This window comes from Saimiri boliviensis, chromosome 3 (assembly GCF_048565385.1).
Source record: "Saimiri boliviensis isolate mSaiBol1 chromosome 3, mSaiBol1.pri, whole genome shotgun sequence".
Classification (NCBI taxonomy): Eukaryota; Metazoa; Chordata; class Mammalia; order Primates; family Cebidae; genus Saimiri; species Saimiri boliviensis.
This window is the reverse complement of record NC_133451.1, coordinates 99831518-100294816: the sequence shown is the minus strand read 5'-3', so window position 1 is coordinate 100294816 and position 463299 is coordinate 99831518. Positions and strand designations below refer to the sequence as shown.

Sequence of the window (463299 nt, the reverse complement as noted above, 5' to 3'; positions counted from 1 at the left end):
GTCTCAGTGGTGAAAGGAATGTCTTAACACCCCCACCCATTTTCCCAGTCACCATTTTCTAAGTCTCGAGTTGTATGTCATAATTTTTACTTTACTAGTACATGTTATAAGTTGGTATCTGGTTAGGAAAAACTATGTTTTAAAAGTGAATATGTCATGGTCTTCCACAATGGTTTTCTATCCTTTGAGCTACTTTGAGAGCCATGATCACTGGTCCAACTTAAACCTCTCTGCTGAAATTCTAGTTCGATTTCCCCTTTCTAAGCTTCAGTGCAGCTGGGGAACAGCTGGCTACCATACTTATAATAACCCTCCTCATACTGTACTTGAAGATTGCCATTAAATCACCCCTCAAATTTCTCTTTTCCAGGCTAAGTAATCCCAATTCCTTGAACCTTTCATCATCAGTCCTTTAATCATTTTCATTACTATCCTCTGGAAACCTTCCAGTTCCTCTTCATTTAGTCCTAAACTTGAACCAGGAAAAAAACAAGTATTATGTTCAGGGGACCTACTTGTTATAAAGGTTTCATATTCAGCCCTGGCCAGAACTTCATATGAAAATTCTCTCTCTCGGAGCTCCTTTTCTTAACATGGATAAACCAAATAGTTTTTAAAAGCAGTCTAAAGCTGCCACCATGATCTTTTGGGGAGTTAACTAAAAAATCCAGCAAAATAATAAAGGAAGTGACAGTGAAGCATTTCACCAACACATGGATGGGCTCTTCTGGATCTTGAGAGAAAGCAATTAATAATAAAAGTCTGTTCATCAAGGTAACAGGCGTTGCAGGATCTGTACCTGAGACTCAAGGCTTGACCAAAGCTCACTCAACTCTTCTTTCCCTTGGTGTGCGGAGGCCATGCCCCGAGTCTCAGGTGTTTATACCCTGCTATGTCCAAATAATCCATTTCTTTCAACTTTACAAAGAATTAGTGAAGTTGAAAGAAATGGGTTGTTTGGACCCTCAGCCGGTTCTTTCCACAAACTTGGTCCCTTCCTAGTTTCCTGTATTTCTTCCAGAATAATTTTTCCCAAATAACTTTGATGTCAGTGCACAGTGCTCATTCTTGGGTCATTCTGCCCAAATCCTGCTTTCTGTAGGCAGCAGTTCTGGGGGAGAGTCAAGAGTCCCCCTAGAGATAGGGATAAAGGGGGTGTCTGTGGGGAGAGGGACACTCTTCTGGCCACTATTGCTGTTTGATCTTGAAGGGTTTTGGCCTCCTTCCCTACAGCGAACTCAGAGCTGAATTGTGTGCCAAGAAGAGGCTAGGTCAGCCTTCTTTCTGGGAGTGAAGCCTTCTCTGAGGTCACAGCTGGCCTGCAAGTCCTTATGAAGGGGTGTTTTCCTCCTGGTTTTAGTTTCGTTGCTAGGGCTGCTGGCAACTACCTGTTTAGCTGGAAGGCGACTTTGAACTGTTTCATGACTACAGTTGTCTTAAGTATTATACAGTAATTTTTTCCTCTAGTTTGTTCTAAGGCTGCAACAATATAGAAGCTCTAATAAAGGGCCTGTGAAAAATAACAAGATGTCTCTGTGGCTGTGCTTTTAAAGAACGGTCACGAGGGAATAATGCACAGTTCCGACAGAGAAAAGGCACCCAAAATCCACCTGATGTAGTAGTTGTTGAAAAATCACATTTACCACTTCTGCCACAGAATATGATCTTCCAGGAGTGGAAGATGAAAACTTTAAGAGCTGCCCCGTGAAACCCAACTTCTAAAGATACACACACATGAAAATGTGGACTACTTTTTAATAGAAAAGAAAATTTGATGGCAATTAAGTATCTTCATACTAACGGAAGGATGTCACTCTGTGTGCCATTTATACTGATGTATTGTGGGAAAAAATAAGATCATTGGTTTTCTTGGCTATAATTCAGTGGATATGATTCTGGAAGTGGCTGTTCTAAATTTCTTCAACTCTCTTCTGAGAGGACTTTATCATCTTTACTCTGCAGCCAGGCGTGTCTCAGGGAGAGTGCACCAAGGTGACTCAAGTACACCTCTAAGCAGGGTGTACCAACAGCAGCTATTTAAACATTAACATGAATCAAAGTAAACTGAAACTGTATACATCTTAATTAATAATTTATAGTAAAACCTGAGACAAGTGATAACTGTCTACTTGCCTTTATTGAAGAAGCAGTGCTAATGTTGTTTATGGCATTGTTCATCAACAGTAAACTGGTGTTAAGTAATAGGTGCATTCATTCAATACATTTTTACTGAGCACTTTTTAATGGGCTATGCTCAAATTACTGGACACCAGAAAAATGTTTTCTATTGTCTGTCTGCTGTAGGCATATAAGAAATGCCTACTGTCTGCATTGGTTATAATGTGCAAGGGTCCTTTTCCCTGAACGGTAATTTGGACTTAACCCAGGTTATATCAGGAAGGAGGTGGCACGGTGGGGAAAGCCTAGGTTTAGCGTCTGCAGACCTGGACAAAGTCTACTCAACCCACCATTGGGAACTGCACACTAAACCCCTCTGGGCACACTTCCTCATGGGCTAAGGTATCACAGACCTCTGCCAGGGTAAAGAGAGGCAAACGAGAGAGAAGCCTGATAGGAAGTGACTAGTAATTTCCCCTTGAATTATTTCATAATGTGTTAGAAAACATGCTTTTTTGTCTAGGGCAAAAAATGTCGTTTATGTATTACCTTGCAGCCATAGAACATGTGAGCATAATTCTGCCCAGAGAAGCAGTTGGTAATAGGACTAAGCACTCTGTTTTGGAGTCAGGATCACGGAAGTACTTGTACAGAAGGGGCAGAGTTTGGATTTTATTGGGTCATCTACACTGATGTGTTCATATAACTATTTTTCTTCATATATAATAGCTTAAGCTGTTACCAGCTAAATTAATTAAAATTTTCATCTCCACTAAATAAGTGAGAGAAATTGGTAGAAAAATTATTTGCCAGATGGAATGAAAACACTGCATACAAATAGATGTCATCACACATCACCTTACCTGTTTTCTCTCTCGTCGCTTTGGAATTCGTAGACATTTTCTCTTCTCCATCTTTAACTTGTCTCAGAATCTGAACTCAGTGGAATCACCGAATTATATTCTACACTACAGTGATTTTTTTCCCCAACAGGAAGATGCATGAGGAAACCTCAGTAAAACAGAGCCCCACAAGTTGGCCTAGTTGTCATTACAGGTCCTTTCAAAGTTAGTTCGGTCCCACTGCTCAACGGTAGGAAGGCAACAGTGGCTTTAGAGTCTCGTCTGCCTTCCACGCTCAGCCCTGGAGACACACTTCAGCGCTGCACAAAGCCAGGGCTGTGCAGTGCTCACTGCAGGCCTCAGCAAAGCCTAGAGGTGCTTTTTGAGCAATCTCATCTGCTCGCCACATGCTGGCATCTGGTACAGGCTGTGCCTGCTTTGCTTCTCAGGTTCCAGTTAGCTGTGGCTGATCTTTCCTCAGTGCCTTGTCCTAGAGAGTGCAAACCCATCCAGGCGGCAGCCCTTACAAAAACCACGCTACTTTCAAGTGCTTTCCACCTGAATGAAAGACAACATTGTGGCCCCTGCAACTTTTATACTCAGATTTGTTTAGATTGTCTCTGTTCTTCCCCAGGCCTTTGCTCCCCAGAACAGCATCTCTCAGACCGGATGATGAGCTCTTTAGCTGGCAGGGATGAGGATGTCAAGGGGTGATCAGGGACCATGGGGTGCAGAGTCCCACGGAGGCAGTGGTTAAATGGGAAGGGGCAGGCACTGCAAACTGCAAATCATGGGAATGAGATGTGCTGTCCTCTACTGGCATTTGGGATTAACTGTGATTATTTTAATAAGGGGATGTATTTAATAAAGGATATATGTGAGGGTGCACACGTGCATGCACACATACACACACAAGACTTAACAATCAAGATAAAAGTATTAATACTCTTACATTAGGCCTGTGACTTGTGATAACATTGTGCTGGCTAGTGGCAGAATCCACCACGAGACTGAGCGCTGAAAGGGTAGCTGGTTTTAAGCATCCTGTGTGTGTTGTTCACTCTGACTAGAGAGAGAGAGAGAGAGAGAGAGAGAGAGAGAGAGAGAGTGTGTGTGTGTGTGTGTGTGTGTGTGTGTGTGTGTGTAAGCTTAAGTCTCTGCCTGATACGTAGACTTTGGGGTTGGACAGACCTCTTCCATTCCACCTCCTTTGGTCCTACGGCACATCGGTGTGGTGAAGGGATAGATTCCGCAGCACTCCCACCCTTTCCTACAACTTGAATATTAAGGCTAAAGGGCTCCAGAAAACAACTTTCCCAGCAGCATATACCAAAACCTCCACACAGCTCTGGAATGAGGCAGTCGGGAGCCGTTGAAACTGCCTCAAGTAGAAAATTCCGTTTCTCAAATGTCATTCTCCCTCACTACTAGTTTTAGAGGCATCCCAGTTGCCTGTCTTCTACACCTGCAATCTGAGTGAAGAGGTCAAGTGGCTGTTCAAGAGCAGGCAGCGAGGGCAGAGTTCTTATTATACTTACTTGCCTGAGAACAGACTACATTTTCTGGTGGAATATTTCAGTAGCTACATCTATAGAAGTGAGGCTGAGGTGTCTTGGTGAAGTTTATCGATATCATGTAGGCCTGCATTGCTACGCTGTCATCCAGATAAGTTCTACCTCGACAGACTAATTTTTTTCTAAGAGATGGGGTCTTGCTATGTTGCCCAGGCTCAACTCAATCTCCTGGGCTCATACAATCCTCCACCTTAGCCTGTCAAGTACCTGGTATTACAGGTATGCGCCACCACACCCAGCTTGACAAACTATTGTTTAAATTAACTATGGTATCCTCTCCCCTCCTTGATGATGAATCAAGAGCAGCTTGAATTTGTTTCAACCCTAGGGGCTATCCTATTGCTCCCTTTGCTAAATAATAGACCTAGTAGGGATTCACTCCCACAATTTTGTTCTGAAGAAATCTTTAGGAGTCACCTAATGTCATTTAAGACTATGTTACAGGCCAGGCATGACAGCTCACGCCTGTAATCCTAGCACTTTGGGAGGCCAAGGCAGGTGGATCACTGAGGTCAGGAGTTCGGGACCAGCCTGGCCAACAAGGTGAAACCCTGTCTCTACTAAAAATTAAAAAATTATCTAGGTGTGGTGGTGAGTGCTTGTAATCCCAGCTACTAGGGGGGCTGAGGCAGGAGAATTGCTTGAACCCAGGAGGTGGAGGTGGCAGTGAGCCGAGATCGCATCACTGTAGTCCAGCCTAGGTGACAGAGCAAGACTCCATCTCAAATGAATAAACAAATAAAACTACATTACGGTAGAGTGAAGCATCATTCTGCTCCTGTTCAGATGCCACCACTTCTCTAATTATCATGTTAGGAGAATCTTGGGAACTTCTCTCCCACACACTTGCTGTTTTTCTGGGGTCTTAAGTCATCCAGTCTACTGCTCACACATAACATGCAGCCTACCTGAGCGACAGCAACCCCTTTCTGACTAGCCCCAACCAGCGCCTTTCTGAAAGTGTGGGAAGACCTTTCAGAGGAGCTGTAGGGTAGAGTGCAGAGCTCCAGCACTGGGCTTTTTGCCAGGTGGCCCAACTGCTTAACTTCTGAGACTCACTCTTCCAAGACTCGGGCTTGTTCTGAATCTTCAGCCTACTCCCCACTGCTGTCACATGTTCAGGGCTGTCATGTGTAACCCTAGTGAACACAGGTTACTGGGCCTTCCTTTACAATTGGCCTCTAGATGCAAGGCAGCGTGCTCAGCACTTGAAACCTGCTTCACTCCGTCCCCAGCAACCTATGGCATAGGTTCCATCCTTATGCTCATTCTTCCAGATATACCCAGAAAACAAATCACTTTTCGAGGTTACATAGGTAAAGACAGTGGAACTGAGAACTAGAACCCAAGTCGGTTTAATTTCAAAGCTCAAGCTAACAATTAGTTGTACTGGTTAATCCTGCAGCAGCTACAGTTAGTGATTTTCATTAAAACATTGAATAACATCAGTATCAATGCCAGGATTCTCTGCCTTTCAGGAGTTTTGCTCTGCCATGTCAAATAGTAGCAAGAACAAGATGCTAAAATAGACGTTAAAACTGTGATGATGAAACACTGAGATCAATTTAAAAAATAGAATTTACACAGCCAAATGGGTTCTTTCAAAGTATAGTACTGAAAGCACAGCCATGATTTCACTGTTCAAAGCATTTTTTTTCAGATTACTATTTATGTAGCATCAATGCCTGTTTACAAGAAAATTAGTCTCATAAAATTATAGCCACACCTTGCATTTTTGGTAGACTTAATGAGTTACTTAGGTTGAAATGTTAAAGGGATTAAAATCAAGGTGGGACAAGACAAAAGCTTGTTTCGAATATGTGAACAGTACAACTCACAAAGGGAAAGCATAATTAGTGTATGTTGTTATATATAAGCCGTGACGAATATAGTAGTTGTACCCTCTCCAGTGATGACTGGTTGAATCTCAAATGCGTTTCTGAAAGCTGACGTGTTAGTGAAAAAACTTACTATTCAATGGCACCCAGTGGAGAGTCATTTTCTAACACCAGATTTGTACATGGTAGTTTCCCAGTTCCAAGACCTGGTTCCACCTTACCCCACGCTGCGTCACTGCACAGTTCCCAAAGTGGAAATACACTTTACGACTGATGTCAGAAAAACTAACCGCCCATTTTCCCCTGAAAAACTACTACTAACAGTGAATCTTAAGAACATTAAAGGGCCATGAATTTTATTTTACAAAGACATCTTAGTGTTAAAACGATCCTTCAGAGAACTCCGTTTTACTAAACAATTGAAGTATAGGTGATGGCTATGCTCAGAGGCGCACTGTCTTTTTCAGCAAGTCATCTCATACGTTGCCTGGTTTTCTTTTTAATATCAAACTCACTTGTATTATAGATGAATAAAACTATCACTAAGAAGAAGTACAGGAAAAAAAAAAATATCCTCTTGGATGGGCGCGGTGGCTCACGTCTGTAATCCCAGCACTTTGGGAGGCCGAGGCAGGCAGATCACCTGAGGTCAGGAGTTCGAGACCAGCCTGATCAACATTTTAGTCTCTACTAAAAATACAAAATTAGCTGGGCGTAGTGGCACATGCCTGTAATCCCAGCTACTTGGGAGGCTGAAGCAGGAGAATCACTTGAACCCAGGAGGTGGAGGTTGCAGTGAGCCGAGATTGCGCCACTGCACTCCAGCCTGGGAAAGAGGAGTGAAACTCTGTTTCAAAAAAAGAAGTATCCTCTTGACCTAAAACTTGGTTCTGACTTTCAAATGTCATAAAAGATTTATGATGGTTAGGAGGCAAATCTGAGGAGGTGGGGAGAACCAAGAGCAGTGACACCAGACCCAGCAGCACTGCCAGGACCCACCTTCCCTCTTGAACAAATGCTGCCAAAACACAGTGGAGGATGATGCAAGGCACCTGGGGATCTCACTAAGCCTCGCTTCCCAACCACAGACTGAAGCAAATGGCAGCAGCAGGCCTATATTTGGAAGCAGAGAACCTGACTGACATGACTTTCCTCCCCACTGCCCTACGAGCTCTCCATGGCAAGCAGCTACATTCACCTGAGAACACAGAGACTTGGAGTTGGGAAAGAAAAGCCACTCGTCACCTCCCACGTCTGAGGAAAGGATGTTCAATATCCCTTCCAGGTCCCAAACATGGTGCATGGAAAATACTTTTTGAAAACGATAAAAGGATGCTGAGAGGCCAGGCCTTCTGACTATTTGGTAGGCTTAAAGTGCATTTTAAAACACCAGCCAGAAAGACTGCTGCAGCCCCCACCCTCTCATCCTGGCAGACTGATGGTTGCACTGCTGAGTTATATCTTTCCTGGAATTCAGTAATCAAGAAAGAATCCTGCCATTTCCAGGACAAGGATCTGCATCCTATGGGGAATCTGGTGAGACAGTAAGGAAGTAAGGCCCCCTCTTAGACCCAGGCCTCATGTCAAAGGTCAAGAGCCAGCCTCAGAAAAAGCAGGGAGCTGCCAGACCACAAGGGTAACCTTTAGTGATGGAAATGCGGGTGGCCTCACAGGTGCTTCCTTTTGTTCGTTAGGCAGGGTTTTATAAGAATAACCTAAAAGTGTCCTACCCAGGTTCTGTGTGTGGTAGAAATGTACTGATGTATTTATTTTCCCACTATGCTATAGATTCAAATTTTTTAAAATTAATAAGTTCCCTTTTATCAGTCATAAAATGAAGAAAATAAAATCCCTCAACTATTAGAACTATGATCAAGGACATCAAACAAGGACGCCCATTTTAGGGAGAGTCCTAACTGAAAGTTTGGGTCTAAGATTTTCAAATGGGCTATTTTGTATTTCATTTTATCAAAACCTAGTTCTAGGCGAGGCTCTGCTACAAAATGTCGAAGCTTTTGGGCATATCACTTAAGCTTTCTGCTAATGAGGTTACTGGACCTTAGGATTTCTGATCTCTTTCCAACTCCAAAATTCTATCTTGGAGGACACTTTCTCAAGCCAATGATTAAAAGAAGCTTACGTTACACAGTTTCACTTTGTCGGCAAAGAAGAAACAGATGTTCCTTAAAAATTGTTCTCTGTACCCTTCTACTGCTTTTCCGGTAAGAAATCTCGCAGCGACAGCCACAGGCAGGTTTCACACAAATGCCTTCACCTGCCATTCCCTCCCTGTTGCTCCCACTTTAAAAATTAACAGCAGGTCAAAGAAGATGGGAAAGAGTTTCTGCCTAAATTATCAACTTTTTACTTTTATAATCATTTGAGTGTATTACAATTTTATATTATACAATTTTTTTAATTCAAATTTTCACAGACTAAAACATCATATTTTAGTAGAGTCAATTTTTATAGGCAATTTGCAACAGTGATTTCTCATGGAAAAAGACACAGACAGAGAGTAATTGTTAAGATGTGTGGAAATGAATGACCATGAAAACCGACCTCCTCCTGCAAACCATGCACAGAGACACGCCGACCCATCCAGCAGCAACATCTTGATGATGAGCTGAATAAAGACACAACATCTTATGTCGTGTCCAGAATGCAGGGCAAGGCTCAAAGCTGCAGGTAGTAAAACGTTCTTATAAAGGCAAGATCTAGGCGCTGCTCACTGCAGCGCTTCAGACACACCAGGTGCGTGCCAGTGGCTTGTGACTCTCCCACGCAGCAACAGTGAACACAGTGTACTCGCACTGTCACAGGAAGTACTTCCCCTCGATGAGAGAACCAATCCAAGCAATTCTTCACAAAAATGACAAGGCTCAAAAAAAATGTTTGCTCCAAGGCACCAAGGGTGTAAAGCTGTTTAGAAAATACACAGAAATGAACAGACTAAAAAAGGAAATTAGTTCTTAATGGAGAATCTATTACTGCTGTAATTGGTGTAATAACCACTTCAGATAGATTACAATCAAAATGCACATTGATTAGACTGTGCTGTGTGAGGGAACGTCTGACCAGAGCATTCCCGCAGGCACTCGGGGCGCTGGCTGGTGAGCGCTCTCAGGGCTTCTTCTCAGAGCTGGAGAAGTTGTGCCTCATTTGTATTTGTAAAATCCTTCTCCAGTCTTCTTGCCCAACTTGTTCTCTGTTACCAGCTTATTCAAGGATGGGCTAGGCTGAAACAATGAGTTCTTCGCATCTATTTCATGCCACCCTATTGAGAGGAGGGGAAAGAACTCAGGATGAATTGCTGGGTTTCTTTTTACACTTTGGCATTCCCAAGGGCGAGTCTGGAGGCCTGCCTCTCATGTGCGAGAGCCCCTCAGGCAGGCTGTGCTGGTGCGGCCACACTAGCCCCAAAGCTGCTGCACTGCCACCCACCTGTGCTGCCTGAAGTCTGGCCCTACTCCAGGCCCTCCTGTTTATCCAGTGTCTTTCCCAAAGTCACTAAGGCCAAAGGCCCAGGTACACTACCAGAAGCCATTCATTTGCTGGTTGGATTCACCAGTGGCACAGTTAAATTTCAGAATGCATGTTAAAAAATATCAATTCTTGCTATTGGTATTTTGCATCCACATAAAATTCAAAGTTCCATTCTTCAACTAGCAGTCTTAAACTTGGGAATAGATAGCTACATTCAACTTCAGTAGTCCAGTTTTATTATATTTACTGTCTTCAGAGCTGTTACATTACGATGGATATATTTTTTTAAATGGATGTTTATCTTGCTTGCAATGGAGGTTACAGAAATCAATGTATGTGATAAAATAACACAGTGTACTAATGTCAATTTCCTGGGATTTAATATTGTACTGTGGCTATATAACCATAGGAAAACTGGGTGAAGGGCACACAGACCTGGGTCTGTGCTATATTTGTAACTTTTTGTGACTCCATAAAGTTGTTGTTGTTTTTTAAAGGTTACCCTGTTAAGAGACACTAGACAGTTACATTCTTCCTTCTCCTGCCATCTATTCATGAATCCTCAACCTGGTGAGGCAGGATTTTAGAAGGTCTTTGCTAAGACCCCTGCTAACTTCTGTTTTAAAAAGGCATTATAATTTAAAAATGACCTCAACTCAATTGAAGACAACAAAGAATTCCAATTCCTACCATCTATGATGAACTTCGTAGTATCCAGCCCGACATAATCTAGAAGCTCAAATGGGCCCATGGGGTAACCGGCTCCTAACTTCATAGCAGTGTCAATGTCTTCTTTGGATGCATCACCTAAAGAGAAAAGGGCAGCACTGGGTCACCACCACCTTTCCTTGAATTCTCCCTATCACGGGGTTAGCCCCGGAATTACTAGAATGTTATACGTTGCACATTCAAAAAATGTCTAGAGTGAGAATTTCTGGCTTCGGTAAAATTTTGTCTCTAAAGTACATGCCAAATAGGTCTTAAGTTCTTTGTTTGTTTGTTTTTTGAGACAGAGTCTTGCTCTGTCACTCAGGCTGAAGTGCAATGGCACCATCTTCGCTCACTGCAGCCTCCACCTCCTGGGTGCAAGTGATTCTCCTGCCTCCGCCTCCCGAGTGGCTGGGACTACAGGTGTGTGCCACCACACCCAGCTAATATTTTTATTTTTAGTAGAGGCAGGGTTTCATCATGTTGGCCAGGCTGATCTTGAACTCCTGACCTCAAGTGATCCTCCTGCCTCAGCTTCCCAAAGTGCTGAGATTACAGGTGTGAGCCACAGTGGCCAGCCTAAGATTTTCAAAGCTACTGCATCACTGAGGTGAATTCTGGAGTACCGATACCCTGTTCATGGAGACAGAAGCCTCCATGCCTGGGAACTTCAGTTATTTTCAAATAAATTGGGGTTTTCCAACTCTGGAATCATTTATTAAAATATCACTTAATGCTAAGAGGATACTTTTGATTTATAAATTTTCTTAAAAAAGAAAACTAAGCTTTCTGCTTTCATATGTATAGTTACTGTATGTATATTTTTTTCCCCAGCTTTTTGGGTTTTACAAGTAAGGAGAATTCCCCTGGCACATTCACACAAACCTATTAGTCAAGATACCTTTTAAAGAAGAGCCCAAACCCAAGTTAGAATTACCACACATTTGGAAGTCTGTTTAGTAGACTAAGACAAAGATCAATGTGCTTTTCCCTTGAAAATGTATTCGTACTATGTCTTCTGGCCCCGAGAGGCCTTGCAGAGACCAACCGGTTCCCTTAAAGTAGAATAGTCTGCAACAAGTAGAATTTTGCTCCAAAGCACAAAGAAGCCAATCAGACCAAAGCTAAAGAAAAAGGGGAAAAATGTGAAGACACTCAGAGAGAAACTACTTAAACACTGATAAAGACAGTATTTTTTAACAGCATATAAAGTGCTAAAGTTATGCCAAAGGATTTCAAGGCATTTTAAGGTAATTAAAATATCACTCAATTATTTATTATGGTTGACGTTACCAATAACTACACTAATTAGGATTAGGGACTACTGAGAAATCATGAGTTGAGTTTTAGGCCATAAGAAAGCAAAGAAACAAAAATAATCATATAGGCAGCCTCATTCATTCATTCAACTTCTATTTATTATGTAACAGGCACTAGAGATGTAGAATGAGATAAAGAGAAACAAGACAAGCATTCAGGGTACCCATGATATAATGGGAGAACTCAGATGTGTAAGCCAGCTTCAACACAAGACTTGAAGATTCATGATTCACACAGCTCTGTGTGGGCAAAGATGGAGAGATTTACTCACATTGCCAGGGCTTCACCAAAACCACCCCATGCCTGGGTCCTAAAAGGTGAAGAGAATCCTGAGACGAGCAGACCAGGAAGGGCATTGTAGGTAGAGAGAACAGCACATGCAGAGGTAGGAATGGGAAGGAACACAGCATCTTTGGGGTATGGCTATGAAGCTTAAAGGTGGATTCTAGTCAGAGGATTTCATTAGAAAGGCCTGGTGGCTTCTGTACGAGTAGAGCCCTGGAATGTGAAGTACCGGCCTTGTAGGCTCCTCAGGGCTTGAGATATACTCCTTGTGCCTAGGGCACCGCCCTCAGACAGCTTTGGGGCTCAGTCGCTCACTTCCTCCAGGCCTCTGCTCAGTTGTCACCTTTCAGAGAGTCTCTTCTCCTCCCTCATATGAAAAAAGCAACTCCCGGCACTGAAAAAAAAAAAAAAAAAAAAAAAAAAAAAAGGCCAGGACAAGACTCTTGCCATCTTTTGACTTTACTATCCTCTTCTCCACAATTACTCACCACAACCTAACATGCTCATATGCTGGTTCATTTATTATGGGCAGTCTCTCTGGGACAGAAATCTGACAGCATAATGGTTACAACTCAGCTAAAGCCATTTAATGAAATCTATATTCAAGGACAGGACAGTGAACCCTAGAAGCAAGGCTATAACTCCAGATCCAGAGACTCACTTGAGAACTGTTTTATTTGAAGAAATAATATGAAGATACAGCACATGACAGAAAAATATCTAAATAACTCTACAAAGTCAGCACAACTCTAAAAATCCTGTTCTCAATAATGCAGAATAAAAGAGGAAAACTTATAGAATGAGAGAAATAAAATACAGAGATTGGTGTACCAAGTGAGAGTTAGCTGCAGAATCATGTTTTAGACCAATAATTACTAAACTTCTTCGGAATCAAGTACTTCTCTGACAATCGGACACCCTCGCCATAAAAAATGCACACAGACCCCAAATTCTTTATCAACCTTAGGAGGTCCATGGGACATCCTCTCCCACTGCCTCCGGTTAAGAACCCATAACTCCAGACAAGACAGCAAAGGAAAGCTTCCTCAGTGAACTCCAGATGAGCACAGCTGAGGGCCTGGGACTTGCCCAGCATCTCTTCTTTGGCTGGCTCAGCAGCACCACCTGGCAACCATTCTTAGCATGGACAACAGAGGCGCCCAGCAACAACTCAGAAACAGTATTTTTACTCATCAGCAGCTGCCTGTGTGCCTGTCCTACCCAGGCACCTTGGGGCATATGAAGATGAGAAAGACCCAGAGAGTGCTCCAGAAAGGAGAGTACAGTAAGGAAAGAAAACACCTGCCATGTCACAGGGAAGACAGTGACAAGTGACCCAAGGGAGAGCCAAAGCAGGAAGAGTTGTGATGACAGAGATGACATCCAGCTGGGAGCTCTGCAGACACTCAGGTGGGCCATGTGGGAATAGCAGGAGTAGAGTCTGCGGTGACAGCAGGGGCAGAGGGCGGTCAGAAGGAAGGCTCTCTGGCAAAGCTTGTATATGGCAGGTCACCAGAGAACCATTAACCCTGGTTTGAGCAGGGGCAACAATGTGAGCGGGATAGCATGTGGTAACTGAGGGGCAGGCTTATGGTTCTCCCAATAGCTGACCATTCAGCCCCACCACCCTGCCCACACTGGCCATTAGGATGGGTGCCTGGCCAAGGGTAGTGATTTACTGTCAGGCACAGCCTATCCAGCCTCTGTCCCTCTGACCCACAGGAGTGACAGTGACTGGGGCATACATCAGGCCTCAGTCACTATGAAGGAACAAGAGCAATAGGAAGAGCGAGGACAGAGCTGGGACACTGGAAAAGAAGGCCCAACATGGAAGCCAGGATGAGTGGTCCGACAGCAGAGCAAGAGGGTATGAGCCTCCGTGAGATCCCATGGGGACGGGCGAGAAGTGCTGGTGGTGGGGGCCGGTCATCCAGGAGGCCTGACCAACGACAGCCCACACATCCTTCCAGCGAGCTTGCACCACTCCAGGCAGCATTGGCCAAACCATGTGTGTGGAGCCCCAGGTATATCAACAGTGTGGTACAGAAACATTCTCCCTGCATGAGTTCAGAAATAGTCACAGAGCATCTGCCAAGGCTGTGCAGGGGTGTGTGGGCAGAGGCAGTAGGCGTCTCAACTTTCTGGACAACATGATACTTTCTCAGTAAGTGCAGTAGTGGAGGCCAGTCTGGAAAAGACATGAGTAGCGTGAATTCCTCTGCTGCCTGAGGAACATCATGAAGGTAGCCTGACTAGGATGGGGAGAAGCTGGGATGAAGAGGTGGAACAGGCATGACAGGAAGGAATCAAAAGTGATGAACAGATGTGGCAGACAAGAGAGGGGGCCTCCAGATGCTTGAAGCTTCAAGGTGGAACTGCGGGAGGGAGATGGCATGGTGGGCGTGCTCTGAGCACTCCTCTGTGCTGGCTGAGAGGAGGGAGCAGGGGGTCGGCGCGGACACATGGTGAGAGGCCTGGTGTGTGACCATACTGTGCAGTGCGGAAGCAGCACCCACCCCGGGCAGGATACCCAGCTCCTTCAGAAGCAGATTGTGAGGAGGTGGAAAAAGAAGCAGAGGGACCAGCAATGGCAGGCTGTCAAAGCCCATGCCCAGAGCAAGCTGAGAGCATGTCCAGAGGCCAGCTCCTGCCCTTCCAGTTTCACCACACATGTGGCTGGGGATGGTGAGGGCCAAAGGGCATCCAAGTGTACAGAAAGGGACCTCAGACAAGAAGAGGGCTTTCAGCTTACCATCTGATACTTGGTGCAGTGGAGAATGTATCAAAGGGACAGCGAGGAAAACACCATTAAGAGGTGGATCTCTCACATGCTACATTCTAAAACATTACCTTTTGTTAAAACACACACACACACACACACACACACAACTGCCTTTCAAAGTAGGGCAAAATACTCTGTGCCTTCTTTGAGGTGTAATTAGGCATATTTGTTGATAGATAAACAGAGAAGCGTTGGTTTGATCTTGGAGCAAAAGTGAAGCAATTGCTCCCATAAACCATAGATAAAAGTTTTAATATTTAAAGCAGATTTTGAGGAAGCAAATGTGCTTTCATCTCTCTGGAAGAGCTGGTGTAAATGTTTTGTTTCAAAAATGACACTCTCAGGAGTGAGCATTTATGAATGAAGTTATTGAAAACAATTGCACTTGCTTTTTTTTTTTTTTTTTTTTTTTTTAACACTTGCTTTTTATCCAGTCCTGTTAAGGGTTTTGCCTTTGAAGCAGACATGATAGCTACCTTTCCAGAAACCAGGGAGGGAAAGCAGGCAGGAGGATGCCAATCAATTTAGAAAACTGGACCCTGTCCCAAGCCCGTTATTTCTACAGCAGAGAAAAGCATTCTTTGTCAATCAAGTATTGAGGAAAAAGGTTTAGACCACTCTTAAGGTTACAAAAAGTACGTGATGGCGTCATTCAGTAAGGACAGACACAAGACTGCTAAAAACTGTCCTTAACACATATCAGCCTTGTCACATATTTCTCATCACCTGTCAGTCACAAGTTTTAGAACATGAAGGAATTTCCAAGATGCCCTAGCCTAGTGATTTTTACATGATGATTATTTTTAAAAGCAGTAAATCTTTTAATCAAAAACAGAGATCCAGGATATAAATCTGGGCCAGCTGTGCAATTGCTTTGGCTGGGACTCTAGGGCGGGTGGTGGGAATTCTAGAACCCCTTCTCAGAGGCCTCACAGGGAAGCTAGGAGGCTTTGGGAAAACTGTGAAAAAGGTACCAGGGCCCCGGGTGCAGCTGAGCTCACACAGCTAGAAAACAGACACTGCTTCTTCCACGCTGCACAGCCCGACCCCTCCTAGAGACACTGAGAATTCCAGACAGTGGTGCCAGAAGCTGTGGCCTGCTGCTCCTGGCCTGGGTCAGGAAGGATACCTCGTTCATACAGCCTGATTGCTTCCATGAGGTATGGAACCAGGAGGCGGTTCACAATAAACCCAGGAGTATCCTGTTTTGGGAGAGAGAAAAACAAAAAACTAGTACACTTTCATGAAATGCTATCTTTTGTAAAGTCACCAAATCACCCCTTCTTACCCTGGATCACGTTTGCCCCCATTTATCAAGCTGTACATTTTCAAAATCTGCAGCCTTATTTCTATCTCATATGACAATTTGTCCAACAATCATAGTACTTAAAAAAAATTCAAACCCAGATGCCCCACTGCACAGATCCTGACATAAAGGCAGATCAAGGCACAGGGGTCACCTGGAAGAGCATGGCTCTGGGACAGGCAGATTTGGGCTCAATCTTGAATACTCTCTTCATCCTTCTGCTGCTTTGAACTTCAGTTTCATCCTCTGTGAATTGGGGGTGATAGTTTCTGTCTCAAAGTTGTGAAGACAAATCAGAAAACAAATAAAATCCTGTACACACAGCCCTACACTCAAATGGTAGCCCTTTTACTCCTCCTCTCTCCTCCCACTTCCCTTTCAAGAATCTACAAACGTCACACTCCATCTTGAACAGTCCTCAAAGGAGCACTGCTTTCCAGGCTCCTTGGAGCCACTCCTAGGCTACTCAGCATCTTCTCAGGTTCCAGCACACAGTGCAGTGGAGCTGTGTTGGGAGCAGGTGCTGGGACAAAGAAGCAGAGCCCCTGGCAGAAAGCTGGCCTTATATGCCACACCCCACAAGACCTCTGCATCCTGGGGTGACCCCTGTGCCACACACCACTTTCATCCGTTTCCCTTCTCAGTAACTAATATTAACCATCTTTCCGGAGGACAGGTGTGAGATTTGGATTTTATCTAGTGATCTCTTCTGGGGAATTTTAGAGAAAAATAAACGGCTGACTTTTTGTTGAAGCTTATTTCCAAAGGCAAATGGTGCCTCCTCTTTTGTCAAAAGGCGGTCATCCTCCTGAGGGCAGAAATCCTCACCCTGGCCCAAGCTGTGCATTCAGTTTCTAGCACACCCCAGGCACTCCCTTAATGTCTGAATTACAGATGACCACACACTCCTCACAGAGCTAACCTGACTGCATGCGGGGAAACTGTAAAGTAACGCAAAGGATGTGAACCTCCTTTAACCTTGGGCAAGCTGAAACCAAGCCTCAACCCCATCTATCGCCACACGAGCACAAAGATGCACAAACAAGTTTTATCAGCTTAATCAAGATTATGGAACAATACTCATTGTATAATTGAGGCAAAGATATTCTTTTTAACTTCAAAAGGTTCTCTATAAAAACTCAAGATAGGGTACCTAAGAGCATGAGACACACCACAGATAAGGTCACAGTCAGAAAGCAGCCTGAGAAAAACATTTGCTCCAATTAGAATAGTTAATATCTTCTACAGAAAGAGCTCATAGAGCTGAATAAGAAAAAAAGTGCCAAGACTCAATAAATATTTAAACTCCCTGGCCAGGCACAATGGCTCACACCTGTAATCCCAGCACTTTGGGAGGCCGAGGTGGAAGGATCACAAGGTCAGGAGTTCAAGACCAGCCTGGCCAACATAGTGCAACCCCATCTCTACTAAAAATACAAAAATTAGCTGGGTGTGGTGGCATGTGCCTGTAGCCCCAGCTACTTGGGTGGCTGAGGCAAAAGAATAGTTTGAACCCAGGAGGTGGAGGTTGCAGCGAGCCAAGACTGTGACGTTGCACTCCAGCATGTGACACAAAGCAAGACTCCGTCTCAAAAAAAAAAAAAAAAATTAAACTCACTAGTAATCAAAGAAATATGCATTTTTGTTAATAAGATTATCAAAGGTTTTTCCCTCATTGTAATATTTGATGCTATTGAGAATGCAGATAGACAGATACTCTTGGGATACTTGTGGAATCTGAAGAGACATAGTCTTTTTTTTTTTTTTTTCTTTTTGAGACAGAGTCTTGCTCTGTTGCCCAGGCTAGAGTGCAGTGGCGTGATCTCAGGTCACTGCAGCCTCCACTTCCTGGGCTCAAGTGACGGTCCCACCTCAGCCTCCCAAGTAGCTGGGACCACATAACCAGCTTTTTTTTTTTTTTTTTGTATTTTTTTGTAGAGAGGGGTTTTGTCATGTTGCCTAGGCTGGTCTCAAACTCCTGGGCTTAAGTGATCCACCTGGCTTGGCCTGCAAAAGTGCTGGGATTATGGGTATGAGGCACTATGCCTGGCAGGAAACACAATCTTTAAATAAAGCAATCTTATTTTAAGTAACCAAATCCATTATATTTTTTCAGATTCTTATTTATTAAACACATTATATTTACTTACTGTGTGCCAGGCACTATTTTAAATACTTTAAAAATATTAATTTATTCATTCCTCATAATAACCCTGTGAGACAGGTACTATAATTATCCTACGTGAGGCATGAGGACACTGAGGCACAGCGAGGTTCAGTAGCTTGCCTAACATTACACAGCTAATGAGTGCTGGTGCCAGGATTTGAACCCAGCTAGGTTAGTTCATACCCTTACCCTTTATACCACAGTCTCCTCATGAAGTCTCAACTAGGAAGGCACATTCCAGGCACGTGAATGTTCCTCTTCTTTGTCACATATTGGTAAAGTACAATACTGGAGGCCAAATCCAGCCTGCAGCCTCTTTTTGTAAGTCAGGTTTTACTGGAGCACAGCCACACTCACGCTGCATATGCTGTCTATGGCTCTTTTCATGCTACAGCAATAGAACTGAGTATTTGCTACAGAAACTATATGGCCGAAAATATTCACTATCCAGTCTTTTACAGATGTTTGCTGACTCTTGTCCTACGTGGTTGTCATATATTGTCTGAATGCCTCATCAAGAGCTTCTATGAATGACCCAGAAAGGCCCTCTGAAAGCCCTTAAGATACCACACAGAGAAAGAGTTCTGGAATGACCTAAAAAGGGCAATTTTATGAGAACAAAGAGTTCCCATCTCTGCAGCTGCCATGGCCACTCTGATGGAAGACGAATCATCACTTTGTGAATTAATGATTATGCTGCTGAAGATAATCATTAACTTTTCCCCTATTTCAATTTCCATATCTTTTTGTCTCGCACTGATGTTCTTTTCAATACTCTTACTACTCTCTTCCACTAACAAAGCATAATTGCGTAAGAAAGTACAATAATAACATCCACTTCTTAATATATGATTTAAAAAATCTAGATGACCGAAAACCACAGAACTAAACCACCAAAAAATGGGTGTTAAAACGTGACACTCCCTAGCAACACTTTACCCACGGACGGGGAGGAGCAGGACACACAAGTCTGCTCTCTGGCTGCTGGAGTCCACCTCAACAGATGGCTTCTTCAGATGATTCATGAACAACATGATTTTTCATGGGTTAGTACAGTACTGTGAGTTCAAACTCGAGAATATTTTAGAAAGCAAAAGTATGCTATGAGAAGAACTATAATGATATAAAGGATTATGGTAAAAAAGGAAAGTAAATGACTTACATGTAAATCTTTGTAATGGTATAGCATCTTGTGACACAACTATCCCTTTAGAAAAACTGTAAAGTCATGCGTAAGTATAGTCCCCAAATATTGGGGGAACTAAAGAGGAACAAAAGCGAATAGAGAAACTGAAGGTAATAAAAATAATTCCTTCAGGTAGGTTATCATTTCAGCAACTGGGATTATTTTAAATACAATAAACAATAGCTTAAGAAAGGGGAAAAAAAGCTGGAGGTGAAGCAGGCTTCCCACTAAACCAGGCGTCCCCAAACTTTTTACACAGGGGGCCAGTTCACTGTCCCTCAGACCCTTGAAGGGCGGCCACATACTGTGCTCCTCTCACTGACCACCAATGAAAGAGATGCCCCTTCCTAAAGTGCGGCGGGGGGCCGGATAAATGGCCTCAGGGGGCCTCATGTGGCCCGTGGGGCCGTAGTTTGGGGACGCCTGCACTAAACCATGCTTCTTCTTGAAAAACAAAACGACAAACAAAAATATAATGCAACTTTGGTTGAAAAACAGCTTCCTTATTGCACTTTGGGCAGGTTGGTCTCTTACTGTCTTGTCATTTATTTATCTGTAGTATTTTTTCCAAAAGGAAAGCCCTCATTTTCTGTTAGGGATGTATGTGTTTACCAGGCTGAACCTGACACACAGGGTTCTGACTCCCATTGGCCCAATGGAAGTTAAAGCTGATTGGGCAACCAAAACCATTTATGAAAATGCAGCCATTCATCAGGAGACAAAAGCCAGGAGCCAGAGAGCAGACCCATGTCTTCTGCTTAGCTGGAGTCCTGAGCTCCATTCAGGTCTCAGACTATCCACCTGATGGCCTTAGGCATGGTTTAGGAGTCCAGTTTCCCTGTCTGCAAACTAGAACAGGAAGCACAGCCTGCTCTTTGCAGCACATAGACAGGCTTGTGGTAACTAATGCTGCGTCTCTCACATCATTCTAATAAGTCAGGTTCCAAGAAGAAAACAACTACCTTCTTCCCAAGCTACCCATACTCTTACCTTGCAAGAAACAGGATGCTTTCCTAGGGTTTTGGTAAAGTCTACCAAAGATTCAAATGTCTTCTGGCTGGTCATTGGTGTTTTAATGACCTGAAAATGCAAAGCAGAGAATTATGACCAGAGAGTCAGTAAGTAACTTCAGTAGAATCAGTAGAACAGTTCAAGGAATGATTGATCAAAAGACTCCATATAGGCAACAAAATAGTTTGAGTTTCAGCACAGAAGTAGGAATCTCAAGCCAGAAACAATGTGTTTCCCAAATGACTATTTTACAACAACAGGGGTCAGGCTCAGTGGTTCACGCCTGTAATCCCAGCACTCTGGGAGGTTGAAGCAGGCTGATCACAAGGAGATTGAGACCATCCTGGCCAACATGGTGTAACCCTGTCTCTACTAAAAATACAAAAGTTAGCTGGGTGTGGTGGCGCATGTCTGTAGTCCCAGCTACTCGGGAGGCTGAGGTAGGAGAATCGCTTGAACCCAGGAGGTGGAGGTTGCAGTGAGCCGAGATCATGCCACTGCATTCCAGCCTGGTGACAGATCGAGACTACATCTCAAAAAAAAAAAAAAAAAAGACAGAGTACTGTAGAATCTACAAAATCAAGGTTTAAGATACAAGTGTGTGCATACATGTGTGTACGGGACAGTGTTACAGGTTTTGTTGTAGAGACAAGCCTGGGTTCAGTTGTACCACTTACTGGCTGTATGACCCTGAGCATGTTTCTTGAAACTGAAATGACACTGAAATCACTCTGTCTACCTCAAGGAGTTGAGGTAAGAATGAAATTAGATTAGGAGTAAGGCACTAGGCCTCAGCACAAACGCTCAGTAAATGCTGACTTTCATTATTTAATTATTTGAAGTCCGGAAGTATATGATGCTTGCCCTTAAAGTCCTCTGCATTGGACGTGACCTTCTTTTTTTTTTTTTTTTTTTGAGACGGAGTTTCGCTCTTGTTACCCAGGCTGGAGTGCAATGGCGCGATCTCGGCTCACCGCAACCTCCGCCTCCTGGGCTCAGGCAATTCTCCTGCCTCAGCCTCCTGAGTAGCTGGGATTACAGGCATGCATCACCATGCCCAGCTAATTTTTTGTGTTTTTAGTAGAGACGGGGTTTCACCGTGTTGACCAGGATGGTCTCGATCTCTTGACCTCGTGATCCACCCGCCTCGGCCTCCCAAAGTGCTGGGATTACAGGCTTGAGCCACCGCGCCCGGCGGACCTGACCTTCTATTATAGCTGAGGAGGAGTCCCAGGAAAGCGGAGTAATTTGCCCAAGTCACAGGTCTCCTGGATTCCTACCTGAGTATTCCTCCCAGGACCCCACCCTCTCTCACACAGATGCTGTAGAGACCAGTAGCCCCTTAGCTTCAGAACAGACTCATCCTGCTGGGGAAGGCTTTCATTTACAGCAAGTGGGGCCTGCCACCTGCTCCAGCAGCCCTCCTGACCTGTCAGGTGCAGGCAAGGGCACAAGGGCTGCCCTACTGGCATCTGTAGAGGACGGTACCAAGCACAATGCCTGGCAGAGTCAGTCCTCAGTAAACATTTAAATAACTCATCTGTCAGGAATTAGATTTTGGTAAATGGAAAGAACCAGATGAAGTTAAATGTGTGTGTGTGTGTGTGTGTGTGTGTGTGTGTGTGTGTGTGTGTAAAATGTAAAGAAAGGCCTGTAAAGAACTTCAACCAGAGTCAAAGCAATAAAGCTTGACTTCTACTTCAGACCCTTCATGTGGTCTTAGGCAGTGCCTCATCTCTCTTCTCTGAAATGGGGATCATGGGCATGCCTTCCCTGTGCAAGAGGACCCTCTGACTTGGTGAACTAATGAGCTAGTGTCTGTGCAGGGATGAAAGATGCTATATAAACGAAGAAGAGTTCCCACTCCTGTGAGAACTGGACTGTGGTGTCATGTCACGACACTAAGAGAAGTGAATGGATGGAAACAGGAAAAGGCATAGTGAAGAAGGAGATGATGAGCAGGATGAGAAAGACCAGAAGCCACCCTGAGGGTACCACAAATCAAACAATCCCAGAGCTGTTTGAAAGGAGGTCTAAAAAGTCTCCATCAAAACCACAGACTGAACTGGGACAAACACTGATGACTATGGTGTTTTCAAAATAAGTTTTTGGTTTAAAAGGGTTAACAACAGTGAAGGTTTGTTGCTTTTTTAAAGCAGGAAAGATGCATGTTTATTCATTTATTCATTCATTCATTCAACAAACTGCAATTTGTACATATATTATGCTCATAGTTCCAACAGAGTCTGAAAAATTACACACACACACACACACACACACACACACACACACACACATTTAAATGAGCCCAGTCCTAAGTAAAGGAGCCACTTAGCTTATCATACAAGTCATTTTGGTGCACGCCAGCAACACTAGCAAGAGCTAAAGTTTAACAATAAAAACTGAACAGAGAAGAGCACTTTTACAAAATGCTTTCTAAAAAAATGGTAACATTTGCTAAATATCAGGTGTTAACAACCAACACACTACATTTCCAAAGATATAAGCATACATTACCAGATAAATGCAGTTGAAAACATTATTAAAATAAATCTACAGAATGTATCTATCTCCAAAACACTTATATGCACAATATAATAACTAAAGAAATCAATTAGACCAAGTACTGAAATGCTGGACATGCATGCCACTTCTTTACTTCTATCTGCAGGAGGATAAATGCTGTTTCTTCTGTTCCCCAAATCCCTCCCCTTCATTCTTCAACTTCTTCAAAAACAGCCTTAGGGCATAGGAGAAAGTAGGAAGAAGCTGACAGGCAATGTTAGCAAGACAGATAAAAGTCCTACTGCAAGATGGTCAAAGTTGTCACTTGGGAGAAAACTCTAAAAAAATGCAGTCATTATTGTAACTTATTAAAAATGCTTATGCTAAGTAGTGGTGGGGAGAATGAGGAGGATAAAGGAAGGAAAAGGGAATTGAACAAGGCAATAACCATAATGAAAACAGATGATACACACTCCAGAGAGGCCACTGCCAGTCTCTGGAGGTTTGCCTGGCTCCCCGTCACCTGCATGGCAGCATCAGCGTCCCCCACACTTCGCAGGGCAATAACTCCTCAACCTCAAAACAAATGCTACTTTAATAGGCGGCTGCTCCTCAGACCCTGTAATTAGGGCCCTGTAAAAGGCAAGTTGCCACATTTCAGGTGCAAATTGCCTACTGTGACTCCAACTCCAACAGACTGGAGTCGCCAAGCATTCCAAACAGGATATTGGGGAAACCCTCCCTGCCTCCCCCACACGTTCCAGGTTTGTGGTCAGGAGGCTCAAGGCTATCAGAAGCTGCTTTTATTTTATCTTATTTTTTTTACTTTTTTTTTTTTTTTTTTATATATATAGTATCTTGCTCTGTTGTCCAGGCTGGAGTGCAGTGGTGCAATCACAGCTCACTACAGCCTCAACCTCCCGGGCTCAATCAATCCTCCCACTTCAGCCTTCCAAGTACCTGAGACTACGTGCGTGCACCAAAACACCTGGCTAATTTTTTATTTTTTGTAGAGATGGGGTCTTGTTGCCCAGGCTGGTCTCAAACCCCTGGGTCTCAAGCAATCCACTCGCTTCCACCTCCAGAGTCTGGCTGTGGCCTCTTTAGGAGTATGTATCATCCGTTTTCTTCATTAATGCCGTTTCCAACTCCCTTTTCCTTCCTTTATCCTCCTCATTCCCCCAAAAGTTCTGGGATTACAACCTCCCAAAGTTCTGGGATTACGGGCGTGAGTGGCCACACCCAGTGGGAGCTGCTTTTAATAGCTCTGATCACAACACACAGGAGATGTACCTCACCTGGGGACAAGGCTAAGGCATTGTTACATGGGGTCAGAATTCACCCCAGGACTGTGGACAAGGTAGTAGAGTAGATCTAATGAGAACTGCATTTACAGCACGGGCAAACTGACCTCGATGAGATAACACGAACACGTGGAGCTGCCCTCTCTGTGGTCCTGTGGTTTCTAGTGCCGCCTTCCCAATCTGATGCCTCTTAGCACTGCCCATCAGCTCTGGCACAAATAAGTAAATGACATTCCACAAAGTTAACAGCCCTTCTGGATACCACTAAGCAAAACACAGGGCTGCAAAGAAACAAAGTATAGGGGCCTTTCTAGATGGGAGGCTCAGAGACAACTTTCTACCCTCAGGTTAAAACCTGTCCTATGCAACTGGTGACAGGGCTGGTGTAACTCAGAAAAGCAGGACTGAGAGATCTGGCACAGCAGGCAGACACACACAAGCTGACACCCACTGACCTCCACAAGTTTCATCATGGGCACTGGGTTGAAGAAATGGAGGCCAGCGAATTGGTCTTGTCTGGTGGTGGCATTGGCTATGCTTGTAATCTGCAAGGAAGAAGTGTTGCTGGCAAAGATTGTATGTCTGTGGAGAGAAAATATTGTGGCACATCACAGTGAATCTCATCTTTCGAAACAGCAGGACTTTTGGGTGCAATGAGCAAAGTGACTGTTTACTGCCAGATCTGTTGTCCGGACCCACTGCAGAAATCAGGGAAAAGATACATCTTTATACAAGAGGCTGAAATCAGGTGACTTCAGCTTTATTTAAGTTCTGAAATTTGAAAGTCAACAAAATTGGAATTTCCTGTTCTGAAGGGTATTTATCCTTCACCAATACTTCCTTGATTTTCGGGAACAAAATTTCCTTTATCTACTTGCATTAGTTAACCTCCATGGTATGTGAGATAACAGGAGGTGGCTAATTGATCAACCTACTTTAACCAATCCCAGTCACAAAATGAAACTCTCGGTGATCAAAGAATAGTGAAAGAAAGACACTTAAAAGCAACAACAACAACAAAATTCTAAATGAACACATAAATCCTCAATCAGAAACATCTGATAATAAACATCTGATAATTAAGATATTTTCCCTCAAGTGAAAAGCTGTATTTTTCCACTGGATGGGAATTAAAATGAAAACAAGAAAACCAACATGGTTCAAAAAATTTTAAGGTTACACAGGTAGATCTGGGGAAAACAGAATATATGTACGTGCATGTGCAAAACATTAACCTATTAATTTAAAAAAATCCATACTGACTTAAACCAAATTTAGTTTTTTAAGGCCACAGTAAAGTGGGGGTGCCAAAGGCGAGACAGGAAAAGCTTTAAACAGGCCAACTTCCAGGCTTTCCTGCAGCGCCACCTTGTGGATAGAAATACACAAACCAGCCTGCTACTGATGCCAACCATAAGGGCCTATCCTGTGACAGGGCAGGAAACGCAAGGATCTCTTACCGACCAGACTTGGAGGTTCCTGCTTATCTAAAAGGCAATACTATAATGTGCTCAAATCAGAGACGGGTTGGAGGAGAGGAAAAGAGAAGGGAGAATAAACCAGTTATTTGCAGAGGAGGGAAGAAAGCCTCGCTCGTATCAAGACAAGAGAGGTAGTCAGGGAGGGTAAAGGATCTAAGAGTCCGTATTTTGTCTAAAAGGGAAAGTAAGGACTTTGCTCCGGCTGCCTGTGGACCTGGTCAAACTTTTCATTTCTGTGTCTTAGGCTGCTGCTGGAGAAGTCATGTTTCTCTCCAGGATACAACTCTTTGATCAGGCTTCCAATGGGAAATGCATCACTTGACTGTATTTTCTTCTCCCATTACAGGATCGAACTGTAAAACTTGCCAGTAAAGTACCTTTCAATACAGCTGTTAAAAAATGTAGCAAGCATTCAATAATGGTGGTGATCTAAAATGAAAACAAAGAGTGCCAAGAAAGGTGGTGGTCAGAAGCAAAGCCACATCCTCAGTGTGACTATGGGTCAGCCTTCTTTTCACACGTCACATCTGTTTTGCATCAATTCAAGTGAAAGAGCCTAGTGTAGTGCCTGATACACAGCAGGCATTCAGGAAATGTGAGCTAAATTAAATGAGTTTCCTAAACAACTTTATACAATAGGTACGAATGCTGCTTTCCAAGGTTGGAGGTGGTGGGGGGTTGGCACTAGGCCCAGGCCTCCTGACTTTCCCCAAAGATTCCTCTGTACCAGACACAGACAACAAAGGGCAGTCGGGCATTTAACTGTCACCAAGAGTGACCAATCTTTCAATAAAGATCAAACTGCTTGACAAAACTCCTTTTTGGGGTGGGTGTTTATTGTCCCAGAGGGCTCCCTGCTGACCTGGGAGCCAGCACTGGTATCACAATTGTCTTTTGGTTTTCTCAGATGTCTTTGTAGCCTCTAGATGACGGTGTGAAATTCATGAGGACAACAATTGGCAGTGATGTACGAATGACAGAAAGGCAAGTCTCTTCTCTTTGTCAAGGGCAGGGCCTCTCTGGACACAAGGCCGCTTATCTCTGAGTGCTGACATTCCGGCAGGCTGGTATGCAAGTGTCTCTCTTTAGCCACTGTCCCCTGGAAGTGCCCTGAGAATTGCTTTTGTCATATAATATTCTGTCATTCAATTTCAACCAAGAAGCATGAAGTATAGTCAAGCAAGTCACTAGAAGAGCACTGATCAGTGAGTCAGGTGTCACACACTCAAAGGCTCTGGATCCTGAGGTGCATTCTGCCAGGAAGAATTCCACCAGGAAGCCAGGCAGCTAAAATGTCAATGCTCCTTTAAAGCTCCCAAGAGTACTTGGGAATGAACACAGATAAAGCTCAAAACAGCAAAGTTCTCTCTGTCTACAGGCATTCCCTTCAATTATACCATTCTGTTTGCTCCCTCCAAAAAAAGAAGGAAACACGGAACTCCCCTGAGGGCTCTTGGCAGACAGTGAAGGACACATAGGGTACTCCTATGCCTGAGAATGGAGCACAGGAGTATCCTGTCTGCTGCCAGATGTCTCTGCAGCCTCTAGATGCCAGTGTGAAATGAACCAAGGAACTTCAGAGCAGTTTCGTGTTTCAAGGACCAAGCCTCCTCCATTCTCAGGCATAGGAGTACCCATGACCTACACATTTTAAGAAACATAGGCTTGTCCTTGGATGGACCCCTCCCTGTTACCATGAGTATTCTAGCCTCATTTGGGAAAAGGATCAGATCAGGGCAGCCCAAGCCTCAGGAAGCAAAATGGGAGTGGGCGGATGGAGAACAAAGGAAACCATATTGGCTCTTCTTGAAATAGCTGTGGTGTAAGAGAGAGAGAGGTGGATGAACTTAGAAGATCCCTTCCTCAGAGAAGGCAATAAATAAGGAGCAAAGCTCAAGGCCCAGGGAGGGACCCCTCAGAACCGCCAAGAATGTCCAGGGGTCATGAACAAATATTTTTCAAAACAAAAAAGATACACAAGTGGTTAATAAACATATGAGAAAATGCTCAGCATCACTAATCATCAGAGAAATGGAAATTAAAACCACAATAATTTTAGCACCTGATACGAGTCAGGATGGCTTTTATCAAAAAGTCAAGAAACAACAGATATTGGTGAGGATCTAGAGAAAAGGGAACCCTTGCATGCTGCTAGTGGCAATGTAAATTAGTACAACCTTTAAGGAAAACAGTATGGAAATTTCTCTGGAAACTAAAAATAAAATTACCATTTGATCCAGCAGCCCCACTGTTGGGTATATAACTAAAGGAAAAGAACTCATTCTATCAAAAAGATACCTGCACTCATATGTTTATTGCAGCACTATTCGCAATAGCAAAGACATGAAATCAACCTAAGTGTCCATCAACGCCTGACTAGATAAAGCAAATGTAGCAGATATACACCATGGAATACTACTCAACTATAAAAAAGAATAAAATCATGTCTTTTGAGGCAACATGAACAGGAATGGAGGCCATCATCTTAAGTGAAACAACTCCGTCAAATACCATTATGTTCTCACATATAAGTAATAGCTAAACAACAGGTATCCATGACATACAGAGGGAAATAACAGACACTGGAGATCCAAAAAGTGGGAGGGTGGCGAGGGTTGAAATTACCTATTGGGTACAGTGTTCACTATGTGGGTGATGGGTATACTGAAATCCTAGATTTCATCACTACACAACATATCCATGGAACAAAACTGCATTTGTACCCACAAATCTATAAAAACAGAAACTAAAAATGAAAAACAAACAAAAAAGATTGTCCAGAGGTTACATACTCAGCAGCAAACTTGTCCAGCCTTTTGAAGAGTTCATTTTTCAACTGCAGATTCTCCACAATGGCTTCCACTACCAAGTCCGTGCTGTGGACAACGGAGGCTGCATCTGTGCTGGTTGTTATGCTGCTCAGGGTCTTCGCCACAAATTCATCGCCAGCCTAATGCAGTGGGAGGAAGAAGAGAACATTCACCGGGCCCACTGAAAATGATCTTTCAAGTTCTTAGCTCTGTCGTAGTAGTAAACTGTGTGTTTAGAGCACCTGCATTGGCCCACCCTATCTGTTCTCAAAGTGTCCACGAAGCCTGTAATTTATCCTTCCATAGCTCCGTACCATCCATTAGTCTTGAGGTGGTGCTGACTATTCCTTTCTAATAAGAGCAGAGACTAGCTCCTATCAGAGCAAGGGCAAGAGCCAGGGTAGGAAAGCTGACTTAGCACTTACCAAATAATAATTGCCCATCGTGTGCCTGAAAATACTGCTCCTGAAACAAGCTAGACACAGTCTCTGCTGCCAGAGAGCCTGTAGTTTCATTGTTTCCTCATTTTCCTCCTGTGATTCAGGTTTCCACAGACCTCAATAAGGGCAGAATCAGGGATGGTGCCTCTATAAGCCCGCATTTTATTTCATGGTGTAATTTATCCACAGGGCATCAAAACACTCATAATCATCCTAAATCATCATGGACTAAGCAGCTAAATCTCAGCTGTTCTACAGAAATAAGATAATGTGAGATAACAGGTAATTTTAAATATTCCACCAGCCACATTTTAAAAAAGAAAGACATTTTCAGGTGAAATGAATGTTATTTAACCCAATATATCTAAGATGCCATCACTTTAACGAGGGTAATCAGTATTTTAAAATACTGAGGTGTTTTATATTTTTTCCCCTATTACATATTTGAAATCTGGTGTCTATTTTATACTCAAAGCACATCTCTATCTGGACTAGCCACATTTCAAGCACTCAGTAGCCACTTGTGGCTAGTGGCTATCGTACTGGTGGTCAGTAAAGAACTAGATACATACAGTATGTCAACTAGGCAAAGCGAAACCTCCTCAGTGATGTCCCTGGCAGAGTGAGAAACCTCAGGGAGATAGACTCCTAAGGAGTAGTTAGCCAGAGCTGAGCAACTTGAGCACAGGGGTCATCCTTTTACCCTTAGGGTGTGGCTCAGAAACTCAGTTCAAGGAGACAATTAGCTGAAAGTCTGTAGCGTAAACAAGGAGAAAATGCAGGCTATCTGGGTCAAACCTACTCTGTCCTAGACTCCAACCCTCAGCCCAGGGCTCTTATAATCTCATCTGTCTCGATCCTCATCATAACATCCCCTGTGTGGTGTCCCACTACGGTTAAGAATATAAGGGACAGGTGAGAGATCTTAATCTGCCTGTGATATTTATTCTTGAATTTCATCAAAGAGAAGGTAAAATTATTTCCACCCTCACCTCTCTGGCTTTTAAAGGCCACTAGACACCGGGGAAAAATGCAAATCAAAGCCATAATGATAGCAGGACTTGGTAGCTTATGCCTGTAATCCCACCACTTTGAGAGGCCAAGGCAGGAGGATCACTTGAGGCCAGGAGTTTGAGAGCAGCCTGGGCAACAGCTTGACTCCATGTCTAAAAAAATTTTTTTTTAATTAGCCAGGTGTGGTGGCTCACATTTATAGTCCTAGCTACTGGGGAGGCTGGAGTGAGAGAATGGCTTGAGCCTAGGAGTTCAAGGCTACAGTGAGCTATGATCATGCCACTGGTCTTCAGCCTGGGTAGCAGAGCAAGACCCTATTTCCAAAAAAAAAAAAAAAAAAAAAATCCACACACACACCACAATGAGATACTACTTCACACCTAAGATGGGTACAATAAAAAACAAAACAAAACAAACATAGAAAATAGCAAGTGTTGGCCAGGATGTGGGGAAATTAAGACTTTTGTACTTTGTTGGTGGGAATGTAAAATACGTAAAATAGCGCAGTCACTATTAGAAAACAATTAGGTGTTTCCTCAGAAAGCTAAGTATAGAATTACCATACAACCCGGCAATTCTACTTGTAGCTATATAACCCAAACAATTGAAAACAGAGACTCCAAACCAATAGTATACCAATGTTTACTGCAGCATTATTCAAAATAGCCAAAAGGTGAAAACAACCCAATTCCATTAACAGACGAATGAGTGATATGGTTTAGCTCTGTGTGCCCACCCAAATCTCACCCTGAATTGTAATAATCCCCATGTGTCATGGGGGGGACCCAGTAGGATGTAAATTACGAAGGACAGCTCCCGTGCACATGCTGTCTCTCTTGCCTGCCACCATGGAAGACATGACTTTGTTCTTCCTTTGCCTTCCACCATGATTGAGAGGCCTCCCCAGCCACGTGGAACTATGAGTCAATTAAATCTCTTTCCTTTATAAATGACCCAGTCTTGAGTATGTCTTTATTAGCAATGTGAGAATAGACTGATAACAATGGGTTAAAAAAATATGGTATAAATCCAATGGAATACTAAATTGTAACATGGTAATAACCCAGTGGAATATTAAGTCTTAAAAAGGAATGAAGTTGTGACATGTTATAACCTGGATGAACCTTAAAAACTTTATGCTTAGTGAAATAAATCAGACACAAAAGGACAAATATTATATGATTCCACTTATATGAAGTATGAATGTGTGAGTGTAATTAATGCTACTGAATTGTATAGTTTAAAATGGCAAATTTTATGTTATATATATTTGACCACAATAATTTTTTTTTTTTTTTTTTGAGATGGAGTCTCGTTTATTGCTGTTTCCCAGGCTGTGTGTAGTGGTGCGATCTCGGCTCACTGCAACCTCCACCTCCCGGGCTCAAGTAATTCTCCTGCCTCAGCCTCCCAAGTAGCTGGAACTACAGGTCCTTGCCACCACGCCCAGCTAATTTTTTTGTATTTTTAGTAGAGATGAGATTTCACCATGTTAGCCAGGATGGTCTCCATCTCCCGACCTTGTGATCTGCCTGCCTCGGCCTCCCAAAGTGCTAGGATTACATGCATGAGCCACTGCGCTCGGCCTAAAAACATTTATTAAAAGCATCTTTATATACCACCTTGGATACCTGAAGTGAGAAACAACAAAAGTCCTATGTGTACTTTTCTCTGTTTGCATACAGAGAGAAATTCCATCCAAGCCCTAAGGAAATCAATTTTAAGTAACTTTAAAAAGGTGACAAAGGTAAATTAAAATTCGCTTGGGTGATTTGCGTTGGATTTCTAATTAAATGCAGAATCCTAAGTACACTGAAAAAGCAGCACAGTCCTCAGTCACCAGCTCCTTCTCATCCCACCATGCTGTTTTTTCCCAACCTCCACAGAGTTCCTCAAATTCTTCTATCTCTTCTGTTCCTGGTAAATTAAAATGATTCACTCTTAGTTTCTATAAATACCATATTTATTATATCATTCTCTTCTTAATTGTAGTATAAAAATTATCTTCCTGTTTGTTCTTCCTCCATCCTTTTAGCAAAACAAGTATTCTTCAATTCCAAATTCTCAATGTTCTTCTAGAATGAGTTCACCACCTGTACAAGCTTTCTTCTCAACCTTAAATTCCACCCAACAAAACGGTTATTGACTTCTCCTGTTTTGTAATCAGTACCCCCAAATGTTTCGTGATTATGTTATCATATAGATTTAAAGTTGTGGGAAAATGAGTTTTACACCAACAAACTGAAAACAGAAAGAAAGCAAGCCAGAAATCCCACATTGCCCTGCAAATGTAAAGAATTCAGACGACTTGTCTTAAAGACATCGATAATAAGAAATTACCTTAGGGTCTTCCGCAAACTTCTTCTTTGCCACTTTCCTAAGGCTTTCCTCAATTCCCTTTTTGGATTTTGCCAGGATGTCCTCTGTCTGGTCTACCAACACTACTGTGTGACCAGTTGCTGCAGCAACCTGGAACAACAAAAGAACAATTTCTTTTTAAAAGAAAAAAAAAAACCATAAAACACACATACACACACACACCCCACCCCAAAAAGCAGTAGCATTTTATATTCCACATGAACTCTACCGCCATTCCATTCAAAATACTGAGTCAACATATGATAAGCCAACATTAATTAAACACACATTTCTTGCCGGGCACTGTTCTAAAACTCTTTACATTGAATACAACAAATTCTCAAAACAACTGTAGAAGGTTAGGAAGCATCCCTATGGTCACTCAATGGGAAGACAGTGGAGCTGGAATCTCAATCAAAGTCCTGAAGGTCACGCTCTAAACGCTTCCCTGTACTGATTCTAACATTGCACTGTTCCATTCAGGGGCCACTAGGTACATGTGGCTATTTAAATTAATTGGAATTAAGTAAAAGTAAACATTTAGTTCCTCAGTGGCACTAGCCATATTTCAACGTGCTCAGCAGCCTGTTCCCAGAACACCCACTCCCCAGCCACTGTCCCTTTCTCCTTGGAGCTAGAGCCCCTTGTGTGACTTGGCCTCTTGGCCCTTCTCTTCTGCAGCTCTTAAATCAGCAACAGGTAAGACTTTAAACTCTAATAATGGTGGCAAAAAGACTCCTGTCCCCTAGGGCTATTTGGTGACAAGACTTCCATGAAAGTGAAGTCTTTGGGATCAGCTGATTTAGGATGGGCAATTCCCTGCCTTCACCATGCCACCCTGGCTGACGGAGGAATCCTAGGGTATGGGGTATGTTTAGTGAAGCTTCCCAAGCTCACACACAGCCAGCTTAGCTCAGTCATAGTGAGTGATAAATGAATCCCTATTTCATCACTGTCTGACAATAGCTTCAGCAAGGATTATGGAATAGGTAGCATGGCTAAAAACAGGCCATTAGGTCACCTTGATCACCTTAGAGGCACGTGTAAGTGAATCAGTTCAGGCCAGAGGCAAGAGGACAGACATGACCTAATACAATCATAAATGATGCAAGAGACTAGCAGAGCTGAGATGTCCCTCAGGATCTGAGAAGCGCCCTGCAGACGACTGTTCTGGAAACTCCTTGACATCAACCGTGTGCAGGAGAGGGGCAAGTTATCTGGAATGAACCTGCCCAGAAAAGAACAAGGAGATGACAAAAATAGTCCCAAACCACAGTTGTAATATAAGATTTTTGAAGCCAGGCAACAAAAATGCAAAAACAGAAAAACAATGAGTAAAAAAATAGAAACAAGGCTGGCTGCAGTGGCTCACGCCTGTAATCCCAGCACTTTGGAAGGCTGAGGCGGGCAGATCATGAAGTCAGGAGATCAAGACCATCCTGGCCAACATGGTGAAACTCTGTCTCTACTAAAAATAAAAAAATTAGCTGGGCGTGGTGGTGTGTGCCTGTAATCCCAGCTACTCAGGAGGCTGAGGCAGGAGAATTGCTTGAACCAGGGAGTCTGAGGTTGCAGTGAGCCAAGATTGCACTACTACACTCCAGCCTGGGTGACAGAGCGAGACTTGGCCTCAAAAACAAAACAAACACTGCAAAACAAAATAAGAAACATAAACAAAAGAACAAATCTAAAGGCAAAGACATTCAAATCCCAAGGCAAGGTTTCAAAAGAACAGTCTCCAAAATGGTAAGACAGGTTTAAGCAAGGTTATTTCAACTGCACTCATGGCTCCCTAAGGAAGCAGCACATAAGCGTGCTTATGTTTGAGCCTGCAGGCTGTATCAGCACCATCTGGGAACCAAGGCATAAAAACGCTCCCAGAAGCGAAAAGTCTGACAATCAAGACAGGGCAACTGGGGCAACGCGGGATGAATTTTCTTGATAAAAAGACAGAGGCAGGCAGGAAACTAGCCCATCAGCACAAACATTCCACAGGCTGCAGGCAGGCAGCAGGCAAAGACAAACAATGTCCCAAAAGCAAAACCCCATCAATCCAAACCAAGGTTTCCCCCTAAGTGACAATGGACCAAGATCCATCTAGCCAACGATTCAAATCATCTGATGCAAATTTGAACCTCCAATTCAGTAAATTCAATGTTAAAAAAAAAAAAAAAAAAAAAAAAAAAAAAAAAAAAAAGCAAGAGCAAATTTATTGCAGGAAAAACTTAACCTGGCAGGCTAAGACTGCTATCCTTAGAAAAAGGCCTGTTTGCAAGGTTGGCCCTTGGCTGGTATCTGAAACTTAAGATTCCAGGAGGGTTCCCAGCATTCCCTGATAAGTATGCCTTGCTGTGCCTAAACTGTGTGTGCAAACAATGCAGTTTATGCTGCATACCTGCTTTCCTTAAGAGAGTATGCAATTTTCAAACTTGCCAGGTAGAGGGTGTTACATTACCAATTCCAACAAAAATCCTGGACACCGAGTCTCTAATGAGCGTCCCTGTGTTAAAAGAAAAACCAAACTCTGTAACATATTTGAAAGAGATGTATTCTGAGCCAATATGAGGGACTATGGCCCAGAGAACACAGTCTCAAGGGGTCCTGAGAGAGTGTGCTGGAGGCGGGCTGGTGGGCAGTCAGGTTGGTTTGGTTTATCCAGTTTAGGAATATGAGAATTGCAGGTAACGTCATAAATCAATGCATAGTAGGTAAACATTGGTTTAGCCTAAACAGGTGGGATATCTTGAAGCTGGGGCTTACAATTCATTGGGTGTATTCAAAGATTTTCTGATTAGCAATTAGCTGAAAGAATTAAGCTATGTCTCAAGACTTGAAATCAGTACAAAGGAACGCTTAAATTAAAAAAGGGAGTCTGCTGTCACATGATGCTATATAAAATGTTGGAAAGTTAAGCCACATTATTGCAGGTTAATTTTAAAATCTGCTTAACAAGAGTGTGGTTTGTAGGGTGTGACTTAATGCTTGCCTGGCATGGTTTTAGGTCTCGTTTATACTTCGGTATTTCATTGCCACAAAGAGTCTGTTCTGTCAGTCTTTTGGTTTCTATTTTAATATGAATGCTGATCAGTTGTGCCTAAACTCCAAAAGACAGGGAGTTAGAATGAGGCGTGTCTGATCTCCCTTCCCATTATGGCTGGAAAGCCAGTTTTTAAGTTTTTTCTAGGGTCCCGTGGCCAACAGGGGGTCCTTTCAGTCAGTTAGGGACTTAGGATTTTATTTTTAGTTTACACCAGATAGACAACACTTCACATGTGCTGTCACAACTTGTTGCTAAGGGAACTGAGCATATCCTGTGTGACTCCACTGGGAAAGGACTCTCGGAAACTCTTGCCTGGTCTCCTCTGGACTTCACCCTACATACGGTTCCCCTTTGCTGATTTTGCTTTGTATCCTTTTGCTGAAATAAATTACAGTCATAGGTACAACTCTGTGTCCTAAGAGCCCTTCCAGTGATTCACCAGACCTGGTGGGGTATGGATGACTGGTGGGGAATCCCAATGCAGGACCAGGGAAATAAATCTCAAATCCCAGTTGGAGCTGTCGGAGATGGACAGCCTTGGAGAGCGACAGCTGACAGGCAGGAGTGATGGTCACTGATGGGGGTACATCATCTTCAAGGCTGGGGCAAGCAGAGATGCTGGCTTAGGAACGCTCCATTTTTATTTTGGCTTTGCTATCTGGCAGTCCTTCTGGAATGACACAAGTGATTTTCATTTTGTTCTTCTTAACTTCTGCCCTAGTTTATCCTTTGAATAGGCAAAGCAGGATTCCTCCCTGCCTAGGTACCAACCCACTTTCCCCCATTCACCTCCAAGAGGCATCCCTCAGGCCTTTTTAGCTCTTCAAGGAGTTGGGAGGAAGAGTCAAGCATATTTGGCACAAGATTGTGGCCCAGCTGAAGGAAACAGAGATGAAGAAAGACAAAAAGGGCAGTGTCCTTTTACTCTGGGAATTTATAGACCCACCAAGAAAACATGAACAAACCCACCCAACAACATAAGGCTCTATACATGAGATGTCAAAATAGAAAACGCCAAGTGAAAAATCCTGTCAGCCAGCAAATCTGAGAATGTGTAAGAGGAGGACACGTAGAATGAGCCCAACTTCCTAAGGAATAGAGTATTAATCATAAAGGGGTACAGCGAGTGAGGGATGTCACAGCCTTATTTCTAGAAAGCCATTTTCATAATTATAATCATATTGGACTGTGATTGTTACTGGGCATTTTTGGTTGTATTGCAGCTAAGCCATCATGCCAGCCTCATAATTACTTTTTTTTAAAAGCTGTAAGTAGAAACAAACCAAGAGAGGAAGTATCCTCAAATAACTCAGTAAAACATAAGAGACATGCACATTTATAAAAACACTAAAATACAGCCAAGAAAAACCACGGCCAAAAAGCATTTCCAGCCTAAATGCTAACTTTCCACTTCTAGCCAAAGTCTTCTGATAAACACCCCCAATTCCTACACCTCCACCCCTACATACAGAAGACACTGGGCTAATTCAGTTACTGTCTTTCTTCATCCTGCCATCCAGATGAGCACACCTGAGACAACCCACGTATGCAGACACTGGCCAAAAATGCAGCTATTAAATCAAGGCTCTCCAGACAATGTTCCAGGACAGCAAAGTGCACAGGTCAAATGATGTCTAAGTGACTGAGTGTGAAACCTTTGTCTGTATTCCCATCTCAGTCAGAATATACAGGAGAGCAAGGAGGGGCCACACCTAATAGAAGGGGAAAAGAACACATCTTTTCTCGAGTGCTACTAACTGATCATATTTCTGCTCTGCAGAATTTCCCTTGGCCTCATTCTTCCTCACATGTCTGAAAGGGGCTACATCTTTTTTGGGATCTTCAGCTCAATTTTTCTCCCTACCTCAGTTAAAAGGCTGGAGCATTTTCTGCAATTTTGAACTCTCTAAAATGTCTATACTTGCATATATGGTCTAGTGAGAAGGCAACAATTATATGCTGTAAATGGTTATTCCTGGCAAACTTTTTTAAAAAATTCTTTTTACTTCAGCTTTTCTTTCCTCAGTTATCTCACAAAGCTTCAGCAAAATACAAAGGAAATCTTACAGTGTAGACATTTCACAGACATAGAAAAGACACTCTTGCTTGAACCCAAAGTACATATGGTTAGGTCTGAAAGAAGAAAATACAGGCAATAAGAGAAATTTTAATTCTCCTTAAAATATTTTTCCATTTTATGGTAAATATCTGTGAGACAAGTCACAATTTATCGTGTTGCAATAAACTACCACTACAGCATAACTTCAAGTGATTTTAAGTTATAGTAGCATTTTCATTTCACGCATATGCAGAGATCAACCTGATCTAAAAGTGCAAGGTTCCCTGTCATTATTTCTTACAGTTATATCCTAGAGACAGAAGGTCAGCAACTTCTAAGGACAACTTTAAGTCGTAATCATCTTTACAAATCCCAGTGCCTGACCCATGACCCATAGTGAGCAATCAATGCAGGAACAACGTATAGCCTGATGCCTGGTACATATTACATGCTTAATAAAATACATACAGGATTATAGGTCCAATGTCCTTTGATTAATCTATCCACTTGGGGTTGGTGTTCATCTCCTACTGGTGTGTTAGTCTAAATGGGCTATCCAGAGATGGACTCAAGATATTAGGTAGGCTATTCCTTTCCTCCATGTGGATCATGAAAACTGTACAACTTTCATCCCAGAATGGTTCGACAGCCTAAGGTACTCTTAAGCATGGCTAGGCAGCCATAGGCCATCTGAAGACCACATTGTTTATTTCTGAATTATTAGTACACTTGTTTTATTTGTCCTATGAGACCCCCAAGAGCTGAGAGAGCCAACAGAAGGTAATCACTACGTACCCCCAGAAAGAAATTAAGTCTTTAAAAGGAAAAAAGGCAAACGCAGCAAAAATAAGAGGTGCCATGTACTGAGCATATGCCAGGCTTATAATCTGCATTTTCTAAGACTATTTCTGATTAATGCAACAACCCTAATAAAATTGACAATATCCCCATTTTGCAAAAGAAGAAATGGGATCAGAGAGTTGAGTCACTTGCCTGAGACCACTCAGTTTGTTAAGCCACAAAGCCAGGATTTTAATTCCAAGAATGCCTGGCTCCAGAACTTGTTTTCTTGTAATCTAGTTAGGGAAGTACAGGAAATGTTGCCTTATTTGCTGACACAACTAGCTTTCAAGGTACAATAACAATAAAATACCATGCTATGGAAATGTCATGTCATTTACTTTTTTTGTATGCTTTTCACCCCCACATCTTACTTGGCAACCATTATAGACCTGGTGACAATATTACTAAAAAGTTCTCCTAAATAACTCTATGACAGTTCTTCCCCAAACGGAAGTCCTAGTTAATAAAAGTCCTAATTAATAAAGTCCTAATTAATACACCTTAACAGTCTTGATGAAATTGGCATCACCATTCCATTTTACAGATGAGGAAAACTGAGGCTTACAGAGGTTAAATAACGTGTCTAAGGCCCCAGGTCTAGTAAGTGAAACTAATACAAACCCTCAACAAGAATCCTTCAGCTTCAATCAAATTAAAGTCACGGTAATAGCAAAAATTGCTTGATAAACAAGAGCACCTATCCAGACAAATGACAGTTTCCATGTCATCATTACTGATTATACCTTAATACTTTTGTAGTTCTAAGACAGGGTTCTCAAAGTTTGGGTCCTGGATCAGCAGCAGCAATCACCTGGGAACTTGTTAAAAATGCAAATTCTCAGAACCAGTGAATCAAACTCTGGGTAGGGCCCAGTGAACTGTGGTTTAGCAAGTCTTCCATGTGATTCTGATGCCTGCCAAGGTTTCAGAACCACTGCCCTAAGATCTATGCTTCAATCTGGCACAGATTAGAAACAACTGGGAATATTTAAAAAGCCCAAAACCCCACGCCTCACCTACAGATATTCTAACTCCTTTAGCCTGGGGTGGTGCCTAGGCATTGGTATTTTTAAAAACACTCCCAGATGCTGAGCACTGCTCTAAAATAACCTGTCGACCCTGACCCCTGTCCCCACCTACACCAGCCACTCCTGGGTTGCCATCTGTCTCCTCAAACCACTGGGAGGCCTTAAACCAATTGAGTTCCAAAGTCTTCCTATTGCTCTCTGAAAGTTCCAGACACTGCCCTGAAGACACTATTGGGAAGGCCTCCCCAACACATTCCCCAAGGAAAGGTCAGGCCCCATCAGGCCTCCTGCCCAGGACTCTTCACATCAGGGCCTTGCTCTGTCACTCCTACATAAAGCTTGCTTCTTAATTCCTTTCTTGAAGGTCAAGCCCTGCACTTGCTTCCCTGATTATGTTTCTTCCAGCCCCTTTCTCTGCAATAGTGCTGTTTTAGCCTTGACCTCTGGCCACACTTGTATCTACCATCCTCTGTACAGATCCTTGATGGTCACCTGCTCACTCCTGGCTGTCTACCCACCTTTGAGCTTGGGTCTTCCTTTCTTCTCCACAGGCTACAAGGCTGGGAGAAAATCCTGAACCTCCTAGAGAATAAATTTCTTGAAAGACTCCACAACCAACTGAAACCAGAGCCCACTGAGGTTTGCCAGCCTTAATAACAGCTCCCATAGACAGTGTGTTCCAAGTGCCAGACACCAGGCCCACCTTATCTTATTTTATTTAACCAGTTCTCCAAGGTCAAATGTCAATTTTAATGAAGCGTCACTTTACAGTAATGTAGTTTGTTCTCTTGAAAATGATAATTGTGATACTAAAATCTGGATTAAATGAGTATATGACTGTTTTTGATATTTTAAACAGCAAAATTCCTCCCAGTTACCATTATGCCTATAATTAATTATTCTTCCAGAGAGAGAATCCAGGCAACACATACATTTACAACATAAATACTGTACTGACCATTGTGAGGCTCCATTCTTTAACATTCGAAGTCCTAACACCAACATTATCAAAAGCAGCACAGAACAACCTAACCCAACATTACCAAGTGCTTGTAATTGCTCCATTCTCCCACCACTTTTCTCTCTTCAACTTATGGCAAAATGTCCTTGGAGGAGGCACTATGGCTTCACTTGGCACAAATAAGCAAATAAGCAAATAAGCAAATTTTAAGATTTTTTAATATAAGTTTTAGATCCCAAAATACCCTAGTTTGAAAAACAATGGGGATTCAGCTTCGACATAAATTTTGGAGGGAACACGAACATACTCATCAGAGTAGATTCCTCCACCACTACTGCTGCATGAAATTAGATAAAGTGGTCCCCCCTTACCTGTGGTTTTGCTTTCTGCAGTTTCAGTTGCCAATAGTCAACATGGTCCAAATATATTAAATGGGAAATTACAGAAATAAACAATGCATGTTTTAAATTGTATGTCATTCTGAGTAGTGTGATGAGACCTTGTGTTGTTCTGTGTGGGAGGAGAATCATGCCTTGGTCTAGCATATGCCCACTGTATACCACCCAAACCATTAGTCACTTAGTTGCTGACTGGGTTATCACATAAAAAATAAAAAACATAGTATATATAGGATTTGGTACTATCTGCACTTTCATGCATCCACTGAGGGTCTCGGAATGTACTCTCTCCACTCCAGTAAGGGGGGACTACTGTAGCTTATCAATAGTCTACTAAATTGCTAGTCAATGCCTGTTCTTTGGCTTCATCTTCTACTTCTACAGCAGCCCTGCACATTGCCAATGAAAGTTTCCTTTTTGAAACTCTTCAATTTCTTATCTGTCTGTTTCTTTTAGATGTATTAATTGACCTCTCTTGATCTTCCAAGCCTATAAACAAAGATATCCTTCAAGGTTGTGTTTCCAGTATCATTTCATTCTGAAATTCCAATCATTCTCACTTCCAACTGTGCCTGAAACCAAAATATTGTAAGCTACAGTCATCACCTTGACCCTAAAATCAATTCTCCTTGATCTTCATTAATAGCACCACTATTCTGCAGGTCACAATTTTCTGGACAACACTTTTTTCTTAACCCCAACTCTTAAATACTGTCCAAAAATTTCCATTATTCAGGCCCATTTCAAATGCTACCCTCTCCATGAAGCCTTTTTCCAAATGAATGCACTTTCTGTTTTGAAAACTCAGAGCTAGATATTTACTGCTCTTATTATACTACTTTACACCAAAGTAAACTGTACCATTTAGAGCTGTGTCTAATCTCTGCTCTTAGATTTAAAATCCCTTAATGGAAAAAAATTGATTTGGTCTTTGTATTCCTTAGTACTTATTACATGCCTTGAACATGACGGCTGTTCAATAAATAACTGCTAAATAACAAATGCTTTGGATGGTAGTAACCTGATTCTGTAGTCTTCCCCAGCCACACCACACGTCTCCGTCCTCTGTGCTATCTCATGGGTCTGTGCCCTTGCTCATGTGGTTTCCTCTACCAGACATGTCCCACTCCCTCATTTCTGCTTCAGAGACTTCAACTCGCCCTTCATAATTTAACATGAACACCATCTCTCCTCTGGTGAAACTTCTCCCAACTCTTAGTAGAGGTAATCACTTCTTCTTTGTGCCTCTACTGATTACAGATATGGAAGATCTTTTGTGCAGCACTTCAAATACTGAAAAAAAATAACTGGATGTGCAGCTGATGTGAACCACCAATGGCTGCTCAGTTATGTAATGGCAGCCCAGTCCCCAGGTTGTGAACCCAAGAGAGAAATAAAAACTTAACTGGTTATAGAATATGTCATGTCGTAAGAATCTGACCAATTTCAGAATGAAGCTTATAATCAACCAGAGCACAGGAGAAATCCCAGATGTGAAAGATGAATGATACACTTGAAATAGAAAAGCTGACCACACCAACCTTTTTTTCCTTTTTTTACAAATTGATATGTAATAGCTGTATACATTTTTGGGGTACATGTGATATTGATACCTGTCTACAATATGTAATAATCAAATCAGGGTAACTGGGATATTCATCACACTGAACACTTATCTTCTCTGCCAACACCAACTTTAGATGATGAACTCAAGATAGTAGAGAGAGACCTTTTCAAAAGAGCTGTTGCGTCACCCACTTTAGATTCTCAAGCTGTTGTTATCACAAATCTCAATATAGGATAGTTAGGCACACTCCTATCTGCAGCACAACCAGGATTTCCAATAAATAAAAATCATAAACATATAAAGGCAGTACAATGTATACATGTATCTTTTTTTAACATAAGCTTTTTAAATGTCCTTTGTCCCTTAGCATAAGATATACAGATACATATGTGTGTGTATACACACACACACACACACACACACACACACACACACATACACACTGTATGTCATATCATATCTTAAGAATTTAAAAACTATACTTTAAGGTAAAGCATATTAACTATTAAAACTTTCATCTGTTTCAGATCAAATCCCACATATCACAGGTAGGCTGTCTGTGCCTTCATTACAATTCGTTGTTCATACCTGTATTTCTTCCACTAGACAACAGGCTTCTCAAGAGCAGCCATTACATCTCACCTTTCACCTGCCCTGCTGTCTAGCACAAGGGAGATACTTCATACTCATGAAATGAACAAATGAATGACAGAGCTATTTTTTCATAAGCCTCAATTTGTAAATTATTTTAGAAATAAGTTTGCAATTAGTCATGACTGGTTTTGTTGCTAGAAATCTTCACGACAAACTTTGCGTAAGCTTCAAGTTACTTTAAAACTATAAGAAATCACATTATCAGTTTGAAAAGGACAGTAAGAGAAAAAAGGAGCTAATAGCCAGAGTCTTTAGTCAATTACCAAGTGGGAAAAAAGTCTCTCTCTGTTATTTTGGTGAGCAGATTGACTACTTTCTGGTACTGGTGGTTGTAACACTAGGTAGACGGGGAAATGGAGGGCAGCTGTTATGTGTTGCCTAAAGCAAGATCAATACTCTGTGCGGTATCCAGCCCTGTGATTTCAAAATGGATGTGTGCTTAATTCACTCCAACATATGAATGTGTCTTATACCTTTCATTAAAGAGGCTGTGGGTAAGGCCAGAGGCATGCCAACGCTGTGTCTGTGCCTGTCTGTCAGAGGCACATGTATGAGTCAGGTCAGAGATGGCCACAGACACACAAACTTACTGCTCTCTCATATGGGTTTCTTCTCTATCACAGAAGAGAAACTAAGACACCTAGTTTCTCAACTACTTTAAGAGACTGGCAAAAACATTTATTGTTCAGGTTTATTAGCTACAGATAATCAGGATCATCAACTTTAAGAGCAGGAAGATAACACAGAAATCATTCAGTGTGGTACCTCTCAAATATGTTAGCCATGAACTCCTTTCTCCGTAAGAATGAATATTGAAGACCAATATGTAAAACAAGGGTCAAAGAAGAAATCTTTGCTAACCTTCTGGAAACCATGAAGGAGATTCATGGAACCTCTAATGTCCATCACAGTATAATGCAAAAGCCTCTGATCTATTCATACCCATCAGGATGGCTATTACCGAAAAAAAAAAAAAAGAAAAAAACAAGTGTTGACAAGAACATGCAGAAACAGGAACCCTTGTGCATTGCTGATGCACTGTAAAATGGTGCAGCTGCTAGGGAATACAGTATGGCAATTCATCAAAAATTTAAAAATAGAATCAGCGTATGATCCAGTGAATTCTACTCCTAGGTGTACACCCCGAAGTACTGAAAACAGCCACTTGAATAGCTATTTGTACAATCATGTTCAAGAAGCATTATTCACAATAACCAAAAAATGTATATAGCTCAAGTGTCCATTGATGGATGAATGGCTAAACAAAATGTGGTCTATACATACAATGGAAGATTACTCAGCTGAAAAAGGAAGGGGATTCTGGCACATGCTACAACATGGATGAAACGTGAGGATAGCATGTTAAAATAGGCCAGTCACAAAAGGACAAATATTTTATGAGTCCACTAGTATGAAGTAACTAGAATAGTCAAATTCATAGAAACAAAGTGGAAGAGTGGTTGCCAAGGGATGGGGGCAGGGGAATGGGGAGTTGCTGTTTAATGGGTACAGAGTTTCAGTTTTGGAAGAAGAAAAGAATTCTGGAGATGAACAGTGCTGATGGTTACACAACACTTAATGCCACTGAACTCTACCCTAAAAAATGGTTAAGTAGGGCTGGGCACGGTGGCTCACACCTACAAACCCAGCACTTTGGGAGGCCAAGGCGAACAGATCACCTGAGGCCCAGAGCTTGAGACCAGTCTGTCCAACATGGCAAAATGGCCTGCTTCTATTAAAAAATACAAAAATTAGCTGGGCATGGAAGTGCACACCTTTAATCCCAGCTACTTAAAAGGCTGAGGCACAAGAATTGCTTGAACCTGGGAGGTAGAGGTTGCAGTGAGCCAAAATTATGCCACTGTACTCCAGCCTGGTGACAGAAAGAGACTGTCTCAAAGATAATAATTTAAAAACAAAAGATTAAGAGGGTAAATTTTATGTATATTTTATCACAACTGAAACAAAAACAAACCTAAAATTAGCTGGGTATGGTGGCACATGCCTGTAATCCCAGCTACTTGAAAGGTTGACGCAAGAAAACTGCTTGAACCTGGAGGCTGAAGTGAGATGAGATTGTGCCCCTGCTCTCCAGCCTGGGTGACAGAGCGAGGCTCTGTCTCAAAAGAAAAAAAAAAGAAAAAAAGAAAAGATATGTTATACATATAGGTAATAGTGTTCCATCTGAAATGCAATTCTGTGCGAGGTACTTCTGTCTGTGTCACTTACTCCACCAAACTTCCATGGCTCCCCATGACCAGAGAATAAAGCTTAACTTCTACAAAAGCCATTCAAGGCCCTTAAAGGACTGGGATTCACCTCCTCTCCAGACACACCACTCACTCACTGTTGCCTGATGCATGACAGCCTTAACATCACCACAAGGCTGGTAGCTCCCTACATCTGCCTCTCAACTCCAGCCCTTCTCTTGGCCTCACCTTCTCCCCAACTTGACCTGTTAACTGAGCCTAAGAATCATTTCCAGGTGGTAAGCCTACTCCCCAAGATCCTCTCAGCCCCAAGCTAGGTGTCCCCCATGTACCCTGTAACATCTCTGCATCCCTGTTAGGTAGGTAATACGGCACCTACCAACCTGTGTTGTAGTAAACTGAACTCCTCTACTGTAGGCTCCTGACCAAATGTCATTCATCTCTGTACACTGAGAACCTAGACCCTGCCTGGCTGTGGCTAGCCCTCAGGCAATGTTGACTAAACAAACACATTTGTTGGTAAAGCCAAGATGAGATCTGGTGGCTCTTTCCACTGCTACAGCTGATGGCTTCTCCTGATAATGTGAGTTCTTATTTAGAAAAGAACTGCATGTATCTTAGATGCAAAGAAACAAGTAACATTCTCCTGAGTTATCCAATACCACCTGAGTTATTGCCAACTTTCTGGGATGGAGAAGGCAGTGGAGGAGTGAACCAAAAAAAAAGAAAAGCCTTCTTTTTCTCCTTTCATAGACATCCATTATTTTTATAAAAAATGAGGAAGAGTCTTCCTGGCAGTTTAACTTGAGTGACCATAATTTAAATTAACCCACTGAGAACTCATGTTTTATATTCAGTGACCTACAAACTGGAAAGACCTTGAGGACAGGGAGTCTGCAATGGAAAAAAAAATTATTTGAAGGCTATGTCCTCAGCTCCATGACTTTTTAGGCCTGGTGGAAGACAGCCTTAGCCAGAGAGGAACTATTTTTAGACATGAGTGCTTCAGAGCTATAAAAATAGGCTAAGTGATTAGCACACTTGTCAAAGCCCCAGAGTACTCTGACCACAGGACCAAGTAAATATAGCAAGCAGAAACATGCTGGATTTATACATTTTTTAAGTCTATCAACAAGATCTGAAGCAGCTTTCTCTGAAGCACAACTTGAGTGGTGAGTCTATGAGACCTACATCAACTAGTGTGGTGACTGGTCTCCCTCCCATCTCCTTCAACAGTTCCACTGGATGTCCCATGTGCCCAGACCTTACAAGGAAGGCCACCGTTTTCATCAATGTCATGCTTTCTCTGGAAGATCCCAAAGTTGTGTGAACTATCTACCACACCTGATTACTGACTTCCTCCAGATCCCCAGGATAAGTAGACTGAGTCAGAGTCCCTGAGGCCAACTACGCTTTAGAGGCTGCTGCACCTTCATAGCAAAGGCCGCCCTTAATGGTTCTCGTGGTTTGCTCCAGAGAGGAAAAAGTCATAGGTCAGTTGCATCTCTCAGGGCTGGCACTTCTGGGTTTATGATTGTCTCTGGTTGTGTAATATCTCGAACTCTGCCATCAGCACAAGGTGTCTTCCCTGACTTCAACAATCGGCAGAAGGTGTTCTGTTGAGGATGTCAATCACCACCACCAGCACAACCAGCTGATTTGTTCTTTTTTTTTTCTTTGAGAAGGAGTCTTGCTCTGCTGGCCAGGCTGCAGTGCAGTGGTGCAATCTTGGCTCACTGCATCCTCTGCCTCCTGGGTTCAAGTGATTCTCCCACCTCAGCCTCCTGAGTAGCTGGGACTACAGGCATGTGCCACCACGCTTGGCTAATTTTTGTGTTTTTCGTAGAGACAGGGTTTCACTATGTTGGCCAGGCTGGTCCCGAACTCCTGACTTCAAGTGATCTGCTCGCCTTGGCCTACCAAAGTGATGGGACTACAGGTGTGAGCCACCACACCTGGCCTGGTCTGTTCTCAAAACAGTTAAATTAATTGACCAGCCTCCTTTATTAGACTTCAAGTTTTACATTTCAAAAAGTATTTCTAAAAGGCAAAGCAAATATGTCCCCATTTTTAGACTAGAATTCTGTTATATAATTTGTTTAAAAAATTCAGTAAGCATATAGGTTTCATTATTATGAAACCCAGACAACCTCTCCCAGACTTCTCACCACTCACAAATTCTGAAAAGGGAAAGGGATAACCAGACATGTCAACAGCATCAACCCGGTCTTAGGTTATATTTAAGAATCTCTGGAAGACACTGGACATTTTCCGGGTAGAGGAGAATTAGAAATCCAAACATCTCTCCAGGAAGACTAATATGACAATGTTTGTCATGATGAGCGAGTTTTTTTCTTTTAGTTTTTGCTGAAAGGACGAATTAAGAGGCTCCCATGACAATTCAGGTTAACACACCTGGTCTAGAAACTGCAAATTGGAGGGCAGAGGAAACAGCCTTCCCTGGACAGAAGTTATAGAGCCTTTTCTGGTAACGGAGACACATATTGTGACCTCCATCTTCAGAGTACATGTGGCTGGACAAACAACTGCGGTAACAGGAGGAGCAAGCTCTCTGGAAAAAGTTGGAGGGGTGAGAGGGAAGGAATATAATGAATTAGAGCTTGGCAGGTGTATTTGAGTCTACCATGGGCAGAAGGATAGCAGCACAGCATCCTGATGGAGACGACCAGCAGGTGACTTAACTTTTTAGTCCAGAGACAAGGAAACATCAACAGTCCAACAAAGAATTAGGGATGCACTGATTCCAGGGAGCCACAGAGGATCCCCTGCCATGGATGCCACACTCCCACAATGCAGCACAGGACAGAGGTGCAGGCAGAAATGAATTCAGCCTTGGGGATTTACAGGCAGCAGAACAGAAGAGAGACTCAAGTTCTGGTCCTGGCTCTGCCTCTGACCCTTGACTCCAGGAACCATCTCTGCAGGGGTGATTATTATAATGGTCATATGAAATGAAAGAAATTAAAATTCTTTGATCAGGATAAAGGGTCATATTTTGCAGAGTGGTTTTAGCTCTATAAAAACCAGTAGACTATCTTTCTCATCAATCTATGTTAAGTCTTAACATCTTTAGAATTGTTGGAACTCACTATAACAAATCTCTTCAGACAGTTAAGACAATTTAAGAGAAATCCTCATTAGATGAGGTGTGATGGGTCTATTTGAAAGCAGCTAATATTTATCAGATACTAATGTTATTCTAGGAACTTGTGTATGAGTTCATTTAACTTTCACAACTGTGAGGTGAGTCTCATTATTCCCTAAGTAAAGAGGCAGAGAGGAGTTAAGTGATTCACCGAAGGTTCCTGAAGGCAGGATAGGAAGGCTAGCAACTAAACCCTGGCAGGGACCTCATAGCCTGTACTTTTGAGCTTAGAATACCACTACTAGAAAAAATCCCACCACGAACATAACAGGGGGAGCCACAGAGAGCAGCCACATTATCTTCCTGTGATCCCAGTAGAGCTAGAGATAAAGATAAGCTACCACAGATAAGGAAGAAAGAAGGGAGAGGGAAAGAAAGAACACAGTCAAGCAAGGGGCAAGTGACTGAAGCTGGAGGCAGGACACAGCAGGAAAACACCAAAACCCGACTGAATGAAGTGCCACTTCCACTCTACAAAATGTTCAAACATATGCCATAGCATTATTTTCTGTTGCCTGTTAGCCCTACCTCTTCTACCTTCTGGAAATGACAGTATCTCCAATCCCACCCCAAGTCCAATAATTAATATGCTAATAGAGGGTGGTGCTACATCTCAGTACCTCAACCAAGAGCAGAGAACAGCCCAACAAAGATTAAGCAACAACTTGGGATGTGGGGGAAAAACATGACAGACACATCTGACGCCCTTGAGGAGGAATGTAATAACTGGGAATACAAATATTCCCTCCAAAGTCAAAGGACAGCCGGCTGGGTACAGTGGCTCACGCCTATAATCTCAGCACTTTGGGAGGCCGAGGCAGGAGGATCACGAGGTCAAGAGATTGAGACCATCCTAACCAACATGGTGAAACCCCATCTCTATTAAAAATACAAAAATTAGCTGGGCGTGGTGGTGGGTGCCTGTAGTCTCAGCTACTTGGGAGGCTGAAGCAGGAGAATTGCTTGAACTCAGGAGGCGGGGGTTGCAGTCAGCTGAGATCGGGCTACTACACTCCAATGTGGTAACAGTGCAAGACTTCGTCTCAAAAAAAAAAAAAAAAAAAGAGAGAGAGAGCTTACAGCCAGGTAATTGTGCAGGTCTCCTGTGATCCTGAAACTTCTCCTAGGTAGGTGTCTGCACTGCTTTTCAAGCAAACTTCAACAGAGTTATAGAAAAGAATAAAGCTAAAAAAAAAAAATACGAAAAAACTCTGATCACTCTCCTTTTCAACATCAGAAAATGAAAATGCAGAGTTTGGGGCAAGTAGAAGACATGAGAGAACAAATCTAGCGGTCAGGGAGAAGCTTTCAGGTCTACCTGAATTCTTATCAAGCATGGCAGAGCAACACAAAATGGCTACAGCTTAGCAGGCTCTCCCTGCTCTTACTTTGTTTTTAATAGCCAAAGAACCTCTCTCTCTAGAAAAAATATGCACCTTTTGCTTTTTAAAAGGGAGAAAACCCAGCACTTCCAGAGGCAAAGGTGGGCGGATCACCTGAGGTCAGGATTTTGAGACCAGCCTGGCCAACATGGAGAAACCCTGTCTCTACTAAAAATTCAAAAATTAGCTGGGTGTGGTGGCATACACCTGTAATACCAGCTATTCAGGAGGCTAAAGCAGGAGAATCGCTTGAACCCAGGAGGCAGATGTTGCAGAGAGCTGAGATCACATCTCTGTTCTCCCGCCTGGGTCACAGAATAAGACTGTCAAAAAAAAAAGGAGAGAGAAAAAAAAGCAAGCTTTTAGAGAGAATAACCTACTCCCAACCCCCTTTAAGATCCAAATTTTGTCACTTCCTCTAAGGAGTGTAGTGCACTAAAGTGTACCGGAGAGAAGGTGAAGTATCTGAAGTGGAACATCTGAAGTGCCTTGTTCCCAGGGAGCCCACTGGCTACTACAAGTAATCTAATGAAAGCTATGCATTCTCTCTGGGCTCCTCATATGAAAAAAGGCAATGTATGAAGTAAAGCTTAGAAAGGATTCATTACTGGAAAAATGCACACAGCTACTAGCTTTCTTCTTTTCTTTTTTTCCACCTTTATAAAGCAAAAAAACAACTTGTCCCCCACTCAAGGCTTATTTAATCCTATAAGCTTCTTTGCTGACCTAAGTATCCAGTGAAAATAAATTAGCAATCAAAACCAAGTCAGAAGTGTACAATAAGCAAACACATGAAACAAGTTAACTTTAAATATTAATCTGCAGTCTAAGGGATTTTTTAAAAAAATTTTAAACAAACAAAAGAAATGACAGGCAAAGTAGATACTGTCGGAAAATACACATGTACAAATGGCCTGTGCTCTGATCAAATGTAATTAAGCATTGAACTTACCTGTCTTACATTGCTTAATTGCTTGAGAAATGCATCAGGCTCCCACAAAATTATAAGTATTTTTTCATCTTGCTCAGCACAAACTGGAACACGTGTTTAAAATGACAAATAAAACTATTAAAATTATAAGCAGAACTGCACCTTGACTAACATTTAAAACTACATGAGAAAGTTCAAGAAAATTAAGCTAATGCAAATTAGTAGCATAACCTCGATACTAGTTCTTGATTAAATTTTTATGGCTTTACTAAGGTTTAACAATAAAATGGGGAGTAGGTAAAAACTATTCCCCCTCTTTTCAGAGGCCCCTGAAAGAACAAATTGCAGCATCAGCTGGTATGTGCATTCAAGATTAGGCAAGATTGAACAGGGAATCATGACCAACATGCTCCATCTAAACATTACAGGCCTACCTCAGCAGCTATTATCAGGATGGGAGTGGATATGAGGGGAAAGGAGCAAAAGGACAAGGACAATCACAATGAAGATAATAATTATTATTTTTTATTTTTATTTTTTTGAGACGGTCTTGCTCTGTCACCAGGCTGGAGTGCGGCGGTGCATTCTTGGCTCACTGCTACCTCTGTCTCCTGGGTTCAAGTGATTCTTCTGCCTCAGCCTCCTGAGTAGCTGCGACCACAGGCACGTGCCATGATGCCTGGATAATTTTTTTGCATTTTTAAAAGAGACAAGGTTTCACCATATTGGCCAGGGTGGTCTCTAACTCCTGACCTCATGATCTGCCTGCCTCAGCCTCCCAAAATGCTGGGATTACAGACATGAGCCACCACTCAAGGCCAAAGATAATTATTATAAAGACAGTTAACTTTCTGTGAACTGTTATTATGTGCCAGACACTGTGTAAGTGCTTGACATATGCTAATTCATTCAATTCTCTCCCTACAGGGCCAGTACTAGTATTAGTCCTACTTTAGAAATAAGAAAACCAAGACACAGAGGTAAAGTAACTTTTCTATGTTAACACAGCATGAGGCAGAGCCAGCATGCAGACCATCCAACTTCCTATACTGAACTGTAGCCCATCTGTACTCAAAACACATCACCTAATTAGTCTCTGGCACTCAATAAGCAGAACAGATTTACCCTATGCCAAAAGCTGTTGGTCAAGGAGCATAAAGAATGAAGCAATACTGCCTAGAACTGCATGCTACTGGGTAGAGTGCAAAACCAGATCACCTAAACCAGGCGTCCCCAAACTTTTTACACAGGGGGCTAGTTCACTGTCCCTCAGACCTTTGGAGGGCTGCCACATACTGTGCTCTCTCACCGACCACCAATGAAAGAGGTGCCCCTTAACGAAGTGCGGTGGGGGAGCCGGATAAATGGCCTCAGGGGGCCGCATGCGGCCCGCGGGCCATAGTTTGGGGACGCCTGACCTAAACCACTGGAAAAAAACATTGCTCACAAACGTTTTACAGGAAAGATGGTTTCCTTTCACAGGATTTAGAGCTGTCAACTAAAGTAACTGAGGTTCTTCCAAACTGTGTGACATAAGGATGAACCTACTGTTTCTTATGGTCATCCACTTTACAGACTTCTGGTCTCTATAAGCTTTCAGAATGACATTTCTATTCTGTGTCCAGCCTATGGCATAAACAGCTTTTTTTCCCTTAAGTTTCAAAAGGCACTTCTGGTCCAACTACTCAAGGGTTTGATTGACAAGCACAAGCCATTAATGTCAACCATTTCTCCTCCCTCCTTTAGCAGGTGAAAGCTCCAACACTGTACCCATAATTGTAGGTGTTGCCCCTCTGCCTTTTAACGGAACACAACGTCCTTTTTTGGCCAATAATGGATGTAGCATTCCACAAACTGAGCACCCCAATTTTCTACAAAAGTTGAAGTGATACTTTCTACTTAGTATCTAATCCTTTTCCACTGCTGCTGTCTTCAAGGACACCAGCCACAAGTTTCTGGACCCATTTCCTATAATGTTACTGGGCTGCTTAAGGCCCTAATGTCTTGTTACTAAGATGTTGTTAAAATGTTTTTAAACAAACACATTGTTCTATTTCTGCCCACAAGAAATCTCACTCCCACAGATTTGGGAGATTTTGGTGGAGCCTGGGAATACAAATATACTCAAGGTAAACTTTCTTTTGAGTACAAAGCCTGGAACTTTTAGGTTAAAGGGAGTTACTCCTCCCAGCCCACCTACAACATAGATTATGGAGATACTATAATCTAGTAGCCAGAGGCAATGATAAATAAAACATTACAGGAATATAGATTTTAGAAGACAATGCAATCAAATAAAAATGTTGCAAAAAAACTTGCAAGGAGGAGAAAATTGAGATATATAATACCTAACAGCAAAGGGTTTTTTTTGTTTCTGTTTTTAAAAAGCAAGCATGAAAGAGTAGACTTGGTTGGGAACAATATTGAAAAGCAAACTCTCTCATGACTGTAGCCACTGTAGTACTGTCCCTAAGAAAAATTAGATGACTATAACTGCCTTCCACAACAAAACAAATTGCAAAGGAGTGAAATGCTAATATAATCAGCTAGGAAATGAAAACCATGGTTCTCCAATGTGAGCTGAAATGGAATAATTTTTTTTTTTTTAATTACAACCATTATAGTACCCAGGTAATCAATCACGCGCACAACTGGGCCTGAATCACAGCCCAGCAGAGCAGTGGAAAAGTCCTGAAGATGCACAATGGATAAGAGGCTTGTTCCGGCTGGACGCGGTGGCTCACACCTGTAATCTCAGCACTTTGGGAGGCCAGGCGGGCAGATCACCTGAGGTCAGGAGTTCGAGACCAGCCTGACCCAAATAGTGAAGCCCTGTCTCTACTAAAAATACAAAATTAGCCGGGCGTGGTGGTGGGGACCTATAATCCCAGCTACTTGGGAGGCTGAGACAGAATCACTTGAACCCGGGAGGCGGTGGTTGCAGTGGGCCGAGATCGCGCCATTGCACTTCAGCGTGGGCAACAAAAGCAAAACTCCGTCTCAAAAAAAAAAAAAGAGAGAGAGAGAGAGAGAGCGCCTAGTTCCGCAGCTTTATCCGACCCTCCCACTGTCCTCAGCGCCAAAATCGCAAGCTCAGAACTCTGCACAGACAACATTATGTCAAAGGTCAAAACCAAGACTTCAGCAAGCTTCCTTAGGTGACTTTACAAAGTGCTGCAAAAGTCATGTCTATTATTATTCTTTACAACTCGACAAGCGAAGGAAACACCGGGGAGAGCCGTTTGGGAGAGAAAACTACTTTGACAGACTACACGATTACAAAATAAAAGTTTTAAAAACTGAAAAAATAAAATTAAACTGATCACAGTTCATGTATCTGGCAGCAAACTCCCGTTGGAGCCGAGCAGCGGCAAACGCGTTATGCCTGAACTTTGTGCACATGTAATTCTTTCTTCTCTCGCACGGCCCGGTTCCAAATACATTCACCGCCCCTCTCCACCGAACCTTCATCGAGCCTTGAGGGCGGCCAGAATTTTCCAAACGAGTTAACTCAGGATTGGCCCGGAACCCTCAATTTTGAGGGGAGTGAGACTTGCGCCCTCACAGGCCCAGACGCGTTGTATTTCAACTACATCGGGGAGGCGCGGTGTGAAAACTCCCGGGGGTCGCAGGCCCCTCGCGGCCAGCCCCCCCGGAGCCTCCACCTCGGGCTGGGCGGCCAAGCGCGTGGGCACGCGGCAGGGAGGGCCGCTCACCTGGGCGATGCCGGAGCCCATCAGCCCGCCGCCGATGACCGTCACATGCTTGACGATGATCTTCTTGACTGAGGCCGAGGCGGTGGACGAGGAGGACACGGAACGTACGAACTGCCTCGTGACGAAGGCCATGGTGCGGCAGCAGCGGCGACAGCGACAGGACGCGGGAGCGGAAAGCGCGCCCGGCGGGCAGCTAAAGACCGTCAGCCTCTGGGGGCGGGGACTCTAGCTGCCCCGCCGCCCGCGCGCCCCGGGCGTCGCCGTGACGTCACTAGGGGCGGGGCGGGGCCTCGAGGCCCGCTCCGCCCATTGGCCTGGGTCGCCCGGGACCGCTTTCTAACGTCCCGGCGCCGCGCGGGTAAGAGTGCGCGGGCTCGCCGCTGTCTGCCGCCGCAACCCTGGGTGGGCACGAGCTTGGGACCTACTGAGCAGCGGGACTTGGCGGCTGGCGTTCTGGTGTGGGGCCGAGAGCAAACCCTTCTGAAAAGCCACTGGCCCGTTCTTAAATGAAGTGAGTGGTGTTGACTTTGTAAATGCTGTCCTTTGATGCGTGTGCATATCTAGTCTCTAAAGAAATAGGTGCTGCTCAAAATGTGCACCCCTGGTTGATGTTAACAAATAACCAATTCGGGATTATTTAAATCCCGTGGACAGTGATTGTTTACCCTAAAAGGGAAAGAAATTTAGACTGCAAACACCAAAAACCAATGTCTAGCGACCCATGAGTTCCAGTGCAAAAAATCAGGCTCAGGGAGGGTAAAGGAAGAGTTGACCTTTAGTTACCCATCTTGAAATTGGAGGTCTGTCAGTGCAGCGAACGTGTGGACGATTTAGCATCATAGAGCAACCTTTGTGGAATGACCAATACTATGAGAAACGCATAGGAAAGAAATGTCAACTGATGGAGGACTTGATTGCAACTTGGTCAGTCTTCTCACTCAGGTAAATACTTTCTCATTACTGTTACCTTAGTGACATAGGATTTTTATTAATTTCTTTGCTTTATGTTTAAATAGTGTTAACAAAAACCTTAAACAAATTAAGTTTGGCAGAGTTTATCTGAGCAAAGAAACCGTGAATCAGATAGTACCCTAAACCAGTAAAAGGTTCAGAGAGCTCCAGCCAGTAACAGTGGGCAAGCAGTGTTTACTGACAGTATTCGCAGCCTGTAATGGGCTAAAAGCTCTGCTGCTGTGATTGGCCAAGACTTGGCTACTTGTAAGAAGAACATACTCTCAAGTTACATTGCAGTTTATTTACATATTAAGTTTGATTATACTTTGCTAGGTAGGAAGGCAACTTTAGGCCACATTTATTTTAATAACAGTTTCCTCCTTTGGATCAGCCTCTCAGTTTTAAAGAGATTGACCAGAACGTTGTTTTGTCTCAGTTTGGAAGTCACGATGTGAAATTAGTTGAGTTATTATACTTTCCTCATGTTGTTATTCTAACTGTAATAACAACATTTGGTATACAAAGGATGGCCGCATAGAGACATTTAAGACTCTGGAGGGGAAACACCACATGAGGGAAACTGTTATGGGCAGGAGAGAACAGCAGTAAACTGAGGTGCGTGCCTTAGCAGGAGACTCTACAAGCTGAACTGATAAAAATCAAACAATTCGAAGTTCAGGCAATAAAGATAGTTCAAAGTATTTGACTCCCGTTGGTCATAGTCTAATTTAGGGCATTATGGCAATTGAGGACCATAGTTCGCTGAATGATCTGATTTGGCCTTATGGCCTTATTTAAAGAGGTATCCATTTTTGTAGTTAGCCTGGTAAGACAAGTTATAATAACCTGGAGATTCGCTAAAGAAACATAAAAATTAGAAAAGTCTGAAATAGCCTAGCTTGCCATTTCCTACTAAGGATGTCTGCAAAACAACTATTAGCCGCCCCCATAAATGTATCATGTGTTCCTTTCCCCCTGATAAATTTCCTTAAAATATTCAGTGGCAGTGTCTAGTGAAACAGCAGTGTCTGCCACCTTTTAAATTAAGTTTTCTGTGGCAGGAAAAATAAGTGCAACATCCAGTTTTATTCAGCATCATACAAAAGCCACCAGCACAAGCAAAGGGGGATCCAAAGCTGTGTAATGTTCCATGAAGTGTGTTTGCTAAATGAGGAGATCCAAAGCTGTGAATGTTCCATGAGGTGTGTTTGTTAAATGAAGAGATCCAAAGCTGTGCAATGTTCCATGAGGTAAGTTTGTTGAACACAAATGTTTTCATCCACTGAGAACATTTGAGTAGCTTCTACCCTCTGAACCTCTGGGAGGTCTGACTTGCTACAATTAAAGATTTTCTCCGATTTACAGATTAGTTTCAAATTCCATACAACAGGCACCCTGCTAATGCTAAGAGTGAGTTACAGCAACTCCATTGGAACCTTTCCTCAGTAGAAACTACTTATCTTCATCTATTTTTAAATTGGTACTAACTTTGATTATTGACTGCTTTAACCTCTGATTATGGAAGGTATTTGGGAACTTTAAGGGAAAGCTATTCTGATGTAGGAGCAAGCCTGGCCAAATAGCAAGATCTGAACCAGTGAGGAAACAGCAGATTGAGCAGATTATCCACTGACCCAATATGGACCCCTTATCCACTGACCCAAAATGGGCCCTTGGGGGCTTGAAAAGAGGGCCACCTAGTGGTGTTTGAGCAGAGGTCAGTTAAATAGGTCCACCCATAAGACAAAATCCAGTGGTAAACTTACTCCTCTGGTCCCTGTATAGCATGTTGTAAGGATGCAAACCACATCTAGTAGAAAGATTTTGCTGGATTTAATCCAGAGACATCATATAAGCAATTATTCATACCCACATAGGTAGTCTGCAACATCTTGAGTGTGCAATGCTTGGAAGCACAAGATAGATACCTTTGGCAGGCTTCACTATGATAGTTTTTTTTTTTTTTACTTTTATTTACAATTGGCAGATAATAATTGCACATATTTATGGAGTACAGTGTTATGTCTCAATGCATGTATATGTTGAACAGTGATCAAATCAAAGTAGTTATAAATAATATGTCTATCACTTTAAACATCATTTATTTTTGAAGATATCATTCAAATCATCTCTTCTAGCTATCTTGAAATATACAATACATTATTATTAGCTGTAGTCATTCTATGGTGTAATAGAATACCAGCTTTTATTCTTCCTAACCCATTGACCAATCCCTTCTGTCCAGATTTTCTATATTTGGTAATAGTTCAGTTGTTAACTGGTAAGATCAAGATACTACTTTCAGCAAGTATAGGAAAGCAAGTAGCAGTGATGTGTAGCATATCAAGGATAACTTTCCTCTCTTTCTTTGGGGTTGCAGGGTGAGTCTCAGGAACACAGAGAGGCATTAGCATTAGTGAAATTGTTTCCAGATTTTGGGGCATTCACTCATAAACCCAACAGTTACTCTGGTTTCTTAGAGACCATGAGACTTTGCCAAAGCCATCCACAGAGTGTCATCCCAAGTTGACGAGGAAATTCAGTTATTTCTGTTGCATACAACATTTTGAGATAACAACTAGAAATACGATTAATAACATTATACCAGGACTGTTAGATTTCTGTTAATTTCTTACAACTTCTGAAATACATATTAATAACATATCTATACATATATAATTCAAAAAAGGTTTAGCATTATTTAGGGTTTTCCTAAAGAAAGGAAGGAATTAGTATTGCAGGAAATAGAGAAAAAAGGAAAAAAAGATAAGGCTTTCCTGATAGCAAAGAACTCTTGATCTGCAATATTACGAAGGCTGTCTACATATAGGATGCCATCTGCCTCTAGGGAAAAACTTCCCTGATCAGCTTTCTTTCTATCTTTCTTTTTTTTTTTTTCCCCCAGGCAGGAGTGCAGTGGTATGATCTCAGCTCACTGCAACCAACACCTCCCAGGTTCAAGCATTTCTCCTGCCTCAGCCTCCTGAGTAGCTGAGACTACAGGTGCATGCTACCACACCCAGCTAATTTTCTTATGTTTAGTAGAGATGGGGTTTTACCTTGTAGGCCAGATGGTCTCGATCTCTTGACTTTGTGATCCACCCACGTCGGCCTTCCAAAGTGCTGAGGTTACAGGTGTGAGCCACCACACCCAGCCCAATCAGCTTTATTTCAAGTTCTCCAACAGGTGTACAGTTCCAGAAGTCTACAGGAGCTCTTTTGTGTTGAGAAATGCAGATCCAAGATTCAAGGCCTTGAAGTTTGCTGCAGAAAAGAACTTGGTGTGGTCCCTTTCAACCAAGTTCAAGTAATGTGACTTCTGTGGTGGTATTTCCAAAAGACCCCATCTCCAGTTTCTGTATTATGAAACATTTGTTTGTCATCAGTTGATGGACATGAAGGACTTTTTTCACCTGGTAAAAATATGCTTTGGCAGAATGCATTCAAGCCTTGCACTATTGAGTCATGTCTGGGTTGATAAGACTGGAAGATGCATGAGACTTTATTATTAGGGGTATAAGCCTTCCAGTAACTATTTTATAAGGGGTCAATTAATGTTTTCCAGTGGGAATGATCTTATTGCCCTCAACCAAACTTTGACCAAGGCAACCTAAACAATTCAATTAGCTTTTCCTATGCTGTTGTATTTATAATACCTATTTAACTGTTTGACAGCTTGTCCAGTGAAATAAGTACCTCTGTTGCTGGAAATTTCTCCGACAGTGCTCCATAAGGAAAACACATTTTCCAATAACCTTTTAACATTGGCCCTCCTGCATTGGAACTCTTCTATATAACCAGAAAACGTGCATTTAAAGTAGAAATTGAATGAAAGCCATTTGTAAGTGTTCAGGAACTGTATCATCTGAAGTTTTTATTATCTTAACCACAATTATGGGTTAGACAAACCAAGCATTAACTGTTTTAGCAATTTTATAACAGTCACTCCACCAATCTTTTTTTCATAATTTGAATCATTTTATCTCCTCCATAATGAATCATGGAGTGCAGAGCTTTTAATATTGGAAGATTTAAGACTCCAGAAGAACCAAGCAGCCGTCCAAGTTCTTCCTGAATCCAGACTTAACACTGGATTTACATTCTTTAAATACCAACTTTGTCTCTCCAGTTCAGGTGCTTATAGCACTGTTTATTGAATATGGTTTATCAAATGTAATTTGACTTAGATCAATATTATAGAGTTAATTCAAATTGTATATCTTAATAATTTTAGTATTGGCTTAATCAGCATGAAATTCTGCCCAGGTAATCTCCTTGTTATTATTTCTTGTTCTGCATGACATTAGGTTAGCAGTTTTATGAATCAGTCAATTTCTTCATTAGAGTCCTGGGAATTCTTACCCAATCCAATGGTGTGATTTTAAAGTTAGCAGAAACCTGTACTTCTCAGAGTTTTTTCCATGGATCTCCTTGAAGACGAACAGTTTAGGCTTATGGTTTCTCAGGAAAGTATAAGAGTAAACAATTAATTATCTGTGAATGACAAGTCTTAAAATGGCCATGACTTTAAAGTTCCGGTAAGAGTTCATTATGATAGTGACACAATTGACAAGAAAACTCAGTTACTTCTATTGTAGTCAATATTTTAAGACAGTAACTAGAATTATGACTGATAGCTTTATAGCAGGACTATTAGATTTCTATGAATTCTACACAATTTCTGAAATACATATTAATAACACATTCATATAAATATAATTCCAAAAAATTTAATATTATTTGATAATGCTTCCCATGTCATTTAATATATCAGATCAGTTCAATTAGTTTAATATGTCTCTTTCTATAAGGAGAGATATCCTTTTGAGATTTTCTTTTTTTATTATTATTTTTTATTTATATTTTTATTGCATTTTAGGTTTTGGGGTACATGTGAAGAACATGCAAGATTGTTGCATAGGTACACACATGGCAGTATGATTTGCTGCCTTCCTCGCCTTCACCTATATCTGGCATTTCTCCACATGCTGTCTCTCCCCACCTCCCCACACCCCCGTCCCTCCCCCATTTCCCCCCAATGGACCCCAATGTGTGATGCTCCCCTCCCTGTGTCCATGTGTTCTCATTGTTTAACACCCACCTGTGAGTGAGAACATGCGGTGTTTGATTTTCTGCTCTTGTGTCAGTTTGCTGAGAATGAGTTTCCAGGTTCATCCATGTCCCTACAAAGGACATAAACTCATTGTTTTTGATGGCTACATAGTATTCCATGGTGTATATGTACCACATTACCACATTTTCCCTGTCTAGTCTATCATCGATGGGCATTTGGGTTGGTTCCAGGTCTTTGCTATTGTGAACAGTGCTGCAATGAACATTTGTGTGCATGTGTCCTTATAGTAGAATGATTTATAATCCTTTGGATATATACACAGTAATGGGATTGCTGGGTCAAATGGAATTTCTATTTCTAGGTCCTTGAGGAACCGCCACACTGTCTTCCACAATGGTTGAACTAATTTACACTCCCACCAACAGTGTAAAAGTGTTCCTATTTCTCCACATCCTCTCCAGCATCTGTTATCTCCAGATTTTTTCGCCATTCTAACTGTCGTGAGATGGTATCTCAGTGTAGTTTTCATTTGCATTTCTCTGATGACCAGTGATGATGAGAATTTTACATATGTTTGTTGGCCTCCTGTATGTCTTCTTTTGTAAAGTGTCTGTTCATATCCTTTGCCCACTTTTGAATGGGCTTGTTTGTTTTTTTCTTATAAATCTGTTTTAGTTCTTTGTAAATTCTGGATATCAGCCCTTTGTCAGATGGGTAAACTGCAAAAATTTTTTCCCATTCTGTTGGTTGCCGATTCACTCTATTGACTGTTTCTTTTGCTGTGCAGAAGCTGTGGAATTTGATTAGGTTCCAGTTGTCTATTTTGGCTTTTTTTGCCAATGCTTTTGGTGTTTTGGTCAAGAAGTCCTTGCCTACACCTATGTCCTGAATGGTTTTACCTAGATTTTCTTCTAGGGTTTTTATGGTGTTAGGTCTTATGTTTAAGTCTTTAATCCATCTGGAGTTAATTTTAGTGTAAGGTGTCAGGAAGGGGTCCAGTTTCTGCTTTCTGCACATGGCTAGCCAGTTTTCCCAACACCATTTATTAAACAGGGTCATGGTTAGGAAGAATCAATATCGTGAAAATGGCCATACTGCCCAAAGTAATTTACAGATTCAACGTTATCCCTATCAAGCTACCAATGACCTTCTTCACAGAACTGGAAAAAAACACCTTAAACTTCATATGGAACCAAAAGAGAGCCTGCGTAGTCAAGTTAATTCTAAGTAAAAAGAACAAAGCAGGAGGCATCACACTACTGGACTTCAAACTATACTATAAGGCTACAGTAATCAAAACAGCATGGTACTGGTACCAAAACAGAGATATAGACCAATGGAACAGAACAGAGGCCTCAGAGGCAACACAACATATCTACAACCATTCGATCTAGAATTCTTAATCCTTAGTGATCTTAATTGCCTATCAACACTAGGAAGCAAGCAATTGTGAACTGTCACATCACTCATCTGTACCTCGGCAAATCTGTGAATCATTACTTTTAGAAAAATGTGCTTGCTTATAGTACAATTTGTCACTGCGCCCCAGAACATGTTTGTAACGATTACAAATATCTCTGGTCTGTCAGTAATAAGAAACTATAGAGGAGACAAAATTTCATCTCTACCCTCTTAGGTTTTCTTTTTTCATGGCTTAGCCTGAGAATTAAATTGTTTGTATAGATTTCCTTCAACTTCAGTTTTCCATCTTAGGGATAATAATGTTAAAACCTTCTAGTGTAGGAAGGACACTTTTTTTTTTCTGGTTACCTAACCAAAAATCAATTATTTTAGAAGACAACAATACTCAATATAGATGTAAGCAGAAACTTAAAGACCTACTGCCATGTTAATTTCATTAAATTTAAGATGATACAGATGTTATGTCATTTTAAAGTTGTTTCCTAAAAATGTTAAAATGCCAATATCACCTAAATTCTACATCTTGGTTTCTGGAAAAATGCTTATCTTACCATTAACAAAACATACAAGTAAAATTATTAATAATATGCCTTCAGTATCCCAAATACCCAGAACAGTGGTTCTAAAACCAGGTTACACTTCGAAATCAGCTTTAAAAATCTGCTTAGACCCTGTCCACAAATCTAACCCCAGGGGATGGGGAGAAGGCAGCAGAGGCCATCAGTGTGAGAAAAGCTCTCCAAATGATCCCATAATTAGGATAGGATATACAAGCACATTATGTTGTAACTAAAAAGAACCAAAACATAAAGGCAATTTTTCAAGTTTATTTGATGTATTTGACGATCAGCGATTAGTTCTCATCCACATTGACTGTAGATTTTTGAAAGTGGTAACAGGTACATAGGTAACCAAAGTATAGAGCTTATTTGGTGAATCTTCATCCTCATTATGTTTTCTGGACAACCGCACACGGATTCGGTATGGGACATTCCTTATTCCTTTGGCCCAGACAGCTTTGTTGAGCCTGGTATCAATGCACACATCTGGAGTTCCCATCTCCTTCATAGCAAATTTCTGAATCTCTTTGAGTGCCCCAGGGGCTCGCTTCTTGAAGCCCACTCCATGGATGCGCTTGTGAATGTTGATGGTGTATTCTCGGTTCACCACCTCGTTGATGGCAGAACGGCCCTTTTTCTTCTCGCCACCCTTCTTCGCTGGAGCCATTCTGTCAGGTCCGAGGTGGAAAGAAAGAGCGCAAGGAATTGTGTTGGAAGGACGCTTTTATATAGGAAGTTTACTTACATCTATTTAACTCACTTATTTTTAACAATTATGCTTAGATTGCTTATAAAGATGAGACAGTAAGCAGCTAGTCATCATGTAAGTTATTTCCTTGCTGACATATTTTGTAATTCAGAGATAACATAAGTTTATTTTACCAGTGAACCTAAGTAGGAAAATTTATGTGTCTGTATTATACTTAATGCTTAAAACTCTGAATACATGACTGTTTTAATGAAATCAACAATATTCTTATTTACCAAGATCACCCAAGTAATGTGAACTTGAAAGGATTTGAGCTCTTAATTTTCTGAGTGAATACTTTATTTATATTAGGACTTATTTTTTAAAAAGCCAAAGAAATAAATCTTTTTTCAGTTTAATTTGGCAATATCATAAGGAGATATAAAAATATCGCATATGTGTATCTTACCTACACATCTGTCCATAAACATATAAACAGACACAGATCTTCTATAGCTTTTATTTAAAATTTTTAGCCATTTGCCAGGCACAATAATATAAAACTCAGTCATTCATTTAAAAATATCTGAACCAAAATTGTTTCCCTGGCCAATAAAATAAGATTTCCTGCCCCCATGGGTAAAGCTTTAAATTATATTTGTGAAAAAGATATATAAGATTTTTTCATTCACTTTCTGTAAGGAACCTTATAAAGAGGCAATCTTTGCTTTATTTAATATTTTAGATGCCTCTACATACCAATTTTAAAATATATCCCATTGCTTTTTGGCATTTTGTATTCTTTTTTTAATGTCCCCACAAGTAAACAATTTTATGTATGTTAAAATTTCCCCATTGTAACAACTATAATTCTAAGTTGTTCTGGTAAGGGACATTTTTAAAAAAACACACAGGTTCTGGGCGCATAATTTTTGTGCACAAAGTTAGCTGGTGTACCAAAAAGTGGAGTCCCAGATTCTTGGAATCCCAGACTTTTGTTGTTGTTGTTTTGTTTATGAGATGGAGTTTCACTCTGTCACTCAGGCTGGAGTGCAGTGGTGTGATCTTGGCCCACTGCCATCTCTGCCTCCCAAGTTCAAGTGATTTTCCTGCCTTAGCCTCCCAAGTAGCTGGGATTACAGGCGCCCACCACCACACCTTAGTAGAGATAGGGTTTCACCATGTTGGCCAGGCTGGTCTTAAACTCCTGTCCTCAGGTGATCTGCACATGTTGGCCTCCCAAAATGCTGAGATTACAGGTGTGAGCCACTGTGCCCAGCTAGAATCCTAGACTTTTTAAATTTGGAGAAACCCATTTTCAAAAGATACCAACCTCAGACCTCTGACTGGATCCAATCCAGTTACTTAGATCCAATCAGATCCCAGACCCAGTTCAGGAAAATTCCTCAAATAAAGTCAGAGAGGTCAAAACAAAAATTCATAGAACTTGAATTTAAGAGAGAACCCTGCCATGATCCCAGTTGCCGTGAGAGATCAGTGTGCACATGATCCCTGGTGAGTATCTTCACTTGGTCAAAAGGTGCTCCTTTGTGTCCCTGGAGGTCTACTTTGGGTCCTACTTTCGACACCAATCTATTAAAATGAATACTTTAGACAAATTAAATATTAGTAGAGTTTATCTGAACAAAGAAACAGTTCATGAATTGGATAGCACCTTGAACCAGTAACAGTTCAGAGAGCTTCACCCAGCAATAGTGGATAGGCAGTATTTATAGACAGAAAAAGAAAGTGACATACAGAAATAACTTGGTTACAACTCTTTATCTGACTTATTTTGTCATGGTCTGAGCAGTTGCAGCTTGTAATTGGCTAAAATCTCAGTTGATATGATTGGCTGAGACATGGCTACTTGTTACAAGAATATGCTCTCAAGTTAGATTGTAGTGTGTTTACATATTAAGATAGGCTAGAGTTTGCTATGTATGGAGAACTTTAGGCCACATTTAATTTAACATTGTATTATAAAGACCCACAACATTAAACAAGTCCTTCCCCTACTAGAAGTAACCGTCATAGTGGAATCTGTGTTTCCTTTTTTTGCTTTGACTCATCTTTATATCTAATTCTGTAAAAAACATTCAGAAAGCACTGTGTTTGAGCACCTTGTTAGACTTAGGAGATCACTACGGGCTGAAGAGAAAGTGTTAGGTTCAAATAATTAAAGTCCATTAAATGCTAGACTGTAGCAAATGCAAAAACCTATAGTATATAAATGAAAAAGGAAGATTACACAGACAAACTTAGTAACTTGAAGCATGAGTCAATTTGTGAAGAAAAGAGAATTTGCTTCAGAGGAAGCAACAAATTCAAAGGCGGAAGCATGAGAAATTAATGCAACAGGTAAAGCAGGCGAGGAATTAGGTGTGGTTAGAAATGAAGCTAGGATGGTAGGTTAGGAGGGTGATTAGATGGGTTTTAACTTTTAGTTCTCATTTATAACTTGTATCTAATCCAAGGCCAAAGACAGTCTAATTACAGTGTTGTCATATATGTTTTTGTTTTTGTTTTGTTTTGTTTTGAGACGGAGTTTCGCTCTCGTTACCAGGCTGGGGTGCAATGGCGCGATCTCAGCTCACCGAAACCTCCACCTCCTGAGTTTAAGCAATTCTCCTGCCTCAGCCTCCTGAGTAGCTGGTACTACAGGCATGCACCACCGTGCCCAGCCAATTTTTATATTTTTAGTAGAGATGGGGTTTCACCATGTTGACCAGGATGGTTTCGATCTCTTGACCTCATGATCCACCCGCCTTGGCCTCCCAAAGTGCTGGGATTATAGGTGTGAGCCGCCGCGCCCGGCCCCATATATGCTTTTAAATGAAATGTGTGTGTAATGGGCAGCAGTGATGCCTAGGTATGGTACATTTTCAGATCTGTAATTCTTTTCCTCGGAAAGAAAGAACAGCTCCTTGTCTTAGTCTGTTTGAGATGCTAAACGAAATACCACTAGTTTGGTGGATTATAAACAATAGAAATTTATTTCTCACAGTTCTGGAAGCTTGGAAGCCCAAGATCAAGGCACCAGCAGATTCATCCTTCTTCCTGGTTAATAGATTACCTCTTCTCATTGTAACCACATATGGTAGAAGGGGCAAGTGAGCTAGCTCTCTGGGGTCTCTTTGATAAGGTCACTGATACCATTCGTGAGAGCCTGCCCTCATGACCTAATTACCTCCCATGCTTTTTCTTTAGCAAAGTTCAAGCTAAGTCTTTTCCTAGGAAAGGGGGAAAGGGTATTTTCAGAAGCAGGTGGCAGCTCTTTGTTGAAATGCTAAATCTGAAAAATATCTCAAAAACCACTTCTTTAGGTTTCACAGGAGTGATGTTATCTGTAGGAGTAGTTGGGGAAGTTACAACTCTTGTGATTTCTCATGTGACTTTGGAGCAGAAAGCAATGTATAAAAAAGCAAGCTAAGCAGTGGTAGGTTATTGTTTAACCATGCTTTTTCTTTAGCAAAGTTCAAGCCCCAACCATAATTCTAATCTTGTATTATGAACACAGCGTCATTCTCCAGCAAGGAAGGGGGTCGGTTCTCCTTGCTTTAAAGTTTAATTATAAATTAATTCCTTTCATATTATCTTGGCCTCCATGCCAGAGTAAAAACAGAAGGAAAGAAGAAAAGGAAAGAAAGAAAGGAGAGAAAGAAAGAAAGGAGAGAAAGAAAGAAACAGAGGGAAAAGAAAGAAAGAAGGAAGAAAGGAAGGAAGGAAGGGGAAGGGAAGGGAAAGAGGAAGGAAGGACAGAGAGGGAGGGAGGGAGGGAAGGAGGGAAGAGAGGGGAGGGGAGGAAGAGGAAAAGAAAAACAAAACAATAGCCTTTGAGGTTAAAAGCAAGACAGAGTCGGTCATGTTAGATTTCTATCATTACTTATAATTCTGCAATGTTCAACATTATACTCAGGTGCATTTAGGCAAAATTCTTCATCTTAAAGATTTTAACAGTGTTGGCATATACTAGCCATTCAACATACTTCTTGAATGAATAAGTGAATAGCTTTAAATTTATGGATATTTAAAAACAACACTATTTAATGTAGTAACTCCCACTACAGGCTTGAGTTGTGGTCCCTGAGGAGTTGCTGTTTCCAACTTACCTTTGTGTACCTGGTCAGACATTTCCTGAAAGGAGCCAAGGGTTTATTGTTTTTCATACAATTATGTTTCTTATTAATAGGGCAGAAAGAATGTTGGCCAGGCTCGTTTCAAACTCCTGACATCAAGTGATCCACCTGCCCTGGCCTCCCAAAGTACTGGCTAGGCATGAGCCACTGCGCCTAACCAGGAATTAAGCTTCTTACATCGCAGATTTTTCTTTTGTTCACTGCTGTGCCCCATCATCTAGAATGGCTCTCATAATCACTCCATGCATGGATGAAGGTGGGTTTCCACGGCCCGTAGTGTTGAGCATGTGGATTTTTTTCCCTTTTTTTCTTTTCTTTCCATTTCTCTTCTCTTTTGCTATCACATATATCACTGCAATGAATAACTTATCCCAAATTATTTTTCATCCGATTATCTCCCACAGTTAATATCTTATAGAGTAGAATTTATTGGGTTAAATAACATAAATGTCTAATTTTTTAAATTTTAGGATGATTTTGAGTTACAGAAAAACTGCAGAGATCATCCGGAGTTCTCATATTTCCTTCACCCAACCTTTACTAATTTTGACGTCTTACATAACCATGGTTCATTTGTCAAAACTAAGAAATTAACTTTGGTATAACACTATTAACTAAACTACAGACTTTATTCGAATTCACCAGTTTTTCCACTGAAATTTTTAGTATTCTGTTCCAGGATTCAATCTAGGATACCACTCTGCATTTAGGAATAATTAAAATCTTGGTTTTTAATTATTAAATTTTAATTATTAACATTTAAGAATTTTAATCTTAATTATTAAAATTTAATAATTCTTAAAATTTCTCCAGATATGTGGTTCCAATCTGTATTGCCAACAGAAATGTATGAATGCTTCTCCTTTATCAATACTTGTATTTCCCTTTTCCAAAAATATCTGTAAAATTCAATGGTTAAAAATAATGTCTCACTGTAGCAGTTCCATTATGATGAGTTTGAAAAATGTTTTATATTATTGGCTATTTTTAGTCTTAAAAAATTGTGGCCAGGCTTGGTGGCTGATGCCTATAATCCCAGCACTTTGTGGGGCTGAGGCGGGTGGATCACTTGAGGCCAGAAGTTCGAGACCAGCCTGGCCAACAGGGCGAAACCCCATCTCTACTAAAACTACAAAAAGTAGCTGAGGATGGTGGCACATGCCTGTAATCCCAGCTACTCGGGAGGCTGAGGCATGAGAATCACTTGAACCCGGTAGTTGCAGTGAACCGAGTTCAAGCCACTGCACTCCAGCCTGGGTGACAGAGTCAGACTGTCTCAAAAAAATTTAAAAAGCACTAAAGAAAAAAATTTGTATTTCAAAAGTTAACTCAAGATGGATTAAAGACTTAAATGTAAAACCCTAGAAGAAAACCTGGGCAACACCATTCAGGAGCTAGGCATGGGCAAAGATTTCATGATGAAGATTCCAAAAGCAATTGCAACAAAAGCAAAAATTGATAAATGGGATCTAATTAAACTAAAGAGCTTCTGCACAGCAGAAGAAACTATCATCAACAGAGTAAACAGACAGTCTACAGAGTGGGAGAAAAGTTTTGCAAACTATACATCCAACAAAGGTCTAATATCAAAAGTCTATAACGAGCTTAAACAAATTTACAAGAAAAAACAAACAACCCCATTAAAAAGTGGGCAAAGGATGTGAAGAGATACTTCTCAAAAGAAGGCATACATGTGGGTAACAAGAATATGAAAAAAAATCTCAATATCACTGATCTTTTGAGAAATGCAAATCAAAACCACAGTGAGAAACCATTTCACACCAGTCAAATTGGCTATCATGAAAATAAAAAAATAACAGGTGCTGGTGAGGTTGTGGAGAAAAAAGGAATGCTTATCCATTGTTGATGGGAGTGTAAATTAGTTCAACGATTGTGGAAGATAGAGTGGTGATTCCTGAAAGACCTAAATACAGAAATACCTTTGGAGCCAGCGATCCGTTACTGGGTATCTTCCCAAAGAAATATAAATCATTTTATTATAAAGACACATGCAAACATATGTTCATTGCAGTACTATTCACAATAGCAAAAACATGGAATCATTCTAAATACTCATCAATGATAGACTGGGTAAAGAATATGTGGTACATATCATGGAATACTATACAGCCATAAGAAAGAATGAGATCATATCCTTCACAGGGATGTGGATGGAGCTAGAGGCCATTATCCTTAGCAAACAAATGCAGGAACAGAAAATTAAATACCTCATGCTGTCACTTATAAGTGAGAGCAAAATGATGGGAACACATGGACATATAGATGGGAACAACACACATTGGGGCCTGTTGCAGGTTAGAGGGTGGGAGGAGGGAGAGGATCAGGAAAAATCACTAATGGGTACTAAGTTTAATGCCTGGGTAATGAAATAATGTGTACAACAAACCCCCACTGAAGTGGCTACGTTGTCTGGGGTATATACCCTGGGGTAGGTAGTCACACACCAGGAAAATGTTACACATGGACACACATGAGGAGTTTAGGAGTAGAGGTTTAATAGGCAGAAGAGAAGAGAAAGAGGAACAGCTTTCTCTATAGAGACAGTGAGGTCCCAAGTGGAAAGGACCCAAAGAGAGCACTGAATTTTACAGTCAGGTTTGAGATGGTGGTGTCTGGTTTACATAGTGTTCACAGATTAGTTCCATTAGGTGTGATATTTACATAGCAGAGGACATTTACATAGCAGATTTTGCATAATCTTATTATGCTTTTCAGTTGATCTGAGCCATCTTGTCTGCTTCTTCTTATACATGTGGCTGGCAGGAAAGGGAAGAGGAAGCCCCCATTTTAAACATGTCCAACCCCTAGTTCCTACCAGCATTCACCTGTGCAGACTCCCAGCTTGCTTGTCTCTGTCTGCGGCTGGACTTTACAGGCCGCTCTTTGTTAGACAATGATTTGGGGCTGCTTTTCATTAAAGAGAAAAGCCTTGGCCAGGCGCGGTGGCTCAAGCCTGTATAATCCCAGCACTTTGGGAGGCCGAGGCGGGTGGATCACGAGGTCAAGAGATCAAGACTGTCCTGGTCAACATGGTGAAACCCCGTCTCTACTAAAAATACAAAAAAATTAGCTGGGCATGGTGACGCATGCCTGTAATCCCAGCTACTCAGGAGGCTGAGGCAAGAGAATTGCCTGAATCCAGGAGGCGGAGGTTGTGGTGAGCTGAGATCACCCCATTGCACTCCAGCCTGGGTAACAAGAGCGAAACTCCGTCACAAAAAAAAAAAAAAAAAAAAAAAAAAAAAAAAAGAGAGAGAGAAAAGCCTTACTGAGTACTTTCCTACCCTCAATATCTGCCTAGGTGATTTCTTAACTCCTGTATCACCATTACACAAGTTATTCCATGTAACAAATCTATACACGTAACCCTGAACTTAAAAGTTTAACAGAAAATTTTGTATCTTTTGCCTATTTTTAAAATTAGGATCTTCTACTACTGAATTGTAGCACAGTTCAGTAGTAGAAATACTATGCTATAGTATATGAAAATTCTAAAGATACTATATATTATAGTACACATGGATTTATAAGCACTGACATATAAGCACTTTATATATTATGGATGTAGAATTTTTGCCAAGACTGATACAATTTTTTTTTTCATGATTTACCAGCTGTTTTTTGGAATAGAAGAGTTTTCTATTGTTATGTCATTAAGTATATTGTTTTAGTTTTCTGATTCTATTATTTTTTTAAGAGTTGGGGTTTTTCTTTGTTTTTTAAACAGCCTTATTGAAGTACATCGACAGATAAAAATTGTACATATTTAAGGTATACAACTTGATGCTTTGATATATATATGCGTTGTGAAATGGTCTCCACAACCAAGCCAATTAACATATCTATCACCTCACAAACTTACCATTTCTTTTATTACTATCATTTTTTGTGGTAAAAGCATTTAAGATTTTCAAAAATTTCAAGTAAAGAATATTGTTAACCATAGACACCAGGTTGCACATTAGATCTGAAGAACGTATTCATCTTGCATGATGAAACTTTATTCTTTGACCAACATTACCCTGTTTCCCCCTCCCGACTGCCCCTGGCAACCACCATTCTTTATTATTCTATGAGTTCAACTATTTTAGATTTCACACATCAGTGAGATCAAGCAGTATTTGTCTTTCTATGTCTGCTTTATTTCATTTAGCATATCCTCCAGGTTCAACCATGTTGTTACAAATGGCAAAATTTCTTTCTTTTCTGTGGCTGAATAATATTCCTGTGTGTGTGTGTGTGTGTGTGTGTGTGTGTGTGTGTGTCTGTGTGTGTGTGTATACACCGTATTTTCTTTTATTCATCCATCAGTGGATACTTAAAATGTTTTCATATCTTGGCTATTGTGAATAATGCTGAAGTGAACACAGAAGTACAAGATAAATCTTCAAGATCTTAATCCTTATTTCCATTTCTGTAGGTATATCCCAGAAGAGAGATTGCTAGATCAGACGGTAGTTCTATTTTTTATTTTTTTGAGGAGTCTGTATACTGTTTTTGATAATGGCTGTACCAATATACATTCTCATGAACACTGTACAAGAGTTCCCTTTCTCCTACATCTTTGTCAACATTTTAAATCTCTTGTCTTTTTGTTAATAGTCATCCTAATAGGTATGAGGTGATGCTTCATTGTGTTTTTGATCTGCATTTCCCTAATGATTAGTGATGATGAGCACCTTTACATATACTTCTTGGCCATTTGTATGTCTTTTAAGAAATGCCTATTTAGGTACTTTGCCCGTTTTATAATTGGATTATTTGTTTCTGCTATTGACTCGTATGAGTTCCTTATATATTTTGGATATTAACCCCTTATAAGATATAGTTTACAAATATTTTCTCCCATTCCATAGGTTGCTTTTTCACTTTGTGATTTTTTTCTTTACTGTGCAGCAGCTTTTTAATTTGATGGATTCCACTTGTCTATTTTTGCTTTTGTTGCCTGTGCTCTTGGTTTCTTATTCAAACATATTATAGCCAAGACAAATGTCAAAAAGCTTTTTCTCTATGCTTTCTTTTAGTAGCTTTGCAGCTCTGAGTCCTATGTTTAAGCTATTAATCCATTTTGAGTTTATTCATTTATTTTTATTGTATTTTAAGTTTTGGGGTACATGGGCAGATCTTGCAAGATTGTTGCATTGGTAGACACATGGCATGGTGGTTTGCTGTCTTCATCCTCCCATCACCTAAATCAGGCACTTCTCTCAGTGTTATCCCTCCTCAACCTCCCCGCCCCCTGCTGTCTCTCCCTTAGCCCCCCACCCCCCAACAGACCCCAGTATATGATGTACACCTCCCTGTGCCCATGTGTTCTCATTGTTCATCACCCACCTATGAGTGAGAACATGCAGTGTTTGGTTTTCTGAGTTTGTTTTTGTATATGGTATAAGATAAGGGTCTAATTTTGTTCTTTTGCCTGTGAATATCCAGTGTTCTCAACATTAGTTATTGAAGAGATTATCCTTTCACTGTTGTGTGCTCTTGGCACTCTTGTGAAGATTAATTGACTATAAATGCACAGATTTATTTCTGGGCTCTCTATTCTGTTGCATTAATCTATATATCTGTTTTTATGCTAGTACCACCTCATTTAGATTATTGTAGCTTTGAAATATCTTTTGAAATCAGGAAGTGTGATGTCTCCAGCTTTATTGTTCTTTCTCAAGATTGCTTTCACTGTGGGTGACATGGCAAAACTCCATCTCTACATACACACAAAAAAATACAAAAATTAGCCGGTTGTGGTAATGTGCATCTGTAGTCTCAGCTCTTCAGGGGGATGTGGCAGAAGGATCACTTGAGCCTCAAGGGTCAAGGCTGGAGTGAGCCGTGATTGCACCACTGCACTCCAACCTGGGTGACAGAACAAGACCCTGTCTTAAAAAAAAAAATCCCAAACAAACAAGATTGTTTTGGCTATTTAAGTTTCATATGAATTTTAGAATTGTTTTCTCAATATGCGTGTAGGGAGTGCCATTTGAAATTTGTTACAGATTGCCTTGAATCTGTAGATCATTTTGGGTAATATAGACAGTTTCATTATATTCCTCTAATTCACAAACATGGGATGTCCTTCCATGTATCTAATCATCTTTAATTTCCTTCATCGGTATTTTGTAATTTTGAGTGTACAAGTTTTTCTCCTCTTTGGTTAAGTTTATTCCTATGTATTTTATTATTTTTGTTGCTATCATAAATGGAAATGTTTGCTTATTTCCTTTTTGGATAATTTATTGTTAGTGTATAGGAACACTGCTGAATTTTGTATGTTGATTTTGTACCCTGCAGCTTTATTGAATTTTTAAATTAGTTCTAGCAGATTTTTTATTGAGTCTTTAGAGTTTTCTACATGTGTAAATAATCTTTTTTTTTTTTTTTTTTTTTTTTTTTTTTGAGACAGGTCTCACTCTGTCACCCAGGCTGGAGTGCAGTGGCACAATCTCCACTCACTGCAACCTCTGCCTCCGGGGTTCAAGCAATTCTCTTGCCTCAGCTTCCCTAGTAGCTGGGATTACGGGCACCCGCCACCATGCCCGGCTAGTTTTTGTATTTTTAGTAGAGACAGGTTTCAGTATGTTGGCCAGGCTGGTCTCGAACTCCTGACCTCAAGTGATCCACCCGCCTCGGCCTCCCAAAGTGCTGGAATTACAGGTGTGAGTCACTATGACTGGCCATGTGTAAATAATCTTGTCATTTGCAGAGATAATTTTACTCCTTTCTCTTCAACTTGGATGCCTTTTATTTCTTTCTTCTGTCTAGTTGTTTTGTTTAGGCTTTCCAGTATTATGTTGATAATAGTGGTAAGAGTGGGCATCCCTTCCTTGTATCAGATCTTAGAGAAAAAGCTTTCAGTTTTTCTCCATTGATTATGAAGTTAGCTGTTACGTTTACATATATGGCTTTTACTGTGTTGAGGTATGTTCTTTCTATACCTATATTGTTGAAAGTTTTTTTTTTTTTTAATCATGAAAAGATGTCAAATTGTGTCAAATGCTTTTTCTGTTATCTATTAAGGCGATCATGTGGTTTTTACCTGTCATTGTGTTAATGTAGTATATATGGCATTAATTGATTTGCATATGCTGAACCATTCTTGCATTCCAGAGATAAATCCCACCTGTTCATGGTGTATGATCTTTTAAATATGCTGTTGAATTTGGTTTGCTGGTATTACATTGAGGATTTTTGTGGCTATGTTCATCAGTGGTATTGGCCTATGGTTTTCTTTTCTTGTGGTATTTTTGTCTGGCTTTCATATTCGGGTGATGCTGAGCTCTAAAGTGTGTATGAAAGTGTTCCCTATTCTTCTGTTTTTTGAAGAGTTTAAGAGGGATTGGTATTAGTTCTTGGAATGTTTTTTAGAAAAAGCCATGATCCTGGGCTTTTCTTTGTTAGGAGGTATTTGATTACTGATTCAATGTTATTTCCTTTCAGATTTTTATTTCTTCTTGATTTAGTTTGGGTAGGTATGTTACTAGGGATTTTCTATTTCTTCTAGATTATCCAATTTGTTGGTGTATAATTGTTCATAAATTGTCCCTTATAACCTTTTAATTTCTGAGTCATCCATTGTAATGTCTTTTTCCTTATGTCTTTTTTTCTTAGTTTAGCTGAGGATTTGTTGATTTTATCTTTCCAAAAAATCAACTCATGGTTTTTAAAATTTTTTCCTATTGTGTTTCTATTTGCTATTTATTTCTGCTCTAATCTTTACTATTTCCTTTTCTTTGCTAACTTTGAGCCTAGTTTGGTTTGTTCCTCCTAGTCTCTTAAGGTATAAATTCAGTCTGTTTATTTGAGATCTTTCTCCTTTAATGTATCCATTTATCACTATAAATCTGTCTTGTAACATAGCTTTTACTGCATCCCATACATGTTAGTACATTGTATTTAGATTTTTATTTGTCCCAAGATATTTCTTGAATTTCCCTTTGATTTATTCTTTGACCCAAGCTTTATTAGAGTGTTGTTTTCCCATATTTGTAATTTTTTTCATTTTCTTACTGTTCTTGATTTCTAGTTTCATTCCATTGTGGTTAGAAAAGATATTTGGTATGATTTCCGTATTTTTTACATTTATTAATACTTGATTTGTTACTTAATATATGATCTATCCTGGAAAACGTTTTGTGTGCACTTCAGAAGAATGTATATTCCTCTGTTTGGATGAAAAGTTATATATTTGTCTGTTAGTTCCAGGTTGTCCATAGTGTTGTTCAAGCTGCTTTTTTTTTTTAAATTGATTTTCTGCCCAGATGTCCTATCCATTATTGAAAGCAGGGTATCAAAGTCTCCTACTGTTATTGTATTACTTCATTTCTCTCTTTAGATCAATATTTGCTTATCTAGGTACTCTGATGTTGGGTGTGTATGTATTTATAATTATATCTTCTTGTTCAGTTGGCCCTTTTATCATTATATAATGATCATTTTGTGTCTAGTTGCAGTTTTTAACCTATAGTCTGTTTTGTCTGGCATCAGTATAGCCATCCTTGCTCTCTTTTGGTTAAAATATGCATGGAATATCTTTTTCTATTGCTTTACTTTCAGTCTATGTGTGTCTTTAAATCTGAAGCGAGTCTCTTATAGACAACATACAGTTGGATCTTGTTTTTAAATCCATTCAGTTATTCTATGTCTTTTGATTGGGGAGATTAGTCTATTTGCATTTAAAGTAACTATCAATAGGTAAAGGCTTACTTATTGCCAGTTTGGTAATTGTTTCTGATCTGTTTTGTTGCTCTGTATTAATTTCTCCTCTCTTTCTGTCTTCCCTTGTGATTTCATTATGTCTTGGGCTTGCATAAAGCATCTAATAGTTAAAACTGTCTATTTCAAGCTGATACTAACTTCAGTCTCATACAAAAATGCTATTCCCCCCAACCTTTGTGTTCTTGAAGTCAATGTTTAATTCTCTTTATAGTGTGTATCTGTTAACAATTTTTCATGGTTATAATTATTTTTACTATTTTTGTCTTTTAGCTTTTATATTAAAAATGAGATATTAGGCAGACTTATAAAACAAAGTACAGTTATTTTATTTCACATAAACTATGATGTGCAAAATTGTAAATGCCAACACATCTGAGAAAATCATTAACAGTCCTTTTAGCAATTTACATATGAAGATGTTTTTTAAAGTGCCACAGCTTAAGGCATTATATTTTAAAGTTTAATAAACATCTAATTTCAACATCTCACAAAGAACAGACTTCTTCTCAAGTAAGCTCTAAACTCTTTGGTTAGGAATACTGAAAATGCATCTATAATTTAAGGGGTAATATATTTGTTAATGCTTAGTTATGAGTGCAATTCAAAAGCATATGAATTCCATATCAAGAACAAACTGTCCTGCTTAAGGTACAGTGTAATCCACACTGTATCATCTCATCTAAAAGTCTATACAGCAGCCACTCCATCCACTCAGTTCCTTGCAATTAGTCTATTAGCTTTTCTTTTGCAAGAAGCAAAATTCCTAAGATACCAAAAGATTAGTCTGTATTTCATTTATCTATATTGAAGATGTTTAATAATATTTCTAAAAGGACAAGAGCAGTATGGTGGATAATGTAAACAATGTAGAGTCAAAAATCAGTCAATACTTTTATTGATAATTTTAAAATAATTTTTTTCTTCTTTCTCTGATTATGTTTTGATTAAGCTGATATTATTTTCATTTTTTGAGCTTGCAAAAATCTGCCTAGGAATGTGCCAAATGAAAGGAAAAATCTAGCCTCAAGTTCACAGTTGCCCTGGAATGCCATTCACAGACTAAGATCTAACTACACAGAGTGTGGCTAATGGCAGATGAAATCAGAGGTTAGGGAGATCTGGTGTCTCCATTTATCTGGAAAATGGAGCAAAGTGGGTGATCAGTCACAGGAGGCTGGTCAAACAGAAGTGTTTAAGTTCAGGGTTTCATCTTACGTTTAATTCTCAAAGTAACAACCACTCTGGATCTTCTCTCAATCTCTTCTCTATCAATCAGTAGGAACAGCAGTAGCTGCTGCTCTCCTTTAGGAAAAGTGAATGAGAGGCCCCTGGATGCGGCCTAGTCTCCAGGTGCTGGGAGCTTACATTCTGTTATATAAAAACAACTAAGGCATCATTCCAAGTTTGTTTAAAATGGTTGTTTTAAATGATAAACACAAAAGTCCAGTTATTTTTTAAAAACTGGGTTTAGTGGATATTAACAAATAACATGCCCTGACTTTTTATCACCTTTTAGCAAAAACTAAAATCTTGAACAAAAAGACAATAACAAAAATACTACCTGTAATAATTCAAATAAGGTAGGATTTTTCTCTTAAGTACACTTCTTAAAAGTCATTCACAAGATGACTGGGCATCCACCAAGACCAAGGCACTGTAAGGTAGTCAAACAGCACATCTTCACCTCAAGGAGCTCAGCATGGGATGAAGATGGACATATACAACTCCAGCATGAGGTCAAGGGGGTAGTCTGCTATGGGATCAAGTGGTGGCAGAGTTGAGAAGTGGTTCTGAAAGCGTTCTTTAGTCACAGAGACCAGTAGGTTTGACATGCAGTCATGTAACTTTTTAACTTTTTGCCTTACCTTCTCTAAGCCTCAGCTTCATCAGCTACAGAATGCCACCCTCTTAGTAGAATTTCTGTAAGAATTACAGAAACATACAAGTAAAGCATTAAGTGGAGAGCCAGCATGAGGAAAGGTTCAGGAATATGGCTGTTCATATTACTGCTATGCTTACTTCTGTACATGGAGCACTGTGGGAGAATAAAAGAAAGGAGTGGCCATTCTTCGGAGCATGTTCTCGTTGGGGGAAATCCTGGCATCTTGAGCAGGATAATTCTTCACTGTATAGGACTACCTTGACATTTAGCATCTGGTGCCATGGCAGCAGAAGGCCAGTAACACCCGCTTCATTATAACCAAGAAACACACCCACACATTTCCAAACACCCTCTGAAGGGGTTACCACCTCTGCTGAAAATTGCTCTTCCAGAGGGGCCTTCTACATTTAGAAACAATTTAAGTTTTCTTAAGAAAAAGAATAAGAATGTCTTCCTTTCTTTGAGAGTATATTCAAGGATCAGATACATTGGGCCTGGTGGCAGGGAGGCTAGGACAGGAATGTTCAGTATAGTTTGAAAGCAGAATCCTTTCCTGATGAGTCCCAGTATCAAAATCCCCAAGCTCACCATTCAGGCCTTAAGTCAAAAGGTAGAGCTGCATCTTTGCAAATAACTCAGCAGAAAGGAATTCTGCCATGAAGCTACTTATTTAGCAAGACTCGCTTCCTGTAGTTGAAGTAGAAGGTAGACATATAAATTTAGACAATGATCCTACATGGGATTTTTAAAAATCATAATTTCTTTTTCCTCAATATACACAACAGGGTCTACTTCATCCCATATCTACAAAAAGTAAAAACTAAAATCATAAAAAGATAATAACAGAACAAGTCCAAAGAAGCTGGCATAGAATCTGTGCTGAGAAAAGTTCTCCCCCAGTATAACCTAAATCCACACTCATCTATGACAAAGCATTCCAGGCTGAACACCACTTTCATGTTGTCAGAGGTCTTTAAAAGCCAGCAGGTAGATCTTCTTCTCCTGAATTTCTTCTCCAGAACGAAACAGCATTTTAGAGATATCAGAAAAGATGTAAGGCATTTCACCATCATTAGTGCTGAGAGGTAGAGAGAAGCCAATTTTTATTACTCTCATTTTACATATGGGATGTCTGAGGCACTGAGAAATGAGAAATTGGTCCATCAGTGGAAGCCACTGCAAATAAAATCCAGATCTCCTGTTTCCTAGGTACTTCAGTTTCTATCCCCCAAATCACAGACCTGCATTACTAAATGGCTCAAGTATCCTGCTGAGGAATCCTCCAAGATGAAAGCTCCCAGTGTGCTCTACTCTCTTCCGATCGCTCCAATCTGGGCCTAACCTGGATCTACTGAGATGCTGGATTGACTGTCTCTTGCAGTAAGAAGAATCTGCTTAGAAGGATATGTATTTATATATCTTTTTAACCATCTCTTCTTGGAGATGCTCTTCATCTCCTTGAAATGGTTATATTAAATGGATGTGGGGCTAAAGTTAGACCAAATCTTCCGGTCAGGAGGGGCTTCTTAGAATCCTTAGGTAAAGCAAATGTGAAACTCTGCATTAGGCTCACAAACATCAGGAATAATTCCATCTTTGCCAGTTGTTCTCCCATACACACCCGCTTCCCTAAAAATGAGATCAGAAAAAAAATTAAGGATTATAGTAACATCCCTTCTCCTATTTAAAAAAGTACAAATTTATATGAAATATCTAAATTGAGTATTTTAAATGCAGATAGAGTTTTTAAATCAAATTACCATATATACCACATAGCTTCCTACAACATATGCTGATCAGAATTTTTACATATCAAATCCACATTTTAACTCCTACTCATAAAAACCTATCCTCATCCTAGACAGGAATTAGAGACAGATCCAATGTGGCAGCTACCCTGTCTCTTCCATGCCAACTTATCTCTTTCCTTCACTTTTCCCTGAAAGATAAAGGCAAAAAAATTCAGATAAGAATCCCTAGATTTTTTCCATAGAAAGAATCCGATGTTCCTAATCTAGGAACCTAAAAGAGGAACTGCCGAGATTGGAGAGCCCATCCTCTCATCCACCAGACCAGATCAGAAATTGCTTTTAACCTCAGTAGCTCCCTGGGACCCCCCAAAATCACCTGATCAGCTCTGAAAGTAAGATTTCCAGTCACATTTAGAGATTTAAAACCAATTGCTTTATTAAAATCTGAAATGAACATAGTGTAGATGCCTTATTTAAATTATTGATCCCTTCTTTTATATTAGCTTGCCAAGAAAGAAACATTTTTAAAACAACATGAAATAAAAAAATACTATTTTAGTTCCACTTATTTTAAAAATTATACTATTTTAAAGAAGTATAACTGACCTATCCCAAAAGGAATAAAAGTTTCTTTTTTAATTAGTTGTCCTTGGTCATCCAGAAATCGATTAGGGTAGAAATCCTCTGGTTTCTCCCAAATGGCTGGGTCTCTGTGTACTGACCACAGGTTGGGTAAGATTAATGTGCCTTTAGGAATGGTATACCCTTGGAGCACTAAAACAAAAGAAAACAAATGGGTGTTATTCAGTATGCTTTTACTAGTAGTTCTCCCTAAACATCATTTTCTGAAAAAAAAAAAAAAAAAAAAAAAAAAAAAAAGTAGTTACATACCTAGCCCCTTAATTGGCTGAGGCCAAACTGTGAGGTACTTGAGAGCAGGGATAAGATCTTACCAACTGGCATCCCTCTCCTCACACCATCCCAGGACTCACCTGAGACAGGGAGCAGTCAGTGCTCCAATGAATGCTGAGTTAATAAATTAAATAAAACCATAAAAACATTATAGTAAAGAGAAAACACTAAGACAGAAACAACAGGGCATTCCAAGTAAACTTTCTCTAAAAATTAAAATTCCTAATATATATAAAACTTAGTTTATAGGGTCACTTATGTCCATACAACAATGTGATTAGGACGTAAACCAAGATAAAGAGATGTACAGGGAAGCCAACCCTGGCTCTTACCAGCTGACAAGTCAATATGCACTTTAAACAATGCCCAAAAGATGCTGTACACACAGTCTATATAACTTGCACCAAAAAAACCTGTTACATGATCCAGTGTCATTTATAAGCAACGGCATGCTATACCTGTCTTAAATCTAGATCAAGCCCATTATATTATGGGCTATCTCCAGAGGTAAATTCCTTGTTAATAGGGATGTTTAAAGAGAGTCTGGACATGATTAAATAGACATATTTCACTGTAGGTGAGAGGTTAAAACTGGTGACTTTAGAATAAGATGGGCTATTCTAATTCTTTTTTTTTTTTGGAGGGGGGGGACAGGGTCTCATTCTGTCACCCAAGCTGAAGTGCAGTGGCACAATCTTTGTTCACTGCAACCTCCGCCTTCCAGGTTCAACTGATTCTCCTGCCTTAGCCTACTGGGTAGCTGGGACTATAGGAGTATGCAGCTGCATCCGACTAATTTTTGTATTTTTAGTAGAGATGAGTTTTCACCAAGTTGGCTAGGCTGGTCTTGAAATCCTGGCCTCAAGTGATCCACCCTCCTGGGCCTCCCAAAGTGCTGGGATTACAGGTGTGAGCCACTGTGCCTGGCTTTTTTTTTTTTTTTTTTTTTTTTTTTTTTTTTTTTTTTTTTGAGACAGAGTCTTGCTCTGTCACCCAGGCTGGAGTGCAATGGTACACTCTCAGCTCACTGGAACCTCCCAGGTCCAAGTGATTCTCCTGCCTCAGCCTCCTGAATAGCTGGGACTACAGGTATGCACCACCATGCCTGGCAAATTTCTGTATTTCTAGTAGGGACGGGTCTTGTCCAGGCTGGTCTTGAACTCATGACCTCAAGAGATCTGTCTGCCTGCCTTGGCCTCCCAAAATGCTGGGATTACAAGTGTGAGCCACCATGCCCAGCCTTCTAATTCTTTAATATTATGCTTCAGCTGCAGAATTTTAAAAGTTGAAGTAAGATAACTTTCAGGCAAAATCCTTAACTCCACATTTAGACTAGCTCTTCTGACCTCCATGAAAAGGAGCCTTTGTCAATTCTGGAGCTTTTTCTGCCAACATAGCCAATTTAAATTGTGGCATTATTTATTTTGCCAGTATAAGTGTGTATGCTCTGAAGGCTAGAGAGCTACTACTAATACTAAGCAGTGGTGGAATTCTAGTGCAACAGTAATGCACAGCAGAGGGCTGGACATTCCCTAGACATTTTATTGTCTATGATACAATGGTAAATCTTCAGAAGGATCAAGCTAGGCAACAGTCACCACACCCCTCACCTCAACCACCCTGGATTAGAGGGCCCTGCTTCCATCAAGGGTATTCAAAGAGGAAGACCCTGGACTTGCCTGTGTTCTCTGAGGTCATATGAGGAATGGCGAGCGGCACCACCACAGTTAGCCTCTGCACTTCCATGATGGTGGCTTCTGTATAGGGCATCTGGGCTTTGTCCATGAGAGAAGGAGCTCGGTTGGTGCCAATGACCCTTTCAATTTCTTCATGAACCTTCTCTATGTAAAAAGGGAAGAATAAATCAGAAGATAAGCATGGGAGAGAGTTGAACCTGCCTTCTTCTGCATACTTTCCATCACCACTAACATATAACTGATCAGTTGGCAGTTCAGGCCTGACTCTTCCTCAGTGAAGCTGAAGCATTGGTCAGAAATTTCAAGTAGAGACAGCTAGCCCCAGGGTGCCTGTGCCACCCTGTGACTTAGAAGTGGGACAGTAGAACAGATAGAGGGGCCAAAGAGAAAGCACTCTGGATTCAGGAGCATCCTAAGTCATACTCTCATATGAACATGGGATTGCTCTCCGAGTAAACTGTGACCCCGTATGATAGCCTATGGTGGCCTCCAATGATCCCCATTCTTGTGGTTTATATCCTTGTGCAGTCCCCTCCCACTCTGTACTAAGTTGGTCTATGTGACCAAGAGAATAAGAGAGAAGTGAGGGCATGTCACTTCTGAGACTAGATTATAAAAGATAGTGTGGCTCCTCATCTTTGCCTCACTCTCTCTCTCTCTCTCTCAGGTTGCTCACTTTTAGGGAAGGAAGCCACTAAGTGAAGCAGTCTTATGAAAGGGTCAGAGTGGTAAGGAACTTGGCCAACAGTCATATGGATAGCCACCTTGGATGTGGATCCTTTGGTCTCAGTCAGGTCTGCAGCCCCAGACAATGTCTTAACTCTAACTTCATGAGAAACCCTAAACTGGAAGTCATTCCTGGATTCCTGATCCTCAGAAAATGGGAGATAATATATGGTGGTGGTTTTTTTTTTAAAGCTGGCAAATTTTGGGGTAGTTGTTACTCAGCAATAATTAATTCAGGCAGGTATAATCACATGTATAGTAGGCAGACTAATGGTCCATATAGGATGTCCACACCCTAATCCCCTGGAGCCTGTAAATATGATACCTTACATGGCAAAAGGGACTAAACTGATATAATTAACTTAAGGACATAGAGAGGGGAAGATTATCCTGGGTCATCTGGGTGTGCCCAATCTAAGAACATGGGTTTTTCAGTCAGATAACCTTTGCCCGTTGAGTTCAGAGTCAGAGGAAGATGTGACTATGAACAAATGGTTACAGAAATGCCACACTGCTGTCTTCAAAGACAGAAGAAGGAAGCCATGAGCTGTGGAAGCCAGAAACAGCAAGGAAAATGATTCTTCTTTAGTGCCTCCAGAAAGGAATGCAGCCCTGTCAACAACCTGATTGTCAGCCCAATGAGACACATAACAGACTTCCAATGTGTAGAACTCTAAGAAACTTGTGTTGTTTTAAGCCACTCAATTTGTGGTAATTTGTTATGACAGCAACAGAAACTAATATACACCATACTCCTTGTATTCTTCTACTCTGAACTGCCACTGACTTTCAGGATCTATTGGGACTGAGGTGGTAGAACTAGTTGTGTGACCCTGTGAAAGTCACACAACTTCTCTGAGCCTCTATTCTCCGGTTTCTCACACACACACACACACACACACACACACACAAAGACGTGTTCAGATGAACATTATGATTCCTTCAACTCTAGAATGTCCTTCTCTAAAGGTCTTTCACAATCATAGATTTCACAAAGAATCAGACCTGTAGAGATTTAAGCAGGGGTAAGCAAGTTATGACATTAGGTCTACTGTCTAGAAACTTGGGTTTCACTGTTAACATCTTACCAACTCCCTATGAGTTGCAAGTATTTTGTTTCCAGCCTGAAGACATTGCTCAGTGTTAGGAGCCACCAGATCACTGAGGTTGCCAATCCTGATTTAAATTACCTGGTTTTGCCATGAACAAAGGAAACACCTATTAATTACCTTGTACTTCGGGGTTCAGCGACATATACAGCAGGCACCAAAGCAAAGAGTTCGTTGTGGTATCAGTCCCAGCAATAAAGAGATCCCCAATGATATAAAATAAGTACTCTTCATCAAAACTGCTATTACTATTATTTTTCCTCTCCTCTTCCATGTGGAGAAGGTACATGTCTATGAAATCCTGAGGGTTCTCTTTATCCAGAGACTCTTGATGATCTTTGATGATTTTTTTAAGGAAACTGGTTATATCCTTTTCAATTTGTCTTAATTCCTTAAATGGTCCAAAGGGAAGGTAATAAAGCCAAGGGCATATGTTGACCAGGAGAACTTGACTGTTCAGACAGATTTCTAGCCCTCGTGACATAAAATCAAGCATTTTCTTAAACTCACTATTGGTGTAATCAAAGCGCTGGCCAAAGCACAAGGAGCAAATGATGTTAGAGACGGCATTGCTGATGATGGAGAAAGGGCAGAAGGGGTCTTCTCCGTGCTTTTGCATTTCCGCTTTCACATATTTGAACTCCTCAATAATTTTGGGCTCCAAGCTAAGTTTTCCCAACCCAAAATGACGAAGAGTTGAATGAGAGAACTTCCTTTGTTGTCTCCAGACGGGACCATAATGTGCAAACACAACCCCTGCAAAGGGACACCAAGAAACGAAGATGAGAAACAGCATTCCTGATAACACTGAACAGGACGTACCATGGAGTGGATTCTGTATTTTTCAAGTCACTTACGGAAAACTCCTCATATACAGCTAAAGACCACTAGTCAAGAAGAATGATTGGCAAAATGTAGTTATCCAGATAGTATGTGTTTCTAATAATAACAAAAATCCTATCTAATTAAATTAGGAGAATTTGCTCTAAAGATTATTATAGACAGTAACTCCTGGTGAAATGAAAAGCAATGAGTTTCAATTTCCAAAGTTAGTGTGCATTTCAAAGTATTAGATTTCATAAGACTTAATCCAGGCTTAGAAAATTTCTCAGGTGGCCAGGTGCAGTGGTTCATGCCTATAATCTTTGAGCTTTGGGAAGCTGAGGTGGGAGGACTGCTTGGGGCCAGGAGTTCAAGACCAGTTTGGGCACAGAGCAAGAGCCCATCTCAAATAAATAAATAGCAAGCCGGGTGAGGTGGCGTGCATCTGTAAGCCCAGGCACTCAAGAGGCTAAGGTGGGAGAATCACTTTAGCCCAGGGGTTGGAGGCTACAGTCAACTATGATCATGCCACTGCACTCCAGCCTGGGTGATAGGACAAGACCCTGCCTCTAAAAAAAGAAAAAAAGACAGAAAAATATTTCAGGCTATATATCCCCATATTCTAAACACTTATAAACATTCTGAACTGAAGAATAATTATAGCAACAGATTAACATGAGGGCAAAGACCATATCTCATGCTCACTGTTAAAATCCAGCTTCTAGCATAGTGCCTGGTACATAAGAGGAGGCTGTTAAATATTGGCTGACTAAATAAATAGCCCAACTAGATTAGAACTATTGGGCATCAAAATTTGGAATCCAATAAACTAGCAGGTGATCTAAAATGGCTGTTATTGGCAGCAGCCCTGATTTGAAAACATATGAACTTGTTAAGGTCATCCACATCTTGTGGTCAACTACATCTTATTTGATTTTCACTTATATATCCCACCATCAAACTCCACAAAATTGCTCCCGAATGTTGTATCAAATTGTTCTCAAATATTCTTTGTTTTCTGTCACATATTTCATCCTGTTTTCCATCATATACTCTATCATTTCAGCTAGTTCTCCTTCCTTCCTACATTATTTCTGAATTCTTACTATGTGCCAGGCATAGGTGTTCAGTAGATACAGCTGCAAATGAAATAAAGACCCTGCTCTGTGGTCAAATTTTCTCATATTCTTTAATATTCCTATAAAATGTCTTTCAATATAAACATCCATGCAGTCAAATGTATCACACAATTTTTGGAATCTTCCAAATGCCTGCTCAAATCTGCAGTGGTTGCTCTGTAGGCCTTTGGTTCATGTTTTGTAACTTCTATTAGTTATCATTTAGGAATTTTCTTAGACTCTTCTGTGTCGGAGCTGGGAGGGGTGGCTCATACCTGTAATCCCAGCACTTTTCGGGGCTGAGGCAGGCAGATCACCAGGTCGGCAGTTCGAGACTCCTGAAACCTAATATCTCCTAAAAATACAAAAATTAGCTCGGCGGGGTGGTGTGCGCCTGTAATTCCAGCTACTCATGGGGCTGAGGCAGAAGAATTGCATGAACCCAGGAGGCAGAGGCTGCAGTGAACTGAGATCATGCCACTTTACTCCAGCCTGGGCAACAAAGCAAGACTCTGTTTAAAAAAAAAAAAAAAAAAAAAAAAAAAGACTCTTCTGTGTTGGAACCCATATCCTGAATTATATTTCTTCTTCTTCGTTTTACTCCCTCATTTTGCTGAAGCATACCCTCTGAGAAAGGATGCATGGGGGGAGGAGTAATTTCTAAAGACTTTGCATTGTTATTTATTTTACCATTCTGGACTTCCTCAGAATTTAAAAGACATTGCTAAGACCGGACTGACTGATGAGTCATAAGATAGGTACATATTAGTATGACTCAACATTGCAGATTACTCTCTTAAGTGCAGAGTACTCTGAAAGTTTATTCACTGAAGTGTTTAAATGTTCTCATTTGTTCAGAATAGTTGCCATCACTTGATACTTGTCAATGTTTTTAGTTTTGTCAATCAGAAGGCTGAAACCTATCTCATCTGATTTTTATTTGCATTTCTCTGTTACCAGTGGGTCAGAGCAGCTTCTTATATGATTATTTGCCAGGTTTCCTATTCTGTGATTTGCCTTTGTCTACTGTGCAATTTTCTTTTTCTTATATATTTGACATCCTAGCAGATCTTTTCTCTTTTCATCTGATTTTTTTTTTTTGCTTTTTAAATTGTATTATTTAATAAACAGAAGTTTTAAATATAGTGGCATCTGTCAATCATTTTGATTTGTGCTGCATGTCTTATTTTAGAAATCTCCTCCTACCATGGGTTCATAAACACATTCTCTATTTTCTTGCACATATTTAAATTTTGTTTTCACATTTAAGTTTTTATAATCTACCCGGAATTTATATTTGTGTTAGGCACACCTACCTATTGTGAGGTAGGAATCCAAGCATTTTTTCCCCAGGTAGACAACCTATTGTTTAAGCATGATTTGTCAAACAGTCCCACTCTACCTTACCCTTCACCATTCAATCTGTAATGCTACTCTGACACACATTTCCTATATATAGGTGGGCCAGTTCACAGGCTTTCTAGTTGGTTATATTGGTCTATGTGTTTATCACTGTGATTAAAGCACATTGTCTTAATTTCTGTTATTTTATAAGATATAGATTTTATAGTAACTTTTTATATCTAATAAGGAAGTCCCTCTTCCCTACAAAACCTCGTTCTTTTTAAAAACTGTTTCAAAAACTTCAAAATCAGTCTCTCAGACTTATCTTGGGATTTTGGTTGGAACTGCATTTAATTTCTTTTTTTTTTTTTTTCTTTTCCACAGAGGTCTGGGGGATCCACAGAGCAAGGAGGTGTTTGCTGAGGTGCAGGCAGTGGGTGGAAGAGCCTAATAGGTAGTGACTGGCAGCTAAGTTGATTCCTGGGAGGGCTCGGGTTCATCCCGAGGCCTCAGCCCCACTCTGAGCCTGTTTTTCTCCTGATGTGGCCACCAAGACCCTAGGAGAGGCATAATTTCTGCTGGCAGAACTTGGCTTGGATGCCCACTTTGTAGCTCCTATGTCTTCATTCTCAGGCAGATACACTTAATTTCTAGATTAATTTGAAAACTGCCTTCTTTATGATGATTGAACTGGTAATCTAAGAATGAATCTAAACTTCCTTGTTTTTAAGTTTCTTTTAAAAATTGCTTGCTTTGGTTTCCTAATGTAAGGTTTTTTAAATAGTATATTCATGAATGACAATGGCTTATAGGTTTTCTTTCTCATGCTGTATTTGTCTGAACATACTGGCCTCCTAAAATAAGCCAGGGTGTAGTCTCTGTCTCTGAAAGAATTTGTCTAAAATTGGAATATGTTTTTATGTTTCTCATTTCCTTTAGGTTATTCTCTTCTTTTTATAATACATAAAGTTGGCCATCTGACTCATTAATTTTCAGACCTTTATCTTAATAAATAATTTAAAGCTCTACATTTACCTCTGTCTGGCTACAACTCTAGCTGCAATCCGCAAGTCTTGTTCCATGTATTTTCATTATTTAAAGTACAACAACAACAATAACAAAACGTGCTTCTATTTTGAGTCTTCTTTGCTATCTTACCTGGTTTATCTTATGCTGATATTTGACATTTGCTTGCTTTTTTACCCTAGTATGTGGCCAATGAAATTTCTCAATAAAGTTGAGAAGAATGTTTGTCCAAGTAATTTTGAGGAATATGTCCTCTATAAATGTCCAATAGGGAAAGCTTGATAACAGTCAAAACCAAATTTTCCGTATCCTTAACAAATTTTTAACTGCTTGATCTCTCAACCAAATACTTATATTAAGCTATTTTGCTATAATGGTGGATTTGTCAGTTTCTCTTTACAGTTCTATAAGTTTTTGCTAAAGGTAGATAAATACCAGCGTAGCGACACAGATTTATATTTATCTATGCTGTTAGGTACAGATATATATTAGATGACATTGTTAGGTACATTCAATCTTGCAATTATATCTTCCTGTTTTTTCATTTTTTAAAAAATGGATGTTTTTTATCATGAATGCCCTCCTTTTTTTTTTTTTTTTTTTTACAATAAAGTATCACTTCAAGTACATTTTGTCAAAAAGGAACCAGCTTTTCTTTTTAAAGTATTTTCTTTTTTTTTTTTTTTTCTTTCTTTTTTTTTTTTTATTGCATTTTAGGTTTTGGGGTACATGTGATGAACATGCAAGATTGTTGCACAGGTACACACATGGCAGTGTGCTTTGCTGCCTTCCGTCCCCTCACCTGTATCTGTCATTTCTCCCCATGCTATCTCTTCCCACCTCCCCACCCCCCGCCCCTCCCCCCTTTCCCCCCAACAGACCCCAGTGTGTAGTGCTCCCCTCCCTGTGTCCATGTGTTCTCATTGTTCAACACCCGCCTATGAGCGAGAATATACGGTGTTTGATTTTCTGCTCTTGTGTCAGTTTGCTGAGAATGATGGTTTCCAGGTTCATCCATGTCCCTATAAAGGACGTGAACTCATCGTTTTTGATGGCTGCATAATATTCCATGGTGTATATGTACCACATTTTCCCTATCCAGTCTATCATCGTTGGGCATTTGGGTTGGTTCCAGGTCTTTGCTATTGTAAACAGTGCTGCAATGAACATTCGTGTGCACGTGTCCTTGTAGTAGAATGATTTATAATCCTTTGGATATATACCCAGTAATGGGATTGCTGGGTCAAATGGGATTTCTATTTTTAGGTCCTTGAGGAATCGCCACACTGTCTTCCACAATGGTTGAATTAATTTACATTCCCACCAACAGTGTAAAAGTGTTCCTATTTCTCCACATCCTCTCCAGCATCTGTTGTTTCCCGATTTTTTAATGATCGCCATTCTAACTGGTGTGAGATGGTATCTCAATGTGGTTTTGATTTGTATTTCTCTGATGACCAGTGATGATGAGCATTTTTTCATATGTTTGTTGGCCTCCTGTATGTCTTCTTTTGTAAAGTATCTGTTCATATCCTTTGCCCATTTTTGAATGGGCTTGTTTGTTTTTTTCTTGTAGATCTGCTTTAGTTCTTTGTAAATTCTGGATATCAGCCCCTTGTCAGATGGGTAGACTGCAAAAATTTTTTCCCATTCTGTTGGTTGCCGATTCACTCTACTGACTGTTTCTTTTGCCGTGCAGAAGCTGTGGAGTTTGATTAGGTCCCATTTGTCTATTTTGGCTTTTGTTGCCATTGCTTTTGGCGTTTTGGTCATGAAGTCCTTGCCTACACCTATGTCCTGAATGGTTTTGCCTAGATTTTCTTCTAAGGTTTTTATGGTATTAGGTCTGATGTTTAAGTCTTTAATCCATCTGGAGTTAATTTTGGTGTAAGGTGTCAGGAAGGGGTCCTGTTTCTGCTTTCTGCACATGGCTAGCCAGTTTTCCCAACACCATTTATTAAACAGGGAGTCCTTTCCCCATTGCTTGTTTTTGTCAGGTTTGTCGAAGATCAGATGGTTGTGGGTATGTTGTATTTCCTGTGAGGCCTCTGTTCTGTTCCATTGGTCTATATCTCTGTTTTGGTACCAGTACCATGCTGTTTTGATTACTGTAGCCTTGTAGTATAGTTTGAAGTCCGGTAGTGTGATGCCTCCCGCTTTGTTCTTTTTGCTTAGAATTGACTTGGCTATGCGGGCTCTCTTTTGGTTCCATATGAAGTTTAAGGTGTTTTTTTCCAGTTCTGTGAAGAAGGTCATTGGTAGCTTGATGGGAATAGCATTGAATCTGTAAATTACTTTGGGCAGTATGGCCATTTTCACGATGTTGATTCTTCCTAACCATGAACATGGAATGTTTCTCCATCTGTTTGTATCCTCTCTTATTTCGTTGAGCAATGGCTTGTAGTTCTCCTTGAAGAGGTCCTTTACGTTCCTTGTTAGTTGTATTCCTAGGTACTTTATTCTCTTTGTAGCAATTGTGAATGGCAGTTCGTTCTTGATTTGGCTCTCTTGAAGTCTATTACTGGTGTATAGGAATGCTTGTGATTTTTGCACGTTGATTTTGTATCCTGAGACTTTGCTGAAGTTGTTTATCAGTTTCAGGAGATTTTGGGCTGAGATGATGGGGTCTTCCAGATACACAATCATGTCATCTGCAAATAGAGACAATTTGATTTCCTCCTTTCCAATTTGGATACCCTTTATTTCTTTTTCTTGCCTGATTGCTCTGGCTAGAACTTCCAGTACTATATTGAATAGGAGTGGTGAGAGAGGGCATCCTTGTCTAGTGCCAGATTTCAAAGGGAATGCTTCCAGTTTTTGCCCATTCAGTATGATATTGGCTGTTGGTTTGTCGTAAATAGCTTTTATTGTTTTGAGATACGTTCCGTCAATACCTAGTTTATTGAGGGTTTTTAGCATAAAGGGTTGTTGAATTTTGTCAAAAGCCTTCTCTGCATCAATCGAGATAATCATGTGGTTTTTGTCTTTGGTTCTGTTTATGTGGTGAATTACGTTTATGGACTTGCGTATGTTGAACCAGCCTTGCATCCCCGGGATGAATCCTACTTGATCATGGTGGATGAGCTTTTTGATATGCTGTTGCAATCGGTTTGCCAGTATTTTATTGAAGATTTTTGCATCTATGTTCATCATGGATATTGGCCTGAAATTTTCTTTTCTTGTTGAGTCTCTGCCGGGTTTTGGTATCAGGATGATGTTTGTCTCGTAAAATGATTTGGGAAGGATTCCCTCTTTTTGGATTGTCTGGAATAGTTTCAGAAGGAATGGTATCAGCTCCTCCTTGTATGTCTGGTAGAATTCAGCTGTGAACCCATCTGGACCTGGGCTTTTTTTGGGTGGTAGGCTCTTTATTGCTGCCTCGACTTCAGACCATGTTATTGGTCTATTCAGGGTTTCGGCTTCTTCCAGGTTTAGGCTTGGGAGGTTGCAGGTGTCCAGGAATTTATCCATTTCTTCCAGGTTTACTAGTTTATGTGCATAGAGTTGTTTGTAATAATCTCTGATGATGGTTTGGATTTCTGTGGAATCTGTGGTGATATCCCCTTTATCGTTTTTTATTGCATCAATTTGGTTATTCTCTCTTTTCTTTTTTATTAATCTGGCTAGTGGTCTGTCTATTTTGTTGATCTTTTCAAAAAACCAGCTCCTGGATTTAATGATTTTTTGAAGAGTTTTTTGTGTCTCTATTTCCTTCAGTTCTGCTCTGATCTTAGTTATTTCCTGTCTTCTGCTAGGTTTTGAGTTTTTTTGATCTTGCTCCTCTAGCTCTTTCAATTTTGATGATAGGGTGTCAATTTTAGATCTCTCCTTTCTTCTCATGTGGGCACTCATTGCTATATATTTTCCTCTAGAGACTGCTTTAAATGTGTCCCAGAGATTCTGGTATGTTGTGTCTTCGTTCTCATTGGTTTCGAAGAACATCTTTATTTCTGCCTTCATTTCATTGTTTATCCAGTCAACATTCAAGAGCAAGTTGTTCAGTTTCCATGAAGCTGTGCGGTTCTGAGTTAGTTTCTGCATTCTGAGTTCTAACTCGATTGCACTGTGGTCTGAGAGACTGTTTGTTATGATTTCTGTTCTTTTGCATTTGCTGAGGAGTGATTTATTGCCAATTATGTGGTCAATTTTAGAGTAGGTGTGATGTGGTGCTGAGAAGAATGTATATTCTGTGGATTTGGGGTGGAGAGTTCTGTAAATGTCTATTAGGTTTGCTCGTTCCAGGTCTGTGTTCAGGTCCTGGATATCCTTGTTGATTTTCTGTCTGGTTGATCTGTCTAATATTGACAATGGGGTGTTAAAGTCTCCCACTATTATTGTTTGGGAGTCTAAGTCTCTTTGTAAGTCATTAAGAACTTGCCTTATGTATCTGGGTGCTCCTGTATTGGGTGCATATATATTTAGGATCGTTAGCTCTTCTTGTTGCAGTGATCCTTTTACCATTATGTAATGTCCTTCTTTGTCTCTTTTGATCTTTGTTGCTTTAAAGTCTATTTTATCAGAGATGAGAATTGCAACTCCTGCCTTTTTTTGCTCTCCATTTGCTTGGTAGATCTTCCTCCATCCCTTTATTTTGAGCCTTTGTGTATCCTTGCATGTAAGATGGGTTTCCTGGATACAGCACACTGATGGGTTTTGGCTTTTTATCCAATTTGCCAGTCTGTGTCTTTTGATTGGGGCATTTAGTCCATTGACATTTAGGGATAGTATTGTTATGTGTGAATTTGATGCTGTCATTTTGATGCTACCTGGCTGTTTTGTTGGTTAGTTGATGCAGATTCTTGATTGTGTTGCTGCTTTTTTACCATTTGGTGTGTTTTTGGAGTGGCTGGTACTGGTTGTTCCTTTATATGTGTAGAGCCTCTTTCAGGAGTTCTTGTAGAGCAGGTTTGGTGGTGATGAAATCTCTGAGTGCTTGCTTGTTCACAAAGGATTTTATTTTTCCTTCACTTATGAAGCTGAGTTTGGCTGGATAGGAGATTCTGGGTTGAAAGTTCTTTTCTTTAAGGATGTTGAATATTGGCCCCCAGTCTCTTCTGGCTTGTAGGGTTTCTGCTGAGAGATCTGCTGTGAGTCTAATGGGCTTCCCTTTGTGGGTAACCCGACCTTTCTCTCTGGCTGCCCTTAGCATTTTCTCTTTCATTTCAACCCTGGTGAATCTGACGATTATGTGCCTTGGGGTTGCTCTTCTTGAGGAATATCTTTGTGGTGTTCTCTGTATTTCCTGGATTTGAATATTGGTCTGCCTTGCTAGGTTGGGGAAGTTTTCCTGGATAATATCCTGAAGAGTATTTTCCAGCTTGGATTCATTCTCTTCATCACATTCAGGTACACCTATCAGACGTAGATTAGGTCTTTTCACATAGTCCCACATTTCTTGAAGATTTTGTTCATTCCTTTTTGCGCTTTTTTCTCTGTTCTTGCCTTCTCTTTTTATTTCATTGAGTTGGTCTTCGACCTCTGATATCCTTTCTTCTGCTTGGTCAATTCGGCTGTTGAAGCTTGTGCATGCTTCACGAAGTTCTCGTGTTGCGTTTTTCAGCTCTATCAATTCACTTATTCTCCTCTCTATGCTGTCCATTCTCGTCAGCAGTTCGTCCAATCTTTTTTCAAGGTTCCTATTTTCTTTGCGATGGGTTAGAACATGTTCTTTTAGCTCATTGTAGTTTCTTACTACCCATCTTCTGAAGTCTGATTCTGTCATTTCATCACCCTCCTTCTCCTTCCGGTCTGGTTCCCTTGCTGGTGAGGAGTTGTGATCACTTTTAGGAGGAGAGGTGTTCTGGTTTCGGGAGTTTTCATCCTTTTTACGCTGGTTTCTACCCATTTTTGTGGGTTTATCCACCTGTTGTCTGTCTCTGTCCCAGGGAGTTGGAGCTTTATGAGTTTCCGTTGCACTACTGCCTTTTTTGATTTTTTTTTTTCAGGTCGGACCCGCCCAGCTAGCAGCACGCCTAGCCTCTGCCTGCCCGCAGGGGCTTTGCTGAGCTGCTGTGGGCTCCGCCCAGCTGCCCTGAGCTCTTCCCTGTAGTCCTTTTTATATGGGCGTAGTTAGAACTGTCTGGGCAATGGTGGCCCCGCCTCTGTTATGGCGGACTCTCTCTGTTGTGGCAGGTTGCCTCGGCAACGGCGGGTTGCCTCGGCAACGGCAGCCTGCCTCCGTAGCGGTGGAGAGTCTCAGTAATGGCGGAAGCCCCTCCCCCACGGAGCCGGACCGTCCCGGTTCAGCTGTGCTTGGTTTGAAGGGCTCAACCCAGAGGGTTTCCAATTGCTGTTTTTGTTTTCGTTGTTGTTGGGGGTGGAGGGGTGGGACCAACCGAGCCTGATCACCTGGCTCCCTGACTCAGAGTCTTTTCTTTTAAGTTGAACGACCCCGCGTTCCGGTCGCTTGTTGAAAAGGCGCCGGGATCTCCCGTGCTGCGACTCACGGAGTCGGCTCGAACCGCGGCGCCGGCTCCTGGCGGATTTTTTGCCTAGGAATCTCCTGGCCTGGCTCGCTATTTCAGATGAATGGGCTATTCTGCCGTCTCAAGGCTCTGCTCGCCAGCTAAGAGGGCTCCCAGACCAGTGGCTTTTGTACGGAGAACCGCAGCAACAGGGAGTGGTCACAGCAGCCGCGCGGGCGGAATCAGCCCCGCGGGGGCCAAAACAGCCGCACCGGCTGGGACTGCGACGCTGGCGACCCCTCTGCCTGGGTATCTCCTGGTCTGTGGGCAATAAGAGTTCGTCTGGAAATGCGGCGTCCACTCACCCTCTGCACTTTCACTGGGAGCTGAAGTCCTGAGCTGTTCTTAGGCGGCCATCTTGAAAGTCGGATCTAAAGTATTTTCTTAGTACTGTAAAACCTTTTCATTTTGAACTTTTCTATACCCTTATGTTGAAGGAATGTCTTTTGGTTGGGGAAGACAGATTATGTCTCTTAAAACACTATATAATTGGATTTTTAAAAATCCATCCTGGCAAGCTGTCCTTTAGCCAGTAAGTTTAGTTCTTTTACATTTATTCTAATTACTCATTTCTAACATACTATTTTGAGATTTATCTGCTTTGTTAATTCCTGCCCCACCTTGTTCTCATCTTCTTTTAGGTTGAGACAAACAGGGTGAATGTTCAATCTGACATTCTTTTTCTCTTTTTTTTTGAGATGGAGTCTCACTGTGTCACCCAGGCTGGAGTGCAGTGGCCCAATCTCAGCTCACTATAGCCTCTACCTCCCAGGTTCAAGCGATTCTCCTGCCTAAGCCTCCCAAGTAGCTGGGACTACAGGCGCAAGCCACCACGCCCGACTAATTGTGTGTTTTCAGTAGAGATGGGTTTTCACCATGTTGGCCAGGATGGTCTCGATCTCTTGACCTCAAAGATCTGCCCGCCTCAGCCTCCCCAAGTGCTGGGATTATAGATGTGCGCCACTGCATCAAGCCTACTCTTACATTTTTAACCTTCTTAAAGTCTAGTTGAGTGGCTGTCAAACTATAGCCCAAAGGCCAATTTCAGCCTGCTGCTGTTGTACAGCCAGAGAGCCAAGACTAGCTTTTACACTTATAAATGGTTGCAAAGAAATCAAAAGAATATTATTTTGTGATATGTGAAAATCACATGAAATTTAAATCTTTCCTTTAATGTAAAATCAAGGGACAAAAAAGAAATTCAAATTTCATGGTCTGTAAATAAAGTTTAACTGGAACACAGCCAGATCATGAGTCACACTAATTTGTTTACATATGTTCTATGGCTGTTTTTGCATTAAAATAGCAAAATCTGCTGGGCATGGTGGCTCATGCCTATAATCCTAGCAGGTTGGGAGGCCAAGGTGGGATGATCACTTGAACCCAGGAGTTTGAGACCAGCCTGGCAACACAGTGAGACCCTGTCTTTAAAAAAATTTTTTTAAATATATATATTAGCTGGGAGTAGGTGGCTCAAACCTAGAGTTCCAGCTACTCGGGAAGCTGAGGTGATAGGATCACTTGAGCCTGGAAGGTCAAGGCTGCAGTAAGCTGTTATCATGCCAATGTACTCCAGCCTGGGTGACAGTGAAACTCTGTCTAAAAAAAAGAAAGAAAGAAAGAAAAGAAGAAATGGCAGCATCAAGTATGTAGTTGCCACTTAAGACTGAGGGTGGGAAAACATTTTCTGTGCCAAGGTCTAGGCCAAGACAGAGAAACGTCCTTCTTTTCTTTCATTGGTGTCCAGGGTTGTTGAGTGTTCTTTGTCAAACTTTCACACAGTTGAAGCATTTCAAGAGTTCTGTCTTTGTCAAGAAGTTCTGTTCTTTGTCTTTTTCATTTTGCCAGGCTATATCTGTTTCCCACCTCCCATTCCCCAGCCAAGGCTCTTCAGAGCATCTACGTACTATTTTTTGCAAAGGTGGGGGCAGTGACAAGGACCTGATCTTATTTTACGTGCATTTCAAACTATTCTTGTTCTCCGTCTACTGGCTCATTTCTCTCTTACGATCACTGCTACCTCCAATTCCTAACCCTTTCTGAGATTCTGCATGGTAAACGAGGGGAGTAGTGATTCTATTCTCTCATACTCCACTGGCATTCCTCTCTGTAGATGCTTAGGTGTAGTCATCCTCCACTCTATTAAGTCATTTGCCAATCCTATAGCCACTTTGTCTTCAGGTGTTGTGGTGCAGAAATGTAGATGTGTCATTTCATTTCACTGTGGATAAAGTGTGTGCTTCTGTTCTGCACCCCTCTGGTATGGTGTGTGATTGTTGAGACAAAGAAGGAATGGAAATGTCTTAACCAATCCTGAAACCAGAACTCTCCCTTTGTTAAATAAAGGCCCATAAACTATTTCCTAGGCTACCAAAGTTTAATCGTTCTTCCTGTCTTTAACCATGACCAAATCTTCTGCTGCAGAGTATTCAGAGGCTAAGTGTTGTTGGGCCTCCTCTTTTTTTGGATAGAAAGGGTCTTCCACACCAGCTTCAGGATTTGATACCAATTCTACCTATCCTCTCTCCTTCTTTTTTTGAGATAGAGTCACATTCTTACCCAGTGACGATCTAGGCTCACTGCAACCTCTGCCTCCCGGGTTCAAGCGAATCTCCAGCCTCAACTTCCTGAGTGGCTGGGACTACAGGTACATGCCACCATGCCTGGCCAATTTTTGCATTTTTAGTAGAGACGGGGTTTTACCATGCTGGCCAGGCTGGTCTCGAACTCCTGACATCAGGTGATCTACCTGCCACGGTCTCCCAGAGTGCTGGGATTACAGGCATGAGCTACCGCACCCGACCCTGTCCTTATTTAATATATCACATATAACATCTCTGCTTTGTCCTGTTTATTAAAAAACAAACATTATTTTTTCTTTGTTAGGTCCTTGATCTTATCATCTACTAACGATTTTTTAAACTACACATTTGTATTTTAGAAATATATTGACTAGCAAAATGGCTCCAAAGCAAAAATCAGGACTCTTTTGGTTGGGAATAACAAAAATATACTCTCAAGCTAGTTCACTGAACAAGCCAGTTAGGCTACGAAATGAAAAAACAGGAAGGAAAGGGTATTGCCACTTCGGGAAATACTAAACATCACAGAACTCTTTCTCCCTGCACCTATTTTTCCCTCCTCTCTCTCTCTCTCTTCATTCTTTCCAACTGCCAACCAGCTTTTCTATGAAACGTGAGCTATCCTGAGATTCCTGTTTTCCCAGTTTCACCACCAAAAGGAAAAGCCCTCTATTTTCTAGATTCAACCTGAGAAATTCCGGGGAAGGATTCAAATGCTTCAGCAAGGTGTCCTATGGTGATACCAACTTGGGACACCTGAAATTAATTTTGTGGCTTGAGGTTTCTAACTATTCCATGCTAATCTTATCCCAAAACTATGTGAGGATAGATGTGTAGTTGTGAATTGCTGCGTTCTGTGCCTAGCCTACCGACTAACCAGTTACAAAAAGGTCAGGAATTCTGATCAGTCCACCTTTGGCCAGTGTGTCCCTCAACTTATCACTGTGGCCAAGAAGATGGCTTCATGTAAAGATATGGCATCTCCCGTTCCAACCAAAGTTAAGGGTAAAGGGACTGAGGTAAAGAATTCCTCAGAAGAAGCAGTTATTCTTGTCCAAGGAACAGGTGGTAGGCAGTGGACACATGAAAATCCAACTGAAACCAAATAAAGGATATACTAAACTGACAATGATACATTCTCACAAAGGGATATTATACAGCTCCTAAGAACTTTACAGGAGTCTATTTAATAATATGAAAATATGTTCATGATTCTTTCAGAGATAAAAAGCAATTTTAAAAATTATGAAAATTCCATTTTAAGGAGGCAAATATATTTTTAAAAATACATGTACATGTAGAAAAAAGACTGGAAGGTGATACATAAAAATGTCAATACTATCTCGAAATAATGCTGATCACAGATGATTTTCAGTCCTTCTCATTTTCCGTGTTTTGTTTTCCAGTAACACATACTATTATGTTAAAAAATATGCAAAATACATCAAACATTAAGCAATTTTACATTGACCACATATACATCTTTACCTACTGAACATAGAGGATACTGTACCTGTTTACATTTACCCTTTCCTTCCATGGGATCATAGAAGTGTTCCTATTAGGGGGAATTCAGGCTGTCTCAATGTGAGTGCATAACTATTTCAAAATCATTTCAAACACCGATTTTATTGCATACTCAGTTAACTTGTTTTCCTCATTCATTTTCAAATTCCCCAGATGAACTTTCACTTTCTATTTGTCTTCTTTCTTGATTTCATTTTGCATCTTGTTCCCCTTTCAGATCTATATCAGAGTGATCTATCCCATACTTTTAAACTTCTTCAAAATTTCCTTTGCCTTCTTTTATGGCCTTTCTTTTAAGGTCTTGCAACTTGCTTTGACTTTTGCTCCAGGTCTCCGGTGATACTAACTGAGCCATACCAGGTTTTAAGAGTCAAATCAGGATTTCTTTTTCTACTTTCACAACCACCATCCTACAAACATTTGTGTTAGCATAGTTTGTAAGAGCAAAAAATGTAACATTTACCTAATCTTTATCAACAGTGAAAGATAAATAATATGATCCCATTTTATTCAATCTATTTAGTAGAATACTGCACAATACAGATAAAATGTTAACACTTTTAAATAACAAAAGCTAGAGAAAAATACGTTAAGTATCCAACATATGCAAGTTTTGGAAGACCATACCAAATAAAGCTATGTATTATTTATGAGTCTGAAGCAAATCTTAGCTGCAGATAATCAAGTTTATACTGTTCTTTGAGCTTTATATCTGAATACTTTATAATAAAAATGTGATGTACACAAACCTTTTAAAAGAAACAGATCACATGTCTCAGCCTGTTTTGTGTTGCTAAATAGGCTGGGCAATTTATAAAGAGATTTATAAATTTATTTCTTACAGTTCTGAAGGCTGGGAAGTCCATGAGTATAGCACTGGCATCTGGCAAGGCCTTCATGCTGCATCATCCCATGGTGGAAGGCAGAAGGTAAGAGAGGATGAAAGAAAGACGGAGAGAGAAAGGGGGCCAAACTCATCCTTCTTATCAGAAACTCACTACCACAATAACTAACCCACTCTGGTGATAACAGCATTAATCCATTGATAAGGGCAGAGCCCTCATGACCTAATTATCTTTTAAAGTTCCCACCTCTCAACATTCTTGAATTAGGGATTACATTTCCAATACATAAACTTTTGCGGACACCTTCAAACCATAGCAGCAGACTTACAGCGAAATACTCCTTTGGTAGCCTTAGCTCTGATTTTGTAATTTTCTTTTCTTTTTGTGCTTAGGAAATGCATCAATCAGCATGATGGCCACAGCATCTTTACAGCCTGTTTAGTTTACTATAGTTTTCATGGGCTTAAGAAGAATACCAACTTGTCTAATCATGAAATTGTGAAAAATTTAAACATAATAAACTTCCTACATTCTAGAACTTCTCAGCAAATGTGTTAAGTTAGCTATGTCTAGCCTCTCTTTGCACATCACTGTTTATAAAACATACCCTTCTCTGCTAGCCTCACCAACTTCAGCAGCAAAGTTCTTTCAAAATATAATAAATATTGAATAATGTTATTGGCCTTTAGTTCCTAACGTGATTTCTTTTCTCTTATTGCCTACACATCTTGTTTCTGGACAATATCACATTTATTCCTTTGTTACTGGGCACAGTAGCCAAAGGTGGTTTGAGCTGTCCTCACATCTTGCTGAGCTGAGCGTCTTGACTGTAGTCACAGTGGCCTCTCTTCTTCAGGCTAATAATGCTATCCATTTCTTGATCTGGGAAGTTCCCTCACAACTCATCTGCCCCTTCATCCTCTGATGATCATCTTGAAATAAACTCACATCCTCCCTTTTTATTCTACACACTTGAAAAAGTTCTATTTAAAAATATCCTCTGCTAGCCACATTTTCTTATTCAGATGTTCTGTTCTTCATTCCAAGTTAAGTCCACAAGCATTTTCTTTGGGCCATATAATTCTTGCCTTGCATTATCCTGTCAATACCTTCTCCAGCCACTGAAATTTCTCTCATTAATTCTTTTACAGCATATTCACCCAACACACACCAGAGCAGCACTGCCTAAGAAAATCCTGTCTCTTGGGGGAATAAATATTTTAGTTGAGATACTGAAATATTAACTTGCCCCCAGGCTCCCAGCTCTTTTCTAAATAGAGATTTAACAATAAACAGTGGTCGAACTAATGCTTAGAAACGACCTTGTTATAGATTCTCAACCAGACAGTAGTCACCAAGAAGCACTCTGACAAACTGCACTGTGATAAACTGTTTTATTAAGAATTGGGAACTATACTGTTAGGATCTCAAAGAAGAAAATCTAATTCCCTAAGAAATTCAGAAGAGACAGACACACAAAACAAATTACAATAAAATGTGGTAGGTACATCAATAGATGCTTGTATGCATGAATTCATTCATCTCTTGGTTATCTATTCTGTGCTAAGAAGTAGGGATACAGTGGTTAACAAAAGGAAGAAAGTCTCTGCCCTAAAGAAACTCACATTCCAGTGGGAGGTGGGAGTGGTAATAGGCTGAATACTTTCCAGTATTTAATGAGAAAAATATGAATGAGATAAAATAAGAGATAGTACTTGGCATTGACCAAAATAGTGCTGAAAGGTGACAACTGGTCTGAGAGGCCTGAGAGATGGCAAGCAATCAGTCAAGTAAGAAGTTATTCCAGTCCCAAAGAAGACAAATGTCATACCTTGAGGCAGGCCCAGGCATCGCAGAAATCAGCTTAGTGTGTCTAGGGTAGGAAGGCCAGGTTGAAACATACATGTGAAGGGAGAGCTGAAAAAGAGAAAGGCAGCAGCCAGATCCTTCAGGCCACAGTAGGTCAACTATGGAGTGGGGAGGCAATTGGTTTCAGCCAGAGAGCTACATGATTTGATTCCTGGTTTATGTAAGAGATCCTGTTGGCTGCTCTGTGGATGAAAATCTGGAGTGGAAGCAAGCAGGCTAGTTACGAGGATTCTAAGGTATCAGATTAGAAATTATGGTCGCTTTAGAAAAAAAGAAGAAATAGTAAATGATGGTAGCTTGGATGAGGGTGCTGGCAGTGGAAACGGAGAAAAGTAGATGGATGTAGCACACATATCTGCTGTTGGAATCGATAAGACTTATGGATTGATTGGAAGGGACTGAGAAGGTCTTAAAATGAAACAATGGTATCATAGTTCATCTCATTCTGCAGGGTAGAGAAGCATCTCAGGGAACACAGTCTCAAAGAGGTAACATTTAAGCCCAATCTTAAAAGCAAGTGTGAAAAAAAAAAAAAGTGTTGGTGAGGACGTGGAGAAATTGGGACCCCTGTGGGAATGTAAACTGGTGTACCCACTGGAAAATGGTATGGCAGTTCTTCAAAAAATTAAACACAGAATTACCCCATGATCAAGCAACTCCTAGGAACTCAGATATTTGTACCCTTCTATTCATAGCAGCATTATTCACAATAGCCCAAAGGTAGAAGCACAAGTGTCTTTCAATGGATGAACAGGTAAACAAAATGTGGTATATACAGTTGACCTTTCACATTCGTGGGTTCCACATCTGTGGGTTCCACCAACCACAGATCAAACAAACCACATCTGTACTGAACATGTAGACTTTTTTCTTGTCATCTCTTAAACAATACAGTATGACAACTATTTACATAGCATTTACATTATAATAGGTAACATAAAGAATCTAGAGATGTTTTAAAGTATCCAAGAGGATCTACATAGGCTATATGCAAATACTACACCATTTTATATCAGGGACTTGAGCATCCTAGGGTTTTGTTATTCACAGAAATTCCTGGAATGAATACCCTACAGATAAGGAGGGATGACTGTACATATGATAGAATATTATTTAGTCTTCAAAAGAAAATGTTCACATATGCTGCAACATGGATGAGCACTAAGACATTATATTAATTATTTTTAATGAGTAGGGATAAAGATCATAATACTTTAAATGCCCCACTAAAAAATGTCACAGTTCACACCTTGCCCACTGCATGCCTTCGTAATACTACTTCTACCTAGAATTCTCTTCTGAGAATTCATGGCTGCCTGGAGAAAACTTAACTGCTTTTCTTTTCTTTTTTAAAAATTCTGGTGAAATACATATAAAATTTACCATCTTAAGCATTTTTAAGCGTACACCTTAATGGCATTAGGTACTTTCACACTGTTGTGCAACCATTGCTACCATCCATCCACAGAACTTTTTTCATCTTGCAAAACTGAGACTTTCTGTCTCCATGAATTTACTACCCTAGGAGACACCTCATATCAGTGGATCATACAGTATTTGTCCTTTTCATTTAAAATCCTAATGCAAAACTCTGGCTTTATCAGATTCTGAAAAGCCTAGATCTCTCCTTGCCATGTTGTAGGGACAGGAAAATGTATTCATTTATTTAATAGATACCTGAACTCCTACTGTGTTTCAGGCAGTAATGACTCTGTCCTAGATGTCAGTCCAATGGTGAAGACTGACATCCACGCCTAAGGTCATAAAGTTAGTAGCTTCAGTTTTGAGAAGTGCAGTGAAGGAAAGATGCTTGGGCAAGGGACCTTGTTCTAACAAGGGAGCCTACCCTACTTGCAGAGGCCATGAGAAAAGGCTTCCCTGAGGAAACGGCATTTAACGCCTAACTGATGGGTAGGAGTGAATCAGAAAAGAAGTCAGAGACCTAAGCCAGCCAGTAAGACAAAAGGGGACGGTAGAGACAGGATAGACTGGACATTTCATTGCAGCAGATAATACGTTTCTCAACCCGCAAAAATTCCCAATTAGACTCCCATACGCAGGAATCAGAGGCTATGAACCAGCATCCGAGGTTTGGTAACAGGCTTCTACTGTGTTTTCTGGACTTTTTATCTTATTGGAAAATATCTTCTTAAGTTCTTGCATTCGAAACTCACAAGGTAAAAAGAATATGCTTCCCTCTTTTTAACATGGGGCCAAAGTTTCTCTCCAAGGTCACAGCTCGTGGAAGGGGAGACTACTTTTGGAAAGATGGAACCCGGCTTGCCACCTTGTCCCTCCACTATTCCTGTTACTTTCTGTCAACCTCCCTATGAGTTTTCTACTTCTTATCTTGTAGTGTGAACAAGTCACGTGTCCGTCACTACTTGATGGGATCTTAAAGGCATCAGGAAGGAGAGGCGCAGCCGCCACCTGTTCAGGATGCAGGTGTGAGGCAGGCTGGGCACGGGCGACCGGAATGGGCACAGGAACCGCAGCCTCCACGCACCTGGAGCTTCATCCCCGGCATCTGTGTACCCACAGCCCGCGAACCCCAGCTCACCCTTCTCCTTGGTTACGATGGAGATGAGTGGCACTCGCGGGCGGTCGCTGAAGACCTCGGCCTGCTGCACCAGTGCCTCGCGGACGCTGTGGAAGTCGCTGAGGACCACCACCAGGTAGTGGCCGATAAAGAAACTGAAGATGCTGCCGTAGACGCGGGCTAGGTGAGCCAGGAGCACCTGTGGGCCCACGACCGAGGGATCAATCCCTGCGGCCCTGGTCCTGCTGCTCAGCCAGCTCCGCCGCCGGAGGAAGGGGGGCAGTAGCACGTAACCGAAGTTGCCCACCAGGGGCCAGGGCGTGGGCCCGGGCGGGATGCCCCGTGCCCGGCGCCGCCGCAGCCAGTTCCAGCCCAGCAGCGCTACGAGGCTGCACAGCAGCAGCGCGCAGCCGCTCGGGTCCAGCCGCAGCAGCCCCAGAAGGGCACGCAGAAGGCCCGTGGGCCAGGGCGGGTCCTCAGCTGGGGGCTGAGGCGGCCCGGGAGAGGACATGGTCAGGGCGCCGGCAGTCTCAGGTTCCCCTCGCTGCCCGGAGGAGACGCGCACGCAGCTGCTCGCGCCGTGGCGCCGCTATCCTGCTCTGCACTGGAAGGTCGGGGGCGGGCTGGGAGCGGAGGAGCGCGCCCCGGATTGGCTGCGCGGCGCTCATTCTCCCCGCCGCCTTCACTCAGCTAGGCCTGGGCGGAAGCTGGGGACGCGCCGGCTGCCCGGCGGAGGGGTCGGCGGACGAGCGGGCAGAGGACCTGAAGTTTGCCCCGAGGTCCCGTTACGCCCCTTTGCTGGGTCAGGCTTGGCGGTGTGTGTCCCTGAAACTAGGATGTTGGCAACACAACCTTGCGCTCCGATTGGCTGTTGGATTTCCTTGTGTCGTTCGTCAATGTCATTTGTTTGTCAGCTAACAAACGCATGGTTATCAAGTGCATAAACAGTGCCAGGATCTGTACTGAGTGCGCGAAACTGGTGAGCAGGCCCCTGAGATGGCTCGGCCTTAGCACCTGTGACCCGAGCCGGGAGAATGGGGTCTCCGGCCTATTCCCGCAGGCTTCGGTGTAGCAGTGAAAAGACAGGGTTCTTTATCCAATCTGGGATTCGCAGGACCTTTTCCTCCACGCTGAGACATCAGGATGCTGGGAAGCCTTGGAATGCAGAACCTGGAGGAGTCGGCAGCCAAGGCTGCGGAAGGGATGAGGGCGGGATTTGGGGGAACGAGGGGTGGGCAGCGAGGCAGGAGGAATCCCTTTCGAAGAGCTAGCCCTGGGCTAGAAAATTTTTATGCAAATAGCGAAAGCTGTGTCCATTCCTGCGTGTGGCCTGGGTGCAGTAGAAAATGTACTTAAATCCAGAAATAGCGAAGCCAGAATTTGCTGGGGGGATTTAAGTAGTTAGAAATATAAAAAGAAAACAACTTGTTGAGGCCGGGCGGGAATATTATTGGTGTTAAAAAGTTCAAAACTTGAAAGGCTGAGGTTGAAATATTAAATATGAATTGTATAATACTTTAAAAACAAAGTCTGACTTTATCTGATCTTCCCAGATAAGGATAATAGCTTCCCTGATAAGGGCTTCCCTTTCTGTCTTGTTGAGGCCAAATCCTGTGGTTTCTGTTTAAGTTGGGTTGAGCATAGATTATCTGTACTGGACTATTTTTCTAGCCTTTTCATTTTTTCCATACATTGAAAGTTTGAACACCACGTTGTACCTATAAAAATGTGACTGAAGAAAGCATAGTGAGCCCTCTATTTTATTTTATTTAAATAAATACATGATCCGTTTTATTTTGCTATAAACAAGTGATGCCAGTAAGATATGAATAATTTCAAGTCCACTCCGTTCTCATATTCTTTTTGACATGCTTTTCATGTTATTTTAAGTCTATGCACACCAAACAAAAAACCTCCACACCTTTCATCTTCTATAATTAACCACTATTTGTGAGACTACTTTTCTCATTTTTTTGAATTTTTAAATTGAGACTTTTTAAAAAATTTAAACTACTTGTTTGCAGACGTGATTTTCAACATGACATTCTGGATGTCATCTGATACTAGGGCTTTGCTCTCTAAAACAGTAGCCACTGTATACATCTTCCCATACAAGCAATTGAAATTTAAAAATGATTTTAAAATAATTGAAGCTGTGACTAATTTAACAACTCCAACAGCCACCCTTTTCTATTGCACAGGATGTAACTGAATATATAGTGTTTTCCTATGTCTTTCATTTTCACTAGGTTAACAGCTGTGAGGCAGATAGGAAATCTGGGCTGTATTTGGCCTTTAAAGAGGTAATTAAGCTAAAATGGAGTCCTGTGGGTGGTTCTTATCTAATAAGACTGGTGTCTAAAGGAGATAAAGACACAAAGAGGAAAGAGGATGTGAGGACACAGGGAGAAGGCAGCCATCTACAAGTCAGGAGAGAAGTCTCAGAAGAAACCAACCCTGCTGACACCTTGAGTTTTGGCTTCTGGTCTCCAGAAGGGTGAGTATATAAATTTCTGTTTAAAACATCCAGTCTGTAGTACTTTGTTATGGCTGCCCTAGCAAACTAATACAGGAAGTGATATTGTTCATAATATTATGGACACACTGTTTCACTTTAATTTTTTTTTTTTTTTTTTTTTTTTTGAGATGGAATCTTGCTCTGTCACCCAGGCTGGAATGCTGTAGTGCAATCTTGGCTCACTGCAGCCTCCGCCTCCCAGGTTCAAGTGATTCTCCTGTGTCAGCCTTCTAAGTAGCTGGGATTACAGGCCCGCACCACCACAACAGGATAATTTTTCTGTACTTTTAGTAGAGACGGGGTTTTACCGTATTGGCCAGACTGGTCTCAAACTCTTGACCTCAGGTAATCTGCCCACCTCAGTCTCCCAAAGTGCTGGGATTATAAGACAAGAGCCACCGTGCTAAGCTGGATATACTATTTTAAACATGAAACCACACAGTTCATTTAGTGCTCCTTAAGGATGTATTTCTCCAAATTCCATTCAGGGTGATTTTGCTACATAAAAGAATACTTTCTAATTCATTTATTTTATATAGGTAAAAATATAATAGCAGAAGCATTAAAGGAAGAGAATACTAAGAGATCTTTTGGGCAGGTAGAAGTGAGAAAGATGGTGAGAGGATTATGGGAAAAAATCATTTTTGAGACCCTAAAGATAATTTTAAACCACCCACTTTCCTACTGCTCTCCTTCTTGCTCTATATGGATTTTGGTCAGAATTGTTGGTTACAGTATATTCAAAATAGCTGAGTACTTATTTTGTTATAAAGAGTGGTGTTAAATTACTCTATTTGTAAAACAACAATTGTCCAGTTCGTTTGTAATTCTCTGGGAGGTAAATCCCACATACCACACCCATCCAGAGTCAATGAGCATGAACAGAGAGAGTGCACGGCTTGAGAAGGGTTTGCAAAATGCTAATTAATGAAAAGAGAAAGTGGAAATGTTATTAACACTATTTAGTTGCACAACTCCACTGGTCATTTAAAAATTAACACCTTGGTTTCCTTTAAGTTCTTATGATTTGCTTCATATATACTCCTTTGAGTGTCTTCAATATATGTGTTTATGAGCTTTATGTACTCTCTGAGCCTCCATGTTGCTGAGCTGAAATTGGGATAATAAATACACCTTTATCAGGCATAGGGATTAAATAAAGTAGCTAGCACAATGTCTAGCAATTAATACTCAGTAAATAAAAGCTGTAATTATAATAGTTATCTTTGGGTCCTTGATAATCGTTTAAACTTAATAGGTTGTCACTATTGCTGCCTCTTTTTTGCACCTTGCAGATTTACCAAGATTAGAATGTGATACTGGCCAGGATATTGTTTCCTATGTTTAGTCTTTATGTCTTATATAATGAATAAATAAACATGCCTATCTTCAGTGTTACCCACTTCATTCCTCTCCACTTGCATGTATTATGTATTACTTGGAGAAGAGATGAAGGGAGAAAGGCCCCTGAAGAGAAATCTAAATTTCAACATAAGGCAGAATCTCAAAGGTCATAAAATGCAATTCCCAAAACTTCCCTTTATTTGGTCAAAGTGGTGCCAGGATTAGCACACAATTTTTTATTTAACACCAAAATGATCACAGTCCAGACGTCTTTCAGTAAAATACGGGAGCAGGGGAAAGGGAAACTATGGTATATTTGATAGATGACAACACCACAATAAAAAATGAATCAATTATGACACACTCTACAGCATAAATATCAGAAAATGTGCTGAGTGAAAAAGCCAGGCACAAGAGTACATTCTGAATACCTGTGTTTATATGAAGTTCTAGAATATGCAAAATGAGCCTATGGTGATAGAACGAGGTAGATTGGCTCAAAGGAACATTAAGAAATTTTTCTAGGGTGGTAGAAATGTTCTGTATCTTGATTGAAGTGTTGGTTACTTGGATGTATGCACTTGTTAAAACTTAACTGTGTATTTCACTGTAGTTAAATTATACCTCAGTAAAACAAAAAAAGCCATTATCTTTGAGAAAAAGACATGGTGAAGTAAGCAGACTAAACAGGTTTAATTTATGAGATGCACCTTTTGTGAGGTGGGTACTCATAGGAACAGTTAGTCACTTTAGTTAGCCTGGCCACAATTGTTACCAATTCCTGACATTTCTGGCCAAAGCGTTACTGAAATCTCTGTTCCTTATTTCTCCTTCATTTACTTCCATTTACCATGCAGAACCATCCTGGAAACCACATGGTGACCTCTGCTTAAATCTGACTGGGTTGGCCAGGGTATGTTGTTAACCTTTCTGACTTGTTTGCTTCATCTGATCAGATGAGAAAGTTGTAACACAAGGATTCTAAGATTCCTCTGGTTCTAACATTCTCCTTCTTAAGTGGATTCTCAGGACTTTGACTTTGGCCTCTGATTACAGCATGCTTAATAAAATCTGAAAGAATAAATTATATTTACAATGCAGAGTATAAGCCGGTTACTTCAATAAAACTAACAAAAGGGGGCCAGATGCTGTGGCACACACCTGTAATCCCAGCACTTTGGGAGGCCGAGGCAGGCAGATCACCTGATGTCAGGAATTCCAAACCAGCCTGGCCAACATGGTGAAAACCCATTTCTACTAAAAATACAATAAAATTAGCTGGGCGTGGTGGCAGCCGCCTGTAATTCCAGCTACTCAGGAGGCTGAAGTAGGAAAATCGCTTGAACTCAGGAGGCAGAGGTTGCAGTAAACTGAGATCAGACCATTGCATTCCACCCTGAGCAAGAGAGCAAGACTCCATCTCAAAAAAAACAAAAAGACAAAAAACAAAAACAAAAAAAAAACAAGGTTGTTACCTCCTTGTGTATGTAGGTAGCTCCTTTGCCTGATAATGAAGTCTTATTTCTAAACTTCACTTAAGAATGAAGTTTTAGAAAGAAAGGACATTGAAAGTTTACTACTTCTTCTTTTAGGCAAGAACATACTCATTGCAAATGAGATATTTCAAAGCCAATATTTTATTCTCATTTTTAAAAGAGTAATACAGTTTTTGTAGAAAATTTGGAAATTCAGGAAACTATAAAGGACGAAACTATCACCTTTTTATTCTTACCAGAGGTAATATTTATAACATTTGTGAACATATCCTTCTAGTCTTATATATGTATTTCTAAACCTTATATTTCTATTTATATATTTACAAATTTATAAATATGAGTAAAATATATCATTAAAATTTTCCATGTTGTTCTCCCACAAATCCTTTTTTTTTTTTTTTGAGATGGAATCTTACTCTCTCACCCAGGCTAGAGTGCAGTGGTGTGATCTCGTCTCACTGCAACCTCTGCCTCCCAGGTTCAAGTGATCCTCTTTCCTCAGCCTCCCGAGTAGCTGGGATTACAGGTGTGTACCACCTCACCCATCTAATATTTGTATTTTTAGTAGACATGGGGTTTCACCGTGATAGCCAGGCTGGTCTTGAACTCCTGACCTTGTCTTTCCATCTATTTAGATCTTAATTTCTTTCAGCAATGCTTTGTTCCTTTCGCACACAAGTCTTTTGCCTCCTTAGTTAAACTGATTCCAAAGTACTTTATTCTTTTGATGCCATTATGAACAGAATTGTTTTCTTAATTTCCTTTTCAGACTGTTCATTTTTAGTGTATAGAAACAATTGCTTTGTCTGCAGATATGCTGAATACATTCATTAGATACAACAGTTTAAAAATTTTTAACTTTTCATTTTTCATTCAGACTCATGATTTGAAATCTAAACAAGTTTTTCTGTTGAATTTTTATTTTTCTACATATAAGATCATGTCATATACGGATAGTTAATTTTTCTTCTTCCTTTCTAATTTCAATGCCTCTTATTTCTTTTTGTTGCTTAATTGCTCTGGCAAGAACTTCCAATACTATGTTGAATGGAAGTGGAGAACTGAGCATTCTTCACTTGTTCCTGATCATTCTTAACATTTCCCTTTTAGAGGAAAAGCTTTCAGTCACCACTGAGCATGATGTTAGCTGGCTTTTTATAACTTGCTTATGTTAACTTCCTTTTATTCCTAGTTTGTTTAGTTTTATCATGAAAGAATTTTGAATTTTGTAAAATGCGTTTTCTGCATCAATTGAAATGATCATGTCCTTTTTACCCAACATTCAGTTAATATAGTGTATTATGTTGATTGATTTTCATGTTAAACCATCCTTACATTTCAGGAATAAATCTCATTTGGTCTTGTTATATATCCCTTTTGATATGCTGCTGAATTCAGTTGGCTAGTAGTTTGTTGAAGATTTCATGCCAATGTTTATAAGGGATATTAGTCTGAATTTTTTTTTTTTTCTTTTTTTGGTAGTGTTTTTGTCTGGCCTTGGTAGTGGTGACAATTCTGGCTTCATAGACTGAATTAGGAAGTGTTCCTCTTTCTGGAAAAGTTTGAGGATTTGTATTATTTATTTCTTTTTGAGAGAGGGTCTTGCTCTGTTGCCCAGGCAGGAGTGCAGTGGTGTGATCATAGCTCACTGCAGCCTTAACTTCCCAGGTTCAAACAGTCCTCTCCTTTGTGCCCAAGTAGCTGGAACCACAGGCACGTGCCACCACGCCCAGTTTTTTTTTTTTTTTTTTTTTTTTTTTTTTTTTTTTTTTAGAGATGGGGTTTTGTTATGTTGCCCAGCCTAGTTTCAAACTCCTGGGCTCAAGTGATCCATCCACCATAGCCTCCCAAAGAGTTGGGATTACAGGTCCCAACCATGTCTGGCTACTTTTTCCTTAAATGTTTAGTAGAATTCACCAACAAAGTCAAGTTTCAGGGTTTTTGTGTGTTGAAAAGTTTCTGATTACCCATTCTACCTCCTTGCTAATTAGAGGTCTATTTAGATTTTCTATTGCTTCATGATTCACTACCCGTAGGTTTTGTGTACATTTGTTCATTGTAATCTTATAGTCCTATTTCTGTATAATCAGTAGTAATATCTCCATTTTCATTTCTGATTTTAGTAATTTGAGCCGCCTTTTCCTCTTAAGCAATCTAGCTAAAGGTTTGTCAATTCCCTTGCTCTTTACAAAGAACAAACTTTCATTTCATTGATTTCTCTGTTGTTTTTCTATTCTCTATTTATCTCTGCTCTTGTCTTTATTATTTCCTTCCTCCTGCTAACTTTGGATTTTATTTGGTCTTCTTTTTCAAGTCCCTTAAGATCTAAAGTTACATTATTGATTTCTTCTTTTCTAAAACGTATGCATTTACAGCTATACATTTCATTCAGTGCTGTTTTTGCTGAATCTCGTAGTTTTCTGGTATGCTGTATTTTTGTTATTTGTCTCAAATTATTTTCAAATTTCCCTTGCAGTTTCTTCTTTGTTCCACTGTTAAGTGTGTTGGTTAATTTCCACATATTTTTGATTTTTTTTTCAGTTTAGGCAATTTCATTTTAAATAGCTCCAGGAGAAGACTTGTCACCACTTCTTTTGGATAGACTGCTATACAGCAAAACAACATTGAACAGTTATGTTTGTTTTTGAACTGAACTCTAGTATAATTTAATCTCAAAATGCTCTGAGAACTGCCCAAACTCTGATATTGTCTCCCACATAGAGGCAGGTTATTAGAAAATCACCTCACTAGTTATTGGTGAAATACTTTTCACTGGTAACTTTGTTGGTAGTACAGGATGTTACTAAACATATTGTGCCACTGTGATTGATCAGCTATAGTTATTAGGTTGGTGCAAAAGTAACTGCAGTTTTTGAAATTAAAAGCAATGGCAAAAACCGAAATTACTCTTACACCAACCTAATACTTGGGACTGGCATAACAGGATCACTCTTAATCCCATAGTCAATGGCATCATAGAATGAAATTTTCTCTTAAAAAAGACATCTCCACACTAGCAATTCATTATTCACTTTTCTGGAAGTTTCTGGAGAGATTATGGCAAAACAATTCAAGTGTCTGATTAGTGTACACAATGTGGGAAAGGCTGGCAGAGTGGGGGCTTTAGAAGCATAATCTTAGGCATAAGACATTAAAACTCATTAACAGTGTGTTTGCTTTATTCTAACAAACTTGTGGACTCAGACACGTGAGGATTCTTTCGCCTTCAAGGTCATTTTGTACTAGAAGCCAACTTTTCTCCCTTTGAAATTTAGTAAATTGCAATTTTAAGAAAAATCTGTAGCATGTGACAAAGAACCTGTTCCAAGGACAGTTTGCTTCTGAAACTAATTTCCTGATAAGGGAATAAAGACCATGACCTTTATTTTAAAAATAACAAAACCCTAACAAAACTGATGGTGACCACAGTGATTATGACAGGGAGGCAGCAAGCAATAGCCCACAATAACAAAACTCAACTTCTAGCTCTACCATTTAGGAACCCATTCATCTCATAAAATGGGGTCACCTTCTCTTGCCTTGCTTATTTCATAGGGTTTTGTGAAGATTAAAGAATGTCAAGTGTTAACTGTAAAATGTTATGTTTGATTACAGGTGCCACATATGAATTAAATGTGCATTATATATCTCTACATACACATGCATAGTAGTACATAATTCATTACTATCCTAACTTATATTAGTAATACAGTGTTACACTTCTGATATTCTTATACATTAGAAGAAAATAGAATTTACATGTCAGTTTGGGAAGCATCTATGACTTGACTTACAAGCCCACATGGATGGTCTTTCCTTGGATGCTGGGAGAAGACACAAGAGTCCAGAGTCAGAGACAAAGGACTTCACTACTCATAGCACAGCTGTAGCCAAAGTGTCAGCGTGGTCCCTTTGGTTCCCTTGTCTCTCAAATCCCAAGGGGATGGCTTGGAGACATCAAGACAAGGCAGATGCTACATATTCAGTGGGTTGGCACCTCAGCTGAGGACCACTGAGCTTGGTGTTTTTACTGCTTTAGAGTAAACAGGAAAAAAACCCCTTCTCTTTATTCAGGGTGATATGCTACCAGATTTCTTAACACTGCTTTCTGCAAACACAATCCTGAGAAATGGCCTGGGTAACAGGAGTATGGGCCTTGCACTCAGCATGCCCAGCAAAAAATGTGCTAGATGGATGCTCAGGGCCCATGACACACATTACCACTCCCAACCTTTGGATGAGATAAAATTTGATGTCTTTTGTGATTTTGCTAAAATATTAAATAGAAAAGAATGGTAACATTCAGTGACAAAGCATTCAGAAAAATAATTCACTTCTACTTCTGGAATATCTAGCTGGCTATGAAGGCCCTGACCAATATTTCCTAAAACTTACAAACATTTTATAAGACTTGCATATATTTTATACAATTGAATTTCTTTACCCGGGGCCAAGGCTGTAATGACCTACAATCAACAAACCTTACAGACTTGAAGCTGAGTCCGTGGTTAAATAGGCATATAGATGACACTTTTCTATCTTTAAATGTGGTGGGGATGGGATCGGGGGTTGAAGTAAACAGATTTAAATTCACTTTATAGTGAAACTCGTGAATCTAATCCTGGTGGCAAAACCTGGACACACCGCTACACTCAGATTCTAAAATCAACAGCTGTGAGGTAGAGGTCTCAAACCAAGCATGAATAATCATTCTTTTCATTTAAGCAGTTTTGTTACTTAAGAAATTTGCCCATGATTAGGGTGATTGAAAATGCCACTTTAAACTACAGTTGTAAAGTTCCTCTTGATTCCTTATTGGAGTAAGAGACAGTTACTACTTTAAAAGACTTCACTATCCACAGCACTTTAAATGCCCAGAGAGTTTTATCCTCTCATAGGAGGCACACTCAAGAGCTTTTCTATGAAGAAAACAAATGGAACCCAGAATGAATTAGTCCATTAGTAAAAGTTCCTGTTAGTCCCTTGCATAATAAACAAGAGTTCATGTTAGTTTCTTGCACCATGCGTTCTAGATAAGGGCAGCCTTTGAAGCCATATGGCCAGCAAAATCAGCATGCCAGTGTTTCCACAGGATGATGAGAACATCACTGTGATGAGCTTTTCATCCAAGATCTGAGTGGAGTGGCAGAAAAACTATTCTGATCTATGCTGTCTCATTTCTAGATAATCCAAGGGATAAAGCATGGACTATCTCCTGTAACTTACTCTTTGAGCCTTATTATCTTATCCTATTCACCCCACTGAATTGCTTTTACAAAATTTATCTTGGGGGAGGGGAATTTGTCATCAGCAGGTCCAAAACCAACTTACTGCATCCTGCTGTTGCAATGTCTAGTAAACTCCAGTTGAGGACATTACCCTAGGCTTCTGCCTTGTGAAGGCACGAGAAGACTGAGTGACAGAAAGGGGTCTGCTTTTCATGAGTAACGTTGTCCTACTGTGAACAATGAAAATCAACATCGTGTGTAAGTGATTATTTTCTTCTCCATGAATGACCTTGTATCGTTCTGAATTATTTTCACCTTAAATCCATTAACTGAAGGTTATTATTTTCAAAATACTGCTTAAATATCCCTTTTGCAACTTTAACAAGTACTCTAAAACTACACCTCTTTTAAAAATGATACATTTTGTAAATGGAAAGAAACAGTAATGCTAATTTTGAAAAGACTGTTGATGTCACTGTGGTTTATTAGGTAAATACAAAGTATAGGCTCTTGCATTTTTTTAAAAGCAAAACCAAAGAGATTATAAACCAAGTACACATATCCTCTTTAGAAGAGAAACATAACTGAGTTTTAACAATTAGGCACTTAAAAATGTAAATGTAAGATAACATTTTAGAAGTATAAACTATAGTTACACTCCTAAATTCCTCCTGAAATGTTTACAAACACAAAATCACAAGCATGAAAAACAAATTTCCTCCTTATCAGAAAAGGAACCTGAATTCAAATACAATATGATAAACCAATGATTAAGGTACTGGTGGGCAGGAGAAAAGAGCTTCTGAAATTTACATATTTGATTTAAATGTAAGCATTTCATAAAACTATCACAATAGCATACAGTAGATATCATAATGAAAAATATATGTCAGGAAAATAATGAATTCTAGACTTAAAATTTTACTTTACAACAAGGCACTTAACACATGGAAACAGTACAGTAAATTTCCAAAAGAATGCAATTGGCTACCTCTCAAATCTTGTAACAATATTTCTTTTGTGAATATACGGTAACATAACCATACATTTTGCAGCATTAATCATTGCATAGGAAGCAAATTAAATAATGAATTCCAACTTGGCAACTAAATTAGTTTGTATTCATAGTTTCCTCTTTTTCTTTTAAAGGACAGTTTTTAAATAATTCCACAATAAAGCACTCTGCTCATTCATGATTTATTTAGAACACAGCATATATTAATGAGTAATAAAATATATCAGAACTTATAAGGTGAATATCTGTATAAAAAGTTATCTTTGGGTACCATTGACATGATTTTCAGTGTTTGGGTGTTGAAGTCAAGAGCACTTCTTAATAGAAGAAATATTTTTAGCAACTGAGTTAAAGGAGTTAAATTATTGCAACACAAGGACACTTAAAACAAAAATACCAAAAATCTTTACATATATTAATAGAAAAAAGCCTTCAACACATGACATATAACTTATAATATGCTTGATTTAAACATTTAAACTCATTTATTAAGAGATTCCTTCTTACAATTCCTTACACTACAGATGCTAGTGTGTTAAGACTGGCTTAAAGTTTTAATCAGTTTTACAGTGCAAAACAAAAACAAAAAAGAATTAAGAAAGAAATGGTCAAACTATTTGAGGGGCAAGATGTGAACTTTTAATTAAAAAAGAAAACTGCATGAGTTCTATCATGTAAAAAAAAAAACAAAAAACAAAAAACAACCAAGACAACAGATTTGGTGTTTCAAAGTAAACAAAATATAGGTAGTTATAAAGGGAGACAGTAATGATTGTGATCATGAGAGGTAAAAATCTTCTACAAATTTTCCTTGATCAAATGGATAAAAGGTTAGAATTACAAATCCTTAGATAATCTGAGCATATTTTACCTTTGGGAAAGGTTTAAAATTCTTTTAAAATAATTCATTTCACATGAAATTTTCAGATTATTAGCAAACATAACAAAAATCAAATGCCTTTTAAAAACTTGAAAATACATTTTAAAAGTGGTTTACGTTCCAAGTTATAGAGTGTATTGCCACAAGGGGTCACTGGTAATACAGCAACGAACCCGAATGCAGGGTCACCCACAAACCAGAGTAGACTTGATGCTCATTCTCAAAACAGCCTTCCTTCCACAGCAAAACTTGTTTCCCAAGATGCCAGTAAATTAAGTAACAAATTCACAATTAGTTCAAGTGGACTCAGGGAAGGATGCTTTATTTTCAGATCTAGTGGAGGAGTGCAAAAAGTAGAATCTGAAGGATCTTCATTTGAAAGCGTTTACAAAAAAATGTGGTATACTCTATAGGAATTACATATTATATGTATTTCTCAGACAACCTAAATTACAGGAAAAGCTTCAAACAGGAGCACAGACTCAGAAAAAACAAGGATAATATGTATCTTAACTGGCAAAGAACAGGTGCTCCAAACATTTACCATTTCAAAGGCAAGATCATACTTGTTTCATATCCCAAAGTGGCACGCTGGGTTGAAGCTCAAGTGTGCTTTCCTGCATGTAAATGGGTTTTACTATTTATTTTATGTTTCCCCATCTTGAAATATTGACTCCTTCACCCTTATTTTCAAACCATGGATTTCAATGACATAGCAGCAGCATTGTTCACGCTGGCATCATAGGTGTCTTTAAAGTTCTTTAAAAGGTGATTTTTTAAATTAAAAAACTGGATTACTTGACTAAAATACAAGGCTTACGGTTTCAATGGTGTGTAGTAATTGGTACACAATGGGTTTTTAAAGTTAAGTTTAAACACTTTTCCTTATTCAGTAGAAGAAAAGTGGGTTATCCAGACACAGCTGAATAAGGCTCTAAGGTGTATCAGGTTGTTTTATTTGAATTAGAGGCTCAATGAAAATACTAACATTCAGAGAGCAAAACCCAGGCTTCTGTGTCAGATGATTTTCCTCATCATTGGGTAACAGGAACTTAAAAATCAGTGTTTTCAAGCAGAACACCTTGTTCTCGCACAAGTATTGCTATTTAATAAATGAACATAAGTGAACATTATATAGAATTATGTCTAAACTCATCAGGTAAACTAGATATGTGTTTATTATTGGTGTATTTAATAAGAAATACTAGAAAATTCCTTGTGCTTCCAAGCCTGCCAATGATGTTTGGAGTTTTAATTCTTGTTTAAAATAACAGAATTAAAGAGTCTTGCTTCATGACTTTAAATTCAACTATTTTTTTTTTAGTGACTATTCTATGACACACAGAAAAAGCCATTCTGAAAACATACACAGGATTTTAGCACCAAAGGATGCTGACCCTTCTGAACGATTTGTATTGTGCTTTTCACAAGCAATTTAAAGGTCAATTTTGTGTAATAAAGGCTGACTGGTTTATAATGATAAATTTGGGGATGTTTTCCATTCTAAATGAAAGAAAAATTTCACCTTCAATATAAACATACTGCCTCCTTCTGCCTGCACTGGCCTCTCTACCCTCTGCCAGTGTTAATAATTTTGTAACCTTAAAACTTTCTAAGGTTTCTAGAAGTCTTGCAAATTGACCTTCCAGTAGTTAAGAAATGAAGCCAGGAATTGTTCAAAAGATCCAATAGCATTAAATAATGCACTAAATCTGATAACATAAATCTGATCAATGTTTTAAAATCTATTTTTTGGCATCACCTTAGAGAAATTTAGAAACAGTTATCCCCCTTTACTGTGTAGCTGTCACACACTGATTCTGAGGGTATATTATAGTGCAGCACCATGTTATCATTTTCACAGGGTAAAATTACTAAATTGTGGCATATGTCCCTAGTACTAGTTTATGAGAAGCTGAGTCTCTTGCTAAAAGCAAGGACACGTTAACTTTCAGGTTCCATCTTGGTTTTTCCATAAACCACAACCATAAAAAGGAAGAAATCATGACGAAATATATTTCTGCACTCCAATTAGGAGCCCTAAAATTGATCTCACACCAAGGCCTGACCTGGAAGGGAAAGAGGCTCATTTCCCACGTGGCATGAGCCTCAGTTGACACACATGTTTTCAGCTGTGCTAGAAGAACTGACCGCCCTGGGGTACCAGATCCAAATTTACAAGGCAGACAGCATCTATGTGTATACTCAACGGCCAGTCATTAGCAGAAACAACCTCTTATTTCCTGTGTATCTGTCATAGAGATTTTAAAGTGAAACATTTATACACACGTAAAATCTGTGGGGTGTGTCAAATGCTTTCATGTTTACTTGGATCATCTTTCCTTTTTAAGATAAAATGATCTGTTAAAAGAAAACAAAAAAATTTAAAGTGCTGCACACAGGGTGGCAGCAGCAGTATGCACTCCCGACTCAATCCGAACTTTCCCCATGACAGGGTAGAAACAAAATTCACCCAAAGCTGATGCACAACCCACCGATCTCCCCCTTGCTAAACCTAACGCTAAAAACCACTCTCGACATTAGGTTGTTCTATTTACACAGTGGCTGTAGATGTCCAGATATTTTATTTAAAATATTAACACATTCTTCTGATCTTGAGAGGAAAAATATCCTGAAAAAATTCTGAAGCAGAGGGTCTCAGTGGACAAAGAATAAAGAAAGGAGGAATATGTTCTTTGGCACCTCTTTAACAAGCTCATTAGTAAAGTCCCAGGGTGGGGGCTTGTCACCAATGAATGAAGAGCTGCAAGAGAATGTATCTTTCTCAGGATGAAGAAGAAAACCAGTCAGAGGGTAATACTTTGTTCATTCTTCTAATCATTTACACAAAATTTGGTCCGTTTCTTCATTTACCAGTCAGTTCTCCTAAAATAAAAAACAAAACTATACCTTTGGTTACAGCGTTAACTCTTTTGGTGTAAGAGCTGATGCCTTTGTTTTGCTCCTCAGGTAGATTTCTCATTGTCTTCACCAATCTTCTGAACCCGTGAATACTTTTTGCATGATGATTTGAAGCAGCCAGGAGGCCAAGACAGCGGCCAGGAGAAGCAGCAAGGAATTGAGCCTTGGACGTTTTTCTCAAAAAAATAAAAGATGGGGAACCACCATGCTCGAGATAAGAAATTAGTCTGTGAAGAGACCTTCAAGTTCTGCAAACGGTAGACAAAAAAGTAAAATGAGTCATATCTTTCTTGATTTGCAGCGTAATTATTTTCTTAAATTGTCATTCACTGTATCCTAGGGAAAACCAGAATTCAGATCACATGGCAGTAGTGATTTTCATGTCCTTTCCCTAAATCTATCATGACTCTGGTCCCCTAACACACCTAGATGTCTTTCCTTCCTTTGTGGCTCATGCAATTTCTTCTGCCTGCAATTCTAGTAAGAATGGAGACTCAGGGAATGGATGTCAAAATTATTCCGGAGGAGTAATTTTCAGGATGTGTGAGTGATCAAATCTAGGTGCCAAGCAAGTCAAGGAGTGAAAGAAAAGCTCAGAAGGTTGAACACATTTAAGAGGAAAGATAAAAGTTTTGGTTCAGTGGTGTCAGTCGTCATCTAGATGGAAGTGTAAGGAGGAAGATGGAAATAGGAGACTATAAAATAGGAAACAGAGCTACAAAGAGAAATAAAGTAATCCAGAGAAAGAGCATTTATTAGTGGACACCAAGAGTTGGATGTAGATTTGGAAATGCCATATATCAGTTGCTCACAAATTCTCCAAATTGACAATATGGCAAGTCTATTCAAAGATAAGTAAGCCATGGTATATAGACCAAGACTAGGAGAAAACAGAGGTGGGGAGGAATAATTCTGCCTTGGGACCAAGGAAGAGACCAAGAGTTGGAGAAGGCTTCTCAGGAGAGGTGGCATTTGAACTAGCTCTTTAAGTATGAATGGGAGAAGAAAGAAAAAGGTATCTGGAAACAAGAAAGCAGCAGGAGCAAACGAGAAAGAATCAGAAGGGAAGCCAGAGAGCACCATTATCACCAAGGATATACCAAATCCAGTCATTCATAAGCTATTTATTTTGTGTGATTTTTAAAAAAACAGCTGTTACTGGCTGGGTGCAGTGGCTCATGCCTGTAATCCTAGCACTTTCGGAGGCCAAGGCTGGAGGATCACTTGAGGTCAGGAGTTCAAGACAAGCCTGGCCAACATGGTGAAACCCTATCTCTACTAAAAATACAAAATAAAAATTAGCCAGACATGGTGCCATGCACCTGTAATCCCAGCTATTTGGGAGACTGAAGCACAAGAATTGCTTGAACCTGGGAAGTGGAGATTGCCGTGAGCCAAGATTGTGCCACTGTACTCTAGCCTGGGTGACAGAACAAGACTCTGTCTCAAAAAAAAAACAACAACAACAACAACAACAACAACAACAAAAAAAAACATGTTACCTTCTCCTTAAAATGAATTTAAGTTGAAGGCAGAAATTATGGCTTATTCAGCTGCACTACAATGCTTTTACAGAGAAGTTTCCTAAATTTTAATTTAGTACATATATTTCTTCAATTCTAGTATAAATTACCTGAATTAGTAACACACTGTGCTCTATAACCTTATGGCATTTTAATCCATAAATGGCATTTACATTTGTGAAGTTCTTTGCTTTATTTTAAAAAACCCTAATGGATATATGTTTAAGTGAATGGACCTAAGCCACACATTTGAGTGGCAACATCAGTTATCCCCATTAAGCTATCTAAAACTGCACAACATAAAAAGGGTCCACTGCATTAAAAGAAAAGAAAGTATCCAAGCATCTTCACTGCTCTCACCTTTTCATTGGCCATTGAGTGGTACCACCAAAACAGCCGTGTTGTGATATAATAAGCAATGATCACATCAATAGTGTAGTGTTCATGTGCTACAAGAATGCAGATGATCCCGGCAGCACTCAGCAGCCAGCAGATTAAATGATACCACCAGAAGTGACGAGGCGAATCTGGACAGTAGAAAAATTAGAGTTAATAAGATTCCCAGAGATAAATTTAATGACTGCAGTCTGTCCTAATGACCTTAAGAAGAATAACCCAGGATCAGGAAGTCACCAGAAGGAGAAAACTGATAACCTAAACTGAGTCACTATGAATTGCCCAGGATCCGCTCAGGTCGGAGGGAGGCAGAGGGGCTCCCTGGCAGCAAGTGTAATAGTCATTCACGGGGGAAGCTGGTAACACTAAACATTCTAGGCCTTGCCCATGTGAATAAGCTGTTTAATAAGAAAGGGAGCAGAACTGTTTCTTATTAGGTTGGTTGAAATTGCTGAATACTGACTCACATAAAGGAGCCACTTTCCCACTGGAAAGAAAGATGGTAGGGGTCAAAAGGAGAGGTGGTTGTCTATGAAAATAGGGGGGTGGAAATCGGAAAGCAGGAGTAATTTCAGGTTCTAAATTTATATTATTTCTCCAGGAGTATGTGTAGGGTAAGCATGTTCATGTCAGAAGGAATGGCACTGTGGCTAGCAATATTTTGATTCTCAGCAATTTTATACTGTTACTGCCAATAGCAACTATAAAACATTACCTCTGTAAAGGTTAAGATTCCTGACCATTCACTTACGGACTCAGCCTTCCTAGTAAGGTCACTTAAAAGTTCATTCTACTTAGCAGCTATAAGAGACAACTATGGCACTCACTGGTTTAAACATGATGGTCCTCCTCTTCTCACAGATGTGTTAAATGACAAATATAATTGAAACCAGAGTTCATCTCTAATAACTTGATGATCTGTTTTATTTTAAAGCTGTATTAGCTCACAATAAAAGTCCAATAAGCTGAAATTGATTTCGTATTTAACTATGTTTACATTCATAGTGATATTTACTTTCACATGTAGAAGGGTGATTGAATAGCAAAAGGATCCATTTCCAGAACTTTATTTATTTATTTATTTAGAGACAGAGTTTCACTCCTGTCACCCATGCTGGAGTGCAATGGTGTGATATCAGCTCACTGCAACTTCTGCCTCCTGGGTTCAAATGATTCTCCTGCTTTATTCTCCCGAATAGCTGGGATTACAGGTGTGCACCATTATGCCTGGCTAATTTTGTATTATTAGTAGAGATAGGGTTTCACCATGTTGGCCAGGCTGGTCTTGAACTCCTGACCTCAGGTGACCTGCCTGCCTTGGCCTCCCAAAGTGCTGGGATTACAGGCATGGGCCACTGCACCCAGCCCATTTCCAGAACTTTAAATGAAATACCAAATCAGGTATCATTCAGATACGATTTTTTTGCTAAAATTAGCTGTTGCTTTCTTTGTCCCAAATGGAACAGTAAGAAAATAAAACTGTATTGCCTTTAAAAATCTGACTTTCTAATTTTGAATATATTCCTTATTACTTGTCAGTTACTTCATTCTGCCACTAAGTTCTGGCAGACAACTCATGGAATCTCAGAATTGTAATGGGAGAGGCCTTACTCTTGCAGTCTTTGGGGCCAGATCCAGTCTCCATAACTGTTATGTTAGGCTTAGGACGTTAAAAATTGAACGACATTGAGAAATCTGGAGGGCTCACAAAATATGCATTCTCCAGCACCTCAGACCCTACCCTTCCCTAAGGTCTCTTAGCAACCCTGCTTCCCTACTTACAGGTCATCTGGTGTTTACTTTAGAAATTCAAAATGTTTGGGCAAACTAGAACCATTTTGCATTTGTTTATTCACAAGAAGCCAAGCTGAAGTAGGTACAGAGGTGGCCTGAATCTTCATTTTCCTACTCATGGGACTGCAAGTGAGATTTTAGGAATGGCTGGAAACCCCAGCAGTACTTTCTCATAAAAATGTATTTCCTATTATGCTCTACCACACTGGGCTCACCACTCATTAACAGAGCGTTGGCTGGCCCAAAGAAAAGATTGAATAGAAGCTGTTTTGAAATAGAGAAGGAAAAATGGTAATACTCTTACTTTCTCATTCATCCCATAGGGTTAACAATGAGCCAGACTACAACACAAATAATAGTTAACTTCACCGTCTGTGTGGGATGCTAGCCCTAGGGGTCATAAAATATTAGAGACAATGGACTTGGTAGGGTAACCAGGTAAAAACCCAAAAATCTGTTCTCTATTAGCCAGTTGTTTGGCACTGACAGCTAGTCTGATTTCTCCTGGCTAATTTCATCAGGAACCTACGCGCTAATTATAATATTTGCACGACTGTACAAAGCACTCCCTTGCTAATCCCCAAATGGTCCTGGTGCCACATTTTCATGTGCTGTCACAACTAAATTTAAATCTACTCATGACAAGAGAGCAAACAAGGAAAGAGTCCAAACTGATCAAAAGGCAGGAAAGTAAAAAAAATATATAAATCATGCATCTAATTCTAGAAGCAGACTTTTCAAAGAAACCACTGGAACCGCTACTTACGCAGAACAAGAACATACAGTATAATTTAGAAGATAAATGTTTTTCTTAATTATATAGAAAAAACAGACAGAAACATGAAATGTTCTACTTACATACAGAACTGGCTATAAAACAGAGTTTAAGTATTACAGATTTGCCCTTCTGTTTCTCACCAAATATTGGAGAAAGCAGAATGGTATTCCTTGCATGCTGCATGTAAATTTACACAATTTTAGAAACCTCTCGTCAAGATAATGTCTTAGGGAAAAAAAAGTCTCTACATACTGTGTGGCCTTCATTAAAGTACAAAATCAATCACAAGTTGCCTTGCTGTTGCTCTGAGGTGAAAGAATGTACACTAACGAGCAATGTCCCTGCTTATAGATAAGTAGACTATTCCTTGGCAATACAGTAGAGCCAACCAGCTTGAATATCCAAAGTTCTCAACAGAGCCAAGAAATTAAGAGCAAAACCTCTGGATTCAGCTTGCTTCAACCTGAATACCTGCCTCTCCAAATGATGGCTGTGCACTGTGGCCAAGTCACTTCCTTTATGCTTAAGTTTTCTCATCTGGAAAATGGGAAAAAATAGTACAGCCCTCAGAGGGTGAATGAAAGGATCAAATGAGCTAATTTACATCAAGACCCTAGAATAGTGACTGGGAAAGAGTAAGTATTGTCTATTTGTTATTATTGTTGATGATGTGGTTTGGCTGCGTCCCCACCCAAATCTATCTTAAATTGTAGCTCCCATAATTCCCATGTGTTATGGGAGGACCCTGGTGGGAGATAATCGAATCATGGGGGTGGTTTCCCCCATACTGTTCTTGTGGTAATGAGTAAGTCTCACAAGATCTGACGGTTTTATAAGGGAAAAGCCCTTTTGCTTGGTTCTCATTCTCTCTTTTCTGCTGCCATGTAAGATGCGCCTTTTGCCGTCCACCATGATTGTGAGGCCTCCTCAGCCACTTGGAACTGTGAGTCCATTAAACCACTTTTTCTTTATAAATTACCCAGTGTTGGTTATGTCTTTATCAGCAGCATGAAAACAGACTAATACAGTTAATATCAGTTGGTTTTCAGTTATTTTAGAAAACTGAATCACAGTTTCCTGGGAGTGGTTTTTATTACCTTAAACCTACAGTGCCTTCACGCTGAAGTGCACCTCTTCCCCCACCTCCACCCTCATCCCCATCTTCTTTTGTAAGTTTTTTGTGATCTTCAGATTAGAGAGAAGATCCTAAACTCAAGTGTACATCTGGACTAGAAAACGACTGATCTTACATAGCATACTGACGGAACTTTCCTTGGCAAAAGTTCGAGTTAGAACCATAGCAACATATATAATTCTGCTCAATCCCCCAGAACCAATAACTCAACATTAGAAATGGAGTGACTAAATTTAACAAAGAGACCATCCTCTGATGATGGTGCAGAGACAGATCCAGGTCCCACCCCACCACCCTAAGAGTGTGAGGATAGAAATAAGGGAAAAGGTGCAGAGCCTTCAGCTTTTAAGTCAAGTATGATGAAGACCCCACACGTATCCCACAACTTTCCCTACTGCAGATCTGTATGTAGAATCTACAAAGTACGGAACAAAAAGATGCTACAGTTCTCACAAAAAAGACTTGATCTCATCTACCACAGAGAACTTTTGCCCTCAAAGCAGAACTTAAACCGAATATCCCAGGTAATCAAAGGGGCAATAATTCACTTCTGCACCCTGAAGATAATTCATGACTTCCACACCACCATTCAATTAGGATATTCCTCTTTGGATTAACAAAGGACGAGAGAGGAGAGAAAAACAAGGAGGACAGGGGAGGGGAAGCTGTTTTCTGCTGCTCTCTGCTGAAAGACCTCCTTTTAAATATGTCAATGAAGAGGATTAAGATAAACCTCTAAAAAACACTGGCATGAGGTAACTTGGAACTAAAGATGAAGGGTAACACTGACCAGCTTTGCAAACACAAAGGAAGAAGCATTATTACTTCAAAAGGATTTTGAGGTGATAGGCCTAAATATACAAAACCTCGGAAATATATAAAAATGGGATCTACTGGGCAGCTAAAACAGTACAACTCTACAAAGAACAAGGAATTACTTCTGCCATAAAACCTACTAGAAAACCCAAGGATTTTGTATAATGTGAACTAAGCATATAAATATAGAAAGAGATTTTTATTTCTTGCCTCCACATTTCTTCTTGAGAAGGAAATGATTGGTATTAGCAAAATGGTCCATGAAGACTCCGATGAAAGCATAGAAAAGTGCTGGAGGATGATGAAATTAGAATAAAGTGGGACATGGAAATGTTTTAAAAAGGGGAACATGATAACTGAATTATTTCAAATGCTAGAATGGAAGTGTCATACAAATAATTCAAAGGTCATTACATCTGTCTTTAGAAAGTACCAATCCTTTTTGCAATAAAATCAACAATTAGTTCCAATAGTAAGATAGCTTTTCATACCTTAAGAAGTACTAACCAAGAAGGGAGATGTTTTAAAGGCATGTTAAATACTAGAGAGAAGCCAGGGTCAGGTTTTAAGCCTTCAGGTTCAGATCACATATAACTAGTTGAAATGATATAAACATAAATATACACACACACATACACACACACATCTGTCTCTTTCACAGCTTATCAATCCCAAGAGAATAAGGGCTCCTATCAATTTCAGGTCCGGGGATCCCTCACACTACAGCTATCAGTTCAGTGGGAATGGGCTATTACTTACATTCTTTGATGAACAAATAAGTTAGTGTCAGCGTAACTGTGTGACCACTGAAGAGGAAGTCTCCACACAAGATATGTGATCCAGTTATGGACAATCCACCACCAGAAATCAATCGTAGAATTCGCTGTACTTTTGCCTGAGAGTCTCCATTGAGCTGAATGACATAAGAAAATTAAGAAGGGAATTTACAAGTGGCTAAAATCATGTTTCAGTCTAATTGTGTGACTCTTAGGTCACCGGGTTGTGATTTTCTTTCTCTTTTTAACTTAAAAATTCAAAAAGAATTCAAGGAGAAGCTCCTTAAACTGGGTTTTATTCATTTATTGGCAAGTTTTATTGACATGTTTTAAATTATTCAATATGTTACTAATAATATGTCTTAGTGGTTGTGTGTCCTTGGGCAAAGCTTTTAAAAATATTAATAACTGATGACTTCACCATAGCTATTTGCTAAAAAGCAGATCAAAGCTACTTTCTTTCCTTTTTGCAGGGGGAAGTGAGGGTTTTGAATGGTTAATATTTGATTCAGCTACATACCACATTACCAATATTCTCTATAGTATATTGGTACCTTGTATTAGGCAGGCAGCCTAAAGTGGACAGATATATAGCTGTATTAATGTCTGATCGAAACATTTACAATTAAAAGGAGCTGCAACTCATTAAATAATTTACATAAGTTTGAAAATGATGGATTAGGGATGTACTGGCAGGTTTAAAAATGAGTAGCTTTGATTAGGAAAAACATCCCCTAAAGAAATAGCCTGTGTGCTATGGCAGGAGGCTGAGAGAGCTACTTTGGACAAGGGTGCAGCAGACCCACAAAGCCACTGTGATGACATGAGAAACAATGCTGGGCTAGGGGAGGGGCCGGAGAGCTGTGTACCCCATCAAAATCTAATCATACAGGAAGGAGTTGGTCAAAACTGTAGGCATAGAAAATTGGAATACTGAACTACCAAGGGCCTAGATAGGATGGCGGGTTCAGATCAGATGAGTACAAAGCAAATTGGTTGAGAAAATCAAAGAAAAATGCTCAGAAAAAGTCATGTAATAGAATATATGGAAGACAAATACAGAAGGACTTTTGGTTTGTTTGTTTTGAGACAGGGTCTTGTTCTTTCACCCAGGCTGGAGCGCAACAGGTGGTACATTAGGTATAGGAGAGACCAATTTGGCTGCTGCCAAACAGGAAACCTTATCATCTACACCGTTTCTTCCATTAAAAAGGTAAGTACCTGAGGTCAGGAGTTCAAGACCAGCCTGATCAACATGGAGAAACCCCGTCTCTACTATGAAAAAAAAAAAAGAAGAATTAGCCAGGCATGGTGGTGCATGCCTGTAACATGCCTGTAATCCCAGCTACTCAGGAGGCTGAGGCAGGAGAATCGCTTGAACCCACGAGGTGGAAGTTGCGGTGAGCCACCATTCCACCATTGCACTCCAGCTTGGGCAACAAGAGCGAAACTTCGTCTCAAAAAAAAAAAAGTCTTTGGCCACCTATGGCCAAGGTGAGGGACAGCTAGCCCCATAAAGCTTTCTCAAGGAAGGGGAATATTGCTGACCCAGCCAAACATTATTATATGTGGAAAAAATAGGTTTGCAAATCTAAATCATTTCATGTAATCATTTTATAATAACTGGGCCAACACTTATCTAAACATACTTTGAAGAACACAAATTGTCTGACTGTAAATTAAAGCTTGGGTTGGTGGCTGAAGCAAATTGTAAGCAAAAGGTTAAAAGTGAACCATAGGATACATAAGGGAGAAGGCAACTGGAAAACTATGAAAGCAAAGCTTTCACTGTGATGGCTCTTGTGAGCACGGCCTGGTGAATTACAAGTTGTACAGGCATCAATTACTATAACAGATATGACACTTCCATAGTAAGTGGCTTCCACATACAAAGTTCTGCCATTGCTTAGAGTCATGAAGGATATTCTATAGAGTCAGCAACACAGGACACAATTAGATTATCTAATAGTTTTATAACCATAAAAATCTAAGCAGCACTCAAAGCCAGCAGATGAACTAAATTTAGAACATACTCGGACGCCTGTTCTGTAACACCACCTCACCTCTAGTCAAACTAAGTCATTTGTATTTGTTTTACTGAACCATGATTCAGGCATGTATGGATTGCTTATGCTTCAGGAAGAGGTCCTGACAAGTAAACCTGGGAGATGATTAGTAAAGATGTTACCAGAGGTTTCACTATGACTATTTGTAGCTTGGCTATCCACTGGCACTGATGTGGCTTCTAAGGTTGCAACTCTTCCACGAAGGACAATCTTTAATTTGCTTTCTTTCTGTAATCATAGCAATTCATCCCTGCAAACCTCAGACATTACTATGATGGGCTTGCCTTCCTTTCTGTGGCCATTTCTCCATTTAACACATTGCAATCGCCCCTTAGAAGTGTTTATTACACTTCTGAACTTCTACCATGCCTTAAATTAGCTTCACTAAAAATCAGCCAGTGTTTAAATTCAATATGTACACTGTTTTAATTACAGATATTTTCTGCTTTGATGGCTTTGGAAAAGTATAGCTTCTCCAAACCACACCTATATTTGGTGAGGGAGACTGTGGACGTCTTCAGAGAAGCTCTATTTTTCTTTCACCTCAGACATCTGGTTAGTGTTCAGTAAAATATGATTTTAGACTTCATTCCTTTGTCCAGAAAGCACATGATTTGTAATTTTCCATTTTATAAACCAAGGTGCACTGGAGTCTGAGATGATTACAGTTCTCTCAAGAACTCAACCTGGAGAAACTGTAATTCCTGCTTAGGACAGTTTCAGAAAATATTCTCACAAACTATCTCAGTCAAAGGCCACTCTAGCTTTCCAGCTGCTAAAAACCTTGGGGTCATCCTTGACTTCTTTCTCTCAAACCCATATCCAACTTATTAGCATATCTTATATCCTGACCTGAACAACTTATTATTTCCACTGCCACCACTAAGGCTGAAGTTCCCATACTGGGCTGCAAGACTCTATATGACCTGTGGTCTGCATACCTCCACCCTTCACAACTCCACTCAGACACACTGGCCTCCCGACTCTTCCTTTAACCCAGTGTAAATAAGCAATGTTTTATCCTGGAGCTCTCATCTCACCCACATGGCTCACTTTCTTGTCTTGGTTCCTGCCCAAATGCTTTGTTATTAAAGAAGCCCTTCCTGACCTCTATATCAAATAGTTCCTACCCTCAAGCACCCTTTCTCCTTACTCAGCTCTGCTGTTTTCCATCTGACAATCACTGACTTATCATCATGTGACAAATTATGAATTTGTTTATAATTTGTCATCCCTCAGTAGAACATAAGCTCCAGAAGAGGGACTTTGTTTTGGTTACCAAAATCCCTGGTACATAGCTTAATGCTTGTAGAATGAATACATTAATGAATAAGTAAATGAGAAGGTGAAAAAGCAGAGGTGAACCCCTGATGGTAATTTTCAGTTAGTAGACAATAAATTTTTTTAGCACAAAAGATATATATTTTATAAATACATTTTAATTTCTTCCCCTCAAATCTAAATAGAAAATAGGAAAGATGCTAAATTTCAGTTAACACGTAAGAAGTGTCTAAAAGAATGTATAATGGAGGGTAGGTGTTCAATAGCTGTTTTCCTGATTCCTTCTAAGTGGTAATTTGGAGGTACTTACCTTTGGAGCACACTGGAAATGCATTCCAGGCACAGGTAGAGTAGTAACATACATTGTAATGCAGCGATACAGGTATAAAGTTCCAATAATAAAAAAGAATCTGCGCCCCACTATTGACCTAAAGGAAAAAATATGGATGGGGAAAAACAAGTTTACAGTTTATTTTTATTCCTAATGCAAAATAAAACAATGTTTAACAGGATAAAGAATAATCAGTACAGAATGGCATTAACAAACAAACCACAGTTTCACAGAGTTTAAAGGCTTATTTGTGAGTTGCCCATCCCCACAGTTCCATGGAGAGATTGCACCACAGTTTTCAGAAATGAAGATTCACATACTCCAATAAATCTAGGTGGTTTAGCTTCCAAAGGACACATGTGTATGTGTGTGTGTGTGTGTGTGTGTGTAGTGGGGGAACTAAAGTGAGGAAGAATCTACATAAATCACCTCTCCTCAAAGTTGCTGTTTGCCAGAGAATTCAATGAAGCTGTCTGTATTTTCAGTCAACTCACTGCATTAATAAAAACCTCTCTTGAGAACATATGAAAGGAATAAGCAAGCCACAGTAACAGAGGAATTAACTAATGAGCCAAGGTGACATTACATAATTGGACACATAGGGAAATGTGACAACACATCTAACCCATGGTATATAAACAGGGTTTATTTGAGGACCATCTGAAGGTATTTTGACAACACAGGCATGAACTATTTTCTCTATGACTAAATAGATTTTCAAAAACTCTATCTTGAAAATGTTCAAAGTGTCCTCATATAGTTAATTACATTTAATAGTGAAGTTGTAAGCTGACTGATTTATTTTATTTAATCTTGATCAATAAAAGGGCAAAAAAATTCCCACAAGTCCTTTTTCACTTTATATTTCTGTGGGAAGAAAGCTGTCTTAATTAACATTAGTCTCTGTGCTTCATGACCTGGGTCCTCAGCCTAACGCAGGCTTCCGAGTAGATGACTGAGGATCCTGTCTTCCAAACGGAAGGGCTCTGCCATTGCACCACAGCCTCATGGGTGTATGTGAATGGGCATCATGGGTCTGAATGTCCTCAGTCCAGCTGAACAGGACAACTCCCTTTCTGTTATATAGTGAGGCCTATAAGCTCTGGGCTCTGGGATTAAGAGATGAGTGAGACTCCATATAAAGCCCCTAGACTTGCTAGGTGTAACTTCCTTAGTACATAAAACATATGACTCTAGGTCTTTCATTTTCAGAGCTCTCAAGCTTTTAAGACTGGTAGTGATCAAAGACTTCTGGAAAAACAGGCAGTTTCAGGTAATGTGGCATATTTTAAGTTTTCCCTAAGATTGTGGTGCTGACATGAATAAAGGTCTAATTCAGGTAACACTTGGAACTTCTAATTTGAAGAACTATGTATAAATATATATTTTAACTGTCTGTTTCCAATAGCTATTTTAAGTATATTTCAGGGTTTCTGGGGTCAAAAAAAAAAATAGAAGGGAACACCACCTAGACGTAGATGAGAGCATTGATTATCCCAAGGCATTTCCTTAAAGGCTTCCTATTCTACCCCTGCCTTTCCCCGTACTGAAAAGAAGTAGGTAATAAACAGTGCTGAGTTTCTCCCCCTGGTTAAGGGAAAACTGATTCAGCCTTTGATTCAACCCCAGGTTCCAAAAGAGTGCTGTTTTGAATTGTGCTCCATGCTGTTAGACAAGGTGAATAAGCAGAAATTATTATGTCAATTACATTCATTCCAGCATTCTGAGTTCAGCTGTACTCAGAACTGAAAGCTAACTTAGAAGGTAAAGATGTACTCTACAGCCTTATTTAGAAAAAGAACTATTGCTAATGATTTTTCCCATAGCTTTGAAACGTGCTTTTACAAGAGAGAGAAAACAAGCAAGATTTCTCATTCAGCTGGGATGTTCAAAACAGGTTATAAACATTATTCCACTAGTTACTAAAATGTAGGCTCCAATTCTACTTCAAACATAAAAAGGCAAATGTGTGTGAATTGTGACTGAAATAGTGGATATCATGAAAATGTATGGTCTGGCTATGTGACTGTGTGTTTTGACATGTTGAAATCTAAGGTGGTTAAGTAAAGGCAGTTAACAATAACTATCTAATGAAAATTCAAAAAGCATCTAGATCAAAATATGAACTGAGGGAAAGACTGTACTTCAGGGTGGAGTCCAGATACTTACCAGACCCTGGACAATTTCTCTTTTCACACATATATGAATAAAACTTTGCTCTAAATAAAGGAGAAAGCAAATATCTGTAGCCTTAGCAGGCTCTCTTATATTGTGTCAATTTCCAGACACTAAAAAGAAAAACACTAAAGTTCATAAATACATTCTTTGCTTTTAGCATAAAGCATTCTTTAACAATTTCAGAAGCAGGTTACTTCTACTAAGTAAAAGACAACTCAGCTAGATCTACTACGTAAGTATGCCAAGGAAACATATGAAGCGTTATATTAAGGAAAATGCCTAGGAATGACTGCAGTTTGTGGAATAAGGTTTTAAGACTGCAAAGTTGCATTTGGGGAACTCTTCAACAAAGACAGACTGAATTAATGTAATCACAAAACAGTAGCAATGCTAGAGTTCTATAACTGATCATGTAATGAAAAGTGTTACCAACTGAAAAATGATACAGAATACATTCTCTCTTCTAAAGATCTTCTGGCATTAATATTGAAATCCTATTTGACTTGGAATCTTCAGATTGTAGCCAAGTTAGCATACATTACATTTTTAAATTCCGTATTATGGTCAGTGTTTTGATCAAAATCATATTTTAGTGATTTGATCACTAGCATTCCAGTAGAAAACGAATGTCTAAATGATGAATGAGAGGCCCCTTGGAATAAGGAGCCTTCATTTTTATGGACTAGAAGTCAGAATTCACACAGAGAAGCAGAAATAACCACTTCAGGGCTATGTCCAATTATTAAGTGTCTTCAAAGCAAAAGTACCTGGCTTATTTCTCCTTGATTCCCTATCATTCCAAAAATAAAGAGGCTGAACCCAGTGATCCATGAGCTCCTTTGTGGTGCCCAAAGGAAATCAGAGGGCAAGTTTACTTTAGAAATCTAAAAATCAAAACCACATGGATACTGTTCTAAACTTGGTTTCTTAAATTCCTGTAACAGACAGCAAACAAACAGCAAACTGAAACCACACCCACACCCCCAACCCCACAGAAATGTAAAATCTGAGAACCGAATCCAGGCAAACCTTACAGCAGACTATTGACTCTGCACCAATACAGACATCACATTATGAGTAATGGAGAAAAAAGTTTCTCAACCTATTCCTTTTCCCACCTGTCAAGAGCCTGAAATAACATAAGCATGACATAAGTGAGTGTTATTCCTTTCCAAGCCTCTCAATTTATCATACAAATACCATAGCACCAAGTTGCTGGAAGTCAGGAACGGCACCTTAAATTCATAAACTCTGAGTCACCCACCACAGTACTGCTGTACACTGCCACTTTCATACACAGTTACTCAACAAACGCTTACTGAATAGTGACTTAGTTTATTCAGTGTGGTAGAGCTTTCTACTGCTTTTTTATCATCAAATGTTTGGATAAGACTGAATTTACTGGAGAAAATGGAAAAACAATCTCAATTACCCATCTATTCACTGAAAAGCAAATCAATGGCAAATCCCCGACACATATTAGATTTACTTACTTGTATCTCAGAAACAGCCACTGGGTGATCCATAATCCAAATAATACAATTCCATTTATTTCTGATACAGAAAATGCCCATTTTACCCTATCAATGTAGTCAAAAAACTTGTCTGGGAGTGGAGGGCTAAGCTCCTTGGGAGGGACCCTCTCATGTACAACTGTGATCATGACAGTTGTCAAGACAAGGTTGAAAGCCGCATAGATGAAGGCAATGCCTGTTTTCCACCACTCGAGTGGAAATTTGTTCCTCGATTCAGTGGGCATAGCAATTTGGATATAGTCTGGGTACTTTTTGGTGCCTTTTCGCAGCCCACTGGATAAGCTCTTGGGTTTACCATTGCCATTTTTGTTTTCTTCTTCAACAGGTTCAGCGGGTCTCGTGTAAGTGTTCGTAGCATCATTGGTTTGATTTTCCAAATGTTCTTCAAGTTTTGCTGTCTCTATGATATCCATTGTCCCCTGGTCTTCAAATCAAAAAGGAGATGGTCAAGTTCTTGTTCTTTGTAGAAATTTAGCTATTTTTCAATTCTTCTATTTCCAAGATCAACATGGACTCTTACAATGGATTCTGTTTCCTAACAGAAAATGTAGAAGGTAGGCATCCAGTTACTGTTCCTTTCATGCAGCTATCTGCTGTACCTTCAGCACTTTCAAGAAAGGAAGCCAACTCTTCCCCCAAAAAGATGTTACTATCCCACCTAAAAGCAAAACAAAATTATGTTCAGAAACTTTGCTTGTCCAATTGTCAACCATCCAAAACAAAAACATTCTCAAAATAAGGAAACTAATACCAAAGCCATTTGCTTTATAAACATAACATCAGAACCTACTTAAAGCTGCTGAGATCAAGTTTTTTTTTTTACAAAATACTGCTTTATCTTGGAATTCCTCTCTTTTTAACTAGTATCAGTAGAAATAGGAACATTTTAACAATTTCCTTAAAAATCAGGACCCAACATTGCAAACACTTCATCAGACGCTATCATCTGTTGCTAACCATGAAGTCATAATAAGCTAGGAACTACCTAGAAGTCATATCAAGCTTTCCTAAGACTGTATTTTCTATGAGCCATAAAGAAAGAATAAAAACTGGTAAGTTGCTTACAGGCACTGAATAATTGTTACTCTCTGCATTTGTCAAAATAGTCAATTTTCTAGTTAAAAAAAGAAGCCTTTTTAAGTGAACACTTTTAAGAACAGGTTCAAGTATAACACATTCAAGATACTTAAAATGACACAGCCTCAGTTTTTCCTTTTATATTCAGAGAACCACACCATATACAAGCAAAGCTGGCAGCCTTCAAAATAACTCTGAAAAGATACACCAAGCCTTAGCTATGTCTCTTACATAGGTAACAAGTAGAATTTATTTGAAGGACAAAATACCTTACTACCATTGACATGATAAATTAGTAACTAACATTTTGATGCAGCCACCACAATTTCTACCAAACAATAGAAACGGGCCTCTAGAGGACCAGCTCAGGGGACTCACCCACCACAACACCAATGAGGATGACTACCTTCGGCTTCAGCTCCACAGGCTCCAGAGGGCACAGATTTCTTTAGGACACAGAGCACCACCGCCACCTCTTTTATACTTGCTAGCACACGGGCCCAGCTGTTTTCAATTTAGGAAAGCAGTCTTTTAGTCCTGCTACAGAAGCCAGCCACCTGATGAGGTTTTCAAACCTTGTAATTATTCCCCTCCCTGGATACACTGCTCAACTTAAGCACAATCCACTGCATTTTAAAGGCCTCCCCTTTCAGGGTAACTTTAGGGAAAACTGAAGAGGACAAACTCAAAGTGATGACAGCTAAGCCTTTATTTAATGAAAGAAAAAGAAAAAAAAAACAGTGAAAATGGCACAGTCAATATGTACAGCCAATGTCTGTTTATAATTACGAGTGGCAAACAGATCAACCAAAAGTATTTACTGTGCAACTAAATGCCCCAGTGCTGAGGGCTATGTAGGGGAAATTAAAAGGAGTGAAAAACACCTGACCTGAACATTCAGCCAAAGAGCTTGTCGTCTAACCAAAGAAACAGGACTAAAACGATGAAAGACTACTGGAGAAGACCAAATGGTATTTGTGAAAGGAAGGAGAGGAATGAGCTAACCACTAGATAAAAAGAGAGGTTGAGTTGTACTGTTTCCCTGCTCCCAGGACAAGATGTGTCCACACACGGGCTCTGTTTCTGAGAAAGCAAAAGCATGTGGAAAGCTGACCTGGTAGAGAAATGGGGGATCAAGGGAGCATGAAACCAGCTAAAAGGTGCTACTGAGAATTATGAACATCTCACCTTTCTCTTGTCCTTCTGCAGAGCCCCCAGTTATCAGTACATTACAGCAGGGTGAGAAAGGCCCAGTGGCCCTCTGGCTTGACAGTGTCTTGGTACAATGTTGTGGGAAGAATAAGCACAATGTACAGGTGCCTCAGGAAGATATTTTCAACAACAAACCTTCAACAGCATGAACTACTACTTTTAATGGAGGTCCGAAGCACTAACGCAGCCATTTCCTGTTTCTCTTTAGCAGCCTTGCCTAATCCCCTTACAGCATCTTGCCAAACCATCATCCAAATCCCCTTCCACTTTACTCTTCCATATGTGCTTCTACTCTTGTGTTCATGTGTGAAAGAAGCTTGTGATTTTGAAACTCCATTTCACAGTGGATGTACAGATCGTCTTTATAAGGTAGCTACTCAGTTCTAGAACATGGAATGTGGAACAGAAGAAAATCCAATTAGTAACCTTTTTGCTTTTCTTTTTTCTTCCTAAGAGGAAACACTCAGCCACCCACCTCTTGGGACTGCTGAGAGAATGACTGAAATAATTAATTGTGAAGAGCTTTGTGCCCCTGGGAGTAAGAACACTATGTGACTACAATGCCCTTTTATCATCATTAGTGTTAAAATTAATATTTTCCTTGGGATTTCATTAAGATTACGTATACACAGCACATTCATCATGTGTCAACAACTCTTGGGATGAAATGTTTGTCATCAAGATAATGATCACAACATACTCATTCCAATCGTGAAAGAAAAATATCTCAGGGCCCCAAAATCACTAAGCAAAAGGGAAAAGTCAAGGTGTGAACTGCTTAGGGCAAACCTGCCTCCCATTCTATCCAAAGTCATACATCTGCTCAGTGAGATAAATGCATATCTGATTACCTCCTTTGGAGAGGCTATTCAGAAACCCAAAATAATGCAACCATTTATCTTTGATCTACCCTTTGACCTCGAAGCCTCCTTCCCGTCTTGAGTTGTCCTGCCTTTCAGACCAAACCAATGTTCATCTGACATATGATTGGTGTCTCATGTCCCCCTAAAATGTATAAAACCAAACTGTGTTGTGACCACCTTGGTCACATGTCTTCAGGACCTTCTGAGGCTGTGTCATGGGTATGCATCCTCAACACTAGCAAAATAAACCTTCTAAATTAACTGAGATCTCAGATTTTCAGGGTTCACATTTTAGTAACCACAGAGGGATTCTGAATGGAGGTGCCCCTAACCTTTGACAAATCTCCTATCAGTGCTTGGATCAACCTTGAGCTATCTTTATGACTCAAACCAATAGGACAATTTGCTGAGGCCTAGAAGCACCCATTCCAGAGAATTACTTATCTCCCTAACTTTGGTTGAGATCTAAAGTTTATTTTGCTGTACAACTCCTTTTTTTTTGGAGTTTTACTTGCTTCCAACACAAGGAAGGCAAGTTTTTCCTGCTTCCATGATGACGGGAGACAAATACTCCTTTATGGAGTTTCCCTTTCAACAGGAAAGATGAGGGTTTTTTGTTTTTGATTTTGTTTTTTCCTGCACCTAGTGACACAGGAGATGGAAGTTATTTAGGCAGATGGTGAGGGTAAAAATCCTTGTCAAGGCTTCCCTTCTAACAGAAAGCAGCCAGAGAAACTTTTTTTTTTCCTGAAGAATAGAGCTGCAAACATAGATAAGCAAGCTAGAAGCTTGCACAGGTTAATGCTGGCAGCTGTGCCAATACAAAATGGCTACCTGGGGGCCAGGTATGTTCAACATGGAGGTTCCATCTTCCTTTCTGTCACCATGCGTACAGTAAAGAAACAGGCAGCATGGTGCCAGCTAGGTAGAGAATCCATCTGCATAATAAAAGATTAGGGTCGGCAGCCAGCTTTTTGCACCCTATGCAAATGGCACACCTGGTCCAACCAATCCTTCATGCCCTATGAAAATCAAACACCACCTCCTCAAGCTCATCTATAAAACCTCCTATATTTCACTGAGGAAGGAGAAACCCATTTGGGACCCCTCTTTCTGCAGGAGAGAGCTCTTTTCTTTGTTTTGCCTATAAATCCTCCACTTTTACCCTCACTCCTTGTGTGTCCACATCCTTTATTTCCTCCACATGAGACAATGAACCTTGGGTATCGCCCCAGACAACAAGGTTGCTTCACTAGGATGATAGAGAGCAGTCTTCGGCCTGAGACTCACCCCTAGATAACTAACTGAATTGACGTTTGTCTTGGCTCAAGCTAAAATTAACAACCAGCTGGTCTTAATGTCTCCTTACCATTAGAGTGCACAGTTATCACAGAAGTTGTGCAATCATTTGGTTTAACTGGTTTTGTTGTTGTTGTTGTTGTTGTTTCTGTTTTTGTTGTTGTTTCAGTCTTTTTCCCATTGGGTTTGACCAACTCTATCCGACTTGATCAAATCCGAAGGAAAGTTCCAAATTATGGGAAACAAGGTCTCTGAAGTAGCTAAATTCTCATAGGCACACACAAAAAAGGTGGTGTGGCACGGCGGTATGGTGGGGGAAGAAAAACAGCCAGCAAAAGAAGGGTGGAAAAAAAAGGAAAGACTTCTGATTTTGACTATTTAAGGGGCTTTATTTACATGACAAGGCCACCTTTTTGCTAGCCAGGTCAAACTGAAAGTAATGCTGTCACCCCATGCTGCAGTTCAATAGCTAAGGTCCTGCTTTTTCCACCATGACAGCCTGGGTTTTGGTTCCTAAATCAAGCCCTTTGTGGTTTGATACTTGGCACTTCTGAAATAGTGGCAATTTGTCCTAGCTCATGAAATATGGAAATCAGGTTTAAAGAGTTTTTTTTTTTTTTAAAGGAACTCAATGGTTAAAGTCAGCTTAATTAAAAGCTCCCACATCCAAGATGTGTGTCTGTACCTATGCATGTGTTTGTTATTTAAGAGGCCTTTATGTTTTTCTTTCTTTTTTTCTCTCCTAGGACCATCTCTCTCTCTCTCTTTTTTTTTGAGATGAAGTCTTACTCTGTTGCCCAGGCTGGAGTGCAGTGGCATGATCTTGGCCACTGCAACCTCCACCTCCTGGGTTCAAGCAATTCTCCTGCCTCAGTCTCCCACGTAGCTGGGATTACAGGCATGTACCCACCACACCTGGCTAACTTTTGTATTTTTAGTAGAGATGGGATTTTGCCATGTTGGCCCAGGCTGGTCTTGAACTCCTGACCTCAGGTGATCCACCTGCCTCAGCCTCCCAAAGTGTTGGGATTATAAGCATTAGCCACTGTGCCCAGCCCTCCCCCCTTTTTCTGAGCAAAAGTTTTTTTCTTCTCAGTTGACTGGATTCTGTTTTCTTCATTTACTTCTGCTTTCTCTCCTTTCTTTTCCATCCTCTGCCACATGAGGGACCTAAAATAGTTTATATTAGGCTGGGATTCCTTAAAGAAAATGGAGAAGGTACCAGACTCCCTTTCAGGGAGAAACCTGTTTCTCCTTATGGAACCAGAAGAATATAAACAGACAAGTTCATTTCAGCTTTTAAACTGCTTTTGTGTTGTTATCTGATTTACTGACTAAAATAGTAATTGCAACAGAGGCTACTCTTGGGTTTTTAAAGAAGAGTGTAGTTTAGACACTTAGAAATGTCTTTGTTTAAAAAAAATTTTTACTAAGTGCACCATAAAAACATTATATGATCTAGCCTCATAAATAATCTCAGGATTCAGTGTGGGCTCTGCCCAGAGCTGAGAAATCTGGTTTAAAAAATAGGTAGTGCCTATCTAAAGAAAATTTGTCTCCTTACACAATCCTATGACAGATTTTTATAATTCAATGTTAGATTTGGCATCCATCTTTAATCTCCCTCTAGCACAACAGACTTTTTCTTTCTGAACCTTATGATGTAAATTTTGCTATTTGATTTTCACCTGAGTTGTTTCCTTTAATTTGCAAATTTAAGGCTATTTAACTGACAACTATCTAAGGTTGTGAAACAGGTTATCAAGACACTGAAAGTTTGGGGTAGGGGAAAAAAAAGTGTTTTGTGAATCTCTAAGATGTATTTCTATCAGCATGCCTAATATGTCTATGTATTTATATTTTGTGTACACATTGTTTCATTACTGAAAATATATTAAAAAGTTCTAATTAATTGGCTTAAAGAAAAATAAAAGCACTTGAATGAAATAGTTTATCATGAAAAAAGAAGAGACTAGTCCAATGGTTTTTCAAGTTTATGTAACTTAAGTCTAATCTTCAATAAATAATCTTGCTTTAAAATTATTGGTAAAGTACTATTAGAAATGTCTTAAGAATTGCCAGCACACATTCTTGTTTGCATTTATTAATCAAGCAATTTCATACTTATCCCTGCTAAATACTATAAGGTGTCAAAATTTGACATGGGGGTTATAAAACTATGAACCCAGCCCAAAGCAGAATGAACTTTCCTTGTGTAACCTTTAATAAAGACATTTGTATTGGTTTAATAAAAGATAGCTACATCTTGAATTTAGTAAGATTACCATAACTTCTAATTTTGTGGCTTTGTGCAGTTTAGTTCACAGGTAGTGAGGTTTGTTTTGAGAAAGGTCTGTTACTATTTTTGTTTCAAAGTTAAACTATAAGCTAAAGTCCCAAAGTTAGTTTGGCCTACGCCCAGGAATGAACCAGGACAGCTTGGAGGTTAAATGCAAGATGGAGTCAGTTAGGTCAAATCTTTTTCACTGTTTCAGTTATAATTTTGCAATAGTAGTTCCAAAACTTTAAATGATTATTTCAGTTTTCATAAATAATCTAAGTAAATAATCAAAATAAAATAATTAGGTAAATGAAATGGGATACTTGTAGACAAACATTTAGAATTTAAAGTTATATCAAATTAAGTCGTAGATATTTCATTATTTGGGTATATTCCAATAAAAATATATTTGTAAGAAAAACATACTTTCCTTAAAAAAATAGTGGTTTTTAAAAAAAGTGAACAATTTTGCTTATTTAAAGGTCAGGTATAAATCAAAGTAAAAGGAACCAGGAAATAAGAGAGACGTAGAGAACATTATAAAAAATAAAGAGGGTTTTTTTTTTTTTGGTAAGAAAGCTTAAAGAGAAATAATTTTATATGAGAAATAATCTTGTATGAGATTCTTCACATGAGAAAGAATTTAGTCTTAGAATAGAATGACTGGTTGTTTAGGAAAGAGGGATGTTCTGGACAAACCAGAAAGTCCAAGCATGTCATGAACAGTCTATGCAAGTCACAATACGAGGACTAAAAAAACTTATATGATCAGGTTGTCATATTATTAAATTTTGGTTTGCTTAGGAAAAAACTGAGATTAAAAGGTTTTTTATTTAATTAAGGTTATTACATCCACATGTCTCTCTGTATGAGCTTTTAAAATACTTGTGACATTGAGTTACAGGGCTTTGAATCTTGTGTCTTAAAAGGATACCAAGTCCTGTTAAATTTTAAAGTACTTGTGACATTGAGTTACAGGGCTTTGACTCTTGTATATAAAAAGGACACCAAGTCCTGTTTAAATTTATCAGTTAAACACTTATTGCAATTAAACCCCATCCTCAGGCCCAGTAGAAGATGCCAATCAAACTAAACTGCATTCCTGACTGGGTCAGAAATTAAAGCTATTCAACCCCTCAAGGCCCAGGAACTATCGAAGAAAATGTGAGTGTATGAGACTGCAGGAGCTGATTTTTAGAGATAAAATCAGTTCAGTTTCTTTATAAAGTAATCATCAATATCAAAGACAAACTGATGCAAGACCAGCATATGGGCCCTTGTGTCTAATTAACAAGGCTTTCTTGAAGCATTAACTGACTCCTTAATAAAGCTATAAAAGGCTTATGCAAGTTTTATCATATAGTCAAGATTAAAACTTTACAGTTTGCAAAATTTTGAAAATCAAATTTAATTGGCTTCATTCTGCTTTTACTAGGCCTTATTGTTTGGAAAATTAAGTCTCTTCTCTCAAAGAATGAAGGTTTTGGCATTTTTTAAAATTTGGTGTTATCACTTTGGTTAAATGAAATGACTCATTTTATAATGACTTGTGATATCAAGTGTTTTAAAACTTTGATACTGACAAACTTTCCAAATCAAATTATAAATTATGTCTTTTTCATACCAAATTAGTCCTTTAAGATATTAGGTTCCCTAAAGTCCAAAAATGTCATATTTGGTTTTGGTGTAAAAATGATACTGAAAGCATTGTCAAATATAAAATGCTATTTGGTTTTCTTTGGGCTGTTTTTGTATAAATATGTTATTGGGATGTGTTCTAAAATTATGGATAACTTCCATAATTCTGATATGACTTAATGTACATTATCAGTAATAATTACTATTATGTTAATTTATAAGTGTGCCACAGAGGTAACAAATTTCGGCTGCTCTAAAATTTTTTTGTCATCCACAGACAATTGTTGTCTTGTTTTGATCATCTTTAGAAGGTGGTTTTATAATGGTTTCTAATAACTTTGGAGATTTTTATATCAGAATAGAGGAAAAACTTTCAAGACTCATAGAGAGCTGAAATGTTCATGAATGTCAAGCAGAACAGGAATTAACTGGATGAAATTAATAGAAGTCTGAAGTAATCTTTTTAACTTTGTTTAAAACCTGCTGATCCTTCGGTTTATTTTTCAGAGTCAGGAAAACTTTTCTTTTAAGCTAATTACAGCTTTTAACAATTGAGTAAAGTATACTCCTTTGAACAAAATTTGGAGCATATTTGTTTTCTATCTGATTTCCCCAGAATTTGGAAACTATTTGTGAGTATTCTTATGGCAATATAGTTATTTGCATAAGTGCAATAAGAATATGTTTTCATTTATAACAGGACACAACTGGAGAAACTGTTTATTTTACCAAGGCTTTGGCTGGAATAGTGTGCTTTCCTTTCAAGAATTAAACTTGACTTACAGAGCAACAAAAGGACTTTGGGAAAACTAGCCTCATACTTGTTTACACAGTCCCTGTACAGGGTTCCTGACCTGTGGTAAGTAAAGAATGTCACTTTTTGACAGGCCTAGGAGTTCCAAGTTTTATCTTGGAACCTCAAGAGGAGAGAATCACCCAATTCATGGGTATTTGATGACAAAAATGAATGGCTGGGTTTGGTTTTAAAAAAGTCTTATCTGAGATTCCTTCTATGGGTGTGGTGGCTCATACCTGTAATTTCAGTACTTTGGGAAGCCAAGACAAGAGGTCACTAGTGCCTAGGAGTTTGAAACTTGTTTGGGCAATGTGGCAAAACACTGTGTTTACAAAAAAATACAAAACATTAGCTGGGTATAACAGTGTGCCTGTAGTCTCAGCTACTTGGGAGGCTGAGGTTGGAGGACTGTTTGAGCCCAAGAGGTTGAGACTGCAGTGAGCGGTGATCACACCACTGCATTCCAGCCTGAATAATGGAATGAGAACCTATCTCAAGAAAAAAAAAAAAAGTTGCTGTTACCCAATATTAGTTATGTAATGTAGCCTAGTGGTATAAACCTGCTGCTGCCACCATTTTTACTGTCTGATGAACTTTAGAATCATTTTATCAGATGACAGGAAAAATCCTATTGGTAGTATTAAAAGGAAATAACTCAAATTATATATTAATATGGCAACATCAAATCTTTACTGGCATAATATCTCAGCTTTCCACCTATGAATATGGTATAGCTTTATGCTTGCATTTACCCACATTAGCTAATTTTTATAGCTTTCTTCGTATAAGTTCTGAACATTTATTTTAATTATTAGGACTTGAGGCCATTTTTGTCATTGTTGTAGTGGCTACATCAGTAATCAATAGTCAAGTATGTTACCATATTTGTATTAGGTTTTCCAACTAGTTATTACTGATTCTATAAAGATATTGTTTGTGAACAAAACCTAAAGTTCCAGTTGAATATTGAATGTTTTAATTATTTTCACATATATATTTCTTTTCTGTCTTTTAGTCATTACCTGCTTGTTTTCTTTTTACTGTCTTGGCTTAACTGGCTAGAGCAATGTTAAACAGCAGAGATGCAGAAGTGAAACACACAAGCACAATGGTGTTCTTGTAATTTGATAAAAAGAATCTAAAGCTCATTTAGGAGTGAAAGTGAAAGCAGCAGAAGACTTTTCCTACTAGGTATTAGAACATATATTACACAGCTAAAATGGCGTGATATTGACATTAAAAGAGCCTATCTATACATACTTCTATTAAAATAAAATGCTGAATATTTTTCCCTTGCAATATCAATTGGATATTGAGTTTTACCAAATGCCATTTTGGCTTCACTCCAGATAATGCTCTTTTCCTTTTACATGTTTGTGATATATTTTATTACAATCATTTTCTAATTTTAAATCTTCCTTACATTTCTGGAATAACTCATACTTAGTTTTTTTAAAAAAAAAGTAACAAAACACTCGCAGTGTACTGTATGGTACAGAGTTTGGCATTTGGGTTTTAAAGGGAGATGAATGTATAGAGATCTTTAACTTGTTCAGTATTATCTAGTTTAACTTCCAGTTGCTATGTAAGAGGACTCAGAAGATTTGGCATCTGCTTTGTACTTTGGCGTAGTACCCTAAACAAATGAATTAATGGAATTGCCATCCACTGAGAGAGGAACTATTGTGGCTTCTGTCGCTTTCCCAGGCACTGGTAAGAAAGGATGACTATAGCGTGAAACCCGAAAACCTGAGACAGGTCTGAGTTAATTTATTAAGTTTATTTTGCCAAGGTTGAGGATGCACACCCATGACACAGCCTCAGGAGGTCCTGATGACGTGTGCCCAAGGTGGTCAGAGCACACTTTGGTTTTACGCATTTTAGGGGGACATGAGACATCAATCAACATAGGTAAGATGAACATTGGTTTGGTCTGGAAAGGTGAGACAACTCAAAGCAGGGAAGGGGCTTCCAGGTCATAAGCAGATAAGAGATAAATGGTTGCATTCTTTTGGGTTTTTGATTAGCCTCTTCAAAGGAGGCAATCAGATATGTATCAATCTCAGTGAGTAGAGGGGTGACTGAGTAAAATGGAAAACAGGTTTGCCCTAAGCAGTTCCCAGCTTGACTTTTCCCTTTAGCTTAGTGATTTCTGGGGCCCCAAGATATTTTCCTTTCACATTTCCCTCCTTTTGTTTTTAAAAATCTTTTGGAGAAAGTATTTTAGAAGAAAAAGTCTCTGGGCTTAGGTTTGGTCTCATCTCTCATGGCTAGGGTGGTTTGTTCCTAGATGAGTAGATCCTGAGTTATTAGGAAAGCTCATTTTTAGGTTGTGAAGTCTCATGTCCTATGAAGAGAAAATAAGGGGAGAAAGGGAGAACAACAACAACAAACAAAAGAACAATCCTGGAAAATCTATATAGGCCACATTACTCTGAAGTCCATATATCAGCAGGCAGGTATAAAAGTGGCTTATGTATATAAATAGGTTGTTATTTTCTTCTGAAGTTTAAGTTGTCTAGCTTCAGTTCACAGAGCTTTACAGAATCAGCTTAGTTTTCAGTGATTTCAACTTAGGATAAATGGAAGAAAAAAGAAGAAAAAAACTGAAAACATTATTTTGAAGACTTGTAGCCAAGAAAAATTAGAATTTGGTCTAAACTCTAGAAAATATTAAAAACTGAAAAACATTAGGCAAGACTAGGATCTAAAAACAGGTGTACTATAGTTTTGAAAACATAATGTTTCTCTCTCCAGTTTCCCATTTTTACTGAAGACAAATCATGGTAGGATTAGTTTGCTTTATTATACTTGGCCTAACTTGTATACAGTGCAGCAAGAATAATTATTTTTTACATAGGCTTTTAAATTGGCTTTGAATAGCATTTTTAATCAGCTATCCTATTTTGTGACTTTAACTTAAGGAAATTAGATGTACAAAACATATTTTTACAAGTATGTTTTCAACAGCTACATATAAGGGAAAATTGGAAATAATCTAATATCCAAGAACGTGGGATTAGCTAAATAAATTATGGTTACCTTAATATTACACATTATGTGTAGCATCACAGTAACTATAAAACTTCAAGACAGATATATAAATACTATATAAGAAGAAAACAGTGCTGAGGCAGGTAGACCACCTGAGGCCAGTAGTTTGAGACCAGCCTGGCCAATATGGCAAAACCCTATCTCTACCAAAAATACAAAAAACTAACTGGGTGTGATAGCACGTGCCCATAATCCCAGCTACTCGGGAGGTTGAGGCACAAGAATCCCTCCAACCCAGGAGGCAGAGGTTGAAGAGAGCTGAGATTGCACCATTGCTCTCTAGCGTGGTGACAGAGCAAGACTCTGTTCCCCTTTCTTCCCCCCAAAAGAAGTATCAAATTAAGAAGAAACTTCAATCTGAATAGAAACTTCAGAATCTCAATAATTCCTATCAAAGGTTATCGTTTCAAAAAAAATGGGAAAAGGCCATGTGATCGATACTCATGGCTACAGAAAAAGGTGGAGGTATGGCAGGCCCACGTCCATGAGTTCCCATGGCAGTTCAGATCTGAAGCTCACTGACAGCAGCTGCAGAGGTGACTGAGCATAGACCTGGGCTCCAGTAGAAGGCTTAGAAATACTTTGTGTTCCAGATTTGTAAGTGTGCCTGGTGGTGCATACAAAGTATTTATGGTAAGATATATTAAATGTGTTAATATAATTTTTAAAAATTAAGAGATTTTTTATACAGTTTATTAGTTTTAATATTTAAAATAATTTCATCTGTTCAAGACAGATGCAAAACATCGATCAAAGAAAACATGTTCTTGCATTTATAAACTGCAGTAAGGAATAAATAGACATTTATACATTGAGCTTAAAGGTTTAAGAAAAACTAGGTCTTGAAACAGAATTGTATTGAATTGAGTATCAGTTGAAACAATCAGCTGATGAATTTAACAGACACAAGAGCTTTCTTAGACCTCAAAAAAGAAAACTCTGTTGTCACTCTAAAGCCATTTAAAAATCAACTTGTAGAATAAAATAGTCACAACGTAACAGTTCTCAGTAAATCTTACTTATTTGGCAGGTCCTATGCTTATGTATTATCTAATTAATCACTATAACAATGCTAGGAAATATTGTTAGCCAGATTTTAAAAAAAAGTGTAACAATCAAAGAGATAACACACAGAATGGGAGAAAATATTTGCAAAGTATCCATCTGACAAGAGATTAATAACCAGAATATGTAAGGAGCTCAAACAACAGGGAAAAAAAATCTAATAGTCTGAGTAAAAAATAAGCAAAAGTTCCGAATAGACATTTCTCAAAAGACAAATGGCAAACAGGTATATCAAAAGGGGCTTACCATCATTGATTATCACAGAAATACAAGTCAAAACTACAATGAGATAATCATCTCACCCCAGTTAAAATGGCTTCTATCCAAAAGACAGCCAGTAATGAATGTTGGTGAGGATATAGAGACAGGGGAATCCTTGTACACTGCTGGTGGGAATGTTAGTTAGTAAAGCCACTATGGAGAACAGTATGGAGGTACCTCAGAAAACTAAAAATAGAGCTACCATATGATCCAGCCATCCCACTGCTGGGTATATATTCAAAAGAAAGAAAATCAGTATATCAAAGAGATATCTTCACTCTCATGTTTACTGCAACATTATTCACAATAGCCAAGATTTGGAAGCAACCTCAGTGTCCACTGACAGATGGACGGATAAAGAAAATGTAGTACACATACACAATGGAGTACTATTCAGCCATAAAAAAGAATGAGAGCTCATCATTTGCAAAAACACAGATGGAACTGAAGGTCATTATGTTAAATGAAATAAGACAGGGACAGAAAGACAAACTTCACATGTTCTCACTCATTTGTGGGAGTTAAATATTAAAACAATTGAACTTACGGACATAGAGAGTAGAAAGATGATTACCAGAGGATGGGAAGGGTAGTGGTGGGTGGTGGGGCAGGCAAAGTGGGGATGGTTAATGAGTAAAAAAATATAGTTAGATAGAATGAGTGAGTTCTTAGCATAATAGGGCAACTACAGTCAACAATATGTTTAAAAATAACTAAAAGTATAATTGAAATATTTATGACACAAATAAGTGATGGATGCTTAAGGTGATGGATACACCATTTACCCTGATTTGATTATTACAAATTGTAATAATCAAAGCTCCTGTTCCTAAATGGTATATCACTGCCTCTAGTGCCACTCCATACCAAAAGATCAACAACAGCATTAGTGAAAAAGATTAAGAGTCAATCAATTATGAACTTGGTTTTTTCATTTCTTAAATTTTAGCTTTTATTTTAGATCAGGGGTATAGGTTTGTTACCTGGGTATATTGCATGGCACTGAGGTTTTCTAGATTGCAATACAGGCAATTCTTCAGTCTTCATAAATTTGTAAAAATCAATATAAACTTAGAAAAAAATTTAACTTATAATTCACCATTATTGTGAGGAAAAAAATTTCCCTATCACCCATATCTGCCATTTAATTATAGTTAATGTTACTATTAACTATTGTTAACTATACAGGGAAATTTCCCAATTTAGGGAAATTTTTAACAGACTCCTTTTAAATTTTTAATAGATTCCTTTTAACAGACACCATATTAAATCTGTAAAACAGGTAGGTATATCATTTTATGTTAACAGCATCCAGTTTAGCTCAGAAATCTCATGCCCATAAAGTTCTTCCTAAACTCCAAGACATCGTACCTTTTTATTTTGTTTTGTTTTTCGTTTCTGAGACAGAGTCTCACTCTGTCACCCAGGCTGGAATGCAGTGGCACGCTCCTGGCTCACTGCAACCTCAGCCTCCCAGGTTCAAGCAATCTCATACCTCAGCCTCCTGAGTAGCTTTGATTACAGGCATACCATCGCACTCAGCTAATTTTTGTATTTTTAGTAGAGGCAGGGTTTTGCCTTGTAGGCCAGGTTGGTCTCGAACCTCTGGCCTCAAGTAATCCACCCATCTCAGCCTCCTAAATTTCTGGGATTACTGGTGTGAGCTACTATACCTGGCCAGTTTTTTCTTATTAACAGTGTTAGAGTTTAACTTGTTTGTAAAATTCTTTCCATTCAAAATGGGTGCTTTACTGAGTGATGGGATTCTATTTTGGAAGCACCCACAAAATTTGTTAAGTATTTTTACTAACAGGTTCTTGAAAACAGACAGACAATCCACTGCTTACCAAAAAGTTATCATGTATTTCTGAAATACTTTCCCAACAAAAGTAATATCTAAAAGAGTCCTTGTTGGATCATTACAAGTTTTTATACTGCCACTAAGTCCTACATCTTTTGTAGTATGATAGGATTTTTAATTTTGGAAATGGGAATGCTTGAAGGCATCTTGATGACACTTTCTTCTGAGAATGGCTTGGTGTAAAAAAAAAAAAAATTAAGGTAAAAGATATAATTGAAAAATCAGCTACCAGTAGCTGTACTTCTGAACTTTAGGGGAGACAGGCTTGGGTAGAGGACGGATATTTTGATTTCTGGCACTTATTTTCCATCCTATCTTAAGACAGGTTGGACTACTTTGGTTCTATATCCAGTTTTTATAAGAAGAGAAAGATACAGGCTGTCAAACAGAGATAGAAAGTAATTAGTGGTTATCTGAGAATGCAGGTAGGAATGGCAGTGACTGCAAGTGGGCTGGAAGTTTCTTTTTGGGGTGACAGAAATGTTCTAAAATTAGTGATGATGGCTGCATAATTCTGTAAACTTATTAAAAACCATTTCATTTTACCCTTAAAACAATTTAATTTTATAATATTGAGTTATCACTCAATAAAGCTGTTAAAAAAGGTATAGCCCACCAGGTACGGTGGTTCATGCCTGTAATCCCAGTACTTTGGGATGCTGAGGCAGGTGGATCACTCAAGCCCAGGAGTTCAAGAACAGCCTGGACAACATGACAAAACTTTGTCTCTACTAAAAATGCTGGGGCTCACTTGTAATCCCAGCTACTCAGGAGGCTAAGGAGAATCGCTTGAACCTGGGAGGCAGGGGTTGCAGTGAGATGAGATTGTGCCACTGCACTCCAGCCTGGGCAACAGAGAGAGACTTAGTCTCAAAAAAATAAAAATAAAAAACATAGCCCATGAAGATAAATTATTTCTAAAGAACCAGAAAAGCAAGGAACAGCCCATACTCTCTTATTAACTTCCAGGCTCACTTATCCCTTTAAAAGTGTACCAGCTGAGCACTTCTTTTGCAGTGACTCTGAAATAACACATATTTCTAAGTTTTCTACAGATAAGATCAAGAGCCACCTAATGAAAAGCACACCTGTTTATTTTTGTAAACTATGTTCTAAAAATAAACTTGTAACTAAACAACATGAATTGACAAAAAAAGATGGATTTTTCTAAGAAATTCATAAAAATTTACTATGAGTTAGATTAAAAGGGGGAAAATTGGTTTGCTTTATTTCTCACTAAAAAAAAAAAAATGGCCAGGTAGACCATTTAATACTTGTTGAAATGAACACAATACTTACTCACAGCAAATATTAGCTGTACAAATTTAAAAACAATAAACTGTGGAACTGAGAGTATCTCACAAGCAGGAATAATCAGCAGTCCACAGTGTAGCATGTAGAGATGGTGGATGACTGCTGACCTGTATCAACTATTTCTGCCTTAATTACACTGATAAAACAAAGTACCTTGAATAAAACTGGAAGTTCCACAAGCTATTGTAAAATCTGGCTTCTTTTTGTAGACATTTCCTAGCTCTGAGGCTTTCCATTGGTGACTGGAAAATTTGATGATCAAATCTGATTCTTAGCAGATTTTGGAAGGAGAGAAATTGCAACCCTGGGATTGTGAAACTAAAGCTCTCCAGAATGAAAAGAATCTTAGAAGAAGATGGAGTCATAACAGAAGTCACTTTAATAATCCATGGTGCAATATGGAATATGCAGTAAGGTTAATGAATTGACAAATTAAAAAACAAATGAGTAAATAAACAGGTAGGTAGGTAGATTAGCTAGATAGGTAAATATGTTACTGGAAAGATATATAGGGTTACCCAGACCCTGAAGATAGAAGAAGACTGTAAAACAAGGTCAAAGACTAGCGGATATTTAAAATAATTCTTCACATTTCCATTCAGATATACCCTAAATAAGAGGTTCGCAAAATTATGGGAATGGGGAGCATATAAAGCATTTGAGCTGTTCTCAAATGATGGTTTACGCTTACTCTCAACCTCTTCTCCCTAGCTCCATTCTTGACACATCTAGAGTTTCTGTAGGGTGGGGAATAGGGAACTCCCCAAATAGCATCTTCCTTCTTGATATAGGTGTTTTCAGTGTTTAGTAGAAACAGCGAGGTTAAGGCCAGGCACAGTGGCTCACGCCTGTAATCCCAACACTTTGGGAGGCTGAGGCTGGTGGATCACAAGGTCAGGAGATAGAGACCAACCTGGCCAACATGGTGAAACTCCATCTCTACTAAAAATACAAAAATTAGCCAGGTGTGGTGGCATGTGCCTGTAGTCCCAGCTACTGGGCAGGTTGAAATTTTCTACTTTCCACCCCTTTCTGTACTTATTGCTAGTGAAATATGACATACCCATGGCCTCAGGGAACAAGTTGGGTTGAAGGCTTATCTTTGTGTTAAAATGCTTATCTTCTTTAGCTGATCAACAAATCAAGTCCCTATAATATAAACAGACATTTACACTTTCAGTAACCTGAACTTTCATTCTTTACAGGATAGATATGTGGTCACTAGAATCATTTCATGCAAGATAGACACGTGGTCACTAGAATCATTTCACACAACTCGAATTACCTGTTCCATGTTTAATGGTCAAACAAAAGCAGCTAGCACTTGTTTAGGCCAAACACCCTGGGGGCTTTATCAGCAAGGTTAAATATAACAGCCTAACTGAACAACAGATAATTATCTGCTTCTACATTCCTAGCTTTCCTTATATACCCCAAAGATTTATATACCTAGAAACTGATTCTCTTAGGTTTTAATACCTTAGAGTTTAATTTACTCTGCAATAGGAGGCTGCAATAGATTACCTATTGAATTGAGAGGTGTTGTAAACCTAAAAAAAAAAAACCTATTTAGTTATTTTTGTTTTGTTTTGTTTAGACAGGGTGTCTTTCTGTCTTCCAGGCTGCAGTAAACTCCTAGGCTCAAGTGATCCTCCTGTCATAGCCTCCCGAGTAGCTAGGACTACAGGTGCACAACACCATGCCAGCTAATTTTTTTAATAATTTTTTTTTGTAGAAATATGGGTCTTGCTATGTTGCCCAGGCTGGTCTCATACTCCTAGCCCCAAGTGATCCTCCCACCTCAGCCTCCTAAAATGTTCAGATTACTGGTGTGAGCCACCACACCCAGTCCCATTTAATAGTTTTAAAATAAGATATGTAAGACTTAAATTGGAGTTAATATTTTCTATTAAGAATAATGGCTAGTCCAGGGAAGAAAGAAAAGCAAACCTGACTCTGATAGTTTAACATTATATTCCCCAAACTACATAGCACTCTCTAAATGAAAGTAGAGATTTCCTTCTAAGTAAACAGATCATAATCAAAGTCAACAGTATATTTCCTTGCCAATTACAAAAAATTTCCTAGATTTGGAAGCATAATCTTATTGCAGAAAAATCAGGATAAAAAATGAAAAAAGAAAAAGAATAGTTCCCTTAAAATAACTTTATAATTCTGTTTTAATACAGCTCTTGTATTCCATGACCTTCATATTATTTTAGAAATCCACATATTGATTGTTCCCTCTACCACATGGAGACCACTGTATACATTTCACACTATTAAAAAAAATTGCAAAGAATAAAACAGGTGACTGAAATAGATACATAAAAAATGACTTCTTGAAATGTTGCTTGCTGTTTACTAGTGCATTAGAAGAGATATTATCACTCTGTTTTGACATTTAAGCAAAGTTACCTTTAAGCAAAAATCTATAGAAATGAGGTAGATAATCCTGCTATAGTATGGAGGTAAAGGCAGAGACTTGAGGAGAAACATTTAACCAGGTGCTTGCGGCTAGTACAGCTGGTGGTTATAGCTAAAGGCACATGCCTAAGAACAGGAAATTTACTCAATCCCCGTGCTGCTGCAGCAGAAATGGCACCTGGATACACTTCAATGTCATTTCCCTGTACAAGTCTAACGTCTAGAAGTAGACACTGATATTTATTTAAAATATAATGGGTTACTGGTTATTACATTTGTGCTCTGTGCTAACAAAATGAGTTCAAGAAACAGCTTAATACAGCCTGAGAAGTTTAAGGGCGCACTTCCTAAAAGCAGGAATTGGGCTCTGAAAAATTATTAAGAAGGAAGTTTCTAGAATCTGTACCTTGAGCGGTTTAGTTCCATTGCTTGCTGCGATCTACCAGGCCTTAGAAAAGGGCAATGTGGAGTGGGGAACATGAGGGCTAGAAAGCTCCTCTTGTCCTGAAGTCCTGTGCTTCAGTCCACCTGCGTCCTTCAAGGTAGAGCAGGGTCTTCATTATAAGGAAAGTAAAAATAGAGAAAGGGAGACAACACAGAAGACCCAGAAAGAACTGTAAATCCTCTGTTTTCCATTCTCTTATGCCAACCGCAAAAATGTTCCACAGATGAAGTAATAAACAATGTAGACCATTCATATACAGTCTATACTATTTTCAGCTTCCATTTGAAAATGCAGGGCTGTTTTTCTTTTCTAACTTTTATTTTAAGTTCAGGGATACGAGTGCAGTCTTGTTGACCAGGTAAATGTATGACATGGGGGTTTACTGCACAGATTATTTCATCGCCCAGGTATTAGGCTCAGCATCCATTAGCTATTCTTCCTGATGCTCTCCCTCCTCTTACTCTCCACTCTTCAGTAGGTAGGCAGCAGTGTATTTTGCTTCCCTCTACGTCTCCATGTGTTTTCATTATTTAGTTCCCACTTATAAGTAAGAACACATGGTATTTGGTTTTCTGTTCCTGCGTTAGTTTGCTAAGGATAATGGCCTCCAGCTCCATCCATGTCCCTGCACAGGACATGATCTTCGTTCTTTCTTACAGCTGCATAGTATTCCATGGTGTCTATGTACCACATTTTTTTTAATCTAGTCTATCATTAATGGGCATTTAGGTTGATTCCATGTCTTTGCTATTGTGAATAGGGCTTCAATGAACAGACGTGTGCATGTGTCTTTATAACTGAATGGTTTATGCAGGGCTGTTTTTCAAGAGTTGCTTTTGCATGAGTCACTAAATAAGCCACTTCTTTCAAGTGGTATGAGATTGTAAAAAGGAATACCTTCTCATAAGGCATTAAGGTCGTTGTAATAGGCTCTAGGTTCTCCTAGAATTTAAACTGTTAGGTTGCTTTTAAATGTCTCTCAAAAGCACTTATTTGACCAATGCTTCCAATCGTAGGCTTCAGAGATTGGTTTCTGCAAATGACCTAATCATGATGATTTATGATCTTCAAATTTGGCTCTAGGAAGAGGGACCCAGATATTTCAACCTAACCCAACACTTCATTGAAGGAATAGGACACATGAGGTACAGACACCAAGATAATGACTTAGAGATGAAATTTACCTAAAAGATTAAAATTGTGAATCTAATAGAATGACATTTAAATATTTTTAAGGAATACAGGTGACAATGATATGGATACTTAAAATATATCTATAAAATATTTATCGGCCGGGCGCGGTGGCTCAAGCCTGTAATCCCAGCACTTTGGGAGGCCGAGGCGGGTGAATCACAAGGTCAAGAGATCGAGACCATCCTGGTCAACATAGTGAAACCCCGTCTCTACTAAAAATGCAAAAAACTAGCTGGGCATGGTGGTGCATGCCTGTAATCCCAGCTACTCAGGAGGCTGAGGCAGGAGAATTGCCTGAACCCAGGAGGCGGAGGTTGCGGTGAGCTGAGATTCTGCCATTGCACTCCAGCCTGGGTAACAAGAGTGAAATTCCGTCTCAAAAAAAAAAAAATATATCTATTGAATTTTCATTTATTCTAATAAATCAAGGAAATGAAGAAACTGCCATAAAATATAAATTTCCAGAATTTTCACTATAAAGTTTGTATACTTAAAAAAAATTCACTTGGAAATAAATAAAAATTCACTTGGAAATTAATAAATAAACAAGTAAATTGGGAATAAGTTTATTCACCATAGTACTTAAGTATTGTTTTAGATAATATTAGTGGCTTAGTATATGGATATTCAGAATGGCTACCAACAGACATAGTCTCCTAGGGAAAAATAAGGTTCTTTACAACTAAATATCTATGTTGCTAGCTCTAGAGCAACTAAACTAATCCTTAACCTTCAGGGAATGATGCATTTCTCTCTTAAAACAGGAAGGACAGTTCACTCAAGACTTTTACTTCCATTTATAACCAACTATGCTGGTTCACAAAGGTGCAAAGCAAAGTTTCTAACAAACAAATGTGTCTTTTGTTGCCTACTCTACTAAAGTAATGTCCCCTGTACAGAGCTTGAATAGTTCATCACAAAGCTTTGGTGACTGCTGGCACAATAATGATCGTGGAGTGTCTATTTGCACACCATTAATTATGCTGTGATCCCTAGTGAACTGCCTGTTTTTCTTTTGCAAAAATCTAGAACAGGGTATATAGCTCTTATTTTGCATTTCTTGTAGGTATATTATAACATAAGACATTTAGTTCCAACGTATCCAAGCTGTCCCTTCAGAAGGTGATCAGAAGACAGAAACGAGTTTCGAAAAGGAAAGGGATAGCTGCACAAGAGTAAGAGTTTCTGCAATGAAGCCTTAAACGAAAATAAAAACGGGGAAAAGTAGAGGTAGACACTGGAGCTGCACTGAAATAGTTCTTAGGAGCCCAAAGTAAGACATGTTCTGACATGGACACAGGGAGGGGAGCACTACACACTGGGGTCTGTTGGGGGGAAATGGGGGAGGGGCGGGGGGTGGGGAGGTGGGAAGAGATAGCATGGGGAGAAATGACCGATACAGGTGAGGGGACGGAAGGCAGCAAAGCACACTGCCATGTGTGTACCTATGCAACAATCTTGCATGTTCATCACATGTACCCCAAAACCTAAAATGCAATAAAAAAAAAAAAGAAAAAAAAAAAAAAAAAAAAAAAGACATGTTCTGTAAAAGTGCCATTTACAGGGGTACCAACCCTTGTCATTAAAATCCTGAGTATCTGGATGTAAAACCAAACTGTGGTGGGAACTGTGGGCAGGTGCTGTTACACAGCAACATGATATTAAAATGCTGCAGACTGAACTATTTCTACTGTGGCAACCATAAATCATATACACAACCACAATTAAAACTAATTTAACATGTGAAAAAGTCAGATACTCTATTTAGCAGGAACAGTTCACTATTATATGTAAAGAAACAGACAGCATTAAGTATATACATTTTAGATTAATAATTTATAAAATATGATTATTTATAAAATCAAAGCTTTCATTTCGGGCCTTGAAGCTCATCTTTCTTTGCACATTAAGTCAGTCTTTCATTTTCATATTCTTTTCATATCCCTCATATGTATATGAAGGCAAGTGATTTCAGGAATCTAAACCCTGAGAACACATGGGGAACAGAGAAGAACTTCTGCTGTGATATCTACTTTTGCAGTGAGTAGAGAAACAGAAGTAGAAGATAAATTTGAGGTGAGCCAGAACTCATTTCTTTAATTCCTATTTGGAGCTGATTTCCCCTATACCTTCTCTGACAAATCATAGGCAAAAGAGTTCCTGTGACTAAATATCTCCCAATTACCAATAATAAAAACTTCCTACAGACTGTCTCATTGACAAATTAGCACACAAGCTTCTACCCTATTCTAATTCATGGCTAAGAAACACTGGAAAGTTATTTTCAAACAAATTCCATTACAACGTAATTTAAGCTGTAATCTGAAAGGAGCATAAAAACTGCACTGAATTGCTGGTAGAATCATAAATTGGTACCATTCTTTTGAAAATCTCTTTGTAAACATGTGATGAGTTTTAGAAATGCTTCTATCTTTTGACACAGTAATTCTACTACTGTTCAGATTTTGAAATTGCAGTTAAGTGATTCCGGATCTGTAAAACTAAAAAACCAGAAACATATTGTCCATCAAAATGCGACCAGTTTACATTATAAATAAATGTATATTATATAAATAAAATTGTGCTATATAAATTAAATGGTTACTGGAAAGGGTAATATTACATGGAACATTTACTTCACTTATTATCTTTTTTGCATTGAAAAACAAATAAGCAGTATGTTTTAATTGTACTGCCTAGAAAGACAAAGGTGGTTGTTCTTCTTCTTATTTTTTAGAGGAGTCTCACTCTTGTCACCAAGGCTGGAGCACAGTGGCACAATCATAGCTCACTGCAGCCTCTAACTCCTGGGCTCAAGCAATCCTGCCTTAGCCTCTTGAGTAGGTGGTACTACAGGTGCCAATACTATGCTTGGCTAAGATAATGATTCATTCAATAATGTTAATAGTATTATTCTAGGGATACAATGTACTAGTATTGTTCTAGGGATACAATAGTTTTTTTAAAAAGTCACTTCCCTCATGGAGCTTATATTCTGCTAATGTAAGACAATAATAAAGAGTAAAAGTGTTACAAAGACAAATAAAGCAGGATGGGGCATTAAAGTAACAGGGTGACTATTCAAACTAGGCTCACCAGGCTTATGACGTAACACTCAATTTAAAATTTTTAAATGAACAATCATTGTCAGAGAGAAAAACCAGTGCACCATCAAGTCAAAAGAACATCAGGAACATCTATGTTCCAACCCACTGAGATCCAGTTACAGTAAATGCCCTCTAAAAACCTGTACTAATAAAACTTTCTAAAACTAAAAAGATTCCTCTGAAAATGTCCCCATACTTACTCAATTATGGATTTTTGCCTTTGAGTTCTTTTCCTTTTATAATAGCTCAAAATACCATGTGTGCAGTATTCTAATGACACTGGTCATAATGGACTTTTATTTAATTGATCATCCCAGTGCTGTTTTTTAATAAGTATTTAATGCATATTAGGCTTTTTTAAAAAGGCTAAAGATGCAATACTACAAGCAGAGGAAGAATAAAAACAAAAACATTATGTGGAGTCATACAAGTTAAGGCCATCAAATATCCAACAGGATTTCAGAATTCAATTTGACCTTCAATGCAGAAATTTTTACATTTTATCTTAAGTAAATGGGATAGAAGCTACAGGATAGAAAACTTTTAAAACTGCACCCTGGGTTGAATGAAAAAGAGTGACCCAACTCAAGATATCAGTACTTGCTGGTTAAACATGGAGAATTGTTAAAAAATTGCTGATAGCCTAGAAGGTAAAGTAAATAAACAGACAGCCAACAAAGACAGAATTATTTATGTCCTCCTGTTCTGTGCAGAATTCTGTCAGAAGTGCTAAGAACAGAAGAAAAGGCTGGCTCCTGTCCTCAAGGCATTTTTGATTCAGTAACTGCCCTTCCCCCCTTCCCACCCCCCCACCCCCGCTTCCCAAGCAAAAGTCACTTAAAAAGAACAATAAGAGGTAAAAGCTTTACAAATTAGAAAACAGCCTGAAATAACATTTGAAGTTTAGTGAAACCATATGCCAGGTAGATATAAAAGTGAAAAGAAAATCCAAATTACAGAAATAGAATGGGAAAGAAATGACTGGTTATATGTATAACTTAACAGGAGTTTTTTAAAAGTCTAGAGTACATAGATAAAAAACTGAAAATAAGATCAAAAATAAGTAAAACAGTCTCTCTTTTTGTTAATAGCCTTTTAAAATGCCAAGCTCCACCTATCAGTAGTGAATAGAAAATCAGCAAAGTAGTTATCCTATTTGGTTTGGCACTGGTCTATCCATGGGAGTGAACTCTGAACAGACTATTTTCTAAAGGGTGAAATGGGCTTAGAAAAACACAGGATGATTAAAAGCACTGTCTCTAAACCTGAACATAATGCCAAGAGGTAGTCAGGAAACATTACAAACTCAATGTTCAATTAGCATTAGGAAGCTAAAAGATGTAATTTTATAATCTTATTTCCATTAAATCTAATTTTCATTGATGACCCTATATAAATAAAAGTGCTTACCTATAAATAATCACTTTGGATTGCTTTTAAAAATATAAACACGCTATCAAAAATTTATATTTAAAAATATCAAAGAATTATACTTCTTTGCTTCCCATGAAACAAAGAAACAGCCTAGAAAATGAGTTTTTGTTTTTATTGTTTCTAAAATTATCTCTTGCAGCATAATCTGCAGCAGTAAGCATAGGACACTGGGAGCCCATTTCCAAAGCTCATACAGAACCGAACAAGATAAAAAATGGCATTCTGGTTAATGTGTATCTATACTTTAGAGGCAACCTTAAAAACGACAAAAGTGATTATGGGTTAATGGGGGGTATCTTTAAAGGAAAAGAATGAATTCCATCTAAGAGTTCATACCTTTAAGAACAACAAGAAAACAAAACAGATGCTTGCAACTCATGAACCAAAACACACTTGCCATTTCCTTCCAGTAATCTGCCTCCTCTTCCATTTCTTATCACAGGAAACTGTACCACCATCCACTCAGGTACTCAGAGTAAATAAAATGTTAGCTATCACTTAACTTCACACTCCCTCCCCTACTCACCTGAAAATCACTCCAAATCTTGTCCATTTTAATCTCTCTTCTATTTACCTCTGCTCTCTTTTCACAGACACCTCTTACAGAGGACTGACTAAGTCCACACAAATCAACAGCCACAACAAATATTAAATGGATCCAATCCATCCACTATAAAGATACATACAAGATTATTTTGTAAAGAAAAGGCTGATACAGTATTAGGAATAGCAGGCATTACTAGTACTTTTACAACTAGAGTACAAAGTGAAAGTATTAAAGAGAAAATAGATAATAGAGAACAGCTTACCAAGAAAATATAAAATCATGGACATTCTTACACAAGGAGAAACTGGCAGCTCCACAATCACGGTATTTAATGCAGCACTCCCTTCCTCTCTGGTTTTGTTCCTAGTCTATTTCCTGCTTTACTGACCTCTTTAAAGTCCTTAAATGGCTCCCTAAAAGTCTGTTGCTTATTTGGACTTAAGAAAAAATTTATAATAGAAAATCTCAAACATAATGAAAGTAGAAAATATAGAGTAAACCTCATTAGCTACAACAATTATCTTTTTTTAAAAAAATCTGTCCTCTACTCTATTTTTTGGACAATTATCCTTTTTTTGGACGATTATCTTTTTTTTAAATCTGTCCTCTACTCTATTTTTTGGACACAATCTAAGAGACTACATAATTTCATCTGTAAATATGTCAGTATACTTCTCTAGGATAGAGATTTTTTTTTTCCCCTAACATGACCCAAACACCATTTTTACATCTAACAAAATTAACACAATTTCTTTAAAACAAATATCCAGTCAGGTCACCTTTATCCAATTACTTATTTTCAAGACTGCTTTTTAGATGGTGGCATGTCCTTCTGACATCTATTGTTTCTTAGCATTGCGTACCAGGTTTTTCATAATCTGGCCTCTACCTGTGCTTCCAGGCTCAGTTTTTGAAACTGGTTTTTTGTTCATCCCCTAAATCCTGGGCTTCCACCATATTTACTGAATTTCTGTTTACTTCACATACAATATCCCCTCTTATCAAGCATTATATAAAAATGTTTTAGTAGACCAGTCTTCTTCCCACCCCCATCCACTTGCATACACACTTGCCTCTGGTGCTTCAGGTCTCAGCACAGGTGACACATCCTCCAACAAACCTTTCCTGCTACAACTCCCTGGTATGTGCTACTGGACCTAGAAATGAACTTTCAAATATAGCACTTACTACCCATTGGGTTACAAAACCCAGTGTCCCCTCTCCTCTAATTTCCCTTTCAACAAGAAACACCAATTTATAATTTTCTGCTTCTTAAGAAACCAACCTTCCCCTCTTGGGTGCTTTGTGCCCAGCACGTTCACAGTATGGCTACTATTCTTTACTTCTACCTTTTGACCTACATTCATACATAATTATACAAACCTCTTAAAAACGGTGTTCTGTAAGTGCAAATCAGACTTGTTCAAAGATTGTCAATAGTAAGAAAATGCACAAAATTACTTGAATGTAATATTTAATAATCATAAAGCTTTCAAATGTGAAAAATATCTGGGTGTGATAAAGACAGGTACAAAAGGGATAGTGGATAAAGAAAATCCTAACTCTAAAATAGGGCTCCAGAATCCTATGGTTACAGGAGCAGGAAAAGGCTTCATTTTTCTCTGAAAGTGGCAGCGACTTTAAGAACAAGAATGTACTAATCAAGGGCATTATTGCTCTTCAACAGATAACTGCCTAAATATATACTTTCTTTGCAGAGGTTTTTACTGAAGTGCAATCAGAAACCTTAATTTGAAAATCAACTGTCAAAAAGAGTTTTGTAGGAAATGTTGGTTGACTGTTTCATGTAGCTTTCCTTACCTACAACAATAAAATCATGCAGAACTGAGTAGAAGTGAAAATTTCTCGAAGTGCTTTAACAATCTAATTTATACTGCAAAGCCAAGTGATTATTATAGTGTGGATTTGTTGTTATTTTGAGCTTTTATTTGGAAAAGTATTTACAAATATATACTTTAAACAATTTCATCAACGTTGTGATCATGCAAAGCTAATTGGGCTTTATCACTATTATGCTATATTTCCTCTGCCAAAAATATATTTTATTTTCAGTTTAACACTAGATTGGAATATTTTCCAGGTGTTTAATAATTTTGACTACTTATCCTATTAATGATTTAAATTTAATTAGCCTGTGATCGCTTCAGCGGCACATATACTAAAATTGGAACAATACCGAGACTAGAATGGCCCCCACACAAGGATAATATGCAAATGCCCAAAAACATAGTTCTAAATGCTTTAGTTATCTTATTTAATCATCCCCACAACTCTATGAAGTTAAATTGCCCAAGGTCACCAGCTCGTAAGCAGTGAAGCCAGCACTTGGTACTTTGGTAGCTCTGACTCAGCAGGCTGTTCTATCCCTCTTTGGGAAAAGCATTACAAATGAGCACAGCACACAGCTTCAAGGTGAATTCTCACAGCAAAGAAAAGGAAATGGTATAGCACAGCCCTGCTATGTCAGAAGAACCAACATCAGACGTCAGTGGATTCTCATAGCAACATCTCCCCTGCTGCTTCCTCTCAACACACAGGAAAAATGTTCCAGAATCAACTGAGAAGACTAGCATTGCATTTATAAATGTGATTCCCAGGCTTGGTCGGTATCTCCCCAAACCTTTCCATGTACATTCATTTCAGATATCGGGGACGGAAAAGAACTAGACCATATCTGGAGGAGGAGAGGAGGACCACACACTTCATCTGTGTTGTGAACTATGTTGAGAAGAGACCAGTCTGTTACAGTACAGAGCCTTGGGGAGATCTGTGCGTGTGTCTTCAGGCTTCCATCCTTTCAACTGAGGAACTCTGCTTCTCCTTCTATTTTAGAGAGATTACATAAAATCTCAACTGAAATCTGGGCTCCATGGCTATAGAAGTTTAAAAGCTGATAGTGCCATGACAAAGCCCTGGAACAGAAGTCAAGAGACCAGAATCTTTCTCTCAGTTTGGCTACAAACAAGTCATGATTAATACTGGGTCGGTAATTTTGCAATCCTCAGTTGTAGTTTTCTCAGCGTAACAGCATAACTTTAGATTTCTAAGACTCTTGGCCATATTAAAAATATATCATTATATAAAAACAAAGAAAAGATACGTGAGTGTTCTCACCAAAGAATGTTAAAGAAGGTAAATAAAAATCCCATGTCTCACAGAAAGAAAAGAAGTAGGGTAAGATAATTTATTGCTAAAGAGCATACTAACCATCATATGATCTAGTGCTCACAACATCACCATGAGACATCATATAAGAAACCAATTATTTCCCAAATAGTTTTTTTTTTTTTCGTTTTTTCTTTTTCTTTCTTTCTTTCTTTCTTTCTTTCTTTTTTTTTTTGAGACAGAGCTTTGCTCTTGTCACCTAGGCTGGAGTGCAGTGGTGCAAACCTGGCTCACTGCAACCTCCACCACCCAGGTTCAAGTGATTCTCCTGCTTCCACCTCCTGAGTAGCTGGGATTATAGGTGTGCATCACCACACCCGGTTAATTTTTGTATTTTTAGTAGAGATGGGGTTTCACCATGTTAACCAGGCTGGTCTCGAACTCCTGACCTCAGATGATCTACCTGACTTAGCCTCCCAAAGTGCTAGGATTACAGGTGCCAGCCACCGAACCCAGCCAAGAGTTTTTTGTAATGTGGTATTTTTATTTAGCTTGATGTAGATAATTTATGGATAACATGTCCATATGAATTTACTATTAGTAGATAACAAGTTTATTCAATAACCATGGCCCCTATAATATGCCCTTGCTAATCTCAGAAGCAAATTAAACACAGGTCAAATGCACATTGTAACATCTTAGAATCCTAAAATCTAGGTTATAACCCTGACTCTGCCATTTAATAAGAATTAATGCAATCTCCTTAGTCCTTAGTTTCTTCTCTCCTACCCCCATCACATTCTCAAATAAGAGACTATGCTAAATGATTGGCCATTGGCATATTATAGTTGATCCTATACCTTTATTTCTCATGGCAATCACACAGTCAGAATAAGTCACATGAGAAGGAAAATAAATTCATGGAAGAATCACCCACTAGGTTCCAGTCACTACTTAAGGCATCTGAATGGAACAAGAGGACACTATGAGGATGGGGTTGGGGGTGGGGTTTCCAACAGGACTGACGCCAATTAAATAGGATCTTAATGAAAAGCTCCTGATTCAGGTTTATTAGAGAAGAAATAAGGCATTAAAGCTAATGAAAATAATTTTATAAAGTTGAAGGTGAAAGGTCATACTCCCTAGAACAAGAGATGGTTAATTAGAAGGTGAAACAATAGAAAAGTTATTGGGTGAGCTCAGAGGCCAGCAATAAAGAACATAAAAGAGTAAAGTATTATGCTTTATAATACTAACTGACCCATATACAAATGAAGATTCAAAATCAGGAAATAGAATAATACCAATTAGTATAAACTGATTAGTGTTTATAAATAGTTGGTGCTTTAAAAGGCCTTTTCCAAAATACCTAAAATTGAAATACGACAATATTCCAAGTAATCTGAAATTGCATATTTTGATTTAAAATTAAACTACCAATTCCATTATTATTAATGTTTAAAGGTAGACAATTTACAGTAACAAGCTAGATGAGACCTCACTGGTAATAGATTAGCAATCCCAGATTGTGTATTTTTTTCTGGGTTGCAGACTATTCCAGTCCTAACATCATACATGACACACACTCCTAAGTCAGATAGCTTTGAGAAAGCAGCTGATTATGTTTTAGAACTCTGTTAATTAAAACCATAAATTCCTATCCCAAATGTTTTTTGGAACAAATATAAACAATGTGAATTCTAGCAAACTTTTTTATTTGAATTATTTGAAGCATTATTTATGGCTATTTTTGAAAATGTTATGTTTGTTCAGTAATATTTGATGAATAATGTTAATACAGTTTTCTACCAAGTAACATAAAGATACGTGATGAAAGACTGAAAATCTAAATTCATGTAAATGGTAATAAAATAGAAAAACCTCTAGGTTATTCATAAAATAAACCAAACTTAAATGCATTTCCCCCAAACCAACATACAATTACAGAAAGTTATTCAAGGCATAAGACTGAATATAAAACAGGGATTCTGCCTTCAACATTAAATTCAGGTAAGTGCTTTCTGTATTGTGACTTCAAGGAAAGCTGGGAAATTTTACAGTTCAATGGGATTTCTCCTTTACTCTTTGTAGAGATTGAAAAGTTAACCTTAAGTTACTAGGCCATGATTTTGGGAATAAATAAATCGTTATATCACATTATACACCTTAATATATACAATTTTTATTTGCCAATTAAAAATACATCTTTTAAAAGAAATCTTTATAGTGATTGAATAAAACATCACGTACTTATGTTGTACCACTGACCAGAGTTTCTACATAATTCAAAATTAACTGTTACGACTGGCTTTTGAAGTAACCCTGAGAGTCACTCCCTAATCCCTTTCATCCTTTGGACTTTTACGCCAACTACTTCCTTGGGAAACACCACCATCTGTCAGTCAGCCAGGACAGAACCAGAGAGAGACTCCGCAAGTTCAGGACAAAAGTTTCCAACTACTTTTACTCTCCACTGCATCTCCTAACACCACCACTCTTTCAGGGCAGGGTTTAATCACTGCTAGAAAACAAGGTTCAGGAACTGAGGAGCCATTAGCCTGGCATGTGGTGACACATTTCCAACACAATTCTCTAGCTTTCTGATTTCCCTTCCAAAAATAAATCCAAGGGGAATTAGAACCCTTAAGGATCAGATTGAGATTAAATGCCATTGGCTTTCTCCCTGTACCTATGCTCCTACACATCGCTTTAGCCCAGCACAGGGTTTTAAAGCTCACTGCTTACACAGGGCTATCTCCTCTGCTGGTTATGAGCTGCAAGGACAGAGTCCATGTCATATTTGTGTTGGTGCAGCTGGCCACTAGCCAAGAACCTGCAGCCCGGCCCTAGAATAGCTGTTGAATGAATGTGGCAGCCCACACACTCAAAGACACCAGAATTATCTTACCCTTTCCCAGACAGCTTCAGGTACCTTCCTTTTCCTAAGTGAGACACTAATGTGTCTGTATAATTATGGCTTCCATATGTGACACAGAGCCCAAAAATTTCATCTGACTTACTGTGGTTTACTTTTTGTGATTGCATTTTTATTATAACATATCTCATATAAAAAGGGGGATATAACAGAAGTAAAAAACAGTAGAGCAAAACCCCTATCTAGCTTCAGACCATTACATATCCACTGGAAGCCCTAAAATAATGTTCCATGATCACATGGTCTTTCTGCTGCATAAGCCTGATGTCATTTTTTGATACATAATTCTCAAAGTATATAATGCTGAAAGGCCTTGAAGATCTTTCTTAAATGATTTATGGTTAAAATTTCTATAATTGCAGTCCTCAAAATCATAATAAATAAATCCTTGGAAAAGACCTCACTTATCTCTTTTTCTTCATTCCTTCACAGTTCAGCCCCCCACCTCTCAAGAAGCTGTATAGAGCATGGAGGGCAAGCTAATCCTTCTCCAGAGTTTATGACAGACACTGGTTCCAGTATTTCCCAAATACTAACATTAATACACAAAACCACTCTATGGGGTAGCCACCGTTACCACCCCTATCTGAGGTATGAGAAGTTAGAAATCTAACAAGTAACAGAGGTAGGATTTGAACCCATCTGAGTCCAGGCTCTTGACCACTATGCTATGTTGTGATCTTCTGGGATCTTGGGCTATTTTTACAATTAGAAATGTGACCTAAGGGCAGTGGATTTCCATCTTTGTGAGTTCTTCCGGGGAGAGACTGCACTTCTCCTGGCCCTGTCACCAACCCTTCCTCCTCATAGTTACCATGTATGTAACTATCAATGTTTGCCCAGTAGGGTGACATTCTTCCAAACATTAGCTGGCCCCACCTCCTAACACACAAGCTAGAAGCTCTAGGTCATTGACCTCAGTGCCTGTGCAAATGTTTATCAGGCTTGCCCAGTGACTTATAGAGGGGCATTTCCTGGAAATATTGTGGTTAGACATTTCATTCAGTGAGGTGTTCAGAGCATCTGAATCACTCCTGTTGCCTAGTAACTTGTTTGTATTTGGCAGGATGAAGACAACTCAGGCATAGGTACAGTCAGACACAAAGCAGACATCTGTTCAGCACGATGTCCTCCCACCACTAGACTGCTGATTTAGTGCTTAAACTTGACACTGTTCTTTCCCACTTTCTCACTGTCGGTAGAGGCTCCTTCAGTTATTCTCTTTAAGTCAGGAGCATTCAAAAGGCACTATGCTGTACATAGAATCAACAGATCCTTTGTTGCCAGAGTATAGGCTACTGTTTTTCTTACTGAGTTTTGGGGAAAAAAGAACTTTAAGACAAAGCTGCAGGGTTCTTACATATAACAGGGAAAGGAGTTACATGGTATCATGGAAATTACTTGCCATTCCTAAAAGAATTCATTCTCTCATATATTCGCATATTTGTCCCTTTTTTTAATAACAAAAATTGATTACCACAATATCAATATCTTCAGAATCAAGGAGATTCACCCTCCAATACCATCATGAATACAAATATACAGCACAGCTGACCTAAAGTCACCTTACTAACGTGCGTCTTCAAATTGAAGTTAGCATGTGTGCCTAGGTTACTCCAGGAGCCAAAAGTCTAGAATAAAACACACTGGGCTTACAGTCCATGTAATTTCACTGACAGTTACGGCTTTTCCTCTAATATTTTATGTCTCCACTATTTTCCCAGTCATCTCTATGCGTTAAATATTCAGTGGAGGAAAAGTGGTTTTAAAAAGGCCACCCTGCCACCGCCCCCATCCTGAGGTTTCTGTTGTTTCTTTCGTTTTTGCTCTTGTCAGAGGACATGCCTGCTATGGAAACAAGAAAATAAGACGCAAGGGTGTGCTTAAATGTTACTCCTAATCTTAGTGGGAAAGTCCTGCGTTCTACATTTATTTAATGTTTACGGACAGGAGGACACAAAAGTTGTTTAGAAAATTTTCTTCTTTCTTCCTTTCGCCCAATAATATTCATCCGAACCTTGGGGTTTCAGTACACCTGATATTCAGAAGAACTATTCACAATCACATGGATATTAATTACTTCACTTTTTTAACAACTATAAAATGGGTATGAGTTTACTTAGCAAAGATTTTTGACTTAAACATATATTAATTCTTTAACTCCTCCAAAATATTTTTTCTTTTTAAAAGGCATAGTTAAGGAAACAAAAAATCTTTCCGTATTAAAAAAAATTATTGAATTCCACCAAAGTCCATAACAGATTTAAGGAAACAGTACTCTCATTATCTAGAACTGGCTAACTGTAGGCTGCAATTACTAGTGGCAAGAAATAAGTGGGTTAAATCACTGTCCAATTTCAAAGTCCTTAGTCATGTCTCTTAAGGAGGCTTTTGCACTCCGCAGTTTGTAGTGGGCCTCCTGAAGCCCTGTAAAATGTTCCAGCTCATGCAGGTAACCGGAAATAGAAAGCTTAGTTCTTCAGATTCTGAAAACAGAGTTTAGGTCTTGGGAAATCAAATTGCCAGCAGATAGATAACTGGCTCACGAATTTGTTGCCAACTACCTGTATGATACAAATTTCAGTAACATAAAAGAATGTTTGTTCCCATGCTGTGACTGAAGATTTCTAATAATTAAATAGCAGAAGAGCCCCATCTATGACAGCAAGCCAGTTTAGTGCATTTGTATACTCTAAGAGCTAAATTACCACTAATTGTCTCGTCTTTTAAAAATTTATTTAAACTTCATTAGATATGTGAATGTCTGTTATGGTCAGGTGAATGAGACAGATCTTGTCCCTGGCCTCACAAAGCTTGCAGTCTAGTTGGAGAAACAAACAAATCATTATCGCACAGGGAGATAAATGTTTAGATAACTGAAAGTTCAGGATGCTCTAAGAACACATTCCGAAGGCACACAACCCAGTCTGGTATTTAAGGTATGAGAATTGGCAAAATATCCAGACCCTGGTGACAGCACATACTCTCACAAGTTTCTAGTAGACGGGTAGTAAGAAAACCTTCCTCTCAGAGAGGCAATTTAACAATAGCTATCAAAATTACACATATACCTTATGACCTGCAACTCTACAAGTTTATATAGATATATTGCATACATGCAAAAGAACCTACATACAGTTACTTACAGCAGTATTGTTAAAGAGTGAACAATTGGCCACAACCCAAATGTTGTCCAACAATAGATCACTATTTTAACTGTGGTACATCCATAAATGGAATCTGTTACTCTAGAACTGCTTTAAAAAAGAGAATGAGGAAAGTATCTTAGTACTCACTTATAAAATCCTCCTACATATATGGCAAGGAAAAAAAAAACATAAATTGCCGAGAAATATAGTATGCTATGTTTTACATTATAAACGGGGCAAATAGGAATTAATACTCCTATTTGCTTATTTATGCATAAAGAAATTCTGGAAAGAAGCATTAGACAATCACTGACGCTGAGAGGATGGTGGAGGCAGAATTTGGGCACACTCTCTGAATGCAAAAAATGTATGAATATGGTATACTTAAAAAGTAATCCTTACATCAAGTGTGTGGGACATTAAAAAGGGAAAAAAACAGTAATCCTTTATTTTTTAAGCCCAAGTTCTATCAACCTAGCACCTTTTTTTGATTTATTATTTTAACACGCTTCTAAAATTCCGCAGTGATGAAATTAGAACATAAGACTGCTTTATTTTCCAAATCAGGGTTCTGCTGTCTCCTTTCCTGCTTGTGCCTGTCTGCCATCCTGGAGGGAGTTTTCCCAGAATACCTGCGAGCGAGGCGAGTCCTCTGTGCCTCTCTGCTCTGGTGTGTGGGCTGAGGATAGTTGAGGGTTTTCTTAAAGCTCATGAAAGGATTTTGTTTTGTTCACTGCCTCATTCGCAACACTGAAAAGAATGCCTGGCACACAGAAAGCGTTCAGTAAGTATTTGTTGAATAAATGAATTCTTTTCTTCACTCAGCTTCAATGAGACAGACACCACCAGACAAAGCGAAAGATATCAATGGTGTCAAATATTTAGAAATAGCTGCCATTTCTAGTATCGGCTCAAAATAGGCATTCTAACCTTAGCAACATTCTTAGAATTATTGTGAATTTCACAGAAGACAAATAATGCTATAGAATACTGTGCTGAATAATCTTAACTACCCACAAATATTTATTTTAAATAATTTGGGATTACATGGCTCTCGTGTCTATCTTAGGGTGGAAATCTTCTTAGGCAAACACCACACTAGACAGTAATGGATAAAAAGAAAAGAAAAAACAGCTATCATCAGAGTCAAATGAGCCCTAGTTGTAAGATGCCCAGAGATAGAGCAGGAAAAGAGAAAACCTTTTGCACTAAAAAATACAACTGCTATTTTTACTTTCAAGAATAAAATTACACTCGAAATTAAATTCAAAGTACTCCAGGCAGTGAACTGAGTTGCACAGCTTCAACCACAGAAAGCAAAACCTCTTCCTCCTCAGTGGGCATAGAATTCGTATAACTACTGCAGCGCTTTGATTTTGGTTTAGATAACTACAAAAACAGAATAACTTTGCTAGTAATAATTTCAGTACTATTGCTCAAGGGTGCATGGCTGACTGATATTTCTTTGAATATTTTCTGTTTTCTTAAGGCATGGTTGAGACAAGTTAACTGAGTACTCTCTTTTGGCAGTAATGCAAAGAGATTAGAAGTTTTGGGGTTACCTCTGTTTCTCTGGCTGTCACTTAAAATGGCAATCCAAGACTGAGAAAATGTCCACTCACCTGAAAGAGCCTGAAATTTAAGACTCTTCTGAGGATAAAATAAAAATTCTCAGAGTTAAGGCATTTATGAAATGTCTTAATCAGAGAAGGGAAGACAGCAGCGAAGCTGCAGGATAACTGATAAGACAGCCAACCTTCAGCTGATGCAAGTTAGACACATGCTATAGCAGCAGGAAGCACCAAACCTACTGTTTCCACATGCAGTACAGCAAAGCCCACCTTGATCCTTGCAGCAGTCAATACTCCCAGTATCTGGCAGATCCTTTCCAAGAAGAGTGTTAGGGCCAGAGGATGACAGCTCTAAGGGAAGAAAAAGTCAGAGGTTAAATAAGAATGAGGCTTTGTTGCTATGTTTTGCTAGTCTTCTGAGGGTGGAGGTGAAATGAAGAGCCCTCTAATGCTGCCCTCCTAGAGCTCTCTGATACTGGCCTCTTGGAGAGTTACCAGGAAAACATTGGCTCTAACAGGTACTGGCATTTCAGGACAAGATGAGCAACTCAGCCCTTCATTCCACTAACATTTACTTAACACCTGCCAGCCCCTGTTTAACGTTGGAGCAGGGCAGACAGGCAGATTCCCTTCCCTCCTATGTTCACATTCTAACACTGGAACACACAGATAAACAAGAAGACCAGTCAATGCCACTCAGAAAAGTCAGCCAGTGTCAGGGGAAGGCTGGTGTGGCTGATGTAGAGCAAGTGGTCAGGGCAGGCTTTCTGCAGCTATACTTAAGACTTAATAAGGTCTAGGGAGTAGGGGCCAGCTAAAAAACAAGAGTAAGCCAGGCAGAGGGAGCAGCTGGCCCAAAGGCCGGGAAGCAGGAATGAGCCATGAAGGTTTAAAAACAATGGAAAGGCAAGCACTACCAGAGTATTGTGAACTGGGCACAGAGAAGGGAAGAGGAGGGCAGAGGGCTTTATAGGATAGCAGAAGAACCACATATATACAGGGTTGATGTGCACAGAAATTTAGGTTGATATGCTGTGCATAATCTGTCACCTTGTACTAAATGGAGAAAGATTTGCTTTGAAACCCATACAGTTGCTGCAGTTTTTAAATGACTTTTTAACTAGTTAAAATTTGCCTTGTGGGTGGATGCAAAATATATGCCACTGGCCAGAGGTCTATAGTTCATAGAACCACAATATGAATATCCAAAGAGTATAGCCTGAGACTACCCAACAGTGCATACATGTATCTCTTTTAACTCCCTAAGAAATTTCATTAAAATCTATGTTTAACAACTGCAGAAGGTACACTCATCTGCAAACAGAAATTGATTTTTTTAGGTGAGATCCCATCTTCATCAAAAATACTCAACTCTTGGAAGAAACTCAAGAACAAATGTGTCACTCTTAGGTATAAACCCAAGAAAAATGAAGCCACCAGTCCAAGCAAAAACTGTATGCAAACATTCATAACAGCATTATTCATAATGGCCTCCAAGTGGAAACAACCCAAATGTCCATCAACTATTAAATGGATAAACAAAATGTGGCAAACCTCTATAATATTAATTGGGCAACAGAAAGTAATAAAGTAGTGATATACACTACAGCATGAATGAATCCTGACAACATTATTCTAAGGGAAAGAAGCCAGTCACAAAGACCACATGTGATATGATCCCATTTACATGAAATGTGCAGAATAGGCAAGTCCATAAAGAAAGATCTGTGGTTGCCAAGGGCTGGGGGAAGAAGAGAATGGAAAGTGAATGCTAAGGGGTATAGGGTTTCTTCTGAAGTGCAGTAAATATTCTAGAATTAAAGAGTAGGCATGGTTGCACAACTCTGTGAATATATTAAAAACTACTGATTTGTATACTTTAAAAAGGCCAGTTTCGTGGTATGTGAATTATATCTCAGTAAAACAAAAGAATATCTGAAATGCTGTGAAGAGATGAAACAAACTTCAACTGGTCCAAAATGCTATATTCCAGTCAGCATTTCCAGACCCCATTAAAAAGGAGAAGCAGTTTAGTTTCACGCTTCAGATACTGTACCTGGTATATACACTCCCTGTGGGACACATTTACCCCACTGGAAAGACCACCCGGTTTTTGGAGTTTGTCTGTCTCATTTCATTTGGAACGTTTCTCTAGTTATTACCCTCTCTTGACTCCACCTACCAAACCTACTCACTCCATTCACGCAAATAAAATTAAAGCAGTAGTTGCTTTTGCGCTCTAAGTCTGTGGACAATTACAATTGTTTACCGCATGGTATTAATCATAGTTCTAATATTGTCAGCTTATAGAATTTATTCAGTTACATGGCCAAACCTGGTGCTTTTCATCTAGTCAAGCTGAAAATGTGTGCCCTTGTCAAAAAAGAGAATGGGCAAACGGGTAGACACTGGAATACAAAACAAATTCAAGCTTACTACTCCAAAATCTCTTCCTGTATACATCTTAACATGGTGTGACATTAAGACTACATTCATTTTAAATAGTATTTTAGAAGTTTATGATTTATTTTAATGTATAAGTAGAATGTACAATTTCACAAAGGAATAAAGTAAATTATATAACAACAACAACAACTGCAAAATACTACTGTGAGATGATTAATGTAGAATCAGAGAGCCAGGTAAACACAGAGAAGGGTTCTTGATCACGAAATGTAGTGGAAGAAGGAGAGCTCTCTCCTGGGACTGAAGATCGTTCTACCTGCTCCCGCTAGCAAATCATCGCAGAGGCAGCAAAGCTTTTATGAACAAGGATTCTGAAGCCCAATCCACACTTAGCATGATTCCACGATTAAGTATTGTGGCTCCAGGCACAATACTTAATTTCCCTGTGCCTTAGTTCCTTCATCTATAAATAGGCACAATAACAATATTAATTTAACAAGGTTCTTAAAAGAATCTAAGGTTATATAAAAACAAATAATAGATCTAAAGGGAGAGGCAGATTGCAAGACAATAATAGTAGAGAACTTCAACACCCCATTTTTGGAAATGGACAGATCATCCAGGCAGAAAGTCAATAAAGAACATTGGGATTAAAGTATACTTGAGACCAAATGGACCTGACAGATATTTGCAGTACACTTCATCCAACAGCTGTAGAATACACATTCCTCTCAGCAGCACATGGAACATTCTCCAGAACAGAACATATCTAATAGAACATATCTTAGGCCACAAAACAAGTCTCCACAAATTCAAGTCACTATCATATCCAAGTGTCTTTTCTGGCTCCAATGGAGTAAAACTAAAAATCAATAACAAGAACTTTGGAAGCTGCCCAAACGCATGGAAATTAAACAACATCTTCCTGAACAATCAACGAAGTAATTAAGAAGAAAATTTAAACATTTTTTGAAATAAATGAAAATGGAAACATAACATACCAGAATCTAACAAACAAGGCAAAGGCAGTACTGAGGGAATACTATAGCACCATATGCCTACATCAAAAACGTAGAGAGAATCCAAATAAATAACCTAATGATGCACCTCAAGGAACTAGAAAAGAACAAACCCAGAATTAGTATAAGGAAGGAAAGAATAAAGCAGAAATAAATGGAGAAAAAAGAATCGAAGAAGCTAATACTAGAGATCAGAATAAAAGAGATCAGAAACGCACCTGGTATATAGTACGCATTATATGTATTTGTTAAATGACTAAAATAGAGCGTACTAGTTAAGTCTTGCAAAATGACTAAAACTGTGCTGCATATTTGGCTCTAAACTCCTTTGTAGCTAGAGGGGAAAAAAAATTTCCAGACTCAGAGGGAGAAAGAAAATGTGTGTATCTCCATATGTTAGGCGGAAGGGGAAAGGGAACCATATTTTGTTCTCCAGGAGGAAAAAGAAAGCATTTGACACTTCGCTTTAACACATTCACTGCAGGCCTGTACACAACAGGCAATGAGCAATACTGCAGACCAGGAAGACCACCATGTGATGTCATTTGATCGTTTTTTACCATGTCTCTCAATAAATCCCAAGGCATAACTCTAGAATGTCTTTAAGAGGAAGACAAGGCAATGTGATACAAATACACAGCCCTGATGGTCGGCTCACAATTGCACCAGAAATCTCCAGTCCACCTTTTACTTTCATTTCCCTCTGTCATGCTTCTGATAACCAGAGCTGAGGAGGAGACAGTTCCAGATTTCTGAAACAAATTCTCTAACATTAGGAGATGGCCAAAATATCACCACATAAAAACACTGAGTAACCTGATGCATTGAAAAGCAACTCCCCCTAGAAGCATCTGTTTTTAAGTTTAATGGACTTTAGAGTCATTGTCTGGCAAAAGAACAGCCATAATCATCTCAGGGGATTAAACAACTTGGAAGAATATTCCTATTAGTCATAGTCATCTCAGGTTCTACCTAACAGTTCAACACGGAACTTTTCCAAATTACAAAAGCTATTATGCTTAAGCTACATTTTCTTGTAAATCGGACAGTAGATAAATTTTCTTTAAAAGACTAGTTATATGATTTATAGCTAGAAGAGGACCCGGGTTCCTTCAGATAGTCCCATATTGTATATGGGGGACATGATAAAGTTGAATTTCCATGGCTATTACACAGTCCCGTGAATAAGCTGATGTCCCAGTGACTTATCAACCTTTTTCATTCCATTTGGCAAAGTATGTTGTTCTTAAGGCTAATTATTTAATAATGTTTTCCTCAGATAAAATGGTACTAATCTTTTAGTGGTTAATCAACTATAGCAATGTATTTTCATTTTAATACCTGTGGAGTATTGCTAAAAAGAGTAGAAATAGATTAGTTCCGTTGCAGTTCATGGATACTAAATGCAGCATTCTGCAAGGGAGGAGAGCAAGAGATGGCATTCGTAACTCACTCCTGTGTGTTCTCAGAGACGCCTTTCTCGACCCTCCCAGACCACATTCGGTTTCCTTTCCCTTGCTCCACATTACTCTATACTTTTTCTCCAACATCACAGTTTGCTAACTGCAACTTTGGTTATTTATTTGTCAAGATTTGCTCGTCAGTTTCCAGTCAGACTGCAAGCTCTGTGAGGGAAGGGATCACATGTGTGAGATTCTCTGCTTTCTGGCACAGAATTGAGGGTTATAAATATTTGTTCACTGACTAACTCCCACTTTATAAGATGTGTCCCTAAAGAGTCACATGTCAGTTCCCCTCAAGATAAGGAAGTCACTGAAGTAATCTTATAAAGGGACAAAGTAGGCCTCACTAATATCATTTAATATTATGAAACAGTGACCCACAAGTTCGAACTCTGAAAATTACCGAAGCAGAGTCCATGGGTACAGCTATGGCCAATGTGACTGTGAAGGGGAGGGAGAAAAGGAGTGGGGAAGAATGACCACTAATTTAGATGGGTGCTTTAAGAATGAAAGTTTTTTATAAGAACTCAAATAGTGTTTTCTAATTACAGACTGTTAAATTTAAAATATATTGAAAGGCCACTCTGTAATTCTCTCTGCCCAACACGGACTGAATTAAAATATCCAAGAAATAGGACTTTTTCTTTAAGCCCAGAAAGGCTGACACACCTATTAAAAAGTTCTGTCTCATAAGCTCTGCTTTCTACAGTTTCTGTTAGGTCTTCCATGGCCTAGACAATTGTCAATCTTGTTCTTTCTTTCATGACACAAAGTTGTTATACCCAAACACTTAACCCCTTAAAGTTAAAGTCATGAGCAATGACAATAGGGTCATATAGTATCATAACAGTGATACTATTATTTTGTTTAAATAATTTTAAATAAAAGCCTTCAAACTTGCAATAAAAGAAAATAAACTCTTATACTTTAACATTTAAAGTGAGAAAGTGTTTAACCTTACTAGTGAGCAAAGAAACTCAAAGAAGCAAGATACCTTTTTTCCATGTATTAAATTGGCTCTTTAAATTCCAACATAAAATTATTAAGCTGCTCTTTAAAGCTACTGTAAACACATTTCTTATACTCTATAAACATCCTAAGAACGTGAACAAAGATTTAGCTCTGAGCGCATTAACCATGACATTGCCAATAACAGTTTAAGAAAAAAAAAAAAAGGAAATAAGTGTCCAAGAATAAAGAACTGTTAAAAAAAAAAAAAAAAGAAAAAAACATGGTGGGTACATACAGTGGAACAATGAAATGCTCCTATCACCTTTAGCGGGGAATGATGACAAAAGGTACATTATATGTTTATGGGCACAAAACAATGATATGTGTATGATCCTATTCCTCCCGTTTTACAAGGTGCATGTGTAAATATAAACGTGACTAGAAAGACAATGCAAAATGTTAACAGATAATAGATTTATAGATAACTTAAATTTTTATTTTGCTTATCCAGGCATAACATTTCCTAAAATAACATGAGTCGCTATTATAATTAGAATGTTAAAGAGAAAAAATGACACAAAAACTCCCAAAACATATTTCCAAATAGCTACCATAGTCCCATTCTCTTTAAAAAAAATTTGTTATGACAAGCACATTGTCTATTTCAAATTATTATGCTCTAAGGATAAAATGGTGCACCACATTTTTCATTTCGGTCAGATTGTGTGTGGGGCAAGCAAAAAAAAAGACATTCAGTCTGGAACCTTAAAAGTCTTCCTTTTAGCAAGATGCCATTTGTGGTGATGTACCACCTAGCAGCAAAGAGGCCTCTCCAGTTAAATATAGCCTAATTACATAGTTGATAAAAATAAAGGAAAATGTACATATTTACTATGATTACTACTCATGCTCAAATAAAATCCTGTCTTTGAAATATAAATGAAACTAAAAGTAAAAATAAAACAAGAAACTTAACTCATAAATGTGAATTAAGATAGAAGCAAATTTGGGAGGAGGTTATTATAGAGAAGCTGCCCTCTGTTTAGGGACAGAGGACATTTGTCTGCAGGCAGAGGGGGGTGCAGAGTAACTCATCAGGATATACAGAAGTGTTATTATCAAAACTGTAAGGATCCTGCAGAATATACACCTGAGTAGGTTAACAGAATGTGCAGAATGTCTATACCTAAGTAAGTCAGCCAGAGCCAAGTTTGTATTAACTATCCAGGTTAGGCAGTGCCCTTCAGCTTTCTAGCCATCTAAATCTCTCGTTGGCTGGATGAGAATTACTTGGATTACTGGGTTGGCAATCCATGTCCTCTAGTTTTTATTTGGCTCTCTCCTAATCTTTTGTTGTCCTTTTTCTTAAGATTTCTAAGAGGTTGCTTACTCTAGTCTCCCCTGTAGTTATCAAGAGGAGTTTGCTTCTCTTGTGAGAAACTTGTTTGAAAGATGAATGATTTGTACTTGTCATAACTCTTAGAAAGACTTCCATCAAGCGTACCATGAACACTGCACATACCGTAGATGTCCATGCCCTGCAGGCTTCCAACATTCCTTCCGAGCAATCAGAAAGCAAGCTGCATATTAGCATATTTATGTAAACCCCTGTTTCACAAAACAAAGTCTTTACAGTCTTCTTTTAAGTCTTGGAGAGAGGGTGCCATGTAGAGAGAATAAAATGGAAGTCAAGAAACTAAATATTCAGGATTCCAAGAACTTATTTGGTGTCCATATAGAAGAGATTACTAAAGTGCCAGGAATCACTGGAGAAAGAAAAAAGAAAGTGAAATGAGGGGTATATTAGAAGAAGGTTTTGCAACTGAATCTTGAGCAACATAAAGGAAAATAAAGCAAAGCCCCCAGAAGCTGGGAAAATGATCGTATTTGGAGTAAGCATCAAGATGGAGATCAGAGGACCTGCCAGGGAAACCTCAGAAACCACCCAAGGTCTAATGGGCTGTCACAAAATGGGATGGTGATGCTGACCGTGTAAATAGGTCAGTCACATGCTCTTACCTCAGACTTCTAAGGCATGCAAGGTCAGAGGCTACACCTCAGGCACTACAGGAAAGGAAAGTAAAAGGAATAAATGTTACTAATGTCATTTGCAGTGACTACATCACTTTTCCTGAGCTAGATACCTTGGATGCCCCCTTGATCTCAGAATATGGCACCTTCAAGAGAAGGATGAGGTTTAGCACACAGAAAGAGAACCTCTGAGGTTCTCCCTAACCTCCCTAAAGAATCTAAAGCTTGCTATAGGAAAAACTAAAGTATAATTCTTATCTTTCCAAAAAAACTTAGATAGTAAACAATACCATTTCCATCACATTTCTAAACAAATAAAATGTATTAAGGGAAACGTAAGCACATTGTGTTAGTCCATTCTTGCACTGCTATAAAGAAATACCTCAGGCCAGGCGCGGTGGCTCAAGCCTGTAATCCCAGCACTTTGGGAGGCCGAGGCGGGTGGATCATGAGATCAAGACCATCCTGGTCAACATGGTGAAACCCTGTCTCTACTAAAAATACTAAAAATTAGCTGGGTATGGTGGTGTGTGCCTGTAATCCCAGCTACTTAGGAGGTTGAGGCAGGAGAATTGCCTGAATCCAGGAGGCGGAGGTTGCAGTGAGCCGAGATCGCGCCACTGCACTCCAGCCTGGGCAACAAGAGTGAAACTCTGTCTCAAAAAAAAAAAAAAAAAAGAAAGAAATACCTGAGATTGGGTAATTTATAAAGAAAAGAGGCTTAACTGCAGTTCCGCAGGCTTTACAGGAAGCATTATGCTGGCATCTGCTTGGCTTCTGGGAAGACCTCAGGAAACTTACAATCATGGTGGAAGGTAAAGGCAGAGCACGTACATCACATGGCCATTGCAGGAGCAAGAGACAGTGACAGGGGAAATGCCATACACTTTTAAATGACCAGATCTTCTGAGAACTCACTATTGTGAGAACAGTACCAAGAGGATGGTGCTAAACCACTCATGAGAAATCTACCACCATGATCTAATCACCTCCCTGCAGGCCCCACATCCAACACTGGGGATTATAATTCAACATGAGATTTGGCTAGAGACACATGTCCAAACTATGTCATACGTGTATTCTTCCCAGTGGGAATACAAACACTCATTTTTCACTTTGTTTTTCATGCACGTTGGTTAAATTATAATAATATAGTAATAATGGAAATAAAGGAAAATGTACATATTTACTATAATTTGTGTAATTGAGAGCAGCGAGAAATATGATGAAAACATGGAGCCAAGGAGCTTTCTGCGGAAAAGACCATGGGCAAAAAAATATTTATTACAATTAGGAAATCTGGTTTTAATTGGGATTATGACATTATGATCTTTAAGTTAAAGTCAATTGTGATCTTTAAAAAGTCACTTTGATTCTATGGCCCACAGTGAACTCAACCAAAATTTGCAGTTCATCTGTACCCCCAGAACCCAAAAATCTCCTAGTACATAGTAGGTATTATCAAGTATTTGTTGAAGGAGAAAAACAAAGACACTGACTTAAGAGTCTCTCAAATCCGTTCTAGCTTTCTAATGCTAGACTGTTCAATACAACAGCTACAAGGTATGTCGGGCTACTTAAGTTTGAATTTAAATTAATTAAAATGTAAAATTCAGTTCCTCAGTCACACTGACCAAATTTCAAGTGCTCAATAGCCACATGTAGCTGTGGCTACTGTACTCAACAGTTCAAAATTATGGAAAATTTCATCACTGTAGTCAGTTTTGCTGGACAGGAGTGCTCTCGGATATGATTAAGGAGAAAGGCAACGCATTGTACCTTCCTACAGACATGGCTCTCTGTTCTATGAAACTTCAAGAAAGGTTTACAGAGGGAACACCCCAGCAGAAATTAAGCATTCCCTTAGAGAACCAATCTGTTTCTGGCATGTTGAAAGCACTGCTTCTCAGGATAGTCTTTTCAACAAATTGTGCTGAACAACTGGACTTCCACATGCAAAAAAAAAAAAAGAATCTAGATACTAATTTATAAGACAATGTAGGAGAAAATCTAAGTGACCTTAGGTCTGACAATAGGTCATTAGATGCAACAACAAAAGCACCAAAGAAAAAAAGTGGTAAGTTGGACTCCATTAAAATTAAAAACTTCTACTCTAAGAAATACACTGTTAAGAAAATGAAGACAAGTCATAGACTAGGAGAAAATATTTGCAAAATACGTATCTGATAAAAGACATATCCAAAATATAAATAGAGCTCCTAAAACACAACAACAAAAATAGCTTAATTAAAAGGTGGGCAAAATATCTGAACAGGTACCTCATCTAAGACATACAGATGGCAAAAAAAAAAAAAAAAAAAAAAAAAAAAAAAAAAACCACTGTATGAAAAGATGCTCAATATCGCATGTAATTAGGGAGTTGCAATTCAAAAACAATAATGAGATACAACTATACACACACCTACAATCCATACTAACACTACCAAATGCTGGTGAGGATGTAGAGCAACAGGAACTCTCATTCACTGCTGGTGGGAATGCAAAGTAATCCACCCACTGTGGAAGACAGTAAGGCAGTTTCTTATGAAACTAAACAGAGTCTTATGTGACAAGGCAATGGTACTCCTTGGTATTTACTCAAATGAATTGAAAACTTTTGTCCCCACAAAAACCTGCACACAAATGTTTATAGCAACTTTATTTATAATTGCCTAAAACTGGAGACAACCAAGAGGTCCTTCAATAGGTAAATGAGTAAACAAACTATGGTACATCATGGAATGCAGTATTATTATTCAGTGCTAAAAAGAAATGAGCTGTTTCAAACTACAAAGACATAAAGAAACATTAAATGCAAATTTCCAAATGAAAGAAGCCAATCTGAAAAGGCTATATGCTGTATGATTCCAACTACAAGAAATCCTGGAAAATGTAAAACTATGGTGACAGTAAAGAGATCAGTGGTTGCCAGAGGCTGAGGGTTGGGGGGGAGTGAATAGGCAGAGGACAGATGTTTTTCAGGGCAGTGAAAACACTCTATATAGTATTACAATGAGAGCTACATGTCATCACATATTTTTCAAAGCTCATAGAAGGTACAACATAAAAAGTGAACTCTAAACTACTGACTTTGGTTAATAATAATGTATCACAGTGGCTCATTAATTGTACAAAGTATACTACATTAATGTGGGAAACTGAGGGGTAGGGATATAGCTTATGGGAACTTTGTACTTTCTGCTCATTTTTTTCTGTAAATCTGTAACTGCTCTTTTAAAAACGCCTACGAATTTCCAAAAAAAAAAAAGTCCTCAGAATTAGCTATAAACTCTTAGTAATATTTAAGACAGCAATAATCTGTTTTCAAAATGTAAAACAAGAAATACTCCCATTGTGTGATTTAAACTGCAGAGCAACACCCAAACATTAATGAAAAACAGCTTTCCCCACCCCCTAGTTAGGTGGAGAAAGCTTTAAGAATGATGACAATCTGCTCAAATATAATCACTGATCTAAATTTGCCTTATAATTCGAAAGCACTTAAGCCTTCTAAAAGTAAAGAGCATTCTAAATGCAGCTTAATGTTGATGAAACAACATTTGTGGTCAGGGCAGCATTCCATTTTGTGGCATAACATTTAGATCTGTAACTCCATTGCTGCCTCCTATAGCTTTCCTATTCAACATACATATTCACGAAGGTGAAGCTTTATATAACAAATGGCAGGGTACACCTTATCCCTCATTCAGTGTACAACACAAGCACATGTAGGAAAGCTTAACACAAGGCCTTAACATGCACCTACAAAATTGTACCCTGATGAAACAATGCCTAAGACTTGCTTTACTGCCAAAATGGCATATTTCGGACATCCCTTGAGTACATACTTGTAGCTCAAGATTCATTTTAATGGTGCCCCTAATTAGACAGTTTCCTAGTTGCTTGTCTCAAGAAACCATACTATAAACCAGGTTTCTCTTTTTTAAAACCTTTCCTCAAGGAGAGACAGTTATTCTATACTTTTTTTGGCTTGTGAGTCCCTGTTAGGTTTGAAATAGTAAAGCACCCTTGGGGACCAGTTGATTATGTTGAGAATGTTGGGGTACAAACTATATACAACAGAGGAAGGTGCAGAACATACCTCACAAGGCTTCTCAGCAACCCTGTTTTCACTAAATGGTTACACACTCCTCTGCCTCCCTTTCAGATCACCGGCTCCCTTACTACTCCTGTAACATATGATAATCACTCTTTCCTTGAGTGTTTCCTGCTTCCAGTACCAAACCCAGATTGTTCTCCTCAGGGCCTCAGAGAAGTAAGGTTCTCCTAATCCAGACCTCAAATGCATCTTGCAGGATGCTACAACATCATCCTCCTTATCCTGTGGCCAAAAAGACTCAGTCTCTAGGGAATTCTATAACTGGCTGCTCCCCGGCCTGGGGCATTCAGCCCAGCCTCTTATCTCATTTTTCCTGATTAGTTCCCTTTCCTGGCACAGCAAAACTGCTCTTGCATGTATGGGCTCTGACTTGCCCCTGACTTGAGTGGACACAAAAGACTTCCAAGCTTTCTAGCAGAGCTACAATCATCTGCCACAGGTGGAATTAATTCTCTCCCAAGTTTAAGAAGAATATATGGTCCAGTGTTCTTTAGGAACCAAGACAGATCAAAGGCTACACCAATTAGCACCTGAAAGGAACTTAATCTGCATTTGACTATAAACCTGGTTAAATCCCATTTAAACATGAACTCTTTGAAGAGATGGGCTGTCATTTCACATTTTAGAATCTAAAATTAAGTCTTAATTAGAGTAGAGACTTTTTTTTGAGACAGGATCTCTTTCTGTTGCTCAGGCTGGAGAACAGTGGCACAATCACGGCTCCTTGCAGCCTCCACCTCCTGAGCCCAGGTGATCCTCTCACCTCAGACTCTCCAGTAGAGTAGCTGGGACCACAGGTGTGCACCTCCATGCCTGGCTAATTTTATTTTTATTTTTTGTAGAGATGAGCTTTCCTTAAGTTACCCAGGCTGGTCTCATGTGATCCTTCAGCCTCAACCTCCCAAAAGTCCTGGGATTACAGGTGTGAGCCACCATGTCCATCCGACACTTTACTTTTTTTAACACCCCTAGCCACTTTAGTTACATGCCCTACCCAACCTGGCCAGATGCAAGATGATTTTAAAAAGAGGCATTTGAATCACCTCTTAATACTCTCTACTCATCAACTAGGAATATAGTTAACATGAAGTGTAACTACAAATAAGATTATACTGTAAAACAGAAAACTGACTGCAGAAATAACAGGCCGGTTCCCCAAAATAATTTTCTGCCATTTTCAAAATTCCATGGAAGTTTTATACTGTGGTTTTAAAAAAAAATCTCAATTTCAAACAACCCTTTGGTGGTTTCTGTGAATTACATCTAGAATTCAATGGGCTTTGCCTTGCTCCTGACTTGAGGAGACAGGGAAGATGACAGCCAAGCCTTAATGGTACCTAGTTGGTCACTCTGAATGCCCTTGTAACACAGCACTCTGTTGCACAATAAATTTGCTCTTCAGTCCTAACCCAAAGGAAGTGAGATCTTTGAGCCTTTTCAAGTGAAAGCACCCAGAGGATGGAGGTTGACCTGAGAACTTGGCCTCAGAGCTCCTCCTCCAATCTCTGTTGCCATGACACTCAGCTTATTTGGCTTCTCTTTGTTGACAAGCATGTCCATGGCAATTCACAGCTGACACCACACATCTTCCACTTCTGCTCCCAAACACCAAATTAAGAAACTATTAGGAACATCTGTGATTTATAAACAAACATTTAATAATTTGTTAAATTTGAGGCATGTTTAAAGTCTCAATCTCAATTCTCTTTAGAATATAATCAATTCTCATATAAATCAGTAAAAATGTTTTTGAGGACAAATTATTCAAATTAAGCATTTTGTCAATATTTCTTCAAGCTGAAGAGATCAAAGGATTCTCAGAATGTCAGAACAGCTAATTACTTGTAGAAAAAAGGAGGAAGTTTTCATTAAAAAAAAAAAAAAGTGAGTCTATAGTCAACCCTAAGATTGTTTCACAAATAAAATTTTAGTAGCAGGTTCAAGTACACCATTTAAAACCAAACTTAAGGCCTTGTTTTCTTTAGTGATGATGGCAAAGTCGGGCAGGGGCTCAACTGCTTGTGCAAATGGGGCAAACAGAACAGAAATAAAATGTAGCAACTAATACCATATATTGCCTTTCTTTTGCCTTTCCTACTAAACCATTAGAAAGAACTTTTATAAATCACATCCTTTCTGGATGTTCCTGCCCCTTGTGTACCTAACTAAAGGCAATTTGCTTGTTAAGAAGGAAAACAAAAAGATTAAAAGGGGGAAAATCAGCTTAGATTACACCACAGGATAAAGAGTTGAAAAAAAAATTAACATCTATCCGGCACTAATGGCTGATGAAACAATAAAAGGATATAACACTTTTACAATGTTGAAATCTGTTTGATAGAATGAGCCTATCTCAAAAATTCTTTGAGGCACACATGGGAATTATGAGACAGGTCATTAAGCCATGTACACTTTACTCTAGTTTCCATGACTATCTATCAGACAACTAGAACGTGTTTGATCTAAATGTCTCTTTCACACACATCTTGACATATTTTAGATGTTCATCCCCGCCAAATCTCATGTTGAAATGTAATCCCCACTGCTGAAGATGAGACCTGGTGGATCCCTCATGAATTGGTTTAGTACCATCCCCTTGGCGATAAACAAGTTCTCACTCTGAGTTCACGTGAGATCTGGTTTTTTAAAAGTGTGTGGCATCTCGCCCCTCTCTCTCGTTTCTGCTCTAGTCATCTGAGCTTCCCTTCACTTTTCTGCCATGATTGTAAGCTTCCTGAGGCCCTCACTAGAAGCAGATGTTGGCATTACACTTCTTATACTGTCTACAGAACAGTGAGCCAATTAAAATCTTTTTCTTGAGACAGAGTCTTGCTCTGTTGCCTAGGCTGGAATGCAGTCACACGATCTTGGCTCACTGCAGCCCTCACCTTCTGGGTTCAAGTGATTCTCCTGCCTCAACCTCCTGAACAGCTGGGATTACAGGCACGCACCACCACACCTGGCTAATTTTTAAATTTTTCGTAGAGATGGGGTTTCACCATGTTGGCCAGGATGGTCTCAATCTCCTGACATCATGATCCACCTGCCTTGGCCTCCCAAAGTGCTCGGATTACAGGCATGAGACACTGCACCTGGCCTTAAAACCTCTTTTTGAAATAATTTAGCCAGTCTCAGGTATTTCTTTATAGCAGTGCAAAAACAGCATACTACGTACCTTAACACACAAGACAGATACAGAGGAAAAGATCCAGACTATATATAGCTTTCTTACCTATGCAACCTAATATGTATTACATGATTACCCTTAATAAGCCATCTAAGAACTTTAAAGCTCTACTTCCAACATCTTTATTTCCCCTCTCCCAACCTCATGGAATATTTTTTTAAAAAAATTTTTAAAGGTCAGGCACAGTGGCTCATGCCTGTAAGTTCTAAAATTTTGAGAGGCCAAGGAGGATTGCTTGAACCCAGGAGTTCAAGATCAGCCTGGGTAACAATGCTAGACCCTACCTCAACAAAAACATTTAAAAGCTTAGCTGGGTATGACGGCATGTACCGTAGTCCCAGTTACTCAGGAGGCTGAGGTGGGAGGATGGTTTGAGCTGCAGTGAACTGTGATTGTACCATGGTACTCCAGCCTAGGCAACACAGTAAGAACCTGTCTCAAAAAAAAAAAGCCATAATACAACTATAATGTACCCACAAAAAATAAAAATCGTTTAAAAAGTACCATGGTAGGTAGCATCTACTATTACAGCTTTCCCAACTAGGGTTGGTCTCTACCTCAAGGGAGTTGAAGATCCAAGGACAATTTCTGACTGCCTCAAAATGAGCCCTACTAACAGACCATGCATTCTCAACAAGGGCGAAGATTGGCACTTGAAAGGTATATTTAAAAACCAAACCAAAAAGAAAAAAAGGTTTGCAATCTTCCAAAGGCATTAAAATGTCACGGTTGGGGGGCAGGAAGAAGGATGGCTAGAAAAAAACTTGTCTAAAAAGGTGCCTTCAAGGGTGAATAATGAAAAAAAAAGATGGAGAAACTCTGCCAGAGGAACCCAGAAGGGCCTCATGTTTGCTAATAGTTGGTTCAATTACCCCGAAAAATTACTTAACGACTCTCACCTTGATATACCAGCAACTTCATAGAGTTTTGGTTTGGGTTAACAACTACACGTGGCCAGCACCTCCTCAACCTTAATATTCCTTCCTCAAAGGTGCCTTTTACTAATCACTCTCTAAAGTGGGTCTCTCATCTTATTTTCCCAGCACTGCTGCTCCTCTTCCATAACTTGTAATTATATGCCTCTTTCCTTGTTTTAATTGAGTATCTCCTACACTAGGTGGCAGGCTCCATGAGGGTAGGGACTATATCTGTTTTATTTACAGCAGTACAATCAGCAGGTGCTTGCCTGGTTCTCACCAAGCTCTTCCCTTCACCAACCCTGATTTTGCTGACATGTTGAAGAGTGCAACAGGACTCTTTTCTAGAGATTAACCCTAAGAGATGGCCTCCAATACTAGTAATTCACTAACTCTTACAATCACTTCAAGATCCCATTGGTCCCAGAGCATAACCTGCCCCAAAGTTTCTCTAGGATCTTTCATTAAATCATAAAAATTTTAGTATGATTTTCAGAGATTTTACAATAATATACTTGATATTAAGAGGAAGGTGTTAGGAAAAGAATTTGAATATGTATCTTTCTTTTTTTTTTTTTTTGAGGCAGAGTTTCACTCTTGTTGCCCAGGCTGAAGTGCAATGGTATGATCTTGGCTCACCACAACCTCTGCCTCCCAGGTTCAAGAGATTCTCCTGCCTCAGCCTCCCAAGTAGCTGGGATTACAGGCATGTGCCACCACGCCCAGCTAATTTTCTGTTTTTAGTAGAGACAGGGTGTCTCAGGTCAGGCTAATCTTGAACTCCTGACCTCAGGTAATCTGCCTGCCTTAGCCTCCCAAAGTGCTGAGATTATAGGCATGATCCACTGTGCCCCGCCTGTGACTATCTTCGAAATGCAAAATTGCACATCAACAAGGAACTTTTTACTCCTCACCATGTCCAAGTTTTAAAAGATTTTTCCTTTTCTCCGCACTCCAGTGGCTGTTATTCTACCCTTGGGTATATCAATAACTGAGCTGCTAACAGGGAGATGAGGCTATGAGCAGTCTAGGGTATAAACCTATTCCGCATCTATTGTGATCATGAGGTGATCACATTTGTACATGGAGGAAGGAATCAAAATTGAGATACAATCTTTTCAAATCACACAGCTAATATTTGTACAATACTCACCACCCAAAAACAGCCTTTGCTCAGGTAGAAGGAGCGAAGTCAGTCATATTACAGTGCAGTGAATCTTAGTGAAAACATAACATGAGGAAATCAGGACTCTCTATCAAGAAAAGTTCTTTTGACTCACAACAGTAACAAGAAAACACATATCTTTCTGCAGTTTCAAGACATTGGGGCAAGATTCTATACTACAAGTTTAGTTGAAAAAAGTGAAACAATTACATATGTAGGTACATATGCATATGTGGATTAAAATGAAAGATGTATGAAATCCTTCATTCCTTCAGTTTTCTATTAAATGTTGTCTTTAATTAGGGTGACCATATAACTTAACATCCAAACCTGGCCAGTTTTGAGAGTGAAAGACAGCTTTACTAATGAATAAGTGCACTAGGACAATAGTTATACATTGTGACTAGGGTGAACTAGGACACACAATCACCTTAATTATTGTAGAATAAAGGCCATTGAAAGCTGCAAGAGTTCATGAAATAGAAATTAGACGTAACGATATTCAAAAGTGTGTCTCCCACTAGTAAAGTTTTAAAAAGCTTTCAAAAATGAATTTTAGGCCAGGCGCGGTGGCTCAAGCCTGTAATCCCAGCACCTTGGGAGGCCGAGGCGGGTGGATCACGAGGTGAAGAGATCGAGACCATCCTGGTCAACATGGTGAAACCCCGTCTCTACTAAAAATACAAAAAATTAGCTGGGCATGGTGGTGCGTGCCTGTAATCCCAGCTACTCAGGAGGCTGAGGCAGGAGAATTGCCTGAACCCAGGAGGCGGAGGTTGTGGTGAGCCGAGATCCTGCCATTGCACTCCAGCCTGGGTAACAAGAGCGAAACTCCGTCTCAAAAAAAAAAAAAAAGAATTTTAAAAGATCACTTCAACAAAGTATTTTGTCCATGTGGGGAATTTATGTTCAAGAGACTAAAAGAATAAACAGCAAAGTATTAAAATAGTGTATTGATCTCAAATAAGATCAGAATCTGAAGTTAATATTTTCTTTAATTAAGAAATTCAATCCCTTCTAAAAACATAAGCAAATCTCCTATAGCCATTTCTATACCGGTCTCTAGTAGCATTAATTATTTTTCTTACTATGAAACATTAGCACAAAACAAAGATTTATAACCTCCTCTTGCTTCTACTCCTCCACCTAAAGGAATAATCCCCCACTAGCAATACACTTAAAAGTCTCACAACACCTAGTATAATTGGGGTGTTGCAACAGGAGATAATGAAGTGGAAAACAAACTGACAGAAGTAGGAGAGAAGAAGAAGAAGAAAAAAAACACTTCCACATAGTCCTGGTAGCCAAATAATGACCACAGGGAGGAAAGAAAGGAAACTTCCTAAAAACCCTTTTGAAGTTGCCATAGTCAACTGCTACCAGGTAAATAAAACCCAAACTTTCTATATCTCTAAGCACTTAAGTGTGCAATAGGGCCAATGAAACTTTCAAAAATGATAAATTACAGGAAGTAAATTTAGAGATGTCTTCACCCAAAGAACTCAGAGGTAGGTGAAAGATGGAGTTTCTGAAATAGGTAAGGGGATTTCCACAGGTTTTCATATGACTCCCAAGAAAGTACAGGGTACAATGAAACATTCAAGAAGAAAGGAATGGAGCTAAGCAAGCCTTCAGAATCAATCACTGGCGATTGGTTTCGTGGTGGTGGAGGAAGAGTCAGAGAGGAGAGGGAGTGATATCATTCTGGGCAAAGATAGCCTCAGCCCAGGCAAGGCCGTGGCTACAGAAGGCAGATGGCACAGGAAGAGGTTAGCAGATTGCTTGGAAAACAGGAAACCTGGTCTCTTCATTTTCCTCTGCCTAAGAGAACACAGTAGCAGATGATATAAGCAAAAATAGAGCATTCAAGAATATTCAACTCATTAATTCAGCAAACGTGTATGAAGTGGCAGCATGCTAGGAAATACCAGAAAACAAAAAGGATAAACTCTGCTCAAGGCACTCTGTCTAGAAGAAATCCAGAAGAAACACAATATAAACAGAAAACCAGATTATAATATGGTAGTACAGTGACAAAGAAAGGCCTACGAACTTTGGAAGAAAAAGAAGGCTGGTTCTGAGGCTGTGCTAGAGTTACACGAGATGCAACTATCGGGAGGAACCGGTGAAAACTAACAAAACCCTCTGAAATCATCTTTGTAACTTCCTATAAATCCACAATTATTTCAAAATTTAAAAAATGTTTTAATATGCAAATTTAAAAAAAAAAAAAAAAAAAAGAAGGCCTCTAGCCCACAGGGTGAAGTGGAAAAGGGAAAGGAAAATTTCCTGCAGGGGACGCTGGAGGTAATTCATCTGTGCTTTGAATGACCCCTTTAAAAATGCTCAACAAGATCTCAAATATCCTCCACATTGCTAAACCCAATGAACACTATGTTCTCATCTTACTCAACTCAGGAAGAACTTACAAGAGAACTGGTAACTCCACCCTGTCTTAAACATTCAGTTCCTGCGGCCTCTGGGACATTGTTCTTCTGGTCCTCCTCACTGGTAACCACATGGTCTCCTGCCTGACTTACTACCTGTTACCCCTCAGGGCTTCTCTGCCTATAGAATATTCCCTGGTGATTCCAGACTTCCCACAACTTTATATATCACTTCTGTACTTACTACACAACTCTGGGCCTGATCTCCCCGCTGAATGCAGGCCTCTGCATCACAGCTGGCTATTTGACATTAGTCACCATTGGGATGACTAATGAGCAACTGGAATCAATGGCTAAACTACAACTCCATTCACTACAACTCTTCACTTACAAAAAAAACTAGGAGTCATGCTTAATTTTTTCTACTATTATGCCACACATTGTACCTGTAAGTCTCCAAAACTCTCAAACCCACCCATTATTCTCAATCTCCAACACCCTTCTTCAAGCTGCATCAATTCTTATGCAGAATGCTGCCAACAGCCTCATAACATCTCCTTACTTCTACTCTAACCCCGTCCTATTCCACTCTCTGCTCAGCAGCCAGAGGGATCAGACCTCATTCTCTTTCTTATGTCACATCACAATGCCTTGTCGTGGCATTTGGAATAAGACTCATTCTCCTTACAAAGCCTGCAAGCCCTACTCAATTCGGTCCCGCCTGCTTTGCCACACCCATCTCTCACCTATCTGTTGCTCACAGGCTGCAGCAGATTGGCCTTCTTCCCATTCCTGTGTAAGCACGCTCTTTGCATCCACAGGCTGCACACGCTATGTTCACTCTGCTGAGTCCTTTCCATCCTTCACATCTCAGTGCAAATCTGACCTCTTCTGATGAACGTTTTCTGACTGTCCTCGGGTAGGCCACCCCAGTCACTCTTTACTTCCTTCAAAGAACTAGTCCAAATCTCAACGTATTCATTGGTTTTACTTGCCTATAGTCCTATCAATCCTGCTTTTCAATACCTTTTCCTCTCTCAACATATACAACTGATTTCCACTGGAGGAGAAACCTAGACTCCTGTTTACTGATGAATCCCAGAATCAAAAATGAGGTCTAGCATCTAGCAAGTGCAAAAACTAAAAATGTGTTAAATAATCAATTTCCGAAGAAATGGAAGAGAGCCTGGAACTATGTCTCAGCAATCTGTGTTGTGTAGGTATTTGATTAAGTCAACATATTTATGAAATCCAAGGCAATCTATCCTGGGGGCTTGATGAATGCAGTGGCTTCCCCAGTGGTCAGCTGAGTTTTCTGCTATAATAGTCTTCATCTGCACTGAGTTATTATTTTTCCCCCAAAAGAACTGTACTCTTCTCCCTTCCCTCCCCTGCCCATCCTCTCTCCCAGTCTCTCTACTATGCCTAGGTCTTCTTACATTCTAATCATATCTGCTCCTGGCCACCAAATATTTGCTATCAAGTAACGATTTCTCTGATCTAGGTTTTACAGAGGCCTTAATTCCCAAATTGTCACGGTAAGCAACTGAAGAAGAACACAAATTAGAAGACAATATTACAGACAAAACAAGGCAAGGATAGGGTAAAGATGGTGATGTACAAGAGGTAGACAACGAGGTGACAGATGAAGAGTTAAATGTACTGATGCACTGGAGCTATGAGACCAGTCCAGATGCAAAAGTGTATGAGTGCCCATCTTTTCCATAATCATGAATCAAATAATCTAAACATTTCATTTACAGGCCCTGGCACATCTCCTGGCATTGATATTCACAAATTGAAGGTACAGATAACCTCAGAGAGAAGTTTCACTTAACATTTGTTAACTTATGCTAGCAAAAGACACTGGAACCACTGTGCTGTGCACTCACTGAGTAACTCCATGATATAATTCAGTTGTTTTTTTTTTTTTTTTTTTTTTTTGAGACGGAGTTTCGCTCTTGTTACCCAGGCTGGAGTGCAATGGTGCGATCTCGGCTCACCGCAACCTCCGCCTCCTGGGTTCAGGCAATTCTCCTGCCTCAGCCTCCTGAGTAGCTGGGATTACAGGCATGTGCCACCATGCCCAGCTAATTTTTTGTATTTTTAGTAGAGATGGGGTTTCACCATGTTGACCTGGATGGTCTCGATCTCTTGACCTCGTGATCCACCCGCCTCGGCCTCCCAAAGTGCTGGGATTACAGGCTTGAGCCACCGCGCCCGGCCAGTTTTTAAGATATAATATGCCAAAGTCACTGGATGGTGACGCTTAATGAATCGTCTTCAGATGTCTGAGGGGTATCGTTCCTTAAGGATAAGGCTGATTAGAGCTGCACTACCCAGTACAGGAGCTGCCAGCCACATGTGAGAACTAAGTGCTTAAAATGTGGCCAGTCTGAACTGAGATGTGCTGTAATTGTAGAATATACATCAGATTTCAAAGACATGGAAAAGAATATAAAAATTCTTGAAATGTTTATATTAATTATAACTGGTAACATTACATATGATAATATTTTTGTATTCTGGGTTAAATAAAATGTTATAAAAATAATTTCATCTGTTTTTACTTTTTGTAATGTGGCTGTAGGAAAACTCAAATTACATAAATGGCTATCATGTATGGCTCACGTTATATTTCCATTGACAGTACTGGGTTCTCAGGGATGGTTAACTCTTCAGGGATGCTTGGCCCATTGATTCAGAGTCTGCTCTGGAGTAAGCTCAGAAACTAGTTCATCAAAGACAAATAAGCTCTGGTTCATATTAACAAAAGATACAACAGAGAATATCAATCTTTTAACTTATCAAGAATTGCTGGAAGATGGAACAGATACTCTTCTGGTACTAGTGAAGGTTTCTTACTTGGCTACTTATATAGCCCAGACATCCCCATTCTGTCATAGAGATATTGGCAGGACAAAGCAAACTATTAACCAAGAATTGCTTGACAAGGATAAACAGTAAGTAAATGAGCCAGAGTCTGACGGGACACGGTACCCACAGAGCCAGGACTCAAGAAGTTTCTAGATTAGAGAAGCAAGGGCCTAGAGAAATCCCCAAATCATTTTAGAATACAGACCAAAACTTTCTGTCCTCCCACATCAAGTTTTTATTCAAACATGTACATTTATAAGAGAAATTTAATCCATCTTATATGTATATTTTCCTCTTAGAGTCACAAAGTGACTCCAAATCTGAAAAGAATACATTTTAAAGAACTGCAAATATGAAAATATTCTATCTCTATGGTTTCAGAGTCTCCACATTTTTTTATACTTCTACACAAGACAGTCTCTTCCCCCTAGAAACTGCTATTTATATTAACACCATCTAGCTAATTTTCCACCTGTATTTCTTAAAATTTACCAAAATTCTACACTATTTCTGAATCCATTTTTTAAGACACAAGAAAATTCCCAAGATTTTATTTCTTACTCTACTGCTATTGCCACATAGTACAAACAGAAGACCTTTAACTAAATGTAACACTGTTATCACGGGGTTCCTTAAAAAAAAAAGACCCCATCTATTGTTATAATTCTTATTCATTTTATTTTTATCGATGCTAAACTGTTGCCCAGGCTGGAGTGCAGTGGCATGATCATAGCTCACTGCAGCCTCCAAATCCTAGGCTCAAGAGACTCACCTGCCTCAGCTTCCTGAGTACCTGGGACTACCTGTACATGCCACCACACCTGGCTAATTTTGGGGGGGATAGGAATGGGGGTTCTGGCTATGTTGCCCAGACTGGTCTCAAACTCCTGGCCTTAAGTGATCCTCCCACCTTGGCCTCCAAAGCACTGGGATTACAGGATGAGCCACTGGGCCTGACCTCTTGTTCTTTTTAGTTGCAGAAGTTGACACTGTGATTCTAAGATACAGTATCTCAGAATGATAGGTCATATCTCAAAATGACCCATATTCATTAGGTCATCTAGTGCACGTATGTAGAGGGCTACAGATCTATTGTATGTATGTAGGGTCTATAGCCCTCTACATACATACAATAGATGAGCCAATGAATGATGCCACCTTTTGTTTACAGCTGTTGTCCTCTGGGATTTCATAACATTGCTAGACAAACAGAGACAATACCAAATCTTCAAAAATCAAAAGGAACCTGGAGGAACAAAAGTAAGTGATAATCTCTACCATCCCAGTATCACCATGCTGGGACTATCATTTCATCCTAAACAAATGCAAAGGTATGACACAACTACACAGGATGCAGAGCTACAGTCCCGTTAGGCAACTCGACAAAAGAGCTTCACGTGGCTCCACCTGCTCCAGAATCACTAAGACACTTTTTTCCTGCAAACCTGGTTGCTGTCATTTTAAATAACTGCTAGGTATAGAAATATATAGAATCATCAAAAGTTAACTCCCCCTCCCACAAAGTGGGTAATTTTACATGTAAAATAAAGCAGCCCTCAAAATGTAAACCTTGCTACACTTAATGTGTCTGTAATCATGAGATAAGGCCACCCTTTCCTAGGACTGACATATGGAACAAGTCAAAATAGATTGCTCCATATTTGTTTCTACTGCTGCTCTATCAAGTTACCACAAAGTCAGTGGCTTAAAAGAACACAAATTTTTTTCTCTTACAGTTCTGGGGGTCAGAAGTCCAAAATGGATCCTTCTGAGCTAAACATCACAGTGTCAGGAGGACTGTGCTCCTTTCTGGGGGCTCCAAAGGAGAACTCATTCCCTTGCCTCCTCCAACTTCTAGAGATTATGTGCATTCCTTGGCTCGTGGCCTCCTTCCATTTTCAAAGTCAGGAATAGCTGTTTGAGTTTTTCCAATAATGTCAACTCTCCTGTTGTGACTCTTCTGCTTCCCTTTTCCACTCAGAAGGTCCCTGTAATTACACTGGGCTCACCCAGATGACCCAGGATGATCTTAATATCAACATCAGCTGGTCAGCACCCTTAACTCCATCTGCAACCTGAATTCCCCCTCCCATGCAGGATGAGTGAGAATCCTTTATCTGAAATGATTGGGACTAGAAGTGTTTTCGACTTTGGATATTTTTAAATTTTGTAATATTTTCATTTATTTTTCAAATACATCTTATACACACAGCTTGAAGGTAATTGGCTATGTTTTAAATAATTTTGTGCGTGAAACAAAGTTCTGACTGTTCTGTGACCCATCACATGAGGTTAAGTGTGGAATTTTTCACTTATGGTGTCACGCTGGCACTCAAAGTTTCAGATGGTGGAGCATTTTGGATATTTGGGTTAGAAATGTTCAAGCTGTGTAACACAACAGATTCATAGGTTCTGGGAATTAGGATGTGAATATCTTTGGGGAGCCATTATTCTGCTTACTACCATCTCCAATAGTAATTAGAAAACAAAGAAACCTCAAGTGTACAAGCTACTCTCCTTCAATGAAGTTTTTAACTAATTTACAACAAACGAAAACCCTAAAGCTTAAAAAAAAAAAAAAAAGGAATGCTGTTAGAACAGCAGGCCTGAGATTGCTGCTCTTCTTGCTCAGCTGAGCGGGGATCGGAAGAATGCATGCTTCCTTCCCAGACTCATTACCAGGGTCAATCATGCAGTCAGAAGCGTTTACAGAGAAATGCTTCATAATACCATAGTGAAAATTAGTATCATTGTCTTTTTTTTGGGAGGGGGAAGGGGAAGAATCTCGCTCTGTCGCCCAGGCTGGAGTGTAGTGACGCAATCTTGGCTCACTGTAGCCTCAACCTCCCAGGCTCAGGCAATCCTCCCACCTCGGCCTCCCAAGTAGCTGGGACTTCAGGTGCATACCACCACACCTGGCTAATTTTTGTGTTTTTGTAGCTGAGGGGTTGCATCATGTTGCCTGGGCTGGTCTCAAACTCCTAGACTCAAGCCATCCACCCTCCTTCGCCTCCCAAAGTGCTGGGACTACATGCGTGAGCCACAGTGCCCAGTCTATCAATGTCTTTCAATAGCAACATTGAAATATATAATCCAGTTGTAATCCTCCACATGGTACATCATAAGGCGTTAATCATATGTTTGAATAGGTGCGATTTTTTCTTTGGCAAAATTGCATACACAAGGACACGAATAGGGCCCAAACTGTGAGAAACATGCTGGATTCCACAAGCAACAGGGTAGTAATCAGATTCTGAAGTCAGACTGCCTGCTTTCAAAATCTAATTCAAATATTTACTACCTGTGTGGCCTTAGGCAAGTGTCTTAACCTCTCCGTGTCTCAAGTGGGGATTCTTAAAGTGATTTTTCGGAGTAAATGAGTAACAGTTGTTAAGTACTTAGAGCAAACCCTAACACATAGTGAACATAAGTATTTGTTAAATAAACTTTCAAATGTTCCTGCTTGCTGCTTATAAGTTGCCAATCAAACCATATTTCAAGGGAGCAAACTTCTCAGCCCTAGCTAATTTACCATATGGCACATATTTTACATACATGCAAATATATTCAATGACATTCATGCAGAAGAAGTGGTATATTACACTAACCAGAACAATACCCTTTGTTGCTATTACAGTTTGGTAGCAACTACTGGGATAGTAATAACTGGGTGGTTCAAAAACTCGCTGAACAAATGCAAATATCAGAAGACAGTAGCAGCTGTGTTAAAGAAACTGTCTCAGAGCCTCCTAAAGAAAGACGCACAGCGTCGGCGAGGACAGTAGGGTTTGTGATTCTTAATGGGCCAGGCTTTTCCTGGGACAGTGGTGTTCATGGTACAATACTCCCCAGAAGCCTAAGGTCTGTGAGGGACAGTACCAGTTGCGCTAGACTACCGCTACCAGCATCTGCTGAGAGGGCAGGCATATTGTGACTGTGGCTTCAAAAGCTTTTCAGCATTCACAGCTGATGTTATATACTTCTTATGAAAGTTCTCGAATTCAATGGCAGTGTACAAACCAACTTCAATCCTATTATTTTAACCCCCCCCCCAAAAAAGCGGGAGGGAAAAATACAGGGCAGGATCCAGCTCCTATCAGCACAGGCAAGATGTAACACATGAATGTGGAAATACCATTCCAAAACAAACACGCTACCTTAACAAGAAAGTATGGTTCCGTTTGACGCAACAGGATTAAAATCTTTGTTTTAAAAGTTAGAATTGCAGCTTATATGCAAAACGTAATGATTGCTGAGCCCTTGATTGTGTACTGTGACGCAGGCTTACTCTCAATGTTTTCTACATGGGAGCCATATAATTCAGATAGTCACCTTACTGGGTAAATATTCGTTTACTCCCATTATGCAGCCAGGACATGAAAGTTCACCTGCTCCAGGGCATCTAGTGATGAGCAGCAGTGCTGAGACTCAAGTCCAAGCCGGCCTGACTAAGCCTGTCAGGGTTCACCTCTGGCATAATTTCATGACCTGAAGGCAGCACAGGCCAAAGTTCCAGGAGAACTCTGAACAGCAGAGTCCCAGAAGAGCATACACGTACAATCCTATATCAAATAATATCTCTCAAAACCTAACATATCTCTGAAGCTAATGGAGAGAAGACAGCCAGCCATGCAGGGTACTGGCAAGTGCATGCCAATAGCATGAGCTGGGCCTGGCGTCAAATCCCTGCTCCACTTCCCACCAGCTCTGTACTACTTGCTACTGAAGGGGACTTTTGCCCTGTTTCACCTTTAAACACTTTCCAAATTGTTTCCATACCTCCAGAGTGGATACAGTTCCCATTTTGCAGAGCCGTCTGAAGATGAAGATAGCAGTTCATTTAATCTTCACTTGTACTTACGGTATCTATCATTATTTAACCACCACTATTTGTCAACACTAATTCCATCTTCTGTGTTTGGGGAAGCTTGGAGAACCCAACTGTGTGGACAATTAACCTCTCTGTTTCAAAGACTTAATTAACTTCACATTCAACTAATGCTGAAAGTCTTCCTGAACAGTCTCCACTTATCTTTGGAAACAGGACTCTAAGGTCTAATATCCAGAATCTATGAGGAACTTAAATTCACATGCAAAAAGCAACCTCATTACAAAACGGGCAAAAGCCATAAACCGACATCTCTCCAAAGACAACATACACACAGCCAACAAGCATATGAAAAAAATGCTCATCATTAATTACTAGAAAAATGCAAATAAAAATCATAATAGGTATCATCTCATACTAGTCAGAATGGCTATTAGTAAAAAGTGAAAAAAACATGCTAACAAGGTTTCAGAGACAAGGGAACACTTATGTACCGCTGGTGGGAATGTAAATTAGCTCAGCTAATGACTGTGGAAAGCAGTTTAGAGATTTCTCAAAGAACTTAAAACAGAACTGCCGTTTAACCCAGCGATCCCATTACTAGCTATAGAGCCAAAGGAATATAAATCAAAATCATTCTACCATAAAATTGATGCACATGTATGTTCATCACAGCATTATTCACAATAGCAAACACATGGAATCAACCTAGATGCCCATCAACAGTGTACTGGATGAAGAAAATGTACATATGCACCATGGAATACTATGCAGTCATAAAAAAGAATGAAATCATGTCTTTTGCAGCAACATGAATGTAGCTGGAGGCCATTATTCTAAGTGAATTATCAAAGGACAGAAAACCAAATACTGCATGTTCTCACTTATACGTGGGAGCTAAACACTGAGTACACATGGACCCTAAGAAGGGAAAAACAGACACTGGGACCTCCCTGAGGGTAGAGGGTGGGAGGAGGGCGAAGACTGAAAAACTACCTATCAGGTACTATGCTATCTGAGTGACAAAATAACATGTACATCAAACCCCTGTGACACACAATCTACCCGTGTAACAAACCGTGTAACAAACACCCAAAATAAAAGCTGGAAGAAAAAATAAAGGAATTGCGTGGCTGAGCAGGGTGGCTCAGGTCTGTTATCCAAGTACTTTGGAAGGCTGAGGTGGGTGGAATGCTTGAGTCCAGGCATTCAAGATCAGCCTGGGCAGCATAGCAAGACTCTATCTCAATTAAAAAAATTAATTTAAAGAATAATAATATAAATAGTATATAGAAGTATAGTGGAAGAAAAAACTGTACATATAAGGGAAACACGCAATTCAGTTAAAGCTTCTTTAAAAAAAATACGCCCTAGTTTGAAAACTTTAAGCGGGATATCATTTTAAATAAAATCAATATAAACATGAAATTATAAGGCTGAATTTCAAATTGTATAGGGGTTTGGCAATAGAGGGAAAACCAGTTATAAAATAACTCATTATCCAATTTGACTTTAATTCTATTAGCTCTTTCTTTAAACTTTGCTTTGAATTACAAGTCATTGTAGAAATTAAGAAAGTAAACTGATCTGGGTGTCTGTATGAAGTGGCTGAAATGAACACTATTCATATTCTAACATCCATTAGCAAAACCTTAAAGATAAATTAGCTAACTGGAAATCAAAATAGAAAACTCAAGGAAAAATTAAAATTTTGACTCAGAGTAGCAAAGATGTGTTATTATTGTAAAACTTGGGAATGTTTCAAGAAATGCTTTATATTTAGAATGAAAATTAATGAAAATTTCTTGCACTTTCATTAAATCAGCCCCAAAATGTCAAACAACAAACGTGCAATGTTTTTAAAGAAAAAAGTGCCCTATTTAAAATTGATGGAACTTATTCTAAAGCTAGTGATAAATCTGCTAATGCAACACCTGACAGTATTTAATTCATCTATCTCACTGGGTTCTAACACTTCCTCAAACTGTAGAAGTAGAATGTCCTTCAGAGAGTTCCCCAGCAAAATTAGCACCACTCCATTCTGCTATATTTCCCCACAAGACATTTAGCTGCATGGCTAATAAAAATAACAAACACAAACAATACTTTAAGAAAGTTTGTATGTTCCCTTTTCAAGAGATAAATCCCTTGCATAATGAGCTACTGCTCCACTGTGTGGCTCCACAAAGCAGGTTGATCCTACAGCTGAATCTTATGAGACACACTAAAGGAACGCAGAAATTAAGACTCTTACATTTTAAGTTAAAGAGACAGGGAAAAGCTCTCAAGTTCTGAATACAGTTTAGGAAAAAAAGCAGCTAAATTAAACATTATGTTTCACCTTTTAAAATGCAAATAACTGAAATACTCGTGAATGTGTACACAGATATAGCTAGAACGATTTAAGGCAGACCTGCTTAATATATTGAAAAACTAAGTGTTCAGCAAGAGGCGTTTGGTTGAGACACAGCCACGTAACAGAAAGCTAAAAATGATGCTGTATAAGACTATGTTAGTGACGTACAGCTGTCCATATTCGGATGAGAGAAAAAGTAAGCTGGAATATAGAGAATGAACCCATTTTTGTAGAGATGTTAGCTTTGCCAACTTCAGAAAAGTTACTTAATTTCCCTAAACAGTTTTAGCCTCAGTAAAAGAAGGTAATAAGAGTATCTACTTCACTGTGGAGTGTGGATTACAAGAAATTTGATGTATAAAGCAACTGTCAGGTTGCCTGGCACGTAGTGAGAACAATACTTGTCAGCTCTTTGTGTTATCTGTTGTGTAGGGGCAAAAAATAAAGGGGAGGGGGCAGATATAAATGTTAAATGATTTTCTAGGTGGTAAGATTATGGCAGATTTGTTTTACCTATACTTTTAAATTTCCGTAACACATTACTTATAATATGGGAAAAACTAATAAATTGGAATGCTCATACACTGACAATCCTCTTAAAAATCTACCATAGTGCTTTGTACACAGCAAATCTTTTTTTTTTTTTTTTTTTTTTTTTTTTTTTTTTTTTTTTTTTTTTTAGGCAGAGTCTCGCTCTTTCACCCAGGCTGGAGTGTAGTGGTGCATCTCCCTGCAACCTCCGCCTCCTGGGTTCCAGCGATTCTCTTGCCTCAGCCTCCCGAGTAGCTGGGACTACAAGCACACGCCATAATGCCCAGCTAATTTTTGTATTTTTAGTAGAAACAGAGTTTCCCCATGTTGGCCAGGCTGGTCTTGAACGTCTGACCTCAACTGATCTGCCTGCCTTGGCCTCCCAAAGTGCTGGGATTACAGGTGTGAGCCACTGTGCCTGGCCACACAGCAAATATATCTTAGTTGAGGTGAACTGGCCCTTGAGATTTCATTTAAGGAGGCTTGCTTTGAATATGTAAAATTATTTAAACTGAAGAGCTACAATTGTCCATATTTTATTGGATAAAGCAAGGAATACTTTTATTATTCAGCCTCATAAAAAATTTATCAGCCCCTATTCAAGATCATTCAGAATGCCACCAGATCTCCCAGTATCAGTGAGAGGCAGCCTAATCACTTCTCATCTCTTCTTCCCAAGTTCTCAGCAATCTTTTTCCCCTCTTAATAATCACAGCCAGAGGTCTCTATTGGACTGTAAGTCTCGAGGGGGGGCCGGGGGGTGGGGAGGGGTGGGGGGGTGTATCTCCTTCATTTGCATTGCTAGCACCTAGCATGGTGGCTGTTATGAGTTGTTGCATGTTAAAGGTTCCGCAAATAAATACAAATAAATATCTGGTACTAGTAGTTCAACACAACGTCTTCACTTTCCCCATTGAAACAATGAGCTAAAGGTGAGCAAATCCTCATTTAGTCTAAAACTGTCCAAAACTCTCAGTAATTATTCCTTTAAAAAAGGAACATCTCACCTCAAAGTATCACTTCAAAAAAAGTTCTCACTGGTATTCCATTGTCTATTTTAATAGTTTTAAGATTATTTGTTTTTTCCCCCTATATTTTGTTTAAAGTCCCACACAAATCCCAGAGAGTTTAAGTAAACTTGCTCAAAGGAACACAGCTCAGAGAGCCTCGGGCCTCCTGGATTCCCATGTCTATGATCTCATGACACTGTAACTGTGGTAAGACAGTTCTCAAATCTTTCACCTTAAGAGTTGTTGTTATAGTTATGGTAAAAGGAAATGTCTTCACTAACACGGGTACAAGTGCTAAAGTTTCTTCCGAACATTTCCTAGGGTTTTCACGAGATTCTGGAGGGGAGAAACTCATAACAGGGTGTAGCCACCTCAAGGTGTTCAAGCACTTCCCTCTAGGTTCACAGGTCAACCAGCTTTATTTAAAAATGAAACCAAAGGAACCAAATTAAACATTAACTTGTAAAAAAAAAAAAAAAAAAAAAGAAAGAAAGAAAGAAAGAAAACAAAAAAGCACACTTCAGCCAGACTATTGTGAAGAATATTAGATGATCAAAGAAAGGGCCTAAAGAGAAAATTTTGCACTGTTTCTTTAAAAAAAAAAAAATGGTAATGGTAAAGTTAGCTTCCTACACCTCCTTTCTTCCTGTAAATTCCAGGTTGTCACTTTCAGCCATTGCTCTGACATTGTTTAAACAGTAAATGGCAGTTCCCATGACACAGGATAGAAACCATAACCTTCTCAGGTATCCGCAGTCAAATGTTTAACTTGCTGGAAACATCACTTCCCTATCTAAGGAACTTGCCAAAGGATTTTACACGTTAACCCTCAGCCCCCTAGGCTTATAAGGACATTCTGTGGAAATTAATTGGTTGTTAACTAAGCCAGCTGGAACATACTATTATTTATATATAAACAGCTATAATTTGTTGGGGTCTGCTTTGTATTAGGCATTACGAGAGGTCTTTTGTGCTTTAATCCTCATTATTATCCTCATTATTAATCCTTATTTAATCCACCTTATTATCTGAAGTAGTTATAATCCCATTTTACTGGTTCAGAATGTTTAATGTGCCTGAGCACCCACCGTTAATAGAGGAAACTGGGAATGAAACCAAGGATTTGAAAAGTTAGGTACAGATTCAAAATCCACGCCGAATCCAGTGACACTGAACAGCTGAATCGCCTCAAAACATAACGCACGTGTCAAAATGATTTTAAGGTCATTTTATAGAGCAGGCAAGACTTGAAGCAGAGGAATGGCAGCACTAATAAATAAAAAGACTACAGGACATAATATTGTGAGTTGGTTTCAAGCTTCGGATAATTAATGATTATCCATACCGCTGGATGGATGTTGACAGTGGTTCATTGCCCCTTATTTTCGCTGAGAAACCAAGTCTCCCCTTCTGTAAGGGGAGCAGCTCTGGAATGCCACACGTTGAAGGGTTTCCGTGTGGGTTGCCCAGAGCTGAGCTGTTACTGTTCACACATCATCAGTAGGTGCCTCTCGGAAAAAGAAAAAAAAAGAAAAAGAAAAACAAACCACACACACAAACACACACACAGTCCCTCCTCCACCACCTGAACTTCAGCCCTGACCTCCAGAGTGGCTCTGGACAATTTGTGGTTTAATCTGTGCCCTTTCAACGCCAGTACCCAGGTGCCCGACACAGGTTACAAATGAATGAGCTGACTGCTCGAGCTAGGAGACTAAGGCACACATCCCTCCTCCAGCAGACAAAATCGAGGAAGGATGCCCTGGGCGGGGAGGGTGGGGGCCGGATTCAAGCCACGTACCGGCTTCGCAATCCACCTTCCCCCTCCCGCGCTTCAGAGGACTCGCAGCTCCCCAGCCCATGCTCCTCCCGGCCCCTCCGCGCGCTCCTTACCCGCTGGCGGCTGGGGCTCCAGACACTCCCAGCTGAAGGCACTTGCTCCCAGGAAAGGGATCTGCCAGGGGACGGAGCCCGCTGCCGCAGCCGCCACGGCCAGCTGCGGGCGTCACCACCACCGGGCCGAAGCCGTTAGAAAGTTTGCGCGGGGTCTCGGCCTCCCACGCCGCAGCCCCGACAGGGGAAGCAGGTCTCCGGTCCCTCCCGCGGCCGCCGCCCCCGAGGCCGCACTCGGCGGCGCTGCAGCACGGGCCGGGCTCCGAGCGGCAGAGGGCGGCTCCGTGCGCGCCGAGGGCGGGGTCTCCCCGCCCCACTCCGCCCGCGGCGCGGCGCTCGGTGTTGACCGCGGCCCGGCGCCCGCTCTCCCCGCCCGCCGCGCGCGGCCGGCTCCCTGCGCCCTGCGCCCTGCGCCCAGCGCGCTCTTGACATCATTCATTCTCTCACAGCCTCGCCCGCCCACTCCATTTCCAAACAGTGACTCACCCGTCGGCCCGGTGGCAGCAGCGCCCGTTCCTGCTGCCGTGGCTCTCCTGGCGCAGAGTGGAGCTCGAAAAACCTGCGCGACTTCTTAAGAAGAAAATCGCAGCCGACCCTCCCCTCGCGGCTGTTTAAGGTGCAGGGAAGGAGGGGCTTGGCAGGCAGGGCAGATTGGCTCCGGGCGGAAAGGCTGAGAGGGCCTGGAGCTGACCTCCCCGAGCGGTGACAGAGAACAATCTGGGAAAGTTCTTCGGGTGCCACTCCCAGCAACTTTCAGGGGTGGGGCTGGAACGGGATCCCCCACCCCCGCACCCGGCCTGTTTCGGAAACTGCTTCCTGACCGCGTGTGAGTGGGCTTGGGAGCGCCAGCGTTGATTCAGAGGGTGTTGACGGGGCCTAGGTCAAAGAGGTGGGTTTCCAAACCTCACAGCGTTGCCTGGCAAGGTTAGTCATCAGTCCACATGATGTGAGCTGGAAGGGTGCTCCAAGCTAATGAGGCTGGCAGTACTCTCCCTTTCGTGCCTAACCATAGTGTCATTTGTCCTGTTAATTGATCTGCTTCTCATTTAAGGATAAGGAACCGCCACCAAAATAAACAGTGAAAGTTGTTATTTGCTTAACTGAATACTGCGCTTTTCCGCAGCTTTTGGGGTGCACAGCAGCCATGCGTGGTTTCATCGAAGGCCTCAGTAGTTCTGTTTTTAAAGAGGGATTGCTGTCTTTAAAATGGTCACGGTTCTACATTGTCCTGGAGTTGACTATTTATACATCTCTGGGCAGTTTTCAAAGTAAATGATGGCACCCTCAGGGAATCTAACTAGGAATGACCAGTCCGAGGGAATTTGGCCAAATCTTTATTGACGTAAATGTTTTACATTAATGTTTACTTCTGGACAAGGTAATTATGTTTAGGATTTGCACTGGTTTATGGGTGCTTCCACATAATCAACAAAAATAATGAGGGGAATTTGGGTTTCTAGTACAGGTGTCATGTGAGTCAACGTCATTTGTCTGTGGTTATTAAAGATAATGGTAATAGCAAAGAATACGCACGGCAGGCAGCCCCCAAACTCACAACCTTAAGATGTCACAGCACAGGCAACCAAAGAAAAGAATGGACAAATGGGATCATATCAAGCTAAAAATTTTCTGCACAGCAAAGGAAACAATCAACAAAGTGAAGAGACAAACCCCAGAATGGGAACGATCCATCTGACAAGGGATTAATAACCAGAGTATATGAGGAGTTCCAACAACTCTAAAGGGACAAAATCTAATAACCCGAGTAATAAATGGGCAAAAGATCTGAATAGACATTTCTCAAAAGAAGACCTACAAATAGCAAACAGGTATATGAAAAGGTGCTCAGGCAGTAACAAAGGCTGACAAGGACGTCGAAAAAAAGGAACACTGTACACTGTTTGTGGCAATGTGAATTAGTAAAACCACTATGGAGAACAGTATGGAATAAGTTCCTCATAAAACTAAAAATAGAGATACTGTATGACCCAGCAATCCCACTGCTAGATTTATACCCCCCCCCAATAAAGGAAATCAGTATATCAAAGAGATACCTACACTCCTATGTTTATTGCACCACTATTCACAATAGCCAGGATTTGGAATCAACCTAAGTGTCCATCAACAGATGAATGGATAAAGAAACTGTTAGGTCAGCCATAAAAAAGAATGAGATCCTGGCATTTGCAACAACATAGATGGAACTGGAGGTCATTATGTTAAGTGAAATAAGCCAGGCACAGAAACACAAATTTCACATGTTCTCAGTTTTTCATGGGAGCTAACATTTAAAACAAACTAGTGGAGATACAGGTAGACGGTAGAATCATGGTTACCAGAAGCTGGGAAGGGTGGGGGAGGGGGGGTTGGTTAATGAATAAAAAAGTATATAGCTAGATAGAATGAATAAGATCTAGTAGTTGATAGTAGTTGTAGCAAAACAGGAAGACTAGAATTGTACACTTTAAAATAATTAAGAATATAATTGGATTGTTTGTAACACAAAGGATAAACACTTCAGGTGGTAGATACCCCATTTACCCTGATGTGATTATTACACCGTTATATGCCTATATCAAAATAGTCTGTGTACCCCATAAATATATTTTCCAACTATGTACCTATAAAAATTAAATTTTTAAAAAATATAAAACCAAAATAAAAAAGATATTGTCACCATACAGAAGTTTCCCCCAAATCAAAATGCTCCTAAAATCCAAGGGCTCAACATCATTGCTGTGGAAAATAGACTCTTTTAAAGCTACTTTTAAAGGTACGAACCCAAAGGAGACCACCAATCGAAAGTTATTGTGCTGGGGCTTATATTTTTCTTCTTCAATAAGGAGCTCATTTTCCAATTTACAAAGCCTAGGCATTTTGCCCAGAAGGCAATAGCAAATGGATTGGTTTGCTGGGATGCAGTCAAAATTCAAACCAGCAGTTTTTATAGACAATCACAGAGCTAATTCAGAAGCGTGGGTGTCCTATCCATTGGTAACACTGAATGACTAGATTCAAATGTGTAGCCATCTGTAAGCAAGTTTGGGTGAATATCCCACCTACTTCCTACTTCATGATGCAAATATTTGGACATTATGGGATATGTCTAAATACAATTTTCTGCAGATCTCAAATGATATTGCGGGCTTTTTGGCCTGTGTACATGGATCAAGTCAAAATGCTCCAAACAAAGCGTGCAGTTGTGTCTGCACCGTTGTCTGATGTAAGTCCCGCAGTTCCCTCATAAGCCTCTGTATGGAAGGCTATTGAGTGAGTCGTTCTGAATTAGCGGTTACTATTGTGACTCAGTTTAAACAGTCTGAAATTAATAATTTTATTATACCACTTAAATATCTCCAGGTAAATAAATAATATAATTGATAATGGATGATCTGAAGTTTTCAATCTATTCGTTGTCAACGTATGAGAAAGCAAATTATTCATCTTAATTTCTATCTTTTAAAAAGTAGTAATATTCTTTTCACAGAAAGGTGATTTTTGTTTTGTTTTGTTTTGTTTTTTAACTGCACCTTTTGTTCTTACCATGTATGAAAGGTGACAGAATTTGGGGTTCATCACGTTTCAAAAATAATGGCACTGAGTGCTTCGAGAGAGAAATGGACAATAGTAAGTGTGTGCTTGTCAGTTGTTTTCTCTAAGGCAGTGTAAATCAATTTTTACAGGTATTTCTTTGATTTGATAAAACATACTGATTAAGTTAGGAAAAATGTGTATCTGCAGTACTTATCTCCTCATATAACTCAACTCTGAATATATCTTAAGTCATTTACTCAACCAACAAATTTTTATTGAATTCCCACTTTGTGCCAATGGCTGTTTGTCTAAGAATCACCATGGTCTGGGTGCAGTGGCTCATGGCTGTAATCGCAGCACTTTTAGAGACCAAGGCAGGCACATTACTTCAGGCCAGGAGTTCAAGACCAACCTGGCCAACATAGTGAAACCCTGTCTATACTAAAAATACAAAAAAATGGCCAGGCATGGTAGCACATGCCTGTAATCCCAGCTACTTGGGAGCCTGAGGCACGAAAGTCACTTTTACCTGGGAAGGGGAGTTTGTAGTGACTTGAGATTTTGTTTCACTGCACTCCAGGCTAGGCAACAGAGTCAGACTGTCTCAAAAGACAATAAAAAATGAAAAGAATCACCATGTTACCTTCTTAACAAACGTATGTCTCAGGAATGGAAAGATTTTTCTTTTTTTAATTTTGCATGAGGCTGTTTATTGCAGGATTTGTAAATCAGTTGGGATATGAGGATGAAGCCTAAGATGACTCTTACATTTCTTTTTTTTGTTTGTTTGAGCTCTTTGGTGGATGGTGATGCCCTTTACCAAGACAGAAAGTGCTGAGACAACAGCAGCTTTTGTGGGGCAAATGATGAGTTTTAAACTTGATGCATTTAAGATGTGAGATATATAAATGGAGACGACAAGTGAGCAGCTTATGATACTGGTCTGGAACTCAGAAAAGAGGCATGGACTGGAGACACAAATTTGAGAATAGCCAGCATGTAATAATAAGGGAAGCCACAGAAAAGCAACCGAGAAGGTCTGGAAAGATTAGAGAGTGAGAGGAGGTCCAGGGGAAAACCAAACACTATGGTTTAGGTGAAGTGGGAAAACATAGCAGATGAGGCTGCAAAGACACATCCAGAGAGCAAAGAAAACCGGGAGAATGTGGTGACAAGGAAGCCGAGGAAAAGCCTCTTTTTGAGAAATATGAGATACCATTTATATCAAGTGTTCCTGAGAGCAAGTGAAATAGCGACTAGGAAATGTCCATTGGGTTTGGTGACATTGAGGTCTTTGTTGACCTTAACCAGAGGGAGTTTGCTTATGCTATAGAGGTGTGGAATCTTGATTGAGTGGGATGAGGAAGAGCTGATTCAGCAGAGGGCTGGTGAGCTGGCTTCCTGGAGGGCTGGTCAGTAAAGAGTGCACACCTGGCATAGTGGCTCACACCTGTAATCCCAGCACTTCGAGAGGCTGAGGTGGGAGAATTGCTTGAGCCTAGCAGCTGGAGACCAGCCTGGGCAAGAAGGTGAAACCCCATCTCTACAATTAAAAAAAAAAAAATAGCCAGGTGTAGTTACACGTACCCGTAGTCTTAGCTACTTAGGAGACTGAGGTGGGAAGATCACTTGAGCCCAGGAGATCGAGGCTACAGTGAGCTATATTAGGGCCACTCCAGCCTGGAAAACAGTGCAAGACCCTGTCTCATAAATAAATAAACAGAAATAAGTAAATAAATAAATAAAGAGGTGCTAAAGCATTCCCAGAATAAGTTTGTAAAATATAATTTGGGTTAGTGGGAAGTGAAGAGTGACTACTAATGGGTACAGGGGTTTTTCTCTAGACTAATGAAAATGTTCCAAAATTGATGGACCACCGATGGGAAAGAATCTGTAAAGGAAATAAGGAAAGAGGTAATGGGGAGGAGAGTGAGAAGTTGAGGTTCGTGAGAAGTCAGGAGGAAATAGCATCTGAACACAGATGGAAGAAAGCCTGAGAGATGGGAGGGAACAGCTCCTCCAAAACCACATGGGGGAGGAAGGGAAAAGAAAGCATAAGAGTGGTGCGCTGTGTTCATAGGCTGCTTATAGAAAGTTAAAAAATTTCTTTTCAGGTGGGGCATGATGGGTCACACTTGTCATCCCAGCACTTTGGGAAGCCGAGATGAGTGGATCACTTGAAACCAGGAGTTCAAGACCAGCCTAGGCAACATGGTGAAAGCCCATCTCTACAAAAAAACACAAAAATGAGCCAGACATGGTAATGAATGCCTATAGTCCCAGCTACTAGGGAGGCTGAAGTGGGAGGGTGGCTAGAGTTGAGGAGATGGAGGTTGCAGTGAGCCAAGATTATGCCACTGCACTCCAGACTGGGTGACAAAGCCAGACTCTGTCTCAAAAAAAAAATAAAAGGGAAAAGTTCCTTTTGATGCTTCAATTTTTTTCTGTTAGAAGAGATGTATCAGTTTTCAATTGCTGCTACACCAAATGAATTAGAAATTTACCAGCCTAAAGCACCACCAATGTATTATCTCACAGTTCTGCAAGTCAGAAGTTCTGCAGACTTCTCTGCTCATTTCTCATTTCTGAGTTTCATGAGGCTGACATCAAGGTGTTGGCCGGTTGGGCTCTCATTAGGAGACTTAGGCAAGCTTCCAAACTCATTCAAGTTGTTAGCAGAATCTAGTTGCTTCCAGTTGCAGGACAAAGGTTTCTAACATGTTGCTGGCTCTCAACTGTGGAGATACTCTTAGCTCCTAGAGGCATCTGTTCCAGATCAGTGACTGTGTGGAATGCTCTCACACATGGAAGGTTTCTGCCTTCTCCTTCAGCCTCATCTTCCTGCCTGAGCTGTAGAAACTTCTCTACTTTTAAGGGCTCATGTGATTAAATTGGGCCCACCTGGATAATACAGGATACTCTCACTATTTTAAAGTCTATAATGCAATCACATCTTCAGAGTCCCTTTTGCAATGTGATATAATACATTCACAGGTTCCACAGATTAGGGTGTGGTCAAGTTTGTGGGCCCATTCTACTGACCACAAGGTGACATCATCAACTGAGAATAAGGAAGTAGAACAGTTGGAAAGTTTTAGAAACAATAGAAACAGTTGGAAGTAACCATTCTGGAAAGTAAGACCAAGAACTTCGTAAAATTGACAGATGACACCAAGGGCTGAATCAAAGTCAGCACTGTAGATTACTATAATCTTATATGATCAAGTATAATCTTGGTATTAACCAAGAGCAGCTTTCTCTAGCAGCACTCAGCCACCTGGGCGTGAGCAGAGAGAATGTGGGTGGTGGATGGAAGAGATAGATCAAAAAAGAAAAAGTCTGGGATGGTGTCAATGAAACAAGGGACTAGGAAAGAAAAGATGGTCAGGGAGATAAGCACTCAGAGGAAGAGATTAATGAATAAGGGAAAAACGAAAGGATCAATGGCCTAGAGATTCCGAAGACAGTGCAGAACATACGGACCTGAGGTAACAGATGGAAGAATTTGGAAACATAAGAGGTCAGGTGGTGAGATTTACAATTTATTTTAAAATATCGAATTGACAAGATTGTATATATTCAAAGTGTACAATGTGATTTGATATTTGTGTACATTGTGTAATGGTGATCACAACACATCTGACACCACTCATGTTGTTCATTAGAGCCCCAGAACTTGCTCATCTTACAACTAAAAGTATGTACACTTTGGTCAACATCTCCCCATTTCCTCCTCCCCTAGTCCCCAGCTACCACCATTCTACTCTGTTTCTATGAGTTTAACTTATTTATTTATTTATTTATTTATTTATTTATTTATTTGAGATAGAGTCTGACTCTGTTGCCCAGGCTGTAATGCAGTGGCGCAATATCTGCTCACTGCAACCCCTGCCTCCCAGGTTCAAATGATTCTTTTATCTCAGCCTCCTGAGTAGCTGGGATCATAGGCACACCACCATGCCCTGCTAACTTTGTATATTAGTAGAGACAGGGTTTCACCATGCTGGCTAGGCTGGTCTCGAACTCCTAACCTGAAGTGACCTGCCTGGGCCTCCCAAGGTGCTGGGATTACAGGCATAAACCACAGCACCCAGCCAGTTTGTCTTTTTTTTTTTTTTTTTTTTTTTTTTTTTTTTTTTCTAGATTCCATAGTGAGAAAAGAACTTTTATCTGAGGATGCAAGTCTTTTAATTATCAGGTGCAAAGAGACCTTAAAGCGAGACCACAGTGATGTCCCACTCCCTGCCTTGAGCTATGTATTCATGTCTCGAAACTACTTGCTATTGCTATAGCTAGCTATAAATTAGCCTAATAATGCCACACTGGACACTATAACTCACACCCTATAGCTTAACAGTATTTAGCCAATCACTAATCACTGTTATTTCCGTAAGCCAATGAGAATTTCTGACAGACAATTCTGTGTCAGTCCAGTCTCCATCTCCCTTTTTTGCCTTTAAAAATCCACTTGTGACTGCTGCTAATTGAAATGTATATTCAGGGCAACTTGCATCTGTGCTCCTGAGCTGCAATCCTTAAGCTTGGCCCAAATAAACTCTCCACTTGTATTAATCTTGCCTCAACTTCTTCCTTTTAGGTTGACACTGCTATGAGGTTTCCTGCCTTTCACCTTTTCCTCTCTCAGGACCCAAAGACCACTAACCCACACTTAGATATATGTGATAGTGAATGACAAATCATGATGAAGATTACGGAAATAGGTAGGAGAAAAACAGTTAAAAAGTACTGAGGAGCTCTTGGGGAAGACAGAGATTCCAGTAGAGGTAGAGTTTGGTGGGGGGCACTCTGCTAATAAAGAGCGGAAGCCAGGGGGTCTGCTAGGATAATATACAGCTGTGGATGGAGCAGGGGTGGTTAGAGAGTAAACCAATAGGGTAAGAGAGAACAGTACAAATATCCATCACTCTGGGAATCTGGTTGAAACATAATGCTGAGTGATGGTTGAAACCTTAATTCTGGTTGAAATCGTAAGTAAGGCTGATCTAACCACTGAATTCTTTGTGTGTGCTTGACTGGCTAACATGGCTTTGTTTTTACTATATGACCTTCACTTCCGTCATCAAGGAGTAAGTGTTGGGGCCACACAGGACAGGGCAGATATAGGCAGGGAGTCTTCTGGAGAGTAGTGGGAACACATGCCTTGGAAAATTCAGCAGCAGCAAAGAAAAGGAGTTCTGTACGTTGACAATGATTTGATTCCCGGGGGATTAGTCTACATAGCATTGCCTGAACTTACATGTTTCCTAAGGCCCATCACCATGTGGGGTTCACTCATGATTTAATGAACCCTCAGGGGGAATTCCAGACACTATTTCAAGTAAGCACCTGAGATCATTTTTATGTCGAGACAAATTTGGAAATTTTTAGGCTAAGGTGATAATCCTTAACAATTTTTTGCTATGTAGTTGAGGCAAATTACATATTGTCTAAGGAAATCTTAGCTACCATGTTCATCAGGAATGATGCCATCTTTTTGGAAGCAGCTATCAAAATTATAACACTGTCTGGGGTTGGATAAGAGGAAGAAGGGAGGGGAGGACAGAGGTGACTTAAGTAGTTTGAAAAGCTTCTCTAGGGAGACCGAGGCTTCCTCTCAGTGGCCTCAATAGAAAGAAGAGCCCTCACCATCTCATTCCCAATCTCCTTCTTGTTTGTCAGTCACTGGCCTAGACTAGTCTAGAGGAAGGGAATCTACTAATCGGCTTCATAGTTATATTCTGGTTTTGAGAGTATTCTGTGACTATAATTCTTATAAGTCAGTCACTAGAAGGCCAGTCACCTTAGTGTTTCAGTAAAATTGAATGTCAAGCCTACCAAACTAAAGCCAGACTTAACAGACTGGTGCTCACACCAGGAAAGTGCGTCCCTGTAGGATACATCTGGACAGCCTGCTAGCCTTCTAGATTGCACATTGCTTCATTGACTGCCTCCCCAGTGGTTTCCCCGGCTCTATTCCAAGGAGAAGTACACATACATCCACCTCTACACAGTTTATTGGGGCACTACATATCATTAAATCACCTTACTCCGACTTGCCCTTCTTAAAAGAACTTGAATTGCAAATTGGAACAGACTTTTTTTCTAATTGAAAGTGTAAAGAAGAGTGACATTGCTGGCGGACAGGCTAACTATTTTTTTTTTTTTGAGACAGAGTCTCACTCTGTTGCCAGGCTGGAGTGCAGCGGTGTGATCTCAACTCATTGCGATCTCCGCCTCCTGGGTTCAAGTGATTCCTCTGCCTCAGCCTCCCGAGTAGCTGGGACTACAGGCATACACCACCACGCCCAGCTAATTTTTTGTGTTTCAGTAGTGACAGGGTTTCACCATGTTGGCCAGGATGATCTTGATCTCCTGACTTTGTGATCCACCCACCTTGGCCTCCCAAAGTGCTGAGATTACGGGTGTGAGCCAACACGCCTGGCCAGGATATGCTAAGTTTATGCAGACCTGACTTTTCAGCAGTTAGCTCAAGCTAAAATATTTCATGAGAAATGTATAAAGTCTGCTTGATTATCCAAACCTTTTCTATAATGAAAGAAAGGTAATAATTGTACAGTGCTGTATTTTCCATATGAAAGTATCCAGTCAATGATCTCAAACATGTAATAAATACTACGACAATCATCTTCACAATTTTATAGTAGTTAATATGGTCAGGGATAAAGAGACTGAAAAAGGAGTAATAATAGACTGAAATCTTGACTTCTCTTCAACCTCTTCAACTCTCCTAAGCTTAAGTGTGTTTTCAGATAGTAACCATTAAAGTATATATCATATATACAATGTATAAATTCAGTGTGAAATAATGCCTTGCATTTGTACTAGTGGTGTTACTGAAAAGAATCCAGAGCGCTTACATATACCATTAACTCATTTGTTATATCTTTACAATATCCCCTTAAATTAAGTTTCTATGATTTTTTAGTCTGCATTCAGTATTTAATATCAAATGCTTAAAGATTCAAAAGAAAGTAATTTCTTATCATTATTATTTTTTTAAATTTTTTATTTCTTTTTGGGATTTCAAAATATAATGTTTTCTACTGGATTTCCTGACATAATACCCCAGCCCCATACACACACCCAACCTGATATTCTATACTCCCTCTTGACCTTGCCCTGTTCTGGCAGGTTTGCATAAATTAATCTTGTCTTTCTTTTAATCCTCTCTTCTTCTCATCTGGTTTAATTTATTACATTTACTTTTCTTCTGATTAAATTTGAAGGAGGAATTTACCTTATTTTACGGCATATATTCCAGGTTTTATTATTAGCAACTTGTTGCTACTCAATAAATACATTTAATTAAGTGTCCTTTTCACCCATTTTGAATCCATCTAACCCATAAACATTTATCAAGTATTTATTGTATGCTGAGTTCTATTTATTTACTTATTATTTTTAATTTTTTTTTTATTTTTAGCTTTTCAGACAGGGTCTCACTTTGTCACCCAGGCTGGAGTGCAGTGGCACAATTACAACTTACCACAGCCTTGACTTCCTGGGTTCAGGTGACCCTTCCACCTTGGCCTCCTGAGTAGGTAGGACTATAGGTGCCCACCACCATACCCAGCTAATTGTTGTATTTTTTTTGTAGAGATGAAGTTTCACCATGTTGCCCAAGCTGGTCTCGAACTCCTGGGTTCAAGCAACCAGCTCACCTCAGCCTACCAAAGTGCTAGGATTATACGCATGAGCCACCATGCCTGGCTTGAGTTTTATAAAAGAAGGCAAAAGGGTTGCATATATTCCTGGTTTCAAAGTGTTCTCAGGCCAGGTATGGTGGCTCACACCTATAATCCCAACACGTTGGGAGGCCAAGGCAAGATGATCTGTTGAGAACAGGAGTTCTGGACCACCCTGGGTGACATAGTGAAACCCTGTCTCTAAAAAAATTAAAAAGTTAGCCAGGCATGGTGGCATGCACCTGTAGTCCCAGCTACTTAGGAGGTGGGAGGATCACTTGAGCTCAGGAGTTCAAGGCTGCAGTGAGCCTGGATTGCACCACCACATTCCAGCCTCAGAGATAGAGTTCTAAAAAAAAAAAAAAAAAAAAAAAAAAATGGGGGGGGTCTCAATATGGTTGGGAAAAATAAATACACACTTAGAATTATATTTATCATAATGTAATCATATTTCACCTGGAAGTTAATTAAAACTTAGTATACTTGTTCCACATTTATTTTCATCTGTTTTAAACCCAACTCATGGGCTACTTGCCAATCCACTTAGAACTGGTTTCAGCTGTTTCTGGCAGTGCCAACAAGCTAGCTTCTGGCCTCCCACTGCCCCTCCTACACGCTAAGTAATTTAAGTTGTAGATAACTACATAAATAGAAAAAGTTAAGAGAAAAACCTAGAATAATAATAGTAATTATATTCACTGAAATGCAGAACCATAGGCATATAGCTATACATGTACTCATAGGGTTGGGATCTTGGCAAGGAAAAGATGGCATACTCAAAGGGTTTAACAAAAAAGAGTTTAATGAAGGGACTATTTATAAAGGGTGTAGCAGGGAGGCCAATACAAAGATACAACAAAAAATGATGAAGAACTCAGTGTCTACTGGGAAGTCCTTACCACCTGTAGGCTGTAAGGGGAAGGAAAAATGTTTCCAGAGCCGACAAGAGCTGGAATTATGCAACGGGGGTTGTCTGAGTGAAGCTGCTGGGAGAGAGCTGTGGTCTTAGGTGGAGGACTGTAGCATCTCAGAACTGCAGCAAAAGAGGGAGAGAGTGAGAGGTGCAGTTATCCCGATCTCCCTTTCTACTCTCAGATTTCTTCCTCGTATCTCCTGCCGATGGACCTCCCCCATCAGAAGCTGAAGGGTGAGGACACCCGTAAGATGCAGTCAGCATCCAGGCGTAGAGAACAGTGCTGAGAAGTGTGGAGAATGGATTTGGAAGAGCAAATGAGAAGCCAGCACAGCTCCCTAAAGCAGTAAATTCCAGCATCCCCGCCCAGAGTGGGATAGGAATAAGAGGACCAATGGAAGAGATTGTAATCTCAGAATTTGACTTAGCCAATTACTCTATCATTCTGCTATACCAACTGCTATACAGCTTAGATATACAGTTGTATGCCAAGTTGTTAATATTCTATCCTCTCTTATTTTAGTGGAAAAATGCTCTGTTCTCAGACCAAACCTTACCTCTATAGTAAGGGCTATAAGGAGAAAAGGAATCTATGTAAAGGTACAGCAAACAAGTTTTCCCTGGACAATCCCAAGTTAAAACACACACACGCATACATACATACATACACTCTCTCACACACACAGACAATAATCATGTTAAGGTTTCTAATGTAAAAACTCCTTGAATGGCCTCTTAGAAACATGCAGATAATCTATACTCAGGGTCTTAATTACTTAAAATTAATTTGTGAGACCATTATAGGGGTACAGGAATATATAAGTAATTCTTTTTTTTTTTTGAGATGGAGTCTCACTCTGTTGCCCAGGCTGGTAGTGCAATGGTGCGATCTCTGCTCACTGCAACCTCCACCTTCCAGGTTCAAGTGATTCTCCTGCCTCAGCTTCCTGAGTAGCTGAGATTTCAGGCACCCACCACCATGCCTGGCAAATTGTTGTATTTTTAGTAGAGATGGGGTTTAATCATGTTGGCTAGGCTGGTTTCGAACTCCTAACCTCAAATGATCCATGTGTCTTGGCCTCCCAAAGTGCTGGCATTACAGGTGTGAGCCACCACACCCCACCTACAAGTAATTCTTCAGTGTCACCATTTACCCATTGCTTAGCCAATTAAGACTCTGAGGCCCTTTGCCTGTAGTAACGACTACCTCTGGCCACCTAATCTGAGCATGGGTTTCAAGGCATTACCTGTTGATGGCAGAGTTCTCTCAAACGATTTAATTTAGGAGACAGTGAAAGGAAAGTAGCTTTCTCTTATTCTCACCTACTTTCTGGCTTCCAATTCCACATTATCTTGACCAAACTGTGACCATTTTAACTAAAGAAATTTTATGCTCAGTAAACTCTGCTACAGAACAGATGAGGGCAGAGAAGCAGATGTTGCCCTTGAAAATGAGGGTCCCTAGTGTCCCTCACCAGAGCAGCTCAGTTGAGCAGACCTTCCTACCTCGTTTGCCAAGGCAGGCTGGTAAGTCATGAATGATTATAGATGAGCTGAAGATAAGCCCCTTCAGTTTCTGACATGGCCAGGAACAGCTAAAGTGACCTTGTTGGTTGTCCTCAGATGCCAAATAAACATAATAATTTTCTTTGGGTGTCATGACATAAAAAAAATTGGGAAGAAGTCCTATAGAGGGATAGCATTGGAAATCAAGTTGCAAATATGAAGGAATAAGTGGAGAAAAGGAGGTTGTGGCCACAAGTATAAGGAATTCTTTCAAGATATAGGTCAGTGAATGGAGAGAGAGGAAATGGAGTGATTCAAAGCAGATTCCGCAGGCAGATGCTTGAGCACATTTGAAGAGAGTGGAGAAGAGAGAAATGAAAAATACAAGGGGAAAAAAAGGTGTAGTGTTAATGTGGAGAGGAAGATCACTGAGGGAGTTTACTACCATGTCTGTGATTTTCTTTGTTAATTAAGTTGAATTATCAGCTAAGAGTAGAGAGGCAGGATCTCAATGGGGATTTAAGAGAGAGATAAAGGTTTGAAATGTCTACTAGCAGAAATGAGAAAGGGAGTTGGCAAAATCTAACTAAATATTTTCCAGTGTTGAAAGCCCAGTTAAGAATGGAGCTCATACATTTGTAATAGAGCTAATCAGCAGAGTCACATGTTAAACACAGCTGTGCCAGGACACCTGGGTGCTTGAGTCCAGACAATGGTTTGATGGTTTCATTTAAGACCAAAACCTGAAGGAGCAACTGCAGTAAGAGAACAAGCTGGCAAGAGAATGGAGGCAGCTGCCGGGCATGGTGGCTCACGTCTGTAATCCTCGCACTCTGGGAGGCTAAGGTGGAGGATCATTTGAGGTCAGAAGTTCACGAACAGCGCAACTAACAAGGTAAAACCCCATCTCTACTAAAAATACAAAAAAATTAGCCAGGTATGGTGGCACATGCCTGTAGTCCTGGCTACTAGGGAGGCTGAGGCAGGATAATTACTTGAACCTGGGAGTCGGAGGTTGCAATGGGCCAAGATCATGCCACTGCACTCCAGCCTGGGCAACAGACTGAGGCTCTGTCTCAAGAAACAAAGAAAAGAGAAAGAATTGAGGCAGCTAATAATAAATAAGAAGAGGAATAGAATTTGAGCTTGTTAGAATATGGGCTCTGCCTTAGTTGTCTTTTTATTGATATATCTTCAGCACCTGGATCAGTACCTGCTTTCCTTAACCTTACCTGTGGATTAGAATCACCTGGAGAGCTTTAACAATTCTTCTTCCTAAGCTGTACCATGAACCAATTATATCTCTAGGTGGGGACTACTCGCAGTTTTTGTTTGTTCGTTTGTTTGTTTAAGCTCCGTGAATGATTCCAGTGTACAATCAGGTTGAGAATAACTGGTCTAGAATAATGTCTGGTATAAAGTAGAAGCCTAATAAATTTAATTCAGTGTGGGGCTGGAATTCAGGTTAGACTATGAAGTCCATGAAGGGGAGGAGGAAACTGGGAGTCTGGGAAAGGGGTAAAGACTGAGGTCTCCATGAAGTTGAAGTGTAGATTTGAGGACATTGTTGTCATAGAGAAAGAGAGAAAGAGAGAGGGAGATTTATAAGTTTGTTGTTTTGAACTGGGCACAGTTCCAAGTAATGGTATGATTTAATCTAATAGTGACCAGGGGTCTTTTTTGCACTAGTGACATGGAGCAAAGCTTGCTGTTGTAGTGGCAGGAAAAATCTGAAGCTTGTGAAGTTACCTGTTAAGTTGCACAGGGGAGGGTCAGAGGTGGGGAGAAGGGGAGTTAGACTTGCTGTGCATGACTCTCAGATTGGACATTGATCTCAACTGAATTGGCTCTGACTTGCACTTCCTTCTGTTATCTTCATGACCCCAAATCCACGTTTTTCCCCAGGTTCTTCCTGCTATCTGAATCCATGATCAGCTCTGCTTCCCTGGGACTGGGCCTGTCAAGGTTGAAGGCTGGGGGGGAAAGCGAACAGTAAAGTGGGAAATGCTGCCAAAGTTCACCTCCTTTACTTACAATTTTGCTTGAGGTCATTCTGTGCAGGGTATCTATTGGACAAAAATAAAAACAAAAACAAACCATAAACCCTCTCCTCTGCAAATCCCATAATGCTTTATGAGAAAAACAGTTGAAGTCAATGACCTTTAACATGGCATTTCTTCTTTATTTGAATAAGCGAGTTATTGCTCATTCATCTTATCACAACTCATAACCTCTCTATGGATTATGCAAAGTCACATTGTACTCTGATGCAGGAGTGGGTGATTAGAGGGGGTGGGGCTCCCGTGAAAGAGCTAATTTACACTCGCCTTGTTCCCCACCTGCCAAGTCATTACCAAGGAATTAAAAAAGCATTGTTAGTGTGTGGTCAGGCGGTGAAGAAATTTGTAACTCATTATTTGATTTTTATGAAGAAGTACTTGTACTCCTCCTCCAGGTAAGGTAAACATTAACCTTCTAGATAGAAAACTGCGGTCCTAATCATTTCTGTGGCACTGCTGGTCACATGGCATATCTAGGGGCAGCTCCAGACAGCAGCATGTAAAACCCATGGTACAAGGCTTAACCAACATCTGATTAAGAATTGTGGGAGATACCTTTGTGGGAGATAGTAAGCACCCAAGCCAGCAAACACTGGTGAACGTTCCTCTGGCACCTGCAGTGGTGGCACCACATTTTGGGAAGTTTCAGGAGGACAAATAATCCTCCTCGATACAGAGAATAGCTGAACCAAAGAAACGGTCCCAGTGAACTCTGTACATAGAGAACTCTGTACGAAGAAAAGAGGACATTTCAAACTGAAGATGTGAAGTGCTCAGCAAAGCAGCGTGACTGAGGAAGGTTACTAGGTCTCCACCTCTTGTCACTACCTTGCCCAAGTGCCCCCTTCCATCTCTCATTCAGAATCAGCAGCAACTTCCCCAAGGCATCTCCAGCCTCCAGTCTTGGTCCCCTCCATTCCATTCCACTCTCTATGGCCACCAAACTTTTTCTAAGATGCCTCTGGTTTTATGACTCTCCTGCTTAAGCCCATTGCATAGCTTCTTATTTCTCCTGTTTCTCAGGATCAAGTACAACTGTGTGTGTAGCCTAAAATGTCTATTGTGACCTGATTTCTGTCTACCACTTCATTTGTTTTTTCTGCCATTCCCAGCTCCCATTCTGTGTTAAATTTCTCTTGGTTCATCTAAAATGGTGAGGCTCCTTTTCTGGAAACTCTCTTTCCCTTCTTCTTTAACTGGCTAAATCCTTCTTACTTATCAGGACTCAACTCAGATGTACTGGTGGGTGCTCCTTTAGCACCCTGAACTTTTTCTATCACATTATTACATTTCTTTGGCTGCTTAATTATCTGCTTTTCTTGCTGGACAATATTAGTTCTCACTGAGTGTTTAATATTCACCATACTCCAAATTATGCATGTTTGTTTGTGTATCTCATGATTTTCACAACAATCTTGTGAGAGAAGCACTCTGTTACAAATAATTAAACTGAGGCTATGTTAAGTAATGTATCTAAATCTTAATAAGCTGCGTAAGAGCAGGATGGTGTCAGTCTTGCCTCATATGATCCATAGCAACAAGTATATACCTAACTCTTGAATGTTGCTACCACTTACATTGCTCTTAGAATGTGCTGAGCTTATCTTATTTCTACATCTCAGTAGGGCGAGGAAACTGAAGGAACACCCATGAATATACAACTAAGAAGTACTCAGGTTTGAACTAAGCAGCTGACTTCAGAGATCATGCTCTTAATTGCAACACTGTTCTTACTTTGCATGAACAGAAATGCTTAGAATTGCAGAAATATTAGGGAGATGAAACAGTCAACAAAGCAAAAAATTTTGAGATACCACCATTTAATAAGGCAATTTCTTAGTCCTTGAAACTCCTTGAGATTACCTCCATGAAGCCTTCCACAGAAACGACAGAAAGATGGATGCATAGTTCTGGCCAAATGAAAACATGTCTGAAAGAAGAATCTGTTTTTATCCTGGACCATCCGAGCTTCACTGTGTAGTAATCAATGATATAAAAATATTTGGCTGGGCATGGTGGCTCATGCCTGTAATCTCAGCACTTTGGGAGGCTGAGGCGGGTGGATCACATGAGGTCAGAAGTTTGAGACCAGCCTGGCCAACATGGTGAAATCCCATCTCTACTAAAAATACAAAAAAATTAGCCAGGTGAGGTGGCACATGCCTGTAATCCCAGCTATTTGAGAGGCTGAGGCAGGAGAACCACTTGAACCTGGGAGGCGGAGGTTGCACTGAGCCGAGATTGCGCCATTGCACTCCAGCCTGGGCAACAAGAGCGAAACTCTGTCTCAACAACAACAACAAAATTCAGCTAAAACATTTCCCTCATTCTTTTGGCACTGAAATATGTACTCAAAAGACATTCTCTTGAGAAAACTGAGGAAAGAAATCCAATGGGATTAAGGTGAAAAGTTGAAATCAACCAGCTATACTTAAGGAGGTCTGTTGTGGTCTGGGAAAAAAAGAATTGGAAAAATCCTTGAGGTTCCTAACAAGGCAAAAAAGTTTAGTTTGGCTTTGTCAAGTACAAATAGAACTTGGGTGGCAGAAAAAAAAAAGCAAAGGAATGCTTTTATCATTGTGTTTTCCCCCTTCCCAAACTGGAAAATTTTATTGCTCTGTTTCTTCTGATTTCTGTATTGTTTTGGCAGTTTTTATCCCCAAATAATGGTTTTGAAAGACCATCTCAGCATTTTTCTTTTTCATAAAATATAATAAATTTGAATAAAACATAGAAAAAGTATTTTCTTTTAGGAGATCATGGCTTGGGAGGAATGAAGCCCAGGGGTTGGCTGAGTAAGAGATACCCCCAATCATCAGATATGTCTCTGCTGCTATGGCAGCCACCATGAAGGAGGCCCCAGTCATTGTCACAGATTTGACACCGGGGGGCCTTATTTATCTTGGCTGCTGTCCTTTTTTTTTTTTTTTTTTTTTTTTTGGACACTGCACTATCCTGTAACTTATATCTGGGATTACATCATGGAGAATAGCACCAGTTGGTGATCTCAGCCCCTCAGCCCCTCAGTCAAATATACTTAGCTCAGTGCACTCCATGTGCATCCTATCTGACTATTGATAAGGGCTGTTCTCAGGGTTATTATTTTTTTTTAATGTGAGAGAGAAATAAACTTCTGTGTTGTTTAAGTCTGTATTATTTTGGGTTTTCTGAAACTTGCAACCAAGTCTGCACCTAAGTATATAGTAAGAAATGTTTTTATTTTAAATGCAATGATTAGCCATCAAAGGGTTTTAAAAAATTTATTGAGGTGAAATTCATATAACACAAAATTAACCATTTAAAGGTGAACAATCTAGTGGCTTTTGGTACATTTGTGGTGTTGTGCAGCCCCACTTTTATCTAATTTGCAAACATGTCATCACCCCAAATACAACTCTCACTTATTAAGCAGTTTCTCTCCATGTCCTATTGATGGAGTTTAAGCGAGGTATGATGTGATTTGATTTACATTTTCAAAATATTACTGTATGGAAAAAAAATGGACTGTGGTAAGAGTGAAAGCAGGATATAAATTAGGAGGCAGTTGTGACAGACCAGGCAAAAGACAATGTTGTTGAACAGGTAGGGTGGCTGCAGAGATGGTGGAGTTCACAGGATAGGGCTAGGATTTACTGATGGGTTTAAAGAAAAGGCGGTGATAGAAAAGGAGGAAGTGACCCTGACTCACAGCTGTCTGGCCTCAGCTTCTGGGCAGATAAGAGAAAACTGTGGGGAAGAATAGATCTAGGGGAGAATGGTTCAAGATTCAGTTTCTGGCATGTTAAGTTTGTCGTTTCTACACTAGACAAACCCAGTCTATTCCTTGTTTTACCCATTACAGTATCTATTCAATGGGGAACCTTTAAAGTAGTTTTTTCAAAACTACCCAATGAGTCCATGTCTAATTCTGGAGTTAAAGCCAAAGTCATTTCAATGATACATAATCTTTATATTTTCTCCCCCCCCTCCAACCCACTCCTCATTACCTCATTGTCTACACTCTCCTTGCTCATTCTGTCCTACTGGTCTCCATGCCAGGCACATTCCTATCTCAGGACCATTGTAGTCTCTTCCTTTTGCCTGGAATAATTTTTCTACAGGTATCTTAGATACCTGTCCGACCTCATCTCCTTCAAGTCTTTGGCCATACTTCAGTATCTCAATGAGATCTGCACTGACAATCCTATTTAAAATCCCAGCTGCTCTTTCATCCCCGCACTCTATTCTTTCTTTTTTGTATCACTTCTATTTCATCGCCTTTTGTTACACTATAACTCTTCTATAAGGTCTATTATTAATCTTTGTCTTATCTTCTCAGAAAGCATCATGAAAGAGAGGGATTTGATATTAATCTGTCCCAAGAACTCTAGAATATTCCGTGACACATAGTAGGTACCCAATAAATATTGGCTGGATGAGTAAAAATAATTACTGGATGTCTTAAAGGAGATGTTAAATAAGGGTTTGGGTAGATGAATCTGGACCTCGGAGGAGAGGTGAGGTCTAGAAATACTAATCTGGGAGTGGATAGTAGTGAAAGCCATGAGAATGGATGAAATTACCCAGAGAAAAAGCATGGCTAGAAAAGAGAGATTCCAATATTAAGACTTGGGGAATTCCAGTATGTCAAGATCAGGTGGAGGTGAAGAATCCAGAAAGAAGGCAGATAATTAGGACCAGTAATGTGTGAGAAAAATCAGGAGGTGCCTGGAGAGATGTATGGAGAGTAGTCAACAGTATCATCTCTGGCTGTGCAGCTGGGGAAGATAAAGCTGGATAAGTCCCCACTATATGGGCAACATGGAGATCTTTGTTGACCTTGTTAAGACAAGTTTCTGTGGCAGTGGAAATGGCTTAAGGATAAGCTGGAGGATTGCGCCATCATACATCTCCACCCAATAAGAAAAGAGGAATAACAAGAGATAATAACACACACGTTGAATCATGTAGGAAAGAAAAGAAGAGCAGACAAGCAATGCCAATACATTTTTGGAAGATGGAAAGTATGTGGAGCAGTAGAAATGGATTTGACATCTATGTACCTGGAAGCAGTGGCAGGAATGAGGAATTTAATGAGGAATGAGGTAGTTTATCACGTAGAAGCCATTAGACGTTCTGCACTTGGATTCTCCAGGTTCTCCAGGTACTACAGAAGGTGGAAGTGAGAAGCCTGGATGAAAACAGGAATGCTTATTGAAAGCTTGAAGAGAGTGATGGAGGTCACCAATCCCCTTCCTTACATGGCCCAGCCAGAGGACTCCATCCCCATCTGCCTCTAACCTGCTCAAGGAGTCTTATTCTCTGGAGAGTTTGATTAGAGACTCTTGACTCTGAGACACTAGGACCAGCAAAAGGACAAGGCATGGAGTCCTAATAAGAGGAAAATGGTCACACTGAATTGTAGTTTCTTGACCGCCTTCTCCTGCTCTACTCCCAGAATTTTGGCAACAGACTCAATGATAGATTGGAGGATTCTTCTCTGGAGAATCTAAATTACCCCTAAGAAAATACTGACATGTACTGATATTTTCAGAATCATCCAGTGAAAAGGCACTGTCATGGTCAGTTTGGGCTTCCATAACAAAACACCATATAGTCTGTGTGGGTCAAACAACACATATTTATTTCTCATAATTCTGGAGGCTGGGAAGTCCAAGGTCAAGGAGTGTAATGATTCCATTCCTAGTGAGGGCCCTCTTCCTGGTTTGTACATAGACACTGTCTTGCTGTGTCCTCACATGTTGCACACACACACACACACACACACACACACACAGAGTGAGAGAGAGAGAGAAAGAAAGAGAGCTCTAGTCTTTCTTCCTCTTCTTATAAGAATAAGGAAATACTTTAAATCCTTATAATTGTATATAGTTCTTACTATACAAGGATACTAATTCCATCATGGAGTCCAACCTTCATGTCTTCATCTAAACCTAATTACTTCCCAAAGGTTCCACTTCCAAATACCATCACATTGAGGCTTAGACCTTCAACAAATACTTGGTCCATAGTAAGCACCCTAATATTTGTAACTGACAAGTGCCCCTCAACCTTGACATGCATGCAGAGATTCCTTTCAGAATATGGAGTAAGGCAAAGCATGATTGCTTTATTGGGAGGTGCAATCCTAGGGTAGAAAATAAGGGGAAAAGGAAGCAGGAATAATGGGAAGCAAGTATACTATGATACAGTGACCACTGCTTCCCAATAAATCACTGAAAGAAATAGCCATCATTTGACAGGTGTATCCCTTGGCTACATGGAACACCTCCACATAGCGGAGGGGGAAAAACTGAACACCTGGTAGACTGTTTCAAAGCTGTTTTTCCAATAGACTCTTCCAAAGCAGTAGGTAAGGAAATCAGAATAATTCAGTAAGTCCAACTTCTGACTAATCAGAATTTGAGAGAGGGAAGAGGGGAAAAATTATCAAAGATATAATATGTCTAAAACTGAATTTCATGGGCTTTCACATTGAAAGAGACACTAAATACCTAATACAATCAATACAAAGTGGTATTTTGGAAGCAGCAACAGAGATGAGACACCAAAAGGTTATTGAGAGAAAAGGAGGAGCATGCAGAATGTCATGGACTGCTGAGTTAAAACACAGAATACTAGAAGAGGGTGGAGCTGTGACTTTGATATTCTGAGTCCACTTAGTCAAGATGGTTTTTGACATGTAAAGACTGAAGAATTTCCCTCCCATGTACATTTGTATTAAAGAAAACTATTGGTGTATACATTCCAGCAATACAAAAGGAAAATGAGATCCAATACACAGAGGTGCGGTGGTCAGCTGACCACTCATCCTGACCCATGCTCCTTTCCTCCTGGGACACACTACTACCTTCCCCAGCTCCTCTTGAGGTTAAGTGTGGCCACGTGACTGACTCATAGCCACTTTAACAGTAGTGGTTATGATGGCACCGTTTCCAGGTGTGGCCTATAAAATCTTCCCACACGTGTTCCTCTATGTTCATTTTCCCTTTGGGCTGGCTGGAATGGGAATGGCTCCCAGGCAAACCTAATGGGGTACGTTAAAGATGGCAGAGTGCCCCAGTCAACCTGGTCTCTGAGTGGCTACATGGAATAGGGCTTCCTGCAAATGAATTCACCCTACCCACTATATAGATATGCTTGTGTCTTAGTTTGGATTGCTATATCACAATACCACAGGCTGGGGAGTATTAACAATGAACATTTATTTCTCATGGTTTTGAAGCTGGGAAGTAAGTCCAAGATCAAGGCACTGTAATAGCCTCATTTTCTTATAAGATCACCGACCCTGCCCTTAGGACCCGATTTAACCTTAATTACCTCCTAAAATGCCTATCTATAAACACTGAAGTTAGAGCTTCATCATGCACATGACACAGGAAGGGGAGGCAGTGCGGTCCACAGCAGTGAGCAAGAAATAGACTTCAATAGTATGTGTTTTTATACATTTTGGGATCTGTTCATAATTACAGTTATCTTACCTTGATTAATGATGCAACAGAGGAAAGAGTGAGGTGTCATGCACCAGGTCTTTCTAGAGGGCAACCAGCCTATCCTACCTGGGATAAAAGTCAGAGGTCTTTAGGAGGGAGGTTGCCAGGTGAAAAAGGAACTGATGTGTTCAGACGTCTGCCAAAAATTATTAGTAGAGTTTCAGCAGCTCTATCAGAACATTTAGAAAAAAATAAACGTTAGCTACATGGAAAGCTAAGCAAAGACAGTTTTAACTCTAGGAAAAACCACAATACTCATAAGGAACAACTTGGGTCAAGCAGTGAATAGTTACTGCTTATAGTAACGTCAAAGCCATTGATCTGTGATTGCTGACTTAGCCACACATTGAAGTGATATTGAGACGATGAAGAAAGGGAAGTTTCTCTCTCTCTCTCTCTCTCTCTCTCTGTGTGTTTGTGTATGTTTGTGTATGTGTGTCTTGACAGAGTTCAACTTCTGTAACAGGAGGTGAATTTTAAAAATGAAAATAGTTGAAGAAATAGCAGTAAATAATTACCAGTAAAAACAGCATAAAAGTTGAAAGTGGTTTCCATTGGGAGTAGGATGGGGGAACAGGATTGTGGGCTGGGCAGGGGAGTGTGAGTTTTTGTTAAAGGCTTTTAGTACTAGCCAAATATTTAAAATTCTGTGCACATATTGATAAAAATCATTTACACATTGTACCTTTTTATCCTTTTTTTTTTTTTCCCAGTAAGATTGAAGGAGAGGTGAAGAAGGAGCTATAGGAACCGTAGACAATTCCTTCAGGAAGCTTTGCCTGTAAAGAGTAGCAAGGGGTTGGGGCAGCAGCCCACACATTTAAGGGAGGACTTAAACTTAAAAAAAATTATCGTAATAATATTTAGTTAACACATCAATTAGTGCAGCATTTATAATGAAGAACAAAATCTCCTGCTCCAAAAAAATTATAGTAATAATATTTAGTTAGCCCATCACTTAGTGCAGGGTTTATAATGAAGAACAAAGTCTTCTGCTCCACCCTTTCCAACTCATTGTTTTCTGTTCACTTATAAACATTTCAATGCTGGCTGTTCCCAATGCCCTACTGTCCACATGAGCACAGTTTCCTGCCGGGTGAGAGAAAGGCGCAGACAGTGATATCTGCTAAGGGACGGAAGCAACCCCTCTCCAGTGAGGGAGCAACTGCCTCTGGCACAATCCTCTGCCCTGTTCTTTCCACACCCTAAACCCTTCAGAGAGAACGAGTGCCCAGAGGGGAGGCTAGAAAGTCAGAAGTCAGGGCGTTTCCGCAGTACTGCTCTGCAAAATCCCGTGGACTCTGAGAGTCACAACGTCCCACTAGGAAAATGCCAGTGCAAAGGTGAAAGAAAAAAATCAATTTTGTTTACAGCATCGCTGAAAGTGAGAACCAAATTTGTTTGGGGAAGTGGAATGAGTATCTCTGCCCCTCTTGAGAAGCAAAGGAAAAAATGAGCTCAAAAAACCTTTTCTGTTGACATCTTTGTCCAGACCTCCTGTGAGCGTAATTAACATAAGCAGGCATAGAGTAGTTCTTGTGGTGATGCTTCTACTGAGAGTACTGTGGTTAGGGATGTATTTTATTGCATTCAAGTGCCTATAACCATAACAATATGTTGTAAGCATATAATGTTTACTTTCTGAACATTAGTGAAGCAACCATACTGGTACAGAACAACCCAAACTACAAAACCATGAAAAATTTCAAAACAAAAATCCCCTTAGGAAAATGACTTAGCTGGCCTGCAGATCATTATCTAATAATTTTTAAAGATTACATTTTAAATTACTTGGCATCCTGTGCTCCTTCTTTCCCCCTCCCCACCCCACATTTAAGAGGAGGATAGATCTGCCTAGTTTAATGTAATAAAATCCATTATATAAAGTACTGAACTTGAATACTGAATAGAAAGGACTTGTACAAATACGTATACACCAGTGCTCTGGAGTGGGAATTCATTTTGGAGGCAGGTTGTGGTAAGTAACACAACATACCTGCTGAAAATGGTTGGGAAGAATCAACCAACCATTTTCAAGATACTTCATAGGTCTTCCCAACTGGGTACCTTGGGGACCTTCCTCTCTGATATTTCCCATGATACTGTCAGTCATACTGAAATGTTGACAGGGGTGTAAAGGCACCTCATCTTTTAGGCGTGCATGAGATTATATCAGCCTAGAGAGGGGAACTCAGATGACTTCCGGGACTGGACAGGAAAGTGAAATGGGAGGGATAGTGAGTCCCAAGAGTACATACATGAGATTAAACCTACACATACACATTCACATACATATACACGTGCACCAACCACATCAAGTTGTCCAGACAAGGATCTGCTTGTCACATCTTCCTAAGGGCTACCAGTTTATGATCTCTGCTTAGCTGTAGGAAAATTCCTCTGTCCAAACTGTGGGATCATAACAGATCTCAAGAGTCAGTAGGATGTCTGACCCTATCCTGGAACAGAGCGATTTTGTCCTAAGGTAGTTAATCCAAAATGATTGCCTGAAGTCCCACCCATCCTTCAAGACCTGCTCAAGCCCACCTCTTCCATGCAATCATCACATCCTCCTGTGAGGCTGTGCCTTGCCTCCACAGTCCTTGCTGTGTCCCAGTGTCACAGTCATTCCAGTGTCTTCTATTTGTTTTCTTTTCTTTTTTTTTTTTTACATAGTTTAACCATGATCAGTTGGAATACTTTGAACATTTTAATTTGTATTGAGATTTTATACATTCAGATTTATCAAAATTTCTGATTACTCTGTCAGCATAGAATTAGAAAAGTTAAATTACTAGTCCAAAGTGATTTAATATTTTATCATTTTTTGGTTTATTTTTGTTTTTATTTTTTTATTTTGTTTTTTTTTTAAATCACATTTTAAGTTTTGGGGTACATGTGAAGAACATGCAAGATTGTTGCATAGGTACACACATGGCAGCATGATGTGCTGCCTTCCTACCCATCACCTATATCCGGCATTTCTCCCCATGCTATCTCTCCCCACCTCCTCACCCCCGGCTGTCCCTCCCCTACTTCCCCCCAACAGACCCCAGTGTGTGATGCTCCCCTCCCTGTGTCCATGTGTTCTCATTGTTCGACACCCGCCTATGAGTGAGAACATTTGGTGTTTGATTTTCTGTTCTTGTGTGAGTTTGCTGAGAATAATGGTTTCCAGGTTCATCCATGTCCCTACAAAGGACACGAACTCATCATTTTTGATGGCTGCATAATATTCCATGGTGTACATGTGCCACATTTTCCCTGTCTGGTCTATCATTGATGGGCATTTGGGTTGGTTCCAGGACTTTGCTATTGTGAACAGTGCTGCAATGAACATTTGCGTGCATGTGTCCTTATAGTAGAACGATTTATAATCCTTTGGATATATACCCAGTAATGGGATTGCTGGGTCAAATGGAATTTCTATTTCTAGGTCCTTGAGGAATCACCACACTGTCTTCCACAATGGTTGAACTAATTTAGACTCCCACCAACAGTGTAAAAGTGTTCCCATTCCTCCACATCCTCTCCAGCAACAGTTGTCTCCAGATTTTTTAATGATTGCCATTATAACTGGCATGAGATGGTATCTCAATGTGGTTTTGATTTGCATTTCTCTAATGACCAATGATGATGAGCATTTTTTCATATGTTTGTTGGCCTCATGTGTGTCTTATTTTGTAAAGTGTCTGTTCATATCCTTTGCCCACTTTTGAATGGGCTTGTTTGTTTTTTTCTTGTAAATCTGTTTTAGTTCTTTGTAAATTCTGGATATCAGCCCTTTGTCAGATGGATAGACTGCAAAAATTTTTTCCCATTCTTTTGGTTGCCAATTCACTCTAATGACTGTTTCTTTTGCCATGCAGAAGTGGTGGAGTTTGATTAGGTCCCATTTGTCTATTTTGGCTTTTGTTCCCAATGCTTTTGATGTTTTGGTCATGAAGTCCTTGCCTACACCTATGTCCTGAATGGTTTTGCCTAGATTTTTTTCTAGGGTTTTTATGGTGTTAGGTCTTATGTTTAAGTCTTTAATCCATCTGGAGTTAATTTTAGTGTAAGGTGTCAGGAAGGGATCCAGTTTCTGCTTTCTGGACATGGCTAGCCAGTTTTTCCAACACCATTTATTAAACAGGGAATTTTTTCACCATTGCTTGTTTTTGACAGGTTTGTCAAAGATTGAATGGTTGTAGATGTGTTGTGTTGCCTACGAGGCCTCTGTTCTGTTCCATAGGTCTATATCTCTGTTTTGGTACCAGTACCATGCAGTTTTGATTACTGTAGCCTTGCAGTATAGTTTGAAGTCTGGTAGTGTGATGCCTCCTGCTTTATTCTTTTTGCTTAGAATTGACTTGGCTGTGTGGGCTCTCTTTTGGTTCCATATGAAGTTTAAGGTGTTTTTTTTTTTCCAGTTCTGTGAAGAAGGTCATTGGTAGCTTGATGGGGATAGCATTCAATCTGTAAAAAACTTTGGACAGTATGGCCATTTTCATGATATTGATTTTTCCTAACCATGAGCATGGAATGTTTCTCCATCTGTTTGTGTCCTCTCTTATTTCATTGAGCAGTGGCTTGTAGTTCTCCTTGAAGAGATCCTTTACGTTCCTTGTTAGTTGTATTCCTAGGTATTTCATTCTCTTTGCAGCAATTGTGAATGGCAGTTCGTTCTTGATTTTGCTCTCTTTGAGTCTGTTATTGGTGTATAGGAATGCTTGTAATTTTTACACATTGATTTTGTATCCTGAGACTTTGCCGAAGTTGCTTATCAGTTTCAGGAGATTTTGGGCTGAGACGGTGGGGTCTTCTAGATATACAATCATGTAGTCTGCAAATAGAGACAATTTGACTTCCTCCTTTCCTATTTGAATAACCTTTATTTCTTTTTCTTGCTTGATTACTCTGGCTAGAACTTCCGGTACTATATTGAATAGGAGTGGTGAGAGAGGGCATCCTTGTCTAGTGCCAGATTTCAAAGGATATGCTTCCAGTTTTTGCCCATTCAGTATGATATTGGCTGTTGTCATAAATAGCTTTTATTATTTTGAGATATGTTCCATCAATACCTAGTTTATTGTGGGTTTTTAGCATAAAGAGCTGTTGAATTTTGTCAAAGGCCTTCTCTGCATCAATTGAGATAATCATGTGTTTTTGTCTTTGGTTCTGTTTATGTGGTGAATTACGTTTATAGACTTGCATATGTTGAGCCAGCCTTGCATCCCCGGGATGAATCCTAATTGATCATGGTGGATAAGCTTTTTGATGTGCTTGTTGTAATCAGCTTGCCAGTATTTTATTGAAGCTTTTTGTATCTATGTTCATCATGGATATTGGCCTTAAGTTTTCTTTTCTTTTTGAGTCTCTGCCAGGTTTTGGTATCAGGATGATGTTGGTCTCATAAAATGATTTGGGAAGGATTTGGATTATTTGGAATATTAGAGAAGGAATGGTACTAGCTCCTCTTTGTATGTGTGGTAGAATTCGGCTGTGAACCCATCTGGACCTGGGCTTTTTTCGGGTGGTAGTCTCTTAACTGCTGCCTCCACTTCAGACCTTGTTATGGGTCTATTCAAGGTTTTGACTTCTTCCTGGTTTAGGCTTGGTTGGATGCAAGTGTCCAGGAATTTATCCATTTCTTCCAGGTTTACTAGTTTATGTGCATAGAGTTGTTTCTAATAATCTCTGATGATGGCTTGAATTTCTGTGGAATCTGTGGTGATATCCCCTTTATTGATTTTTATTGCATCTATTTGATTATTCTCTCTTTTCTTTTTTATTAATCTTGCTAGTGGTCTATTTTGTTGATCTTTTCAAAAAACCAGTTTCTGGATTTATTGATTTTTTTGAAGGGTTTTTTTGTGTCTCTATCTCCTTCAGTTCTGCTCTGATCTCAGTTATTTCTTGTCTTCTGCTAGGTTTTGAGTTTTTTTGATCTTGCTCCTCTAGCTCTTTCAATTTTGATGATAGGGTGTCAATTTTGGATCTCTCCTTGCTTCTCATGTGGGCATTTATTGCTATATATTTTCCTCTAGAGATTGCTTTAAATGTGTCCCAGAGATTCTGGTTTGTTGTGTCTTCATTGTCATTGATTTCGAAGAACATCTTTATTTCTGCCTTCATTTCACTGTTTATCCAGTCGACATTCAAGAGCTAGCTGTTCAGTTTCCATGAAGCTGTGTGGCTCTGAGTTAGTTTCTGAATTCTGAGTTCTAACTTGATTGCACTGTGGTCTCAGAGACTGTTTGTTATGATTTCCGTTCTTTTGCATTTGCTGAGGAGTGATTTACTTCCAATTATGCGGTCAATTTTAGAGTAGGTGCAATGTGGAGCTGAGAAGAATGTATATTCTGTGGATTTGGGATGGAGAGTTCTGTAAATGTCTATTAGGTTTGCTTGTTCCAGGGCTGAGTTCAGGTCCTGGATATCCTTGTTAATTTTCTGTCTCGGTCTGTCTAATATTGACAATGGTGTGTTAAAGTTTCCCACTAATATTGTGTGGGAGACTAAGTCTCTTTGTAAGTCATTAAGAACTTGCCTTATGTATCTGGATGCTCCTATATTGGGTGAGTATATATTTAGGATCGTTAGCTCTGCTTGTTGCATTAATCCTTATACCATTATGTAATGTCCTTCTTTGTCTCTTTTGATCTTTGTCGGTTTAAATTCTATTTTATCAGAGATGAGAATTGCAACTCCTGCTTTTTTTTGCTCTCCATTTGCTTGGTAAATCTTTCTCCGTCCCTTTATTTTGAGCCTTTGTGTATCCTTGCATGTGAGATGGGTTTCCTGGATACAGCAAACTGATGGGTTTTGGCTTTTTATCCAATTTGCCATTATGTGTCTTTTGATTGGGGCGTTTAGCCCATTTACATTTAGGGTTAATATTGTTAATATTAACCCAGTGTCTTCTATTTCTGTGACTGGGACATGTGTCAGCTTCGGCAAATGGATCTCAATGCCTGGCCTTTCCTATAAACCCTATAAAGCTCTTGGTGAAATTTAAACTAAGGGATTTCTGAGCATTTTGATTGACTTATAGAAATTATAAAATATTCTAGAACTATATCCAAATGAAAGTGTACCTCCCACACAAGGTATTCTCTCAGTGTTTCCCAGATTGGTGTTCTTCAGAACAGTAGTCTCAAGAAGTGCTCCCTAAAAAGTGCTCTTTGGTCAAATGCCGTGTTTCATAACCTGATTAGGAATCACAAGGCATGTTGGCATTGTCAGGACCCTGAGAAAATTAGAAGAGATTAAATAAAACATTCCTTTTCACCCAGGGTTCTCTTCATAAATTTGACCACAGAATCCCTTTTTTCGTTTTTTTACTGGAGAAAAGGCATACAAATGTATTAATATGTGTGCAGGGAGGATGACAGTGATTACCCTTAGAATTCCTTTTATTAGAACAATTTAATGGCTTATTCCTTGGAATGCAGCCCTTTTAGTGGGCAGCATCTTTTTGTGGGTGAGGACATAGACTCTCGCCTCAGGCTGCCTACAATTCAGTCCTCAGCATTCATTGTCCTTTGGAAAGTTATGTGACCTCCTCATGCCTAAACTCTCTCATGTATAAAATTGGCATAATAATAGGACAGGCTTATTATGAAGATTACATGCATTAATACATGTAAAGTATGTACATCAGCCTAAATTTGGGGTTTAGGCTAGAAAATCAGGCCTTTCTCCCCACTCCAAATTCAGGAACAATTGAAAAATAGCATACAGACCAAATGATTTGCTTTGCTACCAATGAACTCTGTTGAGAGAAGGCAACCCACTTCCTGGCCATACTCACTTCACTTTTATTCAATTCAACGCTTTTAGTCACTGAACAGGATGAAAATGCAGTTTTCTTTGTAGGGGAAAGCAGTCTACAGGAGGGTCAGTTGAGAAATTGTCTTGTGTACTAGTTTGCTAGAGCTTAGAACAACAGAAATGTATAGTCTCACAGCGCTGGGAACTAGAAGTCTGAAATTAAGATGTCAGGAGGGCCATGCTCCCTCTGAGGCCTATTGGGGAAGAGCGCTTCCTTGCCTTTTTCAGCTTCTGGTAGTCCCACCCACTCCTTGGCTGGGGCAGCATTAACTCTAATCTCTGCCTTCATTGTCACATGGTGTTTTGCCTGCCCGTGACTTTACCTTCCCTCTTCTCACATCTGTCTTTGTCCAAATGTCCTCATTTTATAAGGAAATCCATCATATTGAATTAGGGACCATACTAATAACCTCATTTTAACTTGACGACTTCTTTAAAAACTCTAATTCCAAATAAGGTCACACTTGAAGGCACTGGGAATTTAACATCATTTTCCTAGGGGAACATAATTCAGCCCATAACATCCTGAGATCAGGCCCTCTAGAAAAGCTATCGAAGACCAACATTATTTCTTCTTTCCTATGTCACCAATCAGAGATATCATTCCTCCTTTATTGGGAAGGAGACAGCGAGGGGTCTAGAGTCTGGAAGTGTTTCTAGTCCCATCCTCCTAGGGCTGGAGTTTAGAAATTTCCCCTTTCCCCAATGAAAAAAGAAAAGGTAGGGACAGACTTCTTTACTTCCATCCCCAAAACATAACCCAAGGATAGCGTTGGGATTAAATAGGTATTTGGAACTGCCTGTGGCCATGCCTTAAAATTTCTCAGTTGGGGTCCCTCCATCTCTCCTTGGGCTCAGCAGTGTACCTGTTTGTACTGGAAAAACTGGTTGCCTAGACACTGGGAGACTTGAGTTCTCTTTCATGTTGCACTAGTGGCCACCTCCAATTGGCTGTTTTTGGGACCTACATCCTTTCAAGCCTGATTTTTTTTTATTGTTGTTGCCAATGTGCTCACTGGCCTGGGAAACAGCTTTTAACAGCTAATGCTCAACAACAATTTGTATTTATATTTTTAGCAAAGACTTGGGAGACCGTAACTGATATTCAACAATGAGAAGAAAATGGAGGGACACATGGGCAAAGATCATTTCAAATAGCAATGGATACAACGAGCCTGATATCTTCATTTGGGGAGAGGACCTAACAACTGTTGAGTGTTCATCACATGCTGGAATGAATTCATTTAATCCTCACACCCTGTGATGGGCTGTGGGTTGCGCCATCCATTTCCAGAGCTTGCATTCTTAACCACTGAGCTACATAGTCTCCATTGTATTAATTACAGTGGGTTTCACTTACCTCTTTACTGTAAGAGCAGTTTGTATAAATTCTTTCACATCACTTAATAAATTCAGAGTAATCCTCCTTCCTTTGACCTCCTCTTACTTCTTAGATTTTGAGCCCCTCCAGGACAGGAGCCTGTCTATACTCATCTTTATTGGCTAATTTACTGTCTCTCATTTTGTAGGTAAGTTTTTAGCTAAATGCATGGCTACTGTTCTTGCCAAAGAAGCTTTCGAAGAGTTTTCTGTTCTACACAGTTATCACAGTCTTTTTTCTTATTTATTTATATTGCTGTTTCATAATCTGCCACAATTATCATAGCCTTGAAAGTAACATGGTTCATGTATACTGATTGCTTCAAACCCAGAAACAAAAATGTCCAGGCTAACGATCTATATGCAGAAGGTGAGATCATTCTTCTTCACCAACTAGAACTTTCCCCACAGTTTTAGTGGACAAAGCCCAATTTCTTCCTAGACCTCTAAGTGGAAGCATCCAGAGGGTGGTGCTTGGTGCTGAGTGCCTGAATGTCTTCAGGGAAACCGCTAAGCGGTCACTTAGGTAGGCTCTTCCTAGGCTCAGGGGGACAGGGTGACTCTGGGCCATTGTTAGTAAAGAACTGCAGATTGATTCCATGCCCTGCCCAAATGTGGAGTTCAAATACCTAGTGAAATTGAGGACACAGAATGACTTTTCTGTTACGTTCTACTTCCTATGAGGCACCAGATTCCTGGATCACCTGTGGCTCAGGTCTGATCTAATATATTCGCAGAAGAAAATGCATATATTAGACGAATCTCAAAAGTTAGCAATAACCCACCAAGTGACCTGTTTTGGGAGATAGAAGGTGAAGAAGCCCCGGCTAATTAGCTACTTATTAAACTAAACAGCTTGCTCTTTGTGCTACTCTGGACAACTTTTTCATACAGAACAAATGAAAGGGCAGGAGGAAATAATTTATTCATGGGAAAATGGCAGCTGGAGGCTGATTGGGAGCCAGATGGTAGGAATCGTGATAAAGAGTAAGTCTATTTTGTTTTCTAAACTCAAAGAAGAGAGAGAAAAATGGATATTGCGTCTTAGTCCAATGGTCTCTGGGCTACCTAGATCTTTAGATATTTGTTCAGTAGCTTCTGTGTCTTAAGTCATTCCTTTGTTTATTTATTCACTTATTCAGCAAGCCTTCATTGTGGATCTATTGTTTGCTAGGCACTCAGTATGACACTGAGAGCGCAGAGATGAATGAAACCTAGTGCCCGTTCTCCAGAGGTTAATGAAAAATTCAAATATAGGCTGGGTGCGGTGGCTCAAGCCTGTAATCCCAGCACTTTGGGAGTCCGAGGCGGGTGGATCACAAGGTCAAGAGATCGAGACCATCCTGGTCAACATGGTGAAACCCCGTCTCTACTAAAAACACAAAAAGTTAGCTGGGCATGGTGGTGTATGCCTGTAATCCCAGCTACTCAGGAGCCTGAGACAGGAGAATTGCCTGACGCCAGGAGGCGGAGGTTGCGGTGAGCCGAGATCGCGCCATTGCACTCCAGCCTGGGTAACAAGAGCGAAACTCCATCTCAAAAAAAAAAAAAAAAAAAAAAAAAAAAAAAAAAAAAAAAAAAATTCAAATGTAGAAATGGAGTAGACTAAAAGCAGCACCTCGAAGCCAGAGAGAGAGAGACTTATTTTACTGTTGTATCACCAACACTGTGGCGACTGGTATGTAGCAGGCATTTAATAAAGATTTGTTGAGTGACTTAGTGAAGGCATTAGCCGTATATTAATAAAACAGTTACATGGTAGTGTTAAACTACCAAAAATACGTGTAACATGGTTAAAGGCTTCAATAATTACCAAAAAGGTGATTTGCAGGGCAGGAATTTAGTTAGGATTTGCTAGTTGGAAAAAATAGCTCCATATAATGTACACAATATCCTGAATTGTGCTGCAGTGCTGCTGAGTTTCAACTATGCCTTAAATGATTCGTCCTGACTTACAAGTCCAAGGTATAGCTAGTATTTACTATATACTTTCTTAAGCTCGTATTTCATTTAGCTGTGGCTCAACCTGAGCAAAACAACTGACATAAAAAGGACGTCAATTGTTCTAGTTACCGCTGTGAAAAGAATAACATGGCATGGGAAAACAGTTGCTTTGAAGACATTTATAACAGTTGGTGTGTTTCTATTCTTATTGATTTCTGATAGCGCTTTAAAAACAGAAGTCATAAATTATACATAGCCAAGACCAATAGGAACTGCAAGGGAACTACATTTAAAAGAAATGGCCCAAGAACTGTAAAGTCAGCTGGCAGAGAGCAAGAATTTCTGATAATAATTTATTTGTTATAGTTACTAGTCGTGTTTATGGCCTTGGGAGATGCTAAGGAGTGTCTCCAGTGTGATTATAGCCATGGGTCAGAAGCCAGCTATGGAGAGTGCACACCTGATCCAGGGCCTGCCTAGAACTCTGTGATGAACCTAGGGGTTATTAATGGGAGGGGCTCTGGGACTATGCTATTCATCACAGATTGCCTTTGGAGGGCCACTGAGTTCTGAGTTCCTCTCATGAGACTCTGTCCTCTATGACTGAGCAGAATTCTCCTCATGTTATGCAAAGGGATTAACAGACGTTCCGAATGAAAATGTGATAGGGTTACATTTATTCAACAGCAGGGCCAGTGAAACTGCTAGTTGGAACATTCCTTAACTATGGTTTTCCCCATAGCTGCATAAGGAAGTCTAAAGGCAATAGCAATCCTGCAACAAAGTGTTGGCATGCACATTAAGCTCCCCTAGTTAGAGAGCTCTAGGGATGAAGGATTGGACTTGGCGCTTATATGATGTGGTCTCCATGGAATCCAGGTTTAACAACACGTGACGATTTGATTTGAGCCACTGTGAAAGGTAACATTCCTCAACTCCACCTAACAACATTAGAAGACAGTTATTGAGAATGCTTAATGCCTTCTAGCTGTTCAGATGGAGAAAGATATCCAGAAGAAAGTGGGGAAGGTATAAAATCTATGTGATCTATATGGAGAACACAGGGAAACATCCAAATAGCTTCTGCCTATCATGCAAAGGGATTGCATGGCCACCTGTTGTTAGCCCTCTCCTGCTAGGACCAGACAGGACATGAGCTAGTTGCTCTTCTGAAGGATGCCTGAGCAATCCTGGACCGGATAACATCTCTGGGCATGCTACCCTGTGACAATTAAAAGATACATCTCAACCTTTTTTTTAAAAAAATAAAACTTCATCTTAGGGCAGGAACACAGAACCTTTAGAAAATGTTTGATCAATGTACTGAGACCTTTTTGCCTGACATGCAATGTGGAAATAAAGTTTATTCTTTCAACAAATACTTATTTATTGAGTGTTTGCCACATTCTAGTTGCTGGAGCGACAGTGGTGAGAAACCCAGACTGCCTTGATGGAGCTTGCTATTAGCCTAATGAGGGAAGACACTTTAAAACCAAGTCACAAAAAATAGATAAGTATTTTCAATAGTGAAATTTGTTGTGAGGAAAAAAAAAAAGAAGTATCAGGTACTTGAGGTGGCTATAGGAGATTCTAATTTAGAAGTGAGGGATTGGGGAAGGCCATAGTTTGAGTAAACGGTATTAAACTGAGAGTTGAAGGCTGAGTCAGAAACAGTAAAGATGTGTGTGCGTGTGTGTGTGTGTATGTGTGTTTGTGTGTTCCTGTGCCTGTGTGTTCAAGGGGTTGGAGATGAATGTTGGAGAGATGGAAAGTATCCTAGGCCGAAGGTCTTGTGAGGGAAGATGTGCCCTATTGAGGAACTGAAAGTCAGTGTGTTGTCTCATGGTGGTGGAGGAGAAGATGGCCATGTTGAGCATCTGGGATATTATCACAAAAGTGGGGGTGTGTTTGTCAATGACTTGAAGTGGGATGATGAAGTGGGGCACAACAGTGCTTATCAGCAGAGCTTCCTCAAAGGGCACAGGGATTAGAATATGACCTTGGGTCCATCGCCCATAAAACAGGGTCACATTTTACAGCACATTTTATAGGTTATCAATGCTGATGATGGTACTTTATCAAGATTATAAGGAAGGCATACAGTCATGCAAGGTTATAGGAGATCCAATAGCGATTGGTTCTCCCCCAAATGTTAGATGCCATGAGCATGTGTGTGACCATCGAGAAGGCAGAGACAGTGAGCAGACAGGGTGCCAGCGGAAATGGAATCTTAAGGCAGCTTTTGACCCGACATTCCACCCTAACAGAGCCTCTCCTTGCAAGTCGTTCCCTCCTGCACCTCAGAAATAGAAGGACAGTTAAATAAATCATAAACAAATCATAGAATCACTAGAGTCTTTGCCTGAGCTTGAAAAAAAAAATTGCTGTATGTTTCTTAGGAAAGAGTAACCAAAAAATACCAGGCTGCAAAATCTTTCACATCCCAAAGAATGCCTATGGGTCTGCCCACATTTGCAATGCCTGGACTGGGATTTTGTTTTCGATAAATATCTTTTTTTTTTTTTTTTTATTTGAGACAGGGTTTCGCCCTTGTTGCCCAGGCTGGAGTGCAATGGTGTGATCGTGGCTCACTGCAACCTCCCCCTCCCAGTTTTGAGCAATTCTCCTGCCTCAGCCTCCCAAGTAGCCTGAGATTACAGGCATGCACCACTACACCCAGCTAATTTTTATATTTTTAGTAGAGACGGGGTTTCTGAATGTTGGTCAGGCTGGTCTTGAACTCCGAACTCAGGTGATCCACCTGCCTCGGCCTCCCAAAGTGCTGGGATTACAGACGTGAGCCACTGCTCCTGGCCTCATTAAATATTTTAGCAGTAATCCTAAGGAGCATGCACTTTATATGTTTTTTTGTAAGCATGCAATTCAACATGCTTTGCATTTCATTTGGAAAGTGATTTCTTTTAAATTTGGTCTATTGGAAGCCTGTGTTCGATTGTATCTCAAAACTCCAACCCCAGTGAACCAGGAGAAATCATATGAATTAGCAGAGGAAAAGGCTATCATTTTAAGTTATGGTTTTATGAGTTCAACTGCCAAATATTTCTTTAAAAGGAAGTTGCATAAGAGGATTCTATATAGACCATCAGATGGGTCATATAATCCATTGTCTGCAGGTGTATTAAGTCATAAGAGTAATACATTCTTGGCTTTTAGCAAATATTACAGATCACAATCATGTGTACCACAGAATGAATCTCAATGGGTTGGAGAGGCAATGGACTAATTATTTCAGAAAATTGAGAATGAACAAAAATGTGCTAGGAATGTGCAGTATTTACAAACCCCACACTCTGCTCAGCAGATGACTGGCAGTCTCTGGTCTTCAGACAGTAAATCTGAATGAATATGTACCCTATTATATGCCTTACTTCATAGAAAAATAATTTTTCTTTCCTCTATCTCATTTGCTTAATCTCAAGAAAATAATAGTAACCTACCAGCTAAGAACTATTGCCATGAGGAAAAGTGATTATAAAGCTATTGGCAAATGTAGGCTGGATCCACAGAACTGAGCAGAATAAGGTTTCAACAAATATTTCTCAGACCCTACTTGCCACAGGATTGTGAAGCTGGCCTTCAAGACAACACAGCCAGACTTTTCTCACTGCCTTGCAAAGTTTGGATTTTGGAGACTGGATATAGCCAGCTGAACTAGAAAATCTAACCATAAAATGTGAAATAAACAAGAGCACTACAGACCCAGTATTACAAAAATACTGATCACTGCTGATTGAGACCCACTTCAAAAATCCAGTGATTCTCTACTACAATGCAAGGAAAACTAGCACCTCTCAGCTGTGAAAATGGCATGAAGGTGAGAGAGTTAAATTCTGATTACCATTTTGAGCCCAAATGATTTGAGCTCAAATGCTTCTTGCCATATTTTAACTATTTCAAAATTAATTTGTTCTTTGCAGTTACCTCAGGTTTGATGAGTTTATGGGCCCATTTAGGCAACATGCTGATGTTTTAAGGAATAATCCCTAAAAGGGATGGTTGAGAATTTAATAATTAATATTGGGGAAGTAGTGCTAATAAAAAGAGAAAGGATTACTTTGCCCGTGCTAAGCACTATTTTGTTTAAAATTGGGTAGAAATCTCTTTTTATTTAAAAATTTGCGTTGGTACTTTGGTATTACAGCTAAAGTAGATTAGGGTATTATAAAAATGGAAAATGCTCTTTAATTTCTCTGTTTGTTGAGTCTCACATTTTATGAAGATTTTTTTTTGTAATTTCCCAACAAGTAGTGAAGTCCTTAAAAACAAGTAAAAGCTATGTGCATCAAGGTGTATAACTTTTTCAATACACTGAGTGTTTCTAGTATAGCTATAATCAAGAAAAAACTTTAAAAATAGTAAGTAAAATTTAACTTTGCATGTCAGATGCTCAAAGTTTTACATATGTTAATAAATTATGTCAGATGAAATCCAAATCTTGTTAATAATTTTAAAAGAGGAGGAGAGAATGTTTAGCAGCTGAGCTACAGTAGTTTGGAGTTGCAACAATTGAGATACTAGTTTTAAGTATACAATTAAGCGCCCCATCTTCTTGTCTTGCTCCCACCAGTTGTCTTTATTTGAATACCCTTCATGTGACACAGTGAAAACCTGAGGAAAGGATGGCTATTTCACACTGTTTCTTTGGATTCCTTGGCAGAGAAACAAACTCACTGCCTAAAATAACATAAAGTCTTGCAGTAGACCAACAAAAACCTTTTAGATATGAACCATGCCTATTTTCAGGTACTTAATGCATTTTAGATGCTGAAAAAGTAGGCACCATGAACAAATGCTTTTTTATTATGTTTCTATCCTGATGCATGAGAACATAAACTCTATCTGCCAACCACGGGAATTAACTTCAATTAATTAATTTTATAATACTTAAGAGGATTTAAAAATTTTTTAAATGTTAGGTAAAGCATAATACTGTTATTTCTAGTCTGATTAGTTTCAATACCTGAGAGTATAACTATGTTTCCCTCAAAGATCTGTGCTTGGACTTTGATTTGCAGATTTTCTACACTCCATCTTCTAGTTCTCTTTTTAAAACGTTACTTATTTTTTCCTTTGCCAAGTCCTGCTGGATTCTCTTGAAGTCATTTCATAGATTGCTAGACTCTACTAGAAGGAGGAAAGCCAGTCCAATGTTAATTTAGGAGTTTTAGTAATTGAGGTGATAAGATAGAAAACTCAGTAACAAATTCCTGGTTTTTTTGCACTATTTCAGGAGTTTTGACTCCCCTCAGTTCCAATATTATTTCTGTACAACTTTTGCAAGTTGCACTAAACAATAAAATAATACAAGTCTGAAGATATGGTCCATGCATTATGGGCAATTTCTGTCTAAAACAATTAGTAAGGATATAACAGGGCTTGGCATAGTCTTTAAATGGGATTTGCCTCAGTCATACTTTAGTGAGTGAATTTGTGATCAACAGCTTATAAAATACTCCTAGGTTTGCATATTATTTAACAACTTGGCCTACCCATATTCTGTAATTCACTTTTGGGACTTTAAAACAATTTAATTCCATTGTCATTCTGGATAAAATAAGCTGTTATAAATCCAGGTAAGGTGGAAGCTTCCATCTGTTCAGATATTATGTTCTTTCCTTATTCTAAATTACAGAGACGTATGTGAGCCCATGGCTTACAAGCCAGGGATGCTGTTTCCAAATTCCCTTGCAGCTAGAGATGGCCATGTATCCAATGTCTCCCTGAGGGAGTATCGATGGAAGTGATATGTGCTATTTCAAGACTTGGAAACACTGCATGTTCACCCCTCCATTCTCTTTCCCATTTCTGATGGTAAACATGGGCCATCCTGGGACTGAGTTTCAACCATGAAGTTGAGGAAAACACCCTAAACAATGCAGAATAAACAAGAGTCATTCATTCTTTCAACTACTATATACTGAGTCTACTCCACACAGATGATGGTGGCAGCGGCCTGTGTGGAGCAGCTGTTGTGGGATGCCAGCTGCAGCAGGAGAGGCATGGCTGGGCTGCATGCTCCGCAGAGCTGGTGGGGGGTGACAGCCTTGTCCTAAAATTTAACTTTGCATATCATATGCTAAAAGTTTTACAAATATGTAAAACATATTTGTAAATACATATTTATAAAACTTTTAGCATATGATATGCAAAGTTAAAATTTATAAAATTTTGCCAAGTTGGCAGGGTGGGAGCCCTGTTCTCCTGGGCACAGCTGCAGCCACCTAGCCTCAGCTCCAGTTTTGGACATCCTTGCCCTCTTGGGGGACCAGGAAGCCTCTTCCCCTGCAGGCTTGAAAGTGCCTGCTCTTGCTCCCTGGCCTCCTCCCTGTTCCTGGCATCCACTCCTAGGCAAAGAAAAGTTGTGGCTGAGCCTGGGTGCTGTCGCAACCTGGCTGTGTGTGAGTGTGCTTAGGGAAACACTGACATGCCAGCCCCCTGCTGACTTGATCCCCTCCAGATTTTGATAGCACAGAAGTTAGGCTGAAGTGGTATGTGATAAGGGTGGTTCACATACTAGCCTGCAGGCCCCTTTTGGGCATGAACAGCCTTGGTGCCATGGAAGGCATGCTAATGGCAGTGGGAGGCAAACAGGCTCCTGGGTAGAAAGGGGTGGGTCCCTGCTGAAACTCTCCTTCAAGTCAGGGAAGTGCTGAAGTCTGGGGGCCATGCTGCCAGTTATTGGTGGAGTCTGCTGCAAAGTGAGAACTTATGGTGCTTTTTCCAGGCCTGCTCATGGCCATCCATGGACCAATCAGCATGAACTTCCTCCCTCTGAGCCCATAAAAACCCTAGACTCAGGCAGACCCACACAGATGTCGGGACTACCAGCTGTAGGAGGGAGCTACCAACTTTGGGTCTACTTGACTTATTGGGAGGACCTGCCTGTGGAAAGCAGCTACCCACTCAGGTCTTCTGAGAGCTGTTCTATTGTTCAGTAAAGCTCCCCTCTGCCTTGCTCACCCACTAGTCATCCATGTACCTCATTCTTTCTGGACATGGGACAAGAACTCAGGACCCGCTGAATGGTGGGGCTGAATGAGCTGTAATACAGAGCTGAAACATGTACCCCCAACCCCCACTCACCAGTTGCTGGCATCAAGAAGGAGAGAAGAGCTGTGACCCTTTGGGGAGCTCACACCTACAGGTTATCTGAGCCATGGCTGTGACACCCTCTTTGGGGCTCTGTGGTTCTTAGTGTCTCCAAGCTTCCAGACACCACTGTGTTCTCCTCATACAGATGTGGGTACCCACAGCGGCAGCTGCTTGCAGTACACCTGGTCCAGCCACAGATTCGAATGACCACCCTTCCTGGTGAAACAGCCCGTGTGCCTGGCTGTGCACAGTGGCTGGACCCTGCACTTGCTCGCTCACATACCCCTCACTGTTCTGTGACTGGCTTGACCTTGGCAGGTGTGGGAGCCAGGCCAGTAGTGCAAGCCAAGCGCAGCATACCAGGCCAAGTGGGCAAAGTGAACCCAGTGGACATGAGCAATGCTCAGGCAGAAGGCGCCACCAGCCACAAAGGTTTCTGGTTGATGAAGTGACACTCCAAGGATCCCATGACAGAGGCAGCATTCAAAATGCTGGTGATATGTCAGTGACAAAAAGAGAACAAAATCCCTGCCCTCCTTGAACTCAGACAGACAACAAAAAAGGTAAATAAGTATAATGTATAGTTTATTAATAATAAATGCTAAGGAAAAAATAAAGCAGGGAGGAAAGATTTGAAATGCCAACTTGGTAGTAGGCCATTGTCAGAAACGAAATGAGAGCAAATAGTAGCACAGACAAGTTAATGGCAGTGGGAAGAAAAGCTATTGAGTTCTGGATATTCTGAATATAAAGCCAAGAAGATTTGCTGAGGGATTGGAAACAGAGGATAAGAGAGGGGGGAAAAAAAGGTCAAAGGTGACACCAAGATTTTTGGCTTGAGGAACTTGAAACATAGGATTACTCTTAAGTTAGATTGGGAAGACTATAAGAGGACTTTGGGGGAATACTTGTAACTCTATTTTGGATATGTCATGATGATGATGTCTATTAGACTCTGCCTGAGCTGTTGAGTGACCAGTAGAACATCTGGGTCTGCAGGCCAGAAGTGGGACCCAGACTAAAAGTATTAATTTGGAAGCCATCAATATAGATGCTATTTAATACCACAAGACTGGATGAGATCACTTAGAGGGTGAGTGATAATAGAAAAAAGAAATAGTCCAAGAATCATTTAGGGGTAGGGAGATGAGGGGAAACCAGTCAAACAAAAACAAACCCCGGAAAAACAAACAAAACCACAGATTTTTATCAACTGAGACAGGCAGCAAAAAAGATAGGAGGTATACCAAATAAGTATGATGTGATGTTCTGAAAGGCAAGTGAAGTAACTTAGAAAGATGGAGAAAACTTGAATCCCTGAATGACTATGTGGAGCAAAGCGGCCCATTTACTCACCTGTGGGAGGGTAATTTAGAGAAAAAATAGACTTCATTATTTTGAGTCCATCTATGTGTTGTCTCTTTGATACAAAATTTTAACATATTTTATTCTAAAATCAGGCAAATTGTCAACAGTATCACCAGATAAATCTCCAACAACAAAATTAGCATTTAGAAAAGTTCTCAAATGTTAACTTTGAAATGTGGTGTGTTTGTGTTAAAAGAGTTTAAACATTTTTATTATATTTTTTAAAAAGCATAATTTAGAATCCACTAACACTTTTTTAGTCTTAGGTAAGGACTTGTTTCTGGGTAAATAGAATCTTCTTATATATCTAACGATTATTTCCAGCTTCATTTTCCTGAGAACTCTTCAGAGGGGAAATTGAAAGTGAGAGCTGGTTGATTCTAAGAACATTTTCTGTGATCTTTGACTCTAGGCATCCTATTGTTCTTTTGTATTTAATTCTCCTAACTTTCAAGGGCCAAGAAATCTACCTCCTCAACCAGATTCTACTAATTATTCTGTCTGAAGGAAATACACAAGAAGAGGTAAACTAATTTTGATACCCATAATTTGTTATGTAGCCTTCAAATTTTGTTTCTGTGCCCAGATATTTTATAGTAAGCAAATATTCATAAGATAGTGGCTAAATATTACATGAGAAAACTATACTAAGATTTGTAGACAAAAATCTGTTTGCTGTCATCTCTTTTCTCTCACATCCTATTATCATCTCGTAATCTGAAGACTATGAGGATCTTTAACACCATTTTATCACAGTGTGCTGATTTTGTACCCCAGAAGCTTCCATATTAGGCAAATAATGTTTGCCATGGTCCCAGTATTTTGTATGATTTAAATGCTATTAGGTGCTCCCTTTTAAGGATGACAGAGAATGCAACAACAGTAAAAACAAAACAAAGTTGCTAATGCAAAGCTGACTTTACCAAATATACAGTAATACTAGGAAATATTAAATAGGAACCACACTTTTATATCTGTCCAAAATGGAAAGATCTTAACTCAGAGAAATAGAGAGGAGAATAAGTAGGTAACTTGAGTAGTAGGTTGCCACATTTCTTAATCTTTTATCCCAAAATGGCAAATTTCCTGAGTTTAAATAACATCATCTATCATGAGTCAGAAGACCTGAGTTTCAGTATCAGCTTAAACACACACCAGCTTTGGACTTTAGATTTTGGGGAAACATTAAAGCAGGTCAGTGAGCAAAACTGAGGGCCAAGGAGGAAGTGCATTCAGTGTGCTAGAAAGTGGTATCTATTCAGGTTTCCAAGATTGAAGGAACCATAAGCATTTCTCAAAGTTCTGTTTATACAACCAGAAATGTGCAAGTCAGGAGAAAAGACCTAGAAGAGGACAGTCAGCTGATTTCTGCCAAGAAGGGCACATTCCATGGAAAATTGTCTAGAATAGGAGTTTGGTGGTGACCAGAATGGGTCAGATGTGGAATGATTGCTGGGTGGATGCACTATATTTATATAAGATAGTACCTATCCTACATCCATTGTTGATTTTTCCCTCATTCCCTCATTTGTGCATTGATTCTGTCACTCATTTAGCAAACATTTGACACCAAAGACGCAGAACTAGGCAGGACATAAAAAATGGTAGGCAGAGTAGGCATGATTCTTATCCTTATGGAATCTACAACCTACTAGAGACCACAGACTTTAATCCTCATGGTTGATATATGCTGTAACTTTATGCAAATAATAAAATGATATTTTTATAAATTAAATCTATAATCTACACTTTGATTCCTGCTGAAATTTTCCCTAGTTAGTTGTATTCATGAAAAAGGTAGACAATTTCTAGAAAATAACACAATGGCTGGTTGTAATCTCCCAGCAAAGATTAACAATAGTTGTTGTTTAATTCCTTTCCAAAGAGATATTTTTCTCACATTTTGAAATATTTGACATTCAGGATATAACACACATAATTCTTGTTCTTGAACTACTGCCTGGGGAAAGTGGCAAGGAAGAAATTTCCCTCTTTTTTTCATCCTTTCACAATGTTTGAGAATCATGGAAATGCTGAAAGGACTCCAATGATGGTTCTGGTTTTAAAATCTGATTTGGATACCTAGCTGCCACTGTCATTGCAAGAGAGTCTGGAAGGCAAACAGAGAATGTGAAATCCTTGCCACTTTGGGGAGAAAAAAATATATTTTAAGGGCTTCAGTACAAAAAAAATGCTTAAGGTAGATTCATTTTATGATACTCTTAGAACATTTAAACAAACCAAATAATGCCTCCACTTAGTTGTTTCTGCTATATATGTATAAAAAAAGCAGATTTTACAATCTTTCAGTGATACCGTCTGAGGTAGTAATGGAGCAGTTTCAGAATGCGAACTCACAGAGCGTATTTTTGATGAAGGCAGCAACTGCAGGGTAAGTTAAGCATCCACTAAAATGAAAATTCCACAAGGCGGACACCTACACATCCCTCATTGATGAACATATGAGTGATTTCTAATTCCTCTCAATTATAAACAGTGCTCTACTAATATCCTTGTACTTTTCTACTTTTTGTGCACTTATCTGAGTAGGTCTGGAGAATAAATTTCTAGAAAAGAAACTGAAAATTAAACAGTATATTTTAGATTCCAATAGTTATTTCCAAAATGCCCTTCAAAGAAGTCACAACAATCTACACTGTCTGAAATGTGTGTCTCAGAAATATTGGCTCAAGAAGAAAGTCACTAGGGAGACAGTTATAAGGTGTGTGTGTGTATGTATGTATGTGTGTGTGTGTGTGTGTGTGTGTGTGTGTGTGTTTTAGAAATTAGCATTTAGAATTTAGCATATGTTAGTAGATTCCTGTTGAACTTTGAAGATACCAGCTTGCACACGATCCATTTTCAAAAGACGGGTTGATGACAACTTTGATCTTTGTGCTGAGACTGGAGACACTGTTTCCCAGTGACTCATTATGTTACTTGGGTGTGTCTTAAAAAAATGCTAGGCTTATCTGGTCATCTGGATTTTTGCTTCATTTCCTTTGCCAGTTATTAATTAGGAATAGACAGGATGAAGGGATGATGACTGTGGGGGAGACATGAAGGAAGAACAGCAGGTGCTCACTCACCGTGTGTTTGTGTGTGTTTCTAACTGAAGCATAGGTATGATCAGAATGGACAAAGAATCACCAGAATTTCCCAAAAGATGCATTTTGAGTACACATAATGAAAGCATTTGGGGGTTGGCAGAGCTCTGTACTGAGGAGCACAGGCAATGTGAAAAAAGTATAGCAAAAAAAAAAAAAAAAAAAAAAAAAAAAAAAACCCGAGAGGAGAATATGCTAAAATTATTTCCCAGTTATCTTTCAGAGCCAAGCCTTTAATTCTTTTCAAATTTTCTGTGTTTCAGAGCTTTCCTATAGTAAGCATGTATTTTTGGAATGTGTTAGATTTCCACATTGGAAAAAAGAAACAGAGGACTAAAAAACTTTGATTTTGGCCAGGCGCGGTGGCTCACACCTGTAATCCCAGCAATTTGAATGACCAAAGTGGGCGGATCACCTGAGGTCAGGAGTTTGAGACCAGCCTGACCAACATGGAGAAACCCCAACTCTACTAAGAATGCAAAATTAGCTGGGCGTGGTGGCACATGTCTGTAATCCCAGCTACTCAGGAGGCTGAGGCAGGAGAATTGCTTGAACCTGGGAGAAGGAGGTTGCAGTGAACCAGGATAGTGCCATTGCACTCCAGCCTGGGCAACGAGAGTGAAAACTCTGTCTCAAAACAAACAAAAACTTTAGTTTTAATTATTTTAACTATTTTAATTAAGTTAATTAATTAGCTGCTAATTAATTAAATATTTTAATTGAGATCACTTCTTAATTCTGTGATCTTTGGCAAATTTAAAAGTCTTGCTTAGTCTCAGTCCTCTCATTCTTAAACTATGAATAAATGAGTTAATTGTGAAGATTAAATGAGATAATATACATCATGCTTAGAATACATGAAGGTCCTGGAATATAATAGGGACCTGTGAATTATCATCACCATCACTGTCATCATCGTTAATATTATTGGTAGTGTTGATGGTAGTGAACAGCCCTGATACAGGCAGGCATAGTCGGCTATTGCAAAGATATCTAAGAACTCCTTCAGATAACTCATAATTGAAAAGCATTGATGTTCTCAGGGAAACAAGTACAAGAAGACTAGTAAATAAATGTTACAGGTTTCCCCGAAACAATGCCTTTCTTTCCAGGTAGACTTTGAATAGAGATGCATTTTAAATCTGAGGAAAGCTATGTATTTTAGATCAATATCTTGTAACAGGTATTATGTGCCCTCCAGATTTTCCTCAGGAAACATAATTATTAGCACTAACTTTGGAATCAGACCAACATACGTGACTGCTGATTGTAATGCTAACACTAACCCTTATTATTCGGATATTCAATTAGGGTACAAGATATTGTTTATGTTTTTCCTTTCTCCTTTTTTGCCAGACCTGTTCCACAGAAAGTATGCTTATTTTTTTAAGGCCAATTTCTCAGTTTGTGTAAATATGCCCCCTTATGATTCAAATCTTTGGATTTGTCAATTGGGGACTCTAATTCTTTGCGCTTTTAATTGGTTTATTAATAATCTACTGATCATTCCAGTTACCTTTGGAGAAAGTTTTTATTTTCACAGTTGAATATGTACTACTGTAAGGTAATGTATGTGCTTTAGTCAAGGAGAGGCCGAGGTAAGCATCCTGTATGACTCAGTGGGAGTAGAGCACAGGTGCAGTCCATGCATATTGTAAGCACAGCCATGTAGACATGCATAGGGGCTCGTCACCTGGCTTGGATTTGATATATGCATTTGCCCTATTTTTAAAGCTGAGAATAAAATAAATTCCCCTGCCCATCACCTCTCCTTCCCCCTCTGTTTTCAGTATTTTTAAGAATTCAATGTGGGAAAAATGGACTAGGAAAGTAACAGAGTTTTTCCATTTTAGCCTTTGTTCTACCCACTGAGGTTATTATGACTTTACCCTTTGGTCACTAGTACCACAATTAGCTCTCGAAATGGCATTTGGCAAGCACATGTACGTAGTTAGTGAGGGGCCTATTTTACAAATGCTATTTGGGATCAAACAAATAGTGACTTGTGGACTTGAAAAACTCAATGAGAGAGCAGAGCCAACATTTAAAATCTATTTAAAGCTCAAGGAGTTTCTACCCTTCAAAGGCAAAGCAAAGTTAAATTAAGGCATTTAAAATCATAGTTCTCAGTGTGATGTTTGTGAAAAGACTTACTTTTGTAGCTAGTTTGGGGTATGGTTTTAGATAAGATAATAAACACTGCTTTCTAATCTTTTTCCTCCATAATCCTAGCCTGTTTTTATAATTCAAGCATAAGAAGTACCAGAATTAAAGGGCTTCCTGATGTGCTTTTGTAGGAAAACACTGTATTCTTTCTATAGCAAATAAAACAGCCACAAAAGTTATGATTCCACTTGTAAGATAAATAAATGAATAACTAGAGGGCTTTATAAAGAGCTGTCCCACACAAAAATATACAAAAGAAAATGTTTATCAAGTGAATAAAAATAGTTTATCAGTAGAGCACAAAATTTTGATGAAATACTTGTTCTGAAGGAATTAGTGTTACTGGAAAATCAAGATAAATAGGTCACTTTAAATTATAAATGAGTACCTTTGTACTAAGTTTATCAAACACAAAGAAATAAGTTAACTATTAAGAGAAAATCTAGTCAGTCAAACTAGATCATTTAGGTCACCCAAATTCATTCTAGTTAGATTTAGTTAAATTAGCAAGATAATTACCAGCTTTGAATTTATTTTTACAATTTTTTACATTATTGTCACTTTTCTTCGTTACCATGTATGATTATAATTTCACTATTTAGTAAATAATTAATTCAAAGAAATCTTTTAAATATCTTAAATAGAATAGTGGGTTTTTTATTTCTTAAGATTATGACAGTTTTGTGCTAACAAACTACCCAATTGTTTGGTCAGTATCAACACATGGAGATACTCTGAAGTAAACAAGTCTAAAAGCTAAACTTTGAATAAGTCTGTGTACCTGAATTTATATTTCATTTTATGTTTTCCCTTATACTTTTTAGTGTTTGTATATGAACTAAAATTCTTGAAAAATTTTAGGAAGTCAATTATGAAGCAGATTGTAATATATTTAAACGTGATTGTACATGTTTGTCACATGAATTAAATTAATTAAGTAGATTTAGAAAAAGGCCAATCAAGTGTCCTGTGAAGCTAATAGGAGAGTTCTCCTCCCAAACATGAAATCATGGCATGTTACTATCGGTCTTACTCTTGACCGTGCGTTTTCTGTTTTACTCCTTTGTTTCCTATCTCCTTCCCTCCTCTCTTTTCCTTTCCTTTCCCCTTTTTCCTTTCTTCCCTCTCCTCCTCCTTCCCTGCCTTTCCTTCACCTTTTTTCTTTCCTTCCTTCCCGCTTCCATAAAATATGCAGTGAGTTTATGCTCGGCACCAAGTATTGTGCTAGCTGTGGAGACATGAGCAAGAGGTACCTAATGCCCCCTTGATGGCAACATTTATTTATTTATTTGTTTGTTTTTACTTTTATTTAAGTTCAGGGGTACATGCTTAGGTTTGTTACATGGGTAAATGCGTGTCATGGGAGTTTGTTGTATAGGTTATTTCATAACTCAGGTATTAAGCCTAGTACCCGTTAGTTATTTTCCCTCCAATAGGCCCCAGTGTGTGTTATTCCCCTCTATGAGTCCATGTGGTCTCATCATTTACCTCCCACTTATAAGTAAGAACATGTGGTATTTGGTTTTCCGTTCCCGCATTAGTTTGCTAAAAATAATGACCTCCAGCTCCATCCATGTCCATGCAAAGGACACGATCTCATTTTTTTTTGTGTGGCTGCATAGTATTCCATGGCATATATATACCACATTTTCTTTATCCAGTCTGTCATTCATGGGCATTTAGGATTCCATGTCTTTGCTATTGTGAATAGTACTGCAATGAACATAGACATGCATTTGCCTTTATGTTATTTATTTATTTATTTTTGGAGATAGAGTCTCACTCTGTCCTCTGTTGCCGAGGCTGGAGTGCAGTGGGGTTATCTTGGCTCACTACAACCTCTGCCTCCTGGGTTCAAGTGATTCTCGTGTCTCAGCCTCCTTATTTAGGAGGCTGGAATTACACCCAGCTAATTTTTATATTTTTAGTAGAGATGGGGTTTTGCCATATTGGCCAGGCTGGTCTTGAACTCCTAACCTCGTGTAATCCTCCCCGCACTGGCCTCACGAACTGCTGAGATTATAGGTGTGAGCCACCATGCCCGGCATGGATTTGTCTTTACAGTAGAATGATTTATATTCCTTTGGGTATATACCCAGTAACGAGATTGCTGGGTATTTCTGTCTTTAGGTCTTTAAGGAATTGCCACACTGTCTTTCACAATAGTTGAACTAATTAACATTCCCATCAACAGTGTGTAAACTATTTAAAAATTCATATGGAACCAAAAAAGAGCCCATATAGCCAAGACAATCATAAGCAAAAACAACAAAGCTGGAAGCATCACACTACCCAAACTACACTGCAGGGCTACAGTAACCAAATCAGTTGGTACTGGTACAGGAACAGATACCTAGACAAATGGAACAGAATAAAGAACCCAGAAGAAAGACCTCATACCTACAACTATCTGATCTTCAACAAAATTGACAAAAACAAGTAAGGGGGAAAGGATTCCCTATGCAATAAATGCTGCTGGAATAACTGGCTAACCATATGCAGAAAATTGAAACTGCATCCCTTTCTTACACCGTAAAAAATAACTCAATATGGATTAAAGACTTAAATGTAAAACCTAAAAACTGTAAAAACCCTGGAAGACAACCTAAGCAATGCCATTTGGGACGTATGCGTGGGCCGAGATTTCATGATGAATATGCCAAAAGCAATTGCAACAACACAAAAATTGACAAATGGGATCTAGTTAGACTAAAGAGCTTCAATACCTCAGAAAATTATCAGCAGAATAAACAGGCAACATATGAAATGAGAAGGAATTTTCACAAACTATGCATCTGACAAAGGTCTAATATCCAGCATCTTTAAGAAACTTAAACAATTTTTTTTTGAGATAGTTTTACTCTTGTTGCCCAGGCTGGAGTGTAGCGGTGAGATCTCAGCTCACTGCAGCCTCTGCCTCCCCAGTTCAAGCAATTCTCCTGCCTCAGCCTCCTGAGTAGTTGGGATTACAGGTGCCTGCCACCATGCCCAGCTAATTTTTTGTATTTTTAGTAGAGACTGGGTTTCACCATGTTGGCCAGGCCGGTCTTGAACTCTTGGCCTCAGGTGATCCGTCTGCCTTGGCCTCCCAAAGTGCTGGGATTATAGGCATGAGCCACCACACCCGGCCAGGAGCTTACACAAATGTACAAGAAAAACCAACCCCTTTAAAAAGTGGGCAAAGGACATGAACAGACTCTTCTCAAAAGAAGACATTCATGCAGCCAACACTCATATGAAAAAAAGCTCAACATCACTCATCATTAGAGAAATGCAAATCAAAACCACAATGAGACACCATCTCACACCAGTCAGAATGGTGATTATTAAAAAGTTAAAAACAAAAAACAAAAAAACAGATCCTGGTGAGGCTAGGGAGAAAAAGGAATGCTTTTACACTGTTGGTGGGTGTATACATTTTTTACTGTGCCTTTCTATAGATAGAATTTTGACAATATATCTTTCACCTTGATTATGGGGTTATTATCAGTCATTTTAATAAGGTTTGGTTCATAGTTATCCTTTTATATGTGGGATCTAGTTCTGCTTGGATACATGTTCCAATTTTTTTTTTTCTTTTTTTTGGTGAGACAGGGTCTCACTCTGTCACCCAGGCTGGAGTGCAGTGGCACTATATCTGCTCACTACAACCTCTGCTTCTCAGACTTCAGCTATTCTCTAGCCTCGGCCTCCCTTGCTGGGACTACAGGAGTGAGCCACCATGCCTGGCTAATTTTTTCATTTTTTGTACTCTTTTGTAGAATCAGGTTTTGCATGTCATCCAGGCTGGTCTTGAACTACTGAGGTAAAAGCAATCCACTCACCTTGGCTTCCCAAAGTGTTGGGATTACAGGTGTGAGCCACTGTGCCTAGTCGTCATGTTCCAATTTTTGACTGCAAAAATGTGTCTTGGCTACAAACTAGATTGATCAAATAAACTTTCCAAATGAATGGCTTTTCAAATGTGTTTGTCAAAAGACACGTGTATGGTGAAGATAAATTTCCTGTGTAAGCATTGGTATAATGGTCCTTTAGGAGAAGATGGTTAATATTGCACAACAAGCATTTCTTGTGGCAATTTTGAGATAAATAAAGAAATCCTTGAGTTTGGGAATTGATGTGCTATCTACTGCTAAAGCTCATATTTCAGATTCTAAAGATGGATGCTTCAGTTACTCTGTGTGTGTGTGTGTGTGTGTGTGTGTGTGTGTCTGTGTGTGTGTGTATACCACACTATAGCTTTTCTCTGAGATGACAATAACAATAATAATAGTTATTATTATAATAACATGTTACCATGTATTTGGTGCTGTGAGCCAGGATCTTTGCTAAGCAAAGCAATGGAATAAAAATGAAATTTCACAAAAGACACTAAGTTCTAAGAGATCAATGACACTTAAATGCTGTCTGTAATGTATCTGGAACAGAATGCCATAGATTGAAAGGGAAAGGAGAAGAACGTGGACTAGCTGATGCTAACTTATGGTAGTGAAGGATCTTTCTGACAGCTGTCAGGGTGTCCTCAGCTCGGGCTTCTAAATCCTGATGTCCCTCTCACTGCAGGAGCCATTTTGTTTGTTGGATGAACACTCAAAGTGGAAGGTTCTTCTGCAAGGTACCAGCAGCCTTTCTATACTTCAATAGCATGAGGCCAGTAGTGAGGGACCATCAGGCCCCTGAACAGGAGAAACAACCAAAGACGTGTAGGAGAGGAGGTATATGTTTGTGATTGCAGCCTCCTGAGGTTCCTTAGTGTCTGTGTATGAGCACGGACCTGTGGTCATTTGGTGAGGAGAATGCTGGAAATAGGCTTGGTGCATGCTGCGCAGAGACTTTTATGAGGCCTATAAAGCCAGTGACAGAGGCCATTTTAGAGGCCTAAGTTGAGGAAGAGTTGGAAATGCTTAGACTGAGGTATAACAATGTAGCTGTTTAACCAGATGTCAGTACCAGGTAACTAATGATGTATACCATTTTGGAGACTATTTAGATTCGTATGTGTCATTTTAGCTACTTTCTCTCCCTGCTCACTCCCACATACCTTTTCCACCCCCCGCCCCACCCCGAGAGGTAAATAAATATGAAAAAGAGCTGGAAGCAAGGGAGTTTCCACTGAAATAACTAATTGCTAATAAGTTAGCCGCCCACAGTTTCATTGATGCTGGCAGAGGACATGAGGCGCTTGGATCAGAGAAAAAGGACTTTGATACTCACAGCAAAAGCAGTTAGGCGAGTATCAGCAGACTTGTGCCAGTTTCCCAAATCCCACAGGATGATCAGAAGGCCAGGCAGAGCCTGCATGGCAGTGGGGTGTGCCACAGGAGAGGAACCCTGATAAATCTATTGCTTTTTAGTTAGCAGCAAGCAACCCTTCCTCTGTCTGCAAGGAGACAGGTACAATGTAAGAGCTACAGTTCTTTCCCTGATGTTCAGAATTGCCAGCTGCGTCATCAATCTTGAGAGGTGGCTCATGGTGCGAGGGGTGAAGGGTGTATAGTCAAGACTGCAATTTTGCCTCACTTAGCAAGATAGGTGGGGGTACAGGAAGCTCATGGTGGACTGCTTCTCAAGAATTAAAAACAGCAAACTTCATTTTCAGTATTCAACTGGTCACATTCTTATTGGCAGCAACATAGTGATGCTTTGCATTTCTGCAAAATTGGTATTCAGCTCAAAGCAAAACCCCAGAAATTAGCTCCCTGGAGGCTCAGTTCCCTGACATCCCAGGAAGGATACTGATGCAGTGGCCTGCCGTGATGCTGTTCACTTTTGGTCTAACCAGACCTCCCTTAAATTTTGTAACCTGAGTATGAGCAGGGCTAAGGGAGTTGAACTTTAAAGATCCCTTTCTAGGGATGGAAGAGTAAATAGTACTCTTTTCTTTTCTCTGTCCTTAGCTTACCCCAAATATATTAAGTTGCCTAAGGAACACATTATAGAAGGATAGGACTAACATACCTAGAGCTGGGTTGCGGGTGGAAAAAAGAAATGATCAGTGAATAAAATTCTGGTAGCATAAGTAGAACTAATTTCATAGGCAAGATTAACTCATAACCTTTACATTAAAATGTATGTGTGTCTATATATTTCTCTCAATGTTTCAAGAAGAATGTGTACTTCCTTTTCTTAATCTATATGGTTTCTATTTTTCTCCTCTTTTCTTCTTTCCTTTTGTCTCCTACCCTTTTTATAATCTATCTTTCCTTATTTCTCTCAGCTATAAAAATATTTCAAGAAGTTCTGATATGGTTTGGCTGTGTTCCCATCCAAGTCTCATCTTGAATTGTACCTCCCTCAGTTCCCACATGTTGTGGGAGGAACCCAGTGGGAGGTGATTAAATTATGGGGGTGGGTCTTTCCCACGCTGTTCTCATGATATTGAATGAGTCTTACAAGACCTGATGGGTTTAAAAATGGGGATTTCCCTGCACAAGTTCTCTCTTTGCCTGCTGCCATCCATGTAAGACATGACTTGCTCCTCCTTGCCTTCCACCATGATTGTGAGGCTTCCCTAGCCATGTGGAACTGTAAGTCCGTTAAACCTTTTGCTTTTGTAAATTGCTCAGTCTTGGGTATGTCTTTATCAGCAGCATGAAAACAGAGGAACACGAGTTCCTTTAGAGATTTCCTTGTCCTTGAGTTAGGAAAGACAAGTTTCATTTTTATAAATCGTAAGTGAACATTTATTTAAACATAGAGTTGTATGTGTCTCTGGGTGAATGTCCCTATATTATCTTTTTTATGTTTCTTTCTTTAATTAACAAACTTTATTTGTTAGAGCAGTTTTAGGATCACAGAAAAATTGAGCAGAAGGTATGGAATTTCCATATATCCTTTATGCCTCGCACATGCACAACCTTCCCACTATCAACATCCTGCTCCCCAATGGTACATTTGTTACAACTGATCAGTCTATGTTGACACATCATTATCACCCAAAGTCCACAGTTTATACTATCATTCATTCTCGGTGCCGTGTATTCCAGGCTTTGAAAAATTGTAATAGTATGCATCCACCATTGCAGTACCATACAGAACAGTATCACTGCCTAAAAATCCTCTGTCCTCTTCCACCTATTCATCCTTCTTTCCTTCAACAACCAACGATCCTTTCACTGTCTCCGTAGTTTTGCCTCTTCCAGAATTCATATAGTTGGAATCATACAATATGCAGCCTTTCAGATTGGCCTCTTTCACTATTAATATGCACCTAAGTTTTCTCCAAGTCTTTTTTTGATTTGATTACTCATTTCTTTTTAGTGCTGAATAATATTCTATCATTTGGATGTCCAGACTTCATTTACCCAGTCACATATTGAAGGGTATCTTGGAAGCTTCCAAGTTTTGACAATTATAACTTAAGCTGATATAAACATCTTTGTGCAGGTTTTTGTGTGGACATAAGTTTTTGGTTCATCTGGGTAAATATCAAGGAATGTGATTGTTGGATTATATGGTAAGAGTGTGGTTAGTTTTTAAAGAATTACTAAGCTTTCTTGAAATGTAGCTGTACCATTTTATGTTCCCACGAGCGATGAATGAGAATTCTTATTGCTCCATATCCTTCCCAGCATTTGGTACTGTCAGTATTTTGAATTTTGACAAATAGGTGTGCAGCAGTATCTCGCTGTTATTTTAATTTGCAATTCCCTAATGACATGATGTGGAGCATGTTTTCGTATGCTTACTTGCCATCTGTATATCTTCTTTGGTGAGGTGTCTATTCATGTTTTGCCCATTTTAAAAATTGGTTTGTTCATTTTCTTATTGTTAATAAGAGTTATTTGTATACTTTAAATAATAGCTCTTTATCAGATGTATATTTTGTAAATAATTATGCCCAGTCTGTGGCTTGTCTTTTCATTCTCATGGCATTATCTTTCACAGAGAAGTTTTTTAAAATTGTAATGAAGTCTAGCTTATCAAGTATTTCTTTCACAGATTACGGCTTTGGTGTTTTATCTAAATAGTCATGTCCCAAACCAAGATAATCTAAATTTTCTCCTATGTTATCTTTTAGGAATTTTATAGTTTTGTATTTTACATTTAGGTCCCGGACCCATTGTAGTTAATTTTTATGAAGGGTATAAAGTACTTGTCTGGATTAATATTTCTGCATGTGGATGTCTAGTCGTTCCAATACCATGCATTGAAAAGGCTATCTTTGCTGTATTGTATTGCCTTTGCTTCTTTGTCAAAGATCAGTTGACAGTGTGCATGTGGGTCTATTTCTGTGCTCTCTGGACCCATTCCATTGATCCGTTTTTCTATTTTTTTGTCAGTACCACACTGTCTTGGTTACTGTAGCTTTATGTTAAGTCTTGAAGTCAGTTTGTGTCCATCCTATGATTTTGTTCTTCAATATTGAGTTGTCTATCCTGGATCTTTCACTTCTCCATCTAAACTTTAGAATCAACTTGTTGATAGCCACAAAATAACTTGCTGAGGTTTTGATCACAATCAGGGTCTATAGATCAAGTTGGGCAGAACTGACATCTAAACAATATCGAATCTTCCTGATCATGAATGTGGAGTATCTCTCCATTTATTTAATTCTTCCTTGATATCTTTTATTAGAATTTTATGGTTTTTCTCACATAGATCTTATATACATATTGTTAAATTTATGCTTACGTATTTTATTTTTGGGAGTGCTATTGTAAATGGTGATGTATTTTTAACTTCAAATTTCATTTGTTCCTTGCTGTTATGTAGGAAAGCAATGACGTTTCTATTTTAACTTTGTGCCTTGAAACCTTACTATAATTGTTTATTAGTTCCAGGAGTTTGTTGATTCTTTTAGATTGTCTACCTAGATGATCATGTCATCCCTACACTGGTTCCTGCCAAGATTTCTTCTTGTGAGTTTTTGCTCTGGTAAGTTGTGATTCTGTGTATATCCCTGACTCTCCAGTTTTGGGAGCCATTTATGCTTTGTGATCTCCCTTTTCTGATGGATCTAAGAAGAGTTAATTTTTCAGTTTGTTCAGCTTTCTACGTATTGTTAGGAGAAGATAGCAACTTCTAAGCTCCTTAAATCCTGGACCAGAAACTCAGATAGTAGAAGGATAATAATTCTTCTAATATCTTTTTTTTTCTTTTTTTTATTGCATTTTAGGTTTTGGGGTACATGTGATGAACATGCAAGATTGTTGCATAGGTACACACATAGCAGTGTGGTTTGCTGCCTTCCGTCCCCTCACCTGTATCTGTCATTTCTCCCCATGCTATCTCTTCCCACCTCCCCACCCCTCCGCCCCTCCCCCATTTCCCCCCAACGGACCCCAGTGTGTAGTGCTCCCCTCCCTGTGTCCATATGTTCTCATTGTTCAACACCCGCCTATGAGTGAGAATATACGGTGTTTGATTTTCTGCTCTTGTGTCAGTTTGCTGAGAATGATGGTTTCCAGGTTCATCCATGTCCCTACAAAGGACGTGAACTCATCGTTTTTGATGGCTGCGTAATATTCCATGGTGTATATGTACCACATTTTCCCTATCCAGTCTATCATCGTTGGGCATTTGGGTTGGTTCCAGGTCTTTGCTATTGTAAACAGTGCTGCAATGAACATTTGTGTGCACGTGTCCTTGTAGTAGAATGATTTATAATCCTTTGGATATATACCCAGTAATGGGATTGCTGGGTCAAATGGGATTTCTATTTTTAGGTCCTTGAGGAATCGCCACACTGTCTTCCACAATGGTTGAATTAATTTACATGCCCACCAACAGTATATCTTTTAAAAATAGGTTATTCTATTTCATATTTCACTGAAGTCAGCTTTCAGTTATAAACATTTTCAAATGAATGCATTGCTATCACTGTTAGAATGTCTTCTGATAAATTGTTGCCATTACATATTAAATGTAATTATAAAGCTTCTCTACTGTTAGACTAATTATAGTATGAACATGTATGCTAATGAGACAAATTGTGTTCAAAATAAGTACAAAAATCACATTATAAGGCTACATAATTTTTGTGCTATTTGCTACTTTACTCTCCTCTTTTTGTGAACATTGGACTCAAAATAAAGTAAAATGGTTAACCAAAGGTCAGCTAAAACTATTATTATTCTAAAGTAGCTGGAAATGAATAAAGCTCTTCTGTAATATTTACCCTATTTCCAGGAATAAAAAGAAATGGCACGATTTGGATGTTACTTGGTTATCTACCAACAAGCAGATTTTTATTATGTTAGCAACAGAGAAAAAATAGCTGCTCAGAAGTTTTGGTGTACCTTTTAAAAATATATCAGGTAGGGATAACATGGGGAGAAATGCCAGATGTAGGTGACGGGGGATGGAGGCAGCAAACCACATTGCCACGTGTGTACCTATGCAACTATCCTGCATGATCTGCACATGTACCCCAGAACCTAAAGTACAATTACATAGATAGATAGATAGATAGATAGATAGATAGATATATCGGTAGAAATCTAACGTGTTCATAAAACCTTTTAAAACTAAATTATCTGTGTAAAATGTTTGAATAGGCAATACTAGAAAAATTCAAAACCCTTCAAAGAGCATCCAGGATAAAGTAAGTTTTCCCTGTACCCTTAGCCACACCCTTGCCCAGAGGAAATCACTGTCACCAGTTTCCTTATATGTCTTTCCAGACATATTCTGTAAATCTCGTATTTTCACAAATGATGGTGATGATGATCACAAATCATAACATTTATGCCAGATACTGTTCTAAGCACTTTCTGTATATCATCACATTTAATCCTCACACTAGCAAGATGATATGTACTTAATCTTAATCCTATGATAGAACTTTTAAAAAATAAAAAATTCTAGAAACAGAGAAGATAAGTAAATTGCCGAACATCACAGAGCTGGCTTGGAAGAGCTAGGATTTCATCCCAGGTGGTTTGGCTTCAGGGCCCAAGGTTTTAATTACGACATTACTGCTGTACTCCACACTGTTTTGTACCTTTTGTGTTTTACTTACTACTTTGAAGTTCTTTCTATTAATATATATATAGAACTAATCCATTTGTTTAAGTGGCTGAATGCTACTCCAACTGTATCACTCTCCAACTGAGGCTGATTTTGTTCTCCAGGGGTATTTGGCAATGTCAGAAGGTATTTTTTGGTTGTCACAACTGGAGGGAGGTGCTGGTTACTGGCATCCCATGGGTACAGTTTAGGGACAACCGCCTACAACAGAGGATTATCCTGCTCAAAATATCAATAGTATTAAAACTGAGAAACCCTGTGATATACTTTCATTCAATCTATTCCATGTTTTTCTAAACTAAAAATTCAGCTAAAAGTATTCATGATCAGAAATTTGATTACGCACTTTTGCACTCTAATGTCTATAAGCTAAAAGAGTAGAAAAAAGAGAGTTTGAAGTTGACAATTCTAGATGATTTTGAGTATTCATAGAGACTTCTGCCTGTTTGTAAAACCCTTAGGGACTCTGAGAAGGGCAAAGCTTAGAAGACCCAAAGTTTTTGATTGATCTTGTTCAGTCCCAGAAACTATTGTTTGATTGACCTGGTTTGGTCTCTCCCTTAGAGTGATAACATATCAAAATAGAAAGCTGACTTTCATTTGCCTAATGAACATACTGGTAATCCAGAACATGTTCAACTCTAGAGAAAACTGGGCTTTCTTCATTTCCCCTTAAAAAAAGGAGGACTGATGGGCCTGTTAAGTTTCCTGTGTGATCACGAGCAATTTTAAAAAGATGCTGGGGTGGACCATCTTTGAACATAAGTAATAATTACCCCATAAGTTTTATTTAGATTATCTGTATTTATCTATGTTTTTTAAAAATAGTTAAAGTAATATATGCTTGTGGGAATTCAAATAATGCTAAAAAATACAAAATAAAAATTTCTCTCCTGCCTGGCCTAATTTTACTTTCTAAGGATAACCATTATTAAGAGTTTATTATATATTCTTCTAGATGTATTTTTATGTCTGTACAAACATCTCTATATATTTATTATAAATACATATAATTTTTTTTCACCCAAAAAATGAGCTCTATCAATTTACCTAAAACTTATATTTCCATACCCATCCTATCAATCATCAATTTGTCATGGATTATTCTCCAAGGCAGCCCAAATAGATCTAACTCATTGTTTTAAATAACCATATACTGTGTTATGTAGAAAAACAAAACGTATTTGGTAATTTATTGTTTATAATTTAGATAATTGCCAATTTCTGCTATCTGATACTTCAGAAAAGAGCAACATTACATATATACATAATTTACGAACTTCTGTAATTGCTTCTCAAAGATAGATTGTAGAAGTAAAATTGCCAGGTCAGAGAACATGTACATTTTAAATTTAAGTATTTCCAGTGCATGAAAGTGCCTATTTGCCCAAGCCTACTAAAACAAGTAAAAAGACGTTTAAATGACTAATAATAGAGACACAAATGAAATAATTATGGTGCTATAATAGATTAGTTATATGATACAAATAGATACATGATTGCATACATATGAAAATATTAAGCTTAAAGGAGGTTTTAAACATGAAAATGTTTATAACATACAGGGCAAATACTAGAATGCTTTATATATAAAATTATGTGTGTATAGGGATAAGAAATGAAAGAATACATGAAAAAGTAAAAAATTTGTTTGGGTGGTTGAAGTAGTGAAGCTTTTGCCTTTTTTCTTTTCTCGCATTATTATTTGTTTGTGAAATAAATATAATAAAAATGGGAGCCTTTAAATAGAAGACAAGCTCACTATAAAAGTAAACTCATGCCAGATTTATTGGCCAATGTCTATCTAGCATTGGGCTGGTATCTATCCAATCAAATAGACAATGACAAATTATATATATGTACATGTTGTGGGGACTAGGTGTTTTAAAGAGGTGGTCCCTCTTTAATGGGAAGTATCATGATGCTGAAAAAATATCTGGCACATTACATTGTTTGTGAAAATAGCTGTTATGGCGTCAGCTCAATAGACAGCACAGTCCCTTGAATTTGGACAAATGTTCGTGTGTTTAAATTTTGCTTTTTCCCAAGAAGGTCATAAAGGGAGTCTTTCATTCAATTTTTTTCATCTTCTATAAGTAGTACTTTCAAGTTTTAATAACAAAAGTCAAAGTTCCAAAGATGATACAATTTCAGAATTGTGGTAAGAATTGTCTTTGCCAATCCTGAGGCAGGTTTTGAAGAATAGGAAGGCCTTGGCCAGGTACAGAGGAGATGGGTCCAGATATTCAATAGCCTGACCCAAAAGATGAAAGTAGACAAGGCCCATTGTATGGAGAATTCTCAGAGATTCGTTTCACTTGAGCAGAGGGTGTCTGTTGTGAGATGAAGGACAATTGGTTTAAATAAGCAGACTGAGGACAGTAGGAGAGAAAAACAGGCATTAAAGCCAGGTTAAAAAGAATGTGGATTGAATACATTCATAAGAAGACATTGTAGAGTCCTCAGCCATGAAATTTAAAAAAGTGAATGTTCTCTTTACAGGGAGATGGAGAAGCATGTTCTTGTCTAATTCTGAAAGTAGGGAGAAGAAAGGGCATGAACAGTTTGAAAACAAAACAGCATTCTGTGTAAATCATTTTTAGTCACAAAGCTTGCTTTACTCAAACCTGAAAATAATATTTTTAAATGCATGGGTTATTTTTGATTAACCAATTGCAGTTATGGGTTATAAATTGTTGAGAAACACAGAATATAAGCCCAGGTGTTATTACCTTTCACTAATGTAATTAAAATAATGGGATATAACAGTTATAATTTTAAAAAAATGACCTACCTATCCCTGTACCCACTCTTACCCTGTAATTTCTAATCCTTTCCCTGTGTCTTGGTATTTCTCTGTAAAAATAAGAGCTATACATTTACCCTGCTATATCTTGATATGTTCATCTTTGACATCATCTATTGACTTTTTACATTGGTAAGTGATGATGTAGTTCTCTTACACAGCCACCCTGTTTCCCTTCCCTCCAACCTCCCACCATAAATTAATCACAAATTTGGCTAAATTTTATTTTGTATTTGCATTTTCACTGTTACCATATATATTTTATTGCTGAATCTAATAATGCAACATAATTATGTTTCCTTTCCTTTTCCCCGTAGTCAATAGTGTCAATTACTCATTCACTTGTCTTCTAAGTAAGATTTCACATAGTCCAATGCTTGTCAGGTAATCTGAGTTCCATTTTACATTTATTTCTAGAAATCTTTACTCTCCTGTTCCAATCTTGACTGGTTGCTTTCTAGTTCCGTTTTTTTGATCCTTTATTCTGGCACTTTCTTTTGATATTTCCTCAGCTGTCTTCTCTGTCCATGTTTCCAGAATCCTAGCTGCTTCTTTACTGGTTTTCTCCCTATTTGAGATTTTACATGCCTGAAAATGTCTTTGAATCTGTAGCATATTCTCAGGGTCATTCAGTTTCTGCCTTGAAAGTTGTTCAGAGTCTTGTCCCTGGGATGTGTGTGTGTCTGGCTGTGGATATTTGGGGACCTGGACAGGGAATGAGGGCTGACAGGGATTGGGGGTGTGTTTCTCTGATAAATACATAGATTCCACTTAATCCACTTATTTTCAGCCCCTTATCTCCTCTTGAATCTTTCTGTTCCCGTTGTCTGTAAGCCTAAAGTCTTTGTGATTCATGTTCTCTAAGGAATAAATCTCAAGTCTGAGAATTTGGTAGGGGATGACGAGGCTTTTCAGGGTCTAACCACCTCTTGCACAGAATTTGAAAAAACTTTCTTAATTTCAGACCTGGGCTTCACATTCCCTTTCTGCACAATTCAATTCTTGAGCCTTTGCAGCTTGGTTCTGTTTCCTCCTTTTGAAGAAACAGGTTCAGCTTCCTCTATTTTCCTGAGTGATCAAGCTTTCCATCCTTCAAAATACATTGTTTCCTGATCCCCTGTGTTTTTTCTCCTGTCATTTTGATTCTTTTAGGCTTGTATATTGTAAATATTATTATTGTCATATTAATAGGCATTCAGGAGAGAATAAAGTGACATATTTATTCAATTTGCCATGTCAAACCAGAAATCTCTATTTCTATTTAAAATCCTATGGCATTATTATTATTTTTATTTTTTATTAAGAAATTTTTTTCAAAGATAATTTTGGCAGAAATATAAGTAATGAATTAATACATTATCTTTCTTTTTTTAAACATAGCAATTAAAATGAGAGTAATGTTTTTGTTCTTTGAGCTATTTTGAACATGGAATTTTTAGTTGGTCACTGATGACTTTTTATTATTTCCCTGAATATCCTTTTCTTCCACTATGCCTCCTCATTATCAGCTTATCAGTTCAAATGCAACACTGCTATGTCTCTGTCAGTATCAATTCTTCTTAAATCCTTCAACTTCTCTTAAATCTTCAACATTTCTCAGGTAATTCACTTTAGTTGTCATAACTTCTCTACATACTTCTATTTGTGAATAACACAGTGACTGTAGCAAAGCTGTCGGAGTAAAAACAATGGTTAGCTTACTAATTCCTGTACCTGTAATTCCCAGAATTTTATAGTGAATTTCTTTTAAAATCCTCCAACTGAATACCTGCCTTCATCTCTGAAGTTACCTGCATAGTACAGGAAGCAAGGAAAGGAGAAAGGATAGGTAATATTATGTTTATATATATATATATCATATTGTACTGGGTACATTGGCTCATGCCTATAATCCCAATGTTTTGGAAGGCCAGGGCCAAAGGATTGCTTGAGGCCAGGCGTTTGAGACCAGCCTGGGCAACCTAAGAAGAAAAATTTAAAAAATGAGCTGGGCATAATGGCCCATACCTGTAGCCTAACTACTTGGGAAGCTGAGGGGGAAAAAAAAAAGTTATCTGGGCATAATGGCCCATTCCTGCATCCTAACTACTTGGGAAGCTGGAGTGAAAGGATTGTTTGGAATCAGGAGTTGAAGGTTACAGTGAGCTGTGATTGCATCACTTCACTCCAGCCTGGGTAACATAGTGAGACCCTGTTTCTAAAACAAAGTACCATATTGATATAAAAATAAGGTAATGATAAATAGTTGATGTATAATAGAAATAATTAACATTTAAGAAATTAAACACAGAAACAAGTAACCAAAAGAATTTCCCACATACCAACAGCTGGTATAGTGTTACTTTGGCAATATTTCTATCATTTTAGAGAAATAGATTATATACCATTTGCACAGAAAAAATTTCAGGTTTCAGATATCAAACAATTGATGTTATTTAATTTTTTCACTGAATTGACTGTTGGCGATATACAAACATCATTAAATTTGCTCTACTTTTCATACTTTTTGCGTTTAGTTGCATGTATGGTGGGTTTAAGTTACCTATGTGTATATGCTCATTCCTATAAAACAATTGATACTGAAAAATTAAAATTTCATTCAATCATTGATTGATTTATAATAGTTCTTTTATACTGTATAGCAAAGCTGTCCTTGAACAAAGTGGCTGCTCAGCATATATTTAATTGATTTTTAAAAATTTGTTAAGGGATTTTGATACATAACAAGTGGTAAACTATAGGGGAAATCGTACAAGCTAGTTGTTGTACATATATAATGGAAGAATCATTTTTTGTATAATGACTTTCTTTTCTCTGGATAGATACACAGTAGTGAGATTCCTAGATCAAATGGTAGTTCTACTTTTAGTTCTTTAAGGAATCTCCACATTGCGATTGCAAAAATATGGAACCAGCCCAAATGCCCATCAATCAGTGATTGGATAAGGAAATTGTTGGATATACATACCATGGAATACTACTCAGCCATAAAAAGGAATGAATTAATGGCATTCACAGCAACCTGGATGGAACTGTAGACTTATTCTAAGTGAAGTAACTCAAGAATGGAAACAAACATCGTATATTCTCACTCATAAGTGGGAGCTAAGCTATCAGAATGCAAAGGCGTAAGAATGATACGACGGACTTTGGGGACTCGGGGGAACGTGTGGGAGGGGGTGAGGGATAAAAGGCTACAAATTGGGTTCAGTGTATTCTGCTCGGGTGATGGGTGCACTGAAGTCCCACAAATCACCACTAAAAAACTTACTCATGTAACTAAATGCCACCTGTTTTTCAGAAACCTACGAAAAGGAAATATTTTAAAAAGAATAATTTTTAATTTCATATATAAATTAGAAATGAATTTACTTATTCTGTACTGGAAAATGATTATTCTGTTAGGCATTCTTTCATACACAGTCTCTAGATAATCTACTAAATTATCAGCTCACTTTGTATCTTCAACTTCCCCTAGTGTCTGCTTTCCCAACATTTTAGATCAGAGAAGCCTTCCTGTCCAGGCAGAATCCCCCGAACAGCTGCACTTGCCTCATTCTCTGTGGCACTTTCTGCTTTGCTGACCTTCCTCTAGACCTTTCAATATAAATATCTGGGTTTTTGTTTCCAACTCTTGCTTCCAGACTATGGAGTGCAGCTGAGAAAAAAAGATATAAAGCTCATTGGCTCTCTATTTCATTTTCAACACTGGCTCAATTTTATTCCCTAGGTAACTTCCTCGCCAATTGGCAATAAAGAGCATTCCAAACCTTTATGACGTTTATCAAGCCTATCATTGTGGGGGTTCTCCCTTTATCTCTGCCCTAGCAGAGCACATAACAACGGCTACCATCTAATAGCACTTGCTGCCAAACCTGTTACACAAAACAACATACTAGATCCTTTTATTCCCCCCCCCCTTTTTTTTTGTAGGTGATGAACCAGAACTTCGCAGGGGAAAAGAAACATACTCAAGAGCATACAGCTCATGCATTCACACCGCTCATCAGACACATCTGATTGATGCTTCATTATCCCTTTTTCCCTTTCTTATCTTAAAATATAGTATTTGATACATACACAAAGATATAATGTATAATGTATAATGTATAATGTACAATCATCCCTCAGTATCCACAGGGAATTGATTTCAGAAACCCCTGAGATACCCAAATCTAGATGTTTGTGCTCCTTACATAAAATTGTATAGTATTTGACAGGTGCACATTCTCTTATATACTTTAAATCATCTCTGGATTACTTATAGTATCCAGTACAGTTTAAATACTTTGTAAAGAGTTATTTTATTGTACTGTTTTTAAAATTTGTATTATTTTTATTGTTGTTTTAGTTTGTATATTTGTAAATATGTTTCAATCTGCAGTCAGTTGAATCCAGGGATGCAGAACCCATGACTGTGGAGGGCTGACCGCGCAGATAACTGTTAAAGCTAAATAACACAATGAATGTTCACAATTTCATCTTCAAATGCAGAACCTATAGCATAACGAGCACTGTTGCATCTACCTATGCTTTCCTCCCTTCTCTCACTCTCCGGCCTCCCCCAACTTTCTGAGATAACCACTGTTTTCAGTTTTATATTTAACATTCCGTTGCTATTGTTTAGCTTTTAATTTTAAAAATAATGTAAAGCACAGAAAAGTTTCAAGAACATTGCACAATTTCCCATATACCCTTCACCAGATTCCATTACTATCACTTGCCACATTTACCTTCTTGTTCTCTTTTTATGCATGTTTCCTTGTCTGAACCATTTGAGAATAAGTTGCAGATATGACATCTCTTTGCCTAAATACTTGAGTATATGTTTTCTAAGAACAAGAATATTCAATGATCAAAATTAGAAAATGTAACACTTATGCTTAGTCTTTTAAAATATCTACAGTTGTCCTAATAAAATGCCCTTTATAGCCACCCTATTCTACCCTTCCATCTTCCCTTCTCCCAGTACAGGATCCAATCTAGAATTCCATATTACATTTAGCTGTCATGTCCTTTGTTTCCCTTAATCTGGAACAGTTCCTAAGTCTATCTTTATATTTCTTGACTTTGACAATTTTTAACAGTTCAGACCAATTATTTTGGAAGATGTCTCTGAATGTAGGTTTTCTTCATGGGATGTTTCCTCATAATTAGATTTAGGTTATCCATTTTTTAAAATCATGAATACTGTATAAATGACATTGTGTTCTTTTCTATGCAACACAACAGAAATAATAAAATATCAGTTTTTTTCCAATTTTGATATTGTCAACTTTGATTACCTGGTTAAGGTGATGTCTTCAGGGTTTATTCACTCTAATAGTACTGTTTTTTCTTCTTTGTAATTAAAAAGTAATTTAAGTAGAAGTAGTTTCAGATTATGTAACTGTTCTGTTATTTATCAAATTTCAACCCACTGGTTTTGGCATTGGTTGGCAATTTTGTCTGAATCAGTTATTACTAGAATGATTGGCAAGTGGAGCTTTTCTGCCTCCATTTTTCTGTTTACATGAGATTTTACTGTAAGGGAGAATTTTTTTTGTTCTCTAATTATTTATTAATTATAAATAGAAATTTATCTTTAATCTCAGTATACACTTTTCTCATTCATCACCATTGCCACTTGTTATATATCAAGTTTCCATATATTTGGTATTTTGGGGTTCTGTCTTTTGTTCAGTTGGTGATTTGGCTTTTCCCTCTGCCAGAACACTATCTGAATTATTATGGGTTCATCATTAGTTTCAGCATCTGGTTGGCAAAGTTTCCTTTTTTAATTGAGGGGTGCCATGGTTATTCTTGCTTTTCCATAGATTTCAGACTTATGTTGAAATTGTCATGTTTCACAGAACTTCTATGGATATTTTGATTGTGTTTATATTAGCTCTCTTGATCAATTTGGGGAGAATTAACTTTGAAAAATCGAGGCTTTCTTTCCATGAGCACAGTCTATGTTTTCATTTACGTAGATCTTCTCAGTGTCTTTTAATAACATTTCATACTTTTTTTCTGTACAGGCCTTATGGTTCTTTATTCATTTCAGGTATTCCATTTTTGAGCCATTTAAATGGAATCTCTTTTTACATTAAATTTTCTTTGTGCTTGTGATGCTATAGAAATGTTTACTGAGTACTTGTTAGATTTATTTATAGAAATGCAGCTGAATTTTGCATAGTGATGCTAAAATTCTATGTAAATTTATAATTAATAAATATAGTAAACAAATTCTAAAGCAAAGTTACTGCTTATAACAAATTGTCTTTTGGAATTTTTGTATAGGCTATTGTATCATTTCTGAAATAATGAAGTCTTGTGTTGTCTTCTCTAACTTTTCATCTTTATTTTTCTTGTTTTTCATCGGGAAATTAATAAAATCAGTAGGAGAGTGCACAGTCCTGGAGATATTGCTTCCCTATGCAAATCAATCCTGATCCTAACAGTTTGGCACCACCTGGTGGTGATTATTCACTCCAGCCTAAATATTGATGGGATTGATTCAGGGCCTGTAGTTGACTGAACTTGAGGAAAGCAGTAGTGACTCCAGGAAATTTCTAGCTAGATAGTGCTAATTTTGTTGACCGAGTTTGGGAATATTGAATGGGGAAACTACTGAGCAAACAGGATTCAAACTCTACTTTTCCTGTGAATTTTGTGCTAGTTTACTGCCTGGCTGCCTTCTGTATCATGTGCCCTATTCCATCCCCCAAAGTCACAAAAACCTTTTTCCTCCTCCCTATCTGTTCTACATGTAGGAGAGAGTGGTGTATGGGGGCAAAACATCCATTTTATGGTTTTAGAATTTATGATATCGTGTGTATACTTTCACAAGGTTGTACTGTGTTTATGTATTTGTATATATTTTCTCTCTCCTTCCATTATAATCTAGGTCTCAAAAAGGTAAGGATTTTTATGTTTTATTCCCAATGAATAGAAGAGTCCCTAGCATGCAGACACTCAAAAATCATTGTCCAATAAAATGAGTGAATGCATGTTGAAATCTTCCATTGTATAGTAGATGGGTCCATTTCTTCCTGACATTCTAATTGTTGCTTTAAAACTAATCATGTACATACAAAATTGAAATCGTTAAAGCTTCTTGATGATCTTCATCTTCCTTAATAATGTTTTGGGGTAGTGTGTTTTTGTTTTTATATTCTTGGTCACAAACCTATTTCAATACTAATATGCCATCAAGATTTCTTTTGGTAAACATCTGTCAGGTGTATCTTTTTACTAACTTTTTGCTATGTCCTTATATTTTATGTCCCCATATTCGAAACAGTACTTAGCTGGGTTGTAAAAATACAATTGGACAATCAGTCATTTAATCATGAGTTATTTATGCTTATGAATATTATTGATGCATCAGTTTATTTCTAAATATCTTTAAAACCTGATTAATCTGCTTATTGATTAAACAAATTAAGCAGTTACATTTCTAGAAGATCCTTCTGTTTCTTTTTCAGATTATATTTCTGTAGGCTTTTTTTTGTCTACTTATCTTTATAATTCTGTTGTTTATTTCTTGAAACATTCTATATCCAATCCATCATTCTGGGATAAAATTATAACATTTATACAATGCTAATAGAACTGGTACATATATTAGGTAAACAGGTATGTGCCAAGTATTCTTACAAAATTAATAATATATTCTGTTTAACCCAGTATATTTAAAATAGCATGATGCCAAACACGTATTCTTTATAAAACTTTACACAGATTAATTTACTTAATCTTAATTTTGCTGATTAGTCCTATTTTACAGATTAGGAAACTACAGCAGAGAGAAGTAAAAAAAAAATGGACCAAGTCCAGACAGATAGGTAGATTTCTGAGCTGGGATTTGAACTCAGGCTGTTACTATACTCTTTTGAATATTCAGTATGATAAGGGGGAGGGGAAGAAAGTAAAGATTGTTTTTATTTTTGCTAAATTTAAAGGCAAAAGAGCATTTTATTCTTGCTTTGTAAAAATGCTAGTGATTTTTAACCTTCTTCATGTGGTAATTAGCTTTTTGCATGTCTTCTTTATTGTCCAGATTCTTTGACCATTTTTTTTTTTGTCTTGGAGTCCTAATTGATGTTTTGTATTAAAAGCTTCTTGCTGTAAAATATATTTTTACAATAAAGTGTATTTTTATTTAATGTATTTTACATTTTTACCAGGAATGAAGTCCTAGTTTACATTTTCATTTCCTAAGGAAAAATAGATTTGCAAAACAGTTCCTTTTTCATAGAAAACACACCCATACTAATCGTGATTCTCATGACAGGAAATTTTCATCTGTTTTTTTTTAGTCTCTGAGCTCAAATTTTCATAAGAAAACACATGAGGAAAGAAACAAGTATTTATACCTGTTATGTATATGATATAAATATCATCTCTAGATCTCTGTAAAATTAAATAAAAACTTAGTTATTTCAAAGATGTAAACTGCTGAAAATACCTTAAACAGAATATGGCACATTTAATAAATAAATACAACTTAGATTGTTATTTTAAGAAAAAAGTAAAATTAGAAAATATTTTAGAAAGATAAAGACTAGGGATTATATAAGATATAAAAAGAAATACTTTAAGAATGAGACAACATGAAGTTCTTTTATGGAGATATCCAAAAGCTTGTTTGATTTGTAAAACTAAAAAGAAAAAAAAATGTTTAAGAAACCAAAGAACCAAATATTCCTATTTTGAGGCTCTCCGCATTTGCCATCATCAGACACTGGTTTAGACCAGCAGAATTTAGAAATGCTGCCATCTAGTGTTCACCTTAAGGCTTATTCCCATAAAATTCATGTAATATAAACAGATTATTTCAAAATACAGTCGGATCTTGACTCTTTAAAATTGGAACCAGAGATCAAGAAGGTATTTCCTGAAGTAACTGAACAAAGTTTTAAAAATGTAGGGGATAAAGGAAGAGGTTACTAAAGATGTGTGTATCTATACACGTGAAGATGGCTGTGAATGAGGACAGGCACTGGAAAGAGAAAGTAGCAAATACCCAGGATCCTTTAGTGTAAATAAATGACATGAGGGGAAGGTTGGGAGCCAAATCTTTGAAGTGGTAGGAAAATACTAATACTGCAATTAGTCATGGAAAGGTATTGGATGGGAAATTAAAAAGAATAAAACATATTGGATGTTTAAAACTTTTGAAGGAATTTAGTTTGTTTAGGTAGTAATAGCCCCCATTTTTTGAGTGTTTAGAGAGTGCCCATATATTAGTCCATTCTTGCATTGCTATAAAGACCTTCTTGAGACTGGGTAATTTATAAAGCAAAGAGGTTTAATTGCCTCACAGTTCCACAGAGTGTACAGAAGCATGGCTAGAGAGGCCTTAGGAAACTTACAATCATGGTGGAAAGCAAAAAGGAAGCAAGCATGTCCTACATTGCTAGAGCAGGAGGAAGAGAGAGAAGGGAGAAGTACTACACACTTTTAAACAACCAGATCTTGTGAGAATTCACTTACTATCACAAAAACAGTAAGGCAAAATCTGTCCCCATGATCCAATCCCTTCCCACCAAGCCCCTCCCCTGACACGTGGGGATTCTGATTTGATATGAGATTTGGGTGGGTACACAGAGCAAAACCATATTATTCTACCCCTTGCTCCTCCCAAATATTATGTCTTTCTCATTGCAAAATATAATTAACCATTCTCAACAGTCCCCAGATCTTAACTAATTTCAGCATTAACTCAGAAGCCCACAGTCCAAAGTCTTATCTGAGACAAGGCAAGCCCCTTCCACCTATGAGCCTGTGAAATAAAAAACAAGTTAGTTACTTCCAAGATACAGTGGGGGATACAGGCATTGTGCAAATACACTCATTCCAAAAAGGAGAAATCAACCAAAACAAAGGGGTACAGGCCCCACACAAGTCTGAAACCCAGCAGGGCAGTAATCAAATCTCAACACTCCAAGATAATCCCCTTTGATTCCATGTCTCACATGCAGGCCACTCTAATGCAAAGGGTGGGCTCCCAAGGCCTTGGGCAACTCCACCCCTGTAGCTCTGCTGGGTACAACTCTCTCAGTTGTTTTTATGGGCTGGCATTGAGTACTGGTGGCTTTTCCAGGTGCATGGTGTAAACTATTGGTGGATCTTCCATTCTGAGGTCTGGAGGACAGTGGCTCTCTTCTCACAGCTCCACTAGGGAGCGACCTATTGGGGATTCTCTGTGGGGGTTCCAATCTCACATTTTCTCTCTGCGCTGCCCTAGTAGATGTTCTCCGTTAGGGCTCTTCCCTTGCAGACGAACTTCTGCCTGAACATCTGGATGTTTCCATACATCTTCTAAAATCTAGGCAGAAGCTTCCAAGCCTCAGCTCTTGCTCTCTGTGTACCACAGGCTTAACACCACCAAGGTTTAAGACTTGCACCCTCTGGGGCAGCAGCCTGAGACATATCTGGACCCTTTTAGCCACAGTGAGAGCTGAAGCAGTAGGGATACAAGGAGCAGTGTCCTGAGGTTGCACAGGGTAATGGAGTCCTGGGCCTGGCCCACGAACTCATTCTTCCCTCCTAGGCTCTGGACTTGTATTAATAGGGGCTGCCTCAGCGGTCTCTGAAATGCCTTTGAGGCATATTCCCCATTATCTTGACTATTAACTTTCAGCTCCTCTTTACTTACTCAAATTTCTGCAACTGGCTTAAATTCCCCTTGCAAAAAAAAAAAAAAAATGTTGTTTTTCTTTTCTACCACATTGTCAGGCTGCAAATTTTTTAGAGTCTTATGCTTGTCAGGTCTCCACATGTAAGCCTGGAGCCTGAAAGTCTGAAGTCCTGCTTGCCTTGGCTGATGTCTCCCACCCCCTGCCTGCATTCGTCATTGTCCCTGACAAGCCCCTCACCCAACCTTGCCATCTTAACTGTTCTTATGCTAATGTAAATACCTCTCACCCAACCCTGCCATTGTAACTGAACTTGTGGTCATGTATATTCCTTGCCCCTACCCCCCACCACTGTAACTGAACTTACTCTGCAACACCCCCACCTCCCCAAAAAACTACCCAAACCTATAAAACCAACTCCTATCCCACTGCCCTTTGCTAATGCCCTTTTCGGCCTTAGCCCACCTGCACCCAGGTGAATAAACAGCCATGTTGCTCACACAAAGCCTGTTTGGAAGGTCTCTTCCTTCAAAGCATGTGTTTTTCAACAATGCTCTTCTTCCTTTTTAAATATAAATTTCAGTTTCAGATCATCTCTGCTCACACATATGAACTTGTGTTGTTAGAAGCTGCCAAACCACATCTCAAATGCTTTGCTGCTTAGAAATTTCTTCTGCCAGAAACCCTAAATTATCTTTCTCAAATTCAAAGTTCCACAGATTTTTGGAACAGTGGCAAAATGCTAGCAGTCTGTTTGCTAAAGCATAGCAAAAGTGACCTTTGCTCCAGTTTCTAGTAAGTTCTTTATTTGCAGCTGAGACTACCACAGCCTGGACTTCATTGTTTATATCACCATCAGCATTTTTAATAAGTCTCTAGAATGTTTCAAACATTCCCTCATCTTCCTGTCTTCTTCTGAGCTCTCCAAACTGTTCCAACCTCTGCCCATTAATGAGTTCCAAAGCTGCTTCCACATTTTGAGGTATCTTTATAGCAACACCCAACTCCCAGTTCCAATTGTCTGCATTAGACCGTTCTCTCATTGCTATAGGGAACTACCTGAGACTGGGCAATTTATTTAAAAAAAAAAAAAAAAGGTTTATTTGGCTCACATTTCCACAGCCTGTACAGCGAGCATGGCTAGAGAGCTTTCAGGAAGCTTACAATCATGGCATAAGATGAAGAGGAAGGAGGCACATTTTACATGACTGGAGCAGGAGGAAGAGAGTGAAGGGGGAGGTGCTACATACCTTTAAACAACCAGATATTGTGAGAACTCACTCACTACCACCAGAATAGCAAGGAGCAAATCTGCCCTCATGATCCAATTACTTCCCACCAGGCCTCTCTTTCAACATTGGGGATTACAATGCAACATGAGATTTGTGTGGGGACACAAATCCAAACCATATCAGCCAGGTATTATAAATGTCCTGCATATAATGCATATTTGACTTTTAAAATTATGCTGTTAATTACTCCCATTTTACCAACGAGAAAATTGAGGTACAGAAAAGCTGCAAGTTGCTAAGTGACAAAAGTGATTTGTGTAAACCAAGAGACTGGCCTCAATGTCCATGTTGTTAATGTAGGAGGGCTATACTTATTCCTACAGTAAACACAGAATTTAGGCTGGGGTCACCATATAACATTCAGTAGAAAGTTTGGTCAACTATGCAAACAATTTTGACCAACTTTATTATTAGGATCTAGTGTCTGCACTGGTAAACTCATCTAACAATTGCTCAGTTTTCTCTTTTACACCATGCTATCCTTGTAGTAAACTTCAGTACATAAATTTGTCTTTCCAATATATTTTAATACTCCTATTTCATCTGTAGTGTAGGTACATGGTCACTGTTACAAGCTGAGCTGGGATTTGTATGTTGAAGTTCTAATTCTCCAGTCCCTCCAAATGTGACTGTATTTGGAGGTAGTGTTTTTAAAGCTGCATTTTGGTGGACCCTAATCCAATATGATTAGTGTCCTTATGAGAAGTGGAAATTTTGACTCAGACGGCTGCAGAGGGAAAACGATGTGAGGACACAGGGAGAACATGGCCACCTGCAGGTTAAGGAGAGGGGCCTCAGAAGAAATCAACCCTGATCAGCTCCTTGATCTCTAACTTCTAGCCAATTAGAAATTCTAAACAATGGAAAATCAATTTCCATTGTTTAGACCTCGTGCTCTGTGGTAATTTGTAATGGCAGTCCTAGAAATCTAATACAGTCACCGTTTCAATTAGGGTCTTAGTTTACTAATTAGCATTCTTGCTAATTTAAGCAGAAAAAGGATATTTCTTAAGGAGTATTAGATAGTTTAGAGTATCTTCAGAGGGTTAAAGAGTTGAGTTTGGAGGCTACGTATTCAGAAACAACGCTCTAACCACATTGTGAGATTGTACCGGTAAAGGTTCTGATGCAACTAGACGCTAAAGCACACACCACTCACTCTGGACATGAAACATCAGAAATTCCATCATTCTGACCATGAGAGATGACATCTCACCTGCTACCTTTGCCGGAATGTGGATTTCCTTCAGCTCTTGCCTTTTCAGGTAGCTCATTTCTGGGATGATTTTTCACATGGGAGTATGTGATTGGGGTAGCCTAGGTTATATACCTGTAGCTTTGCAGCAAGTGAGTATGGGAAAGTGAGCTTTCTGGCTTCTACCATGTGGAAATAGACTAAAAGGCAGAAAGTTGCCTAGACATGGAAAGGGTGGTCAAAAGGTGATGTTAGGTCAGAAAAGGCAAAGGAAATCAACCATAAAACCTCAGTAGTATGATTCTGTGACCAGTTGCTCTTTGGTACTGTCCCTGAGAGCTAGTTATTCTTTCCATAGTCCCTAAACTTTTCTTGACTCTACTTTTGTTTTTATTGAATAAATTCTCCCTTCTCTAGAGTTCAAATAACTATCAAGTACAAATAACTGAATCTTCCCACCCCATCCTGTTGTATACCTTTCTAAGAAAAAAGGTAAGCAGGTTAATATGAAGGTGCTATTTGTCAAGTATTAATCCCTCCTGATGCTGTTAGAAGAACTTCCATATTTCCCTGTCATTTGTATGAGAATAACATCTCCTACTCTGCAGCCCCTCCCCAGGTTCCAGAAGACCTGTGGCTTAGTCTGGCCGATCAGAACATTCCATACACAGCCCTCACCCCAGCCCTGTGATAAGTTCTAGAACATGTGGGTTCATTGTCCAGGACAGACAGATAAGATGCAGTCCCTGGACACCTAGCATGACAGACCTGCATCTCTCTGGTTCCTGTCTTTCTGCTGAAGTTTTTGGTCTAGGATGGCAGCCTGGAACTGCTGCAGGCCAAACTGATACTCCTCATTAAAAACATTTTCCAGAGTAAAGCTGACACAGATGGACAGAGAGAGCTGAGGGATTCGTAGGAACAATTCTCATGTCAATTTTGAGCATTTGAACCAGCTGTGTTAGAAGTTTGTACTACATCTAAACTTCTCAGTTATTTATGCCTATAAAGTCACTTTCATCTTAATTGCATTTGAATTGTTTCAGTCACTTGCAACCAAAAGAGTCCTGACTAGTTTGATTGGTTAGAAAGTAATTAATCAGTGTAGATTTTCCTCTAAAATTCTGCTTTAACAGACATTTATTATTATCTCTACCTTGATGTCCAAATGAAAAAATAACTTGGCCTTATTTTTATACAAGTATGTACATAAGTATGTATACACCCCCATACTCCTCCATGCATAGACACAAAGTAAAAATGGAGTTAACATACCAAAGATTTTATTCATCTTGGATTCTTTCTCTTTAGATAAAATGACATTTTTTAGGAATTGATGAGAGGTAGAACATATTTGCATATGTTTTTCTGTAGTTTTTGCTTTATCTATGTTTACTCCTGTCATGATTAATTTTGTGTCTAGGCTAGGAGATGCCCACTTAGCAGGTCAAACATTATTTCTGAGTGTGTTTGTGAGGACGTTTCTGGAAGAGATTAGGATTTGAATTGGTGGACTGGGAAAAAGAAGACACACCTTCACCCCTGTGAGTGGGCATCATCTAATCCTTTCGGAGCCCAGTAAAACAAAAAGGTGGAGGGAGGGTGAATTCACTCCCTCTCTCTCGCTCTTCTTCCCCTCCCCCCACCAGACAAGGTCTCCCTCTGTCACTCAGATTGGAGTGCAGTGGCATGATCATAACTCGTTACAGCTTCAGTCTCCTGGGCTCAAGAGATCTTCCTGCCTCAGCCTCCTGTGTAGCTGGGACCGCAGGCACATGCCACCACATCCAGCTAATTTTAATTTTTATAGAGATTGGGGTCTTGCTTTATTGTCCAGGCTGGCCTTGAATTCCTGGCCTCAAGCAATTTTCCCACCTTGGTCTCCCAAAGTGCTTGAATTACATATGTGAGCCACTGAACCTGTCCAAACTCTCTCTTCTTGAGCTGGTGGATTGATCTTGTCCTGCCTTTGGACGTCAGAGCTTCTAGTTATTGGGCCTTCAGCCTCCAGAACTTACACTAATGGTCCACCCTGGTTTTCAGGCTTTTGAAATTGACTGAGAGTTTCACTGTCTGCCTTCCCAGTTCTCAAGCCTTTGGATTAAGACTAAATATTTACACCAAAGGCTCTTGTAAGTCTTCAGTTTGCAGACAGCAGTATACATATATTATGTCCAATAAATCACAAAGTTAATCTACAAAAAAAAAAAAAACTAGAAGAAGGGAAAACATTGTGGAGCATCAAAGAGAAACTTTCTGTTCTTCAAACCAATGGGTCACAACATTCATATCTATAGTTCCTCCAGGGTAATCTTTCATGTTTCAGTTCATTATTTATGCAGAAGCACAACCAGAGAACAGTTTCTGGATAGATTCAGATACAGTACCTTTAATGAAATCATTCCTTCTAAGTAAATTTGGATTGAGTTATAGTGATCTGTTTCCTTTAATACCACAATTCCTCTTAAGATTAGCATAGTAGAATCTAACTTATGATTAGAAGGTAAAGGAAGCACTGTATGCTGACTGATTAATAACATAGAGTACTACTGTTGCTTGATAGAAATAAATTCTCATAGCAACCAGAGAGATGCAAGTCTGCCTGAAGTATAATACTTCTATTAAATACGCGTTATATGACAGCATTTGTCCTGGAATTGTCAGATGCAAGAGAGATCAAAAGGTCAAAACTGAAAAGAGTGAAGCCAATATGTTAAAAAGAAACCCAAAACAAAGTAGACAACCCTATGATAGCCTCCAAACACTTGGGTGCAAGCAATAGGAAAAAAATGACTTCTTTTTTCCAGTTTTTCCTTAAACAACATGATTAACTTTGTACTTTATTGGACATAACGTTATTTAGTGCATCTTTTTGTATACTCTTGAAATATGTTACTGTAATTCCAAAATAAAGACTTACTCTTAAATATTTAAATTCTTATTAAACAACTCTGCTTTAGTCATTTGAATATACTACAACATCTGTATGAAATAATTTCTGTGTGTATATCAGAAAAGTCATGCCCAATAAAGTTAACCAAGAAGAACGCAGCTTTAATGTAAGGACTGAAGAGCTGTGATTTAGGATCCTGTGCATCTTACGCTGCTTAGGCTGCTCAGCCTAGAAAAGGGTGAGTTCTAAAATGAAGAAGATTCTCACCATTATAACAGTAATCCACCATCTGGGCTTCTGAGTGGCTTGCTTGAAATAAATGGGTAGGTTTTTCAGGACTCTGCATCACAAAAACTCAGGATATTGTGACCTACTCAGTATTTTGGACATCCAAGGAGGAAAGGACTAGAAGTTATGGGATGGTTGAGCAAAAGGAAAGGAGAAAGGAAGAGGAAAAGGAGGAACAGGAGGCAGAGAAGGAGTACTGTGTTTCACTAGTGCATTTTATCTTCTGCCGGGTAAATAATTAGTACCCTTAAGCTTATAAATAACAGGGTAGTGTTCTCTAACTAAAAATAGGGCTTATTTTTATGTTAGGAATTTGTAATTTCCTAATTGCTGTTGTGATTTGTTGCAGCATAAACAAGCAGATGTGCTTTTAAGTAGATTAGCATCTTAAAAACAAATGGATATCTCAAGTTCAATCCCTTTTTTTCTTAGTTCCTAATTATATGCAAACATTTTAATTTGTTTACTGCATGAAATATGTACAATTAAAGTGGTTTCTCTGTGATTAAATATTTTATAACTATTTGATTTTTAGTTATTACTAATAAAGGGGTACAAAAGTAAATGAAGGAAAATTATAATAAACAGTGAAGTTATTTAAGTCTCTATAAATAAATGATATTTAATGTATTTCCTCTAAAATGGGTCATTTCTGAAATAGACATATGTGTTTATAAGTGTAATTTAGGTGCAATACATTATGTAATAATTTTTCTAGGATAGTTAATATATTTTTCTAGGATTATTAATATATATTAAAACTTAGTGGCTTAAAATAACAAGCATTTTTATCATTCTCACACAATTTTGTGCATTGGGCATTTGGCTTGGACATACAGAGTGGGCTCATCTTGGATTTGCTTGATAGCTACTGGAACTGGAACATCCTACAAGGCTTCTTTACTCCCACATAAAAAGATGCACCGGGACGGCTTGAGTAATGGCGTCTGGCTAATGCTCAATGGGGTCATATACCTGGGACTTTGGTTCTTCCTGCAGGTTGGGTTCCTTGGTCTTTTCTAAGTAGTTTCAGAACCTCTTTTTCTCCATGTGGCCTCTTCATGCAGTTTTTTCCAGCAAGGTAGCCACACTTCTTCAGAGGCTGTGAAGCTTGAGTGTGGACCTGACATACAGTCACTTCTGCCACATTCTGCTGGCTAAGTAAGGCATCACAAGGTCAACTGGATCCAATGTAGGTGAGGACTACACAGGACTGTGACTGCTAGGATGTGTGGTTCCTCAGGGATGGGGAGTAACTGTGGAGACCAGATACAATACATGTGTCCCTTGATGGTGTGATCTTCTGGCTCCTCAACTGTATAACTGAGTGTTTCCCAAGATGTATATTTTGTGTAATATGAGGCTTAAGAGATGTTTTTCAGAAAAAGAGCACTCGTATAATAAATTTGAGAAATACTACACTCTATAGCCCTTCACTTGGGCTCATTGGCATGCTAAAAGCGTAAGAGTTTTGCAGCATAGAAATCTGTTTTATTTGTGTAACAGCATTCCTCAAATATTTAAGTGTATAAAACTGTGCCTGGCACTTAGTAATTGTTCACAAATATTTGTGTAATGAAATTTATCACAAGATCATTTTTCACAAAATGCACATTGCATTCCCAAAGAAGTGGTGTTTCCACTGAAGGAAGTTTGGGAACACTGGTCCATTGTTCCCAGTATGTGACTCTGAATTTTTTCCTGGCCCTGGCTTCTATCTGGGTGCTTCCTAGTAAATTGGTTGTTGCACTTTAAATGACATGATACTATCTCCTGGTTCCAGGTGACAAGACCCAATTGAGCACCTGACCCAAAGGCAGCCATCCCTAGCCCAGCCAGCAGTGATAAGGAAGACTGGCACAAGAGCTTTCTAAAAGGGGAAGGTTCTCACCATCATAAAATAGTAATGCAATATCTGAGTTTCTGAGTGGCTTGCTTGAAATGACTGTGTGAATTTTTCAGGAGTCTACATCATAAAATCTCAGGATACTGTGACCTACTCAGTGTTTTGGACCTCCAAAGAGAAAAGGACTAGAGGTTATGGGAAGTCTGAGCAAAAGGGAAGGAAAAAGTAAGAGGATGAGGAGGAGAAGGAGAAACCTTGAGTAACTTAAATTGGATTGTGATAGACAGACCAAATTGTATCTTCTCTTTTGAGTCATTTGAATTTGAGAAAATCAGTCAATTAACTGATAGGAGTAAGACCAATAGAAGCAGAAGCTAAGAGGAATTGAGTTTGCATTATATGCAGTCTTAGGGTGCTCTGTCTATTTTCTTGTTGTGTGGCTGCTGAAAACACCTCCTTTTCCCTTTCTTTCCCCCATCTTTATAATGAAACTTGATTAACTGACATAGCCTATCTCTTCATTTCTTATTATGGGAAAGAGTCTAACTGTACATAACGTCAGGAAAAGCGGTATAGGCTCTCGTATTCAGAGTGAGAAAACCCTCCTTCAGTTGGTTAGCTCGGGGAGAAGTGCTACTATTACATGTCCCTTCAACAATGTGCAAACCCAGTGGGGACTTCTATTTGGAAACCCAACTACAAGTCATGCTGGTAAACCAGCTGCGTAGGCAGCTTTTTCAACTGCTGTAGGAAATGCTTTTGTCAATAGCTGCAGAAAAGAAATTGCTCTAGATGAGAATTTTTCTTTAAAGAATCTCTGAAATGCTTGCTGAAAATTATAGTTTTGAGCATGTTATTTCTCCTGGAATGGCTATTGGAAAATTGTGAGAAAAAAAGCAATTATTTAATTAATTTAAATAGAAGAAGGAAGGCGATGAGTGGAAAGAGAGAGCACTTGGACACCCATGAAGCTGAAACTGTTGTGCCAATGTTAGCTGATAACCCAGACAGAGCTATCTAGAAAACAATGGAAAACCAGGAGGTAGGTTCTGCTGGCATGCTCCCTAGTCTGAGTGTTCAGTGAAGTCCAAATGCAACAACTCTCTAGGATATTTATTAGAAAGGGGGAGCAGGAAAAAGCACCCAGATAATTCATTTTAAGTCCACAGAAGTGAGAAGAAGCAATAGAGTACTGATATAACACATCAATCACTGGTAGGGCTGCATTAATGAAGTTGAGATGCGAGAGGTAAACAGAATTTGCCTGCTGTTGTTCAAAAAGGTTCAGTGGACGCTGAGCATTGGAGGATTTAGCACAAGAGAGAAGCATATTTGCATTGGGATGCCAGAATTTTTTTTTAACAGTCTTTTTTTTGGACAGTTTTAGATTTACAGAAAAACGAAGCAGACAATACAGAATTAATACATCCCCTCAAGCCCAGTTTTTCCAATTGCTAATGTCTTACCTTAGTATGGGACATTCGTTACACTTAATGAACTAATATTGATGCATTATTGTTAACTAAGGTCAAGTTTGTCCAGATTTCCTTAGCTTTACCTACTGTTTTCTGTTTCAGGATCCCATCCAGAACACCACATTATGTTTATTTGTCATATCTCATGAGTCTCCTCTTGGCAATGACAGTTTCTTAGCCTTTCTTTGTTTTTGATGACCTTAACTGATCTGAGGAATACTGGCTAGGCATTTTGTTGTATCCTACTACTGGAATTTGTCTGATATTTTCCTCATGACCCCACTGGAGTTATAGGTTTTGGAGAGAAAGATTACAAAGGTGAAGTGTCATTTCATCACATCATATCAAAGTTACATACTATCGACATAACTTATCACTGTTGATTTTGATCATCTTGTTGAGGGAATATTTGCTAGGTTTCTTTACGATGAAGTTACTTTTTTTCACTTGGATTCTATAATGTGCTATTTGGTAGGAGACATGCACAGCCCATATTTAAGGAGTAAGGATTTATGTTTCCTTTCCTTGAGAGCTGAGTATCTATACAAATTATTTGGAATTTTTCTGCATGGGATATTAGTCTCTTCCATTTATTAATTTATTCAGTCATTTATATCAGTATGGACTCACAGATACTTATTTTATACTTCCGGTAATCCTGTATTACTTTATTTTTGTTGCTCAAATTGTTTCATCTTTGACCACTGGGAGCTCTTTCAGTTGGCACCTCTGCTCCTTTGACAGACTCATACAGTTATGGTGGCATTTTGTTTGTTTGTTTTTGTACCAACTTCCTTGCTTTCTGACACTACATCATGCCCCAGGCTCATCTTGAATATTTCCTGTCCTACTTCTAGAATTAGCTGCTTCTCCAAGGAACCCTGGTTCTTTTGTTGGAAGAGACACCAAGATCTGGGAATTAGGTGTACTTGGTGCTACTAGGGTGTCATATCTTTTGAGCTGTCTCAGCTGATAAAGAAATATATGTACATGTATTAATTCCAAATATATATACAAATATTTCTATATGAAATCATCTATGTATGTATTAAGCTAAACACAAATTCCTACCAACGTCTTTAACTCATATCCATTACCATATGAATCACCACAGCCCTGTCGCCTTGCTTAACTATCAATTCCCACTCCAATGGTGAGAAACTTGGCTCCCACCATCTGCCATCCATTTAATTAATTGTTCAATTCTATTACACATGTATAGCAGCTTGAGAATGCTAACCTGTACTCCTTCAGGGAATAACATTAACACCAGAGTACAGTGTCTATGTGCAGTTCCTTTTAACTTTAGTCTCATAGATTCCAATAATTTCTAAATTTACTTAGGCCAGCTACCCCTCCTCCTGTAAGGTAATGAAGGAATAGAGGAGTAATTTACAGATTAAAAGAGAATTAAAGGTGTATCATGCTTTTAAATCTGCAAGACTAAATTACATTGTCTGATGGTGTACATTTAAATGGTGAAACTTAAAAAATAAAGCAAGGAAATTATTACGATAAAAAGTAATAGTTATTTAAAAAGGCAACTTCAACTTCTAGGAAGATAAAGAAGGTAGCAAGGATGGGACACACACTTCCACATGAAAAAAATAAAAATAACCTCAACAAAATACTATGTGGAACAACGGTTTTCAGACATGGGATAACAGGCAGTGAAGAACAGTGATCCTTAAGACATGAGAAAACAAATGAGGTAAGCCCTGTAATTGCCCCAAATTACTGGCTGTAGAGAGTTTCCAGGCCATTGTGATGGGAGGGGGAGCCTAGGCAGAAACCAGCAGTTGCTTTGAGTTAAGGATATGGAACTGGGAGTCCAAGAGATAGAACAGAGTACCAGAGAAGAGGGAGCTACCATAGAGAGAGCTCCAGAGATTACAGAAAGGCCATCTGAACAGACAAGTGAGAAAACTAATGAAGGCCAGGGAAAATACCACCTAAAAGGAGCAGAGGAAAAATGCGTGAAGCTCACACCCAGCAGAAAGAGTTTGTGTCCCACCAGCCAGAGCGGAAAACCTTGACATTGGACAACGTGCTGAAGAGGGTGTTCTGAGTAGTGGAGAATAATTAACCCTAAACAAAAAGCTGCTCTGGTACAACCTAATGATGCTAAAAACAAGATGTGAATGGAGCAAACTGTTTCCAAGTAACTTAACTGTGACCCAGAAAAAAGCTCAAGAATATTTTTGTAATAAAGTACAGAAATATGCGGTGTTCAACAAGGTAAAATTCACAATGTCAGAGGCCTAATAAGGAGGAGGAAAGAAGAGAAAAAAGTGGAAGACAGGACTCTAATGAGAAAAATTAATCAATACAAAAAGGTGTAAACACATATAATTAATAGATAATGACATTAAAACAGCTATATGTTACAAATTCAGAAAGATAGGAAAAGATTGATAATTTTAAATAGAGGCATGAAAGATATTTTTAAAAAGACCCAAGTTAAACTTCTAGAGATAAAAAATAAAATGTCTGAGATAGGATACATATTTTTTTTTTTTTTTTTGAGATAGAGTTTCGCTCTTGTTACCCAGGCTGGAGTGCAATGGCGCGATCTCGGCTCACCGCAACCTCTGCCTCCTGGGTTCAGGCAATTCTCCTGCCTCAGCCTCCTGAGTAGCTGGGATTACAGGCACGCGCCACCATGCCCAACTAATTTTTTGTATTTTTAGTAGAGACGGAGTTTCACCATGTTGACCAGGATGGTCTCGATTTCTTGACCTCGTGATCCACCCACCTCGGCCTCCCAAAGTGCTGGGATTACAAGCTTGAGCCACCGTGGCCAGCTTAGGATACATAATTTTAAAAACCTAATAATAAGAGAACAAACTCAATAAAAAATAGACAAAATATCTAATCAGACCCTTAACCAAAGAAGATATATAGGCAGGAAATAAGCAAAAGAAAACATGCTCAACATCATCAGTTATAGGGAAGTGCAGTTAAAACCACAGTGAGAAACCATTGTATATGACAACAGTGAGTAAAAAGACTAAACATATCAAGTGTTGGAGAGGATGTGGCGCAACTACAGCTCTCATACGTTGCTGTTTTGAATGCTAAATTGGACAGCCACTTTGGAAAGTGGTTCTGGCAGTTTCTCCAAAAATTAAACATACACCTATTGAGGGAATGTATTCTCTTCCCGGGTCCACAAGGGGGTGTAACTTCAATGGTGAGAACTTCCCAGTGCCATAAACTTGCTCCCCGCTCCCCTCGATCTGGGGTCTTGAAGGCCTTTGTTTCCGTACCCTTATCTGAGGAACACCTCAGATCGAGCAGCTGTGATTTATAACCACGTTTGCTGCCATCCCTTGTGTTCGATTTCAGATGGGTGCTGATCTTCCCAAACTCAAGTCTTCATTAAAATGTATACTGGAAAATTGGGATCAATTTGACACACAATCTTTGAAGAAGTCGCAGTTTATTTTCCTCTGCCAAACAGCGTGGCCAGATTACCCCCTGCCGAGTGGAAAAACCTAGGCACCTAAGGGAAGTATAGATTATGACACTATTCTGCAATTAGACCTGTATTGTAAAAGCGAGGGTCAATGGTTTGAGATCCCCTATGTGCAACTATTCTTTTCCCTAAGGAATAAGCCTCAGCTCTGTCAGACCTGTGCCCCTACCCTACTCAGCCGTCCTCAGGACGGCCTCCACCCATGGGACTCCCTGTGGCAACTACCTCCACCAATGCCAACCAGGGCTCCTTTGTCCCTCTACCCCAACAGGAGCCAGGCATGGCGGAGACAGCCAGGACATCTCAGGTTACCCAGATGCCCAAACTCTGCCCCCTACAGGCCGTAGGAGGAGAATTTGGCCCAACTAAGGTGCACACACCCTTCTCACTTTCTGACTTAAAGCAATTTCAGGTGGACTTAGGAAAGTTTTCAGATGACTCAGGCAAATACGTAGACGTTCTTCAGGGCCTGGGTCAGTCCTTCAAATTAGACTGGAAGAATGTCGTGCTATTGCTTAATCAAACCCTAACAAGCAATGAGAGAGAGGCTGCTCTCAAGAGTTTGGGGACACTTGGTACCTTAGTCAGGTACATAACCTAATGACACCAGAGGAAAAGGACAGATATCCTACAGGTAAACAGGCCGTCCCTGGCACGGATCCTCACTGGGACCCAGATTCAGAACAGGGGACTGGAGCCATAGGCATTTCTTGACCTGCATACTTGAGGGATTAATGTGAACTAGGAAGAAGCCCCTGAACTATGCAATGTTGTCCACCATAACTCAGGGAAGGGAAGAAAACCCAACAGCTTTCCTTGAACAATTGCAGGAGGCTTTAAGAAAGTACACTCCCCTGTCACCAGATTCCACTGAGGGTCAGTTAACACTAAAGGACACGTTTATTACACAGTTAGCAGCTGATATCAGGAGGAAACTCTAAAGGCTGGCCTTGGGGCCAGAACAGAGTCTAGAATCATCACTGAACCTGGCAACCTCGGTGTTTTATAATAGAGACCAGGAGGAACAGGCTGAAAGGAACAGAGAGATCAGAGAAAAGCTGCTGCCTTAATCACAGCCTTCAGGCAAGCAGACCCCAGGGGCTCAAATGAGGGAAAGGCTCAGGTTAGCTGCCAGTCTGACAGAACTTGTTCCCGGTGCAGTCTGAAGGGACATTTTATAAGAAATTGTCCCCAGAGGAATGGATCACCATCTCGTCCTTTCCAGCCATGCCAAGGAAATCACTGGAAAGCACAATGTCCCTGGGAACAAAGGTCCCCAGGGCCTGAGGCATCTGACCAGATGATTAACTGCAGGACTGAGGATGCCTGGGGTAAGTGCCAGCATGAGCCATCACCCTCACAGAGCCCCGGGTAAAGCTGACCATAGAGGTCCAGGAAGTTCGTCTTTTTCTGGACGCTGGCATGGCTTTCTCAGTATTTCCCTCCCGCCCTGGAGACTTGGTGCTTGTTAAATCTCTCCCCTCAGACTCTCCCTCTCTAGGCCCATCCTGTGGAGGACCATTTTCAATTATTCTGTCTACCCCAAGGGCAGTTAAGGTGGTGGGAACTGACTCACGGATTCACCATGCTCGGCTGAAGCCTTGGACCTCCTGAAGAAAGTCATAGACTCCACAGCCCAAAGTTCCAGGAAACGACCCTTTGCACACGATGAGCCGCTAGAGGACCTGCGTCTGCTCTTCTGACAAGATCCCCAGGAAAGTAATCACGCATGAGTCTAACCTATATCCTGACATTAACAGGACTATAGCTCTCAACTTTGCCATCTGTCAAACTCCAAGTATGCCTTTCATGGCGGGTGGCGTGTGGAATAATAGGAAAACTTGGTGCTGGTATTAGGAAAGTTATTACTTCTATTCAGTTACTATAAGCCATCTCAGAAGTTAATTAATAACATAAAAAGGTTGCTAATTCTCTCTACAAAACAGCCTAACTCTTTAGCTGCCATAGCTCTTCAAAGTGAAAGTGCCCTAAATCTGCTAACAACAGAGAGGAAGGGGATCTGTCTCTTTCCAGGAAAAATACTGCTACTTTGTAAACCAATTAAGTGGTGTTTTGAACAAAGTTATAGAACTCAGGAATCAATCAAACGCGGGGCTAAAAACCTTCCAGAAATAGTATCGTAGAGCTTGCTTAACAACTGGCTGTCCTGGCTCTGTCTCTCCCAGGCCTGTTCATACCCATTCTATATTTGTTGGCCTCTGCGCCTCTCACCTTTAACCTCCTCGTCACATTGGTTTCTTCTAGAACCACAGGGTCACAAATAATCCTGCAACTGGAACCCTGAATGTCCTTGGCTCATGAGCTCTATTGTGGACCTCCGGCTCAACTTGCACCCCTGAAAGACTCCCTTCTGGAGGAAACCTCGACTGTAGGGCCCCTTCTATGCCCCATTTCAGCAGGAAGTAGTTAAAGAGTGATCCACGTCTGCTGTGTTCCAACAGAAGTTGAACTTTCCTGTTCAGAGGGGGGACTGAGGGAGTGTGTTCTCTTTCCGGGTCCATAAAGGGGTGTAATTTCAAAGGCAAGAAATTCCCAGTGCCATAACTTTGACCACCCTCATCTGGGGTCTTGGAGGAATCAAAAATCAATCACTCCAGCGGAAGTTTAAAGGAACTACTTTCATTGGCCAGGGGGCTTAGATAAGGTAGGAATTCCTCCCAGGTTAAAAGTCCACTTCTTTCATACCCCTTTGGATTCCATATCTGGGTCCCCTTCCACACTCTTCATGGAAGCTTTCTCTCTCATCTTTTTCTCTCCTTTTTTTCTTTCTCTGCCTAAATAAATCACTTCTGTGCAAAAACTCTTTGACTTCCAATACTTTCTTGCAATCACACTGTGCCATTGTCCCCTCTCCCATTCTTGAGTGAGAGACCAAGGGCCTAGAAAAACATCCTCTCAGGGGAGCTGTACCTCCCCTGCACCCCAAAACCTGGCAACACTATCGTATGGCCCAGTGATTCGTCTCCTATGTTTACCCAGGGAAAAGAAAGCCTATGTCTACATATAGATTTGTAGATGAATGTTCATGGCAACTCTATTTACAATAGTCCCAAACTGAAATGACCCAAATGTCCATCAACAGATGAAAGAATAAACAAACCATAGCATATCTATAAAAATACTATTCAGCAATAAAATGGAATGAACTACTGATACACATGAAAACGTTGGATGAATCGCATGATAATTATGTTAAAAGAAGCCATAGAAAAGAACATATGCTGCATCTCATTACTTATGACTCAGCTACTTTAACATATATAAATTATTAATATTATGACAATGTTTTACATAGAGTAAGGGGTACAAAGACCATTTGTGGTTTTAATTAAATTACTCTTTTCAGATATCACTGGAACCAAAATTAAGAACCTAGAATATTTTTAGAGCAGAAAAAAATATCCTGAGACAAATTTATCTACCTCCAGCCCTTATCTTATAGATGAGATAGCTGAGGTTCATGGAAATTACATAGTTTACTCAAGGCCATGTAATTGGTAGAACATAGAATTCCAGGAAGTTATTTCCACTCACTGTGAAGAGCTTCTTCCAATTACAGGCAAGCCATAATTTAAAAATATAATTTTTAGTAACCTGGCCTTACAAAATGCATTATTTGGGGCTTTTTTTCAATAATGAAAAATAATGACTGTGTTAACCACAAGGAAATGCTTCAGATAAAATTAATAACTGATATTTCAAGGTTTCTTTAAGCCCTATTCCTCTTACCTCATTTTATTTGAGTAAATTTCCTTGGTGGAGAAGATATACCTTCAGAGTTTTGCTGAGTCGTTGGTAAAATGAAACTGCCTGACTAGAGGAATGTTTTCTCGCAGATTAACCTAGAAATCTTCTGGCAAGTCCCAATGACTTGAACGGGTAAGCCTCATCTCCTATTCCATCACTTTGGGGGTGGGGCAGGATTTCAACACATGAATCATACGGTGACACAAACATTCAGACTTCAGAAGCATTCGTTATTGGTTTCTCACAACAGAAAGTGAAACTTTCTATCTCCTCTCCTACCAGCACCACACACACATCCTCATTCTCATATCCCTTCAACTGCTCCAGCTAGTTATATTGCAGTTTTGGTAAGGTTTATCTTCATAGTTTACATGATCATGACTAAGTGTGTGTAACTTAGAACTAAGCCCTGTAGTAAAACCATCATTACCTTCGCTTTTAGCACAATATTTTTCCTCTGAATTTTTGTGTGCACATATGCACGTGTGTGAACGTATGTATAGTTTTCCTTGTGGAATGCCTTGTTGTTTTGTTCTCTTCTTAAATAGTAGTAATTTCATATGTAAAAAAGGGAAACATTACAGAAATATACCCATGCTCTTTATTTATTTATTTTTAAAGAATACTTCATACGTGGTAAAGGAAACACTCCTGGTGCCCCACCCACATCCCTTTAATTCCTACTATCATGGCAAAGATCATTCTGACTTTCCCCTGTGAATAGTTCCATTTCTTTGCATGAGGGCTTCCTTTGGAACCAGTATCTTCTTGACCTACCTGCATGCAATCCAAAAATATCAGGGAATGAATATTCCCTGGGCGTAGTCCTTGACTAATGACTGAAGAGCGTTGCATAAATAACCCCAACTCCCTCTCCTCTTGGGTAAATCTACTCTGAAGCACATGTTCAATGCTGTTTGTTAGTGTTAGTTGGATTAAGCTTCAGTTTCTCATGATGCCTTTTCTTTTCTTTCTTTCTTTCTTTCTTTTTTTTTTTCTTTTTTTTTTTTTTTTGAGATAAAATCTTGCTCTGTTGCCCAAGCTGGAGAGCAGTGGTATGATCTTGCCTAACTGCAACCTCTGCCTCCCGGGTTCAAGTGATTCTAGTGCCTCAGCCTCCTGAGCAGCTGGGACTACAGGCATGCACCGTATGCCCGGGTAATTTTTGCATATTTTGTAGAGCGGGGGTTTCTTCATGTTGGGCTGGTTAGTCTCCAACTCCTGGGCCCAAGTGATCATCCTGCCTCAGCTTCCCAAAGTGCAGGGATTACAGGCCTGAGCCACCATGCCTGGCCCCAGGATGCCTCTTTGATAAAACACTATTGGTTTCCTTCCTGTCCCTGTATCACTTTCCTATTCCACTAACAGTGTTTAGTAGAGGCTTGCAGGATCACCTCTCAAACAAATTACTTGTACTAGAATCCTTCTCTCCAGGCCTGCTTCTTAAATAATCCAAACGAAGACAGTTAGTGCTGAGCACAGCTAACTATATCACACTGTAGGGCACAAGGTATTTGGCATCTCAGTTTTAGAGATGCTGAAATGGATCAGTGGATGCAGGTAGCGCCAGCCTGATCCCTTCATTATAAAATTATCTTTTCTACCTTTCACCTAATACTTTGTAGCACTCACTCATGATCATTGCTTGTATCTATTAATATTACTTCATAAGGCATTTAAAATGGCATTTTTAAAATCCAGTATTTTTTCTGCATTAGCTAAAATTCTTCTGTCAGTACAAACTTTTCCTTTATCAACCAGTTGATTACTCAAAAAACAGCTTGTACAGAAAAGGGAGGATACATGGGTCCTTTTTGATAACTTCAAGCAGTTATCTAACCTGAATTATTGCTTGTTGTCGAATCATTTTTAATTTGGCTATTCCTAGCAGATGCTTTATCGATTTCATCTTTTCCGAAAAGGTCTCTCAGGGTTTCTGACTTCTCTGAGAGCCATCTTGCTGAGTGCCCTCTAGACCTGGGACACGGGGTCACCCTGGGATTACCGTCAGTCTGGGGATTCCCTTTAGCTGTCTCCAGGGTAAAAATTCTTGTTTTCTGAATGCCATGCTTTCTCCTTTCATTTTTGTGGAACACGTTCCCAGAATCAAGCCAGGTCTGGCTGCGTTTTCTCAAAGACCAATAACGAGAAGCGGACAAACTAGGAAAGAAGGAAATTTATTGCTGTCACCAGATACAGGGAGAAGGCCGGCGACAATTCCACTAGACCAACTCCAGGTGTTACAATTTTCTTAGCACTTACATATGTTGGGATTCTGTGCCTACGTGCAGTATAGCATTCATGTAAGTCTATTGGTAACTAATTTTGTTTCGACTAAAAGGTCAGAGGCAGGTGGGGTCAGTACCTGCAAGGCCTGTCTACTGTGGTACCAGAGTGATGGAGTGATGATTTCTATATTATCTCCTTTACAGCTTGGTCTGGAGAGCTGCCTTGGACTCCCCAGTGAATTTATTCAAACAGCTACCTGTCTTATCTTGACTCGTCTCAGATTTCATCAACTCATGATAGCTCCTGGCACCAGGAATGTAAGACTGTCTCTATTATTTTGGCTTGCTCTAGGTTAGGGAGAAGGCTTGACCATATGTTTCATTGCTAGCTTTGACGTCTGGGCACTGATTTCCCTAGGTTTAACTATTTGCTCAATGTTAGGGCAGCTTTATGGACATTTGTCGACATAACCAAAGTGCTGTGCAGGCCTGTCTGTGTGATTGTCAGCGAGAACTGGCCTGCCACAATCCCCACTGTCAACTTGTGCATGATTTCTAAAATGCGTGTGCCAGAGGAGCTGCTGGAATGCTGGATGTTGTGATCATTCTGGCTACTTCCTGCTGAGAGGAGTCGTCGTCAGCGGTTCTTGCACGTGGGGCTGGAGTGTTCTCTGAAGTGTTTTTCATTTCGGGATCTAAGGGGCAGTGCCTGTTGAAACATAACGGCATGAGTCCAAGGAATGTTCTGGAACAGCACAGAGCAGCAATACACTCCACAGCATAAAGCGACACCTATGCCTAGGAGAATGGCTAAGAACGCTAGAATATTCTGCCACCAAGAGGGCCTTCTACCAAACCATGATGCAAGGAGATCATTTAGTGACAGCTCTAGCCTGGAGGTGGCCTGAGTTTGCAGATCTTTTCACGCCAGGGAGATGTTCCCAGAGTTATCTGGAATATACACACAGTATTCAGTTCTGATGAGGGCACAACCTCCCACTCGAGCTGCAGTAAGGATGTCTAAGTCCATTCGGTTTTGTAGAATAGCTTCCACGTATGATACACTTCAGTATTTATCAGGGCGATCTCCTGAGGCTGTCATTCCGAGCCCTTCGGGTAAAGTTAGCCAGGGCATCTGTGTGCCACGTAACAGTTTCTAGCCTAACTGAGGGCATGAATACTGCAGCTAAACGATCATACTAATGAAAGACTGATCTAGTCCACCTATTAATCGTATGTGGAAGATTGGCTAGATTTTGTTTTTTGTTTTTTACCCAGTGGCCTTGTGCCTGTGGGAGGCCTAGAGGGCAGCACCCTAGCCAGCCCTCAGGGAGCGGTGGCCGCAAACTGGGGCCGCAAAGCCATCGTATCAAGTCCTGTTGGGAGCGTACCGGGCCGTTGCTCCCAATCTGTAGGCCAGGTCATTGTGACCAATCTATGGCAAATGCGTCCCTTTTCCGGAGCACTATAATATGTTGGCACCGATCTGGGAGAATCCATCCCCTAACCTGCATGGTTTTGGGCCAGCGGCTGAGGGGGTGGTTTCATTGTTCACAGCTCAAGTGGGCTAGTTGACTCAGGTGCCCGGTAGAGGTCATTAACCATGTGAGTCCATCCCAAATTTGGAGAAAGCCACTCTGGCATCAAACATTTTGGGGTTTAAAAGTTTGGATGAGCACGTTGGGGTCTAACAAGGGAGGAGCTAGCGCTCTAACTTCATCTCATGTTTCATTCATTGAGAACGGCTTTTCATGTCCTGGATCATTTAAAGTTGTGTTGATGGGCCATTCTGACACATTTGCCCCACTCATGCCCATCATTTGTGACCCGGTCCAGTGTTTTAAATCCAGGAAGACTTGTAAATGTCTCCAGTCTTTCCCTTGCATAGGTGAGACCCACCACGGTGAAACTGTGGTGCTAGAAAGGGGTAATAGGCCACAGACCCACCAGGAATCACACTAAAGGCTATCTGCATAGATCTGTGCCCACTGCAGAAAGAGGTTAGAAGTGTGTGCAGAAACAATACTAGGTGTAAACAGGAAGAGTAGGATAAAAGGAATTCTTATCGCTTTCTGAATAGAAACTTCAGGTCCTCTAGGGGCTCTTCCTCCCACTGAGTGGCCACAGATGTTTCTGTAGTAGAGGGCTCAGGTGAGTGGAATTTCTTTACCTGCACAGGATGAACCCAGGGTTTGATGCCTGCTAGTTTCAGTGCCGAGTCGGTAGTTAGCAGCCCGTCATGGCGCTCTTTCCATTTCTCCTGTAGTTGTTGGGCAGGACCAGCTTCCTTCCATTCCTTCAGCAGCACTTGACCAGCAGGCTGGAATGGGTGGCGGGCTCCCATGGAGCCTATGACGCCTCTGTTAGAAGCAAACTTATGCAAGGGGTCAAGAGTTTGTCCCAAGTGAGTGGCATAAGTTTTAACAGCTAGTTCCTTGTCTGGAGACATTCTAGTGACCCGGGACAAGTTGGCTGTAAAAGCCCTCTCGAAATGATTTCATAGGGACTTAATTTGATCCCACTTCTGGGGTCTGTTCTTACCCGGAACAGTGCAGTCCCCAGCACCTGAAGCCACTTTAGCTGTGTTTGCTGACGTAGCTTGGCGAGAGTTGTTTTCAAGGTATGATTCATTCTTTGAGTTTGTCTGGAGGATTGAGGCTTCCAGGCTGTGTGTAGCTTCCACTTTATCCCTAGCACTTTACTTACTAGTTCGGTTATTTCTGATGTGAGTGAAGCTCCATTATCACTCTGGATCATGTCAGGAAACCCATATTGAGGTATGATTTCCTTTAACAGTACCTTAACTACTTCCATTGCCTGCTCAGAGCAGCATGGGTATGCCTCTACCCAGCCTGAGAAGGTGTCCAGTAGAACTAGCAGATACTTGTTCCCTCCGGGGGCAGGTAGCATTTGAGCAAAGTCGACTTGCCAGTTCTCTAGCGGTCATTTTCCTCTCCCTTGCTCTCCAGGCTGTCCTGTACTATGGTGTTGGGCTCATTTTTAGTACGAAAACTGCGTCGTTGGATTATACTTTCCAAGTGGCCCCTCAGTCATTTTCCTTTCATATACTTCTATACAAAAGTTAACGAGGCATCTTGTCCAAAATGTGTGCCGTCATGAATATATTTTAGCATTGGGTGAAGAATTTGCTCTGACACCTAAACCAGGCCTTTGTCATTCCATTTCCAGCCATTTTCATCCTGAATAAACCCTTTGTCCTTGGCCACTTTTTCATCTTCAAGACTATAGCTGGGTTTGAAGGCTGCCAAATCTATTTTGGGAATTAAAGGTGCCTGGATGTCAACGTTGGTGCTGGCTAGGTGCCTGGCTATGCGATCTGAGAAAGCATTTCCCCTAGCTACTTCAGAATTGTTGCTGTGATGGCCTGGGCAATGCATAATAGTTGTTTCTCTTGGGGCCTTTATCGCCTCTGGTACCTCTAACACATGTTTTGCGTATTTGATTTCAGTATTGTCAGTCTTTGGTAGGCCCTTTTCTCTCCCTGTGCATGGACTATCATGCAGGCGTATTTGGAATCAGTGTAGATGCTGGTGCTCTTCTCTTGGAAGAGTTGTAAGGCTCTGGTAAGGGGGATTAACTCAGCTTTCTGTGCAGGAGTCCCTGTTGGGAGAGTTCTTGCCTCTATTACCTCGGAGAGACTCACTACAGCATAGGCAGCGTTCCTTCTTCTGTTGATGACTAAGCTGTTCCCGTTGGTGAACAGTGTCCAGTCTGCACATGAGAGGGATGTGTCCTTCAAATCTGGGAAGCTAGAAAATACCTACCTGATCAATAACTTCCAGGCAGTCATGTGTTAGTTCCTGCGATTCCCCAGTAGGTGGCAGCAAAGTGGTGAGGTTTGTTTAAGGTTCCAGTGGTCTGCAGTTTCACTGCGGGGACATCTAGCAGGATAGCCCGGTATCAGCCTCATCTGCCCGCCAATAGCCAATAGCCACCTTTCTGTTCTGACAACGCCGAGACTTGGTGTGGCACATAAATTGTGGTGGGCTGACCCTCTTTCTGTTACGAAGAGGTGGGTTCCTCTTTGTAACAGAAACCCCAAGTATTCTACAGTGTGCTTGCGTATTTGGGCCTTCTGACTTGAAACTTTATACCCACAAGCTGCCAAGTGGTTTAGGGTCTTCACAGTGTTTTTTTTGACGTTCTTGTTTTGAGGGGCCAGAAATTAATAAATTGTCCACGTATTGAAGTAGCACCCCATTGACTCATTGCAAGCCTCTTAAGGCTTGAACCAAAGCCTCTCCAAATATGTCGGGGAGTTTTTAGACCTTTGAGGGAGCACAGTCCAGCAATATTGAAACTACAGATGTCTCAGGTTCTGTCCATCTATTTCCACTGGTAGGCAAAAGAAGGCATCTTTAAGTCTAGCACTGTAAACCATTTCCGATCCTTAGGTAGTGAAGCAAGCATAGCGTACGGGTTAGCCACGGTGGGGTGAATGTCTTCCACGATATCATTAATTTCTCTGAGATCTTGCACGAACCTATATTTATGGGAATGAAGCTTCTTTACTGCCAGGAAAGGAGTATTGTATGAGAATTGACAAGGCCTTATTAAGTCATATTGCAAAAACCAGATTAATACCGGCTGGATACCTTCCAAGACTTCCTTCTTTAAGGGGTATTGTTTTCTTCAGACAGGTTGGGCCTTTTCCTTCCGTTTGATTTTTGTTGGACTCACCTTAATTTCTCTCCCAGGTTGGTCGGATGCCCAGATTTCTGGCTTCACCTTTTCCAAGTCCTCTTAATGAATTGCCTCTGCCTCTGGGTGTGGGGCCTCAGTGCCCACCGGCAGTGTTTGCAGCCGAAGTCCGTGCTCTGGAGGAACTTGAAGACACACCTGACGTTTCTCCAGGCGGAAGATGATCTGAGCCTCTAACCTGCATAGTAAATCTCTGCCAAGTAAAGGAATCGGGCAGTCTGACGCGTAAAGGAATTGGTGAGTTATCAAATCGTTGCCCACTTTACATGAAATGGGTGCAGGAACTGTTCTGATTTGGGAGTTAACACACCAATCTCTAAGCTTTCTGACACTTTCTGTCCGTAGAGTGAGGGTATATTGTCGGGGTATACTGGGGTATATATAGTTGGAGTGTATTGACAGCAGGTGTCAGAAAGCTTACTGATTGGTGTATTAACTCCCGAATAACTAGCATCAGTATCATCTCTACCTGAGGCTCCTGTGGGAAAATTTTGACGTCAGATAGAGTTGGAGCTGTTGGGAGTCTCGGGCACCCTCAGTTTTCCTCAGATTCTTTTCTGGGCTTGACAGCCATAGTGACCTGGGTTCCTTCTGATTTAAGTTGGGACAGTCTCTCTTCCAGTGCCCTATTTCCTGACAGTAAGCATATTGGTCCTTTTCTATTTTCCTTTTGTGCCTTGGGGGCCCTTTTTTCTTGGGTTTCCTCCTGCAGCTGCTGGGTGCATAGCTGCCTGCCAAAGTGCCTGGGTTTCCTTGGTCTCCCCAGTATTATATACCTTAAAGGCAATGTTGATTATCCGGGAAGCTTCATTCTAATTGCCTCCTCCACTTTTTGTAGTTTCTTCTTAACGTCTGGGGCACTTTGCCCTATAAAGGTCATATTCACCATTCTAGGATTTTCAGGGCCCTGTGGGTCTAACTCTGTATACTTCCTATATGTCTAACAGATCTGGTCCACAAATTCTGAGGGGTCCTCAATGGGTTTCTGCTGAAGTGCCTGTATTTTGTTCAGACTTTCAGGTCTTGGCACCCTTGATCCAAAGTCCTTTAGGATCCACTTTCGATAGCATTCCAGTTGATTCATCCCATCTCCACCTGCCTCCTTAGGATCCCAGTTAGGGTCAGTTCAGCGAGTTGCCTCATTAGGGTCCTGGTATAATTGGGGCTTTTGTCATGAAGGCACCATGCTTCCCGCTTTGTCTTACCTAATACTAGCCTTCTTTCATCTGCTGTGAGCATGATGTTTAGGTGGGCTTGCACATCAGCTCATGTAGGGCAATGGGTGATAAACCGTTGGGTCATTTTCTGGGGATCTGCCCTGTAGGAAGAATTGGAATTTTTCCAATTCAGTAAACCAGGCGTGGAAAAGGAACGACTATATGCTCAATAATATCCTGCTGGAGCTCCTTGCTGATGAGTTCCCTCAGGATACCGTGAGTTTGTCAGTGCTCACCGGCAGTGCTTGCAGCAGCAGTCCGTGCTCTGGAGGCGCTTGAAGACACATCTGACGTCTCTCCAGGTGAGGCCTCTAACTTGTGTAGTAAATCTCTGCCAAGTGAAGGAATCAGGCAGTCTGACACATAAAATAATTGGTGAGTTATCAAATCGTTGCCCAGTGTATTGCTATAACTGGATACAGGGAGAAGGCCAGAGATAATTCCACCAGACCAACCCAAAGTGTTGCAATTTTCTTAGTGCTTACATAGGTTGGGGTTATGTGCCTATGCGCAGTATAGCATTTGTCTAAGTCTATTGGTAACTAATTTTATTTCAAATAGAAGGTCAGGCAAAAAATGCTTGCTAAGTCTGATTAAAAGGGACCCAGTACCTTCAAGGCCTGTCTACTGTGGTACCGGAGCAATGACTTCTATTTTGTTTCTTTTACAGCTTTGTCTGGAGACCTGCTTAGACTCTCCAATGAATCCATTCAAACAGCTGCCTCTCTTACCTTGATTCGTCTCAGATTTCATTGACCCGAGATGGGTCCTGGCACCAGGAAAGTAAGACTGTCTCTATTATTTTAATTTGCTCCTGGTTAGGGAGAAAGCTTGACCATATGTTTCATTTCTAGCTTTGATGTCTGGGCACTGATTTCCCTAGGTTTAACTATTTGCTCAATGTTAAGGCAGCTCTGTGGAAATTTGTGTAGCTGAAGGGCTATGCAGGCCTGTCTATGTCAGGGAAATTCTGTGTCAGGGAAATTGTCAGGGAAAATTCACCTGACACAGAACATATCCTCCAGTATTTCCTTGAGAAAGGATATATAGTAATTCCAAATTCTGCCTGAAAATATTTACAGAGCTCTGAAGATATTCATCCATTTTTCTTCTAACTTGCAGTATTTTTCTTGACAACTTCTAATTCATTTTTATTCCTGACTCTTTGTTTGCGAACTCTTCTTCTCTTTGGAGGCTTGTAGAGTTTCCAAATAATTTAGAACTATTGTATAACAGTATTCTGAAACTTCATGGTGCTATGCTTTTCTGTGGTTGATTTTATCTGTTGAGTTAGGCATTCAGGAAAGGATTTCAGTTCTAAGAAATTTCATTAAATAATTGCCATGGTGATTTTCTTCTGTGAGTTTTCTCTGTCTTTTTTTTGGTTTCTAAAACTTCTAATACTTGAATGTTAGATTTCCTGGACTGTTCTTTTCTTTCCAAAAAAAACTATGCTGTATTTCCCACCTCTTGGGATTTTTGCTCTGCATTCTGAAAGATCTATCAACCATTTTCCTCCATTCCTGCTATCATATTCAAGAACCTAATTTTGTTTTCTGCATTGCCATTTCAGTGATTAATCTTTCAGTATGTATTTCACTAATATGGTTTGGCTCTGTGTCCCTACCCAAATCTCATCTCGAATTGTAATCCTGATGTGGAGGGAGGAAGGTGATGGATCATGGCGACAGTTTCCCCCACGCTGTTCTCATGATAGTGAGTGAGTTCTGACAAGAGATGATGGGTTTGTAAGTGGAAGTTTTTCCTGCTCTTTGCTCTCCTACCTCCATATAAGAACCATTCCCAGGATAAATTCCCCTGCTCCTTCACCCACACCAGATTTGCAGCTCTCTGGAATCCCCTCCTGGATCTTCCCCTCTGGGGTCCCTTTCCACCCAGTGTGGAAGCTGTCTTTCCTCTCTTGGATTCCATCTTTCTGGATTCTCTGACTTAGTGTGAGGGAATTTTCCTTCTCTGGTTTCTCCCTCTGGGAATCCTTCTCACTCAGTGGGAGAGCAGCTTTTCTTTCTCTCATTCAATATGAGAGCTAGCTTTTCCTTCTCTCTCCTTCTCCTTTTTCTCTCTCTGCCTAAATAAATCACTTTTCTGCAACACTTTTGGGGTCTGGTATTTATTTTATGAGTGCATTATGCTGTGGTCTCCTCTCTCATTCTTGAGAGAGTGATAGACCGAGAACCTGGAGCAACATCCCCTCAGGGAAGTTGAGGGCTCCCCTGAATCCCTGAACCCCAACAGTTCTAGAGGAACAGAATATTAAGGATAGAGTTCTTTCATTGGTTTTGGGGTTTCTGGAGCTGGCTGATTAATATGATTAGACTCAAAAATGCTAAGGACTCTATTTCTAATAGTGTGGAGAACACTGATAGTCTTTGGCAGAAACTGTTTAGAGAGCTATACAAAATAAATGCATTTGACACTCCTGATTCACCACTTGTGAGAGGCAAGGAGTTGAATAACTATACATAATACCTTTGACCATATGTGGAGAACAAGAAACATAATGAAGCTAGTTGGTTGCTCCTAAGTTCAGTGGACAAAGTGATGAAAGAAAATTATAAACTCAGGGATTCTGTCTCCTGGCTTCAGAGCAAATACTGAACCTCAAATCTGCTAAGGCTGCCCTGAGTGAAAGTCTTATCTCCTGTGGTGAAAGAACTGAAACTGTGGAAAAACAGATACGAGCTCATATGTGAGTGGCTGACCTGTAATGGAAGGCGCATGCACAGCCTCTCCAGGTGTCTACTCTTAAAGTGAGGGCATCAGTTGGAAAAAAATGGGACCTTGAAACTTGGAATGGGGATGTGTGGGAGGACCCTGATGAAGTTGGGGGACACTAAGTTTGTAAACTCTGATGAATATTTTTTACCAGCTTCCCCATCCACAGTAATGGCAACATCCCCTACCTGACCCATGCTGCCATCAGCCTTTCCACCTTTGTCTGAGGAGATAAACCCTGAGCTGCCTGGGGCAACAGTGATGGCCTCCCCTCAGGCAGTTGTCAGGCAAGATAATGTTGATTCTCCTCAGGAAGCACCCCCAACACCTCTGTTTGCCTCTAGACTTATAACTAGAGTCTCAGTGGGCCCCAAGAGGTGAGGTTCAGAGTGTGACCCACGAGGAGGTACACTACACTCGAAAAGAACTGTTTGAGTTCTCTAAGTTATATAAACAGCAACCTGGAGAACAGGCATGGGAATGGATATTAAGGGTGTGGGATAATGGTAGAAGGAACATTGAATTGGATCAGTCTGACTGTATTGATTTGGGCCTGCTTAGTGGGCCTTTAATGTTGCAGTGTAGGGAGTTAAAAAAGTTCTAATAGTTTATTTGCTTGGTTAGCTGAAATATAGATTAAAAGATGACCCACAGTGAGCAAGCTGGAAATGCCTAATATCCCTTGGTTTAATGTGGAGGAAGGGATCCAAAGGCTTAGGGAGATTGGTATGGCGGAGTGGATTAGTCACTTTAGACCTACTCATCCCAGCTGGGAGGGTCCAGAAGGTATACCCTTGACCAATGCCTTGCTAAATAGATTTGTGAGGGCAGCATCTGCATTTTTGAAGAGCCCGTAATTGCTCTTCTCTTCATGTTAGATCTAACAGTGGGAACCACAGTCGCTGAATTACAAAATTTAAATACAATGGAAATAATTGGATCCTGAAGTGGCAGGGGCCAAATGGTGGCACTGACCTGTCAAAGGCATAGCTAACAGCATGGATAGCAGAGGCAAAGTGGCGATCAGAGTGATCTGACACGTGTAGAGCTCTGGCATTGGCTAATTAATCACAGTATTCCTGGAAGTGAAATTGATAGGAAGCCCACTGCATTCCTACTTAAATTATACAAACTGAAAACTTCTAGGTCGAATGGACAAAAGATTAATTTGAATCATAAAAACAGAATCATGGTCTCTCAATCAATTTCCAGACTTGAGCCAGTTTACAGACCCAGAACCCCTTGAATGAAGGGGAGGCCCGGTCCCCTTGAGGAAGAACACCACTACATTACTGGCAATTTATGCAGTAAATCTTTCTCCCATCCTTCCCCAAGGAGACCTCCGACCTTTTACCAGGGTAATTGTGCATTGGAGAAAGAGAAGTGATCAGACATTTTGGGGACTACTGGACACTGGCTCTGAGCTGACGTTGATTCCAGGAGACCCAAAACATCATTGTGGTCCTCCAGTTCCAAGTATGGGATTGTGGAGGTGTGGAGGAAAAGTTAAACATTAAATTTGAACTCAGTTGAACGTGGACAGAAACAATGGTCACCAATCCCGGAACAGGCTACATGAACCTCTTGAGGCATTCATCCAGCACTGTTTCGGAGAAATCTGTTCTTGTATGTTAGTTACTGAAAAGCAACAGACAATCGCAAAAATAGGTTGACCTTTTTGTGTCCTTGAGCTCAGGCACAAAGGGTCCTTGGGACTGGGTCAAACAACTCGTTATGCAAGAGCTATGGTCCCAGACCACACTGAAGCTCCACAAGACCTCTCCTCGTCTGTGCATGGATGGATGGCTGACTCTGGAGCCCCGGCTTCTCAGTCTGGTGATGATTCCTCCACAGTCTATTGGGTGTATGTGTGTATGTGTATATATCTGCCCTCTCCATTTCCCACTGTGATTTGCATATTATATCTGCATTGTCACATCCTTGGTATAAAGGCTGTTTACTCCTAAAAGTATTGTTGTGTGCCTTTTCTTTTCCCCTTGTGCACTTCCTATGTGGAACAGGAGGTCAGGTAATTAACGGAGTGTCCCTGGACTCATTCTGTCGTCATTTCCTCAGTGCCAGGATGTGTAATTGGCATAGATATACTTAGCAGCTGGCAGAACCCGCACATTGGCTCTCTGACTGGAAGGGTAAGGGTTAATATGGTAGGAAACGCCCAGTGGAAGCCATTTGAGCTGCCTCTACCTAGAAAAATAGTAAATTAAAACTAAGTAAAAAAAAAATAGTAAATCAGAAACAATATTGCACCTGGAGGGATTGTGGAGATTAGTGCCACCGTCAAGGACTTGAAAGACCCGGGGTGGTGATTCCCACCACATCCTCATTCAATTCTTTCATTTGGCCTGTGCAGAAGAAAGATGGATCTTGGAGAATGACAGTGGATTATCATAAGCTTAACCAGGTGGTGACTCCAATTGCAGCTGCTGTACCAGATGTGGTTTCATTGCTTGAGCAAATTAACACAGCTCTTGGTACCCGGTATGCAGCCATTGACTTGGCAAATAGCTTTTTCTCCATTCCTGTCCATAAGGCCCACCAGAAGCAATTTGCCTTCAGCTGGCAAGGCCAGTAATATATCTTTACTATCCTACCTCAGGGGCATATCAACTCTCCAGCTTTGTGTCATGATCTTACTCGGAGAGAACTTGATTGCTTTTTGCTTCTGAAAGGCATCACACTGGCCCGTTACATTGATGTCATTATGCTGATTGGATCAAGTGACCAAGAAGCAGCAAACACACTAAACTTACTGGTGAGACATTTGTGTGTCAGAGTATGGGAAATAAATCCCACTAAAATTCAGGGAACTTCTACCTCAGTAAAATTTCTAGGGGTCCAGTGGTGTGGGGCCTGTCAAGATTGTCCTTACAAGGCGAAGGAGAAGTTGCTGCATTTGGCCCCTCCTACTACAAAGAAAGAGGCACAATGCCTAGTGGGCCTATTTGGATTTTGGAGGCAACACAGATTTGTCATTTGGGTGTATTACTCCATCCCATTTATCGAATGACTCAAAAGGCTGCCAGTTTTTGGTGGGGTTCGGAACAGGAGAAGGCTCAGCAACAGGTCCAGGCTGCTGTGCAAGCTGCTCTGCCACTTGGGCCCTATGACCCAGCAGGTCCAATGGTGCTTGAGGTGTCAATGGCAGACAGGGATGCTGCTCAGAGCCTTTGGCAGGTCCCATTTGTGAATCACAGCGGAGGCCCCTAGGATTTTGGAGCAAGTCCCTGCCATCTTCTGCAGATAACTACTCTCCTTTCGAGAGACAGCTCTTGGCCTGTTACTGGGCTTTTGTGGAAACTGAATGTTTAATGATGGGCCATCAAGTCACTATGGGACCCGAAGTACCTATCATGAACTGGGTGCTTTCTGACCCATCTAGCCATAAAGTAGGTCATGCACAGCAGCATTCCATCATCAAATGGAAGTGGTATATATGTGATCGGGCTTGAGGAGGTCCTGAAGGCACAAGTAAATTATAGGAGGAAGTGGCTCAAATGCCCATGGTACCAACTCCTGCTACCCTGCCTTCTCTCTCCGAGCCTGCACCGATTGACTCATGGGGAGTTCCTTATGATCAACTGACAGAGGAAGGGAAGACTAGGGCCTGGATCATACATGGTTCTGGATGATATGCAGGCACCACCTGAAAGTGGACAGCTACAGCACTACAGCTCCTTTTTAGGACATCTCTGAAAGATGGCAGTGAAGGAAGATCTTCCCAGTGGGAGAAACTTGAGAAACTTTGAGCAGCGCATCTGGCTGTGCACTTTGCATAGAAGGAGAAATGGCCAGATGAGCAATTATATACTGATACATGGGCTGTAACCAGTGGTTTGGCTGGATGGTCAGGGACTTAGAAGAACCATGATTGGAAAATTGGTGACAAAGAAATTTGGGGAAGAGGTACATGGATGCATTTTTCTGAGTGGTCAAAAACTGTGAAGATATTTGTATTCCATGTGAGTGTTCACCAACAGGTGTTCACCTCAGTGGAGGAAGAGTTTAATAATAAAGTGGATAGGATGATCCATTCTGTGGACAACCACTCAGCCTCTTTCCCCAGCCACCCTTGTCATTGCCCAATGGGTCCATGAACAAAGTGGCCATGGTGGCAGGGATGGAGGTTATGCATGGGCTCAGCAACATAGACCTTCACTCACTAAGGCTGATCTGGCTACGGCCACTGCTGAGTGCCTAATTTGCCAGCAGCAGAGACCAATGCTGAGCCCTTCATATGGCAACATTCCTCAGGGCAATCAGCCAGCTACCTGGTGGCAGGTTGATTATATTGGACCTCTTCCATCATGGAAAGGGCAGAGATTTGTCCTCACTGGAATAGACACTTACTCTGAATATGGATTTGCCTATCCTGCATGCAATGCTTTTGCCAAGACTACCATCTGTGGACTCACGGAATGCCTTATCCACCATCACGGTATTCAATACAGCGTTGCCTCTGACCAAGGCACTCACTTTACCGCTCATGCTTGGTGCAGTAAATACGCTCATGCTCATGGAATTCACTGGTCTTACCATGTTCTCCATCATCCCGAAGCAGCTGGATAGAACAGTGGAATGGCCTTTTGAAATCACAACTACAACACCAGCTAGGTGATAATATTTTGCATGACTTGGGGCAAAGTTCTTCAGAAGGCCATGTAGTCTCTGAATCCGCATCCAATATATGGTACTGTGACCAGGTTCCAGGACCCAGGGGAGGCTTAGCTTGTACCCTGGTGGGCTGTTTTTTCCAGGCTCTTGGTCCCTCACTCACACAAGAATGGGAAAGAGGACACTGCCAGGTGCAGGGCACTTGCAAGTAAATATCAGACCCTGAAGAGTTTTGCAGTAAGTGATTTTTTCAGGGAGAGCGAGAAGAAAAGGAGAAAGAAAAAGAGCTTCCATGAGGTAATGGAAGAGGATCCAGATATGGAGTCCACCCCAATATGGGGGACAGGGACTTTTAACCTGGGAGGAATTCCCACTCCATCCAAGCCCTTTGGCCTATGAAAGCAGTTCCTTTAAACTTCTGGAGTGATTGATCTTCAATTTTTTTTCCTGTGCTCACGAAAGTTTAAACAAATACCTCTAAGATCCCGGATGGAGAGGTGGGTGGAGATAAGGTGCTGTGAAGTTCTTGTCTTTGAAACTACGCCCCCTGGTGGACCTGGGAAGAGAATACATTCCCTCAGTACTGTTTCTTCCATAGCCAGGATTCATGGGTCCAGGAATCAAGGGGTGGAAGTGGCACCACTCACCATCACCCCTATGATCCACTAGCAACGTTTTTGCTTCGTGTTCCTGCGATATTATGTTCTGCTGGCCTAAACATCATAGTTCCAGAGAGAGGAATGCTGCCACCAAGAAACACAACAATGATTCCATTAAACTGGGAGTTAAGATTGCCAACGGGATACTTTGGGTGCCCTCCTACCTTTAAGTTAACAGGCTTAGAAGGGAGTTGCAGTGTTGGCTGGGGTGACTGACCTAGACTATCAAGATGAAATCAGTCTACTACTCCACAGTGGAGGTCAGCAAGAGTACAGATGGAATACAGGAGATCCTATAGGGCATCTCTTAGAATTACCATAATGAGAAATTACAAGAGTCCAATCCAGGCAGGACTACAAATGGCCCAGACCCTTCAGGAATGAAGGTTTGGGTCACTCTACCAGGCAAAAACCACAACCTGCTCAGGTGCTTGCTGAAGGCAAAGGGAATACAGAATGGGTAATAGAAAAAGGTAGTCATCAATACCAGCTATGACAATGTGACCAGCTGCAGAAATGAGGACTGTAATTGTCATTTTTCCTCCTTCTTTTGTTAAAAACATGTTTGTGCATGTATACACTTGTACTAAGAAAACATCATTTTATCTCCTTTTTTATCATGTGACATAAGATTTAGTGACTTCATATCAGCATTTAAGTATCATTAACTTTATGTAATAGTACTTAAGTTGGGGACTGGTACATTTCCGGTTGTACAAAGAATAGTTGTATTATGTTAGGTGTAATTATGACTTTATTATTGTCTTATGTGAAGATTATGTATGATCTCAGGAGATGTGTATGGGTTCAAGTTGTCAAGGGTGGATTTATGATGATTAATACCTTGTGTCAACTTATTGAAGGATGTTAATATTGATCATGGGTGTGTCTGTGAGGGCGTTGCCCAAGGAGATTAACATTTGAGTCAGTGGTTGGGGAAGGCAGACCCACCCTTAATCGAGTGGGCACCATCGAATCAGCTAACAGTGAATATAAAGTGGGCAGAAAAACGTGAAGAGGAGAGATAGGCTTAGCCTCCCAGCCTACATCTTTCTCCTGTGCTGGATGCTTCCTGCCCTTGAACATTGGACTCCAGGTTGTTCAGTTTTGGGACTTGGACTGGCTCTCCTTGCTCCTCAGCTTGCAAACAGCCTATTGTAGGACCTTGTGATTGTGTAAGTTAATACTTAACAAACTCCCATATATATAGTCATAATTATATACTAACTGAATGCCATTTCCCTCTAACAAGAACCAGGACTCAGAGAAACGGTTAACTTCAGATGTGTCCCTATGTTCTCATATGAAGCTTTAGATCCTCTTCTAAGTTCATTCCTGTTATTGGCAGAATTTAGAATTATATTGAAATTCAGTTCTATGTCAGAACTCCAGATTGAAAAGTCCCTAGAAAAAGCTGAAGGGAACAAGATCAGATCTCTGTTTCAGAAATACCGCTCTGACAGCAGGTGCAAGAACGGAGTGTGTAGTTGCAGTGTGGAGAGTGGCTGCACAGGTGGGAGGATGTCCAGTTAATGGGCTTGGTGATGACTCAGGCTGGATATGGAGAAGGCCTAATTTAAGACAGCAGTAGTGGAGTAAATAGATGGGGGGCTGATTTGCTAGTCACTAACAGGCCGCAGTCTCAGGTCTTGGTGATGGGTGGGGGTGGAGGGCAGCTGTGTCACAGAGGGGCAGAGCTGCAAGCTGCTCTATTGGTGCCAAGAAAAAGCCTCGGAAAAGAGTGCTCAGAGTTATGGGTGATGGGGGGAAGATAACTCCTGGAGGAAACTCTCATGCCCCCAGCCCATCCTCCTACAAACTAGCCCTGGAATAATTGGGTGAATTTGAAAATGCCCTCTGTAGGCGGGCGTTCTATTTGGGGTTACCAGTGGCCTCTCCGGTCCTGGATTTCAGTCCTCTAGGGATTTCCGAGTAGCTCTTAATACCGAAGCCCCTTTCCGGTGTAGGTCGGAAGAAGCACTGTACAGAAATCTGATACGATGTGGGGTATCCAAGAGGAGAGGGTATAAGTGATCACTAATCTGGGTTGAGATATTCATTATTGATATCAAGAAACGGGCATTTACGTCTTTTTAAAAATAGTGTCTTGAGGCTGAGCCCCGGCTCATGCCTGTAATCCCAGCACTTTGGGAGGCCCAGGTGGGCAGATCACCTAAGGTTAGGAGTTCAAGACCAGCCTGACCAACATGGTGAAGCCCTACTGAAAATACAAAAATTAGCCAGGCGTGGTAGCGCACGCCTGAGTCCCAGCTACTGGGAGACTGAGGCAGAATCATCGCTTGAACCCCGGGAGGAGGAGGTTGCAGTGAGCTGAGATAGCATCACTGCACTCCAGCCTGGGCACACAGCGAGACTCTGTCTCAAAAAAAAAAAAAAAAAAAAAAAAAAAAAATTGGCCGGGCACGGTGGCTCACGCCTGTAATCCCAGCACTTTGGGAGGCTGAGGTAAGCAGATCACAAGGTCAAGAGATTGAGACCATCCTGGCCAACATGATGAAACTGCATCTCTACTGAAAATTACAAAAATTAGCTGGGTGTGGTGGTGTGTGTCTATAGTCCCAGCTACTTGGGAGGCTGAGACAGGAGAATTGCTTGGGCCCGGGAGGCGGAGGCTGCAGTGAGCCGAGATTGCGCCACTGCACTCCAGCCTGGCGCCTGGTCTCCCCCCCCAAAAAATTGTGTCTTGAGTAGAATTTTAAAGTGAAGCCTAACGTGGAGAACGAGCTGTTCAGTAAATCAATTCTTCCCTTTGCAAAGCTGGAAAACATTTAAAAAGTAGCTCATTTAATATGAGCACAGAAGAGGAGGACAGAAGGCCGCAGCCAGGCCTTTGGAGGAGCAGCCAGAGGGGCAGGAGCCCACATCTGCGTCCTCCCGTGCAGCCTCTGCTGAGGGAGCTCCGCACGCGGCGAGCCGCGCTCCCACGAAGCTTTTCTCCCTGCCGCTAGGACTCGCTCTCAGAGCTCTCAGCATAAAGCTGGCAGCCGCGGAGGTACAGGACGTTCCACGACTACATCTCAGGCACCGCCCCTCCCCTTGAACATCCCCTTGGTATCAGGAAGGAGGAACGCCGTCCACACTGTCGCCGGTGCGAGCGCTGAAGCTCCGCCCCCAGATTCTACTTCCGGTTCTGGCCGTTCTGCGCAGACCTCTGCCCCGGACTTATTTCCAAGGCGCGGCGCTTGCGTCACGCAACCCGGGCCACGAGCACGGGCGCGTACGCACGTCAGCGCGCGCCCGTCCGACGCGAGGAGGCCCCGCCCCCCAGCCCCGCCCCGCTCGCCGCCCTGCCCTCCTCCTGCTGCCCTGCCCTCCTACCCTCCCGGCGCAAAGAACCCCGGCTTCCCTGCGCGCTCTAAGGTCATGGAGATCCCCGGGAGCCTGTGCAAGAAAGTCAAGCTGAGCAATAACGCGCAGAACTGGGTAAGTAGGGGCAGAGGGCGAGACGCCTAGGATCCGAGGGACTGTGGGAGCAGCTTGTTTCGAAGCCGCTGCCTCTCTCCCGCCTCCTCCGCATCCTTCCAGGAGCGCGGAGCTGGGTTTCCGGGCCCCGGCGCCTCCGGGCTGGGCCGTGAGCAGCTGCGAGGCGGAGGGGCGCAGCGCAGGGTGGGGGTCTCGCCCGAGCTGGCCGCAGCGTGGGGTCAGAGCCACCGTCCGTGGGAAAAACGCCCCTACTCCCCAGCGCCTCGGCTTAGGTAAGACCCCCAGGAAAACCCTTCACACGTGAGCTGGCGGTACTTGAAACCTGAGGCTGCTGAAACCTGCAGCTGTAGAAACAGGAGCTGCCTGCGTCCCTTGGAGTGGCTTGAAGATCTGCAGAGCAGGCGGAGGCGGGCGCCTTCGACGCGTTCCTGGTTTTTCTTGGCTCTGCCAGTGCAGTTGGTCCAGGTTTGAGTCCATCTCCATGTCTTTCCATTTCTGAGTTTCAGTGTGAACGGAGAGCACTCAACAATGTGGTCATTCATGAGTTGAGACTGCCTTGAACTGAGGTTCTTTGTGTCTCTGTGTTAAATCGGAATGTTGAACAAGTTAAGGGTTTTAAAGACTCCATTCTTGGTAACAGTCAGGTGTGGGAAGACCAGTCGTTTATAATGTTTAGTAATTGCTAGTTGACTTTGTAAAGTGCTGTGTCCTCACAACGTTGCTTCCTTCCTTAATTACTCTGTGATGAGAAACAGCCTTATCTTCCTTTCAGTGTGGAGCAGGGGAGGGCCCATCTTTGGAGTCTGCAAAGGCACTGGTTTTAGGGTTAGATGGAAATATTTCACAGTCCAGTGGAATAATGAGGTTTAAATGCAATGTCTCCCAAAGCATTACTTGCTCTTAATGAGTCAAAGAAAAAAACAAAACAAGCAGTCTCAGGCAAATGTTCTTTGGAAGTCATTAATTTATCATGTCTGCTATTAAGAACTGTGTGCTGATTCCTCTCTCCTTTTATCTAACTCCATAGAAGTTGAGTAGGGGAAGGAGATAAAAGATGAATTAGAACAGTGGAGAGAGCACTGGACTCCTGGCCTGGTCTCTCATCCCAGCTTTGCCATTTACTAACTGTGTAGTCTTGGGGAAAGTCACTTCACTTATTTGAACTTCAGTTGACATAAAGGTGTAATAGTATGTACTTCACGAGATTGTTCAGATGAGCAAAGGAGACATAATGAATTTGAAAGTGCAGTGAAACCACTGGCTTGAAACTCAGACTTAGTATTCCTTCTGTTACCTTCAGGTATTTCATGGTTAGGGAAATAAGGTTGGCTAACTTGGGGTATTTACAGATAATTTCTGTTACATTGTACATTTATTTACTCATTTATTTCCATTTACCACATAGTGGTAAATACCACATAGTGGGTATTCTATGTAGAGACTTGTGCTAGACATGGCGAAAAATGCGGGAATTACTGCGTGCCTTCTGGTAGTTCATGGTCTCTGTTTGGGTTGTAAATGGCATTTGCCAGGTGGTGAATGTGTCTTTGTGGTCCACAGTGAGTGGCATAAGACAGAAGTTTTATTGTAGTGTAGAGGAGAGATTAGTTTCACCTGGGTGTTTTGGGAGGGTTTATGGAGGAGCTCAGATTTCTGAGTCAGAGGGGGACTCTGTGGATAAGTGTTAAGAATAAGAATTACTATGTTTTACTCCAGGAACATTGACAAGACTTTTGTGACTGCTCAGGAGAGTTTTTGTTGGGAAGTGGAGGTAAGGTTGAATAGGGAGGCTGGGACTGTGTGATGCTTTTGTGTTTGGCTGCAGAGTAGACTTGATTCTATAGGAGATTTTTGATGGGGCTAGAACTTTAAATTTTCTGATCCCTGTAATTTTTTTCTCTCCCTCATGGAATAACCATCGTCTCTCCCTCTCTCCTACTTAAATCAGCTGATAAGGACAGTATGAAGAACCCATACCTTTAAAATTCCTATCATAGGATGAAACTGGTAATCTTGGAAGAATGTTCTCTGCTGAAGAAATTTAGACACTGGTAGGACCCCGATGTGGAAGACCTGGGGACCAGGCAAAGTTATAGTGAAGTTTAAATGAATTAATAGATTGGAAACCTGCCTGGCACATGAATACTCTTTATGTTCTTCTTGTTCGTTGATTAGTGTGACGGGCTGAAGGGCTAGGGTAAGATGGCAGTGGTACTAGAGAAGTAGCTGCATTGAAAACATTGAAGGAAGAGTAGAGAGAACCGGCTAGATTTAAGGGATGAAGAAGAGAGAAATGTTAAAAAATGGTCCTGAAGTTTTGAACTGGGAAGTGGAGACCAAGGTTGTTACCTGTGGGGAAACTGGGAAGTGGGTTGGGGATGGGGGTAAGGGTGATAATAGTTGAACACAAAGGAGAGTTTAGTGTGTACCAGGTACATTTTGAAATGTTTTACCTAAATTAACCCATTGAGTTTTTGTTACGTTTCTGAGGTGAGTATTAAGAGAGACCAGTAGTTAAAAGCAGGACCCCGGGGCTGATTGCCTGGGCTGAAATCTGGGCTCCACTATTTATTAACTATGTAACTTTTGGTTGGTCACTTAATTTCCCTGTGCCTCTATCTGCTTACCTTTAAAATGGGAATGACAGCTTCACAGGGATATTGTGACTGTTAGCATTAGCTCTTACTGTTATCATCCTCTATTACAGTTAGTAGTTCCATTTTATAGATGACAAAACTGAGGACCGGAGATGTCATGGAGCTTGTTAGTGTTGGATCCCATTTTAAACCTGTTGCATTTGAGGGACAGCCTTAGTAGAGATAGTGTATAGAGGAAATGTGAGCCATGGACGTAATTCAACATTTTCTATATACCACATTAAAAAGTAAAAAGTAACAGGTGAAATAAATTTCAGTGATATATTTAACCTAATATATCCCAAATACTATCATTTCAATGTTTTTTAATGTTGATATAAGTTCAACATTATTGTAATTAATACAAAGTTATTAATAAAAATCTGGAGTCTATTTTTGTCCACTTGGTGCACATTTCACTTACTAGCTGCATTTCAAATAGTAGGGGCATGTAGATAACATAGTTATAGAAATTGAGTTTTGCGGAGGTTTGAAATAACGGTTTCATGGTTAAATGTGAGTTAAAAACTATAAGGAAAGTAAATGAGACACCAAATACGAAGCTTTGGGTAATAGCTCCTGTAAAGGAAAGTAAAGGAAGTGTATTTGTGGGAGATGATAGGCAAAGAGATGGGAAAATCTAGTGCTACAGCTCTGGGAAACGTTTAGAATTACAGGAAGTTAAACTTGTCCATATACCTGTCGGAATAGTAAAGAAAAACCAAGAAACTGACTTGCTCTTGGAGCCACCTCTTAACTTCATTCTGATAAAGCATCAGATATAATGAATATCATTTTCTATCTGATTGAATCTTTCTCCAATAAGACCAGTTTTCATCTGCCCTTGGGGATGTGTCAGTTGGGATGAGGGAAATTTGGGACAGATCCAGATCACCTATTTTGTAGAATCATATTGGGCTGAATCCCTTGTGGACCTGCCTTACAGTGGAGTAGGGTCCTACTGCCACAGAGAGTCTGAAACCGGGCATGACATTAAGAAGCATATACAGTCCGTCTCTGGCTTGCCTCTCCATTCCCCTCTCACCACTCCTAAATTTCCATATTATACATCCTCATGGTTTTACATAAGCCTTTCCTTCTCCTGGGGATGCCTGTTACCTCCTATTAGGGGCTGAAGTGTTCAGAGCCTTGGACCATTTTCCCTTAGCTGTGTAAAATGTGTGGCCCTCATGGGTACACGTGTTCACTTGTTCATGGGCTGAATTACTTGCACTCTTCTCCATTATGTTGCATTCTGTCTGCTATTATCATGTATCTTGTAATCATAATTCATTATAGATGTTTTGTGTCTACACTGAGCTTTCCTGATGTAACAGAATTGGGAGATAAGGGGCAGGATGCAAAGTAGCTCAGGTATTTCTGATACTGAAATCCTTAGATAATTCATTAGTATCTTACAACAGCTTAAGTAAGGAAATAAGTTTCATATGTGGTGGGATTCAGATTACAGGTTTGTCACTTACCATCTGGGTGATCTTGGGAACATTATTTAAACCCTCGATTTTTCGGTATTGTCATCTGTAATAATGGAGATAATAAAACATACCTCATAGTGAGGCCAATAGTGCGTACCTTACGGCGTTATAGTGAGATTTAAAGACGTTAATATATTTATAAAACTATGGTTCCTGGCACATGACTACTATTCTTGTTGTTACAGTTTCATCAAATATGTAACACTTATTTTGTATGTGCCTTTGTTCCAGGTCCTAAGAATGCAGTGGTAAAAGGACAGAAAAGGGTCCTGCTTTCGTGGATATTACGTTCTACTTGAGAGAGAGTTAGTTAAACCAAGTAAATGAGTGAGCTGATTCTCCCTTTTACCAATTCTATCTTTCCCAAATAGTTTGTCCCCTTATATGTGGATGTTTTTCATAGAAGGCCAGCAGCCCATTCTGGATCTAGCTGAATACTCAGATGGTACAACAATGAAATAAGAACACAGAAGTGGGACACACAGCCCAACAAGAGGTCGTTATATTTGTTCTTCAGAGGATTGGCCTGGGTGTGGTCAGGGGCAGGCATTGGTTTTTTATTTTCCCCATCCTCAGTTTAACAGAGAATTGATCTTTCTGCCCTGGGAAGATGATACTAAAAAATTGCCTGATGAAAAGGGAAACTTTTAAATGTCTACCAACAACAGCAATAAGATGAATGATAGCAAGGTCAGCTAGATCTGTGTTGTCCAGTTTGGTAGCTACTATCCACTTGTGGCAACTGGAATTGAATTAACGTTAAAGTAAAAAAGTTCCGTTTGTTAGTTGCAATAACCACACTTCAGGAGCTGTATATGTGGTTAGTGGCCGCAGGACTTGGACAGCGCATTATAGAACATTTTCATCATCTCAGGAAGTTCTGCTGGACGGTGCAGATCTAGATGAAGCTTGTGATGGCTGCCACATTTTTTTTTCTGCTTATCTGTGCATTTATGGATTAGAGTATTTTTACTCTGTTCCCAAGAAGAGGAAATTTCGAGAGTCAGTGGCTGCTTTGAAATTTTAGTTTTGGGCAGTTTTGCATGCTGCCTTCTGGTAGTGTGTCCAGCAGTGTTAGCCTCCCCTTAGTGTGGTTGGTTCTTCAGATTTGAAGTGTCAATATGCTTCCCAGCCTGGCTGTGTTACATTGAATTTTGAGTAGTTTCTACTCCCGTGGTTCTCAATCATGTGAGATTTTGCCAGCCCCAGGGGACATTTGGCAATTCTGGAGACAATTTTGGTTGTTCTGCTTATCTATGGAGGGGGATAATTCTTCTAGCATCTACTGGAAAAGATTTCTTAAAAAATATAAATTTCTAAAAAAATTTCTTAAATCTGAAATGCAAATGTAAAATCCAATTGAAAATCAAATCCAATTGATGTGGCATTTTTTTCCCATGTCAGCCTGAAGTTGCCATCTCTTCCTCTGAGATGGATCAGTTACTCATAGTATACCAGGAACAAGACAGGAAAACCCCAATCCTGAATTGTTTTGAAATCAGATTAAAATTAGTTCAAATGAAAGGAATGATTTTTCTTTTTGGTATTCTCTTAAGTGGTAGTAAAGAAAATGTTCTCAGGGAGACTATACTGCAGTGGATTTAGAGACTTCTGCAAAGGAGTTTTGCTGTAGGGGAGAGAGATTGGGCTCAGTTCCAAATACAGTAAGGAAAAGTGGGAATTGATGGTCAGGGAGCAGGTTGGGGGTCAGTTGATGGAAAATTACTGAGAAAGGAAACCTTAAGATGTAGGGAGGATTCTGACTAAACCCGTTTTGCAGGGTTCTTGCTGAAGACAGGCAGGCAGACCACAGTGATCAGACATCAGCTGGGGGATGGTGCAGCTTGAAGAGTTCGGTCAGATATTGAGGAATGGGGGATTTCTGCTAAAATTGGACTCTTGAAGACATGCCCGAGGATAGGGCCCAGTTGAAAAAGGGCTCAGAGGAGCCTGCCTACTTTGGTCAAGGAGAGAAGTCTTGTCAGTGGTAATTATTTCTGTGGCATATCCTTTCCTAAAGACACAGTTGTTAAATTTTAACTGAATAATGATGGTGGAAATACTAGACATTATGTAGAGAAATTCAGTTTCTGTCTTTGGATGGATGGAGCCATTGTGCAGGCTGTTTCCTCTTATTCTCTCTGTAGATACTTTGATGCTTGCATCCCTTCCCTGTGCCTTTGTTTCTCATATAATTTTTTCTTTTTTGAGATGAAGTGTTGCTCTGTTACCAGGCTGGAGTGCATTGGCGTGATCTTGGCTCACTGCAAACTCCACCTTGGGTTCAACTGATTCTCCTGCCTCAGTCTCTGGAGTAGCTAGGACTATAGGTGCCTGCCACCATGCCTAGCTAATTTTTGTATTTTTAGTGGAGACAGGGTTTCACCATGTTGGGCAGGATGTTCTTGATCTCTTGACCTCCTGATCTGCCTGCCTTGGGCTCCCAAAGTGCTGGGATTACAGGTGTGAGCCACTGCACCTGGTCTGTCTATCATGTTTTTACATGCCCAATTCAGTGGTTTTTAGTATAGCCAGAGTTGTATAGCCATCACCAGAATCTAAGTTTAGAACATTTTCATCTCCCCAAAAAGAAACCCTATACCCATTAGTAGTCAGTCATTCCCAGGCTCTACATTTTCTCCTAGCCCCTGACAACCAATAATGTACCTTCTGTCTCTATGGATTATGCTATTGTTGGCTTTCCTAGAAATGAAATTATGTTTTATGGCCTTTGTATCTGGCTTTACTCATTTAAGATAATGTTTTTAAGCCTCATCCATGTTACAGCATGTATCAATTAGCATGGCCAACGTGGTGAAACCTTGTTTCTAATAAAAATACAAAAAAAATTAGCCAAGCGTAGTGGCATGTGCCTGTACTCCCAGCTACTTGGGAGGCTGCGGCAGGAGAATCCCTTGAACCAGGAGGTGGAGGTTGTGGTGTGCCGAAATCCTGCCACTGCACTCTAGTCTGGGCAACATAGCGAGACCCTGTCTCAAAAAAAAAGTGTTCATTCCTTAAGTGGTTGAATAAAAATCCCACTGTATGGATAATAGCACATCTTCTTTATATATCAGTTGATGGACAATTAGGTTATTCCTACTTTTTGGCTTTCGTGAATAAGTGCTATGAACATTTGTGTATATGTTTTTGTGGGTACTGTTATGTGGTTTTAATAGTTGATGTCAACCTTTGAGGTGGACATTAGTGTATTTTGGCCGCCCAGTCTCTGAACCTCTCTTGTGTATGTGGTGAATGCCCCACTGTGTTTGTGGTAGGAAACAGGGTCTGTTACAGATTAATGATTTCTTTATTTACCTATGTATAACTAGTTCCTTTTATGAACTGTCTGTGTGTGTGTGTGTGTGTGTGTGTGTGTGTGTGTGTGTGTCCTGAGTGTCCAGAAATGATCAATTGACAAGTAATAAACAGATAGTGCCAGGCCGATTCTGACTTCTAGGATTGTCATAGGGCCAGATTTTCCAGCTAGAGGTCATTGAGGGGCCCTCCCATTAAAGGCACTGATATAAAAACCTATTAAACAAGCATTTAAAAGTTCTTTAATCTTTAACAGAATAGTTGGAGAGCCATAATGTGTATGCAGAGTGTATGCATGACAGATGGTAGTGATGAGGTAAGCATGCTAGTAACTTATTCCTGATTCAGGAGATCTGTGGTAGGGCCTCAGATTTGCTTCCTAAGAAGCAGCCAGACCGTTCCTGTGTTGCTGCGTAACATATTTTGTAGTAGCAGCATTTTAAGAGTAACCTTTTCAAGTTGTTTTCTCAACATCCTCCAGCGATGTGTGATCTTCACTTGCTGTTTATCATTGATTAATATAAGATTAATTTCAGTTATCAGTTAACTCTGTAAACTAAAGGTTTTAATTATCAACAACTCTGTGAACCAAAGCTTTTTTCCATTGTATTCTATAGTCTCTTATTTATCCATATTGTGTCTTGGTACATAAAAGAAATGTGCTTGTTGCCGTTTCAGGGATTTCTCACTGGAGGAATACATTGTTTAGCAGTTAGTCTAGGGTGGGTGGTAGGATGGATGAAAGATGTTGAAGTGCAGAATTATACTTACTATTTGGTGTATGCTTTGTGTCTTTATAAATTTCACCTAAACATGCATAGTTCTTTATAAAGTCTTGAAAAATTCACAAAACCTGAAATTCTCTAAGTAACATCCTAGAGAAGTTAATTTTCCTTATAGGCAAGTGAATAAGATAATAAAATGGCCATGTGGAAATTAAGATGGGTGAAAAAGGGCCACTTTTGTGGCTGATGAGGACGGAAGTTTGTAGTATGTACAGAAAATGCACACCACAAATATCAGAGGCCATGTAATGTTAGCCTAGTGACAGGATTGTTAGTCATTTAGTTCTAAATATAGGAAGTATCAAATGGTCTTGAAATTAATTGTCCCATTTTTGCTAGATTTAAGATTTTCAAATGTCAGTCATCATTTCATTTGAAAGTTACACAGAGAACACAAACCATACTTCAAAATAAATGTCTTATATCTATCTTCTATGGGTACTAACCAGGAACAAAAAAGGGGTTGGGCATTGTGAAAAATATGGATAATTGTAACTTATTGTAAGGAGCATGACTGTGCTTTGGTCAAGGATAAGCTGAGGTAAACATCCAGAGTGACTTAGTGAGTTTAACTCCACTTGTTATCACAGCCATGCAGCCATAACATAAGAAGGCTCTAAGCCACTACTGGCTGTAAAAGGTATAATTGCCCTGCTGACATTGTATGGGTGCGCTTGCACCCAGAGAAGGAGAGAGAGAACTAGAGCTGTCCATCTTTGCAGATGCACGGGAGCGAGCCGGGACACAGCTCGTGCATGCCCAGAGAGAGAGAAAAAGTTAAGCTGCTGACCCTAAAGGGAGAGCTGGCCACACAGCTGTGTGTGGGAGCTGCGGGACTAAGCAGCTGAGACAAGGGTGAACAGTGTGAGAGAGCTGCTAATGAGACAGCTGCTGAATAAAAAACTACCTTTCACCTGCCTACGGCCCCCAAGTGCTCTTTCAGTTACCTGGTCATCCACTCACTCCCTTAAGACCTCAGCATGAGCTGGGACCTGACCCCAAGCAGGACACTCATAGTCCTTGTACTACTTTCCTAAGGAAGTAAAAATATATAGGCACAAAAAGACACCTACTTGTACATAAATAACAAAAGAATGATATGGGCAGTTAATGTTACAGGGACTTCTTAGGTACACATACTTACTCCGAGCCAGATCTATGTATTTCAACAAAACACCCAGACTATAAAGTAAGAAGCAGTAAGCTTGGTTTCTCTCTCCTGTGTATGGAAACTAGGGCACAGAAGACTCAGTATAGAAATGTACTTTTTAAAAACATTCCAATCCGGAGAGCCAAGAATAGAAATTTAGACCTGGAAGGAAGGAACTCTCAACCCTTAGTGAGTCATTAATGTCATGTTTCCTCAGCAGAATTATAGAAAGGATTTGGCTGACGTGGGGGCAGAAGGAAAGAAAGGGAACGTAGAAGAAGATTACATGTATAAGTGGCCTGTAGACTCTAAAAATTTGGGCATAAGTCTACCACTTTGCAATTCTGTAACCACCCAATACCCATTCGTTTTGCCTGCTGCCCACGTAGAGCTAATTTATCAAGACAGGCTAATTGCAATAGTGGAAGAGTTTAATTGATGCATTGCCAGCTGAAGAGGAGACTGTTTTATTATTGAACAAATCAGTCTCCTTCAAAATTTGGAGGCCCAGGTTTTTTAAGGATAGTTTGGTGGGCTGGGGAATGGGTGCGGCTGATTCATTGGGGATGTAATCTTAGGGGTGTGGAAAATAGTTATAGTGTGTTAAGTCCACTTCTGGGTGGGGCCACACAGGTAATTGGTGGGTCCAGATAGAGCCATTGATAGTCAGAAATGCAGAAACCTGAAAAGACAGCTCAAAAGGCCAATCTTTGGTTCTACAATAGTGATGTTATTTGCAGGACTAACTGTGGAAATTGAAAATCTTGTGACTTCTGCAATAGTGACTGGTAATCATTTATGTTTACACCTTAGCAGAATTCAGGCTCCTCTGATCTGTCTCACCTGGGGGGCTTTTATTATCTTTAAAAGGTAGTTTACTTTTGGGTAAGTGTTATTATTTAAACTAAAAACTAAATTTCTACCAAAGTTAGCTTGGTGCAAACCCAGCAATGCCTAAGGGCAGTTTGGAGGTTAAAGGCAAGTTGGGGGTTGGTTAGATCAGATCTTTTACACTGCTACAATTTTCTCACTTATTATTTTTGCAAAGACTGTTTCAATTCCAGTAGTTTTATAAAAATGCTCATTGATTTACTCTGAAAAACTGGGAGGTAGGAGAATGTGGCAAATCTTTCTTTTAAGTTTATTTTTTAATATGAAAAATATTGTTAAAAACTTTAGATGAATTAAATGTAAAAGAGTTTAAGCAAAGAACTATTCATGAATTGGGCAGCCTCCTGAGCCAGAGTAGGCTCAAGGGCCCTGGTGCAGCCATGTGGTGGAAGATTTATGGACAGAAAAAGGAAAGTGGCATATAGAAAATGGTAGTGAGGTCCAGAAACAGCTGGTTTGGTTATAGCTTAGCCTTTGCTGTATTTGAACATGGTTTGGACAGTTGGCCACATTTGATTGGCCAAAACTCAGTGATTGGCACAAAGGTAGGCTACAGTCTGTATATATCTCCAGCTAGGTTACAGTTCATCACATGTGGAGAAACCTTTAGGCTGAACTTAAGATATGTAAAGTAGCTTTAGGTAGCTTTAGGCTTAACTTGATTTAACAATATCAAACATACATAAACCAAAAAAAAAACACTCCTTATATCCAGAGTACTACATTTGCTGCCAGAATCTTTTTAAATGTAGGAGGCAAGAAACTCTGAAGGAGCATTCTTTTTAGTGATTAAAACAGATGATCTCTACTTACACTGTCTGTATTTTTTCTCAGCCATATCCTTGGCAGTTAGTTTATAGCTTGACAGATAATTTGTATGCATTCTAGCTTGATTTGATAAGAAAAGCAGAAGATATTTTGCAGGGCCCAAATCAATTAAAATTCATTAAATTTATGTTTTTTCTTGTCTAAGAGCAAAATAACTTGGAAAAATCCTCAAACAAAATGACCAAGCCAAACAGGTTCTACCTGTATAGGTAGTAGAATATGTGTAGCACCCTCAGTTTCCTTTTAGCACAGACCTTAGCTCCCTTTTCCTCCTGAGCCAGTATGGATGGGAGCTAAAGCTAAGGAGGTACTACTCCTCAAGATACACAAATGTCTATTTCTGAAGCCTCTTTGTTAAGTTCTTGGAAATGCAGAGCGGGTAAGTTATATTTGCTTCATTAATTTATTGAAAAGAAATGAATCTAGAGACTCATAATACAGTTTTTTATAAGTGATTATTAAATATGTAAAAGTATTAGAAATAAAGTATTAATAATAATGGTATAAATAATTATTGTTAATGAGATGAGTAGATGGGAAGGGGTGCAGCTTTTGTGGCATACCTGTTAAAAGAATTGTCACATTGTCCCTTTGGTCCAAGAGGATTATTCAGGCAATGGTAATGATGATAGTAAGATTCAGATGTGTGGGAGCTGGCATTTCTACTATACAGGATTGTGAAGGGGAAGGTAGGAAAAGAGATCCTTAATCTCATGGAAGTTGAAGATTTGGATATAAATTTAATTCCTTAAAAATCAAATATATGTCTTGGTGGATGTCAACAAAATGACAAAATGGGACTTCCCACAGAAACATTAATTGAACAACTATTCTTGCACAAAAATACCTTCATAAGAGCTGAGGAAACCAGGTGAGAGATGGCAGCACTGGGGTGTAGGAGAGAAATCAGAAAAACACATTGAAGAGAGTAGAAAGAACAGTTTTACATGGCCCCCACCTTGCAACCTCAGACAGCACAATGTGGAGAAAGATAACCCTCTGCTTAGGGGAGGGAGAGGGCAGTAAGCATAAGATTGTGCCTCAGAACCCAGCACCAGGCCCATCCCAGTGAAACCCAATGCTGAACAGGACCCCACAGCCCCAGACTCCAGGGAGGTACCCATGGACTGAGCCTCCAAGCCTACCCTGGTGCTAAGCAGGATTCTGCAGCTCCACGTTCCAGCTCCTCCAGCCCCCATCAATCACCAGGACAGACCCCACTGACTCAAGTTTTAGACTTGTCTTAGGGCCAGGCTGGCCCCAGTGGCCCTGGGCTCAGAGCTACCTGTAGTACCAGGCTGGCCCCCACAGGCAGGCACCTGTGGATATAGGCTCCAAGCTGTCCCAGCTTCATGCCCTCTCCAGGTTTCAGAGCAGCCGAGAGCCAGGTTGACCCACAAAGCCCTGGGCTTCAGGTCTGCCCCAGTACAAGGCCATTCCCAGTGGCCCCACCCTCCAGGCTGACTACTGCAACCCCATACGTTAGAGACTGAAGGTCTCAAGACCATACCAGTACATCCCAGGACTGGACCAGCCCCCCGGACCCAGGCTGTAGGACCACTTCTGTGGACCCAGATTCCAGGCCAGCCCACACCTGCCCAGCATCTAGGCCAGCCCCTATGGCTCCAGGGCAGGCCCTGTGATTCTAGGTAGACTTCACACCAACCCTTGTAGACTTAGGCCTCCATATTTGGCTCAGCACCAGCTGAGCTCTGCCTACCTGCTGACCCAGATACCAGGCCAGCCTCCCTGAGGACTCCAGTAGCAAGCCTCCCTGTGGACTATGCCAGATGCCCTTCCCGATTTTCTGAACAGGTGGACTGGTGAAGTGCTTCCCAGATGAAGTCAGTCTACAAAGACTGGAATAAGTCCCTACTTCTTCATTGTATAGATATTGATATAAGACAACAAGAAATGTGAAAAAAACGAGACTTTATGCTACCAAAGGGATCACAGTAAGCTTCCAGTAGCTGACTCAAAAGAAATGGAGATACATTTAACTGCCTGAAAAAGAATTAAAAAAATAATTATTAAGGAAGCTCAGCAAACCTCAATAAAATAGAAATCAGTGTAATCTGGAAAGCAATAAACCAACATGAGAAATTTAACAGATTAAAATTATTAAAAAAATAAATTCTGGAGATGAAATATGTAATGAATAAAATGAAAAATGCAATAGATAGCATCCATAGAAGAACTGATCAAGCAAAATAATCTGTATTTGAAGACAGATTTCTTTCATAGTTACTAGAAGAAAAAAAGAAAAGTAATGGAGAAAGCTTACAGGATTTATAGGGCAGCATCAAAAGTGCAAAAAGTTGAATTATAGGAGTTTAAGGAGAAGAGAGAACAAAGAGTTGCAAAGCTTATTTAAATAAATAACAACAGAAAACGTCCAAAATCTGGAGAAAGGTATAAATAAGTACAGGGAGCTCAAAAGTTCTAATCAGATTCAATCTAAATAGGACTACATCAAGCCATATAATTAAACTGTTGAAAATAAAAGAGGATTCTGAAAGCAGCTCGAGAAATAAGCAAATCACCTAAAAGGGAGTTCCAAAAATGCTAGCAGCAGACTATTCAGCAGAAACTTTATAGTCCAGGAGAGAGTGGGGTGACATGTTCAAAGTGTTGAAGGAAAAAAACCCTGCCAACTAAGAATACTGCATTCAATAATGCATCATTTACAAGTGGAAACATGCAGACTTAACGAGACAAAGCTAAGGAAGTTCATCACTACTAGACATGTTTTAAAAGAAACATTAGAGGGAGTTATCCAAGCTGAAAGGAAAGGCTGCTAATTAGTAACATGAAAGTATAAAACTCAATGATAAAAGTAAATCCATAGTCAAGTTCAGAATACTTGAATACTGTAATTGTGGTGTGTCAATAATTTATATCTCTAGTATGAATGTTAAAACTAAATTATTAACAATAGTAACAATAATTTGTTAAGGGATATCTTCACTGTTGAGTTCTACCAAACATTTAAAGAGGGATTAATGCCAGTCTATTTAATCCATTTCCACACTACTATACAGACTGACCTGAGACTTGGTAATTTTTTTTAAAGAAAAGAGGTTTAATTGACTCAGTTCTGCATGGCTGGGGAGGCCCCAGGAAACTTAAAATCATGGCGGAAGGTGAAGAGGAAGCAGGGCACATCTTACATGGTGGCAGGAGAAGGCGAACAAGGGGGAAGTGCCACACTTTTGAACTATCAAATCTTGTGAGAACTCACTGTCATGAGAGCAGCATGGGAGAAAGTGCCCCCATGATCCAATCACCTCCTGCCACGTTGCTCCCTCCACACATGGAGATTACAATTTGAGATGAGATTTGTGTGGACACATAGCCAATCCATATCACCATTTTTTCCTCAAACTTCCAGAAAATTGAAGAGGGAATACTTCCAAATTTATTTTATGAGGTCAGCATTACTCTGATACCAAAACTACACAAGGACACTACAAGAAAAAGAAATCACAGGCCAATGTCCCTGATGAACATAGATGCAGAAATTGTCAACGCATAGTAGCAGACTGAATTACATAGCACATTAAAGGGTCTGTCACCATTTTCAGGTGGGATTTATTTAAGGGCTGCAAGGATGGTTCAATGTAGGCATTTTTTTAAAATTGCATTTTAGGTTTTGGGGTACATGTGAAGAACATGCAAGATTGTTGCATAGGTACACACTTGGCAGTGTGGTTTGCTGCCTTCCTTCCCCTCACCTGTATCTGTCATTTCTCCCCATGCTATCTCTTCCCACCTCCCCACCCCCCATCCCTCCCCCATTTCTCCCCAACGGACCCCAGTGTGTAGTGCTCCCCTCCCTGTGTCCATGTGTTCTCATTGTTCAACACCCATATATGAGTGAGAACATGCAGTGTTTGATTTTCTGCTCTTGTGTCAGTTTGCTGAGAATGATGGTTTCCAGGTTCATCCATGTCCCTACAAAGGACATGAACTCATCGTTTTTGATGGCTGCGTAATATTCCATGGTGTATATGTACCACATTTTCCCTATTCAGTCTATCATCGATGGGCATTTGGGTTGGTTCCAGGTCTCTGCTGTTGTAAATAGTGCTGCAGTGAACATTCGTGTGCATGTGTCCTTATAGTAGAATGATTTATAATTCTTTGGATATATACCCAGTAATGGGATTGCTGGTCAAATGGGATTTCTATTTTTAGGCCATTGAAGAATTGCCACACTGTCTTCCACAATGGTTGAATTAATTTACACTCCCACCAACAGTGTGAAAGTGTTCCTATTTCTCCACATCCTCTCCAGCATCTGTTGTCTCCAGACTTTTTAATGATGGCCATTCTAACTGATGTGAGATGGTATCTCAATGTGGTTTTGATTTGCATTTCTCTAATGACCAGTGATGAGCATTTTTTCATATGTTCGTTGGCTTTCTGTATGTCTTCTTTTGTAAAGTGTCTGTTCATATCCTTCGCCCACTTTTGAATGGGCTTGTTTGTTTTTTTCTTGTAGATCTGTTTTAGTTCTTTGTAAATTCTGCATATTAGCCCCTTGTCAGATGGGTAGACTGCAAAAATTTTTTCCCATTCAGTTGGTTGCCAATTCACTCTACTGACTGTTTCTTTTGCTGTGCAGGAGCTGTGGAGTTTGATTAGGTCCCATTTGTCTATTTTGGCTTTTGTTGCCATTGCTTTTGGCGTTTTTTTTTTTTTTTAGATGGAGTTTTGCTCTTGTCACCCAGGCTGGAGTGCAGTGGTATGATCTTCGCTGACTGCAACCTCCACCTCCCAGGTTTAAGCAATTCTTCTGCCTCAGCCTCCCAAGTAGCTGGGATTACAGGCGTGCACCACCATGCCCAGCTAATTTTTGTAGTTTTAGTAGAAATGGGGTTTCACCACGTTGGCCTGGCTGGTCTCAAACTCCTGACCTCAGATGGTCTGCCTACCTTGGCCTCTCAAAGTGCTGGGATTACAGGTGTGAGCTGCCACACTCACCTAACTTGCAAATTAACAGAGGTGATGCACCACAGTAATAGAATGAAGGGCAAGAATCCTATGATTATCTCAGTAGACACAGAAAAATTTGACAGAATTCATTATCCTTTTATGATTAAAAACTCTCAACAAATTAGGAAAAGAAGGAATGTACTTCAACGCAATAAATGTTATATATTTCAAGCCCGCAACTAACATTATACCCAATGCTAAAACAAGAAAAGTTGAAAGCCTTCCCCCTAAGATCAGGAACACAACAAGGGTGCCCACTCTTACCACTTCTGTTCTTCATAGTACTGGAGTTCCTAGAGCACTTAGACAAGAGAAAGAAATAAAAGGGATCCATATTGGAAAAGAAGTTAAATTGTTCCTCTTTGCAGATGACATGGTTTTAAATATATGGGAAACCCTAAAGATTTCACCAAAAGACTGTTAGAATAAATGAATTTAATTTAGTAAAGTTGCAGAATACAAACTCAACATTAGAAAACCAATAGTGTTTTTGTATACTAACAGTGAAGTACCTGTGAAGGAAACAAGAAAACAATCTCATTTATAATAGCTACCAGAAAAATAACTTGGGAATAAATTTAACCAAGGAGGTAAGAGACCTGTGTATTAAAAACTGTAAAGCACTGATAAAAAAATTGAAGACAGATATAAATGGAAACATTGTATGTATTCAGGGATTGAAAGAATCAATATTGTTAAAATGTCCTTATTACTTAAAATGATCTACAGATTCAATGCAATCCCTATAAAAATTTCAAAGATTCTTCACAAATGGGAAAATCAATTCTAAAATTTGTATGGAACCACAAAAGACCCCAGATAACCAAAGCAGTCTTGAGCAACAATAACAAAGCTGGAGACATTGCACTACTTGTTTTTAAAACACACTCTGAAGCTATAGTAATCAAAACAGCATGCTACAGGCATAAAAACAGACATATAAACCATAGAACAGAACAGAGCAGAATGACAAATCCATGCATTTATGTTTAATTGATTTTTGACAGAGGTGCCAAGAATAAATGATGTTGAGAAAACTGAATATCTGCATGAAGAATGAAGTTAGACCCTTATCTCAGTTCATATAAAAAACTCAAAGTGATTTAAAGATTTACATGTAAGACCAGAAACTGTAAAACTGGTAGAGAAAAGTAGGGGAAAAGATTTATGACATTAGGCAGTGTTTTGTTTTGTTTTTGTTTTTTTGGGATATGACTCCAAAAGTATAGGCAACAAATGTGACTATAGGCAAATGGGAGTACATCAAATTAAAAATCATCTGTATGGCAACGATCAGATGTATCAACAGAGTGAAGAGACCTACAGAATGGGAGAAAATATTTGCAAATCATACATCTGATTAGGGGTTAATATCCAAAATAGGAAGCCAGACAACTCAATGGCAAGAAAACAATGCAATTAAAAAAAGGGGAAAGAATCTGAATAGACATTCCTCAATGGAAGATAGGCAATTAGCCAACAGGCCTATGAAAAAAGGCTCAACATCTTTAATTATCAGAGAAATGCATTTAAAACCACAATGAGCTATCACCCCACACCTGTTAGAATGGCTGTTATGAAAAAGGCAAAACTGTTGGTGAGGATGCGGGAAAAGAAAATCCTAGTATGCTTTTGTGGGAATATTAGTACAGCCATTATGGAAATCAATATGGAAGTTTCTCAAAAAATTAGAAATAGAACTACCTTATGATCCAGAAATCCCAGTACTAGCTATATAAAGAAAGGATGTGAAATTAGTTATGTTGAATAGATATTTGCATTCTCATGTTCATCGCAGCCTGTTGGCTGTAGTCAAGGTATAGAATCAGCCTAAGTGTTCATCAATTGATAAATGGATAAAAAATGGTATATTTACACAGTGGAATACTATTCAGCCTTAAAAATGGTGGAAATCCTTTTGTTTGTCACCACATGGATGATATAATGTTGCGTGAAATAAGCCAAGCATAGAAAGAGAAATACCATATGATCTCACTTATATGTGGAATCTAAAAAATTGAACCTGTAGAAGTAGAGAGTGAATGGTGTTTATCAGGGACTGCCAAGTTTGGGGTGGAGAGGGGGCTGGTGGAGGGATGGTTGGAGGAGATGTTGGTCAAAGGATACAAAATTTTATTTAGATATGAGAAATAAGTTGAAAATATCTATTGTACAACATGGTAATGATAAAGTATTTCTGAAAATGCTGCTATGGACATATGTATGTACAAGTTTTATGTGGTCATATGTTTTCATTTCTTGTGAGTATAATGTAGGCATGGGATTGTTCGGTCAAATGATAACTGTATTTAATATTTTAAGGGGCTGCTGTTTTCTAAAACGACTGTACTATTTTATATTCACAGCAACAAATGTATGAGGATTCCAGTATCTCCATATCCTCACCACTACTTGTTATTGTCTGTCTTTATTACAGCTTTCCTACTGGGTGTGAAGCGATATATCTTACTGTGGTTTTGATTTGCATTTCCCTGGTGGATAATGATGTTGAATATTATTTAAATAAGATGGCTTATTTACTTTTTGTGTATCTTCTTTGAAGGAAAGCCTGTTCAGATACTTTGAGGACTATGTAATTTTATGCTTTTTTTTTTTTTTTTTTTTTTTTTTTTTTTTAAAGAAGGCGCTTTGGGAGAATAGGTAGTTATAACCAGTGCATTCCACTTTTTTAATTTCAGAAGTAGTGATCTCATGATACGCAAAGGTATCTCTTCCATACTTTCTTTGGGAGTCTACTCATATGTCATCTTCTTAGCATTTCTTGTTCATCCTCTCTAAAGAAGCATTCTTTCCTCATCTCTGTTTCCTTTTTTACCCTATTTTATTTTTCTGCAGTGCACTTGTCACTCTCTGATGTTGTAATTAAGTTTTATTGGTTTACATTGTTCCCCAGTGGAATGTAAGCTAATTGAGGGTGGTGACCTTGTTTTGCTCACTTGGCATACTAGTAGGGCCTCAGTAGATACTGTCTGAATGGTTGAATGAATAACTGCATGTGTGAAAACACTAGGCTCTAGAGTCTGCCACTCATTAGTTTTGAAATCTTGAGCAAGTTGTTTACCTTTTCTTCATCTGTAAAACCGTAGTAGTAAGAGTATCTATGTCATTGGGTTGCTATGCGGATTAAATCAGTTGGCATGTGTAAAGCAGTAAATACCATACCAGTACTCTAAGGAAAAAAATAAGACTAGCTCTTTTATCTTTTTCTTTGCCTTTGGCATGTTACATAGAGTTTTGTGTGTTTGCAAGGAATATGTGCTTGCCTTTTAAAGGACTTACATAAACTAGATTTTTTTTTCTTTTTTTCCCTAGGGAATGCAGAGAGCAACTAATGTCACCTACCAAGCCCATCATGTCAGCAGGAACAAGAGAGGTCAGGTTGTGGGGACCAGAGGTGGCTTTCGTGGCTGCACAGTTTGGCTAACAGGTATTGTCAAGAGAGATAAACCAGTTTATTTTAAAAGCAATGCTTACAGGTAGCCCTGGACTAAGAGTAGGCATATTTAAATTTTGAGCTCTGTTCTTGTATTTTGAGCATCACAACACATAACTGACATGGTTGCTTAATAATAACATTTCTGTCTGGTATTTTTTTTGTTCTTTTACAGGATTGCTGTTAAAGGTAAAATCCACAGTGCATATTAAAACTACTTTCTAGTAGATACTACATGAAATTCTACCCACTTCTGAGTTCAAATAAGATCTGGATTCTGCTCTAAGAAGTTAACAGTGTATACATCTTAGTCTATTTTGTGTTCTTATAACAGAATACCAGAGACTGGGTAATTTATATGAATAGAAATTTATTTCTCATAGTTCTGGAGGCTGGGATGCCCAAGATTGAGGGAGTAGCATCTGGAGAGGGCCTTCTTGCTATGTCTATGACATGGCAGAAGATACCACATGGTGAGAAAGAGCAAGAGATTGAACTCACAGCCTCAATTCCCTTTATAGATGGATTATTCCATTAGTGAGGGTGGATCCCTCATGACCTAAACACCTCCATTAGACCCTATCATTCAACACTGTTGCATTGAGGATCAAGTTTCCAACGTACGAACTTTGAGAGACACATTCAAACCATAGCATAGTATAATGAGAAAGAATGAGTGATAGGGATTTTCACGAAGTGAATTTCTACTACTCAGCTCTCGATTTTGGCCTTTGATTGGGGCGGGGGGGAGGTGCTGTGTGTGTGTGTGTGTGTGTGTGTGTGTGTGTGTGTGTGTGTGTGTGTTTTGGTTTCCCTAGAGTCTTTCTTTGAGCTTAGCCATACATAGCTAGCTGGCGAGACAGTGAATTGATACAGATTTTTTTTTTTAATTGCATTTTAGGTTTTGGGGTACATGTGAAGAACATGCAAGATTGTTGCATAGGTACACACATGGCAGTGTGGTTTGCTGCCTTCCGTCCCCTCACCTGTATCTGTCATTTCTCCCCATGCTATCTCTTCCCACCTCCCCACCCCCCGTCCCTCCCCCATTTCCCCCCAACGGACCCCAGTGTGCAGTGCTCCCCTCCCTGTGTCCATGTGTTCTCATTGTTCAACACCCGCCTATGAGTGAGAACATGTGGTGTTTGATTTTCTGCTCTTGTGTCAGTTTGCTAAGGATGGTTTCCAGGTTCATCCATGTCCCTACAAAGGACGTGAACTCATCGTTTTTGTTGGCTGTGTAATATTCCATGGTGTATATGTACCACATTTTCCCTATCCAGTCTATCATCGTTGGGCATTTGGGTTGGTTCCAGGTCTTTGCTATTGTAAACAGTGCTGCAATGAATATTCGTGTGCATGTGTCCTTATAGTAGAATGATTTATAATCCTTTGGATATATACCCAGTAATGGGATTGCTGGGTCAAATGGGATTGCTGGGTCAAATGGGATTTCTATTTTTAGGTCATTGAGGAATCACCACACTGTCTTCCACCATGGTTGAATTAATTTACATTCCCACCAACAGTGTAAAAGTGTTGCTATTTCTCCACATCCTCTCCAGCATCTGTTGTTTCCAGATTTTTTAATGATTGCCATTTAACTGGTGTGAGATGGTATCTCAATGTGGTTTTGATTTGCATTTCTCTAATGACCAGTGATGATGAGCATTTTTTCCTATGTTTGTTGGCCTCCTGTAAAAACGGTGGTTAGATGCCACAAAGTAGGTGGCAATGCCTTAACCGTATGCATGTTGTCAGGCTCGAGAGCCCCTTCCATCCTTGTCAAGGGGAGTGCTAACCTTCTCTCCTTTCATACAACACTGATACAGATTTTTAAGTAGCTTTAAAAATCTTGGATCCTTTCACTTCTAGGAATTATATTTAAAATTTTGATACATTTTGCCACCTTATCCACTAAAATTTTAGACCAATTTACTCTCCTACCAGCAGTATAGAAGGGTGTTTATTTCCCAGTGTCTTTGTCAACAGTGGTTGTTACCATTTCTTAAAATTTTTTGCTGATTGGCAAAAAACATTACTCTTTTGTTTTTTTAATCATGTTTCAATTTTAGACAGGTCTTTGTTTTTGTATGAAAGAAGACTGCACTGTCACATTCTTTCAGTTTTCTCATTCTTAATTCCAGATAGTTGTTAAATTGTTACCTTTTTATTGGCCAGGTTTATAGCACTTAATGGGTCAATAGTTGCTAGCTCACCATCAGTTCTTTTACTATGGCATTTCCACTCATGGGCTCTTTATTTGAATCGTCTTAATTGTCTGTATGCTATTGTTAAATAATTTTTGCAAGATGGCCTTCCATGAGGTTCTGAACTACCAGAGGTTTTATGTTTGAGAATGTCTGTTCCTCTTTTATGCCAACTTGGCTGGGTAAAATATGTATTTGGTTCATTCTTTCTTGGTCTTAGAATTTTAAAAACAGTACTCTATTGTCTTCTGGCATTAAATGTTTTGAAAAAGTGTGAGCCTAATCAGCCTTTTCTTTTTAGGAGCTTTTTTTTTTTTTTTTTAAATCTGGATGACTAAAGAATTATTTTCCATAAAAATACAGGGAAATAGAGGTTTCGTCTTTTTCAGTTAGATCCTCATCTGCAGTTGATTTTTGTGTATAGAGTGAGGGAGGGATCCATTTATGTATTTTTTCCATATGGATAATCACTTGTCCTAAGAACATAGATCGATGAGGGTATCTTTTTTCTCTTATCTGCAGTGTCAGCTCTGTTTTATACCAGGTCTCCGCTGTGTGTGGACCCTCTGCTCTGTCCCCTGATATGTTTTTCTGTTCCTCTGTTAATGCAGCATTTCTAGTTACTCTATTATTATAAATCTTGAAAGACGGTGGAGGAAGTCCTCTTTGTTCTTCATCAGCAGTGTTGCCTTTTTTTTTTTTTTTCATTGTGACTTCCTTTTTTTTTTTTTGGCTCTTAGTGTTGTGTAAGTCTTGTAATAGATTTAACCAATTTCCCAGAATTCTGTTGTTAGTTAGGGATTGCTTGTATCTAAGGTTAATTTTGGGAGAAAATTGATCTTTAGAATAATGGATTCTCTTTTTCTTGAACGTGGTATTTTCTATTTATTTCATCACTAATGATACTTATAAATAAAGCTTATCTGGTTTTTTGGTACTTGCTTTATGGTCTAGTATATAGTAAATTTTCAGTCTTCACCTTGTTCCCATCCTATACCTTCCTCAATTGGGACAGGATGGCTAGTGTTGGCTGGAGTTTATATCCCTTCCCCCAGATTGGTTAGGTTCCAATAAGACCTCAGCAGGTGAGGCTTTGGTTAAATAATTTCTCCTGATGTCAGTCCTTGTTAAAAAGAATCTGGTACTCTGGTGTATTTCAGAATGGAAGCACACAGGGATTTTTCTCCAGTATTTACTGTGAACCTGATTGAGCTTCTGGAGGTGAAACTTACAATATTGTTGGAAACTCTCTATAACTAGGTTCTTTTGAAATTTTTAACTCTCAAGACTTGTCCATACTGAGCTTTAATTAATTCATCAATTACAGTTGAGGTTCTTCTGTGTGACACTGGTTCCCGCAGCACTTTTTCCCCACAGCGAGTCTCTGTTCCAGTCAGCAGTCACACCCTGCATTTGCCTGTCTCCCCAGTCTTGGGGGCAGTGGTTTGCCCCTTGTCCTCCCTTCACTTATGGATCTAAGAAGAGTTACTCTGTTCAGATTTTCACCTGTTCGAATGTAGTGGTGACTTTCAGCCTCCTCCCATGTGGACCTGGAAGACTTGCAGTTTTCATAAACATGCATTTGAAAAGAATATGTATTCCCCTGATGTGTGCAGTATTCTGTATAATACATTAAGCTCGTCAGTTGTGGTGTCATATCTTCTGTAGCCTTCAGATATGTATATGTTTTTGATAATGATGTTGGACGTGGAAGTCAAGATTTGTTTTTTCTTAAAATTCAGATGCTTAACCTGGATCTGACCAAGTTGTTGAGTGATTTGTATTCTATTTTCCTAGACATGAATCACTTTTTCTCAGATTTCATTTTAGGTAAATTTTCTTGTTTTGTGTTTCAACGTTGGTTAATATATTAACTGACCAGGGCTGTCATAACAAATTAACCACAAAATGGGTGGCCTCAAACAGAAATGTATTCTGCCACAGTTCTGGAGGCTAGAAGTTTGAAGTTAAGTTTGTGGTGAGTTTGGTTCATCCTGTAGGTGCTCAGGGAGAATCTGTTCTGTTCCTCTCTTAGCTTCTGCTGGTTTCTGGCAATCCTTAGTGTTCCTTGGTGTGTGGACAGATCACTTCAGTCTCTGCTCTTGTCTCACAGTCTTGTAAGAACACCAGCTGTTGGATTTAGGGTCTTCCCCCAGTCCAGTACGACCTCCTCTTAATTTAACTTTGATTATGTTTGTAAAGACTCATATTTCCAGATAAGGTCATCTTCTCAGGTTCTGGGTGGACATGAATATTTGGGGAACACTATTCAACCAAATAAAGCTGGTTTCTGTTCTTCAGGTATATCAGTTATCCTTTTCTTAGATTTGGATTGTTTATCTTGTATTATCAATTTCCTCTGACTGCTCTGTTGACTGTAATTATCTAAATGAAACTGTTTATGACAGTAATTCAATTTTCAACAGTGCTTATTCTTTGTTTCAAATTAAATAGACACATAAAATATATAAATACACATGTATGTGTGAACAGACACTTTTATTATAATTTAGGTTGTTTTTGTGGTATAAAAGTTTAGAGTTTCAGATTTTTTTCTCGTTCTACTTGATGATCAATTGATAGTTAAAAAAAAAATTCAAAAGAAAAAAAGAACAAGCTATTCCTTCCCAGCCACCATCTCTTTGTTCCACCTACTGTTACTGTGTAACAATTTGCCTACAACCCAGTGGTTAAAAAAGTGACATTTAACTGTGCTTACCATTTTGAAGGTAAGGGATTTAAGAGGGCTCAGACAGGCAGCTTTTGTAAGGGTTATTGCTGAGTTTAAAATGACGAAACTGAGGCCAGTATAAGAAAATTAAATGCCAGTTTATTCAGCTCCCGGGCCAGGGTCTATGGTCCCGGAGAAAGGGGCCAGAGAAGTCGCGCTGACTTCCTGGGGCGGGGGTTTTTATAGCTAGGAGGAATGAGCAACAGCTGGATGTTCTGATTGGGTCCAGGGGAGCGGGATTGAGACCGGGCAGACCACTGTTGGTTGTTGGGTTGTTGGGTGGGTTTTCTGGTGAGAGAACCGGCCAGGGTTGCATTAGCCGGAGCCTTCCAGGGGAGCCATGTGGCAGAGCTAGGTGCCGAGTGCAGAGCCTGGTGCCGGGTGCAGAGTCAGGTGCTGAGTGCAGAGGTGGGTATGTCCGGCCACCCGGCAAGGCAACCTGCCTTACAGCTTTGCTTAGGTCTTGCTTGGTTGTTGTCATGCTGACCTGAGCCACAGTCATCTGAAGGTTCAGCTGGGCTGGATGTCCAAGATGACTTACTCAGATGCTGCTGGTCGTCAAAATGATAAGAGCTGTTTATGACAAACTCATAGTCAATATCATACTGAATGGGCAAAAGCCAGAAGCATTCCTGTTGAAAACTGGCACAAGACAAGGATGCCCTCTCTAACCTCTCCTAGTAAACATAGTATTGGAAGTTCTAGCCAGGGCAATCAGGCAAGAGAAAGAAATAAAGGGTATTCAAATAGGAAGAGAGGAAGTCAAATTGTCTCTTTTTGCAGACATGATTGATTCTATATTTAGAAAGCCCCATAGTCTCAGCCCAAAACCTCCTTAAGCTGGTAAATAATTTCAGCAAAGTCTCAGTATACAAAATCAGTGTGCAAAAATCACAAGTATTCTTATGCACCAACAATAGACAAGCAGAGAGCCAAATCATGAATAAACTCCCATTCACAATTGCTACAAAGAGAATAAAATACCTAGGAATACAACTTGCAAGGGACATGAAGGACCTCTTCCAAGGAGAACTACAGATCACTGCTCAAGGAAATTAGAGAAGACACAAACAAATGGAAAAACATTCCATCCTCCTGGATAGGAAAAATCAGTATTGTGAAAATGGACGTACTGCCCAAAGTAATCTATAGATTCAATGCTATTCCCATCAGACTACTACTGACATTCTGACAGAATTAGAAAAAACTACTGTAAATTTCATATGGAACCAAAAAAGAGTCTTCTCTTCTATTTTTTTTTTTTTATTCCAGTTAGTGTTCTGTACTACCATGAATTTTTTTTTAAGAGCATTGGTACATTAGACTTTAGTATTTTATCTCTTCCCTTTCTTGGTTATGATGCTTGCCCAGGTGGCAAGTAATAGTTCATAAATGTACTCTTTCCTTTTCCTCCTTGTTTGCTGAATAAACACTGTTGGTATAGGAAGGTGAGTTGAAATGAAGGTGTTCTATTAAGATTAATTCTATTATAAATTGGACTCCCAAATAGTTGTAGCAAGGTGATTTGTGAGAGCTGATGATCCAGGAAAATGGAGCTACCTTTGTAACATTTCACTTACTTTTGTACTTTCTTTTTCTTCCCTCACTGGAAATAATTTGATCATATGACTTTTTTGAAATTTGGCATGCAGCTTTAGAAAAGTGATAACAAGAGGGCAAAGTGAATATCTAGCCAACCATGACTGCTAATAAAATTAGTTAAGCCCTTTTGAAGTTTTTCAGTGATTTCTGATACCTTTGCTCATAGATACATTATTAAAAACAAACACTATGTTTAAACTGTAGGTGTTTTCCTAGGTAAGAGGTAAATCTTAAAGAGAAATATTGGTTAAGAACGTTACTGAGAGATTGCTATGCATAATGAATGTATTCAATCCTGTGATTAAAAGTTTTTATATTTCTTGAGGCCAGGAGTTTGAGATCAGCTGGGGCAACATTTTGAGAATTCTAACTCTACAAATGATAAAATAAAATAAGCTGGATGTGGTGGCATGTGTCTGTAGTCCCAGCTATCTGGGAGGCTGAGGCATGATTTCTTGAGTCCAGGAATTTGAAGCTGCAGTGAGTTATTGCACCACTGCACTCCAGCCTGTGTGGCAGAGTGCGACCCTGTTTCTGGAGGAAAAGAAAGTATTACTACATAGTTATCCTTCTAACTTTACACATGGAATCTGTTTGGACTGTTTATTTTTAGGCTTGTCAGGAGCAGGAAAGACTACGGTGAGCATGGCTTTGGAAGAGTACCTGGTTTGCCATGGTATTCCATGCTATACTCTCGATGGTGACAATATTCGTCAAGGTCTCAATAAAAATCTTGGCTTTAGTCCTGAAGACAGAGAAGAGAATGTTCGACGCATCGCAGAAGTTGCTAAACTGTTTGCGGATGCTGGCTTAGTGTGCATCACAAGTTTTATATCACCTTATACTCAGGTACGTGATTTTTGTGCCATTGCCTTTCTGATTACATTTGTTGAGAATATGGTATCAGGCAAAGCATATACTTGAAACATTGATATGTGCTTTGAGGCTAACTCTACTATCCGGCTACTATTTCTTTGTTCCTAAAACATAAGATTAAAATAACCTAAAACATTTCTGTGCTTTGACTTTTTAAGTAAATCCAGGTTTGATAAAACCTGGTTTTAAGAAAACCCTAAAGTGTAACACAGTCATTGAACTGAAACCAATGGCCAAATTATTTCAAGCTTGACTTTTCAATTTAATAAACCTATAGTGAATACTTGACAGATGCCAGATTCTAGAGCAAATCTGAGTTTCTTAACATGTGTCCTACCATGGCTTCTTTGCTCAGAATTTGTTGTTCTTAGCATCCATTATAGTTCCTTATTTTAGGGACTGCAGCAACAACAAACCATGTTTGTGTATTTCTCTGAAACAGTTGTGTCGTTTCTTATCTCAGGATTTTGTTTCCTCCCTGCCTGGAAGGTATTCTTCTCCCTCCTACTTTTCTTTGTGCAGTGTCAGCTGACTTCCAGTCATACATTGAGACTTAGGTTAGGTACCTTAACACATTATTTTATTTTCTTCAGTTTTTAAGTTCAGGACTACATGTGCAGGATGTGTGGGTTTGTTAAATCAGTAAACGTGTATGATGGCGGTTTGCTACACAGATCATCCTATCACCTAGGTATTAAACCCAGTATCCATTAGCTGTTCTTCCTGATGGTCTCCCTCCCTACCCGCAACAGGCACCAGTGTGTGTTGTTTCCTGTACATGTGTCCATGTGTTCTCATTATTCAGCTCCCACTGATCAGTGAGAACATAATGATGTTTGGTTTTCTCTTCCTGTTTGCTGAGGATAATGGCTTCCGACTCCATCCATGTCCCTGCAAAGGACATGATCCCATTCCTTTTTATAGCTGCATAGTATTCCGTGATATATAGATAGATAGATAGATAGATAGATACACACCACATTTTCTTTATTCAGTCTATCATTGATGGGCATTTAGGTTGATTCTATGTCTTTGCTATCGTGTATAGTGCTACAACAAACATACTCATGCATGTATCTTTATAATATAATGATTTATATTCCTTTGGGTGTATACCCAGTAATGGGATTGCTGTGTTAAATGTTATTTCTGCCTCTAGGTCTTCGACGAATTGCCACACTGTCTTCCACAATGGTTGAACTAATTTACACTCCCACCTGCAATGTAAAAGCATTCCTTTTTCTCCACAGCCTCACCAGCATCAGTTGTTTCTTGACTTTCTAAAGTAGCCATTCTGACTAGTGTGAGATGGTATCTCATTGCAGTTTTGATTTGCATTTCTTAATGTTCAGTGATGTTGAGCTATTTTTCTGTTTGTTGGCTGCATGAGAAGTGTCTGTTCATGTCCTTTGCCCACTTTTTACTGTTTTTTTTCTTATAAATTTGCTTAAGTTCCTTGTTGATCCCATTCTGCAGGCTGCTTGTTCACTGTGATGTTAGATTCTTTTTCTGTGCTCTTTAGTTTAATTAGATCCCATTTGTCAATTTTTGCTTTTGCTGCAGTTACTTTTGATTTTTTTTGTCATGAAATCCTGTGCCTGTGCCTATGTCCTAAATAGTATTGCCTAGATTTTCTTCTAGGATTTTTATAGTTTTGCATTTCATATTTAAGTCTTTAATCCATCTCAAGTTAATTTTTGCATGTAGTGTAAGGAAGGGGTCCAGTTTCAGTTTTCTGCATATGGCAAGCCAGTTCTCCTAGCATCATTTATTAAATAGGGAATCTTTTCTCACTGCTTGTGTTTGTCAGGTTTGTCAAAGATCAGATGGTTAGGTGTGCCTTTGTTATTTTAAAAAACGCAGTTCATTGACTGGTGAAACTGATAGCTGTAGTGATAATAATATTAATAATTAACGTTTATTGAACACTGAACTGTGTTCTGGTAACGACTAGAGTGCTTTTATGCGAATTAACTCAAGTAATTTTTGTCTCCTGGTGGGGTCACAGGTAGACAAAGGTGTGCATTGCCCATAGTCACACCCTCTACTTGTAGAAGAGCAAGGGTTTGCACCCAGGCAGTGCATCTCCTGGACTTAGATGCTATGCTGCCTCCAAACCCCACTGGCTCCATGACTGCTGGGACCGTGTCTTATTTGCCTTTGTAATTTTGATGCCAGGCCTGGCTCTTGGACCATATCCTATGACTAGTGTTTGTTGAACAATAGCATACTCCCTTGGGAATCCCTGATATCAATGAATAAGTGAGTTAGTATAGTGGTGAAAGGCAGGGTCTTTGAAGTTGGAAACAAAGAGGCTGAAATGTCAGCTCTGCCAGTTACTGCTGCTGGAGCCTTGGCCAGCACACTTAACCTCTCTCAGTTCAGCTAATGCCTATGGGTTGCTTTGAAGGGTTGCTTTGAAGATTAGGTAAGTCATATATTTAAATCCCCAGCACAGTGCCTGGGATGTAATAAGTATTCAGTAAATGTAATAAATCATAATGGCACAATTCTAGTACTATGTCATAAATTTTGATGGTTACTTGGACTTTTTTTGTAAACAAGATTTGACCTTTGAGAAGTATAGGTGTTAGATTGAGTCTTACTTACACAGGTTCACTTAATTGAACCATGGCAGGAGTCCTAAAACATTCTGTAAAAACCATTTCTTGAAACCCTCGGATCATTGCCAATATGTCAGTTTAAAGTGTGTAAATAATGAAGTACAGGAGCATAGCAAGAGTTATTTAGAGTTCCTGAATCCTTGGGTAGACACAGTTTTCACAAAAATGTGATAATGGTATCCTTATACCTTCTGGTGGGAATCTTTGCAGTTCTCAGAAAAGGGGAAGGTCTGTAATACTTACTATGGAGAGCTGTCAGCCGACACGTGGGTATCTAAGAGTATGTGCTGATCTGTTTTGTTGCCCACTTGTTTGCATAGTGTGGAGCAGAATCTTTGTTGACCTCATCTATAAAAGCACTGATAATGAGGTATGGACTATGTTTAGGGTATGTGAAAAAACATGAAAATATTTTGATTGAAACATGTAAGACAGGATATGTGTATTTTTCTGTCCAATCAGGATTATATTTGTTCATTCATTCAATAGATGTTTATTGGGTACTTCCATGTCAACTGCTGAACTGGGCATATTGGTTCTAAAAATAAATCTGATAGTTTCTATTTTTAAGGAGTTGGTAGTCTGGTGGGAATGCAGAAATGTGAAAAGTTACAATATCTAGAGGCAAGTGGTGAAGTAAATATGTATGAAAAGTGTTACGGAATATTCACAGAGGAGCTGCTGCTTGAAATGAGTCATGAAGGATCAATCAGAGTATACTAGTTAGACCAGAGGGAGAAAGCTGTTTTTGACAGAGGAGACAGTACAGTATTCTCAATAGAATGTGAGACAGTTTGGTTTTTTGGAGAACTGTGGGTAGGTTGGTGTGACTGCTATGAAGGATGATTCTGAGGTGATGTGTAGTTGGATCAATTTGCAGAGGTTAGGTGGTGACATCTTGACTGCTCAGAAAGGATTTTGCCCCAAAATGAGTTAACAATTTGAGATTATACAGAGAATGATGTCACTGGGTTTGCATTTGATTGAATTACTTGAGTTAATTCACATAAAAGCACTCTAGGGGGTAGTGCCAAAATGGCCAAGAAGAGGCAACATCAGAATGCAGCTCCCAGTGAATGAGACGCAGAGGTCTAGAGGACCTCACAATTCCACGTGAGGTGCCAGGTTCATTTTGGGGAAACTGGAAGGACTCTGAATTTAGCCCAGGGAGGGAGCCAAAGCAGGGCGAGAGCCACCCAGGGAGAACAAACCAAGACAGGGCAGGGCACGTCCCCACCTGGAACATGCAGCCAGCTCAGAGGGTCAGGGGACTTCACCCCCTGAGTGCTCCAATTTGGATCCTGTGCTTACCTCATCCCTCCTACAACCCACAGTCCACGAGAGCCCTGCCAGACTGAGGGGCACCATGGGTTGTTGATGTAAATCTGAGTGACGGCTCCTGCCTGGTGCCGGACCTGGGCGGAAGTTTGGACTAGCGCTAGTGGGACGGAACAACCCATCCCACAGAAAGAGGCAGAGTTGAAAGCAGGGAAACAGGCCATAAGGCCTGGCAGGCCCCACCCCCGACAAAACTCAAACTGAAGCCTGCGTGCTAGAGAAATTGGCAGCAAATACACCAGTTTGACCCCAACCAGGTAGATGGAGCTCAGAGGAGGAGAGATGCCATTGGGAAGGCGGGGCTAATTTCAACTGCAAACAAACCACAGGGGAAGACCACCCACCCAGGAACCTGAGTGAATCTGAGACAGCCCAGCAGTGCCTCTGCAGGCCAAAAAACATATAGCTCCAACTGCAACAGAAAGGACGTCCACTCAGAGATTTCTCCTGAAATCACCAACTTCAAAGATCGAAGGGAGATAAATCCACAAAGATGGGGAAAAAAGCAGCGCAAAAAGGATGAAACCTTCAGAGACCAGAACACCTCTTTCCCTCCCAGGGATCACAGCTCCTCACATCAAGGGAACAAAACAAAACAGAAAGTGAGTGTGATGAATTGACAGAAGCAAGCAGAAGGTGGATAATAAACTTCTCTGAGTTAAAAGACCATGTTCTAACCCAATGCAAGGAAACTAAGAACTTTGAACAAAGGTTATACGAAATGCTAACTAGAATAACCAGGTTAGAGAAGAACATAAATGACTTGATGGAGCTGAAAAACACAGCACGAGAACTTCATGAGGCATGCACAAGTTTCAACAGCTGAATTGATCAAGCAGAAGAAAGGATATCAGAGATAGAAGATCAAATCAATGAAATAAAATGAGAAGGAAAGATTAGAGAAAAAAATCACGAAAAGAAATAACAAAGCTTCCAAGAACTATGGGATTATGTGAAAAGACCTAATCTAGGCTTGATTGATATACCTGAATGTGATGGGGAGAATGAATCCAAGTTGGAAAACACTCTTCAGGTTATTATCCAAGAGAACTTCCTGAACCTAACAAGGCAGGCCAACATTCAAATCCAGGAAATACGGAGAACACCACAAAGATACTCCTCAAGAAGAGCAACCCCAAGGCTCATAATTGTCAGATTCATCAGGGTTGAAATGAAGGAAAAAAATCCTAAGGGCAGCCAGAGAGAAAGGTCAAGTCACCCACAAAGGAAAGACTGTCAGACTTACAGCGGATCTCTCAACAGAAACTCTATAAGCTGGAAGGGAGTGGGGGGCCAATATTCAACATCCTTAAAGAAAAGAACTTTCAACCCAGAATGTCATATCCAGCCACACTAAGCTTCATAAGTGAAGGAGAAATCCTTTACAGACAAGCAATTGCTGAGAGATTTCGTCGCTACAAGACCTGCCTTGCAAGAACTTGTGAAGGAAGTACTAAACGTAGAAAGGAACAACCAGTACAAGTCATTCCAAAAATGTACCAAATGAGAAAGAGCATTGACACAATGAAGAAACTGTGTCAACTAATGGGCAAAACAACTAGCTAGCATCAAAATGGCAGGATCAAATTCACACATAACAGTATTAATCTTAAATGTAAATGGGCCAAATGCCCCAATGAAAAGACATGGACCGGCAAATTGGATAAAAAGTTAAAATCCATTGGTGTGCTGTATCCAGGAGATCCATCTCATGTGCAAGGACACACACAGGCTCAAAATAAAGGGATGGAGCAAGATTTACCAAACGGAGATTAAAAAAAAAAAGCAGGAGTTACAATCCTAGTCTCTGATAAAATAGACTTTAAACCAACAAAGATCAAGAGATGAAGAAGGGCATTACATAATGGTAAAAGGATCAATACAATAAGAAGAGCTAATGATCCTAAATATATACACACCCAATACAGGAGCACCCAGATACATAAAGGAAGTTCTTAGTGACCTACAAAGAGACGTAGACTCCCACACAATAATAGTGGGAGAATTTAACACTCCACTGTCCATATTAGATCAATGAGACAGAAAATTAACAAGGATATTCAGGACTTGAACTCAGATCTGGACCAAGTGGAGCTAATAGACATCTAGAGAAATTTCCACCCCAGATCCACAGAATATACATTCTTCTCAGCACCACATTACACCTACTCTAAAATTGACCACATAATTGGAAGTAAATCACTCCTCAGCACATGCAAAAGAATGGAAATCATGAGAAGTAAATCACTCCTCAGCAAATGCAAAAGAACGGAAACAGTTTCTAAGACCACAGTGCAATCAAATTAGAACACAGGATTAAGAAACTCACTCAGAACTGCACAACTTCATGGAAACTGAACAACTGTCTCTTGAATGTTGACAGGATAAACAATGAAATGAAGGCAGAAATAAAGATGTTCTTGGAAACCAACCAGAATGAAGACACAATTTACCAGAATCTCTGGGACACTTTTAAAGCAGTGTCAAGCAGGAAATTTATAGCAATAAGTGCCCACATGAGAAGCAAGAAAAGATCTAAAATGGACACCGTATCATCAAAATTGAAAGAGCTAGAGGAGCAAGATCAAAAAAACTCAAAAGCTAGCAGAAGACAAGAAATAACTAAGATCAGAGCAGAAATGAAGGAGATAGAGACACAAAAAACCCTTCAAAAAAATCAATGAATCCAGGAGCTGGTTTTTTGAAAAGATCAGCAAAATAGACCACTAGCCAGATTAATAAGAAAAGAGAGAATAATCAAATAGATGCAGCAAAAAACGATAAAAGGGAGTATCACCAACAATTCCACAGAATTACAAACTACCATCAGAGATTACTACAAACAACTCTATGCACATAAACCAGTAAATCCGGAAGAAATGGATAAATTCCTGGACACTTGCACCCTCCCAAGCCTAAACCAGGAAGAAGTTGAAAACTTGAATAGACCAATAACAAGGGCTGAAGTTGAGGCAGCAATTTCTAGCCTGCCAGCCAAAAAAAGTCCAGATCCAGATGGGTTCACAGCTGAATTCTGCCACACGTACAAAAAGGAGTTGGTACCATTCCTTCTGAAACTATTCCAAACAATACAAAAAGAGGGAATCCTTCCCAAATCATTTTATGAGACCAGCATCATCTTGATACCAAAACCCAGCAGAGAATCAACAAAAAAGGAAAACTTCTGGTCAATATCCATGATGAACATAGTTGCAAAAATCTTCAATAAAATACTGGCAAACCAATTGCAGCAGCACATCTAAAAGCTTATCCATCATGATCAAGTAGGCTTCATCCCGGGGATGCAAGGCTCGTTCAACATATGCAAGTCTATATACGTAATCCACCACAGAAACAGAACCAAAGACAAAAACACATGATTATCTCAATAGATGCAGAGAAGGCCTTTGACAAAATTCAAAAGCCCTTTATGCTAAAAACTCTCAATAAACTGGGTATCGAAGGAACATATCTCAAAATAATAAAAGCTATTTATGACAAACCCACAGCCAACATCATACTGAATGGGCAAAAACTGGAAGCATTCCCTTTGAAATCTGGCACTAGACAAGGATGCCCTCTCTCACCTCTTCTATTCAATATATTATTGGAAGTTCTAGCCAAAGCAATCAGGCAAGAACAATAAATAAAGAGTATTCAGTTAGGAAAGGAGGAAGTCATATTGTCTCTTTTTGCAGATGACGTGATTGTGTATTTAGAAGACCTCATCATCTCAGCCTAAAATCTCCTGAAACTGATAAAACTTCAGCAAAGTCTCAGGATACAAAATCAATGTGCAGAAATCACAAGCATTCCTATACACCAATAACAGACTTAAAGAGAGCCACATCAAGAACAAACTGCCATTCACAATTGCTGCAAAGAGAATAAAGTACCTAGGAATACAACTAACAAAGGATGTAAAGGACCTCCTCAAGGAGAACTACAAACCACTACAAAAGGAAATAAGAGAGGACACAAAGAGATGGAAAAGCATTCCACGCTCATGGTAGGAAGAATCAATATCGTGAAAATGGCCATACTGCCCAAAGTAATTTATAGATTCAACACTATCCCCATCAAGCTACCTGTGACCCTCTTCACAGAACTGGAAATAACCACCTTAAACTTCATATGGAACCAAAAGAGAGTCTGCATAGCCAAGACAATCCTAAGCAAAATGACAAAGCTGGAGGCATTACGCTACCTGACGTCAAACTATACTACAAGCCTACAGTAATCAAAACAGCATGGTACTGATACCAAAACAGAGACATAGACCAATGGAACAGAACAGAGGACTTGGAGGCAACACCACACATCTACAACCATCTGATCTTTGACAAACCAGACAAAAACAAGCAATGGGGAAAGGATTCCCTGTTTAATAAATGGTGTTGGGAAAATTGGCTAGCCATGTCCAGAAAGCAGAAACTGGACCCCTCCTGACACCTTAAACTAAAATTAACTGCAGATGGATTAAAGACTTAAATATAAGACCTAACACCATAAAAATCCTAGAAGAAAACCCAGGCCAAACCATTCAGGACATAGGCAAAGGCAAGGACTTCATGACTAAAATACCAAAAGCATTGGCAACAAAACTCAAAATAGACAAATGAGATGTAATTAAACTCCAGAGCTTCATACAGCAAAAGAAATAGTCATTAGAGTGAACTGGCAACCAACAGAATGGGCAAAAATTTTTGCAATTTACCCATCAGACAAAGTGCTAATATTCAGAATCTACAAAGAACTAAAAGAGATTTACAAGAAAAAAAAAAAAAACAAACCCCTTCAAAAGTGGGCGAAGGATATGAACAGACACTTTTCAAAAGAAGACATATATGAGGCCAACAAACATATGAACAAATGTTGATCATCACTGGTCATTAGAGAAATGCAAATCAAAATCACATTGAGAGAGTATCTCACGCCGGTTAGAATGGGAATCATTAAAAAATCTGGAGACAACAGATGCTGGAGAGGATGTGGAGAAATAGGAACACTTTTACACTGTTGGTGGGAGTGTAAATTAGCTCAACCATTGTGGAAGACAGTGTGGCGATTCCTCAAGGGCTTAGAAATAGGAATTCCATTTGTCCCAGCAATCCCATGACTGGATATATATCAAAAGGATTCTAAATCGTTCTGTTATAAAGACACATGCACACACATGTTCATTGTGGCACTGTTTACAATAGCAAGACCTGGAACCATCCCAAATGCCCATCGATAATAGACTGGACAAGGATAATGTGGCACATATACACCGTGGAGTACTACACAACCATAAAAAACTACAGTACCATTAAAAAAAAAAAGTCATTTTTTTTTATAGGACATGGATGTCCCTACAAAGGACAGAAACTCATTCTCAGCAAACTGACGCAAGAAAAGAAAACCATCATTCTCAGCAAACTGACACAAGAACAGAAAATCAAACACCACATGTTCTCACTTATAGGCGAGTGATGAACAATGAGAACACAGGGACACAGGGAGGGGGAGGGGAGCATCACACACTGGGATCTGTTTGGGGGGACTAGGGGAGGGACAGCGGGGGGTAGGGAGGTTCGGGAGGAATAACATGGGGAGAAATGCCAGATTTAGGTGATGGGGATGGAGGCAGCAAACCACATTGCCATGTATGTACCTATGCAACAGTCCTGCATGTTTTGCACATGTACCCCAGAACCTAAAGTGCAATAAAATATATATATATGTAATTTTTAAAAAGCACTCTAGCAATTACCAGAACACAGTTCAGTGTTAATCAATGTTAATTTTTACTGTTATTATCACTACAGCTACTATCGGTATCACCAGTCAATGAACTGGTTTTTAAAAAATAACATATGCACATCTAACCATCTGATCTTTGACAAACCTGATACAAACAAGCAGTGGGAAAGGATTCTCTGTTTAATAAGCCAGTTGTCCTAGCACCCTTTATTAAATAGGTGCTAGGTAGCACGAGCTCCTTCATGGAAGAGGGTGTAAATTCAAGCAGCAGCAATGGGACTAGAAAATATGGGGGCATATTTGAGGGCTCTTGAGGCTTGAGTATCATCAGTAGGATCTGGTGCCTACTTGATTGCTGATTTTGCAGGGGAGCAGAATAAATCATGGTGCTTTCTGAATAAAGGTCACAGGATAGGAGGGGAGGACATGAATATTTCAATTTCGGTGGGTTATATTTAAAGTGCTAGTGAAGTGTCTAAGTGCAAATTATCACTGGATCATCGAGGAAATTGGTTCTAGAGTTAAGGAAAGTAGTGTAGGATTCAGATCTAGATTTAGGAATCATTAACTTAATTAGTTGAAGCCTATATGATTATGTACTCTTCGATTATGTACTGAAGAGTATATAGCAAGGTGAGAGCCATGGATGGAAACTCAGGGACATTTTCCTTTAAAAGGATAGTTAGAATAGTAAGATCGCAGCTTAATTGATATTCCAGATGCTAAAGTTATAAAGCTAATGAGATGATTTTAATATATTGGAATAAGATCTGTGACGGTATGTAGTGAGTATTCTGAGAACTCTGAGGAAGCAAGGGCCTTCACCAGCCTGACATGCAGGGAAGGCTTCCTGGAGGAGGTTACCATGGAGATGTGCTGTGAGGGAGCACATTGGTTTATCCAGAAGAGAGGGGTGGAGTGTTTCTGGTAGGGGTTGGGTTGTGGCATGGGGAGACCTAAGGTGGAAACAGCCTAACCAGGCAGGTATTACTAATACAGCATCAAGTGCAAGACTGAGAATGGTGGGGCCAGGTATAGGGCTGATGCCTCACATTAAGAAACTTGGATTTTGCCCCAGTGGTAGCAGGGAGTCTCTGAAGAGTTTAGTAATATGGTCAGATTTGCATCCTTTGCCACCCTGGGACAGTGTAGACTATGGCTTTGAGCCGATTCAAGTTAGAAGCCAGAAGATCTGTTAATATGTTGGTTGTTCAGACAAGAGAAGTGAGGTTGAATTAGGGAATAAGGAAAGATTGCAAACTGGGTTACCGTGATATTTACAAGTAACATCTGAAGGACTTAGTGACTGAATCAATGTATGGGAAAGGGAAGGAACCATTCTTAGGATTGTGGGTGTGTAGTATGGTCTTCCTTGCTTTGGGAAGTATACAACAGAATGCAAACTTGAGAGAAAAGGGACTAGATTCAGTGCTGGACATGTTTAGTTTTTGACAACTGTGGTGTTTCCAGGGGGACTTGGGAAGAATTTGGACATGCATATTCAATTTCAGGACAGAGGTCAGAGTTCAAGCTGAAGTGTTAAGGTATGTGTTGTAGTTTATACTGTGAATGCACTTGAGAGAAATGCTCAAGAACTATGTAAGGTGAGCAGTGGGCTGGGCGGGAGTGGGGACAACTCCGGTGTTAAGGGATGGGCGAAGTAGGAGGAGCCCAGGTGGAGTCTGCTTTGGAAAGATCAGGGAATATCATTATAGGCATCCATAGGTGTAGCAGTGGGAAATGCAGCAAAGAGGTCTGGTATTTTAAATACTGAAAAGTACCTATGGTTAAGGGCAAGTTTTTATATGATTTGTTAGTTTATTATGCTAAAAATTTTTTTTAGAGATGAGATCTCATTCTGTCACTCAGACTGGAGTGTAGTTACTATTCACAGGCACAATTGTAGTGTTACAGCCTGGAACCCCTGGGCTCAAGTGATCTTCCCGCCTCAGCCTTCCCAAGTAGCTGGGACTATAAGTGTATACTACTACCCTTAGCAGTTCATTTATTTTAAATGGATGGAGGGACTTGTACTTGTTTGTTGCTGGGGAGCAGGGAAACCAGCAAAGGGAAAATACTGAAGATTTCAGGTGGAGTAGAGAGAATGGGTTGAACAAGGTCCCGTAGGAGGCTGTGAAAAGGGAGGGGATTCTTGATACGTGAAGGTAGGAGTGGCAGGGAGAAAAGGATCTTTAATATGTAGATAAATTTGTGTGACAGAAAAGAGATTTTATATGACAGAGAGGAGATTGAGAGCTTATGCTTGGGGATTTGTTTTCTTTTTGAAACATGAAGTGTGATCATCTGGTCAGAGTGGAAGTAGGTGAGGATTGTCAGAGGGACCATAAGGAAGGTGGCAAATGCTAAAATGAGCTGTCTGAAAAGAGGATGGTAGAAATTGTAGGGACCATCTTTGAAAATGTTGGCACTTCAGTTAATGGAGTAGAAATGTAGAGCAGAGGGAGAATCAGGTGTTGAAGACCAGAAAGAAGCAAAGATTGATTTATAAAAGAAATAGTGTTTCAGAGAACAGAATGGAGAGGATTTAGAGGGAGCTACAAGCGTAGTTACTAGAGAGTTGGGAGTTAGGAGCAGAGAAGTTAAGTTTTGGGAGTGCTAGAGAGGAGAAGTGACTGCAGGGGGCTTGGATTTGGCAAAGAAATAAACTACCCTCAGGATTCTGAATGGATCTTTTTTGTGAAATTGCTTTCATGCTAGCTCAGGCTGGGTTTGAATGTGATATTAGAGAGAAACCTGATGACACCTGGTGTTCAAGCTGTGATTTGGCTCAGTATCCATGTAGGATTTAGGTGAAAGATTTTGTGGTACATTCACTGTTTTCCTTCTGTAACTCCCCAATATCCTGGGTTAGTAGAACAGGATTCCTTTTAAAATTGACACGAGTAATAGAGGTTAACCTAATTTCTTGGATTTTTTTTTTTTAGTTTATGTTTAAAAACATAAATTTTGTCTATTTCCCACTAAATTGGGTGAAAAGCACTTTTTACTCATCTTTAATATTAATACAGTACCTTTGTGAGCTGTGTGATCACTTTTTATTGTTTCTATGCATATCTTTTTTTTTTTTTTTAAAGGATCGCAACAATGCAAGGCAAATTCATGAGGGTGCAAGTTTACCGTTTTTTGAAGTATTTGTTGATGCTCCTCTGCATGTTTGTGAACAGAGGGATGTCAAAGGACTGTACAAAAAAGCCCGGGCAGGAGAAATTAAAGGTCAGTACTATTTTCTTCCCAGTTTCACTTTGCTTAGATATTTTATCTTCTCATATCTAGGACTGATATTTTCTAAGACGTTGGAAGTGTTTGAGTGACTTGGAGCTCCTTGAGGAGAGAATGTGGGTCTTATTACACTATTCTATCTCTTGGGCATAGCAGCAGTGCCTGGTGCTGGGTCTTGTTGATCCTGTTGGAATCTTGTTCACTAGCGAGAGTTGGGCTTGGGGGTTGATGAAAACCTACTTGATAAAATTAGGTGCTTAGCATGAAGTTGGACATCAGTTGCCTGCTGACACCAGTTCTGCGTTCTTTGTTCCAGAGGAAATGGAGGAAATCCTGTAGCTATTGGAAAAAAATGTCTGAATTATAAGCATTTTGATGACAAGAATAATACATTGTACTTTATTAGAATCCTTGGAATACTCCCTTATTCATTTCATATACTGTTGTTGAATTTGATTGAATTAGCATATCACTGATTCTATTGAAATATATACAGTTGACCCTCTTAAGTCTGTGGATTCCACATGTGTGGTTTCAACCAACTGAATTGCAAATATTCCAGAAGAAACAATATAAAATAATACAATAAATAAATAGTGTAAATAACAAATACAGTATAACATCTATTTGTATAGTATTTACATTGTATTAGGTGTTGTAAGTAATGTAGAGATGATTTAAAGTATATAGGAGAATGAACATAGGTTATATGCAAATAGTACATCGTTTTTTGTAAGGGACTTGGGTAACCTCACATTATGGTATTCACCGGGAGTACTGGAACAAAGCCCCATGGTTACCAAGGACAGCTCTACACCTTGCTTTTTAGATTTTTTGTTTTGCTTCCCAGAGTTTCAACTGTGATGGACATTTAGACATTGAGGGAGAAATTTAGAACCCACCTCTGCTGTAGCCTTTGATGTCAATCATAGTATTTATCTTGTAGATATCCTTTGACTTGCCCTGTAGTATTGTTAATAAAAACGGAGGACTTAATAGCTTAAAACAACAACAACAAAATAAAAACTAAAGATAGCATTGTTTAGGGATCAGTGAGCATGCAGGTAACTTTTAAGTTTGCCTTCCCAGTGGGGAATGTGATAGCCTGAGACTGTCACAAGAACTCCCATGAGCTCTCTGAATTATAGATTTTGGCATGCATTTTCTGGCCCTGAAAAGAAAAAGGTAGAGTGGGAAGGAAAATGGTAGTTATTCTGGGTTCTTCTGTATTTGGACCTGGGTATCGTTTGGCAGTTGGGTCAAGTTCCATCTGCTGTGGTAACAGTTCATGGGGAAGGCTGATCTCTGGAGTGCCACTATGGAGAATCAGCTCCTTATTGGGGACTGCTGCCTGTCATCTGTCTACCCCATTAAGCTGTTACTTTTTTGACTCGGAGCAGGATGCTTGACCAGAATAATTTATGACAGTTGGAGGAAAACCTGTTTAGCCCTTCATCTCCCATATTACTCTCTCAATGGCCAGTTTTCACATCAGTCTTAGTGTAGAGATTAGGTACAGAAAAGCAAAATGGTGTGTCTAGGAGCCTAAAGCGTAAACCTTTTACTTATTTTAATTGTAGTTAGTTTTGTTGTTTTTGCAAGAATGGATTTGTAAAGGAGGTAGGTTTGTCATCCTGGCTGGAGTCATCTACTTTTGAGCAGGGACGTCATAGTGAATATTTTTCTGTGTTTAGAATTTAGCACAGTACATTGCCCAAAGCATATACCTGTCACACACACAGTTAATGTTTGTTGGATGGATGAGAAAGTAGAGTGGGAGTGGAATGTTCAACACACGTTTACCAATGCTTTGTTGACGAAAAGAGCAGAACTCTAAAATATCTGAAAAGATTTATTCTGAGCCAAATACAAGTGACCATGGCCCGTGACACAGCGCTCAGGAGGTCCTGAGAACACATGCCCAAGGTGGTCGGAGCACAGCTTGGTTTTATACATTTTAGAGAGGCATGAGACATCAGTCAAATACATTTAAGAAATACATTGGTTTGGTCCAGAAAGGCAAGGCAACTCAAAGTCAGGTGGTGGTGGTGGGCTTCGAAGCTACAGGCGAATTTAAACATTTTCTGATTGACACTTGGTTGAGTTTGTCTAAAGATCTGGGATTGATAGAAAGGGAATGTTCAGGTTAAGATAAAGAGTGGGGAGACCAAAGTTCTTTTGAAGTCATGGAGTGGCTGCTGCCCTTAGAGATAATAGATGACAAATGTTTCCTGTTCAGATCTTAATCTCTTTAGGATTGGGAGAATCCGGAAGAAAAAAATATAGTTACATTAATAGAGATTCTTTACAGATGCAGATTATCCCCCACAAAGAACAGCTTTGTGGGGCCATTTAAAAATATGGCAAAGAAACATGTTTTGGGGAAAATATTTTGATTTTCTTCTTTGTCCTCCAGTATCATGCCAGAGTCAGATTGGAAAATAAGTCATGATATATAGGGTTAAATAGAACCTGTCTGATGAGAATTTATGGTTTGTAAGGGATGACTCCCTAGACCCCTTTGATAGGAATTTGGGCAAGATAAAAAATCAGAGTTTAGTCCTCAGCTTTCTATTTGCAAGGTATACATTTAGTGCCGGGTGTTCAAAGATGTGTAAGACCTTGTCCACAATACTCTTGAGTCTCTTACAGTTTGTACTCTATAACTGGGAGTGTGTTTGTATTGGTCTAGTTTCTTGTTTACTTTCTCAGTTGTTGTCTACATTGCGCTGAGTAGAAGTTGATAAAATGTTCCTTAGGTTAATGTGTGTGTGTTTTTGTGTGTATGTACGCATACACTGATGTATTTTAGGTGTGCCATGGTGCTGGAGTTCCTAATTGTAGAGTTGCTTATTTTTTAAAAAAGCTGTTATATGTAAGTGGTGTGTAACAAATTCCCTATCAACTCTGTTTCAAAACTGTGATGGTGAACATTCAAGGACAGACAAGATTATGTATATTCAGGGGGCCTCGGGCTTTTATAGACCTTTATGCGACATTTATTGGACAGTCAGTATATCCTTGTGTTAGCCATTCTATTATCTCAATTATTTTCATGATGACTACTTAAGATGGTTTTTATTACCTACTTAAATGTGAATGTTTTTTCTCACAATTTACATGTATTATTGTAATCACTTACAGATAAATTAATAGGAGAACTCCAGGGCTTCTAAAATGTTAAACCACCTCTTCTAACCCAGTGCTTGTCAAGTTCTGCTGCTTGTAAGCATTTCCTTGGGAACTTTTAAAAATCCAGTGCCAAGGCTGTACCCCAGACCAGTGAAATCAGAATCTCACGGGGTGGGACCTGGTGATTCCGGTATATTGCTGCATTTGAGAATCAGAGCTTAACAGTTAGTGTTCTTAACCAGAATTATTTATTTTTTTCGCAGTCATTTTCTTGTGACTCACTGCTAAATGGGAATACTACTAATGCAGAAGTTTTTTCTTGAGTTCATGACTGTAGGGGATGCTTAGAAATATGAATAGAAAAAAATGAAATAAGTGGGCTGTAGCTTTGTAGTATGTATTTTTGAACTCTTGCTAGCTGTACTGTACTTCGTGGTATTAATGGTAGTGATTTTGAATTCATGCATGCCATTCTAACCTAAGAATGACCTAAGCTTTCCAAGATAGGCAAGCCTTGAGTGACTTACATGTGAGGTAAGGTCAGGGGTGTAAGATAGGAATGGCATGTCTTTAGCTTAGCTAACCCTCTCTGGGAAATTATCGTCTGTTTGCTGTTTTCTTAGCAGTTACATGGTAACACATATACCATAGGAAAAATCTAAATAGTGGTTAATACTAAAATTATATTTGATAGTTTAAGTTATTTTGTGATCTAATAGATTTACTATTCTTATTTGTATTTAGTTTAAGCAAATAGTAGTTAATTTGTTTTAACACCTGTTATCTGACAGCAGAAGAAGCCTGTGGAGCTTCAATTTGGCCATGAATAATGCTTGTGACTGTACTAGACAGATTGACTTAGTTTTTGCACAGAGAAGAAAGTAATCTTGTCAGGTTTAGTTTTATGTCTGTGTCCTGTAGAGAAATAGAGATGCTTTGGATCACCTGGTATTAATTCTGTACATCTTCACAGTCAGCTTGGGCATTTTCTTAAGACAAAAAAGAAAGAAAAAAGGTAAAAAAAAGTAGTAGAATTGATTCTACTAGTTTTTGATTTGCGGATTCTGTATTAATGAATTTGGCTATTTGACAAAATGTATTCGTAACCTCCACATCAATATGCCTGGCACTTCCATGATCAGTACGACACATCTGACACACTGACACAGTTCCCAGCAAAACAAGGCAGCACTTGGCCTTTTGGTTTTAGTTCTCATACCACAAACAATTGTTATTCTGCAGCCTATTTGGTGCCATGTTTTTAAATATTTTTGTGCTACTTTGGGTGGTTTTACAGTTTAAAATGGCCCTCAGTGCTGGAAAAAAAAGTTTAATTAGAAATCTTGGCTGGACGCAGTGGCTCACGCCTGTAATCCCAGCACTTTGGGAGGCCAAGGCGCCAGCCTGCCCAACATGGAGAAACCCCATCTCTAACCAAAAAATCAGCCAGGTGTGGTGGCGGGCACCTGTAATCCCAGCTACTCGGAGACTGAGGTAGGAGAATCGCTTGAACCCGGGAGGCGGAGGTTGCAATGAGCCAAGATCGCGCCACTGCACTCCAGCCTGGGTGATAAGAGCAAAACTGTCTCAAAAAAAATTTCTCCCAAGAAAGACACTTCATTACTATAGCCCTGTGGCTTGGGGGACAGCGCAGATACTAACCTCAGCATAGTAGAGATCTGCACTGAAAAACAAAACTATTTTAATTTTATTTTCCACCCCACTCTATTATCTGGTACCTTTTATAGGTTTCACTGGGATCGATTCTGAATATGAAAAGCCAGAGGCCCCTGAATTGGTGCTGAAAACAGACTCCTGTGATGTGAATGACTGTGTCCAGCAAGTTGTGGAACTTCTACAGGAACGGGTAAGAAAAGATGAAAGAAGGAATCATCAGAGAAAAATTGTATCTCTCTGATAATCTTCCCCTCCAAAAAAAATGGTGGTGTTAATATTGAGTAACATTTGTATTTTAAATGCTTCAAAATGCCGACAGTGTTCAGTGTCTGTATATCAGTGTGTGAGGTATTGTGGGGAGCACTGTGAGTGTACAGTATATGAAATATCCCCCTTCGTGTAAACCTCAGTAGTCTTAGGAGTCAAGCAGTCTTATATTTTACCACAGAAAAATACCTAACAGAGAAAATCCAGTCATGATTATTCAGTCCAACTTGATAGTATATGTTTTAATTTGAGATATACAAGGTAGTTAACTTTTCTTAACTTTTCTTAGGCATTTAGAGCACCCACATTTCTCTTGTGATAGCATGATGATCTCCTTATGGGTGGATTTTAGAGAGGGATCTGTGGAGGATGTAAGTTTCTAGGACGTAAGGACCTTTCCCTGGTGCCTGGGCCTATGGAGCCTTGAAGAGGCTTGATGTTATTTTTCCAGGGTACTCAGGCCCACTAACAAGTGCAGGGTTCCTTCAGACTTTAGTCTGGGTTTTTATAAGTTTTCTTTCCGTTTTGCTTCCTCCACACTACCCTCAACCCCCTTTCCCTACTTCATTGGAGGATCACATAGTCCACTGTAGTTAGAGAGGATCTGGCCTCTGTGTGGTTGGAGGTCTTGCATCTGTGGATACCCTGTCCCCTTGTCATGCATTCCCCCCGCTTTGCTGTTCATTCCTGACCTAGGGATGCACAGAAAATGGGGCATCATCTTTCCTCATTCTGTCCTAACTGTGGGTTTTGGAGTCCAAACCCCCTCTTAATCTACAAAATCCTATAATAAACCCCTTTCATCTAGTGTATGGTACAGGATATATTAGACATACAACTTTAAAAAATTTCTTTGTCTGAATATATTACAAATGTTTAGCCTTTGAGTTTTTCCACATTATGAGATATCCACCAGGTAGTTAACCTGGGACTTTCCTTCCTGATTTATTTATTTTATCCAAATATTGTAGCTGAATAAGTAGAAATAACATAAACTGGTACTGCTCTGATGCTTTTCTTTGTATTTACTCATCAGATATCATCATCTGCAGGTCGGTGAGACATCCCAGGAGGTTTTATGCTTCATCGTCTCTGCCTTCTAGGTTTCTTTTTAACTGACTTCTGCCCTCTTGTTCTAATCCTATTGCTCTACTTCTAGCTTCCTTTTCATCTATCCAGAGCTGCCTCAGCATCCATTCTTTCATCATCCATCATCAGCCACACATTGATTAAAAGCCCACCATTGTCGTTATGGTCCTAGGTGCTAGTAATGCAAAGATTGATCAGCTATGCCTCCATCCTTGAGGAATTTACATCATAGGTGATAGAAACAGACGTAAAAGTGTTTAACTCCTAGGAAGTATGTTGGAAATCATGATTTAATGTGCGTCCATGGCATACTGGGAGGCACAGGGGAATGAATTTGGAAAGGATTTTATCAGTCTTTCTCATCTGTTTGTTCATTTTTAGAAAGTACTTTCGCTGGGTGTAGAATTCTGCATTGACAGGTTTTTTTTTTTTTCCTTTAGTTCTTTAGAGATGTTCCATTTTTTTAAAAATTTGCTTTACTTCTGATGAGAAGTCTACTGTAATTCCTTTCTTTGTTCCTCTATGTTATTTTTTTCTTCCTGTCTGAATTTAAGATTTTCTGTTACTCTTGGTTTTTAGTGGGTTTAGTATCATGTATCTAGGTCTTCTAGTAGATTTAGATCTTTTTTCTTCCTGTTTAAAAATCTCTGACCTTCTTGGGTAGGTGTTTGTTGTTGTTGTTTTTTCCATTAGTTTTTGAAAACTCTTGGCCATTATTATGTTAAATGTTTCTTTTGCCTTTTTCACTTTTCTTCTGGAACTCTAGTTACACATATAATATATTGTTGCATAGTTTTAAGATGTTGTGTTTCTTTCATCCCTTTTCTGTTAACATTTTAGCTTTGATAATTTCTAATCACTTATATTTAAGTTTGCTGATTCTTTAGCTGTATCTAAGATATTGATATGCTTTTTAAACTCTGATAATCATTAAAAAACAGTTTTGTCATTATTTGGCTTTTTTTGATAATATTCATTTCTCAGTTGAAATTCTGCATTGCTCCATGCATGCCGTCTACTTTCATTCTTTTGTTTTAGTAGAGATGAGGTTTCTCCATTTGGTCAGGCTGGTCTCAAACGCCTGACCTCAGATGATCTGCCTGCCTTGGCCTCCCAAAGTGTTGGGATTACAGGTGTTAGCCACTGTGCCTGGCAGTACTCAGGTGTGGTGACACATCCCAGCTACTCAGGAGGCTGAGGCAGGAGGATCTCTTGAGCCCAAGAGTTTGAGGCTGCAGAGAGCTATGATTGTGCCACTGCCCTCCAGCCTGAATGACAGAGTGAGACCCTGTCTCAAGTAAAAAAATAACAAAATACATCAATAAAAGTAAAATAAAGAGGTGAGATGATTTGATTCACAGTTCTTCATAGTTTGGTTCCATGCTGCATATTTTCTTATTTGTTGTCCTTATGAAGTCCACCACGGTCCTTTCTTTCCTTGGTGCTATGGGTTGTATTATATCTAGTCTTAATTAATGCCATCTTCCTAATTTATTTGTATCTAATTAATAATTATGCTATTTTATATAGATACTAATATATTGTAATAGGTACTATTTTATATAGATCCTCCTTTTATAGAGATACTAATCTGTATTATGCCTGCTAGACAATCTGATGATTGGATAGTTTCATTCAAGGAAATTATCTTTGAAAAAGAAGGGTAGATAAGAAATTAACATTTGCTGAGTCCTTATTATAAGGGATGGATACACACACACACACACACACACACACACACACACATATATATATTATGTTGTCTTTTAAAATAACTTGTTCTGTTTGTTTCAATTTGAGGGAAAGTGGCCTTTTTACCTAGTTTAGCTTCCAACTGTCTCTTACCTGAATTACTGTGGTAGTTTTCCAAGTGTTCTTTGTGCTAAGTTCTTTTCATATGTTGTTTAATTTTATTCATACCATAAACTTTTGAAGTGTTTCAGAGAAATGAAGAAACTTGTTCTTGGACATGTTGGATTCTGCACCTACAATTTCAGCCTCTGGCTTTTACTTTCAGGAGTGTTCTCATTATACTTTGGATGTAGTTAAATCTACATCCAGAAAGGAATTCTGGTTATGTTCATTTAAGTCAGAAATTTTCTTCTGAAAAACTGTTTATTTTTATCTTAAAAGTGGGTGGTGACTAAAGAAGAAATGCAAATGCCTCCTTAATTTGATCACTTTCTTTTGGTATCACCCTCCTTTTAAATATTTGTTACATGCTTTTCAGAATAAATGACTTTACTTTTCAATGAAAGCATGAATATTTCTGTTGTACTTATTTGATCTTTTTAGTTAATTTAACAGTTAGTGCTGTATGTGCTAAGCACTTTTGTGAACAGTGGGGATGTGGCAGTTAATTATGCAATAAACATTCCTACCTCAGGGACCTTAATTTTTGGTCTTCACCGCTATCATTTTGTTTATAGTGTATAGATTAGAATGACCATATATAGATTCATTTATTTTTCTTCTTTTATATAACTATGATGTAGAATTTAAAAGTACAATTGAAGGAAGAAATACACATATACACACAACTATATCTGGCATTTATTTTCTTTTGATTTTTTTCCCCACAAAGTTGAATCCCAGTGGGCATTAGGGCACATGGAGAAACCAGTGAATACCTGACATTCAGCTCAAAGTACATCCTTAGTGATGCCAGTTGTGCATTTGCCCACTGTACTTTATTGTAAAGTGACTTGCCATAATGCATATGTTTCATACCAAACTCCCTCAACCCAGCGATCGCAAATTCAGTTCATTCAACTCCATTGTTATCACAAAGACATGTGTTAGGTCTTCCAAAGGTAGGCTATGGGAGGACACATAGTACAATCTAAGTACAGATGAGGAGGTGAAAGGGATGAATGTATCAAGTGCATGTTGTTATAAAGCAAGAAATAATAACCAAATCTGTATAGCTTTAGGTTGTGTTTTTGGAGTGGGGAGGTGAAGGTTAGAGGTCCTACATTAACCAGCATTATGTACCATTACATTGCACTATGTAAAAGAAGATATAAATGTGTGTGCTGAAAGAGAATGCCATGGACAGTGTATTAGTCAGTGCTCTCTAGAGGGGCAGAACTAATGGAATAGATATCTATATCTTTATCTATATCTAGATATAGATATAGATATAAAGGGGAATTTATTTAGTCTTAACTCACATGATCCCAAGGTCTCACAGTAGGTCATCTGTAGGCTGAAGAGCAAGGAGAACCAATCTTGAGTTCCAGACCTGAAGAACTTGGAGTCTGATGTTTGAGGGCAGAAAGCATCCAGCATGGGAGAAAGATGTAGGCTGGGAGATAGGCCAGTTTCTCTTTTTACATTTTCCTGCCTGCTTATATTCTAGCTGTGCTGGTAGCTGATTAGATGGTGCCCACCCAGATTAAGAATGGGTCTCTACCTATCCTAGCCCACTGACTCAAATGTTAATCTCCCATGGCAACACCTCACAGACATACCCAGGATCAATACTTTGCATCCTTCCCTCCGACCAAGTTGACACACAGTATTAACCATCACAGGCAGAGATGGAGACCATCAACAGGAACTCATCAGCTGAACTCTTACTATGTATTAGGCCCTCTGTTAGGTACTGCAGTAGCATTATTGCATCTAGTTTGCATTGAAACTGAGAAGTAGTTAAAATTATCTTCATTTTGCTGATGAGGAAACAGATTACGTAGGTGAAGTTATTTGTCCAGATAGTTTGGAAGAGTGAGGTTTGCACACAGTTCCAACTGATTCTGCAGCCTACACAGTCATGTTTCTACTACACTGCTTTTAATAGTATCTAGATTCATTCCATTTCTAGTTTAATTCTGAAATACCAATCTTTTCTCTGACTCTCTTTCACATTCCTTGATGAGTTGTTCCATACCTGTATTTGGGATTAAGAAATGAGAGAGGCATGGACATTTTGTTGACCTTAGAAAGATTAATATTTATCGAATACTTTTAAAGTACTTGAGCAGATACAAGGCAACACTATCTGGGTTGGAAAGAATGTTTATTATTTCAAGAAATAAACTGTTCATACTTGTGCCCACCTAGTGTGAAATGCTTCTTCTGTGTAGGTGAAATAAGAAAAGTGTAGGTCATCTAATTTACCTTGGAATAAGGCACATTTTGCCTAATGAATTATGATTTGTGTAATTCTTAAAAACTGGAATGTATCTCAAAATAATAAAAGCTATTTACAACAAACCCACAGCCAATATCATACTCAACAGGCAAAAACTAGAAGCATTACCTTTAAAAACTGGCACTAGACAAGGATGCTCTCTATCACCACTCCTATTCAATATAGTATTGGAAGTTCTAGCCAGAGCAATTAGGCAAGATAAAGAAATAAAGGACATTCAGTTAGGAAAGGAAGAAATCAGATTGTCCCTATTTGCAGATGACATGATCATGTATTTAGAAGACCTCATTGTCTCAGCCCAAAATCTCCTTAAGCTGATAAGCAACTTCAGCAAAGTCTCAGGATACAAAATCAATGTGCAGAAATCACAAACATTCCTATTCACCAACAACAGACAGAGAGCCAAGTCAAGAATGAACGCCCATTTACAATTGCTATAAAGAGAATAAAATATCTAGGAATACAACTAACAAAGGATGTAAAAGATCTCTTCAAGGAGAACTACAAACCACTGATCAAGGAAATAAGAGAGGACACAAACATTTCCACACAAGATGGAAAAACATTCCATGCTCATGGTTAGGAAGAATCAATATTGTGAAAATGGTCATACTGCTCAAAGTAATTTATAGATTCAATGCTATCCCCATCAAGCTACCATTGACCTTCTTCACAGAACTGGAAAAAAACACTTTAAACTTCATATGGAATGAAAGGAGAGCCTGCATAGCCAAGATGATCCTAAACAAAAACAACAAAGCTGGAGGCATCACGCTACCTGATGTGAAACTATGCTACAAGGCTACAGTAATCAAAACAGCGTGATACTGGTACCAAAACAGATATATAGACCAATGGAACAGAACAGAGGCCTTGGAAGTCATGCCACACATCTACACCCATGTGATCTTTGACAAACCAGACAAAAACAATTGGGAAAGGATTCCCTGTTTAATAAATGGTGTTGGGAATACTGGCTAGCCATATGCAGGAAGCTGAAACTGTACCTTTTCTGTACACTTTATATAAAAATTAACTCCAGATGAATTAAAGATTTAAACATAAGAACTAACACCATAAAAACCCTAGAAGAAAACTTAGGCAACACCATTCAGGACATAGGCACAGGCAAGGACTTCATGACTAAAACACCAGAAGCAATTGCAACAAAAGCCAAAATAGACAAATGGGATCTAATTCAAGTCCAGAGCATCTGCACAGCAAAAGAAACAATCATTAGAGTAAACTGGCAACCAACAGAATGGGAAAACATTTTTGCAATCTACCCATCTAACAAAGGGCTAATATCCAGAATCTACAAAGAACTAAAGCAGATTTACAGGAAAAAAACAAACCCATTCAAAATTGGGCGAAGGATATGAGCACTTTTCAAAAGAAGACATATATGCGGCTAATAAACGTGAAATAATGGTCATCATCATTGGTCATAAGAGAAATGCAAATCAAAACCACATTGAGATAGTGTCTCATGCCAGTTAGAATGGTGATCATTAAAAAATCTGGAGACAACAGATGCTGGAGAGGATGTGGAGAAAAGGAACACTTTTACACCCATTGGTGGGAGTGTAAATTAGTTCAACCATTATGGAAGACAGTGTGGGAATTCCTCAAGAATCTAGACATAGAAATTCCATTTGACCCAGCAATCCCATTAGTGGGTATACACCCAAAGGATTATAAATTGTTCTGTTATAAAGACACATGCATGTGTATGTTCGTTGTGTTGCTGTTTACCATAGCAAAGACCTAGAACCAATCCAAATGCCCATGGATGATAAACTGGATAAAGAAAATGTTGCACATATACACCATGGAATACTATGCAGCCATAAAAAATGATGAGTTTGTGTCCTTTGAAGAGGCATGGATGAATCTAGAAACCATCATTCTCAGCAAACTGACACGAGAACAGAAAACCAAATACCCCATATTTTAACGCATAGGCCGGTGATGAACAATGAGAACACTTGGGCACAGGGAAGAACAACACTCACAGGACTAGATGTGGGGGTGGAGGGGAGGGGAGGGACAGTAGATGGGGTGGGGAAAATTGGGAGGGATAACACTGGGGGAAATGCCTGATGTAGGCAATGTGGCGGGGCTTGGAGACAGCAAACCACCATGGCATTTATGTACCTATGCAACAGTCCTGCAAGATGCAGAATGTGCACATGTACCCCAGAGCCCAAATATAATTAAAAAAAAAAAACCCTAAATCTAAGTGGCAAAGTGTTATACTACATATAATGACAACTTTATTCCTAAAATAAGCTAAGTAAATTTTATCCCTCTTCAAGCTTAGTTTTGTAAGACTTTTGAAGATTTTTTTTTCTCAACCAATTTCTTGTTTAATCTCTGATATCATCTGGTGTCCAGTGATTCAGTTGAATTTTGACCTTATCTGCCTGGACTTAGCCTAGACCTCACAGTTTTTAAGGGCTCACTCCTATACAATGCCCTGTTTTAGACACCAGCCCAAATGGGGTGCCCAGTATACCTGCTTTCTTGCCTGGCTTATTATAAATCCAGGATTTCCCACCTCCCTACTCTTTCTGCACACCAGGTTTGATCATTAGCTAAGACAACTCACTGAAGTCAGTGAAGTACTTTATTTACCACTGCCAGTTTCTTACAGACTTAGGAATAGCCAGATGGAAGAGATATGCAGGGAATGGGTGGCAGAGCTTCCATGCTTTCTCCATGAGCTTCAGCCTCCCCCCAACTCCCTAGTACCTCCTTATGTTTACCAACCTGGAAGCTCTCTGAACCCCAACATTTAGAGGTTTTTATGTAGGCATTACCTCACACATTTGGTAATATCATTGGATATTGGTGATTGAGCTCAATCTCTCTAATGCCTTTCTGCTCCCCAGAGGTCAGGGGAGAAGAGTGAGGCTGAAAGTTTCAACGCTGTGATGGTGACTTGGACTTCCTGGTCCCAGCCCCCATTGTGAAGCTGTACAGGTGCCCTTCAGCCAAGAGTCATCTCAGCACTCTAAAGACACATTGATCACTTAGGGAATTTGGAGGGTTTTAGGAGCTCTGTGCCAAAAACTGAAGACAGAGAGCAAACACCATATATATTTCCCATTGTATACAACTTTTTATTAAGAGGGAAGAAAGTACTATGGTCTGGGACTTTCCAGAGAATGAAGGTGTTTGAAAAGCACTGTCTCCATGGAAATAATAGTGCTAAGTAGAGTTTGCTTTTATCTGCTGCACTGTATTCCTTTGGAGAGACTCTTCTGTAGTGAATTGTACCTGGAATTATTTAATGGTCTTCAGTAAGAGACAGTATTTATTTCATTGCTCAAGAAAAATGTTCTTAGTATGCTGTACAATGGGTGTTTTAGGATGATGGGTCCTTTGGTTACCATGGGTGCTTTACATAAACTTAAGTATTCTCTGTCATTTCTGGAGTGCCTTCTCTTTCACTCTGGCTGTGTAATGTAATCCAGGGATAGGTAAAGTAGTTGTTCATACAAAGACAGCATTTCTAAGTGTTTTCTCCCAACATCTTCATTTTCTTTGTTTGGTATGTATTGAAGAAAATAGAAGACACTAACAAATCAGCATTTTTTATTTTCCTCGACCCTAAATTGGTCACTAGATGGCCTGCTAGTATTGCATTTTAACTTGACTTGTTATGACATAAGGAAGTAGACTTTTTGCTGCTGGTTTTAATCTTAAGTGATATTTTTAATACTGTTTTAAAATCTACCAGGAACTCTCGATTTACTAGTGCTATAAATTATTTAAAGGTTTGTCTTTTTACGAAATGGTGGTTTAGTGTTCTAAATGGGTTTTAAGCTGCACATAAAAGCCAGACTTTGCAGCTCAGTTTTAAAGTGTTGCCAGAATGTCGTTTGGTGTTCATGCTTTGGATGCATGTAGTTTAGATAATAGAAATTTAATAATTACATAAAAATATGAATGTGCCCTGGTGTTCAAATCTGTTGAGCAGATTTGGCTCAAGAAAAAAGTTCAGAAAGTATTTAAAGGAAAACTTAAAATGTGGAATCACTGTATTAACATGTTCAGAGTTCTTCAGGAAAATTAAAATGAGAGGCGAGAGCTACCACTTTCATGTAGTGCATGTTGTTTGCCCTTCCTGCCAGTTTCCAGGTAAAAACAAAAACAGTTGTCTGATTTTAGATACAACATATGTTAGATCTTAGACTGTCAAAGTCAAACAAAAAAGTTCTGGATACCCCGTGTTATGTTTTAAAATTAATACTTACAGATTTATAGTATCTCTAGACTTACAGGTTACAGAATTCACCTCTCATTAATAGTAGAGTGTGGGTTGTTTACTGATCTTCTGCTCAGAAGTATTCCTATAACCCCTCTAAGCCCCCTTTACCCTTTAGTGCTGGGTGACTGGAGCCTTTCAGATTGGAGGTGAAGTATCCAGGTATGTGAAGACTTTCTCCTGGCCTGGCTTGGCATCTATTTTTGTTTTAAAGGATATTTTCTGAAATAAAACATTTTATATGTACAAACCGAAGAAGAGCATGCTGTTTCTAATAGCTGTGTCTGTGGAAATCCTAATGAATCCCAAATAAAGTGGATAGCTCATGTGGCAGAAACTTCAACTTTCTGTTGTCCAGATATCTTGTCTCTCTTTGAGGTGGTTTTGCTCCTTTCAGATGTTTAACAGTGGTTTTGGAAACTGAGATTTGTCACTGGAATGTGTTAGAAGCTGGCAGCATCTGCATGTTTAAGGTTCTTTTTGTATTCCTGATAGAGACTGAGTCCTTTTGTCTTTATGCATAGAATCTGTGTATAATTCATTTCCACAGACTGAGCAGATGCTCCAGGTTCCTCTTGATTCATGCTATTTTTGCATTAATTCCCAAAACGTTCACCCTACGTATCTTTTTTTTGAAGAGAAAAACAGTAGCAACCTCTTGAATGTTTATTTTGGCATTGGTTAGGTATCAGAAGAATTTTGTATTGAAGTTGTGAGGCTAAAATCCATTTAAAAATATTGTAGGGTGTGAATTTTGAAAAGGGAAGAATATCATGAAATGCTTCTAATGAAAACGTTACTTTGATTCAAAAACAAAATATGAAAAAATTCTTGAAAGTGGTTATAGCCTTTGATAATACATATAAAGCAGGACATTAATAAAATGAATTTATGCTCAATTATGAATACCTTTATTAGTGCATAAAACATTTCCGTAATTTGATGGGGCTCGTAGTATAGATATTGCCCTTTTCACATTCAAACTAGTTACCTTGGAGACAGATTTGATCACAAATTATTTGTATAGTTTTTTTTTTTTTTTTAACTTGGAGATATTTTGGAAGGAAATGGTAGACATCATCTATAGAAACATTCGTTAGTGCACAGTTGTTATTTGGAACATCTCTTCAGAGGAAGCCTCTGCTTCCTGAGTGCACCCTTGGTGTTTTGGGGGCTCCAGGGTGGAGGGAAGAGAACAGCCCCAGCCTTGTGCCTGGAGCATTGTGATGGACTATGCTCACTGCTGCTGGTCTTCAGTCTTTGTGAGCTGAACTAGTGATGCTGGTTTAGGAAACCAGCTAAACATACATTGTTGTAGCCAGTAAAAATAGAAGATGTGTCTGCTGCATGCTTTCTTCTGCGTCTCTAGGATTATGGCAATTTTCAGCAGTAAACATGGGGGAGAGTAGTCAAGCCCCATCACAACATACAAAAAGGTATCCCATCCTTACGATACATTTCAGAGATGGCAAAGAAAGCATTATATAGAGTTTTTCTTACAATTGAAGTTGAGAATGAGATTCTTTTCTTCCCTGGAGTCCTTTGTCATTTGTTCCCAGACTGCATTACCTGCTAAGGGGTCCATCCACAGCAGTGGAAATAGAGGTTCTTGATTTATTCACAGTCGCAGGGTTCGGAACAGTCGGTTGAAAATTGCTTACTTGTCTTTGATAGAACTATTTAGGCCTAAATGAAATGTTGAATATCTTTTCTTTTTGTCTAGAACCTTACCAACGCATTGAAAGATCACATGCTGACTAAAAACTTGAATTCTGTTCAATAAAATCATGAAAATAAGAAAAATTTGACAAAATAATACCTTAGTTTTCAGTACTTCTCAACTGTATGACCTTGGAATATATAGCCTAATTTCTTGGACTTCAATTCGCTCATCTGTGAAATGGGAAATAAAAGTGCCTGCCTCAGGACTTTACAGAGGATTCTGAGTTGATATATGCAGAGTGCTTAAACAGTTCCTGGCATGCAGCAAGCATACTGTAATTATTGAGTATTCTTTATGAGTTGAGTCCTTTGAAAGGCAATATTACAGGGATTTGGGTCAAGTTGTTGACTTCTCTTGGGCCTTGATTTCCTCTGTAAAGAGGGGATAGCAGTAGTTTCTTCTGCCTTCATAAGTAGGACGGGGTGAAGATTAATGAATTAAAATTCACAGGAAGACCTTAGAACAATGTGCAGTGTTGTAGTCAGTTTTCACTAATGTTACCCTCCACTGTTCAGGTACTTTAAGTCACTAAATTGTCACAACAGCATTGTAATATATATGTGTGATCTTTGTGTGTATGTGTGTTTTTAAAACTACTTGGGGAGACACGTTGTAAGATGCTTAAGGTTGCACTGTTAGAATTGGAACTCCGATCTTAGTATAAAAAGTCTCTGCCCGCTTCTTAGTTCACATTCGTAGTGATAAGAACATTGGAAATAACTGACCTATGTATAGACCCCTGTTGCTTTTTGTATCTCGTTGGGTTTGAATATGTTATGCTCCTAAAATTTTGTGATTATGTAAATATTTAATTTTAAGTGTCAGTGAAACTATATCATACTCTTCTTGATACAGTTTTTCCTTTTTGTATCTTGTTGGTTTTGAAGATGTTGCTTTTTGTATGTCGATGAAGATGTTATGCCCCTAAAATTTTGTGATTATGTATGTATTTAATTTTAAGTGTCTTGTGAAACTGTATCATACTCTTCCTCACAAAAGTCCTAATGAATGCCTGACTTCTTATGTAACTTCAGTTACAGTTAGTATTTTTTTCTCCCTGGTATAGAGGATTTCAATACTTTGCAGCTGCAAAGAATCTGTGTGCCTCAAGGCATTTTTGGAGGCTTTAGATATCCAAGAAGCTAATTGAACATATAGATTGTCTTGGGTGGTTCACTTAATGCACATCATCTTTTCCTTTTAGGAAAAATTGACTCTGAATTTTTATTTTCTACTTGATGAAGTAATAGGCTTTGTACAGACTGCTGAACTATTATTTGTTCTGTGATGTGCCTGTAGCTGAAGGCCAGATCAAAGGAAAGCTAGAAAAATGACAATGATAACCATATCTGGGATACAGGGTAAATTGTTTTTCTCATTCCCAAATTCTCTCTATGCTATTTTATATTTAAAATAAATGTGTTAAAAATAATTCCTGGAGTTGGAAGACAAACTATGTCTCATGCTCAATTTGAGTCTTTTTTTCTGTATGTGGTTTCCCCTCCCAGTATACAATTAAGTAGTATGTATAAACTATGTATATTTACTTGTCATTGCTTTAAACTCCTTGGCAAAATTGAAGACATGGCCTCTTTAGTGTGGGTTCATTTGAAATAATCTGGCCCATTAGTGCATGGTTCTCTAATTCATATTTGTACCTACAAAGAGAACATGGAAGCAGCTGGTGGAGCTTTCTTCCTTCACCACTGGTTTTTAATGCCTTCATGTATTATTTACCCTCAGTAAATGCAACAGATAGCTTTTGGCTGTGGGTGCCTGCTGGAAGTTTAATTGCAGAAGATTTGGAAGGTATATGAAGTGTCGCCGGGTTTGTGCTTCACACACTTTTCTGCTTTCATCCTTTGAGCAGTGAGACCCTAGAGGGACAAGGGGCCTCCAGAAAGGGCTGTTCATGCCTCAACACCAGGAGCAGCACAGCTGGCTGAATTTGCTATTGTAGCTAATGGTGTTTCTTTCTTTTCTGTCTTTTGATTTTAACATTTCTTTTTCTTCATGTTTACTCTGCTTGTTTTTTAATTATTAGAAAGGTCAGAGACTTTGAATTTACCAGTAGGAGAAGCCTGATTTCGGCACATATTTAGCCATTGCTGAACTGTCTCTTGTTCCGTCTTTGAGAAACTGAGTGTGTGAGAAAAGTAGGAAAAATGTAAGATAATAGTTCTTTCTAGATTTTCAGAACCCATAGTTGCTGATTGAGTGGTGGCACCTAGGTCTTTCATGAAGTCATCTGGCTTTGACTGACATATCTGCCCTTTTTTTCCCTACTGAATATGTCATGTAAGACCAAATATAAATTAAAGTTTCTTTCTGAAGTACATCTGTTCCTCAGGAAATATAGTGGAGCATGACCTTAAAAATAACAGTTCTTTCATCTTGAATTACATTTTTTGTTGTTTTTTTACTTAAAAAAAAAAGACTTTTTTTTTAGAGAACTTCGTGGTTCACAGCAAAATTGATGTCATGTAGTTGGAATGATACAGTCTGTACCCTTTTCAGATTGGCTGCTTTCACTTAGTACTTCTCACTTAAGGTTCTTCCATGTTTTCATGGAGCTCATTTCTTCTTAGAGTTGACTAATATTGCATTGTCTGGATGTTCTACAGTTTGTTCACCTACTAAAAACACATTGTTTCTTTCAACTTTTGGCAATTCTGAATAGAGCTCCTACGAACACCTCGTGCAGGTTTTTGAGTGGAGGTACGTTTTCATCTCATTTGGGTGAATATTAAGGAGTGAAGTTGTTGCTAAGAGTGTGTTTAGTTTTGTAACAAACTGGCAAAATGTTTTCCAAAGTGGTCGTACCATTTTGCATCTCCACCAGCTATGAGTGAGAATTCCTGTTGCTCTACATCCATAGCAACATTAGATGTTGTCAGTGTTTTGGATTTTGGCTATTCTGATAGGTATGTTGTGCTATCTTATTTTGATTTGCCATTTCCTAATGACATATGATGTTGAACATCTTTTTGTATGCTTATTTGTAATCTGTATATCTTCTTTGGTGGGGTGTCTATTTAAGTCTTTTGCCCATTTTTAAAATTGGGTTGTTCATTTTGTTATTGATGAGTTTCAATTTTGTATATTTTTGGATAACAGTCCTTTATCTAAAGGTATGCCTTTTGAATATATTTTTATCCTAGTCTGTGGCTTATCTTATTCTTTTATTCTGAATAACAAAGTGTTGTTTGGGCACGTGTATGAAAAGCCCTCCATCAGTGCCAGTTTTACATAGTTGTAGAGGTTACCTGACAGATTTGGCTTAAACAAAAAATTGAAGTGATTAAACTCGTTTAGTAATTATTCTTAGGGATATGTCAAGTGTTGTGAACAAGCCTTATAAAGATCTCCTGATGAGCAGTATGTAAATGGTTATGTTGTTATCACAAATACATACTTGTAGTATAAATGGAAAAAAACACTATCCCAGTGTTTTATAGATGAGTACTTGGAGCTTGGATAAAAATTCCAGGCTGCATTTCATGTGGGATCAGAAAGTTCTGACTTTCACACCGCGGTGGTGGAAGTAAAGCTGACATTATAGAATATCATGTTGCATGGGAAAAAGATGGCTTTTGTGACAGTGTTGATAAGGTGTTGATAAAGGTGTGTATAAAAGCTGGAATAAAATGGTTTCGTGATATAATAAAGATAATAAGGATGATGGTTCAGGTGGGTTTTGTTTGCTTGTTTCCACATTCTTTTTGTTGTTACCTCTTATTTGAGGTCACCTCTCATTTGTAGTTGCCTGATGACATATGTCATATATTTTAGGAATTTATTCTTTCCCACTAGATACTGGGACGTTGTGCTTAATTACTTCTTGTATGTGAGATACTGTCTGCTTAAGAGTATTGATTGAGGAGACGGTAGCACTCACAGCCTTCTTTTATGCTACTTTTTGGTTTCATTTTGAGAGATGTTCTTCATTAAGATACGCTTTGGTGAACTCTAAATCTTGAATTAAACATTTAAATTGTATTCCTGTTGTTATAGGATATTGTACCTGTGGATGCATCTTATGAAGTAAAAGAACTATATGTGCCAGAAAATAAACTTCATTTGGCAAAAACAGATGCAGAAACATTACCAGCACTGAAAATTAATAAAGTAAGTTTTTTGTTGCTTTTCACAGCAAGTGATACAGCCTTATACACAGTAGTTAGTTTGTTAAGTTTGTGACTGATAGCAGTATTTGAGGCTGGGGTGGTATTAGTTGAGGGGCAAAGGTGTGGTGTATATCACAATTTCTAAGGATGAAGAATGTGTTTAATTTGTGCGGCTGTATTCCTAAATTACCATGGCTTTGATTTGCTTTGAGTAATATTATTTATTTTGAACTATCAAAGAACAGATAAGTATGAGATCTTTAGGCTTATCAGAAGGAATGGGTTCTAAAGGGTTAAGAAATACTAGTCCATAGTAATTAAGTAGACATTTCTCCCTTCAGACGTGTTTTCTAATCCCTTGCCAAAACTTGACTCTGTCTTACGGTGTTAAGAGTAATTTCATTGTGTATCTTAGCTCTGATGATACCATTAGATGTGTATACCAACACAACTGCTTAGTTATGTTTAGAAATCATGAGAGTGGAAACTATAATTTATCATTTTCAAATCATAGAGAATTTTAAGTTGTATCATTTTTGTATACTTTAAAAAAAGGGAGATTAAGAAGTAAGTATTTGGACGAGAAGTTAGATTTCCAGTCCTTTATTTTAATATAGTAAAAATCCAAAACACTCAGGGAAGTGCCACGTCTGAAAGTAAGGAGAAAGGAAAACAAAACAAAACTTCTAGGCTTGGCGAAACATGCTTTAAGTAGTTACCGAAATCCTTGATGGGAGTGCAGATTACATTGATGCACCTCGTGTGTGTGATTAGGTCTCTGACCGGAAGCCAAGACATGCCACGGAGTGACAGGGAGGGTGCACTACAGAGCAGAGCAGCTCAAGAAGTGAACTGTTGCAAAAGAACAACAGAATTTGTTTCTTACAGACTTCATAGATTGAATATATGCAGACAAAGGCAGAGAGAAGAATGAGAATGAATGACCGTGAATCTACATGTCAGATTTTGGAATCCAGAAAGACTAGCTTTTTCTGAATAGGACGTTTTTTCAATTCATTGGTTCACAAATTAGTTCAATTGGCAGAGCACCTGAAAGGCACACATTCTTTGCACCTCCTCACGTGTCCTATTTCTAAGTACAGTGGCATTGGGGTTAGGACTTCAATATAGGAATTTTGAGAGGACACAGACATTCAGTCCCTAACAGATACCATCTAGAATTGAATTCCAGGAGAGACAAGTAGTAGCCACCATCAAAAGTTTTGGGAAACAAGTAAAATTTCTCCATGAATACAATTTTATTTCCTGTGCATCGAAGCAGGAGAATTCTTTACCAGTATTTGATTTTGCAGTGGAACACATTGGCAAACGTACTCTGGGAATAAATAGTAGGCTGCATTACTGCACACCACTCAGCCAGGTGCTTTATCTTTCTCATTGGAAGGCCACTGCTATATGCCTAGTTACAAAATGAGTATATCCAGCTTAGATTAATCATATGTACATTGTTCATCGGTCCTTTAGGGTTCTGATGGCTAGAAATCTCAAAGTTTAAGTTCAAATCTCTCTCTCTCTCTCTCTCTCTATTTCTCTCTCTCTCTCTCTCCCCTCCCTGAGATGGCGTCTTGCTGTGTTGCCCATACTGGAGTGCAGTGGCTTCCTTTTCTTTTTCCTAACAGGACCACAAAAGAGAAAGTACTTAGTTCTATATACTTTTTTTTTTTTTTGGAATACAGTGCTTTATGGCCATTCTTTTGTGAGTCAATTAATAGGCCAAGGCTCTTATTTATTGTATGTCAAGTGACCTGAGCCAGTATTATTCTTTTGAAATTTAAATGGTCTTAGCTGGCCAGTGGGATGGTTCCTGTGTCTTTCCAACAAGATTTTGTTAATCTTGGAAAGATGCTTTGCTTCCTGGCTCAAAAAGATGTTCTAGGATCACCTTGTACCTTCTAGCCCTATAATTGGACTCAACCTTTCCTCTAAGCAAGCCTAGTTTTTTTTGGAGGCTTTGGTACATTGTAAAGGTACCAAACTCTCAAATAAAATGCAATTTTACAGATAAAGGTAAAGTCTTCTCTCTTCTATGAAATGATTATGCAATCATTTTAAATTTCCCTGATGATTTATGAAGGGTAACCATCTTTTCAGTACATTTATTGGTCATTTGAGTTTCCTTATCTCCCAATGATGACTTCTTCTTCGTTGTCATCTTTTTTTTTTTTTTTGAGACAGGATCTCACTCTACTGCCCAGGCTGGAATGCAGTGGCATGATCTCAGCTCATTGCAGCCTCTGCCTCCTAGGCTCAAGCAATTCTCATGCCTCAGCCTCCCAAGTAGCTGGATTACAGGTGTGCACCACCACACCTGGCTAATTTTTTGTATTTTTAGTAGAGACTGGGTTTCTCCATGTTGGCCAGCCTGGTCTCGAACTTCTGACGTCAGGTGATGGATGTATATTGCCCGCTTTGACCTCAAAGTGCTGGGATTATAGGCATGAACCACCATATCTGGCTGTAAAGTTTCTCTTAGTTAAGGACAGTGGTTATCAATATGTTAGATCATCACTGTTAGCAGTTTCTGGGAACATTTTAGAAATACAGATTCATGGACCCTACAGCAAACTGAATCAGGAACTCAGGGAGTGAAGCAATTGTCATTTTACCAAGCATTCCAGGGATTTGAGGTGAAGTTGGAGAACCACTAGTTTAGGAGAGGCTATTCTTATTAGAAATACTTGGAGACCTAATGTTATTTAAATTTAATAGGAGAAGGGAATATGTACCTAGTGCCCTTATTCTTTGTTAGTTTGGTATAATCTATAATTATCCTTACACTATTTGTTTTCATTGCTTTCAAAATTAAATTCATAAAGATCGTCACTGCTTTTGCTCATTTATACATGCAATAGAAAGTTTTGCTTTACTTTCAAATTTACTAGGTGGATATGCAGTGGGTGCAGGTGTTGGCAGAAGGCTGGGCAACCCCACTGAACGGCTTTATGAGAGAGAGGGAGTACTTGCAGTGCCTTCATTTTGATTGTCTTCTGGATGGTAAGACATTTCACACTCAAAGTTATGTTGTATACGGAAGAGACATTACATAGTTGCAGAGATTTGCCACTGTTTACAAAAAGTAGTAGGGTAACATCTTAACAAAGGTAGATTATAAGACTAAGTTATATCAGTACTGAATATTTAAGTAAATCATGAGATCCATTTTTCCCTTTCCTGACTCTTATTGCAGAGAGAGACGGAAAATCTGGGGATTAGGGCTGAGGATGGATTGTAAAACATATATAATTTTTCTATGCTATTTCTGCCTGGTAACTGTGGAAAGCTGCTTCCCAGGCTTAAGCAGCTGGTAGAGGCTTAAACAGCTGATTCTTTCTTGTTAAACATTTCCTTTTACTTAAGTTATTCTATAACAAAATTTTGTACCCAAAGACAGTTTGATTCTTTTAATTTTTGCTTTTTAAAAAAAACTTCTGAGGTCGTTGCTTATTCTCCCTGACCTTGTTCTGTCTCTCGATTTTCTGTGCCGGTTACCAGTGGAATACTGTCACTGGGCCCATAGCCTTTTATTATTTGAAGAGAGTCATCTGAAATGGAAGGTGGATGTAAATAAAGCCTGTTGAGTAATACAAACTGTGTGCTTCATGTTCCTTTGTGCTTTGCAGGAGGCGTCATTAACTTGTCAGTACCTATAGTTCTGACTGCTACTCATGAAGATAAAGAGAGGCTGGATGGCTGCACAGCATTTGCTCTGATGTATGAGGGCCGCCGTGTGGCCATTCTTCGCAATCCAGAATTTTATGAGCACAGGAAAGAGGAGCGCTGTGCCAGACAGTGGGGAACAACATGCAAGAACCACCCCTACATCAAGGTGCTGCAGAAACCTTGCTGCATTCTACATTTTATCTTGTCTTGCCAATGATGTTTGTGCTGAAATGTGGGCATTTTCTGTGTATTGACTTTTCATTGGAATTGTTAATATTTTGCAGAGTAGAGATTGGACCTTATATTAGTGTGATGAGCATATGCTCGTGTCATTTTGGTCCAAGTAAATATTTATTCAACAATCATATTTCAAATATCTATTATATACGTGGTACTGAGCTAGGTGCTGGTGCTGGGAATGCAGGGCAAGGGACACCACCGGCACAGTATTTCAGCTCTTGGAGTATGCAGTCTGGTTATGTGCTTAGGCATGTACTTGTAATGAGCATGTGAGGTCAGGAGGCTAAGAGAACTTTCAACAGCATGGTTTGATGTGAAAGCAATGAAATATAATTTCTCCTCAGTGTTCCTCATTTATTTTATATTTTGAATGTGGAATGTTATCGAAGTCAAGTTTCTGTCAGTTGTTAGGTGTGGTTAGGTGTGGTAAGGTGTGAGAAAGAAGCTGGGCATGTTGTTGGCACATAAGCCAAAGCTGCATGGGGAAAAGGAGGGCTGGAGCTGCCTTTTGAAGATGGACAGGTCCTGGAGGGTCATGACTCCTTCTTTCAGATGCAAGGAAAGAAAGTAGTAAAATTGTAAGGAATTTGAGGTGGTGTGGAGATTGGAAGGCATGAATTTGTATCTAACTCAATGATCATTAATTCTTCAAAAGGTTAGGACACGAGAAAATAGAGTATGGGGTGACCCATGGCTAGAAATTGTTCTGTAAATCAATATACAATAATAATGAAAAGAATATTTTTGTTACTTGAAAAGGTATAATCACATTGGTTTTATTTGCCTTCCATATGTAAAGATAGTTATTTCACAAGTTTTTTGGGAAATTACAAAATCTATTCTAATTTTATAGCATCTCTAATGTCAATTTAATTGATGTCAGATTTACCTCATTTAAGTTGAGAGTAGCTTACGACAACTGTATTTAGATTATATGAGAGAAATGTTTTTACTTATTTCAATCTCAGTTTCTATTAGAAAAAATTTTTTTCTTCCTATTAGATGGTTATGGAACAAGGAGATTGGCTGATTGGAGGAGATCTTCAAGTCTTGGACCGAGTTTATTGGAATGATGGTCTTGATCAGTATCGTCTTACTCCTACTGAGCTAAAGCAGAAATTTAAAGATATGAATGCTGGTAAGACATGGACTTATTTACCTAATAAAGGTCTGCTTGGAGAGCAAGTTCTAGAAGATTTTTTTCCAGGGCTTACTAAAATGTAAAACAATGATGAGTACAGGTAAAAACAGCAGCGGAATATGTGAAGAAAGGTAGTCAATCAAAACTAGCCTGTGTAGTTTCATTTTATTGGTATAATTTGATCTGACATTATTTTGAATACTCTGGAAGCAGGATGCTAATACAAAATTTACCTGTTGTTTATTGTAAAACTCACATGTTGAAGCTGAATGGAACTATAGAACATTATTTGAATAATTTAGTCATAAATTTGCTTTATATCAGAATGTTTTATATGATATGTATGTGTGTATGTGTGTGTGTTTGTGTGTGTGTGTGTGTGTATATATATATATATATATATATATATATATATATATGTCGTGTCAGTGTTTTACTTGACACTCATATATTGGAAGTGCACAGTATGTATTTGGTGATGTATCATAGCAAATAATAATACATGATCATTATATCATACCGTTGTACTAATGATACATGACTGTGATTTAAACAATAGAGAAATTTGTGTAAAGCAAAAGCTACAAGAAACACTGTGCATAGAAATACTTCTCAAAATAATTCATCAGACTGTCTTTAGGTACAAATGTTTGGTATAGAATTACAGAAGTAAAAGAAACTTTAACAAGGAAAAATCAGCTGGTTAAACCTAACATCACCAAATATATACTGAGCACTTCCAAAATATGAATGTCATTATCACAGTAAATCATAGAACAACGAAACTTTTATCATGTTTGCATCGTTTAAAAAATGTTTGTGAATCTTTATATGCCAGTACACCAAGTGCTGAGGATCCATAGATAAATACTCTAGGAGCTTATGGTATAGTAGAGAGAGACATTAAACAATAACAGAAAAAAGTCATTTGGGAGCAGAATAGAGAAGCTACAGATGCTGTTCTTTATAATAGTGTTTTCTATATTATAAAGCTTTCCAGGACAGAATTTTTATATCAGACTTCATGCTATTAGGGCTTTTACACAGAGGTGGGTAAATGATGTGCTTACCGTGGTGCTTCCATGCCCTTCCTGTACCTGCAAATTCAAGGTTCCATATTGGGGAACAGGATTCACTATAGATTTTGGGCGGCTTTTGTAAGATCTGAAAAATTTGAAGCATCCTGCAGTTGTGATCCGAATTAATTCCCACCCACTGTAGAGATGGTTTGGCGCTAAGCACTGGTGCTGCTGTCTTTTGTATTCCCTGTGTAGAAATCAGGATATCTCAGGATATGGCTGAGAAAGGGCAGGTGAATATGGTTGCCTTTTTGGGATGTATAGCCGGCCACCAACCCCTGTTTGTGGACCAGAAGCCCTCGTTCCAAGCAACTACAGAACATCTGGGAAAGAGCAGGCATTTCATTTGTATTTTTATTAGTCTCTGTGAACTCCAGAACGCTTCTGGTAGGCATTCAGAGCTTTGCGTTCAGACTCTGCCTCACTGCCTAGCAGTTGTATATTTGTGGGGAAATTACTTTTCTCTCTAAGGCTCGTGGACAATTGGTGAGGATATCGATGGTACCTAAAGCATAACATTTTATTTTAAAAGTGAAATGAGATAAGATGTTTAAGGCACTTTAAACTGTATTGGCATGTAGTAAGAGATTAAGCTGCTGATATGGTTTGAGTGTGTCTTCCCAAATCCCATCTTGAATTATAGTTCTCATATTTCCCACATGTCATGGGAGGGACCCAGTGGGAGGTCATAGAATCATGGGGGTGGTTTCCCCCATGCTATTCTTGTGATAGTAAGTTCTCATCAGATCTGATGGTTTTATAAGGGGCTTCCCCTTTTGCTTGGTTCTCATTCTCTCTTTTGCTGCCATGTGAAGAAGGATGAGTTTGTTTTCTTCCCTTTCCAGCATGATTTTAAGTTTCCTGAGGCCTCCTCAGCCGTGTGGAACTATGAGTCAATTGAACCTCTTTTCCTTATAAATTACTCAATCTCGAATATTTCTTCATACCCAATGAGATGAAATCAGCGTGGTAATGTCTTATTACTGTACATTTAATGATAAGCAGTGTGGTAATGCAAGTGTCTTAATCTTTGTTGTGTGAACTGAAGCTAGACTGTTTGTGTGAAGGTTAAAGCAAGAATATCTGTTTATGTCTAAGCTCTTTTTTTCTGAAATTTGCAGTGTTATGAACTTAATAAAATGGATGAAGAATCGGAGGCCTCAGATGGGCCACCCACTCTTCAGTGCTCCATAGTTCCTACCTAGTCTGTTTCATTCATTCACATTTCTTTCTTGGCTTCTTTAGGGTTTTTGAGTGTGGGGTCCCCTTTTCCCCTTTTGTATTTTACTTCTAAATTTGAAGCAAATATTTAGGTTAAACTACTTTAAAAACTTCTTTGAGTGCTATACTTGGTGCTGCCTATATAACAGCTCATTTCTCTTCTTTTTTGCTAACATATTTTAGGCCCAATATACAGGAATGAATAATGATTGATATAAGTCAATAATGATGCCCTTTCTTTGTTGTCAGTGTGTGATTTAAGGGTCTGTGTGAAGTCATTTCTGGCCATTGAGATGTAAGGGAGAGAGGGTTTTCAGGAAAGGTGTTTTTTTCTGATAGTTTGGCTTATGCCAAACAGATTCTCTTTTTTTTTCCACCCTTCTCTTTCTTCTCATTTTTGATGCTGTCATGTGAGGACACAGTGTTTGGTGTTCCTGCAGCCATTTTGTATTCATGAAAATTCCATATATGCTAACTTTTGCCCTTATACTGTGAGTTTCACATCTAACCATGCAGTCATTTATCTCCACATTTCTTATTCAAAGAGATAACATATATTCAAATTATTTAAGGTACTTCTAGTTGGATTTTCTGTTATTTGCAACCAGAAGCATCTGGTAGTTTATTATAAGCACACTTCCCTTTTTTTGCTGGTGAGTGGAAACATGTTTAATGGAGGACTTGCTGAGACCATGTTATTTAATTTTTTGCCAGAATTTTGAATTCGTATCTGGAACTGATGTTAGTAGATTAATTGTTGGCACTGTTGAAAGGGTCTTATCAAGGAATTATCATTCATAATTAGGGACTTTCATATTACATCTGTTTTGCACTCTTCTTTGTGAGCCAAACATTTTAAGTCATTTAGAGAATTTGTTACATAATGAATGATTGCAACTTTGTTTAAAGTAGCTGAGAGCCAGTTATTAGCCTTACATCAAACAACAAAAATTGGAGTGTTATTCTATTTTTCCATTTTTATACTGAGGCAAATAAGCAACAGACTGAGGAGTTGACTTTGTAGTTCTTGTTCACTCTTTGAGAAAGCCAATAACAAGTCAGTTCTGATGTGTTCGGGAGAGAGAAAGCGGGGAATTAATTTATTTTCTTAATCTAGGATTTCTCTTCTTACCTCTTCCTCTTTCTCCTCCCCTCATCTTCGAAGTACTTAGATTACCCCATGTAGGGTATTGTCCCATGCATGGCATTATCAGTTTGGCTGTTCTTAAGACCATTCTATAGCTGGAAGGTACACATCAGTGATTTCAAGGTGATACATTTCCAGATGGCAAGTTCTTTGCATTACTGATGATTGACCAATACTCTGGAGGGGAGGAGTGCGTTTCTCTTAAGCCAAGTAAGAGCCTGTTAGTGTTTATTGAACACAGACTATTGGTGTCCTGCTGATTGCAAAGGGAAGAGCTGACATAATTTCTTTCAGACTAGTATGTGGTAGTAGAGTGTTGAATAAATCGAGAAAGCTTTGTAGAGTTGCTGAATTACAAACTACGTTTTAAGTGAGTAAATGGAGACATCGGAAAAGTTGGGGGAGGTATGTGAGAAAGCTGAGGCAGAAGCAGATCTGTGTTTGGCCTGAAGCTCATAGTGAGTTGATCAGTGGCAGCAAGCCAGAGATGTTGTGAGCTGAGAGTGGGTGAGGGGGAGCCTTTGTCAGTCAGGTCCCAGCAGGAAGCAGAAGGCACACTCAGATGAGGCTTTGAGAATAATTTAACACAGTGAGTATTTAAAGAAGGGTGGTCAAGGTTAAGGGAACCTACATGAAATTGCTGAGGTGTCCAGTGACTAGTGGCATTGGGTAGCGTCAGCCAGTCCCAAAGAGGTGAAAGCAGGAAGCAGTGTTTCTGCAGCCAGGTGGGAGCTGCAGCTGTGGGAGGGCTGCTGGGTGGAAGCTGGTTGCAGATTGCTGGCACAGCTAGAATCACAGTGCTGAGGCAGATGTTAGTGGGGGCAAGAGCTCCCCCAAAACTTTTCTCCCTCCATCCTCTGGTTGCCTGCTAATGCCTACCACCCTCGAGGCAGGAGGACAACAGCCCCTTTTAGGGGAAGCCCTGAGGGACCCCTGGGTTCCCTGCCCATCAGAGAATAGATGGGAAGGTGAATGGCAGATAAGTGGTACGAAACCCAGTTGGCACAAAACTTTATAGTCAACATCTTACTTTAATCTGGAAGCATTTTTAGTCATGAGAATAGAAAACAGTTCATTGCTGCCATACTTTAGAGTATAGGAGTACCAGTTTGTGAAAAATTCTGCTATCTTTATATTCGCTCAAGTAGCCCATCTCTGTCTTACTGCGTTATTTCTCCCTGCTCTCTTAAGCAGCTTGAGTAAAAGAAAGACTGGTAGTTTATGATAATCCCAAGGGAGGAGGGGAGATCAGATTGCTTTGTTTTTCCAGGTCCTTTCACAAAAACTCCCATAAAAGCAAACATTGAACACACAACTCTTAGCAACCCTAGAACCATTGTCTTGTTTAGCTACTACATTGATTTAGGAAAAATCAGAAATGTCTGTTCTTGGAGCTTTGGGTAGAGAGGCAGATAGAAACCTTGGGTGGGATGGCAAGAAATGAATTACTAATGACTGCTCTGTGTAGGGGAGTCTTGCAGTGAAGTTAGGAGGAAAGAAGCAGGAAGACGTTGTCATTCACTGTTCAGTGGTTGCGGTGGATACTGGGCTCTGGCTGTGGGCTGGAATGCGAAGCCCAGTTCTGGAAGTCTGAGGGTGACTAGGATTTAGGAGCGCGGTCCTGCTCATCACCTCATTTATTTATTTGCTGAGCTGCAGTTTTCTTTGGATGCTCAGCTTGGAAAGAGGAGAGTTTGGGTGGCTCTGCACTGTGCCACGACAGTCCTTGCTGGCCACATCACTAGATGGAGTGGCCTGTGGCTTGTCCTACCTGTGTCCAGGGAATGCTGATGTTTTCATTGCCTTTCCTGTCACACATGTATGCTCAGGAAAACCTTCTTCACTTTCTTTTTCCTGTTCTACTTGCTGAAAGGAAAAGGATCAGACTTCACTTGTTTCCGTAGTGCACTGACTCCTGGACTAGATGATAGGGAATCCAGAGGAAAGGGAGAGAACTTGCTCTAGTGGGAAGTTTCTTCACATAGATGTGCAGGACAGGAGAAGAAATAGGCATTGGGGGCCAGACCCAAATTTCACTTGAGATGCGACAGTAATAGGAAAGGTAGAAGAATTGAGGAAAGAGGCAGGTAATGAGCAATGTGTATTGAAATGGCTTTTGTAATGTGTCTGTCTGATGAACTGGAAGGCAGGACTTAGAGATGTGGCTAAGAGAAGCCATCTGTTTGTGTGCAGTAATCGAACCCAGGTGCGGGATAAGCTTCCTGAATGAGTCTGTAAAGAAGGAATTTCACAGGGCCCAGCAGTAAGCCTTGTGGCTCCAAGAGGACCACAAGATGTCAGAAACAGGTGGTTAGACCAGAGTGGCCAAGTGGAATACGAATGTCATATGTTTGATAATAGCTGTGGAAAAATATATGCAACAAAGAGAAAAACTTGACAGAGAGGGCGGTGCCTGTCCTTACTGTTGTCAGAGTGTGTCTTTATTCACCAGTGTGTAGATTGTGGTCTATCAGATGAGCCTTCTTCAGATGTCCCCATTATTCATTGAGCACTTCTTTCTTAATGGTACAAAAACGTGTTCCAGCTCATGTTGTACTTTCCCTGCCCCAGCTAAAAAAGCTGCCATTTGCCAAGGAGCTCTAGTTGATATAAGTGGGGAACAGTATTTAGAAGTGAAAATTTGGGCTTTTGTTTTGCTCCTTGCCACTGGATAGTCATTGTTTATAGGACCAAACAATGGTCCTACACACAAAGAAAGTAGACAAAACTAAGAGATGTGCACATATGTATACACACATACATATACACACACGTGTATATGTACACTTAAATTTGTATGTATTCTTGTATCTGTTTATAAAGCTTAAAATCATGACATCACACTCATATTTTCATCCAATACCGTGTAGTCTGTTCTAGCCATTCTCCTTTCTGTATGTATGCTTGCTTGTTTCTACAGTGAGAACCCTGGCTCTCATTATTCTCAATATATTGACTTACTGGCTCTACTTTCCTGTATGTAAACAGTCTCCCAGTCCAAGAGGCTGTATTCTGGGCTTTGGCCCTCCTGACCTCAGTCTCCATTTGTTCTCCTTGGCCCTGGTGCTGCAGACTTGTGCTGGACCAGAACCCCCCACCTCCTCCCAGTGCAGTGATTCACTTCAGCCCAGTTGTAGGATTCATTAGTTCTTAGCAAGTGTTATGTTGTGGTTTAAGCTGTGTGAAGAATGGGCAGCGTAAAGTGAGAGGATGAGAGGTGAGAGAACTGAGTGATGAGCTTTAGGCCAGAATCAGAGTAGGCCGATTAACATCAGGCAGTAAACCTCTGAATTAAAGAATACTGATACTCCTATGAAGGAATATTAATACCTCTGTGTTCAGGAGATATTCTTCATCTGTCTTTTTAACTATAATATAATACAGTCAGGAAGTAAAATTGATTCTTGATCTTGTGGGAGGGGAATTCTGTAGTTCTAGTGGTCAAAAGGGATATTTTGGGATCTTTTATGTCCATATGTAAAACAAAATTTGAAGTACATTCAGAAGAATAGAAAAATGTTAGATCTGTTTCTATCCTTCCATCCCAAAGCAAAATAATTTTAAGTGCTTGTGTATTAACACTTTTCTGTTCTTTGTACCAATGTCATATCAGCTATTTCCTTTGTGAAAATGAGCCCTGTTCTGTTCATGTATAAAAGTAACTTGAGGACTTCCAATAATAATGATCGTGCTATAAATCTTGGATTTTACAGGATGTGGCAAAACAGAAAAAAATCTCAGTTAAGTAGGATGCCACTGTCTTCCTGTGATACCTTTTGTTATGATGATAGAAGAGGGTCAGAATTGAAAATAGATTAAGATGTACTGTTTGGCATACAGATTGTTGAGAGAGGCTGTATCTCTGTCTGAGTCGAGCTTGGATCAGCATGGCATCATGCTTTGTCAGGTATTGTGAGGGCAGCAAAATACAGAGCTCCTTTAACTGGATTAGAAAGGTCTCCTAGCAAGCACCATGTAGGAATGAAGCCAGGGTTGTAAGCAGGAGATAGGGAGTTAACCAGTTTCATCTGCCTAGTAGTTTTCATTGTTTTAAGGGATATTGTTGTTGCTAAATTATAATCCAAAATTCCAACCTTGGATCATTAAACAAAATATGGTTCTAGTCAAGCAAAGTAATCTTTGTAAGTGAGCATATTTGGACAGTAAGTAAATTTTTCATACTACAAATATCTGTCTCTACCTTTCTGTTTCCTTTAATAAAGCATTATCTTAGGTCCTTTGGAGGGATTGATTTGGTGGGTAACTGAGGCACAGACCCAAAATATGTATCTATGGTAAGCAGATGATCCTGGATGTTAGGACCAGAAAGTCTGATGATTGCTGTTGTTTCCCATGAATGCACGAAAGTAATTCTTATAAATCCATGACTGTGATATTGCATATCCTCAGATAAGTAGGATTTACTTAATACTGTACAGTAGAAGTAGAGGTCATGTTATCCTAGGGTAAATGGTCAAAGCAGTACATGCTTTTTCTTTCTTTCTTTTTTTTTTAAACCAGTTTTCTGATTTCTGAGTGGGCATATGTTTGCTTAATCCTAACTATCAAGTTTTGAGAAAAATTGCTTATCCTTTAGAAGGTAATCTGTTAGAAACATGCTGTTCCTAACTCTGGAAATTCTGTTTTCAGATGCTGTATTTGCATTTCAATTACGCAACCCAGTGCACAATGGACATGCCCTGTTAATGCAGGATACCCATAAGCAACTTCTAGAGAGGGGCTACCGGCGCCCCGTCCTCCTCCTCCACCCTCTGGGTGGCTGGACAAAGGATGATGATGTTCCTTTGATGTGGCGTATGAAGCAGCATGCTGCAGTTTTGGAGGAAGGAGTCCTGAATCCTGAGACGACTGTGGTGGCCATCTTCCCATCTCCCATGATGTATGCCGGACCAACTGAGGTAGATGGCTTGTAAGATTTTCACTGCGGCAGTGTTAAAGCCACTCTTACTAACACAGCTAGTGTCACCATGCGATTGCTTTTTCTCTGCTGTGTAGACCTGTTCCAAACATTTAGCATATACGACATCCTCTCCTCCTCGTTAGGGATGTTCCCTGGATGTTAGGGGCAGCCTTGAGAAAGGAAAGGTTGGGAGAGGTTTCACTTGCTGTTGTGAATCTTGGTCTCAGTTTGAAGGAGGGGTTGTTCTCTGCAGACAAGGCTGGGTGTGGTTGGAAGGTATGCCACAAGCTCCTCTTGTAACTGCTAGCCACATTGCAGACACAACTCCAACAACATTGATCTTGTCCCAGTTCCGGAGTTCTAGGTCCTTGTTAAAGAGGGGAGCTGGGCAAAGCCTATTTGTTTAGATTCTTCTTTGTGTCCTTGTGTTTTCAGAGATAGGCGCATTCCTTTCCTGAAGGTATAGGGTAGGCACCTCTGGAATAAGTGTCTTATGACCTACTTCAGGGGAAGATCCACTAGGTTTTATGTCTGCCTCAGGGGAAGTTGAGAGTGGCTTGCTTTCTTCTGTTGTTTTCTCCAATGCCAAGGTGCTATATTCTGGGGGACTGTGTCCTGAACCCTATCAGTCTGCACGTTGCAGCAAGTCCTTCCCTGGCCTCAGATTCAACTCTGCTCACCACCCGTAAGAGCCTGGTCTAGTGGAAATAATACAAGACTGTTGTCGAGGAGTTCAGGCACAGTTGTGGGCCTGGGTTGCCACCAGCTGCTTTGTAATCTCAGGTTAAACTTCTGGAGACTTCTCTAGACTGTTGTAAGTGCACAGTAAGTAGTTATAAGGATTAATCCTTATAATACGAAGAGGGTAGGTACTATTGTTATTCAAAATTCACAGATGAGGAGCTTGAAGTAGGGAGGTTAAACTATGTACAGGATCACGTAGTGGTAGTAAATGGTAGAGAGAAAATCTCAACCTAAGTAATCTGGCTCCAGAGCTTTGTATTATAATTTCACATAATTTTTAATATTATATAACATTAAAATATTTTTTTTAAAATATGTAGCCACATCTTTTTTGAAAAGACTAGAAATAAATTCTTACAATATCCTGTAAGAGTTCCAAAGCAGTGAGTTAGGATGGCCCTGGCAACATTTGTTAGAGGCGGAATTTCCAAATAAACAAACTTACTTTTTTTTATTCAGAGCCTAGATTTGTGAATTGTGATATTCTTTGTATAATACATATTCTTAATCTTTGTATTCTTACATTACCTGACTCATGGTATTGGTAATATCTGCCCATGTTTCTGTTGTTGAGAGGAGCAAATCGGATCAATGTAAATCATTTAATACGTTGCCTGGCTCATGACAATATGTGGTAATTAATATAATTGGCTGCCTTTAAAAAACTACTTTGCTGCAAATTCTCAGCATTTCTAGGATTCTAGCCCCCACATCAAAGGAACTATCTATATTTCAAGGCTGCTTCTTAAGTCTATGAAGTCTTAGAGTTTTGATGATAGCAGGGAGCCTGGGATGACCTACCACCCAATAGGCTTCATGTCAGAGCATGTGTCCTAGGCCTGATTTGGGATATCCTTTGGTGTTTAATAACAGGTAAAGCTAATAATATAAAGAAATGTAAAATACCTATTTTATGAGTGCCTATGCATGTGTCACTCACTGCATAGCTGCTTTGCATGCATTATGTTACTCCACAACTTGGTGAGGAAGGTTTTATTCTTGTTTTACCAGTGAGGTTACTGAAGCTCAGAGAGGCTAAATGACTTAACTGTCATCTGTCAAAGAAGACCAGAGCTGTACAGTGGTTAAAGTAATAAAAACAGAATTTTATTCAGGGAATACTGCAACAGGCGAAAAAAAGACTTCAGTACAGAATTGGGCTCAACTCTGAATACAGCATGGACAGGTGGGGATTCATAGCCAAGGACAGGGTGGAGGTAAGTGGATGGAAAATTACTGAGAGGAAACATTGAAAGTAGGGGATTCTGGGATAAATGGGATTCTTGCTGAAGGCAGGCCAGGATGATCAGATACCTGGGAGGTGGGTGGGAGATAAGGAATTTAATCAGATAATGAGGGTGAGCAGATGCTGAAAATACAGGATTCTCAATAAACAAACTTGGTGAGATTTTTGCTACAGTTGGGCAGTACAGGCCTGATAAGGATGGACACTGAAGGTCAAGACTTAGAGTACTCAGAGGAGCCTGACTAGTGTTAGGTCAAGGAGAGACACAGAACTGGGACTGAAACTTGGGCCTGTCTGTTGTTTTTCCTTCTGGGGCTCCTTGCTGCCAAGAAACCTCAAAGTCGCTTTGTGCTTTGGCATTTGGAGGGAAGGCCAAGAAGTTAGTTGTTCTGGGTTCCTGCAGAGCTCCCGGGTTTTCTAGGGAGACTAAGAGGCACATTAAAGCTGTGTCTGCCTCTACATCTCTGTCTGGAGTGTGAATTGTGAGTGTAAGAGTTGTGGTTCCTTCCAGGAAAGCCCAGCTCTGATGCCTGAGCAAAAGGCGGTTTTTAACTTCTGAATGTGTGAAGAATAAGCTTTAGAAATTCTAGTAAACACCTTAATATTTCAGACCATGAAGTGTTTTAATGTTTTTGGCCTGGCAGTATTTAGGCTGTTGGATTGAGCTGCTTAGGAAAAGTATCTTTTTCTCGAGGGCCTAACTTGTGTGTTTAACTTATTTGGCTTATTTGCAGCCGTAAGTGAAGAATTTTTTGTAATAAAAAAAGCACCCTCATTTTTGTAGCATTTCCAGTGACATCAGGAAAAAGTCTGTCAGTAATGCTTATTTGCCAACTAATAATAAAACGAAAACAATGACTCTTCCTTTAATCGTTTTCTGTAGGTCATTTAGAAGGTATTGGTACCAGATTTGTTTCCTTAGCACGAGTGCTTTTCAGAACCATGAGCAGCTGTTAAGCCTATTTGGTTATCAACAGGATGTTCCTGATTTTCCAGTCTGTAAAGATTTTATGGCTTGCTTCCTAAATTCCGTTTCAGGAATGGAGGAGGCGAGAATGTGGAGGGAGTGTTAACTTTCTAATGCTAAAATGGTGTTATAGATACACACTTTGTCTTTGTGAGGTATTAATTGACTGTGTAGGAAATTCTATTTGTCTCGTCTCACTGCATACTAAGTCCATACTAAGTTCATTTATCCTTTTGTAAAGGAAAATAATGCTTTCTAAGACCTGTGACATGAAAGTGTCAAAGGTAAGCTGTATTTGAAAATGTGGATATATGCTACTAACAGCTATATCCTGGGTTTATGAAGAACCCAAAATGGCACTGTTTCAAAATGAGGATTATCAGTTGAATTTAGGGGAAAATGCAGTTGGAGGTGGAGATTATCCTTTGCCATGAAAGATACTCATGCATTGTTAAATGACTCTATAAAAGAAACTGATTCTGTGTAAGCGAGCGGATGCCCTTCACTAGGGGCAATAGAGCACAGTCTGACATGGATGCCAGTGTGCTTGTTTTAAGTAGGCTGTGCTTTACACCAGTATCTGCAGCTGGGAGTAGGGCATCTGTTAGGATATAAACTTGTTCTTCCCTCTACACATGTCCAATAGCTCTAGCAACTGATGTTGCTTCTTGAGATCTGAGTCTAATTATACAAGCTGTAGACACCTAAGTTTTATTTGTACCTTTGACTATCTTTGGGAGTCTTTGACAATTTTGTCTTCTCATTTATCTTGTTCCAAAGTTTCTTGAGTAGTATGACACAGTCACAATCTCTTATCAAAATTTTTAGGATTATGTATTAATTCCCCTGATGGATCTGGGATGGTACCCCCATGTTAAAGCACATTGATATTCCTGTAGCAAAGTGAGTGATTTTTCTCACAAATATCAGCAAAAAGACCAATGGAAACTTCCTTAGTTTTGATCAGGTTTTGCTACCAAGTAAGTTACGAACCTGGGTTTTTAGATTTCAGAATTTTGAATAAGCAGTTGTGGGCTTGTGTCACAAATATATTTAGAGTGTATTGATTTACTTTGAAAGTAATTTGGGGGATCCCTGTAGTCTGTTTTATACTTTTAGCTTATATTTGTCTTGAGAACTGGACTTATTTCATTAGGAAACACCAGGTTTTGCAGGTGATAGATTGCTTTTCATAGGGAAAAAGATGTCATTTTTTTCTCTTGATAGATTTTCAGTTCAGAATTCGTTCTTGCTTGTTTCTTACTAAAGCTGCATCACACTCAGGTATTGTCTGTTATTCTGATTTTTCAGGTTTTCCTGATTTCCCAGCTAGATAATCTATACAGTTTCTTTCCTAAACGTACTTGACACAGTATCAGTAGCTTAGGATGAATAGGAATGTGTGGGTTTTGGGGTTGCACAAATCCAGGTCCAAAGACTTGGTCCTTCACTAGTTAATTCTGCAGCTAGGATATGTTATTTGAATTCTCCAAGTCCCTGTTTTCTTATTTGTAAAACAGGAATAATAACTATCTTATTGATTTGCTATAAACATTAAATATTTATAAAACATTTTGTACAGTGGCATATTAGGAAGAGCTTGGTAATTGTTACCTATTTTAACTTCTCACCCTAGTGAAGGACCACATGAAATAGTTTCCAGTACCTTATCATCATGGTTGCTTTCTTCTGTTTTCTAATCAGTGGGAGGGCAGAGAGCCTTTTGAGGGCCCCTAGGTCTGGGAGGCAAGAAGGGGAGGTGGACGCTCAGCCTTGCCAGGCTTGCTGTCTCCACTCCGAGCCCCCACTCTGGGACGGCTGATACTGTTCTCACCTGACTGGGGGGTCTGAGCTCAGCCAGGGCAAGGTCAGTTCCAAGAATAAAATTAGTTTGGTTACTGATTGTTCTGAAAAAATACACCTCTTACATTTGAGGTATATCTTTTTGGAGATTGAAACATTATCCTTAAAGATAAAGGAAATTTTGGGGAAATTCTGTATGTCTTGTCTTGGGCCTCATATACCCAATGAAGAATTCAGATTGCATCGTCTAGACTCCCTTTCGGCTCTTTTGGTATGACAAGAGTTTTTGTAAGGTATAGTTAATTCTCTCCTACAAGATGAAGTATGAAACGTCTAAGTAAATTTCATAATTTTTGTATTGCAAACCAGAAATGTGACACTCATGAGACCAGTGTTCAGTACCAGTACAGAGTGATAGAATATAACAGAAGCACTTAGAATGTCAGTTGTATTAATACAAAGAAGACCAAAAGCCACAGTGCCAGGAATCTGTATGACGGGATGATGAACCTTGTCTTTCACTTGCCTGTCTAGATTCTCCCAGTCAGCTTGAGGAGTTTAAAATAATTCCTATCTCTGGAAAGTCAAGAGCAGGTCACTATAGTTTAAGAATTTCAAGAAAGTGTGTTAATACTTTCTTGATAATGTACAACCAAGATAAGGAATATTTTAATATGAAATTCTTAAGATTAATTAAAGTGTAGATTTTTTACACAGCAAAATTAGGTAATGCATTTGACTTCCTAAAGAATTTTATTTATTTATTTATTTACTCTTAAAAAAAATTTTTTTTTTTAAATTTACACTGAGGCCCTGGGTAATGCCTAAAGAATTTTTATAGCATTAAAACAAACACATTTTTAACAGTCTAGGAAATAACGTTCAAACATTTACTAAAAAAAAAATAGTTTCTGTGCCTGACGTTCTTTTATAAACCTTTTGAGTGTATAAAGTTGACCTTACAGAATGTTGACTATAATAAAATTTAAATACACTTAAATAAATGCAGATTTTGGTGTGAAGCTATAAAGAAATAAGCCACTTAAGTGGGACTTAAATGTTCAATTTATTCTTGTCAGTATTTTTAATTCAGAAAAATTGAAAATATGATATACCTAATCTGCCAGACTTCTGGAACGTTGAAATTTATCAACCGCTGGGTGTGGGGAGAGAATGGTTTAATGGTAGTGGTATATGTAAGCAGTGTAATAGTCCATTTTATAATTTTATAATGTAACTTCAAATTTGAAAAGTAGGTTTTTAATTTGTTTTTGTTTTAGCAACTACTGAAAATAAAATTTACCAAAGTCTTTGCCAGATGTGGAAGTGGGAGATGAGTGAGAGATACTATTTTCAAATGGATTTGGAAGAAATGAGACTTTTAGGTTTATAAAAAGGGGCATGAATTAAAAGAGGTTAAGAAACTTCTAGATAAATGCCATATTGGGATGAATTGAGAACAATTCTAATTCTGAAGAATTTTATATTACAAATGTATGTGGAGATATGGAACTGAGGTTCTTATCCATCAGCGATCATTGACCTATTAGTCATGTGATATCTTAATTAACCTATGATGGATAGCAAGGAGAAGCCATTATAGAATTAAAATTTTCATAGATATATATATGTGTTTTTAAAGTGTTGACTTTAATTTGGACCAGGAACTACTCTCCTATTCTTACTATTGGGTGGTAAAACTTCACTAATTCTTACTTGTATAACTCACATTATGGAAATTAGGTAAAAATTTGAGTAAACCTTAGCCCCATGAATATCCTTGGGAAGGAAATTCTGAAACAAATATCTGTTTATTTCAAGTACAATTATTTATTTTTAGTAGCCCATATTCTGCCTTCCATTTTGATAAGACAATTCTTAAACCATGTCTAAAGGTAAAAAGAGATGATTGTGGAACCTCAGTATTATTTATTTAAATTTGATCCTCCTATCCTCCCCTGCTTTTTCATTTTCTTGAACAAGGCAGTGTGGAAATTTTGTACCACATAGTGAATCAGGTCCACATTGGGGATTTCATTATTCTGTTTCAGGAGTGTAAGACCTGTCTCATCACTCTCATTCCTCCTCTTCCTTGAGTTGCATGTCTGCCGTCATTTTACTAGTAAGCGAATTCAACGAGTGATTTTCCAAAATCAGATTCTCTAGGGCTTGATGGTTGTGATAGAGATCAAGGCCTAGAACGTTTGTTTCATTTCTCCCCAACATTTCTATATGTATTTGGTGTTGTTAAACTGCTTCTTAAACTTCCTGTATTACAAATACCTTTTTACGTTAATATAAATATTGATCTTTGATTTTAATGATGGTACAGTTCCCTGCTGTTTAGGAATTTAATTCAATAACACCCAGTTGAAGGATCTTTGGGTTAGTTTCTGTCTTTTGACAACCCTGTAATAAATACTGAAATGAACTTTTTTGCATATTTGCTTCACAATATTTCTGGAATTGAAACTGCTTGAATATTTTGACATGTTATCAAAATCTTGCCTTTTAGATATCTTATACCCAGTTTTCTTTCACATAAGCAGAGCAAAGTAGTATAATATTGTCTAAAAAGGTAATCACTGTACACTCACATGCCTGCTTTGTCACTGATTTTTAAGTGCTGGAAACTTGAAAGTTTGTGACTGACAAGATAAAGAGAGAAGCACACTTCCTAAGCCAGGGTGTCTGTGTACTGATGTCAGTAAGTCCAGGAAACACCACAGCTTCCAGAAAATGCAACAGTTGTGCTATTTTGGGTGATAAGAATATTTTAAAGACATATAAAGTAATGCGTATTATGTAACTTTTTAGTTTCATGGTACCAGCATGTAGATTATTCTTTCTATAGAGTTAATACCAGCATATAAATTTATGTTAGTAGTTTTATTTTAAAAATGTTAACTCACTGTTCACTTCCTATTGTTTCTCCTTTTTGTTTGCTTTAATTGCCTCACTTTATCATAAAAACAATTTGTAGGAGATTGGAAGTATATAGAGAAAAACAATCCTTATTTGCTCCACCTATTTCCTCTAATTTTTGGTTTGCTTTTAAATGCAACTTTTATGTGGTCATTGAATTGACATGTTGGATGAGCATCTTCTTGGCTTTATTGATGACAAAAAGAATCATATTACTGGAGATATTTTTTCCTTTAATTCTTTTAGTTTATTTTAAGCCTAGTGAAAAAAGATCAGCATATGTATACCATATTAATGCTTGGGAATAAAATACAGTGTAAAAGTTTGGATTTTTTTCCTTTAGTTTTTTTCTCACTTTTTGATTTTAGCAGTTGTCTTTAGGGAACATGTCTTTTTCAGCCAGTAGATTTCTTTGGTCAAGGAACTGGAAATTGAAGTCTGTCTGTCTAAAGAAGTGTATTTATGTTTAGTGTTTAGTCAAGGCCAGTAGAATATAAAAAAGAAGGAAAAGTAAAACATTATAGAAAAACTTTAAAACTATGTTTAGAATATTGTGGAAATTTTAGATCTTGTGAATATTTTACAAAATTTAGCCATCTTTTAATTTTCTTTCCAGCTTGTATAATGTATACAAAATCTTGTGATTCATTTACATTTCAATACATGAAATCATGTATTTCTTTGAAATACATTTAAGCAGTGTGAATTAGGAACCCTATGAACCAAATTAGGTAAAATATGAGTTAAGTTGTAGGAAATGTATTTCTTTGTTTGGGTTTATTTTAAATGATATGTAAATAACATATCTTGTTAATTTTGTCAGTAAATTTGAACCTTAATAAAATGTGCTACCATTTACTTGGAAAAAGTTAAAACGTGGTGAGAATGTAAATTAATATTATTTCCTAAAAGTATCTTGCATGGACCTCAGATGCACAAAATTGGATTAATTATAATCTTTGGTACATGATACCCTGTCATTAGCTCATGAATTAATTGTCCTTTTTAATTTTGATTATGTTTTGCTATTTTTAAAAACTAATGGCCAGGTACCTGTAATCCTAGCACGTTGGGAGGCTAAGGTGGGAGGGCCATTTCAGCACAGGAGCTTTAGACTAACCTGGGCAACATGGCAAGACCCTGTCTCTACAAAAAATAAAAAATAGCCGGACATGGTGGCGCATCCCTGTGATCCAGCTACTTGAGAGGCTGAGACAGGAGGATTGTCTGAGCCCGGGAGGCTGAACCTGGAATAAGCCATTTTTGTACCACTGCACTCCAACCTGGGTGACAGAGTGAGACTCTGTCTCAGAAACAATAAACTATTTAATGAACAACATAGAATTGCTCCTAAGCTGATAAGTGTGACTTCTGCCTAGCAAGTGCTTCTACCAATCCCATTCTTATGCTGCCATTCCCATCACCTACCCCCACCCCAGGTAATCTCTGTCCTGAATTTTGTATTTTTTCCCTATCTTTACTCATATACACAGTCTTATTTCATGTATGTATGCTTAAATGATATATTGCTTTGCTTTTCTTGCTTCCAACTTTATATTGTGTTTTGGGACTTGCTTTTATCACTTATGGCACTATGGGTACACTTATGTTACTAAGATTCATGTGCTTGTGCGTGACATATATATGTCATATATATGTAACATAGTATTTCATTCTGAAAATATGCCACAATTTATCTGTTTCCCATTGTTAAGTATTTATGTTACTTCCTTTTTTATTGGGTGTGTTTTTGTGCATGTGAGTAAAAGTTTCTTCTAGGAATGGAATTTCTGGATCCTGTGAAATGCAAATATCCAACTTGAGATAGTAATGTAAAATTATTTTTAAAAAAGACTGTATCAGTTTACACTCTCACACTCTGAGTGATAAAACTGAAATGATCTGCAAGTTATTTGACAGTTTACACTTTTTGGGTAAGCGATTTGATAATGTGTAGCTAAAGTCTTAAGTTAAATGGTTTTTCGCCATCCTTTTCTTTTCTTTTTTTTTTTTTACATCTAAAATGTTTATTTTTATATGGAAGAATGACATTTGTTTGACACTATTTTGATTTTCCCAAATAACCGTATTTAAAAACAAAATGAAACTAAAATATTTATCAAAAGATTGCTGAAAAGTTTAAGAATTAGCACTTGTTCTAGGACAGGAGTTTGGAAACCAAACCACTGACCTGTGCCATTTACTGTGCTGAGGGCTAAGTATTTTTACCCTGGAGTCAGAGCCATCCTTTTTCTTAAGGAAATAATCAGATCTCTTCATGTCTTACATCTCAGTATGGTGATTCTGTTCTCCTCTGTATCTATACTGTCCTTTGTAATGATCTTGTCTGGTCTCCTGGCTTTAAATACCTTCTCTATTTCCTGTTTTGCTTAAGTCTCTCTCTAATTCACATCTCTTTTCTAAACCTCAAACCCATATATCCAGCCACCTGAGACTTGAATTATCAAATAGCTCAAACTTACCTAAAATGTTAACTGCCTCATTTTACCCCTTTCATATCTGCTTTATCCATAGCCCCTCCTCATCTAAATTGATTACAGTGCTTTGAAAAATCTTGGAATCGTCACTGAAAAATCTTGGAGTCATGACTGACTCCTCTCTTTGTTATACTGCATGCCTGATCTATCTACAAAAATGCTGCTGCTGCCTCTTTCAAAATATATTTTGATTTCTGCTGTGGTTGTGATGGAGTAACTGATACTTGGCTTTGCCCTCATGCATTGGACTTGACCTCTTGCTGAAAACAGTAATAATGTTATGTATGTAAAACACCCATTTAGAAGTATTGGCAAATAGGCAATGCAGGAACATGATCCTTTAGAGATGGAAAACACACAGAGTGGACCCCGTCTTTGCCCTGGTTCTCTGCCTGGAGACAATTTCCAGAGCTCTGCACATGCAGTTGGAACCCAAGTAGAGGACAGTGGTCCTGTTGAGGTAAGGAAGCAGAGAGTTTGGAGCTGCTGAAGCAGTCAAGACATGCTGAGCATTTATAGGAGTGGAGAGGATACAGGCGTGCACTAGTGTCTGGATTAGCAGGGCCACAGTAAAATGGTCACTGGGCTCAAAGGCTTTGAGATCGGTGAAGAACTGTGTGCATCGTGCTTGCTGCTGGCATAGAATACCTAGATATTCCCATATACAGTCACCACTGACAGATGATAGAGCAGGAACAAGAAAGCAAAATGCAGCTTATCAGGACCAGGAAGGGAACCCTTTTTCTTCTACGGTGTCTTTTTAAAGTCCTCTACTGATAAAACTTAATGCCATACTCATTGTAAAGTGTATGAGTATGGCATTAAGGGGAAATGCTTAAAAGTTTAATTTGTTACCTCAGAATATGTACTGAGAGTGAATTTGGAATTGAGAGGCAAAAGACTGATGATTGACACAAAAGGCTAGACTACACCTGCCCCACAAGGGCTAATGTCAAGCCTCAAAAAGAGAAGAAGTGCCTGTAAATAACCTGCCTGCTAGAATTAAGTCTTCACACTTTAAAGGAAAACAATACAATTCAGACTCCTTAAATCATCCACAAGTCCAGCATACAATAGCAAATTACTGGAAGCATACAGTAAATTACTGGAAGAAGTAGGACAATGTGATTTCTAATCTAGACTAAAAACTGTTAACTAAAAACATACCTTGAGATGATGCTGATTTTGAATAGGAGCATTAATGTCTTAAAAAAAATATAGTCCTATGGATGGGGAATATCAGAAGAATGAAAAAAATTTTTTAAAGAGGAAATTCAAGGACTTAAAGAACATAGTATCTGAAATGAAAAAATTTACTTGAGTGACTGACTTAAAAGCAGACTAGAGTTGGCAGAAGAAAAGCTCATTCACCTAGAAGACAGATCAGTAAAAGTTATTTGAAAAAGGGGGAAATTTATTATAGGATGCCTTTAAATAATGAACAATAGTTAAAGGCTTAAAATATAGTAATTTTGCAAAAGAAAAGATGAGAAAATGAGCAGAGCCTCGGGGACTTGGGGACAGTATCAAGTTGTTTAGTATACATATAATTGGAGTTCTGAAAGAAGTAGGGAAGGAGAGGAATGTGGCATACAAAGATGTGAAAAAATAATGGTTAAATTGGTGAATAATATCAACCTACAAATTTAAGAAGTCAAGTGAATCTTAGATAAATCTGAAGAAAACGCACCTAAGCACACAGTCAATTTGCTGAAAGTTAACAATAAATAGAAAAAGAGGTGGGTGGGGGAGAGAAGAGGGAATATTTCATACCCAGAAATAGTAGGAATGGTGACTGACTTCTCAGAAGCAATGGAATAACATATTTAAGAGATAAAAAATAAAAATGAAAGAAAATTAAGATTAATGTAATATAAGCATATTAATCTAGATTCTATGCGCAAGCAAAAATATCTCTAAACAGTAGAGGTGAAGTAAAGACATTTTCAGAATAATGAGTTGAGAATTTTATTAGGGAGGGAAAGTGTTTCAGAAACCTCCCAGCAGACTTCCTCAGAGGTTCCATTATTTGCTTGGATACCCAGGCCGCAGCGATGAAGGCTGAGAAAGCAAACTGAGAGTAAGATGGCTGTTATTAAGGAACAGTGGGATCAGGACAAAGAGAAATCACTTGTAAAGGAAACTGACATGTTTACTACATATGATTTAAGTTACTTTTATAATCAGAAAATAACGTTATTTGGTTGGTAGATACAAGTAAAGCCAAAAATGAGTCATTTGCTGTGACGCTGGCCATTTACCTATTTTTTTTTCCCCTTTTTTATTATGAGATGGGTCTTCCTCTGTTACCTAGGCTAGAATGCAGTGGTGCCATCTCCACCCACTGCAGGCTCAGTCTCCCAGGCTCAAGTAATCCTCCCACCTCAACCTTCCGAGTAGCTGGGACTGGGACTACAGGCAAGAGCCACCATGCCTGGCTTTGTTTTTTTTTTTTTTTTGGTAGAGATGAGGTATCCCTATGTTGCCCAGGCTGATCTTAAACTCCTGGGCTCTAGCAGTCCTCCTGCTTCAGTCTTGCAAAGTGCTGGGATTACATGCATGAGCCACCATGCACAACTTACATTTTCTTAGAGAGCTTTATAGAAAACCTTTGGAAATCATCCCTGTGTTCTTTCAAAAGTATGCATTAAATATCCCAGACACCATGCTACCACTGGGCATATAACGATAAATAATACATCTTGACATAAGTCTGTTGGAGAGATGAGCAGGCAGCTGTCACTGGTTTTCAGCACCCATCTTATAGTCAGCATGTCATCTTTTTCAGAGAGTGAATGATTTTTCTTTGGAAACTCTGGTTAAGAAGCAATTAATTCAGTTGAGTTTCGCAGGAAATGTTTCACATAATAATAGTAACAGCATCGATATGTGTGGCTGTTACTTATTGAGGGCCAGGTGCTATCTTGAGTGCTTTCAAATCTTCTGTCAACCTTTGGTGTTAAGCATTATCATTCTGATTTTTATAAATCAGAAGACTACATTTATGTAAGGAACTTAAGGATACTCAGTCAGTAAGGGACAAAGCTAGGACTCAAATCTAGGGCAGCCTGACTCTAAGGTCTGTTCTTAACCACATACACCATTGATGAAGGCTGGCTTACATTGTCTTGATGATAAAGCATATTAACTTTTCAGTAGGTTATAAGTTGTCTCACAAATAGGTGTTCTTGGAAGAGTTTCATGTGTTCTGTTTATTCATGTCTGTTCAAATAAAAGTATTCTCATTGGAGAACCATTTGGTAGAATGTAAATGAAAATTATTCAAGTCACCTGCAAGAGAATGTTGACTCATGTTTGTTAACTTACTCATATAACATCTAGAAGAAGTCAAGCAATTAAATTTTCTAGTAATTGTACAAGACTAGAAATTAGAACTGGCCACTGCCACCAATATGCTCTACCCCCTGGTAAGGTGCTTAATTTTTCTGAGCTCCAGTTTCCTCTCTGGTTTTAAAAGGACAAAGGGAATTGGGTTAAATTATCTGAGCTTCCTTACATATTAAAATTAAGTCAAACATTTCCAGATTATTGACTTTTGGGTACTTGAATGATAGGCATAAATATTTAATTAGCAAATTAGGTTCACTGAAATTCAGAAAACTTAGACTGCCCTTTTAGTGTAACTCCATGTAAGCAGCTTCTAATTTTAATTTGCATGAGGCAGAAAGGATTTACCATTTAAGTAGAGTTGCAGAGTGATTAATTGAAGATAACATTCTGACTGAACCCTTGATAACAGGAGTTTGAACTAAGAGGTCTTGTGTCTTTCTTCTATGTAGACAGAGGGGAATGACCAAAATTTTTGTGAAGAGCTGAATCTGAGGGTTGTTGGAAGAAGTAGTAGCTTATATATAGGGAACAGACATCTGATGGCATCATACTTTGCCATCTTGTTCATTCAGAACTGTGATAGTTCCTTCTGAGTTCTAGGAACTAGACAAGTGCCAGGGGGCTTTTAAATGGGCCACAATTGAAAGAGCTGCATATAACTGGCAGTCATTTCCTGGGTCAGTTCTGAGTCATATGGTGACACCCCAAGGAACATGGGAATTATGTTAAACTGTGTGCTCACAAAGAAGGTTAGAGCGAGGTACATAGAAACCTGGGAAAACTAAGCAAGTGGAAAAAATCAAGGCAGTCATTAAATCTGGGAAAAATAGCTGTACAAAAAGGAGATTAAAGTAGACATCATAATGGCTAATATTTATTGTCTACTTACTGTGTACCAGGTATTATTCTAAGTCCTCACATGTTTCATTTATTAATTTTCTTAAACTTCTATGAGTTAAATACTATTATAATCCTCACTTCACAGATGAATATTGATTTCACCAAAAATGTTGATATCACTGTACCTATTGGGGAATAAGAACCTCATTAAATATTCTAATATGGTAGCAAATCTAAGTGATGTAGAAATAATGTCTATGTTATAAACTATGTAAAATTAAACAGTCAAAGCAACATAAGTATACTGTTTGAAAACATGCAGGGGAACATCAGTAGAAACAATTTTAAAAGTTGGAACCCCGCAGGATGAACAGTTTAAGTGTGAGGTATGGAATTGCTCTCTTACTATTGCACTTTCTAAACTATGTTGATAAATAGATAAGTATCTGGTATATAGGAAATTATCAAGAGAAATAAAATGAAAACAAATCAGTAAAAGGTGATTTGGTTATTTAAGTGGTCATCATTTATACCTTCTTTTAGTATAGAACAGTGATGGTTATATAAATTACCAAATAATGGAGTCTTACACTGAAAGGGACCTAAGACCAAATTTCTAGGCCTGATTTTATCCTAAACTGTATTGGCCAAGTTAACCTTTAGGGGGGCTTTACCTTCACTTAACCTTTGGGGGGCTTTACCTTCTTCAGATTTTAAGGAGAATGTTGAACTAGAGATGATCTCTTACTGTCACTTTAAATTCTAAAGTTGCATTATTCTAGATGTTAGACTAATTTTTATTTTTTAGTAATAGGTCTTACTAGGTCTGAAACTACAGGCCTCAAGGCCAGTTTTGGATGCAACATGGCCATTTACTCACAACCAATCTTTTTTTGTTTGTTTGTTTGTTTTAGCTAGTATTGGCATATGTTATATAATTAGTTATATATTAGTTATATTATTTCTATGATTTTCTCAGTACCAGGTTAAGTACTTACATAACTTTTTTTTTTGTCCAACAGGATTTTTTTAACCCGTTAAAGTATAATATAGAGAAAAGTTCCTAAATTGTAAGTGTTTGCGTAGCTCAATGAACTTTTACAGTGAGCACGTGCTAATTACCAGTCCCAGATACTGGATCAAGAAACAGAGTCTTACCATCATTCCAGAAGCTCCTTGCAGTTGCCTCCCTCCAGGGGTCAGCCATTATCCTGACTTCTAACCTCACAGATTAGATTTTGAGCTGTATAAATGGCATCTGGTAGTTGTGTAAAATCAAACATCTAGAAACATATATGGATTTACATTTATCTTATAAGTAGGTAAGTAGTAAACATATATACACATATGTATCCACAAATCTTTATGCTTTTAATCTTTTGGTTTGGGGCAGGTTTGTTTCTGTTTTTTGTTTTGTTTTTTGCTTCCCAAGACGATAACATTTAAATTTCTTGAGATTTCCTACTGATAATGATTATATGAAAAGCATATGCATTTATTATTCCCTTACTACTTTTAAGTACATAGTCATAAAAGCATACTTATCTAAAATGAAACTTTTATTCTAGGTCCAGTGGCATTGCAGAGCACGGATGGTTGCAGGAGCCAACTTTTACATTGTTGGACGAGACCCTGCCGGCATGCCTCATCCAGAAACAGGGAAGGATCTTTATGAGCCAAGTCATGGTGCCAAAGTGCTGACAATGGCCCCTGGTTTAATCACCTTGGAAATAGTTCCCTTTCGAGTTGCAGCTTACAATAAGAAGAAGAAGCGTATGGACTATTATGACTCTGAACAGTAAGTCTTACGTTCTCTGTACAAATCTTTGGAGTATTTTGTGGTCTAAGCTGTTCCCAGGAATTTAGCTTACTGTCTAATCTCTACAGCTGTGCTGATGACAGGCTTTGTTGTATCCATGTCAGAGAAGGGTAAACTCAGAAATCTAATTTCTCAATATTCCAGGAATTAGAAGTGGAAATAAGACTTGAATCTAGTTTCATGGTTTCAGGAATTTTGTTGTGAACTCTGTAAGGGCAATATTGTTATTTCTCTGTTTACTACGTCTGCTGTAGCTTACTGAGCATAAGTAGTTCGAGAACTTAGTGATGATTACTCTGATAAGCCCAGGGAATCTATGTATAGAGAGACAGTTTAGCTAATATTTGTGCAATCACTATGTGACTGGCACTGTCTTAATTATTTACAAGTATTAAATTATTTAGAGGTTGAGTATCCCTTGTATGAAATACTTAGGACCAGATGTGTTTTTGATTTTGAATTCCTTCAGATTTAGGAATATTTGAATGAGGCATCTTGGGGATGGGACCCAGTTCTAAACATGAAATTCATTTATGTTTTAAAAGTATACTTTATATGTATAGCCTGGAAGTAATTTTATACAATATTTTACATAACTTTGTGCATGAAACAGAATTTGTGTACATTGAACCATCAGAAAGCAAAGGTGTCAGAGATGGGATTTTCTACTTGTATCTTGTTGGTGCTCAAAAATTTTCAGATTTTGGGGTATTTTGGATTGTGGATTGGGGTGCTCAACGTGTATTTTCCACAGTGATCTCTAAAGTAGGTGCATTTAGTTCCATTTTATAGGTGAGTAACCTGAGGCATACAAAGGCCAGGTAACTTGTATGAGGTCACAGCACTAGTAAATGACAGCTCAGCAGCTGAGCCCAGGCTGTCTGGTTACAAAGTCTGTGCTCGTAATCATTAACACTACAACTTTTGTCTTCAGAGATCTTAGGAAGAGCAAAAAACCCTAAGCTTTTATTACAAATTATTGGTAGTATTGAACATTGTCTTTGTCCGTTTTCACAATGCTATTAAAAACTACATGCGACTGGATAACTTGTACAGAAAAGAGGTTTAACTGACTCACAGTTTGTGTGGCTGGGGAGGTGAAGGGGAAACACAGCACGTTTTACATGGCCACAGGAGAGGGAACAAATTAGGGAAGTGCCACACTTTTAAATGGTCAGATCTCGTGAGAACTCAGTATCACGAGAACACCGTGGGGGGGAAGCTGCCCCCATAATCCAATCACCTTCCAGTAGGTTCCTCCCCTGACATGTGGGGATTACAATTCAAGCTGAGATTTGGGTGGGGACACAGAGTCAAACTACATCAAACATATACAAGGGGACTTCAAAAAGCTTGTGGGAGAATGGAATTAAAGCCTAAGAATAAAAATGTAAACTGTATTTCTCAATATAAGCTCCATCAAGTTCGAGACACTTTTGTGAATGATGATACCACTCATTTAATCTATTCCTGAAGAATGAGGGTGTCTGGAGTCCTGGAGACTAGGGTTAAAAAAGAACTGAGCGTCCTGCGAATTTAACCGTGTCAATGTAATCTTTTTTGGTTGAAGAAAAATGGGTGCCCTTTAAAGATTTTTTTAAGATTAGGAAATGAAAAGAGGTCAGAAAGAGCCAAATTAGGACCTTAGAGGTGGATGCCTAATAATGTCCCATTGAAATTCTTGCAAAATTGCCCTTGTTGGATGAGACGAATGAGCAGGACCATTGCCATGGTGGAAGACTTTCTGGTGCAGCTTTCCCGGGCATTTTTCTACTAAAGCTTTGGCTAACTTTCTCAAAACATTCTCATAATAAGCAGATGTTACTGTCCTTTGGTCCTCCAGAAAGTCAACAAGCAAAATGCCTTAAGCATTCCAAAAAAATTGTTTCCATGACCTTTGCTCTTGACTGGTTCACTTTTGCTTTGACTGGACCACTTCCGCCTCTTCGTAGTCATTGCTTCGTTGTGCTTTATTTTCAGGATTGTACTCGTAAAGCCATGTTTTATCTCTTGCCTCAATTCTTAGAAGAAATGCTTCAGGATCTTGATCCCATTTGTTTAAAATTTGCATTGAAAGCTTTGCTCTTGTCTGTAGCTGATCTGGGTATAGTGGTTTTGGCACCAGTCTAGTGGAAAGTTTGCTCAACTTTAATTTTACAGACAGAGTTGTGTAGGCCAAACCAATTGAGATGTCTGTGGTGTTGGCTTTTGTTTCTACTGTTAATTGTTGGTCTTCTTCAGTTAGGGCATGGACAAGATTAATTTCTTCCTTGAAAATTTATGTGGTCTGCCACTGTGGGCCTCATCTCCAACATCATTTTATCTCGTCTCAAAATGTAAACTGCTGATTTCTTTGGGACATTATCCCCATAAACTTTTCCTGAAGCATCAGTGATTTCACCATTCTTTTACCCAAGCTTCACCATAAAGTTGATGTTTGTTCTTGCTTTAGTTTTAACAGAATTAATATTGCTCTGATAGGGGCTCTTTTCAAACTAATATCTTATCCTTCTTAGTGCCTCAAACTAGATCCTGTTCAGACATGTTATAAAAGTTGGTGTGAATTTGTTTTGGTGAAAAATTGAAATCCATGCATAGTTTTTTTCATAATGAACATTTTCCAGGAAACTTTTGATGGCTCATTGTATCTATCTCCCTTTGGCTGACAAACTTATGTTACCTTTCATCTGTAGGTAGTACATACACTCTGTAAGTTTAAAGTGGTAGTGTGAAGCTGTAAACTCTGAAGTTATGGGTTCTAGCCCTGTTCTTGCTACATGGCTTGAGAGTTCTGTCTTCTCTTGTTTCCTTGTCTCTGGAATAAGGGCAGTGGACAAGATGATTCCCTCTTAGCTCAAAATGTGTAGTCCTTTGCATGATCTATAGCACCTAGTTATTTTTGCACCTTAGTAGATACTTGCACATATGAATTGTTTTGTGCTTGACCTTTACTTAGTATACCTGCTTTTTTAGTACAAATCACAATCTACATTCAGCGAGCAAACAGATAATTCAACAAGCAAAACAGATTATTTTTTTATTTACATTTTTACCAGTGTCAGCTCTACTGACCTGTATTAATTGGAAATTGACTATGGCCTAGTAACCTTTAATCTGAAAGCTGCCATGCTTCGCCATGATACTTCATAGTTGGTTCCCCATTTAAGAATAATGCAGCTCTGACTCTGTGTCCTCATTTGTATGGCACATTTTGTGATAATAGGGGTAGAAGATAGAAATAAACCTTTAAAAAATTAAAACAGCATTCTCTTGTTTCTAAAATGGGCATGAAGTTTGTTGTCATTTGATTTATTTGAAATAAATGATAAGTTGTCTGGAGAAGGAAATACTATTATTACCAGTGGAGATTGGGGGATGTGTGGTTTCTCTTTAATGACAGAAATAATTCCGGAGACAATACACACTTTTAGATGATAAACTTTTCTGAGAGATGAACTGTAGCTAAAATATAGGAAAGTCTTATTAGAGTGAATGAACAGAAAGGCTTTCATAACTGGGGTAGGCAAGTGTAAAAGGCCTCCTGACTGTTCCCTATATAATTCAAGATAGGAGCTAGTTTATATTTTCTGAAGATCTGAAATGTGGCCCAGATTCCAGTATCCTTGTGAACCACACCAAAATAAAAATTTGCAACAAACTAGAACATTTTTACTTTTGTACAAAATTAGGTTTATCAACCTTTAGAAATAGTTCTAAATCATGTGGGTTTTTTTTTTTTTTGCCTTTAAAAGAAATATGTATCTATATGTATGTATGTGTATATATACTTATATATGTACACTTAGTACAATTTCACTGTCTAAAAAGTGCAACTGTAAAAGCGGTGTGCTGAGAGTCCATCCATCTACCAAAAGGATGCCTTAAAATTTTTTTAAGAAAAGAAAAAAACAAAATTTTAGTAAACTTTGAACTGTTTTACCACAAAAGGTCATTGAAACTTTAAAATATGAATTGATTATTAAAAGAAGTAAAAAAGTTTCAGTACAGTTCTGCCCTTTTATAGTAGGCCACTGTCAAAAATTCTAATTTACTTAGTCTGGGGAGAGGCCTTGTACATTTGTAATTCTTTTGAAAGCTCCCCACCCTAAAACCCCTAAAAAAGGGTAGCAGTGCCTTCCTGCAGATCTATAAAACATACAATGTCAGGTGAAATGCTGGGTCCAGCAACCTTTTGCTTCTCACCTGGCATGAGATTTATTTTATTCAGTTTGTGTACAAGTAATTGTGAACATATTCTTGTTCTGAGAGTTAGGAAAAACTTCCTTTAGTCGCTAATACAATGGCAAGGGAGAGCAAGGAGAATGAAATAAAATTATTCTGCTAGTGGCTAAATGCTTAAAACTTAGGTGAATTTCCATTTTGATGAGTTATGAAAACAAAACCAAACTAAAAAGAATTGAGCTTTTCTTTTACACTTCTTGTGCCGAAATGTTTCATAACTATGGTCTCTTTGCATGATCAGCTGGTTTAATCACACACAGGACCCTAAACCCCATCTGTATTTAGTTGACTGATGTGCTGGTAAGCCTTTGATAACTTTGATGTTTGGTTAAATCTGTGTAGTATTGCTTTAAGTTTCTCTTTTAATCATTCAAAAGCTAAATAATTACATCAGTTCTTATAAGATTTTCCAAAGATGAATTCTGTGTTAGTTGCATGAGTGGCTCATTTTCTTGGAATTTTTTGGGGTTACCAAATCTTAATAAGTAATAACTGGGGAAGCTTTAAACCTGCCTTAGTTTTCTAACTTTTTGTGTTTGTGTTCAAAAATAATTAAGTTGATGATAATATGTTGAAAAGTGATTAAAATTTTGTGGAAAGGCGATGGGCTTTGATGTAGTGAGAAAACAGTTATTAATTATGCACAGATGAGGTTGTCTTTTGTTTGATTAATGGATGTTACTCAGCGCCAGCTTTTATGTGATTAATGATTTTTTTTTTCTTCTTATTTGATTAAATACCATTATAAGACAAGGCTTAGGAGAAAAGAAACAAACTTCATGAAGATTTCAGGCAAAATGTTACTGATAGGAATGATAATAAATCAGTTTATATTTAGAAAGTTAAGGAGGTTCAAAGTAGCATAATAGGCACTAAAGGAAATTTAGTTTTAGGACTATGAGATTAAAGTCCATTCTTTCAGATATTGCAAATAAACTTTCAGAGGTAATTCAGTTATCTTATTTGTATTTTTTTTCCTCTTTTATAAAGTAAGTCTTTGTATTAGGGTAGATAGATACAGAATTATTCAGATTATTGAAATAAACTCAAAAAGAAGGCAGAGTATATATGAGTGAGAGTGTCTTGTAGAAATGGGTAAATAAATGGGTAGGTGGACAGAAGTGTTTGTTGTCTGGTTATTTCCACATTTTCATTAGAGGATTTTTTTCATGTTTTTGATGCCAGAGTATACTTTAAATCATTTACTATTAGTGTTTTTGTTTTTTTTTTTGAGATGGAGTCTTACCCTGGAATTCAGTGACACGATCTTGGCTCACTACAACTTCCACCTCCTGGGTTCAAGTGATTCTCCTGCCTCAGCCTTCCGAGTAGCTGGGACTATAGGCATGTGCCACCATGCCCAGCTAATTTTTTTTTTCTTTTAATAGAGACAAGGTTTCACCATATTGGCCAGGGTGGCCTCGATTTCTTGACCTTGTGATTTACCTGCCTTGAGCTCCCAAAATGCTGAGATTAGAGGTGTCAGCCACTGCACCTGACTATTAGTGTCATTTTTAAAAAAACACCCTAACTGTAGGCATCCGTCAAGGCTTTTTCAGATATACTTTCCATAGGAGAGCTCATCTGTTCCTGTGGTTTCTGTGGGGATGATTTTTAAACCTGTACATTAGTGTTTCCCAGTTGTGTTAGTTTTTGTTGTTGCATAACAAAGCACCATTTAAAATAACACCCATTTATTACCTCATGCATGGTTCTTTAGTTCAGAAGACTGGATGTGCTTGACAGGGTTCTCTGGACAGGTTGGGTTTATATCTGAAGGCTCTGAAAAGAATCCACTGTCAAGTTGAACCTTGTTATTAGTGGAGTTCAGTTTCTTCTAGTTACAGAACTGAAGTCCTTGTCTTCTTAATGGCTATTGGCTGAGGATTGCTGTCTGCTTCTAGAGGACACTTTTGGAGGCCCTCCCTCTCAGCAGTAGAACCTCCCTCATGTTGCATTCCTGTCATGCCTTAGAGCTCTCTGACTTCCCTTCTACTACAAGACAGGAAAATTTGAGTGATTAACTTAGGGCCACCCAGATAATTTTGCTGTTTTAAGGTCAACTGATGAGTAATGTTAATTGTATCTGCAAAATCTCTTTTGCCATGCGTAACATAGCACGGTAATAACACCGGGGGCAAAGGTCATTGGGGCCATGTTAGAAATCTGCCTCCCACACTAGTGAACATTTCTGCATAGATTTCTTACTTCTTTGGTTTCTTTCTAAATTTATTTCTTCTTTACCTTTACCCTCATAATATCCCCAAATTTTACATTTCTTTAGTGACTTCTTATTCTCACTGTATAGAATCTTAAAGTCCTTTATCCTTTTCCCTCACTCGTTATAGCCAGGTCTTAGCAAGTTTACCACTGAAACGTGTGATTTTCTTCCTTTCCCTTACTTGCCACAATCTTTGCAATGCACAGGTATTTCTGTTAGAGTATTGGGAAACTGTCTTTTCTGTTCCTTCATAAAATGCTGTTTTTATTAATTTTGATGTTTCTTCTGAATACATTTAGAGTCTGACTATAACTGCATGAATTTACCAATTAGTCTCATCCTGTATTTGTCAATTTTGCACTTATTTTATTGCCTTATGATCATTAATAGATAAGACCTAATTTAAACTCTATTATATTGTCTTCTACTGTGCATTTGAATCATAATTAGGTATAGTATAACCTATAGTGTATATATATATATTTTTGAAAATCAAATTATATATTTTATATATACTGGATCTTGTATTGAGGTCAATATACTCAATTGAAATTATCACAAAACTTTGACTTTCCTTGGCATTATTCATTTATTAACTTCTTATGGAGCCTTTACTATTTGCAAGCCATTGCTAGATTGTAGGCACTATATTTGGAAACAGGCAGATATTGTCGTTACCCTCATGGAACTTAAATTCTAGGAAAGAAGACAGACAGTAAACCATTGACAATACAATTAAGAGTGGTAAGTACTTGGCAGAAGACTGTGGGAAACTCAGCACTTGCTTGACCAATTCTCAGGTATCAGGGATAGATTCCTGGAGCAAGTGACGTTTGCACTGAACTCCAGAAGATGGCACTCCTGTGGTGAAGAAGGGAATAATAGTATTCTGGACAAATGGATCCGTGCATGTCAAGGTCCTGGGTGAGAAGGATTGTAGAGGGTTGAACAGAATGAGGTAGAACAGAGTCAAAGGATGATGATGAGATACGAGCCAGATAAAGCAGTTCCTGAAAGGCAGGAGCTGGATTTGATAAGAAGTTTTTAAAAGATGGTGGTGTAACTGTGAATTGGTTATATAAAATTCAGGTTTCTGGCAAGAAGATAGTTTAGATTTACAGATTGCCTTTCTGAAGAAACTAAAAATGCTAGATTAAATATTTTCATAAAAGTATTATGGATTTGACAAGATGATGATAGGAACTGTGAGGCCAAAACTAGTAAGTGAATGCTAAAACTTCAAATAAGCTGAGTGTTGAAGCTGCTTTTGCCCTGGTAAACCTAGCAAACTTGAGAGTATTGATTTTCAATGCCTCATCGTGTAGGTGGAGACAGAAAATACAACTCTGCTCCTGATCAAGGTGGAGAGCCTAACAGGAGAAACTCCCATGTAGTTGAGACTCCCTCCCACCTTAAGTATAAAGGAGAGCCTGAGTGAACCCAGTTCCTTCTCATGTTCTAGGAGACTGTGAGCAGAACATTGTGCTTAAGCTCAAAAGTTGGAAGCTCTGCCCAGATGGGCTGAACTTACATTACCTGGGTGATACTAAAACAAACAAAAAACCCTCAAGCCATGCAGTTAGTTTTAGGTGGTTCTTGACTAGGCATTCCTCTAAGCATTCAGCAGAAGCAAACATAAACTCTTCCTAGAGCATCACATCGGCGTCCTAGGCCTCCACTTACTCCTATAAATATTTGTATATACTTAATGAACAGTTTTAGTCAAAAATGACAAAGGATACAAGGAAACAAAGCACCATAACAAGAAAAAAATGGAAACTGTAGTCAGCAGAAGCAGACCTACGGAGACTTCACATGTTAGAATTACCAGACATAGATTACAAAATCACTATACTTGTAGTGTTTGTAAAACCAAGGAGAAGTATGAAACTATCCACATGGAATATAAAAGTTATAAAAGTGACTTAAGAGTTTAGAAAAGAGAAAGGGAAGTCAGTGTGTAGGCATGTGTCAGTATCATGTGGGTGGGTTGCACTGGGGGGATTGGAGGAAGTGGTTTGACTTCAAGCCATCTTCAGGAGGCACAGTCAGTAGAACTTGTAGTATAATTGTTATATTAAATAAAGGCTGTTTTCTTTTTTCTTATCAAATACATCTACTCACCCCCCCTATTTTAAAGCAAACAAAACAAAACCAATTTAGTTCAGTATCCTCCTTTGCAGTTCCACGGGTAATGGGCAGGAAGTTTTAATGGAAAGAACTGTAGGTGTAAAGGTGCGATGGAATGAGTGAAGGGTTTGTGTTTCACACACCATCATTATTGTGTATAATTTTAAGTTTTCTGTAACTGCAAATTTTTTGATTCCGAAAATGTTCTGATCGCAAGATTCTGCTTCTACGTTTTGTAAAGTAGTTAATAAACAAAAGATTTTGTAGTTTTTGTGTATTTTGCTCCCTTTAGAATATTTTATCTAACAATAGAAGATGATACTTTTCTCCCTAGTTCTTATGGTAAACTTTCTTTAATCAGTAATAAAACAGATGACTTGGAATTGTGCATTATTTGTTTTATCCTTTCATAAGTCCTTGTTTTGAAATTATTCTAGAGTGGTGAGATACTTACATTTTCTAGAAATAAAATAGAAGTGATTCTTTCCCTTAATGGCTAATACTAGGAATGATAGATAAGATGCCATTATTATGGTATTTTTGTTATAAAACCCAGCAATACCCATATGCTGCTTTTAATCAACTATAGTATTTGGGAGAAAGAAGGGCAGGGGAAGGGGAGGTCTGCATAGAGCAGAAAACAGCAATTAAAGACAGCGGTACTCTTGGGCTTCGGCCCCAGTGTAGAATTCGAGTGAGCTAGAATTGACTGCATGGAAGATGTATTTTTTTAAGGCCAGGAAGCCAAAGTAGCTTTGAACACAAAGAAGGACAAAGGTCATTTTCTCTCTCTAAAAAGTCCTGATTAGATTTGACCACTCTTGTAGGGTATCAGTACGAGAGAAAAAATAAAAAGAGCAAATAAGACAGTTCGTGAAAGAATATTTTCCCTAGTGCATAGGTAGAGCGATCCAGGTCTCCCCATAGAACAGTACGCATGCTCTTGATGTCCTCCAGTGGAAGGAAAATAGGTCCCAGTCATTTCTGCTCACTCTTTAAAAACCTTTCTTCCTGGAAAGTTTCTTCTTTGTGGCTGAGTGCCCTGATTTGGATGCATTCTTGGGTGAATAAGGGGTAAATGGATGGAATAAGTGCCCCCTGAGAGGTCACCCAATCGAAAATATGTTTGAGAAAAATTACGAGAGCATTTAAAAAGAGAAAATTAACATGTCACCACCAGTATTTTTTGTGTTTTGCTTTTATTCTCTTTATACATTCATTTAACACAGTTGTGCATAGTTGTTTACAATATAATAGCATTTTATGTCCTGCTTTTTAATTTACTTACTTTTCATGAGCATCATTCCATGCTACTAGAAGTTCTTTGCAATCATTTTAATGGCTCTTTTTCAGTGTCTGGTACCATGCTATGCTGTAAGTCTCACTGGTTGTAGTTGAATAAAGAAGCTTATGAAGGCTCACCCCTGCTCTGGAAGAAGCTTCCTCACAGCACGCTAGTGTCCTTAGGTATTATTGAGGGCTGGTAGCATTCGTCTCTTTGTCCCATCTCTGCCCACTCCTTTTAAAAACACAGAAGTTTTTCTGTATCTGTACCATAATCTGGCCATGATGTTGCCTTAGGGCTTAGGCTGTAGATCTGAGCTATGTCCAGTCACTGACCTTCTTTCTTACTGTAAAGAGGTCTAGGAGGAAATAACTGTAAAGCTATGTGCCTTACAAAGTGGTGTTTTGTTCTGTTATCTGCTTTTCTTTTTTCCTGTGACTTTGAGATGTCTTTTTTCTTTTCTGTTCCTTTAGGGTGACAGTAAAATTTACATTTTATAAAATTGTCAATTTTAATAAATTGCTTTCTTATTAGCATACCCATTATCAGGGTTTCTCAATCTCAGGAGTGTTGGCCTTTTGAGTCAGATAAATCTTTGTTCTGGAGAGGCTCTTCTACGCATTATAGGATGTTTGCCCTGGGCAGGGGAAGAGGATGGCAAAAATCATCTCTGTTGAGAAATTGAGTTGATTTTGCAGTACACTTTAGGACAACCCTGGTAGTTCATTATTTGACAATATTAATAGGTACTTCACTGTAGCCTTTATTTAAAAGACTGGAGTGCTGGGAGGAAAACATGACAAATGAATGACTTTTATTAATTCGATTTTAGATAATTCAGTTTTTCGTGTCTTTCAGTTGGTCTTTGGTTTGAAAATAAAAACTGTTAAATTTGTCGTGTATGATGTCAAGCAATGCTTTTTAGTCCTTGAAAAGAAAGCCATAAATGTTTATCTGATTTTGAAGAGAATTTTTAACCCCAGTCTTAAGAATGCTTAGTGTTTTGATGTACTCTGTTTGATGTAACCTGCTTTCAAGTTAGATTAAGAAGTTAATTAGACTCAAAATAGATCACTTATAAGTTACCGCTATTATTTTCAGTCCTATCAAAGAAGACATTTTCTTTTGCTTCTCTGAATTGCTTGTTGCCTATTTAGCACTTTTAAAAAGCTGGTCTAATTGAATATGAACCTTCCAAAGAGACACTTGAAGGGCCATCTGCTGACCCCAGCTCTTGTCCTTATGAACAACTTGTAATAGAGGCTCTTATGGCCATGTATGTGGAGTGAGAAACAGCAGATGGCTGTAAAGATTTAAAATCTTCAACAAGTGGCCGAGAGTCATTTCTGCTTTGGAGTTAGTCAAGATGCTGGCCGCATGTGGTTAGTATGTTATGAAGGGTTTCACATTCTCTGCTCATTTGGGTCATTTCCTCCCTCCTTGCTGTTACAACCTCTTCTCTCTCTCTCTCTCTCTTTTTATTTTAAGAGCTAGCATTCTGTCTGCTGTAGATTAGAAGAATCTGTAACCAAGTGGTTTTGAGAAGGAAGAAAGCAAACATACTTGTATTTCTTTTTCCAGGTACCATGGAAGGTTGGTTAATTAGTGTAATGACATGCCCCTAATTAGAATTTATTTGTAGTAAAAACCCAAGGTCCCTTATTTAGTAACCTTTCCTGCTACTGGCACATTCCTGATTACTTGCAGGTAAAGTTCAGAGATAATTTTAGCTCATTCCAGAAATTCTTCAGTTTTTTTGATTTAGTTATTTCTGTAAAATAATGTGCAAGATGTGCTTGTAAAAAAATGTGATTTGATTATGGTGACTCTTATGTTGACTCCTTGAACCTAGATTCTGATAAAAAGTTAAAATCCTTATGTGACAGAGATAGAAATATAAATATGAGGCAGAGGAAAATGTGTTTTGCGTAGCCAGGGTGGAGTGGAACCACCACCATGTGGAAGCGGAAAGTCCCATTCCGTGTGATGAAGAAATGCTTATGGCATGCAGGGCAGATGGAGTGTGAAATAGCTTTAGGAAAAGAGGTGCCCAGGGACCTTGGTTTAAAATTGCAATTTCAGAAGGAATGCAAGCAAACTTCTGGATTTCAGACAGTTTGGTATTCTGGGGAAAAAAAAGGACTTTAATTGGTCTAGCGTTTTTCCTTTAATCAAAAAGTTAGGCAGAGCCATCCTGCAAGCTGCTCTCTTCTTTTTCATTGCTTTCTAGAACAAGCACTTTATGCAACTGATAGGTTTTTCTTTTTTGAAACCAAAATTTAAAATTTACATGACCTGAAAGCTCTATCATCAAGTTTTCACAATGAAGCTTATTTAGGGAGCTGATTAAGTGGACCTCTTAAGGAACTGAAACACATTCAAGTCACTATTTTGTCAAATTATTCTTGACCAAACAAGTTTTTAATTTTACATCTGGTTGGAGCAAGCATTTCTAGACATAGTTGGAAAGCTATCTGGCCCCCTCTGTAGCTACTCAGTTCCCTTAACTTCCTGTCGAGGCTCTGCTTGCTAAGCCTTGTCCTAAGATACACCTCTCCGACCTGGAGATAAAGTCAGCTAACTGCATCGATGGATTATTTTCTATATTCATTCGCACTCGGATTCTCCTTACAATCACAAGGCAACTTGACATCTTTAGTGAGAAAATTGAAACCACCTTGCATTAACCACCATTTCTAACACCGAATCATTTCTCTGTCTCTCATTCCACCCTCACACCTTCCCTTTCCTCATTTCATCAGCCTGACTCTCCTCCTTGTCAAAGCGTTTCTCCTTGTGCTTCATCCTGGGCTTCCTTCTCCATCCTATGTTTTCTCTTGTTTCCTCTCCTGGCACTCATCCTTCTCCCCTTCCTCGTTCTTGCCACTTATTTTCTCCTGCCTATATAACTTGTTAAGCCATCTCTCTTTTCTTCAAAAAAAAAAAAATCACATCTGAACTCCACTGTGTATCTCTGTCATTTCACTGCTCCATCTTTCATCATCTATTAAAACACTTCTGTTAAGGAAGATTTAAATTCTGATTTGTAATTCAATGTTTTCTTCCCCTCTGTGGTCATTTTCCTAAGCCCTCTGTGGCCTTACCATGACTCCATATAATCATCTTTCTACCTCTTTGACAAATGTAGTATTTCCCATTTGCTGAGTTTTCTTTCTTTGGAGAGCTTCTCCATTTTCTCGAACTCAGTTTTTATTTTATTTTTGACAAACTTACAAGTTATTTCTAATTCCAGCTCTCTTGATTGTTTTTGAAATCTCTCCTCTCATAGCCTTGCTTATTTTTCTAGGTTCATTTCACATGCAGTAACTTTTTCTTGCCTTAAGTTGTAGTCATTTATGTAATAGAAAGATGATGGTTTACTTTGTGTGTAAACTGTAGTAACCAGCCCATCTGCATGGGCCAGTATATCATGGACTACCTGACACTTCTTGCACATTGACTATGATAGAGGTGGGAGATACTCCATACATTTATAAACTCTCTGAATCAAACCATCTTATTTCGAAGCAATATCTATTAACGTTTCCTTTTTATCTATTATCTTTAATAATTTGTTAGACATGTAAAATATGTTTTACCCTAAGAAGATGAGAGTTGAAATCTTGAGTTGAATGTGTATGTCTATCTTCTTGATTTTCTGGTAAGGCAGGGAATAGGAAGAACAGACAGGGTCACTAGGGGAGGTTGTGACACATCTGAATTAAAGTAGTAGTACTTTTCTCCTTAGCAGTTAGAAATGACATCATAAAACACACTAATTTTTCTTGTGACTGATTAAATGAGTCACACTAGTTTATATTCATATCATATATGTATAGCATTCCAGAATAAAACTCTTAGACATGTTTCAAAGGGGAGATGGAGCATTTGTTAAAATCCTGGTTCCTCACTGGGAAGTTGGAAAGGCCAGAATTGGAGCCCGCAGTGAATCTAAGAGGCAGAACTTGACACAACCAAGTGTCAAGTTGTTGTAAGAACTGGCAGTAGTGGTCAGGCCGGCGGGGGGTGGAGGGGTGGTGGGCGGGTAGGTCAGGCATAGGAGATGCTTGGAAGCTGGAGAGAAAAAAGAAAACAAAACAAAAAACACCAAGCCCAGGACTCGTATAAGCCCTGTGAGCAGCGAAGTCATTGAGCACACAGATAACAAATGTCAAACAGAAGAAACCAGAAGCTTGATACACCACCTAGATGGCTAAGGAAATCATGATACTTCTTTCTTATTCTAGAGCCCACCCTAATGAGTGGATAGCCTACAAGCTCATAGCTAGACTCAGTGACCAGTACTAAGGAAGATGGTGGGAAGCTGACTAGCGTGGAGGTGAATGACCTCAGAGAGAAGATAGATCTGAAGAGGATTATTGATGAGATCATTATGAAGGGCATGATGAAACTTCTCATATTAATAGTCCAGATTTAGATAAAAGGGAATGTAGAAGTAGCTCAGACTTTAGTAACTGATGTTTCTTATATGTTTATGTATTCACTTATTTATGTCAACATTCCTATCCCATCTTAATGCATGTTAGTTTTTTGTCCTTATGTCCCTCTGTCACCCATGTCTAAGACCCATTTCTTAATTTGTTACATTTGAATAAAACATTGTCTTTCAAAACACAAAGTAGCACAAATTGACCACAGTATTCAGTAAGATTTAATTCTCTTTTTGCCACAATATAAAGATTAGTCACTCATTGAGGGCTATGAATAGTTCTGTATTGAACCAATACATTTTCCTATACATACGCCTATTTATCCTTTCATATTTTACCAAGTATTTACTGAGCTCCTAGTTAGATAATAAACTACCTGGTCACTGGTCAGTTAATGTTTATTGAATGTATTTGGTGTCCCTAGTGCCATTCAGATATATTTTTTACTGCTAATGTTTGTCATTTATGTGTATATTAATAGTCATTATAACTGTTGGGGGGCCAGAATGATCACTTTCTGATAGAGATTTTTAAAATAAGTTTTTATTTATTATAAAATTGATAATTGGTAATTTTGATTTTCATAATATTGATAATTGATTAAATTATCATTGTAGAAAACTGCAGAAAACATGAACAAAATAAAAAGCACTCGTAAGACCACTTCTTAGAAATAACCGCTGTTAACATTTGGGCATATTTCTTTTTTTTAAAACCCCAATAATGACTACATAGGGCATATTTCTTTATGTGCACACTCTTATGTGTGTACACACACACACACACTTTCTCTCTCTCTCTCTCTCTGCATTTTCTCAAAATAGCAGTGATATTTCTCTGACCTTGTGCTGGATGGCTTAGATGCCAAACATGTATTTCTCACAGTTCTAGAGGTTGGGAAGTCCAAGATCAAGGTTCCAGCAGAGGCAGTGTCTGGTGAGGACCCTTTTTCCTGGTTGTGGATGGCTGCCTTTCTGCTCTGTCCTCATGCAGAGAAAAGAGCAATGATTTCCTGTTTCTTTTCTTATGAGGGGATTAATCCCATCACGGGGGGCCCACTCTTTTGGCCTCATTTAATTCTAATTACTTCCCTAACATTCCACCTTCAGATATTATCACTTTGTATTGTTAAAGGGGGGGATGCAAACATTGAATTCATAGCATACAGTGTTTGCATATAGTTTTGTGTTCTGGTTATTTTATTTATTATTAATCACGTCATGAGCATCTTATCCCATCCTTACTTTAATGACTATGTAATATTCTACTCAATCCTGAGTAGAAACCAGAGTTTCTTGAAACCAGAATTTAAAATTTATATGACTCAGTTCTGAGTAGAATATTACATAGGATCTTATTTTGGATCTTTTGGCCTTTAGGTTATTTATGGTATTTTGCAGTCGTAAAATGACTTTCAGATAGCTGTCTTAAGCATATTTGTCTGCCTCTAATTATTTTCTTCTAGGTTTGTAGAAGTGTGATTAATAGTTAAAACATACTTGGCATACCTCCAGAAGCCAGGGCCGCTTGGTAGTTTATGATTGCACTGGGTTCTCAGGGTTAACTCTATAAACAATGAAGAGAAGAGGGACAGAACTGCCAACTAGAAGTAAACAGGCTCGTGATTTGGTGACCTGAGTGACTCTGAATGCTTGTTGAGTCCTAGTTGGCTGTCTAAGTTGGTTTCCATGTTTGAGAGAAGAGGATGAATTTATGGTAAGTAATACATGCCATAGCTATATGTGCTCTGTGCTTAGTGCTTAGAGGGCTTTTGTGTGTTTTTGTATGTGTGAAGATGAGAAAAACTGTCAACACTAACTCTATAGTGTCCTGTCAATGAAATGGTACTGACTATTGCTACTTACTTGCTGTTCTAAAAAAGAAAAATTCAATTTTGCACTTAATATTTCAGTTATGCATTTAGCCTTTCAGGTTGAAACTTCCTTAAAAGTTTTCAATTTGTGCTAGCTAAATGAGATTTAGTGCTTTCTTAAAAAAAAATTCCAGTCCTAGATTAGTGGTTGCCAGGAGCTGGGGAGGAGAGGGCAGAGAGGTGATATGGTATGGCTATAAAAGGAAAACCCCTGGGAATGGGTGTGGTTTTGGAAGTGTTCTGTAACTTCACTGTGGCAGCCCCATGAACCTGCACATGTGATAAAGTAGTATAGTATTAAGTGCACAAGAGAAATGAGCACAAGTAAAACTAGGAAAGTCTGAGTTAGATTGGTAGATTTTTTCCACATTGATATATATGCTATAGTTTTGCAAGATGTTACCTTTTGGAGGAAACTGGATAAGGGTGCAATGGTGACTGGCTGTATTATTTCTTACCGTTTCTGTGACTCTCCAATGGTCTTAATAAAAATTTCAATACCGATTTTTTTTCTGGCTCTAAAAATGGTAATATTCAATAGTGGTGTTTTTTTGTTCAATGACATATTTGAAATGAGATTTATATTCACAAGTACTATGTTCAGTGTTTTTTTTTTAATCTCACTAAATTATGAAATTAATTTTCTTTTTTTCCTTTCCTTTAGCCATGAAGACTTTGAATTTATTTCAGGAACACGAATGCGCAAACTTGCCCGAGAAGGCCAGAAACCACCTGAAGGTTTCATGGCTCCCAAGGCTTGGACTGTGCTGATGGAATACTACAAATCCTTGGAGAAAGCTTAGGCTGTTAACCCAGTCACTCCACTTTTGACACATTACTAGTAACGAGGGGACCACATAGTCTCTGTTGGCATTTTTTGTGGTGTCTGCCTGGACATGCTTCCTAAAAGCTGACCATTTTCGTGCATCAGTTTTGGTCTGCCTTATAAGTTTTGCTTTGAAGGAGTATAACACATTGATGGATTTAATGTATCTTTTCCACTTATAGTTATATTCCTATAATACAATTTTAAAGTTTTGTCTTTTTATATTTATGCTTCTGTCTCATTATGTTTTCAAGCTGTTACATTAGTTGTAACCAGTAGTACACACATTGAATCTTGCTTTTTTCCTTTTGAAAAAAGAAAAAAATTACCAAACAATAAACTTGGCTAGACCTTATTTTGGGAATTTTACAAGACATCTGTAGCAATTAGGTTTTTTTTTCTACATTGAAAATAGAAACTGCTTCCTTTCTTCTTTCTAGTCAGCTATTGATCTTTTCAGCTGTTATAATCTAAAGTATTCTTATGATCTGTGTAAGCTCTAAATGAACTTCTTTACTCAATAAAATTAATTTTTTGGCTTCTTATTTATTTGATACATTTTATATTGCTTTGTTTCCACATACCCTTTCCTCCTTGTGAAAAAGTTTCTGATGGAAGAGGGAAAATGCAGGCATCTTTTATTACTGGAATCCAATACTTAGTTTCTTACACTGTATTACAATGAAATCTTTGGTAGCAGGAGCCTATGTTCCATCATGTTCAAGTGGGAAAATAGTAAGGCCTTCTTAATCCATCCCCAAAAAAGTTTCTTCAAATACATTTTTAATATGCTTAAATACCTATGTAACGATTTGCAAGGAGTTTGAACACAGATGGGTACATACTGCTTTAGTTAGGAAAAACTAGCTTATGCTGTAGAAACACATCTCTAAATTTGTGCCATTTGATCCATCCAGGTTGATAGCGAGGTTCTGTTCACCTTAGTCATCCAGGGTGATGTTCTCCCACCCTATGTTCCTATGTCTGTAATAGGTTTTAGAGGGAAAGAGCATAAAAATTACACACCAAGTCTTAAGTGTTTTGTCTCAGAAGTGACACACATCACCTGCTAGTTCATTGGGCAAAAAAGGTCACACAGCCCCACTCACATGTAAGGAGAGTTAGGAAATGCAGACTTCTGTGGGTATAGGAAGGCAAGTAGACTGGGAATATTGGTGACCGTGAGTTGTAAGTACCAAAGTTGCCGTTCTGTTCTCTATGTTGGAAGTGGGTTGTAGGTATATGTTTCTTGTATTAGTCCATTTTCATGCTGCTGATAAAGACATACCTGAGACTGGGAAAAAAAAAGGTTTAATTGGACTTACAGTTCCACATGGCTGCGGAGGCTTTAGAATCATGCTGGGAGATGAAGGGCACTTCTTTTTAATTGTACTTTAAGTTGTTGGGTACGTGTGCAGAACATTTAAATTTGTTAGGTATACATGTGCCATGGTGGTTGGCTGCATCCATCAACTCGTCATCTACATTAGGTATTTCTCCTCCTGCTATCCCTCCCTTAGTCTGCCACCCTCCGACAGTCCTCAGTGTGTGGTATTCCTCTCCCTGTGTCCATGAGTTCTCATTGTTAAACTCCCACTTATGAGTGAGAACATGCAGTGTTTGTTGTTTTCTTCTTGTGTTAGTTTGCTGAGAATGATGGTTTCCAGCTTCATTCATGTCCCTCTGTTTCTATTGTTTGGAATAGTTTCAGAAGGAATGATACCAGCTCCTCTTTGTACGTTTGGTAAAATTTGGCTGTGAAACTATCTGGTCATGGACTTCTTTTGGTTGGTAGGCTATTAATTGCTGCTTCAATTTCAGACCTTGTTATCGGTCTATTCAGAGATTTGACATCTTCCTGGTTTAGTCTTGGGAGAGTGTAGGTGTCCAGAAATTTATCCATTTCCTCTAGATTTTCTGTTTTATCTGTTTGGAGGTGTTTATAGTATTCTCTGATGGTAGTTTGCATTTCTATGGGATCAGTGGTTGTATCAGCTTTATCATTTTTTATTGCATCAATTTGATTCTTTTCTCTTTTCTTTTTTATTAGTCTAGCGATCTATCTATTTTTCAAAAAACCAGCTCCTGGATTCATTGATTTTTTTTTGAAGAGTTTTTTGTGTCTCTGTCTCCTTCAGTTCTGCTTTGATCTTGTTACTTGTCTTCTTTTGGCTTTTGAATTTGTTCTTGTTTCTGTAGTTCTTTTAATTTTGATGTTAGGGTGTCAATTTTAGATCTTTTCTGTGTTCTCTGTTGGGCAGTTAATGCTCTAAATTTCCCTCTATACACTGCTTTAAATGTGTCCCAGAGATTCTGGTACACTGTGTCTTGGTTCTCATTGGTTTCAAAGAACATCTTTATTTCTGCCTTCATTTCGTTATTTATCCAGTAGTTACTCAGAAGCAGGTTGTCCAGTTTCCATGTAGTTGTGTGTTTTGAGTGAGTTTTTAAATCCTGAGTTCTAATTTGATTGCACTGTGGTGTGAGAGACTGTTTGTTATGATTTCTGTTCTTTTGTGTTTGCTTAGGAGTGCTTTACTTCCAATCATGTGGTCAATTTTAGAATAGATACAATGTGCTGCTGAGAAGAATGTATATTCTGTTTATTTGCAGTGAAGGGTTCTGTAGATGTCTATTAGATCTGCTTGATCCAGATCTGAGTTCAAGTGCTGGATATCCTTGTTAATTTTCTGTTTCATTTATCTGTCTAATATTGACAGTGGGATGTTAAAGTCTCCCACTATTATTGTGTGGGAGTCTTAGTCTCTTTGTAGGTCTCTAAGAACTTGCTTTATGAAAATGGGTGCTCCTGCATTGGGTGCATATATATTTAGGATAGTTAGCTCTTCTTGTTGCATTGATCCCTTTAACATTATGTAATGCCCTTCTTTGTATCTTTTGATCTTTGATGGTTTAAAGTATGTTTTACAAGAGACTAGGATTGCAACCCCTGCTTTTTTTTTTTTTTTCTGTTTTCTTGGTAAATATTCCTCCATCCATTTATTTTTAGCCTATGTGTATCTTTGCATGTGAGATGGGTTTCTTGAATACAGCACACCAATGAGTCTTGACTCTTTGTCCAATTTGCCAGTCTGTGTCTTTTGATTGGGGCATTTAGCCCATTTACATTTAAGGTTACTATTGTTATGTGTTAATTTGATCCTGCTGTTATGATGCTAGGTTATTTTCCCATTAGTTGATGCAGTTTCTTCCTAGCATCAATGGTCTTTACAATTTGGTATGTTTTTGCAGTGGCTGGTACCAGTTGTTCCTTTGCATGTTTAGTGCTTCCTTCAGGAGCTCTTATAGGGCAGGCCTGATAGTGACAAAATCTCTCAGCATTTGCTTGTCTTAAAGGATTTTATTTCTCCTTTGCTAATGAATTTTAGTTTGGCTGGGTATAAGATTCTGGGTTGAAAATTTTTTTCTTCAAGAATGTTGAATATTGGCCCCCAGTCTTTTCTGGCTTTTAGGGTTCCTGCAGAGAGATCTGCTGTTAGTGATGGTCTTTCCTTTGTGGGTAACCCGACCTTTCCCTCTGGCTGTCCTTAACATTTTTTCCTTCATTTCAACCTTGGTGAATCTGATGATTATGTGTCTTGATGTTGCTCTTGAGGAGTATTTTTGTGGTGTTCTGTGTATTTCTTGAATTTGAATGTTGGCTTGCCTTGCTAGATTGGGGAAGTTCTGGATAATATCCTGAGGAGTGTTTTTCAGCTTGTACCTTTACTTTCAGGTACATAGACCAAATGTAGATTTGGTCTTTTTACTGAATCCCATATTTCTTGGAGGCTTTATTCATTTCTTTTTACAGCTAGTGCTCGACTTACGACCACGGTCGGGACCGCGGAATGGTCATAATACGATTTGGTCATAAGTTGAGTAAGCTATATGTACAGTTGAAATGGTACACGCGGAGATGGTAGTGCTGCCGGAAGCTGGTCTGCACTGTCGTATGCCCAGCTGGGCAACGTTTGCGCTGCCAGACGCGGAGCAGTTGTGGCTAGCGATTGTGGTTGTAAAGTCAAATGGTAGTAAGTTGCGTAGGTCGTAAGTCGATCAATACCTGTACTTTTTTTTCCTCTAATCTTTTCTTCTCACCTTATTTCATTGAGTTGATCTTCAGTCTCTGTTATCCTTTCTTCCATTTGATTGATTGAGCTATTGTAACTTGTGTATGCTTCATGAGGTTCTCATGCTGCGTTTTTCAGCTCCATCAGATCATTTATGTTCTTCTCTAAACTGGTTATTCTAGTTAGCATTTCATCTAATTTTTTTCAAGGTTCTTAGTTTCCTTGCATTGGGTTAAAACATGCTCCTTTAGCTCAGAGAAATTTGTTATTACCCACCTTCTGAAGCCTGCTTTTGTCAATTCATCAAACTCTTTCTCTGTCCAGTTTTGTTCCCTTGCTGGTGAGGAGCTGTGATCTCTTAAAGGAAAAGAGGCATTTTGGTTTTTGGAGTTTTTCGCCTTTTTGTGCTGGTTTCTTCCCATCTTCATGGATTTATCTTCCTTTGGTCTTTGAAGTGGGTGACCTTTGGATGAAGTCTCTGAGTGGACGTCCTTTCTCTTGATGTTGAAACCATTTTTTTTCTCTTCATTAGTTTTCCTTCTAACAGTCAGGCCCCTCTGCTGCAGGTCTGCTGGAGTTTGCTGGAGGTCCACTCCAGACCCTGCTTGCCTGGTAATCATCAATGGAGACTTTAGAACAGCAAAGATTGCTGCCTGTTCCTTCCTCTGGTACCTTTGTCCCAGAAGGGTACCTGCCAGATGCCAACCAGAGCTCTCTATATGAAGTGTCTGTAGCCCCTATTAGGAGGTGTCTCCTGGTCAGGATACACAGGGGTCAGCGAGCCACTTGATAAGGCAGTCTGTCCTTTATCAGAGCTCAAATGCTGTGTTGGGAAATCCGCTGCTCTCTTCAGAGCTGCCAGGCAGGGATGTTTAGGTCTGCTGCAGCTATACCCACTATCACACCTTTTCCCAGGTGTTCTGTCCCAGGAAGGTGGGGGCTTTATTAGTAAGTCCCTGATGGGCTGCTTTTTTTCAGAGATGCTCTGCCCAGCAAGGACATTTAGTGAGACAGTGCCTGCAGCTGCTGAGCTGTGTTGGGCTGAGCCCAGTTCGAATATCCAGCAGATTTGCTTGCACTGAGGGGTTGAAACCACCTACTTGAGCCTCAGCAATGGCAAACGCCCCTCTCACCACGGAGCTCAAATATTTCTGGTCCAGCTCAGACTGCTGTGCTGACTGTGAGAATTTGAAGCCAGTGGATCTTAGCTTGCTGTCTCCGTGGGGGAGGGGCCTGCTGAGGCAGACCACTTGGCTCCCTGGCTTCAGCCCCCTTTCCAGTGTAGTGAATGGTTCTGTCTCACTGGCATTCCAGGCACCTCTGGGATATGACAAAACTGCTGTGGCTAGCTCAGTTCCTGCCCAAACGGCTGCCCAGTTTTGTGCTAGAAACCCTGGGCCCTGGTGGTTGTGTAGGTACCAGAGGGAATCTCCTGGTCTGCAGGTTGTGAAGACCATGGGAAAAGTGCAGTATCTGGGCTGGAGTACAGAGAACATCCCCTAATGGCTTCCTTTGGCTAGGAGAGGTAGTTCCCTGGTCCCTGGTGCTTCCTGGGTGACGTGATGCCCCACTCTACTTTGGCTCACCCCTCCTTGGACTGCACCCAGTCTCCAACCAGTCCCAATGAGATGAACTAGGTACCTCAGTTGGAAATGTGTAAATCACCCACCTTCTGTGTTGATCTCCCTGGGAGCTATGCACCAGAGCTGTTCCTATTTAGTCATCTTGCCTGGGGACCAAAGATACTTTTTACATGGTGGCAGCAAGAGAAAATGAGGAAGATGCAAACACAGAAACCCCTGATAAAACCATTAGATCTCATGAGACTTGTTCACTACCATGAGAACAGTATGGGGGAAACTTTCCCCATGATTTAAATTATCTCCCACCAGGTCCCTCCCACAACACATGGGAATTATGGAAGTACAATTCAAAATGAAATTTAAGTGGGGACATAGAGCCAAACCATATCATTTCTCAAGGAGCTTGTAATCATACACACCAGGAATTACAGTTCAATGTTAAGAGGGGCAATAGTAGATAGACTTAGAATACAGTGTGATTGAATAGTGATGGAACAGAGAAAGGGATAAACTAGATATGGGGGGTGGCATTCAAGGTAGGAGGTGAGAAGAGGTAGAAATGCTTCATGGCAGAGTGAACTCTTGAGTTCAGTTTTATATGACGAGTACTTGTTTGCTGGGTACACAAGGTAGGAAAACATTCCCAGCAAACAGAAATACATGAAAGTTGGACATATTTCAGAGACTAAGTGCGTTGGTACAGCTTGGGTGAAAAATGCCAAGTGTGGGAAGCAGTGAGAAATGAGGCACAAGGAAGAAGCAGGGCCCTTCACTTAAGATAAAATGAGAGCCTGTCTTAGTCCAGTGGCAACAGGGACAGAAGAGAGAACAGGGCAGAATCAAGAAATATTTACGTGGTAGAACTGACAGGGTTGTGTGAGTCTCTGGAAGTAGAGGTGGAGAACAAAGGAGAACTTGTGCAGATCTCCAGATTCCTGATTTGAATGAGACAAATGGATGGATGGTGGCACTGGTAATAGAGAAGGTAGAAGGAGATAGGAGGATTCCAGTTAGTCTGTTCCTGGGGGGCTGGGGGTTTGGGCAGCCTATCAAGTTGACTCTTATGGAATATTTGCATTTGTAGAATATCAGATAGGGTATTCAAGTATAAAGATGCAGAAACTTGGTATAGAATTCTGGCTGAGATCTGCTCTTTATGATCATACTTTCTATGATGAAATAATCTTCTGTGATCTAGCCTTGAAGATTCAGCATTTATAAAGGGATAGCAGGTTATACACGGAAGTTGTGTGTTGGCATTTATGCAAATGGAAACAAAATACCACTAGGAAAAGAAATTGAAGGATAAATGCAAAAAAAAAAGTAGATTATAGAGGAAATCATTAATGAGAAAATTGATAAATAGAAATAATGGAGAATATGAGTAAGTGCATTGTGAATAAAATTCATTATAGAGTGGTACAGAGTGGCATATGGGTATGTTGAGAAAAGTTACGGGTAGTAGTGGATATGCATATACACACAGTTTTTTGCTTCATATTACTTAGATCTCATTATTTAGGAATAAATTCCTTTATTTAAGTCTACAAAGATTGAAGGGCACCACAGATACTCCTCCAACCACAAACAGCTAAAGTGTGACATTTTACCTTAACTCTACTAATTCAGAAACTCCTACCAAAGTTGTTGAATGTGTAGGAAGAAATGCAAAGTTCTGGAGAAAATGAATCATGAGTTCGTGGTAACAAGGACAGAGCTAGGATTCCACAGGCATCAAGTGCCTAGTGGAGATGGCTCCTATGGTGGTGGGGGTCTCGGGTAGAAGTGCTATCCTATCTAGAATATTCAAGGGACCCTTACTTTCATTCTTGAATCACTTTTTAAACCTCATTCTTTAGCATTTTTTCACCAATTCTGTAAAATACCCAGTAGCCTTCCTATAAATTCTCTTGCTGGCTAAATTATCTGGAGTAAGTTTCTATCATTTGCTCCAATAACTCTGACCCTAACAGGTGGCATGTGAAAAAAAAATGCGTACTTTATGTAAAAGTCTTGATACTGCTAAATCTCAAGATGATTTTTTACTGTCAACAGTATATTTTAAAAGCTAAACATACTGGGGCGGGGGGCGGTGGGGAAGACATTTTAAAAATACTTGACAATCAAAAACCAGCATCCTTTCAAGACTACATCAATATCCTTATTAAGGTGAGAATGAGAAGATGAGAAATTAACAGCACTGGGGTGCAATATGGTCTAGAAAGAAACCATATATTATATCAGGCAATTGTTGTGAGTCTAGTCCCCTCTGAGACCTGCTGCCTCCCGCTCCCCAGAAGGGGACATGGTGAGAACATGATTCCAGACTCCTGTCCCAGGGGGTAAGTCACCCACCTGTATGTTTCAGAGAGAGAAGAAAATAAAAGTAACCAGTGATTTTCACCAGTTCATAGGCTGGTATGTGAGTCTTTACAAATCTGATATATGCAGAAATTTCATTTTTCCTCTTCCCATTTCATAAAAATGAGTTCAAACCAATGTTTAAAACATTCAACCCTCGTACCAAACCTCTCCTGCCAAGCAGTCTTGGAAATCTCAATGGCATTCTTATCTATCCATCAGCTGGAAAAGTGAATGGAAAAATATGTTTTTTTTAAAGGAAGAAGGAAAAGTGCAATCACCTTGGCAGAAATATAATGTTTGAAATCTGTCAGTTCTCTATTTCACTATGATAATCAAGATCACATATTTGAGTTCTGTTTCCATCCAAGAGGGGAGCAATTATGTCTTTCTCTTGGAAGTCAGCATTCAAATTCCTTATCAGGAAAAATTCGGAAGTCATGTTTCCCACATATGGTATATTTTTATTGGCACATGTACACCCAGGAGTGGGTTGGCTTGCAAAGTAAGGAGGTATTTGCCCACTGGGCCTCTTTTATGTGTGGAGTGTATTTCTTAGAAGGCCTGCAAGCCTCTTTGGTTGTATTTCTTCAGGATCCCATTCTCTATTTCATACAGTCTTATCTTGAATAGAATTATATATATATATATATATATATATACACACACACATACATGTTTTGCAGAAAATACCCTTTCCTCCTAATCCTCAATCTGTTTCTGGACTGAGCTGAAATCTGGCCTCCCTTAAAGATATGAACTTGAGGACTACAATTGAGCAGAGGCATGTTACAATTGAAGCCTGCTTATCCCCACTTCCTGCTCCCCATGATTTCCAAGGGAAATGGCACCATAATTTAGGGCCTAGATTTGAGGAACTGAAATAAGAAGCATGGAAAATTTCGTCATGAACTTTTATCTCCCAGACTTGTACCAGCACCAGGCATCTATAGTGATCTTTGTTAAGAAGGGGAAAACATCTCCACTGAAATCAATAAGAAGACCCATGTCTTCTCTGCTTCCCTTCTAGCAGCCTTGGCTTATCCAGTCTGAGAATCATGTGTTCTCCTCAAGACAATAACAGCTCTTGTTCCCCAAGAGAAAAGTAGTTGTATATTAAATGCAAACATACTGGGACCTTGCTGCATAATCACTTCCCCGAGAAAAAAATCCAAGTTAGAGTAATTCAAAGGGAAGACTGAGCTGTGTCTCACAACTTCTGGCTGCCCTGAAGCCTGCTTTAAGCGATTTTTCAGCCTAAGCATATGGCCAGTGCTATTTTGTGTGATCCAGGGCCACATGTAGGTATGTGTGTGTTCTATACAGGTGCATATATAGAAATTTCGCTTTTGACATATTGTAGGCAATTTCTAATGAACTACTCAGAGCAATAAAGAATTTTGAGTAAGAAATCAGTTAAAAGCTTCGTTACTTAGGAAGTGTCTTAGCAAAACAGAAGACAAAAGTTTAAGGGAGAGTATAGTTTTGTGATTAAGAATTCAGATTCTGAAGTCAAACCACTAATTCCTCCTTGGTTTTTGACCTTCAGCTTTATTAGGCCTCAGTTTCCTTGTTTGTGAAGCAAAAGTTATAGTCAGGAATTACATGAAATAATGCATTAAAGAACTGCTGCTTTTATTAATATTTTACTTTTGAAATACAGTCTTTTGGCCAAGAAATACAGTGATACCAAAATTGACAAGAGTAGACCTTGAATCTTTGCTTCATAGTACCACTCTCTAGCCCACTGAGCCAAGGGACTAAACACAGTTATGCATCATTTAACGACAGGAATACATCCTGAGAAATGTGTCCTTAGGTCATTTTGTCATGGTGCAAACATCACAGAGATCACTTAATCCTAGATGGTACAGTTTACTACACCCCTAGGCTATATGGTATAGCCTGTTGCTCCTACGCTACAAACCTGAACAGCATGTTACTGTACTGAATATTGTAGGCAGTTGTAATACAATGGTAGGTATTTTTGTATGTAAACATAGAAATGGTACAGTAAAAATACAGTATTACAATCTTATGGGATTATCCAGATTATATATCTAGACAGACTATATACATGGAGACAGATAGGTATGTTGTCTGTCTAGGTATATAGTCTGTTTACTGAAATATCCTTATGCTGCACAGACTGTAGAGATACATGTTAGATACAAATCCATAGGCAGTCAAAACACAGTATTCCTGGTTCAGCCACACTTCTTTTTCCTTGTGTCCAACTTCTCTCCTCTTTCTTAGATTTTTAAAAAATATATATTTTTGCAAGGGGAAAAAGCAGAAAAGTGGGAACGTTTGTCTAAAGCAAGCGTAAACTAATCCAAATGTAATAGAAAAAAATAATTGAAAAAAATGATAGCACTTTGGAAAGCAGAGTCAAGTGTCTTTAAATATAGGTAGTGGAATATATCAATCAAAATTAGAAACATGGATTATTCTCAACCTTATATTTAATTAAGAAGTTCCACTTTAATTGTGTTCATTGGTTATATTAAAGCTGCATTTTATAAGCATTACAATTTTCATATAAAACAATTCAATTTGATACTTTTCATCAAAGCACAAAATCTTCAATACATTTAGTCTTTAGAATTGACCTAACTATAAATGGTGCTTTGTGTATTGGCTTATTATTTGTGTAGTCTATGGATATTAATGGGTATTAGGAATATGAGATACAAAATTGTGTACTGTTTCCCAGAGTTTTCCACACATAGATTTTTTCCCGCTTCATATAGTCAAAAAATGTCATGCCTATGACTAGAATGATGACCAAAGTATAGCATCGAATTTAAATTTATCTTGAATAAACATCAAATTCTTAATATGGCTAACATTTACTGAGTGCTTACTGCCCTTTTTGCCAGCCATTGTGCAAAATGCTTTATATGTACTATTTTATTTAATGCTTGTAATGACACTGGGCACATCATAAGGAATATTAAGAAAGGAGAAGAAAAAAGCAAGAGTTCTAAATTGAGAACTGAAAGAAAAATGAAAAATACAATATATTGAGAAAGAGAAATTTAAAACATAAATTTGGTATCAGTAAAGGGGTTAGGCATAAGATAAATGTGCAAAAATCAAAATTCTCTGTATTAATAATAATTGACTACAAATGAAAATGCCCCAGTGATAGCCATACAACTTGTAAAATTCTTATGAACAAGACTAAGAGGACAAAACAGGGTCTGCTTGAATACAACTATAAAGTTTTAGGAAAAGACAGAAAACGGTCTGAAAAAACAGAAGGCTATATCATGGTTTTAGGTGAAAATACAATGTCATAAAAATGTCAGTTCTTCTAAAAATAGATAAATATTTGAGGAAATTGCAACTAAAACCTCAATGATTTCTTTTGGGAATTAGAGAAAAATAATTTTGTTAGTTCATTTGGAATAATAAATACCAAGAACTGGTGAGAAAGTTATGATGAGGAAGTGAGGAGAGACAACTGTGTGACCCAAAGACTCACAAAAGATAATGAGTAGTTGTTTCAAGACACTGAGTTTTTGGGGTGATTTTATAGGGGAGAAAAAAATAGGCTCCATCTACTCATATTCTTTGGTTAGGGCCCTATAAATTAGACTAAAAAAAGTTAACAAGAGAAAAACAGTTTATTAATGGATGCAGTGCACAGCAAGGCAGAAACCTCTTGAGGAGTAGTTGAAATGAAAGAAAGGCTAGAATTTGGCTTAGATAACATTTTTTAATTTTATTTGTATTTATTTTTTAGATGAGGCCAATCTCGGCTCACTGCTATCTCCGCCTCCCAGGTTCAAGCGATTTTCCTGCCTCAGTCTCCCCACTAGCTGGGACTACAGGCATAAGCCACCTGGCTAATTTTTGTATTTTTAGTAGAGGGGGATTTCACCATGTTGGCTAGGCTGCTCTGGAATTCCTGACCTCAGGTGATCCACCACCTAGGCCTCCCCAAGTGCTGGGATTACAGGTGTGAGCCACCATGCCCGGACAATAGCATCTTAATGAGAAAACAAAACAAAACAAAACAAAACAAAACAAAACATTGGTAGAGAAGTGACACAACAAAGAAAAAGAGTTCCAGGCTTTCAAAGGTGGTGCTGTGATTTGAATTTGCCTCCCAGATTTCATGTGTTGGAAACGAATCTCCAAGGCAACAGTGCTTAGAGGTACCATTTTAAGAGGTGATTAGGCCATGAGGACTCTGCTCTCAGACATGGATTAATGCTGTTAATGTAGGAGTGGGTTGTTATCTTGGGAGTAGGTACCTGATAAAAGATTGAGTTCAGCCCCCTTCTCTTTCTCACAAGAGTTTCTGCTTACACTTCTGCCTTCTGCCATGGGATGATGCCACAAGAAGACCCTCTCCAGATGTCAGTCCTTCAGTCTTGGACTTTCTAGCCTCTAGAACCATAAGAAACAGATCTCTGTTCTTTATAAATTACCTACCCTCAGGTATTCTGTTATAGTAGCAAAAAATGGACTAAGACAAGTGGCAAATAGGGGAGGTTGAATGTGTGGGAGAAACTAATGGAGTAAGATTTGCTTCTTCAGGTGCACCTTGGTGCAGAGTTTCCATGTCCTTCATGGCCATCATGAAGAGGACATTCATGGCGGTTCTCGCTTCTCAGAATTGTCTGCTTTTACTTGGATGTGGAAAGCTCCAGGAAGGTTTCTTTCAACATCTATTGATTCTCATATGCCTCTAACTCAAAATAATTCTTATGCCAAAATGGCATATTTTGGGATGCTGTATTCTGATACCTCACACTAATTAAAACAAGTATTAGGGCTCATGCATTCTAACTCAGCTGTGATTGTACTCATCAGCAGATGAAGGCTGGGGAAATTTGGGCTGTGATAGAGGTAGAGAAAATTAAAGAAATCTGAAAGTGGACCTAGAAGCTTTACAATGAGAAGAATGGCTGATAGACTAATTAAAATAGTAGTGGCAAGAAATAGAATCAGGCAACAGTGTATATTTTTTTAAAAATAGGGTTGTATTACTGAACTATAAAATCAAATATATTCTTAATACAATGAGAAAAAACAAACTAGCTAGAATTCTGTAGACCAGCGGTCGGTCGGCGAATGACCTAGCCCACGGCCCTGGTTCTGTAAATAAAGTTTTATTGCAACATAGTTATGCCCATTTGTTTATGTATTATCTGTGGCTGTTTTTATGCTCCAACAGAAGAGGTGAGTAGTTTAAGGCAGAGAACTTGAGCCTGAAAAACTGAAAATATTTACTGTTTAACCCTTTACAGAAAAAGTTTGCTAACCCCTGCTCCAGACCAAGAATTACTTCTACATCATGGGGTCTGCACATTAGAGTTTCCACCTAAAAGAAGGGGATAGGCTTAGGGAATATAGCATCACATGTAGTGTTTAGTTTGCATATAGTGCCTTTCTATTCCCTCTCTGAATTGGAGGGATAAACGCTGGTGGAGGGAGATGACAAAGGGGAAGAGACCAAAACTCTTTAACCCCTCAAAGTCAAAGAAATCTGTGTGGTGCATGCTTAATTGCCTCCCATTCTAGGAGTGAGATTGGATGTCTATAACTATAAAATGTCTAAACAATTCAACAAAGTGTCAGACATTCAATCGGACATAGTCCGGGCCCTTGTGGACGGATCTGTTCACTGAATAGATCACAGTTTTTTTTAGCACCGTGTTGATCCATCAACCCAATTCTTCTGGTAATGGAAACTAAAGATTTGTAAATACAGATAAATACATTGTTTTAAGATACAGTGCAGAGAATAAATACAGATAATTATATTGTTTATAGATACAGTGCAGGGAATAAAAATAAATATGAAATTCAATAAGAAATTATTCTAGTATTTTTTTTTTCCACTTCTAACCATATGATGACTGTCCAGGCAGTTAGATTTACAAGGGTTCATGACCAGAATGTCAGATTAGACCTGGTGCAGTGGCTAACGCTATAATCCCTGCACTTTGGGAGGCCAAGGACGGTGGATCACCTGAGGTCAGGAGTTCATCAAGACCAGCCTGGCCAACATGATGAAACCATGTCTCTACTAAAAATACAAAAAATTAGTTGGGCATGGTGGTGGGTGCCTGTAATCCTAGCTACTTGGGTGGCTGAGGCAGGAGAATCGCTTCAACCCAAGCAGTGGAAGTTGCAGTGAGCTGATATCACGCCACTGCACTCCAGCCTGGGTAAAAAGAGGGAAACTCTATCTCAAAAACAACAACAACAAAACAAACAAACAGAATGTCAGGTTTATCAGTAGAAACACCCAGATCATGCATGGTAACAGGGCACATGATCTGAGGTTCCTATGAAAACAGTCACCTTTGTGCTTCTTGACTTGCATGTTTTAATCAGGATCTTATGCATTGCATTGGTGTTTTTTTTCTTTTTTCTTTTTTTGCATTTACTTTCCTTTTAAAAATTGAGAACAAAAGAAACATTTTAATGCCCCATTCTCTCAGGGAAATTACCATATACCACATCACAGCTGTATTTGAGGTCTTTGGGTTTTAAAAATATTTTTGTCTTTAAGAAAATAAGAAAGAGATTTTGTTCCTTTTATTCATATCTCAAATTGATTAAACATATTATGCCCAAAGTTTGCATAAAAATGTTTCTCTTACTGCCTGAAACAACCAAAAGAGAATAAAGAACCTCAATACAGAAAACTAAAGTGTAATATAGCTTAGAGACCCATTTGAAAACTCAGTTTTGAGTGATTAAAATTACAGTAAATAGAAACTTTTTTTTTTTTTTTTTTTTTTTGAGACGGAGTTTCGCTCTTGTTACCCAGGCTGGAGTGCAATGGCGCGATCTTGGCTCACCGCAACCTCCACCTCCTGGGTTCAGGCAATTCTCCTGCCTCAGCCTCCTGAGTATCTGGGATTATAGGCACGCGCCACCATGCCCAGCTAATTTTTTGTATTTTTAGTAGAGACGGGGTTTCACCATGTTCTCCAGGTTGGTCTCGATCTCTCGACCTTGTGATCCACCCGCCTCGGCCTCCCAAAGTGCTGGGATTACAGGCTTGAGCCACCGCGCCCGGCCAGTAAATAGAAACTTTTAAAGGCAATCTTTTTAGAAAATCATCAGAGAAGATATGATAAAAGCAAAGGGCTCTGTTTACAGGCAAGATTGGAGTATTATGTTAAATGAGATTTTTTAAAATATGGAAGTATCTGTTCCAGAACTTTCCATATATAATAGTAGTATTCAATATTTATTTGCTTTCTTCCCTTTGGAACTAGACACTAAGAGTTACCTAGGGTTCATTCCACTTTATAGACAGGATTCTGATTCTGTTGAGGTTGGCAAAATACTATGCCCTAGTATTGGGTCATGATAACTTGGACTGATCATGATAGCCTTGTTCCCAGCTTTCCCAGCCTCTGTGCTGGCTATCAGAGGCCACGGGACAAGTTTGGGCCAGGAGACCTAAATGGGATTTTGTTGGGGCAGAGGCTTTTTTTTCCTCATAAAAGAGAGTGGATACTGCTAACCATACAACAATTCCTTTATTTATTTATTTATTTATTTATTTATTTATTTTTCTGTTTGGTAGGCAGACTCAAGAATGCTTCCTCAGCAAGCTATGTAACAATACATGATGGATGTCTTTTGGCAATTTCTGTTTGGTTGTGTTTAACTGAGAAAAGTCTAAAGACATGTTTTTCAAATTGTGGCTGTGGCCCATTTGTATTAAATTCACCTGGGTTGATATTTCTGGATTGCAGCCAGGAATATGCATTTTAAATATGTGCTTTGTGTCATTCTTATGCACCCTAAAATTTAATATCTGGTGGTATAAAATCTGAGATGAATTTCTAAAAAGTTATCATATGTTTTGATTTGGATATGCATTCCGAATAAAGACTTTAATAAGATTTGGTCTTGACTATCAGCTCCAGAAGTGAGGTTTTTATGGAGAAGTTATTATTTGGAATCAAAAAGTAAAGCCCTGATCCTTTGGATATTTTGAGAATATATAAGTTGGGCGTAAACACGATATTTTCAGCTAAAGGCAGGGGTAGAGCAAAGATGGCCCCCTCCTGAACTAGGGTTGTGATAAATTGTTTCTCCTTTGTTAGTGAGGCTTAAAAATGTGTGCTTTCCCACAAATAATTCTCAGGAATTTCTGAGGTTCCTAAGAGCCCATATAATCTTCGAACACAATAAGACCACCACTAACAATAGCAATAAGAACATTTGTGATGTTATTTTGGCTTCTATGTTACCTCTAGGGATTTATAGTTTGCTTGATGCAAGGCTTTTGCAGGAATTGACAGAACACTTTCCAGAGAGCTCAGGCTCCTTAGCTGAAAGTCTCATGATCAATTAAACAGGGCTTTAAGTTTAGCAGACATCATGAGTGGCCTATAGACAGCTCCAGATTGCCCCAAAGGGAAGTCACCATATTTTCCCTCTGACACTAGGGAAAAGCCTGTGTAGTCCCACATGTTGCAGGCTTCCTTTTGTACCCTCAGCTGAAGCAGAAAACATGGGAAAACAGGTCACATTGTGGGCATTTTCTCTTCAGGGCCAAGCCAATCTCCCATTCTCTGTGCTTTCATCTTTCTTTCTCTGTGGCTCTCCTGCTGCAACGGCAAGGCTATAAAATGTGAAAGGCAGAACACTTCAGTCTTAGAAAAATGCTTCTTATAACAGGCCTGAGGCAAGCTTTTTTTTTTTTTTTTTTTTTTGAGACGGAGTTTCGCTCTTGTTGCCCAGGCTGGAGTGCAATGGCGCGATCTCAGCTCACCTCCACCTCCTGGGTTCAGGCAATTCTCCTGCCTCAGCCTCCTGAGTAGCTGGGATTACAGGCACGTGCCACCATGCCCAGCTAATTTTTTGTATTTTTAGTAGAGACGGGGTTTCACCATGTTGACCAGGATGGTCTCGATCTCTTGACCTCGTGATCCACCCGCCTTGGCCTCCCAAAGTGCTGGGAATACAGACGTGAGCCACCACACCCCGCCAAGGCAAGCTTTTATACGTTAGCATTTTTTTTTCTCGCACCTTTGCTTCAGGCTCTGAGGAATGCAAGGCAACCCTGCCGTACTTCATGGACTGGCATCCCCTTGCCACTAGACACAGCTCATTCCCTCTTTGGTTGTCAAGAATCATTTGCAGAATATTCCAATCTTGAAGTGAGCCACAGGCATGACTATGGGAGATTGGGAGTCAGAATCTTAGCTGTATTCAAGCAAGTGACCCTCTGAGAGAACCAAGACTTCTGATTCTGAGAACATACTTAAAAATGAAACAGATTTGAGAAGGTTAGAAAAAAATCTTGTTATAAAAATAAGAATATGGTAAATGATTTGTAAATCATAAAAGAAAATTTTTTTTAAAAAAGAATAAAATATAACCAGTGGAAAAAAAAACAGCATGAAAAATGTTCAGCTATAGCATATTTATTCTGAATGCAACATTAAAACAACCTGAAGAATCTTGTTTTATATTGGCTAGAATGCAATGAAATCAGACCTAAAATGTGAAGGTCTAGGGGAATTTTGCTATATTTGTCTTCTAACTTGGGCTACACGAATATTCAGGAGAGTATCACCCTTCCCCTGCTTCTGGCAGTTGGAAGTCTACAGTAATCCCTCCTTATCCACAGTTTTGTTTTCCACGTTTTCAGTTACACATGGTCTGAAAATATTAAATGGAAAATTCCAGAAATGAATAATTCATCTGTTTTAAATTGTGCTCCATTCCAAATATTGGAATCAAGTCTCATGCGATCCTGCTCCATCCTGCTTGGGACATGCATCATCCCTGTGGACAGTGTGTTGACCCTGCATAGCCTACCTGTCTGTTAGTCACTTTGCAGTCCTCTCAGTTATCAGATCAACTCTCGTGGCAGTGCAGTGCTGGTTTTGCTCTGGCACCTCAAACAGCGAGTGATAAGTGCTTAGTTAAAATGGCAAAGGTCTTAAATTTGTGGATGGAAAACATGAACAGAAGTGTGTTCTGATTGACAGCATTGTGTTTTGTTAGATTAACTTAATCTTAATTAAACCTTATCATAGGTATGTATGTGTAGGGAAAAAATATAGTATATATAGAGTTTAGTACGATCTGAGGTTTCAATCCACTGTGGGGATCTTGGAATGTATCTCTTTTGAATAAAGGGGGACTACTGTATTGATGACCCTAATGAGAAGAATTTCATGGACATGGCAGCAGGGTGAAGTCTACTGTGTTAGAATGAAGTATTTGCATCAGACCCAATGGGAGTGGCCTCTGTAGGTTTTTACCCAGGAGTATGGTGTGAGGCAAGTGGTATTTTCAGTAAATAACTTGGGCCTTGGTGTGCTGAGTGGATAGGAGGAACAGAATAGCAAGATGCAGAGGGACCAGTTGAAAGTGCTGTACTTTTCCAGGCCGAGGGTCAGGAGGGTCTGGATTCGATGGTAAAAGAAGTCATAGAGATGGAATGATGCCTTTATTATCTTCCTAAATCACTTCCTGGGCCTCAAAGCCCTGATCTGTTTTTTTTTTTTTTCTTTGTTTTTTTGGTGACCACATTGTCTCAACTTCATTTTTCACTTACAGTTGAGCTTTTGACAACGAGTCTCACAAAAGCAAATTTGTTCTTGCTACAGCTCCAAACACCAGATAGGTCTGTTTTTAGGGTCTGTGCTCCAGGAAAACCTCCAGGGACTCTTCTTTCCTTCTTCTCTGGAGGTCCTCTTTCTAATTGTTCCACCAATCTTGTTACACTGGGGGATTCCCCCTACATGCACTGGGAGCATACACTGATGTGACCTTATCATTGAATTTCTGGGTTGCTTCTTGTAAACCTGCAGGCGCGTTTTCTTGATTCAGATTTCAGAATTGCTGAAGGAGAACCCTGAGGAAATAATGCTAATTGCTAATATTTGCTGTGGGTTACAGTGTGTGAGGCATCGAACATTAACACTTCTAATCTTCACAACCCTGTGGTATAAGGTAATATTGTTGTCTCTGTTTTACAGATAAAAAAACTGAGATTTATAAGTGACTTGCTGAAGGTTACATGTGGTGGAGTTGAGGACAGGAACCAAGATAGGTCTGATTCCAGAGTCTGATTGTATGTGAGACAGGCTTCCATTGAGGGATTTGGAGATGTCCAGAAATGCAAATTAGCTCTTTGATAGGAGTAGATTTTTAAGGATAACAATATCATAATGAAACAAGAATAATAAATATTTGAACATCTTCTGTATTCCAGGTTCTGTATTAAGTGCTTTCTACAACTTAGCTCATTTTCTTCTTGCAACAAACTTCTGAGACAGTTAGAATTCCCACATTATAGATAGGAAGGCTAAAGTTTAAAGAGGTTAGGGGAATTATCCAAGATTGTGAAGTTAGTAAAAGACAAAGTCAGAACTGAAGTCAAACTCAGGAATCCTGCAAAGTTGACGCATAGGAGAAACTCCAGGGGCCCTTCTTTTCCTCTTCTCTGGAGGTCCTTCCTCTAATTGTTGCATCAATATTGTCACAGTGTGGGATACTCCCTACATGCACTAGGAGCATACACTGATGCAACATTACTGCTGAGTTTAGGCTGCTCTGATTGGACCCTAGTTATTCTGTATTTTCTGATTCTTATAATATGCTTGGAGTTGAGGCCACTCCCTAATCCAGGTCTGCAGTGTTTTCTGTGGTGTTATCTGAAGACCTCCTGAATCAAAATAAAAGCATAAATCCTTGGTCCCAGTGAATCAGAATCTTTGGAGAGAGCCCTGGGGATTTGTATTTCTAAGAAGCCCATGCTTGATCACCTGGTGGCAGGGTTCCATGAGCAAGAGTAGAAGCAGCAAAGAGTCTAGTGTCCCAGGTTTGAAACGGACACTGTGGTGCTTCTGCCATGCTCTGTTGTCCAAAGCAAGGCACAAGGCTATCTCAGATTCAAGGTAAGGGGAAATAACTTCTCTCTTTGAAAAGAGCTACAGGGTCACCTTGCAAAGGATACAAGGAAGGAGCTGTTTTGTGGTCCTTTATTTGCTTTATTACAAGTGGGAATCCCACCAGGCAGTGGGCTTGAGTGCCCCGCCCCACTCATTCATTTACGACAGTCCCATCCTGATGTATTGCCCTCTTTGTGATACAGACTGTGCTGGTGCACTTAGTTTTACAAAAACGAAATAAAAGAGTAGATGTTGCAATGAGACGGGAAGAGATTGTGAAAATCTTTATTACTGTAAAAGTTTCTCTGCATTTATGATGACAGACTACTGAATAATTAACTTAGAGATGTATAATTTTCATGTTTTTAAAATGAAAAGACAAGTGTTCCAGATTTTCTGTTCTTTTCTGTGATGACAAGTGTCTGTCAATAGTATGCTACTCACCAGACGTTTTTTTAAAAATATAAACACACTTAATCCATCCCCTTAGTATAAAGTAATGTTTTAACAATGAATGTAAAAGTAATGGCTTTTCAAAAGAAACTCCTGCTATGAACAAAGCATTTTAAAATTGGATGTTTGGAAATGTTTCCACTGTTCCATGATTTTACTGCCAAACAATGTGTATGTGTCCCATACAAATTTTCTCATATCTAAACTTAAAAAATTGACAAGTAAATGTTTTGTCTATTTTAAAACATTTCAAATAAAGATTTCCAATGGGTTTTCAAACTATTTGATAATACAGGTTTAGTATCTTTTATTTGAAATGCATGGGAATAAAAGTGTTCTGAACTTTGAATTTTGGAATATTTACACACACATAATGAGATATCTTGGAGATGGGACCCAAGTCTAAACATGAAATTCATTTATGATTCACATACATCGGCACACATAGCCTGAAAGTAATTTTATCTAATATTTTATATAATTTGGTGCATAAACAAAGTTTGTATACACTGTACTATCAGAAAGCAAAGGTGTCACAATCTCAGCTACCCATGTAGATAATCCATGATGTTTGGCATTGCCATCATTCCTGACTCTGAACTTATGTGCTACTAAAAAGTAATCACTTTCTTATACTTGTTCACAAGCAAGTATTTAACAGTAAAAAATATGATACGCCATGAACGCAGTGAAAAAATAATGTGTTCAGGGTAACTAAGCAGCACAGTAGCATCACCAGAAAACCAGTATCAGCTGTTAAACTTCAGCAACCACAAACAGCAGCAGACTTTCAGTCTCCATCAACGATGTTGTGTTTTGACCAAAAGTTTACTGCAAACTGTATTTTATTTTTGGGGTGAAAAGTAGTACGTGAAGCAGTGAAGGGACCAGGAAGTGGTAGGTTGTCTAGGGATGAAGAGTCATTCTGCTGGATGGCTTCTTTTCTTTTTGAGACAGTCTTGCTCTGTCGTCTAGGCTGGAGTGCAGTGGCATGATCTCAGCTCACTGCAACCTCTGCCTCCTGGGTTCAAGAGATTCTCCAGCCTCAGCTTCCTGAGTAGCCGAACTACAGACACTTGCCACCAGATCTGGCTAATTTTTGCATTTTTAGTAGAGACAGGGTTTCACTCTGTTGTCCAGGCTGGTCTTGAACTCCTGCCCTCAGATGGTATAACCGTCTTGGCCTCCCAAAGTGCTGGGATTACAGGTGTGAGCCACCATGCTTGGCCTGCTGGATGGCTTTTTAAAATGTTTCCTCTAGAGTTTTCTGAGTCATTAACAATGATATTTGTCTTCAGAGTCTCTCTTTGATTTTATAAATAGACATGACTTGTTCTGTTATTAATGCATGCTGCTCTAGTAGTTCAGTAAGCCCATCACATATTTTCCCTACATCATCCTTAGGCACTTTTTCTTCCATGTTATCAACTTCAACTTCATTGTCACTTTTATTATGATCATCTTGATTGGAACCATTTCAGCTATTTCACCGTTGATCAATGAATGAACAACCGGAGACTCATTATCAATGTTAAAAACTTCTTCAACATCCACTTCTAGCTTACTGATGAACACTGAAGGTATATTTTCTGAATAGAAAGGAGGTCAGCCATAATTTTTTCTCACTTGATATATAGAATCCTTCAAAGTCACCAACTTTTTTACCATCATCACTGAACACAGTCACAGGCCAGAGATTGTACCAGGCATGCACAACTGTGTGTTAGTTACTGCGTTCCAAGGATTGGTAACAACGTACCCAGCATCCTTCATGCTAAACTCCTTTTTTAACCGTCCACATCCACACAGTAGCATACTGTCCAGTAGAGTGTTTTTATATTTACTATTCATTGATGTAAAAGTACCCTAGTCACAATTAATGAAGTCACGTCTGGGGGAAAGTATGGGCATAACCATTTTTGAGGAGAACTTCTGCTGGAGGATGAGCAGAACAGTTGTCAAGGAATAACATAATCTTGCAGTCATCACTCAATCTAGTTTTCCTGCTCTGAGCATAAGCTGCTGTACAGAATGTTTGTGAAACCAAACAGAAAAGATGTCCCTGGTGATCTGTGCCTTTTTGTTAGCATAATCACGGACTGGTAAAAAATTCATTCCTTGGAAACAGAAAGGACACAGCTTTTGCCTATCACACAAAGTTCACTTATGCATGCCTGCTGCATTAGCACAGCCCAGCACAGATGGGACCCAAGTCCCATCTCCAAGATATCTCATTATGTGTATGCAAATATTCTTCTGTCCTTGGGATCCTTGATTCCTGTACGGGTTGTCTTATCATCTGCAGTCAGTGACTTTCCGGCACAATAAAGCCAAAACAGTGATGTTTCATCAGCATTATAGACCTGTTCTTGTGTCAAATTTTCCTCAGGGATGACCTTGGCAACATTGTCAATGAATTTCTCTGTTGTTTCATGTCCAGCAGATGTTTTAAAAAAATACTACAAATTTAATCACTACAAATATTTAAAACATTTAGTGCAACATTTTTTCTTAAATTTCTACAAGCAGCCCATTGAATATTCACAGTTCTCTTTGGTTTATTGTGACAGAGCTTTGCTTGTTTTATGATCAGCATACCATGCATGTGTTTACTGCAATACTGATGAATCCATTCTTTCAATACATAATCAATATTTTCATTTTTAGTGTTGCACAGTGTTTTTCTATTTTTCATTAACTTTTAGTCATTACTTTCAGCATAGAACTTCAACAGCTTATTTCTCTCTTGCTTCAGGTCATAAATGCTGGACATTCCAAGACCGTACTCTTCCGTAGGATATTTTACACTTACACCGCTGTCCATTTTCTCCAACAGTTTCTCTTTCTGTGCTATACATAAACATAAATCCTTCCTCTTTTGCTTGTCACCATTACCGTAGGGTATCTGCAGGCCTTTTTGACATTTCCAACAATATCTTTACATCAGAGAGGAAAGAATAAGCAAAAAACAGTCAGTAATGCATGTAGGTCCTGGCCCATGTGGGTCATTGCAGGGAATCTGCCATTGGTGCATTTATCCTGCACACGTGGCATTTTATTACCCTTTGCAGCCATGCATGCCTGGGGAAGTCTGGGCATGCATGAAAAAAAAAATAGGTCGTTGCTGAAGAGGGCTGAGAGGGTCTTTTTCTTTTGGGGACACTAAGTAAACCGTGCTGTGACTTGCATTTCCACTGTGACCCATCACATTAAGACAGGTGTGGAATTTTCCACTTAGGACATCATGTTCAGTGCTTAAAAAGTTTTGAACTTTGGAGTATTTTGCATTTTGGATTTTCAGATTAGAGACGTTTAACCTGCATTAAGAAAATATACTTTCGGATTTATTAATAAGAAAACAGACTGATATCAGAGAGATAAAAATTTACTAAATGTATTTTAACAGAAAAATATTAAAAATTGGTGAATGAAAGTAAAAAAATAAACTTCAGGGTTTACAACCAATAACATAGTTTTTCCATGTGGATGTAAATATATGTATAATAAACTTTTTTCAGATGATAGCCATTAAAACTCAGTGACATCACAAAGTGCTGAACTAAGCTTTAGAATATAACAAGGTGTTATATGTCACTTTGTGTTTACTTAAACCATTAATGTTGATGTTAATTTTTTAGGACAAACATAATATTTGAGAAACAATACACACAAATAGAGTTTATTTTACAATACAGATTTTATAGGTTGAGCATCCCTAATGTGAAATTGCAAAATCCCAAATGCCCTGAAATCCAAAACTTTTTGTGTGTCAACATCATGCTACAAGTAGAAAATTCCACACCTGATCTTATATGAGGTGTTTCAGTCAAAACAGTTAAAACTTCGTTTCATGCACAAAATGATTTAAACTATTGAATAAAATTACCTTTAGGCTCTGTGTACAAGGTTGCTATGAAACATAAATTTGGTATTTTAGACTTGGGTCTCGTCCTCAAGATTTGCATATATGTATGCAAATATTCCAAAATCTAAAAAAAAAAAAAAAAATCTAAAATTCAAAACACTTCTATTTTCAAGCATTTTGGATAAAGTGTACTCATACTGTATGATCTTTATCTCATCCTTTAAATTATCTATTAAAATAATTAGGACTATTAGTACAATGGGTACATGTATAAAAATAAATGATCACACTCATTAGGTTGGTTATTATTTAAAAAAAAAACAACAACAACAGAAAATAACAAGTGTTGGTGAGGATGTGGAGAAATTAAAACCTTAGTGCATAGAACAGCCACTGTAAAAAATAGTATGGTGGTTCCTCAAAAAGCTAAACATAGAATTACCAAAATTCAATTTCTCAGTATACACCTGAAAAAAATTGAAAGCAAGAACTCAAAGAGATTCTTTTGCACCAATGTTCACAGCAGCATTATGCACAATAGCCCAAAGGTGATATTGAAAGATAAAATTACAACAAATTCAGTTTAAAGATCTTAGTTTTCATTCACAATTCTGGAATTGGGAAGCCCTCAGAACCAGAATAGATTATAAGAACTCTGGGACTGCAAAGTGATCAGATAACACTTTATGGATGGAGAACAGAAGTGATACACTGTTAGCTTAGTTGGTTACAGCTCAGTGTTTTGCCTTATTTAAATAAGCGGGGCACCGCAGTTGACTGAAGCTCAGCGGCTGTGATTGACTAGAACCCAGACACTTGTCAGAAAAGTTTATGTACTCCTGCTAGGCTTTCAATTAATAGTCTGTCTACCAGTGCAGGTTGCAGTTTGTCACGTAAGGACTCAAGTATGGAAGCAACCTCAGGCCTAAACTTAATTTAAAAGTAGAAATATCCAAACGCCCACCAATACATGATTGGATAAAGTTGGGTATAAACATGCAGCGGAATACTGATTTGTCTTAAAAAAAGAATGAAATTCTGATACATACCACAATATATATAAACTTTATGAACAATATTGCTAAGCGAAATAAGCCAGTCGCAGAAAGACAAATATTTCACTTATATGAGGTAACTAGAGTAAGCAAATGCATAGAGACAGAAAGTAGAATGGTGGTTTCCAGGGGGATGGGGAAGAGGAGAATGGAAAGTTGCTGTTTTACAGTTTTTGGCACCCAGAATGTGGACCTGAGGAAGGGTGCGTGAAATGGAGACCCAAAACCTTTCCCTTTCGCTTCTGAGCCTTTTGGTCTTATGAGATTCCTCTTATATTTTTCAGGAGAGTAATGGCATCCGTCTTTCCTTTTACAATACTGGAGGTGGTCCACACCCACCCCAACTGACACGTGTGTGTGTGGGACGGTTGGGTGGGGCAGCTCCCTGCTCTTCCTTCCCTACTGTCTGGGGTGTGGGGCCATGTCTGCCACAGGTGTGTATGGTGTTCAACAGCCACTCAGGGCAGCAATAAGCCACAGCTGCCGCCCGGTCTCTAAGGTGCCCCACCTGGCTGGCTGGCATTCCCCACCATGCACCTCGGGGTCTCCCCCTCCCTGGGCAGGGAGTCCAGCTTTGTTCCCAGCAATTAAGCTTTTTTCCCTGGTGGAGGAACCATTTGCATAAGAAAAAGTTCTTTCCCCAGAAATCCTTTTCTCTTCACCCTGTTGGTAGCTGACTTTTAAACAAGGGTTTTTTTGTTTGTTTGTTTGTTTTTTGTTTTTTTGTTTTGTTTTTTTTTTTTTTTTTTTTTTTTTTTTTTTTGGTGGAAGATGCTTTGCTAGGCCAGGAATGAGGGGGATCACTATTTATATTTTCTGAAGAGTTTTAATTGTGAGAAAGGATTTGTGCAGTTAGTCTTAAGCTGCAGCCAATCTGCCGTGCTTTGTGTGTCTTCCTGTATGGTCTTTCTGTATGGTCCGCAGCAAACACGATGCATGCCTCCATCCTGTTTTCCATCCTTGGGAATGGTGCCCGCAATCCTGCGGCAAGGCTTTGTTTAGCCTTCCCGTCGCTGGATTCAATCCTGGCTAAGGGAATGAGTTCTTTCAGGTTTGATATCTGCATGACCTTTTACTATTGAATTTTTTGATGTTGATTCCTTTCCTCTACACAAACTGCCTTGGATTTTCCTTTCTCTGAGCTTTTGGTAAAGTTTGAAAGCCAGAAATACTGGCCACTTAGTGCAGCTAAAGTCAGGCAATAGTGGAGTGACCTGATTTCCTTATGAAACCCCTCAGAATAAAAACAGATAGATCCCTCTCAGAATCTGTTTTTGGCCCATGTATGCCTGTTTATTTTTTAATTATTATTATTTTTATTATACTTGAAGTTCTGGGGTACATGTGCAGAACGTGCAGGTTTGTTACATAAGTAAATATGTGCCATGGTGGTTGGCTGCATCCATCACCTTGTCATCTACCTTAGGTATTTCTGCTAATGCTATCCCTCCCCAATCCCCTCACGCTCTGCTATCCCTCCCATAGGCCCCGAACCCCCAACAGTCACCAGTGTGTGATGTTCCCCTTCCTGGGTTCCTTGTGTTCTCATTGTTCAACACTCACTTATGAATTAGAACATGAGGTGTTTGGTTTTCTGTTCTTGTGTCAGTTTGCTGAGAATGATGGTTTCCAGCTTCATTCATGTTCCTGCAAAGGACATAAACTCATCCTTTTTTATGGCTGCACAGTATTCCATAGAGTATATGTGCTACATTTTCTTTATCCAGTCTATCATCAATGGGCATTTGGGTTAGTTCCAAATCTTTGCTCTTGTGAATAGTGCCACATTAAACATACTTGTACATGTGTTTTTATACCAGAATGATTTATAATCCTTTGGGTATATATCCAGTAATGGGATTGCAGGGTCAAATGGTATTTCTAGTTCTAGATCCTTGAGGAATCACCACACTGTCTTCTGCAAATGGTTGAACTAATTTACACTCCCATCAACAGTATCAAAAGTGTTCCTAGCCGGGCGCGGTGGCTCAAGCCTGTAATCCCAGCACTTTGGGAGGCTGAGGCGGGTGGATCACGAGGTCAAGCGATCGAGACCATCCTGGTCAATATGGTGAAACCCCGTCTCTACTAAAGATACAAAAAAATTAGCTGGGCATGGTGGCTCGTGCCTGTAATCCCAGCTACTCAGGAGGCTGAGGCAGGAGAATTGCTTGAACCCAGGAGGTGGAGGTTGCGGTGAGCCGAGATCGTGCCATTGCACTCCAGCCTGGGTAACAAGAGTGAAACTCTGTCTCAAAAAAAAAAAAAGTGTTCCTATTTCTCCACATCCTCTCCAGCATCTGTTGTCTCCTGATTTTTAATGATCACCATTCTAACTGGTATGAGATGGTATCTCAATGTGGTTTTGATTTTCATTTCCCTAATGAACAGTGATGATGAGCTTATGCTTGTTGGCTGCATAAATATCTTCTTTTGAGAAGTGTCTGTTGATGTCCTTGACCCACTTTTTGATGGAGTTGTTTGTTTTTTTTCTCATAAATTTGTTTAAGTTCCTAGTAGATTCTGGATATTAGTTTTTTGTCAGATGGGTAGACTGCAAAAACTCTTTCCCATTCTGTTGGTTGCTGGTTCACTCTAACGATAGTTTATTTTACTGTGCAGAAGCTCTTTAGTTTAATTAGATCCCATTTGACTATTTTCACTTTCGTTGTCATTGCTTTTGGTATTTTAGTCATGAAGTCTTGATCGTTCCTATGTCCTGAATGGTATTGCTTAGGTATTTTTCTAGAGTTTTTATGGTGTTAGGTCTTATGTTTAAATCTTTAATCCATCTGGAATGAATTTCTCTATAGGTGTAAGGAAAGGATCTAGTTTCAGCTTTCTGCATATGGTTAGCCAGTTTCCTAACACCATTTATTAAATAGGGAATCCTTTCCCCATTGCTTGTTTTTGTCAGGTTTGTTGAAGATCAGATGGTTGTAGATGTGTGGCATTACTTCTGAGGCCTCTGTTCTGTTCCATTGGTCTATAACTCTGTTTTGGTACTAGTACCATGCTGTTTTGATTACTGTAGCCTTGGAGTATAGTTTGAAGTCCGGTAGTGTGATGCCTCCAGCTTTTTGTTTGTTTGTTTGTTTGTTTGTTTAGGTTTGTCTTGCCTATGAGGGCTCTTTTTTGGTTCCGTATGAAGTTTAAGGTGGTTTTTTCCAATTCTGTGAAGAATATCAGTACTAGCTTGATGGGGATAGCACTGAATCTATAAATTACTTTGGGCAGTATGGCCATTTTTATGGTATTGATTCTTCCTAACCATGAACATGGAATGTTTTTCCATCTGTTTGTGTCCTCTCTTATGCTTATTTATTAAACCTTAAAAGCTTCATGTTTTTCTAGCCCGGTCTCTTAAAGGGCTCCACCTGGAGGCCAATAATCCAAATAAAAGATTGGCAAACAAAAGATCTTATGGGAACTGGGTTTTTTTTTCTCCCTGTCTGCATAGTTATATATGTGTTGTATGTGTGATGTCTATAAAGAGAGCTCTAATTAACTGGCCTAAAGGAAGACAAGCACTTGGATCATATACTTTTCAAAATGGAAGATAAAAGCTGTGGTACCTCTCAGTTTACATGACTTTAGTCTTTGAGAAATAAAATGGCCTTAAAGATTATTGGTAAATAGCAGATGTCATCAAAATGTAAATAGGTGGACTAAATTATGCAGGTCAGACACTAGGTTGGCTAAATGTTTTAAGGTTATAAGTGCTTTTTTGGTTTTTGAGAACTTTTCAATTTGCTGGCTTCACAACTGGTAAGACCTGCAGACATGTGGAACTAGCCACACCCTTAATTATGCTTGAAGAAGTCAAGGCTTGGCTGCAGGTAGCACATAATCAAAACAGCATACCAGGTTTTACATTAAAGTTACATTGTTAAAAGTTACCATTATGACATAATCGAGACTTCTGGAAATAGATTTATATGCGAGGTGTGTGAGAACAGTATAATGTGTTTTTAATAAAAGCTTATAAGAAGTCATAAAAATGTAACTTCTTGCCTAGGATTAAAGAATTGTTTTAAGTTAAGTAAGATATAGCTAAAAGTTCAAACAAGTGATGGAAGTATTGTAAAAATTAATCTTGCAAAAATTCCGAGTTTGAACATACTAAATTCAAAAGGGTATTAAATGGTTTTTCTGTAAATTGAGCATGAAAATAAAAGCAAAACAAGGTACTCTCAAGACACTCATCTCCTCTTTACCAAAATTTGTAAAGGGTTATCAAAGGTTTTTGCTTTTTTAAAGCTTCTGAGTTACCATTTTGGTAAAATAAATAATTTATGTAATCTGGAATCCTGTTTCATAACATCAAATGTTCTAAACCTCTAACCTATGTAGCAGGCTTCCCAAAATCAAAATTGTCTTTTCTGACACCTGACCTTTCAGATGCTTCAGAAGGGCCCCTGGAATATACAAAAAAGAAGTAAACAGGATTATTTAACATAACTCGTTACATGGGATTGCCAAAAAGGTGTTCAGTCTTCTTTAGGTTACATTTTGGTGAATAATACTAATATATGTTCCAAAATTGTCTTTGATTTCTAATATTTTAATATCTGAGTAATGCTATTAATCGTAATTAAAGTTGTTAAGTTATTGTAAACCACAGAGATAATAAAACTTCTTTGTCAATTGAGTTTCTAAGGTAACTACCCTGGACATTTTGTTATTCACAGACAATTGTCCTGTTTTAATCCTTTTCAGAAGATGATTTATAATAAGCTATAGAACTCTGACAAGTGTGCTCAAATACAGGTTTCTGATAACTTTGTAAATTGCAATATTTGAATAAAGGAAAAATATACAGGACTCATGAAGAGCTGAATATTTATGAATATCAAGCAAATCAGGAACTAAATTTACTGGACTCAGAAAACTGAAACAATCTTTTGACTTTTACTTGGAATATTGCTAATCCTTGTTTTGTTTTTCAGAGTCAAGAAAAACATAAGTCTTTCATAAGTGAGTAAGGTATACTCCTGTGAACAAAATTTGGAGCATGTTTGTTTCTCTCAGCCTGGTTCTCTAGAATTTGGAAACTATCTGTGAGTATTCTTTCTTTTTTTTTTTTCAGTCAGTAAATCAATACTTTTAATCATTTTAATTTACTCTCAAAATTGTTTTGATTTAACCATAAATTATATGGTCATGTACCCGTACGTCTCTTCTGCATTTTAAAAGTTCTTCTTTGAGAAAGGGTCTTGCTATGTTACCCAGGCTGGTCTTGAACTTCTAGGCCCAAGCAAGCCTTCCTATGTAGCTGGGATCATAGGCACATACCACCATGTCCGGCTTCTGCATTTTCTATTATCAGTCTCTGGTGTCCTGAGCTCTATACCAATTCTTACCTCTCTCTTCATTAACAAATTGCTTTACAGAACATTTCAGGTATCAACTCATTCATACAATTTTGTATTATAGAATATACAGCTTTATGCAATTTTGAGTATTTTTAACTTATGGCAATATAGTTGTTTGCGTCAGTGCAATAAAATCAATTGTTTTTTTGCAACAGAATGCAGTTGGAGAAACTGGTTGTTTTACCAAGGCTTTGACTGGAAGGGTATGCTTCCCTTTATGGAGTCAAGCTCAACTTGTAGAGCTGATAAAAGCTGATTAAGAAAAAAACCCGGCTTCATACACTTGTTTATACGGTTCTTGTGCTGTGTTTCTGACCTGTGGACAGTAAAGAATGTTACTTTCTAACAGGCCCAGGAGCTCCAAGTTTATTTTGGGACCTTAAGAGGAGAGCATTACTCAACTCTCAGGTGTTTGAGGATACAAACCCATGGCTAGGTTCAGCTTTCAAAGATCCTATCTGAGATTCCTTGTTGAACAGAATTCCATCAAAGCCAAGCTAACAGACCTATGTAGAAATAGTTATTCTTGCTGCACTTTATGCAAATAATGAAGCCAAGTGTAAGACTGGAGTATATTTTGCAAATAACTCAGAGCTATCATGATTTTTTTTTTTTTAACAAAAATGAGGACTGGAGAGAGATATTTCAAAACTTACCATACATTTGTTATTAAATTCTAAACTCAGTTGTTTTTAAGTTTTTTCCTACATTTGAGACGAACCCTGCTTGTTCCTGTAAACCAGCCACCAATCAGAAGGTATCAGCTGCAGCTCAGAAGGAATAAGAGGGATGGTTAATGTAGAATTCTGGATTATTGATATTCTAGTTCTGAGCAATTACCTTGCAAAAATCTTGCAAATCCTGCCACGTGATAGGAATAAATAGGATGCCCAGCACCCAGAGGCTTCCCTTTTGGGAAAGTAAGACAGAAGAAACTAACCAAAGCCATGTACTCAAATCTTAGCAAGCAGAGCCGTAGCCGCTAGTTATCTGGGCATGTCACAAGACGTTTTTTTCTCTCCCTTGTTGGGGGAGGACTCAATTCCATAGCTTGACCTTAGCATTCAGCTTATGATAAGGAGTTCATGCAATGCCTCATGAGATACATTTTTGTCCCAAACTCAGTTACAAGCTTTGGGCCAAAGCCCTAGTAAAGAAAATTGAATCTGAGGGATCCAGAGGCAGACAATAATAGAAGTTAAAAGACACAGCACAGGTGAGTGTGGCTGGTTTCTACTGATTAAGCCAAGCTTTCCATTTCATGGGTAAAGGTCATGCTAGTATCCATGGCATAAATGAGGTCTAGGGAATTCAAAGGCTACTGACAGCAGGGGAGATAAGGCATAATGGATAAAAGTGGATACTCTCAACCCCAAGACCCCTCCCCTCCATTAACATGGGTGAAAGCCACTTTAACATCCATGGATGGCACCTTGTTGTGGTTGCCGGGACATGAGTGTTCAAGGAAGGAGGAAAGAAAAAGGAATGCCTCACTTTTCCTCCCTTATGTACCCCAAGTATTTTCTAGGAAAAGAAGGGAACCAGGGATACCTGCTCCCCTCTACTAGATGGGTAGCCATTCATCTTCAATCTGTATCCCTTTTGAATGCATCCTGAACCCCTGGGACTCCTTTAAAAAAAAAGAAGTCTTTTTTCCTTTCTCCTTTTTTCTATCCCCTCTTCACAGTTAGGTAATTGTGTCTCTATACTACAGGACACTCCCACTGGATACATCCTCCAAACTAGGAAGAGTCAGTTTCCCAAATCTTAAACTGGTTGGCTTAGGACTGGACTCAGGGCAAGAGAACCCAGAAGGCTGGCATGCTGGCAAAAGAATAAGTTTTTTTATTTTTATTTTTGTTTTATCAGTCGGGCTTTTGGTGACCTTCTCCCTGTGCAAACTGGTAAAAGGCCTCAGGATTTTTCAGCTGTCCTTGTCCCCACCTTGTTTCATTTTGATACATGTTTTCTAATAACCTGGTTTGTCTGTTCTTGCCTTCAGACTATCAGACTCCAAACTGTCATGCAGCTGGAGTCTTGAACAATGGCCTCTTGCTGGGGACTGAGGGAGCTTTGACTGCTATTTTCTCAAAACAGCACCACCTGTCTGCAGGAAACAGTTAAGATCAGTGTTCATTCTTATCCTAATCTTTATCCGTAGTCTAATGGCAGTTCGATGCACTTCTTCAGTCAGGGAATGAGACAGCCAAGTAAAAGGGGGTCTCTAGGGAATCCCCAACTGGCTTGCACACTGGGAGGATGGAACGGGGCCTCGCGAAGTTCACACTTTGCAGCAGGGAGGAGCCTGGCCCCTCCACTCCTGTTCCTGTGTGGTAACCTGGGATTTAGTCAGTGAGATGAGGGCCTGTTAACAGAAACTCCTCTCACTTTGCTGTGTAGTTTTTCCTTTTCCCTTTTTGCTCAGTAAATTCCACCCCCCTCTCCCTGCAGGGTGTCTGCAAACCTAATCTTTCTTGGTCATGTGACAAGAACCCAGTTTTCCTTCCAGCAATAGTTAAGAGTTTCTGTTTGGGATGATGAAAAAGTTCTGGAAATGAATAGTGGTGACTATTGCATTTGTGTTTAATGACACTAGTGTACACTTAAAAATGGTTAAAATGGTAAATTTAGGTTACATATGTTTTATAACAATAAAATATAAATGAAGACTTACACGTTTATGGGGATGTGTGTCCAAAATATCACCAATAAATACACATATGTGATCAAAACATTTGGAGATCACTGAGGGAGGGGGGCTTGATGAGCTTCACCTTAGAAATAAATGTAGAAGGTAGAAGTTCACAGGCTTTCAGTGCTACACAATTACGGATGTTAGCGAGTCCAGAACTGAATGGTAACAATAAAAGCTGTTTAAAGATTTCTTTGTAATTTCTCCAGGGTTGTCACTTTTGGTCATCCCTGGTTTATTTCCAGTAGTGATTAACAGTAAAAAACTACTGTGACAAAAGAGCCTGTAGGGGCTGAAGGAAAATTTTCCCTTTGCTCTCTGAAGTTTTGCTGAAAAATCAACTGACAGAAGGCAGAGTAATAGAAGAAATGGCATATAAATTTATTAGTGTATATGGGGGAAAATTGCAGTGATTACCCAATATGCCAGATACTTAAATAACCTTATTTCAGAGGACAGGGGTGAGACACAGAATACAGCTAGTTCCATTGAGGGGCAACAAATGATTATTGGGGAGAATGAATAGATCAGGGAACAGAGATTAATTTGTAAATGGTTTTCTTTGGAAACTAAATGAGCCTGAGATACAGACACTATCTAGTTAAAGGATCTATCCAGGTGTGGTTACATTCTTTGTCTTCTTTTCTGCAGTAGATAGTAAAATAACAGGGAAGAGAAAGAAAAACAATTGTTTTCCTTGGTGGAAAACATGAAGACCCATCAGGATGAAGACCCACCTAATGGGTCTTCATGTAGATAGGTGAAACATATCTTCTGGCATCTTTTGACCTTTAATTTGAAGGTCAAATTAAAGTGCCTTTAATTCAGAATACTCATTATACCAGGGTACCACATTTTGAGGTGAAGTTCCCTGTGCTCCTCCAGGCCCTTGAGATTGTCTTCAGAAGGCCAGGGGAAACTGGGAATACTGCATTGTATGCTTTGGTCAGCCTTCAAGGAGGATGGACCCCTGTAATTTATTTTTTTAGGGCTATTGTAACAAACTATCACAAATGAGGTGGCATCAAATGTTGGAAATAAAAGCTCAGAGTGCAAAGGAAACGAGCACTCAAGCAAACGATTTCTCAGCAAGGCCAATTTACTTCTGCAGAAGGGTGCTGCTCACAAGTCTGGTTGCCACAAGAGCACACTAAACAAAGAAGTGAAGGGGTTTTTATCCTAAAGCAGTTTGTCCCTGCTACTGTGTCTTGCCTGTATTGGCTGGAGTTGGACTGTGCAATCTAAGCTGAACTTGATTTGCTAACTTGAAGAGTGCTGGGGTGTGGGTTACACTGGGGAGAAGGGCAGTTTCAATGGGAAGAGCTGTTATGGCAGGAGGGGTAATTTACAGAGTGAGTAGCAAATGTGGGTTCTGTAGATTAGCACTGGCAGGAAAGTTATTTACTGAAACCAGGGCAGGGAGGCACAAAGAACAAGGGAGTTTGGCCTTGAAAGTGAGGAACAAAGAACGAGAGATCTAAACAGCCGAACTCTTTGAAGAGGAATTCCTTCTTGTATCTGACATCAAATAAAAGAAATTTATTCTCTCATAGTTCTGGAGGCCAGCAGTCTGAAATCAAGGTGTTGGTAGAGCTATGCTCCCAACAAAGGCTTAAGGAGAGAATTCCTTCTTGCCTTTTTTGGCTTCTGGTAGCTCCAAGCATTCCTTGGCTTCTGAGTGCCTATCACCATTATCTGCCTCTTTTATATTGCTGTCTTCTCTGTGTCTGTGTCTTTTCTTCTGCCTCTTATAAGGATACTTGGAGCTTAATAGTGCACTCATGTAATCTAGAATGATTTTTATCTCCAGATAAAACTGCCTTTGCAGAAATCATGACAGTGAGAGAAATCTAACATAGCTGACTCTTTTTTTTTTTTCTAACCTCATAAGCTGTGGGTGGAAGTTAATTTGTAGTTTAACCTTAAAGCAGGGATGATAATAGTCCTTTCCCAAAACAGACACCCTCCTTGTTTGGAGCCTAAAACTGCCTTTGCAAAACTAATGAAAGGCCATGAGTTTATAATTATAGTAGAATTATTGTAAGGGCCTGAATTCTGCATAAACGATAACTAGACTTTGCTTTTTGCTCAGCAGTCCTGTAGGCCGGAAGTCACACCACTGGGAAGATTTGTAACTTCCTCAATTGTTCCTATAGGTAGCATCACTATAAGGCCTGAGATTGGTATTTGAGACATTTTTCAGACTGTTGCTTTTGGGCAGCCCAACTGACACCATGAGGACCAGTGACTCATATCAAAAAGCTGATTCAACTGGTCCTGTTACCCCCCACTCAGAAACTGACTCAGTGTACAAAGATAGTCTGGCTCTATCTGTCTATCTATCTATCTATCTATCTATCTATCTATCTATCTATCTATGATGGAGTTTCATTCTGTCACCCAGGCTGGAGTACAGTGGTACGATCTCTGCTCACTGCATCTTCTGCCTCCTGGGTTCAAGTGATTCTCTTGCCTCAGCCTCCCAAGTAGCTGGACTACGGGCACCTGCCACCATGCCCAACTAATTTTTGTATTTTTAGTAAGGATGGTGTTTAACCATGCTTGCCAGGCTGGTCTCAAACTCCTGACCTCAGATGAGCCACCTGCTTCAGCCTCCCAAAGTGCTGGGATTATAGGCATGAGCCATTGTGCCTGGCCTCTGGCCATTTTTATGATTTTTATCTCCAACCAGTAAGAAGCATCCATTCTCTAGGCCCCTGTCCACCAAATTATCCTTAAAAACTCTAACCTCTGAGCTCTCTGGGAGCCACATTTGAGAATAATCTGCTGTTTATGATCATTAAACTCTTTCTTTGCTGAAAATCCTGCTGTTTTCAGTGTGTTGGCTTTTATGGGCCATGGGCAAGAAGAACTTGGTTGCCAATTACAAAGATCTATAGTTAAATTTGCAGACATTTTCCAAGAAACGTTATAATCACAGGTTGTGGGGATTAGATCATGAACATGTCTTTTTCTTGAAAGGTAGGGGGACCCATTCAACCAACTACAAATCCCAAGATGTTAAATAGTTTTGGTAGCTTTTCAAAAGAAAAGAGCCAAAAGTTTGTAAACAGGAATAAGTAACAGAGGGTCATATTGGGAATTGTGCCTGAACTTGAAATATGGCTGGAGGCTTAATGGGTCATAGGTTTGTACAGTCTTTTCCTAGAGTTAAAAAAATTGTTTTTTTTTCTAACTCTTGGTTGTGGGTCTTAAGCAGTAGAACTAGGTGAATTTTCTTACCACATAATTAGGATAAACTATGCTAATTACTACAAAATCTCAGTGGCTTAATACAAAAGTGTTTATTTTTTGTACTTATCACAATCTGCAGGTGGATTTAAATCATTTTGTCTTTTGACACTGCAGCTTTTAATATGTGGCTTGCTTGATCACTGTGGAAGAGAAATGATAGCAGGGATGATTACGCAAGGATGATAGGGCCAGGCCTGAACATGAATAATACCACTTACCATCTCTATTCTATTGGCTCGTATCAGTCACATGACCAATCCAACTGCGAGGAGGGTAGGAAATGTAGTTTCTCTGAATTCCCTGAAAGAGTTAAATGGATTGATGACCATTTAGCTAATCTCGGTCACAACTTTTTAAAAAAAGGTCTCACTTGGGGTTGATCTTTTCATGGAGTATCTTACTGGAGTTCTCTGGATTTTCTGAATTTGAATGTTAGCTTGTCTTGCTAGGTTAAGGAAGTTTTCCTGGGTGATATCCTAAAGTATGATTTCCAACCTGGTTCCCTTCTCCATGTTTTTTTTGGGTACCCTAATCAGCTGTAGGTTCAGTCTTTTTACATAGTCTCATAGTTCTCACAGGTTTTGTTCATTCCTTTTCATTCTTTTTCCTCTAATCTTGTCTGCCTGTCTTATTTCAGTAAGATAGTCTTCAAGCTCTGAGATTCTTTCCTCTGGTTGCTCTATTCAGCTATTGATACTTGTGGTTGCATTGTGAAGTTCTTGTGTTGTGATTTTTGGCTCCATTAGGTCATTTATGTTCCTCTGTAAACTTGTTATTTTGGTCATCAGCTCCTATCATGTTTTATCATGGTTCTTAGCTTCTCTGCTTTGGGTTAGAACATGCTCTTTTACCTCAGTGAAGTTCATTATACCCACCTTCTGGAGCCTACTCTTGTCAGTTCACCCATCTCAGCCTGAGCCCAGTTCTGTGCCCTTGCTGGAGAAATGTTGCAATCATTTGGAGGAGAAGAGGCAATTTGGCTTTTTGAGCTCTCAGTGTCTTTTCTTTGATTCTTTCTCATCTTCATAGTTTCAATCTTTGAGGCTGCTGACCTTTGGATGGGTTTTTTGTGGGGACCTTTTTTGTTGTTGCTGCTTTCTGTTTGTTTTTCTTTTAACAGTCAGGCCCCTCTTCTGCAGGGCTGCTGCAGTTTGCTAGGGGTGCACTCCAGATCTTATTCACCTGAGTCCATCCTGCACCTGGAGGTGTCACTCCTGGATGCTGCAGAACAGCAAAGATGACTGCCTGCTCCTTCCTCTGGGAGCTCCATCCAAGAGGGGCACCAACCTGATGCTAGCAGGAATGCTCCTGTATAAGGTATCTGGCGACTTTTGTTGGTGAGGCCTTGCCCTCAGGAGGTGAGGGATCGGGGACTCACTTAATGAACCACTCTGGCTGCCACTTGGCAGAGGGGATGCGGTGCACTACAGGGAATCCCACGGGTTGGGGACAGCAGGATTCCTCAGAGCCAGCAGAGGGAAAGACTTAAGTCTGCTGATCCATAGAAATGGTAGCTGCCCCTCCCCACAGGGGCTTCATCCCAGGGAGATCAGAGTTCTGTCTATAAACTCCTGGATGGAGTTGCTGAAATTCCCATAGGGAGGCCCCACCTGGTCAGGAGGGATGGGTCAGGGTCTGGCCTGAAAAGGCAGTCTGATCATGATCTATCACAGCTGCTGTGCTGTGGAGAATTCCTCCTGGGTCCAAACCACCCAGTTTCCCTGGCACCAGTAGGGAAAACGGCAGACTGGAGCTGCAGGGATGGCTGCTGCACCTCACCCTGGGAGCTGAGTCTTAGGCAGCAGGCAGTGGCAGTGATGACCGCCGCCCCTCCCGCCAGGAACTGGGTAGTCTTAGGCAGCCTGCAGCAGAGTGGCAGCCAGGAATCTGCACAGCTCTGTGCTTGGGACCCAAGGCCCTGGTATAATGGGCTCATGAGGGGAATCTCCTGATCCACAGGTTACACAGATCCGTGGAAAAAGCATGGTTTCCCTAGTGAAGTAACACAATCACTCACTGCCTACCTTGACTGGGTTGGGAGTTCCTCTTGCCCCATGCTGCTTCCTGGTGGGCCATCACTCACTCTGCTTTTTCTCACTGTCCATGGGTTGTGCCAACTGGCTGATCAGTCCTAATGAGAGAACTTGGATACCTCAGTTGCCAGTTCAAGATTCACTAGCCATTTTCTTTCTTCTCAGTGGGCGCCTCCAACTGCAGCTGTTTCTAGTCAGCTATCTTGGCCCCTATCCCCCAGACTTTTTTTTTTTTTTTTTTTTTTTAAAGATTATGTCTATAAGGTAGATTTGTAATGGTGGAATTAGTGCATCAGAGGATTAGCCTTCTTAAAACAGACTCTTGAAATATAATTATATCCATAAATTATTTTTCTCGACATTTACATTATGAGATAAAGAACATAAACAGAAAACTATACACACGCAAGCATAGTTCATTTCTCATTTATTTATTACAAAGCAAATACCAGTTTACATACATTAGCATTGCTCCAGATGTGCCTGTAATGTGCCCTCCCAATCACTATTTCATTCTTTCCTCGCAAAGGAAACCACAATCTTATTTTTCAGAATTTGCTTCCTTGCTTTTATTTACAGTTTTACCATTGAAGCATATATTTCTAAATACTAGAGTTTGGTTTTGTCTGCTTTTAAAACTTTATATAAATGCAGTCATACCATGTGTGTTCTTTTGCCTGTGTTCTCATGTTTGATTTTACATTTGTAAGATTCATTTATGTTGCACATAGCTGGCAAATTGCTCATCAGTATTTCGTTTCTGAATTGTACATGTTCTGTGCAACAAGTGCTAATTTGTAGTTCATTTTAAATAGAAAATTACTTTAAATAGAAAATAAAAGTATGCTGTAGCACTCCCATTCCACCTGTTTTCTTAAGTGGAACTAAAGCAGTACTTATGTAAATTGCTTATATACACCAACACAAGATTGTAAAATGCTTACAGTATTGCTTTCTGATCACCAAACAATAGGAGCAGTGGTTAAAATGCAATTGCACTGCAAGCAGTAATACATTGCACTTTTCTTCTTTTGGCACTCTTCAGCTTTTAAAAATGTCTGTGTAAGGTCTGACATTTTAACAGTTGTATTTGGACTCACTGAATTTGATTACATTGTTTAATATGTTGTAATGAGATTTAGGGATATAAATATAAAACCTTCCTATGTAAACATCAGCCAAAATAATTTATGCAGTAAGATACATATGTTTTATGAAAGCTGGGTATTAAATATCAAAAGACATTCCACCATAAAACATTAGCCAGTGAGATGTTCCGAGGGCTATGATTATGGATGACTCATTTTAATTGTATAGTCATTAATGGATTAAATTCTGGTATTGGTATGTTTACAATCATTGGGTAGTTTGTAGGAGCAGTCAATTTTACATTGCAGACATGCATGTGCCATTTCACAATGGAGTTAGTTCCTTCTCTACCTCCATTTTCCTTAATCTTCAGAGTCCTTCAGCCTACTTACAAAATAGGAGCAGTGCATCTTGAGATTTTGTTACTTTGGTTCATCTTTGGGTATCTGGGGAGAAGTGGATACATAACTCTAAGGAGGAAAGTTGGAACCAGGAACTGCTGCTACATAGCATTTCACATAAGTTTTCAGGAGCGAACCTCTATTTGACTGATGGTACATAGGAAACATCAACAAATCACATTTCTCAGTGTTGGTAGATTGAAATAAAGCACAAACATGTCCTGTTGGTTCTATTTCTCTGGGAACCCTGACTAATACATCAACTCATGGAGACTAAAGGCTCAAACACAGGAGTTATCTGAGGTTAGTGTCTGCATGTCCATGGCAAAAAGCCTCCAGCCAATGTCAATAACCACCCAGTAGTTTGACAGGATGAAATATCATCATGCCTGAATAAATTTCCCCAATTCATAAACTATTATAATAACACCAAAATGATTTAAAATAGTTTTCCCTTCCACTTAATACAAATTTTTAAAGATTACAATAGACAGTGATGCTTCCTCTAAGGCCAGAGATCTAAGTTCCTTTATGGTTTTAAAGAGTGGATTGTTTTAATGCAGAAGGAACAGCATTTTTTGACAGACTCTGCTGAACTACTCTAGGCTGAAGGCTGTCATATCAGGTAGCTTCAACAGATGATCGCAATGCCTGACACATAGAATCCAGGTGCTAAATCTTTCTAAAGTGAATTAAAGAAGATTGTGGTGATCTAGGGAGAGTGGAGGTTATGAGGCCAGTGTTGTTTGATGAAACTGGTCTCTAGCTTATCTCAGAAGCTACTTCCTGAGCTTGGCTGTTCAAAAATGTCAAAAATATACCCCCTATAAATGTAAAAATTTTACATATTTGGAAGAAAAGGAGAGGATGTGGGGTTCTGAATTGCAAAAAGTTGATATTACAGATTTTAAAGAAACTTTCAAGAGTCATTTGGGTTAGGACTGTCTCATATGGAGTTTCCTGCTAATAGATGATGGGGCTGGGTGGCGGGGCTCGGTGTAACTAGGGAATTTAATCAGTTTCTGTGGTCACTTTGCTATGGTTGATGACCAGTGAAAACTGCCAGATAATATACAGAGTGGAGGCAATTCCCTTTCTTCTCCAACAATTGTCCTCAGTCTCCATCAGAGCCTCCCAGAATGGGGTCATTACCCTTCTTTTCCCCAATACTTTCTAATTTCCCCATGTCAAACATGTAAAAATCTAGAAGGCAGATATGAAGAGTTATTTACTAAAGGGTCAGATGTACCTCAGAAAGAGTAGTTCAGTGAAGAGGGAACCATACCTATAACTTATCGCATGCCCCTGTGCTACATATTTAGGCATTTGAAAGCAGAGTAATCCAAATGGGCTTTCTCTCTCTTTCATCCCTGTTCCTCTTTCTGGGGACTTCTACTAAAAATACACACACACACACACACACACACACACACACACACACAAATTAGCCAGCGATGGTGACGCATGCCTGTAGTTCCAGCTACCTGGTAGGCTGAGTCAGGAGAATAGCTTGATCTCGGGAGATAGAGGTTGCAGTGAGCTGAGATCATGCTACTGCACTCCAGCCTGGGAGACAGAACAAGACAACGTCTCACAAAAGAAAAAAAAAAAAAAGGAAAGTTTTCAAGATGAGAAGTGACTAAACATCCTCTTCTCTTTGTTATGATGAGAGACTACTTCCTTATCAGTGCAACTTCACCTCTACTTTCTAATATTTTTCTAGATAAGAATCATTAAGATTCTTAAATATAAAATTCCACTCACTTCCTGAAAGCGCTAAACACTCAGCAAAGTCTCACTTCCTTACATTCTTTTCAAAATTACTTATCCTGAGCCCAAATCCTTTAAGTCCTTTCTATTGCCCTCTTAATAAGAAGACCCATGTCCTTCATGATAAACATTCCCCCTCCTTGTAACAAATCAATAATTCCAACATGCTACAAGGATGTTCTTGTTGGTCTTTGGCTGAAGGGAATTGCCAATACCCTTGCTCTAGGTCTTGCAGATATTAGGGGAGGTTCTGCCTGGAATGTAAATTCTGATTTCAGTTTGGCTTCTCCACCAGCTGGAGTTGTTACTGCTTCCTCACTAGCCACTGAAGGACCAAGCACACATCTCCAAGATCATTATTAATCTCATCTCAGCCAGTACAAGAGGAAAGAAAATTCTTTCTGTTAAAATAACTTTAACTCTGCTCCTTTCCTAGTGAAATGATAATGTTGGTGTTACTTAATTGTTCCTGGGAGAATGTAATAAATAATGCACCAATAAAATGTTAGTCACTATTATAGTTGTTGAGGATATAGTGATAAATAAATGGACAAAAATCTCTGTGTTCATGATGCTTATATGCCTTGGAGTGTTAGGACCCTTTCCTGTGTCTGGCTTATACTAAGAGTCTCTACAAAGGGCTGTGCCTTAGTCATTTGGGATTGTATCATCAACTGAGTGAAAAGTATTTTGATGACCAGTCCTCCTTGTCCCATCCTCCTCCCCTTAGTTCTCCGCCTTATTGAAGACTGGGGAGGGGAGTTTAAGTTTCAGACACATAAAGTAGAAGGCTACATCTCTAAATGTAGATGGATATTTTGTCTTTATAGTAGTATAGAGTTTGCTATCAGCAACATGTATTTGCACATAAATAATTTATTAAATTAAAAAATTGCTTTTAAATTAAATATGCTCACTTTAATCTTCAGCATTTTGCTGGCGCTATCTAAGGAAATCAATTTTTTCTTTGTAGTTAGAAAAGATAACGTCAGTATTAGCACCAGTAAGCCTATCCCAAAAGCTAATATAATAAAATCAAAATTTAATTCAATGTGACAAATTTGTATTGAATATCTTCTATGGGGAAATATAGTGTCTTTCTTTTATGAATGTTAAAATGCTTTGCAAATATTAGTGGACATTTTCAAGATAATGTCTAGATCTGATCTCAATAAATTTGTAGCATACCGTATATATAGCTTACTATACAGATGTACATAAAGCAACATTTTTAGTGATGACTCATGTTTAATAGTGTCTGCAATGTGGTTTCTATTAGAGCCCCAGTCCTCATCTGCTAGTAACTTTCTCCAAGTTGAATTTTTTGGCTTGAAATTTTCCATGCTTTGTTTAAGCTAAAAGGTATTTTAAGAATTTTCTTTTAGTTTCAGGGCAATTCTCACTATCACATATTCCTCTTCTAACTTCAATGTAGGTGAGAGAAGAAAAAGCAGGGAAGATTGGAGTAAATGGATACACTGTTTGTATGTTCAACTAGAACCATAAAAAGGCCTTTATAGCCTATACCTCAGATCCTGTCATCCAGCTCATTCCTAAGGCAGCTGGAGTACCACACTTGCTCTTATCTGGTGTGCTGTTGTTGTTGCAGGAACTAGTCCTCTGCATGGAAACAGAAGATAAAAGGATACTTAGAGATTAGATTTCCATGGCATTGAAAGATGTGTGTGTTTAATTACTGTGAGGAATTGCACACAATGCCCTGTGTCTGAGGCTCTTGGGATGGGAGTTCAAGCCCCCACCATGTTCTTTTCCTCCATTCCTTCCTTGACTGTGGAGCAAATGTAATATTATTTTAGAAAATTAAAGGTGATTTTTATTGGAAAATATGAACAATTATAGCCTTTTAAGGTGTTTATATTGGAAAAGATGTCTCTCTGGATTTAGTTCTGATAGT

General features: G+C 39.4%; 5 protein-coding genes, 3 long non-coding RNA genes and 2 other non-coding genes across 24 annotated transcripts; 5 read left to right on the top strand and 5 right to left on the bottom strand.

Annotated features, from left to right (window-relative positions):
* Window positions 1-8767: 8767 nt before the first annotated feature.
* HADH (hydroxyacyl-CoA dehydrogenase) lies at window positions 8768-54717 on the bottom strand. Its single transcript, XM_003929468.4, has 8 exons — window positions 54491-54717; window positions 32518-32646; window positions 28706-28863; window positions 24888-25014; window positions 20603-20692; window positions 16083-16155; window positions 10549-10665; window positions 8768-9649 (listed from the first exon to the last, which is right to left on the bottom strand). The coding sequence occupies exons 1-8, from the start codon at window positions 54620-54622 to the stop codon at window positions 9531-9533; spliced, it is 945 nt and encodes a 314-aa protein (XP_003929517.1). The 5' UTR covers window positions 54623-54717; the 3' UTR covers window positions 8768-9530.
* A 63-nt stretch (window positions 54718-54780) lies between these two features.
* On the top strand, window positions 54781-119816 carry LOC141584033 (uncharacterized). 4 transcript variants are annotated; one of them, XR_012516913.1, is made up of 4 exons: window positions 54781-55001; window positions 99868-99952; window positions 100261-106773; window positions 119728-119816. It is a non-coding gene; the product is annotated as an uncharacterized LOC141584033 (long non-coding RNA). The 4 variants fall into 4 exon arrangements; XR_012516911.1 differs by having other exon boundaries at window positions 54782-55001; window positions 104094-106773; XR_012516912.1 differs by lacking the exon at window positions 54781-55001 and adding an exon at window positions 55012-55432 and having other exon boundaries at window positions 104094-106773.
* Window positions 62787-63204, bottom strand: LOC101048531 (large ribosomal subunit protein eL31-like). The gene has a single exon (XM_039468022.2). The coding sequence runs from the start codon at window positions 63165-63167 to the stop codon at window positions 62787-62789; it is 381 nt and encodes a 126-aa protein (XP_039323956.2). The 5' UTR covers window positions 63168-63204.
* On the bottom strand, window positions 76366-104787 carry CYP2U1 (cytochrome P450 family 2 subfamily U member 1). 2 transcript variants are annotated; one of them, XM_003929471.4, is made up of 5 exons: window positions 104298-104787; window positions 84261-84896; window positions 82288-82449; window positions 80303-80470; window positions 76366-79574 (listed from the first exon to the last, which is right to left on the bottom strand). In XM_003929471.4, exons 1-5 carry the CDS (start codon window positions 104785-104787, stop codon window positions 79396-79398), a joined length of 1635 nt encoding a protein of 544 aa, XP_003929520.1. In that variant the 3' UTR covers window positions 76366-79395. The 2 variants fall into 2 exon arrangements, with proteins under 2 accessions (XP_003929520.1, XP_074252638.1); XM_074396537.1 differs by lacking the exon at window positions 104298-104787 and adding an exon at window positions 99866-100278.
* SGMS2 (sphingomyelin synthase 2) lies at window positions 116046-292909 on the bottom strand. Of its 11 annotated transcripts, none has more exons than XM_074396541.1 (8): window positions 204572-204804; window positions 178803-178847; window positions 171215-171295; window positions 134247-134946; window positions 130555-130672; window positions 126881-127034; window positions 121563-121729; window positions 116046-119927 (listed from the first exon to the last, which is right to left on the bottom strand). In XM_074396541.1, exons 4-8 carry the CDS (start codon window positions 134699-134701, stop codon window positions 119724-119726), a joined length of 1098 nt encoding a protein of 365 aa, XP_074252642.1. In that variant the 5' UTR covers window positions 134702-134946; window positions 171215-171295; window positions 178803-178847; window positions 204572-204804; the 3' UTR covers window positions 116046-119723. The 11 variants fall into 11 exon arrangements, with proteins under 11 accessions (XP_074252642.1, XP_074252648.1, XP_074252643.1 ...); XM_074396547.1 differs by lacking the exons at window positions 178803-178847; window positions 204572-204804 and adding an exon at window positions 204086-204335 and having other exon boundaries at window positions 134247-134712; window positions 134809-134946; XM_074396542.1 differs by lacking the exon at window positions 204572-204804 and adding an exon at window positions 204086-204334.
* LOC120363784 (U6 spliceosomal RNA) lies at window positions 162319-162426 on the top strand. Its single transcript, XR_005579224.1, has one exon. It is a non-coding gene; the product is annotated as a U6 spliceosomal RNA (small nuclear RNA).
* A 1960-nt stretch (window positions 292910-294869) lies between the features above and the next one.
* On the top strand, window positions 294870-300766 carry LOC141583911 (uncharacterized). Its single transcript, XR_012516748.1, has 3 exons — window positions 294870-295130; window positions 295260-295373; window positions 299774-300766. It is a non-coding gene; the product is annotated as an uncharacterized LOC141583911 (long non-coding RNA).
* Window positions 300767-300771: 5 nt separating this feature from the next.
* LOC120363590 (uncharacterized) lies at window positions 300772-305687 on the top strand. The gene is made up of 3 exons (XR_005579090.2): window positions 300772-301296; window positions 301665-301777; window positions 305066-305687. It is a non-coding gene; the product is annotated as an uncharacterized LOC120363590 (long non-coding RNA).
* A 6634-nt stretch (window positions 305688-312321) lies between these two features.
* On the top strand, window positions 312322-420027 carry PAPSS1 (3'-phosphoadenosine 5'-phosphosulfate synthase 1). The gene is made up of 12 exons (XM_003929475.4): window positions 312322-312465; window positions 331901-332015; window positions 339178-339413; window positions 352243-352381; window positions 357268-357386; window positions 372719-372832; window positions 375735-375846; window positions 376473-376678; window positions 377755-377890; window positions 385991-386259; window positions 402204-402433; window positions 419321-420027. The coding sequence occupies exons 1-12, from the start codon at window positions 312406-312408 to the stop codon at window positions 419457-419459; spliced, it is 1875 nt and encodes a 624-aa protein (XP_003929524.1). The 5' UTR covers window positions 312322-312405; the 3' UTR covers window positions 419460-420027.
* On the bottom strand, window positions 333720-333845 carry LOC120363829 (U6atac minor spliceosomal RNA). The gene has a single exon (XR_005579263.1). It is a non-coding gene; the product is annotated as a U6atac minor spliceosomal RNA (small nuclear RNA).
* Window positions 420028-463299: the final 43272 nt, after the last annotated feature.

What these genes read in the sequence shown, in the direction of transcription:
- SGMS2 (XM_074396543.1), bottom strand. Translation starts at nt 134,701, where the DNA reads ATGGATATCATAGAGACAGCAAAACTTGAAGAACATTTGGAAAATCAA. An exon ending in ATTTCCAGTGTGCTCCAAAG is followed by an intron (nt 127,035 to 130,554) that starts GTAAGTACCTCC and finishes TATGTCATTCAG; the next exon opens with CTCAATGGAGACTCTCAGGC. An exon ending in TTATTTGTTCATCAAAGAAT is followed by an intron (nt 121,730 to 126,880) that starts GTAAGTAATAGC and finishes TCTACTGTCCAG; the next exon opens with ATTCGCCTCGTCACTTCTGG.
- PAPSS1 (XM_003929475.4), top strand. Translation starts at nt 312,406, where the DNA reads ATGGAGATCCCCGGGAGCCTGTGCAAGAAAGTCAAGCTGAGCAATAAC. An exon ending in CAGCACTGAAAATTAATAAA is followed by an intron (nt 372,833 to 375,734) that starts GTAAGTTTTTTG and finishes CAAATTTACTAG; the next exon opens with GTGGATATGCAGTGGGTGCA. An exon ending in TGTATGCCGGACCAACTGAG is followed by an intron (nt 386,260 to 402,203) that starts GTAGATGGCTTG and finishes CTTTTATTCTAG; the next exon opens with GTCCAGTGGCATTGCAGAGC.
- LOC101048531 (XM_039468022.2), bottom strand. Translation starts at nt 63,167, where the DNA reads ATGGCTCCAGCGAAGAAGGGTGGCGAGAAGAAAAAGGGCCGTTCTGCC.
- HADH (XM_003929468.4), bottom strand. Translation starts at nt 54,622, where the DNA reads ATGGCCTTCGTCACGAGGCAGTTCGTACGTTCCGTGTCCTCCTCGTCC. An exon ending in CTGGACAAGTTTGCTGCTGA is followed by an intron (nt 25,015 to 28,705) that starts GTATGTAACCTC and finishes TTCTCTCCACAG; the next exon opens with ACATACAATCTTTGCCAGCA. An exon ending in AATCAGGCTGTATGAACGAG is followed by an intron (nt 10,666 to 16,082) that starts GTATCCTTCCTG and finishes TTTTCTCTTTAG; the next exon opens with GTGATGCATCCAAAGAAGAC.
- CYP2U1 (XM_003929471.4), bottom strand. Translation starts at nt 104,787, where the DNA reads ATGTCCTCTCCCGGGCCGCCTCAGCCCCCAGCTGAGGACCCGCCCTGG. An exon ending in GCTGAACCCCGAAGTACAAG is followed by an intron (nt 82,450 to 84,260) that starts GTAATTAATAGG and finishes CTTTTTACATAG; the next exon opens with AGAAGGTTCATGAAGAAATT. An exon ending in TTTTATTCCTTTTGGGATAG is followed by an intron (nt 79,575 to 80,302) that starts GTCAGTTATACT and finishes TCTCATTTTTAG; the next exon opens with GGAAGCGGGTGTGTATGGGA.